We start from the raw sequence: 576,716 nt of genomic DNA on the forward strand, positions 1-576,716 counted from the left end.
AATTGTGAGAGTATTGAACTACACCGTGGTAGCCTAGTGTCCTCAAAGTGGCTGTACATTCAGCAGTACACTGAAACAAATTCAAAAACAGCTCCTATCAGAGTTCACAGAGCCTGCTTTGTAGGGAGTGTTCCATTACCAGTGGTATGCATCAATATACACCATTTTGAAAGCGACTTTTACGGTGCACTCAGCCTTATTCCAAAACGTTTCCTGGACGCACATGCAGAATTTTGTAAAACTTCCAATTTTCTGTCGCAGCCAGTTTAATTTTTTAACACGTGTCCTGCTGTTGAGTAAAACAAAATTACATTGGGTGGTTCTCATAGAACATGGAGTGACAAAGTCTTCTTCACAAGGTACAGTCACAGTAGGTGGCAGTTTATAGGGGTGCGTGGTTCTATGTTAGTACTGACCTACTTGCCAATACTGCGTCAATATTAGTCAGCCAGAGTGCTCCAACCTGTGAAACTCACCTGAATGTACCTTTAGTGCTGTTTCCGCACACTGCGCTGACTTGTGAAGTCTGCGTAACGCATTGTTCAACACAGCCACGCTTAGGGATTTTAAATACAACTACCAGTAAAAGGAAACCAATTGTGAGAGTATTGAACTACACCGTGGTAGCCTAGTGTCATCAAAGTGGCTGTACATTCAGCAGTACACTGAAACAAATTCAAAAACAGCTCCTATCAGAGTTCACAGAGCCTGCTTTGTAGGGAGTGTTCCATTACCAGTGGTATGCATCAATATACACCATTTTGAAAGCGACTTTTACGGTGCACTCAGCCTTATTAAAAACGTTTCCTGGACGCTCATGCAAAATTTTGTAAAATTTCCAATTTTCTGTCGCAGCCAGTTTAATTTTTTAACACGTGTCCTGCTGTTGAGTAAAACAAAATTACATAGGGTGATTCTCATAGAACATGGAATGACAAAGTCTTCTTCACAAGGTACAGTCACATTAGGTGGCAGTTTATAGGGGTGCGTGGTTCTATGTTAGTACTGACCTACTTGCCAATACTGCGTCAATATTAGTCAGCCAGAGTGCTCCAACCTGTGAAACTCACCTGAATGTACCTTTAGTGCTGTTTCCGCACACTGCGCTGACTTGTGAAGTCTGCGTAACGCATTGTTCAACACAGCCACGCTTAGGGATTTTAAATACAACTACCAGTAAAAGGAAACCAATTGTGAGAGTATTGAACTACACCGTGGTAGCCTAGTGTCCTCAAAGTGGCTGTACATTCAGCAGTACACTGAAACAAATTCAAAAACAGCTCCTATCAGAGTTCACAGAGCCTGCTTTGTAGGGAGTGTTCCATTACCAGTGGTATGCATCAATATACACCATTTTGAAAGCGACTTTTACGGTGCACTCAGCCTTATTCCAAAACGTTTCCTGGACGTTCATGCAGAATTTTGTAAAACTTCCAATTTTCTGTCGCAGTCAGTTTAATTTTTTAACACGTGTCCTGCTGTTGAGTAAAACATAATTACATTGGGTGATTCTCATAGAACATGGAGTGACAAAGTCTTCTTCACAAGGTACAGTCACAGTAGGTGGCAGTTTATAGGGGTGCGTGGTTCTATGTTAGTACTGACCTACTTGCCAATACTGCGTCAATATTAGTCAGCCAGAGTGCTCCAACCTGTGAAACTCACCTGAATGTACCTTTAGTGCTGTTTCCGCACACTGCGCTGACTTGTGAAGTCTGCGTAACGCATTGTTCAACACAGCCACGCTTAGGGATTTTAAATACAACTACCAGTAAAAGGAAACCAATTGTGAGAGTATTGAACTACACCGTGGTAGCCTAGTGTCCTCAAAGTGGCTGTACATTCAGCAGTACACTGAAACAAATTCAAAAACAGCTCCTATCAGAGTTCACAGAGCCTGCTTTGTAGGGAGTGTTCCATTACCAGTGGTATGCATCAATATACACCATTTTGAAAGCGACTTTTACGGTGCACTCAGCCTTATTCCAAAACGTTTCCTGGAATCTCATGCAGAATTTTGTAAAATTTCCAATTTTCTGTCGCAGCCAGTTTAATTTTTTAACACGTGTCCTGCTGTTGAGTAAAACAAAATTACATTGGGTGATTCTCGTAGAACATGGAGTGACAAAGTCTTCTTCACAAGGTACAGTCACAGTAGGTGGCAGTTTATAGGGGTGCGTGGTTCTATGTTAGTACTGACCTACTTGCCAATACTGCGTCAATATTAGTCAGCCAGAGTGCTCCAACCTGTGAAACTCACCTGAATGTACCTTTAGTGCTGTTTCCGCACACTGCGCTGACTTGTGAAGTCTGCGTAACGCATTGTTCAACACAGCCACGCTTCGGGATTTTAAATACAACTAACAGTAAAAGGAAACCAATTGTGAGAGTATTGAACTACACCGTGGTAGCCTAGTGTCCTCAAAGTGGCTGTACATTCAGCAGTACACTGAAACAAATTCAAAAACAGCTCCTATCAGAGTTCACAGAGCCTGCTTTGTAGGGAGTGTTCCATTACCAGTGGTATGCATCAATATACACCATTTTGAAAGCGACTTTTACGGTGCACTCAGCCTTATTCCAAAATGTTTCCTGGACGCTCATGCAGAATTTTGTAAAATTTCCAATTTTCTGTCGCAGCCAGTTTAATTTTTTAACACGTGTCCTGCTGTTGAGTAAAACAAAATTGCATTGGGTGATTCTCATTGAACATGGAATGACAAAGTCTTCTTCACAAGGTACAGTCACAGTAGGTGGCAGTTTATAGGGGTGCGTGGTTCTATGTTAGTACTGACCTACTTGCCAATACTGCGTCAATATTAGTCAGCCAGAGTGCTCCAACTTGTGAAACTCACCTGAATGTACCTTTAGTGCTGTTTCCGCACACTGCGCTGACTTGTGAAGTCTGCGTAACGCATTGTTCAACACAGCCACGCTTCGGGATTTTAAATACAACTACCAATACAAGGAAACTAATAGTGAGAGTATTGAACTACACCGTGGCAGCCTAGTGTCCTCAAAGTGGCTGTACATTCAGCAGTACACTGAAACAAATTCAAAAACAGCTCTTATCAGAGTTCACAGAGCCTGCTTTGTAGCGAGTGTTCCATTACCAGTGGTATGCATCTATATACACCATTTTGAAAGCGACTTTTACGGTGCATTCAGCCTTATTTCAAAACGTTTCCTGGACGCTCATGCAAAATTTTGTAAAATTTCCAATATTCTGTCGCAGCCAATTTTCAATACCCTTGTCATAGAAGGCAGCAGCCAGTGCTTTCCGCTAATTCTCTACGCAGGTCTACAGCTCCTTGTCTGTGCCCAAATGTTGTCTCCATAGTCAGCGGTTCGTGCGAGCAGAGATGAAACTCAGGGGGTCAATTGCGGTGTTTTTTGTGGGTGATCAATCACTTCCCACTGAAAACGCTGTAGGTGGATCTTCATTGCCCCTGCAGAGTGCAGCCGAGAATTGTCATGAAGAAGGAACGGCGTGACAGTTATGTTACGTGGGCTGCATATCTTCAGGCGATATTTGTCACCAGGCCGTCGTACTTGGCGGAAGACACTATTTTCTCGGTACATTTACGTGTTCACTGCGCTCTCAGAACTGAAAAGAGCGATGCGACGCGATCGACGGGTGTTCTACAGGCACTCACCAACACATCTGTGCAAACATTCATCGAATTTTTACAGTGGTTTCCATTTCGCGACCGATCGTGACTTACTTTCTGGATAGCCCTCGCACATTGGCTGATTCTGAGAGAACACTGAATGACAAACTCTTCTTCACAAGATACAGTCACAGTAGGTAGCAGTTTACAGCGGTAAGATTTTATGTTTTACAAACACCAAAATCCAGGTAATTTATTTTGGAAAGAGGTAACTAATTATTTTTACCATGTGAGATTTCCCACACCTTGCAAAGATAGTTAGAAAGTCTGTGAATAAATAATCCGACATTACCCTAGCAAACAAATAGCAGAAAGTCCGAGTCGTGACCAGAGAATCATCGTTGATCACAATAGGACAACACTTCAGTCGAGAAGAGCTCGCTAGTTCACCATTCTTCATACACAGGAGTACTAAATCGCATATGACACAAACTTTATAGATGAGCTATTCATGTCTACGTCTTCGTAGTTTATTACCAGCAGATTGTTCACTGCTTGCGCGACGTCGCTTACTAGCCGGCCGCTAGTGGCCGATCGGTTCTGGCGCTACAGTCTGGAACCGGGCGACCGCTACGGTCGCAGGTTCGAATCCCGACTCGGGCCTGGATGTGTGTGTTGTCCTTAGGTTGGTTAGGTTTAAGTAGTTCTAAGTTCTAGGGGACTTATGACCTCAGCAGATGCGTCCCATAGTGCTCAGAGCCATTTGAACGTCGCTTACTAGAATGGTATGTACGTAAACAACGCTTATTGCGCCATCGAAACGGAGTATCACACGTCGCACCCTCGTCCCAATCAACCAATGAGTCGCTTATCCTCTAATATTGGCTTGTGTCCCACACTTCTCACGATTCTTTGGAACAGTGACGTCAAAAGCCAACGTTTAATAAATATTCACTCTGCCTATAATTACATCATACTCTATAATTTATGATCATGGATTTAAAACTCTAAACAATTTTCCTTTATGAATACGAAGTATTCTCTACTGTGAGCCACAGTAAAATGTATAACTTCCAACTGGGTTCGCTGATGGATTCATCAAAATGTATTTTTTAGTCATAAAATCCTACACAATTAAACAGGATTTGCTACTAATTACGTTTCTGAACTTTAATTCTAAAATCTATAATTTGTTACTTACCAGCCTCAGCATTAGCTTTAGAACAGTACACTGCCATATCTCAAACAGAAGGTAAGATTGATACTTACGTTAATATTTGTGGTTAACAATATCAAAACTATAGTACCAGTGTTATCTCGAATTGTAAAATTCTTTAGTAACAAAATTTTTCCAGTAAGCGTCTAACAGGGTCTCTTATTTTCAGTAGCGTTGTATTAATTTCATTCAGCACCAGATAATATTACTGTCGCTTCAGTAACTCAACTAGTTGGTTCCAGCTGCCATCCGGTCATAATGCATTCCAGTGTGCCATGGACCAGCAATGTGGCCAGTGTTGTTACTACGAGCAGCTCCTTGTGAAGCTGCGTTCTGGTGGCACCTCATCTGCAACTGGAGTCTGTCAGTCACAAACAAATATAAACTGGAGTGTAGAGAGAAATATCCCCACCAGTAGGAGAAGAATCTGGCAGCATACAACGGGTAGTACATCAGCTGGTGCGGGACTGTCTGCCTTATATGAAGAACGTGCTACATCATTTATGAATGTGAAATGTCAGTCGTCGCAGTAGAGTTGACAGCTTTGATCATTCCGACACCCTGATACGAGCGAGTGGATAAACCTAAAATCTCCAACCACTACAGCTCACGGCAAGCATGCCAGTAAACGCTAAAGATGTCTAGCATTCTTTTGTGTTAACACTACCGGGCAGTATGATTCATGTGCGATCTGTCACGTTTAAAGAAAATTCAGTTTCTTTCTATAATTTACTGAACCAATAGCATTGCTGGAAGACCAGTCCACATCCCACTAACCACTAACCATATTGTATCCGACAGCCTTACCTTTCCAATTAACTGAAGGCAACTGGAGAGAGTTTCTCCTTTCTTCCATCTTTATTCGCAAACTGCAGATATGAGGGGGAGGTGGCGAAGAAGAGCAGGCGGCATGGGTGACGACGCCCCTTGCGGCGAGCCGTACCAAGCGTCGGTCTTTGCAGCAGACGACTCTATTGTTGAGACTGGAACCTTTATCATGGCGAGGACAAAGGCCTGCGCAGGGGAGCCAGCAGACCACTCCAACGTCCCAGCAGATCAGGGCACAACCTACGGCTGGCGACTGCTCGTTGCACGAACCGCAGTCGAACATGGATGACCCATCTGCCGCTGGTGTAGACGATGACACCGCCATCTCCGCTGCCTCCGACGCTGCCAGTGACGGCGATACTGCGACCACCACAACTACATCATTGCCTGCAGACGTCGAGCGAACAGACACGCTTTCGTTGTCGCTGTCACTTGCAGAAACAACGACAGACAAGTCAAGTACCACACCACAGTTGGCTGTTGTCCTTTCTGACTTGAAAACTGTTTTGGATCAGTTATTGGCCGCCATAGACGTCTAATTTGTTTCTCAGAATGCTATGTTAAAAGCATCTACAGATAAGGTATTTGATGCGAAATTAGATGAGTAAAGTAATGAATTAACATAATACCAAGCTCATTCAGCAGACCCGAGCTCCAGAAGCTGTAAAAAACTGGAATTTAATCACCATTTGAATGCTCAGGCTCTGGACCTTCAGGGTCAGAGAGATGTTTTAGGCATATTGTTTACATATAATAGAGAAGAGTGGGAAAATTTAAAAATGAAGCTGATTGGAAAAGCTGTGACCATAGAGAAAGATTTGACAAATGCTCCCATTCAAAGAGAGGGTCAGAGTACATAAATGGAGTCGTTGAGGGATAAATTAGAGGAAACTGAAGTCATCCTTTCAGGTCACCCTGAAGTGGCCACATGAGGTGCAGAGACCACCTTAGCTGATACTACTCCGTATCTCATGTTGAGGATTCTCAGCTGAAGTGCTCTCCGCACCTCTAGTGGCCACTTCAGACAGCGAAATTACACAGGCCGGCGTTGTGCCGGAAACGGCGTCACCACAGGCGCCCTCCTTGTCGGATACTAGTGCATGTCCAAGTTACCTTCCTCTCGCGTCGACGTCTTTGGATTGCTGGCTACACACCAGCGGATTTTAGCGGCAGGCCACGGATGTTTCCGACGGATTCTGAAGAACCTGCTACGCCCTTCTGTGCGTCAGCGGAGACATAAACTTCCGACCTCATCTGCAGTTCTCGATACTGGCAACCTGACCTCTCGCCTCATACAGAGGCATGCGGATCTCTGAGATGGGCCTCCTTCAGAAAGTCCGTGAGTTTTCGGGAAGCCGGTGGCTGATGTGCTACATTAGGAGCATGGTGCGCTCATGCTGGATACCCTGCAATCATTTTCACACAATTTAAAAGGAACTATTGATTAAAAAATGACTTTATCTTTAGTTATGGCTTCATACATCAGTTTCATGATAAAGTACTTACTATTTCGTTGATGGTCATAGTTGTTATGATATTTTGCATATAAGTAACACACTGCGTGAAATTCGAATGCATTGCAATGGAAAATATGGGCCAGTGTGAATTTGCGTTTGGTCCATATTGTACCATATATTGTTTTGTATGGAATTTAGGTACATACTGAATTTGGCGTACTTGAGACGAGATCAGCATACAACGCCAATCTCAAGGAAAAGGATCGTATATAGTGCGTTCGCTTCCGCTCGCGTGCGCTCGATAGTGAAATATTCACCACTTACTTCAAATCTCAAAATTGGTATGAGATATAGAAACGAGATTTTGGCAAAATATAGCACTCAATAAGGAGCATATGGTTAACAGGCAGACCTTTCTTATCTACAGTGATGTACGAGTTACTGCAGACTTTTGCAATGGAACGATGTATTTTTTTAAGACTCATCGGTAGCTGGTGAAATGAGTATTAATGTGGGGTTACCACAAGATCAGTGCCGAAATTACAGGTTTATTTTGATGTCGTGAAATACCTTGCTTGTGAAAAATGACACATGAATATAACACAAACAAGGAAGTAAAAAGTAGGATGTACAAAGAGGTGGCTGAAAGATTTCTATGCGTTATTCCAAATGTGAGCCAAATTATTATAAAAACTAACAACAGTGCCAAACGAGGATATAACTACAAAACATGCAAGCCGACGTCATTTCCTGATATGATCGATAATCGGACATCATACATCGTAAGTAACATCAACAGTTCACAATGGAAATGGAGAAGGATGGACTACTTCCGTTCTTGGATGTTTTAGTGAAGAGAAAGGCAGATGGCACATTTGGACACAGTGTGTACCGCAAACCTACTCACACTGACTTATACCTACAAGCCAGCAGTTGCCACCATCCGGCACAGAAGAATGGAGTGCTCAAAATACTTGTCTACAGAGCACAAACTCTGTCAGATCCTGATAGTTTGGCCACAGAAATAGAACACTTACGATAAGTGTTCAGCAGGAATGGGTACTCCTCTAGAGATTTCCAGAAGGCATTTCAACCTGCCAATCAGCCAAAGGATCCAGAAGAAGAACCAGAAGAGGCAAAGAAGATGGTATACTTGCCATACGCCGCACCTATCTCGGCCAAAATTAGCAGGATTCTCCAGAAACATGACATCAAGAGCATATTTTGCCCATCCACCAAAATTGGGGCTATGCTGGGGCATGTAAACGACGACCTGGGGCTACGCAAGTCAGGTAATTACAACATACCATGCCAGTGTGGGATGTCATACATTGGCCAGACCACCAGAACTGTGTACATCAGGTGTAAAGAACACCAGAGACATACCAGATTCAGACAGGCAACTAAATCAACCATGGCACAGCATTGTCTGGAACTTGGTCATTCAATGGGTTACACTGACACCAAGATTGTGACACAGACCTCAAGATTTTGGGACAGTGTCATTAAGGAAGCCATTGAGATTAAGGTCACTGATAATCTAATCAACCGTGACTCGGGATACCACATCAGCACTGCCTGGAATCCAGCACTTGAGCTTGTGAAAACTCAACGCAGGACACTCCGGGATTCTACAAGAAATAGAAGTGGAGACCGAGAGAACAGCCGTGAGACAAGGTGTCGGACATTAGAGACCAGATTTGACACACCCCGGATCATGACCTAGACTTCAGAAGACGGACAGGCCGGGCGCGGACGGCGGTCGGAACACCGGCGACCAGAGAGGGATAATGTAGCCGCGTCTGGCGGGCGCGGACCGCAGACGGAACACACGACGCGGCGCAGACCGATTATGGAGCGCCCAGCTCCATCCAGGCATAAATACTGAACTCGATCGATCCAAGGACCAGTCTCAGGTAGCACCTGAAGAAGACACCGAAGCGCGCTGCTGAAATATCGTGCGAGAACGAAGCGAACATCCTGCTGGATTCCCGAATATCCAAGATGTCAACAGATCGCCGGGAAAGCATGAAGAATTAAAGATTAACGTATTTTGTAACGAACTGTTTTTAGATGTGGAAAGCAAGCCAGATTATAGTCCACTCATGATGCTTAATTTCAATAAAACGGAACGGATTTGCTGACAAAAATACGCATTTTATTGCAGTTGAAAAGACAAATATACAATAACTTCAGTTATTTCTGGAACGATAGCAGAAAGGCGTTGGCCTCTTGAAAGAAGCGTGAAAGGGGGAGCGGGAGGGGGGGGGGGGGCTGTCAACTGTAACAACCAAGACCATAGTGAGCACGAATAAAATATGTTGTTTATATTATGTTCATTATTGTACGCTATTAGCCATACCTGTGTTATGCTCATTATTTTTCAGGTGTCACGAATTACTATACTTTATAGAGACTCGAGAAAGCCCTCTACCTAATACACTCTATCTTAACGATACTCAGAGGAATGACCATGATTCTGAATTAGATCTATATGTCTGGAACGTTGCCTTTCGACACTCCATTTTTTGACCAATTTTATGCGATTTTTCTTTCGAGAAATTATATGAGCAAGTAACGTAAAAACAACCGGCGACTGCCACAGTTTTCTTCCTAGCATTTTTAATACTTTCTCTGAAAGATATAAACTAGTGTCAAATAGTGAAAATATAGTACAATAAACAAAACACCTACAAAACGTCGTACTGAAAAACGTACGTGTGGTGAGATGGAGTCGCGGTTTCCTGAAATCTGTCCCCCATGGTCTCTGGCCTGTCGAGCACGCACCGCAGGCCTGGGTCCATGTATGCATGTATGCATGTACATGTACACATCAGCCGATTTGCCCCCACACACGAAAGGAGAAAGCTCTGGGGCAGATCGCAGAATAGCCGGGGTCAGCAAGTTAATAGGAAACGAGGGGCCTGTCGGTCAGATCCGTCACAGATGCCCGCAGTACTACCCCACGATTCTGGTCTGTCGCAGAGATCTGATCTTGTGCGGCCAGTTAATTGTGTGCTCACCACCGACATAGATGTGGGGAACTCGAATAAATTCATTCTCCTCACCAGAAAGGCCAGCAACGGCTCCATTGAGAACTTTTTCACAAACCTTAGTCAAGGAAGAGCTAATAAATATTGCATCCACAAATAGTTTACAGTCTTGTCCTCTTCGTATACAATTTTCACCCCACATTGGGGACAGTTCAGAGTTAGACGTTTAAGATAGAAAATTCATCTGGTAAGCTTTCTACTGAGCTTTCAGTAGTGGTATGAATCAGTAAATATGAGCCACCGTCAGTTTATGCGAGCGTTTGGTCAGCATCTTGCCTCCGAGGCCAGTCTGTGGTGGCTAATACTGGGATGCTACTATGCTGACATCGCGCAATAGAACAGGGAGTTTTTGGCCAAGTACTGAAACTGGCATGTCAACGAAAGCTTTTTTTTTTTCTTTGACTGTCCACCCTACAGACCTTGTGGTGGGACACTCCATGAGCTTTTTCTTGTGTCAAGTGCACCACCTGCAGCCTTCCATAGACACCGAGGAAATTGTATCTTTAATCTATCGTCAAATGGTGGAGCAGGCACGGAAACACCTATTGACTGTTCCTGTTGTTAATATCGAGCAGTCACTCGAGGTCTAATCAGCTTTGGACGGATTTCAGGAAGAAAGGAATCGTCGTCTGCGTGGCCAAGAAGGGTAAACAGAATAAAATAATCTGTCACAAATGAGCAACGTTCATAACCAGAACAGGTCAAGCAGAGCAAGTGATTAGCCAGGACAACATCAAGGTGGGAACAACCAGCTGACAAAACAGAAAAAGAAGAATGACATGTCGCTACAGTCCACGAATAGTAGACGAAGGAAGTGCAAAGAAAATAAGTGGAGACATGGGCGCCCACAGACCAATGGCGCAGTTGTGCCACCAGTAATTGTTACTGTCGTCACTGAGATCGCAAATGAAAACCAGCTGTCACATATCCGATACTCTTACACTTGATTCCCCAATTTACCGGCAATACCTCGGCCGACCCGATACCATATAGACCAGTACTTAGACTCATTCGATCCATTGTGGAACCACCCCATTATCCATAAGAGGATCTCCTAACTAAACTAGTAGTGGCCTTTGAGAAAAATTAGAAGAAAGGAAGGCAAAACGTCATGGACCTGCCATGAAACCCACTAACGGGAAGGATATTGACAAAAGGATTGTCAAGTCTCATGTATTGTATGATGCTCACTACAGAGTTAAAAATATATTGGGTGATTACTCACACTTAGTCGTTGATCAAGATCCAGGAAAATAAAGAGGCCATTAGCAGTATTAAAGTGTTTGCCGCCTAGAGGCTTCGCTCTTATAAGTTAAGTCATGTTCTCCACGAACGTAGAACACTGTATTCTTTACACTTGCAAACCCAACAAATATCTTCATATTGATATGTGAAAGGAACTGAAGGAGAAAGAGTGAGTCTAACTTTGAGTGCGCGTACTTTTAATATTGTGTTACGGAATGCAGAGTGTAATTTTCTTCTTATCAACTCAAGAGAGAAATGTAAATCGGGAAGGAACTGTCCGGCACTGCGTAGGCGATCTCAGAAGTAGGAATAGAGTGGCTCATTTCAGGGAGAGTGGGAGTACATCTGTATGGTCATATGTACCGGAGTGGGTACAGAGGTTACAGAGGTGCTAACAGTGTGACTCTGTTCCCTTTAAGGATGAAGCGCCTTGAGAAAGGCCTTCCATCTGTGTCTGGTATACGACAGGTGCACAGATCACCTCCTCCACTGATGCTTTTCATAAGCAGGTCGATTCTGTCAGCTATTTTTTTTTTTCAGTCCTGATACCCTCACAAATTGGTAAGCAGTTTCATTACACATAGCGCCAGTAGTTAGTAGCCCACCCGCTAAATCACACTCTCAGATACGGATATTCATCAGGAACAACCAGTAATGTATTTGAATTTAGTCTTTATTATTATTTGGTTGTTGTTGTGAATATAACGATAATGTACGACAATGAGGACAAGGAAGACGACGTAAACTGAAAGAACAAAACTGTAAGCAATCAGACCGATGGTATCTATGTCAGCTCGACAGTAAAAGTTTCAATGAAAGTGCTCTGGCGTAACCACACGCGCCGGAACGATGATGAAGAACGCAGGAGAAGAGAAGGCGGCGAGACGTCGCCTGCCAGTGGTGTGCTGATTAGGACAGCACCACGACAGGAACGGCCTCTACAAGAAGAGAATATAAGTGCCCCTCCTGTCACCCTATAAGCTACGAGTGGGCAGGACCTTACAGAAAGAGATAGATGTAAGCAGAAGTAGCGATTAATCAAATAAGAGTATGAGACATTGCTATGTCCTAAGACTAGTTTGAAAATGCGACATTACTGCAATAAACACAAGTGGACACACCGTCAGCACAGACCAGAGGTATCAGCTGCAGTTACTTATTAGGACAGCAACTAATGGCACATTTCAGTAGGAAAAACAAACGAGTCACATGATAATGGAAAGCAGACTTTTGCTTCATAGACACTTTGTCCATCGTACTCTCATTCAGGACTTTACATTAGTTCAAATGATATATCACCCTGACGAAGGAACATCGTACTGTCTTCGAAATAACAGTTACCAGTGTACAGAATTTATGGAACTATACAGTAGATAATTAAGCATTAGTAGACAAGTCAAAGTGGAAGGAAATTTATACTCTCATGTATCCACAGCTCATTGTGGTGAGAAAGGGGATGAACGCGACAACCAATTGCTAACTGAGGCAGAGCCTCTGTGAGAGAGAAGTCGACTGCAGGTAAAGAAGGAGAAAACATATTCCTAAAAATAAAGTGAATGAACATGTAAATAAACTTGGGTTCTGAGCAAGGCTGGTTTGCAGCTCAGCCATCATAGCTGTATATCAAAAGGGTCCCATTCTGAGATTCCCTGAATCAGTCAAAGTTATTTGCCCGACTGAGGCAGTGACTACCTCATGTTACTTCAGACGACAATAGCTGATGGCAGTTGCTTGATGCCTCCCAGGCCACAGATGAAGATCAGATAGTATGCTGAGGAAAAAAAGGGATGTGAGGGATGTGTTTCATTGGACACAGCACTAACAGAGGGCCCCTGTTTAACCACATACAGTGGCCATACTTGCAAATCAGTAGCAGCCAGTGAGTCACACATGTGGGCCCCATCTGTAGCTTGAAGATTGGTGACCTGCCCCAGTCCAGTGGCTGGGCTGCAGCAAAAACCTTTTAGATCACTTCCCGGCCTCTGTGGAGACAACACAGCTGACTGATACACGACGGCCAAGCACACGACCTATCTGTGTGTTTTAAGTAAGCAGTGGTCCCCGTTAGAAAGGAAAAGGAAAGTTAAGGCCCTCCTAATCCAGAGAAGAAGTGAACGCACTTGACGTAGCATAGTCAGACTCTGGAGCATGGAAGTCTCCAGGGTTTCATTACCCCAACCTTCAAACCACACCGATGTCAGACGTTCAAAGGGACTCTCGGTTGGAGGGGCTTACTGTTTTCCATGGTTAGAAGTTAAATAATGTTAAAATCTATCAATACGGTCAGTAGTCTTGAAATTTGTATCACTTACCTTCGAATATGTCCAGATGGCAAATGACCACGCAGAGACACCAATTCGTTATAGGCCTCAGAGGTGTGGTGCCCAAACAGGTCCAGCAACCGGATCTTCGAACGCCAAGCCATGCCTCCAGACCGTAACACAGGAAACGTTGGCTCCACACCCACCAGTTATGCTGGCATCTGACACCTTTATGGTATCATGGAAGTGCACTGTGGGAAAGTGCTCGTGGTACCAAAGGGCCTGAGAGGCTATCTCCCACCCAGTTGTCTTCATAGTAGCAGCAAGGGAAAGTGGCCACCACTTAGTCAAAAATATCTTTTCATCACTTGGGAAGCAGCCTTGTGCAGCATCTAATTGCCATCTGATATCACGCATACTAATCTGGATCGCGCTGAAAATCCAATTGTTGGTCAAGCTCAATTACATGAAGTGCGACGCTCCCTTCTAAAACAACGAATACCCCAGCAATGAAGTCCTGAGTCACTTCGCGCCGCGTCTGTTTCTGCTTTCGCACCTGAATTCCCGTGCCTTCCTATTACTATGATGGAGGCAGAACCCTCTCAGTCATTATCGCTGTCTCTCTCTGTCTCTCTCTCTCTCTCTCTCTCTCTCTCTCTATGAATTAGTTCTCGCTGTTAGTGCTTCCTTGAAATTCACGTGTGTTCCTCTTGTACATTTCCTGGTGTAGAGCAAGATGGAAGCTCGCAGATTACGTTAATGTTTATAATGAATACCGTCACAGCTTTTGTAACAGGCTACCTCAAATTGTGTTTTCCTTTGGTATCAAAATATTTTCGAATTAACTTTTGAAATGGCCTCTCACTTTTGGTAGCTTTCCTATGACGCTTTCTATAACTCCATTCAACGCTTCTACTCTGACTGAAATTATTTTGTGACTGACTTTTCAGAGAGCCGAGTAGTATGGGCCTCACGCCATCCAATCGTAGATCTTTCTCGAGCGCCACGTGATCGCCGTTTTGGCAGTTCCGTTCGTATGTAAAGCGCCTTATGAAGATGGACGCCGATAACACCGTCACGCGCTACTGCAATCTGTCAGAAACAGAGCAGTTCTAATCGGAGTGTGGACAACAGTACCTCATGCCAGTAGGAGACGAATCCGACAGCCCACACGGACAACGGCAGTACATCAGCAGGTGAGTCACTGTCTCTGCCTGACAGGGGAAAGGTGCGAGGTCGTTTGTGAGTCTCATGTTGCACTGTTTATTTGGATAGTTAGCCTCCAACTATCTGAAGCACTACTCTGAATTCACAGGCGCTATGCTGCCGTGCTACCTATGATTGAAGAGATTGGTAGATGGCTGTCAAGTGTCTGAGGAGACCCTTCACGGCGTCCAGAATGTTACTCTAGGGATGTTCTCCCGCGGTGTATCTCGTTATCATGATGTACAGTATCTTCTAGGTTGTCTCCTAGACATATACGCTTGCAGCTCGTAAGCTGATATTTTGACTGTCAGCAAGTTCAGCTTGAGCCATAGCACTTCATTTTCTGTAGGAGTATTGCCAAAGACGTTCCAGTCCTGGTCTCTAACACGTTTTTTTTTAATGGCACACTCCCGGACTTTGGGCTCCAGGTTGCTGATTGTTGACCTTCACAAGTCTCTGTGATACACTGTCGTATTTTCAGTAAGTAGCTGGAATAAGGACTATCCCCCGATAATTAGTACATGGCGTGCTTGACCTGAAGCCTGTATGACGTTCTCCTCCTTAAATTCAGGGAAATATCTGGTAGGTTCCCCTCCACGTTACTGCCCTCTCGCACATTTCTTCATTCTGTATCAGTTCACGCTTTTATTTCATTATATGAAGTCTCTCTTGTCACCAGTCTCTCCATTCGCTTATCATATTCGCCTTTCTTCAGAAAATATTTGGCAGCTCTTTTCATTACCTCTAGCCAGTGGTAGTAAGACTAATATCGCCGGCGGCCGGAGTGGCCGTGCGGTTCTATGCGCTGCAGTCTGGAGCCGAGCGACCGCTACGGTCACAGCTTCGAATCCTGCCTCGGGCATGGATGTGTGTGATGTCCTTAGGTTAGCTAGGTTTAATTAGTTCTAAGTTCTAGGTGACTGATGACCTCAGAAGTTAAGTCGCGTAGTGCTCAGAGCCATTTGAACCATTTGAACTAATATCGCCACTTCACCTCATTCGGTGTTACGCGACGAGTACCTGTCACGCGCAGGAGTACAAGTCTCTGTTAGACGAAGAGCCTGTGCTGCCTTTATCTTTATGCCTTTATGAGCCCGTACGCTCAACCTGTTGCAGCTGGAAGCTTCTTTGGCAATTTGTTTCTATTTTGGTCACGATTTTAGTGCCTCTCTCGCAAACGATTTGTACATATGAATGGAAATTTTCATTCTCGTCGATGTGTTTACCTAGGTAGCTGTAAACTTGTTTTCTCTTCATAGTTTGGTTATTTATCTGACTGTTGTGTTTGTAAACTTGGGTATTGTTACTTTTAGTACCATATGAACTGTCTTGTGTGCTGCTATCGTTAATTTCGTTTCTGCGTCCAAATTTCTGAGTTTTGTAAAGACCTTCCCTATGAATTTCTTCTAATTTACCACTTGTGTTGGTAGCTACTATAACTAGCAGATCTGCGTAGGGTATGAGACCTCTAGTGCTAGTCATATTTTGTAGGCCAACATTCAAGGACTCTGGGCCACATAAAAGACCAGCAGGCTGCCTTTGATGATGTTTTTAAGAATTTTGTTTCTGGAGCTTCCGGTTTCACCTTCCTGTCTGTGTAGGAAACTCTTAAGCTTTTATGTGGACATCTGGGAGAGACCATCTACTTTAGTCTTTAGAACTGGACATGCTACCATAAGTTGAGATACGCCTCAACTACATCAGTCATTATGCCTGTAATTTACTAATCATCTGAGGTGTTCGCAATCTACATTGCGTGATTTACAGCATCACTGGTGAAGTTCCCTTTCCTGAAAGGGTACTGAAGGAGCCTCACGCCAATTACATGTCTCTGATCCCTCAGGTGGAGACAGAAAAGCTTATCGTGTGCTTTTTATTGGACATTTACCAAACAAATCGGCCTGTAAGATTTCCGTTCTCCTGGTCCTTTTACTTCGCCCTTTTTTAGTATAATGATTTAAGATTTTCCGGATTCTGGACATCCATCTCTACAAAAAACATTCGTTTGGTAGCATTGTTAGATATGGAACAATTGTGGCATAATTATACGTGGCCCAGGTGCTTTCTTCTTCTGTATCTTCATTATCGAAAACCATCCGTCTTGCTGGAAAAATGTAATCACACTTCTGTTATTCCCATGATGCTCTAGTAATTTAGAGCGAAGATACAGCAATAGTAACTGCTGTAGGTTCTGCACTCATATCTCCCAGTCTGTCGTCATCGTGCCATCGCATCATCTGAATGTTAATAACAGCGTGGATGATTGAAACTGTGGGAAACCTGAAGTATCCGTTACCATCTAATCCTTGTCGTATGCCTATGATTTTTCTACTCTTGTTTGGTGTAACAGGTTTTTGTATTTCTGTTTGATTGATCAATAGAAACTCACCATTCTCTGTCATTATGTTTCCCTTAAGGATCTGAGATTATCTTCTCTCCTACCTGGCTCTGCGTCTTGAAGGGAATAGGCGGGGCTTCTTGAAATCATCAACCATTTTCGCTTCCGAACAAGTGTCGAGATAGCCTGTTCTTTCGTCGTCTGCAGCGCTCGCACCACTTCGTTAGCTTTTGTATCAACATCAACTCCGCTTCCTTACTGTGGTTATATGTTGAATTCTGCTTTTAAAAGTTCGCAATTCACTTTGCATAGACAGTCTATTTGCTCGTGCTGGCTGTTAGAATCTAAGCCATTACCTGCATCTGTAATTATGAAATAAATAAGATTATGATCCGTCACAGACCATCCAGTTTGCAAGGCGGTCACGACTTTGAGCTATGGTTAACACGTGTGTATCCTCTAATTTAATCTCATTGCTGTTCACACATTTCGTACACAGGCCGCGGAACAGAGTAGAAACATCTTCAAATTCTCATGCCAGGTCCATCACCATTAATTATCTTTTCTTAATCCCTACTGCCATCTGTAGATTCTCCAGTGATGTGTTTCTATTCATAATCTTTTCCTCAATAGTGTTGCACGCTGTCACATTGCGCTACTATAATTTCTTGCGTACTGTAACACTCTGGATTCTTTACACTTTCAACTTGTTTCGGATTTAAGAGTGTATTGGTCTTTAAATCTTCCTTTTTGTGCAGGTATGCAAAATGTACATTTCTTACTTTCCTTTCTTCTTTGCCTCTTCCAGAAACTCCACTCCTTCTCTCTAATATAATTATCCTTTTTTTGTTATTCATGTCATTGCGTCTCTTGTATGTGTGGTCAGTCATGTTTTTCGTATTTGTGGCCATGTCTCTTCTCTTTCTACCATTCACATTGGACCAGAATCTTTTGCCGATTCCTGTATCCTGCTATCTTTTCGGCACAGGTTTCCGTTTGCTATAAGAATGACAGATAATTTTGTAGTCCATTTAGTCAAAAGGGGTTTGGTTTAATAGTTTTCTTCCTGTACAGTATTTGATCTTCTTCAGCTGTCGACTTAATATTTGTTACGCTCGTTGTTACTCTGCGGTTTCGTCTAATGCGCCTTAGCAGGTTACTGAACGGTTCAAAATCCATATTCCATTCTTTGAATTTCGCACTCTAAGAACATTTGGTACATTACACAGTTTCAGCCTCATTGGCTTTTCACGCATAGTATGCACACTGAAGATCACTTGCTGTTTGTACAGTCCTCTTTTAGAAGGGCAGATTCTTCACAATGAGACCGTGTATGCTTTTTCTCCTTACGGTACTTCGCAACGTGTCCATAGTCATGTCGTTACAGCATCAGGACGATTCAACGTGGTCCTATACAATGGTTCCTGGAAATCCAGTGTATGTTCTGTTCAGAGTAACATAACGTACTCTCAGTTTCACATAATTTACTGTCAGCTTCCCTCATCGACGTGTTTAAAATCTGACCTTTAGTTAGTATAAGAACTGCTTCCTAACTGTAGTTACCTCCAAGTTCAGTTCATGTGTTGGTGTTGTTGTGATCTTCCGTCCGAACACTGGTTTGATTCTCCTTGCGAAACACAGTCCATTCCAATCAACTGACTAACGAATTTCTTTGTTGTCTCTGTTGGAATTACAGTGTCTTCTCCTTGAACTTTTATTTCTACTCTAAATTTTTCAGTAGTTTCCTTTTGTGATTGCTCAGTGTACAGACTGAGTAACATCGGCGACATACTACAACCTTGTCTCACTCGCTTCTCAATCACTACTTCCCTTTCAGACCTCACGAATTTCAGAGAGAGTACTGCAGTCAACACTGTCAAAAGGAAACCTCTCTACGAATACTACAAACGTACGTTTCCATTTCCTTATCCTATCTTCTAAGATGAGCTGTAGGGTCGATAGCGCTTGGTGTATTCCTAAATTGTTCTGGAAACTAAACTGATCTCCCTTGAGGTCGGCTTCTACCATTTTCTCCATTCTTCTGTAAGGAATTCGTCTTAGTATTTGGTAACCACGACTTATTAAACCGCTAATTCGGTAATATTCACGCTTTAGAGTTTCTGCTTTCTTTTAAATTCTAATTATTATATTGTTCTTGAAGTCTCAGGTAATTTCAGCTGTCTCGTATGTCTTTCTCACTTGATGAAAGGATTTTATGATGACTCGCTTCCTAATGCTATCAGTAGCTCTGACGGAATTTCGTCTACTGCCGTGGTCTCGTTTCGACTTAAGTCTTTCAGTGCTCTGTCAAAATCTTCTTGCAATGTAATATATCCCATCTCATGTTCATATACTTCCTCTTCCATTTCTATAATATTGCCTTCAAGTTCATCTCTCTTGTATAAACTCTCTATATACTCATTCCACCTTATAGATTTCCCTTCTTTGCTTAGGATCTGAGCTCTTGATATTCACACACCTGCTACTCTTTACGCCATAGGCTCCACTATCTCGTCTCTCAAAGCTACCCATTCGTCTTCCTCCTTATGCTTTTCTCCTGTTCTAGTCAACTGATGCCGAAAGCTCCCTATGAAAATCTCAACAGCCTCTCGTTCTCTCAATTTATCCAGGTAATATCTTCCATCATTTTGCAATTCCTTCAGTTTTAATCTACAATTCATTACGTGTAAATTGTGGTCAGAATCCACATATGCTCTGTAAATGTCTTACAATTTAAAATCTAGTTCCGAATCTCTGGCTTATCATTGTGTAATCAGTCTGACGCCTCCCGGTATCTCCAGGTCCCTTCTACGTTTACAACCTTATACAACCTTCTTTCGTGATTCTTAAATGAAGTGTTAGCTGTGATTAAATTGTGATCTGTACGAAATTCTACCAGTCAGCTTCCTGTTTCACTCCTTTCCCGCAGTCCATATTCACCTACTACTTTTCGTTCTCTTCCCTTTCCTACTATCAAATTACAGTCCTCCATCATAATTAAACTTTCATCTTACTTAACTATCTGAATAATTCCTTTTATCTCATCAGACATGAAACTATTCATCATTTGTAGAGCTAGTTGACGTGTAAACTTGTAATATTGTGGTAGGTGTGACACTGTGTAACCAAAGGCCTTGCCGCAGTGGTAAGACCGCTTCCCGTCAGGTCACTGAAGTTAAGCGCTGTCGGGTTGGACTAACACTTAGATGGGTGACCATCCGGTCTGCCGAGCACTGTTGGCAAACGGGGTGCACACAGCCCTTGCGAGGCAAACTGAGGAGCTTCTTCATTGAGAAGTGGCGCCTCCGGTCTCGTAAACTGACACACGGCCGGGAGAGCGGTGTTCTGACCACATGCCCCTCCATATCCGCATCCAGTGACGCCTGTGGGCTGAGCATGACACGGCGGCCGGTCAGTACCGTTGGGTCTTTCAAGTTTAGTAACATTGTGTATATCTTGGCTACGGTAATGCGTTCGCTATGCTGTTCATAATAGCTTACCCGCATTCCTATTTTCCTATTGATTATCAAAGCTACTCCTCCATTCTTCCTATTTGATACTGTACTTATAACCCTATATTCACCAGATCAGTCGTCCTGTTCCTGCTGTCATCGAACTTTACTAATCCCAACTATCTTTAACTTCAACCTGTGTATCTCCGTTGTTAAATCATGTAACCTAGATACCCGATTAAGGGATCTAACGTTCTATGCTCCGATACGTATAGAACCTAATTTCTGCTGAAGACGATCACTTCCTGAGTGGTTCATATCCAGAGATCCGAATAGGGGACTATTTTATCTCCGAAATATTTTACTCAGAGGGTGCCATAATTATTTAACGATACGGTAAAGCTGCATGCCTCGAAAAAACTACGACTGTAGTTTCCCCTTGCTTTCAGCGGTTCACAGTATCAGCTTAGCAAGGCCGTTTTGGATGATGTTACAAGGAAATATAAGTCAATCATCCATACTGTTTCCCTGCAGCTAGTGAAAAGGCTGATACCCCTCTGCAGGAACCAAACTTTTGTCTGACATCTCGATAGATATCCCTCTGTTATGGCTGCACCTACGGTCCTGCTATCTGTATCATGGAGGCAAGGAAGCCACCACCCCAACGGAAAGGTCCACGGTTCATCGGGGGGGGGGGGGGGTTCTGTTCATATATTGACTCAATTAATTCACTTTTTGGCGAGGTCACTAGCAGGTCATAGAATAGCGTCTTCGGTCTCCGTTTCCTTGGTGGCTCGTACATCAATTTTTTCATTCAGCTCCGAATTTTGTGTCAACTTCCTGCTCTCCTATACCGTTCCATTTTCAGTTATTAATACATTGTTTCCTGTCTACATTTTCTAGATTGTGATCTTTTTTTCCATATCAGTAGCTCCATGAGACGAATCTGTATTTACTTTGGGTATTTCTTGTCCTTAGATAAGCGTGCTACTAAGCTTGGCCTGCATGCTTTCAGTCTTTGAGTTTGTGGCGTCTGCCTGATCGAGTGAAGCAGTGGCTGCCGCAGCAGCAAAAACACTGCCTTGTCTTTGTTTCCTTAACCGAGCCTAGCATTTCTTGATGCCACGTCGGACTTCATTGGAACGTAGCAGTGGCTACGAGGACGTAACAGCTGTATCAGCACACAAATATCTAGCGGCGTCACCATATAAAGAACTTACAACAAGGTATACGAAGCTGTAGGCCACTATGAAGCATCGGATCGAGGAAACGATATTTTTTTCTTGAAAACAGAATTTTCGGTTCTTATTCCAAGATTTGCGTAAAATACTTGACATGCATTTAACGAATCTAACAGTTCAAATAATGTAGAACTTCTGTTATACTCTTCCGTCTATGAGATAAATTTATGATCCTGTTTTCAGCTTTTCCATTTCATGACGATCTTTCACAAGTGAAGAGATCGCTCTGTGATTAAGACTATTGACCATGGAGCGCCAAGCGCCAATTTACACTTAAAATAATTTGTTCTATTTATCCTATGTTTTATTTCTATTTGAAACAAGTCGGGAATCCGCGCCGACTTGTTTCATAAGTAAGCAAGCACGCCATTCACCATTCCGCTGTTTTATTTTCTTTAAAACAATTACTGTGTTTCTGGGAGGCTACGATACCTGGCTCACTTTCACGCACCCGCTGTGTATTCGCTCTTGGTATTTCTTGTTGTGCTCAGGCATCTGCATACACTGATCAGCCAGAACTTTATGATAATGACCTACTATCAATATAAAGCCGTCCATGTGACAGCAGCGTCACCTGGCGAGGAATGACAGCTAGTTACACTCATGCACGGTGCATGTAGTATCAGTGAGCGTGCTGTCCGTGTGTAGAAAGGGAAAGACGACCGATGTATCTGTGTTTGACCGAGGGCAGATCGTGATGGCCCGTAGGCTCGGCACGAGTATCCGAGGTGAAACCACGTACAGACGTCGTCGGATTGGGCGACCACCCCTCATTACAGATATCGTACGTCGTAGGGTGGGCAGAGTGATAAAACAGGACAGGCGTCGAACTGTAGAGGAACTGACATCAGACCTTAGGGTGGGAAGATTACAAGTGTAGTTGAAAATAATGTGCACCGAACACTCTTACCGCTCGGCCTCCGCAGCCGATGACCCATGCATGTGCCAATGTTAACACCGCGACATCGGCAGTTACGACTGAAAAAGCACGTGACAATCGGCACGTTGGCGCAGTGGCAGAGCGTTCCATGGTCTGATGAATCCCGATATCTTCTTCATCATGCCGATGGGAGGGCGCCAATCCATCTTCTTCCAGGGGAAGAGCTATTTGACACCTATACTTCGGGATGGAGTAAAGCTGGCGGCGGCTCCATTATGCTCTGAGGAACATCCACGCGGGCATCGATGGGTCCAGTAGAGCTCGTGGAATGCCCCATGACGGCTAAGGTATAACGTACTCTGTTTGCAAAACCACGTACACAACTACATGACGATCATGTTTACCGACGACATTCAAATCGTGCATCACCGACCAACGACCTACTTCCTGAAATGCTTGTGCCTCGCCTTGACCCTACATCGGGCATGTAGTCTTCTTAGTACGCCAGTGCCATTCTCTGGTCATTTTATATTCCCAGCACTCCTTCTCTGTCTTGATACACAATGCGCCCCTTTGCTCTTATTTTGAAGTCTACATTTCACCGTTTTGATCACAACTGGGTGCAGCGGACAGTCTACGCTACACGTGATCACTCTGTCGACATGTGGTTCTGCAGCCATATTTCTCTGGCAGTGATATTGGAGCTCACTGTTTCTGTATCTGCCACACCTTCTTCCGTAGGCAATGGCATTAAGATTACTTCAGCGGTTTTAATTTATTAGCCTCCCGTTGGTTTTTTTCTGAAGGCAAATTATACAAAGCCGCCACTACTGTCGCGGTAATTACCAGAACCCACTTTTCAATAAGCATTACTAATGGTGGCACAGTTGAGTCTTTTTATCGGTTTTCTTGTCCCGTAACCAGTACCCAACACTGTACTCGGGAAATAAGCAGGTAACTTCCATGTGAACCATCTGAACATGAGCCTATAAAGGTTCAAAACAAGTTAATGGAACAAAGTAATTTTCCAAAAAATGACTGGTTGCACTTGCCTGTATTTGTATTTAAATGAAATATTACACAATGCACAACATTATGTTTTACGTATTGCTTCATTTCTGTTTGTGAATGATATTCTTTCGGTATGCTTAATAAAATGGTAACAAAACATTACCCCCACAAACTACCGACAACACTGCAGATACCATTTACACGTAATACTGTATCGTTCTTCTCAACACGAGGTTTTGCTGTAACCTCTGGCATTTATATTCCACGTCGTCATAACTACATTTACTGTAAATTATGAGGCTCCACAATATGCTTTACAGCACAAAAACTACTGACTTACAAATTCCAACGATAAAAAGTGTTGTTGTCTTAACAGACGAAGAAAATTTCAACGAGGTCTACGGGTGATTCATCTCAGCAGTGGGCGTGGCGTTACAGACATTATCATTGATAGTCATTCCATAATGGTCACTACTATCAACATACTTCTGTACGTAAGTGATTACTAAAGAAAGGATTTTAAGGTGCACCACCTTTCCAACAGTATAGTTCTCTTCACAGGGACTGATGAGTATAAGTATTTGGTGACATGCAATGAAGCAAAATAAACACAGCTCCTTGCACCTTTCTGTGCCTTGTTCTAACATTGATACATTTCACTCCTTTCCTATTCTATTACATGCTTAGCACATTTCCACTCATTTCTATGTGTGATTTTAATAGGTTAGACAGATTTTTTTTCTTCTTGAACATGCTATGTAGATTCCGTTTAAAAGTCAATAAGTGCAGAAAAATATTAAAACGGAATTTACGGAAAACACCAGTAAATCATCATACCATCAGCAACAATAGCCCATCTCAACAACAATATTGAACCTCAGTAAAGAAGGTCTTCCTGCAACTGTGAAAACAAATAAAATTTAAACAATGTTGCTGCAACAGCTGAAACGTAAAGTCAGTCAGTGCTGGCATGAATTTAACTGTTCCTAGCTATCGACTGTGTACTGTCTTGTTGGCCACGTTAGTGTTTTACCAGAATGGGATTTTAGAACAAAATCACGCCGAAGGTTAAGAAGGAGAAGTTGTACTTCAGAAGACTTCAAGACTCAATTTATCGAAACTGATGAAATCATTCTGCGATATGGCTTCTAGGAAGTAATATTGCAATTGCATCATACAAGGAGAATAAACCAGCACATCCAGAACACCATATATTTAAAGGACATAGAACTCTGAAAGTCGAAACCTGGTACACACTTTCACCTCAGAATCTGGAAAGCACCCGTACTCAGTGAGTTTATCGCGAATTTTGCCATAGGAGTAATTAAGTCAGGAATTCCAATCAACAAGGTCAACAATCGTGCGTTCAAACCATTTATTGAGAGACACACACAAAAGTCAATACCTGATAAGAGCACTCTGAGAAAAGTTACATACAGCCAAATTATGAGAACATTTTACAGAAACTAAAGAGGTGGTCGGCAAACATGAAGCTGGATTAGATCCATATGAAACTGTTGGTGAGCTGCAAAGATATCTTCTGAATGTGTTGCTTTTTCCATTATCTGTTGAGTGGGTAAAACCCATTGCTTTTTAAAGGGTACGAACTCAAGAAGACAAATGTCTGCACTATAATACAGTCGTTCAACGATTGGCAAGGGGCATACAACACGAAACATCAGGCTTGTGGTCACTGATCAAACACGCTACGTGCACTCGGCTTTTCAACAAGTGAAGGACATGTACCCCAACCTCAACCATGTGACATGTATTGCACACGGTCTGCTCCATGTTTTCGGAAGTTTTAGCAAGAATTACTTTAGAGTAAATGGCTTCATTGCCGCTCCGAAGAAGATTCTGGTAAAGGTTCCCAATCATCAAGTTTCGTATCAAGAAATGATGGGGATCCACCTTCCACAGTTCCCGTCATCATGAGGTTGGGTACTTGGACAAAATGTGCAGTTCTCTTCTGAGAATACTCTGACAATAATGAAACACCTCATATGTGCGCTAGACTCAATCGGTACAGCACTCATCAACTAGGCCCAACAATCAATCAACAACAAAAACCTGGATTTGAAACTATTTGTAGTGTATGTTATTCAGCGTTTGGAAGAAGAAGGTATGGAGAAAGAGGAAAAGTGGAAGAAGGTAATGAGTGTTATGGATATCCTTAATTAATTTGTTAAAGACAAACTAGAATTAAATTTGAAAAACTATCCATATGTGGAAGCCCTTGCAATTTTGACTGAATTTCCTTTATGGTTGCTAACGAGATATGCTCCGTTGGTTTCTATAGGTATCGAGTCGACTTTCTCAGTATATTACAAGCTATTGAGCACAGAGCGCCACGACTTATTTTCAACAAAATCGAAATGATGTGTGTAATCCAGTGTAAGAGAACCCTGTAAATCGGACAATGAAAGTTAATGTAGCTGTCTTAAACCCAGATAAAGTAAATTCATCAGCGCCGTTTTCTACATAATTTCAGAACCTTTTTCCCCTTTTCTGACCATAATATACGCCTCAGAATACTTTAATTAGTGATTTTTTCTGGTACTCTTTTCTCCTTATGTCGTAACATCTTTTAGAAGGGTTCTGTTTAACTTGTCTACATGACGTGTTGCCGAATGAGTTAGGAGCGAAATTTTCAAATATTTCTAATCAATGTTTAGTTTTCATTAAAAGTGTTCTTTAAGTCACTGTATTCATCCAGTAATAAACGAAGTCTACTAGAAAATATGAAAAGGGAAATGTTATACTATTAAATATTAAAAACAGCTTGCTTTTCAAATACTTCAAAGAACAACTTAGACAAAAATAGCTATACATTTTCCCTTGAAGTGTATTATATCAACATTTATTGCAGTCTGAAATAGGATAACAACATAAAAATTACAAATTCCACAAGACATCATCATCATCATTTAATACTTTCACAATTCGCAGAAAAAATATTTCAGCAGGTACAGCTAAGGCCACTTACTAAATGTAATAGCAGATAACATAATAGAAGTCTGATACATCGAAATAAATGATAAAAATACCTTTTTGAACAGTAAAAGAGATTATCTGTAAATAAGATGTCATGTCCTAGCTATCGTACTCCCTACTTGATGAATACTAAAATGTATTCTTACAAACTTCAAAAATATTTTTGGCAGTACTTTCAGAAAAGATGTAAGAAGTGTTTTCCGTAACTGCTAAGTTGGACACACACACAGTCACAAATACACACAGACGTGTACAGATACAGCCACATGAAATGTATGCACATGGGGAGGCGCGCACACACACACACACACACACACACACACACACACATAAACATCAATTTGCACACATATTAAAACAAATACTATTTAATTACAACAACGATAAAGTACATTTAAACAATAACAATAATGAAGGAAGAACTGGTTATTTAAATTCTGAGGTAATAAACAATTCCACAAAAGTTTTATGATAAGAATATTATTTAATGAACTGTAAACTATCGCCACACTCTACAATGCAGTCTGCAGGAAACACAATGTCGCTCATTGGCCTGAGGTACATTGACGCTTCAGTTAATAACCACTGAGACAATCTCATTGTATTTTATTTTTATACATCAAACCAGTGCATCTGTATTATTAACAAATAATTTCGTAACAACTGATACTCTACAATAAGGAACTGCTCCCCTTCAATTTAAAGTACCTTAGTGAGGAATGTATGGTAATTGTTCCTTCCTTGTAATCCAGTACCTTGCGTCGTTAGTTAATGTTGTGAATCACATATTCATTATATCGCAAGAGACTGATAAACTAAGTTCGTTATCTGTAGCAGAAGAAATATTTTTATGGTTGTACATATTTCATAATATGTGTGGTTCCTGTCAATATGTTCAATAAAAGATTTCAGAACGAATGTTGCAAAGACATTTTCTGTGTCGTGCCTCAAGTGTGTTGCTGTCACCTTGTAGATACTTCAATGAAGTGAGTATTTACAAAAGGAATTTTTGCACGCAAAAAGTACACATAAAGCTGAAACCTTATTATGGTTGGAACTTCATACTGCACATTCGTATGAGCAGTTATTATTAAGATTATTACGATAGATAGTAATCTTCCATAACCTATGGAACATCTCATAAACATAAATACTTAAAAGTATCGTCTTAATTTAACATTTAATCGAACATTTATTAACTATCTGCGACATTATTCGTCACGAACACATATATCTTCCATTCCTTACTGGTTGCATTAACTTTTCAGTTAAAACCATTAATCTAGTGCAATGTGCTTCATAACTACTGTAAAATACGAGTAACAACAAATGTGGCAGGATCAATCTCGTATCACAATGTTGCAGTGCTTTAGAAATTCGACGTGTCTGAATAAGTAGCTAAATTGTGCTGTTAAAAAGTGAAATAAATTATTAATTGGAATGCCAACTTGTAGATTAAAATAAAGTACACAAGGCATTGAATAACATTAATCAATGTAAAATAGTTACACATTTGTTTACAAACAAAAATTCCTAGAAACACATTTATTTAAAAGGAATATTTTACTGATACACAACTTTGAGTTGAAATATGTCTTCGTTATACGAAATATTCACAACTGAGTTTGCATAAGAACAGATTAAATTTTTTTGTAAAAGTGCAGGACTACGAGTAGTTTTGAGGGCATATTGCTTCATTATTGTGCAAATACACCTAATCCAAATGTCACTATATTTGCTGACTTTATAAACTAATTTCCTCTTTGCACCATCTGCATATAATACGTAAATATTTATAGACTATGAATGTTGGAGAATTTAAGAAAAATATCCTCGAAAAAGCTACACGGTATTTTTTCAGTCATGTTTTTCCCTAGTTTCTATAGCTTGGCGAGAATTTAGAGTGAGGTTCACATATCTGTATCTGTGGGGTAGGGTGGGGTGGAATTATGACCAAAATAGAGATCTATTCTTGCTATTCTTTTTTTATTAGGACCGTTATTTCACAATAGTTTTCTAATCATGTTCAGATAGCTTCAGGAGATGACATCTTCATCTAGAACATACAAAAGCTCGTTTGATCAACCTGATACATGTTACATAGATGCGAAACTTAAAGTATATTGGACGTTTCTGACGACATGTATGTTCAAAGCCATACCTGCTTTTCATAATTACTTCTGGTTTATTGATACACAGGTTTGGAATGTAGAAGTTACTTTTGTTTCAGTAGTATTCGTAACTAGTCCTTGTGAAGACCTGTTAAGATAACGATTTTACGGAGTATATTGCGTTGAAACAACTGTTCTGTTTCTGTAGCAGCTATAGATTAAAATATTATATTTATGCTAGTAAATTCATGTATGTAGCATAGTACTCACTTTTGGTTTGAGTAAAGATGTGACTCTGAGTACCGACTGAAACTTGCAACTTTCAGACGTACTTTCAGTCAAAATATGATGTACTTCTTTTTTAAAAAACTAAGGGTAAAAATGTTTGAACATTTGAAGTGAGGTATCACAATGATAGTAAATCCAGCACCATATATCCTTGATTTCTGTAAGGCATTTAGATTATATGAGAGGAATGAGGCACAATTCCGCATAAGTGTATATAAGTTAAACACAGGAATGTATTCTTCGTCTTCGAGGATCGATAGAAGGTATATTAGAAATTAATTTCAGCAGCTTAAGTAATCTGAAAGTTAATTATTTAGCATTATATAAACGTTTTCTGTACTTTACCACTTATCTCAAAGCAGCATCCGTTGCACCTTTTTGCTCACGTAGATTCCCATGAGGAACATTTACGGCTTCTATTTTGCACCAAACCGCGTCTGAAGTCATACTGTGTCGTATACAGTAATGATTAACGACGCAGTTTTGCCCTTCTTTCACGTAGCAATATATGTCTTCCAGAGCTAACAGTATTTAAATCAAAAGTGTTTCTTTTTGATAATTTTTCTCGTTTCACTACTTGAGATTCATTTTTGTTTCATAATGCACTGTTCATTCTTAAGATGGCTCCAGTGATGTGTGCAAAATAAGTGGCCTTTCACTTACATCGTCGCATTAACAAAGTCAGACCAGTATAGCAGTCCTCAGCCTTTACATTATCATTTCATAAATCATAAGTCATGGAAAATAAAAAGACACTACCGTTATGTACAGACACATATTCTAATAACCCAGTAAGAACAAGTGCAAGTAACTGATTTTACACAACCAGTTGTTGTTGATGTTTATTCACCAGGTTCTTGTATTTATTTTACAACGTAGAAAACATATGTTGAAGTTTTTGGCACTGCTCTGAAGCGTTACTGGACAACGCATTCTGAAGAAAGCGAGACTGCTGCCATCGATTTGCTCTACAAAAGCAAAATTTAATTTCACTGCGTGCACTAACAGAGAATACATGTGAATGTGGATTATCTACTACACTACAGCTTACATTGATTACTATTACAATACATATTGACACAATATATTGCCAGGTAACAAATAAATATTCAGTAGCCCGTTGACATCACAATAGCGCCTACATACATTACAGCAATTCATATACATAAGCAACTTCTACTAGTTATCTCCCTCTCGATGAGAAATCACGTAATTTATTCATCACTTATTATATCAGTAACTACAGTATGGTTGTTACATGAAGTAATTACTACATAAAGGGGATACTGATTGTATGGCACCCTGCTGAGGCTCTGGGCAGGCGGCTGACAATAAACCAAATGGATAACGCGGTTTTAATAGAATACAGAAGTAGATGGCACTCTTTCTGCTCGAGCAGAATAAAAATACCGTTTCCCACTTCTAGTGAGCCATCTCAAAATTGAACAAACTCAACAGTAAGAGATTGTTAGGCTATATATTGGTCTTCTGTGAACTTAAAAAAACCGTGTTCATCTGTTATTCCGTGATGTCTGATAACAGTCTCATGAAATTATAATAATCTAACAAAAGGAGACAGCACTATCCTAAATGTCTTTGTTGAATATTTAAATTAGTTGAGCTAGAAACATATATATTTTTAAGTAGACATGCCTCAGACTATGAACGCCTCTACAATCTTTCAACAAAAAGTATGTAACAGACACGTAAACTTTTTATACATTCAGATAGAAATATTTCATCTCATCTACAAGGGTCGGGACAATAGGATGAAAGCTATGAAGCGCCCAAAACATTGAAACAGCACAGTGCAATGCGTTTAGGGTTGGGATCTCGCTCTTGGAACCACGTGAGGTATTGTAACAGACGAAATAATTGAAATTGATTGGTTTCTGGACAGAACGTCGCTGTTTAGCGACCTCGTGCCCACCGCAACAGCGCGTCCGCCAAGACGTCTAGATGAGCCTTAGTCTGAAACAAAGAAAAATAAAAATTATTAAGATATAAGAAGAGTTGCGTTCACTGTACATAAATTATAAGTAAACCAATTATGGTAAATGTCGGTCTTCAATAAAGAAGGAATTCTCATTCATTTCTGTAACACATCAGTACTGTCGCTTAACGCAGTAAGTTATCAAATATGTGCAACGGACGAAATCTTCTTGTACTGCACGAAGAGCTTTTACACCTAGCAAAGGTGAAATTTTAATTTTTAACTCTCTAATTGAGGAATAACCACTTGCTTAGGCTTAATTCACTACAAGGTCACAACACAGTTAATGTCTGGCGATAGTACCAGTGCGAAATTTTCTCGGCTAGCAACATTCGCAGGTTTTAATTTCAAGACGTACCGTGTGAATCTTAGGGGTAAGTTTATGTCTCTATTCACTGTTTAACGTTGGCTCCTTTTATGATTTCTTCTATATATACCTAGATGCTCCTCAGGAAATAGTGCCACTCCTGCCTGGAACGAAGATCACCAGCTCTCTCATTACACCGGCTTCGACTGGAATTGTGGACGGAGACATCCATCAGTGCACCTGAGGCTTTATAAGACACGGTATCAGCTGAAGAAAAGAACATGAAAGTCAGCATTTGGTAAATGTAATTGCTGTAAAAAAGGTTCCGTTGAATTTTCTCCACCAATCTGTTGTACACCGTGATTCGACAAGACTAAGCAATGTTTATCCCTAAGAATCATCTGCTGGGCCCAGTCAATATGCTATGCTCTGCTTTCGACACCGCACTAACTTCGGCAAAAACTGACGTTACAATAATCGAGCGAAATGACGCTGCAATAACCTCAGGCTTTGCTCTGTTTTAAGTCGAACAGCGTAAAACCCTCGTCAGTTCTTAAGACAGGTTACTCATGGTTTCCCTAAAAAGGTTTGTATGAATGTGTGGACGGCACTTAAATCAAATCAAGAGTCTAAATTTTCCTTCGTTGTTGTTCAGAGCAGTTCATCATTCCGACCATCGTATTACAGTTAACAGCATATTTGTCAAAGCAAGCAACTTCATGGTACTAGCAGGGCGAAATTTGTCAGTTACAGTGCATATATAGCGTAAATCACAATTAAAACCAAAAACTAATGAGAGAGAAAAGTATATGATAACAGTAGAAAAACAGTACAGCAAACATGCGTACACAAGCGAGCAGTTCGCGATATAATTATCAGTGTGTGTTTACGAGCTGCTACTGACTTCAGTATGATATACACTGCCGCAAAAACAAGTTAGTACAGCCAGTTTATTCAAGATTTATTGTTGCATCAGAGTTTGTGGAGTACATGAAATGATTACAGATGAATAGCACAAACTGTTCTGAGGTACGAAGTATCGACGCGTGCTGTAACACCTATATTAGTGTGTGGGGAAGCCTTCACAGGCGCCAGTGCAAGCGCTGACTCTGGTATCCAGTCAACCGTACAGATAGCGAAAACTGTGTGGGGATACGTTACGCCACGCCAGCACGACCTGTTTGCGTAGTTCCGTAAGAGTTTTTGGTTGACGAGTCACGCAGTTCACATCTCGCCTCGTCATATCCCGGGCAACGGCCTTGCCGCAGTTGATATACCGGTTCCCGTGACATCACCGAAGTTAAGCGCTGTCGGGCGTGGTCGGCGTTTGGATGGGTGACCATCCGGGCCGCCATGCGCTGATGCCTTTTTTCGGGGTGCACTCAGCCTCGTGATGCCAATCGAGGAGCTTCTCGACCGAATAGTAGCGGCTTCGGTCAAGAATACCATCATAACGACTGGGAGAGCGGTGTGCTGACCACACGCCCCTCCTATCCGCATCCTCCTCTGAGGATGACACGGCGGTCGGATGGTCCTGGTAGGCCATTCGTGGCCTGCAGACGGAGTGCTCGTCATATCCCACACGTGCTCAATTGGAGACGTCCGGAAATCGTGCTGGCCAGGAAATTGCTGTGCCTTGCAGAGAACATTGTGTTTTACAGACAGTGTGTGATCGAGTATTATCCTGTTGGAGGAACACATCGCCTTCCTGTTGCAGGAAAGGCAAAAGAAACAGCATAACAGCATTCTGCACCCATCGAGCGCTGGTTAGCATCCACTCCAGAAAAACCAGGGGTGAACGGAAGTTGTAGCTTATCGCACCCAAGACCATGAGCCCTGTGGTGTGGCCAGTGTGTCTCGGACGAACGCTCTCTACGACACAGCGCTCTCCATGTCTACGTCGCAAACGACCATCACTTCCGTGCAGGCAGATTCTGCTTTCAACCGCTCAAGACTATGGTGTATCTTTCCTCCTTCCAATTGATCATCTGACTGCACCAATCGACCCGTGCAAATCGATGCTGTGATGTGAGTGGAAGACGGGCTGGAGATGTGCATTCCCGTAGTCCCACTATCAATAACCGGTTCGCAACAGCTCGTGTTGACACGTTTGGACTCACAAGCCCTCTTATCTGTGCTATGGTAGCAGTACGACCTGCCACAGCTGCCTTAACGGAAAGACGATCCTGGGGGGCGTTTGTACTGCGTGAACGTCCAGAACCTCGTCTAAGGTTATGACAATGCTCACATGACCGGTGATACCAGCATCGTTACGTGGCAAGGTTGGCTGCTTGCTTCACATGACTGCACCAAACTGTGCGTACTGACTGTGAGCATTCCGTATGACAGGGGAGACGCAGGTGGCGCTCTGGTAGCTATGCCGCTACGCTATCTGTTGGCGAACGTCTTTAACCCCATTATCAGAACCTCTACCGTCCTCCAGGTGACATATGCCATCATCGGATCAAAATTGACATCGTCTCTCCAGGTGTACTATATTCTTTCCCAGTAGTCTACACTACTGGCCATTAAAATTGCTACACCAAGAAGCAATGCAGATGATAAACGCGTATTCACTGGACAAATATATTATACTAGAACTGACATGTGATTATATTTTCACGCAATTTGGGTGCATAGATCCTGAGAAATCAGCACCCAGAAGAACCACCTCTGGCCGTACTAACGGCCTTGTATGCCTGGGCATTGAGTCAAACAGAGCTTGGATGGCGTGTACAGGTCCGTCTGCCCATGCAGCTTCAACACGATACCACAGTTCAACAAGAGTAGTCAATGGCGTCTTGTGACGAGCAAGTTGCTCGGCCACCATTGACCAGACGTTTTCAGTTGGTGAGAGATCTGGAGAATGTGCTGCCCAGGTCAGCAGTCGAACATTTTCTGTACCCAGAAACGCCCGCACAGGACCTGCAACATGCGGTCGTGCATTATCCTGCTAAAATGGAGGGTTCCGCAGGGATCGAATAAACGGTAGAGCCACGGGTCGTAACACATCTTAAATGTAACGTCCACTGTTCAAAGTGCCATCAATGCGAACAATAGGTGACCGAGACGTGTAAACAATGGCACCCATATCATCACACCTGGTGATACGCCAGTATGGCGATGACGAATACACGCTTCCAATGTGCGTTCACCGCGGTGTCGCCAAACACGGATGCGACCATCATTATGCTGTAAACAGAACCTGGATTCATCCGAAAAAATGACGTTTTGCCATTCGTGCACCCAGGTTCGTCGTTGAGTATACCATCGCTGGCGCTCCTGTCTGTGATACAGCGTCAAGGGTAACCGCAGCCATGAGCTCCGAGCTGATAGTCCATGCTGCTGCAATCGTCGTCGAACTGTTCGTGCAGGTGGTTGTTGTCTTGCAAACGTCCCAATCTTTTGACTCAGCGATCGAGACGTGGCTGCACGATCCGTTACAGCCACGCGGATAAGATGCCTGTCATCTCGACTGCTAGTGATACGAGGCCGTTGGGATCCAGTACGGCGTTCCATATTACCCTCCTGAAGCCATCGATTTCATATTCTGCTAACAGTCATTGGATCTCGACCAACGCCAGCAGAAACATCGCGGTACAATAAACCGCAATCGCGATAGGCTACAATCCGACCTTTATCAAAGTCGGAAATGCGATGGTACGCATTTCTCCTCCTTACACGAGGCATCATAACAACGTTTCACCAGGCAGCGCCGGGCAACTGCTGTTTGTGTATGAGAAGTTGGTTGGAAACTTTCCTCATGTCAGCACATTGTAGGTGTCTGTAGCACGTCATCTTCGTGGTGTAGCTATTTTAATGGCCAGTAGTGTATGTGAATCAATCGCAAGTTGTTCTCGTTAAGCAATAGATGTATTCCACCGGTCTGCATCGGAGTGGACAGGGATTCTATATACACTAAACCAAGCTCTTCTTACTTCACGATGTGGTATGGCGTGAGAGAAGCTATGTAGCTGATCACAAATGTTATATTAAGACATTTCGTGCCTGGTACGTCTCAATGCATATTTAAAATCTCGGTCTGATTCGTCTTGAAAAAATGCTAAGTCGATATCGGGGAAGATTATAGCAGGTTGTCCACCCATTTAGGTAATTCTGAAAGCCTTGGAACGGTGGTGCTCCGTTAATGGTGATAATTAAGGCAAAGAAAATACCACACCTCACCCTGATGTGCCGGTATGATACGTTATAATAAAAAACGTGGAGTAATGCAGGCACAGATGCAAGGTGTCCAAAACGGAAAGTACGCACACAACGTTATGTGCGAGTGAGCAGATCCGTCCAAGGAATTTCAAGTTAATGGTCAAGAGATCAACTTACGATACAAACGTTTCAGGCATCCGTCTGTGTACCGCATCACTCGCACATATTCTCTAGTATTCTAAGATTTACTGTCATGGAGACTATGACTTTCCATAATCTTAACGTTGATTTACCACAGAAAAAAAAAAAAAAAACGTTCCTCTGGATCAGTGTGTGTTTTTCATACCTATATGTTAAGACCAATGTGCTATGTGCTAGGAACTCTCCAAGCCAATCACAAATCTAGTGTGAAATTTCCGTATTTAAATTCATATAGTTGATAGTTGTACTCAAAACGTCTGAACTCAAAACGTGAATGAGATGATGATTTTTTAAAAAGTAAAATTAGTCGTTCTTAAGTATGTGGGAAACACAGATATAAGCGTTGTGTAGCTAACAGATGTTTCTTTCTTTTTCCTCATAATATGAATTTAATTTCTCTGTTCAGACATGTCACTCGAAGATAGATGGCAGCGCCTTACAGCAATTACTTAGGGTGGTGGCTTAGAATAATACGACGATTATACCACCGAAGTTCTCGACCAAAAGCTCATGGGGTATTGTTATTTTGTCTTTAAATTTGCAGTATAGGATAACTTCCGTATGTAAAAATACAGAGCGTGCACTTTTTACTTAGTGAAATGCTAGGAAGTACTCTTCCTATCTACATATTGTGAAATTCAAGCCCTTCACTCAACCACGGCTCTTGAAGCTTCGTATATACAGGGTGTCGCATTTATCTTGACCACCCTAAATAACTGTTTGTCCAGGTGCAATTCTGTGTATGTGCGTGTGTGTGTGTGTGTGCGTGCGCGCGCGCGTTCGCTCGTATGTGTGTGCGTGTGTGTGTGTGTGTGTGTGTGTGTGTGCGCGCTCATGACATGAATAAAGTGCTCCATGAGTGTGTTTGTGTAGCGTACATACCCACGAAACTGGGCTCATGGGTCCTCAGTTGTCTATAAGAAGGCAGTAACAAATTGCAGGAAGACGTTTGGCGATAATACTGGTAGTAAGGACCCATCACCATGGACTTTACAGCGGCCTGGGTGAAAGATTTTCATAGGTACCTTCTTCCATTTCAGATATACCAAAAAGAACCACACATATTAGTTGGTTGTCATAATTCTGTGCATCAAGTGCTATAGATCTTCTTGAGTGTAATGTATTGCACATCTGTTGCCTAGCTAACTGTGATGTAGTGTGCTTCGTAGCTTAAGTTGCGTGTCGCTGGTGTTCTAGTATCTGTTTTCTTTAATACGTAGGTGTGACAGCACAATACTATTTCTACGAACACGCTCAGATCCCCTAGTCTGTATAAGAGGTATACGATGTTGAAGGTAGTATTATTTAGAATTACTTTGGCTATCATCCTTGGAATAGAATTTTAGTTCCACCAAAACCATACATATCGTTTAATTGTCATAAACTACCAGTGTCCTTATAAGTCTCTAACTGCTGTAACCCGTCTAATTTTCACTGCCTTTTGCCTGCAACTCAGAATTGTGACCATCTGTCGCGACCTCTTTCAAACTCAGTGATAACGCCGTCTTTGTCACCTTAAAGGCACTTCTGACTGACATCAACTCGCCACTTAGAATCACAAAGGTAACTAACGCTCATGATCATTACAGCTTGAATTTAAGGCATATCTGTTACATCCTCATAGTGGCGCTGCTAGCGACTCGCATGACATCGTCTTTCAGATGTAGAAACACGCCTACCGCCTTTTGTTTATCTCTGATGGACAATTATGGCCTGGGGGACGTCTGCTGGTACGTATTTCTTGATTCAAAAAATTTTACCAGCAGTCGTAAGTTTTAGTTTATAACAAAACATAAGATTATGAGTATTAATGACAATCTAGAGATAGAGCGCATCATTGATAAAGGTGAGACATTGGATGTTCTTGAAGATATGGAAATCTACATCCATGCGGGGAACGAACATGGAAATATTTTGAATGATCAAACTGAATCAAAGAATAAATTATTTTTCGAAATTTTTCACGAACTATAGCGAATTGAAGCCTGATATCTGGAAAGAATGTTGTATGGATAGCATCTGCGCGTGTTAGGTCTTCCCATAGTTTGTTACGCGTTGTGATTCTGTATTGCAAGCGATCTACATGCCAACGATTTTACCTTGTATCGACCATTACCGTTTACTGTCTTCTTTTAACCTTTGACTTAGTAGCACTATCTGTGACCTGTGTGCAGGCTCAGTCACTGTCAACCGTTCGCAGGAATCTCTTCCATAACGTTAAGTTGGCATGCAATACGTACTTAACTTACGTCTTCTTGAACCTTCACGATCATCTTTAATGCTTTGTGTCTCTAGATAGGATTTTGGATTCCCGTTTTTAGGCACCATTCGGTAATATTGTTAGTACTATAATACCGTGTGATCAGTAATTTTTACTCTGTAGTACCCATTGATATGATGAATTAGATCATGGGATTTTAGTAGCGTTGCACCAATGTAGCCTCATTTGAGGGTTATGGTTAGGTTCAGGCCTTGCACTGATATCATAAGTGTACACATCTAGATACAGATAAGATTATTTTATGATACGTTACTTGATAGCCGGCCGCGGTGGTCTAGAGGTTCTAGGCGGGCAGTCCGGAACCGTGCGACTGCTACGGTCGCAGGTTCGAATCCTACCTCGGGCATGGCTGTGTGTGATGTCCTTAGGTTAGTTAGGTTTAAGTAGTTCTAAGTTGTAGGGGACTGATGACAACAACAGTTGAGTCCCATAGTGCTCAGAGCCATTTGAACCATTTTTTTGAACGTTACTTGATACAGCTTTTTGTAGAATGTTTACTGTATTTTTACTGCTTCATGTCCCTACTGTTTATATTAGGTAGATGTGTGAGGCAATACACTACTGGCTATTCAAATTGCTACACCACGAAGATGACGTGCTACAGACGCGAAATTTAATCCACAGAAAGAGGATGCTGTTATATGCAAATGATTAGCTTATCAGAGCATTCACACAAGGTTGGCGCCGGTGGCGTCACCTACAACGTGCTGACATGAGGAAATTTCTCATACACAAACAGCAGTTGACCGGCGTTGCCTGGTGAAATGTTGTTATGATGCCTCGTGTAAGGAGGAGAAATGTGTACCATCATGTTTCCGACTATGATAAAGGTCGGATTGTAGCCTATTGTGATTGCGGTTTATCGTATCGCGACATTGCTGCTCGCGTTGGTCGAGATCCAATGACTGTTAGTAGAATATGGAATTGGTGGGTACAGGAGGGTAATATGGAACGCCGTGCTGGATCCCAACGGCCTCGTATCACTAGCAGTCTAGATGACAGGCATCTTATCCGCGTGGCTGTAACGGATCGTGCAGCCACGTTTCGATCCCTGAGTCAACAGATTGGGACGTTTTCAAGACAGCAACCATCTGCACGAACAGTTCGACGACGTTTGCAGCAGCATGGACTATCAGCTCGGAGCTCATGGCTGCGGTTACCCTTGACGCTGTATCACAGACAGGAGCGCCAGCGATGGTATACTCAACGACGAACCTGGGTGCACGAATGGCAAAACGTCATTTTTTCGGATGAATCCAGGTTCTGTTTACAGCATAATGATGGTCGCATCCGTGTTTGGCGACACCGCGGTGAACGCACATTGGAAGCGTGTATTCGTCATCGCCATACTGGCGTATCACCAGGTGTGATGATATGGGTGCCATTGTTTACACGTCTCGGTCACCTATTGTTCGCATTGATGGCACTTTGAACAGTGGACGTTACATTTAAGATGTGTTACGACCCGTGGCTCTACCGTTTATTCGATCCCTGCGGAACCCTCCATTTTAGCAGGATAATGCACGACCGCATGTTGCAGGTCCTGTGCGGGCGTTTCTGGGTACAGAAAATGTTCGACTGCTGACCTGGGCAGCACATTCTCCAGATCTCTCACCAACTGAAAACGTCTGGTCAATGGTGGCCGAGCAACTTGCTCGTCACAAGACGCCATTGACTACTCTTGATGAACTGTGGTATCGTGTTGAAGCTGCATGGGCAGCTGAACCTGTACACGCCATCCAAGCTCTGTTTGACTCAATGCCCAGACGTGTCAAGGCCGTTAGTACGGCCAGAGGTGGTTGTTCTGGGTGCTGATATCTCAGGATCTATGCACCCAAATTGCGTGAAAATATAATCACATGTCAGTTCTAGTATAATATATTTGTCCAGTGAATACCCGTTTAACATCTGCATTCCTTCTTGGTGTAGCAATTTTAATGCCCAGTAGTGTATTTACATATGATCGTTCATTTGCTTGTCATAGAGATCGAGTTATCTGCATGTAGCACGTGTTGCCATTGGTATTTCAACTCCCGGCAAATGGTATAGTTGACAGTTGAAGTGTTATCGTTAGCATTTACAAATCTTCCATTTTGTTTTCGGTACCAGCAGCAGTTTTACCGTATTTCGAGGTTTATATAATTTTCCTGGATCCACTTTACTAATAGTGAATCAATTTAGTGTTTTATTGTTTATAATGGACCAGTACATATGGGCTTAAATAGAACTACCGTATTCCTATATTGAAGTAATCTTAGCTTGAGGTATAATAGGTCTTTGTTAAGTATTTTACACCCATTGGTTAGCATATGACGTTCCTTTTAATACAGATTCGCCGGCCGGCGTGCCCGTGCGGTTCTAGGCGCTTCAGTCTGGAACCGCGTGACCGCTACGGTCGCAGGTTCGACTCCTGCCTCGGGCATGGATGTGTGTGATGTTCTTAGGTTAGTTAGGTTTAAGTAGTTGTAAGTACTAGTGGACTGATGACCTCAGATGTTAAGTCCCCTAGTGCTCAGAGCCATTTGAACCATTTTAATACAGATCCTCTATTAATAATATTCCTATCACTAGTCCAGTGGAACTGTATTACGTAACTGCTTGTCATATGAAAGATCGATGTGACTGATAACAGGGCACAGTGAGGTCGTAATTTTGGTTGCGTATACCTAGATATTGGTCATTGTTATTTCTGCCATCATTTCTTTGACGAAACATGTTGACCGATACGGGGTTGTCAAAGATGTTCACCGTGATATATTCGGACCGTTGAGTGAGACATGTAGTTTGGCAGCGACTCACTATATTCAAGTGGGACGCTCTCTGTCATAACTTTAGTACCGTTTCGGCTAGAATAACCACAACTGATACTGGCACGTTTACCGTTTCTTGTTTTTTAGTTCACTGTGGCAATGCAAACCTGTTCAGGGATATAAATGAAACCAATCATATCTTTCATTCTTAGCTACCAGTTATTTGTCAATATTCGCAGTGTTCGCTATGCATGCTATTTTCTCTTAATATGTCGATTTCCATTGGATTTTGTGTCAAGTTATTCTTGATACTGTGACAACTACTTGTCTTACCATCCGGGATATTGCGTAGGCTGTAAATATGCAAACTATCGTAATTCATACCTTATTACGTGACATTCTACTTTACATGAACGATTGTGACCCATATACACTTGGTGATCCATAATCTAAAACAGTTTTATAGAATTTCATTATTAAAAAATGATGCACTTTGTTTGTACGAAACTCTTGACTGTACGCTGTCTAGTACTGATTTTTTAATGATTTTACATGCTCCGTAGTAAATCTGTCATGTAAAATAGTTTTATGAATAATAAATGTTTACACAAGTTTTAATCTGTTGTGCTAGATATACAGAGAGGTTTGCTTTAATGCTATTAGCAAATATATAGATATGTTTTAGCATATTTGTGCTGGACGTACACATAGATTTGATCTAACGTTAATATTTACATTGTTTTTAAGTTTAAGCGCCATTATGAATACCTGTCAATTGTAAACTTGAACTGTACACCCTTATATCACCACATGTTCACTCCTTTAGTATGCAGGGGCCTGCAGATGGCAATACTGAGTTGCCGAAATTGGTAGCATTTGACATATAAAATAAAATAAAACATACGGCTGTTGGTAAAGTTTTTTCAATCAAACCTTTTTGGTATTGTGATTTTCTTTTCGTCAGTGTGTTGTAGCAAGGCTTCTCAATGGAGTATGGAGGTTTTCCCCGAAATACGCTGCTGAATCTGGTGATCGATAGAATGATCCAATAATAATTTTCAACTCACGATTGTCAATCGTGTTGAAACAAATCCCCATACGGACTCAATTTATACTTTAGATTATTTAAAATTCTTACCTCTTGCCGAAAGTATAGCACCTCTCATTCCATGGGTCCCTTTTTCCGGGAACCCTTTGATTTGTCACGAAGCCCGCATCTCGTGGTCGTGCGGTAGCGTTCTCGCTTCCCACGCCCGGGTTCCCGGGTTCGATTCCCGGCGGGGTCAGGGATTTTCTCTGCCACGTGATGGCTGGGTGTTGTGTGCTGTCCTTAGGTTAGTTAGGTTTAAGTAGTTCTAAGTTCTAGGCGACTTATGACCACAGCAGTTGAGTCCCATAGTGCTCAGAGCCATTTGAACCATTTGTCACGAAGGTCTTTATTTTGTGAGCTACTGGTTTTAGCCAACTATCGGAGGTAAATGAAATGTAAGCTCTACATTCTGTCAGTTGTACTTTAATCCATGACAAATTTTTAAAAATACTACTACAAATTACCGCTGATATCTTCATATTCATGTTTAATTCGGATAGTTACTGAATTCCGATATGAGTATTTGGGAACCAGCTGAAGTAACGTTTATGCTGATTGGAATGACGTTTACGCAAGATTTTATGATGGTGAGAAGTAGCTAATCAGAGTTCTGCTATATGTATTTCGACAGAAGAATTATATCTTCTAAACGGAATAGCTCCCATAACGTTATAGGCTATGGCTTGCTTGCAGAGCTCAAGAGATTAGTTACTGTAGCTCACACTGTTACTAACATTGTTCCAGAGTTCAGAACTGACCTGAGAGTGAATACGTTAAGTAACAGTTCTGTAGTATATCGCCGGCCGAAGTGGCCGTGCGGTTAAAGGCGCTGCAGTCTGGAACCGCAAGACCGCTACGGTCGCAGGTTCGAATCCTGCCTCGGGCATGGATGTTTGTGATGTCCTTAGGTTAGTTAGGTTTAACTAGTTCTAAGTTCTAGGGGACTAATGACCTCAGCAGTTGAGTCCCATAGTGCTCAGAGCCATTTGAACCATTTTGTAGTATATCCTTGTTTTAAGTTTTTATTATTAAAACGAAACCATCTGTGGAGGTGTGTGCAAACAAAGTCACCTTAAGTGGTATAGGTATACTTCCACTGAACATTGTAATGCGTTCCCAGTATTAAATCGTAAAAGGAGCACTTTCCAGTTAATGGTTAGAAATAATTGTTAGAGCTGACATGTGAAACACATTTGTATAGAGAGACTATAGTAGGAAGATGACTTCTTGAATTCTTTATCTTCTACATTGTTTATTCGTTTAAAAACGGAATGCAGCTGTGCTCCACAGTCATAATTCATTTTGCTAAGATTTTGTGGTTGATGGATCATATTTTATGCTTCAGATTCTCGCAACCCTCTCTACTTCTTATGTGGACTTGTCGAAAAAGACGTTTATTACCACTTTTGCCAAATACGTTTGGGTACGTTTTATAGTAAAACTGGTCTTGCTTATCATAAATTTAACTGCAACATCTAGGTGTGGGTTGTTCAAATAGGTAAGTACTCATGAAATTTGTTGATGTATGCAAGCAAACAGAAATATATACTTGTTGCTAATCACCCGTTAATTCGTTCCTTTTAATTTCATATTGTACTTCCACATTCATTTCCATAAATTTGCTGCAGTACGTAAGTGTGTCCTTTCCTAACAGGTGGGTACCCGTGAAATTAACCGATATATGCTAGGAAATAGAAATCCGTATGCGTTGCTAATCATCCGTTAATTCATTCCTCTTGATTTCATGCAGTACTTCCACTGACACTGCAAACCTTGCAAAACGGTCTAGAAATATTTGACTGTATTTCGATGAGCTAATTGGTGCGAATGTATAAGTGCAGCAGACTTTAAATATGCGAATCTTGGAAGGTTATGTCGGTAAAACAGTAGTCTGATTGTGTCGGTACTTCATTGTGAAAAATGGCGAACACACTTGTAATTTTTATCATTGGCAATGTTATGAAAAAAATATACCAGCTATACCGCACATAAAACGCCATATGTGTTACCTAAGAAAACTGGAATCATCTTCATATTTTCGAAGCGCAATGACTGCTCCATTCTACGAGAGGCGTTCAGTATGTAACGCAACCCTTTTTTCTGTAAGCAGGTTGGTTTTATTCAGGATTCCAATACACCCTATTATGTCACACACTTTTCGTTACAAAACGCTATTTTTCAACCTAATATCCGTTCAATGTGACGGCCTTACGCGACCTTCTCATGGTATCACTCAAATGGTACAAGTCGGAGACAATGTCTTACTACATCAATAACTTCCCCATCAACCAGAGACTGCTTCCCGCAGAGTACAACCTTCGGTGAAACAGACAGATGAAAGTCGGAAGGTGTGACATCCAGACTGCAGGGTGGATGAGGACGAACAATCCAATGAAGTTCTGTGGTTCCTCTCGGGTGTGCAGACTTGTATAAGGTCTTACTTTGTCAAGGAGAAGTTGGTTTGCATTTTTGTGCCGACGAACACGTTCACGTTGGTTCTTCAGAGTCCTGAGGGTAGCACAATACACTTCACAGAATAACCTTGTAAGAGCCCAGAAGGTCGTCGCCATGACTTTACCGGATGAGGGTGCAGCTTAAGACAGGTAGTGTGGCGCACTCTATGGATTGCTGTTTTTTTCCGATTCGAAGTGATGAACCCATAATTTTTTTATGTTGAAACTCTTCCACTGGGGCCGGCCACTGTGGCCGATCCGTTCTAGGCGCTTCAGTCCGGAACCGCGCTGCTGGTTCAAATCCTGCCTCGGGCATGGATGATTGTGATGTCCTTAGGTTAGTTAGGTTTAAGTAGTTCTAAGTCTACGTGACTGATGACCTCAGATGTTAATTCCCATAGTGCCTAGAGCCATTTTTGTCTTCCACTGGTCCGTGTTTGCATACAAAGGTGGTGAGGATCGCAGCGAGTACACGCCTTTGAGTAGCCCAGCCGATGGACTAGTAAGTCAGCATTACCAACAGAGACATCCAATTCAAGCGCGGTGTTTGATTGTGCTCCGTCGACACCTCGAATGTGAGTGTCCGCACGTTCCAACATTGCAGGAGGCACAGCGGTGTGTAGCCGGCCAGCACGCTGGAGATTTACGTGGTCTTGTTGCGATGATGACAGACGCCCCGCCTAGGACTCACCGTGGCTTTGTTCACTGCCCGGTCTCCATAGACATTCCGCAAGCGCCTGTGAATATCTGCGATGCTTTGGTTTTCCGCCAAAAGAAACTCAGTCCCAGCGGCCTGCTTGCAACAAACGTCTGCTACAGAGGCCATTTTGTTTGCTACGTATAGCCTCACCAACAATCGGAACTTCATGCAGCTGTGGGAGCTGAAGCGATAATATTCCACGATGTCCAACAACAAATTCAACATTTTTTCACCCGAAACTGGCCAAGGGAAAAACGTGTTGCATTACTTATTGAACGTCCCTCGTATTTCGGGTGTATTGCCGGATATATTAAGCTTATTTTTTTAGGGTATTTACCGTTCAGGAATCTTCAGAGAGGGCTTCTGCCAGCTTGAAGCCCACAGTAGTTTGAGATATGTTGATGACAGGTTTTTAGCGTGGCGCCATGGTGAAGATTCATTACAAGAATTTTTAAACCATCTTATTATATTCACAGATAAATCCATTTTACAATGGATATCTAAAAGTAGGAATACATTTCATTCTATGATGTTTTACTTGGGCAAAGATGTGATGGCACTTTGGAATACTCATTACATTGAAAACCGACGCATACCAGTTTATATTTACGTGTAAATCGCTGCCACAATCATTCCAAGACGATGTGTGTTCTCAGAAGTTTCGTTCACAGAGCTGACGACAGCAGTCTGCAGGACAAGCTTCTGCACTTGAAGCGATCTTTTAAAGCTAACGGATATTCTCCACAGCAGATAAGTAAGGCGCTATGAATGAATCCGAAGGTGGGAATAAGGAACACAGAAGAAGACGCAGCAACATTTGAATTCAAACTTTCCTGCCATACATGGGAAGCTTATCGTTTAAAAAAGGGCGAATTCTCTGCAACCACAAAATAAAAGTGATTTTTTGCCCTCTCCCGAAGACAGCATCACTGCTTTAAAGATCATTTGATGCTAAGGAAATCTGAGGTTTATAAGATCTCCTGCAAGTTTGGCCTTTCATACATCGGACAGATGGCTAGGACAGTCCATGAAAGATGCACGGAACACCGTAGGTACACCTGGCTCTTGCAGCCCAATAAATCGTCCGTGGAAGAGCGCTGTATTAATACTGGTCTCTCTATGTTTCACGAAAACGTCGGAAGTCTGGGGTCGACTTCATCTTTTGGGGACTAGTTGGTGAAAGAAGCTGTTAAAATTAGTTTGACGACGAATTTAATTACTTGAGAATATGGTTTCACTTTGGGTAAGCCATGGCATCCGGCGCTTTCTTTAACAAACCTGCAAAGACATCGCGACGTAGCAGCTCACCGTGATACATCGACTTTCCAGATTCGATCGATCGCCTAGTCACGGATCAATCACGTGCCTATGTGTACTTCCTTGCCGCCATGGAGATATATGACAGGGAGCCGACATTGCGTCACAAAGTTTAAGCCGACATTCGCCATGCTAATTGCCACAAATATTCATTCGGTTCTGGTGGAAGGGTTTTGATAAAAAAAAGCCAGATTGCGTCGTTCACGAGTGCAGTAATCATTGTCACTGTAGTGTGTAAAGGAATCCCATTTCATTTTTAAGTTCACTCGTAGTAGTGTTACATACTTCTCATTGTGGGTATTCGAAACGTATAACAAAAACGATGCGACATGGGTCTTATTACTAAATTAAGTATGCACATAAGGCCCGAAGTGCATGAAAACGCCTTCCTAGCGCTGTGTTATTCACGAAACCGTTGCGCACACACGACAGAAATAACGAACGAGAAGCAATCGTCTGCTAATGTTTTGTGGCATCTAACAGGGCAGCGCCGGCTTCAAAATAATGTGCAATAAGTCTGTAGCCTCTCCTCTCCTTATTGTATCTCCATGGTCGCCACCGAGCAACGCCTCTGGCGCCTGTGTATCTCTGACCACACGCGCATTGGCGCGGTCCGTCGGTTACAAAGGACACAGCGTGTTGTGTAGCATCAGTCATTCGCCTTATTCAGAAGGAAGTTGAACGGTATGTAGCCGAAATATTCGAAGAAGAATCGTAATTTAAGCAGCTGCGCTCCCGAAATTTAATGGATCAAAACTGGAATTCTGTGATGGTGGTGGGTATTATTCGAGGTTCATAAACATTACAAGGAAATGGTTTGTGAATTGTAACACAGCGTTATGACATCTCACATGTGCTCGTTGGTTGTTACACGTCAACTGAGGACGCGCGACGTCAAGGAAAATTGATCTTTATGCACCTCAGAACGTTATAGTATTTTTGTAATTATGTGAAAATGGCATTTCGCAACTGTTAAAATATTTAAAGTACCTCTTTAACGAAGTTAATTTATTAATGTTGTTAAGGGACTTTCAGTATCAAACAATATTACATCGTGTAATGTATCAATGTTAAAAATATTACAGTCACTTTCAGTCAGCGAAATTCTGCAAGAAGGGTAATATTATCACTAGAATAACACATATTAGTACAGTCGGTATTCAGAGCAGGCGAGGTGCTTTGCGTGTAGGAATTGTGGAAGGCTATGAATTCTCAGAGAGCGGCGCATTCTGGAACAATGCGAAGGGACACCATAATCGACGTGCGGGCGACCTCGCTGAAAAAACCAAAGTGATGTTTCCTACAAGACTGGTTTTTCTTACACAACTTAAACGTCGTTTTACACGGTGATCATATTCTTCTTATTCTTCCACGAATCGATATCGATGTATAGTCAGTGTTGTACTCTGAAATTACTCTGTCTTCTTTTCCGTGTAAGTATTGCAACACCTAGTTACCGAGCGAGGTGGCGCAGTGGTTAGTACACGGGACTCGCATTCATGAGGACGACGGTTCACTCCAGGGTTCGGCCATCCTGATTTAGGTTTTCAGTGATTTTCCTAAATTGCTCCAGGCAACATGTTTTTGAATGGTTATAGCACGAAAACGGTACTTTTCTCAACATGAGTTCCCATTCAGAATGTTATATACTCAGTCCCCTCGATATGTCCTGTAAGGTTGTAAGGGGCATTTTAGAACGCCTTGTATAATTACGATGACGCTAGTATTATTATACACATGGAGTAGATAAACACAGTTGACGAGAGAACAGTCTACTCTTAAAATTAAAGATGCGCTGACGAATTTCATAGTGAACCGTCACTTGAATATGGCATAATCGGCTGAAATTGCTATCATGATAAATAAATACCTTTAATAACAGTCCAGGCGTCAAATGATGTCCTTTCTACAACAATGCTAGCACAGTTGAACATCCGACGTTTTATGCTACTTTCGCGGTAATTTTAACGTGGCTATGGCAAACAATTCTTAGTCGAACTCATGTGGGTATTAATGTTGCAGCGAACACGGAATGGATAGATACAATTCTTTTCTCCAGGCCCCCGTAATGAATAAAAGATGATGAGTTGCTGTTAACGTCGTATTCTATCCGAATTCTTTAAATTCCAACTAAACGCGACGTGGCGTCGGTAGTTTTGAAGAAACGAAGGCATATAAAAGAAATATGAAGGAGTTAAACTTTGCGCTAAATTAAATCTCCTGTACTCTGCGGAGAAAAAGAAGCACTCAGTTTTACTAACCGTCTTGTAGAACATGCACGCCTGGCGGTCTTCGTCCTCCCCGCTGGGACAGTCGATGAATCCGTCGCAGAGGACGTGGTCATCAATGCACCGGTAGCGGCCCATGCGATCCGGTGTTGGGCACGCGAATCTCTCCATCCCGTCTTCCGCAGGGGGACATTCTGTAACAAAAGTAAGGAAATTAAGATATTAGTTCCAAATTAGCCATTAATGTCAGATAACAAATTAATCTGGGCCATATCTCCCTCAACGGCAACATCGGACGATTAATTTTAGCTGAAACTATTGATCCATCATCGACCTATTCACTATAAATGTCCGAATATCTCAGTTTTGTTGCAACGTACAAACCATAATAAAACTCCCTTCGAACCAGACGTTGTCACAATGTTTTTATGACTCTCGTGATATAATCGAAATGGGTCAATAGTAATCTACAGTGGAAGTAAAATTTTACTTTGGGATGTCATTTAATGTCATCTCAGAGGGTAATGTGCGGCAGAGATAATGGGTTTTAGAAATAACGGCCCGCCGTTCCGGCCACGCACCGGCGAAACGGTCCTACGATCGCCGTGTTATTCATGAGTCAATGGCATCACTTGACAATGTTTGGAGGGGCGTACGGTCAGCACACCGCTCTCCCGGCCGTTGTCGCGTTAGCAGATCTGGAGCCTCCGTCAAGGAGCCTCAAAACTAGCATGACGAGACTGTGTGGACCTCTTTTTATTCCTTTGTCCAAGGAAAAATACCTGACAATGCCAGCAAACGAACACGGGTCCTCTGCATGGTAGCCATTTACAATGACCGCCCGGCGACGGAGGCGGAAGGTTTTAGAAATTGTGTGTGACTAACTTTTTTTAGTCCAGAGTAAAAGAGTAATGATAAAAAGAAAACGCTTTCCTGATGATTTTCACATACTATTTACTTGAGTACTAACCAGCATTCGGCTTCAGGGACCTTCGTCAGTTGCTACCTGGCACAATTACGAACTTCATTGTTTGATTAAGTGTACGATGAACTGAAATTTAATTTTTTTTAAACAATTTGAAATATGTATTTGCAAATTAATTCGGAAAAAGTTTAGACGAAACTTCGAAACTAAACTCTGGTTTTCTTAGAGTTATACACTAAGGTGACTAAAGTAATACTATATTTCCTAATATCGTGTCGGACCTCATTTTGCCCGCGTAGTGCAGTAGCTTGACGTGGCATGGATTCAACAAGTCGCTGGAAGTTCACTACAGAAATGCTGAGCCATGTTGCCTCCACAGCCGAGCATAATTGCGAAAGTGTTGCGGCCCAGGAGTTCGTGAACGAAAAGACCTCTCGATTGTATCCCTTAAATATTCGATGGGATTCAGGTAGTGCATTTTGGTGGCCAAGTAATTTGCCCGAATTGTTCAGAATGATCTTCAAACCAGTCGTGATCTATTTTGGCCCGGTGACATGGCACGATGTGATCCAAAATAGTTTTGGGAACATGAAGTCCATGAATGGCTGCAAACGGTCTCCAAGTAACAAAATGTAACCATTTCCAGTCAATTATCTGTTCAGTTGGACCAGAGGAAACTATCCATTCCATGTAAATACAGCCCACAGCATTATGGAAGCACCATCAGCATGCGCAGTGCCTTGTCAGCAACTTGTGTCCATGGACTCGTGAGGTCTGCGACACACTAAGATCATACCGTCAGTTCTTACCAACTGAAATTTGGACCCATCTGATCAGGCCATGATTTTCTAGTCGTCTAGGATGCAACCGATATTGTCAAGAGCTCAGGACAGGCGCTGCAGGCGATGTCGTGCTATTCCGATGCCATAGCCCATTAACATCAAATTTCGCCGCGCTGTACTAACAGATATGTTCATCGTACATCCCACACTGATATTTGCAGTTATTTCACGCAATGTTGTTTTTCTGTTAGCACTGCCAACGATAAGCAAACGCCGCTGCTCTCAGTCGTTACTTGAAGGCTGTCAGCCACTGCGTTGTTCGTTGTCAGAGGTAATGCCTGAAATTGAGTATTCTCGGCACACTCTTGACATTTTCAATTTTGGAATATTGAATTCCCTAAAGATTACCGAAATGGAATGTCCCATGTGTCTAGCTCCAAGTACCATTCCTCATTCAAAGTCTCTTAATTCCCGTCTTGCTGCCTTAATCATGTCAGAAATCGTTTCACATGAACAACCTGAGTACAAATGACAGGTCCGCCCATACACTGCCCTCTTACACTTTGTGTACGCGATACTACCGTCATCTGTGCTTTTACATATCGCTGTCACGTGACTTTTGTCACCTCAGTGTATTAATGCAATCCAGAGTTTTAAATTATATCGCGTCCTCGCGCACATGGTATTGAAGGTTACTTTTTGCAAATGTACAAGAAATTATTGAAATATCGCATCCTTGGTACCGAAATATTGTTCTTCCGGTGGTGTCAGAACGACAAAACTGTAGAAGTGGCAAAGACATTCATTATCTACGCCTGTGTGACCATTGCGCTGCATATGACATTGGGTCTTGCACTAAATCCGGTCTACATCTTTTAATACCAGATCAGCGATCGTTTGGGTAACATGCCATCAAAGTGCTTAACTTTCCAATTAAAGCAGACATCGTCGTTACCCGGTTCATGAAATGTCTTTCAAAACGTTGGTTCATTAACGGCTGTGCGTGTTTCTAAGGTGGCTGACAGCAAGCCTCATGAATATACCTTTGACGAATGGTCGTAACTTACGTAACGTAAAGAGGAGAGAACATGTTGTATTTTGCAAAGACTAAATACTGGTGTTATTAAATAACTTAAACCCCCAATCAAAGGCAAGAAGATATAGTGGATGATGCCTGGACATGGTACATGAAACCAGATGCATTCCATGTTAGTGAGAGAACAATTTCGAAGACAAGTGAAATTTTACGAAAGCTGCCGTGGAACAAATATAGAATACGGCCATAATCTTCAACTGATGAGATTTCTTCAGAGACTGTGGAAACAAATAGTAAAATATCACTCAGGCAAACGAGGTAAAACAGATCTAAAGAAGGCACTGACAGTATAACAAACTTCGAGAAGAAACTGGCAACAAGACAGATCGAAGCATTAATCTACATGAAGAATTACAAAACAATGCATTATAATTAAGATGTAAGTTATCAATGTCGCAAACAGCATTTTTGAGTTAAAACGAAAACGTATACATACAAACCTGCATTGAAAGTGAAGTGATGAATCTCACGAACGAAAAAAAGCTGTGCAACGCAAAAGGAGAGCTACAAGAATGAAATGAAATAAAATATTAACATTAACAGTGACAGAAAAATATTCGCAAAAGAATGTATTCAAAAGGTGGATAAGAAAGTATGAATACGGGAAATGCAGAGAAAGACTGCTCGTAAATTTAACACTTGAAAATCAAGATAGACCAATATAAGAGAGTAGGAAAATCGACATGAATTGTGTGATTAAAGAGGGAAATAGTTGAAAGTGAAAAATGAATGCCCATGAATATAATCGAAGGAGTTTCTGAGGAAGGCGAGGTACAGAAAGGGAGATCTTGTATAACCCACAATGAAAGCCGAATTTGAACAAGCAGTCAAGGAATTGACGTCAGAGGAAGCGCCTTGTTAGGCAGACTATTACAATCGATGGTAGAAAAAATAGGAAAAGCTATTTTAATGTAATTAACAAACTGTTCATGACTGATATGGAACCAAAAAACATTAGAATCTCAATATCAGTTTCAAAGAAGAACGTATGACGGATGTGCCACTATCATATAACATTAAGACGGACATCTGACGCCTCCAAAATATTAAGCCTAATAGTTTTCCATCTTAAGATTACAAAAAGGGAGTAAAATCACCAATAATACTAGTTTCGATTTCTTAGAGACTGCCACAGACTGGAAGCCGTATTATGCTTTAGATTATCAACAGAAAAGGTTTGACTTCGCTGTAATCATTGGTCGTCTCATTTACAGACATCGAGAAAGCTTTCAATCTAGTAATTGGGATGCTGCGGCTAAACTCTCTATAGTCTGAGAACAGTCTGTCGAGACCTCTGAATAGTTTCATGCCAATAAAAACCAACACCAAAAGAACAAACGCTAAAAATAAAAAGGAGTTAAAGTGTGCAACATAATGAAGTTTCTAAACATTAACTTTCAGCAGTGTATCAAAGAACTGAAGGCAAAGAATAAAAACAGCATTAAAATTAACGTCATACTCTACAATACTTTATAGTTTTATACATGTGTGATGTCTGTTTATTCAGACATGTCGGAAAGAACAGACACCATTCATGATCCTGAGTGAAATAAGTGATTTATGACTGGGCTGCAATTAGGCATTAAAATTACAGTGGTGTCAAAAATTAAAACAACGAACGGAAATTTTGCAAGGTTACGTTTATTTTGCCACCGAGCTGTACATACAGGTGATAGAAAAGTATAAACAACTTAAGGAACACAGAACCTAAACAACAGCAACATACATAACGGTAGACAAAAATGTTCATAGTTTTTTCCAACAGAGTTATATACACGTTGCAACAAGTGGTTAATGTGCTGACTATGTGACTACCTCTGGCACCAATACAGGCCTGACAACGACGGAGCCTGCTGTGAATAACGCCACCAAAGTCATGTTGAGCCAATAACGCCCATTCTTTCTGCAGATTTGCTCGCAAGTATTGGATAGTGATTGTTGGATGCTGAGGTGATGCAGCTCGTCTCTCTATGGGATTCAAATCGGGAGAGTAAGCATACCACGCCATGCGTGCAGTGTCTTCCGTTCCAAGAAAACATCAACCACTCGTGATCTATGAAGTGGAGCATTATCGTTCATCAGTACGAAGTCTGGACACACAGAACCTCGCAACAACCAGACATTAGATCCCCAAGACCTCATCTCGATACTTGACAGCAATTAAACCTTTCCGATTCACCCATACAATTTGAGAAGAGATGTTCGAGTGATCAATATAATCCCTGCCCACACCAATAGCAAACGTACTCGATATAGGTCCCTTTCCACCATGTTCGGGTCCTGAAATCGTGTTCCACATTCCCTTCAGATGCGAATCCGTCGAGAACCACTCTCCAGACCAAATCGGAAATCATCTATGGAAAGAAGATTGGCCCAATTTTCGACTGTCCAGGTGGCATGTTGACAATTGCACTCTAGATGTTCCCTTCCGTGAATACACTTCAGAGGCACACATACAGCATGCCTGCGACAATAAAGACCACACTGTCGAAGCCTTCTCTACACCGTTGCCTCGATACAACACGTACACAGGATACTGTGAGGGCAGATGCGAGTTGCTGCTCAGTAATAAGGCGGTACTGTCATTCCCTTGCAGACAGATAACGGTCCTCTCATTCTGATGTCACATATGGTCGGCCCAGCCTGGTCTCTGTGATACAGTTCCGGTCTCTATAAGTTGTCACCACATCCGAGAAACGACAGAACGATACATGTCAAGCCGTCGGGCCACATGAGTTTGCGATTGTCCTGCTCCCATTCTTCCTATGGCCCTCCACCGCAGAGAGTTGGTTCAAATGGCTCTGAGCACTATGGGGCTTAACTTCTGAGGTCATCAGTCCCCTAGAACTTAGAACTACTTAAACCTAACTAACCTAAGGACATCACACACATCCATGCCCGAGGCAGGATTCGAACCTGCGATCGTATTGGTCGCGCGGTTCAGACTGTAGCGCCTAGAACCGCTCGGCCCACGACGGCCGCCGCTTTGCAGCAGCCATATCTGCACGTGTATTATCTTCCTGAAATAGCACATCACCTTCCTGTCAAAGAAATGGCGGTAGCATGGGGATAACAACGTACGCAGTGCAAAGAGCATTGGTAAGTAACCACACCATGAAGCCTGAGGGGGAACCTGTTTGTTATGGGCGGATGCTCCCCAGAATAGGCCTCTCAACATGTCTACGCCGTAAAAGTGTACATACATCACTCGCGTGCAGACAGACTCTAGTCGCATCACTGAGAACAACAGAGCGTCATCTCATTCTCCAGTCGACTATTTCACGACACTAGAGTGACCGTGCTTGGTGGTGTCGCGGTGTCAAAAGTGAACTGGCCAGACGCAAACGACATCTGCTTGCTGCTGCAAGCACACTGTTCCCAACGGTCCTCAGTGACACAGCAGGTGCAACATGTGACCGATTCTCTTGACTGCATGATGTACGGTCGGCGAGTGCTGCTCGCACAATGCGTCGATCTTGGAATGTGTCTGTGGACGGACTTACAGAACGCTGCTGAAAGCAGCGACGCTCCACCGACACAAAGTGTCCAACATGTGCAGCAATTCGTTGGTATGTCCATCCAGGTTCCCGAAAGCCCACATTGGGATCACTTTCAAATGGCTGAAGCTCTTCAAAAGGAGTACGTCCTCACTGGTGGGACGTGGTTTTATCCTAGAATGAATATTACAAAAACGCCTCACCTCTAAACTCAGCACATTTATTGCCTGGAGTGTCGAAGTACAGCGTGCAAAGGCAGGGCTCCTGGGCGCCAACTGATTCCCAATGGCCAGGACAAAATGACCATACTACAGCCCTTAGTATCCACATAGTACAGTGAAGAACCAAAGAAACTGGTACACCTGTCTAATGTCACGTAGGGACCCCGCGAGCGCGCAATAGTGCCACAACACGGCGTAGCATGGGCTCGATTTATATCTGAAGTAGTGCTGGAGGGAACTGACACGTTGAATCCTCCAGGGTTGTCCATAAATCTGTAAGAGCACGAGAGGGTGGAAATCACTTCTGAACAGCACGTTGCAAGGCATCCCAGATATGCTCAATAATGTTCATAACTAGGGAGTTTCGTGGCCCGCGGAAGCGTTTAAACTCAAAGCAGTGTTCCTGTAGCCACTCTATAGCAATTCTGGAGGAGTGGGGCGTCTAATTGTCCTGCTGGAATTGCCCAAGCCGTCGGAATGCACAATAGGCATGAATGGATGTAGGAGATCAGACAAGTTGCTTACGTACGTGTCATCTATCAGTGTTGTATCTAGACGTATCAGGGGCCCCATATCACTCCAACTGCACACGTCCCACACCATTACAGAGCCTCCACCAGCCTGAGCAGTCCCCTGCTGAAATCCAGGGTCCATGGATTTATGGGATTGTCTCCATATCGGTACACATCCATCCTCTCGATACAATTTGAAACGAGACTCGTCCGACCAGGCAACAAGTTTCCAGTCACCAACAGTCCAATCTCCCTGTTGACGGGCCCGGGTGAGGCGTAAAGCTTTTTGTCGTCCAGTCATCAAGGGTACAAGAGTGGACCTTCGGCTCCGAAAGCCCATATCGATAATGTTTTCGTTGAACGGTTCGCACATTGACACTTGTTGATGGCCCAGCATTGAAATATGCGGCAATTTTCGGATTGGTTGCACTACTGTCATCTTGAACGATTCTCATTAGTCACCGTTAGTCTCGTTCTTGCAGGACCTTTTTCTGGTCTTAGGGATATCGGAAATTTTATGTTTTACCGGATTCCTGATTTTCACGGTACACTTGTGAAAAGGTCGTATGGGAAAATGCCTATTTCATCGCTACCTCGGAGATGCTGTGTCCCATCGCTCGTGCGCTGACTATAACACCACGTTCAAAGTCACTTAAATCTTGATAACCTGCCATTGTAACAGCAGTAACCGATCTAACAACTGCATCAGACACTTGTTGTCTAATATAGGCGTTGCCGACGGCAGTGCCGTATTCTGCCTGTTTACATCTCTCTGTATTTTAATAAGTGTGCCTATACCAGTTTCTTTGGCGCTTCAGTGTATATAACATGGTGCCACTCCGAGCTTAATACTTGAGAGTGTTGCATATTTTTTCCGGCATTTTAAGTCTGAAGTTGTAAGAGATTCTATAGACGAAGAAGAAGATTGAAATATTTGAGCAAGAGATGTAAATTTAGCTGACATGAAAGTGTTCTGTTACCACATTTCATAAAAAACAGAAGGTTGCTAAAGCAACAATAAGACATGCCAAATCAAGATGAAGATGTATCCATAAGTATTCCTGTTGACATTAAAAAGCACTCATCAGAACCTAAATTCGAAAAGCAGCAGCACATAGATCGCAGAGTTGGAAACTTATAGAAGTTGGTAAAAATAATATAAGTGTTACAAAATATGAATCCAGTCTCGCACACTAAGAAAATCTGGTATTGTAAAATCAATCAATAAAGATGTGTTGAGGAGCGGAAAAGAGAAATAAATAATCATTTAAGTGAGATGTTAGATAAAGGATATAGTTCACTAATAGGTCATTTATTAGGCCACTGAAGATTGGACAGCAGTGTCCTGACATGTAAAATGGGGCATATGGAAGGAAATGTAGGTTGACGAGATGTTTTATTGATTCAAAGAAACTGTGACGCTCTTATGCTGAAGTAAAGAAGTTCGTACAGAAAGCGTAAATATTATGAAAATGGATTACACATATTACTATACAACGTGACGGTGAAGGATGTACAGAAAGGCACTGTTAAGTTGTAGTGAATTCCTTGAGAGAGAATGTCGCAGGTTGAAACTATTGAGGGACATCTCTTTCAAATGGTTCAAATGGCGCTGAGCACTATGGGACTTAACATCTGAGGTCATCAGTCCCCTAGAACTTAGAACTACTTAAACCTAATTAACCGAAGGACATCACACACATCCATGCCCTAGGCAGGATTCGAACCTGCGACCTAGCGGTCGCGCGGTTGCGGACTGAAGCACCTAGAAGCGCTCGGCCACTGCGGCCGGCCATCTATTTCACTCCAGCTTGACAGTGGTGAGTTAAAAGTCTAGCCTTTTCTGGAATCTGATAGGAACGTCGACAATAACTGAAATTGGTCACAGCTATACGACACGTTACCTCTTGGTACGGACTATATGTCAATATGTGCAACTAATCTTTTACCTCATTGCTGTCGTAGGGTCTACATGATAAACAGTTGACATTTGCGGTGACACTGATCTCCACATTTTCAATGACAACGCGTTTGGGTGACGATTTTTCAGCGCTGGCGTTATAGTAGTATCACTAGTTGGTTGGTTGGTTTGGGGGAGGGTACCAAACAGCGAGGTCATCGGTCCCATCGGTTTAGGGGTGGACGGAGAGGAAGTCGGCCGTGCCCTTTCAAAGGAACCATCCCGGAATTTGCCTAAAGTGACATAGGGAAATCACGGACATCCTAAAACAGGATGGCAGGACGCTGGTTTGAACTGTCGTCCCCCGGAATGCAAGTCCAGTGTGCTAACCACTGCGCTACCTGGCTCGGTAGTATTACTGATAGTGATGATATCTACGAAGTAGGTGGTATAGATCGTATAGTTAATCGCCGTGCGTGAACTGAGGAGGATACACTGTATGCCGAATGGTACACAGAAATATCATTCAGCTATCTAAATTTCATATCATGTTACAAATCGGAGAGTATAAGGTACCTTTCATGTGTCATAAAGCTAACCTTCCAATTCAATAAACAATCACCATTCCATCGTTGTCCAAAGAATATTAAGCAGAGGATCTGAACAGGAATGCTCAGCCCGTATCTCGTGGTCGTGCGGTAGCGTTCTCGCTTCCCACGCCCGGGTTCCCGGGTTCGATTCCCGGCGGGGTCAGGGATTTTCTCTGCCTCGTGATGGCTGGGTGTTGTGTGCTGTCCTTAGGTTAGTTAGGTTTAAGTAGTTCTAAGTTCTAGGGGACTTATGACCACAGCAGTTGAGTCCCATAGTGCTCAGAGCCATTTGAACCAGGAATGCTCAAACCCCAGACTTGAACCGTATTGTACAATATGGTTATGGACTAGGGCGTTGATTGCGTTCCAGATCTATTTGCTCAATGTGATTACGACTGCTACTAGAGTGACGTCATAATACATATAACAAGAAATAGAATTCAGTCCTTGGGAATTTGGTGGAAAGCCACGAACGGGAAAGACACTATGTATTAGTTTTTAAAAGCTTTTTCCGTAACTACATATTTGTCTGACGTCTTTCAAGCGATCGAGAATGTAAGTGCTGCCACGAAAGGAAGTGGTGCACAAAACACGTTCATTAATTAATCGAGCGTCCATATATAGGATGATTCAGTGAAATCACACCAAAATTTAATAAGTTATAGTGGATGCGAATATTGAAAGTTAAGACAATTGGTTAGGTGAATGTAACCATTCTGTTAGCCCCAGTTAACTCTGTGTCGTCACTATTGTTCCCAATAACTTTCCTAGTCTGACGGGTGAATTGATCGAAGAGGTATTTCATGAACGTCGGCCTCCACAATTGCCAAGTATGAATAAAGCATGGGTGTAATAAGTACGTTGAAGAGTGTCGTAAAACAGCAGAGAAAGGATTACGTAAAGCAGTTACGTTATTTGCCTTGAAAGGGATCTCCCATGACTACAAAACGGTTTTGGAACGCTTTATAATGCAGCTGAAAACCGTCGACTAAAATTTTGTCACGCAAACAGTGCACCGCCTGTTATGTCCTCGATTTGACGGAACACTAAATTCTAATCTTCGTTCTTTTTCTAAACAAAGCGTTGATGTCGGAATCTCTTCGATGCACGTCAAAATGTAACGCAGACAAATGAGTATCGTCACGGTAACGGTGGCCTACTGCAGCAAACATAAAAGTGATAGTAGCAGGCTTGGTTATCTGTGACAATATATGGCAAAAAATTATAACGTAAACTTCATCATCATTTATATTTTTCGCCCGTTTTGTCTTCGTCTTTTCAGTCGGTTAGTACAGCCAACATTCAGAACAAATCTACTACCCTCTCTGACGTTAGTAAATGAGGACGTCAACTTCACGTTAGCTGTTCTCCAGTTTTTCTAGTGTCTTAGACAACCAACGATTTTGAACTAGCATCAGTGATCCTAGTTTCTTATTTTTCGTGCCACTGATTATAATAACGTTTCCAGAAAGGAACTTCTTTTGGCGCCAACTCATTGACTGCTTGTTCAAATTCGGCTACCATTGTCGGTTGTACAAGATCATCGTTCTGTACCTCGCCTTCCTTAACACCTGCTTAGATTACAGTTCTTGGAAATTTATTTTTCACCTTAGACTATATCCATCGTTATCATTCATGTCACGTCGATTTCCGTACTCGCTTATATTGTTCTGTCTTGATACTCAAGTATTAAAGAACTTACGTGTAGTCTTTCTTGCGTTTCTTATTTTCATACATCCGTCTCCACCTTTTGAATACATTCCTTTGCGAATATTTTCCTGTAACTGTTAATTTTAATATTTTATTTCATTTTATTCTTTCACTTTGAATGCAGGTTTATATATACGTTTATCGTTTTAACTCAAAAGTGCTGTTTGCGACATTGATAACTTACATCTTAAATATAATCCATTGTTTTGTAATTCGTCATGTAGATTAATGCTTCGCTCGATCTTGTTGCCAGTTTTTTTCATGAAGTTTGTTCTAAAACCAGTGCTTTCTTTAGATTTGTTTTTACCTCGTTTGCCTGAGTGCTGTTTCACTATTCGTTTTCTCAGTCTTACCAGTTGAAGGTTATGACCCTACTCTATGTCTGCTCCAGGGTAGTTTTTATAGAACTTTTGTCGTTACTCCGGCTGACGGAAACAGTACTGTGGCGCAATATGGACAAATACTTTCGGCTGCAAATCATAGTGAATTTTTGTGACCATGCCATCAGTTATGTACACTTTTACGACTGTCGTATGCCTATGCGTCGACATTTTTTTTTGCTATGGGTGGCTCTGAACAATTAGGTTGAGTCATGTACCTTAAACCATAACCACGAAAAAATAAAGTTCCATCACTAATTTTTTGTTTGTTTGCTGGTGCATGTCCGTAGTCTTGTTAGACATTGAAATCGCAGGCAGAGCCAAAACAAAATAGCGCAATTTAATTGGAGTATCGCATGTTAATTTGTTTCCAGCATTTGAAGGGGAAAAACGCTGACATTTTTAACCGCACAAGTCACCTCCCACTGGATTCCACGACTTCTCACACCCATTGCAAAAGCTCAATTAGCATCGAAAATTCTGCAGTTGTGTCAGAGCTATCCAGATAACATGATTAGCCGCCTGCTCACAACGAACGAATGCTCGTTACATTGCTACGACATCGAGACAAACGAACAAAACAAGCCGTGGTAACACGTGGGTTCACCACCGCCGAGAAAAGTGAAGGTCCAACCGCTATCTGGCAATGTGATACTGAAAATAAAGCCCTTGAGTGATTGTTCGCAAAAGACCAATAATGTTTACGGTAATCGACGTCCCGCATGTTGCCTACCATGCAACCATAATACTGGCTGCTAATAGCAACAGGGCGTGGAACGAAGGTATCCAATGGTGAGGACAGCATGAGGCTACTGAGAGTAGCAGAAATGCTTAGTCGACGAGTAACTCACACCAATGCTACACTACTAGTGGTGTTGATACAAAACAGAGTACTGGCAACGATAAACAAAACAAACATTGCTTTATATCTCCAAGAAAAGTTGCTGAAGTTGACATTTTGTCAGAAAGGAACTCAAGGAATTTCGCAGATTGAGAGAGAAGTGGCAGATGAAATATTAGCATTTCTGCAAGATGAGTCAGTGGAATGTGTGGTGTCATATACACTCCACTGTGCAGACAATGTACGTGAGGAGTACAATGATGATGATACGTGCTTAACAAGTGAAAGTAATGCTGATAAAGGCGTTGAGCCATATAGGTCATAATCCGTGGCCGACAGGGACCACAGATAATATCTAAGAAACGGGTACTAAACATAATTACATTCAGGGGAGATCATCGACAGCATAGTAATAAAAAAACATATGGAAAGCAATATGACACTGTAACGCATAAGAAAAATTACATTATTCCCTGTCTGCAGCTACGCCTTAAAGGACAGCCAGTTTCACAATAAGCTCAACGACAGACAGTGTCGCATTAGGTTGCAAGCCATCACATTCCATCAGTTCTCAACATCCCTTTACGTCGATATGATTCTATATGCATTTGTTAAGAGTGAATACCTAACTCAATGTCCTGCACGGTTTGTAACTGCGAAGGAGTTGGCCTTCGATTTTGATGGTGTGAACCTTTGCGATCACAGTGATGTGCCATTTTTCATTCGATGCTCACAGTACGACTTAATGGTTAGTTTTCAACATTTCTTGAATGTCGATGATGTCCATTTTGAGAAGTGTAAAACATACATCCCATACAAGGTTGATCTCTGCATCTCCTGGACACTCATTTTCTGTCGGCCTCCTGATAGACATGGTGAGTCATTTGCAACTAATATTTATTTTGTCATAAATGTTAACGGATCACTTCCAGATGAGGCATACTAAAACTGGATTTGCGACCCCCCACTCATGGTGTTCCTTGTAAGTGAAGGATTCCAGTGACTTGGTGCTAACATACTGTAGTCGTAAGGAGCAAATAGGCACAGGATCATGCAACTGAAATCTCGTGTCAGGGTTGCAGGAGGTTGTCAAGGCGGAGCGTCGTTGGAAGCTGTTCAGTCGGGTGTTTCCGTCTCCACTGGCCGCGCGGGGTAGCCGTGCGGTCTCAGGCGTCTTGTACGGTTCACGCAGCTCCCCCTGCCGGAGGTTCGAGTCCTCCCTTGGGAATGGGTGTTTGTATTGTCCTTAACGTTAGTTAGTTTAACTTTGATTAAGCAGTGCGTAAGCCTAGGGAACGATGACCTCAGCAGTATCGTCCCATAGTCCTTACCACAACTTTCCAACTTTCCGGCTCCACTACCAAGCCTCGCCACAACAGCACAGGACGTCAAACATGGTGCTCTTTGCCCTATGAAATTTTGCTTCACTCCCATTATTCTGCTGTTCTGGTGCTCTGTGACATGTTTGTCTTTCCTCAGATGAAGAATCCATTGCGTGGCTGGCATTTACCGATAGATTAAGAGCTGATATTCGGTTTAGCACGTCTTCTGAACTCCAAAATTTCAGATCTCTGTAATCAAAATCTTGTACGATCTCTATATCGAGAAAATTAGTTTGAACGGTAGAGTACTCATGTAGATATAGAAATTATCCATCGTGGAGGAAAATGCCACAACCTGAACGGTGAATACACATATGTACTAACACTGTCTCCGAAGTTCACAGTCGCAGCTCGATTTTTCGATGTGGCGTCTAAAACTTCACGATTAACCTTACAGGGTGTTACAAAAAGGTGCGGCCAAAGTTTTAGGAAACATTCCTCACACACAAAGAAAGAAAATATGTTATGTGGACATGTGTCCGGAAACGCTTACTTTACATGTTAGAGCTCATTTTATGACTTCTCTTCAAATCACATTAATCATCGAATGGAAACACACAGCAACAGAACGTACCAGCGTGACTTAAAACACTTTGTTACAGGAAATGTTCAAAATGTCCTCCGTTAGCGAGGACACATGCATCCACCCTCCGTCGCATGGAATACCTGATGCGCTGATGCAGCCCTGGAGAATGGCGTATTGTATCACAGCCGTCCACAATACGAGCACAAAGAGTCTCTACATTTGGTACCGGGGTTGCGTAGACAAGTGCTTTCAATTGCTCCCATAAATGAAAGTCAAGAGGGTTGAGGTCAGGAGAGCGTGGAGGCCATGGAATTTGTCCGCCTCTACCAATCCATCGGTCACCGAATCTGTTGTTGAGAAGCGTACGAACACTTTGATTGAAATATGCAGGAGCTCCATCGTGCATGAACCACATGTTATGTCTTACTTGTACAGGCACATGTTCTAGCAGCACAGGTAGAGTATCCCGTATGAAATCATGATAACGTGCTTCATTGAGCGTAGGTGGAAGAACATGGGACCCAATTAAGACATCTCCAACAATGCCTGCCCAAACGTTCACAGAAAATCTGTGTTGATGACGTGATTGCACATTTGCGTCCGGATTCTCGTCAGCCCACACATGTTGATTGTGAAAATTTACAATTTGATCGCGTTGGAATGAAGCCTCATCCGTAAAGAGAACATTTGCACTGAAATGAGGATTGACACACTGTTGAATGAACCATTCGCAGAAGTGTACCCGTGGAGGCCAATCAGCTGCTGATAGTGCCTGCACACGCTGTACATGGTACGGAAACAACTGGCTCTCCCGTAGCACTCTCCATACAGTGACGTGGTCAACGATACCTTGTACAGCAGCAACTTCTCTGACGCTGACATTAAGGTTATCGTCAACTGCACGAAAAATTGCCTCGTCCATTGCATGAGTCCTCGTCGTTCTAGGTCTTCCCCAGTCGCGAGTCATAGGCTGTAATGTTCCGTGCTCCCTAAGACGCCGATCAATTGCTTCGAACGTCTTCCTGTCTGGACACTTTCGTTCTGGAAATCTGTCTCGATACAAACGTACCGCGCCACGGCTATTGCCCCGTCACTGCACTGACTGAAAAACCACGTTCGTGATGAACACTAACCTGTTGATGCTACGTACTGATGTGCTTGATGCTAGTACTGTAGAGCAATGAGTCGCATGTCAACACAAGCACCAAAGTCATTACCTTCCTTCAATTGGGCCAACTGGCGGTGAATCGGGGAAGTACAGTACTTACTGACGAAACTAAAATGAGCTCTAACACGGAAATTAAGCGTTTCCGGACACATGTCCACATAACATCTTTTCTTTATTTGTGTGTGAGGAATGTTTCCTGAAAGTTTGGCAGTACCTTTTTGTAACACCCTGTATATAGAGAAGATGTTCGTATTAATTGCTCTCAGCTAAGCACTTCGATTTTGACCAAACTCAGGTGTGAACGAATGGCCGGTGGTCGGCCACATCAAAAATTGATCTGGAAAATTACATTTCACCGACAGCGAGCTACACTTTCACACAGTGTAGGAGTACGCAGGCCCCGAGAGACCCAGTAATGCAAAACGTTAGAGTGATGTGGGCGCGAGAAGACGCGGAGAGGTCGTAGGCGCCGAATGAGGGTGTCGAGACGGCGGAGCGAGGGCGGGGTGGGCCGTCCACTTCAAGTCGGGAAGCGGCGGAAGGGGAGTGCTCGGCCCTCTCGCCTCGCCGCCGGCTCATGCGCTGCGTATACGCAAATTCGCACGCAGTGCGAGGGCCTGCAGCGCAGGGCTGCGGCACCTGCACTACCGTGTCACCAGCTTCCTCGAGAGCAACTTCGCTCATTTACTGTGGGTTCTGCATCCTACGAACTGTTAGTGTGGCACAGTCTTAGACTGAGCTCCACTTTTAAACGGCATAAAGAAGCGAATTAGCATGTTATTATAAACCAGTAGGTATTTTATTTTTACGTATTGCCTGAAAAATATTACAGTTTAAATATTTTAGGTGACTACTTGTTTTCTTCAGCAATTATTCTAATATTGTCTTCAAGCTACAACTTATCACTAGTTCCTCCACACGCTTCATTTATCTGCTGTGATAACTACCCGCCTGTATATCTAGTTTCATGCATTTATCTAGGAAATTTTCTTAGGGGTTTCAGTCGGTTTTATTCTGTGCCTTTAAACATTTGAGGGAAAGTTAAAGACTTGTATTGATCTCTGAGGCGTGACACGACTGTGCATCTGGCTATGCAGTCCTTCGAAACACCGGTATCCTCCTTCCGGTCCCGATCCAGTAGACCGTTTTATTTTGTTACCAATGCGCGTCGCAACCTACATTTCGCCAAAGTGTTAAATTATACGGTCCCACATACATAACGCATTACTGTAATAAAGGATTCGGTTAGTTCCTCCTATACTAAGTATGATTATATCCTATTTTCAGCCTTTGAAGCACTTTCCTGAACTAGTACATGTTATTGTTTAAGCAGGATTGCAGCTTTTATCTAATACTATTAGGCAGTATCATTTAGCTAGTCAAGTTAAAACACATTCTCTCATACATTTCGTAGTACTTCATGTACACTTTAGCGTGTCTATTGAGTCGTGCCATCAACACAGTATCCTAATTGTTATGTGCACAATGTTTAGATTATGTCCGTCTACGTGTAAATGAGCAAGTGGACATATCGTTTTGCCAAAAGCGTCTCGTCTTAATTAATTGAGACGTCTTCAGTGGCGTAAGGTAAATATATAGTTTCACTTAAAGGTCGTGTCTTGTGACGCCACTTCGGCGACTCTCGCGTATATGAGGATGAAATGATGATGATGAGGGCAACACAACACTCAGTCCCTGAGCGGAGAAAATCTCCGACCCAGCCGGGAATCGAACCCGGGTCTTTAGGATTGACATTGCGTCGCGTTGACCACTCAGCTACCGGGGCCAGACACATAGAGGTGATAATTATAATTCACATATCATATCGGTGCACTTGTAAGTACCCAGTATTTCTTGTACTGGGACCCTGTCGCTCAATACGAAGTCTTTCGTGTATATGCTTGCCGTCCTTCTGGTGACGCTGTTCATACAAATACATCACTAATAAATCTTGTCAGCACGTTGTCAGCACGGCATAAAATATTACACAAATTTTTTCACCATGTTATGATGTTGTTTTTTGTCATGTGGTCAACCATAAAGTACTTAAAAATGATACGCACTGACGAGCCAAAAGATTATGACGTGTTGGAACGCAATACAGCCGCGATTCTGCATGTCATGGATTCGCTAAGTCCTTGCTGCGCCTTCGATGGGATATGACACTAGATTTCTACGCATAGGTCACGTAAATCCTGTAAATTGCGGGGCGGTGGTTTGTAGGCTCGTAGCTAGTACCCAGTATATCGAGCAAATTTGGTTCCCGAAACGTAAGTGAGTCCGGGGTTCACTGCAGGTAATGAGGCGTTCCCTGAAAAAAAAAAAAAAAAAAAAAAACTTTACGTCCCTTAAGACTTTTCTTCCGTTTGCTGCGGTAATTGCATCTGTACGAACCAGTCTTTGTACTCACAAATTATTACTACTCTCCGACAGACGCAAAGCCCTCTAGAAACAATTGACAATTGACAGCCGTGCTGCTCCAAGTCGTAGTTCCTTCGAGCGCAACCGTTAGTAGACAAATTCCTCGCCACTCGTACCAGTGGTGCGTGTACGCTGTGCTGCGACATATTTGTTAGAGAAGGGATTTCTGTACCTAGGAATTTACGTTTGCCAAGATCCCATAGTACGTAAACAGTGACTGTAAATGGGAAGCGGCTGCGATAGGATATCCAGTACGGAGTGTGATTATGAGAACCACCTAATTGATAGGAAACATAAAATTCAGAAAGAAAGGTGGAACAAAGAGGTCGCGAAGAAGAAAAGGATTTTAGTACGGTGTTATATTTCGCCGAAAACCAGTAAGAAAGTCTTTTCTAAGAAATTTTCAGTCACTAAGTAATGTTGCGCAAAGGAATGCTGTCTAAAAATATGCCCAACGGATCAAGAACTGATCCATGAACGATTTTGGGCTCTAGGTGAGGAGAACACACAATACATTGATGCTAGGTTTAAGTGAAAAGAAAGCACCGTCTAGAACATCTATTGCACCTAGGTCCCGTCGGAATCGTAGTTCCATCTATATATACCACCTAAAATGCTACAATAGTAAGACAGTAGTCTGTAAATTCCTATTACAAAGCATTTTGCAAGTTACCGAGAGTCGTTTGAAAACAGTTCGAAAGACGTTGAATGCTACCCGTCTTACAGCAGAAGACCAAAGAAGGCAACACAGCAACAGAATGTATAAAACTGCAACGGAAATTTGGGACATAGTCCACTCTCACTGGGACCAGTTTCCTTTCAAACCATCGCATTATTTTCAAGGCAAGTCTGAAAGGAAATATTTTGATAAACCTGACCTTAGTTTGCAAAATTATTGACATCATTCAGAGATCATTTTCTCCATGAAAGGAATACGGTACTCGAGATAATGTATAAAACTTACCATAATCTCCTGAGGGAAAATGGTCCGTATTCGTTTCCAAAACCAAGAACTGATACCTGCGGTTTCTGCAGGGAGTGTGATGTCAATCCAAATGATCTCCGTAATGACGAATATGAAGAACATAGACTAAAGATTGTGGAGTACAATAAATTCAAGGGCAAGTATTTGAGGTCGGCCAAACTTGACAACACAGATACCTTACTTCTCGAGTTTGATTACGCACAGAACCTGTCTCTGCCTAAACAGAGCTTTACTGCGTAATTCATAAGAGGCCACTGTGGCTCTGTCATAAAAACCGTTCAAGTACAGTTTATTTGTTTCTCGAAGGCTCAGCAAAAAAGAATTCAAATTCTGTTTGTTACTTTCCTAGGAAACTCCAGGAGTCAAACAATATGGAAACTATTATACTTCTATTGGATTTGTATGGAATGCAAATTAAAAATACTAGCTTGGTACGATTTTGTTCTTGCCTTTCAGAATCAAAGAACTTTGCAAACAACTAAATGATTCATAGATTCCTCATCCGTCAGCTTTAAATTATCAGCTGGGAGGTTATCACTACCAGAAGCATTTCACTTATTTCGTCTTCTCTGTAGCATTTTTGACTTCTGTGGGAAGTATTTCTGGGATCTGAGAGACAGAAGCATCCAACTCAACTAGGATTAAGGTATCATCATTGACTTTGCTGTACTAGTTTCTGTTAAAATTCCCAATATATTAGAATATTTCTTTCTTATTTGTAATTCGACATGAGCTGTGTCCAAAGCTACGGGTTGATTCTTTACATACATAAGCTTCCGCTTGGCCAATTTTAAACTACATTTATTTCCAACACTGGCTTTCGGCATATCTTCTTCACACTTTTTACCGTAATCTTAATTTATAAATAATTATAAAATATTTTGCTGTGGGTATATAAAGTATTCTGTTGTCCGTAGGGAACCCAATAGCATTTATTATTACGATGTCGTTAAGAGAGAATACAGGCGTTAGTGAATCAGTAGATCACTTAGTGAAGTTAAAGTTACAAGGAACACCAACAACAATAAATAACTGAAATATACGTTTCCACGTGCTGTTTAACAAGCGCGTTTCCCTATCTACAACAAATCATAGAGCTATAGGTATTAATTTGTTGATAAATGCCTTTCCACATTCGAGCTGTGTGTTTTGTATTAAATGGTATTATGATTAGTTGTTAGCTTTGATTACGTATTTATATGCACCTACCATCTGACGGTGACTGAATGGTTCCATATGTGTTGTAATGAATAATAAAGAGTAAAAATCAATCACTACCCGTTTGGGACTGACAACAGGAAATATGAACAAGGAGGTAACAGGCTCTTCATTTTAAGACGTGATAATAGGTCACAATGTTCTTGTTTAACTGTTTTCTGTAGGTGTACTTCATTCGGAATCATCACCAGGAGAAATGTGATTCGCAGTTCCACGAGTTTAATATTCAGTGCCTACTGTGATAAGTGGAGGTCATGATTAAGCAGCTAAAATATTATAGTTACGAGTGTGCTCGACTTAATGTAAAAGTAAAATGTTCTACAATGAACGTGGAGCGATCAGAATTCATTGCTCGACTTAATGTAAAAGTAAAATGTTCTACAATGAACGTGGAGCGATCAGAATTCATAGAATAGGTGAGACATTCATAATCTGTCTTTTACAGAATGGGTTGTTATACTGTTATTAATAGTAAAGATACACCTTAGTAATACACTCCTGGAAATTGAAATAAGAACACCGTGAATTCATTGTCCCAGGAAGGGGAAACTTTATTGACACATTCCTGGGGTCAGATACATCACATGATCACACTGACAGAACCACAGGCACATAGACACAGGCAACAGGGCATGCACAATGTCGGCACTAGTACAGTGTATATCCACCTTTCGCAGCAATGCAGGCTGCTATTCTCCCATGGAGACGATCGTAGAGATGCTGGATGTAGTCCTGTGGAACGGCTTGCCATGCCATTTCCACCTGGCGCCTCAGTTGGACCAGCGTTCGTGCCGGACGTGCAGACCGCGTGAGACGACGCTTCATCCAGTCCCAAACATGCTCAATGGGGGACAGATCCGGAGATCTTGCTGGCCAGGGTAGTTGACTTACACCTTCTAGAGCACGTTGGGTGGCACGGGATACATGCGGACGTGCATTGTCCTGTTGGAACAGCAAGTTCCCTTGCCGGTCTAGGACTGGTAGAACGATGGGTTCGATGACGGTTTGGATGTACCGTGCACTATTCAGTGTCCCCTCGACGATCACCAGTGGTGTACGGCCAGTGTAGGAGATCGCTCCCCACACCATGATGCCGGGTGTTGGCCCTGTGTGCCTCGGTCGTATGCAGTCCTGATTGTGGCGCTCACCTGCACGGCGCCAAACACGCATACGACCATCATTGGCACCAAGGCAGAAGCGACTCTCATCGCTGAAGACGACACGTCTCCATTCGTCCCTCCATTCACGCCTGTCGCGACACCACTGGAGGCGGGCTGCACGATGTTGAGGCGTGACCGGAAGACGGCCTAACGGTGTGCGGGACCGTAGCCCAGCTTCATGGAGACGGTTGCGAATGGTCCTCGCCGATACCCCAGGAGCAACAGTGTCCCTAATTTGCTGGGAAGTGGCGGTGCGGTCCCCTACGGCACTGCGTAGGATCCTACGGTCTTGGCGTGCATCCGTGCGTCGCTGCGGTCCGGTCCCAGGTCGACGGGCACGTGCACCTTCCGCCGACCACTGGCGACAACATCGATGTACTATGGAGACCTCACGCCCCACGTGTTGAGCAATTCGGCGGTACGTCCACCCGGCCTCCCGCATGCCCACTATACGCCCTCGCTCAAAGTCCGTCAACTGCACATACGGTTCACGTCCACGCTGTCGCGGCATGCTACCAGTGTTAAAGACTGCGATGGAGCTCCGTATGCCACGGCAAACTGGCTGACACTGACGGCGGCGGTGCACAAATGCTGCGCAGCTAGCGCCATTCGACGGCCAACACCGCGGTTCCTGGTGTGTCCGCTGTGCCGTGCGTGTGATCATTGCTTGTACAGCCCTCTCGCAGTGTCCGGAGCAAGTATGGTGGGTCTGACACACCGGTGTCAATGTGTTCTTTTTTCCATTTCCAGGAGTGTAGAAGGGAGTAGCAATTTTGGACCTATATTACTTGCAACATTTTACGTTCCACACATATGTTTGTCTGTAAACGACATTGTATCTCCAAACAGTCATCTGAGTACTGTGTGTTGACCACCCAAGCACAGCTTTCAGTCACGTGGTATTAGCATCTCATTGACAAAATACACCACCCGTCGAGAAAGTTCCGAGATAGGTTTAAGTCCTGGAATGAAAGCGGCGTCAGCGCAGTAGCTGCGATGGAAACTTTAACTAACTATTGTAAACAATATAGGTGCATTCGAGCTGTCAGTTGTGAGTAGGCAGCGTTAAGTAGTGGACGCGCGACTGTAGTGTATCACCACTGGTGCGTCACAAATCGCAGTGGAGCAACATTTTAAATCAAGTGTTTAAGATACTCCCCAGAATGATTTGAAACAGACGAAAGTTTGTGCGAAGGTGGCCCCGCACGCCTTTACTCCCGAACAACAACAACGAGGCATGGTGGTGTGTCGGAACTTCATTGATGTGATAAACGCGGACAGTTCATTTCTAGAAAAAATCATCACCTGGGAAGAGAGTCGGTGTTACCAATACGAACATACCACAAAACGACAAACAGCAGAAATTTCACATGAAGGGTCAACGCCTTGACGACGTAACCGACATTCAAGCCAATGTGAAGCTCTAGCTGAATGACATCCCAAAACGGGGACATTTCTGATAATTTTAAGTAGTTATATGAAAGTTGTGTACGTTGTGCGCAAGTGGGGTGAAAGTCTGTGGGACACCTCAAGTACTAAATCCACCATATTAACTTTTCTCCATTTTTTTTATTAATACAGGCTAAAAAATTCTTGGACTGACGAGGTACACACAGTTACATACTGGTGACTTAATGATCGTCAAGACTTGATATGGTTTAGTAGGTTCCGAGTCAAAATATTGGCTAAGGCAATAGTGACGTTTTTGAATGCACACCCAAATAAAAATGTAACAACCTACTCGTTGTAAGAAATAGTAATAGCGAAAACAACAACAACGACAACAATGACGGCCACAATTAGTGAGTACACCTTTCGTAGAAAATTTCTTTGTTTGTGGCATACTGATGGACTTATATCCTGTAATCACATGATACAGAGCACAGAGGCATCCACACTCACACCCGAAACACTAAAACTGATCATTTGTAGTACCAGTGCATGTGACGATCGACCGCTTTTACCTGCAGCGTACAGATCAACAGGTCAGGTCGGTCGTCATATCGTCAAATGACATATATTTATGGGAAGTCAAATATAACCGAAAGTATCTCTTCTATGGTCTGTCACTGGTAAGCCATACAGAAACCCATATATATATATATATATATATATCAATGTACTCGTTTGTACATGTACAGCGCATCATCGGATACCTCAGGTTCTTCTCTTAGTAGTGAAGTTGAACTCTGTCTCGATGTTGTTAAGAGGACTGCCTTCCTTTTTCAACGGCGTCCTCACTAATCTCTTTATCTTCTGAAATGCTGCTGAATGGTCAAGGGACAACGGTGTTACCGACTCGACTGGTATCTACGATATTGCAATGCCAGTGCTGTTAAGAAGAACGATCCAATGTTCCTTCGGAATGACAATTTGTGCCGGACGGGGACCCATCCTTATTAGTAAGGGAGAATGTTGTATCTTGGCACATACGTCAGACTCTCACCTCTAGCGAGATTTCCAGTACAACTTCATTATATTTTCTTATTTTGCTTTTCAATAATAGCATTCACGTTTGGTGTTCCGCAGTCTTGTTCTGAAATTGCAAAAATTACTCCAGAGGAGTGTTCCCAAGTGCAACATGGTCATGCACCAAACAACAAATAATCTGTATCAATTTAAAGGTGTTGCAGTCGAGAAGATATTGTCGATAATACATTTAGTGGTTTATATGTCATATTATTACTCTACAGCATCCCAACAATTAGTAAGTGTAACAAAGTTACGTAGAAGTGTTACAAAAAGGTACACTACGTGATCCAAAGTATACGGACACTCCCAAAAACATACGCTTCTCATATTAGGGACATTGTACTGCCACCTACTGCCATGTGCTCCATATCAGCGACCTCATTGATCATAAGACATCGTGAGAGAGCAGAATGGGGATCTCCGCGGAACTCACGGATTTCGTACGTGGTCAGGTGATTGGATGTTACTTGTGTCATACGTACGCGAGATTTCTACACTCCTAAACATCCCTAAATACAAAGTTTTCGGTGTGAAGTGGAATGGTTACTCACAGCACAGAAGCGTATAGTAGCTCAAGGGCTACTACTGCAGTGGATGACCTCTACCTGCGGATTATGGCTCGGAGGAACCCTGACAGCAACGCCATCAAGTTGAATAATGTTTTTCGTGCAGTGACACGAGTGGTGTTACGGCTCTAACTGTGTGCAATAGGCTGCATGATGCGAATCTTAACTCGCGACGTCCATGGCGAGTTCCATCTTTGCAACCACGACACCATGCAGTGCGATACAGATGGGCCCAACAACATGCCGAATGGACCTCTCAGGATTGGCATCACATTCTCTTCACCGATGAGTGTCGCATATGCCTTCAACCTGACATTCGTCGGAGATGTGTTTGGAGGCAACCGGGTCAGGCTGAACGCCCTAGACACACTGTTCAGCGAGTGCAGCAAGATGGAGTTTTCCTGCTGTTTTGGGGTGGCATTATGTGGGGCCGACGTACGCCATTGGTGGTCATGGAAGGCGCCGTAACAGCTGTACGATACGTGAATACCATCCTCCAACAGATAGTGCAACCATATCGGCAGCATATTGGCGAGGCATTAGTCTTCATGGACGACAATTTGCGCCCCCATCATGCACATCTCGTGAGTGACTTCGTTCAGGGACCTGATGTACCAATAACCTCTCTTCCAGATTCTTTGGATGATATAGATGATCACGAGCCATTGGCTCAGCAAGGTGATAATGAAGAAGACAGAGATTGCTATGATCCTCGCACAACCGATCCCATTCATTTCCTCACAATCTGAACTGAATGATTTAGTTAGAGACTTAGGTGGCTCTGAGCACTATACGACTTAACTTCTGAGGTCATCAGTCGCCTAGAACTTAGAACTAATTAAACCTAACTAACATAAGGACATCACACACATCCATGCCCGAGGCAGGATTCGAACCTGCGACCGTAGCAGTGGCGCGGTTCCGGATTGAAGCGCCTAGAACCAATCGGCCACCGCGGCCGGCTTGTATCTTCCTTCTCTCAAGAAGGTGACCTGGTGTTTTGCAGTGATGTTCTTGGATTTATGACACGTTTCAAAACAGAATATGCTCCTGATGAGAGGAGACATTTTATTGATTTTTCAAAAATTAGCTTTAAAGCAGTACTTCCACACAGTGGCAATAAGTATGCTTCTATACCAGTTGGACACCCGGTCCACTTAAAAGAATGTTACGAACACCTTGAACTTGTTTTAAGCAAACTCTGCTATTCAGACCACAAATGGACACTATGTGGCGATCTACAAGTGATTTCAATGCTGCTTGGTCAACAAAGTGGCTAGACATAGTTCTCTTGCTTTCTCTGTCAATGGGACCGTAGAGACAGAAAGCAATACTACATTGAAAAAGTTGGCCCTTGAGAAAAACCTTACAGTTAGGGGTTAAAGATGTTGAGAGGAAAAACCTTGTGGATTACAAACCCACTTCACATTAAGTTGGGGCTGATGAAACAATTTGTTAAGGCATTGCCAAAAGAAGGTGAGTGTTTCAGATAACTTTGTGGACAGTTTCCTTGTTTATCCGAGGCAAAGCTAAAAGAAGGAATCTTTGTCGGACCAGACATTAGAAAACTAATGACAGATCCCAACTTTGTGGACAAAATGGAAACAAATGAAGAGGCAGCATGGAAATCTTTTAAATTAGTTGTTACCAGTTTCCTAGGAAACAAAAGAGATAAAAACTACAAGATAATCGTCACAGACATGCTCTATAACTTAAGAAGCTAGGCTGTAACATGAGCATTAAAGATCCATTCAAATCTTGACTACTTCCCTGCAACCCTTGGTGATGTAAGCGAAGAGCAGGGCGAATGATTACACCAAGACATCAAAGAAATGGAAAGAAGATATAAAAGAAGATGGAACGTGAACATGATAGCGGACTACTGCTGGATGATAAAAAGAGATGATCCTCAACGAGCCCACAGCCGGAAAAGCAATAAAAGGAGCTTCTAAAGAATGCAAAAGCGTTATATTAAGAACTTATGAGCTTACGTTGTTTGAATTTGCAGCGTTTCACACTTTTACTTCTTGATTAGCAACTGCATAAATTACCTTCCACCTCTATTAACTCAACGACCTAGCAGAAATGAAGCCCAGAACATAATTTATAAATAAAATAAAATTTTATAACGTTGGAAAAAATGTGATAAATTGCTTGAATTTTGTTATTATACCCAAAAATACTCCCTTTTTGTGAGAAAACCTGACGTGGTAGAAAAAAATGGATTGCATTTTTGAAATCAACGCCGAAAAGTACATAAAAGTCAGTTATCAAATTTCAAACAACTTAAATTTTTTTTTTAAACCTGTGTAATCAGTCAGCTGCCTCTTCTCCCTCTGTGTAACACAGTATAGCAACTGCACCAGAAAATCATTATGTTTGATTGTTTTTGTTTCGGATTCATACTCAACGAGGTAAAACTCCATCAAGTTTTGGGTGATATTTGAATCCAGTTGTCCTCCATATATCTTCATTTCGCTTATTTGTATTTGAGGTACATGATTACACTGGTTCCAGCTAACTATTATATCAATGTTCGTCCTCGATACTCGACCGCCTCTTAAGATCTCAATTTTGTTGTGACTCTGGTAAAAGTTAGACAGTGAAACAGACTATCGTTCTCTCGCTTGAGAGGCACTAAATCTCGTGAACGGCTGCTTATCGAATCCATGTATAATAATCAAGTATTCTGTGTACGTAACTTGTATAGTGGTACATTTGGAAATTAATAATTAGTTGGCAGCTTGACATACAGCAGTGTTACAAGAACACTTTCAGAGTGTTGTATGTCTTTTTCAGAGTTGGACCAAAGCAAACACTTACTGCTAGAAACTAGGAGTTTTGTATCTACTTACGGGAACAGTAGCGCTGGCGCTACGCTCTTAGGAGGTCTGGCGCTGTCCCGGCGGTCGATGGCTGCTATTTTTCACTGTTTACGACATAAGTAGCTTTCTCTGGCGTGAGTGAGGTGAAAAGTAAATGTACGAAACCCTTCTTTTGATTCAGGGATTTGTTTAAAAATAAACATTTTCATTTTTCAACGAAATCAATTCAGTCCCAAGCATTGCAGCAAGTGCAAATGAATAATGAAAAAGATACGTATAAGATCACTTCAGATAATACGCGGGTGTGCTGAAAAGTAATGTCTCCGAACGTATTTTGTGAATTTCTTACCTGAAAGCTCTTAAAACTTTTCAAAGTAAAGAAACGTTGTGAACATTCTACATACTTATTTTTCATGTCTACATATTTATTTCTCAAGATAGTCACCAGGGAGACGAACGGATGATTTTAATGACGGAGCTACAGCCAGACCTCTGCCTACACCCTTTCATAAGTACCGAAGTGAAATCCTCTTAGTTGCTTTTTAAGTTTAGGAAACGGATGGGCCAAGTCGGGATGTATGGAGAATGATCGATGACACTGAAACCAAGGTGGCGGAATGTTGCAGGCGTCGCAGTTGTGTGTGGTCTGGCACTGCCATGCCTAAGGAGAGAATGCTCCATGTGTGGGCGAACTATTAGAACTCTAAAATCCATTACAGTACGCTACTTCTCACGCACCGACATAGTTACGCTACATATCGCTACGATTCGGAATCCTCTAGCTGCAGAGGGTTGCAAATATGTAGGCATGAAGAATAAAGACTTAAAATGTTAATAACGTTTGTTTCACTAAAATATCGTGAAAAGTTTTCACATAAAAATCGGAGGCATTACTTTTCAGCATGCTCTCGTAAGTTCAGGCTGTAATCCTCACTGGTGCCGGGAGGTTTATAACCCAATTAAGAAATGTTCTCAAATATGCAGCTAATTGTAATGTACGAAATCTATGTCAATATCCTGCAAGCCACCTGACAGTGTATGGTGGAGGACACTTCTGGTATCACTAACTCAATCCCCGTTTCCCTTTCCATTCGCGAAAGCTTCGTGGAAGGAATGATTTTTGGTAAGCTTCTGTATTGGCTCTTATTTCTTAATTTTTCCAGTCGTGGTCATTTCGCGAGATGTATGTGGTAGGAAATAATACGTTTTGCGATTCTTCCCGGAAAGTAAAATCTTGAAACTTCAATAGTTAACCTTTCCGTGATGCACAACGCCTCTTTTGCACCATCTGCCGCTGGAGTTTGTTAAGCATATCTGTAGCTCTCGCGTCGACAAACAATCCCTTGACGTAAAGTGCCGCTCTTCTTTGGACATTTTCTACCTCTTCTATCAATCCTACCTCGTAAGGATCCCATATTGATGAAAAGAACTCAAGAATCAGTGAAACAAGTTCCTAATAAGTCACTTCCTTCTTGACTGACTCGCATTTTCTTAAGAGTCATTCTATGAAATTCTGCGTGGCACCTAATTTTTCCACTTCTTGTTTTATGTGGTCATTCAAATTAAGGTCGGTCTGGTTAGATACTCCTAGATATTTTACGGTAAATACAGTTTCCAGCAGTTTGTCGTCGTTAGTGTCGTTGTACAGTAGCGGATTTCTTTTTCCAATACTGCGCAATATGTTACATTTATTTACGTTCAAGGTCAACTGCCAGAGGCTGAACCATACATAAGGCATCGGTAGGTCTTCTGCAAACTGTTACTGTTTTCTGCGTTGCAGCCTTCTTATAGGAATCTCATCATCTGCAAACCGTCTTAAAGAGCTTCTGACGCTTTCTACTTCATTTAGGTACATTTTAAACAGTAACGGCCGTTTCGCGCTTTCTTGCAGTACTCTGGAAACTACATTTACGTCTCTCGATTTTATTTCATTAAGAGCAACGTGTTGAGCTCTATCTGCAAAGAAGTCCGATCCAATACTCAGTAAGCTCGTATATTTTCCGTTAGAAGGCAGTGCAGGACGGTGTCAAATGCCTTCCTGAAGTCAAGGAACATGGCATCATCCTAAGCGCCGTTACCTACAGCGCTATGTATCTCATGGAGGAGCAGAGCATGCTGGGTTGCACAAGATCTCTATTTCAGGAATCCATTGTGACTTTTATGCAGGAAATTTTCTTTCTCCAGAAGCGTGATAATTCTTGAGCATAAACCATGTTCCTTAATTCTACAACAGATTGACGCCGACGATACAGGTCTACAATTGTGTGCATCTGTCATACGACTCCTCTTGAAAACGATAATGACCTCCGCTTTTTTCAATTTACAAGTTACTCTTCGTTGCTCCAGCGATCTACGATAAACTGCTGCTAGAAGAGAAGCAAAAGTTCTTCCGCATAATCTTCGTAGGGTCTTACAGGAATCTCATCTGATGCTGAAGCCTTTCCACTACTAAGCGAGTGTAGTTGCTTTTTCCTACCGCGGTCGGTTATCTCAGTGTCAGCCATTTAGATGTTCATACGATGATTGAAACGAGGGACCATATTACTATTTTCCGGAAGATCGAATTGAGTGTTTCTGTCTTCTCTCGGATATCTTTAATTTCCGTACCAGTCTTGTCACTCATGACTGATTGGGTGCTGTCGAAACCCTTACTGATTTTACGTAAGACTAAATTCTTTTAGGGTTTTTAGTCAAGTCTGTTCACAAAATTTTATTTTCAAAGTCATTGAACGCGTCTCTCATTAATCTCCTTACGCTCATTTTCACTTAGTTCAGCTTTTGTTTGGCAACTGGGTTTTGACTTCTCTTACATCTGTGACCAAGCTCTCTCTCTGTTTACGTAGCAATTTCATAACTACGGTGGGTTTTTCTCATTCCTTAAGACCTTGCTCCGAACATATTAGTCTAAGACATATTGAACGACGCGTTTGAATTTTTCCCATTTATGCTCCACATATTCTCCGTTAGCACTGAATAACTAATGTTGACTACTCAGATACCCTGCAGCTTGTATCCTGTCACCCTTCATAAGAGAAAATAGTTTCGTACGATTCATTACGTTTCTTTTAATATTCTCGGGCATAGTTGCTATCACAGTTTTATGTTCACATTGGTTACTGATATCTTCGTCTACGTTAATTCATCCGCTAAGTTCCGATCTATGTGTTGCTGGGAGGTCTAAAATAGTACCCTGTAATTATGTACACGATGTGATTTTCGGACAGGACATTCAGAAAAATGCCACACGAATCCCTGTCTCTGGCACCAGTTTTCATCGGCCGAGTCTCCAGATCTATCCCTGTCCAGCTGAAGCCACCCCCCATTTACAAAGTCATCATCAGCAGGTTTACTAACGATATTCTGCAAGTTTACTCTGAAGCCCTCTATCACAACCTCTAGCCCGGCCTGTAGGAGTCTCCGATTACCATTTTTACCGAACTTTTATGCTTGACTACATTCCGATTAGTTCACATTCGAAATCCATGATACCTTTGCTATATATTATCGAATTCTTTACTGCAATAAATACATCGCCAGCACTGGCGACTAACCTATCCTTACGATAAATATTCCAGTCTAAACTTAGGATTTCGTTGCTATTCATTTCCGATTTCAACCTACTTTCTGTTCCTAATACTATCTGGGCATTATAATCTCCAGTAACTGATACAAGTTCTATGACATATGTCTGAATCCTTCTGCGGTTTACTAATATATTAACCTTTTCTGTAACCGACGTACGAGGACGTGCATCCTCTGAGAATAACATGCCTGCTGTATCTTCGATTTTAGCATGCTATTGGCCTCTGGAGGCTAAGGGTTCCTCAAACTTAATGAACCCATGTGCATGCCCCACGTACACCGCTTCCCTAGTAGTCGCTTCTTGCATCTAATGCACGCCGAAACCAACATGGGGAGCCCTACAGTTCTCCAGCCGATAGCGGAGGTCGAGAAATTCGCATCCATTACGGTTACTGAATTGTCTGAGCGTCTGCTTGAGACCTTCCACTCTGCTCGAAACCACAGGACTGTGATCGACCCTGGGAACGATTCCACAAATAGAGAACAGACTGTAGCTTGCACCCCATTTGTGTCGGCAACTGCCTTCAGCGAATCAGCAATCCGCGGAAAGGAACCGAGGTTGGCCTTGGAATCTAAGCGGCAAGAGTTGCTTATGCCGGCATGTGCCACCATGTGTAGCCGGTTGAACACTGTGTGTTGGTGAAGCCTGCTCCACGCCTCGAACAAGACCCGCACGGCAAAGATACCGAGTGGACACTGGCATTTTTTCCAAGAAAGCATGCTATTTCCCTGAGAGGCTCCGTTACTTATCTAAATTTGTAGCGCCCAACGATTAGCACACCCACACTCAGCGCATGTCCGCAATGGGAAGGAAAATCGACCGCTGGCCCAGCACGAGTGGCATCCTGTGCTGGTTCAGAAGTATTATCAGGAGCTCGTACCTACAGCTAATGAGTAAACAACCATACGTGCGGCTCGTTTCTTCTTTCGCCTTCTGCCCAATGACACACGAACAAACCAATGTCCGCCACTTACTGCCGAGTGAAGACGGACGAGTTGCATACTGGAAGACGCAGCAGCAACGAGGGCAGTAGGGGATTCCAGCAACACTGAAGGTGTCACAGAGGAGCCAGTGAGAAGACCTGTGACACCTTTGTGTCGCCGCAGCTTTTAGCAGGAGCCAAGAGCTGTAGACTATGGCCAATGCAGCTTCCAGCTGTTTATGGGCAGCATCCAATTTTCCTTTTGTCTTCTCACAATAAGCCCAGTCCCTAACCATATTATATTGTGTAAAAAATAATAACAATAACAAAAAATAAGATCTCAAAGAAATACGAACAAGGCAATCTGGAGTAACTGGAAATACAAGCAGATCCCCACAAAAGAGACTGTGGCGCTCCTGATGTTGGAATGTACACAACAGACAAACAAGGAGAACAAACAAACACTAAAATCTGCTCTGCAGAGATATCACTATAGCCTAGCAAGGAACTCCTTGACTGCGACGTCGCAAAAAACAATGATGATTACGGCATTTGACGCACCAAACATTGTCTGTCATGCAGCCACTATAGTGGCCGCTAATAGCAACAAGGGGTGGGACTGAAGGTATAGAATGGTGAGCACAGCATGAGGCTACGGAGCGTAATTGAACTGCTTAGTCGACGAGTATTTCACAACAGTGCTACACTGTTAGTGATGCTGAAAAAAACCAGGGCAATGGCAACGATAAAGAAAGCAGACATTGAATTATATCCACAACAACAGTTACTGGAGTTTACATTTCGTCAGATAGGAACCTAACGAAATCCTCAGAGTGACAGAGAGGTGGCAGACGAAATATTAACGTTTCTGGAAGATGAATCAATGGAATGCGTTCGACTGTGCGGGCAATGTACATAAGGAGTAAAATTATGATGATACGTGCTTAACAAATGAAAGTTACTTTGAATCAGCTGTCGATTCATGTAGATCATCATCCTTGTCAGGCAGGGAGGCACATTTCCCGTCTCCAGTTAAACGTAGTAAAGGAAAATCGATGTCCAAGGAGCAGGTACTAAAAGTAATTACGTACGTGGAAAAAGAACTGCAGTGTAATAGAAAACCAGTTACCAACAGATTTCGAATAAGGAGCACTTGTTACAAAAACTGGTGATTGAGCGTTTCAGGGAAGCTCGACACATTTTACAGGATGTGTATGATAGGTTCCTACTACGTTATGCGCATCAAAGGCATCCAAGATATGCTCAATAATGTTCATGTCTAAGGGGTTTCGTGGCCAGCGGAAGTGTTAAACACAGAAGAGTGTTCCTGGAGCAACTCTGTGCCATTTGCATAGTGCGTAAGATGAATCACGTGAGTCTATGTCTGCCGTCAGTCAACAGTAGCGTACAATATACCGCGCACACTAAAGTGAAGAACAAGAAAATGTAGGTTCTCAGTCGCGTCAGCTGCTTGCAAGACAACGTATATGAAGGCAGCGAAAGATGTTTCGCACAGGTGAAATACAGGGTGAACATTAATAAAGCCGACAAATTTCAGGGACGGTTTCCTGATTGCAGATTGGGGAAAACTGATCCTATGAGCATGTATCCGGAAATGCATCGTTGCTACGGTAAATGGCGCTGACGAATGAAAGTTCCTCTGACCACGTGCCATGTGTCCCTCGTGTTTTGCAGGCTGTGTGATTTGCGCAGCGTGCTGGTGCTGTAAAGTGCTGAATGCTACGGTATTCATGTTAGGAACAAGCAGAGATGGCGTTTGTTGTCGGACAAGCAGATGGAAATATGCCTAAGCCAGCACGGCTGCACCAAACAGGTACCCTCGTACACACCAACCACATCACGCAACATTTCAAGCCCTTTTTGGACGTTTCGGCGACCATGGGTCCTTTCAGACAGACGAACTTGCAGAGAGGCGGCAGCCTGTGCATTCACCAGATTTGGAGGTAGCGTGTTCTACAGGATACTGAGACGAACACTAGTATAAGCTCCAGGCAAGTGGCCCATCGCCATGGTGTAAGCCATAGTACTATTATGAGTATCCTGCATGACAACCGCAATGTGTCAGCGCGTGCTTTGCAACCAATGGAGGCCGCTTTGAATATACACTCCTGGAAATGGAAAAAAGAACACATTGACACCGGTGTGTCAGACCCACCATACTTGCTCCGGACACTGCGAGAGGGCTGTACAAGCAATGATCACACGCACGGCAGAGCGGACACACCAGGAACCACGGTATTGGCCGTCGAATGGCGCTAGCTGCGCAGCAATTGTGCACCGCCGCCGTCAGTGTCAGCCAGTTTGCCGTGGCATACGGAGCTCCATCGCAGTCTTTAACACTGGTAGCATGCCGCGACAGCGTGGACGTGAACCGTATGTGCAGTTGACGGACTTTGAGCGAGGGCGTATAGTGGGCATGCGGGAGGCCGGGTGGACGTACCGCCGAATTGCTCAACACGTGGGGCGTGAGGTCTCCACAGTACATCGATGTTGTCGCCAGTGGTCGGCGGAAGGTGCACGTGCCCGTCGACCTGGGACCGGACCGCAGCGACGCACGGATGCACGCCAAGACCGTAGGATCCTACGCAGTGCCGTAGGGGACCGCACCGCCACTTCCCAGCAAATTAGGGACACTGTTGCTCCTGGGGTATCGGCGAGGACCATTCGCAACCGTCTCCATGAAGCTGGGCTACGGTCCCGCACACCGTTAGGCCGTCTTCCGCTCACGCCCCAACATCGTGCAGCCCGCCTCCAGTGGTGTCGCGACAGGCGTGAATGGAGGGACGAATGGAGACGTGTCGTCTTCAGCGATGAGAGTCGCTTCTGCCTTGGTGCCAATGATGGTCGTATGCGTGTTTGGCGCCGTGCAGGTGAGCGCCACAATCAGGACTGCATACGACCGAGGCACACAGGGCCAACACCCGGCATCATGGTGTGGGGAGCGATCTCCTACACTGGCCGTACACCACTGGTGATCGTCGAGGGGACACTGAATAGTGCACGGTACATCCAAACCGTCATCGAACCCATCGTTCTACCATTCCTAGACCGGCAAGGGAACTTGCTGTTCCAACAGGACAATGCACGTCCGCATGTATCCCGTGCCACCCAACGTGCTCGAGAAGGTGTAAGTCACCTACCCTGGCCAGCAAGATCTCCGGATCTGTCCCCCATTGAGCATGTTTGGGACTGGATGAAGCGTCGTCTCATGCCGTCTGCACGTCCGGCACGAACGCTGGTCCAACTGAGGCGCCAGGTGGAAATGGCATGGCAAGCCGTTCCACAGGACTACATCCAGCATCTCTACGATCGTCTCCATGGGAGAATAGCAGCCTGCATTGCTGCGAAAGGTGGATATACACTGTACTAGTGCCGACATTGTGCATGCTCTGTTGCCTGTGTCTATGTGCCTGTGGTTCTGTCAGTGTGATCATGTCATGTATCTGACCCCTCAATAAAGTTTCCCCTTCCTGGGACAATGAATTCACGGTGTTCTTATTTCAATTTCCAGGAGTGTATGTTGTGACGTGAATGCGATGCATCTCTGTATTGAATTCCGGGACGATTTGTTATGTTGCACGCACACCGTCCATTCGCGGACACATGTTCATAGGACCTTCATTCCTCCATTTCAAGCCAGAAATCAGTCACTACAGTTCGTCGGTTTTATTAATGTCGACCCTGTAGATCTGTGCCGAAAAGATTATTTATTACAAGGAAGATCGCAGGTAAATTAGTCTGTGATTTCGTACAAATGTTCTTAATACTTGTTATAAACGTTTCTTCTCAATGAGAGCCGTTGGTAGCGCACAAGATTCGTTAAAATCTTTATCCAATTCAGCAGGCAATTCTGCTGCCTATTCACGGATGCAGAAGACGAATATTTCGTGTTAAAATGAATGTTAATACTAGTAACACATTATTATTTCGTTTATGTTGTCCAAGATGTTTTCGTGCTAAATCATCGTCTACATCACAACAGGTCGGAGAACGATAATGTTAATGTAGCGTAAGTTAACTGCAGGAGTGTCCATGGAAAAGCCCCGGTATTTATATCACTTATAGTAGGCAGCAATGCCTACATTGTCCTAGGGACAGAAAACTAGCTGAAACCAGACGTTAACAGCAATGAAATTCTAAACTCCGTCTGAAATTTTTATCGCAAATACACTGATCAGCCAAACCACTGTGACCACTTACTTAAAATCCGGTTTTTCCAACTTTGTCACGGATAAAAGCCGCGACACTTCACGGTATGGAAGCAGTGAGGCCTTGTCAGGTCGCTGGAGGGTGCTGGCAGCACTTCTGCACGCAGAAGTCACGTAATTCCCGTAAATTCCGGGGAGGGGGGCGATGGGCTCTGACGTTCTGTTCAACCACATCCCAGAGGTGTTCGACCGGGTTCAGATCTGCCAAACTGGGAGACCAGCGCATCAATTGGAACTCGCCACTGTGTTTCTCGAATCACTCTATCACACAGCTGGCTTTTAGACATGGCGCATTATCTTGATGAAAAGAGCCGCAGCCGTCGGGAAACATTATCATCTTGAAGGGGTGTACGTGGTTTGCAACCAGTGTACTAAAAGCCTTAGCTGTCATGGTGCCTCCACTGGACCCACGGATGCCTACGCGAATGTTCCCTAGAGCATAACAGAGCGACCGCCAGCTTGTCTCCGTCCCGTAGTACAGGTGTTAAGGAACTGTTCCCCTGGAAGGCAAATGATACGCGCCCTCCCACCGCTTTGCTGAAGAAGGTATCGGGATTCGTCAGACCATGAAACGCTCTGCCACTGCGCCAACATCCAGTACCGATGGACACTTGCCCATTTCAGTCGTAGTTGCTGATTTCGTGGTGTTAACATTGGCACATGTACGGGTCGTCGGCTCTGGAGGCACATCGTTCGGAGTTTCTGGTGCATTGTGGGTTCAGACCCACCTTTAATCTGCCCGGCATTGATGTCTTATATCAGTTCCGTCACAGTTCGCCGCCTGTCCTCTTTTATCAGTCTGCCCAGCCTACGATGTCCGACATTTGTAATGAGAGGTGATCGCCCAACTCTGCAAGTTGTTTCACCTTGGTTTCCCCACCTGTTGAAAACACTCACCACAGCACTCCTTGAATTTCCGGCATATCACGCAGTTTCCGAAATGCTCGTGCCGAGCCTCCGTACCATCAAAATCTGCCCTCGGTCAAACTCAGATAGATCACGCTCTTCTCCATCCTCAAAACGGACTTCACGCTCACCGATACAACATACAACGCCCGTGTGCCCGTGTGTCTGATTAGCAGTCATTCCTCACCTGGACGGGTTTACATCGATAGTAGGTCGGTGGTCATAATGTTCTAGCTGATCAATGTAAGCCGGTGGTGGATGTGTGTTCATAGTAATAAAAAGTACAATAATATCTAGTGAGAACGGTGCTCAGAATGCAAATAATTTGACTAAAGGTATGTGCTGAAGATGGATCAGACATGGTCATCGAATGCTATTATATGTCCCTGCGTCAGAAACTGTTGTGGCGTAACAGTTGAGGGAAAACGTGGTGAATATTTCTCGCAAATTTCCTTTCCGACGCAGCGCATAACACGGAATCGGTGATCATAAAGGCCGTTGCAGCATCACTGAGTTCGGCTGTAAATGGCAATACACAGAAAAGCAGGAGGATCTTTCGTTATAGCGATATGGGACTGATGGAGAAAATAGAGAAGATTCAAAGAAGAGCGGCACCTTTCGTTACAGGTTCATACAGCAAGCGCGAAAGCATCATGGAGTTGCTCAGTCAACTCCAGTGTCAGACGCTGCAAGAGAGGCGTTCTGCATCGCAGTATGGCCTACTATTAAATTTCCGACAGCTAGTGTTCCTAGAAGAATCAAACAATACATTCCTGCCTCCTACGTATATCTCACGAAAAGACCATCAACACAAATTCAGAAAGCCTCGATCGCACACAGAGGCTTACCATCAACCGTTTTCGTCAAACCATACGCCACTGGAACAGGAAAAGGAATAGGAGAAAGGAGAAGTGACACTGGTAGTCAAAATTCCCTCCCCATCACAGCGTAAGGTGGCTTGCGGAATATAATTTAGACGTATGTCGTTTAATTATTGGTAGGTGATAAACTCTCTCTAAAATACTGGAGGGATTTAAGAATTACCTATAAAGTCCTACACCCGATGAATTGAAACTCCAGATTTACACTTCCCCGTGGTAGGGAGGGGCAAAGTCACTTTGTGTGAGGAGTAACGCAGGCAGGGGCCGAAGGATGCCCGGGACAAGTCATCATGCAAGAAATTGTTGGGCAGGGCACCATATTGACCTGGAAATGAGAAACCATTTGTTAAAATAGAAGAGCCAATTGGTGATGAACGGCATAAGATGTGGGAGAGAAGAAATATAACCACATTAGAGATCCATGGGTTGCTCAGCCATCAACAGTAAAAAACGCCAGTACCTTCTGAAAAATTTTCTGGAGACAGACTAGTCCACCATTGGTATCTCTGGGTGGGATTGCAAAAGATACACGCAAGGTGAAAATAAAGAACTACAATTTTAAAATAGCTACTTGGAATGTGAGAACACTGCTGTAGTGCAGGAAACTAGATAAAATGAAATGAGCGTGTGGCATCGCTGGCCGGGAGACCCCATCCGGAGAAGCTCGACCGCCAAGTGCAAGTCTTATTTCAGTCGACGCCACATTGGGCGACTTGCGCGCCGGTAGGAAACTAGATAATCTGAATTGATACAGAACGCCTGGAAATCGATATCCTCAGCATGTCAGAGCTGAGATGACCGCATTCAGGAGCCTCTTGATCAAGACAGACTGGGAGGGATATGAGGTGGAGTAGTTTTTAGTAAAAATACTGGTCGACGTTTGAAGGCATAGGTACAATAAACGTAGTTCTAAAGAAGATGCATTATTCGGGGAAATATACGAAGAAATATGTAATGTAATAAGATATATTAGGGAGATGAAAACTAGATTGTCACGGGAACTGGAATGCGTGTGTTGGTCAGTAACCAGAAGGGGGGATTGTGGACAAATATTGAATTGAAAGAGGAAATGATAAAGGAGCCCCACATACTGAGTTCCGATCGAGGTACATTTTCAGCATGCATGAGGACCATTTAACTTGCGATCTGTGGAAAGTACAGTAGCACATTTGTTCTTGTTTATAATATGTATTATATATTCTTGTTTTATCTGATATATTCTATATTCTGGAGGACCTCCTCGCAATGGGTGTATTGAATTGAGAAGTAGATCTAATCTAATCTAATCCCAAACCAATTATTTGTTACCAACACATTTTTCTTAGGCAGGCAACAGGTCGATTCAGTTTCACCAGTTTTAGAATCCAGTTTTAAGAAAACTGGAGAACATATCGGCAGAAGCAGGTAGTGCCTACAACCTGATCTGATGAAAAGCTCATTCATATTCAAATGTCTGGAAAAAAGACTGTAAAACAGAAACTGGAAATAAAAAACCTGAAAACCATTGGGCTGGCAAGGCAATAGGCGCAGGAAACAGACCACCTGGCTAAAGATGTCCAGCATGTTAGAACAAGAGACAACCAGGAAAAAATTAAATCTGTTATATACAAAGAAGCAGGAAAACTTGTGTTTGGTCACAATCCCCGAATCAGCCAACCAACCAAAGCATAGTTGGAGAAACTAAATCGAAAAACACGAGAATATAGAGTGTTTTCCAGGCGTATACTGATGACGAAGCCACCCACATAGTGGCCCGAAGAGATTTCATTAAGAGACGAAGGAGGTTATTGAAAAAAGAGGACCGTACAAGAACCCAATGAAAAGCAAGAAAAAACGGAATACAGAAGACAGAAGAACGTAGTCAACGGAAACCTGGGAGTGTAAAAGACAGTTTTCTTAAGAAATGACCAGAGAAGTGGAAGTAAATATACCACACAGAAGTCTTGATATGGCCTACAGAACAGCAAACATGTTTTTTAACCAACTCAGACCAAGAATCTCAGGTACTGTGGAAAGCAATGAGGGAAAGTTCCTTCTGGAAGGCATTTTAAAGAGTGGGGAAAGAGCACGTTGAGGAACTGTGTGGTGGAGCACCTTTATCGCAGGGTCTAAAAGGAAAAGAAGAAGAGACAGACGAAGATGACAAAGAAAGGAGACGATTTTCTGCAAGAATTTGAGGAAGCTCCTAAAGACCTGCGAGAGAGCAAAGCCATGGAAATTGATGATATTTCTGCAGAAATAATCAAGAACGCTGGCGCCAGCATGGAAATGATGGTGCTGAAACCAATTAGGTCCAATTATATCACACGAGAGATACCAACTAACTTTCAGAAATGTAGCATGGTTCCTTAACGAAGAAGGCGGCAGCTAAAAAAATGTGAAGGTACAGAACCTTAAGCCTAATACCACAAGCATAAAAAATTCTCATGAATGTAATTCTTAGGAGAGTTGAAGAGAAGATGGAGAATATTCTGAGCGAAAACCTGATTAGGAACAAGAGAGGCGATTACTTCACTGAGGCTCCTTATTTAAAAGCCATTACAAAAAAGTACGTCTATGTGGTCTTTATAGACCTGGAAAAGACATTTGACAATGTTATCTGCCAAGATATATTCTGAGACCTGAAGAAAGCAGGTGCAAAATACAAGGAAATGCTGGTTATGCCCAGATTCTATAAGAAAGAACTGGCTGTGATTAGGAATTTTCATAATGAAGAAGAAGCAAAATTTAGAAAACGTGTGAGACAGGGATGTGCTCTCTCCCCTCTTGCATGCAATGGTTACATCCAGGAAGCTATAGACCAAGATCGAGAAACAGCTGAAATGGGGATCAAAATTAATGGACAGAGGACACACATGCCGCATTACGCAGATACGCAGATGATATTGTTCTGGTATCAGATGCGGAAATGTTGAAGGAGACGTAATGTCCACAGAAACCTCATTGTAGTCCTTCGGAATGGAGTTGTAGCTCAGAAATGCGTTGGACTCAGTCACATAAAATGTTGTGACTCAGATGGTGTATTACTTCTTCACACAGTATTTCAGAAACTTCATCTGCAGATCTAATCGTCATATACACATAGAATACTGTGGAGGGTTTAGTATTAACATCTATCTCAGGTGCAATAATTTGCTCTCTGTGCTGTTGATAATAGTTCACAGATATCTCTGTTGTCTTATTTCTTCTTCAGCCTACCTCTGCGTTTGACAACTGATTTTGTGGTAGTAACTCTGTACTCAACCGAGCATAAATTCTGTTCTTACTATCAGCAATCGTATTTGATTTCTAGTACATCTAAATTCATGATACAGTTACCTTCAAAATTTCCACGCTATTTATTTCTCAGAAACAGATGTCAGTAGAACCAGAAGATTCTTTCTACGTCTGTACATTCTGTAGCCTATTATATTACGTAGAGACAGTTACAAGTTATGCGTGTCTTCTTCTTGGTTTTGGCTCGTATCTGTCAGTTTGTCGCTTCAGATTCTGTGATTATTCCTTAGTCATATGAGCACGATAATTACGACGGTAGAAAGAGAATTTAGTTGAAATGAGCCGCTCAAATCCCCTACCAGTTGGTAACAAACATAATTTTAGAAACTAGAGTGTTCAAAATATGTTTCACTAAATTCCAGCTGCACCTACTCTCCATGTTTCAAGGGGAATGAAAGAATAAATAAACAAATAAATAAATTATTTAATTTTTGCAGTAGATCAAAATATAATAGAAGGTCAACGCTGTATGATAAATGGCATCAACATGTTGTTCTACGCTTTGTTCGAAACAGAACTCGTGCTTACGGAAAAAGTAGCAATGAGTCTATGGCTGTAACTTTAGAAAATATATACACTGCACTGGAAATGCATAATAAAAAGTTCATCAGCAGAAAACCGTTTTCTGTTGGTAACAGATACATGCCTTAGTTTCAGTTGCCTGTTGTCTGTGTATATTAAAGGGCATTAATAGACAAAGCCATGAGCTAATTTATGTGCCCATGGCTGATTATGACTGGCTTACGTAGCAGTGAACGCCATGTAAGCCAGCCACAATTCCTCCCTCCCCCCCCCCCCTCCCCCATCTGCAAGGAGGAGGCAGAAAGTGGTGAACTTTGTGATTAATATAGTTCACTTTGTGACCAGCATGTACTTACTGCAGTATTTTTTTTCAGATATTCTTATTTTAGCAGCATAACGACGCCTCCTTGCTACTTCTCCTACGCCGTAGCCACTTCGCTACATCCACGCAGATCTGATCGCGTTCATCGAATTTCCAACGACATAGATGTCTGCAAACGGCTGTCGACTTGTTGACAGAGTGGCGAAGTGATACAAGTAAGTGCTCCAGATCTGGTTACAGCCGGTTTTGTCGTCATGGCGTCGGAACTACTCTGACCTCAGTCTAGACGGGGTCGATAGCTCATAGGATATAACGCATTTTCCTCCCATAGTTTGCGTTAGCGGTCGCTCCATAGCCAGAGATAAACACCACACACAATATTTATGCGTGGCACATTGTTTATTTCTCAAACTATTGTTTGAAGTATTTGCCAGCCATGTTTATCGGCGGAAGCTACGTAAAATATTGTGATTCCGTAGATTTTCCAAGCGTCTGATGTGTTTATGCTCTTCCCGGGTATGCTGCCGGATATGATCGTCTTCACTGTACGATATTTCGGCCATTCATCTGGTCGCCATCTTCAGATGCGATCGTTGAGTACACAATTACGCCGGAATTGTATACGTAAAATATTATGTCCTCTATGTAAAGCGATGGGCTTTATTTTTCAAATTAACACACGTCTCAACACATCATGAGCTTGTCATATGTACAATGGTTTCGCAGTGTATCTATACGATAAACTGTAATTACTTTTTGCGCTAACTGTACGATATTTGACAAAAAGTTGCTGCAGTAAATCGCCATGCCAGAAATGACTCCCATGTAACGTCGATTCATATTTCCAATCCTACATTTAGGAGACTGGTGCTCCGACGTAAGAACCTATGTGTTAGCTCAAATCGTCTGTATACTGGGTATTAATATAACAATACAACACGTAAAATTATATATATATATATATATATATATATATATATATATATATATATATATATATATATATATGGTGGTAAGAAACAGTTTGAAAAGCTTGTAAGCGCCTTGCAGGTTTGGTTGTGCTGGGAAATAATTGCTAAGAAAAAAACTGTACACCTACCTCTGTCTCCGATTTAATTGGCACGAAGTTAGCCAATCAGCCCATTGCGCGCCCAAATTCCAACGATAGGCCAGAAACAGTCAGTTATTCTCATAGCGTAAATGATAGCTCATGAAATTTCTCATTCTTTGGCTTCAGTTCAATTCTTACTACCATACAATGCCCAATTTTTGTATTGCTCTCCCGCTCGGTTTTGGGAAAACAAACGAACGCCTTTGGCGACAGCGTCTCTGGCAGGTTGCTTGAATATGCGCGCAATGGCCTGACTGGCTGACTTCAATGCTAATTAACTCGGAAAAGCCTCAACGTATTGAATTTTTTTCTTAACAGTTACTTCGCAGCACAACACATCCTGCAGCACTCTTAGAAGTCTTTCAGAATGTTTCTAACCAGCCTGTATAGCCCCATGACCTTTACTGCATGTAGTGTGCTGTAGTGGTTAGCGTCGCTGGATGACGTGCTGCGGGACGCCAGCTCAAATTTGGGCCACCAGTAATTACTAAGTGTTTACAATTTCTGGAAATATCTTCAAATATCTTATGTTTGAGATGTTTGTATATTCTCGAATACTCGATAATTGCGTAAGTTCTGAAATATATACTCCTGGAAATGGAAAAAAGAACACATTGACACCGGTGCGTCAGACCCACCATACTTGCTCCGGACACTGTGAGAGGGCTGCACAAGCAATGATCACACGCACGGCACAGCGGACACACCAGGAACCGCGGTGTTGGCCGTCGAATGGCGCTAGCTGCGCAGCATTTGTGCACCGCCGCCGTCAGTGTCAGCCAGTTTGCCGTGGCATACGGAGCTCCATCGCAGTCTTTAACACTGGTAGCATGCCGCGACAGCGTGGACGTGAACCGTATGTGCAGTTGACGGACTTTGAGCGAGGGCGTATAGTGGGCATGCGGGAGGCCGGGTGGACGTACCGCCGAATTGCTCAACACGTGGGGCGTGAGGTCTCCACAGTACATCGATGTTGTCGCCAGTGGTCGGCGGAAGGTGCACGTGCCCGTCGACCTGGGACCGGACCGCAGCGACGCACGGATGCACGCCAAGACCGTTGGATCCTACGCAGTGCCGTAGGGGACCGCACCGCCACTTCCCAGCAAATTAGGGACACTGTTGCTCCTGGGGTATCGGCAAGGACCATTCGCAACCGTCTCCATGAAGCTGGGCTACGGTCCCGCACACCGTTAGGCCGTCTTCCGCTCACGCCCCAACATCGTGCAGCCCGCCTCCAGTGGTGTCGCGACAGGCGTGAATGGAGGGACTAATGGAGACGTGTCGTCTTCAGCGATGAGAGTCGCTTCTGCCTTGGTGCCAATGATGGTCGTATGCGTGTTTGGCGCCGTGCAGGTGAGCGCCACAATCAGGACTGCATACGACCGAGGCACACAGGGCCAACACCCGGCATCATGGTGTGGGGAGCGATCTCCTACACTGGCCTTACACCACTGGTGATCGTCGAGGGGACACTGAATAGTGCACGGTACATCCAAACCGTCATCGAACCCATCGTTCTACCATTCCTAGACCGGCAAGGGAACTTGCTGTTCCAACAGGACAATGCACGTCCGCATGTATCCCGTGCCACCCAACGTGCTCTAGAAGGTGTAAGTCACCTACCCTGGCCAGCAAGATCTCCGGATCTGTCCCCCATTGAGCATGTTTGGGACTGGATGAAGCGTCATCTCACGCGGTATGCACGTCCAGCACGAACGCTGGTCCAACTGAGGCGCCAGGTGGAAATGGCATGGCAAGCCGTTCCACAGGACTACATCCAGCATCTCTACGATCGTCTCCATGGGAGAATAGCAGCCTGCATTGCTGCGAAAGGTGGATATACACTGTACTAGTGCCGACATTGTGCATGCTCTGTTGCCTGTGTCTATGTGCCTGTGGTTCTGTCAGTGTGATCATGTGATGTATCTGACCCCAGGAATGTGTCAATAAAGTTTCCCCTTCCTGGGACAATGAATTCACGGTGTTCTTATTTCAATTTCCAGGAGTGTATATCTGAAACGTATGTGACAAGAGCGTACGTGGGCAAAGCCACAGGTTTTCTACCTAAACCCCTATACCGATTTCAGCCAAAATTGGTACACATATTACTTGCTGTTTGGAAGGAAAGAAATACCGCGGAGTTAAGAACCAGCAGCCTCCTATTTGGTTTGGGGTTATAACGTGGAGAGAGATGGGGTTAGGAGTAATGGACAGAGCGATATGGGGAAGAAGGAAATGGGTACATGTGTGGTGGACAGAGAGGGGGAGGGAGAAACGGCAGAGGAAGCTAAGAGAAGGAGGTGGACAGAGAGAGAGTGGAGGATGAGATGGACGAAGAAAGGAGTAACGAGGAAATGGACCGAGCGGGTTGGAGGTGATACACAGAGAGAGACAGAGGTGTAGGAGGAAACAGACAGAGAGGGGAAGGAGGAAAAGGACAGAGTGGGGGAAGAGGAGGAGATGGGCAGGAAGAGGGGGGAGGGGGAAAGAAGAGGTAGCAGAGAAAGGAAAGTGAATCAGATGGACAGAGAGATATGGAGGAGAAAATGTAGAAGGGGACCCGGGAGGAGCTGATGGACGGAGAAACAGGGGGAAGAATGGAATAAATATATATCTGGGCAACGCCGGGTACTAAAGTAGTAATAGGTAAAGGAAAGCGAAACATTAATAGGAGGCTACACGGTACCGACAGGAAGAGCATCGGGCCTCCCCTAAAATTAACCGTGTCAAATCCGAAAATCCAAGGGTTGTAACGTAAAAAGTGGCAACTATTTATTCACAACCGATACAAAAATGTTACTTGTTTGCACCTGTAACTGTCCTTCAGAGTAGTCCCCAGCGTTGTGTAGAAACCGTTGCCAGCTATATCGAAGACGTGGTATAGCGCTAGCAGAGCCTGTTCTATTGATGGTGCGTATGGAGCGGTCTACTGCCTGTCGAATCTCTGGTACAGTTCTGAAGCGAATGCCACGAAGCGGTTCCTTCATTTTCCGAATCAAAATCAACGTCACAAGGACTTAAGGCAGGGGAGTATGGTGGATGGTACAGTACTTCCCAGTCCCATCAACCGAACAGAGCAGCCACAGCTTGCGCTCTATACGCTCGCGCATTGTCGTGCAAAATGATGGGTGGGTTGCGCAGAAAGTGTCTCTGAGCACTATGGGACTTAACATCTGTGGTCATCAGTCCCCTAGAACTTAGAACTACTTAAACCTAACTAACCTAAGGACATCACACACATCCATGCCCGAGGCAGGATTCGAACCTGCGACCGTAGCAGTCGCGCGGTTCCGGACTGAGCGCCTAGAACCGCTAGACCACCGCGGCCGGCTGCGCAGAAAGTGTCGCCGCTTCTTTCACAAAGCTGGTCGCAGGTGGTGCTGCAAAAGCGAACAGTACTACTGTGCACTGACGGTCTGCCGTCGAGAAACGTAATGCGTACACGAGAATCACCTTAACTTTAGACCGCTGCATTCGCACCATCAACAGAATAGGCTCCGCTAACGGTATACTAAGCATTTCACATTGCTGGCTACGGGTTCTACACAACGCTGGTGATTACTCTGAAGGCCAGTAACAGCTGCAAACATGTAACTCTTTTGTATCGGTTGTGAATAAATAGTTGCCACTATTTAAGTTACAACCCTCGTAAACATGCCGAGTCTGCGCCGTTGCGGGAAAAGGTTCAAGAAAGAAGAGAAAAATAACAATGACAAACCATTAATAGGAGGCTAGTAACAGAGACTAACAAACATTTGCACTCATCTTTACGAGCGCAAAAAACTCATGTGTCCTCTCTGGCACAAAGCTAGCTATCTCCACAAGCCCATCTCAGATGTTCCTAAGACCAAATGTAGATGTAAGGGACTCATCTAGTATCAATGGCGTTTGAAACAAAAAGTGAAGAACGAATTTCAGAAGGCAACAGCGTCTTTGTGTATATTCCACACACCGATTGTTTCATCATATGTTACCACCTTATATTTGCGATCTGCATACCTAACACGAAGAGATGTTTTCCACATCAGAATTTCAGTCATACCATACTAATGGGTAGTGACTGTGCATTGTGTGAAAAGCTTGGACAAGGTGCTCGGTAAACAAAATTGTCTATTTCATCTTCGGTAAATGGTTCAAATGGCTCTGAGCACTATGCGACGTAACTTCTGAGGTCATCAGTCGCCTAGAACTTAGAACTAATGAAACCTAACTAACCTAAGGACATCACACACATCCATGCCCGACGCAGGATTCGAACCTGCGACCGTGGCGGTCGTTCGGCTCCAGACTGTAGCGCCTAGAACCGCACGGCCACTCAGGCCGGCCATCTTCAGTAAATTCAGTCGGCAGGACTCAACGGCACCAGGAACCCTCCAAAATGTTGAAAGTAGCTCAGGACGGAACCTTAGGAACAAAATGCCTCATGGACTACGGCCATAGAACCTTGAAAATTCACCAGCAACTTAAGTAACCGGCCGTGCAAGTCTTCATTGTAAAATTCTATGAGTATCCTGAATTTGGAGTAGAAAGTGCTCTGCCTACGTATCGCTGGGAGAAACCCGAGAGATTAAGTTCTTTCTGAAACATAGTTAAAATGTACAGATTAAATTAGCGATTACTGATAATAATAGCTAGAGACCTGAGGGCTTTCTTGGCACGTGAGTGATATGCGAACTGGTCTTATTGCTCACAAGTTTTGAGTTTCAGAAGCACTCGGTTATGATCGGAGACTGATGTGTGCGTGCTACTTCCGACGTTCTGCACTATTTACGGGTCTTGCCCAACTTTTCAGATCCTGCCAGGCTAGCGCACCATGGGTGAGATTGTCAGAAGCCCTATTGAATTCCTGACATCTCATTGTACTCAACTGCGGCTGAACAGACATTAATATGCTAGTTAGAAAAGCGATTGCTTCTACTTTTTTTCAGGGACAGTATTTTGGACTACCTGGGATAGAAAGAAAGGTTCCTGCATTCATGAGAAGAGATATATGAAATCGAATTAGATGGATCAGTGCTAACACAAGTATAGCTAAACAACTAAGACACATCTGAATTGAATTCTAGTCATTAATTTGACTATATCCGATCAGAGCGGGGAGGGAATCGAGCAGTAGCTTTATTGTAAACCGTAAGTTTACAAACATTGTCGGGGATACTGAAGAAATGTCACTCACAATAGGAAAACTATCTTCAAAACTAAAAAAAAAGATTTTCAATGGAAATCATTCAAGTCTACGCACACTTGCTGATTAAACAGTAGCAGACTTCCACAAAGAGTCACAGAAGATGTTAAATGATAGCAACTAACTCTGCAAAATGATAGAGAGGGATTCCAAAGCTAATCATAATAGAAATGACAGATGTCATAGTTTATTAGCATTAACCGGGTAAAATAACATGTTCGTCCTTCACACAAACTTCGAGAGGGCACGCAAATAGAAAGTAGACTAAACAAGGACAAAATTGAGCAAAAAACTATTTAATTACACTTTTTTCAACAATAAAAGAATTGTAGAGCATACAGTGGTACTAAATCACTTCGGAATTTCAAATGATGATAGTGCCGTAAGATTTAGAGTGAAATTAGGTACAAAACTAGAAATAGGTCAAAGTTAGATACATAGATTATAAAAATATATTTAAAAGTAGAGAGTTATATGTCATTAGGTTAATCAACAAGTACAGCACTTTAGATAATGAAGGGAAGAACTTCGTCCTCTTCTATCAGAAATTTGTCGTAGGTCGCTGGAACAACTTGAGGTTCCAAGCGACTGGAGAAATGTTGTAGTTAATCCTGTGTCTAAGAACTATTTTTGGACAGATTCACATAATTATAAGCATATACCCTTGACTTCAGTCTATGGCAAAATTATGTAGCAGTTTTATGCTAACGTGTTTATGGTGTATCATCCTGGATTCTGCAAACTAGAAATTGTGAAACTCAGCGCGCTGTGTTCTTTCATAAGATCCGAGGGGCCGTAAATAGTGGCACTCAGACTTCTGCCGTGTTTTTTGTTTTCGGAAGACACAGGTACTGGCCTTTTACTTAGCTCCCATTTACCGCGAATCTCTCGTCAGCGCAAAGCCCTAAGCGACTGGAATAAAGCGCATATGACCCCTCTATATAATGAGGGAAAAGTAACTGGCCCACAACATTACAGGGCAATATCTTTAACACTGGTTTGCTGCAGAACTCTAACATATTCTCAGATTCAATATTATGAAGTTCCTTGAGACGCAAAAAATTCTGTCCACAAATGAACACTGTTTGTGGAAGCATCGCTCGTGTGATACTCGGCTTGCCCGATACTCACATGGAATCCTGCGAACTGTGGATGAAAGGCAGCAAGCGTATTCCATATCCCTTGACTTCCGGGAATAGTTTGTCACGATAGCCCACTGCAGACTGTTAATGAAGGTACGAGCAGACGGAATATGTTCCTAGATATGTGAGTGGCTCGAAAACAGTAAGTAACAGGACCCAGTTGTGCTCGATAGCGAGTGTTCATCAGAGATAAGAGTATCGTTAGTTGTGACAGAGGGAATTGTGATAGGACCGCTACAGTTCTCTGTATACATCAGTGATCTGATGGGTAGGGTGAGTAGCAATCTGCGGCTGTGTTCTGATAATGGTGTGTTGTACGGGAATGTGTCGTCGTTCAGTGACTGTAGAGAACTACAAGATGAATTAGAAAAAATGTCTTGTTGGTGTGATGACTGGCAGCTAGCTCTAAATGTAGAAATCTGTAAATTAATGCAGATGAATAGGAGAATCAATCCCGTATATTGTTCGAATGCAGCTTTAGTAGTGTGATATTTGAAATAGTCAGATCGATTTAATGTCGAGACCTAAAGCTGCAATGCGATAACGGACATAACGAGAACGTAAGGATTGTAGTAGGGAAGACGAATGGTCGACTTCGATGTATTGGAAAGTCTTAGGGAATTCTGGTTTATCTGAGAAGGTGGCCGCAAATAGAATACTATTGCGACCCATTCTTGAGCACTGCCCGAATGTGTGGAATCCCCACCAAGTAGAAGTCAGGCAGGATATAGAAGCAATTCAGCGGCGGGCTGCAACATTTGTTTCTGGGAGGTTCGACCAACACGCAGGTATTATGGAGATGCTTTGGGAACTGAAATGTGAATCCCTGGAAAAAAAGGTGACGTTCTTTTCGAAGAACGCTATTGAGAAAATTTAGAGAACGGGCATTTGAAGCTGACTGCAGAACGATCCTACTGCCACCAACATACATTTTGCGTAAAGACCACGAACATAAGATAAAAGAAATTAGTCTCGTACGGAGACATACAGATTTTCCCTCGCTCTGTTTGAGAGTAGAATACGAAGAAAATTATTAGCAGTAGTACAACGTACCCTTCGCCACACATCATACGGTGGCTTGCGGAGCATGTATATAGATTCAGATTAGATCATGGTTTTTATAAGTCGGTTGTCTGCCGTACCCCTTACATTTCTGTCATGTCATAATGTTCGAACACAATATATGTTCCAAAATCCTGCTGCATATCGACATTAATACTATGGGCCTGTAATTTGGTGGATTACTCCTACTACCTTTCTGGAATATTGATGTGCCCTGTGCAACTTTCCTGTCTTTGGGTAAGGCTCTTTCGTCGAGCGAACGGTTGTATATGATTGTTAAGTGTGCAGCTATTGCATCAGCATGATCGGAAACTAAGCTGGTTGGTATACATTGCGCACCAGAAGACTTTCTATTATTAAGTGATTTAAGTTGCTTTTACTACTCTGAGGATATTTACTTCTACCTTGTCTTTCGGTATATGCCCTGCAACTCGAGGTTTTAAATTTCTTTGCACGGCGATCTCTCGTTACATTTATACCTTGAAAATGATAGTATGTGAAACTGTCGAAATGTCGGCCTTTATCAAAGACGGCATCCGGCTGCTTTCCCGTAATCTGTTTCAACATAATAGTACCAGCCTCCCATTTATAACATACATATCCGCCAATACGTTTGCAAATAAATTATTATTGTTTACCTTCCTTTTCGAACGAATACTCAAACACGCTAAAGTGCCTCGAATCGACAGTTAAATTTACTGTTGCGTATCCCATGGACAATATTTTGCACTTTTGGGCACAGTTTGCAAAACGGAACAGCCAACACTCCGCAGTATGATAGTTCTACGGGATGTTATAATCGAAGGCTGAGTTGAGATATATTTTCAGCTGGACCATTGGGTTCTCATCTTAATCGAATTCAGACCATTACGAAGGCTAGAGGCCTTAGTGATATAGCGTCTGTGAATGAACATTAGTTTTATTCCGCGAGTTTCTAAACAGAAACGGGGACCGCTGAAAGAACAGAATATGCATATGATGTATTTTGTTTGTCCGTTAGTTCAGTCACTAATTAGAGTCAAAGCTTTTGTTTATAGTAACGTGCTTCGAACACAGCCTGAGTTTGAACTGGCGCCCACGTACTAACAATGGAACCCGCAGGAAGATTCGTGTTTCAAAAGTCACGACTCTCTTTCGCCAGGTTCATTGCTGAAACGTTATGTGTAAAATGCGACCGACTTCCATCATTATTTGAAGCAACGCCATTAAATGTTTCTAATGTGATCATTTTCTGTACCAACTGCTTAGTATTATGTTCTTACAATTAGACGAAGTGCCGAGCTCTTACGATCTGTGTTAGTAAACACAAAACATTCATGGACCTTGTAAATGTGAGGAATGAAATATGCCTAAGAAAAAGAACAGATGCAGATGAGACAATTGCAAATAACCTTGTACCAGCGATAACACACAATCCACCAGCCACTATGAGGAAGATTTAATGGGCGAATGGGATCTGCCAAAGAAGTGTTTTCGGGTACTACCCGCCAAAGCTTTTCATACTTTCAATATTTCGTACCATCAATAGATTAATGACGATGACTTTCAGAATAGTTCATAATTCTCTGAATGTTATCAATGAAAACTGCAAGGAAATGCTCCGCATATATGCAAGATTTTGCTTACTCATGAAGCATCGTTTACAAACCATGGAAAAATCAACATTTTCTGGTCAGTTGATAAGCCACGCTCACTAAGAGAGCTAGATAAACAACAACCTTGGTCTGATAATGTGTGGGGCGGGATTTTAAAAAATAGTTTTACTCATCCTTCTTTTCTTGACGGGTCTCAAAACAGTCACTAGTACCGATAGTTCTTAAAAGATACGCTGCCAGTGTTATCGTAAAGTATCCCATTGGACAAACGGATATCCATGTTTGAAGCTACATCATAGATGTCGCACCTATTCCTCAGAGGCAACAATGGTCAACAGTGGTTTTGATACAAAGTGTATGTTAAACCTAATTCCATATCGTAATACAACATCAAAGGTGAAACCAGAATGTGTCCATGATTTCAGAATTAAAAGCTATAGGCAGGAAGCGAACAACAGCTGTGTGATTAACTGTACAATTTTTAAGTTCTTCGTGTGGAAAAATAAGTGCAGTGACATTTTTGTTCTTATCTCTAATGTGAACTATTGTTTAAATATAACATATACCACTGTAAAGATGTGATAGGTTTAATGAAACAATTAAACATACCACGTCTGGCTGTACCGTGGCACTTGTTTGTAGACGGTTCCAAGACCAACCTGAAGGCTGTACTACTACATAATGGCAATACATTTCCATCTATACCTTTAGGGTACTCTACGACAATAAAAGGAAATTACGTAAATATTTATTAGACGTACTTGGATCTGCTACGTATAAACAAGACAACTAGAAATTTTGTGTGTTGACTGGTTTGTTTACTGGTCTCCAGAGTGGTTTCACCATATATTGATTATTCCTTTGTCTTTGGAACAACCGTGCAACAGACAAACATTATACAGGGTGCAGGGATAGAAAATGCGAAATTTATATCTTTGATGGGCTCTCAAAATGTCTTCCTCCTCCCGCTGTATATGAAACTCTGGCTTATCAAGAACTTTGTTAAGGGGGTGGGCAAGAATGGTAACGGTTTCATACGTATACGTGAAGCCCTCCCTGAATTAAATGATTTTATTGGGCTATAGGTTAGGATGTTCCTGAGCGATTAAAAATTTGAAGAAAAATGAAATCAGCTAGAGGTTACACCTTTGTGTCCTTTTAACAATGTCGTTGAGCAGAAAACTGTCATGTATTAGTGGAACATCTTATAGAAGATTAAATAGTCCTTGCATACGGAATGTCTCTAAGAATGCACTTCCTTCATTTGCATTTAGATTTCTTCCCTGCCAACGAGAAAAAAGAAGGACTCCATCAGGACATAGTTCGGATTGAAGTCCGCTACAAACGTAGACAGAACTATACAATCATAAGTGATTGCTTGAAGTATCTACAACATACAGAAGGAAATTGCCACCTGAAGGACTCAATTATCCAGCAAATCATCCAGGAAAGGAATGTTGCATATTTGTTTGTAAAAATGGGCATTAGACCGACGACACCACTGAAACTTAGTTTAATGACATGAAGTATGTTATACAGATTTAGTGTAGGAGTTATATAGACCACTGTAGTGCCTGCTTTTAGACATAGGTACCTTAAAATGTCCATAACTTGAAATTGGGGGCTGATGGTGGAAACTAACTATATTTTCAGAGGCAGCAGGTCAAAATTAATTAGGTTCACCATGTTTTATCTCTGCACCCGAAATTCATTTTTTGTTGAACACTATAATCACACACCTTCTTAATAAAACATTCTGATCGCTCGTGCGTCAAGCACAACATGTTGTGCTTGCTTAACCAAATTGGAACCACCATACTTTTATCTGCCAGAATCTTAAAGCGAAACATCGACGACTCCTAAACACATGAGATATCGTACAACAGAGCTCTGCGTTGCTGTAAGTTGAAGTAAACGCACAGCATGGTTTGTGTGGAATCACTTTACATCCTACATCATTGCTCAAGGTCAGAATCATGACCATTTGAAACGATAGTCATAGTAATAAAGCACGAACCCTACCAGAGTTACGTGCATTCTCACATTTGGTACAATAGAGCAGACGATTTTGAGACCTCATCTCATGACAGGGGGTTGTGGCTTAAGGTACTGTTACATTGTTGCTATTTGATCAAGTCCCTTCGAAGACTTTATCCAACTTCAAAGAAAAAAGGGTATTCTTACATTAATTAAAACAAAATGATAAAATGATTCTTCACCCATAAACGCAGAAAATTATTTACCTACACTTGAAAGCAAGAAAAGTGGGCCACTGCTTAATGCAACCGACATTACGTAGCTTTGCCGCAGGTCCTCTAAACGCCGCATGATAAAAAACAAACACTAGAAAACACGTTATTAGAGATAAAACAGTCCTTAACGCTTGTAAATTAAACTTCATTATACTAACAGACGATTCAGAAGTCTTCTCACTCTCATTAAGAGAAATGACGAGTTCTGGTTAGTGATTTGAATTTGAACCCATTGTTAACCAGACAAAGCTTGCGTGTCTGAACGAGACTCGCCTAGGCATAAAGGGACCTAATATATCGAAGTTTTGTACAGTATCAGTTTACAAGGCCGAATTTCCAAACCTGGAAATAAATAACGATACGTTTAGCACTGCACTAGAAACCTCATGAAGCTTATATTGTCCCTGACAAATAACCACGAAATGTATCTTATTAAGTGCAGCGCAAAAGTGCGAAACTCCATGAGGTAAAGCTGTGGTGATGGACACGAAATAGAACGCAATACCCATACAAATTGTTAACTAAGCACAATCATAAGTAAGATATTAAATATGTTCACTAATAGCATGATATTGAAAACCGAACGACGAAACAAATGACTTTTCTCTGGCAGGGATTCGAATTCGGCAGCTTTTGCTATTGTCTTATAGCTTCGAACAGTTATGAAATATTAATTACTTCTTCACCAGTTGCGAAATATGCACATTTTCGCCAAGAGGTAACGCAACGAATATTTCTCTGCTGCCTGGAACACCAACCTCCTCATATCGTCGTTGTTGAAACCAAAGGAAGAGGTGTCAACTATCAAATTAACTTTCACTACAAGTTAGGATCGCGCATTTCTTAGAGACCTGGAGGGGTTTAGCAACGTGATGAAACAACAAGATAATGGGACAGCATCATCTCAGACGGCTTAAACCCAGAGAAAATTTGGAATCGGGACTCGAACCATAGTCCAATACATTCAAAATCTCAAGGTCACTTGAAACAAGAAATTAAGGATCGATGACCTTACGTAACGATTGGTTTGTGATCTAAAATAACATTACTAGTGTAAGGACATATACTAGACAGAGATTCTGCAATGAGCGACTTCCGCCTTAACAGCCAAAACTAATCCAACTCTGTTCCAGTTAGTACCGAATGGACTCGTTTAATGTTGATTTGGAAGCTCAGCACAATCCTACTTTCTGTACTTGGCGTTACTTGAGATGACGAGGGTATGTTTGTGGCTGTTTAAACTTGTATCAACACCGGGCATCGAACCCTCAGCTTAGCCTTTACAAGCTAGCCTCAGTACAACCAACCATAGAATATAACTTGTGTTAGGATCATGTTTTTATCATAATGGGGTACACAGCACTTGTTACAAAGAGTGTTGACTTCCACTCGAACGGTTGTCAATAACCTATCCGTGGTCTTGTAGTCAACGTCATGCAGTGTGAAAGCAAAAACTGTCATATCAAACCCATCATTTTCCATCCTTTTTAAGCCATATTTCGACTGTCTGCTGAGAGTGCCAGCCTGACAGAAATTCAGAGACACTTTCGTTCACTTTATAACCAGCCATTAATAGAAAAATCTTTCAGAAACATATTTGCGAAGGGTTTCGTATGTGTCTGTCATGGTAAAACTAATTTGGCACCATCAGCCAGTGGCCTCTTTACGCAGACCGGTGTGGACCCATTGGGCGTATAGCTGTGATCTCCAGTGGACTTTTCTGCCCTCGAATTAGCAAGTATAACATTATCTAACGTCGCGGATGATAAATACCATGCATCAGCAGCCTTGGTGGCGGTTTTCTATGGCGTGTTGCTATATACGTATTTGCTGTAGTCTTACTTTATTTAAGTTTGTAGTATAGCCCCTGCCATGAAAATTTGAATATTTCTCATCTTTGACAATATAGGGAACGTCGTTTATGTATTAGAAAACGGAATCTACAACGAAGTAAAGTCTAACATTACTGAATTGCGTGTTTTTGTGTTTAATAAATGGTTTGAAACAGTGGAAGCAATTTGAAACTCCTGTGCCTGCATGGAGTGTGTGATATCGAGAAAGTCAGGTTATATCGTTTCACGTACGATCGTTTTGAGATAAATTAATCACCACATACAGGAAGACAAACAGGCGTTGATAAAGGACGTTTCTGCGATATACTACTGTGGTCAATGGCGGTGTATTCGATAACTGGCAAGAGTGATGACCAGTTAACATTCATGTGACACTTGCCACCAGTAGTCACATTGAGGTTAAAAGAAAGGAAGTGGATCGTGTTACAACGTCTCAACGAAAAACGAGATTACACATAAAGTAGAACCTCTAAGTGAGAAGGAAGGGGAACTAAGTCGTCTATGCCCTTTCAAAGGATTGATACTGGCGATTTCCACAAAAGTTTTCAGGTGATCACCATAAACCTAAATCAGTGCGACCTGATGGCGGTTTGAAGTACCGTACGGTAATTTAATAAGGAGAGAATAGTGGGTAAGCTATGACAAAAATTATCTCAAACGGTGGTCTGTATACGTCCTCAAAAGTATTGCTACTGATATACATCTTGTGGCACAAAAAAATGTTTTGTGCTACAAACTACTTCACAGAAAAGGCAGCATCAAAGAGCTTGGCTGGCAAACACGCCTGCTGCACATCTTCTAATGTTACACACGCATGTGTTTACCTTTCTCGCCCATTATCGCTGAACCACCAAGAAAGTTAATTTTGGTTTTCTTTGTTTGTTTTGATTGGATGCTGCGATTTAAACATAAATCAGATTCAACAAGTCGCTACATATATGGGAACAGAAAACCATTTACGCATCACCAGACGGCTTTTGATAACGAGGTGGAGTATATCGTTGACACTTTCACTGATATTTGTGTCTATTTTGTTCAATAACCTATCGGGAAACGCCATTAATATGCCCTACACTTATACAACTGGTGAGTCATCATAATACCACACAACGAATGGTTATTTTAATTAAACGTGAAGTCTCTTGCCATACTCGTCTAGCTTTATGTAACTACAACGTAAGTACGGCAATGTTGCTGTGAGAGCAGTTGATGAATGAAACTAGTTAACAGAGTATCCAGTGATAAGATTTCATTATCAGATTTGTGTATTTTCAGCAGTGATTGCGTAGTATTTTATGTCTTTTAGCTCTAGATCTGCTGGTTACTGAATGTGGCAAGACGTCTCATGATGACAGAATTTCTAAAGACGTCGACCTGAATGCGATAAGGGTGTTTGTAGCTCTGTCACATTGGAGGTAAAATATTACTCTCGCGCCAGTTTGGAACTGGAAGCTACTGCCTCTTACTTCTTATAGAGCTTCGACATTTTCATGGAGCAAGAGATCGACTGCAGCGTTCATCGCCTCCTCATCGCCCTTGTGGTGGCTGACGCAGATAATTCTCAATGTGGGCAAGACGGTTAATTGTAGTTGCAGCGTGAAAGTAACGTCCCCTTTACGTCAACATATATTTGATGAGTCGAAGGCACACCAAAGTGTAATTCATTCCGGATCTTTGAGTGGCATACGCTGAATATAGCATGTGAATCTTGCAAGATAATTCTCTGTCATTCCAAGAAGAAAGGAAACTATCACAGCATCACCAGACATGTCCTGCCAGGTTATCATGACCCTATCATATCCGTAGCCGGACAATAATGTTTCTACAGGCAATGTCTTTCTTCAATGGGCTGAGAATTTAGGAGTGCATCTTATGGGTCAACGATGGAGCTGCTTATTTACTTTTTAAATGACATCATGAGGAGTGTTCTAGTATGCATGGTGAGGGAGAAGAACGGAAAGTTGCCATAGCAATACATGCGAAAGAAAATCAATGTTATCCACTAAACTGCTGATCCATTTCCTTGACATAGACATGTAGCACTGCATTTGTACATATACGAGAGTAGTTCGGAAACTAAGTTCCGTTTGGTAATAAGAAATGGAATAGTATACAGATAAAGAAAGCAATTTACTTCACAGATATATAACACAGTTTCATTACCTTTCAAGATATTTTCATAATTTTCTAGGCACTTCTGTGCGCACAGTGACTACGTAAAGATGCCTAGAAAACCATGTCCCCCACCAAGTGTGAGGGCCTAGTGAGAGATTTCGCCTGACGTCATGCAGGCCCCATAACGTAACTGCCAATCGGTTCTTTCTTCAAGACAGTTCTCAGCCGCACTGTAGAGGGGCAATGAAGATGCTCCTGCGGTGTTTTCAATGGGAAGTGTAAGACCACGCACAGTGCAGCCGGTAACTAGCTGCTCCTGAGTTTCATCTCTGCTCACATGAACCGCTAGCTTGAAGGCAACATTTTGGCACAGTCAAATGGTTCAAATGGCCTGAGCACTATGGGACATAACATCTGTGGTCATCAGTCCCCAGCCCGGCCACGGTGGTCTCGCGGTTCTAGGCGCGCAGTCCGGAACCGTGGGACTGCTACGGTCGCAGGTTCGAATCCTGCCTCGGGCATGGATGTGATGTCCTTAGGTTAGTTAGGTTTAAGTAGTTCTAAGTTCTAGGGGACTGATAACCACAGCAGTTGAGTCCCATAGTGCTCAGAGCCATTTGAACCATTTTTTCATCAGTCCCCTAGAACATAGAACTAGTTTAACCTAACTAACCTAAGGACATCACACACATCCATGCCCGATGCAGGGCTCGAACCTGCGGCCGTAGCGGTCACGCGGTTCCAGACTGAAGCGCCTAGAACCGCACGGCCACACCGGCCGGCTGGCACAGTCAACGAGCTGCAGGCCAATGTTGAGTGTTGGAGGAAATCACAGGTGGCTGCCTTCTATGTCTATTTCTAAGGAGGAACGCTGACTATGCAGACAAGTAGCTGACACGTGTAGCTGACTGTTGCCAATAAAACGTATTTGGTTTTCACTGTGGTTTCCATTTTGCGACTGATCAGAATTTACTTTTTGAATATCCCTCAAACTTTATGAAATACCTCAAAATATATTACCTATTGACATCCAACCAGGATGGATTTTGAAAGAGTAAGTGTTTTGCGACACAGCTGGACTTTATTCGCATGATGTGCTAGATACAGTGGCTCTCAAATTTCCTCAGTATTTATTAAGTTCCAAAAAGGCTTTTTATATCATTACTTCCCTAAATAAAGTTGTGTGAGTTTATCCAAATGATTGCGAGGAAGGTTTCTTCAAGCTTCGAGAATTTGATAAGTAAAGCAATTTTGAGGGTCATAGATCTAGCGACATTCCTGGCGGTTATTAATATAACCAACGTAACTGGGAAACATCACATGTCGTGGCGAAGGTGAAACAAATGTTGGGTTATTGACACAATCCTTTGAAGAGCCAAGAGGTCTACTAAGGAGACTGCCAGCATCACGGTTGTTCGACTCCTTCTGGAGTACTGCTGAGCACCTGACAGGATTGATGGAGGATATCTAAAACGTTGAAAGAAGACAGCTGATTTTCTAGTTTTGGGAAGTAGGCGAGAGAGTGTCGCAAATACTTTTCTATATTTTTCGTTGAGATTGGAGGGGGAAGGCGTTAGGGAGACGAGTTGGCGACGCAATATTAAAACAAACGATATTTCACTGCGTCACGTTATTTCCACGACATTTCAACCGCCACCTTTCTCCTCCGAATGCAAACAGTTCTTGTTACCACTACCGTACAAAGGATGATACTGCAACTGAATTAACACAAGAGAAATTAGCATTCGCGCATCAAGATTTTGATGTTCGTTTTCCTCTAGCTTCGTACATGAATGGAACGATCGAGAGGCTGAAACGACTCTGTGAAACCTTTACGAAACACGTAACTGTGAATTACAGAATAATAGCCTATCATAACCACGTAAATGAAGTGCATCAGCAAAACCTAATCATCGTCATGCTGCACTTATTGTTTCAGAGGCAGTGAGTACACTTTATAAGTGCCCAAAACGTGAATGATGAACTATGTACACACAGTTATTTGGTAAGATTGCCACCAGAAGTGTTTACTTTTAAAATCCACTTAGTTATGTTGGTAGAATACGTAAATTCTTAAGGCGAGATCTAATGCAGAGAGCCCACTAGAAAGAATTGTTTTCTGCGTCATGCGATGGCTAGCTAGTTGAAAAATTTTATGGTAGCTACGCTTATCATGAGTGTATTCTTTAACTTAATTTTCGTTAAATATTTGAATTAAACATCAAAAGTAGAGTGCCTGCCCATGTTATAGCAAAATAGCTGTCTCTGTGTTAGTTTACACGACAGACTTGGGTAGGGTGTATGAAACATTTGATCCTTCAGAGGCTGAGCGTGGCTTTGCGGCTTTGGTCTGCACCAGCTGCGGCTTGCGAGCAACAGGCCAGCTAGAATGGACAGCTCACGGGCTGGCCGGCAAGCTACAGCCTGGTGCTGAGGCGAGACCAACGCGGGCGAGCCTTCGGTGGTAGGAAAATAGCCCCCTCGCCAGGGGCGGGCCAGCAGGGACGCAGCGGATGACTCTGCCTCTGCCCCTCCTTTTGAGGTAAATATCTTTACTTCCCCTCCTGGTGTCAGTGTAAGAGCGCCAAGCAGAAATACACATCAGGCCGTTTGTTGGAATGACTCATTGGGAGAGGTCAACTCAAGATACTCATCGCTCTTATGGAAGAAGGTGGATGCCCCTTCAGCGAAGCTGGCAGAAGGTAAGGCGTGAGACGTACTACTGCAACGAGATGGTGGAGGAACTACCACCCCCCAACAACAGAGCTCGCGGCTCAGGCAGGTAGAGAGTGGGCTCACAGCAGGAGGAGAGGTAGCTAATGCCTAAGAACAGAGAAAATTCCTTTCTGAACGGAAGCAGTTGTGGCGAAAGACCAAATTCCCCGGCTCAGTGACACCGCCGAAGGCTGAGGGACGATGGACTGCAGGCACGATGGTCTGCCGTCTCAGCGAAGCCAGTGTTTTGTACCGGCTGGCATTTGCAGAGCTCCATCTGAGTGGGTCGTGGGAAAACGTAAGTTTCACTGACGAGAAGGTGTTTACCACCGGTAACGACGGTCCAAGAGTCGTTTACAGGCCGCAAGTGACTCGCCGTTGGCATGAATATGTAACCACGACGAGAAGAAGTGGGTGGCTATCTGTTTCCTGCTGCTGATGGATATAAGGATAGAAGGAAATCTCGACAGTGAGCAACATACCCTGGCATTGGAAAATGTGGAAGTGCGAATGCTGTATGGAGAAGTGGACTTCACATGGCAAGAGGGCCATTCTCCCGTTCGCTAGTCTGCTTTCGTTCAGCAGCAGCTTCGACGTTTGGGGTCAACGTCACGGACTGGCAGACATGGGCTGCTAACATGAACACTACGGAAAACATGTGTTCTGAGGTCCGTAGAATGTTAATAGAGAACTGGCCACAAAACCAGCCAACTGCAGCTGACATTCTTTAGGACTGCGTTCTTGAGGCCGGGGAGAAAGTTGCTTCTCCAGGTTGTTACATCCTACCGTTTACAGATTGTATGCCAACACGCATGACACAAGTACAGAATAATGTGTGATTGTAGATAAAGTAATAGAGTCCTTAAAACGTTTTGTTATGTCGTCTGTTCCTTCGTTTTTCCTCTTTAAGACCCAGTGGAAGATAGCTTGGCAAAATTGAGTTAGTTTCCCTTTGAGTGGCCCATGTAACTGAAGTGAGTCTCTTTTGAATATACAGTTTGTTATATATTCTATTTTTATTTCATCTGTACCCTGTATAGATATTTACTAAGTAATCAATTTAGATTCTCTCTTCCCCTCCATCCATTAATACTCTCTCCGTCCTCTAAAACTTACGCAAACGACTTCGTTTTACATTTATTCATTGTTAATTTCTCCTTCATTCTCTCTCTCACTCTCACCTGCCTCTCTTACATGAATACTCTACAATTCAGAGTTAAGTGCTTGGCAGCGGGTTCTTTCAACCACTGTCACATTATTTCTCTACCGTTCCACTCTTAAAAGGCGCGTGGAAATAATGAACCACTAAACCTTTCCGTGCAAGCATTGATGTCTCTTATCACAATGGTCATGTCTCCTATTCATGGTAGGGTAAACAAAATATCGTCGCATTCAGCGGAGGAGTTTGGCTATTGGAATTTAGTGAAAACATCTTTTCACAGCATAAAACGCCTACTTTTCGATGATTTCCATCCTAAATCGTTAGCAAAAATAACTATATCCGTGACACAAGCTCACCTGTTTCGTGATAATACAAAACGATGTGCCGTTCTTTGAGTTTTTCGATGTCTTACGTCAGTCCTACCCCGTAGCGACCCCATACAGAGCCGGAATAATCGCGAAGAGGATGGACAAGTATGTTGTAGACGGTCACTTTAATTTGTTGCATCTTCTGCGGTTTCTGCTAATAATACGCGGTCCTTGGGTTCCCTTCCCCACAGTACTTTCCATATGACGATTACAATTTAAGTTGTTTGTGATAATCGGTCCTAGATATTTAGTTGAATCGACAACATTTAAATATGACTGATTTATCGTGTAAGCGAACATTAGCGGAATTCATTTGGTATTCATGTGGAGAGAACCTCGCACATTTTATCGTTTAAGGTCAATTGCCACGTTCTGCTCAATGAAGATATATTTTCAACATTATTTTTCAATTCGCTTTGCTCTTCTGAGGAGTTTCATGGCGGCATTACCTGCCATACATCTAAGAGAAATTTTCTGATTGTCTGCAAAAAGGTTACGTATATTAGAAACAGCAGAAGGCCTACGTCACTTTACTCGTGGAATAACACTCATCACTTCCGTTTCACTTGGCGGCATTTCATCAGTTACTCCGAACTGTGGCCTTTAAGACAGTGGATCAAGAATCCAGTCGCACAACTGAGACGATAGTCCATAAGAAAACAATAGGGTTGGAAGACGCTTATGGGAAATGATATCAAATGCCGTTTTGGCGCTCTATAAATGCGGAATCAATTTGATAGTCACTGTATGCGGTACATCATGTGAAAAAAGTGCCGGCTGTGTTTGTTCACACATACTGTTGCATGTGGATGTCAATGAAATTGATCTGTAGCTCAGTAGATTACGTTTATTTTCTTTCGTATGTATTGCGGTGGAAACTTTCCACTCTTCTTCCTCACCATAAATACTATAATACCTCTCATGATACGGTGGGAAAAGTAATTCAGCCGCTGTATGACTGATGCACAACATGCACTTCTACTTTGTTAGCCCACTCACGAAAGACATTGCCAGTAGAAACATAATCGTCCTTCTATGAATGTGATAGGTTCATGACAACATGGCAGAACATGCACGGCGACGCTGTGATGAGTTCGTCATTTCCTGGAATGACAGAGAGCTATATTTCAGTATTCACTTTCTATACTCAAGGTATACGAATCATAGATGCTGAATGAATTCCACTTTGGTGGGCCTTCGACTTATCGGATATCAGCTACTATCAACCTTCTTGTCCGCATAGTGAACTGCCTGTGGCAGACAACACAAGGGCGATGAGGAGGCGATGGACGCTGCAGTTGATCGCTTGCTCCATGAAAACGCCGATGCTCTATAAAGAGTAAGAGGTAGTATCTTTCAGTTCCAAACTGGCGCGAGAGTAACATTTTACCTCTTCCATGACAGATCTACAAGCAGCGTTATCGCATTCAGAACGACGTGTCTAGAAATTCTGTCATCATGAGACGTCTTGCTGTATTCAGTAACCAGCAGACCTAGAGCTATGAAACATAAAATACTCCGGATCTGCTGTTGAAAATACACAATTCTGGTAATGAAATCGTATCACTGGATACACTGTTAACAGTGTTTCATTCAGCAACTGATCTCACAACCACCTTGTCGTATTTACGTTGTAGTTCTGTAAAGCTACTTGAGTATGGGAAGAGACTTCACGTTTAATTAAAATAACCATTTGTTGTATGGTATTGAGATGACGCACCAGTTGTATTAGTGTATCTCTGACTTTCTACCAGACTGACACTATCAGCAGACAGTCCGAATATGGCTTAAATCGTACAGAAAAGGATGGGTTTGATATGAAGGTTTTCGCGTTCACACATCATGTCACTGATTACAAGACCACGAATAGGTTATTCACAGCAACAGCTTAAGTGGAAGGCAACACTCCTTGTACCATGTGCTGTGTACCCCATTCTGACAAAAACACGATGTTAACTCTTGTTAAATTCTGTCGTTGGTTGAACTGAGGCTAGCTTGTTGAGGCTAAGGTGTGGGTTCGATTCCCACTGGTTATACAAGTTCAAACAGCCACAAACATACCCTATTCCCTTCCTGTAACGCCAAATACAGAACTTAGGACTGTGTCGTAGTTCCAAATCAACATAAAACATGTCCATTCCCTACTGACTTTAACGGAGTTGGATTAGTTAGAGGTGCAAGTCCCTGCTTTCAGCTGCTCTGTCTCTAGTAAGCTATCTTGCACTAATAATGCTATTTTAGCTCACAAACCAATCGTCACGTAACGTCATAGAACATTAATTTCTTGTTTCAAGTGACTTCGAGATTTTGATAGTACTGGAGTGGTATCCGACCTCCATTTCCAGTTTTTCAATGGGTTTGAACCTTCTGAGATGATACTGTCCCATCGTTTCGTTGTTTCCTCATAATGCCAAACTCCTCCAGCTCTCCAAGAACGGCGCGAACCTAACTGCTAGTGAAAGGAGATTTGGTAGTTGAGATCCCTTTGTGTGGGGTCAGCATATTAGGGGGGGGGGGGGGGGGGGGTTGGAGTCCCAGGCAGCACAGACCTATTTGTTGCGTTACCTCTTTCCGAACATGTGCACATTTCGCTACTGGTAAAGAAGTAATTAATATTTCATATCTATTCGTAGCTATAAGACAATAGCGAAAGGTGTCGAATTCGAGTCCCTGCCAGGCAAAACTCATTTGAATCGTCGTTTCATGTTCCATTATCATGCCGTTGGTGAACATAATTAATATATTACATCTGACTGTGCTTAGTTAATAATTCGTGTGGAGACTGGGTTCTATTCCGTGTTAATGGCTGGCTCTGAGCACTATGGGACTCAACTGCTGTGGTCATTAGTCCCCTAGAACTTAGAACTAGTTAAACCTAACTAACCTAAGGACATCACAAACATCCGTGCCCGAGGCAGGATTCGAACCTGCGACCGTAGCGGTCTTGCGGTTCCAGACTGCAGCGCCTTTAACCGCACGGCCACTTCGGCCGGCTTCCGTGTTAATCAGCGCAGCTTTATCTCATGGAGTATCGCACCTGTGCGCTACACTTTATTACGTGTCAGGGGCAATACAAGCTTCATATTGTATCCACTGTAGTGCTAAACGTATCGTCATTTGTTTCGAGGGTCAGACATTCGGCCTTGTAAACTGATACTGGTGAAAACATCGATATATTATGTCTCTTTATGCCCAGTCGAGTCTCGTTCAGACACGCAAGCTTTGTTTGTTTACCAGTGGGTTCAAATTCAGATCACGAACAAGAACTCGTCATGTAATTTAAAGAGTGTGATAATACTTCGGCTGTGTCATTTTTGTGACGACTTTTAATTTAAAACTGTTAAGGAGTGTCTCTTCTTGAATAACGTGTTTTCTAATATTTGTTGTATGACGGTAAGGTTTTCATTGGAACCGACTGCCATAAGGAGCAGTGTTCTGTAGTAGTCTCTTGTGGTACTCCAAAGGGTCAGGTGAGGGTTATACATCGGAATTCAGGTGTGACATGCATTTTGTACTGTAGAGTGTACTCCCGAAAGTGTGAAATCCTTCACCGTACTGAAATGATGAAATTAATACAGACATAATTATATGGAAGACATAAGTGCCAAAAATGGAGAATCCGCAACGTAATATTTATGGAGAGTCAACTGAAATTTTGCGCCAAAGAGGGAATCGCATATAGATATCCTGCTTATTTCAAACAGTTACTTAATACATAAGGGCATCTGTGTTTGCTTCAAAGCATGACTGAATATTTTATTGATTCTGCTGTTTCACCTACGTTTATCGAACACTTCTGCCAAATTTCTGATCTTGGAATAGATGCTGTACTGCCTCTTGTGTACTGTGCTTACGTGGCTTATTTTCGACTACTATCTAATGCAGTCGATAAAAACCACAAATTGTCCGCCTGGGTAACTGCGCGGTCAACACGACCGGTTGCTAAGCGAAAGAGCCCCGGTTTGATTCCCGGCTGGATGTTCTCCGCGCTGGGTCCTAGTGTCGCGCTGACTTTAAATTCGTATTGTCATAATTGACTCTCCACTGTTGAGGTGTCTGTATAGGCACGTCCCGAAAGCCAATAAGAATTTAAAAATAAAAAAATAAGCCCTTAGAGAACGAAATATTGGTAAACATTTGCTCACCACGTCAGCCGGCACTACGCTGTCTGTTTGCTACGGCCATGTACCACGGCGACACAATCACTCCTTAACTCGGTTATTCTTCGTGTTTTTGTCTCTATTCAGGGTGTTACAAAAAGGTACGGCCAAACTTTCAGGAAACATTCCTCACACACAAATAAAGAAAAGATGTTATGTGGACATGTGTCCGGAAACGCTTAATTTCCATGTTAGAGCTCATTTTAGTTTCGTCAGTATGTACCGTACTTCCTAGATTCAGCGCCATGATTTCATACGGGATACTCTACCTGTGGTGCTAGAACATGTGCCTTTACAAGTACGACACAACATGTGGTTCATGTACGATGGAGCTCCTGCACATTTCAGTCGAAGTGTTCGTACGCTTCTCAACAACAGATTCGGTGACCGATGGATTGGTAGAGGCGGACCAATTCCATGGCCTCCACGCTCTCCTGACCTCAACCCTATTGACTTTCATTTATGGGGGCATTTGAAAGCTCTTGTCTACGCAACCCCGGTACCAAATGTAGAGACTCTTCGTGCTCGTATTGTGGGCGGCTGTGATACAATACGCCATTCTCCAGGGCTGCATCAGCGCAACAGGGATTCCATGCGACGGAGGGTGGATGCATGTATCCTCTCTAACGGAGGACATTTTCAACATTTCCTGTAACAAAGTGTTTGAAGTCACGCTGGTACGTTCTGTTGCTGTGTGTTTCCATTCCAAAATGAGCTCTAACGTGGAAAGTAAGCGTTTCCGGACACATGTCCACATAACATATTTTCTTTCTTTGTGTGTGAGGAATGTTTCCTGAAAGTTTGGCCGTACCTTTTTGTAACACCCTGTATATCGTTAACTTACTACCCAATAGCACTGATTTTTGAGCTGCTACATTGAATGGGCACATAAAATTCAATTTTAAAAATCTCTTCGTTTAGAAAGAGAATATCACTTTCTTATTCCTTTGGCTCTTGACATCCCATGAAACACGTGATAGGTAATGGTTCTCAAGGCTTATATCACCTACAAATTTCCCAAACTAATTTATAAATAACTCTAAAAATTATTTATAAATAACTCTTTCCTGAGACGCCAGGTACACATAAAATATGCAACTAATTCTGGCTTTACATTTGCACCCTGTGATATACTTTTTTAATAATTAACACGACATAAAAACTGAAAGGGATGTCTACATATCAAAGACATAATTATGAAAAGGTTAAACTGATACCAAGTACATATTTCATTTAATTGTTTGGAGCTAAAACAGAATGTGAAATTTCAACTTGCATAATGTCGTTAATTAAATTAACCACTATTTCTGAAGCCAACGGAACTTTGAACTTTTTCGATGACCTCTGTAAATCCTGTCTGGTAACGAACCCATACAGCACAGCAATACTTTAGAAGAGGACGCTCAAGCGTAGTGTGGGTAGCCTCTTTTGTGGATTTGTTGCATCTTCTAAGTGTTCTGTCAATAAAACGCTGTCTCTGGTTCACGTTATCCACAACATTATCTGCGTTGTTATTACAATTTAAGTTGTTCGTAATTATTCTCCCTATTTATTAAGTTGATATCTCTTAATCAAGTGTGCTCTCAATTGCTGCGCTGCATTGGGCATCACCAGCAACAGTTTCCTCTGGTTTGTCTCTAGTGCTTACTAGCGGGAGAGGTCTTTACTCGCGACTGTCTCCCTTCTACCAGCGGTTGTTGTGCGGTTCCTCTTTCACTTGCTAAATTACGGGAACACCATTTTTCGACTGGCCAGTAATCTTGCAGATTTTCAGTTGCCTTGAAGAATATTACCTGCCATTAACCTTAATTCTCTCTACAGGGCTACCTTTAGTACGGTATAATATACAGAGTTTCAGGTGTTCTTTCTCACACTTTAATGAATAAGTTTTAAGGTTATGGATCCAAAATCGCTTCCATCATATGACTCAAGTTCTACAACGTTTCATATCACGTTAACACATGAAACGTATTCTTGCATGAAATGTTCGACGTACCTTCTTGGCTTGGTCTGCATCCGTTGTAGTTCTTAGACTCACCACTAGTGTTTTGTGTTCCTACCCCATAGATAAGAATCAAGAGCTGAACTAACTCCAAAACTTCCATTTTATCCGTTCTACAGTGTTATTTGTGGGCGCATTTGCAAGCACACTGAAGTCCAATACAAGATGCAGACAACCGTGCCATAAATTTGAACGGCTTACAAACCGTATGCAATTCCTCATGTCTACATAAGCGCACTTGAGAACAAATGCTATTGATCCATGTTTCAATGCTAACGAAGGGCATTTTGAATATTTTATCTAAGAAAGATTATTCTGTCATATTCCCATACATGGCATTAATTTGTGTTTCGCATGATTAATACACAGTAAAGCCATATTTTCGCGTATTCAGGGAACAGCACAAAAAGGAGACGCAACACTCCACGATCAGTTCTAGAGGTCCGTACGCTAGCGACCGGGAGCTGTGTCATGCTGTGCCACTGGCGCCACTGTGGAGAGGCATGAGGTCAGCACAGCGTACTGCCGGCCGGTGTCGGCTTTGCAGACCAACTTCTCACTCATGTTGCCTCTCAATTGGCATCATGAGCCTGTTGCAGTCCTCCCACAAAAGAGAATTACCTGGCAGTATGTTATGCCTGGAAATGAAACCGCACCCTGCACATAATAGTCAGACGCGCTTTTCACTCTGCTACGGAGATGGATGGCATAGGATATTACACGATTTAAAAATCTTACACAATCTGCACGTAGCTTTCTGTATCATAATTTATCCCTGCAACCCGGAAGACTGAAAATAATGCCTGAAGGTTACAGAAACGGGTATGGATAACTAAACTCAAACTTCGGTGAGTCTTATGTCAGCAACGTCGGGGGACAAAAACCTGAATAAATTATGACGCAATTTGCACTGTGGTGGCGTATTAGTATTTGACAATAAAATAAGCAAACACGACCACAATGTGCACAACGCACTATCCTTTCAGAGACTCGGTTTCAGATTTTTATGAAGTCGCAGATAAACACGAAAATCGTCTTCTGTGAATGGTAAACTAAATATTATTGATCGCGTGAAGTATGGGGATACAAAAGCAAGTTTATAACGTGAGTATGGTGTAGATCTATCTGAAGGAACAATCAAGGTATGGAAGAAAGAAAAGTCTAAACTTAGAAATTTTGTCAACGCAGTTGAAAGTAATATGGCAACGGACAGATAAAGGACGAAACTACAAAAAGAATGAACTGAATAAATATGCCAGTTGTTAATAAAGTGAAGTGGACGTTTGCCGCTTTGTGGGATAATTATCAAAGATCAAACTGCCAAATGTTACTTAGACTTCTATAGAACCAACGCTATATTGGTTTTGACGATTGGTTTGCGAGTTGTAATTGTCGTGACGAATTATTAAAACGAACGTTGAAAGAAAGAAAATGCACTCTGGTGGTGATTCCGCTTCACCGTTTGCTGAAATACTCCGCAATCTAATTTTAGATAATACGAAAATTTTAATAATTGTCTAGTATATAACTGTGATTAAATGGGACTTTATTATCGACTACTTCTTACAAGAAATCTCAATATAAGGAATTCTGGAATAATAGCGCGTTTCAAAAGGAAGAAAGAATTAATTACCATCCTCTTTGGAGCAAACAAATCGGGAGGCAGTTCTCTGAACTCCCTTTGTATGAACAAGAAAAAAAGCCCGAGATGTTTCAAGCATATAAACATGCCATATTCACAGTTAACTATATGCATTCACAGAATTCTTAGATGACATGCGACATCTTGATAAAGTAGTTTCACGAAGAAATGTTCCCGCCAGTGAGAAAGCAGCTGCGATCATTTCAGCTGAAAGAAGAAGCTCGACTAATTCTTGACCATTGTCCAGTTCATTCTCCTTCTGATGTGTTGCAGTTAGAAGATAGAAAAGCTGAAATATTTTTTTGCCTGAAATCACAAAGGCATCAATTAATCCGCTGGATCATGCCATCATCCAGGCATTTAACGTTCACTACTGTTGTAGACTGCTGGCTTCAACAATAAATTCACATGTCGAAGTGAAAATGTTCTTTAGATATGTAAATCTGCTGATTGTCAGCGTTCAGTAGGCCTTGCGTGACAATGCTACTATCTGATCACTATTACGAATTGATGGAACTAGTGTGCCATTGAAGAAAACGTAATAGATGAATAATATAGTGACACAGGGTTCAACAGCAGTTACATGCAGTCTGCACGCGATGTTCTGCAGTGTAATATTGATCTTGAATGCTTAAACCGACTGACAGTCGTCTGCGACGACCCGATTTTAGAGGTCATAGATGAGAAAGACATTATTGATGCTGAGAGTAGTAAATCGGTTGAAGGTGAGGATGATGATGAAGAAGAACGTGTAGTAGATGTTCCTCGTATGTGTGAAATGTTGAGTCACGGGATTGTCTTTGTCAATAAACATCACAAAAGATGCTGGAAGTGGCCTCTGCAGAAGACGAGGCAGCTCTACGGTCGATTTATCAGTGTGTGAGGCACGCATAGCTGTTCTGCCTGAAGAATACCAACCATAGCGTTTTCAGCGTTATGCAATAGCTGTTCCAGTGTGTGATAATTAATTGAGTACACCTGACCCCTGGATTCACCCCACAGGTAAAAATTACAGGGGAAGACATCAGGAGATCGAGCTGGTGAGAAGATTTCATTGCCTACTAACTGTCGTTTCACCATCAGGACAACTAATGCACTCGTAACGTGCTCGTCGAGGCAGTGTGTGTTGTTCCTCGTCTTGATGAAATTATCCTTACAGTCGTACATCTTCTGTGAGTTTTTTGTGGACATAAAAGCTTAAGGGGAATCGCATCAGGCATTTCGCATCAGGCACCAATCTTGAGATTATGCAACGGCTCTTCAGTGTACTGAGTGGGCTTTGGCTCATATTCTGTGCGTTCGCATATCTTTCCAGACTGAAACAGGCCACATCAAAAGGAACAGAAAGTGGGGATCCAAAAGTCATGATTCCACTCCACTCAGAAACTACCGACACAACGCAGCAGGAGAAATTTCGTCTGGGTACTTTAAAATATGCAAACCCGTAAATATATAAGGTTCGAGCATCGTTTTCTGGTGTTCAAACCCTCTACCGATAGTTACTGATTATATTTGCTACAGAGCCCGTTTCGCGCCATTTCACCACTATGTTCAGCTTTGCAGACGTTGCTCTAGATTTTACCATAGCTATTACGCTCTTAAACTCTTCCGTAAACAGTGTTTCACACGTTTTCCATGAATAGCACCAGACAACGAACATGCTCTGTTTCATCATGAGCACCATTTTGTGTTTCATTCAACTGGTCATTAAACACGTTTGCTCCTCTGAATTACTCAAAAAATGACACAGAGATGTACTTGATACAGAGGATGCTCCATATAGTGACTCGCAGCTTACCTATATCAGCACGAAGGCTTCCTTCAACCTAAACTCCCAACTGTGCACAAAGTAAGTGATTTTATAGTACGCATATCTTTCGTATCCTTCACCGGTACACCAATAATGGAACTCTACCTACACAGGTGCATTATAGAACTCAAGGAGAGGGAACATATTTATTTTCTATGACCTATAACTAGAATGCTTAGATATATTCAGTGCCCTTAGGCCCTTTCTTTAAGGTACCTCTTGTGTAGAAACCATAGTAACCCATAATATAATATGGTCCCACACACCACATCGAATTTTTAAAATCTAGAAGCTAGACAGATAAAATATCTTCAAAAGTATTTATAACGAACACAAATTGTTTTCTCGTAATAAAACATGCCTACTTCTCCAGCCTCTCAATAGTGACGGGCAACTGAAGTGAGGTGTTTGTGTGGCAAGATGTTGAGCGTATCGTTCATAATCATTCAAGAACAAAGAGAAGTGTGAGGGTCTTCTTCATGTGTTCGTTTATCCGTTAATCGGTAGAACGCGATGCTTAAAAGAAAGCAAAAGGAGACCATTCTCCTTCTCAGGTCAGACAAGAGGTGATCAGTGTGGTGGCCGACATTCCATTTAGGCACGGACGGCTTTTTGAATATGAGTAATCGTATATGGAGTCCTGACTTGTGGACTGCTCGTCAGACATTAAGCTTCCAACTAATATAGTATGCTTCTATAACACTGAAGAAGGCACCGACAAGTCATTATTGCTTAGGAAGGCCTACTGTACAAACGTCTACATTAGGATTGTGTTATCAGTTGTCCAATGATATACATGTAGTTCTTAATGGAAGAACCTAAAGAAAATACATGTTAGTCACCAATTCGCCAAGCACTCCAGTGTTGATCACGCAAACCATTAAATGGGATACTGAGCTACCTGATTCGGAAAGTACGGTTCTACACTCATTTCAGAAAGAATGTGAAAAATGTACTATCCTTCAGGTACGCCGAGCGTTGAGAGGATATCCCTTGACCTTCTATTAAATTGCCACAACATTTTTTACAGAGTTCATTTCCTACTACGAGCAGTTTCCAGAGCTTTCGATTAATTGTACTCCATCATCTATGTGGATAAGGGCTAATTGCACGCTTGTTCAAGGTTGGAAATGCAATTTCAACTACCCACCCCTACGAGATCTTTGCAGAGCATGATTTCTAGCTGTTAAGTATGCATGCCATTCAAACTGGAATAATATACTACTACTGGCCAAGTAATACCTGCATTGGTTGTGTGTAGGCTCCCATTGGTCAGTACAGCGATCTGGATGACATATTTCAATTCCTCCTGAGGTGTCGCAGTGGTTAGACACTAGACTCGCATTCGGGAGGACGACGGTTCAATCCCGCGTCCGGCAATCCTGATTTAGGTTTTCCGTGATTTCCCTAAATCGTTCCAGGCAAATGCCGGGATGGTTCCTTTGAAAGGGCACGGCCGACTTCCTTCCCCAATACGATGAGTCCGATGACTTCGCTGTCTGGTCTCCTTCCCCAAACAACCCCAAGTCTCTCATCTTTCAGTTATACCAGCAGTTCACTTAGTTGAGTTCAGGAACTCCAGCAGTCATCTTTCTTACTTTGATAAATAATTTGTATTTGCTTTCGTTCACGCAAACCAAATTGCGGAAAGGCTTCCGCTGTTAGCCTGTACTTAAATTTCGCAGCACCATCCGTCTGTTCAGGATCACAGAGCGGAGATCTACATTCCAATATGGGACGGGCTCTCTTCTGAGTGAGTGTGAAGACTTTCGTGTGACTCTATTCAAAGAGTCAGTGGTACGTTCACACATTCTGACTGTGTCTTTCAGATAGGTTGCTGGAGTACTCTCAGATCAATCAGGTGAACGGGAATAGTGACAGATAGTTATGCACCTTAGCGTTTCCATGCTGTAAGCAGAAGTTCTATAAACCCATTTTTGACAAATCTTAAGCTGTCCGTTCTTCACAGAACAATGTGCCACTCAGGGACTCATATCCGGTTGTTCCCTTTCACGGACAAATATTCAGTTCTTTTTTTTTATATCAGAGACACAGTTTTAATCAGACAGTCCCAGATAAGGGCAGACACTGCTGCAGAATGAAAAGTTAATTCACCAGATTCTCCACACTATTCTTTTTAGACCCCAGAAAAAAACACCAATAAACCGAATATAGTTTAAAAAGTGTAGCAGACGAAGAACATGTCTCATGATTCGTAATATTGTGACGTGAATAGGCGCAGTCTCGAAAGAGTGTATTTAGCATCGCTTAACACAGTTATTGCTAATTTCTCAGGAAATATCTAGGGATATTCAAATCTCTGAAGTAGATGTAATATCAATCAATAACTGAATGCTGGAACTGGCAATACCACGGAACATCATTTCTTAAGAAGGAATCGCATTTTAGTCAAGGGTCTGCAAGTTTTTCATCTTTTGGTGCCGTATAGCAAATAAAATTTAGTCTTTGGATGATACAGAGAATATCTCTCCTTTTTATATTAATTACGATCTGTGTTACAAACATTGGCGACGTCATTAGAGACGATAAGCGTGCTGTGATTACATTATACATAGATACCGATCGGCTTGGGCGCTGTTCTTGGATATCGCATCCAGCAGGTCTACAGCTAGAAACATTCGCTCATGGTGTCGGAAACATATCCATTTTAAAAAGGTAAATTGAGGAGGACTGACAATGAATCAAGGGAAAATGTAAATAACCGTAGAAGGTGTCCTAATTCTTTATATCTGTCTAACAACATGTGCACACAGGAAGTAATTGAAAACGCTTACGAAGATTAATCTATCACGAGTAAGAACTTCATTGATCGAGGCAACTGTGGTAAGAAAATAATGAGAGCTCCAGGGGACAGTAACGGTGCAATCAATCAAGACTTAACAAATAATACACGCTGTGGGCCCCATGATAGAATGTTCGAATCCTGCGACGAGCGCGGCCTGACGCTGGTACACAACTGAATTGAGGTCTGATCGATTTTGCAATTCAGCCGCAGGCTTCTTTTGTGTACTCTACATTCGACCCACTCTTGTGTTCCATCGCGATGCGTGTCTAGGTGCGAGGGGGAGCGCGTGCGTGCACGCGCGCGCGAGGACGCCCGCACGATGTGTGTACATGGCTGGACTGCGAGCACCCCCGCTCACTCACGCTTGTCCGACGCTACGACCTGCGGATAACATATCTTATGACGGACTGTTGTGAGCCTTCTTCAGGGGTAGTATTATTCCGAATTACAGACAGGAGGACCTGGGATTAGATGGTTCCTTTTTATTTTCTATTGAGGAAAGTAATACAGGTGCTAAAATGGAATACATATACAGCGAATACTCTACTCGGCAAGTGACTTGTAACGTTCGTGCATAGAATAACTTTTTTGAGGCCTTATACGAAGAGTTTCATTGTTACCAGTCATTTACAATCCACGGATGTATGTAGGTTTCTTCCCGACTTCCCCGTACATTAGGAAATGCAAGTTATCACATACGAGCTTATCTTTCTTGTTTCTTCAATTCGCCAAATCATTTTTCATTAGGTCGTTCCCTCGGTCTTTCTCCCTCACGAGGTATCCCACAGAGAAAGTCCTTCGTCCAGTTTCCGTTGTGTTGTGTAACTATGTGCCCAAACCATGGCTCTGAGCACTATGCGACTTAACTTCTGAGGTCATCAGTCGCCTAGAACTTAGAACTAATTAAACCTAACTAACCTAAGGACATCACACACATCCATGCCCGAGGCAGGATTCGAACCTGCGACCGTAGCAGTCGCTCGGTTCCAGACTGTAGCGCCTAGAACCGCACGGCCACTCCGGCCGGCGCCCAAACCATCTACACTTCAGTTTCGTAGCAGTAACTGTCACGCCAACTACTGTATTTCCTTTTATCCACATTTGTGATCTTCGGTGTGGCCGAGCGGTTCTAGGCGCTTCAGTCCGGAACCACGCGGCTGCTACGGTCGCAGGTTCGAATCCTGCCTCGGGCATGAATGTGTGTGATGTCCTTAGGTTAGTTAGTTTTAAGTAGTTCTAAGTCTAGTGGCTGATGGCCTCAGATGTAAGTCCCATAATACTTGTAGCCATTTGAACAATTTTTGTGAACTTCGGTCCCTTTTTTATGCACGCCAAGCGTCTTACTGTGAGTCGTCATTTAAGTCTTAAATATGACACTGTTCGTTCATTAAACCACCCTGTCCCTAGTCTGCTTTTATCGTTATGGTATAACGAGAATGATATGTTAGAGTACTAAGAATAATAGAAGATATTACTCAAAAATGCAGTTCTCGATATTACGAACTAGCCTTTCGTGAGGTATTACACGTCTTTAACCAACAAATTAAGATATTATCGAATTTCATTTACACCCTATTGATAGCCGGGCAGACAATTCACTTATGGCATTCTCCCAGGTTGTATGTACTCGACGTGCTCAGTTATGTACGTTATCATATATTTACTCCATAGGTCAAACCTGGGCTCTCACATGGTCATGGAACATGACACTACGTACTGTGACTAACAATTAAAAATCGTAACAGTACCAATACTGGTGACTGTCAGAATGTAACAAACATCGCCTTTGTCTGCAATGGCCGCGTGGGATTAGCCGAGCGGTGACGGGCGCTGCAGTCAAGGACTGTGCGGCTGGTCCCGGCGGAGGTTCGAGTCCTCCCTCGGGCATGGGTGTGTGTGTTTGTCCTTAGGATAATTTAGGTTAAGTAGTGTGTAAGCTTAGGGACTGATGACCTTAGCAGTTAAGTCCCATAAGATTTCACACACATTTTTTTTTTGTCTGCAATGATTAGGAATATTTTGAATACATAAAATTTTGTTGGCTAGAAAATGAAAAATCTCTCTTTCTTTCTCACCCTCCTCTTTCTTTTTCTTACTCCTTTCCTCGCTCCTACTTCGCCTTCTGCCCTCTATGTCCCACTCTTCTTCCTTCTATCACTTCCCCTTCCCACTCCTGCTCCCTTGTCTCCCTACAACCATTCATCTCTCTCTTTCTCTCTCTCTCTACACACACACACACACACACACACACACACACACACACACACACACACACACACACACACACATATATATATATATATATATATATATATATATATATATGTATGTGTGTGTGTGTGTGTGTGTGTGTGTGTGTGTGTGTGTGTGTGTGTTAGTTGTGAGTCTATGTGGGTGTGTGTATGTGGAGTAATTGTGATTGATGGCGATGTTATTTATAATGTTACTTAATTAACTGAAAAAGCGTAAATTACCTTCTCAGCTAAAACTGCGCTTAATATGCCCATTTAACTCACCTCTATACTGAGATGCAAAGTCTAAAAAGTGATTATTATTCTGAAACCTTTCAAAAATGTTGATACAATAAAAGAGAGAAGACAAAAGTAGCAGTTCAAGTAACAGGTGTTTCTTGCCCACTATATATGAACTTGTGTACTTTACCTGTATGCAGGGTCTGGCGAGGGGTGAGGTGAGTGACAGCTGATGGCACATGCATCTTTTTAAGTCACACCGGTCCCAGTCAAATTTTGCAACTCCTTCCTAAACCAAACATCTTTTTATGAAAACACGAGAATCAGAGGGTCTACTCAATTGTCTTTCTATCTCTCTCTCTCTCTCTCTCTCTCTCTCACACACACACACACACACACACACACACATTTTGCCTTCTCAATCGCAACCCAGTCCTTTGACACCTTTTAAAAACGAAATGGCTAAATAGTATCCACCAGTTGCCATTTACAGCCAACCATCATATTTTCGACCTCCACTTGGTTCAAGGCACAATGGACCGGCCAATTAAGTTCCAAAATGTTATTTCCATTTCTATATTGTCTGTATTGTGGCTCTGTAAGTTTATTTAACACGTATGGCTAACTTTATTGACACTACTGTTGTAGCTTAGAAATTAAGGCATACTTGACGCCTAAAACACGACCTTGGACTCACAAATAAGGCGTCACAATGTTACCTCCATTTCTATATTGTCTGTATTAATGTCCAATAACAGAAAAACACTTGTGCAATATAATATCCGCCTTCAGCAGCATGCTCACTGTTAAAGTAGAAACTGAATTAATGAAATTTAAGTCTCGCAAGGAGCAACATTATCTAAGTCCAGCACGTAGCCAGTTTAAAGTTCATAAGTAATAATTTTCCAAGTCCACAAGTTTCCGGAAATCGGCTGCCATCCCTCCGAGGTCGGCTACATGGTCAGGGATTTCAGGTCGGCCCATCAGCTTTCCAACTGTTTGGCAGGACGCTCGAGCCATGAGCAAACTATGCAGCACTCATAGAGCAGCATTTTATTGCTCCTGGCATCTCAGGTGACGAACAGCCTACCGCTTTCATTTTGGCATCTGTAGGCACGGACATTTATTATTTATTGCAACAACTAAATCCGGAAGTGAGGCCAAATGTCTTTTCGTATGACAAGCTGTACATCAGTTTACTTTGATATTTTTACCCTCAAGCACATGTGGTGGCAGCCTACTAAAAGTGTTTTAGCTGCCACTAATTCCAAGGACAGTCATAGAGAGAGTGGACTGCCTGCCTTTGGGGTTTATCCCGTGACTGTCATGTTCGGTGCACTAACCCGGAGTGCAAGCAATAATATGCTGCATCCTTGGTTGGAGCTGCGATTTTAGTGTATGCACCGGATGACAGATTTAGAAGTGATGTTTTGAATGGCAAGGACCCATCTCCAGAAATTTGTTTTCCTATCATAAGGCAGTCGAACTGTCTCTTCAGTCCTCGGCTACGGCATAGTGTTTACAACTCAGACAACATGTCAGCCTCAAACTCAGTAACGGATACCTGCCGATTCGGAACTACAAATTTCAGGCAAAGACTCAGCACCCTTTCCAACTGTTTCCTTCCCGCACTCAGTGTTTCATCAGTCGTCAACGACACCAGTGCCACTACCGACCAGCAAAGTGCACCTGTTCTGGAAATCTAAACATGAGGCCAAAGTGTATCAATCACAATCAAAATATCCACGGGTGTACTGCCGGTCTACAGTGTCCAACAGGCACAATATTTCGGCGATCATACATGTCGCCATCATCAAGTGAACTGACGGACTGAGCTCCTTTGAACGTGCCGGCACGGAGATCCGTACGCTATGGCTGCTCAGGGGGAACTGGGTTCGGTCGCGACGGCGGCCGATTTAAATACCCTCCTTCCGCCGTCCGCGCCCCGCGCCACGGTCGCGCGATGGAACAGATTGCGACGGCGTCTGAGATGACGTCGGTGTGATGGCTGTGTCCGCCGTGGTCGTCACAGCTATACGTTTGATCGATTTACTCTCGATTAACCCGATCGCTGGTTCCCAAGCCTTGCTAAGATTATAGCCACAGTCAGGGTTTATGAGGTCATCACTGGTGCAAATTTCGATGACCTCTCTAACAACGCTGTCCCAGTATCTCGACGTCTGTACCAGAATGTATCACTCACCTTTGAAGATGTCAGTGGACTGCACCCACGTGAACCATCAGACATGGGGGTAGACATAGCATATATTCAGTCATTACTTCCATACTGCACTGAAAATCTCTCTGCAATTGTCAAAATCAATAATTTACCCATCACGTTGTAGATAGATACAGGGTCCACCGAGACCATTGTAGATTGTAAATCATGCTACAGCATTGGGGCGTCTCCCCTCCAACCCTTTTCTACCCAAATGAGAAGTTATACAAATGACGTTACAAAACTGAACGGACAATTCAAGTTACAATTGCAGTATCGGTCGCACAACGTCACACCCAGGATATTGTGGTGGACACGAGAATCATTTCTCTTAGTCTTGGACAAGTTTAATGCACTGGTGTTAGATATTCACGACTCTGTTCCCACAGGCAACCCCTGGGTACAAACATGTACATCAAAGATTTTTTTACGAAATTAAGCTGTGTATATTCACAACCTTCTTTGGATGTTAGCGTCTCTGAACCTTACGTGGCTGTCCTTAAATTGGCAATGCTAAAACTTTGTAAGGATAGAAATGTTCCTTTAGTGCCCAGGGATAAACTTTGGGGGGAATTATAGCGCCTACAAGATGAGGGCATCCTCATTAATGTCCCAAACAGCTAATGGGTCATATCTGTCGTCACTGTTGAAAATCGTGCTTACTCCTTTTCAAGGCTTCAGCCAACAATCCGGACAAACCTGCATGCTGCCTGCAGCAGTAGGACATGTTCCTATCGATTACAATGATGATATTCAATATCGACCTACCACACAACATGCTGATCCATTTTCGTGCCTATCGCTGCTTCAGGACCTAGTGTTTGAAAAGGATCCTTAAGTGTGTTTCCACCTGGATCCCCTGCCGAAGAAGCCATGTCCAGTCTTACACTGGCACAAAGCTGATCGAACGCTACACCACAGAGGTACGATATCCTCTACCTGACACGCTGCGATTGGCCACCAGATCAATAACAGATACTGCAGCCACACGTCCATGCCTACTGGCACTATTGGAATGAACTCTCCACACTGACCGACATGCTGCTGCTCCAAGGAGAATATGGCCGCACCTGAGTGGCCATTTCTGCACCTATCCAGCCGCGCATTTTGTCGTTTCTCCACATTGGGCACTTTGGCGATGTCCGCATGCTTAGATGCATCGTAACGCGCTCGCCTCCCATGCAGCAGGCCAAGGTTCGATTTCCGGCAGGGTTAGAGATCTTCTCCGCCCGTGGAACGGATGTTGTGTAATCCTAATCATGTGTTATCCTCATCATGACTAACGCACAACTCGCCCAATGTGGCGTCACCTGAAACAAGACTTGCATCCTGCGGCCGAACTTACCCGGGCGAGGCCTCCCGGCCAACAATGCCGCTCGATAACGACATTCTTTTTATGCAGGACAATTTGCTCACTAAACGTCTGGCCCACCAGCGTGTCTGTTGGCACGATATGGACTTTTCTTGCCACAGCAGGCAGGCAGCTTCTCAACGCCATTTCTTCCCCTTCGCCAGACTCTTCCAGTCCTTGGTCCAAGCTCCATTTGCATTTTCCATAACCTTTCTCAGGCCACCCTTGGCTCATTGAAATACACAGAGGCATTAGGTTCCCATGTTTCCCACATACCTACGACATTAAGTAGTCAATCTACTGATACCTTTTCTCTCATTTTTTCCAAACAAGAACCTCCTGACACCATTGTCACAGTAGTGGTCCCCAAATTATATCTATGAAATTCTCCGCTTTCTTCACCCTAGTTCACACAGCAGGCTTGCCTTCTGCCTCTAATGGACTAGCGCTTTTAAAACACAAACGCCTACATTTCACTGTCACCATGCTCTGCACCAGGCTCCCACACTTTTTCTGGCCTCCTAAAGGTCAGCCCCACAGGACAACGCATCTCTTGCTGAGAAACATCATGACCGATCTCGGTGGCCACAACTTTCTACCCTTAAACATACAGTTGGCATTTCTCTACTCGGCGGTCTAACCACCACCGTTGTTCACTTAAAGACCCAGTTTGGGTTCTTGTTTTTACCAAGGGACACCAACATTAGTTTCTAGCAGTAATTAGCAAATTGGCCATGACTGAGTCACACTTCAGGACGGCACTCTGTGCCGCAAACATGTAAACCAATTATGTCCTTTCTGTGATCCTTCTGCTGACACCAAGAACCTACCCCTCTCTTTTTTTTCCAAGATTGACCCACCCACTGTCTCCACCCCAAACAGCGCCAGGCCATTTCAACTACTGCTAACAGCCAGCTCACTGGATGCGCCCCCAACAGCTCCACAAACCACCTCGGGACTGACATCAATGTATGACCGTCCTGAGGTGACGTGGATATAGCCACTAGACACTCGATCGGGAGTTCGTGACTACTCTGCATCTGCTCAAATAGTATTAAAAACTGGGCAGAGGGATCCACCTGATCCGTCATAGTCTAAGCAAAGTTGTAATGCGCCTGCTGTCAAGAGGAAAACGCACACAGTTAACTACCTGGAACAAAGTGCATGCGTGAGTATGACGTGAACACAAATCGTCATCGCCGATTCGGCTACAACACATTATTACCGGTGCAAGGCACAATGAACTCTCAAATTAAGTGCCACAAAGTTATTTACATTTCACATTGTCATGGTAATACACATTTAAGTATATTGTTGAGTCTCCTGCCTTCAGTACCAATGTTTTGTAAGAACTGACAAGCGGGATAGCTATTTTCCATTCGTCTACGACAGTGGTTCCCAACCTGGAGGTAATTTTCTGAGGGATAAAAACTAAACTATTCCATTCTGTTTCATTCTCGGAAACTAAATTATTTTCAAAAGATCATTACTACTGTCACAGTTTTGTAAAGCTCTAATACTGACTAAATAAGTTATCAATAATTACTTTTTCTCAGTTAGTAGCATTAATACGGTGGATGTTACGGGCTCCTCAAATAGTCCACCCACGACGTACCGATGTTGTGCTTTGTCCCGTACATCGCTGATGATAGAACATAAACATATGAGTAACAGATGCTAAATATCTCAAGATAATATCTTTTCCAAGTTTTAGATAGTACCTGCAACACTCCAGAAATGCTTGATTACTCGCTTCGAAACAGAGAAATGAATTAATTGGCAGCACGACACAGTAGTAAGTTCATAAGGGCTGATACAGTGCTGTACACATTATTACTATTATTATTACTATTAGTGGTTGAGGTCAAACACAAAGCATTACGAGCCTGAAATATTCCACTTTTCGTAAGCATAGTGCACACGTTTCAACTCGGTTGGTTTTAAAAGGGGGTTACAGTGTGCAGGACCAGCAAGTGTCACAATGAAGCGGGGAAATGCCGGGAAGTATGTTTTGTAACAAGTGTCTACCCTCACTCTGGATAGCTAGCTTTCTTGTCTGAGGAGTTGTGAGCAGCACTGGCGATGCACACGAATTCATTCGTCATTCATTCAAACCGCACCAACCCCCCCCCCCCCCTACAACACACACCCATACTAAATATCATTCATCTTCCATCATTTTAAAAATAAAAGTATTCCAAGAAAAGTCTTTTATTCTATGGTTTAGTTATGTGCTAAGATTGGTGATGATGTGGGCGGGGAGGGGGGGAGGGGAGGACAACAGACGGTAGGGGGGTGGGGGTGAGTGGGGGTACTAGCTAATGTCTAATTGCACTCAGGTGTAATGGTCTAAGAAAGGTTGGAAACCACTGGTCTACGGGAATAATTACAGAAATTTGATGTCATAGAAGTTTCTGATCTTAACGTTGATATCGTGGGATATCGTAAGATAAGTTAAAAAATAGTTATAACATCATTAACAACCTAATGTATTAGTGTCCCTGCTACACTGGAAGGATATTTTAATGTATTTTGGGGTAAATTATTCAACCTTCCAATTGTTCACTATACCAGCAACATGCATATGCTTATTTGTCTTTGCATAATTGTAAACATATTTGTTCACTTTGGCAACAGTAAACTCAGAGGCGCTGGTGAATGCAAATGTTACTCTTAAGGAGATGCTGCATAGATAATCTGACAACTTCAGGAACTTCACATATTTTAATTACGATTTTCAAGCTGTTTTGAAAAATGAGCGCTTATACCATCGCTGTTTAGAGCGCAAAATAAAATCAATCCATTTGTCCATCCTTATGAATAATTCTACAGGTGTTAACAAACACGTTAATTTTTTCCATCTTCTGTGTAATATATTGTAATATCGCGGAATGGTAAAGAGTTGGAAACGTGGAATATTGTCAACGTTTCGTTGCCTATGCCGAGAGCCAGAGGCAGTAGGTTAGCCAAGAGGAAAGAGGATTGCACATATATAGGAATGTGTCGCCACGCAGGGGCAATGGCCTGGTTACACACAACAGGCGAGAGAGAATTGCTTAGCACGCGGGTTTGTGTTAGACGGAGACTTTCGAGACAGAGGTATAGCGTCAGCTGTACTGCATTTCACAACTTCGCGTAAGTCTGCCGTAACAACACGTAACTCTGTCACAAGAACAGCTAAGGGGCGAGTACGACAGATAAATCAGCAGTATAAGTGGAACGAATGTGTTCATTACAAACGAGCATGACGTCTGGACGTCGCTCGTGCTTTCTTTAAATACGCCAGCTTTGATAGCAACAAGGCACTCGCAGTTAGACTTGCAGCTGGATGTGTTCTGGGTCGCTGCGTAGCGCTCAGCTCGGTGATCGACATGTAATCTTTATTAAGGAGATGTTGCAGTAAGGGCGGCCCATCCAGCAGCACACGTGAGAGGACAGTACCAGCTCTGGTCCTCTGCCGCTGTCAGTCATCAACCCAGGATTAGCAGACATCGCGGCAGACTCGCTCGCCGCCAATGCTGACCACATCAGTGAGCCGTCGTCGAGATCGTGCGGGGCCTAGGCCCTGTGCATCCTCTGTCACAACCGGGTGAGCCGACGACGCTGCGGGACTGCAGCCCGTTCCGCCCGTCCACCGCGGACGAGCCACCAGGAGGAGCAGGGAAGAAGACAGGGTGGGATAGAGTACACTGCGCACTACGAGAACGCCTCTCGTGCCGACAGCGCCGGGACTCCAACCCGGAGCCTCCTGTCCGCCGCCTAGCCGGCCGGCCAGCCGGGTGCCACCAGCCACGCGCGGCCGAAGTACGAAGTAAGGACATTCCTCCGCTACGGCACAGCACGCGGCGCTGCGCTAGCAAGACTGGTGCGGCCCGGAGCTGGTGTCAGCGCTACGAGTCAGAAAAGACTCGGGGAAGGTCGTTGATATCAGCAACCTCAGCCAGCCTGTGTTACTCGGCAGGAATAAACGTGTTATGAATTAATAATGTTTCTTTGGCGTTTCTGACGCGTCCACAGTCATTTCCTAGCATCCTGACAACTGGAGAGGTCGCCGCTCGGCCTCCAGTCCACCGTAGGCGACCGGGACCACTTAGCGCCTACAATATTCAAAAATGGTTCAAATGGCTCTGAGCACTATGGGACTTAACATCTATGGTCATCAGTCCCCTAGAACTTAGAACTACTTAAACCTAACTAACCTAAGGACATCACACAACACCCAGCCATCACGAGGCAGAGAAAATCCCTGACCCCGCCGGGAATCGAACCCGGAAACCCGGGCGTGGGAAGCGAGAACGCTACCGCACGACCACGAGATGCGGGCTACAATATTCTGATCTGATAGTATTCCCAACTGCGTTCGAGTGAAAGAAAAGGATAGTCACCTAATACAAAGAACATGAAATAATACGTTTGTGTGTTCCCAACGTAGTGAGCTGCATAGGCATATAAAGACAAAGAGTTCACCAGGTATTAGCCATGAAGTGCACTCTCAACGAGACTGTCATACAACTACCGAAGTGTTGCGCTCAGCCCTCATAAGTGTCTCAAAACCGTATGGCCAAAGTCTAGTGTAAAGACAATACCGCAGAATGTGAAACTTTGAAGGGCCACACGTATTACACTACCTACAGAGATATCCCTATCACTAGCTGCGTAGGAAATAATAGAATGTTCAAGTTTCAGATAGAAGAGACGAGGAAAATTCTTAGACACTCCCCTCTTTAATCCTCTTACAGGTCACAATAATGTGTGGCTGCATGTAAATACGTAATCATGGTGCTACATAAGCATAAAATTGGTATAATTAAGATACCAACAGGTTCATCTGTTTCACACTGGACGCTCTAGAAGGAGACTTCACTACTACCACAAGAAAATGTTGCTCACAATGTGGTGGAGTAAAGTAAGCTATGAGACGGAACCTAATTTCCAACCTCATGGTCGAGCTTTCACGGAATTTCGGAGAGATATTGGAATTTATTCACATTCTTTGGTCACATGAGAGTCAGTTGTTTCGGATTATAACAGTAAATATTGGAGTACACGAGTAAGTGCAACAAAAGAAGAAAAACGAACTCCTCGTCCAGCTGTTGTACTCCAAAGGATGTCTACCGGCCACCATGTCATCCTCTGCCTTGCGGTGTCATGCGAATGTGGTATGGAGGGGCATGTGGTCAGTGCACTGATCCGCTGCCCGTCTTGCAGACTTTCCAGGCCGTGGAGACGGTACCACTCGATCAAGTACTCCTCAACTGGCGTCACGAGCCAGAGTGTGCCCCATAGGATTCTGCCCACTGACAAAAAGCCCTTAGCATTTGCTGGAATGGAAACCAGGTCCTCCGCATGGCAGTCTTCTACTCTGACCACTCAGCTCCTAATTTTTTACTGTTTTCCAGTTACTAGCCGGACATCTCAACGCCTTTATTCTCTCGATTTGCAGGCATGTACTTCACTGACCTCGTCCGCAGCTCGTGGTCGTGCGGTAGCGTTCTCGCTTCCCACGCCCGGGTTCCCGGCTTCGATTGCCGGCGGGGTCGGGGATTTTCTCTGCCTCGTGATGACTGGGTGTTGTGTGATGCCCTTAGGTTAGGTAGGTTTAAGTAGTTCTAGGTTATAGGGGACTGATGACCATAGATGTTAAGTCCCATAGTGCTTAGAGCCATTTGAACCATTTTTTTTTTCACTGACCTCTTTTCTTATTCAAATTGGATCTGTACAGTTACGTTCCCAGTACCCATCCATTACTGTAAATCGAGTCCTATATCACATAAGTGTTCTGATGCAGTTGTGCAACTTAACATGCAATCACATCTGGCCTCAACCAATGGCTCACCAGTAAAACACAAGGCTGAGCATATTGGCAGTGGTGACCTGAAAGCGGATGAAACGTCAAGTGATCGTCTCCCCCATCACCAGAGACCACAGAGTGTACAAAATGATGCAGCAGCATGTATTATTCTTCGTTCTCGGGAAAAAATTTGCTTAACGAACAATCCTGCTGAGTAGCGTCGAAGTGAAGGCGGTGTCAACAGATCTGGTAAGGAAAGCCAAACTGTTTCTGGAGCCAATACCTTCTCGCCAAATGTTCACAACAGGTAAATCGATGCTGTTTGATATCTAAAAGGGAACACTTATTACATTTATCAGTGTCACTTACCCAATCTGAAGGCAACGGTCATTACTAGGAACACATTATCTGTGAAAGTATACCAAGAAGAGGCGACTACCATGGAATGAACTGGGAAACTAACATTGTTACTCACTGTCTTCTAGGGGACACGCGACGACAGTAGTTCTACGGGACTGGGATAGACAACCACTACCAGCGTGCGAGCAAAGACCGGCTCGTAAGTACAGGCAACTGCAGTACATCGGCACCTAAACAGACCACTGCAAGATAAACTTCTCTGACATGGTGTAGTTTAAAATTAGGGTAGCCAGCGTCAACAGTTAGAGCAAGCCCCGGTGGACGCACTAGTGTGAACAGCCGAGCCGTGAAAGTATGACAAAACAGTGAGCTGAATGTATACAGCAGAAACCTTGGTCTTGATGTCAGAGTGGCCCAAACTAGCTAACACATGCATTTGGTCATGATCACATAGCGCAACATAAATATGTAACTTTTCCATAAAAACCACCCAGACATCTTATGCAATTTTTGGCCATCATTGCAGGGATCAGGAACAACTGGGCAACGTAACATTCCATAGACAACAAATAGATATCTAAAATGGGAAAGTTTTTGAGAACTGTAACTTGGCGCCGTTTTCGTTTCAGTATGGCCCACTGGATTTTGACAGCTACAGTTTCCCTGTTAAGTGTCGCTATGGTGATTTAAGGGAGGGAGAAACAGCAATATACAAGGATGTCAGTTCCCCTTTAACAAGCGACCGAGGTTAGGATTTGACCAGTAACCCTCCATTTGATGCCGTCTGAGATGCATCAGCTTTGCTTTAGCACAGTGAACGTCTTGGATCCCTAGAGGGCCGTCACCAGCATTTTAATACAGTTCACGTAATAGAGTGTGATAAAATTCGTAAGTCTTTCTAAAACCCCTCGTTCGTGCAATACAGTATGATATTAAGGAAGCGTCTCCTTCACCAAATTTGTCCACCAATCCAACAGCGAACAGTAATGCACAGCGCAGCGGAGACAACGCTCCCACTCGACGTCAGCCTAGCAACAGATACCGAGAATTCTTGCGCAAAAGACAGACAACCTACTCTTTGTAAAACCGCGAATGCGCCACCGTACGACCCGAAGCAAACGATGCGTATAAAACAACCAAGGTGAGGTCAAAAAGACGACACTCTCTCCTCCTATCAGAACCAAGTATTTCAATATCAGCATTGGTAATTTCTTCACGATAAAAAAGGGTGATACCCGTCGCACATTCAGGGGACACATTGAAAACAGTCTGAAATACAGGGAGAGCAAAACTTCTAAACAAAACGTCCTCTAAAAGTGCAATATCAGCACAAAAATCATAAATAAACTGACGTAACGAATCAAGACGCAAATCTGGTTCTATTAACATTTAGGGAAATATAGAGGTAAGCTCGGGTCATCAATCATAATAAGAGAGAGGTGAGAACGGCGACAAAGAAATGCAACTTATTCCACCACTTGACCGTCACAATCCATCGCCGCATCCATCGACGAATCTGCGACAGGGGGTCTATTGTCGCGTCCTGGTGAACCTTTATGTTTCTGTCTTTTCCTTTCAATAGCACAATCCGGCTGGATTCGTTGTTTCCGCCGGCTGTTTGACGAGTAATCCTCCGTCGCCGGATAGGTGGGAGGATCGTTCACCGCATACAAGTCAACTATTGCCGCGTCAGAATCGGATACTGTCTGTACAGGAGGAAGCCCCACAAAAGCGACCGACACACGTAAAAAAAAAAAAAAAAAATCAGACAGCAGACCGGGCGACACAGGAGATATATCATGTGAATCTACCCCGAGTCCGGCTTCTCTAAAAGCAACGAGTTAGAGGCGCTGTTAGGAGTACTAGACAAGGGAAACAGAGGACGCTGCGACTCAACAGGTGACGCGAACGGAACATACGACAAGGGAATCGACACCAAGTGTTCCGAGCGTTTGAGAGGTTCAGTGGAAACACCTGTGTAAATCGAAGGACCACCAGAGTCCTCCACTGCATCTCCCAATTTATTAGTCTTGACTCCATCTCCACCATCCACTAGGATCAGGTAGGGGGAGGCAGGACAGGGGGAATAACATCAGCATTATCCTCCGTTCTGTGTACGATGCCTCTTATTTTGGATCACTCGAGCATCTGTGCAAGAGCATTCGCATCAGAACCCGTCTTCAGTCGTAATGGCGAATAGTCACCCGCAGCGGAATTCAGTACCGTTCGGTGCGTCTCACTAGCAGAATACTGCCCGGGCTCTGAGTAATTGCCATTGGAGATATGGTCCGTCACCGTAAACTTAAGCCGCTGTTGAAGAGCAAATAGCAAAACGAAAACCCTTCTCGGACAATTGCTATGAAGATGACCGACCACTCTTGTCACACAAGAAGCACGTGCCCAACTGGCCACTGTATATAACGTGTACACTGTTACCACATACTTGTAAATGAGACGGAATATTCTGTTCCACCTGTATTTCTACGGGACGAATCCCTGTATAACACTGAAGTCTGTGCTGGCTCGACCATCGTTTAAGGCTAACGTTTTGACCTCACTGTACTTAAGTAAAACGTCTTTAAATTAAACGTTACCTACCCTAGGAGACAGGATGAACACACAAATATTCGTGTATTCAGCGAAAGTTTTCGCTAAGACGACTGTACTAATTTAGTCATCTGTGATATGCAAATGAACTTGAGAACTACGTTGAAGCAGTAATTTTTCGGCGTCTAAGGGATTCACAAATTCAACGAAGAAATCATAGAAGTTCATGTCAAAATACGCTGCGTGTGCCTGATCCGGAATCAAACCGAAGGTCAGTACCAGCCAATCGTGGTTTCCAGAGAACTGTGCTGCACATGACGGGTCGATTCATGACAAGAAAACCTCACTGTACCGTTACGTAGACTAGACCTGTACACCGCGGGGAAAAAAAGCGGATAGGGCTGCTACGAAGAACACACTTAAAGGAACAACGACGAATTCGACGTAGTATATACACTCACAAGGAGCAAAACGTCACCTAAATATCAAATTTGCGATACTCCTAGCGCTGTGGTGGAGTGGAAGTGAGCCACATCCAGCCCGTACGTCGCCGAGAGCCAAACCGTGACAGCTAGACCACGACACAAGGTGCTTCTACGGAGCCTGACATTTTGTGTGTAATATCGTTTCACTATTTATAACAGCGAGCGTCTTTGTTTGCTTGAAGTTCTAGTGAAATGAATATTATAAAGTTTATTTCAGGGACAGATAATAGTTCCGTTAATAACAAGAATCCTTTAGCGCTGTGGAGGCACTCACTGAAATGACATTTCGGCGAGAAATCGATATTTCCTGGGCTGTAACATGTCGTGGGCTGTTGTAATTCGTCCCATCTGCTCGATACTGCGGAGACAAGGAGTCCGCCAACTGGTTGTTGCCGCGTTGCTAAACTCTTATAGGTATCTTTGCTAATTTATGTCTAATCATACAATGCAGTATTTCACGGCATATATTTTCATCCTTGGGATTTTAGTTTCATGGGTATTAGCCAGCAGTCGAAGACATGTTTTTATGCCTAACGTTTGGTTTTCCATTGCTGAAGGCTACAACGACACACAAAGCAGTTGCAATCTCAAACAAACTCAGCAAACCGAACTGTTTCCACGGATACCAGCAACAACCGCTCCGTGACATCGTCACAATCCATAGCATGTTCTTTTGTGAGTATTGCGAAATGAGATCAAGATATCTTCATTTCATGTCACAGTGATTCATTATGTCACCTCACTGTCCCGTTGATATATCGCCATTGATAGATGAAATGCAGTTTAAAATTATTCTTATAGAGAGATTTAATGAGAAATAATTATTTAGATTCATTTGATGACCAGGGTGACCTAAGATTATTAGCACCAGCGTAAGAATCTAATCTCCGGCGGCACGAGTTTTGAAAGTGGAAGAATGTGTATTTTAAAGTCGTTAGTACAGGGGGCTGTGCTGCAAGCAGTTACGAACTTCTTTATGCAGCAGGACACGGTGCTTCATCAAATGGGTACTTCAGCCTGCGATGATTATCTCAACGGTAACGGCGAGTTTGCCCGATTGTTAAACCGATTCTTTCAAAGGCAACGTTTATATTGACCCTTACATAAACTATTTTTCACTGTCTGCTCTAAAATTTCCTTATTTTGAACTATTATCTGAAAAACAAATACCCTTCATTAAAAAAATTGGGTACATTCATTAAAATACGACACTCATAGTTTTATGTTTAGAAGAAAAAGTTTATGAGGAAATGAATTCAGCGTGGTCTTTTCTGGCTTGAACTCAGGGGTCTGGCATTAACCATTTTCCTCCTAATTTTAATAAAATAATTCTGTACTTACAGTGATCTATGATTTCATTTTAGCCCGTGATCTTGTTGGGATCAATATGACTGCTTTTACACTGCTCCTTCCAAATGCTTTACTCTTATTCACGATTATCTGAGGTTATACAGTAAACTTACATCTTGTCTTTGGTTCACGGCCTTATTGCATGCCTATAATGAGCTTTTCTGTTAGCGTTAAATTACATTTCTTAAGTTTAATCACTGCTTGTACTTTACGACATATACCGAAACTTACGCAAATACAAGATCACAACTGTTCTTCTATTGCGCGCATGAAAATCTAAAATCATTAAAGAGATATAATTTCTTCACTAAATATCTTTTGTTAACTTGCCATTCGTTTCCATTCTTAGAAGATATACCGAATATACCCCTATGCATTAATTTATTAATGAAAAGTAATGCACATCATCTTAAGATCCTGTACAAGTAAGTATTGCTTTAAGATGTGCGAACTACGAATTGAAAAGTCTGTTAGCACATAAACGTTAAAAGTTAGGTAACAGCGCATTCACAGCTAGAAACTGATAACTCGTTTTTATAGGTTTTAGCTTGTGAGCAGCATTCTCTCGGGTATCAAAGAAGTTTCGAAGGAAATATCCAGATACCCTCTTCGGATTTCCCAGCAGCAAAACATTTACCGAATATTTTATTCTGTTTTCTCACGCTACTAAACCTATCGTTTTGCATTCGAGTCGCTAATGTGAGGCTTAACATGTGTCTCTCTCAGGATGATGATCAGATTGAAAAGTTTTCTTTTCATTTCACACACGGACCCCAAAATAAACTTGTTCTCCTAATAACAAACGCAGAATAACATCATTCTCTTATTAATGGTTCCATTCACATTGTGGCTGTACATATAACGAAAAACATCGTTGATGACATGAAATACTTTGTGTTTAACCATACAGGTCTATAAATTATATGTAATTGATAGTCGTAAAGGTTTTGAAATTCCCAAAAATACTTGGTTTGGCCTATTTCGAAAAATTATTCTCATATAAAAACTTAAAGGAATTTAGAAGTGGGAACGTTTTTTTTTTTTTTTTTTTTTTTTTTTTTAAATACACGATGCAGTCACATTAATGTGACCATCGCCTACCTTCGGCGTCGACGTGCAAATACCATTCACAGGCGGCAGTTGGCAGCACTAACGTGTCTTGGGGGGGGGGGGGGGGAGGGGTGGATACGGGAAAGAGTGAAGACTTTACCGTAGCGAGGAAACGGAGCGATTTATCTGACGTCCAAAAAGGTATCATCATTGGCTTTCGGGTCAAGGGTGGAAGCATTTATGAAACATCTAAATATGTAAAATGTTCGAGTACCGCATTGGTTAAATTGTACAATACATGGTGAAACGGCGCTATCCAAAACCGGCAACTGTGGTGCACCACGGGCCATACATGACAGGGGTGAACGACTGCGGATATGTGTACAGCTGTTGAACAATTGGCAGTCAAGATGAACCAAGGGGCTACGAACAGTGTCTCATCAGCGACCGTCCGGCCAAATTTGCTGCGTATGGCAGTCCGCAACAGACGTCTGGTTCAAGCATCCATGCTGACTGCGTTCATCGACGACGAAAGCTGGCATCTGCAAGCCAAAACCGCAACTGGACGTCCAGTGAGTGGCGATTGGTGGCCTTTTCAGATGAATCCCACCGTTGGCGTGTAAGGCGAGAAACGTCTGAAAGCAATCACCCTGTAACAATCTTCAGAAGGGTCCAGACCAGATGAGGGAGCGTTATGGTCTGGGGAATGTTTTAGTGGCAGTCCCTGGGTGATTTCGACATTCTGGAAGGCAGGGTGGACCAACATAAGTATAAGTCTGTCAATGGGAACCATGTCCGCGCCTGCATGCAGTTTGATTTTCCTCGGAACGATGGCATCTACCAGCTATACAACGCAATGTGTCACACTACTCACAATGTCTGTGCTTGTTTGAAGAATCCAAGGATAAATTTGCCGTACTGTGTGTTGAACTAGGGACCTAGAAACGACGGAGAGGCTTCGTAGCCCTCCGTGGTTCACAACCCACAACAGGCCACAGCAGTCCACCCACCTCACCGCCGCCCCACACCGAAACACCCCCCCCCCCTCCCCCCTTCCGGGAGGGTCTAATACCAGATGAGTGTAGCCCCAAAGGTTTGCGTGTAGAATAATTATGGTGTACACGCACATGGAGACAGTGTTTGCGCTGCAATCGCTAACATAGTGTAGCTAAGGCAGAATAAGGGGAACCAGTCCGCATTCGCCGAGGCAGAAGGAAAACCGCCAAAAAATCATCTGCAGGCTGGCCGGCACACCGGACCTCGACACTAACCCGCCGGGCGGATTACTACTGGGGACCGGCACGCCTTTCCGCTTGGGAAGCAGCGCGTTAGACCGCGTGTCTAGTCGGGCGGGCTTAAGTTTGCTGTACCCACGTGGTCACGAAACACCCCGGCTTTCAACCCAATAGAGAAGCTGTGGGACCACCTCGTTCTCGGTGTTCGCGCCGTGCATCCTCAACCGAGAAACCTAGCGGAGCTGACCGCGGCACTGGAGTCGGCATGGCTCCACATATCCGACGCTACCTTCCAGAACCTCACTGATTCTCTTCGTGCACGTCTCGCAGTGGGGTGCCCTGCAGAAGGTGGTTATTCAGGCTTTTATCAGGTGGTCATATTAATAAGACTGGATAGTGTAGATACTAATGGTATTTTTCATTAAACGTGAAGGAACATGAGTCGACGATATTTTAGACACGATGTGTCTTACGTAAATGCTGTAACGACGAGTAACAAGTGGTGTTGTGAAACTGTCGGCACACACACCGTGCATTCGAATGTTGAGCGTTGAGGCTGCCGAGTTGACCGTGCTGTTGAACTCAATAAACGATGCGACTTGGGCATACGTATGGTACGCATATCAGAATGTAGTCTTACGCAACCGCAGCACCCTCCAGCGGAAATTCACGACTACAGGTGAAGCGCGTGACCCACATAGTAAACACGTGTTTCCGAAATGAACAGGCTAAAAATGGCTGCTCTTGCTTTACTAGCGATTATCGATGATGGGAGAAGAGGAAAAAAAGAAGGCGACTGTGGAGAAGACAGTGGATTTAACGACCCAGTACTGGGACAGGATCGTTAAATGTGCTCCGCAACTAGATGAGGTATGTAAACAGAGTGGCTGCTCGCAGTTCAGTTTCAATTTTCAGCGTGTTTTCGGTTTAACCGGTATGTTCAATATTATTCAAGCTTAGTATGTACCGTTAGCTTCCGACCAGGTTTATTATTATTACTATTATTATTATTAGTATTACACATGTATGCCCTTTAGACAGTGCATAGCTTAAATGCTTCACATTTATTCAATTTTTTCTTGTTTCGTTCTTCATTTGACCTCCCCAAAACCTCTTCATTCTTTGGCTGTGTCTCTATTGCCATTGCTGTGTCCATATTTTTCCTATTTTGTTCCTTCCTTTGGCGGCATATTTCATGTTCATAATTTTGTTTCTGAATCTGCTCCCTCCATTTATCATTTCACTACTGGTTCCTACTTGTTTTCTGTGTTTTTTTTTATTTCTTGAGACCGGTTGGTTTTTTGATTGAGCTGCTTACGACATCACAAATCCTGTTAGTGAGTATGTTGTTGTTCATTCTATGTATGTGTCCATATAATGTTAGTCGTTTCTGATGTGTAAAGTGCTTCTGGTAGTAGAGCTGTAGTGTACTTCCTGATTTTGGACCGTTTTGAAATGTTTCTTTTATTGCAGTGCTTTCATATTAGTTTGTACGCTTTCTAAAGCTGTTTTGTTCTTTGTATGTTGGATGCCATGTGTGATCCTCCTATTTGTACATATAGTCTCCAACATATTTATTTTTCTACTCTGTTAAGCTTTCTACACTTTGTGTGCATGGCGTATATGTCATTCTTGCTTTCCATATACTGCGTTTTATCATATGTTATCTGCATACCCGTTATAGCAGAGATTTCATGTAAGTGTTCCATTGCTTTTTGTTCGCCTTGTTCATTGTTACTAAGTATTGCCAAGTCATCTGCAAATGTCAGGCACTTTTTGACTGTTTTGTTTGCACATGTTATTCCTTGCTGAGTCCCTTTCACTTTTTCTTCCCATTGTTTGACAATTTCGTCCAAGACCACTTTCAATAAAAGAGGCAAGAGAACGTCCCCTTATATGATCCCCTGCATCTCGAATGGTACTGCGATTCTCCCATAATAGTTATTTAGGATGTGGTGTCTGTGAGTGTCTCTTGTATGAGTTTCCTAGCTTTTCTGTCTGATCTATACTTTTCCGTTCTGTCAAAGAGTGTCTGCTTGTTTGTGGAGTCGTAGGCCTTCTTCAAGTCCACGAATTGTGACTACAGTGTTGTTCGTCTGTCTGATCTTCAATAGCATTCGCAGGTTCCAAGTGTGTTTAATATAGGATCTTCCTTTTCTTAAGGATGCTTGGTACTCACCTATCTTTGTATCACCTTTGCGGCTCTAGCCTGTTGAGTAATACCTTGGAAATAATTTTATAAGTGACCAGAAATAAAGAGATTCCTCTGCAGTTATTGCGTTCTGTCTTTTTGCCCCTTTTGTAGAGTAGGTGAATCAATGCACATTTCCATTCCTCTGGAGTAATCTCTGTAAAACATATTGCTGTGAGAATTTTATGATTTTTTTGGTGATATATATGTCTTTGAGTTTTCAGATCTCGGAGAAAATGTGATCTTCATCTGGTGTTCTAATGCTTTTCAGTTTTTTTTTTATTATGTCCTCTATCTCTGGGACTTTAGGCGGTTTCGAATCTGGATGTAGTATTATTTTCGTGTAGTGAGATTACCAAAGTGATTTTATTTTTAAGCCGGCCGTGGTGGCCGAGCGGTTCTAGGCGCTTCAGTCCGGAACTGCGCGACTGCTACGGTCGCAGGTTCGAATCCTGCCTCGGGCATGGATGTGTGTGATGTCTTTAGGTTAGGTAGGTTTAAGTAGTTCTAAGTTCTATGGGACTGATAACCTCCGCTGTTAAGTCCCATAGTGCTCAGAGCCATTTTTTTATTTTTTTATTTTTAAAATTTGGCAGTTTTCTTTGGAATTTGTTGGCACAGATCCGTCTTTTCTTCTGATGCATATATTTGGAAGCTGATAACCAATTATATTTTCCTTCAATATTCTATAGAAATTTCTCATGTTACACTCCTGGAAATGGAAAAAAGAACACATTGACACCGGTGTGTCAGACCCACCATACTTGCTCCGGACACTGCGAGAGGGCTGTACAAGCAATGATCACACGCACGGCACAGCGGACACACCTGCAACCGCGGTGTTGGCCGTCGAATGGCGCTAGCTGCGCAGCATTTGTGCACCGCCGCCGTCAGTGTCAGCCAGTTTGCCGTGGCATACGGAGCTCCATCGCAGTCTTTAACACTGGTAGCATGCCGCGACAGCGTGGACGTGAACCGTATGTGCAGTTGACGGACTTTGAGCGAGGGCGTATAGTGGGCATGCGGGAGGCCGGGTGGACGTACCGCCGAATTGCTCAACACGTGGGGCGTGAGGTCTCCACAGTACATCGATGTTGTCGCCAGTGGTCGGCGGAAGGTGCACGTGCCCGTCGACCTGGGACCGGACCGCAGCGATGCACGGATGCACGCCAAGACCGTAGGATCCTACGCAGTGCCGTAGGGGACCGCACCGCCACTTCCCAGCAAATTAGGGACACTGTTGCTCCTGGCGTATCGGCGAGGACCATTCGCAACCGTCTCCATGAAGCTGGGCTACGGTCCCGCACACCGTTAGGCCGTCTTCCGCTCACGCCCCAACATCGTGCAGCCCGCCTCCAGTGGTGTCGCGACAGGCGTGAATGGAGGGACGAATGGAGACGTGTCGTCTTCAGCGATGAGAGTCGCTTCTGCCTTGGTGCCAATGATGGTCGTATGCGTGTTTGGCGCCGTGCAGGTGAGCGCCACAATCAGGACTGCATACGACCGAGGCACACAGGGCCAACACCCGGCATCATGGTGTGGGGAGCGATCTCCTACACTGGCCTTACACCACTGGTGATCGTCGAGGGGACACTGAATAGTGCACGGTACATCCAAACCGTCATCGAACACATCGTTCTACCATTCCTAGACCGGCAAGGGAACTTGCTGTTCCAACAGGACAATGCACGTCCGCATGTATCCCGTGCCACCCAACGTGCTCTAGAAGGTGTAAGTCAACTACCCTGGCCAGCAAGATCTCCGGATCTGTCCCCCATTGAGCATGTTTGGGACTGGATGAAGCGTCGTCTCACGCGGTATGCACGTCCAGCACGAACGCTGGTCCAACTGAGGCGCCAGGTGGAAATGGCATGGCAAGCCGTTCCACAGGACTACATCCAGCATCTCTACGATCGTCTCCATGGGAGAATAGCAGCCTGCATTGCTGCGAAAGGTGGATATACACTGTACTAGTGCCGACATTGTGCATGCTCTGTTGCCTGTGTCTATGTGCCTGTGGTTCTGTCAGTGTGATCATGTGATGTATCTGACCCCAGGAATGTGTCAATAAAGTTTCCCCTTCCTGGGACAATGAATTCACGGTGTTTTTATTTCAATTTCCAGGAGTGTATTTCTCTTGAAATCTTTCTCGATGTCATTTAACCTACATTTTTCGCATGTCCTTTTCACTTTTCCAATATCTGTCAGGGATTGTTTCTGGACTTTGTGGAAATCCTGCCACGTTTCTTTTGTTGGGTTTCTGGTACAGTTCTTCCGTGTCCGCATAATTTCGAGCTGCGTTCCACCATCGGTGCTTCCGTTTCCTAGGAGACTGTCACCGATGCATTCCCTTCTGAACTGTCTGCACAAAGTCTGCCCAGTTTTCTGTTGTATTTTGATTAAGTTCTTGAATAATTTTGTTTTTCTTTATTTTCAGATACTCTGGATATGGTCTTATACTTTTGTATGTGTTGTCTTTCTGTTTCTTGGGGTTGGCTTAATCTCTAGCTGTAACAAGTGATGGCCGGACTCGAAGAATTCTTTACGTGTTATCACGTTGAGAATTTTGTCTGTTATGGCTACGTGATCTATTTCGCATTCTCTCGATATGTTTTTGAGCGTTTTCCACGATTTTAATTTTCCTCTTGGACTATGAAATTGCGTTGACATAATTTTTAAGTTAAAATTTTATCAGTGATGTACGCAATGTTCGTGCGCTTTTGTGTCCTGTATGGGCCTTTGATTTGTTTGTACTTCTTGTCTTTGCCTATATGAGCATTGAATTCTCCACATTGCGCGAGTGGTCACATTACCCACTTCGGCTATCCGTCCAAGACTCACGGCCAGATCCAGACTTCCATATGTCGTCGTTCCTGCGTCACAATCTGCACCCGTACACTTCTTTTAATTCACTTACAGGAAGGAAAATATACGTCTGAAAGTCGCTGCCTGGTACCGGCGGATGAGTACGATATTGCAGTGTCTGTATTATTAAGAAGAGCGATGCAATGATCCTTCGGAAATGCCTTAATAACACATCCACTGCAGTATCGTATCTATATGTTAATACGAGGCAGCGACTGTCAATTAAATGTCCTCCACTATGCAGGGATTACAGTAAGTGTACGGATGCACGTGTTGACGCATGAAGAATGACATATGGAAGTTTGGATCTGGACGTGAGTTGTGCACGGATAGCCAAAGCCGTTAAGGCGATCGCTTGCGTAGAACGGGAAATACGGATTCGATTCCTTATCCGACAAAAATTTTTAGTTGTCGTCATTTCCTTATATAATTGTTGGTTGTACGTATTCGCAATGGCGAGTATATTGCATATATTTCATAGCGGCTGTAGTCGCCGCAGTGCCGGTTACTTCGGATATGCACGCATGTTCGAGGGAACATTGCATCGTCCTTCTTAATAACACAGGTTACACACTGATCAGTAGAAAGTTTAGAGTAGAATTTTATAGGTTGTGAATAACGGCAAGTCACCAGAACGGGAGTGGAAAACGGACGACGGAGCATGTGGTAGCGCCGGCGGCTTAACGGGTACACTGAAGCCACTTTAGCCGAAGGCCAGTTGTCCGTCAACTTGTATTCAGCAGTGCACCATCGCACAACAAAACCGTCGACCGGACCACGGAGAGAAGCGCCAAAGGCAGGCTGAGGGGAATATAATAGAACAGGTAGGGGCGCGGCTGGCGTTGGAGCAAGATAAGAAGACATGACGCTGGCAGCCAGAGGCTGTATGCGATCAGCGCTGTGAGCTGACGAACGGACGGCTGAGAACTGCGGAGGGGCTTGGTGGGCAGCTGTTTCACGCCACCGTGGGTGCTGTGAAACCGATCCAAGCTGCATTGCACTAGGCGTGATAAGCAGGCTCCAGCAGAAGCAAGCCAGAGCACACATGATAGTTGGAATACGCAACGCATAGATTCATGCCGCATCTCTGTACGACGATTCTCAGCGCATTATAGAAGTGCAGGGAGCATCTACGGCGACATACGATGCGTGGCTTTAGACTGCGATGTAGCTCCAAGAACGGTATAGGGGCATGCCATTGTCGCTACCCACAGACGTAGCCGAGAACGGCTTTCTGCTGTGAGCCAAAGAAGAAGGACCTGGTGTTGACTACTGAGGTGGGAGAGGCTCATAGACGTGTACGCTACTACGGGGCATGAAATGTTGCTGTTCGCGGAACAGTGTAATATCTAAACTGTGCTGGAAGCAATCTGGAACAACCCGAAGGTGAGATATAAGAAAGATATTTAAAAATATTTCTATGAGTGTTTCATCGACAGTCACTCAATGGAAATTTCCTGTTAAGTAACATATGATAAGGACCTGTAAGGAACGTTGAATGGATGAAGTGTCAGATGCTTACTTTCATCGAGGAAAAACCGATCCTTTTTCCGGATTTTTGGCTACTATGCTGATCTCGTATTTCTTTATAATGTAATATTTGGCTTGTTGTTTAGGGTCCTTACGCATTTACATCGCCATGTAACGTTTATGAGTACTGAAGGAAATGCTGATTTACAAAACTATTACTTTATTTTCTCATTTGATTTGTAACTTACGTGCTGGTACATTTATTTTGGAATCTGATGTTTATGATTTCCTCATCTCCTTGGTATTAAACATGCTTATTATGTCCGATGTAGAATAGCACTGTTTAAGGACAAGGTGAATTTCGTAGTGATGGTCATAGCATGTAATATGAACAACCTACAATACTAGTGTTAGTAAACTTATTATCACATGTTGTGATATCACAACTAATACTGATATTCTAAATTGATGTTGACTCCTGTATGATACTACTGATCAACTAGTTCTACAGCCTTCAGCTGAATAACTGTAACAGATCATGGATATTCATAAAATTAGTTATTTGAAATAAGGGTGGTCACTGTCGAAAACTAAAAATTAGTGTTTTTGAAATATGATACTCACTATCGAAAATTAAAATTTAGCTTCTTTGTTGACATAAATCCATCACAAATACATACTGCGATCACGCAGGTCGTGGGGCACCTCCCACTTCCCACTTTGCAAATCCAACGATGAAGACATTGGTTTTTAATGCTCTCCCGGACAGTAACATCGAATTGGCAAGACGCTCCGTCATGCTGAAGATATATTCTTAGGCAGGAAACAAATGTGACCGCTAACATCTTTGACTCACATGTGGTGGCAGCAAGTAAAGACTTATTGCACTGAAGCGCCGAAGAAACTGGTATAATATTCACGTACAGAGATATGTAAACAGATAGAATACGGCGCTACGGTCGGCAACGCCTATAGAAGACAAGAAGTGTGTGGCGCAGTTGTTGGATCGGTTAACGCTGCTACAGCGGAAGGTTATCAAGATATAAGTGTCTTTAAACGTGGTGTTATAATCGACGCACAAGCGATGGAACACTGCATCTCCGGCACAGCGGTGAAGTGGGGATTTTCTCGTTCTACCATTTCACGAGTGAACAGTGGATATCAGAAATCAAGGAAGACATCAAATCTCTGACACCGCTGTGGCAGGAGAAAGGTCTACATCTACTTCTACATCTACATCTACATTCATACTCCGCAAGCCACCCAACGGTGTGTGGCGGAGGGCACTTTACGTGCCACTGTCATTACCTCCCTTTCCTGTTCCAGTCGCGTATGGTTCGCGGGAAGAACGACTGTCTGAAAGCCTCCGTGCGCGCTCTAATCTCTCTAATTTTACATTCGTGATCTCCTCGGGAGGTATAAGTAGGGGGAAGCAATATACTCGATACCTCATCCAGAAACGCATCCTCTCGAAACCTGGCGAGCAAGCTACACCGCGATGCAGAGCGCCTCTCTTGCAGAGTCTGCCACTTGAGTTTATTAAACATCTCCGTAACGCTATCACGGTTACCAAATAACCCTGTGACGAAACGCGCCGCTCTTCTTTGGATCTTCTCTATCTCCTCCGTCAACCCGATCTGGTACGGATCCCACACTGATGAGCAATACTCAAGTATAGGTCGAACGAGTGTTTTGTAAGCCACCTCCTTTGTTGCTGGACTACATTTTCTAAGCACTCTCCCAATGAATCTCAACCTGGTACCCGCCTTACCAACAATTAATTTTATATGATCATTCCACTTAAAATCGTTCCGCACGCATACTCCCAGATATTTTACAGAAGTAACTGCTACCAGTGTTTGTTCCGCTATCATATAATCATACAATAAAGGATCCTTCTTTCTATGTATTCGCAATACATTACATTTGTCTATGTTAAGGGACAGTTGCCACTCCCTGCACCAAGTGCCTATCCGCTGCAGATCTTCCTGCATTTCGCTACAATTTTCTAATGCTGAAACTTCTCTGTATACTACAGCATCATCCGCGAAAAGCCGCATGGAACTTCCGACACTATCTACTAGGTCATCTATATATATTGTGAAAAGCAATGGTCCCATAACACTCCCCTGTGGCACGCCAGAGGTTACCTTAACGTCTGTAGACGTCTCTCCATTGATAACAACATGCTGTGTTCTGTTTGCTAAAAAATCTTCAATCCAGCCACACAGCTGGTCTGATATTCCGTAGGCTCTTACTTTGTTTATCAGGCGACAGTGCGGAACTGTATCGAACGCCTTCCGGAAGTCAAGAAAAATAGCATCTACCTGGGAGCCTGTATCTAATATTTTCTGGGTCTCATGAACAAATAACGCGAGTTGGGTCTCACACGATCGCTGTTTCCGGAATCCATGTTGATTCCTACATAGTAGATTCTGGGTTTCCAAAAACGACATGATACTCGAGCAAAAAACATGTTCTAAAATTCTACAACAGATCGACGTCAGAGATATAGGTCTATAGTTTTGCGCATCTGCTCGACGACCCTTCTTGAAGACTGGGACTACCTGTGCTCTTTTCCAATCATTTGGAACCCTCCGTTCCTCTAGAGACTTGCGGTACACGGCTGTTAGAAGGGGGCCAAGAACGGGACCGAAGTAGACTGAAGAGGATCTATCACCGTGACAGAAGTGCAACTATTCCGCAAATTGCGGCAGATTTCAGTGCTGGGCCGTCCTTAAGTGTCAGCGTGCAAACCATTCAACGAAACATCATCGATATGGGCTTTCGGAGCCTAAGACCCACTCGTGTACCCTTCATGACTGCAAGACACGAAGCCTTACCCCTTTACTGGGCTCGTCAACACCGACATTGGACTGTTGATGACTGGAAGCATGTTGACTGGTCGGACGATTCTCGTTTCATATTGTATCGAGAAGATGGACATGTACGGGTATGGAGACAACATCATGAATCTTTGGAACCCGCATGTCAGCAGGGAACTGTTAAAGCTGGTGGAGGCTCTTTGATGGTGTGGGGCGTGTGCAGTTGGAGTGACGTGGGACCCCTGATACTTCTAGATACGGCTCTGACAGGTAACACGTACGTAAGAATCCTGTATAACCATATGCATCCATTCATGTCACTTGCGCAATCCGACGGACTTGTGCAATTCCAGCAATACAGTGTGACACCCCAAACCTTCAGAATTGCTACAGAGTGGCTCCAGCAAGACTCTTCTGACTTGAAACACTTCCACTGGCCACCAAGTTCCCCAGACATTAACTTTCTTGGGCATATCTGGGATTCCTTGCAACGTGGTGTTCAGAAGAGATCTCCACCACCTCCGTTCTCTTCCAGTTTTATGAACAGCCCTGCAGGGTTCATGGTGTCAGTTCCTTACAGCACTACTTCAGACATTAGTCGAGTCCAAGCCACGTCGTGTTGCGGCACTTCTACGTGCTTTCAGGAGATCTACACGATATTAGACAGGTGTACCAGTTTCTTTGGGTCTTCAGTGTAATTTACTTACACAGTTCTAGCCAGCAAGTTAACAGAGAATCGCTGCTTGTGATCACAAAACAGAGTGATGTGAGAATTTTCACCACTCTAGGCATCGCTACTGTGGCACTTGAAACACGACTGCGTTATTCTCCTTCCGTGAAAGATGCAACCGGTTGGTAGTTCAACACTGTTTTATCCGTTCCATTTAATTAGAATGCATACAGATAGATTTCTTTGATTTTAAAGATGCTACTGAAACCTTGTTCTGAATGTTGGCGTGTAAAATGTAGGAATGCAATATGGTCAGCGTCTCATAGGCATGCATATCGAATAACCACTAGTAATTCTTAGTCTGAAACAGAATAATGGACAATTGTCCATGCAATCTGAACAGGAAAGACCATGGCTGATGTATGTCATGCCATACTACGTGTCTGAAACACCAGTCATGCCTGTCAGTTGCAAAACAGAAAATCCTATTGACGATGTTGCCATTTCTTCCTCAAGAGCACAGTAACTTCTACCGCAGACTGTGCAGAACCTGTTCGCAAGCATGCAGTGGTGTAAGAAACGTAAGTCAATATTGAGAGATTTTTTTTCCTTCAATTTAATTTTGTTCTTCCGGAATAAAAATTGCGAAGATAAGAGTAATGGCGTTTGTTGACTACAATTCTACCATTTAAAAAATTACTAAAATCTTTCTGTACTTGTATTATCACAGATGAAACGTAGTGTCACAGCACTAACTGCACTTCAAACAAAAACTTTCTTATTGGTACATCGAACCAGTTGGTTCCATGGTATGGTACATAGAACTTGCTTTATAATTATTTTCTTTATAATTTGTCTCATTATTATTGGCAGTGATGAGGTGAAAAGCATAATTCTGTGCTATCAGGATACGTCCTCAATACTTTTGGACATAAAAATGGCCCGCATCTTGTGGTCGTGCGGTAGCGTTCTCGCTTCCCACGCCCGGGTTCCCGGGTTCGATTCCCGGCGGGGTCAGGGATTTTCTCTGCCTCGTGATGGCTGGGTGTTGTGTGCTGTCCTTACGTTAGTTAGGTTTAAGTAGTTCTAAGTTCTAGGGGACTGATGACCATAGATGTTAAGTCCCATAGTGCTCAGAGCCATTTGAACCATTTTGAACATAAAGATGTTGTGTATAAAATGAGCTAGTTTGTTTAGTGACTCTTGTAACAAATGTGAATTTAGACACTTAAAAATGTTTGACAGCTCCACTCTGTAGTTGTTTCTTATGAAGCATAAAAACTTACAATGAGTGACTCATATTCATTCACTGTTAAACAGAGATTTCGTATACCCAGATATCTCATTTCCTATCTTTGGTTTCTTACTTCAACCTCTGAGTGTAATGTCCCTTTTGTTTAGTTTGGATCCTAAATGCTTTGGACACCATGTATGTACTAGTGGAAACATCTGAGGTAACATCTGACGTACTGCGTAGGAGAATTAATGTTGGAAAAACTGAACTTCGGGTTTCTCTTGAGGGACAGATCAGGTATTACTTCAAATGAGGTCACTAATGATACCAAACCACAATATTTTCGTTATCTCGGTGCAATGAAACCCAAGGCAAAAAGATACACGCAGAAGTTTCCTAATCAAGAATCGATCATTATAACGGATATCATCCGCAAACAGGGAAATTATTCCTAGCTGGAAGATGTTAGATTTTGTGCAAATGACAACCAAAACTGAGCCGCCACAAATCCAACATCTTTCCTTTAGAAGTCCCCATGTTGAGACACTAAATGAGTGATAACTAGGGGCTGACAGAGAGCTCTCTTACTTTGATTTACAGTTCTTAATCACAGCTTCCTCCCCTCATGAACCATGGACCTTGCCGTTGGTGGGGAGGCTTGCGTGCCTCAGCAATACAGATGGCCGTACCGTAGGTGCAACCAAAACGGAAGGGTATCTGTTGAGAGGCCAGACAAACATGTGGTTCCTGAAGAGGGGCAGCAGCCTTTTCAGTAGTTGCAGGGGCAATAGTCTGGATGATTGACTGATCTGGCCTTGTAACATTAACCAAAACGGCCTTGCTGTGCTGGTACTGCGAACGACTGAAAGCAAAGGTAAACTACAGCCGTAATTTTTCCCGAAGAAATTCAGATTTACTGAATGATTAAATGATGATGGCGTCCTCTTGGGTAAAATATTCCGGAGATAAAATAGTCCCCCATTCGGATCTCTGGGCGGGGACTACTCAAGGGGACGTCGTTATCAGGAGAAAGAAAACTGGCGTTCTACGGATCGGAGCGTGGAATGTCAGATCCCTTAATCGGGCAGGTAGGTTAGGAAATTTAAAAAGGGAAATGGATAGGTTAAAGTTAGATATAGTGGGAATTAGTGAAGTTTGGTGGCAGGAGGAACAAGACTTTTGGTCATGTGATTACAGGGTTATAAATACAAAATCAAATAGGGGTAATGCAGGAGTAGGTTTAATAATGAATAAAAATATAGGAGTGCGGGTTAGCTACTACAAACAGCATAGTGAATGCATTATTGTGGCCAAGATAGACACAAAGCCCATGCCTACTACAGTAGTACAAGATTATATGGCAACTAGCTCTGCAGATGATGAAGAAATAGATGAAATGTATGACGAGATAAAAGAAATTATTCAGGTAGTGAAGGGAGACGAAAATTTAATAGTCATGGGTGACTGGAATTCGTCAGTAGGAAAAGGGAGAGAAGGAAACATAGTAGGTGAATATTGATTGGGGGGAAGAAATGAAAGAGGAAGCCACCTTGTAGAATTTTGCACAGAGCATAACTTAATCATAGCTAACACTTGGTTCAAGAATCATAAAAGAAGGTTGTATACCTGGAAGAATCCTGGAGATACTAAAAGGTATCAGACAGATTATATAATGGTAACACAGAGATTTAGGAACCAGGTTTTAAATTGTAAGACATTTCCAGAGGCAGATGTGGATTCTGACCACAATCTGTTGGTTATGAACTGCAGACTGAAACTGAAGAAACTGCAAAAAGGTGGGAATTTAAGGATATGGGACCTGGATAAACTGAAAGAACCAGAGGTTGTAGAGAGTTTCAGGGAGAGCATAAGGGAACAATTGACAGGAATGGGGAAAGATATACAGTAGAAGAAGAATGGGTAGCTCTGAGGGATGAAGTAGTGAAGGCAGCAGACGATCAAGTAGGTAAAAAAACGTGGGCTATTAGAAATCCTTGGGTAACAGAAGAAATATTGAATTTAATTGATGAAAGGAGAAAATATAAAAATGTAGTAAATGAAACAGGCAAAAAGGAATACAAACGTCTCAAAAATGAGATCGACAGGAAGTGCAAAATGGCTAAGCAGGGATGGCTAGAGGACAAATGTAAGGATGTAGAGGCTTGTCTCACTAGGGGTAAGATAGATACTGCCTACAGGAAAATTAAAGAGGCCTTTGGAGGGAAGAGAACCACTTGTATGAATATCGAGAGCTCAGATGGCAACCCAGTTCTAAGCAAAGAATGGAAGGTAGAAAGGTGGAAGAAGAATATAGAGGGTTTATACAAGGGCGATGTACTTGAGGACAATATTAGGGAAAGGGAAGAGGATGTAGAAGAAGACGAAATGGGAGATAAGATACTGCGTGAAGAGTTTGACAGAGCACTGAAAGACCTGAGTCGAAACAAGGCCCCGGTAGTAGACAACATTCCATTAGAACTACTGATGGCCTTGGTAGGGCCAGTCATGACAAAACTCTACCATCTGGTGAACAAGATGTATGAGACAGGCGAAATACCCTCAGACTTCAAGAAGAATATAATAATTCCAATACCAAAGAAAGCAGGTGTTGACAGATGTGAAAATTACTGAACTATCAGTTTAATAAGTCACAGCTGCAAAATACTAACGCGAATTCTTTACAGACGAATGGAAAAACTGGTAGAAGTGGACCTCGGGGAAGATCACTTCGGATTCCGTAGAAATGTTGGAACACGTGAGGCAATACTAACCTAACGACTTATCTTAGAAGAAAGAATAAGAAAAGGCAAACCTACGTTTCTAGCATTTGTAGACTTAGAGAAAGCTTTTGACAATGTTAACTGGAAAACTCTCTTTCAAATTCTGAAGGTGGCTGGGGTAAAATACAGGGAGCGAAAGGCTATTTACAATTTGTACAGAAACCAGATGGCAGTTATAAGAGTCGAGGGGCATGAAAGGGAAGCAGTGGTTGGGAAAGGAGTGAGACAGGGTTGTAGCCTCTCCCCGATGTTATTCAATCTGTATATTGAGCAAGCAGTAAAGGAAACAAAGGAAAAATTCGCAGTAGGTATTAAAATTCATAGAGAAGAAGTAAAAACTTTGAGGTTCGCCGATGACATTGTAATTCTGTCAGAGACACCAAAGGACTTGGAAGAGCAGTTGAACGGAATGGACAGTGTCTTGAAAGGAGGATATAAGATGAACATCAACAAAAGCAAAACGAGGATAATGGAATGTAGTCAAATTAAATCGGGTGATGCTGAGGGAATTAGATTAGGAAATGAGAGTAGTAAAGGGGTTTTGCTATTTAGGGAGTAAAATAACTGATGATGGTCGCAGTAGAGAGGATATAAAATGTAGGCTGGCAATGGCAAGGAAAGCGTTTCTGAAGAAGAGAAATTTGTTAACATCGAGTATAGATTTCAGTGTCAGGAAGACGTTTCTGAAAGTATTTGTATGGAGTGTAGCCATGTATGGAAGTGAAACATGGGCGATAACTAGTTTGGACAAGAAGAGAATAGAAGCTTTCGAAATGTGGTGCTACAGAAGAATGCTGAAGATAAGGTGGGTAGATCACATAACTAATGAGGAGGTATTGAATAGGATTTGGGAGAAGAGAAGTCTGTGGTACAACTTGACTAGAAGAAGGGATCGGTTGGTAGGACACGTTTTGAGGCATCAAGGCATCACAAATTTAGCATTGGAGGGCAGCGCGGAGGGTAAAAATCGTAGAGGTAGACCAAGAGATGAATACACCAAGCAGATTCAGAAGGATGTAGGTTGCAGTAGGTACTGGGAAATGAAGAAGCTTGCACAGGATAGAGTAGCATGGAGAGATGCATCAAACCAGTCTCAGAACTCAAGACCACAACAAGAACAACAACAATCACAGCTTCATGCAAGCTAAGTGAAATATCTTTCATTTGACAGTTCGTTGTAACTTAGTATTAGAAACATGCTGTCACATCACAAACCTCACAAAATTTTCAAGGATCATAGCCAACGCAACAGTTACCAATGTAATTAGCTAGTTAACTTCACGGGAGCAAGTATTGTGAACACTCGTTACGTTACCAAACATGGCATTTGTCGACCAACACCAATGAGCTGTGTTTCATGATCCAAATAGCCCTTTGCGTACTACTATAAACTCGTGCAAGTCACAAACGTTTTTTGGTTCTGTACATTCAGTTATGTGAGATCAAGCACAAATAATGCAGTTACGCTAGAGTTTTACAATGTTCTGTACATTTATTCAGTTGTCAGCGCCGTGATAGGAATAAATTGTGATTTTGTTAATTATTCATTAATATTCTTTCAGAGATAAGTATGTATGTAATAACAACAGAACTGTATATTCCCCGTCATCTACAGAGTATAGTGTATAACGCTGGTAAACCACTACATGAAGGAAACATAAATTATGTTTGAACATTGCTAATCGTGAATATTTGTCTACTTAAAGCTACTGAATCAATATCTTTTGGCTATAAAAGTTGCTTAGTGCCATAATTCAGAACAGGTGAGAACAATATATCAATATTGATATATTTTGTTGCAACCCCTTACCATATCTCATGCGTCACTTATCATTCGTGCTATTAATAATTACCTTCAGCACCACAGTTAAACGTCCACTCATTAAAGCAGAGGAAGACGTGCTGCTAAAACACCTGGAACTGCAATGCTAAGCTCAAAGGCACTGTGAAAAGGCAAGCGTCTTACCCGACTCTTTTTCAGGTAAGCCGTGTTTATATTAAGGCAGGGGATTCGAACAAATCCAGAAGTTAACACCGAAGAATTTTCAAAAGAGAATTTCCTCTTTCTCGGTATCGTAGCCTGTCCATTGAATCTGATGATCCTATTTTCCTTAAATAAAATAGTCTGATAGAGATTTGTACATGATCCACCTGTTTATCTTGGATTTTTCCAAATTCCTTTTCCTTTTGGGATAATTTTTCATCTGTAGTATGATCAGAACATCGTTTAACATTTAAATCTGACCAATCGCCCTAAACACGATTGATTTTGTTGTCAGAAATGTTTGAGAATAGACAGAATATTTTGAAACTTAAAGTTTGCACTTCACGGCCTTCCATCAGAAAATGTTCTAACTAAATGTAATATATTATCATTGTAGACTTGTAAATATAAGTATATGAAGCAGAGAGATAAACAAGCCACCTCTAAAACAAAACATGGTTTATGCATTATGGAGGCTACCGCCATAGTTTCGTGACAAGGAGATGAACAGATTCCGCTACGTAGTATCGCCGTAGTATGCCGCAGAGTGCAGCGCTGTTAATGGTGATTCCACAGTCTGGTATGAAATTTAACTCTTAACCTCAGCAGATCACTTGGCTGTTCTGGAGATGTTGTAACGCTACGTGTATGTAGGCGAGTGATTTGACCGCGTGGAGGTGGTATGAGGGGAGGTGAAATTGTTGTATGGCTGAGCACTAGCGGGCCGAAGGCTCAGAGCGCAACGCGGCAGGTCCGACTAGGTGACGGGTACGGGCGAGTCAAGATACAAAGACGAGCAGCGTCGCCGGAAATGGGTAAATCTCAGAGCTTCGAATCTGGACGGCTGTTAGTCGCTTGGTCTTCGTGCAGGAGGTGTACCCAAATGGCGGAGTGTCAGAGAAAAGGAAAGCTAGATTCTTACGGTTCTTTAATAATCTATAATAATTTATAGTGAAGCATTAAAGGTCGGCCAGTGTGGCCGAGCAGTTCTAGGCGCTACAGTCTACAACCGCGCGACCGCTACGGTCGCAGGTTCGAATCCTGCCTCGGGCATGGATGTGTGTGATGTCCTTATGTTAGTTAGGTTTAAGTAGTTCTATGTTCTAGGGGACAGCAGTTCAGTCCCATAGTGCTCAGAGCCATTTTAACCATTTTTTTGAAGCATTAAAGCAAATATGAATGTATTTTCAATCTCACAGAAATGAGGCATATCCAATGACATAGCAATATTTTCAATATCCTTAAAACTACAGAAGTTGGTATTTCACAGTGACTAAGCATTTTCACAACGAATCTCAGAATTAACAACTTTTAACCATGTTATGTGATTTCAACAAACGATAGCTCATATGATAGCATTACATGATAGCTATCATACCAGAGAGTTATTCATCTCCATCTATTTTATTTATTGACTTATAGTGCCTTTTATAACTTTTTTGTATGCAAATGTTTGTCAGAACGTCATATTCTTCACAATTACACATAATATGAATGAACCATGAATACCTCATATCCTAACATGCCTATGTAGTTATTTAATGGATAGTTTATTATTTTGTGAGTAAATTTATTTAAATGTTGATTGCAAGTGGCCTTAAGAAACTGTGCCAATTTAAAGGTGTCCATTCACTTGTGATAGTGGACAACACCATGGAAAAGAGGACCGAATGACACTCACGCCAACGAGGCATAAAGAATTGTTTAAATAAATTTTAACGACAATTCGTTGCCTTTTAATGTGAGTGCACTCGCACAAGAGCACTACCTTATTTATTTATGAATAAATCTCTTTTTTTTAAATAAATGTAATTGATCTGAGTGTGACTGAATGCTTATAATATTTCTCTATTCCAACATTGTTATAAAATATTAGTTTAGGGTGGAAAGTGGTCAAGTTAAGTTAGATCATGTCTGTAGAAGTTAGAAACGATATATTATTGGTGGGGTGGCTTTCAGGCAGTGGAAAAGTGGACTGTATTGGAATACTGTTGGAGTAAGTGGATTCATGGACTTTTTGAATGAACAGTTCAAAGGGGCAATTCTAGACACTTGGATTTTGCATTAGGGTATCCAGCCTGTTGTATCGACTGATATTTGATCGTGGATGATAGTTTCTGGGAGGCGAACGGTCGGTATAAGACTTTAACAATTGAGTACAATTCAGCGAATATGGGGAGGCATGGCTTAGCCACAGCCAAGGCTGCTAAGCCATGTCTCCGCAATATCCTTCCTTTCAGGAGTGCTAGTTCTGCAAGGTTCGCAGGAGAGCTTCTGTAAAGTTTGGAAGGTAGGAGACGAGTTACTGGCAGAAGTGAAGCTGTGAGGACGGGGCGTGAGTCGTGCTTGGGTAGCTCAGTTGGTAGAGCACTTGCCCGCGAAAGGCAAAGGTCCCGAGGTCTCGGTCCGGCACACAGTTTTAATCTGCCAGGAAGTTTTATAAAAAACATAGCAATAAGTTACATATTTCCTACCTACCGTCAGTGTCGGTGCAAGATACTGTCGACTGTATGTGTACGAATGTACATTCAGACGAATACAGTCTAACAAACATACGTACTGGAAGTAACGGTTACAAGTAATATAAGGGGAAGTGAACATTAACTCCTTGTGGTTAAAATAGCCCAATTTTCTACATTGTAAGCAAGTTGGAAAGACAGAAAAAAGTGGGTAAGTTTGAGGAAGACTACAATGTTCGTAAACAGTTTGGGTAAGATCAGTGTACGTCGTTGGCATTCAGAGAACAAAGGTGACATGTTCCTCTTAGACAATGCTTCTGATTTTTTGGGAGACAATAAATCGGGATGTGTCTACCAACAAATTAGTCTATGCCTGCAGGAATGTCGTCCAACGACTACTATGTTGAAATTACAGGAATTAATGTGCGTTTAGAGAGAGCGGGATACCGATTTTTCCGCTCACCATCTGTAAATAAAGAGAGAGGGGAGACCAATTGTGGTTCGAGATACCTACTGCCGTATGTCAAACATTGAGATGGCAATCATTCCGGCGATATTGAAACCATTATAAATTTTCTTTTTTGTTCATAACACTTCGCGCCATTCGCAGACGGTATTTTCCGTTATGGATGAAATATTCTGCTTTCACTGAAAATTGTCCCTTGTACACCGTGATTTAAGGAAAATGGAAATAGAATAAATTCCGAAATATTTAATTTTCTTGTTGCACATTCAACGGTTTACAGTGTCCGAACTGTCAGAAAAGTGGCAGTATTGGTTTTGGATTTTCTTTGACAATATAAATGGCAAATAAAAAGGCGATAATATTAAATACAATTCAGAGTAAATGGACTTGAACGTAGATTTGCTCTCTCTCTGTTTGTACTTCTATATTGACGTTTGGCAAATATTGGATAGATAATAGGTTACTGAGTTAGATACTTCCCCAGCAATAGCACATCGTTCTTCAAGAATTTGCCGGCTGAAAGTCTCAATAACTCTACCTCCATTATGAACCATATATGGTGACCCTTTCACAAGATCTTTTAATACACATTTTTGCAATGAACTAACACTTTATTCCAGACTCTTGGCCTTTCTCCTTGAGCGTTGTTGGCGGAAATATAATGCGAAATGGGTTTTCCGACCTCCATCTAGGGTTGCGGTCCTTTTAAGTTGCGTTAAGGATGATCTTGTTTCGCGTAAGACTGCTGTTTCATATTCCTTGCAGTTTTTACATGTCATACATTGGTCAGACTCTTCCTGCCTTCTCTCTCTTAAAAAAACAGACGGACAGAGTTAATGCTACCTCACCCATTGTTTAGTAATTCTCACTATCGATAACTTCAGGCGTCAGTCATTTGTGGTTGTGTGGAGGTGCTTGTGATTACAATGTGTGTGTGTGTGTGTGTGTGTGTGTGTGTGTGTGTGTGTGTGTGTGTGCGTGCGTGCGTGTGCGCATGTGTTATCTTTCCGGAATTGCCCTGAAAACCCAGGTTTCAAATTCACTTCCACAGTGCTTACTTCTTGCGGTTTTGTCTTGATAGTGACAGAGTGGTAACATGTCAAAATATCTGTAGTTTTCTCCACGTTACCCAGTTGCATTCCTGTCAGTCGAAAAAAAAATTATTCAAATGAATTTGAGCACTATGGGACTTAACTGCTGAGGTCATCAGTCCCCTAGAACTTAGAACTACTTAAACCTAACTAACCTAAGGATAGCCGGCCGCAGTGGCCGTGCGGTTAAAGACGCTGCAGTCTGGAACCGCAAGACCGCTACGGTCGCAGGTTCGAATCCTGCCTCGGGCATGGATGTTTGTGATGTCCTTAGGTTTAACTAGTTCTAAGTTCTAGGGGACTAATGACCTCAGCAGTTGAGTCCCATAGTGCTCAGAGCCATTTGAACCATTTGAACCTAAGGATATCACACACATCCATGCCCGAGACAGGATTCGAACCTGCGACAGTAGTGGTGGCGCGGTTCCAGACTATAGCCCATAGAACCGCTCGGCCAGCCCGGCCGGCCCTGTCAGTCACCTGAACAATGTGTATATCGGGAGAAACTCAGGTCTCACAAAATCAAGTACTTTTCCTCAGACTACGTAGTTTCTTGGTCTCAGTTCGTACTTTTCGCTCTGTAAAGAATAACTGGAAAACGTAAACTTCCTCCAAATTGGTTCGTTCATACAACTACTCTTCCAACTGCTGACGCAGTGCATAGTACACATGTCAGCTTCGGCACAGAGAAAGTAAATTATTGAGTGCGTTTATTAACAATCCCTGAGGAGAAAAAACTATCGACTGCTTTGTGAAAGTGTGCTTCCAAATACGACAGGTTTGGTATGTATATCGAAGATATTTTAAATTCTGTAGTGTTGTTCGCTCTACCTAATTTCCGGAAGGGAAAACTCACGGTCTGATCTAATAAAGAAACATGTACAGATTTGTTCGTAGATAATTAAAAAATTATAGTTTCTTACTATTTTTAAATCCTCTTAATTGTGAGATGCCCGTATTGCGTGATCGAGAGGACAGCTGAAAACTGGCCAGCACACTGAAAATTTGCCTGCAAATAAGCGGCAAGGAATGGGGCTTCTCACCAAAAGCTTTATACTGTTAATAGTTATTAAAAACGTGTTATATTTAATAACTATCTTGCTAGACCCAATTCACTTGTAAACAACGATGACGACTTGAACTCAGTATGCAAGTCGGGAAGAGATCCACAAGAAATCAGTGTATGAAACAGCTTTATTCACCATGACGAGATTTTTCGTGTATGCTATAAGGGGCAGTCAAATGAAACGAGACATATGGAAAACAGTAAGTTAGTTATTTATTTCAAAAGTTATCCGAACAGTTGTTCGTAAATTTATCCCAACGTGAGAAAGACGGTCGAACCTTCATCGGAAAATGTTTGTGTTAGAACTCTTCCATGAAACTCTTTGTCCGGAGTTAATCGAACGCCGCTAATGTCTTTCTTCAGATCTAGAAAAATATGGAAATCGTATCAGAAGAGAACGGGACTGTATGGAGGATGCATAAGAGCTTCCCAGCGACACTTCCGCATCGAAGTGTAAACTGCATGGACAACAAGTCGGCCGGCATTTTTCAACGAGTGGTTTCGACTGCAGTGCAGAAGTTTCACTTACGCATCCTCTATACAGTCCCAACCTCTCCCACGCTTTTGGAGCCCTGAAGAAAGACATTCGTGGCCGTAATTTGCTTCAGCGAAGATATGCACCCTTGGGTACAATCATGGTTTCGTAGACAACTACAAACATTTTTCCGTGAAGGCATTGACCGGTTTGTCTCACAGAGGTATAAATGTATTGACATATATGACTATTATTTTTCAAATAGTAAACGATTGACTTTTTTTTCATCTGTCTCGTTTTCATTTGGCTGCCCTTTACACACAGTGTGACAAAAGTCACGGGATAGCGATATGTATATATACAGATGACTGTAGAATCACCTAAAAAAGGTGTAAAAGGGGAGTGCATTGGCGCAGCTGTCGTTTGTACTCAGGTGATTCATGTGAAAACATTTCCAAGGTGATTGTGGCCGCAGTAGGTACTGGGAGATGAAGAAGCTTGCACAAGATAGAGTAGCATGGGGAGCTGCATGAAACCAGTCTTAGGACTGAAGACCACAACAACAACAACAGCAACAACAACAAAAACAATATGTCCACACAACGTGAACTGGCAGACTTTGAACACATAATAATAGTTGGAGCTAGAGGCATGGGACATTCCATTTCGGAAAATATTAGGAAATTCGATCTTCCGAGATACTCATTCTCAAGAGTGTGCCGAGAATACCAAACTCCAGTCCTCGCCTCTCACTGCGCACAACACAGTGGCGATGACCTTCATTTGATGACCGAGAGTAGAGGCGTTTGCATTGACTCGTCAGAGGTAACAAACAAGCAGAACTGACTGAGAAAAACGCAGAAATTAATGGAATAAGAACGACAAACCTATCCGTTAGGACAGTGTGACGAAATTTGGAATGAATTGGCTGTGACAGCAGACGTGCGACGTGAGTGCCTTTTCTAACAGCATGAAATCGCCTGCAGTGACGCTCCTGGGCTCTCGAACATATCAGTTAAAACCCAGCGGAGTAGAAAACCATGGACTGATCAGATTCGTTCCGATTTCAGTTGGTAAGAGCTCATGGTGGTGTTCGACTGTGACGTAGACCCCTTGAAGTCATGGACCCAGGTAGCCGCCAAGGCCCTATGCAAGCTGGTGGTGGCCCCATAATGGTGTGGACTATGTTTACATGTGTCACTGAATGGAAATAGTTAAGTTCGGCTACTTGGAGAAAATTTGCAGCGATTCATAGACTTCATATTCACAAGCAATGATGGAATTTTTAGGGATTACAGTGTACCACGTCACCAGCCAACAGATGTTTACGATTTGTATGAAGAACACTCTGGACTATTTGAGCAAATGGTTCGGCCAACCAGATTTCCCGACATGAATCCCATAGAACATTTCGAGACATATTCGAGAGGACAGTTTATCCAAAAAATTCTGCACCAGCAATACTTTCGCAATTATGGATTGTCATAGAGGCAGCGTACCTTAATATTTCTGTAGGGGACCTCCAACGGCTTGTTGAGTCGATCCCACGTCGAATTGATGAACTTTGTCTGGAATAAGGAGGTCAGACACGATATTGGGAGGCATCCCATGTCTTTCATCACCTCAGTGTATATAAATATTTGAACTATGGGGATTTCTGTAGCATACGCAGTGAGGTTATGGAGCATACTATTACAGATTTTGTCGCCACCTGGGAACGTGCTGCTTATTGCGGACAATGTCGAGTCCAGTTCCACACTGAGGAAGTGTGTTCATTATCGAGGGAACTGAAGTTCAAACCACTTCTGTTAGCGATAATCGTGAGTTATAGAAAGCTGCCAGTAGCAGTAACTGAGTGATATACACAAACATTCTATGGTAATTTCATTCCTTCTGGTCTGGAGAGGACCATTCGGCAGTACAGCAAAAATAGCATACCTTCTACCATTGCGTAAGAACCCAGCGTAAGAGCCTTCTTACTATCTGCAGTACCTTCAAACGTTTGGTACAAGGACTACTTGCCTGTCCTTGATTTATGAATGGAAACTTTTCCTCCAACAAAGGACAGAAAATCATCCTTAACTGTAATGAGAAATTCAGAATAAGTGCATTAGTGGCTAGGCGAATCAAAATCGTAACGTTAATTTCTCAATCTTGGCCGTTATGTGCACCCATTTTGATAACCTCGTCCCGGGCAGTGATACGCTAGATGCATCCAGAAAGGAACGATGTTGCATAAATGACAAACTTCAGGATGGTACGATGAAAAGAACAAGACCGACTGCCTTCCGTATCCTTTCATAAGTAATGCTTGGGCTCTGTCCGTAATTACACTGCTCTCGACTCGACTCCATAGAGTCAGCAAGGTTTTGGACCATTTTGAGATATCAGTGACGGATGGAGCCTAAAATGGTCACGTTCTTGGTACCTAGAATTCCTTAATACAGGCGCATCGGCGTCTTTTAGATGGGTCTGTTTCCAGAAAGGGATTATGCGTGCTGCTAATCTCAGTTCCTCCTCACAAACCCACTGAAGTTCTGCTGGAGTATGGAAGCCATATTATTTCTGTCACAGATTTGTTTTTCCTCTGTGTCATTCATTCGATGTGAATGTTGTTTCCAACAGGTGGATTAAGAATTAAAGTCTTCGTTAAACACTTAGGGAAAATGGAAAGCCATATGTTACGATTAATATAACGCGAGTTTCACAGTTCTCGTCTCGTAATGCCCTTCATCTTTTGTGAGAATGATGGTAGTTTTGCGACAGCGTGTTCAGTGAGAATCACATTTTGCTTTCTTTCTAAAATTTCTTTGTCGTTTTCCTCTGTTGTTGCAATAGTAACACACCGATCAACATTTGCATTAACCAACACTTTGGAAGCAGTTACACATACACGAGCCCGTCTCCCAGACAGTCTCATGCACAGGTGCGGATATTGGCTCCATTCACAATGACCAGTAATTAAGTTAGCGCATTACTTTAAATGCAACATTATTTAACGGTTTCAGCAGCATAAGGAGAAGATAAGCTAGGTTCTTGTGTAATCACGACGGCATCTTCAAAATTATTCCTAACCTCTAATTATCGACTTTCTCTATCGTTGATGAATACTCGTACATGACACTCATTATTCCGTATAGTGATTTCCGCTTTATAGATGACATTCTTATGGGGTGTTGTACATTTACTTCAATGGCTTTACAATCCTCACATGCAGCACGTAGCTTCCCCATTGCGTACAGCTTTGTGTAACTGAATATCAGACGTTTGAAAAGGGATATACAACTGGATACAAACTAGAGGAATACCCCCAACAACTCGATTTGCGTTTTTTAATAATATTCTTGAATTGAGTTACACGTGTACCATCCCTCACTTCATGAATTTTTTCCCGGACATTACCGTGATATCTACAATTTCTTCAGAATCACTCTATTTACATAATGTAGAGGTATAATATTCTTTGAAGTTCTTATTTTCTCTTTTGTTTGGTTGTGGACTGAAATATAAATATGTTTAAGGAGCAAAAGTAGCATTAGTGTTAATTAAGTATAAAATTTAATTAAACTGTTGGTTTTATCAAGTTCAGATTCAGTCAGACATTCACCTACACGAATCGATCGTAAATTCTTTGTAGCCTGCTCTTCTATCACAGTAACTAGAGTGACATTATGCTGACTGCGTTAAAGGTGCTTACTGCTTCTTCTAAACCTCTTTTTTCTCGATTATAATAAACAGATTATGGTACGAACATGTCGAACTACTACTTGACTTTATTGCGTTTAGGATTAATTATTCGGCTTTCGAAATCTCGTAGTGGACAGTTTGGTGATTCTATTATGATTATTTTCGTATCCAGGACAGGACAGCACAGTTATTTAGAAAACCGAAACATATCTACAATATGTAGAATAGACTTTGTACATGTGAAATTGCTTCTGAGACCCAAATTCGGCATTCTCTGGTGCTGGAACGTTTGCTGAAACCAGGTCTACCAGAGTGCAGGCTTCAGTCAACTTGGTCAGACGAAGCGGATTTCAGCATCTAGAAGTTCTCCATATTCACAGGTTGCATCTTTAGTTATGTACCCCACCGCTTCAATTTTTTTTTTTTTCACCTCGTGACTCCAGCGCAGTATTTTGCAAGTCTTCCACATCTGGTTAGGTATTTGGAAACCAGATGCGGGCTTTTCCTTTCCATTCTGGTTATTACTTCCAGTTGCTTTGTTTCGCTACAGCTGTATTCGGCGAGCAGAAGGTGATGATGTAATGAATTCAGTTGTTTGAAGAAAAGTCTTTCTTGAAGAAAGCTCTTTCTTTACTTCAGACTAGAACATGATACTCCACTCCTAGACATGGGATGCCGAGAATCATTATCTTGTTTTCTTTTTTTCTTCTCAATCTCTCCCTTTGTTCTTCGTGTAATATCCGGGACTGCTATGCCTTTAAGATGGGAGATTTAGTCAGTTGGAGTTCGTCTTAAGCAATCAGTTACAATGCGATCTGCTCACTAAGAGCGTTGTCAACGTATCTAGTGATTAACTTATAACTCATATAGGTTTACGGTCTGATATAAATATTTAGAATTGATACCAATTCGGCAGCTTGTATCTTAGGTTCCTTATGTGTAACTGTCTTGTGCAAGTGACTACATGAGTGTGTGTATTGCGTTGTTTTTCGTATTTGTAACTGAGGAAATGGCCAGTGTTTATACAACTGGAGGAAGAGGTGCCGCAGAGTTTGCCACTGACTACTGTATCGTCTCAAAAGTCACCCAGTCCATCGAAAGGTACAAAATCGAGACGCTGCCTTTTTCATGTATAGATATTCGTCTCATTCCTAAGATCGTGGTATCAAAGCAAATATCTTATTTCCTTCTGAAGCACAAGGACCCGCAGCTGTGAGCACAGTCATCGCAGAAGTAGACCCTAAGTTTACCGTTAAATGGTTCAAATGGCTCAGAGCACTATGGGACTTAACATATGAGGTCATCAGTCCCCTACAACTTAGAACTACTTAAACCTAACTAACCGAAGGACATCACACACAGCCGTGCCCGAGGCAGGATTCGAACCTGCGATCGTAGCGGTCGCGCGGTTCCAGACTGAAGCTCCTAGAACCGCTCGGCCACACCGGCCGGCTTTACCGTTAAAGACTGGCCATTTCCCTGAACCATGAATATATCTACAATTTCTTCAGAGCCACTCTATTAATATAAAATAGAGGTATAATAATCTTGACAGTTTGTATTTTCTCTTTTGTTTGGTTGTGAACTGTAATATAAATATGTTTAGGGAACAAAAGTAAGAATAGTGTTAATTAAGTATAAAATTAAATTTCACTGTTGGTCTTCGGATGAATCGTTCCCGTTCGTTGTTTTATTCACGTTTACAATTTCTACAGTAATATTACTATATTCTGCTTCACCCAGCATGCATACCCAAATAAAGTCGTTTACAGAAAGGTGGAACTGAATTTCCTTTCTCTCCTTTTTTTGATATTGGAATGTAAGGGGAATTAGAATAAATGGAAGAAGACTCACTAACTTGAGACATGCTGACTGTACAGTAATCCAAGCCAACGAGATGACAGAATTATCATAATCTACATAGAATTTACCATATAGTAGGAAAATGTTGACTTTAAGATTAGTGTTTCCAAATCAAATATAATGCACAAGTGGGTAGTCTACCTGCAACACAAATAACACACATCGACAACAGTTTACAAAAAGTTAATGAATTTGTTTTTCTGCGACAGTTTACTAACTTCTAGGGAGACTTAAAACCTAAAATTTTGCACCGAGTCAAATTAGATTCGAGGGCGAAAGAAACGCAAACGAGTTTAGTGTGTCAAGAAACTTAGAAAAGTTTCCAGAATGAAAACTGTGTCGGACCGAGACTCGAACTTGGGACCTTTGCCTTTCGCGGGCAAGTGCTCTACCAACTGAGCTACCCAAGCACGACTTACGAGCCGTCCTCACAATTGTACTTCCGCGAGTACCGCCGCCAAGTTTCGCAGGAGAATTTCTGTGAAGTTTGGAAGGTAGGAGACGAGGTACTAGCGGAAGTAAAATTGTGAGGACGGGTTGTGAGTTGTGCTTGGGTAACTGAGTTGATAGTACACTCGCCCTCGAAAGGCAAAGGTTCCGAGTACGAGTCTCGGTCCCGTACACAGCTTTAATCTGCAAGGAAGTCTTAGAAAAGTTTGTTTTCGAACAACGAGTAACACATGGCTGCGAAACTTGGATTTTCAACGAGTTTCTTAAAGAAAACTTTGAAAAGCTTATAGTGCAATGGGAGGTCATTCCTAGGTCTCAGTAGTAAAGATCGGGAAGGAAGTGAAAAAATAAGGGCATTAACAATAGTTCATCATGTTGTGGAAAGGGTGAAGGCTCTAAAATGGAAATAGGCAGAACATATCGAACGAAAAACAGAGACAATAAGGACATTTGCAGTACTAGAGTGGAGTCAAAGAGAAAGATTCTGGTACAAAGAAGTTAGGGAAGTTTCAGACTTCAACCGATAGAGCGCAGCAATAGATAGAAGTATACAGAAACAGTGATCGAAATTGTATTTGTTAGCTTAAGATTAAAGGGGCTACACATTATAAGGATTGACTGAGATATGGAAGTGATACTATGGAACAAAACAAGAGAAACTTTCCCCCATGGGACTCTATTCTGAGTGTGTGCTTGGCTGCCACGTGGCCTTACCCTTTGCAGACTACTTTCCTTTCTGTGGTGCAAGATTATACTTCCACTATCCCCTTATATCGGACGGTCTTCCTGATGCAGATCCCACTTGGACCTGGTACATGATTTAGGATCCTAGTTTTTCATTTCATTGCCGGCGCTCTCTACACAATTCCATTAATAAATACAGGGTCAATATTGCTGGGTTCCACATGCCACTACTTTTCCAAATTTTTCAGATATGTGGGTCATGCCTTTCCATTTTAGCGCCCTTCCTTTCATATAAGGTAATATGCCCAAAACCCAGTGCAGTAGCGATCCAATTTTGGAGAAGCTGCAGCCATCTCAGAAAGTGAAGAATGGACAACAATGGTCTGTGAAGGGAGATGGCAGCCACTGGCATGAAGATATAAATTGGTTTCTGATATGCGGCATGCCATAATTTGACATCAACTTCACGGCGAACGACAACATCCAAAAAGGAGAGGCAGCCGTCTTTTCTATTTCCATAGTTAATTTGATGCTAGCATGGATGGAATTCAAAAGCTCAAGAAATCAATGTAATTCATCCACGCCGTGCGGCCATGCCAGAAATGTGTCGTCCACGTAGAGAGGGCTCCCATAGCAACGCCATCGATTTGCTCAAAAAATTCAATATTAAACTGAAAATAAGACGATAAAATCACATGTTCAAATAAGGCCGTAATTTTCTTATCAAATTGTTGGACGATATAAGATAAAGAGTCCTTACAGATACCTTGGTGTATAATGATACCACGTCAAAACTAACAAGCACATCCGTACTATTTAGCCTGACAGTGCTAAGTCTCTGAATAAAATCCATAGAATTACGAATGTGGTGACTACATTTTCATACCAGTGATTTTAATAAGGAAGCTAAATACACTACTGGCCATTAAAATTGCTACACCAAGAATAAATGCAGATGATAAACGAGTATTCATTGGACACATATATTATACTAGAACTGACATGTGATTACATTTTCACGCAATTTGGGTGCATAGTTCCTGAGAAATCAGTACCCAGAACAACCACCTCAGGCCGTAATAACGGCCATGATACGCCTGGGCATTGAGTCAAACAGAGCTTGGATGGCGTGTACAGGTAAACCTGCCCATGCAGCTTCAACACGATACCACAGTTCATCAAGAGTAGTGACTGGCGTATTGTGACGAGCCAGTTGCTCGGCCACCATTGACCAGACGTTTTCAGTTATTGAGAGATCTGGAGAATGTGCTGGCCAGGGCAGCAGTCGAACATTTTCTGTATCCAGAGAGGCCCGTACAGGACCTGCAACATGCGGTCGTGCATTATCCTGCTGAAATGTAGGGTTTCGCAAGGATCGAATGAAGGGTAAGCCCACGGGTGGTAACACATCTGAAATGTTGCGTCCACTGTTCAAAGTGCCATCAATGCGAACAAGAGGTGACCGAGACGTGTAACCAATGGCACCCCATTCCATCATGCCGGGTGATATGCCAGTATGGCGATGAAGAATACACGCTTCCAATGTTCGTTCACCGCGGTGTCGCCAAACACGGATGCGACCTTCATGATGCTGTAAGCAGAACCTGAATTGATCCGAAAAATGACGTTTTGCCATTCGTGCACCCAGGTTCGTCGTTGAGTACACCGTTGCAGGCGCTCCTGTCTTTACTTCAGCGTCAATGGTAACCGCAGCCATGGTCTCCGAGCTGATAGTCCATGCTGCTGCGAAAGTCGTCGAACTCTTCGTGCATATGGTTGTTGTCTTTCAAAAGTCCCCATCTGCTGACTAAGGGATCGAGACGTGGGTGCACGATCCGTTACAGCCATGCGGATAAGATGCCTATCATTTCGACTGCTAGTGATACGAGGCCGTTGGGATCCAGCACGGCATTCCGTATTACCCCCCTGAACCCACCGATTCCATATTCTGCTAACAGTCATTGGATCTCGACCAACGCGAGCAGCAATGTCGCGATACGATAAACCGCAATCGCGATAGGCTACAATCCGACCTTTATCAAAGTCGGAGACTTGATGGTACGCATTTCTCTTCCTTACACGAGGCATCACAACAGCGTTTCACCAGGAAACGCCGGTCAACTGCTGTTTGTGTATGAGAAACTTTCCTCATGTCAGCACGTTGTAGGTGTCGCCACGGGCGCCATCCTTGTGTGAATGCTTTGGAAAGCTAATCATTTGCATATCACAGCATCTTCTTCCTGTCGGTTAAATTTCGCGTCTGTAGCACGTCATCTTCGTGGTGTAGCAATTTTAATGGCCAGTAGTGATTTGGCAGAAAAGTGGGTTGGTTAACCAATAGTTCTCGTTATAGGTCTCATAGACAAGTCCTCTAGACGCTCATCCTTACCCATCTTGTGAACTTTAGGCAGACCATAAAATCTCGGTGATACTGCACGTCGTACTTTTAAACTTCTTATGACCTCCTTCGGTAGTGATGAAGCGTTCAGCAAGGCAGCAGTCCTTATCGTCACCTTGTTAGTAGGATCTTTGTTAATCTTCCGATATGCACCAGAACTAAGTAGACCACATATCTTTTCCTTCTAGACTTCTTGAGGTAAAAAGCCAGTAGCATTGCCTTTATCATCACGCAGGAGGACCGTGTCAGTATTCTCACGCAGCTTTCGTATCGCATATCTTCCTTCCTTGTAAACCTTGCTTCTTTGTGGACGACGCTACGTAATTGCTCGACAGGTTTCTCGTCTGATCTTCAGCAGAATCTTCTGACAGTGGTCGGACAGCTTCTTCAATGGCACTGATGAAGGATGATATGGACAAAGTCTTTGGAGTAGGGGCAAAATTTACCCCTTTACTTAAGACAGACAACGTTGCTTCGTCCAAATGCTTACCCGTCAAATTTATGACAGGACGTCTAATAACAGAGTCCACCTGAGAAGGCCGGTCCAGTTGGTTGTACTTGGTAATCTGTCTTTTTGTGGCCACTTCGCGAACCCAGTCAGACTTAGCCCATGTCGTGCGACCAATCCAGTCGCATGAGTCAGAAGATAAAACAGCTGCTACCTTCAAATGCAGATGGTACAGGTGTTCAGAAACAATGTCCAACTTCCGACGAGTAAAACGAATTCTTTCTCCGACAACAGCACAACCAGCCCTACGTAACGTTATATTTACTGCAGTGTTCTTAATAAAGTGAACCAACCTTGCAAATTTTGGGACAACTCCATGGTCCCGACACTTCAGTAAGATACTCAAAGAGCTCAATAGTTTTTCTCTCTGGTGTCATAGTTTGTCCAAACTGCGGACCCACGAAACCATCTCCTCCCCTGAGAGGTACCTGATGTGCATTTTCAACTTATCGCTGAGTAATGAATAGCCCATTAAATTTCGTGCATGCAGCCACGAAAATAACATTTCCTTCACTGATATTTCGGCCGCGTATCGTCCGGCCATCCTCAGAGTGAGTCACAAGACTGACGACAAGATGCCAACCGCGGCCTTATGTGCTCCACCGCGGCGGTACTGCACATGCGGGTCACAGATGCTGGTCGGCGGCAAATTATGTGGATTTTATTCAGAGACTTATCAATGTCAGGCTAGATAGTACGGATGTGCTTGTTAGTTTTGACGTGGTATCATTATACACCAAGGTACCTTTAATGGACTCTTTATCCAATATCAGCCAAAATTTTGATAGAAACATTACGACATGAACATGTGCTTTTATCGTCTTATTTTCAGTTTAATGGCGAATTTTACGACCAGATTGATGGCGTTGCTATGCGAAGCCCCCTCTTCCCTCTGGTAGCTAGTTTATTCATGGAAGACTTCGAGGACAAAGCACTGGACTCAGCAAGTTGTCAACCAACGGTCTTCTGGAGGTACGTGAAGGACACATTTGTGGTGTGGCCGCACGGGATGAATGGATTACACTGATTTCTTGAGCATTTGTATTCCATCCATGCTAGCATCAAATTTACTATGGAAATAGAAAAGACGGCTGCCTCCCCTTTTTGGATGTTGTCGTTCGCCGTAAAGTTGATGGCACATTAGGACACGCTGTATATCGGAAACTAACACACACAAATCTACATCTTCGTGCCATTAGCTGTCATCACCCTTCACAGACCATAGGCGTCCTTAAGACCTGAGTGCATAGCGCGCACTGTATATCCGATAAAACCAATTTGCAAGAAGACCTCACATATCTCGAGAGCGTTATTAAATGGAATGAATTCTCTAGACTACAAATTCTTAGAGCAATCAATGCAAAACCTAGAATGCAGGTATGTGATGGGGAAGAAGATACACTCCTGGAAATTGAAATAAGAACACCGTGAATTCATTGTCCCAGGAAGGGGAAACTTTATTGACACATTCCTGGGGTCAGATACATCACATGATCACACTGACAGAACCACAGGCACATAGACACAGGCAACAGAGCATGCACAATGTCGGCACTAGTACAGTGTATATCCACCTTTCGCAGCAATGCAGGCTGATATTCTCCCATGGAGACGATCGTAGAGATGCTGGATGTAGTCCTGTGGAACGGCTTGCCATGCCGGGTGTTAGCCCTGTGTGCCTCGGTCGTATGCAGTCCTGATTGTGGCGCTCACCTGCACGGCGCCAAACACGCATACGACCATCATTGGCACCAAGGCAGAAGCGACTCTCATCGCTGAAGACGACACGTCTCCATTCGTCCCTCCATTCACGCCTGTCGCGACACCACTGGAGGCGGGCTGCACGATGTTGAGGCGTGACCGGAAGACGGCCTAACGGTGTGCGGGACCGTAGCCCAGCTTCATGGAGACGGTTGCGAATGGTCCTCGCCGATACCCCAGGAGCAACAGTGTCCCTAATTTGCTGGGAAGTGGCGGTGCGGTCCCCTACGGCACTGCGTAGGATCCTACGGTCTTGGCGTGCATCCGTGCGTCGCTGCGGTCCGGTCCCAGGTCGACGGGCACGTGCACCTTCCGCCGACCACTGGCGACAACATCGATGTACTGTGGAGACCTCACGCCCCACGTGTTGATCAATTCGGCGGTACGTCCACCCGGCCTCCCGCATGCCCACTATACGCCCTCGCTCAAAGTCCGTCAACTGCACATACGGTTCACGTCCACGCTGTCGCGGCATGCTACCAGTGTTAAAGACTGCGATGGAGCTCCGTATGCCACGGCAAACTGGCTGACACTGACGGCGGCGGTGCACAAATGCTGCGCAGCTAGCGCCATTCGACGGCCAACACCGCGGTTCCTGGTGTGTCCGCTGTGCCGTGCGTGTGACCATTGCTTGTACAGCCCTCTCGCAGTGTCCGGAGCAAGTATGGTGGGTCTGACACACCGGTGTCAGTGTGTTCTTTTTTCCATTTCCAGGAGTGTAGTATTTCTGTCAGATCTAGTGTGTTTTTGCCCTATGTGGGTGCTCTTTCCTCGAAGATAGGCCGCATTCTTGAGAAACACTGAGTTAAGGTGATCTTCCGGCCCTTCACCAAGACTGCAGCCTTACTCGGCTCTGTGAAGGACGATTTATAGCTTCGTAAAGCGGGTGTGTATTAGATTTCTTGCGGAAATTGTGAGAAGTCGTACATAGGTCAAACAACACGGATCGTGCATGAGAGATGTGTAGAGCATCGAAGATACACACGCTTATTGCAGCCAGACAAGTCAGTTGTGGCCGAACATTGTATTGATACAGAGCATTATATGAATTACAGTGCTGTGAAGATTTTAACATCCACCTCTTCTTTCGGGAATCCGCCTTCAAGGAAGCTATAGATATTAGATTAGCTAATAATTTAATAAATACAGATAATGGTTTTAATTCGGACAAAGCATGAAATCCGGCTCTTGGGGTAATTAAAGTGCATAGAAGTCGTCATGGTGCCACCGCCGCCGATCATACATCGATAAGCGAATCGAATGTATGTACGCCTTAGCTAGAGGCGGCACATGTGTAAGCGTATTTCTTTGCCGCCGACCAGCATCTGTGACCCTCATGAGCAGTACCGCCGCGGTGCAGCATATAAGGCAGCGCTTGGAATCTTGTCTTCGGCGCCCCCCCCCCCCCCCCGCCGATGTGGCTGCCGACCCTTCTTTTCTGCTGATGATCTTCTCCTCCATCTCACTCACCTTCTCTCCGGCCAACTCAATTCCCGTCCCTCCGCCATCTTCCCCTTTAAACCTCGAACGTGCTTACTACCGTGTTTGGCATTCCGGTCTCTTCTTCAAGCTCCAAACCTTCGCCCTTCCTGTCAATTTCGTCCGTCTGATCGCCTCCTTACTCTCTCATCGCCTTTCCTATGTTACCGTCGACAATACCGATTCGTATACTTTCTACCCCTCCGCCGGCGTGCCCCAAGGTTTCGTCTTCTCCCCTCTACTCCACCTTCTCTATATGGCGGACATGCCGTCGCCCCAACACCCCCCCCCCCCGGCCACCTCCTCCAATATGCTGATGACACCGCCTTCCTTGCCCTCGCTCCCACACTTCAACGCTCCCGACTCCTTCTCCAATCCCATATTGACCTGTTCACCACTTGGTGCAACCAGTGGCTGCTCAAGGTCAATCCTTCCAAAACCCAGGCAATCATCGTAGACAACACCATCCCTTCCTTCCGTCTCCTGGATTTTTACATCACCATCTACGGCTGTCCCATTGCTCTCACCCGCACCCTCAAGTACTTTGCGACACCCTCGACCGCCGCCTTTCCTGGACCTCCCATCTGTGGACAGTCCAAGGCAAGGCACGAACCCGTCTCTGCCTCCTCAGACCCATCTCTAGCCGAATGTGGGGCTTGGACCCCTCCACTGTCCTCCACCCTTATAAGTCCCTCATCCACCCCATCCTTTGTTATGCCCACCTCGCCTGGTCATCTGCCCCTCCCACCTACTGTAAGTCCCTTCTAATCTTTGAACACCATGAGCTCCACCTCGCCTATCGCATCCATCTCCCAGCCCCCATGTGGATCGTTTACGACTTGATTCTTTTTCCACACCTCCTCCTTTTCCTCAAACAGATATGGATCCTTTACATCTCCTGCAAGCTTGATCCTCCCCACCCTCTTGTCTCTCCCATCCTCTCCACCCCAACCCACTGCCATGCCTGCACTCTTACATCGCACCTGGTCTCCATCTTCACACTCACCACACCCTTGCCCAAGGAGCCTTCCACCAACTCCCCCTTCCTGATGATGTCCTCGTACCCTCCATATACCTCTCCTGTCAGATCCAATCCTCCCTTCTCTTCCTTCCCCCCTTTCCTTCAGGGCTCCCTCTCTTAGTCCTCACCTTCCTTTCTCCCTCCCCCCTCCTCTCTCCCAGTTTCCCACATCCCTGCCCCTCTACCCTTCCTGGGCCTCCACACACAGCCCTACTCTCTCCCCTATCCTCACTCTCCCTTTCTTCCATTGGCTTCTTCCCCCCCCCACTCCTTCCCCCTGCCTTTCCCCTCCCCCTGGTGGCAGCCTCCCCCCCTCCCCCCCCGTGTTCAGTGCTCTCTGCACCTAAGGTCGTCGCCAGTGTTTTGTGCAACAGCGTTTTCGGTCGCTATTGTGGGTCAGCATTTCCTTCGGTGTGCTCTATCAACCTTGCTTACATGTTATGTGCCATCCACCGAATATCTCCATCACATTGTTATGTGTCCCAACTGTTTTTAACATTCGTGTATATCTGTTTTTATGTCTACCTGTACGATTTATGTTATTCTATAGGCCGAAGAGCGGCGTCTGTAAGCCACTGCTGCTCCCCCCCCCCCCCCCCCAATCCAATACAGAAATACTTGTCATCAGTCTTGTGACTCATTCTGAGGATGGACGAGTGATACGCGACCGAAATATGAGTGGAGGAAATTTTATTTGCATGGCTGCATGCCCGAAATTTAATGGACTTGGAGTGACAGGGTTTACACTTTGTCCATAGGGGGCAACCAGATGAAAATAGCGTTGGTACAGGGGGCTTCATCTCGGCCTCAGAGGACGATTCTTTGCCTGAGAAGGTCAAAGTGATGGTGATGTAAAACTGTATGTTCTCCCCCACTCCCCACCCACATGCACTGCTTTAAATGCATGAAACATGGACACATGTGTTCACACTGCAAGGCAAGCCCAGTCTGTAGGGATTGTGGACGATCTTTATATGCGAATGTTCCTTTTGTACCTCCCCCTGTCTATCTCATCTGTAGGGAGCACCATTCTTCCTTCTCACCATACTGCACCGTCCTTCAGAGAGAGAAAAAAGTACAAGAACATAAAGTTCTTGACAGATTAACATACCAAATGGCCTGCACGCATGAGAGTGATCTACGCTACAGCAATAACAATGTTGCCATCTGTGACGATGGTACACTTGCCCACGCCTGCCCACCTGATGGTTGGGGTCTTTACTCCTGCTGCTTTCTTCACACCCACTTTGGTAGTAATGGCTCCCCACCAATCATGGACGTCGATCCTCTTTCCTCCAGACAGAAACACATCACCCTCCTTAGTTTCCAGTGACGTAGATCACTGCCCTTCGTGGCTACCTGGGGTATTTTAAGACTTGTGGCAACTATTATAGTATGTTGGGTGGAGTTTGCACATATGTTCTGGACTTTGTATATTGTGTACTTGTGCTGATTAACACAATTTTGGAGGCTGTGGCTGTTTGGGTTAGGGCATCTCAGGATTTTACCATCTGATGGGGAAGAATGTCAGGAGGTATTGTCTGTACTGGTTTCTCTCCTCCTCCCAGCTTTCCTAAGCTTAGGTCAGTGCAACGCCCATAACCCTTTGTGGGATGGAAGCAAGATCACTGACCATGGTGAAGACATCGAAAACTTACTGGCAGATCGCTACCATAGTCTCTTGAATACTGGTGCCCCCACACAATTCAGTGTGCCACATGGGACTTACTCAGCCACTGATCTCTCCATTTGCAGCCCTGGTCTTCTTCCATCCATCCACTGCAGAGCCCACGATGACTTGTGTGGTAGTGATCACTTCCCGATTTTCCTGTCCCTCTCTCAGCATCAGTCGCCTGGACATCCACCCATATGGGCTCTCAACAATGTTGACTGTGACGCTTTCACGTCCACTGTCGTTATTAGCTCCCCACTACTTAGAGGTACTGCAGCAGCTGTCCAGATTGCAGCCATTCTGTCAGCAGCCAACTTAACAATGCCCTATTCTTCAGGATCGTCCATGAGAATACAGTACCTTGGTGCTCCTCAAAAATCGCTTAGGCCATTAGAGATCTCAGGTGGACCCTCCAGTGCCATAAGCATCATCTTTTGATAAAGCATCTCTCTGCCTTTAAACAGTTCCATGCATGGGTCCACCACATAATAAAACAACAGAAGGAAGAATGCTAATAGTATATTTCAACCATTTGACCTGTACCCCTCCTTCACATGTTTGCTCAAACATCAGACTCCTCTACAGAAACCAGACCCCTTCAGGTGTACCTTGTATGTCCTTGAACAGTGCTCTCTTTACTGACCCAGATGCTGCCATTAAACATGTTGCTCTGCGTTACACTGAAGCCCCTGCATCTGAGTACTATCAACCTGCCTTTCATGTCCTCAAACAGTGGGTGGTGGGAATGCACTTACCTTCACTACACATCACCTGGTGCCATAAAATGCTCCATTGAGTGAGTGGAAATTCTATACCCAGTTTCAGACCACACCCAAAACCACGTGCTCACAAAAATGATGGTGGACGGCAGTGTCATCTCCTCAACGTCTTCAACCACATCTGGAGTGAGGGTGGGCTCCCATAACAATGGCGAAAAAGCATCATCTTCCTGGTACTGAAACCAGGTAGCACCCCCTAGAGATAGACATTTATCACTCAATTAGTCTCATCTATGTTATCTGTAACTTGCTTGAATGCATGGTGAGCCATCAGCTGAGTTGGCTTCTTGAGTCTTGGGGCCTTCTGGCTTCGACCCAGGGCGGTTTTCGCCAATGCTGTTCCACTGCTGATAATTAAGTTTCCATCTGGATAGCTTTTGACCAACGTCAACACCTTATTGCGGTCTTCATGGACCTACAAAAGTGTGATGACGCCATCAGGCGACACCACATCATTGCTACCACACATGAGTGGGGTCTCCAGGGCCCACTACTTATTTTTGTACGGAACTTCATGTGGCACAGCACTTTCTGTGTTGAAGTTGGTGCTTCCCACAGTAGCTCCCATATCCAAGACGATGGGGTCCTGCAGGGCTTTGTACTGCTTGTCTCTCTCTTTCGAGTGGCCATCAATGGTCTAGCAGCAACTGTGCAGTATTCACTACCACCCTAATTGCATTCCAACTGATTTTGCTATTGCTCGTCTAGTGTTGATGCTGCTGAAAGTCAGCTGCAGGGCGCCATTTGAAAAATGCAGTCATGGGTCCTCATTCATGATTTTCTGTTTTCATGCGCCAAGATTGAAATCATGCACTTCTGCAAAACCAGAAGCTGAGCTCGAAAAACAGTTGTTGAATATGGTTGATACGTATCGCTTTTTGGGACTGGTCTTCGATGCCCAATTGAAATGGTTTCCCCATCTTCGCTAACTTAGGCAAACGTGCTGGCTACACCTCAAAACGCATCATTACCTCAGTAGTACCAGCTCAGTAGCAGGCTGCTAAATTCCTCTGCTGCTTTACAAGTTTGTAATCCTGTCTTGTCTTGATTACCGGAGGCTGCATATGCTTCGGCATCAACCTCAACATTGCGATCACTGGATCCCTTACACCACTGTGGCGCCAAGTTGCAACAGGAGCCTTTTGATCTACCTCTGTGAATAGCCTACTCATGGAGGTCGAGGTCCCTCTGCTACAGATCAGGTACCAACAACTGCTATTCAACTGTGCTATACATGTTCGCATCTCCCCTAAGCATCTCAACTAACATATCCTTTTTCCTAGTAGGAAGATCCACCTCCCAGAACAGGGATCCTGAATTTGGGTCACAATTATAGTTCGATTCTCGCCATTTGACAAGGAACAATCTTGTGTGTCCCCAGGGCGTGTACCCTGAACTCGAATCTCTCTGTATTTATCTTCTTGACCCAATGGCTTTACACAGCCCGTTCCTAGCTGTCCTCAATGCATTTTCGGGATCGGAAGTGGTATATACTGAGAGCTCACTGGTCGATGGGCGAACTGGTTTTGCATATATACATGCAAACTGCAGTGAACTACACTCCCTGCCATGTGGTTTCAGTGTCTCCACTGCTGAATTGGTGGCCACCAAACGAGGCCTTTGGCGTGCTCATTCTTACATCGGTAAGATCTTATAATCTGTAGCTACTCCCTGAGCACCCTTCAGGCTATAGAACCTATAGTCACCCATTAGTCACTACTATCCAGGATCATCTTTCTGACCTCCATCAAGATGGATCGCTGGTCGTCCTTTTCTGGACTGCTGGATATGTTGGGAACTTAGGGAATGAACATGCTAACCTTTTGGAAAAGCTGGTTACCACGATGCCGATTTGGGAAATGGGGGTCCCAGAACTAGACCTTCAGTCGAATCTACCCCATCAATTGGTGGAGATTTGGAACTCAGAATGAACCACACAATACCCCTCCCAAAACAAACTTTGGGCAATAAAGGAGACCATGAAAATGTGGTAGACCTCCCTTCGCACTTCTCACAGGGAATCCACTGTTCTTTGTTGACTACGAAATTAGCCACACTTGGCTAACCCATGGCCACATCCTCATTCGTGAGCACTCACATTACTGCCAATGTGGTGCATGCCTGATAGTGGCCCACATACACTAGACTGTCCAAATATGTGTGGTTTGTGGCTTAACATCGAGAGTATCGAGAGGTTGTAACAATGGAAAATTGTACTGAAATGCAGGAGGATCTGCAGCGAATTGACGCATGGTGCAGGGAATGGCAATTGAATCTCAATTTAAACAAGTGTAATGTGCTGCGAATACATGGAAAGATAGTTCCCTTATCATTTAGATACAAAATAGCAGGTCAGCAACTGGAAACTGTTAATTCCATAAATTATCTGGGAGTACGCATTAGGAGTGATTTAAAATGGAATAATCATATAAAGTTGATCGTCGGTAAAGCAGATGCCAGACTGAGATTCATTGGAAGAATCCTAAGGAAATGCAATCCGAAAACAAAGGAAGTAGGTTACAGTACGCTTGCTCGCCCACTGCTTGAATACTGCTCAGCAGTGTGGGATCCGTACCAGATAGGGTTGATAGAAGAGATAGAGAAGATCCAACGGAGAGCAGCGCGCTTCGTTACAGGATCATTTAGTAATCGCGAAAGTGTTACGGAGGTGATAGATAAACTCCAGTGGAAGACTCTGCAGGAGGGACGCTCAGTAGCTCGGTACGGGTTTTTGTTAAGGTTTCGAGAACATACCTTCACCGAAGATCAAGCAGTTTATTGCTCCCTCCTACGTATATCTCGCGAAGAGACTATGAGGATAAAATCAGAGAGATTAGAGCCCACACAGAAGCATTCCGACAAATCTTCTTTCCACGAACTATACGAGACTGGAATAGAAGGGAGAACCGATAGAGGTACTCAGGGTACCCTCCGTCACACACCGTCAGGTGGCTTGCGGAGTATGGATGTAGATGTAGATGTAGAACACGCTATGTCTGGTGCTAGCAGACGACGCAAAAGTGGCTGACCTGGATTTACGTTTCACCAGCAAAGGTGGTTCCTACTCTTCTCTATGAAGAGTGAAACTTTAGCCTCATTGACCGCGTGAGGCGTTGGAAGTTCACCCTACGACTGCTCTGGCCCTGGGGATCTCGACGGCCCTTATTTCTCATCTTCTCTTTGCTGCATATTTCTTTCGGGTAACAAAGGGTGAAGTAGTATTGGTCGTATGCAGAGCGTGCATTTCCCACAGTATGCCATGCCCTAGGCACCTGCAGCTGCAGTCTAGAGAGAGCGGCTCATCCACCTTACGCCCTCTCACTGCTCTCCTATTTCTCCTTGCTTTTCTCTGTGTATTATTGTTTCGTGTTTAAAATCGGACTTACCGTGATTTGCCTTTTTTATGCTTCCTCTGAGAATTATTACCGGTTCAATACGTGTAGGCTGAATTGATTGATGACCTCGCAGTTTCGCCCCTTTAACTCCAAAAAACCGACCAACCAGGAAAAAATCTCCAGTAAACATGGGATATAAAATATATACCTCAAGAACTGAAAGCAGTTTTTCGGAGAAGAGATGTGTTTCACAGTAGCAAACTTTGCCGGCCGCTGTGGCCGAGCAGTTCTAGGCGCTTTAGTCCAGAACCGCGTTGCTGCTATGGTTGCAGGTTAGAATCGTGCCTCGGGCATGGCTGTGTGTGATGTCCTTAGGTTAGTCCGGTTTAGGTAGTTCTAAGCATAGACTGATGACCTCAGATGTCAAGTCCCATAGTGCTTAGAGCCATTTGAACCATTTGAGTAGTGAACTTTAACAAGTTGATGTTACAGTATGCACTTAGGAAGCCATGTAAACTGGACGTTTTTTACTTTCTTTGGTCCATAATTCTACTACCTCTCAGGACATGGAAAAGAAGAAATTTAAGTAGAAGAGCTACGTCTCACTGTAGCAAAGATGAACAAATGCTCATAGCTCTTAAGTTATGCATTTCAGAGTTAATGTCGATCCGAGTTTTTTTCTTTTCTGGTTCATACTACCAACTCTGAAATTAGGTCAGTGGAGTTCTGGTTCATAAAGTATGTACACTGGCAGAAAGGGAAATGCAGCACCAAAAATGTTTCCAATGGCTCTTAGCACTATGGGACTTAACAGCTGAGGTCATCAGTCCCCTGAACTTAGAACTACTTAAACCTAACTAACCTAACCCCATCACACTCATCGAAGCCCGAGGCAGGAGTCGAACTTGCGACCGTAGCAGCCGCGTGGTTCCGGACTGAAGGAAATGCAGCACCTTCAAGGGCAAGGTTATTTTATTGACATGATGTGACACATACGTCTTCACCGTAGGAGTACATGCTAACAAATTCGGACCAAATTACACACACGTGTCACAGTGAAGGGTGTCTAAATCATCCATCAATACATAATATCGTCCCCTCCCCCCCTCCCCCCCTCTCCCCCTATCCTCCTTTCTGGCCGGAGCGCTGGAGTTTATTCGCGCATGCGCCAAATGGCATCTTGTTATAGATTGTGCCAAGCATTTTGCACCGTTTGTTGCAATTCGGAAATGCTTGTTGCTCTGGTGAATGAGTAAGCTCCCATTTCATCATACGTATTCCATTGGCGAGAGATCTATTGACCTTGCTGGCCAGTCAGTTATTTTACACCACAAAGTACACGTGACGTCGAATGCGCACCTGTACTGTCCTGCTGAAAAAGCACATAACTTTACTGTCGAAGAAATGGCAGTAGCCGGCCGAAGTGGCCGCGCGGTTTTGGCGCTGCAGTCTGGAACCGCGAGACCGCTACGGTCGCAGGTTCGAATCCTGCCTCGGGCATGGATGTGTGTGATGTCCTTAGGTTAGTTAGGTTTAACTAGTTCTAAGTTCTAGGGGACTAATGACCTCAGCAGTTGAGTCCCATAGTGCTCAGAGCCATTGAAATGGCAGTAGCACGGAGACAGCAGCCTGTGCAATGTAGCCCGCACTGCTCCCTGCCGCCGTTGGATAAGCAGCTGCAGCAGCAAGTCGTATACTCCTAGCTCACTCATTTGTTACATAGTTTAATTCTCAATTTCTTTGCGTGTTCTTGGTACTTGTGTTGTTTAATTCATAAATTTCAGGCGTATTATAGTATTTGAGAGTTGTAGCATCGCGTTTTAGTACCTGAATAGTGTAAATTCGCGTAGTCGTTTGTCTTCTGTTTTTGTTTTGAACGGCCAGTGTCGGTTGGTCACAGTCAGTGTGCTCCCTGCCGCCGTTGGATAAGCAGCTGCAGCAGCAAGTCGTATACTCCTAGCTCACTCATTTGTTACATAGTTTAATTCTTAATTTCTTTGCGTGTTTTTGGTACTTGCGTTGTTTAATTCATAAATTTCGGGCGTATTATAGTATTTGAGAGTTGTAGCATCGCGTTTTAGTACCTGAATAGTGTAAAATCGCGTAGTCTCCTTCCGCCGCCGAGCAGTGTGTCAGCAGTGCGCAAGTAGCAGCATTACTGCATTTACTAGGCAATCTTATATTTTAATAACCGTTTAAATTTTGTGTCGATTTGTTTGCGCTCTCTGTAGATTAGTTCAAACGTTCTTTGCACAACAGTTTTTAGCATGGATAGGAACTGCAACTGCTGTGTTCGGATGCAGGCTGAGTTGGCATCCCTTCGCTCCCAGCTTCAGGCAGTGTTGGCTTCGGTCACACAGCTTGAGGCTGTTGCCAATGGACATCACTGTGGGGGTCCGGATGGGGGTTTGTCGGGGACAGCCAGCTCGTCCCACGCATCCCCCGATCGGACTACGACTGTGGTTGCCCGGGATACTGCCCGCATTGAGGCTGATCCCTCACCTGTGGTAGAGTGGGAGGTCGTCTCAAGGTGTGGCAGGGGGCGAAAGACATTCCGGAGGGCTGAACGGAAGGCCTCTCCAGTTTGTCTGATGAACCGGTTTCAGGCTCTGTCTCAGACTGATACTGATCTTCGGCCTGACATGGCTGCTTGTCCTGTTCCAGAGGTTGCCCCTCAGTCTGCAAGATCCGGGCGGTTGCAGAGGGTGGGCTTACTGGTAGTTGGTAGCTCCAACGTCAAGCGCGTAATGGGGCCCCTTAGGGAAATGGCAGCAAGAGAGGGGAAGAAAACCAATGTGCACTCCGTGTTCATACCGGGGGGAGTCATTCCAGATGTGGAAAGGGTCCTTCCGGATGCCATGAAGGGTACAGGGTGCACCTATCTGCAGGTGGTCGCTCATGTCGGCACCAATGATGTGTGTCACTATGGATCGGAGGAAATCCTCTCTGGCTTCTGGCGGCTATCTGATTTGGTGAAGACTGCCAGTCTCGCTAGCGGGATGAAATCAGAGCTCACCATCTGCAGCATCGTCGACAGGACTGACTGCGGACCTTTGGTACAGAGCCGAGAGGAGGGTCTGAATCAGGGGCTGAGACGGTTCTGCGACCATGTGGGCTGCAGATTCCTCGACTTGCGCCATAGGGTGGTGGGGTTTCGGGTTCCGCTGGATAGGTCAGGAGTCCACGCAACAAGCGGCTACACGGGTAGCAGGGGTTGTGTGGCGTGGGCTGGGCGGTTTTTTAGGTTAGATGGCCTTGGGCAAGTACAGAAAGGGCAACAGCCTCAACGGGTGCGGGGCAAAGTCAGGACATGCGGGGACCAAGCAGCAATCGGTATTGTAATTGTCAACTGTCGAAGCTGCGTTGGTAAAGTACCGGAACTTCAAGCGCTGATAGAAAGCACCGAATCTGAAATCGTTATAGGTACAGAAAGCTGGCTGAAGCCAGAGATAAATTCTGCCGAAATTTTTACAAAGGTACAGACGGCGTTTAGAAAGGATAGATTGGATGCAACCAGTGGTGGAGTGTTCGTCGCTGTTAGTAGTAGTTTATCGTGTAGTGAAGTAGAAATGGATAGTTCCTGTGAATTATTATGGGTGGAGGTTACACTCAACAACTGAGCTAGGTTAATAATTGGCTCCTTTTACCGACCTCCCGACTCAGCAGCATTAGTGGAAGAACAACTGGGAGAAAATTTGGAATACATTTCACATAAATTTTCTCAGCATGTTATAGTCTTAGGTGGAGATTTCAATTTACCAGATATAGACTGGGACACTCAGATGTTTAGGACGGGTGGTAGGGACAGAGCATCGAGTGACATTATACTGAGAGCACTATCCGAAAATTACCTCGAGCAATTAAACAGAGAACCGACTCGTGGAGATAACATCTTCGACCTATTGATAACAAACAGACCCGAACTTTTCGACTCTGTATGTGCAGAACAGGGAATCAGTGATCATAAGGCCGTTGCAACATCCCTGAATATGGAAGTTAATAGGAATATAAAAAAAAGGGAGGAAGGTTTATCTGTTTAGCAAGAGTAATAGAAGGCAGATTTCAGACTACCTAACAAAAAAAATGGCTCTGAGCACTATGGGACTTAACATCTATGGTCATCAGTCCCCTAGAACTTAGAACTACTTAAACCTAACTAACCTAAGAACAGCACACAACACCCAGCCATCACGAGGCAGAGAAAATCCCTGACCCCGCCGGGAATCGAACCCGGGAACCCGGGCGTGGGAAGCGAGAACGCTACCGCACGACCACGAGATGCGGGCACTACCTAACAGATCAAAACGAAAATTTCTGTTCCGACACTGACAATGTTGAGTGTTTATGGAAAAAGTTCAAGGCAATCGTAAAATGCGTTTTAGACAGGTATGTGCCGAGTAAAACTGTGAGGGACGGGAAAAACCCACCGTGGTACAACAACAAAGTTAGGAAACTATTGCGAAAGCAAAGAGAGCTTCACTCCAAGTTTAAACGCAGCCAAAACCTCTCAGACAAACAGAAGCAAAACGATGTCAAAGCTAGCGTAAGGAGGGCTATGCGTGAAGCGTTCAGTGAATTCGAAAGTAAAATACTATGTACCGACTTGACAGGAAATCCTAGGAAGTTCTGGTCTTACGTTAAATCAGTAAGTGGCTCGAAACAGCATATCCAGACACTCCGGGATGATGATGGCATTGAAACAGAGGATGACACGCGTACAGCTGAAATACTAAACACATTTTTCCAAAGCTGTTTCACAGAGGAAGACCGCACTGCAGTTCCTTCTCTAAATCCTCGCACAAACGAAAAAATGGCTGACATCGAAATAAGTGTCCAAGGAATAGAAAATCAACTGGAATCACTCAACAGAGGAAAGTCCACTGGACCTGACGGGATACCAATTCGATTCTACACAGAGTACGCAAAAGAACTTGCCCCCCTTCTAACAGCCGTGTACCTCACGTCTCTAGATGAACGGAAGGTTCCAAATGATTGGAAAAGAGCACAGGTAGTTCCAGTTTTCAAGAAGGGTCGTCGAGCAGATGCGCAAAACTATAGACCTATATCTCTGACGTCGATCAATTTTAGAACATGTTTTTTGCTCGAGTATCATGTCGTTTTTGGAAACCCAGAATCTACTATGTAGGAATCAACATGGATTCCGGAAACAGCGATCGTGTGAGACCCAACTCGCTTTATTTGTTCATGAGACCCAGAAAATATTAGATACAGGCTCCCAGATAGATGCTATTTTTCTTGACTTCCGGAAGGCGTTTGATACAGTTCCGCACTGTCGCCTGATAAACAAAGTAATAGCCTACGGAATATCAGACCAGCTGTGTGGCTGGATTGAAGAGTTTTTAGCAAACAGAACACAGCATGTTGTTATCAATGGAGAGACGTCTACAGACGTTAAAGTAACCTCTGGCGTGCCACAGGGGATTGTTATGGGACCATTGCTTTTCACAATATATGTAAATGACCTAGTAGATAGTGTCGGAAGTTCCATGCGGCTTTTCGCGGATGATGCTGTAGTATACAGAGAAGTTGCAGCGTTAGTATATTATAGCGAAATGTAGGAAGATCTGCAGCGGATAGGCACTTGGTGCAGGGAGTGGCAACTGTCCCTTAACATAGACAAATGTAATGTATTGCGAATACATAGAAAGAAGGATCCATTATTGTATGATAAAATGATAGCGGAACAAACACTGGTAGCAGTTACTTCTGTAATATATCTGGGAGTATGCGTGCGGAACGATTTTAAGTGGAATGATCATATAAAATTAATTGCTGGTAAGGCGGGTACCAGGTTGAGATTCATTGGGAGAGTGCTTAGAAAATGTAGTCCAGCAACAAAGGAGGTGGCTTACAAAACACTCGTTCGACCTATACTTGAGTATTGCTCATCAGTGTGGGATCCGTACCAGATCGGGTTGACGGAGGAGATAGAGAAGATCCAAAGAAGAGCGGCGCGTTTCGTCACAGGGTTATTTGGTAACCGTGATAGCGTTACGGAGATGTTTAATAAACTCGAGTGGCAGACTCTGCAAGAGAGGCGCTCTGCATCGCGGTGTAGCTTGCTCGCCAGGTTTCGAGAGGGTGCGTTTCTGGATGAGGTATCGAATATATTGCTTCCCCCTACTTATACCTCCCGAGGAGATCACGAATGTAAAATTAGAGAGATTAGAGCGCGCACGGAGGCTTTCAGACAGTCGTTCTTCCCGCGAACCATACGCGATTGGAACAGGAAAGGGAGGTAATGACAGTGGCACGTAAAGTGCCCTCCGCCACACACCGTTGGGTGGCTTGCGGAGTATAAATGTAGAATGTAGATGTAGATGTACCCTACAGAATAGCCAGAAGTTACCGCTAGTTGTACATGAGATCCAGTACCTGTCATCTCATTACATCCACAGAAATATATCTCATTGAAATGGGATCCTAGCAGTGCCCATATATGACCCAAAACCATTCATAATTTTGTTCTCTATTGCTTCTAGGTAGCTCTGGAGCAACATAACCATGTTGCATTTCAAGAAAACCAGAACCAGTTAGTTTTGTCAACCTAATAACTTTCCTAAAAAAAATTAACATACACTCCTGGAAATGGAAAAAAGAACACATTGACACCGGTGTGTCAGACCCACCATACTTGCTCCGGACACTGCGAGAGGGCTGTACAAGCAATGATCACACGCACGGCACAGCGGACACACCAGGAACCGCGGTGTTGGCCGTCGAATGGCGCTAGCTGCGCAGCATTTGTGCACCGCCGCCGTCAGTGTCAGCCAGTTTGCCGTGGCATACGGAGCTCCATCGCAGTCTTTAACACTAGTAGCATGCCGCGACAGCGTGGACGTGAACCGTATGTGCAGTTGACGGACTTTGAGCGAGGGCGTATAGTGGGCATGCGGGAGGCCGGGTGGACGTACCGCCGAATTGCTCAACACGTGGGGCGTGAGGTCTCCACAGTACATCGATGTTGTCGCCAGTGGTCGGCGGAAGGTGCACGTGCCCGTCGACCTGGGACCGGACCGCAGCGACGCACGGATGCACGCCAAGACCGTAGGATCCTACGCAGTGCCGTAGGGGACCGCACCGCCACTTCCCAGCAAATTAGGGACACTGTTGCTCCTGGGGTATCGGCGAGGACCATTCGCAACCGTCTCCATGAAGCTGGGCTACGGTCCCGCACACCGTTAGGCCGTCTTCCCCTCACGCCCCAACATCGTGCAGCCCGCCTCCTGTGGTGTCGCGACAGGCGTGAATGGAGGGACGAATGGAGACGTGTCGTCTTCAGCGATGAGAGTCGCTTCTGCCTTGGTGCCAATGATGGTCGTATGCGTGTTTGGCGCCGTGCAGGTGAGCGCCACAATCAGGACTGCATACGACCGAGGCACACAGGGCCAACACCCGGCATCATGGTGTGGGGAGCGATCTCTTACACTGGCCGTACACCACTGGCGATCGTCGAGGGGACACTGAATAGTGCACGGTACATCCAAACCGTCATCGAACCCATCGTTCTACCATTCCTAGACCGGCAAGGGAACTTGCTGTTCCAACAGGACAATGCACGTCCGCGTGTATCCCGTGCCACCCAACGTGCTCTAGAAGGTGTAAGTCAACTACCCTGGCCAGCAAGATCTCCGGATCTGTCCCCCATTGAGCATGTTTGGGACTGGATGAAGCGTCGTCTCACGCGGTCTGCACGTCCAGCACGAACGCTGGTCCAACTGAGGCGCCAGGTGGAAATGGCATGGCAAGCCGTTCCACAGGACTACATCCAGCATCTCTACGATCGTCTCCATGGGAGAATATCAGCCTGCATTGCTGCGAAAGGTGGATATACACTGTACTAGTGCCGACATTGTGCATGCTCTGTTGCCTGTGTCTATGTGCCTGTGGTTCTGTCAGTGTGATCATGTGATGTATCTGACCCCAGGAATGTGTCAATAAAGTTTCCCCTTCCTGGGACAATGAATTCACGGTGTTCTTATTTCAATTTCCAGGAGTGTATGTACTCAGTTCTCTAAACCAAACAGTATAGAAGGTGTGCCCCTATTATCCTAGTTGGAATTATTTCTCTTTTCGTTTAGTAGTCAGACACGCCATTTTTCCCCCATTCTCTTCATAACTTACTATCTGCCACGTTCCTTTTTTTCCGTCTTCCACCTATTATTTTCCATTTTCTGAAATGTTTGACTGGAGCGAAAAAGAAACTCCCTAGATATTACACAATGGATTTTTGTCCGTATTTTCATAGCCAAACGAAGAGTGAGAAACGGAGGAACACGGTATCAGTTTGCCCAGCGTGGGGTCCTGTTTTGTAAAAAACGATGTAATTGCTTGAAGTAATAGGGATGATGAAGAAAAACTGAAGCAGAAATTTGAGTCACTCCCAGACACTAAAGTTTGATCCGTAGAGTAGCCATGTAGATGCCAATGAGAGAAATTTAAAATATTACTCGAACTGCTGCTGTTAGCTGTGTAAATGAAATGTCAAAAATATCAACTCACAGCATAATTGGAAACTTCTCTGCTTTCTCTCGCTCTATAAACTCTTGATAATAACAGTATACTGCCCAACATTTGAATATGTTGCATTTACACTTGGAAATAGAAATGTTGAGAAAATGTCAAATGTTTTGTGAACTGATTTGTCTAAATGTAATGTGGCACGCTTTGAACGATGCTCGGAATGATATACAGCATATCAGGCGCCGACTGATAATTTAAAGTTCGATGTTGAACTTAGAATCTTAGAATATTAAAAAGTACTAGAGGATATGGTTTCCTTACGTCATAAATATCAAAATGCATGAGCGCTACAACTGCTGTACGTGATGGCGAGCTACATTCAAAGACTTGTCAAATGTTTCCCTAATCTCTTTCATTTCTTACTTTTCGACAAACCCTTTCGCAAAACATCTGACCATCCCTTTCCAAAAGGATTTCCTTATTTAACAGCAGCTGCTTCTGTTCCCTTCCCCAAATGTCATTATTTTTACTAGGTGTAAGACTTGTACTACCATGTCTGTCAAAACGATTGTAATGTAAAATTTGTAGAATGCTTTGTCAGATGTAAGAGAGGAAATGATGACCTTACTCTTCCCAGTATAAGTAAGTTAACTACCATCACAGGAAGTAAACATATATCTTGGACGGATCTGTGAATTCTTAAACAATTCGCTAGTGTAAAAATTTCCAGTGCAACATTACTTCTCCTTTGACTTTTGCAACCACCTCCACTTGCTAAATTTACTTATTTTGCCCTTCACTGTCAGACTGAACATCTTTCACTGCAGAGTTGTTCCATGTCTGGTGTCACACGTAATATCGAAGCCTTCATGTAAGCTGAGGGTTTGCGAAGGTGAATGGGACGAGTTTCGATCCTAGCTGACGCTCGCCGCGGTTATGAAGTAGCGATGCGAGACACGTAGGCCCCATCAGAGGACGCTACCTTTCAAGGAGGGGAGAAGGGCTACAAAGCCCGACAGGGAGCAGGGGAGCGGCGGTTAGCTCTGGGCGCTGGGCGCTGGGCGCAGTTCCCACTGCGGCCGATCGAAGGGCGCGAGCCTCCAGCTGATCGCCGCGCTGCGCTGGTGGGGAGGATGCGCGCGCCACCAGAGGTCGCTGACCTACTGGAGACGACACGCACAGGTGACTTCCACGTGGGTCGCTCCTCAAGATCACTAGCGAGGGTCAACGGGTCAGGAGGCGTACCTATTCCAGCAGTATTTGGCTTGCCCTTCTTCTGTAAACAAAGCTCTCCTCCCTCCTTCCACAGAATGTTCTAGTGCAACGTTCCCATATAAACAGTTCCTATCAACAACTTCCACACTTCTCGTAACACTGACTAGGAAGATTAGGGAGACACGTAGAAATATATAAACATTGATATATATTACCAGAAAAACGTAAATGAACTATCAGTAACTAAAATAAAGTTAACGAGTATGTAACGAGTATTTCATCCAAGACCGATTTGTAACAAACAGTGATTGTTCAGTTTAAGGACAAAATACATACTTACCACTCACTCATATTTCAGCATTTATTTACTTGGCTAATAGGACAATACTGAGGGTGAGCACTGTTGGCTCATGTTGAAGCCCGTATATACTGGGGTGACAAAGGTCATTGGATACCTCCTAATATTGTGTCGCACCTTCTTTTCTCCGGCGTAGTGCAACAGCTCGACTTTGCGTGGACCCAACAAACAGTTGCCAGTGGAGGAGTTCGTGCACGAACTGACTTCTCGATTATGTCCCAAAAATATACGATGAGATTCATGTCAGGTGATTTGGGTGGCCAAATCATTCGTTCAAATTGTTCAGGACGTTCTTCAAACCATTTGCGAACAACTATGGCCCGCTGACAAGTCGCATTTTCATCCATAAAAATTCCATCGTTGTTTGTGAACATGAAGTCCATGAATGGCTGCAGATGGTCTCCAAGTATCCGAACACAACCAATTCCAGTCAATGATTGGTTCAGTTGGGCGAGAGGACCAAGTGCATTCCATGTGAGCACAGCCCAAACCATAATGAATCCACCACCAGCTTACACATTACGTTGTTGATAACTCGGATCCATGGCTTCGTGGGGTCTGCGCCGCACACCACCCCTACCTTCAGCTCTTACAAACTGAAATCGGGACTCATCTAACCAGGATACGATTTTCCAGTCGTTTAGCATCCAACTGATATCGTCACGAGCCCAGGAGAGGCACTGCCGGCGATGTCGTGCTGTTAGCAAAGGCACTCATGTCTGTCGTCTGCTGCCATAGCCCGTCAACGCCAAACTTCGCCGCACTGTCCTAACGGATACATTCGTCGTAAGTCACACATTGATGCCTGCGGTTATTTCACACAGCGTTACTTTTCTGTTAGCACTGGTAACTCTACGCAAACGCCGCATCTCTCGGTCGTTAAGTAAAGGCCGTTGACCACTGCGTTGTCCGTGGTGGGAGATAATGCCCGAAATTTGGTATTGTTAGCCCGATCTTTACACTGTGGATCTAGAAATATTGAATTTCCTATCGATTTCCGAGCTGGAATGTTTCGTGCGTCTAGCTCCATCTACTATTTTGCGTTTAAAGTCTGTCAGTTCACGTTGTGTGGCCATAATCACGTCGTAAACGCCTTCTCATGGAACACCTGAATACAAGTGACAGCTCCGCTAATGTGTTGCCTTTTTTATTCCTTGTGTACGCGATGCTACCGCCATATGTATATGTAAATACCGCTATCGAATGACTTTTTTTTTACCTCAGTGTATGGCAACCAATAAAGAAAACTGCATTCGCGAATTAAGCGGTAACTACCTTGGTGTCATGAATATGAACAGGTTGACCTTGATTAGCAGGTATGATTTCTTGACAGTGTCAGCCACTCACGCTGGAAAACTTAATATTATGATTCGAATAACCACCAGCTTGCCACGGTTCGCGTGGCTCCCTCCGTCGGAGGATCGAATTCTCCCTCGGGCATGGGTGTGTGTGTTCACTTTAGTGTAAGTTAGTTGGAGCTGCATTAAGTAGTGTGTAAGCCTAGCGACCGATAACCTGAGCAGTTTGGTCCCATAGGAACTTATCATAAATTTCCAAAAATTTCCATGATTGTTCTTTGCACAAATTCATGGTAAAGTTTGTGTTCCATTTAAAGAGAATGAATGTAATTGTAAATTTTTAGGATGGCATTCATCTGTTAAAGAACCACTCTCACCACAATCCTTTCCCATCGTCTTGTTTGGAGGGGAACTTCGATCAATTTGTTTAACGAACAAATTATGTAAGTGGCTATCCCCACCACGTAGGATTTATATCTGGATCATTTTAAGATTGAATTTGTGCAAATTCAAAATAAACTCACTTTGTGTCATTTGCATGGCATCGTGATTCTACTCCTTAACTTGCACTTAAGGCTCTCACGATAGCAAACACACGGCTAGTTTCTAAGTGATATGTGGATAAGGGGGGGGGGGGGGGGTGACGGGCTTTCAGTCGCTTGACACGTCCGTGGTGGCGTTGGGCAGGATTGTGGTGAGATTTGGTGCCAGTGTGATATCATTAACCCACCTTACATCGCACATGGACTTACGAGCTCCGGCCTTTTCTTTGCGTGTGTCAACACCTCACTGTTTGAAACCTTGCAGCACCCAAGGGCGACGCCGTAGGGCCTACAAGTTTCCTCCATTACAGAGGAAGATTGTAGGCATCTTTGAGTCAAATTTAAAACTTTTGTGTCTCAGTGATAGAGATGTACGGGATTTCGAAGAAGTGACCCTTTAATTGTGTTGCGCAGTTTATTCACTTAATGTGGTAACGTGTTATTTAAAAACATGGTGGCCCACGGGAAGTAGTAGGTTTTCATTTGTATATCACTACTTTCAGCTTATAATTATACCAATATAACTTATAGACAACTTTTCGTATTGCTGAAATCCTTCGTGGAAGGTCTTCACTACGTTCTCGATAATTTCTCGAGGGAAGGCATCAATGTCACCCTTGTTTACGGCTTTCGGCTCGTCAGTATTGCGGAGTCACAGTGAAAAAAGCTGTGTTCTTTAGATGACTCCACAGAATTAAATCAGAGGCTGAAAGATTAGGTCGTCTCAGCGGACATGGGATATCATCGAATAGTGAGAGTAACCGGTGTGGTAAATGTCTACCCAATGTCGACACTGAACTGCAGGCCGCATGGGCTCTAGCCGAATCATGCTAAAACAGTATTGCGTCTAGATGACACTGTTCCTAAAACTGTGGAATGAAGGTGTTATGGCTGCACATCGCTCAAGAATCGACACTCAATGGGCTGCCGTTGTTGTCTAAAAAAAAAAAAAAAAAAAAAGAAAAAAGAGACCTAATGAGTCCGATGTACCGTCCAACAGCACACCATACGATGACCTTTGGTCTACGGTTGGCCCTTTCATGAATGAGATGTGAGATGAGGGTTTGTGTCCGAGTAATATCGGAACTTTTGTTTATTTATGAACTCATTCAGACGAAATTTGCCTTACCATGAATCACAAGATGCATAATCCCGCTCAAATCTTTCCAGTAATGCTGAGCCTCCTCGCTTTATCTCCTGGCCGTAACAATGATGAAACCTTAAGTCCTGTTTCACGGTCAACTACAAAGACGTGCGAGGGATCTGTAACGTTACGGAATGACGACGAACTGATCGCCGCCAGCTTCGCTGCTGAGCCGCACGAACTGATCGGATATTTTCCGGAGTTCGAACATACATTTCCAGTCCATTAAGCTTCACATTGGTTACAGACACATTCGGACGCCATTTTTTTAACCTCCTGAATACTGCCCTTCTGTCTGGAACATGGAAATGACAGTGTCTTCAATTGTGCAATGTTCGTTGAACCTACAATGCTCTGCACAAGACAGAACTTCTCCACTGCCCCAGTACGCACCTGCAGTGGCCTCCGTTCCATACTGAACTGAATGACATACTATATGGATCAGATGGGACGCGGTAGATTGCGAGAGCACATCTACACCTTAGCACGATGACCAATTGAACACGTACTATTTCCCGTGGAGGTCACCCTCTATTAATGCTATATGTTGTTAAAGATATTGACATAGGAGTGCATTACCAATATTCTTAACATTTATGAGGATATTTCTCGAATAATGTCACAGATACCACTTCGTGAAATTGTATAACATAGTTCGTGTGCACGTATGTCCTTTTAGGACATCCAGCTCCCCTCCTGTAAGATGGTTCAAATGGCTCTAAGCACTATGGGACTTAACATCTGAGGTCATCAGTCCCCTACACTTATAACTACTTAAACCTAACTAACGTAAGGACATAACACGCATCCATACCCGAGGCAGCATTTGAACCTGCGATCATAGCAGCAGCGTGCTTCCGGACTGAAGCGCCTAGAACCACTCGGCTACAACGGCCGGCTCTTCTGTAAGAGTACTAACTGATTTTGCAAGCACTAATAGTGTGGAATGTAGGTTGCTATTTTCATGGACAAGTCCCAGAAGGCTGTAGATACACTATACGATCAAAAGTATTCGGACACCCTTATGTAATGCGGAACTGAAACCCAGATGTCAAGGGAGGCGAACCCGCTTCTGTGAAAGTACCTGGGCTGTACTGTGTAGTAAGAAAAGCAGCAACAGAAGAATAGCTCTGTCAGAAGAACTCAGTGAATTCATACGTGGACTAACCACCTGTTGTCAACTAAGTTACAGATCAACCAGGATATTTCAACTCTTCTAAAGCTGGCCAAGTCGACAGTTTGTGATGCTATTGTGAACTGAATACGCGAAGGACCAACCACAGCTAAACTAAATCCAGGCAGACCTCATTTACTGGCGGCCAGGATAGTCGAGTACGGCGGAGAGTGGTTGTAAGAAAGTCACATACATTCAATCGCAAGAATCAATCACTCATCCCACCGCTGTCCGGGACATCTTCGGACATATCTTGGCTGGTCGTCGGGGCACAATTCGAAGCGTGACTCTTCGCTGGAGACAAATGTACTCCAGTCAGTGAGCCTCCAGGCCCCGATGAACAGTAAAGACTTGTCTGGAGACACCCCCGGCAGCGGTGGGGTACCAACTTGACTGTTACCCGCCATAAGGCCCCAGAACCAGGAGTAATGATCTGGAGTACCATTTAATTTCATAAAGGCACCTCTTTGGTTATCGTCAGCAGCTCGTGATCCAGTGGCTAGCCTTGCTGCCTCTGGATCTCGGGGTCCCGGGTTCAATTCCCGGCCGGGTTCGAGATTTTTCTCCACCCGGGGACTGGGTGTTTGTGTTGTTCTCATCATTTCATCCCCATTCATGAAAGTGGTGAGACGGGACTGAGTAAAGATTGGGTATTTGTACGGGCGCTGGTAACCGCGCAGTTGAGCGCCCCAGAAACCAAACATCATCAACACCTTTGGTTGTCATCCGCGGCACACTTATGTCACAGCGACACTTCAACGTTATCCTACAACCCGTTTTACGCCACTTCATGACAAGCCATCCTGGGCTTACATTTCAGCAAGATAATGTCCGCCCGCATACGGCGAGAATTTCTGCTGCTCGTCTTGATGCCTGTCAAAGCCTACCTAGGCCAGCAGGGTAACCAAATCTCTCCTCAATTGAGAACGTTTGGAAAACTATGGGCAGGGCCTTCCAAATATCTCAGTATTTTGGCGATATAACGCGCCAGTTGGACAGAATTTGGCACGATGTCCCTCAGGAAAACATTTAACAACTCTCTCCATCAGTGACATGCTTGCACAAGGGTGGATGACGAACGAGCGCGCTACTGACTTGCTTAGTTTGTGAAGCACTTCCTCTTGAATAAATAATTCACTTTTTCTGAAATTGTAATTATTTATTATATGTGCTTCACATGTACTGATTTCAAAACCATTCGGATAATTCCTCAGTAGTGCATCTTTTTTTTTTTTTGTCTGAGAATGTACATTTAATCTATTATAACCTAAAACTCTTTGTACGAGATCTGATCTTTAGACGGCCACATGAAAAGCGTGTATTTTATACGCTAGTATTATTTACAGTATTGATAAGAAATAAAAGTACACATGAAGAACTAATCCGTGAAGTAAGCGTGCTTGGTTATTTCCGGTAGGCAATGCCGTAAAGTATTCTTTGCCAGCCAGGTAAAGTTGTTAATAATAGGCAATCAGCAGTAAAATATTTATAGGTGAAAGATGCGCGCAGAGTATTTATTTCGAAGTAAACCACTTGGATTTAATACACACAACAGACATGGACGGCAGCAACATTATATATAACGTCACATCTCATCCTCAGCTGAGAAGAGCAATTACATCTATCCTGGAACTGCTGCTCTTATTCGCGGTTCCACGTTTCTTTTGACGATAATCTATCTTTGCTTACACGGGTAATTCCGGTATCTCAAGCAACAAGAGCTTTCTTATTGATTAATATCTACGTTGTATTCGGATATTGTCGCGGGAAACTTGTGTTGATCATCCGTTTCGAGATTAAGCAGGACGCTACAGATGCATACTAACCCGACTTCAGATTTCTGTGTCTTTTGTTACAAACACACACAGAATAATGCCAGTGTAACAATTACTTCAAGCGTGTGCACTAAGCTGAGGCAAATCTGAGAGCAGGAGACAGTGAATGACGTGAGTGGAAGCAACGGAGCGAACGTCTTGTGTTATTACAAATTCTGAGAGAATAAGCCATTGCGGTGCTTGTGATGTTGGTTCAAGTGTACCTAACGAAACATGTGTAACTAAAAATTGCTACATGAGACGCACCACGTTACTAACGACTGTAGTCATACGTAATGATAGACCACTTACAGCAAGTGCTAGGGATTTAGGATAAGAAAACGCCGCTCTAACGGCTTTCGATGTTATTATTATCTGTCTACTGACTCGAGATAGTGGTCTTGAACTCAAACGTTGTACTTATTTAGAATAGAATACACAACAAAGCGATGGTATTTTTGCTTTATTGTGTGTTATATGTTGAATAAACATCACGTATGACTACGTTAATGCCACGGCTTGTGAAAATTTGGCTCAGTGGAAGACTTGTTCCCGACCTGTGCTGCATAAACTGCCTCACGTACGAAAGCCCAAATGTAAATAAACATAAGCAGAAATGTTTTATAAGTTTGTCTAAGATACATATTTTCTGCACACGAGTTTTTGAATACTGAGGCCTGTTGCTGCAACTTAGATCCGGAGTATGACATGCAACCATTAGATTTGAGCTGCACATTAATTTGCATCGCATATTTACAGACATCTGAAGATTTGTAACATCAATAATTCTGATGATTACAGATGAAGTTCCCGTTGGCAACGTCCATACATGTTTCCAAACGTAAACTGCAGCGAGTGGGGGCTAGTTATCGATCTTGATAGAGATACTATTTTCCGATATTCTGTTTAAATGGTTTTCCGACACCGTTCCATAAACAAATAAGGTAAACCTTCTAAGTAAGGAGGCAACGGCCTTGCTGCATTGGATACACCGGTTCCCGTCGGATCACTGAAGTTAAGCGCTGTAGGGCGTAGCCGGCACTTGGATGGGTGACCATCCGGGCCGTCATGCATTGTTGCCATTTTTCGGAGTGCACTCAGCCTCGTGATGCCAATTGAGGAATTACTTGACTGAATAGTAGCAGCTCCGGTCAGAGAAAACCATCACAACGACCGGGAGAGCGGTGTGCTGACCACACGCCCCTCCTATCAGCATCCTCAGCTGAGGATGACACGGCGGTCGGATAGTCCTTATGGGCCACTTGTGGCCTGAAGACGGAGTGCTTTTCTAAGTAAGGACGATTACCGTTTCAGGAATGTTATTATCTTATCTTCTTGAAGTCAGATGTCCGATGAAGTCAAGAGGTCCGTTATTTGACCTCGACTGCTTAGTCTTCAAGATAACCTCGTTCACTCGAGAGACGTAAACCGTAGTCTTAGCAACATAGCTTAATAACATATATTGTCAGTGGTGTACTGATAGATAGTCTTACAGTATGGTGCCTGCTGATGGATAATTGACCATTCGATTCTCTCTTGCTGAATTTACGTTTCTCCAAAAAGCTTCTGAGTTTAAAGTCGACTAAACGAAAACACCAGTAAAATCAAACATAACGTAATAAATCACTGCCGCTAATGCCTTTTAAAAGGTATTTCCCATTACACTGAAGTGCTGTCATTGCTTTGCATAGCTCGTCGCTTCTGTTAATTCCTCCTACATTTATTGCGTCTTGTACCTTACTTAACACGCAGCTGTTCCCATCTTTCTCTTACAACTTGATACCGACTGTACTATATTTCAGACAGTGAGCATCAGAAGAGCATATACTCACACAAAATGCTGAAGGGAAAATCAGTAATTCGAATTTAGCTGTCATCGGTAAGGATACCTTAGGAAAATCAATGTTTCGTAATTTTAGAATGAAAGATCTGTTTTTTCATTTCAGATACGTCTGTTAATAACTTTATATCAGTGGTTCTACAAGTATGTGATCAAGCGTCATTTAAAAGTTTCTAGCTATTATTCCGAAAGAAATCTGACAGTTTCTATCTCTTCTACAATATTTAGAATGTTTCCACATTGATAACTGCTCTCTCGCATTTTCATTCCTTAAAGTTAAATAGAATAGGGATTTACATCTACATCTGTATAAATACTGCGCAAGCCACAGAATGATGCGTGGCGGAGGATAACTTGCACCGCTACCAATCATTTCGTTTCCTATTCAATTCAAAAATAGAGCGAGGGAAAAATGACTGTCTACATGCTTGTGTACGACCCCTAATGTCCCTTATCTTTGTGGTTCTTATGCCAAATCTACGTTGGCGGCAGTAGGATTGTTATGCAGTTACTTTCAATTTTTCATAATAGTATTCCTTGAAAATAATATCGCCTTCCTTCCAGGGATTCCCATTTGAGTTCTGGAAGTGCCATCGTAATATCTGCGTGCTGATCGAGCCTATCAGTAACAAATCTGGCAGCCTGACCCTGAATTGCTGTGATGTCTTCCTTGGGTCAAATCTGGTGTGGGTCCAAAACACTAGAGCAGTACTGCAGTACTCAAGAATGGGTCGTACTAGCGTTTATCTACAATGCTTAGATACTCCTTGCGTTTCATATCGCTTTGCAACGTTACGTCTAGATTCTGAATCGTCCTGAATGTGAAGCAGCACAGTACTAATGCTTTATTCGAACTTACGAGTTTACTTTTCCTACTCATCTATATTAACTTACTTTTTTCTACATTTACAACTAGCAACCATTCATCATTCCGACTATAAATGTAGTCAACTTATCTTGTATCCTCCTACAGTTATGGCAATTAAACAAATTGCCTTCCAGCAGTTTGTAGGTCAATTATTGAATTGTGTATTGTAAGATTTTTGTCGTTAAAAAGTAAATAATTTAAGCCCTTCGAAATTTACTTAAATAGAAAAATTGGAAAGTGAATAGTCACTATGTGAGTTGGACCTAATGGGTTGGTTGCAAATATTTTCTGAATATTGAGTTCTGGTGCTACCAGAAATTTTTCTGGGATTGGTGATGACTTTGACTAAATAAATTAAGTTTCACATGCTTTTCTTACCCTTTCTAACTACATTAATCTACTGTTTCTCGATACTAGGATGGAGATTAATAATTACCATATTCTTCACCAAAAAATCTGTAAGTCTCTTAATTCAGTATCTCCTATTGAACATTGCAAGTCCTATGGTGAAACTCTATCCGATTTCTCAGAAAGCGAACTACTAGTGACAATGAGGTGTCCTAGAATGGCTGACTACTTTCTCTCCTGTAGTTATTCTCCAGTGAATTGAGTTTGCTACTCATTTTTAAAATAAGGCCTGTATTCGTTTAAATGGACGAATGGCATTAATTCAACACGCGCATAAATTTGAGTTGTATAAAATTCCAACCTCAATAATGCTCGTTTGGGTACACAGTGCCGCTTAGAAGACAATGATATACGTGTATGGACGAGTAATGAAAAAGCTAGAATACTTTAAAAAACCAGCTTTGTTAATAGTGAGATTAAAGCAGATTGTTGAAATGATTAGTTATATTACAGTCATTTTTTTGTGTTGGCGTTACATGACGAAATATGTGTGAAGAGATGAGACTCAAACCAATACATTATGAACACCATTGTCCATTTGATGATTACAGAATTTTTAAACCGCATATTAAATGGTAGAGTTATAAGGCAACACTCTTGCTAATAGTTGGATTATGTTCGTTTATTGTCAGTGAATGTGAGATGTAACATGGTTCACTTCCTGTCTCCTTAATCATTTTTTATAGGTGTGGAAGTTACACCTTTTACCAGATATTTTACCGTCAAGCACCAGTTTTAATGCGGTGTATTGGTAGCTGCTCCAATAAATTTTTGATCTCGGAGAGGAAGACAGCCCTACTCAGTACAACAAAGACTGGGAACAAATTGAGGACTGTGGCGTTTGATATGCTGCTCTGCGTAGAATGTTCTCGTGTTCCTCCCTAGTAATACATCTGGCGTACATGAATATCTTATGTCCACCTCGAAGTCGTCCTACGTTTTCCGATCAAAAAAGGATCAGAAGTTAGCATAATTTAAGAGATCTTCAAACTTCTTAGTTGTCAATTGTAAGGTTAATTGTTTTTGATTTCCGAACAATTTTTGTGGAACAATATTCTGCAATTTCCCTTTACAAACGTCTCTGAGAAACAATTCACCAATTCCAAGGCCAATATGAAACTTAATTTTAGCCAGCAGTAGCTATTTTCCATCATTATCTTTTTTTTTATCAGTATTCCACTTACTTGGATCCACATTCAGTCTAATGATCCACGGATCGACGAAATGGGTTCTAGCAGACGCACTTGCACGAGGGCCTTATTACGTTCTTGAATTTTTTCTTTTATAGCAGTTCAAAGTAAAACACTCGTCTGAAACTCAATCTTCGATTTCTTGGGTTAACAGCTGTATTTTTGTTTAGAAAAATCTAAAGCAGCATGACTCATCAGAGAAATTTCTTTCACGTTTCACATATGAGGAACATTAATTCTAGGTAAAGTGTAAAATGTGTTTCTACTCGCAGCCACTTTCAGCTCCTTTTGTTTTAGTTGTTTTATTTTATCTGAAACAATGTAAACGTCCCTGCGTTCAGTTCGAATGAAAGCAACAGCTTTTCAACTATCGGGCATTTCTATCAGCTAAGTAAATCTTGATACTTACAGTTGCACGACTACAAGTTTGAATAGCTCCATTTTAATACGCTGCGTACTGAACACCTGGTTCTGTGGGAGTACTGTTCTAAATTTATTTTTTACCGTCTGGCTCCCTTTTACATTAAGATAAATACCAAACAATTAAGCTTGACCGAACCCTAGTTGGGGAATTCCTGAAAGGAGACTGTGTAGCAAGAACCAAATTTGGCTTCAGTCTTCCGTCATACAGATACTTTTATTGAGTTTTAGAAATCATGATATTGTTACGGTGTTAAATCAATTGTATTTAATTATTTATCGGCGGTGCAGAAGATTTTCTGAATTTGGGATTTTACGCATGGTTGGTTTGTCCTGAGTAGAATTCTATGAAGACATTCAGTGGACGTTTTTGGAAGGACATGTCATAAGGCATGAGCCGGCCGGTGTGGCCGTGCGGTTCTAGGCGCTTCAGTCTAGAACCGCGTGACCGCTACGGTCGCAGGTTCGAATCCTGCCTCGGGCATGGATGTGTGTGATGTCCTTAGGTTAGTTAGGTTTAAGTAGTTCTAAGTTCTAGGGGACTGATGACCACAGATGTTAAGTCCCATAGTGCTCAGAGCCATTTGAACCATTTTTGTCATAAGGCATGAGCTGTGTAACAATGTTGAGAACTGGCCACCAAAGACCAGTTATACTTTCCAGCAACCTAATTTACCGTACACGACTATGAACTCATTTCTTCATAGTTAATACGGTTGTTTTAGATATAAAATACCATCTACGTACTACAGTAATAAACCTATGGTGTCCAAGGATAATAGCAGCAATAGATATTTATGACAAATATGAAATATACAACTCAGAAAAATTTCACTCTATCCATTAAAAAGTTAGAGTAATTTCGGAAATAAGATTAGGGTTGCAGAGGACAGAACTGGGAATGATCCCAATCAATAGGAATCCTTAATGCAAGGAGAATGACACTTTATGTGACTATGTAAACTGTTCCGGCGTATTAATTCACTTTATTTTTCTCGTGTCTGAGCCGGCTCACAGAATATTTCAGGCGCCCAAGTCACGGCTATCTTGAGGCCCTCACGTGAAGATGGCGGACACGGATAGCGATAATATCGCGTACAGAAGCTATAAAAGGGCAGTAAATTGTCAGACAGGAATCACTCAGGTGATTCATGTGAAAAGGTTTCCGACGAGGTTTGACAGTTGGAGCTAGAAGCAAGGGACATTCCATTTCGGATGTCGTTAATTAATTCAATATTCCGAGATCTACAGAGTAAAGATCGTGCCAGCAGTACCAAATATCAGGATTACCTCTCATCAAGGACAATGTAGTTACCGACGACCTTCACTTAACGACCGAGAGTAGTGGCGTTAGCGTAGAGACGTCACTCCTAACAGAGAAGCAATACTGTGTGAAGGAACGGCAGAAATCAGTGTGGAACGTACGACGAACATATCCGTTAGGGCAGTGCGGCGAAATTTGGCGTAAATGGGCTATGGCAGCAGACGAACAACGGGAGAGCGTTTGCCAACAGCACGACGTCGCCTGTAGCACCTCTGTTGCCTCGTGACCACATCGGCTGGACACTAGACGCCTGGAAAACCGTGGCATGGTCTGTTGAGTCCAGATTTCAGTTCATAAGAGCTGATGGTAGGGTTCGGGTGTGGTGCAGAACTTACGATCCCAAGGACACAGGTTGGAAACAAGGCACTGTACAAGTTGGTGGTGGCTCCATAATAGTGTGGGCTGTGTATACAGGAAACGGACTGGGTCCTCCGGTCCAAGAGCGCCGGTCATTGACTGGGAATGGTTATGTTCGGCTACTTGAAGATCAATTACAGCCATTCATGGACTTCATGTTCCCTAACAACGATGAAATTTTTTTTAATGACAATGCACTACGTCACCGAGCCACAATTGTTCGCAATTGCTTTGAAGAAATTTCTGGACAACTTGAGTACATGATTTTGTCACCCAGATTGCCCGACATGAATCCCATCCACATTTATGGAACCTGTGCGAGAGGCTAGATTAAATTAGATTAGATTCAGTTTCCGTTCCATAGACCCAAAAATGTGATGATTCCCGAGGGTATGGAACATGTCAGGAAGAATAACATAAAACCATAAAACATTTGAATGTAATACTTACTACCTTGATCATTTTTCAGGAGATTGTCTAAACAGGTGAATGCAAAGCGGTGAACTGAAACAGCTAATATTTACAGAATTAACACACTATTAGAATGAAACATGGTTATGCACTATTAATAAATTTATCATATAAAAATAACTAATCTTGACTGTTGCGACTAAGTGCTGTCGAAACTGAAAGCCAACAAACATTTTTACTTAAGCTTGCTTAAGTCTCTGTTAAGATATTCATCTATGGAGTAGAAGGAGTTGCCTTCAAAAAGTATTTCAAACTCTGTTTAAATCGTGCTTTATCTGAAACCAGATTTTTAGCAGTTGCTGGCAATTTATTAAAAATGTGTGTTCCTGATTATTGGACCCCTTTTTGGACCAAAGTAAGTGATTTTAGGTCTTTATGTAGATTGTTCTTATTCCTAGTATTGATTGTATGTATTGAGCTGTGGTTGCAAAAAATTTCATTGAGGAATAAATATACTGAAAAGCAGCAGTTAGAATACACCGGTCCTTGTCAGGTTTCTACATTATGTTCTTGAATTTACACCGCAAATGATTCTTATCACATGCTTTTGCACCCTAGAAACTTTTGCTCGATTTGATGAGTTACCCCACAATGTGATCGCGTATGACATAATAGAATGAAAGCAAGCGAAGTATGAAAGTTTTTATATTTATATCTCTTACATCTGGTATCATTCTCACTGAAAATACAGACTTGTTTAGGCACTGAAGCAATTTTGTGGTATGTCCTTCCCAACCGAATTTATTATCGAGTTGTAATCCTAGAAATTTAGCACTGTCAACCTCTTCGATCTGCATGTCTTCATATGTTATACAAACGCTGGAAGGAAATCGCTTACAGGATCTGAACTGCATATAGGGGGTCTTCTCAAAGTTTAATGACAGTGAATTAGCTTTAAACCATTTACTAATGTCACTTGACTTGCTGCTTATTGCAATGTTTGTACCACCTGCAAACAAAACAAACTTAGCATCTGGCAATGTAACAGACGAGAGGGCATTAATGTACACAACAAAAAACCAATGACCAAATATGGGACCTTGAGGAACACTACAAGTAATTAATTCCCAATCAGATGAGGACAGACTGCTTACTGCACAGGTATTTTGCAACGACACCCTTTGTTTCCTGTTATATAGGTAAGACTCAATCCATTTCGCAGCATTGCCGGTAACACCATAATACCCTAATTTACTTAAGAGAATGCTGTGGTTCACATGGTAAAAGGCTTTTGACAGGTCACAGTAAAGGTTAGTAGCTTCTAATATATTATCTAATGCATTAAAAACATTCTCACGGTAAGTGTAAATAGGTTTCTCTATATCAGCAGCCTTAAGAAGACCAAACTGTGACTTGGACAATACATTATTTGCAGTCAGATGCTTAAAGAGACACTTCAACACCACCTTTCCTAATATTTTTGAGAAAGACGGCAAAAGTGAAATTCGTCTATAGTTTTATGGCATCTCTGTATCCACCTTCTTGTAAAGAGGCTTAACTTCAGCATATTTTAGCCAGTCTGGAAATATTCCGCTGATAAGAGATTAATTGCATGAATAACTTAACACAAAACTCAACTCACATAGGCACTCTTTGATTAACTTTGTTGATATGTTATTATACCAACTGGAATACTTAGATTCTAAGGATTTTATGATGGATGCTGCTTCTTTGAGAGACGTAAATGTCATTTCCGTCTTACCGAAGCTATTTTTAAAAACTGGTCTCAGATACTCCATTGCACTCATCACTGAACCTGATAACCCCTAGCTGTCAGTACTAGAAACGAAGTACTTGGTTAAGAGGTTTCAACACTACATGCATTTGTTACCAAAGTCTCAATTTATTTTAGATCTATCTGTTCCTCTTCCATTTTGGCCCCACCTTTCTCTGTCTTCACTATATCCCCTTCAGTTTTCATTTTGTTGCCTCATGTAATTATCTTTTTCACATAATTAAGATGCTTCGATTTCTGGATTACTTGCTACGATATTTTACAGTATTCTTTGCAGTGCATTAAAAATCTAGAATCAGAGCTGTTCCTAGATACTAGATATTGTCTCCTTTTTGTCCCATATGATATCTTTATTCCTTATCTTATCCATGGTTTAATTTTTGACTTCTGTGTAATTTGAGTTACCTATAGGGGAAAACAGTTTTCAAAAGTAGAAGCAACTTTATTAATGGATGCTTTGTATTTCCGTTTGAGTCAAAAGTACTGATTCCCTAGATTTGTCTACACAGATATTACCAATAGCAGTCTCAGAGCATTTACATATCCTAGTTGCAAATTTCACAGTAGGAACTAAATTGAAAGATAGTGTTTTGACTGCAGTAATTGTTCACTGACAGAGCTATTCAATAAATCCACATTAAAATCACCAGCATCCACTAATTCCTTGTTTTTTATCATGAGACAGGACAACAGGGCCTCCAGATTATAAAGGACTTATTATGAAAATCTTCTTCTGTTGCACAGGCTTCTAAGTGCTGTTATGAGCAAAAGTTATTAATATCAGTATACTTAAAATGAAAACAGTTTTTACAAATGTGGCAACTCTTCCTTTCTCCATATATTCTCTACAGAAGTAAGAAGCTAACTTGAATCCTGTAACATTTAACATATCTATACCAGTGGTCACAAGACGTTCAGAGAGGTAGATTATATCAACGTATTTGCTCAACTCTGATTCTTGAACATAAGTTAGCAACTCATTAAGCTTACCCCTTAGTCCTCGGATATTCTGATGCAATTAGGATAACTGATTTTGTGCACCGGCTGAGTTACAACTGGATGAAACTAATTTTCCTATCAATTTTTGAGTATCTCCAGTTTCAATCAGAGGCGGTCTGCATGAAATGTGTACATTATAATTTGATTTCTGGCTGCCTGTTTTATCAATGTGAATGTCATTTTCAGCCTGTCTCTGAACATCTTTTGCTTCTGCCCTCCCTACCTTAAAAAGCTGCTGATGTCTCGCATGTAATCACTGGTACTTTACCACTTGTGACAGTGCCCCCTTTAAGTTATTTGCTATTTTACAAGACAGTTTTCCATTCCCTTTTCTGTTGAGGTGAAGGGCATGTCTAGTATAGTCCCAACTGCTGATGGACTCAACAGGAACCACACTGATATGAGACCCCGTAACTGATCCAAGCAGCCAACACACCTCTAAATTAACTCTCCTAACAGAAGAGTTTAAATGAGGCCGGTCATGGTGCCTCAGAACAGACACAAGCCCATGACCAGTATGTATCGTTGCTAAAGCTATCTTTACTAGGTCACTCTCGGTTTCTGTCTTTGCTGTTGCCCACCCCACCCACTATTACCACGGTGTCTTCCTTTGTGAAGTCACTGCAAAGTGAACCTACATCCTTTGTCACCTGACCCAAACTAGCACTAGGTTTATAAAAATCTTGTGAGCTGATAACTAGTTCTTCGTGCAACAGTTGGCCAACACTTCTGTCATGTGAACTACCTAACAACGAACTTTCATCTTCTTCACAACTTTTTCTGACTTCTTAACTTTCAAACTCTTTTTGAAAGGTTTTTGTATACTGTAAACGCCTTCATCTACTTGTGGCCCATCAGTTTCCAACTGTGACACCAGGTCAAATCTGTTTTCCACATTCCCAACCACACTGTCTGAGAACGTCATATTCCCATTTCTTCTGTAACCTGTTGTTACTTCCCACCTCTCCATCCCCCACCCCCACCCCCCACCCGTAACCTTTCCAGATCTTGTTTAGCTTTATTTAGCTTTATCTAGTTCCGCCTGAAGGGCAGCAATCTTCTCCACCTGTCCCGCTATCATCCTGTCTATGATTTTTACCCTCCACGCTTCTCTCCAATACTAAATTGATAATCCCTTGATGCCTCAGAACGTGCCGTACCAACCGATCCCTCTTTTAGTCAGGTCGTGACACAAAATTCCTCTTCTCCCCAATGTTATTCAGTACCTCCTCATTAGTTACATGATCTACCCATCTAATCTTCAGCATTTATCTGTAGCACCACATTTCGAAAGCTTCTATTCTCTTCTTCTCTAAATTACGTATCGTCCATGTTTCACTTCCATACATGGCAACACTCCATGCAAATACTTTCAAAAATACTTTCTGACACTTAAAAATATACTCGATGTTAACAAATTTGTCTTCTTCAGAAACGCTTTCCTTTGTCGTGGCCAGTCTACATTTTATATCCTCTCTACTTCAACCATCATCAGTTATTTTGCTCCCTAAATAGCAAAATTTATCTACTACTTTAAGTGTCTCATTTCTGTCTAATTCCATCAGCATCACCCGATTTAATTTGATTACATTCCAGTATCCTTGTTTTGCTTTTGTTGATGTTCACCTTATATCCTCCTTTCAAGACACTGTCCATTCCATTCAACTGCTCTCCCAGGTCCTTTGCTATCTCTGATAGAATTACAATGTCATCGGCAAACTTCAAAGTTTTTATTTCTTCTCCATGTATTTTCATTCCTATTCCCAATTTTTCTTTTGTTTCCTTTACTGCTTGCTCAATATACAGACTAAATAACAACGGGGATCGGCTGCAACCCTGTCTCGATCCCTTCTCAACCACTGCTTCCCTTTCATGCCCCTCGACTCTTATAACTGCCACCTGGTATCTGTATAAATTGTAAGTAGCCATTCACTCCCTGTATTTTACCACTGCCCCCTTCATCATTTGAAAGAGAGTATTGCAGTCAAAATTGTCGAAAGCTTTCTCTAAGTCTACAAGTGCTAGAAACGTAGGTCAGCCCATCCTTAATCTGTTTCTAACAAGGGAACCTCCCCATCGCACCCCCCTCAGATTTAGTTATAAGTTGTCACAGTGGATAGGCCTTGAAAAACTGAACACAGATCAATCGAGAAAACAGGAAGAAGTTGTGTGGAACTATGAAAAAAATAGCAAAATATACAAACTCAGTAGTCCATGCGCAAGATAGGCAACATCAAGGAGAGGGTGGGCAGGGGCTCCGTGGTCCCGTGGTTAGCGTGACCAGCTGTGGAAGGAGAGGTCCTGGGTTCAAGTCTTCCCTCAAATGAAATGTTCAATTTTTTAATTTCAGACAATTATCAAAGTTCAGGCACTCACACACAATCAACTTCGCTCTCCAAAATTCCAGGACATGTTCAGATTTGCTTGGACATATGCAGGATTTGACGGTCTACACAAGGAAAAATTTGAAAACGTTAAAAACATATGTTTTGACAGAGTACAGGGAAAGCTGTGCGACTGTGAAATTGTTGCATTCATTTGTTGCAGTTTATGTGACAAACTCTTATGATTTCATCACTTTTTTGGTAGTGATTATCACATCCACAAGAAAACCAAAATTAGGCAAGGTAGAAGAATCTTTTTAACCAATCGCCAAGCGTACCAGTTAGGTGGGTCGACAACATATTCCTGCCATGTGACGCACATGCTGTCACCAGTGTCATATAGAATATATCAGACGTGTTTTCCTGTGGAGAAATCTGTTGACCTATGACCTTGAGATCAAATGTTTTCGGTTCCCATTGGAGAGGCACGTCCTTTCGTCTACTAATCGCACGGTTTTGCGGTGCGGTCGCAAAACACAGACACTAAACTTATTACAGTGAACAGAGACGTCAACGAACGAACGGACAGATCATAGCTTTGCGAAAATAAAGAAAGTAAACTTTTAACTCGAGGGAAGACTTGAACCAAGGACCTCTCGTTCTACAGCTGCTCACGGTAACCACGGGACCACGGCGCTCCTGAGCTCACATTACGCTTGATGTTGCCTAACTTGTGCATGGACTACTCTGTTTGTATATTTTGCTTATTTATTCATACTTCCACACAACTTCTTCCTGTTTTCTCGATTGATCTGTGTTCACTTTTTCAAGGCCTATCCACTGTGTCAACTTATAACTAAATCTGAGGGGGGTGCGATGGGGAGGTTCCTTTGTAAGATAAGTCCTAGGGGCAGTATTGCCTCGCGTGTTCCAACATTTATACCGAATCAAACTGATCCTCCTTGCTTAGCCATTTTGCGTTTCCTGTCTATCTCATTTTCAAGACGTTTGTATTCCTTTTCACCTGCTTCGTTTACTGCCTTTTTATATTTTCTCCTTTCATCAGCTAAATTCAATACCTAATACCTCTTCTGTTACCTAAGAATTTCTACTAACCATCGTCTTTTTATCTACTCGCTCCTCTGATTCCTGCATTATTTTATCTCTCAAAGCTACCCATTCTTCTTCTACTGTATTCCTTTCCCTTGTATTTTTCAACAGTTCCCTAATGCTCTCTCTAAAACTCTTTAAAACGTCTGGTTCTTTCAGTTTAACCAGGTCCCATCTCTTTAAATTACTAACCTCTTGCAGTTTCTTCAGTTTTAATCTACAGTTCATAACCATTAAATTCTGATCAAAGTCCACATCTACCCCTGGAAATGTCTTACAATTAAAAAACTCGTTACTAAATCTCTGTCTTACCATTATATAATCTATCTAAAATCTTCCAGTGTCTCCAGGCCTCTTCCATGTATACAATCTTCTTTCATGATTCTTGAACCAAGTGTTAGCTATGATTAAGTTATGCTCGGCGCAAAATTCTACGAGGCGGCTTCCTCTTTCATTCCTTACCCCCAGTCCATTTTCACATCGTACTTTTCCTTCTCTTCTTTTCCCTACTATCGAGTTCCAGTCCCCCACGACTGTTAATTTTTCATCTCCTTTAACTATATGAAGAATTTCTTTTATCGCATCATACATTTCTCCAATCTCTTCATCATCTGCGGAGCTAATTTGCATATAAACTTGTACTATTGTAGTGGGTGCGGGCTTCGTGTCTATCGTGGATACAATACTGCGTTTACCATGCTGTTCGTAGTAGCTTATCCGCGCTCCTATTTTTTATTCATTATTAAACCCACTCTTGCGTTACCCCTTTTTGATTTTGTAATTATAACCCTGCATTCACCTGACCAGATGTCTTGTTCCTCCTGCCACCGAACTTCACTAATTCCCACTGTATCTAACTTTAACCTATCCATTTCTATTTTTAAATTTTCTAACCTACATGCGCGATTAAGACATCAGACATTCGACGCTCCGATCCGTAGGGAGCCAGTTTGGTTTCTCCTGGTAACGACGTCTCCCTGTGTAGTTCCCACCCGGAGATCCGAATGGGGAACTATTTTCCTTCTGGAATATTTTACCTAGTACCAGCAGAGCAAGGCCATTTTCGTTAATGTTATAAGGCCAGATAAGTCAATCATCAAGACTGTTGCCCCTGCAACTACTGAAAACGATGCTTCCCCTCTTCAGGAACCACACATTTGTGTGGTCTCTCAGCAGATACCCCTCCGTTGTGACAGCACCTACTGTACAGCGATCTGTATCCCTGAGGCACGCAAGACTCCCCAACAGCGGCATGGTCCATGGTTCCATGGTTCGAGTGTGTGTGCGGGGGGTGGGGGGTAGTCAAGGGAAACTCGGGTAAGTGTTGATATTTTAGTTAGAGGTGGACAGGCATGTGCCCACAAAACTTGTCGACAGTATCCCAAAATTTTAACACAGATAATGTTACAACAGCCGTGTTTCACTTTCATTGACAAAGCTATATTAGTGGTGATGCTGAAAATACTGCGTTCGTAATACGTTTCTACTCTCCGTGCTTCAGTTTTTATCTGTTTTTCCTATTACTTCCCACTATGTGCAGTGAACTAATATTCTACAAAAATAGAGAGGTTTTGTGTAGTTACAATAAAATTTTCTTAAATGTACAGAAGAACCATTATGTAGTCAATAGCACGATGGATTTAAAAATGCTAGTGGGAGTTTAAATTACTTGTCACTTCCGTAGTGCGCGAAAATTAGCAGTCAGAAGCGAAAATATTTTCCTTCATAAAAGATCGTAAATGTTAGAGTGTTTTCGGACTTGAATTACCGTCTTCTTTCAGTTAAGGAATTTACGCTGATCAGCCATAACATTATGAGCACCGACCTACAATCGATATAAACCCGTCCAGGCGATATCAGCGTCGCCTGGTGAGGAATGACTGCAAGTCAGACATAGGCAAGGTGCATATAGTACCAGTGAGCGTGATGTATGTGCGCAGAATAGGGAGGGTGCGCGGTCTATCTGAGTGTGACTGAGGGCAGATTGTGATGACCCGAAAACTTGGTACAACCTTGTCGAAAACTGCATGACTTGTCAGGTGTTAGAGGAGTGCTGTAGTGAGTTTATCAACACATGCAGAGACCAACGTGAAACCACGACCAGACATCGTGGTCTTGGGCTACCACTTCTCATTACAAATGTCCGACGTCGAAGGGCGGGCAGTCTAGTAAAAGAGGGCAGGCGGCGAACTGTGGTGGAACTAACATCAGAATTCAATTCTGGGAAGAATACAATTGTGACTGAACAAACAGTGCACTGAACAAACTTAATGATGGGCCTCCGCAGTCGACGACCTATGTATGTGGCAATGTTCACACTGCGACATCGGCACATATGACTGAAATCGGCACGTGACCATCTGCACAGGACGCTGGCGTAGTGACACAGCGTTGCATGGTCCGATGAATCCCGATACCTTCTTCATCATGCCGATAGGAGGAAGTGAATCCGTCGTCTTCCAGAGGAACAGCTCCTTGACACCTATACGCCGGAACGGAAAAAAAACAGCGGCTGCCGTTATGCTCTGGGGAACACTGACGTGGACATCCACGGGTCCAGTGAAACTCGTGCGAAGCACCATGACGGTCAAAGAGAATCGTACACTGGTGGTAGACCACGTACACTCCATCACGACGACCATGCTTCCCGACGGCAGTGGCACTTTTGAACAAGATAATGAGCCACATCACAAGGCCAGAAGTGTAATAGAGTGGTTGAAGGAACACAGTGGCGAGCTCCAGTTGATATGCTGGGCCCCCAAATCGCCACATCTGTACCCGATCGAACACATCTGTTATGTGACTGAACGTGGCGTCAGAGCTCATCGCCCCTACCCGGACATTATGGGAATTAGGTGGCTTGAGTGTGCAGATAAAGTGCCAAGTCACTCCGGCGACCTACCGAGGACTCGTACCACAACGCTTCGCCGCTGTTCAAATGGTTCAAGTGGCTCTGATCACTATGGGACTTAACATCTATGGTCATCAGTCTCGCCGCTGTTATTCGTGGCAGGGGCGGTCATACCGGCTATTAGGTATGTGGCCATAACGTTCTGGCTGATCAGTGATGTGGTTCCTTTATGATATAGAACTTCCATGTCTCAGTATACATAGGGTGCCTTTAACCTATAAGGTCAAATAAAAAAGTTGCAGGCGGCTCTAAACTGGTACAAGACTAGTAGTCAGACGTGAATGCTTAGTTATTTGTTGACAACTTCCATTTTATAGCAACAGATTCAGTTCAATAGAAGATACTCGCAGTCCCAACCGCCTGTCTCTCTGCATGCAGTATCACGACGCATAAAATTCACTCAAAATATCCCTGTAGCACATAATGCTGTACGTCAGACAACTAGGACCTCACCAACCAGATTCTCTTCAGATTGTGCTGAGGTTTCAGGCTTCATTTATCCTCACAGGAATTAAATCTGTAAGAGTGCTTTCCGCCAATTCCCCTGGCCAAGGGACATCAGCTCTTCAGCTATTAAAAACTACCCTTTGTACAGCTGCTCAGGATCACTAACATCGAAGTGGAAGGGAGCGTCGTGATGGTGAATTTATGTCCTCTTTCCGACAAACAGAATAATATCTCGAATGACCACTCGATGAAGTACATCATTCAAATGGATAACGTGAAATCAAATCGTATTAGTCGATCTTGTACTGTTCCAGATCTCAAATTTACAGAGTATCTTTGCCGGTGGTATGAGTGGAGGGTGTGGTATGAATTTCCGTTCCTCCAGGTATGGCACTACGACAATTACAAATACTATCATGGTTGACAGCTACTTCACCTCTACACAATAAAACACGTAGAATATTTGTCCCTGTAGAAATTAACTTGATAATTTACTGACAGAATCGAATTCTAGGTTGAAAACCGTTTCACCTCATTAATTGCATACTAAGTAACAGGAGCATTATTGTTGCTCCATCACTGCTCTTCTTACTGTATTACTGTATCCTCGGAGGTGTGCATTTCATGGGAAATCTGACAGATTTTCTTCCAAATTATCCTAAATTATTTCCTCATATTCTGCTATGTTTGTGCAGTTGTTTGACAAGAATCTTGACCAGCTCTATGTTACTTGAAAGACGAAGTTTAACATACTTCTATCCACAGCTTCTCGGCCATTGTATCACGTTGTATCACATATTAAATGCGTGTTTACAAGTTCCTGTAACGAGTAACACTACATCTGCGCCAACCAGTCAACAGTGATAAACTTCAGGGTGGCCATATTTCAGATTGCTGTGTATTATTTTTTAAGGCAATGCGACCAAAGTCAATGGGCAGGAAATTGTTTGTTTTGAATAAGAACAGTTTACTAACACGTGGGTCATACACATTCTTCAGAGCAGACTTTGTGAAATATCAGACAGGGTTCTGAAATATCACCACTACTTTCAACATACGTGTAAGGTACGGAGTGTACGAACTGTTACAGGTGACGAACATTACAGCTGCATAATTCAACTCATTGACCTGTTGAGTAAAGATGAGGGACAACTGATAATGCTATTCAGTGAACTGTCAAAAGTATGTACTTAAGATGTGATATGCGGATAACTGAGAAGAAAACAAATATCGTGACACGCACAGAAATGAGAAACGGAAAGAAGACGAGGAGTTTCTCGAAAACTAAATGTTAAAACAAGTCGCCACTTACTAAGAAACGTGTATCACTTCAAAAGGCAGAAGTACAAGTCAATTACACAGCGAATTCAGTTATTTATTAAGAAGAGAAAAATGATAATATTCAAAACTATCGGCGTCGTAACATGAAAGCACTTCATCGAAAATCCTGTGCGGGTAGGTGGCATCTTTGCCTCGAAATTATGTATGTCAAGGATGCCGGAAAAGAACATACTGGATATTTGCGAGGTGTTGCGCTGGCTAGAATGTTTGAGATACCACGTAATGAGCAGCCAACATGGGCGTATTCAGACGATCAGGAGACAAAACGCTTCTTAAACTTCTTGCCACAACGAGAAACCATATCTGCAGCTGTAATAGCTGAAGCATTATTGTATCCTAATACACAGTAATAACACATAGATCGGAATGCATATTTACTAGTTTCGGTATATGGTGATTTTGGGGCGAGCTAGGCACCCCTGAAGGCGCTGACCTGAAATATGTTATTCTGCAATAAACAGGAAAAAGCTGGCTGCCATGATATAAAAATTGGTATAAAGGCAAATGTCCACAAGACACTTTACCACTAGACACAAATTAATTTATTCTATACCAGTGCATGCATGAAATAGCAGTTCATGCCCAGAACTTGCATAGACCGTCGTTACCTTCGACATGCAGCAAATTTATACTACGTGCAAGTTTATACTAATGTGCAACATGCAGAGAGCTACAAAAAGGTCTCTTGTTGTAAATGCAAATCCTAATAGTTAAAGAAGAGTTAATTTTTCAGGTGGGAGGCGAATAGTTGGTAGCCTCAGATGTAGTTAGCCCAGATTAAAATCTTGGATAGACTCTGAATTTTTCTTTGCCTATTGCTGTAGCAGGAGGACATATCAGCTCACACCACATGAACAGCAATAGTGTACGCTGCCTCTCTCCTAATCGCATTCCACTCAAGCATGGGATTTCTGCAATATCAGCGAGGACCGTCACTTGTTATGGAGATGGCGCCAAATGGTCGTTAATGCGGCACGCGAATTCGGTCATGTACACGATCAAATGTCGTACATTTTATAGTGTACTGCAGCTCTTATGAAATATTGGTATAAATTCTAGCGTTTTTTGACTAATGTAAGTGAGCACTCGAGAAAACCCGTTTTTTATTCCGTGAGCTAATGCGTTTCATATTATTTCTCTCTTTTTTTCGAACAGTTGTCGGATTTACAGTTAATTACTTTAGACAACAGTAATTGTCAGAGTCTTAAAATAGATAAGTGTTAATGAAAAATAACACTCCTATGCCATATTGTTTTTTCAACTTATATTTTAAATGAAATCTGTTACGTCGGTAAGCGCCTGAGTGACGTAGGTAATTAAGTGCCAAGAGTAACGATAAATAACCGTTTTGTTAGTCACATGATGTTCTTCAATCAGAATAAAATTGACTTGACCTATAACATTATACTACTCAGAGCAGTCATGTATAATACTCCAAAAGTGACATGCTGATTTTCTCAAAACGACATTCAAAGCTGATCAACGCTAACATTCATTCTGTAACACGCAAATGTACTTATATACACACTGCGAATACAATGTTCCTCGATAAAAATGGAAAAAGTGCCTAAGGTACTATATATTAATCTTATGTATGAAATATTTATTCATTCTGTACATGAGAACACCGACATACGTGTACATCAGTACAAATTGCGTATTAGGAGGAACCTAGTAGTACAAAATAATGCGTTTCACTCTCTGCTTCTTGTTTATGAGACCATTTTAAACGCTATACTTGGCTATGTTCTAAATTCAATGTGCACTAAAAAGAATCGAGTAAAAGCATTAATATCCCAGTTGTTTACTATACGAGTCCCACGAAATGTATGCCTAGTCATTAAAGTGGTATGTTAAACTTTTTTTATACCTATGAAAAAAACGCGGCACCTGAAAAAAAGCAATGGAACTTCTCAGGGTAAGTTTCTGTTTGAAGTTTTAAACCTTTCTCCTGCTTTGTGAACCATTGGACCAGTTGCGCAAGCCCCCAAATTATGTTCCGAGTTTAATCTGGTTTCCTCGTCATAAAGGAGACGTCGAAATACCAAGTTCAGTAATGTTTACAAGCAAGTTGCTACAACAGCAAATATCAAATATTCGAAACGAATTTACTGAATTCGTATGAATGAGTATTCAGGCACCAATTTGTTACCGACTTTCATCGGTGCGTGTCAAATACCAAGAAAGCTTTGGTTGTCTGTGTTACGTAAGGGGGTGTTAATACAATCAATAGACCAAGAATTACTTATCACCTCCAGCTACTCTCTCAGCCGGTACAACGTACTTGCTCGTTACAAGTATCACCGCTGCGGCTGTTAATAGTTATTTTCTGGTGTTAAATGTAACTTGTCGAAAAGTTTTAATACAGCAGGTTATATTTAGTAAGCAATATGCATTAAATATTATCGCAACTCCGAGTCAATATTAAATAACTTCGGGCGACATTATTTCCAGTCACACACGTAAATTACGATAGTAGCCTCTTGAATGAAAATACTGTACACGCAAAATCAGTATAAATTCAACATTACCTGTTGTTACTATACAACATAAAAACTTCCATTCTCAGAGATATTTCTGCAGACACGTTGTAAGTAACAGGCTAAGAATTAACAGTTTATCGCTGTCAGTAGATGCAACATACATCTCGGAAGGAAACAGTGCTAGAAAGAAGGACAAAGCCTTAAAGATTAAGGAGTTGTCTAATAACTTAATAATATGTCAAAAATATTTTATTAGATGCAAGCAATAAACTCCCTACGTTGAATTTCGGGCTGTCCTGTATGTTGTATTATGATATTTATGAAGAAATGTTGCTTGGTAGTTGAATGTAAACCGTAGATATGTCACCAAATCAGACACCCCTTATATCTGAATCTCACTACAACGAGAATCACGTCTTTCACGTGAGTCCGTTCCTTGAAGTATTTAATTTCCTGTCACTCGTAGTGGTTCATAGCAATACATATACGAATAGCACGTTGGAGCGTTGCTATTCCCGGTTCATGCACTGTACTTATTTAGACATTTATATTTATGTCAGTTCATTTCCAGAGATATTTATTGTACAATTTTTTTCTTAATAATGCCTTAATTTGAAAGTCAGGTAGGTATGAGTCTATTAAAGAAATTTTTATAATGATTGCTCATAGCCTTACATATTGTACAGTGTTTTTCAAGTTGAATAGTTTAAAATTTGTAGTTATTTTCCTGACTTTTAAGTTGAAAGATACAATTTTTTGAATGTTGTGGAATTAATCCGTAATAAACTAGCTTAACCCGATGAACGGAACAAGGAATATTTCTGGAAACTTATTACTCTCTAATTTTCACATCCGAGCAGTATATTTGTTTTCCTCAAACTTAATAGGAACATTTCTGAAAACGCATGGTCTAGGTATGACCTTACAGAATCAGATATTCCTAAATCTGATAGGAGCGTTACTGAGTTGATAGCATCGCCAGTTTCCCGGTCTATCTATAGCCAAGCTGAGCTAGTAGTTTGTCTGAAATAACCCCGTCGTCAGCAGGATGTAAATGCCTAATCAACTTTTCTTGTACATATGCAGACTGAAACTACGAATGTAACTTTGTACCAAGCCCGGGATTCGAACCCAGGCCTTCTGTTCACTATGCGGACAAGCTATCCACTACGCCACACTGACATAGTGACATTGCATGACTACACGGTCTATATACGTCATAGATGTTTGAGATTTGAAATTGTCTGTGCAACGGTATCGTTTCAATTTAACGTCCTTTTTCTTATAACTACCAAATACCACCCGTGTCTTGTGAAACTGCATTAAATTAGCCCACGTAACACTTAAAATAAAAATGACATCTGTTACCCAGGACACGGAGACCTGCTATATAGTATGGATGATATAGCGAAAACCAGTCCTACATGTTAATGACACAGCATGGTTGTGAAAAATCTTTATTTTTACGATAAAGGAAGTATTGGAGGTACGCTCTGGCAGAAAGCACCAATACTTTGAAAACAGTTACTGAATGCAAGGGAGCTGCATATTTGGCAGGTGAAGGCCACGGGCGGTCTCTAGCATGCAGAAATATTTTTCGTAAAACATGTTTTCACGGAATATACCATCAGAACACGGGAACATCAACAAGTATTGATAAAAATTAACCATTCGAAATATAGGATACTGTGGTTGTGGCCCAATATCAGGTTCATGAAGACAAAAATATCGGTAGGTCGCCTGATTTAGGTCCCAGCGATACGAGTTATAGCCTAAATAATCAGAGAAACACGATGTGCGCATTAGAATAAAAACTCACAGTTATAGCATGTTCAGGCACTTATAACTAGACACTATCTAGTGGCACAGTCAGTTAAAATTCACTTTCTAACAAAATCTGCTTTTTGGTTGGCTTCTGTAAATTTATTTCTTCTGCCTATGTATGCCTTGAGTAAATATAGTTTTACCTCTAATGAAATAGGTCTCAAACATGTTTGATCTATATGTCTTCATATATACTGCCCCAGAATACGCGGGGGAGGCAAAGGAGAGTGGGGTGATAAGTCGGGCCGCGCGGAGTGGCCCGGCGCTTTGAGGTGCCATGTCAAGGATTGCACGGCCCCTCCCGCTGGAAGTTCGAGCCCTCCTTCGGGCATGGGTGTGTGTTGTTCTTAGTATAAGTTAGTTTAAGTAGTGTGTAAATCTAGGGACCGATGACCTCAGCAGTTTGGTCTCTTAGGAACGCACACACATTTGAACATTTGATAAGTCGGTTGCTGGTATCATTTCTCCCATCTGAAGCTGCGTTCAAGAATGGGCTGCGGGAAGAAAGACTGTCGAAAATTTTCCGGAAGAATTTTAATTCCTCTGAATTTACTTTTGAAGTCATCCCGCGTGGAGTTATGGGAGGAAATAAAATATTGTTTCTTGGAACGTACATTCTCGGAATTTTAGTGCTAATTTGCTCCACAACGCAGATAGAGGTTCTCGCATCTTCTGCCACTGACGATGGGTGAGCATCTGAGGGCTTGCTAAATGAGTCTCTGTGAGAAAGGAATCACTCTTCTTTACATCCCCTATGTTAGTAGTACCCGGGAAGGTTTCCAAAATGGTGATCATTATTTTTAAATCATTCGTGATAGTAGCCTAGCATTTTGTGGGATGTCTCTTTCACCACTGAATTACTATTCCTTCAAATTCTTCCATTGAATCTTACCGTACATATAGCTTTCAGGCTATTAGCTTCTGCAGTCCCTTCGCTATAAAGAGCTCCAGATGCATACCCAAACATATTTTACTGTTATTAATATCGACCTGTTGATTACTAACTGAATATTTGAACAATCAGATTATCGAAGAATTAAAAAATCTTACACTTAGGGTCCCTCCTAAGAGCCATCAGGTGTTTTTTCTCTGGTGTTTCTATAGATATTTTCAACTTCATTTTTGCTATGTATATCTGGAGTCATCCCAAACAAATATTGCTCATCGTATCTCTCATGCGGACTCTTGAGTGTCGATGGAAATTGTCGGTTTGTCTCCCGTTAAGAACAAAATTGTTTATAAAGAGGAATTTTACATGCGCATTCGATAGAGTGGTTCCAGGTTAGCCTAGTGCGATTTTGTTATCGACGGTAAAACACGAAGAATAACCAGGATTCCAGGAGCGACAGCACCGGCAGAAAAAGTCGAACCGTCTTGGGAAAAAATTGAAAATGAAACTTCAAAACTACGAACTCACAATATAAAGTTACTCGTAGGAGACTTCAACATACAGATCGGCATATAAGAAATATAGAAGGCAAAAGTAGGAAATGTTTTGCACACAGACGCACCAGTACGAATGGAGGAAGCCTCATCAACTTCTGCAGACAATTCGAGTTAAACCTAATATCAATCTTTTTCAGAAAATTACCAAAGTCGAAGAAGACCGGAGCTTCCCTCAATACACCCACAGCACCATATCAGCTATATCATGTGACAATAACTAAACAAAACAGTAGATAAATCATGAACGTGAGAGCCAGAAGGAGACCAGTCATAGATTCTGACTATTTTTTAACAGAAATCAAAGCCAAATTTCAACCTAAAATACTAAATCCCAAACTTCAGAAAGTCGATAGAATTAAAACAAAATTGCTGTTAGATAACAGCAGCAAATTCGTTAAAAAGCTTCACACAAAGAAGATGGGAAACTGGGACGAGGTCAGAGAAGCATTGATAGAAACGGTGAATGAATCAGAACAATCACCAACAAAAGGAAACATAGATGGTGGAGTAGGATACGTGAGCAAGGGATAGATCGTCGACAAACAGCTTTGGAAAAAACTGATCTTCTGAAAAAAGGAAGGAGACTGGAACACATTCAAGGAGATCAGAAAACTGACATAAAAGTAATTCGAATAAACAAACGGAAATATAACAAAAACGAATAAAGACAATAGTTACAAATTTCAACAGAACAATACCACGGACTGCTACAAAGTTTTCAAAGTTTCCAAGTGGAGATGGGATAATAGCTGAAACGTATAAACTGGGAGCGGAGCGGGCATCTGAAACCATCTTTTATGATGTTATTAAGATTTTTGGGAGAAAGGAAGACCACTGGACGACTGGGAACAAACCGTTATCTATCCGCGACATAAGAGGCGACAGGACAGACATTACCGAAGTATATCTCTACTTCCACTCACCGACAAAACTGTATCCAAAGCTCTACCGAATAATACAGAAGACCAAGCAGAACACACAACGACTGCCAAGCAGAGTTCAGAAAAAATTTATCGTGCCCGCAGCAAATATTTAAATAGAAAATAATCCTCAGGATAATAACAATGCGGAATCTTAACGCAGTTGTTACATTCGTTGATCTCAAAAAAGGCTACGATTCGGTAAGCAGACAGACAGTATTCCTAACATTGGAAGAAGCAGGTATAGAAAAAACCATCAGGCACTTAGCCTCAACTTCAAAAGTTGAATTCCTACTAGAAGTTTCCGAACCCTTCAAAATTAACACTGAAGTTAGGCAAGGCGATCGTCTCTCGCCGAGTCTCTTCGATCTGGTCTTAAACAAGATCATGAGAAAGTGGGATAAGGAGCTAAAGAGATAAAATTTGAAAGAATACATTTAGAACAAGGAAGAGGAAGTTTCGAGATCAAACGTATCACGAAATCGCAGCTAAAACTGGATTAAAAGTGTAAAATTTTAGGTCCTGGAGTAGTAATATGGAAAATAATGATTAGAACACTGTAGGCAATCATAGGTAAACCGTTTCAGTAAATGCTAGGAAACGGCCGTCTCCCTCTCCCAGACAACCTTGTTCTCTATCTCTGGTGACTCGAAGGGAACGAGACGTTGAACTCTAACCCTCATCTTAAATTGTTTTTTGTTTGCTCATACTATCTTATTTCTCTGACCGTCCAGTAAGTTCCTTGTCCATGATGATGCCACGATACATTGTATACATAAAATGGTTTAAATGGCTCTAAGCACTATGGGATTTAATATCTGAGGTCATTAGTCCCATAGACTTAGAACTACTTAAACCTAACTAACCTAAGGACATCACACACAGCCATGCCCGAGGCAGGATTTGAACCTGCGACAGTAACAGCAGCGTGGTTCCAGACTGAAGCGCCTACAACCGCTCGGCCACAGCGGCCGGCATTGCATACATAGACTGGAGCACGTATTCTCTAAGACTGTGTGGGAAATACGACATTACGGCAGACGTCCTCGTGTTGGTTTCGAATATTAGAGAAGTACCAATTCTATTACGATATATCCACTCATCAGAGAGAACTCTAACTTGCTTTCAAAACTGGGATATTGTTGACTGTAGTTACACTGAAGCTGTTTATAAAGAAGTATTAAAAAAATCAGTACAGTCACAGCTGATAACAAACATATGATTTCTCAAGTTTATTTTAATGTGATTTATTCCCGTTAAAGGGAAAGCGAAAACTGGTCCGTTATTGTTATTCATTTCTTGTTCAGAGTAAATGAAAACTGCCGGCCGCGGTGGCCGTGCGGTTCTGGCGCTGCAGTCCGGAATCGCGGGACTGCTACGGTCGCAGGTTCGAATCCTGCCTCGGGCATGGGTGTGTGTGATGTCCTTAAGTTAGTTAGGTTTAAGTAGTTCTAAGTTCTAGGGGACTTATGACCTAAGATGTTGAGCCCCATAGTGCTCAGAGCTATTTAGTAAATGAAAACTAACATATTCCACAGGACATTCTGAACATTCAGCTACTACACAATACAGTAAATCTAAATAGAGTGCTCAGAGAGGATGCATGCGGAATACTAACGTATTTGTAGTCGAGCGGGAAGCCGTCCCCTCCGGGACGACTTTGCGGGCTCGGACGGGGTAAGCTGAATTCGAGTCTGTCGCCGGCGCATTAGCTCACGTGCGCCTACAGGAGCAGGGCGCAACCAAAGAAAAAACCAAACGAAAAAGTGAAAAAATCAAGCTCAAAACATGATCGCTACATTAAGTAAAATATGTCTAAAACTATTTCTACAAAATTTTGATAGATATAACTATAATACATATTTCTTCATTCCAAAAATATGTAAAAACTACTTAATGATTAAGAAACTATACAAACCTGAATCATTAATGTCTGGAAAAGAATACAATCTACAACTATCTACATTTTCTTTAGATATTATGCTTTGTAAACTAGAATGTGAGGTGCATCTTTATCATAGCTATTACTATTATTATTATTATTATTATTATTATTATTATTATTTTTACAGTCTAGATAAGTGTGGGCTCAGATTTATATTATTAATAATGTTAATAACAATACGAATAGTTAACTACCTATGTGGGAAGTGTTTCTCTATCACATACATCACTCCAGATAAACGAAAATTTAGAGAGAGAATACAATTTCGCTGTTAACGTGGAGTAATAAAATCCCTTCCTTACATTGTCATAGCTGTAGCATTTATAATTTTGAATGCAGTAAAAGTTACAGCAGGATCAAAATCTGAAACCTTCTTTGTCTACGGTGAGTATGTTTTAGCACAAACTTAGAGGCACTAATAGTATGTGGTTAGCTACTATCACATTAGCATTATGCGTTTCGTACAGAAGCTCTAATCTAATCTTAGAGAAAAAATAAATAAATTTCTCACTAAAGCTTAAAATGCATAATTTGAATCTACATAGTATTTTATGCATTTCTACTAAGACAACATTATGATAAAGATTTTCATTAATTTGAGCTACGTAAATATTCTACATGAGGAAAGAAGTGCTTCTGTAATGTTGAGGTGTCTGTGCAGAATTGTAGGACTCGATCACGTGTGCCGAAGGATATTCCGTAAAGGGCCTCTACCTATAAGGAAGAAGACGACAGAGTGGACTTACTAGTGGGAAACGTATATATGAGTGAGTTCTTCATTGTTGAAAGCAATTTAGAATCAAAGCTTTGATCGTAATAAGAGGTTTGTGGCAAAAGCCTAGCTTCACATGCACAAACAGCGTTACTGCGTTAAAGTTCAGTAGAGATAAATCTACGAAGACAAGAAAAATTACAGTATTAGTTCTGATGTACAATGGATACGCACTGGCAGTAAATACAGTACTCATTAAGAGATATAAATTATAACTACGCTTCATCCTTACCGTGTTACTGATGAGGCAATATTCTTGCATGTTCAAGTGTATGCGACATCAGAACTAAGCCGAGTGGGCTTGTGTCACATCAGGCTATAATATGTAGTATCAGAGACAACTGTTTGGTGTCGTCAAAATAGCAACAGTCCCATCAGCTTACAGATGTGTTAACAAAGACCTGATATAGAACGTAGTTAAAATACATAGTTGACAGTATGGAACATGTGGGTCTGCCATGACGCGCATTGTTTGTGATCCCTAAACTAGTGTCAAAGATAAATCACCGCCATTAGTGGGTTTTGTTGAAAACATATAACACGTGGATTACTGCACAGCAAAATAAAGTTAATTTCAAAAATTTCTTGTGATTAGTTTAATGCTAACATTCACTAAAATGCATTTCGTCATACAACTTGAGCCTCATAATAAGTGACTGATGTTGCAACTGACTGCTTCATGTTTGCACTTAGAAGTTCAGGTGATCTGTCCACTCTAATTGAGTTAGAGGGTATCTGCCAATCTGTGTTTGCAAGTTATACTGAATTTCAACCTCCTGTTAATAGCAGCTGCATTGTTATTTTCCGTATAAAAATGCCCTTCTACTATTCACATTAATTTATGTCAATGTTTATTGGTTTGACCAAGAACTTGATTATCGCAGGTAAGGCTCCCTCTTCCTATGTTAACTCTCCGTGGAATCTACTCACCGTAAACAAGTACCCTCAGGTTACTTTTGACGATACGTGCACTTGAATAATGCAGCCATTTGCTACAGTACTGCCATGGTAATTTTATCATATCAGAATTTTTGTTTTTTCTTTTTATTCTCTTAATGTATCTAAAGTTAGTCCCTGTTGAGATCGAGCAGTTCTTAAAAGAATGACAACTGCTGGCCACTCCGGTAGAGTGATGGTTTCAGTTGCATCGATACTCTGTTTGTCCAAAAGCCTGCGAGCACTCTATGCTCCTCGTCATAAAGATGTCATCAATCTGGAAAGTAATATTTACGGCTGACTTTTGCAGTTACTACAGGACTTTACATGCTGTAAAGTATTTGGACTACTTATTGATTCAAATAGGGCGATTTCTCTCTTCGTCATTTAGCCAGATTTTTTGCCGAATTGGTGAGTCTTGAAAACGATGCTCCAGTTTGGTGGATAAATGACTGGGATTATGTGAGCAGGGAAGCCTAGTAAAGCCAATAAAGTTTTCACTAACCACTATGCCGAAACGGTAACGTTTTCGGGAAGAGCATTTTAAGATGAATGTTGAATATTGTATTTCAATTTAGTTTCAACTGTTTCGGAAACACTAACGTGAGTTGTTAAGTTAATACCTGCGTTTATTTGGTCATCAATGGAAACTGGAAATAAAAAATAATCACCTATCGTTTCACAACTTTCACCGAAATTTTGTATGTACACCATGTGGGCCTGTTGCTATATTCTCTCAGTAATCGGTCGTACTTTATGAAATATTTTGCTCATGAACGATTCTATAATGAAATAAACCATGTGGTAGTCACAATATTGCATGACTTAGTATTATTAAGTATAACTGCGAAGTGAATGTAGCTTTATCAATAAATGCAACTAATTATTGGAAACCAGCCTTAACGACTTGTAACACTTAGATTTCCATAAATCTCGTAATGAAAATCCCGGAATAATTTCTAGGGCAAAGCAGCAGAAAATTTTTACCATCGATCCATCTGATTATGTTAACTATCTCTAATGGACCCAATTGCTTGGAACGTTGAGCTAAAACTATCCTCTTTTCATTTCAAAGGGGGTCAAATGTAGCTGGTCAACTGCTGTATGATGACGAAGCGTACTGTAAGGTCTCCTTACTCGCCGGAAAATGACAGTGACTATCGTCTGCTCCTTGCGATGTTTCCTCGAAAAGTTATTTTTCAACACTGTTACCGTTTTTAACCTAGAACCTTGTAGACAGCTGACGTAACAATTGATTTGTCTAACTCAACATATGGTGTGCACCAATCGTAACCGTTCAGGAATCTCATCTGTATGATCGCGAAATACAAAATAATTTCTGATGCTCCGTTCTGGGATAAAAGAGTGTAGAGGTAGCATTCGTTACGCTACAGAGGACTCTTATGTTTTCAGAAACTATTACAGCAACAGTGACTACTAAATGCGTTCAGCTATCTGACTAAACCAGTGTCTTGTCTAGAATGAGAACAAACTATAGAGAGCAACGTGACAATTCGCAGCGATTTATGTGTAATACAGACCCTATTACAGATCATTAGTTACTTGGTTATTATTTATTTACTTATCGTACACATGAAATACACTCGAGAATACATAACATTAAAGAGACAAAAATATATGTAATACATTAAAAACTGGTATTATATTCTAATGTCCAGTCACATAATTAATTCAAGGCTTGATGCTGTGGCCAAGTCGTTTGGGTCACCTAGTTAAGCTCCCAGTTTACACTCGTCGACAATGTGTCAGATGGTCGGGTTCGGTGCTCCACAGTCACAGCTTGGGCTGGGCAGCTTGCAGAGTTTTTGCAGGTTGTATGCATGCAATCCGTGTCCTCTTCTCTTCCACTCATGCCGTGGGAGTTCGAAGCTTTGGGTCTCTGTACAGGATCAATACGATATCGCACTTCAGGTGGATAATTTCTAGTCCAGATTTCATGCCATTTGTTTCCAGTGGTAAGGCTTCTATAAACAAACTGCTTGACCGCTCGCAGGGTCGATTTGTGAAACGAAGTGGGTTTGTTCTCAAGCTGGGAATACATTTATTGACGAGAAGTTGAAGATTATTTATTCTTTTGGAATATTCTTTCTACGGGTTGTCTTGTGTTCTTAACAGTTGAGGAGCTGTGTGACTGACAAGGGGAGGCCGCCAATTGTGAAATTCAGATTCGATTCATACTGTGCATAATAAAAGCTCATGGCCAGAGGTGTAATGTGGCAAAGCACCAAGATGCACTTCTCAGCCGTTGTCGAGAAAATCGACAGTTAAAAGAAACCGTTGCGGTGAAATCCTCTCTACGATTAATGATTTTTCACAACGTCGTGGCGCAGCGGTAAGCGCTCGGGTATGTAATCCGAAGGTCGCCGGATCGAATCTCGCACCATGCAACTTTTTTTTAGTATATATATATATATATATATATATATATATATATAGTATTTGTTTTTTGTAAATATTGTAAAACAAATACTAAAAAAAAATTGCATGGTGCGAGATTCGATCCGGCGACCTTCGGATTACAAACCCGAGCGCATATATAATTCCCGGCAATCAGTTGCAACAATTATGCATATAATAAGTTGTTGAAAGTCGTTTGTCGTGGAAAAACTGGCGACTTCGAACATCATTATGTTTTCCGCAAAGAAAGTTGTATTTCACAAATGTTATTAATTGTATTCATAATGTTAACCACGAATAGTTAACGGAAGACGTAGAAACGATATTCCGAAACGAATACGTATAGCGTAAGTCAAACGTTCGAATTAGAATAGAGACCCCACGAACACAAATTCGCTGTGGCAGGTATGAAATAAAAACTCCGTTACTCGCTCGTTACACTTGGTTAGATGTTGAATGGGCCGAAACGAGCCGCCGCATAACAGCGTAGTTGCCTGCTAATTTCGAAAGAAGGCAGATGCGGTCCCTAGCGCAACTTATAACATCCTCGAAAATCAGTGCGGACGGGAGAGCTTCGGTACACCCTGTTGAAAAAACGGAAAAATGGAGGCGGTACAATTGGAGAGCGATCCGCCTTCACTAACATGCATAAGCAATTCATTAATAGTTTATATATATTTGAATTAGAAAAAACTAATAATAAAAAAAATTGCATAGCGCGAGATTCGATCCGGCGACCTTCGGATTACGAACCCGAGCGCTTACCGCTGCGCCACGTCGCTGTGGGAAATTATGAATCGTAGAGAGTATTTCACCACAACAGTTTCTTTCTCGACAACGGCTGAGAAGTGCATCTTGGTGCTTTGCCACATTACACCTCTGGCCATGAGCTTTTATTATGCGCAGTATGAATCGAATCTGAATTTCACAATTGGCGGCCTCCCCTTGTGAGTGTTGGAAACCAGCAAAAGATAGTTGTTCTTATAATTTTCATGGTTATATTGAGTTGAGTATCTATCTTATTTACGTGAGGACTGTTCATCCACACTCTAGCACAATATTCAACTGTAGAAAACACTAAATTGAACGCCCAAGTTCGAAGTGTATCTGTTCATGCTCCCCAGCTAATACTGCAGAGTTTCCGGTTAAGGTTGTTTCGTTTCTTAATTTCCAAGAAGTTTTTTCTAGATGCTTCACGGAAGACAGCGTCCTATAACGAATAATTCCAAGAAAATATGGGTGCCTCTGGTAGGGAAGCACTGTGTACACATATCAAAAAAGTTTTGCATCACCCCAGTTCCCAGAACTCTTGAAGATAGACGTTGGCTGTGGATATTGTATCACAGACACAGTACCTTTGACTGTTCCGAGATGTCACTAAACCCGCTTACAGATGTAAAAAACCATGCACCTTCGAAACCTCGACACCACTCAGCTAGATACAGATTGGTCCAATAACATGCCGAATGGACTGCTCAGGATTGGCATCACGTTCTATTCGTGATGAGTGTCGCATATGCCTTCAAACCAGACAATCGTCGGAGACGTGTTTGGAGTCTGAACGCCATAGACACACTGCCCAGCGAGTGCAGCAATGTGGGTGTTCCCTATTGTTTTGGGCTGGCATTACGTGGGGCTGACGTAAGCCGCTGGTGGTCATGGAGGGCGCCGTAACGGCTGTACGATACGTGAATGCCATGCACCGATAGTGCAGCCATATCGGCAGCATATTGGCGAGGAATCCGTCTTCATGGACGACAATTTGTGCCTCTATGTTGTCCAGACATTACTGGGATGGATTGAAAAGGGCTGCTTATGGACGACGTGACCCACCAACCACTCTGAGGGATCTACGCCTAATCGTCGCTGAGGAGTGGGACAATCTGGACAACAGCGTCTCGAACTTGTGGGCAGTATGCTACGACGAATACAGGCATGCATAAATGCAAGAAAACGTGCTACTGGGTATTAGAGGTACCGGTGTTTACAGTACTGTGGACCACCACCTCTGAAGGTCTCGCCGTATGGTGGTACAACGTGCAATGCGTGGTTTTCATGAGCCAAAAAAGGGGCGGAAATGATGTTTATGTCGATCTCTATTCCAATTTTCTGTACAGGTTCCGGAACTCTCGGAACCGAGGTGATGCAAAATTGTTTTGGTGTGTGTAGTTCATACGGACCTCCATTTCATAATCTGCCGCTTTGTTGTTTATGTTGAAACTGCTTCGGTTTTAGGAAAACTGAATTTGAGTCTCCACATGAGGAAATATTTACTTATTTTGTTGAGATCATCAGTTAAAGAGTAATTTCGGCACTTTTGGACTCGTTGTGCTGAACCGCAAGTGCTAGATCGTCAGCATATCCAAACTCCTTTGCGCTGGTTTCAGGGAAGTCACGAATATAAAGGTTGAAAATATATGGGATATTACTAACCCATGTGGTTGTCCATTATTTAATTGTCTTTTTTTGCGTATGAGATTACCCTGAACTACACGTAAGTGCCTGTCTGAGAGCATTTTATTGATTTTTGTCAATACGGTTTGGCAGAGAAATACTCTGATCAGCTTATATTAGAGCCCTTCTTTCCACACTGTATCGTCAGCGGAAGTTACGTCGACGAAAACTGTAGATGTCTTCATTTGCTTCTGAAATCCCGTTTCGATGTGTGTTGTTAAGTTTACAAGGCGATCTGTGAACCTCGTGATTGGTCTGAAACCTGCTTGTTCTACAGGCATGTTTCCCGGTATTTTTACGCCTTAATAGAAATCTCTCCAAAAGTTTGTAATAACAACTGAGAAGTGCTATTGGACGATAACTTTCTACTAAATGTTTATCCGGTTTCCCGGCAGTGATACTTTTGAAACAGTTTGGTAGACATCCTGATTTTGGAACTGGTACAAAGAGTTTTGTCAGCCGAAGCCTAGTCTCTTCCCACAGCAACTTAGAAACCCAGGCGGTATCCCGTCAAAAGCAGATGACTTGCTTCTCCTTACAGCCTGGAGAACAGTTTTTAGTTCCTTCAATGTGAAGTCCTGAGGGAATTGTGTACCAACAGGTGTTATTTGACTAATGTTACCAAGCTCCATTTTTTTTATTATGGTTTGGTTTCGTGAGGCTTTCGAAAATCAAATAATTCTGTTTGCTATTTGGTCTGGCGTCACTGAGTGATCTACCAGAATTGGCAGGTTTCTTCCACCGAACGTCTTCAGCAAGCTCCAGGATTGGCGACTTGATTACTCAAAATCCAACTTGGTTACTATTTCGATCCACTTCTCTCTTTTTGATGCGTTCAGTTTTTGAATCAGTTCATGAGCTAGATCAGGATAACCATTCACCATATATGACTCATAAAGCTCTTCGCATTCATGGCTCCACCCTGGAATATATTCCTTACTTAACCCTTTGGCATACATTTCTTTGCAGTAGAGATTACGGCACCAATAAATCTGTCATAATTTTCAAGTGAAGCAGGAATCCTTCTGATAGCTTTATCAAGTTCTTTCGGGAATGTTTGCCAGTTTTCCTTTTGAAAGTTCCATCCTCATCTAGCAATAGATCGAGTAACCGGAATCTGTCTACCCACTTTGTAAATAAATCGTCGGTGTTGCCTGTTTGGAAAGTCAACTGTAACTATTCCGGACATTTGAGAGGTTGGTTTTGAGAACTTTTTGATGAGAAGCAGAGATCTGTTTGTAATCTTGGTTCCATGTTGCAAATCTACAGTTAGTTGATATCCAGGTTCATCGGATATATATTAATGTTACATAGCCACTTTTATGCATTAGTAATATAATCGTGTATGTAAAAATATACATTGCTCATTCACGTTTAAATACATGATTCAGCTTGAAACCAGTTTTAGTATCTTATCTTATTACTGTAAATATGTTTCAGGATTACAAACAAATTACATCTTTCAAACAGAGCTAGTAATACAAAGATGTATGTAACATTTTCCAGTATGTTTTCTGCAATTTTCTAAATGAAACTGATTCTTGGAGCAGATGGATTTTTCAAGAAGATATATTTTCAATTCGGTTGTAAAGTTAACACTTCTGTAAGAAATTTTACAGCAATGTATATGATACTAAACTCTTCATCGCAGAAAAATTTTTCCAATTTGCAGAGAAACTAATCGTAGCTCCTATGGCATATGAGTCAGGTATAAATGTTACCACTATTGCCAGTAACCCAGGCAAAATAGCTAATGCAATCATAATTAACGATTTGTTCCGATTGTTCTTACATATTTAAATGTAACGACCGCCTACAGAACCAAGTTGAGCTTACTTATAAATACTGAGTTAACTGATGATGTTCGTAGTTCTGTTAGTACTTCATCTACAAGCAACCTGGCAATATACAGAGCTCTTACAGTCCGTACAGCCACGGTGACAGCGTAGCCGGCGTGACACTACAGTTCAACGTGAATTCCGAACAACGGTGCAGCTCGGCGTTTTTCACGTCAACAAATATTGCCAGAGGTGAAATAATTGATAATTGACAGATAAAGAACAGGCAAGGGAGACCTTTGGTTTTGAAGTTCGGCAGCTGACCACTGTGCCACCGAGCCGCACTAGGTCACATTACGAACCATTCAGTTCCACTTTGCGATGTGGATAACCACACCAAGAGGTCGATAACAATCCGGTGAAATTAGGCAACTGCTGGTGTAATCGGTACAACTTGTCCTGGTGGGAAGGCGTGGGGAGAGGGGGAGGAGAAGGAGAAAATGAGGCCTAGGTTTTCGTCACTGTCATTCTTTATAGGTGCTTACATAGCGTCCGACAAATCTATGGGTACTGACTGGACTGGTAGCTGCTTCTGAGTCAAACAGTGGCGTATAAGTATAGTTGGTGAAACTGAGTTGCGATAACCAACAAAATTTTCAATTCCATTTGACTGTAATTTTTTATGCACTGTTCCAGAAATTAATCCGAATTCCGTTTAGGAGCTTCTCTCTTCTCGAAGGTCTCACGGTCTTCAATGGTGCTAGTGCTTCCCTTTTCTCGACTGCAATTGTGTGGTAACTGAGGTATCACCTGTCTCAGCTGCTGAGAGGGCGCCTTTGTTGGCCCCCACTGACGCAGCCTGTGCTCTGCTGAGGTCGAGTGCTGCTTCCTGTGACTCCTCCACAACTGAGGTGTGACACGACAGCAGTCCGCCGTTTCTCCCACACGTCAACCGCCAGAGGCTTCACAGGTTGCAGCCAGGGCCACCTGTTGGTATCGTTGCTGGCAGACAGCCGCTCTGATTGCCTTTCCGGCACGACGTACCTCGGAAGCTGATTTATCTGTAGTCTTTAGTTCAAGATCTCATCTTCAACGAACTGGAGTGTTTGACGACACCAAAAGCATCTTCAATTCTTCGGCACATCCATTCTAGCAAGATATATAACTCTTAAATGCCATATTTAAGGGCATTGCGACCAGCCGGAATTACAATAGCCCTGCTGTAACTGTGGCGCAGTGGTTAACGGAACTATTTAATGAGCAGGAGATCCCAGGTTCGAATCCCGATTCGACATTCATTTTCACTCGACACCGCTGGTTCCACCTAAAGTCTCGATGCAGCTCACATCAATAGTTTCTTTCCTTTCTACTCCCTCTACCTTTATTTTACGTAATTTGAAAGCAGCTTCTACGAGAACTTCAACAACATTAAACTCGATCAAATAGTGTCAAGATAAGAGTGTGACAAACAACTGTCCCGCCGTCAGGAGAAGAGGTTACACATACGTTTTCCATATCATACCAAATTCTAGGAAAACACGAACTCAGGTATGGTTCCTGAGTTTACCGTGCTCTTAAGAACCGTCTGTCTGTGTCCTGCTCTTTTAGCAGTCAGTTAACTTGCTCGGAAAGCTGTTCAGATATTCACAATGTATACGACAGTCGAAAAAGTGAATATCAGTTATAGCGAATGTCGCCAAACTATTAGAGCAGCAGTACAGTTTTATGCTGAAGAATATATATATTGTGCCAAGGACTCACTATCTCTCTTTACAAACATTACAAAAGGTTCTAGAAACTAGAAGTGGAGATAATAAAATATGCCAAAGAAAACAAAGAGCAGTTGTTGAAAGAAATGAAACTAACATTTTAGCGGCAGTGACACACAATGAAATGTCCCTAAGAAGGATCTCGGAAGCATCAGAGAAATCAACCAAACGTGCGATTGGCGAACACTACATTCCATTACATTTAGCTGCAACTACAGCATCAAAGCAATGACTTCCGAAGTTTGTTTCAGTTCTTCGAATGTTATCTGTGAAAAATAGGAAGTGATATGGCACAGACATGAAAAATTTTGTTTGAGGAAGGATCATTGGCAAGTCAGTCTTCGGAGTATTCACTATTGTCAGTTGAAAATCCACACTGACTTAAAGAAGTGAATAAAAACAACATTCGTCTATCAACGTTTGATATGCGTTTTGAAGATCTCAATCGCTGGTCCTGTTTTATAGATGGAAATCTAAATGCTCGCAAATATCTCGACTTACTGCCAACATGACGGATGGCCCTCCCATCCCGCTTAACGAATGGCAGATCACATTAAGAGCGCATTTGTAGAGCATTGGAACGGTCGTTCGGGTAACACAAATCGTCTGCACAGCCACCAAAATCTGTGGCGAAAATTAAAACAATAGTTCTAGTAGGAAATACCGAAAACTCCCAAAGGCATAAAATGGTTTATAATACGGGCCTGTGCTGCCGTTAGCACTAGATGAAATTCGACGTGCAGTATTATTTCTTCACAATCACTTCGTAGCGTGTAGATATGTTCAAGATCAAAATTTTGAGCATTTGGTGTGACAGCCGTGGTAATAAACCCACCAACCGTACCTGAGTTTCTTGTTTGCTTACATTTGGTGTAATAGGGCCGACTTTTAAGAAATCTCCTCTTCTGACGACGGAACACTGGTTTGTGGAGCTGTTATCTTGATACTTTTTGATCAAGTCCCATACATACTACGTCACTGAAGTTCTCTTAGAAGCTTCTTTCGAATTCCATGGAAAAAGTTATATATTTTCATAAATAAAAATGCTCCGTACGGTAATTTGACAACTATAGATGATAAAAATTACTTGTCAAACTACGAAAATTCGCCATATTGCCTAGTGTACCTTGGCGAAAATGCATCTCCATTTAATTATTCATTCTGGCTATATTTGGGGCTGCCTGTCTTAGCTGCCTCAAGCTGTATGTTCACGTTATGAAATCGTCGTTCTTATAGTAACCACTGGTTCAAAAATGGACAACAATAGTCAGTAATTCCCCGCGACTCTTAGAACGATGTGACTTTTGGCGGATTAACAACGAGGGTAGGTGTGCCAGCCAGCCCGGATGTGGTTTTCAGGCGGTTTCCCACACCCCATTAGGGAATTACCATGCTGGTACCCTCTCAGTCTCAGGTTCCGATTCGATAACATATATAAAATTTTCGCTCACTTCCACATGAATAGCACTACTCACATATAGTTAATGTACACATATTCGTTCCCGGTGGCGGTAGGTGGGTGGAGGGGAGGGGGTGGAGGGGGGCAGGGCGGGCGGGGGGGGGTGTATGTTACGGAATTGCGACAGGGGAAGAGCATCAGGCCACCGTTTAAGTTAACGATGCCAAATTCTTAAATAACCATGCCGATCCTGTGCCGATGCGGGAGAAAGGCACAAGAAGACAACAAATGGTTCAAATGGCTCTAAGCAGTATGGGACTTAACATCTGAGGTCATCAGTCCACTAAGAAGACAACAAAAAGAAGAAAAAAGAAAAGCGGTAGTATACGGTAGTATACGGAACGACGTTTACAATCACTACCTAAGCTCAAAGCCCATTTTTCGGCATCAGTGACGATATCATTTATAACAGTTCCTCAACTGTGGCAGGGAATCCCAAGCATGTGTGTGTCAGATAACATACTAAAGTAGTTACATTTACAGCTTCTGAATTTTGAATGGCAGACACCTTACCTCACTACTGCAAGCACAGAATTAGTAGGACTTCGCGATGTCTCTCGTTACTCATTGTAAATGAGTAACAGAAATTAACTAATGTGAAGAGAACACTTTTTCCCCGAAATAGTGTATCTATTTCTTTCACCCATGCAATGATGAAGTTTGCTACCTTAATCATCCAGCGGATTAGGTTACGAACTAAGTAGATGATTTTAAACACAACTTGACCAATGAATGTGTTACGAAAATGTGCATAGGTTTTCTGAGCAATATTATCAGTCACCCATCACGACCCATCCACAACTTCTGCAATGTACGAGGGCAGTTCAATAAGTAATGCAACACATTTTTTTCTGAAACAGGGGCTGTTTTATTCAGCATTGAAATACACCAGGTTATTCCCCAATTTTTTAGCTACACAACACTATTTTTCAACGTAATCTCCATTCAATGCTACGGCCTTACGCCACCTTGAAATGAGGGCCTGTATGCCAGCACGGTACCATTCCACTGGTCGATGTCGGAGCCAAAGTCGTACTGCATCAATAACTTCTTCATCATCCGCGTAGTGCGTCCCACGGATTGCGTCCTTCATTGGGCCAAACATATGGAAATCCGACGGTGCGAGATCGGGGCTGTAGGGTGCATGAGGAAGAACAGTCCACTGAAGTTTTGTGAGCTCCTCTCGGGTGCGAAGGCTTGTGTGAGGTCTTGCGTTGTCATGAAGAAGGAGAAGTTCGTTCTGATTTTTATGCCTACGAGCACGCTGAAGTCGTTTCTTCAATTTCTGAAGAGTAGCACAATACACTTCAGAGTTGATCGTTTGACCATGGGGAAGGACATCGAACAGAATAACCCCTTCAGCGTCCCAGAAGACTGTAACCATGACTTTACCGGCTGAGGGTATGGCTTTAAACTTTTTCTTGGTAGGGGAGTGGGTGTGGCGCCATTCCATTGATTGCCGTTTTGTTTCAGGTTCGAAGTGATGAACCCATGTTTCATCGCCTGTAACAATCTTTGACAAGAAATTGTCACCCTCAGCCACACGACGAGCAAGCAATTCCGCACAGATGGTTCTCCTTTGCTCTTTATGGTGTTCGGTTAGACAACGAGGGACCCAGCGGGAACAAACCTTTGAATATCCCAACTGGTGAACAATTGTGACAGCACTACCAACAGAGATGTCAAGTTGAGCACTGAGTTGTTTGATGGTGATCCGTCGATCATCTCGAACGAGTGTGTTCGCACGCTCCGCCATTGCAGGAGTCACAGCTGTGCACGGCCGGTCCGCACGCGGGAGATCAGACAGTCTTGCTTGACCTTGCGGCGATGATGACACACTCTTTGCCCAATGACTCACCGTGCTTTTGTCCACTGCCAGATCACCGTAGACATTCTGCAAGCGCCTATGAATATCTGAGATGCCCTGGTTTTCCGCCAAAAGAAACTCGATCACTGCCCGTTGTTTGCAACGCACATCCGTTACAGACGCCATTTTAACAGCTCCGTACAGTGCTGCCACCTGTCGGAAGTCAATGAAACTATACGAGACGAAGCGGGAATGTTTGAAAATATTCCACAAGAAATTTCCGGTTTTTTCAACCAAAATTGGCCGAGAAAAAAAATGTGTTGCATTACTTATTGAACTGCCCTCGTATATGGCCTACCAGTTATCATTTATACTACTGCCATCTGGTTGAAACAGATGAACCATACGTATTACATTAAAACATTGCAGATTATTACTGATTTTATCCATGTCTGTATTGAACTAACTACACAGATATGTCTATAGTGATCTTATTCACATGATAGGGACCCATCTGAAAAGCCGACGTGTTCAGCGTCCAGTGTTGTGGTTGGGTGCACGACCGTCGACGCGTCTCTCTTGGCGGCCGTGTCAAGAGGATCTACAAGAACGGTTATCGTGCTGACAGTCAGCAGTGCTTCAAATGGCTTTGAGCACTATGGGACTTATCATCTGAGGTCATCAGTCCCCTAGAACTTAGAACTACTTAAAACTAACCAACCTAAGGACATCACACACATCCATGCCCGAGGCAGAATTCGAACCTGTGACCGTAGCAGTAGCGAGTCAGCAATGCTCCAGGCTTTGTTGTACTGTCTTGCTGCAAACAAACCCACTTCCTGATTCATGTTACGTGGCGAGGCTATGTTATACTGTATGGCCGAGGAAACAGTTTCTGCATACTTTTGGGTGCTAGTCTCGTACACGACGTTGATTATCGTTCCCCTGAACCCATAGATTTCATATTTAATTAACAGTCTTGCGAAATCGAGAAGCAATATGGCGAAATGCTATACCGTAACCTCAATAAGCTAAGATTTTGCGGCTGTTGAATTCCGACAGGTGATGTTAAATGTTTCTCCTTCTTAAACTAGGTGTAGAACGATCTTTTCACTAACAACCAACATTTCCCCAAATACAGGTAGAATCAATCCTGTCTACGTATTGCGATTGTACTGAAATGCTAACCATCTGTATAAACAAGAATCTAGTAAATTTTCTGCCGTTCTGACGTTAGTTGAATTCCATCTTCATGGTGTTGCAATTTTAATCACCAGCTCTCTATAATCTCCAATGGGCTGATGCCATACTCGTATTGGAAACTATACAAAGAAGAAATTAGTTTCAGAGTGAAGAAGCACCAAAGAGCGCATATGTATTCCATTGAACTGAAACGAATATTATCTAGAACAGGAGTGGGCAATTTCTTGGCTCAGAAGCCACTTTGTGGACACGGAGTTTAGTGGAGGGCCACACCTTTTAAAATGATTACATTCTTTTGGTAACTCTGATTTCTGAAAAGATATAAATTGTGTCATAAAAATTAACAAACATAAATAAAATAAAATTATAACACCTTTACTCAATTCATTTATTGTGCTAACTTCTAATCGTCTATAGCTGCAAGAACATTTAATTTTCAATCAGATTAATGAAACAATCGTTTCCTATCTCCCTTACCAAAGATACTTTTTTTTAAAAAAAGTCGAGGATCATACTGCTTGTTTAGAACTTAATCACAACCTGCAACTTAATTTCTGTCATAGAGCATCTATATCCAAAAGTATTGAGGTACAAGCAAGAAAAACATAGCTTACAAATGTATGTAAACCCAAATATAGAGAGCATTCTCCCAGAAAATTGTTTCATACACGGAAATTTTTCAGCATACAAAGATTTGTAAAAGACAAACACTTCTTTTACAGTGTAGTCTGACTGCATTTCCATCAGTTCAAGCTCCAGATCCTTAGGTGCTGAGTCAATACAATCAATGACAGGATGAGAGAGCATATTGAACTGAGACTCAGTTTTCTTAAAGTCCTGGTTTCCTGTGACCTCGTCCTCGACACACTGCAGACGATCCATACGCTTAACAGAAGCACTTTGAGGCACGTTCTGTTTTCGTAACATATGGAAATGACAGAAATTATCCTCACTTAATAACCTTGGAAACAGATTTAGTTTTGCTTTGAGTAGTTTTACATGCTTCACCATTTCATGTATAAACAAGCCCTTTACCTGCAATGTCAAATTCAGTTATATTAGTTTCCTAAATATATTAGCTGCAAACATGATCTCATATCTGCACTCCTCACATACTATTTTTGTAATGAAATCATGAGATATACCCCTCGTCTCCATAAATAAGAGGCTTTCATTCTACAGTGCCAAAAAGCATTCGAAAACCTTGCGAGATCTCTACCGCATCTCACTGTTGTGGCAAACTACGTCTTTACACTCTGCTTCGACAAGAAACGATTAGGACAGTCTATGGCGGAGTGCCGTTGCTCTTCTTGTGTTCACCATAGCAACAGCTGGGTCTACCACATGCTTTAAGACCAGTGTATCTTTACAAAGGCTCCTCTGACATAAAATGCAACGAAAAGAGAGTATTGAACTGTCTGTGTTTTGTGTTTGTAACTTGTTGTTTAAAGGTTACATTTTTCCCACTAACATCTCTTGTCCAATCTGTGTAATGCCTGTCATTTTGTTTCAGGACAGGCTACTTTTATCCACAGCACACTAAGCATAGCATGACCAGCGGTTCTCTCTTTCATTGATTCTAGGCCAAGTACTTCCTCTGTGGTGACGAAATTTTCATTAATTCGACGGATAAAGATGAGTAATTGTGCAGTTTATTCGTGATCTGTGTTGACGACTGTTGCCAAAGGATACAAAAGAAAATCTTTCATGCAGTCTTCAGCTGTTGTATGAGTTCGTCACTTCGTCACTGAGGCAATGCGCAGCACTTTAGTCGTTCTTAACACTGGAATGCTTTCAAATTTGCTTCTAAAATCATGAAACAATATGCCATTACACTCTAGCATACAACGGTTAATAAATTCGTCACCCGAAAAAGGTTTCATGTGTTTAACAAGGTCATAGGTTACCATGCAACCTGCTTTAGCAGCGCTATTTTGAACTGTTGATTGCTTTGTAAATAATGTTTGTTACTTCTTCACAGCTCTTCTCACAAACTCAGCAGCTTTTATTTTGCGTTCTTCCTTGGCAAGTTTACAGCCATATTAGCAATGTTTTATTTCGTAATGTCTTCTTAGATGGTACATCCTAAATATGGTTATCGTTTCATCACAAAATGAATACAGAGAGTCATTTCCTGTATTAATAAAGAAATAAGTATTTCTCCACTGTTCATTACACACATGATATTCATCAATAATTTTACACTTTTTCGGTAGGTTCAAGGTTTCACTAAAGTTGGGAATTTACAGATTTACTGTTGCATAGACCAAATAGAAGTAAACCAGATCAATCAGAAAAGCACTGCGCATCACGCTATTCGCGCAAACGAAGGTGACACTCGACGTGATGGCTGATGGGAGCAACTGCAAAAGGGAAATGCTGTTACGGTCGTTTCCGTCTGCCACCGCACCGAATGTCAACTTAGTTTGCGCGAATGGAATTTACAATGCGCATGTGTACGAGGCAGCGGTCCTAATAGGAATCTTCGGTCGCGCGCGGGGAGGAAATTCTATTCAAGAAGGATTTTTCTGTCTTCTGAGGGCGCACAAAAATCTTCAGTGGGTTGCTATTTGCCCACCCATACTCTAGAACTTAACAAGGTGAAATGTGCGTTCGCTGCACAGAATATTGCAAAACCGTTAGCCTGTGTTAGCACTAGAAGTAACAGGAAACATTATAATTTAATAACATAGCATAACTGAAGAAATTAATTTAAAATTTGGGTGCAACATTATCTACTTCTTTACTCTATTTGTGCGTTTATTTTAAGTGAGCACATTAGAGTCCTCAGGCACCCTATCATGCCTAACTGTACATTCTCCTGATACTTGTCCGGCCCATTAGCCGAACGGTCAATGCGCTGGACCGCCACGCACGGGGGCCCAGGTTTGATTCCCGTCTGGGGAAGGAGATTTTCTCCACTCATGGACTGGGTGTTATGCTGCCCTCATCATCTTTTCATCCCCTATGTGGCGTCGCACTCAGTAAGACCTGCCCTTGGCGGCAAAACTTCCCGCCTAGGAACTCCCGGCCACTGACGCCATACGCTCATTTGCATTTCCTGATAACTAACTTTGCACTGCGCATAGTTGAAGCATTCCATATAGCAATAATAATAATAATAATAATAATATTGTAATGAACGTAATAGTAACGCTAACGACAACCCTTTTAGCATTGTTTGCAGTAAATTTCTAATAATATGACGTTCCTGCGCGGTGAGAGTAATGATGTACAAATGAAACGGCATAGAAACAGTGCAAGAGAATCCAACAACGTATAGTAAAAGTTAGAAGTTGGGCTAATGAAAGAGAAACCATTCGAGATAAGAATGTAAGAAACAGAAATAAAGAAGAATGAGAAAATTTGCCGAAGTTTTGATAATGTGAATGAGATACACTTTTGTAATTGGAGAACACTTCATCTGGGATTTTCCGATGGGGAAGCTTCATCTATTCCAACAGAAATACCTCTAGTCTTATCTAAAACGTAGGGAGATTTTTGGATCGGATGCACCTTATTTTATATTTTTTCCACATATGTGTGGATGAATGGGAGAAAGAGATTGGGGAAACACTTATAGTAATACATACACATAGCCAATGTATGGACTTACTAAATATTTTACTTATGTTACTGAATGGTGACGGGTATTGGACATTTGAAGAGACTATCGAGAACAATACTAAGGAATATCCATGCAGCGATAGTTTATTGTGCCTAATTTATGTGCTCATCCAGGACTATGACACAAACTTTTAATATTTTTATATCTTAGCTTGGTACCATCCGGGAGTACTGAAAGGAAATCCTTTCGAGAATGTTCACTTATGCACTTCCAGCGCAATGTATCACCTATGACGTTTTTGAGATTAATTTAAAAACATTGTCTTGAGTCCAAAGAGACCCTGAACTATACAAAAGTCATTGTTTATGAATAATGTGGCCGATGCGATATTCCTAGGGCTAGTATTAAAAGTAGCTGTATGTTGTCAACATATATGTGAGAATCTAGCGTTATAAATAGTACGACAGTACATATTTTTGTGAAGTATAACAAGCACCACGTGAGGCAGTCTTCGATTCAGAACATGAAGCAAGCGTAACAGTCTACAGAAAGCGATGAGGTTTTTAAGGTGCGACGGGCTAAAATATTTTGAGTAGATTATGGAGATACGAAAATAGGTGACCGTATAAGAGACAGTCTGTCGCAGTTTATGTTTAGTGTAGTACCCTAATGATATAATATCCGGAAAGGTAACAAATAAAAGATTAAACAACTTACTGGGAATGGAGCCGGCTAACGTCCTCGACAAGCGCCAGTATTTGGAGAAGTGAACATCCAGTCACTTTCAATCCGAAAATGAAACGAGAGATTGCTGTGCATTACAGCTTAAATCCTCGATCCCTAATGCAGAAAGTATTTCCAACAGGACTGGTACTATTCAGACGAAACATGGTGTGAGGTGTGTCCTTATCAAACAACACAGTTGTTCCTAGTACTCTGTTCTCACCTTGGTCATGGCACAGAGGGAACAATTAGAACTACTTATCCATCCAATCTTAACTAAAATTTTACTTTCTACAATGTCTGACGTTGGTTTCATTTGCTTGTGAGGTGGCGCTGTTATTTATGGTGTCTGATGTCTTGCCATATACGCCATATTTTGGTCCCCGGTTGGTGTAGCGCTGTCAGCTGAGGGTTTAAGTTGCCATGCACAGCGATTTCTCGTTTCATTTGCGTCCTGAAAATTACGGTGTCTTCACCTGTCGAAATATCGGCAGGTGTCAACATTTTAACCGACTATTCCCTTCTGCTGGCTGAATATTCTACACCTCAGGATAAAAGTTCAAGTTTAACAAACGAAAGTGGTGACCGAAATTAATAAGAATTACCTTTCAGGACACAGTATTGAAGTTTGAACTTAAAAAGACGTTTATCACGTCACAGGTTAACAACTGTCAATATTATGGCAAACGTAACTACAATCGCCAAGCTGTAATTGTGTGTTGTTTAAATGCTCTGGGAGAAGACTCATCTGAACTACAACATATGTAATATTAGTTCACATTATTACATGTATAATATAAAAGATTTACATAAGTTCATACAGTCTTTTGTTACAAGAGCGCTGGATAATTTACAACTGTCATTGACTATTAAAGCATCACTTGATGGACTAATTAACAAACACTTCTCCTGGCGTTCAGTTTTTAACATTTACAAAAGTACATTTCCACCTGAGACTTCAATAATTCTTTAACCGTACTCCGTGATAGAAACTGCTTCAGCTTAGGTTACGCATGGGCAGGGTGCTTCCAACCTCAGCTCTATATTGGCCTCTGTGCAAAGGCGCTGCTAGGCTGAGAGAGGGGACGTGTTTTCTTCTGCCTCTCCCATTCGTTGTTGCGGATTGCAGCGAGACAACATTAACGCCTGTGGTATCGATATACGTTGACGGCTTTAAAGTGGCATCGCGATCTCTGGACAATACCACACATAAATTTATAATAATTGGGACTGGCAGAGCCGACGATAGTTTTAACACACTCGTTTCGCATTTGGAGGAGTCTAGTCCTCCGGAAATCCAGACATAAGCATGCAGTGCTTCCCAAAATTTCTTAAAGCTAATGCGTGGATGGTTCCTTTCAAAATAAACTCGGGTGACGTTCTTCCCTTTTTTTTCCTATTCAAAGGATATTGCTCCGTCTCAAATAATCTCGTCATAGAAAGGGTATTAACCGCTAATAGCACTTCATTTTTGCAGCGTTTAAAGGTATAGAACATTGTCAAAAATTATAGTAAATTCTATATTTTCCGGGATTAACTGAGTAACAATACAGCAGGAAATTGTGTAGGAATATAGCCCAGCACTCATTACAAATGAGTTCACCTTAACGGGTAACAGCAGCCGAATTATAATACAGACTTCAGGGTCGCAACTTTCTGTTAATGTCTAACGTTTTTTCTTTCATTTGACGCTTTACAGTGTGACCACTGTAGGCTTAGTAAATCTTCCTCGTTTATCAGTGAAGAGTAATGATTTCGATCAGTATATACACTGATAATTGATAAGATCTTCCACTGACGCTAATGCATAGGTGTGTAATAAGGTTTTTGTAAGGGCGAGCTGGAATCGATTAATGTACTTACTCAGCTCTAATCGAAAGCGCTGACGCAACACACCGTCGTTCAACACATATTATGTCTGTCTACCAAGTTGTTCTTAATTTCGCTGATTAGTTTGCTTACTAAATTGCTGCAAGGATCGCCAAATTAGGAATTAGGGTTTTGTCGTTTTTGCGCAGTACTCATAGTCGTTATTTGAAATAGGTATTGCGGCAAAAATCGACCCAGTCAATCATTATTTTTATGGAACAACAAAGAATCACTAATGAAGCTTCATACGTAATAGCCACATTCTGAGTTAACTGTTTCTGTATAACTCTGTCCTTAGAATTACAAAAAAGTTTTTAGAAAGTAATTTAGCAAAAGCAAATGGAGAGATTTACAAGACACAGTTCTTACAATAATTAAATATGATCAATAATATTATTTTCTCTCACACTCTGTGCCATTCTGTGGAACTAGATTTCTCTTAAAGAACTGTCGATATACATTTGTAAATTGAAAGTGGAGTTAAAAAAATGTTTATCCGATTGTGAGACAAAATAAAAAACGCATTCTCCATTGGTCGTCCTCTATTTCTGTAAAAATTATTGAACCTGTGGGAAACTATAAGCGAATACCGCTTTTGCAACTGATCGAAGGGAAAATGTCACTTCCCTTTGAATATCTGGTATGTCTGCAGAATGTATGTCTTCCAAGAGTCGCTTGAGGTGAAGAATCAAAAGGAACTTTGCAGGTACAAGAACCAAACAGTGTGACGGATATTAGAGAATAGTTGTTGCACGCTTAAATGAGGAGGTAAAAGAATCTCAATGTGCGGGCGGTGGAATTAGGAGGCGTGGTATGTGATACGGTTTCATTGAAACCAATGCCGTTTTCCAGTAGTCTGGCCAAATTGGTCTCATCAGGAATGACAACTGTATTCACGTGCAAATTCACGTTGGGTCATGCAGTTGCTGTCTATAAGTGAGATCAACAATCATGAATATTATTTTATGGTGGCGACTCTTTCAAACATTTCTGTATCCTGTCGAATTCATTGCAATGACTGAATTCTTACACCACCGGGTTTATTTCCTTGTAGTGCCCGTAGAGAGCCCACATCTATAGACACATTACCATGACCTACAGTTTAGTTCCGAGAACCTCTGAATCTGGCGCAGTCACGCTTTATTCTCAGTTTTTATTCTGTTCGTTTCTACAGATCTTTTGCCGTATGTAACAAAAACTTATCTTCAGGGCTTTTTGTATTATGCCGTCATGTGAGTCTGCACTTTCACTACGGTCAATAAAGGATAGCAGAAATGTGCTTCAGCTTGATATGTATAAATTATAAGGTTAGTTTTCATCCTTATTTATGCGCAGACATAGCATGTGTTTAACACAAAGTGTGGTTTACGCAACTGAGTATCCGCTGAACATTATAGGTGTGCTTTTGAAATGAACGCACTGGTGGTAGTGCAATAACCGGGTGGCTAACAAGGTCCCAATGATTTTGCCTGCTATAGAATAAACAATAACTTTCAGAAATGCAACTGAACTGTGCTACCGCAATTCAGGAAATAAATCGATGGTTGTGTACTGATTTTGCACCATTACGAGAGATAATAAATCGAAGGCCTCATCGAATGAGGAGAAAAAGTGATTACAGCTATGGACTCGTGTTCTGTACCTTAGCTTTTTTGCTCTCTTCCCCCTTACCCCCTCCCCCCTCCCTTCCTTTATCTCTCAAGCTAATGTTGGGAAGGTACCTTCGAACAGACAACGACTGATTTCTTGTCTCACTTTAATCGAAACAAAGCATTTACTGCAATTTCAGTGACCTCGTCGTCGACAGATGATCAGTTTCCACCACTGTCGTCCTTCTAATACCAAATGTTTGAAGCTTTTAAATTGAAAAAAATCATATTGGCACAGATAATGAAATAGCAAAGAGCTAGAGAAATCATGTCTAAGTTGTCATCTAAATTTTCACATATAACTGAAAGCCTAGGGATCGTTTTTGATACCGTTAGGACCAAACTTTCAGGTCCTATATCGCTACAGAGGAGTTCTATTAACTGCACAGACATTTTACCTTAAATAATGTTATGATGGATAGATTCATAGTTGCTAGGAAGACGTCGACCCCAGAAAACTTACGAAAAGAGAATTAACTGTAACAATGTGAACTAATTTCCGTACATATATTTTCGAGTGTGAATTGCAGTGGCAGGCCCTAATGTTAATTTCTTTTAATTTTATGTAGAACTTGATTGAATTTTCGGGTTTCGAGAGCGTTTGCCTGTATATATAATGTGAACAGTACCTCATTTACACCATTCTGTGGCATCGGGAGCCACTTGAACTATACCATTTGATAAGGAACATATTAAGTAGTGTATTTAGAAACACCATTTTTCCATGGCACATTGATAGATATAAATGAAAATAGTATCTGTTCTTTAGGAAAGGTCCGAAAGAACAGATACAATCTTCATATATACAGGGTGGTCCATTGATCGTAACCGGGCCAAATATCTCACGAAATAAGCGTCAAACGAAAAAATTACAAAGAACGAAACTCGTCTAGCTTGAAGGGGGGAACCAGATGGCGCTATGGTTGGCCCACTAGATGGCGCTGCCATAGGTCAAACGGATATCAACTGCGCTTTTTTAAAATAGGAACTCCCATTTTTATTACATATTCGTGTAGTGCGTAAAGAAATATGAATGTTTTAGATGGACCACTTTTTTCGCTTTGTGATAGATGGCGCTGTAATAGCCACAAACATATGACTCACAATTTTAGACGAAAAGTTGGTAACAGGTAGGTTTTTTTAAATTAAAATACAGAACGTAGGTACGTTTGAACATTTTATTTCGGTTGTTCCAATGTGATACATGTACCTTTGTGAACTTATCATTTCTGAGAACGCATACTGTTACAGCGTGATTATCGGTAAATACCTCATTAATGCAAGAAATGCTCAAATTGATGTCCGTCAACCTCACTGCATTTATCAATACGTGTAACGACATTCCTCTCAACAGCGAGCAGTTCGCACATGCATTGACAATGCGCTGCCGCATGTGTCAGGCGTTGTCGGTGGATCGCGATAGCAAATATCCTTCAACTTTCCCCACAGAAAGATATCCGGGGACGTCAGCTCCGGTGAACGTGAGGATCATGGTATAGTGCTTCGACGACCAATCCAACTGTCATGAAATATGCTATTCAATACCGCTTCAACCTCAAGTGATCTATGTGCCAGACATCCATCAGGTTCGAATCCTGCCTCGGGCATGGATGTGTGTGATGTCCTTAGGTTAGTTAGGTTTAAGTAGTTCTAAGTTCTAGGGGACTGATGACCACAAATGTTAAGTCCCATAGTGCTCAGAGCCATTTGAATTTTGAACCAGACATCCATCATGTTGGAAGTACATTGTCATTCTGTCATGCAGTGAAACATCTTGTAGTAACGTCGGTAGGACAGTACGTAGGAAATCAGCATACATTGCACCATTTAGATTGCCATCGATAAAATGGGCGCCAATTATCCTTCATCCCATAATACCGCACCATACATTAACCCGCCAAGGTCGCTGATGTTCCACTTGTCGCAGCCATCGTGGATTTTCCGTTGCCCAATAGTGCATATTACGCCGGTTTACGTTAACGCTGTTGGTGAATGACGCTTCGTCGCTAAATAGAATGAGTGCAAAAAATCTGTCATCGTCCGGTAATTTCTCTTGTGCCCAGTGGCAGAACTGTGCACGACGTTCAAAGTTGTCGCCATGCAGTCCCTGGTGCATAGAAATATGGTGCGGGTGCTATCGAAGTTGATGTAGTATTCTCAACACCGACGTTTTTGAGATTCCAGATTCTCGCGCAGTTTGTCTGCTACTGACATGCGGATTAGCCGCGACAGCAGCATCATCATTTGTTTCAGGTCGTGGTTGACTTTTCACATGTATCTGAACACTTCCTGTTTCCTTAAATTACGTAACTATCCGGCGAACGGTCCGGACACTTGGATGATGTCGTCCAGGATACCGAGCAGCATGCATAGCGCACGCCCGTTGGACATTTTGATCACAACAGCCATACATCAACACGATATCGACCTTTTCCGCAATTGGTAAACGGTCCATTTTAACACGGGTAGCCCGCATCTCCTGGTCGTGCGGTAGCGTTCTCGCTTCCCACGCCCGGGTTCCCGGGTTCGATTCCCGGCGGGGTCAGGGATTTTCTCTGCCTCGTGATGGCTGGGTGTTGTGTGCTGTCCTTAGGTTAGTTAGGTTTAAGTAGTTCTAAGTTCTAGGGGACTTATGACCACAGCAGTTGAGTCCCATAGTGCTTAGAGCCATTTGAACCATTTTTTAACACGGGTAATGTATCACGAAGCAAATACCGTTCGCACTGGCGGAATGTGACGTGGTACCACGCACTTAAGCGTTTGTGACTATTACGGCGCCATCTATCACAAAGCGAAAAAAGTGGTCCAACGAAAACATACATATTTCCGTATGTACTACTCGAATATGTAATAAAATGGGGGTTCCTATTTAAAATAACGCAGTTGATATCCGTTTGATCTATGGCAGCGCCATCTAGCGGGCCAACCATAGCGCCATCTGGTTTCCCCCTTCAAGCTAGACGAATTTCGTTCTTTGTAGTTTTTTCGTTTGACGCCTATTTCGTGATATATTTGGTCCGGTCACTATCAATAGACCACCCTGTATATAGTTAAGGCTCACCGGCCATTTGACCATCTTCTTCTGTGCAGATGCACAAACAGTGCCCGAATTCTTACGTGAATCGGCAGTAATGCCGCGAGTAATGAGTATAATGGGCAGGGGCACTATGAATATAGTGCGGGACAATAATTTGCGAATGTGGGTCTCACGGGAGGTGTGCCAGAAATAAGTCCCTGCAGTAGAACTATCCTCTGTGTCCTCGGTGGCTCAGATAGATAGAGCGTCTGCCATGTAAGCCGGAGATCCCGGGTTCGAGTCCCGGTCGGGGCACACATTTCCAACTGTCCCCGTTGACTTATATCAACGCCTGTATGCAACCAGGGGTATTTGTTTCATTGTAATTATATTGATAGATGGTAGCAAAATGTGTAGTTTTGTTTCCGAAGTAAGAAGCACCTCCTGGACGTGGAAATGCTGAATGTATAACCACAAACTTAATCTTACTGAAAGTGTTTATCCATGCAAATTAGTGGATTATTATGCGTTGTAGACAAGCCAGCCCGGCGTCGACGAGCTCTGTACTTGCAGGATATATAAACGACTTGCTAGACGCTACATGCTTATAACTTACAGTGTCCATGGTTGAAAAAGGAAAACATGCTCGTCATCCAAGTATCGGATAGCAGTGGCAAATAATTTCATGACTGAGGACTCATCAGAAGACAGCCACAGAACATCGACTGGCGACTGCAGAACAAAATAGGCTGATCGTTATGTATGGACTGTCAGCTTCGTTCGTCACGAATTGTTTGGTAAGTATGTACTAACAGATAGTTGGAGCGCCCAAGATTACGTTCAGTACTTCCTCGCTATGCAGCCGGCTTCTATGAGTATCGCTGCGCATGATTAGAAGATTGCGTTATAGATACGGCAGTGATACGAGCTAGTGAAATAGTGATCAAACACAGTCTGCCCTTGTGCCTATAAGCCTCAGGTCATAACAAATGTAGGACAATGGGTCAGTGAGTCCTATTCTCATTCTCAACTAGCGTACTACAGGTATCTAGCCCAATTATCTAACACATTATCTAACACTTCCTATACTAGAATTTCTAACTTAAACTGTTGGTGTACATAAGTCAGTTGACGTGTACAGCTGATGTGGTTCGGTGTAATGTGTTTAACAATATGACGGTCGGACACGATTCATTTTCGGGCCACAATGTCCTAAAACAGCTTGCATTTTTGGCTATGTATCTATCGTTCCTCATTACTGGTAATTAATTTTAAATAATACTGCTTACCTGTTGTCTGTAAGGGATGAACCTGAACTCCACTGACAAACTTTCAGATGTTGTAGTAGGCACGAAAAAAGAAAAAAAATGACTAGTAAACATAGGCTTCAAGATGCATGTCTTGTGAGCTATGAGTACTTTTCATCCTCACTACTGTCAGACACATCTATTCTGGTGTAAGCTCTTTGCTTTCTATATTTTGAGAGGTGTTAGTATGGACTAAAACTAAAAAAAACATGTCTAGTAAATACGGGCTCTAAAGTGCATACTTCATAGACTAGGAGCACTTACTCGTCTTCGCTACTGAGAAACACATTACTTCTACTGGAATCTCTTTGCTTTCCATATTTTTCGAGGTGGTAGTATGGACCGAAACAAAAGAAAAATGTCCCGTAAACATGGGCTTTAAAGTGCATACCTTAACAGCTATGAGTGCTTGTTCGTATTCGTTACAGTAAAAAACATCTCTTCTACTGAACAAGTGCTCATAGTTCTTAAGGAATGCGTTTTAGAGTCCGCATTTAGTAAACATTTTAACTTGGTTTAATCCATACTACCACCTCTCGAGGTTTGTCGGTGGAGTTATATTTCACCCTGCAGACATGTTAAATCCCAGTCCTCACAGGGAGACGTAATGCACTCGCTGAACAGTTTGATTGTCATAATGTTACCTCGGATAATACCCTATGATTGTCAGCTGCCATGAGCAACTGCAATTTTGCCGAGTCGCCACCATTTCGGGCTCTTGTGCGGCTAAATTCGGCGTTCTAATCCACTTTTAGCTCACCATCGTTGATGCCTCCGAAAACGCGCGCATGCAGCTGGCACGCAAAGCGTTCACCTACAGACAGCAACGTAGCTGTGATGCAATCAATACCCAGCCAATCTCATGAAAAAAAGAAATAAAATAATAGGAAAAACGTCGAATGCAGTAGCAGCACCTGTAGAGGATTTACTTCATTCCTTTCACGTAGCTAAAATTTTACATGCTCCGAAAAGAGCAAACTACGATCTAAATGAAAAAAATCAAACCATTCTGTGGAGTTAAATTAAATGCTCCTATTCCTTACTGAGTATGGGCAAAAATTTTCAGTCAATTGGCCACTCAAATTTATCACTTAGAAGTGAAGTTTGTGAGTCTATTCTATTTTTCTTCGTACTTAGCACACCATTGATAATATCCAAATATGAAGAAGAACGTATACAGTATTATCTCTGAAATTTACGAACTACTCAAAAATGTTTTGCAACATCCTATGACTTGTATATGGTGTATCTAACTATCTCAATGCTATTTATCGATACTTTATTGACCCTAGAAAAATTGCCCTCGAACCTTAACGCGGCTTCCTTACATTGTCCAGTCTCTCAAAATGCGTCGAAGGTTCGTTTCTACCCTAGGCACTGCGCGCATTGTCTGTTTACTGCAAAAACGATAGTCAGAACGAAAAGCTAACAGCTGGATTAGCGAAAACCTCAGTGAGGTCAGCCGTACATTGAACAGCGACCCTGAGTCACAAAAAATTTCAGAACTGTCTCATAGCGGCTAACATCACAAGCTGATTGGCTCTTAAGGAAACCGAGAAAACTGCAACGTAAATGAGCCTGGCAGCCAAATGGAAGGGTTTTTGTCGACCCACACACTACACAACCTACTCCACACATTCATTTAGGTCTTTATTGTCAATTCTAAGAAACAAAGTAAGTTGGTGTGCGGTGAAGGTGTGCAAGTGATCACCTGACTTACAATGTGGATAAGTGACGTCGGGTTCTTTTCACTAACCAGTGTAGGTTTGGTCTTGGCCATTCAGAACTGACGTAGAAGAGTAACGTGATAGGTTAGTGACATATCATTAATCGCTGAAAGTTAAGTGGACCTAGGTAGGGTGCCTTATGAAATTGAACGAGTGTTAGGTGATAGCCATAACAGGCGTATAAAGAAATCGAAGACAGAGACAAGGGAACACATTCAACGCGAGTGTGCTGGATGGTTCAGTTTTAAATATGTACAGGAGGTCATGGAAGATGAAGACAAATTTTACGAGTATGTCCAGGAAGCATAATAAGTAAAGAAGGAAGATTAAATGCAGACATAGTAGCAGGGATTTCACGAGGCAAACGAGCAGCCTGTGAAAAGAAACAATAGTTAAATAAAAATATTAGCCTTCATTGGAGAAAAAGGTTTACCAAAGGTATATTTGGATACAAGATGTGAAACTTCATCAATAAGGAAGACAGAACTAGAACGATCGCAAGAATTTAGAACCTGCTGTAACAAAAGTATGTTGAACGTCATATCGACTGGTCAAGGAAACAATGAAAACATCCTACATCGAGACAATGAGAAAGAAGTGTGTGATAGAAAACATCATGATAAGAAGAAACAGAATGTCTGCGTACACATTACGACGTGACTCATTCCTGGAAACCGTTGATGAGGCGATGGACGGAAGGAAGACTTGCAGGGAAAGGCCTAAATATAGGCATTACAAAGCATATCATCGATTACGTAGGATGCATCAGGTAGGCCGATATAGATGGATACTTGGAAAGAGACGAATGGAGAACTTAATGAAACCAACCTATGGCGAATGACCGAAAGAAGAAAATAGGTTTTACAATACGTAAGAACTAAATCTGGAAACTTGAAGAAAAGAAGATAACTTGAGAATGTCAGCAGAGAACTTGGCAAAAAAGAAGTACTGTTAAATCGTAGTCTCCTTGTCGCATATCTCGTGTTTTTCGGCCAGGAAGGTTTCTTAGTACAGGGTGGTTGTAATCCACTTTCGCTACTTAACAGAGCAGGCATGAAAAACGAGTTTTTTTTTATTCGTGTCAGAAGCACCATGGATACAGGAATATAAAAAAATGAATAGCACACAGAAAAAAAATTAATTACAGGCATATGAAAATATCTATAAATATATATACAAATATGTGTGCACAGAAACAAAATGTTATAGGCATTTGGCCCATAAGGGGCCTACGTCGACAGCATTTGGGGTTGCCAACATCAGATAGTCTAAAGTGCAGTGTGAAGGACATTCAGGGCAGTTATACATGTGCTGGGTCGTCTGCACCTCTCCACAGTCGCAGAGATTAGATGTAGTAGAATATCCCCACTTCAGAAGGTTATCTCTTGACCGTGCGGTGCTGGTGCGTAGACCACCCAGTCCTCATCGTAACCTGGTGCCAATTCTTCCTTTGGTTCCATCCAGTGCCCTTCTCCCGACCGCTTCCATCTCTCCACCCTAGATCCAGGTTGGTCGCTAAAATCTTCGGTTGCTCTGAGAAAACTGCGTCTAGATTTCAAGCGTTTGGTGGTTGGCTGAGTTTTGTGGAGGGGATGGCTCTCTGCCATCTCAGCCCTCGCTCTTTCACTATAGGCTGCCGCTTCTCTTCGCACTGCAGGAGGTGCAATCCCAGGAAGATGGTAGAGCTTGTATGTTGGCGTCGCTTTCAGACATCCAGTGACGAGCCTGCAGGTCTCGTTCAGAGCAATGTCGACCTGTTTAGCGTGGGTAGAGTTGTACCAGACACTGCTTGCATATTCGCCTGCTGGGAAGCAAACTGCTAGTGCTGTGGTCCTCACTACCTCTGGCTTTGCGCCCCAGAAGGAGTTGGTTATTTTCCGAAGAATATTATTTCTGCCGCTCACCGTCATTTTGGTGTTAATACAGTGCTGTTTATACGTCAGAGCCCTGTCTAGGGTTACTCCTAGGTATTTGGGGTTAACGCAGTGTTCGACGAGTGTGTCCTTCCAGAAGACACGCAGCTTACGGGATGCCTGCTTGTTACGGAGATGGAAGGCGCAGACTTGTGTTTTGCTAGGGTTCGGCTTGAGTTGATTGTCGGCGTAGTACTGACAGAGCATGTCTAGCGCATCCGTGAGCTTTGTCTCAACATCCTCAAAGGAGTGACCCTGTACGGCCATAGCACGGTCATCGGCGTAGATATAGTTTTCCGTACCAGCTGGCAGTGGTTGATCGTTGGTGTATATGTTAAAAAGTAAGCGTGCCAGTACGCTGCCCTGAGGGAGACCATTTTTCTGGGTCCGCCACCTGCTATGCATTCCTTGGAATTCCACAGAGAACCTACGGTTCTCTAACAGACTTCTAACTGTGGATGTGAATTTAAAGTCCCTGGTAATGGCATACAGCTTCTTCATTAGCAGACGTAAGTTGACGGTGTCATATGCGGCTGTCAAGTCTATAAAGGCGACACCGGTTATTTTCCGGTTCTCATAGCCATCTTCAATCAGCTGCGTGAGGTTAATTACCTGAGATGTAGTGCTTTTCCCTGGGCGGAAACCTGCTTTTTGGGGGATTAGGTAGGGTTCTATGGCACTGGAAAGGCGATCCTGGAGTATTCTTACAAAGATTTTAAAGATATGGCAGAGAAGTGATACGGGTCGGAAATTTCTGGGGTCATCAGCATTTTTGCCTGGTTTTAAAATGGCAATAACTTTAGCCTTCCTTCAGATTGTGGGAATCTGACCTGTTTCCATGCAATTGTTAAACAGTTTCAGTAGCCATTGTTTAACGTTGGGACCAAAGTGTTTAATCTGTTCAACAAAAATCCCGTCCAGGCCCGGGGCCTTCCTTAGCTTGCATTTCGCTATGGCTTTGTCCAGATCATCCATTGTGAGAGGGGTGGCCAGAGTTGAATTATCTTGGTGTTCAATCCTGTCTATTTTGGTCTCCGACTTCCTGATTTTGGTGTCGGGTTTCCCATTCTTGAGAAGCTGGTGGGCTATTTGGTCGGCTGTGACGGGAGCATGTCCTGGAGAGAAAGTCGGGTCATTGTCGAGACGTTTAAGGAGTGTCCAAGCTTTCTGACTGCTCCTTTTCATGTCCAATTCCTCTACTGTCCTCAGCCATTTCTCTCTCCTGGTTTTAGCTAGTGACTCGGTTAGCTGCTCGCCCGCAGTGATAGTTTCCGCGGATAGAGGGTTTGCGTCAAACAGTGTCAGGTATTGCTGCAACTGATCCTCTAATTCTGGCGTAAGGCCTTCAACATAATTACTTCTGCATTCTCTAGGGATCGATTGCTTGGAACACCACTGCACAGCCTTCACGAAATTGTCATAGAATCTTGGTTCAGGTGGTAGGTTGTTTACAGAATCTCCCATGAGGTTTTGAAAGGTTGACCATTCTGCTTTCTTAAAATTGTACCTACGGCGAAAAGGTACGCTATGGGGTTTAACAACAGATGTGATCTGGCACATTATTGGACGGTGCTGGGTGTTTGGTATTGGTGAGCAAACTCCTTTTGAGCATTGGGACGTTACTTGATGGCTAACGAAGATGAGGTCCGGGTTATAACCTCTCCCCCATCTGCCACTGTTGTAGGAAGCAGGCAGTTTATTGTCATGTATCAGTTTTAGGTTGTTTAGCTCGGCCCAGCAGATCACAGCCGTGCCATTGTCGTCGTCTTCTTGGTAGCCCCACTGCGTACTGTGGGTGTTGAAATCACCGATTACAAAATTAATTCTGTCTTTATTAAAATTGTTTACGTTGGAGCTGGAAAAGTCCACAGTTGGTGGTTTGTACACTGATGTAACAGTGCAGTCACTAAGTTCAATGGTTAGCACTTCAGTATCATTGATGTCGTTTATACTGCTTGATGAAGAAAGGAGCCTCCACGAAGAGTATGTGAATGCAATACACATACTCGGGCGTCCCCTGGGCGGTTTATAGCGGCTGATCCTTTCACTCCAGAAGCAACATGAAAAACGAGTGATCATAGAACAATTAAACTATGTGGAAACATTTGAAACTGCACCTGAAAGAGAAATAACGAAGAAACCATAGAAAGAAACACATTTTAATTTCGACTTGAGAGGGAACCATTTTTTAATTGCGTACCATGTTTACGATCCAGGTTACAAACGTTGCTTAATGAGACGACGATCTGCACTCAAGGCAGCGTGGAAACGCACTAGAGATATCATTTCACAATTGCTCGCATCATATTTTGAACGGTGGATAATGGACTTTTCAGCTGCCGAGACACAGCTAGTGCACTTCTTGAAGATCTCATATTGCCTCCAGCATTCTCAGCCTTGAATTCTTCAACAATCTGTGGCGCAACAGGCCGTCGGTCTCTCCCAGAAGCAGTTCCTAAATCGCCAGCTTATTCCAACTTCTGAATCATGTTCTTCACCCCCGGCGCCGAAAAATGAACTTTCCGTATTCCTTTGATGCGTCAGTTTTTCACGAAGAGCTGCAGCACTGTTGCTGTTGTTTTGACAAAACAACTTTGCGAGTAAAGTCCTGCTCGACTTTTCTGGACCCATGTTCACTATCTGAGACTGTAATGCACACTGATGCTTGTGTTTCAACCCTACATCGCCGTACCAGAACGGACGCCTAACAGCAAGTCATTACAGTATACAAATCACGCAGCCCATAGTCTGAACATCAGACCTGTAAAACTGGAATTACGTTTACGGAGAACGAAAGTCTCCTCAAACAAACTCAACGTGGATTCTGCAAACAGACATCTTTAGAAACTTTGCTCGCTCTGTTGCTCCTTGAGACCCATAGTGCTATAAACAATGGCGCTCAGATTGATGCCGTGTTCCTTGACTTAAGGACGGAATTTGACACCGTCCTGCACTGCCACTTAATGAACAAAACACGAGCTTATCGAGTATCGGACCAGATTTGTGACTGGATTCAAGACGTTCTTGCAGATAGAACTGAACACGTTGCCCTTAATGGAACAGATTGGACAGATGTAAAGGTAATTTCCGGAGTACTCCAATGCCGTTGGTATTTACAATGCATTTAAATGGTGTAGTTGAAAGCGTCGGAAGCTCTTTAAGACTTTTCACATGTGGCACAGTTGTCTGTAACAAAGTATCAACACCAGGAGACTGTGTCGGTTTGCAGAACGACCTGCAAAGGAGTGCTCAAAGGTGCAGGCTCTCGCAGTAGACTCTGAACGTAACAAATTCGTGTGCAAAGGAAAAGGAAGCCACTGCTTTACAACTACACTACTGATGAAAAATTGCTGGAACCAGTATCTGCCGTATAATATCCAGAGCGACCTTAAGTGGAATGACCACATAAAACAAATAGTAGAAAAAGCAGATGCTAGACAGATTCATTGGAAGAATATTAAGGGAATGTAACTCATCCACGTAGGAACTGACTTACAAGGCGCTTGTTCGACTGATTATTGAGTATTATTCGTAAATATGGGATCATTATCAGGTAGGATTAATAGAATAAAAAGATAAGATCAAACGAAGAGCGGCGTGTTTTGTCATGGGATCGTTTAGTCGGTGCGAGAGTGTTAAAGAGATGCTCAACAAACTCTAGCAGCAGACGCTGCAATGGAGGCGTTGCACATCACGGTGAGGTTCACTACTGAAACTTCGAGACAACACTTTCCAGGAAGAATCGGACATCTTGTGATATGACCACGGTGAGAAAATTCGAGAAATTAGATCTATTACAGAGAGCAACAGATAATCATTCTTCCCAGGCGCCATTCGCGTGTGTAACAGGGTAGAGGAGATCAGTTAGTGGTATTAGAAGTACCCCCATCACACATCGTTTGGGGCTGCGGATTATGATGTAGATGTAGATGCAGACATGCGGTAAAGAGTTTTCCGCGTTCGCAGACTCAAGTAGCGACGGTTTAATTTTAACCACGCTGTATATTAAGCCGATTAGATTGCATCAGTTAACTACATATAACTATAATTCAGTTTCTTTCCTTATCCACTTGTCAGTGCAAGTAGGACAGTTTTGATGATTTAATGAAAGTAAATAAATATTCAAAAAATCCGAGCAGGAAAGAATTATCAGCTCTGAGAGTCCGATGTTCCGCCATTTTTACCGGAAAACCTACCAACAGATTTCTAGATAAAAAGCTGGTCCATATCCATGACAACCGGCGGACGATCCAGAACTGTCTTAGTTCGAGCTAAATGAAGGCATCTCGATGTTTACTGGAGCTGCAAAACAGGAAATATCAATGGAATTGAAATAAATATAGAAAAAATAGCCAAGGCATCTGTATACGTACTGCAGCAAGTTAAATAATCAGTGTACTGTGCATATCAGTAATGTGGCAGCAGAAATTATTTCATGAATAAACACTTATAGGTGTACTACACAATTACACAGTGTTTATCCGTATAATGCAATTTCCCGTGAATAAATTTATTTATAAAGAAATATCAAACGCAAAAAGTGAATGACGCTCAGTTTCCGCTTCAGGTTCTATCGCCCTACCCGAGAAGCAAGTGCTGTCTTACTTTTTTCAGCGGCCATACACCTGGCGTTTAACTTAAATGGTTTGATAGTCCTTCTGGAATCCTTAATTTTATGTTGCGTGAGGTGAAGTTCCGGCAGAAGGACATTTCTCATTTAGAGCGAGCAGCCTATCTACAGCCTTCTGAGAAGGCAGTGTCAGCGGCCGATAAGTGCTGGAATTAACAACATGTAGGGCTATATGTATTACAGTATACAGAAACAGCGGCATTGTGAGTTTGGAAGGGCTCCAGCTACAGCCGTGTGGGCAGATTGCGGCGGCAGGTTCAGCATATGCCTCAGATCAAGTTTCTCGGCTCATCACTTCATGGAAAACCTTACGACTTACAAGTATTAGCGTAACTTTCTCTCTAACAGGGCTCGTACTCACTCAGTGGATGTATCACGTTGCGTTTCATAAACAAAGTGCGTCATATGCCGTCCGTATTCTCGTGTGTTGCTGTTCACGGAAATAGGATTACTTGGTTCACGTTTAAACGTTTTACGGAGTAGCTACATAAAAACTATGAAGCAGAAGGAAAGTTCAGTACACATTCACGGTTAAGCGTAAGACTGTGGAGTATGCTAACAAGCGCATAAACTTCAGTAGATTCGTAACCACCTACGTTCCTCTAGAACGTTATTATTTAGATTATTTATTTTAGCTTTCAGAGTTACTGGATCGTTCTTGATGTTTGGGTGACTGAACGACAAGGAACTCATTTCACGATCCTCAGCTCCAATCCCACTGGTTTTCTGAATGATCTCTTTCGCAAAGCATTATTAACTACGAACAATGGTTGTTCCATTAGGAGTTGTATGAATGTATATCTTAGACAATTTTAGAAGACTGCTGGAATCTCCATAAGATAATGAATAAAAGTAACTGGCAAAATGTATTCCTGAGTTTCGATTCGAGCCACTAAGGCATTCAGCTTGTCGTAGGGGGTGAATGGTATAGGTCAGGTTTAAAAATCCTGGATTGCTTGAGATTTTGATATTTCATATGCAGAGTAGTCGTTGTACACGTGAATATTTAAATGTGTTTCCTACCTCAAAGCCGCTAAACAGTGAAACGAAATATCTTCTGTAGGATATTGACTAAATCCTGAACTTTATTTTCAAACCAGGAAGTGCGTGCAACCCAAAAGTAGTTTATGCTGCAATAGATGGTACCAAGAGCACGAGCTGTACGTTTCCTTTCTTATGTGGCAGTAAACTTCATACGTCTTTTAATGGAATTCCACACTGTATACATTGTGTTCTACTTATCTGAACACTGCGATGAGGATGATTAGACCCGTACGTACACAGTTTGAGGTTAACGTTTTTCATATATTTCTGCAACATTAACATGTACCACACATGACATCGTAGCAGCGGAGACCAGGATTTCTATGTGTCATTCATATTTGCACAACACCCCATAAAGGCTTTCTGGAGTGATAAGCACGCTCTTCTCTTACATTTAACTGCATTTTCATGAACAATCTCTGATGGTTAAGATTATAGCAAAGTGGTCACTGAAGCAGATGCTGCAAGAATTATAAAATTTTGTCTGACCTAGACTGTATCCAATTGTTGTGAAGAGTGAGAGTTTGAGAGAGTGCTTTTATAGACCACCTACGCCCCTGGACTATGATCGCACACCAAGGACGATGTTTTAAATCACAGATTAGAAGTAGTATCTTTTTAATGAGTCGAAGAGATGGTTTTTGAAGTTTACGATGTGAGCATGACCGTATAAATCACCGATACGGTAACATGTTTGGATAATGCGATCAGATGCTATCTGTGCTAGAAGTGGTTTCTGCATCAGCTTGCCACGCACAGCAACAATGCGTTCTTCCATTCATTCTATCTCTTTGAAAGTGTTTACTCTGTTTGGTGTGGTTACAAAAATCAGCCAAATCAATTTATGTCATTTTCGAAATGGATCCATATATTGTGAATTTAGAGAGGTAATCCGATTTCTTTATCAAGTCTTCAACGTCCATAAGGTATATACCACATTTAATATCATGCTTTAAATTTATCATAAACTGATGTATGATGAATGCTGAAGGAGTCTTGTCCAGATATGAGATAAATGTTTTCTTAATATAATATGTTCATGTTAACATAAAGTACCATACTAATCACTTTCTTGTGTTTGTAGATGAAATATTTGTTTACTCAGGGAGACAATATTTCATCAAGGCGGCACACAGAGTTCTAATCGCTCATCACACGTCTGTAATTAGAGAATTTATTGTTTGTTGGTGTCTTAATTTACTGATTTCATAACAAAATTTGATTGAACTTGGCACAGCAAAATACTGATGATTCGTTCCCTAATTACAATGTCTAAGATAAACACTATTACATGACATTGCATTTTTAAATAATTTTGTTTTTGATATTTAATTTATTGGTGCTATTTCGATGTTCAGTATCAAAGCGACACGTAAGAAGGTGCCATTTGTCTCATGTGCAACTAAATGTACATGTTTCCAGAAGCCAAGTGTATTATTGATCTAATGTTATAGATTTGTCAGTCGGATAGCGACGTTGTGTTATGAGCTTGTAACCCCGGAGGATTTCATCAATGAAGTTTTTCCAGAAATCAAGTAGCTCTTTCTTTGACTAATATACATTTTAATATTCACTGCCATTTACAAAAGCTGTATGTGTTACCCATTTCCATGCAATCCGAATATTTTTCGATGGCTTAAACTTATCATCATAAATATATTAGCATACAAAAATTACTTCAACGCGAGTACCAGGAAATTCAAATTGTGATTCGTTAATGCCAATGCTAATAAATACCAGACAATGAAACTTATGCTTCCAAATGCTTCTCTTCGGTGAAACCGAGTAACAATACAAAGGAAGTGCAATTCATAGCAGATATTTAAGTTATCTGTTATTTATAATCTGTGGAAGGCTATAATCAAAACAGATACTATTATAGGACAACTCTCCAATAATAAAAGTACACAACTGCAGAGACAACGAAAGAAATAGACCAAGGTCAGTTTTGCGTTAACCATTTCTAATATTTAAAAACAAATTGAACACTGTGGCAATCGGTTACTCGTACAGGGCAGATAGTGGAATTCTGTAATAAGGGAGTCGCGAGTTCCAACGATGTTAGTTTAAAGAGCGATGTAGCGGCGCCTGGCGATGAAAGACGACGCTGGAGGCGGCAGAGTTCATTGTGCGGCAGCGCGGAAAGCGACAGCGCCGGGCAATTTAGTGCCAGCTAATAGAGCCACAGCGCCGGCATCCCACAATACTGCCGCCTGAGAATGCTCGCCAGTTTCGCGTCACAGCTGAGGCGAGTTTATCAACCGTGTTGATTAAAACGTCGCCGCAAATTAAAACTGTACAGTTGACTGGGACACGAATCACATCTTTGTCCTTACCGGGCAATGAACTACCGATAAGCTACCCAAGTATCACCGGCTAACCAACTTAAAGCTGCAGGCTGCTACCACAGTTTTCGTACATTGTTGTAAGACAGCATTACCAACAGAAATTCGACAACTGGAAACTGTTGCCTTAAAATCTGAACATAGATCCTGACTGATCTGTTTTTAACTCGTTGACTTGCGATTGTGGAAAGGAAAATTTGTGACAGGTTACTTGGGGCTCAAGGCAAGGAACGAAAGTTAGACTTTAAATGAGGGAACGCACAATTCGGGACTTTGAAATGAGAAACTTTCCGGGATGCAGTTCGAGAAATTTACAAAAGGAATCTATATTCCGTCTAGAAGTTAGGATCCGATCTCTCTTGAACAGCTTAGCAATTGAAACATCTAGTTATATGATGAAAGAGATTTAGTAAGTAAATGAAAATTTTCAGCGTGTTCCGATACGTACCACGGTGACACAGGTCCCGCTAAAACTAGGATGCCGACTCACTTTGATATGTCATTTATTCAAATGTTCAAATGTGTGTGAAGTCCTAAAGGACCAAACTGCTGAGGTCATCGGTCCCTAGACTTAAACAGTACTTAATCTAACTTATGCTAAGAACAACACACACACCCATGCCCGAGGGAGGACTCGAACCTCCGGTGGGAGGGCCGCGCAATCCGTGACACGGCCCCCCTAGACCGTGCGGCCACTTCGCGCGGCGCTCATTTATTCAAAACCGTATTTATGAATTAACAGATCTTTCAGAAACGGCGGCAAGTATCCATATGTCAACTGTCTACATTGAGAACGGTGTTGCTATGGAAATATTTAGGCTTTCAGTGTCAGATGACGGTGTTATTAAAATTCTTCTACTTATACTGCCACGTCATCAAAGAAATACTTAAAATGTTAGAATACTAACATAACCGACCTTTGAGCCGATATTCTCTGATTAGAGACGGCCATGTTGAAAAATATTTTAATGTTTTCAAACAAAGACGGTAGGAGACTATTGATATCTTTCGTGATTACTCAAAATATGAGCCTCACGTCTGAAAGGTTTCTTGAACAGTTTGGCTACTGATTGATAATATGGTATCTGTAAAATCGATTCAGCACTTCCTCTCCGATCACATCGCAGCAAACTAAATATTGAAATCCTGAAGAAGATTACACTCACTAGTTCATTGAAGCCCAATAACAAATTTAAAATGCCTAAATAACGTTTCTGGCGAGTTGCTGATGCACAGTAAAGACGGATAACTGTATTAGTTTAATTCCGTGCTGAACACATATTAGAAATTTAAGTGTACAATAGTGAACAAGAGACGAAAGGTGTTCGTCATAATACCAAACAAACGCTATTTCACTGACCACGAGGACTAACAATAAATTGTCTGCCAGTTTGCGGCAAAGTTTTATCAGACATTCTGTTCTAGGGACAGTAGTATTAGATGAAAAGTAAACTTCGTGTAGAACAAATAAGATTCAGGAATAAGTAAGTCGAAACTCTGGTACAGTAAAAAATTTTATTGGACACTACATAAATATCCTGAAGTTATTTGCGGTCAACTTCATGAATTACTGGATATCATCCCCCCAACTCAGTTGATAATGATCATAGCACATTGCAAATAAATTCTCTATGGATTAATTAAAGTCATCAAATCAAGTGTACCCATTATATTCAGTGTCATATGTAATGTGGACGGCCCATTTACTTAGGAAAATATTTTGTTTTTAGCTGCGTTAATACAACTTTAATTGCCGGCCGCGGTGGTCTAGCGGTTCTGGCGCTGCAGTCCGGAACCGCGGGACTGCTACGGTCGCAGGTTCGAATCCTGCCTCGGGCATGGGTGTGTGTGATGTCCTTAGGTTAGTTAGGTTTAAGTAGTTCTAAGTTCTAGGGGACTTATGACCTAAGATGTTGAGTCCCATAGTGCTCAGAGCCATTTTTTTACAACTTTAACGGGTAGTTACCACGAAATTCGCCATTTTCTAATTCTATCTTAGGCCACTTGTAAATCAGAAGGGTACAGCAGCGTACCGGTGATACTGAAGTCATATGCAGATGTGGTCGGGATGATGTATAGTAGGGAAGAGCTGGTTGTTACAATTCTTCTTAAAAAGGAATTTATAGAGAATCTGCACGTGACTCGGTGGTATAACTTAGCATAAATACTGTATGTTGTACTGATTATTTTCCGCTACCAAGAATAACAGTTGCTATAAATCATATACGTTTGCAAAGTGTAACAATTTACCCAACGACGGGGAGAACTGTTACTCTAGCTGGGTTCTACTGTTATACAAAGTGCACCCTGAAAAACACTGATCACAATGGTAATACTTTTGAGTTATTCTATGTTCCTGTTTCCTAGATGTAATTTGTTATTAATACCGTAGAAAAATCTGTTTTGTGCTTAAAATGTAAACTCAGTTTATTAGAAATCCTTCTTCTGGTAAATTATTTAGAATATCACTATCGGCAACGCACTTTTTGTTAATATGATAGCTGCTGAAATTTGCACAGAATTCACGAGGTCATTCTGTACATCGTTTTGGTGGCCTGGATTTCGAGAATTGTTCAGGATACTCGTTGCAGAATCAACCACCTCCTTCGTCACAAGACATTTATCGTTTTACGTATTTCTTATGGTTCTATGTTTTGCTACACTTTTCTTCGCTTGCACTGAGACACTGTTATATTTAAAAATTATTGGGGTATTCCGCTTTAGCTTATAAAGAAAACTTTACCTACGTACGCAGAATCCATCTCTCATTCCGAAAATAGCTGTCTGCTGTGCGCTTCTTACAACCTTGCTGGCAGACTGAAACTGTGTACCGAACTGGAATCTAACCCGGTACTTGCACATTTGGTAAGGTTACACGATAGAGCCTCGGTGCAGCGCACAGTTACAAACCAACGCGCTTGACCTTGCGTAGAGTAAAATACATTTAATGCGACTTGTAGATTTCTTTCTGGTATGTAACTTTGATCAGTTCCGTAAATTCCGGAACGAACTGTATTTCACGCACAAAAAAAAAAAAAACAAGGTATTGCAGAAAGAGTCAGATAACTACGTAGTACCGGCCAGACAGCGTAGATGAGCCTGGTGTTTTTTTGCCCGGCGACGCGCCTCGCGGGCGTGGCCTTATACTGTTTGTGGCAACACCCCCGAATATCGATTTGACACACAAAACGCACAAATGTTGTATCATCACAAAGATGTCCGAGGGTAATTTCTCACACATGAGACTCATTGTGTTAGACTTAATTATGCCAGATATTCTGATAACCGACGCAATATGGTATTATTTTTATTTCCAGACTACATTAAAGAAGTGTATACGCTTAGTACAGCGTAGCAAATGGCTGCGGCCACCAAAACGACCCAATTGCACACAAATTCTGATATCTGAAAAGAAATCGTCCAGTGCTTTTCAGGTTAGGGACCCGTAGGGAATACAGCTTCGTATATTTCGCGTAAACGGCTCTTCAAGAAGAGTATAGGTATATGAGAAAGAGTCATGGAATATTACTATTAGTATCTTAATAGTTTCTCACAGTGGTGCTGCGCTGTGTCAGTTTTGAATTTACGCGGTGCAGCTGGCTGTTGCTTGTTCCACAAATCCAGAATAGTATAAATCGCCGAGAAGAAATGAAAGCGAAAGAAACGTTGGCATAGTATTGTGCACCCATGTTAGGTATTTGGATAACTCCTTTAAGTAATTGAGAAAGGGTGTTGTATTTACACTATCATATCAGAAAGCGAATCAAATACGATCATGTTTCGAAATAATTTTTTTCTAGCTATTAAGAATATAATACTAACTCATTACTCTCACCAGAAACTTAGATCACAGCCTATCGCTAGTGATATTAACACTTAATTCAATGTTTCTCTTTTTTAACACTGGTTAACACTGTATTAATAACATAAAAATGTGAATAATTCTGCCGGCCGGGGTGGCCGAGCGGTTCTAGGCGCTGCAGTCGGAACCGCGCGACCGCTACGGACGCAGGTTCGACTCCTGCCTCAAGCATGGATGTGTGTGACGTCCTTAGATTAGGTAGGTTTAAGTAGATCTAAGTTCTATGGGACTGATGGCATCAGCAGTTAAGTCTCATAGTGCTCAGAGCCATTGGAACTATTTGTGAATAATTCTATAAACACTTGGGTAAGAAATGTTTAACATACATGGTGTTTCGCAAGTTCTGTTACAGGCTTCTAGGGATTGTAGAGGGGACGTAGTAGATATATCTTTGGCAAGGAAACCATGTCCATTAATATACCGTTTGAATGTAAAATAATACTGAAGGCCGAAACACTTTCTAATCTCCCGTTTCAAGTTACCCGTAGAGCTAAGACAATGATCCGTGACCTGCGTGCTCAACTGGTGCCCATTGTATGGCTCATATTTCTAGTATTTCTGCTCCGGTTTTCTTCTATGGGACGAAGAACGTCCTATTCAAAGTCGAGAGCACGGCGCGTCCATGAAACCCAATAATCACCCTCCTAGTTGCGAACGTACCATTTAATCGCAGCCGTTACTGGACGAAAACGCTACGTGATGGCAAAAGCCCTACAGAGACTGCCGACGGTAGCCTCTTCTTGGTTTGTATGGCTGCTGAGAAGCGGGATATTTTAGAGGTCTAGACAGTAAATTTATTTTATATACAAACGGTACATTTCCGGGCATGGGCTCCTTATTAAAACTATATGTACTTTGAACTTTATCTACCGTGTCCCCTCTATGTTCCCAAAAAGACGGTAATGGGAATTTTGAAACAATCTATCTAATAACAATGGAGACTCTTATTGAAATTCTTAAAACGTGTTAGAATGGTTTGGACACTAAGTGTTATACTTGCGCAGTTCTTGAAGAAACGCTGTAATCCACTCCCCTACGTGCAACTACACTCCTGGAAACTGAAATAAGAACACCGTGAATTCATTGTCCCAGGAAGGGGAAACTTTATTGACACATTCCTGGGGTCAGATACATCACATGATCACACTGACAGAACCACAGGCACATAGACACAGGCAACAGAGCATGCACAATGTCGGCACTAGTACAGTGTATATCCACCTTTCGCAGCAATGCAGGCTGCTATTCTCCCATGGAGACGATCGTAGAGATGCTGGATGTAGTCCTGTGGAACGGCTTGCCATGCCATTTCCACCTGGCGCCTCAGTTGGACCAGCGTTCGTGCTGGACGTGCAGACCGCGTGAGACGACGCTTCATCCAGTCCCAAACATGCTCAATGGGGGACAGATCCGGAGATCTTGCTGGCCAGGGTAGTTGACTTACACCTTCTAGAGCACGTTGGGTGGCACGGGGTACATGCGGACGTGCATTGTCCCGTTGGAACAGCAAGTTCCCTTGCCGGTCTAGGAATGGTAGAACGATGGGTTCGATGACGGTTTGAATGTACCGTGCACTATTCAGTGTCCTCTCGACGATCACCAGTGGTGTACGGCCAGTGTAGGAGATCGCTCCCCACACCATGATGCCGGGTGTTGGCCCTGTGTGCCTCGGTCGTATGCAGTCCTGATTGTGGCGCTCACCTGCACGGCGCCAAACACGCATACGACCATCATTGGCACCAAGGCAGAAGCGACTCTCATCGCTGAAGACGACACGTCTCCATTCGTCCCTCCATTCACGCCTGTCGCGACACCACTGGAGGCGGGCTGCACGATGTTGGGGCGTGAGCGGAAGACGGCCTAACGGTGTGCGGAACCGTAGCCCAGCTTCATGGAGACAGTTGCGAATCGTCCTCGCCGATACCCCAGGAGCAACAGTGTCCCTAATTTGCTGGGAAGTGGCGGTGCGGTCCCCTACGGCACTGCGTAGGATCCTACGGTCTTAGCGTGCATCCGTGCGTCGCTGCGGTCCGGTCCCAGGTCGACGGGCACGTGCACCTTCCGCCGACCACTGGCGACAACATCGATGTACTGTGGAGACCTCACGCCCCACGTGTTGAGCAATTCGGCGGTACGTCCACCCGGCCTCCCGCATGACCACTATACGCCCTCGCTCAAAGTCCGTCAACTGCACATACGGTTCACGTCCACGCTGTTGCGGCATGCTACCAGTGTTAAAGACTGCGATGGAGCTCCGTATGCCACGGCAAACTGGCTGACACTGACGGCGGCGGTGCACAAATGCTGGGCAGCTAGCGCCATTCGACGGCCAACACCGCGGTTCCTGGTGTGTCCGCTGTGCCGTGCGTGTGATCATTGCTTGTACAGCCCTCTCGCAGTGTCCGGAGCAAGTATGGTGGGTCTGACACACCGGTGTCAATGTGTTCTTTTTTCCATTTCCAGGAGTGTATGAAAATATTTATGTCGGAATCAACCAACTACAGTGCTCCTTAGGGAACAGCGAAAGAACTCTACTGCAGTCTATTGTATTCATATCTACAGGTTTCTCTGTCACAATAAGGCAGAATAATTTCATAAGTAAGATTATAAATCAAAGCGAGTTTTCGTTTCACGAATATTTCTTTCTTTCGAACCAGTTGTTGGCTTATTTAGCCATTGTCAGGAAGCAACTGAATACCGTCCACAAGAGACACTTGTGGTTTCGAAACCAGAAATGGAAAACAAAGATACCACCAACCCAGTCAGAATCTTGAGCCTTATACTGCATGAGAAATGTCAAGTCGAGCACTCATCTCTCTTGGAGTGCACACGCATGTTCAATTACAGTGTTAATTCAAATTTACGAAATAGATTATGTCAAAAACAGTAAATAACGCATACACAAAACTGAAGTATACTTATTAACGAAAACACACGGTATTAAAGTATCCTATTCAACGAAAATACACAAAATTAAAATATAAAAAAAAACGAAACACACCCTATTAACGTACTTTCGTAAGAGTAAATTTCGTAACTAAAGACAAAGTAAGATACAGAGTCCGATAAAAATATGGAAACACCAAAAACACAACACATTAAGAAGCTTAATACTATGTAGGAAACGTGTTGCCATTCATAACAGCTTCCAGTCGTCTCGGACTGGGTACATGCAGGTGCTGTATAGTTTTGAAGGACATATTATATCATTCTTCTTGCACCCTTCTCTTCAAAGTACGCCAAAAATGCTGAGTAACATAGAGATCTGGTGAATGTCGCGGCCAGCGGAGCTGCGACAGTTCATCGCCGTGCTCACTAAACCAGTTCTGGATGTTGCGGGCTGTGTGACCATGATATCTGTGGCCTAGCAACAAACATTATACCATAGGCTGGACCTAATCTGCCAAAACTTGATACATAAACCTTGCCAGTAACACGAACTGGCGGAGTATCTCTGGGACCCACGAAATTGTAACACGTGGCTGCTCATAACATAACCGAACACCCGCCATGTTTCACTGTTGGGACGTGAACTCGGTCGAAGTTGGAAACAGTGTGAGAAACGACTTGACGGACCAAATGACTTTCTTCTGTTGGTATATAGTCGATGATTTATGGCTTCGGCATTACGCATTCCATCTCTGATGCGTGAGTTTGAAATTCCAGCTCACCTTGCAGTTCTCTATTCATTGAGCTCCTTTTGTTTTGTTTTCGTGCTGACAGGGTTCGCGAGTGTGAAATTCAGTTCTGCAGCCCTCTTATTTTTCGTTACAATCCTCTTCAGCGACAGTCTGTCACTATCACTCACACTCGCTCTCGCCCGCGCTGTTACGTAGAACATGATGTTTTGCCGCTTTCTCTCCATGTGGCACAATTCTTGGAGACGGTGCCTCTTGGAACAACAAATATTTCCGATCCTTTGGCTACAGAAGCACCCACCATACGACCACCAACAGTTTTCCCACATTCGTATTCACTTAGCCCCGGCATAAAGCACTCACCACTTCACAGAACGGCTGACGCTTGTAACGTATTAAGGACATTGCACAGGTGAAATTCGTGGTCAGTTACAACAACGCAACCTGCAGGCTTGGTTAGAGACTGCACTTATTTTCAGGCATAAATTTGTCGCGGTGTTTCCACATGTTTGACCAACTTCTCTACATGCCAGTTACATTGTGGTACAAGTTTGCGATCGTTGGGACTGAAGCACTGGAGCAAGTCGCCGGTTGACTGGAACCTGTGACCCTTAAGAGTGGGGAGCACTCTGTAACTGATTAGAAACGTATAAATGTAAACTTACAGATCATACGGAATTTTATAACTTCTGATATAGCTAACAGTAAACCAGAGTGTATTTGATAAGACAGATTGTGATTGTGTTGCTGTAAACTGCTCATCACACTGTATACATCAGTGTATTTAATGGTATAGTTTCGTGTGAGACATTTAAGATATCGGGCAACCAAATTACAACCACCGGTTATCACGAAGGAGAATTTTTAGTATGTCACACACACAAGTAAGATCCACCTGTGACTCAGGCACTGATAGATCTTTACTGGCATTTTGAGCCACGCTGTCAGCAGCGCTTGCCACCGATCTTGAAAAGGGTTTGATGACGAGTTCACTGAACGACAGCGAAGAGTGAGATACTGCTACAGATACAACAGTTGGCTTGAAGAAAAGAGAATTTATGGTATTTAGAAGGCAGGATGTTACTGCGAATTGTTCATACTTCTTCCGCCATTTTTGATATTTCTATCCATGTATAAACAAGCATTCTGAATGGACGGAAATCTTCAGCTGCACGGTCATAAAACGTTGAAATATGTCTGAATGTGATTTAAGATGATAGATTTGAATGCAAATTGAACACCCATCGATAAAATGTCACCACGACATAATCTTTTCCTCCGAGGGAAACGAAAGCCTGAATTCCCACTGATGCACATTTTGAATTGCACCTGATGGACAGCCGAGATATAATATACTCATCCGACATAGGGATATAAACCGCCAGTGGCACTTCCTTTCACCGTATTAGATATGGTAAGATTTAGAAAATAAACCAAGTGAAGACTAAATGCACTTTAGAACCTTCCTACCAGAACCAGCAGCCTCCAGGACAAGCGACAGCCCCAAGTCGGTGGATTAGAGACCTCAATTCCGGACTCTGTCTTACAATTAAGACTGCATACGCTTTACAGTAATGAACTCCGCAGCCTAAGGTGTACAGTCCTAAAATGCTAACCATAGTTCTTTACTTTGTAAAACAAGAATCTGTGAGGAGAGTCTGTTCAGTAATCAGATTTCAGATTGTCGCGGTTTCTGAAAGTCAGTGGAAGTTAGTATAGACACGGACGCTTCGGCAAAGTCATTCCTTTTGCCTACACCTGCGATGGCAAAATGGAAAAGGCGCCGGACACTTGTCTTCTTGTTAAGCTATAGAGTCCTGGATTTTCGATATTTCTCTGTTTGATGAATATAGGGAAGATTTCTTCAATGAAATCATAGACCAATAGTTGTCCTATGGTTGTCCATCCTGACTAAAAGAATTTTTCTACTGACCTTGAAGTAGACAGGGTGTAAAATTAAATACAGTCAGTTGAAATTTATATAAGAGTAAATTTTAGCCGTCGATTCCGTCATTCCGTATGAAAGTAGCTATTAATTCCGAAGCAGTGCAGACGAGAAATGTAAAACAAGTGAAGGATGTTGTTAGATGACGTTCTGTTAGACAAATTTACAATTACAACAATAAATTCACAATGGAAGATAGACTGTTATTTTGTAAGGTAAGAGGCAGTACATACATCGCATGGCCCTTAATCCACTGACACCCTACTTAACGCGCTCTTCGTGATTTTGGCTGCTGACGTAAGACTTTATTATTGTATGTACAGAGATTACGATTTAAATATTCTTTCATAAAAGCTGTAACAGAGGGGATTAATAGAAAAGTGAAATATAAAGGGTTGTAATTACGTGTGCCCACATGTTTTGTCTTGTTGTTAGAGATGCTTCAAAACCTTATATGTTTTCAAGTTAATTGTTAATGAAGTTATAATGAAATAGAAGCCTCAGAGCAGTGAATACAATTATAGCTGTGCTATGTGTATGTGATTAATTGTTAACGTGTACTCTACAAAGTGTCAGCCATTCTTGCAAGTTAATGCAGAGAAAAGTTATCGTGTACAACGTATACAGCCAGATGTCATCAGAAGAAATATTCATTCCATGTAGAAGCAGAGGGCAAAACAGGAAGGCGAATTCATTGTACTTAAATGTTGGTGGATATTCAGAATATTGGTAGTGTTATAAAAAGGTAAACATATACATCAGTTTCCTGACAATTTTAGCAACGCTTCCTGATACCCATACAGTTAACTGACGTACTCTTTGGACCATAGGAAAGATCAAATACTTTCTGTTGTCCTTAATCGAATTTGTACCTGAAGTATCCTCATCTATGCTATTAATATGCTTTATTCGGCAGTTCGCAAGACTGTTTTTAGGGGAACTTTATTGTTACCTCTCTTAGGCAGTGGGTACAGAAGTCTTACACCGAGAAGCGCGCCTGGCGTCCATTGCCTCTTTATTATGCGGACCATGTTCTTGACTGTTTCTCGCTTGTAACAAATCTCCTTCTTTCAGGTTATAGCCTAATAGTGATAAATCTAGATTTTATGCGAAATGAATGGCCTGTAGGCGATACTTCACTGGTCTCTTATTACCATTCGCACTGCGTTCCTTCACTCTGTCTATTTGCAACCCGGCGTTAAGCGTATTTGTGGCCAAACTCTTTCAAATTTTTTATGCATGTTTTGATCTACGGACTGAAATAATTTACTTAAATCAAATGTGAATATTTAACACTATGGCTTAAGTGTCATTATGCAGTACATTCTGATGGAAACGAAGAATATGCAAGTGATAATGGACTAAATTTGCTGTGTCTCAGATTCTTATTCTAATGGCTTTTCCGTGGTGATATCAGTAAAAGGAAACAAGCACTATCGTTAAATTAATGCGAAATTTTCCTATTTGATATTCGATAGCAAGATGAAAGGTGTGTTATATATGTTGAGGGATATTTATCTCATCAGAAAAGCTTTACTCATTGACCATTTACTTCATACTAGTTCAAACCATAATAAAATATTCGCCTAGAAAATCGCAAAAAGGTTATTTTTCTATTTATTTTTAATTTTTGTAGTGATCGATGTCATTAATCACAGAACATAGTGCACTCTTATTCTCACACATTCTTGAACAATAAAGTTCAGTGTAGAAGGAAATATCTAGCATTAGACATCCGTGATTGAGGCAAATCAGAGTCAGATTAAATCGGGATTGTGTAACGGGTGTTTGAACCAGCTTTCCACCGATGAAGAGTATCACGTAAAAATATTGTACGCACACATTAACATACTACGTTAAAATCGTGGTACGTAACTTGATAACGAATGTAACGTACAGCCAGTGCTACAAAATCTCCCTGGTTGGCCGGAAATTGCTTTGGAACGAGAAACACCGAATTAGAAAGTAGGCGGGGCTACTGGTAATGGATGGTACCTATTTCAAGTTAGACTACGTGAAACGCAAGGAGCCATCTACAGACCTTTCACAATGCTTATTGTGCAGTATTAAATTCCGCGTAAAATTTAGTTGCCAGAAACGGAAACAAATTTGGTATTCAGCCTACATTTGTGAAACTTCAATCTTAACGCTTTCAGTCAAATTTTTACAGAGAGATACTTTCTTAAAGCGCAATTTTAGGGAAGAAGTGAACAACAGTGTTGTATCTCTTGATATTTTAACGACTGTAACGCGGCGTATATTTTAATAAATCTAGAATAGTATAATAAGTTTATGACAAGAAAATTATCCTAAAAATCCTTAAAAACCAAGCTACGCCTTGTTGGTTCCTGACCCAAGGAAAGAAAGTGTTTTAAAATTACACTCATATCTAATAACACTACTCAGTCTATCCAGATAGGGCTAATGACAGAATCTCGTTTCTGGAATATTACGCAAAGTTTTAAAGGAAAGCGGCACTGTAGAATGTTAATACCACGTTGTAAAATGAGACTGCAAGACATATAACTGTGTTAAAGATTTACGTGCTAGATTTTTGCCTACTGAAATTACTAAAGCACCGTAGAACCTGACATTGAGCTTCCTGACTAATTAACCTCGAGTGCCACTGATAATGTAATACGAAAGCGGTTGGCTTTGTGAGCAGGTAAAACAAGAATTTTCTAAGCTATGAAGATAAAATTTACAGATTTCGCTATCATTCGAACGGAGTATCCTGTAAGAGATTTTTGCTACTGGGTTCTGGTTTATATTGCAAATGAAAATCTGTCTCGTAAACGTTCAAGTTTATCGTCCAGTTTACTATCTTAAAAGCATACGAGTATTATTTCTAATAATTGCTGTAGATTCATCCCGTATCTTTCTTAGTCGACAGTTCGGCTTCTGCCAACTTCCAAATGAATGACATGTTCTGCTTCCCTGTACCTCACTGTTCTGTCAAAAACACCATGGATGCGTTACAGAATTTGTATAAAATTGTATTAGCTGAGATGTTTACCACCGAATCTTGACATTAACATATTAAATAGGTCGAGTGTGATTCACACTGAATGTCGTCTATTAGGCAGTTGACGTAGTCTTAGCCTTAGTATGAGTCTCCTTCAGGTTTGTTCATATGCATATGAAAACGTGATATGTACGTGCATTTAGCGATTGACTAAGTTTACATTCATATTCTCGATATTTATTGCAGAGTGGATACAGCCATTCTTCTTCCAGTTTCTGCAATATATTTATAATCACACAGTCAGTAAGTTTCAGTGAACATTGAATGTGTTCCTAAATGAAATATGACAGTTACACAAATATATAACATATGAAAAGGACAGTTGTCAAAGCTTAAAACATTCAGGAAAATGTTTTAATGCGCAGAAACAAGGTAAAATCATGATTAATATGAGCGAAATTTATGAGAAATTTTATTTCTATTTTGATTTGATTAAGTTTTCCACATAACAGGATCTCCCAGTTGATATCGTATGAGCTAAATAAGAAAGGGGTCATTCCGAAATGCAAATTCAATGTAAATGAAATACCTTTTCAGCGCAATCTCAAACATCCTTTTATGGCCGTGTTTCATTTTGCCTTAGAATCTAGGACGAAAACAGTGTATTGTTTATCAGCTGATAAAATGTATGACCTTATAAAATGCTGAACATATAGATGAAGGAAAAACTCTCTATTACGCTAACACGAATGATGTGCTCATGTCTGGACCCTAGTACTTAGCATGATGAATGATGTTTTACGCTTATGTGTTGGTTTACAGTAAATGCAGGTATGTATCGCTATTCCTCTTTACCTTAATACTTTTGTATTCACTTGAAATAAATTGCACTGCTATTCGCGCAAGGTAAAGAATGCTATAGTGGGTCAGACTCATGTTATGCATGAAAGTGAAGTTTTACGCATACATACGCTAAGATATGAGAACGAATTTCCTGTAGGAAGTTCATATCAGACGGCTGCAGGTTTCTACTGCGAATGGCGAATATCCAGAGGATGAGTAGATAGTATTTCTGGGCTTGAGAGAAATGGGCATTTGAAACAAACTTCTTACATATATGAAACAAATCTAAAAGATTTCTGAGAGGGAACACATTTCATGTTAGTTACTGTTTTCTATACTGGCGCTCTTTCCATCTCCGCTGCCTACCATCTTCGCCCTCAAAGTTTGTGCGCTGAATATCCTTGCTGCTGTGTAGTCGTGCAGCTGAAATTGGAGATTTATATTGTTTATTGCTATAGAATGGATTCGATCGGTGTCGAATGTACCACGTTGTACTATCTCATTGCTTCACTGCGCAAGCTTGGGCGAAAAATACTGTACGTTTCCCTGAACAATTGTAAAATTTCAGTTATGGGGTTAATGAATACACAAGGAAGGTGACTTGCGAGGTCCCTCGGTGTAAGTTGCTGCCCACATACAGCAATTTTAGGATACGCTGAGCAATGAATGCAGTCTATTCTTCTTGTAGTACGACAAATCAAATCTTAAGACGATCTTTCTGAGGCTTTCCTGTGGGCAGCTCAGAAGATGTGAATTGTTGAAAATTAATTGTTGTCTACAGGAATCAGTGAACTATTGTAAATGTATTAGGAGCTGTGGTAAATTTGTAACATACAAAGTAAATTACAATATCTACTATAAAACAGAAGAAACAAAAAAGAAAGTTTCGTTATCATACCAAATATCTTGCAGAATTTATCTCGAAGTCCACTCAAAAGATATCTTCAGTCTTATATGTCAATTTTTTTCACCTCCAGATATGTTGATATTTGTTTATGGAACGCCTTTTCAACGAATAATTCATTACCATTAATGCTGTTACTAAGGAAATATTTATCTCAAACTTTCTCAATTGTTTGGCAGCCATATTAAATGTATCAGAAGTTTAAGCGGAACGCTTATAGTGAGGTACATAGCACTCGCCCTCTATTTCCCCTTGGCGTTATTACTCACAGCGACACATCTTCACATGGGGATATTATAGTCCATCGACCTCTCATCATATCTTACGTTTGATACGCACTGCGGCACACCATTCTCTGCATTTCTAGCATCTCAACGGAATCAGTCCGAAGATTCAGTTTACCATGGAGGAGGAGGGAGGCAGAAGATTGAATTCTCTCGATGTGCTAGTTTTCGAGAAAGAAGATGGTAGGTTGGGCCACACAGTTTACTGAAAACCCATTACCAAAGGCCGTTACCTAAGCCGGAATCAGAACCAACACCCACAACTAAAGCGAGGCATCACAAAAACGTTGGCGGATAGAGCAACGAAAATCCGCGAACCGGAACTGCTTGACGCAGAATTAAAACATCTCACCAGCGCACTGCTCGAGAATGGTTATTCGTTCGCTGAGTTGAAGAGAGTGTTAACACCTACGCGTGGAAAGCATAGTGATGCTCAAGTACCGGTGAAATCGAACATTTTCCTGACCTTCATTAAGGACGTTTCTGACTGCATAGAAAAAAAATCGTAAAAAAGCGGAAGGTTGCGATAATCTACAAGGTCACCCGAAAGATACAAGATCACTTAAAATCGAACAAGGATGCTTGCCAACCACTGAAAAAGCAGTAACTTATAGGATTCCATGTAGTTGTTGGGAGATGTACGTGGGTACTAGAAAAATAACGGTTAAAAAACGTCTATAAGGGCACAAAGACAATTGCAGAAGACGGGAGATTGACAGATCAGCTGTTGATTGGCAAGCAGGAGACCATCACATTCATTTTGATAGGACTCAAGTACTCGCTGTCATAATCGGATACCATGAATAGTTACACAGAGAGGCCATAGAGATTGTGAAACACCCCATGATTTGCAATAAGAAAGAGGAGCGCGTGAAACTGAATGGCATCTGGATTCCGGTTCTGAAAAAGATATGTACCAGTCTTCCTCCACGGCGTATTAGCAGCAACGGACGATGGCAGGCGACAACCGCCAACTGCGCCGCCGGCCGCAGTGACCGAGCGGTTCTAGGCGCTTCAGTCCGGAACCGCGCGAGTGCTACGGTCGCAGGTTCGAATCCTGCCTCTAGCATGGATGTGTGTGATGTCATTAGGTTAGTTAGGGGACTGATGACCTCAGATGTTTAGTGCTATAGTGGCCAGAGCCATCTGAACCATTTTGAACCAACTGCGCCCGCGCATTCAAAACACTTGACGTCACGCCACTTCGCGTAATCACGCGGAAGCGGAATTCGCTTTAGTCTGTAGCGCGCCAGGAAGGGAATCGAACATTCAAACAAGCTACGATCTCCCTGGAAAATGTCCTTCGCAGATGGGGACGAATCGTTGTGTTTTAAAGTGAAATACACTAGACTACGGCATAACAGCCCCCCCAAATTTTTTTGATTGAGATGCCCTTTCCTTTTAATTCATAAGAGATGTTGCGAAGGAAGAGGAACTGGAAGCCCAAATTGAACCATGTGTTGGGAAAATGACGAACGTTCCTTAACTGTGAACTCTCCAGCAATTTTATATGAGCAGTCTACTCCATATCTTCTACCATCAATTTCCCCAACGATGACGCAGAGTAAACGAGTTGAATTTCAAAGTCCTTATACGTTCATTTCAATTTTTCTGAGTAAATAGTAAAATCAGAAGAAAGACGCCCTCCACGTAATAGTCACCAACGAACTTCTCCAATTAACAGCTAATGCTTTCTTTTTGTTGGTTTTGAGGGTTGAAATTTATACAAGCCTAGATTTATTTTATATGAGAGGACTACTAACGTAGTGATAATAAAATTGTAAGCTCATGAATAACGAGCTCTACTGTCGAGTTTAAATTTTTCTGAAAATGATGAACAGTATTCTTTGAGTACTCTGTATTACGTACTGTATGAAAATCTATATAATATAAGTTGTGATACGAGTTATTATAGTAAGACATTATTAGAAAACGCGCTATACTAAATACTGAATAATTCTGAGCCACTAATGATATTATCGACAACAATGGTATATCGATGAAGGTTTAACTTTCTATCGAAAGGCACATAGGTCCGATTATGTATCGATCATGTAAATTTTTAATTAAGGAGAAGGTTATTAAAGGTAATATATCCCACTGTTCAGTATTTAAATTTCGTAAAAATAAGCACAAGATACAGCGATCCTTGCAACTGTCGCAGCTAATGTTTGTGCCTTGCGCATTGTTCGCTTTGTTTTGTTTTCCTAAGTTTTTCTACTAGGAAGAAAGCAGTGAATAGTTTTTGCCTTAATAGTGTCTTTTAATTTCAACACTTGTTAGTGTGTTTAATAGAGCTAGGCTCACGTGTGTATGACTTTGTATTTGTACATCACCACATACGTCACTGTTGCCTGATACAGTATGAACCAGTGACTGTTAAATAACAATATGACTGATATTTTCTCAGGTTTCCTGCTGTGTGAATTATCAATATGCCCATGGCGTTTCCTCCATCATGTTGCAAAATTCCAGTCCACTTTTCTTAACTTTGTGTTCCTCGCAATGGGTGGGCTGTCAGATGATATAACGGCCAGTCAGTCAAAGGCTTCATATGTTCAAGCTAAAAGTTTAATTATTTAAAATATATGAGATTAATTCATTTTCTAAAAATGTACACATATGGATGGAAAATTTAATAATTTTTTTAAAAACGAGGAATTTACATCAAAGCTGAAATAGAATCACAGATGCTGATGGTACTGGTAGTGTTTAAATACTTTATAGTATTCCCTACAATAAGGCCCCATGAGGCTGCAGAAAGCAGCCAGAAGTTTTTGAAGACGAGAATGGAGGAGGGAGGAAATGGAAGAATGGGTTGAGGTAAAGCTTTGTTGACTAAGCCTGGAAGAATAAGTCCGCAGTATACAAACTGTAAAGGAGTGTCGACAGGGCAGAACTCTGGGGCACATTGGTAGTCGCGCGAAAGATGCTAGCGCAGGTGCAGTTGACTGTAAGATTTGTAGGACTGTTGTGGAGAAAGGATGGTATTAAGCGGGTATAGTTTATGAGTGCATAGGTTTGTAGCTTGAAGAGCAGTCTAAAGTTCTTTAAACTTTTTCGATGTTCTCCATCTATCCTATCTGCTACGGATCCCACATCGATGAGCAGTACTCCAGAAGACGACGGACAAGCGTAGTGCAGTCAGTCTCTTTAGTAGACCTGTTGCATTCTCTGCGTGTTTTCGCAATAAACACGCAATAAACATATGGTTCGTTTCCCCTAACTTTTTTCTGTTTGTTCGTATAGATTAAGATATTCGTAATTGTAATCCCTAATTACTTAGCTGAATTCACAACATTTGCATTTGTGCGATTTATTGTGTAACTGGGATCCTTGTAGTATTCACATAGATGACACTAAACGTTTTATTATTGAGAGTCAATTGCCAGTTTTCACACCATATAGATTTCTCGTCTAAATTATTTTGCAACTGGTTTTTTATCGTCTAATGTTTTTACGAGACTGTAATCGACAGCATCATCTGCAAGCAATCTAAAGGGGCTTATCAGATTGTCTCCTAAATCTCTTATATGGATCAGTGAAAGCAGAGGGCCTGTAACACTTCCGTGGAGAACGGCAGATATAATTTCTGTTTTATTCGATGACTTTCCCTCAGTTCCTACGAGTTGTGACCTTCTTGACCGGATATCATGAATATAGTCGCACATTAGAAGATACCCCGTAGCCACGCAATTTGATTAGAAGTCTTTGCGGAACGGTATCAAGAGCCTTCTGGAAGTCTAAAAATATCGAATCAGTTTGAGGTCCTCTGTCGATAGAACTCATTACTTCGTGAGAATAAAAAGCTAATTATGTTTCACAAGAACGTCATTTTCTGAATCTGTAATGACTGTGTTTCTGTAAATCGTTTCTGTCGAGGTAATTCATTATGTTCGACACTGCACCAGGCTGTGTCCACAGAAATTTTCTACGCCTACCTTCTACTTATTCTGCATGGTCTCGAAATACGCTCTTCCACGACTGATACATGACGTTTCCACTACCGGAAGCGGACTTGATACGTCTCTTGCTGGACCGCTTCAAATGTTCTTTTATTTCGTCTATGAACGCAAATTTTCGTCCTTTCAACATGGTTTTCAACTTTGAAAATAATAAAAAGTCCGCAAGAGGCAGGTCTGGAGAGTACGGAGGATGAGGCAGCACAGTATCTGTTTCAGAATCCTGCTGAAAATCGACGTTAGTGATATGGGTGTGTAATTAAGCGGATTACTTGGATTTCCTTTCTAGAGTATCGCTGTGACCAGTGCAACTTTCCATTCTTTCGGCACAGATCTTTCGGTGACCGAGCGGTTGTGTATGATTGCTAGATATGGACCTATTATATCAGAACACTCTGAAAGGAACTTTTCTGTTATACAGTCGTGACTGGAGGCCTAGCCTTTATTAAGCGAATTAAGCTGCTTCGCTGCACCTACGTCAAAGTTACTCGAATTTACAGTTGTTCTTGGGGTAAAAATACGCACTACATACTCTTACCTCAGGGATAGGCCGCAAAATTACTGTTTAGGGGAACATTTAGTAGACCTCCAACAATAATTGGATGACAATGAAAGTTTTAAACAATTTTACCAAGATGTAAAACTGCATATTGCACTCGTAATTTATATAAAATTGCTGTAAGTTATTTAAAAATATTTAATTTAACCAACAACCGGTAATTTTACCATCACCTATACAACTGTTCAAGCAGTTTCTTCAGTAAAGACAAAATCTTTTGGTAGTACTCTGCCATTATAAGCCAAAAAAACACATTCAGAAAAATATAAACACCCACACTACATGGTTGGATGTCGAGGTAACTTCCTGCTCAAACACACTTCGGAGTGCCTCTAAAAGAACAGAGCTGCAGTTCTTCGAGACAGGTAGAACGGCGACCTGTGTGCCCCTGTGTCGCTCGTGTTAATTTTGTTACCAAATCTGGAAGGCTATAGAAGAGGCGTGAACAGCGTCGGTTGTTGAGTGATCGCTGTGAAGGAGAGAGAGAGATACAGACTACACTTGTGAGAGAGCGATATCAGCATCTTACAGAGCGTGAACCGCACTTAGGCCACCATGATCACAAACTGCTGCTTTTGGAGTGGTGGCCTAATCGTGAAGTATGGGCTAGTGAAGAGTGGCGTTGCACTGTGTATAGCGATAGCCTGTAAGATGTAATCAGAAAAGTGAAATACAAAAAAAGCAGAAATGCAATAACCGTCGTATGAAAAACGTGCTGTGATGTGGTTGCCGCGGCCGCGGGAATAACTCAGCATAGCGTCGTTGTGTCACGCTCTGATTGCATTCAGTGAATCAACACACGAAGTGCAAGCTTGTGGGAGAAGAATAAAGTGGGAAATACTGTTGTCGACAGCGACTAGCGTGAGGGTATGGAACAAGATTTTTTTTTTCAAACAAGACACACAAAGCATACTGTGGACATTTGCATTAGCGTGCAGGTATTATTATTGCAGTACAGATAAAACCGCAGATGGGAGGTGGGGGTAAAAAATCAAACGAAATACAATTACTCTGTAGCGAGCGACCGAATACTAAGAGTCCTTTATTCCACAGTGCTTTGAAAATGTTCGGTAACAACATAAAAATTTTGTCACTTGAGTTCAGGTTCATCCACTGTAAGGAAATGAAGTCTGAGACACTGACACTCCTACAGAAGATGAAAGGAGAGAATGTGCCGCTTGATCTGTCGCGGATACACTGGGAACTGATTCAACGAGAAATGCGAGAGGTTAATATTATTGCACTGACTTGCCACGAAATTCTTTGCTTGCATAATTCTCAACAATGATTCAGCACAAAATACAGCGGGCCTTGCTGCAAACCGGAGTTACAGTTCGTGCATTATGTTTAGTTTAGTTTTGACTTAAATTTTCTAACTATTTCTGTTATTAAAGAGCGCGGTTCCAGTGTACGTAGGGCTAGGGATTGTAGCCGTTGTGGGATCGTGGTGTTTAGTTGTTGTTCGCGAACGGCTGGAAGCTATATGTGCAATTACGCGCCGGGTTCACATTGCGGCTGTGAATTGCTCTGGTGACCACGTATCATCTTGCGAAATCACCGCAGAGCTTCTCAGGTACTACTGGTGTCGACGTCATATTCAGAGAACCAATTTCAGGCACAAACATTCACCCAATGCTGACCAGGGTATCGTGTTCTGATGTAGAGTTGTTTCGCCGCGTATATTAGTATGTGACTGTTCAAACGAGTAGATACGGGAGTATGCAGCCCGATAATATTTACTCTGTAGCAACGATTGTAGCCTCGATTGCTCTATTGCTCTAGCTGTAGTGTCTCCTCTTCTAACGAGCAGATATAAGAGTATGTCTCCCACTAATATTTACACAGAAGCAATCGGTGTAGCCTCTATTGCTCTAGCTGTAGTAACTCCTCTGTCAAGATCCAGTCACCCAGCCGGCCGGTGTAGCCGAGTGGTTCTAGGCACTTCAGTACGGATCTGCGCGACCGCTACGGTCGCAGGTTCCAATCCTGCCTCGGGCATGGATGTTTGTGATGTCGTTAGGTTAGTTGTGTTTAATTAGTTCTAAGTTCTAGGGGACTCCCGACCTCAGATGTTAAGTCCCATAGTGCTTACAGCCATTTGAACCATCCAGCCACCCACGGAGGGTAAGAAGGAACAGTTACAGGCTATTTCAATATTAGTCACTTGATGGCAGCTATTAAGCTTTCCAGAGACTAGCGGAATTGGTAAAGGCAAATGACTTCACTCGTGAGGTCTGTCAACAGCTGTCGATTTGCAGCATCTTCCCTAGGACTGATAATGGCTGTCTGGCTCGGAGCCGATTGAAGGTTCTAAATCAGATGGTTAGTTCGTTTTGTAATGATGTAGGCTGCAAATTCTTCGACGTACGTTACTCAGTGAAAAAGTGTAAAAGCGCCTTAGAATGGTCAGGAATTCACTATTCAGTCCAAACGGCCACACTGGTGGCACAGTACGTGTGGAAAGAGCACCTCTTTTTTAGGCTGTGGCCATTAGATTCCAACAGAAAAAGCAGCATCAGAGAAAGTAAATATTATAACAGACTTGGTACTAAATGCTCAAAGTGAAATTCTTATAACAGTTTCTAACTCACAGGGTAACCGCAGCTAGTAATGCGGCAGTAAGGAAATTTTCAGCAACACGGTATACGTATATTAGAAAGACAGATTGGAGTACCCACGGGAAAGACGGTTCTCAGGAATAAGCAGAACATTAGTTGTGGTAACGTCCTAAATAAATAACGTCCTAAATAATATGGGCAAGAGCTAGCCGGATAAGTACACTTAGATTAGTAATCACATGTTTCTACCGACCATCAAATTCAGAGACATCGATCTTAGAGCCATTCAAAGATAGCTTAAACTCAATAGCACGGAAATACACCGAGCATCCGATGGCAGTTGGTGGTGACATTAACCTGGCAGGTATTGACTGAGAAAATTACCTTATGCCATCGGCAACAAGGACGAAACGCTTACAAAATAATACTGACTAAATTGTCTGTAAACTCGAGCAAGTAATTGAGCAACGCGCATGTCGATGATATATTTAGACCCCTTAGATACATACAGATCCGATTTAGTCCAGAGGGTAGCCAGTGAGAGGGGAATTACCGACTACGAAGCAGGTACAGTGAAGATGGTTATCATACGTAAAATGGTGACCGAGAAAACGACAATAGTTATTGTACTTGGTAGAACTGAAAGACAGTAAGTAAGAACACCCTTAAGAGACGAACGGAGGACTTCATTCGAATCCAGCAGACGAAGAATAGTTGTGGATAAAAGTTAACACACGTCATAAACAGCGCTGTAGACAGAAACATACTAGTCAAAGTAGTAAGAGGCAGCGACGTCCCACTTGGCATAGGTGGTATCGTTCGGAGACTATTACGAAAATAGATACTACTAAAATGTCGCTATAAAAGATGAACTAAGCACGTAGATTCCGTCTTCCTAGATTTCCGAAAGGTATCTGACGCTGTACCATACCGTCTACTATTGTTTAAGATAAGATAATATGGAAGGAAGTAAGGAAGGAGGGAAGGTTAACGTTTAACGTCCCATCGATAGAGAGGCTATCAGACAGAGCAAAAGCTCGCACTGTTTCAAAGATGGGAAAGGAAATCGGTTGTGACCATTCAGAGGAACCATCCCGACACGTGCCTGGAGCGTCTTAGGGATATCGTGGAAAGCGAAGAGCAGGATGATCGGATGCGGATTTGAGCCCGTGTGTTAACCACTGCACCACCTTGTTCGGTCACAATAGCACCAACTACCTTCGCAAATGTGAGATTAAGTCGGGTAATACCTGACTAGCTGAACACACTACAATATACAGGGTGACTAATTATAGTCAGAAACGAAAGTGTTATAGGATTGTGCCAATTAAGTGTAATATAAACTCTAGTGTTCCCAATGTACATATACGGCTTATTAAACTGTATCAGTGTCACTATCCGACTGTTCAGTGAATGCTCTTTTTGGATCAGTGTAAATAATGCCTGTAACGAAGTGAAAGGGTTTTGGGAAACCATTAACTATGAGGCAGGATGGCTGGCTAGCGACGATTATCAGATCACTGTTGCTGAATAAGTAACTACAATTAAATTCTTAAAACCTTAATATATGGCCTAAGATTTCAATATAATAATCGTGTGGATCGACCTTCGACAAGCATTAAACTGAGGTAGTACAACCTTCCTACGCCGTACAACCAAACAGTTAAACGTGAACAAACCATTTAGTTAGACTCTGTTAATAAATAGTAGTCTTATACCTGTATATCATTTCTATCTCTCAAGGCTGCAGGAGGTTTCACTCACAGTTTTTAGCAAATAGGGTAGCGGCCAATGAAAGAAGTTTCCATGGTCTCAAATTTTCAATAAGGTACATCTGGTTTTGAAGTGGCTGTTACGAAATTATGCGGAACGACAGGACATGTTAGAGCAATGAGCCAGCTATATCTACAATACCAATAATTTAGTAACCAGTTTTGTGAGAGAGAGTAGTGCTTTGACGTTATTCCGTTATGGTTTTAGTACATTTCCTAGATACGTGTCGACAATTAACGTATAAAAAGTCTTAATTCCTGCTTCGCTTGCTCCATTTCAAACTTCCAGCGAAGTTCAAATGAAAATTTGTTATGATTTACATTCGAAAATACTATACCTGTTTATTTCCCCCAACGAAATAAATCGCGGCAAATATACTAAATTTCTGTCAGCAGAATGTCAGAGTAAGAGAAATAATTTACTTTATATTTCTTTGAAATATTAATAGTTGTCTCTTATACGATGCAGAGTATTCCTGGATCATGGGAGTAAGTGAAACTACTTCATACCACTTCCATCCTGATTATACATAGGGACAAGTTAAAATTTCAGCTTATAACTTAGTAAAACTTTTTCAGTTTGACTAATTTCTTTACTACAGTATCTGTATTGAAATGACATTCATCTCTCTTTCATAGCTGCGTAATTACGATTTACAAAATATCCAATAATGAAGTACATGTAATACGGGAGTAGCTTGTTTTTCACGATGATAGTGCTGCGTTGAAGTGATTGAATCGTCAATATTTAATTTTCGTTCTAAATTAAGGGGCTACTCGATATACCCATAATAGCTGTAGATCACTGTACAAGCAACATAGGAGGGCGCCATAGTCAATTTAGATTTCTGTAACTATTCGATTACGCTCCGAAATCATATGTAGCAAAGTTTTCTAACACAGCTGTCACTGATTCTCAGGTGATCCGTGTAAAAAGGTTTCCAACGTGATTATGTCCGCACGACGGGAATTGGCAGACTCTGAACGCTGACTGTTAGTGGTGCTAGACGCACGGAACATTCCATTTCGGAAAACGTTTGAGAATTCAGTATTCCTAAATCCACAATGTCAAAAGTGTGCCGAGGATACCAAATTTCAGGGATTACCTCTCAACCACCGAAAACGCAGTGGCCGACAACCTTCACTTAACGACCGAGAGCAGCGGTATTTGCTTAGAATTGTAAGCGCTAACACATAAGACCTTAACAGAACACTTTCGTAAGTAGCCTCAAAATCAGTTCCAGAAAGATTAAAGTAATGTATAGCCCAAATATCAAAAAGATATTAGCACAAATTAAAAATAAGTCATAAATCCAGTTGATTAATTTTTGTAAGTCAATGGGTGTGGCTTGGAAGACCTTTTCTGAACATAACAGAATTTTCGCAATTAATTTGCCGATGTGAGTGAATCAGAAAGGCTACAATTATTACGTATAACTACCATCAACATACAGCATCGTGAGGCATACTTTCAAAGGGACCATCATTTAAATACGGTGGTCGTCTTAGAGAGCAATGGAGGGATACATGTTGAGAGTTATCCAATTCGCAAGTGACTATGAAAGAGGTGAAAACAGTTCCCGTCCCTTAAAACACACTAAAAATGAAACATGAAAGGTAAGTAATGTTTTCTTCCGCAAGTTACTCTGACATAAAAAGACTGAAATTTCAGACAAAGTGACAACAAACAAAAATTTAAAGCTTTAGTTTTCTTTTCAAGAAAAATTTCTGTTGTAAAGACATAGCTACAACTTGGCGGTTGATGGTATTGCGCAGTTCGTGATAAAACAAATTAAACCTAGTGTGGGACTAGATTGTAGCAATTGGTAGCCACGAAAAATTTTTGCTAACACATATGATTACTACTTTGGATTAACCATAGTCGTCGTCAGTGTGTTAACGTCAGTTTAGCGTTTCCGATACTTTTGGAAATGTATCTGAAGGCAGAGACACTCTAAATTTATCGAGAAAGCATACAACGTTCCGCTTTCTGACCTAGGAGGATCAGTCTGGACAGATCGACTGTCATGTCGTCATCTGCCAATGGCGTCATTTGGATGTGGCATGAAGGGACATGGGGTCAGTCCCCGCCCTACCAGTCGTTGTGTGCTTTCTTGTCCTTGAGGCACTAACTCTCAATGAAGTAGCCCCTCATTAGGCCACACGAGTCTGAGTGCACTTAGCTGCAGTCCTCCAACGAAGGAAAATACCTAAGTAAGATCAGGAATCGAAATAGGGTGCATCGCATAGTAGCCAAAGACACTGACTTCTAAGGTACGAAGGCGGACAACCACATGCCGCCTGGTCGGCACACCGACCCACATTATTAATCCGCTGCGCGTAATCGAATTGGGGTCGGCACGCGTCTGCGTTGGATCGACGAATGCTGTATTTTATCTTTAAATTATAAAAATATTTGTTGCTGTGAACATTAATTATTGGAAATTCTTGATGGTGGAATACAGGGATTTATTGTCTTTCTTTTCGCGCCTTACATGTTCCCGATTATACTCACTTGGCATTGACGCCGATATAGTGGTTGTAGACTACCCTGAAAATTATTTACTGTGTCCAGTAGTGCGCCATAAGCAGGTACTGATATGTTGTCTTCCTTGTCCGTCTGTGAGTTCGAGAATGACGTAGCATCACATCACAACGTTCACAGAACTGCTGACGGCTCTAAAGATTTCGCCAGATGTCGTTGTGCAAAGAGAAAAATAAATACTTTCGTTCGCGACAGAAGTGTCACAGAAAAGTTTCCTAAAATGAAGAATTCATGCGAGCGTGCTCGCTGTATTTGTCTACATTGTACATTCGCGATAACGGAGAACATGCAGCTGTCCTGGAATATCAACAGCTCCCGTACAGAGTGTAAAGCACGACCAACGTCAATTGACCGCCCGGTCTCAGAAAGGGAGCTGAGGGCGAATGGGGAACTGACAGCGGCGAATAGCGAGTAGCGAGTAGCGAGTAGCGAGTAGCAGTGTTAATTGAATGGAGCGGCGCGCCAGGAAGTGGCCGCTGGCCGCTGCCGCTTCATTAGGCAGTGCCGCAATTAACGCCGGCCTATCCTCTCACGCCCAGCATCGATCACACTTATTCTGATACACCGCTAATATGATGATAACCACGCCAGCTGCCAACTACGTCACTGCACATTTATTTAATTACTCGCCGCCCGCGCGCAATGACAATTGCTGGGAGTGACTATCATTCTGTGACGATACGTAGCTTCTTTGTGAAAATGTTGTACTTTCTTGAAATTATTGTCTCGACTTTTGTTTCCACGGGTCTATTTGTATTCTGTGATAATACGACTAACGATCGCCTTCCGTAGCCATATTAGCCAACAGAAAGAATCGGTGCAGTATTTATACTCCTTTTTCTGTGGTGTAAAGTAAGGGAACGTATTCAATATTACGTACTGATACAACCACTAAATCCCCTGAATTTAATAATTACTAGCTTAACGACCGCTAATTCGCTCGCATTTGCGTGTTAATTACATTAAAAATAAACCATAAATTTCGCCTACTGAAAAATTAATGTATTATTGAGCAGTTTATGCGCTTCTAACAGTTAGTTTGTCGTGGTGTCTGTTAAATAGCTTTCTTTGACATAATTCACAAATTGTAACATCTTCTAAACTTTTCACGCAACTTAAGGCTTCTAAAGCATGGTCTTTTCCGAATGTACTTCTGACCAAAACGCGAGTGTGGTAGCTGCAGTCCAAGGTTCTTCTTAATCATGCATTTTGCAATCTTGTGGTGAAATTTCCGTAGAAACTTTCATCCCCTGAGCCTAACACATATTTCTTTATATGTAATCGAGAAGTGGAACACTTTTCATGGATTTTACTTTTTTTAATAGACAGAAATATTTTCTTAAAAATGTGTATGCCCTATTTCATCCCCTTGGTTGTTGCATTTCCAGAAACAGTTGAAAATGCATTTTCTTTGTATTTCTAACACAAGAAATACAAACTTTTCATAGTTTTAGCTTTGAAAAGGCTTTCATAACGAATAATTTCATAAAACTTTTCATCCCCTACTTCACCCCCTTGGAGGCTGAATTGGCACAAACTGAGAAAAAGGGCTTTTTTAAAAGTTCTAATCGGAAAGCCAAATACCAGTTTCAAAAAAAAATTTATTTTAAAAATGCAGTCACAATAAAAAACATTTCATGAATAAATCTCACACCCTCTTTCATCCCGTTAGGGGTTGAGTTCCTAAGAACGGTGTAATGTGTATTTTTTATTTCTTACAGAGAAGCCAAATAAAGATTCTCATAGATGTGGCTTCAGAACTGCTTGCATAATGAAATAAGTCCATAAAACTGTTCGTCCCCTGTTTCAGCCCCATATGCGTTGAATTTCCCAAAACAGTGATTTTATTTCTAATCGAGATGCCACATTAAATTTAGTAGGGAAATCACGATATTAAAAGTTGATAGAAGTTGAAAGAACTGCAGCAACTACAACCAAATGATACAGATGTCGATGCCTTCATCCACAGGGTGATGACGGTATAAAATGTGACGTTCAACACTTCAGCTTTGAGACCGGAATATTGGAGTCTATAAGCTCTAGTTTGAGTCACAAAAATGACTTATCCTTACAGTGCTATATTTGAGTGTTTGAATAATTAGAGGCTGTTTACAAATCCTGATATATCGCGAAAACTGCGGATAGTGCACTAATCGATATTTCTAACTTCTTCGTGTCCACGAACCACAGTACATTTTCCTCTTAATGTACTGAGAGGAAAACTATATTTTTATGTTAAGATACAATGGGTTTAGTATTGTCTTCCTATACTGAGTGGTGGGAATTTTCTCGTGAATCATCAATAATATTTAAATAACCTTTCATGAAACATTTCTAATGCTACCAAGGAAAAGAAAAATTGAAATGATTCCATAGGTCTTTCTATCTCCCTATATTTGTTGTCAGAATACTTTTTGTTAAGTCACATTTTAAAGTATAACTGAGACCCACGAACTAATTTGCAGGTTTTTCTCTGGGCAAAAATGTGCTAAATATGAGCACAATTATGAAACTACAGGAAAGGGACAAGAACGATGAAAAAAGTGGTAATAACAGAGTTCATTGTAAATGATTCTTCAAAACAATAGTAGTACAATTATCAATCAGTCATGGAAATCGTCGGCCGGAGTGACCGAGCGGTTCTAGGTGCTTCAGTCCGGAACCACGTGACAGCTACGGTCGCAGGTTCGAATCCTGCCTCGGGCATGGATGTGTGTGTCGTCCTTAGGTTTGTTAGGTTTAATTTGTTCTAAGTTCTAGGGGGCTGATGACCTCCGATGTTAAATCCCATAGCGCTCAGAGCCATTTGAACCATTTTTTTTTAACCATGGACATCAAATTAATCTTGATAGTTACCGCACATACAACTCTTCCCATGACCAAGGGACAAGATCTACATTTACTAAGAAAGAATAAACATAAATGAAAACATCATTTCCCACTAAATCATGCAATACTACGGATATTAAAGAGGTTATTAAGACCATTTTACTTAAAACACAATTAAAATGTAAACGCTAGTTAGAACATTCTAAACTTTGAATTATTTCTTAGATAATACAAATTGCGGTTTATTAAGAAATCTAGCACAAGGATGCTATAACGAAACACCTTTATCATTTCACAACACCAAAGCTTTGTAATGGTTAAGGCTAGCATCTTATTCCGTCTCTCACCTCAACATATTACTCTTTATGTAGTATGCTTTTTCATTGATTTAAGTGCCAGTCTGTAGAAGAAAGCGCTGTCTCCAAGCCTTATCTGGATCATTTGTTTAAAGTTACTAACTTGCTGGTATGTTGTTTCACCACAGTTTTGCAAGCAAATGTGCCTGTCTTTTATATTTCATTATTATTTTATTTATTTTTATTATGTCCAGTATTAATAATATTATTAGCTAGTTTTATATTCTTTCCATTTCTTCTTGTTTCTGTTATTAATTTATCACAAATAGCATGAGTCCTTTGTTTCTAAATAACGTGTGATCATTTTGACCTAGTCCACTAATTAATTCGTTCGGACAGCTTGCATGTCAGATGCTTTATCTAACATTTTGAATCTCTCCATCAACTTCTCGAATCCAGTGGCTGCGTGTAAATCGGCCGTCGGGAATATAGAATCTACATGGAGTTATCTTCTTAGAACCCTATCTTGCACCGTTTGCAATCTTTAGAAGTGTATTCGTCGCATGTTCCCACCCAAGGCATGCATATTCCTATATCAGTCTAAAAGACTGCGGTACAGTCGAAAACCTACTACTGCTATTAATCCACTTGTCCGTATTTATTATGGGGCAGAGTATATTTAATCTCGTAAGGGCTTTGTTCCTAACATTTTCTCTGTGTGTTTGTCACTTCTGTCCAACGTAATAGCTATATTGTAAAGTTGACACAATTTTCCAGGCGTGTTGTGACAGACAAGGGACCCGCCCTGTCAGATTATACCAAGATGTGCAAGGAAGCGCCAAAGGAACTGGTATAGGCATGCGGATTCAAATAAGAGATACGTAAACAGGCAGAATATGGCGCTGCGGTGGGCGAAGCTTACATAAGGCAAGAAGGGTCTGGCATAGTTGTTAGATCGGTTACTGCTGCTACAATGGATGGTTGTCAAGATTTAAGTGAGTTTGAACGTGGTGTTACAGTCGGCGGACGTGGAATGGGACACAGCACCTCCGAGGTAGTGATGAAGTATGACCATTTGACGAGTGTACCGTGAATATCAGGAATCCAGTAAAACATCAAATCTTCGACATAGCTGCTGCCGGAAAAAGACCCTGCAAGAACGAGACTAACAACAACTGAAGAGAATCATTCAGCATTACAGTACAACCCTTCCGCAAGTTTCTGCAGATTTCAATGCTAGGTCATCAACAAGTGTCAGCGTGCAAACCATTCAACAAACATCATCGATATGGGCTTTCGGAGCCGAAGGCTCACTCGTTTACCTTGGATGACTGCACGACACAAAGCATTGCGCCTCACCTGGGCCCGTCAACACCGACATTGAACTGTTGATGACTGGAAACATGTTGCCTGGTCGGGCGAGAGTCGTTTCAAATTGTATCGAGCAGATGGACGTGTACGGTTGTGGATAGAACCTCGTGAATCCATGGACCCTGCATATCAACAGGGGACTGTTCAAGATAGTGGAGGCTCTTTGATGGTGTGGGGCGTGTGCAGTTCGAGGGATATGTGACCCCTGATACGTCTAAATACGTTTGTGACAGGCGACAAGTACCCAAGAAACCTGTCTGAGCAGCTGGGTCCATTCATGTCAATTGTGCATTCCGACAGACTTCGGCAATTCCAGCAGTACAAAGCGACACCCTACACGTCCGTAATTGCTATAGAGTGGCTCCAGGAACACTCTTCTGAGTTGAATCGCTTCCGCTGACAACCAAACACCCCAGAGGTGAACATTATTGAGCCTATCTGGGATGCCTTGCAACGAGCTGTTTAAAAGAGATGTCCATCCCCTCGTACTATTACGCACTTATGGACAGTCCTGCAGGATTTATGGTGTCAGTTCCCTCCAGCACTACTTCAGACATTTTCCGAGTCCATGCCCGGTCGTGTTGCGGCACTTTTGCTTGCTCGCGGGGGTCCTAGACGATTTTAGGCAGGTTTACCAGTTACTTTGGCTTTTCAGTGTATATAAATGACTGCATTTATGAATTATATATTTATTGTTAAACTGTAATACCATGACACAACCATTATCGGTTTAAAAATAATCCCAGGATGAATTACTACTGCCACTACAACTACTACTACTGCAACTAAACGGCTGTTCAGAACTACAACTTAGGAACTTCTATAATTGAAAGTGATATGATCGTTACTTTGTTTGAACTGTAAAATCATAACACATAGTACCAAATGGAGTGAACGAATGTTCAAGAAATATCTGTTCGTCAACGTACGATTTCTTCTGTCATTCATTCCCTCAAAAATGGGAATGGAATACAACCAGAGATCAACGGAAACCCCACGGCATCACGCGTTCTGTTAATAATTCCGATCTAATCCGGCATGAAAGAGCACGGTTTCGCAGGAAAAATGGGCAGGGACAGAGAGGACACAAAAAACGAGACTCTTGTTTTTGTCCTGCTTTTACATGCATTAGGAAATCATGTGTATAATTAATTTACTAGTTTATGCGTGGGTATGATAGTAAAACTTGGACCATTGTACACGTCCCATAAAAAGTTCAAAGGGTTGTTTACCATGTCATTTTAGGTTGAACCCACTGAAATGCCACCACTGCCGCCACTCTTACGGATGTCGGTTTGATACGCGCAGCAGACCCGAATCTCTTTTTTGTTGGATTACTAAGCTTGAGTCCAGTTGAGAGCACTACTGTCATTTGAAGTGAAGCTTTACTTCAGTTGAAGTAGAACAGACGAAGCAAAAGACCCTACTGTTCGTGACGGAATCATAATGATATTGACCTTAAGTAGCGTAGAGCAGTAATGAGAACCGTTAAATTGGATAGCTAGACAAGTGACTCAACTCAACTGCTCTTAAATACAAATGCATGAATACCCTTACATGAACACAGCGCCATATGGATCGGTTAACATCACTGTTCCTCTAACAACTTTCCTGATGGAAGATGAACGGTCGAGCTATGTCTGTCTACGTATGACATTTTGGCACTCAACCCAGCGACTATATCTGTTTGCTTTGCCACTCAATGATTTGAACTGAACTTCGAGTTACACAGCTTTCTTTCACATTTATGTGAGGCCGTGGCAGTGTATACGTAACGCAAATTTATTAAATAGCCACTGTGCGTTTCAGAGCCCCAGTTCGAGCTTCACTCTTCCTGTGATGACTCCTGAGCGAGGATAACCTTCATAGAGATTACCGGAGGGATTTGGGAGGGGACTCCATGCTCCCCATCAAGCGTATAATCTGAACCGGAGCCTTTAGCAAGAAGGCAGAAACTAAATTCCGCGTGGCGCGAGGCGCCGCAAGAAATCGATTGGCGGCGACGGCGGCAGCCCGCGCCGGTGATAATGGGCTGTTGCGCCAGCGCTGACTCGTGTTTACGCGCCGATCATTCAGTTCCGGATAGCGGATATTTTGGGAAGCACAGGCCATTGCGTGCAATCGGCGCGTTTGGAAGCTGTCTTTAGGCATGCAGTTTATAACCTGCCTTCTTAGTTGGGCTACTTACAGGGGTCGGACAAAACAATGGAATCACCGTGAGAACAAGTATGCTGGTGGTAGTCAAATCTGCAGGTTGCGCTGTTGTATTTGACCACCAACGACAACTATGAAATGTCCTCAATACGTTTAAAGGATTAGCGGTGGCTGGAACAGTGTTCCGTGTTGTTGACTGTATATTATGTCGGGGCTACGTGAATTCGGATTTGAGCAAATTGCTGATGTTCGTATAGTGGGTGCCACCATAAGCAAGGGAGCCGCAGTGTTTGGTGCTTCAAGAGGCACCGTCTCCAAGAATTGTGCCGGATACAGACTAAGTTGCAGGACATCATGTGCTAAGTAATAACGCAGACGAAAGTTAGTGTCCAGTAAGCGTCATAGATGCTCACTTAAGAAGGACTGTGGCAAAAAATAAGAGGGCAACAGCTGCCGAAGACACAACAGAACTGAATGCCGCATTCACTAACTTTGTCGGCACCACAACAACAGGAATGAGCGTCTTTCGGCCGTCCTTGTGTTTCTGCTGAGATGCGGAAAATGCCGATCATACAATCTTTTGCGAAGGTGTTTCATGACTTCAGAATTCCCGCTGCCAACTGGATCACCAGAAACGCCAACCTGGCCCTAGTCAGGGAGAGGATGTGGGACACTCAATGCAGACTCGACGAGACCTCAAGAGAACTCTTATCGTTCCACCTGCAATTGTTGTTGATGCTCTAGCCTGACTCGTGGAAGTGGACAAACGATTTTAGCTGGTCTGAAGCCAACAAAGTATGGCACTCAACCATCTGCGGAAGAACTGCTAGATACGAACGCCTTGCGGCTAAACCATCGCAGGAAAAACCGCAGAAAATAATCGTTAACTGTACCGAGAAAGTAAGTGACGATATTATCTTTTCATTACTAGGAAACTGGCTAAATTTCCCACCAACAACAACGGCTATACAAACACTACAATTTATCAGAGAATAGAACAGATTGCGACTGCGCTTCCACGGGACGCTGCAGAGGAAATACGACTTCAAACATGCCGTATATTTACCAGGGTGGCTACACCGAAGCCGAACATCTCGAAGGAATAGAGAAAATCAGTTAGGCGGCTGCGAGAATCTTCTGCAAACAAAGGGTACTGTACGGTCCTCCTACCAAGCCAAGTTCACAAACAAAAACTATATGACTTATTAGATGTGTGTGTGTGGGAATCCCTAAGGGATCAAACTGCTGTCATCGGTCCCTACACTTACACACTACTTAAACTAACTTCAACTAACTTATGCTAAGAACAACATACACACCCTGTCACAAGAGAGGACTCGAACCTCTTGCGGGAGCAGCCTCGCAGTCCGTGATATGGCGCCTCTAACAGCGCGGCCACTCCGCGCTGCTGACTTATTAGAAGACGACACATACAGCAGAACTGAAGACTAGCCTACCGACCGAGTGAAGACGAAGACCATCGTGCTTCACCAACACATATTTCCAAACAAGGAGACAGTGAAAAAACTTAATCCACAAGCATCTAGACATCACGGACTATCTGATGTCCACAAGCAAGAAGTGTCATTTTATCCAATTGCTAGAACCATTGGCGCACCAAAGTATGAATTAGTGAAATACCCAACAGCGATCCAAAGCTCTTTGTGAGCAAATGCCAGCACCACACACCAGATTCGGCGCATTTCACTTAGCAGCTCCACAACTTTCGAATGAGCCAAGAAGGCCTCATGTGCTGAGTTTCGACATGGTATCTCTCTTCACAGGATTGCCTCTAAGAGAATCCCTAAGAATCATAGGAGAAATGTTTGTGCCAGCGCTAACAAAGCTGTTTGATTATACGAATGCGTGGTGTCCGTTCTTTCGGACATGTCCAAAAGGACAGACACCAAGCATTCATATAACTGATCCGACTCGATGTGTAATGAATACACCACATTCAGTGTGGATGCACAATCACGTTAGACTTCTTGAGAGAATCTGTAAAGAGCGAGCATGGAGTACATGGACGGGAACTGTAGATAGGTGGCGCAAGGTGGGAATGTGGGTCGGCCAGGAGCGTACCGAGGCATTCCGTGCAATTGAAGCAAACACTGTGTCTGGGTGGCTCAAAGGTCAAAGCAAATGCGTAATAAGCAGAAGATTCTGGGTTCGAATCCGGAACCGGCACACGTTTTCGCTCGTCATTCCTGATTCCGCATAAAGTTTCGATGCAGCTGACGTCAGTAGTTCCCTCCCTTTCATTTCCTTTCTCCTTGTTCAGCCTTCAGTTTACATAAAAGCTGTTTGAATTCTTGCTTACGCCAACCAACTTTCTGTTATTACTTACAAACAGACGGAGTAGCGATAGGCAGCCCCCTGTCACCAATGGTGGTCAGTGTGTTAATGTGACAATTTAGCAGATGAATTGCAGCACTTGCAGGTCGTGTTCCTTACGAGCGATTACAGCAACCGCAAGATACAACGTACCTAAAAACCGAAGCCGAGACCACAGCCTGCTGAAGACAAAGATAAGAGCGACGACGATTATTCCAAATACCGAGAACACATCAGCAATGATCAGAAGAGCAATCCCTAAACACAAAGTCAAGTGCGTGTTCCACCTATCTACCAAGACGAAAACCTTATTAGGATCAGTCATCGATGACTTATGACCACGGAAACCGAGAGTCTGTCGCATCCGTTGCCACTGTGAGAAAATGTATGTAGGCCAGACATCCGGACATCGTAGGAGAGATGCGCTGAGCATAAACGCCACACAGACAACGTTCAGCGGACAAAGTCCGCTTTGGCAGAGCACCTACGGAGGTAACATGAATACGACACCAACGTTGCAACGTCCTCCACCTTCTGGGGTTGTATTCTCAAACAAGCTGTAGAGATCCGACTAATAAATAAGGACAGCTGATGTGAATTAAGCAAGCCCGGCGACCCAGCCATGACCATGACCAGGGCACATCGGCAGCCTACGTGGAGGTACGCTCCCTTCACGACAACTGAGGAGGACGATGAAGCATTCTCGACACGCCAGCAGAGATCCTCGTCCATCGCCGGCCACGGTGCCCGATGCCGTGCTTTCCCCACCACCGCACCAGGTCCGCCCACGGTGGCACCGGCTCGAGCCGGAGGGTTGAGGGGGGGAGTGGGGAGAGGACAGCGAAAAGTCTTCTCGCTCTTTACAGGAATCCGCAAATAATAATTGATGAACAAGTAGCAGTTAGGCACCTGAGGAGTTCAGCTGCTGCCGAAACGGGTTGTGATAATAAATATAAAAAATAAGCGTCTCAGGCTGAAAACTGTTACTTTACCTGTATCCGTGATTAAATGTATAGGATGTGAAATTTATTACGCAGAACTGCCACATCTGGCAGCAACAGTAGCTGTCATATGGCTGAACACTGAGTGTTGTGTGCAAAACTTAAGAACGAAAGAAACTTTAGCGTGATGTGTCAGTGCCAAGTAACTTGATGATACTGGGACCACACGTAGAAAAACCTGCCATAGTATAGTATTGTATTGTATTGTATGTTAACCGGGGACCTAGAAACGACGGAGAGGCTCCGTCCCCGCCGCAGCCGCAGTGGTCCACAACCCCACGACGACTACCGCAGTCCACTTCACCCCTCCGACGCCTCACACTGAACCCAGGATCATTGTGCGGCTCGGCCCCCGGTGGATCCCCCAGAGAACGTCTCACACCAGACGAGTGTAACCCCTATGTTTGTGTGACAGAGTAATGGTGGTGTACGTGTACGTGGAGAACTTTTTTGTGCAGCAATCGCCGACATAGTGTAACTGAGGCGGAATAAGGTGAACCAGCCGGCATTCGGCGAGGCAGATGGAAAACCGCCTAAAAACCAACCACAGACTGGCCGGTTCACTAGACCTCGACACAAATCCACCGGGCGGATTCGTGCCAGGGACCAGGCGCTCCTTCCCGCCCGGAAAGCGGTGCGTTAGACCGCAAGGCCAACTTGGCAAGCCATTGTATAGCATAGTACAGAGTGTTACTGAAAGAAATACTCAATGGCACGAACACAAATGACACTCTTGTTCAAAGACAGTAATTACACTGAAGTCACCACGATTTATAATGGTTCACTTGGACATTAAGAAAAGCGGGACATGATTCTTAATATGGTGTGTGGTCACCACATTCGGCCAATGTATGCTCTGCAAGGAGCCCCTCCCCCTTAACCCCCCCCCCAACCAACCCGACTGGCTACAAGGTTTGTAAGGAGTTCTTGCAATAGGGCATTATATTCGTCCACCAGCTCGGTTTCCATTGGCTGGATGGATACAGTACGTCTCCTCAACGCATCCCACAAGTCCTCGATGGGATTTAAGTCGGCAAACCGGGCAGGCCAGTCCATTTGCCGAATATCCTCTAGTTCCAAGTGCTACTCTACCAGAGCTGCTCGAAGCGGCCGCACATTATCATCCTTAAAAATTAAGTCAGACCCGAATGCACCCCTGAAAAGACGAACACGGGGAAGGAGTACATTCGTGAGAATAACGTTGACCGGTGAGAATATAGTGTTCAAAAACTCAGAGGTCATGGCCACATTATGCCTTCGCACTCTACGTAAACCAACAAAACGATCGTGTTCAACATCGTTCCGAGGTACACTACATGTTCCCAATTCATGTCAGGTTGCACCCAGAATCACTACTCAGACTATCTCCTATCATCTGAGAATAGTACGCGACTACACTCTTCGTCGGTCCAGTTCCTACGTTCTTGGCACAATTGGAAATGGTGCCGCCTATGTGTGGGTGTCAATGGAACACTACTTACTGGTCGTCGGGCAGAGAGACTGTCCCAGCATAGTCGTCGTGCGTCTACAGAGCGTGAGATTTCGTGCCTTGCAGACCTGTCAAATGTGACTGCAGCTGCACCCGCTGTTAGACGTGGGTCTCTTTTTGCCTGTTGCACAATGTAGCGGTTGTCTGCTGCTGTAGTTTGACAACCTTCTCTCCTTCAGGCAGCAGTACCTGTGGTTCGGAAGGCTATGAGCAATACCAACTCCTGCGCTACAATCGGAGTGCTTCATCCTTCTTCCAATTTTCCGATGATTCTTCCCCGTCTCAAGTAATCCAAATGTTACTTCCTGGCAGATTAAAACTGTGTGCCCAACCGAGACTCGAACTCGGGACCTTTGCCTTTCGCGGGCAAGTGCTCTACCAACTGAGCTACCGAAGCACGACTCACGCCCGGTCCTCACAGCTTCACTTCTGCCAGTATCTCATCTCCTACCTTCCAAACACAGTTTTAATCTGCCAGGAAGTTTCATATCAGCGCACCTCCGCTGCAGAGTGAAAATCTCATTCTGAATCCAAATGTTGTCTCCGGAACATTTTATAATTAGTAACACCACCACAGCGCACCTTAACCGCTCGTTGATTGAAATACTGTCTTTCTAGTTCCTTGAACTCTCTCTTGTTGCGGGACCAGCCCCATTCAGCGCTATAGTAGCGCTGACCTCACGTCCAGCTCACTGAGCGCGATTGAGAGATCACTGGCAGCACCCTCCCGTACCGATTAATTTTTCGCAAAGGATAAAATAAATAATGGTGAATAATTTAATTTGTAATAATTTTAATGGAGAGAAACGTTATTAACTAGCTTTTGTAAATGATCAGTATTTAAGAATTTATATTGGTAATGAAAACTAAATTTTGTGTGTCATACGTAATTACAAAAAAGAAGACGTGCAATTGTAAAGATGACAATAAGAAATGTGTTAATTAAAGTATATTTGATGAATGAGATATTTAAGCCGGCCGGTGTGGCCGAGCGGTTCTAGGCGCTTCGGTCTGGAACCGCGTGACCGCTACGGTCGCAGGTTCGAATCCTGCGTCGGGCATGGATGTGTGTGATGTCCTTAGGTTAGTTGGGTTTAAGTAGTTCTGAGTTCTGGTTGACTGATGACCTCAGATGTTAAGTCCCATAGCGCTCAGAGCCATTTCAACCATTTTTTCTTTTGAGGTATTTAAACTTAACTGAACGGGAAAAGACCAAATAAATAATCATCAAAACGAGACTTGAAGAGTTTCGTGATCAACCGATTTTGTTCATATTTATGCATTTTACGCATCACAGAAATGCTCGTTGAACATGAAACATTGCTCAAAACTTTGCGTCGGCGGGGAATCGAACACAGTTCATCAACATGGCAGACAAGCATTGTACCACCATGCCACACTGCCGATCGAGAAATCAGCCTTACTTTAAGGAACTAAAGTTACTCGGAGAACTTCAGAACTTCAAAGCGTGTCAGGAGATGCTGCAACAATGGCCGTCATGCTGACAGGCCATGGTGCACCAAATGTGTGTTCGTGTACGTGCTTGTATTGCTGAAAACAAGCCAATTTCCTGACTCAAGCTACATCACGAGCCTGTGGTATCCTACATGGATAAGCGAACAATGTGTCTGCCCCCTCGGGTGTGAGTCACTTGAGGCCACTAAGATCCTGCATGACTTTGGGTATGGTACTCCTGAACTGATCGATTCCATATTTACGATACAGCCGGCAGCAGTATCTGTGGAACGAAGAACCACCGGTGCGATGTAACACGGTAATGCTGCTGTCAATTACCGACACGAGTTGACTGACACCTCTTCGTCCTACAGGAGCTATAACTCCATCTTGTGACAAAAACTAACATTCAATTGCGATACAAAAATGAGAAACCCTCTCTGTAATCTTTGTGGTTATACAGAATGTAGGCTGCGTTACTCCTAAGAAAAAATGTGCGTACTGATTGTTGTCAAAGATGTCGATAACTCGGACTATATTGGTTGGTGTTGTGCAAAGGCTTCGATATTAAAGATGTCTGTGATAACCTTATGGCCGGAGGGCAAATTAGGAAACTGCCGTGTGCTTCATTTAATGCTGAGTCTGCCATCATCAGTGACGTCCAGCAAGGATTGGACGGTCAAGTGAAGGTATGGGTTACGAAGAGTTCTGACACCAGTATCGTTGAGATTAATTAAAACTTGTTTGACAGATGAGTTTCTCATCGTTACGTTCCATTTACTATTATCAAAGAACTCTCACAGGAATCAAGGAGTGGAACTGATACCGTAGGCTTACTCACTGCTGGGATACAAAATTCAACACCCAGGACCACGTCATTTTACTGCAGGTGAGGTGACACGTACTTCATCATTGCAGGAGTATATGATAAATTCAGATCTAATGAAACACACTTGTCGCAGTGAAGGGTGATCAAACAGTCGCATCACTGTTTACCTCTCTATAGCGGCCACACTGGCTTGTATTCTCGCATGCAAACTGTCAATATGGTAACGAATGGTATCCTACGATAATTTTCCCAAGTATCTTGTGCCTTTTGTTGCAGTTTTGCAATTGTTCTTACAGGCCCTGGAGAACGACTAAATTCCTGCTTCATCATATCCCATACACGTTCAGTAGGCGATAAATCTGGTGATTCTGCTGCCCAGGGCAGTTGTTATATACAAAGAAGAGGTGGTTGCATCGCAGCAGCCGTATGTGGACATTCATTGTCCTGCTGAAAAGACATAGCTTCCTGACGGAGAAAAGGGCTGCAGCATGAGGATATCAGCCTGTGCAATGTACCGTCCACTGATTACTTTACTCTGCAAAGGCCACAGATGTCACTGCTATTTGTATCTGATGCCACCCCACAACATGAAACCTGAGATGGGTCCTACATTTCGTGAGCGAATGCACTCTGGAACAGGCAGCTCACCACGTCTATGTCATACACTTGTACGTCCATTACTTCCATACGTACTAAACGTAGTCTCATTACGGGAGACGATGCAGCACCATTACACTCTCCAGTCAACTCTTTCACGACAGCAGAGTAGCCATGCTTGGCAGTGTCTGGTTGTCAGTGGTAGCCTGGTCAGACGCGCAGCAGATCTTAATTTTGCTTAAAGAGAATGGTTCCGAATGGCCCCTGGTGACACAGTAGGTGCAACACGTTCTCTGAGTTCTTCCCTGGATTATGTTCGGTCGTCCGCCGCTCCTCCCAGAATGCATCCTTCTTACTTGCAAATGTACTGCGTGCAAATCCAGTAACTTGTCTACAGGTGTGGGAATATTCAACAGACCACCGTTGAAAGCAGCGACATATCACCGATATATTGTTCCCGATGTATGCAGCAATCCTTCGACACGTCCATCCCAGCTTCCCACAGGCTCGCAATGCGACGACCCTGTTCAAATGATGAAGCTGTTTAAGAGGAGTAAGTATTCGTCGATGGCGCATGGTCGTACCCTAGAATGAATGTTGCAAACACTGGTCACTTCTACATTCAGCGCAGTTACTGCCTGTACAGTCGAAACGGATGGTGCAGAGAGGCCTTTTCAGCGCTATCTGATCGTCGGCGACCGGGACAAATTAATCACAAACACTACAACATCTCAGCGTGCAGATGTTATAACCTGGTGCCACTGAACACAGTCCGTGAGGTTATTACATTTCTTTTTTTCCGGCACTGTATGCAGCACGCTATGTAAGTGTCAGTTTGTGATGAACGCACAGGGAGGAAATACATGATACTTAATCTTCCGAATTCCGGTGATCATCTTTCATAAATGAATGAACGAATAGTCCCACTCGATTAAGAATAGAATTAGGACAAAGCAGTTTTTATTAAGACAATAAATGGAAATCCACTGACACTTTTATTTAGTTTGTACCTAATGAATAAAAGGTAGCGGCCTTGCCGCTGTGGTAACACCGATTTCCGTCTGGTCACCGAAGTTGAGCGCTGTCGGGCTCGGCTAGCACTCAGATGGATCACCGTCCGGGTCTGCCGATTGCTGTTGGCAAGCAGGTTGCACTCAGCCCTTGTGAGGCCAATTGAGAGCCTACTGGATTGAGAAGTAGCGACTCCCGAAGCGAAAACTGACAACGGTCGGTAGAGCGGTGTACTGACCACATGCACCTCCATATCCACATCCAGTGTCGCCTAACAGCTGAGGACGACACTGTGGTCGGTCGGTACCTTTGGGCCTCCCGAGGCCTATTCGGACGGAGTTAATGAACGAAGCTATATCTGAAACCATAACTTACACAAAATATTCGCACAATCATTTTTCCTTTATTATCTAGGACTGAATAAGTTGTATCGGACGTTTAATCACGAATTCGTCTCTCACATCTATGCACATAGTGTTGTACACGATAATGTGTTTCATTGAGCGAAGGATAACCAAAGATATCATGTACAGTAATGAGCAGTTGAATTAGACTCAGTTGCTGAGATGGAGATGGAACGTTCCAATCATTAGGCTCAATGGAACTGTTCGGAGAAGGTGTTTGCAACTCAGTGTAGGCCACCGACAGTGGAGTGCAGGATGACTAAGATGCTAGACATTAGATCAGATTATCTCGGACAGCTCATTGATGCTCGATAACCTTCAGTGATGCCGAAATTGAGCCTTTTACAAAACATATATTAAAGGGAGTATTCGTGAAAAGGGTCCTTGTCGACTATCACGGATTTTAAGAGTAGACAAATGAGCAACACTGCAATCCATCCATACCCTTCAGAACAGCTTCCTCGCTATGGGATACAGAAACCAGTGCCGTACAGTTGTACCACTGGTCACTGTACGTCACAGGACACTGAGGTTACCAGGAAAGCTCGAAGCCCTGACCGAGGAGACACTATACACGTTGACATATACCGATGGAAGGATATGGTAATATTGATGAACACGTGAGGCGATTTATTCTGTTTATCCACATGACACCATTGAGGCAGTTAGTGGACATACAATTTTGTTGGTTTTATTGATTGGCGACTCCATGTTGTCTTGTGCACTACGACCAGATAACAGGTATACTTGAAAAAAGAGACAGCATTGGTCGTATATTTTTTACTATTGCAAAATCGATTTTCTGTCACTGATTGACCATCTTCAGTGCTATATTGTATAACTTAAATTGGGACGCACTGTTGTCACTAACAAAGCTATAGTGACAACAGTGCATCCCAATTTAAGTTACACAATATAGCACTGAAGATGGTCACTTAGTGACAGAAAATCGATTTTGCAATAGTAAAAAATATACGACCAATGCTGTCTCTTTTTTCAAGTATACTTGTTGGTTTTGTTTACATGGACCGAAACCGGATATCTGACACGTCTGCCATCGCCTCTGCCCGGCGGAAGACATATAAATCCACTTTCGCCTATAGTTGTCCTTAATCGACCTATATCTTAAGCAAGATAGCGAACCACCTCATGGTTCCTGAACTGTCATCATTGTTTGAGAAGCGCTCTTGATTGTCTGAATTCAGTCATGATGCAATATGGTGAGATGTCCATGCTTTGGGGACAGTGTCAATCAAACAGCATGAGGTATGAGAGGTGGTTAATTAGTTATATGGTGTCTCATGAAGAAGTGTCAGCATGTGTCAATACTATCATCATTGCGAAAGGTGTGGACACTTGCCTCTGATGTACACACTCGAAAATTTATTTATGTTCTCTCTGTTGTGCTGGACAGCACCATGGAGCTGGCCTTAGTCGTCAACAGGATCGTGTAGTCGACACTGTAATGACAACCAGAGGTGTATTCCACTCGTTTAGCCTCTATAAATATCGCCGCTACGTAATGTTGCCAGGCAACATATGCAGATCGTTGTCGGTGACTCAAAATTGCGACACGGAGCGTGCGAGCTGTGGCACGCTGCTGCCTCTACCGGCCGCTTTCACAATGAACACATTCTTAACCTGCGGCAGCCAGGAGTTCCCGCAATCGATGAAGCAGCCACTTGTTACGTTGCTAAAGATAGACGAACCAAAAAAGAAGATGGTGTTCAATGACCCGCAATCTGTTGTTGAGACGCCACCACCGCTGCAACTGCAAAAGTTCATGCATTTTTCAGACAATGATACTTCTTGTAAGCACACTCATTTATTTCACCCAAAGTAAGTGAGAATACCAAAAGATAGCAATTTTTTCATGAGCAGAATTTTAAACGAATACATTTCTTGTACTGTTATCGAAATATGTTATAGTATTTTATTTCAGTTCTCTCTTTCTCTAACTCGTACGACATTCACGAAATTGATACGTTTCTGTCACATTAACCTTGTGGTAAGTGTCTTAATTATTGCACCTTCACTGGGCCGCCCACATGTTGTCAACGTTCTTGCGAGTACGTTGCAGAAGTTACACTGGGAAGCCCTTACACATCCTCCATATAGTCCCGATCTCTCTCCATCTCATTTCCCTATTTTAAAAACCTGGAGAAAGACATTCGTGGCGTCCGATTTGCTTCGGACAAAGAGGTGTACGCCTGGATGCAATCGTGGCTCCGTGGGCAACCGCAAATATTTTTCTGTGAAGGTACTGAACGCCTTGAATCACAATGGGATAAATGTGGTAAGAGTTATGCGTTTACTTTAGAAATAATGTACTGGATACTTATTTTTACTCCATGTCTCGTTTTCATTTGACTGCCCATTATACATATGTTTTTCGGTTCAGCCGTACTTAACCTAATCGTAGTGGTAGTACAGTTAATTGGCCATCAAGATTTGCATCCTCTCCTCCTCTAAGACGTATGACATTCACATCAATGATACGAGTTTGTCACATTAATCTTGTGTTAAGTGCCTTAATTATTTCGCCTTCACTGACCCGCCCACATTTTGCCAACATTTTTTCGAGTACGCTGCAGAAGTATTGCTATGAACGCCTTACACATCCTCCATACAGTTCCGATCTCTCTCCATGTGGGTTATCCGAACATCTGTTGTGAACTGTACAGCGGCTGTAATGTGACGTGTACGAAAATGCTTAGAGTTGAATCTACTAAAAATACGTACTTTTCAACTAATACTTTGTGAAAACCATATTGCAATATTTTATAACCGTTGCATGTATATACATGTGTAAACGTGACGATGTATTGAATAACGCGGAAAACAAATGACAGTGTACATTAAATGTGTTCTATCTCTGAAACGATTCGGAATAGAGCACATGACCGTATGAAGTCTTTGCTTCAAATGATAGTTCCTTTCATATCCCTGAACAGTGATCATTCCTCCTGGGACTCCCTATATAAGAGAATATAAGTGCACCAAAGTGATATTACAGCTTGCAAATGAGGAAATACACTTACATAAACGACTTTAGGAAATGGCATATTGTTGGGCCCGGCACCTGGGAACGAGAAGTTTCTAACCGGTGAAGATTGTCTGCTTTTCGCGTACTACTGTCGTTGCATTAATGAAAAGCGGTTAAAGGTCGTATAATCCACGAGTAGGTGACAAAGTGTAGGACGTCCACGACTCATCGAAGTATTATCCGCTATGAAGAACAGGATAGTCAGCAATGCGTGGCAGATATGGTGACAGAATACAATAACGGTGCAAGCAAAATAATACAATAATGGTGCAAGCAAAAGTATTTTCGGAGTAATCTTTTCAGCGCAAAGAGTTGAACATAGGCTCCGCTGAAGACGACCTCTACGAGACAACATCGTCAATTACGGGTGCTGTGGATATGGAATCATTAGGATTGGATGGTGGATCAGTGGAAATGTGACGTCTGACGGGTGACACACATTTCATGTCACACCAGGGGGACTGTCATGGCTGGACTGGTCGTCATGGTACCGTATTACGCAATGGGGGATGTTCACTTAGGATTCCACGGCACCTCTGGTAGCAATCGAAGGCACCGTGACAGCTGTCGACTACTTGAACAGAACAGTGGACAATCTGCATCCCTTCATGTTTGATGACTTCCCTGACGACGATAGCATCGTCCTAGAAGATAACTGTTCTTCATACAAGGACAGAACTGTGCTACAATGGTTCGAGGATCATTAAGTTCGTTTCTTGGCGTCCAAAATTGCCTTATCTGAACGCGATGGAACACATTTGGGACGCCATTGGTCGTCAACTCCGCGACCGTAAACGGCCAGCCAGTAATTTAGGGAACTGTGTGAATGTACGTAGACATCCGGTGCCACGCACTTTCTGAAACCTACGAAGTACAAGTCGAATCCACGCTACGCAGAAACGCTGCAAATCAGTCTAAATTAACCAAGAAGCGGTTCAGAATAAACTTATATGATCAAAGCTTACGTTAGGAAACATCGACCATTTCTATAATTTAATACAATGTTGTAGGCGTGTTGTGAGGGTCTTGATTACAGTACAAGTACAGTGGATCGTATATGTCTAAAAATACAATCTTCAAACAGAAAAGAGATTGCTTCCATAATTAGGAAACTGATTTTTGGTCATGAACGGTGCCCCTACACTGTCATAAATTTGACAAAAAGTACTTTAATCTGTGCTATGGACAGGCAGTTTACAATAAGCTTCTTATTAGACTCAATCGGTAGAAAAAAGCGGCGGTGTTTTGGCACAACTTGGCGGAAAACTATATACTGAAATATTCTGAACAGTGGAAAGAACTAACAGAACTATGAAAAGGACTCAAATGGGTTCTACTTTGAAACAAAATAGAGTTGATTTAACATAAATGGCATTTACTAAAATCGGCGACGCCAGGCTCGTTTACTTTCGTATCAGTTCTTGTACACCTCTGTAGTGAACTACTCGTGCACCACAACTAGACTGATCTACTGTTTTGAATCCTACGACACAGTTAAATAAGTTCGAATCAATAAAGAGGATTAAACGATGGTTACCGTTTAACATATAGTCTCTAGTACGTTCATTACAGTTGAAGCACTAGCACTGTCCTGCATAACATCACTCTCAGATCCGCTAATAAGCTGACGTCTAGAAAATTGGAACAGGACACTCAATAAAAATGGTTCAAAAGGCTCTAAGCACTTTGGGACATAACATCTGAGGTCCTCAGTCCTAAATATGCTCGATGTTCACGTTTACGTCGACTGACTGGCGACGTTTTACCTTATGCGTATTGAATATTCATTCTGTTTGGAACACTGGACATAAGAGCTGTGAAGCATTTGATAGATTCTCTTAACTGGACAAGCATGAGCAAAATTAATGAATTTGACACGTGAATTTTGAATGAGAAAAGAAAATAGCACCTGTAAACGTGTCTGTGCTACCACCCTCTTGTTTGTTCTACCTCTGTAAACATGCAATTCATGGAAACTGATTAATTCATATTTACTACGGAAACACTCCCGTAACAGGCGAAAATAAGCGTTTATATCTCGTGTGTTACGAATGCTACATTTTCCGAACTAAAAAATTTTGCGGAAAGCACCATAAAATGCAACACAAAGGAAAGCCTTTGTCATAATCAAATTTTCGCTAGTCGAATCATAGAGTCTGTCATGTAAACTTGGTGACTTTTTGTGACTTGTGAATAATTGTCTTCACTTGGCTTCTTTCTCACTAATGCGCAAAACATGTAGGCCTTACGTAGCAGAAAAGGCTTTGGGAAAAAGTACATATTTCGCAGTTGCCTCAATTGATATGCACCAACATACCAGAACTTTGTAAACAGATTTTTTTTGGAAGGTAATCTCTTACCAACGAGAATTAATAAGCAAAACCACTCATCCGAAGTTGTTAATTACTGTGCTCCGATACTTGCAATATTATTTGCTTCACACGACTTGACGAACTTGAGTAAATTAAACTGAAAACAGTTCGTTTCAGTTCCTAATGTTTTCGGAGGCACTTGTGATGCAAATGTGTCACTAAAATTTTATTAATGATAATATTTTGAATTGACTTCTATTACGTGAGCGTCGTTGAACACTATTACTCTGAAGTCCGCCTCCATAGGTGATGGGTCAGTAGGGCAGAAAACCATGCGAGAAGCCCGGGTCCGATTCCCCACTGGGTGGTAGATTTTCTCCGCTAGAGGACTGGGTGTTGTGTTGTCTTAATCATCATTATCTCATTCTCATCGACACGCAAGTCACCGAAGTGGCGACAATTAAAAAGACTTGCAACTGGCGACCGGTCGACTCGACGAGAGGCCCTAGCCACACGACATTTGAAACCACAAACACCGTAAGTTTTCCACAGATCATCGCAATGTGTGGAAAAACCTCAGAGGATGCTCGGATGTTGGAAGTATTCACTTAAAACTCCTTTTGTAAATGTAAATGTGTTTGTTTAATGTACCATTTTTGTGCCTATAATAATAAATGGTTTCATACATGTAAATGGTTTTGGTAAATGTATCTTTTCTGTGCCATGAATAATAAATTTTTTTCATACCTTCCTTATGAAAAATTTTCGAAGTCAAGTTCATATGAAACTTTTGTGTCCCTTTGATGTCAAGAATAAATCCCTAAAGCTTCTGACAAATGTTTATACACATCTTGTGTACCGTATGAGTCCTATTCTGTGAGCTCTATTACGCGATCAGGGGGGGGTCGAATGGAAGGCTTTAAATCAGAGACTCAGATGATATCAGATGCGAACTTTTCGACTTTCCCTACAGGATGGAGAACTGTAACCCTTCGCACCCTAAATAGGTCAGGTATGCACTACACATAGAAACTGGACACCCGGGTGGCAGTGTACATGCGGTGTCCATATGAGGATAGAGGAAATCGTCCGTTGGATTACTGATGAGTTACGTGCCGAAATCTACGAAAGACCAGCCTCGAAAACTTTCAGAGTTGTGTTGGAAGAGGGTATTCAGCCTAACATAAATCGGAAAAAATTAATGTGGTATTACCAAACTGCAGGCTTATCCACGGTAAGTTTTCAGAAGTTGTTTTGCTTACTAAATGGAATAATGCCCACGTACTATTTGGAACCAAAATATATCTGTAACTGGGAGTAGCAGCGAACCATAATTGCAGACTGGTTCAAAATGGTTCAAATGGCTCTGAGCACTATGGAACTCAACTGCTGAGGTCATTAGTCCCCTAGAACTTAGAACTAGTTAAACCTAACTAACCTAAGGACATCACAAACATCCATGCCCGAGGCAGGATTCGAACCTGCGACCGTAGCGGTCTTGCGGTTCCAGACTGCAGCGCCTTTAACCGCACGGCCACTTCGGCCGGCAATTGCAGACTGGAATCAGCGATATTCTACTTCAGTCATTTATTTTCCTACTACGCATTTTAATGGTTCACACTATCATCTTCAGGTGGAGAACTGTTCAGTACCACAGCTGCTGTTAGTGTACAGCACAGACGCCTTCCCGCAGCAGCAGTCGCAGTGTAAGACAGGTTACGTTGCGTCTTTTGCTGGTGATAAAATTGTGTTTTGAGAAAAGACACCATTTATGTTTTAAAAAATGTAGAATTTGTGAGAGTATATTACACTTATAAGTTAATTTAAGTCGAAAAAAGGCTGCTTACTCCTGATTGTATCATGTGCTCTCAATTGTTTATTTGTTTACAATTTAACATCAAAAATGTAAGAGATATTCTTGCTTACATTCAGTACGAAGAAATTGAAATGTGTAACTCGTCGAACTTCGCTTTCATTACTGTATACCACAATTCAGTAATTATACTAAATGGTTGTGTATATAAATGTTTTTTCTTTTCAATTTTATGTAACTACACAGTTTGCTACCTGACGATAATGGTGGGAACTATCGAAAAGCGTAGTGACAAAATAAGTAAATGACTGACACAGAAAATTATTTTATCTGTTTTTATCAACACTTGCAGTCCTCATGATGCCGTCCTTTATGGACGAATATTCAACTATAGTGAGATTATTACGGATTATAAATGTGAAATTGTCTGTGAAACATGGCAACAGTCTGATTTTAGAGACCACCTTTCTCACGATTTGTAGTGGCAGAATGTTTCAGAGGAAGGTTGGAAAATATTGCTGGTACGTTTCCTTATCATGCTATTGTAATAGGAGAAGACTTCAATTTGCCAGCAGCAGACTCGAAGAGTGATGACGAATACTGATGGCTGAGACTGGTTTCATGTGAGACTATTTTGAACGTTTTCTTCTGAAAAGCCTAGTTTGTTACAAAACCGGCAAGTCAGGGAAATGTCATATATGTCCTACTATCACACAGCAGTGAACGTTCTCCAAACCAGTTGACGCAGAGGAGGAATTAGTGACCAATAGCTGTTATGACAAAAATAACTACAAGTGTCACAAAGGAATGTAGGGATATAATTTTGCTTGACAAGAGAGACATGACAAATTGTAAATTACTTGGGCAGTCAACATCAAACAGTCAGCTCTGGGGACGTAGACGTCGAGCCTGCTTACCTATTTTGAGAGAGTTGCACAACTGCCTTGCGTGATTATGTGCGGGACAAGACAGACAGGGGTGTGAAAGACCCAAAGTGGTTCAATAGCCGTGTAAAGAATTTTCTGCGAAATAGTAACAGATACCAACGTCATCTTGAGACGTAAAAGTTGAAAGAAGTCCAGATGAGTCTGAGGAGAATAATACATGAATCGTTCAAGGAATTAGAAGGAAAAATTTGGCTAAACGATCTCACCTAAAGTACTTTTGGTCTTGAAAATGAAATGAAGTCCCATGCTTCTTTACAGAGCGTAGGGGAACGATGCGGGAGACCCGCACCGCCTTACTAGGCACGGTCCTAATGGAGGTGGTTTTCCGTTGCCTTCCTCCGACCGTAATGGGGATGAATGATGATGATGAAGACGACACAACAACACCCAGGCATCTCGAGGCAGGAAAAATCCCTGAGCCCGCCGGGAATCGAATCCGGGACCCCGGGCTCGAGAATCGAGAACGCTACCGCGAGACCACGAGGGGCGGACACTTTTGGTCTTACGTTAATGTTAATAAGCGGATCGGAATCATATATTCATTTGCTCAATCACCATACTGGGACAAGAACGGGAGACGACAGAAAGGCTGCTCAAAAAATGGTTCAAATGGCTCTGAGCACTATGGGACTCAACTGCTGTGGTCATAAGTCCCCTAGAACTTAGAACTACTTAAACCTAACTAACCTAAGGACAGCACACAACACCCAGCCATCACGAGGCAGAGAAAATCCCCGACCCCGCCGGGAATCGAACCCGGGAACCCGGGCGTGGGAAGCGAGAACGCTACCGCACGACCACGAGATGCGGGCGCAGAAAGGCTGCCGAGAAACTGAATTCTGAGTTGCATCACTGCAGAAGATTATAATACGATATCTCATTTCAAACATTCTGCGAACACTCCAATCGTAGAAGTCGTCTAATCAGATTGCGTGTGAACAGAGTATCGTCTCACTTGTGAAAGTGAAATCGTGATTTCCTGCCAGAAGTATCACAGTTCCTAGTAACCGACAGATAGTTATCGAATGAAGCAAAAGCGACATCTGGGGTTCCCCAAAGTTGTGAAAGTGAAATCGTGATTTCCTGCCAGAAGTATCACAGTTCCTAGTAACCGACAGATAGTTATCGAATGAAGCAAGAGCGACATCTGAGGTTCCCCAAAGAAATTATGTAGGCCCTCTGTTGCTTCTAAAAGATTTAGTAGACAACCAGAGCAGCCCTCTTAGACAGTTTGTAGATTCAGCCACACACCCTGGCTGGTGCTGTTGCCAATGGGTATCGTTGAGGGGAACGGGACGTGTGTATCCAAGGGAGGTCCAGCACATCTCACATGCTGCCGATCGGGCCACTGCTGTTGATGCCCCAGTTACTGTTCGCTCTGAGGCTGACCCCTCACCTTTTGTCGAGTGGGAATTTGTCCCAAGGGTGGGAGTACAGGTGGCCGGGAGCTCCAACGTTAGGCTCGTAATGGGGACCCTTAGGGACATGTGTCCACAGCTCACTGGTGACGGCTACGCGAGTAGCGGTGCTTATGTGGAGTAGAATGGGCGGTTTTTTGGTTCTGAGATTCTTGGGCAAGAACAGGAAAGGTTTTAACCTCTAAATGTGCAGCTGATAAACAAGACAATCGACGACCCATAAATCACAGGTATTATCGTAGTAAACTGTCGTATCTGTGCTGGTAAGAACCGGAGCTCGGGCGCTAGTAGAATGCATTGCAACGCAAATCGCTACAGATCTGGCCGAATATGGAGATCATTTTAGCCGAAAGTTTTACAAAGGACCGAAGGGTGTTTGAAAAGGGAAATTAAATACAGTTGGTGGTAGCGTGTTTGTTTCTGTTAGCACTACTTTACCTTGTAATCAAACTGAATTAGATAGTTCCTGTTAGTTAGTGTGGGTACAGTTTGTACTTGACAACCAGAATAAATTAATATTTGTTTACTTTTAGCGACCTCCCGACCGAAATTAAACAGTTGCTGAAGACTTGAGTCATTTTTAAAAAGGTACCCAACTCACAGGCTTATAGTTGGTTGTTACTTCACTCTCCCCTTTATATGCTAGCGAAAATACGTGTGTCAGGTCGGTGGTAGGCACAAAACGTCGTCCGAAATCGTACTAAATGTTTTCTCTGAAAATAATTTTGAACTATTACTCCAGGTGGTCACTCGAAATATATATGGCTGCGAAAATGTTCTAGACCCTTAGGCAACAAATAATCCTGAGCAGAAAGGGAGCATCATGATGGATACACGGATTAGTGACCGCAAGGTCGTTGTACCGAAGCTGAAAACCGTGACATAAAAACACACCAAAAATAAACACAAATTATATCTAGTTAATAAAGCAGATGAATATTCGTTTGACTCTTACCTAGGACACGGTCTTCATTCCTTCCGAAATAACTTTGAAAGTGTACATGCGATGTGCTTAAGTTCAAAGAATTAGTATCGGTAGCAGAGGAGAGATTTATACCAGAAAAATTAATAATAGACTGATCTTATCCATGTTATACAAAACAGGTCAGGACACTGTTGTAGAAGCAATGAAAAAAGTATGCCAAATTTAAAAAATGCAAACTCCTCAGGATTGGCGAAAATTTAACAAACTTGAAATTTAGTGCGAACTTCAATGTGAGATGCTTTTAATGGTTTCCACAACGAAACTGTGTCTCTAAATCTGGTAGAAAATCCATAGACATTCCGGTCGTGTGAGAAGTACACTAGCGGCAAGATACAATATCGTTACTGCGCTATAGAGGCGGTAATGTTATCACTAAATCGGAGTTACTAACTACGGTTTTCCGAAATTCCTTCTCCAAGGAACACGAAGCATATATTCCAGAATTCGAACCAAGACCTTCAGCAACATGGGTAATTTAGAAGTAGATATCCTCGGTGCAGCAAGGTAGCTTCAATAGCTTAATAAAACAAGTCCTCCATTCCAGACTGTATACCGATTGGATTCTGCGTATGCTCATATAACAGCTCCATACTTAAAAATCATATACTGCCTCTCTCTCGACGAAATATCCTTACCTCAAGACTGAGAATTTGCACAAGTCACACCGTTACTGAAAAAAGGAAGTAGGAGTAGGCCGACTAATTACAAATCTGTAACACAGAAATCGATTTGCAGTATGATTTTCGGGTATATACTGTGTTCGAATGTTATGAATTACCTCGAGGAAAACGATATGTTGACAAAGAGGCAGCAATAATTCAGGAAATATCGTTCTTTTGAAACACAACTATCTCTTTACTCTCAAGAAGTAATGAGTGCTACGGGCAGGGGATCTCAAATTGATTCCATAGATACAGATTTCCAGACATACTTTGATACAGTTCCTCACAAGCGGTTTTTAATAGAGTTGCGTGACTATAGCGTTTCACTTCAGTTCCAAGACTGGATTCGTAATTTCCTGTCAGAAAGGTCACAGTTCGCAGCTGTTGTCGGTAAGTGATCGAGTAAAATAAAAGTGATAGATGGCGTTCATCAAGGAAGTGTTATTGGTCCTCTGCGGGTCCTAATCTGTATAAACGTTTTAGGAGATAATCTGGGCAGCCCTGTTAAACTGTTTGCAGATGATGCTGTCATTTACCATCTATAAAAGTCATCAGTAGGTAAAAACAAAACAAAAAGATATAGTCACGGTTGCAAAAAGCGGCAAATGACCCTAAATAATGAGAAATGTGTGGTAATGCACATGAGTAACAAAAGGAATCCCCTAAATTACAGTTATCCGATAAATCAGACAAATCTAATAGCTGTCAATTCAACTAAATACCTAGGGATTACAGTTACGAAGAACTTGAGTTCGAACGACCACACAGATAAAGTTGTGGGGCAGGCAAACCAATGGCTGGATTTTATTGACAAAACACTTAGAAGATGCAACAGGCCTAGTAATGAGACTGCCTACACTACGATAGTCCGTCCTTAGTTAGATATTCCTACAGCCTTTCTGGAACATTTGTGTGACCCGTGCCATTTTCTAGTATTTTGGTACAGACCTTTCATCGAGCTGGCGGTGGTATATGATTGTTATGTATCGAGCTATTTGCGTCATCATACTCTGAAAATAACCCAATTGGCATGAAGTATGGACCGGAAGACTTGTTTTTTTTTAAGTGATTTAAGTTGATTCACTACTTTGAGGACATCTAGGACATGGAAGATAACTTGCTAGTCTCTATCAAGGGCTTCCTTGGGCGGGGTAACATTGTGGAATCTACGCAGCGCTGAATAGAAAGTCTCCATGTAACATGCAAGAGGGTGGTTTGAGCGCCGATGGATAACCAAATCAATCCATTGAACCACATGGATATTCATTCGCTGTTTTTCTGTTTATGTGTATACCTGAAGATGTGGGTATCGTCCTCAAAACCGGGTTATATCGCATTAAAGATTATCGTACAGCTGTACGTCGCTTTCTTTTTGCAAGATATTTGCATTGTGCGGAAATTGGCAAATCTGTATAAATAATGAAAACTGGTAGATCGTTCACATGACCAGTGAAAGGATCCCGTAAAATTTCAGTTACACGGTGAACCAAACAAATATAAAGACTGTAGATTTGATTAAGTACTGGGGATTAAAATTACCAACTGCTTACACTGTGATTATCTGATATACGACGCTGCTGACCATACTTGCCAAAAGTTCCACGGTCTTTTTGTGGAAGGGCTTCCCGTCCAGTGGCCGGATCTGTGGGGTTTTCTGAAAAGCAGTCAGGTCGTCATACTGCTCATGGCAGCAGATTAGGAGTTGTACCTACTTCACTTACTCTCATGGGTCAGAGACATTTATCTAACACCAAAGCCATAAGTGGAGAAATGCTGCAGAACTACCTGTTAATGTTAAGTATATCGGCGGTGTATTTGTATGATCTCATATTGCCTGGAACTCGTGTACTACGGCAACTCAAAGCGTATTTGTTGACCTCGTGCAAGAAAGTAACATTTGATATTATGCGTCATTCTGTAGAGAAAGCACCATATCTTTACTCTACCACTCATTCCTGTTGCGGGATTTTGAAACGGACAGTGTGCTGAATATTTACAATCCCTAAGTCTCGACTAGATTCTTGGAAACAGTATACTTTTTGCTTTTCATTACTGGAGTCATCTGTAGATAGTAATCCAGTTATCTAGAGGCAAAGAGATGGGACGGAATTTGCTTTCCCACGTACGAAATGTACAGCTGCTTTTTAATGAAATATATGGTCAGATCTGATGAGTAATCCAATATCTAGGTACGACAGTTACAAAATGCTGGTCAAATCATTACTTTAGAAAATATTTTGTAATGGGAAATAGACGTGTAACAACATTTAATGGTTATTATTTAGTGTCAACTGCACCGTTTCTCCTATGTAGCTAGAAAACCACTTGGCAAGGAGTAGGCATTAATATCATAATTTTTCTATCTGATGGGTAATACGAATAGTGACATTATTGTATGGATGCCAGAACAATGGGTCCCATGAACGCTGTTAATGAAGAACTACATTGTTTTGGGAATTAATATGCTTCAGTTTAGTGTTTTTTCTTCTTGCTGTTTTAGATAATGGGAATGATTAAAAATGATCTTTGTTTACTTCAGTACTTCACGAGATTTTGTTGCTTGAAAAATTCTAGTGGTTTACTGTAACAAATATCATACAGAATGTCGCAAGTTCATAGAGGGTGACAATTATTGAACTGTACGAAAAAAACCGTAAATTAGCTACAAACTGCGGGGTGTACACACTTTATTCAGCATGTAAATATCATTACAGATGTTCGGATTTAGGTTATGACATTTTCGATATGCCTGCCATCATTGGCGATGATGTGGTGCAGGCGAATAGCGAAATTCTGCATGACCCGCAAAAGTGTTGGAACATCGATGCTATCGATGACTTCCTGAATGACTCTCTTCAGCTCAGCGATGGTTTCAGGATTATTGCTGTACACCTTGGTTTTAATACAGCCTCACAAAAAGGAGTCGTACAAGTTCTGATCCGGAGAATATTGCGGGCAATCGAGGCCCATGGCAGTGGCCTCTGGGTGCCCCAGACCCAGAATGCGGTCCCCAAAGTGCTCGTCCAGGACATCAAACATTCTCCTGCTTCAACGGGGTCGAGCTTCGTCTTGCTTGAACCACATCTTCTCGAAAGCAGCAGCCCTACGGATAGTGGGGATGAAACAACCTTCCAAAACCTCCACGTAAGGTTCGGTAGTCACCGTGCCGTTAAGGAATATCGCACCGATTATTCCCTGACTGGACACTGCATACCACAAAGTCACCCGTTTATTGTGAAGTCTTCTCGATCGCGAAATGCGGGTTCTGAGTCCCCCAAATGCGCCAATTTTGCTTACTGACGATTCACTAAAATGAAAGTGAGCTTCGTCGCTAAACCACACAACAATGCACATATTAATTCCCATCATGCCCCGTGGCCAACACTGCAATTTCAACGTCCGAAAGCAAACCGTTCAGGAATTATGACGATTTTATTTCATATAGTTCAATAACTGTCACCCTGTAATATTTTCTGGCTTCTTCGTGTCACACAGTTTTCATATCGTTACCAATTTGTATATGCTGTTAATACGTGTTTCATTTAAGCTGACGTCTCTTAGGAAAAACATTAAATGACCTATCGCTGTACGACTAAGTGCATCATCCTACTTTGGGCTAGCTGTTTGGTATCATCGTTTAGTCTTCCACACATAGGCCGAAATATGACAACTTAACCTGTTACAGTACTAAAATTAATGTAAGAGCTATGATCTTATATGATTGTTGGTAATTCCGAAGAGAGAACTAATACATGAAAAGCAGTGTTTTGTTAATGTATCGGTGAACAGCGCATCCAAAATTGGTACTTGAGGGAGGGTGGTATGTAAAGGGAGCGTGTGGCCTGCGCCATGAGGCCACACCCATTAACAATACAGTGTGACAGCATCACCTTAACGCGGTCTCCCCTCCACTCCTCCCATCCCCTGCCCCATCCCACCAACCCTCCCCTTCTATCGCAGCAGCGTGCACTGCTTTCGCGTCGCGACTCATAAGCGGCTTTTGCAAAATGAGATATACGTAATATTACCTACTACGAGAATCCCAAGGGTAAACGTCGATATATTCTGCAGCCTACGCACAAACCGTTCATGCAACAATGTTTCAGCCGCTGCATATTATCAGCATCTAATTATAATTCAATCTGCTCGTTCAATAATTCGATCTCACACTATTTACACGATTACACTGAGCATCTCACATAAGATGGCAACTACTGTGATTTCGTAAAACATAGAGAACTTCAGAAAAAAGTAATTGGCATGTCATAGTACATCGACGGATTGTAATTTTGCAGTGCGCATATTAGTGCAACATCTCCTACACATCGAAATTATCTGTGTGTACGTTTGGTAAGGAAATTCGGAAGTTCTTTAAAGGAGGTATACGGTGTTCCAATGTTTGTTACTGCTATTAAACGTATCCAGGCATAGCACATATCCGTTAACGTGTCAGATACGTGGTTGAAGCCTACTGGAAATGCGCACATTCGGCCCATTTATACTCTGTTTACGTAGAAATGAAGGCAACTGTTTAAACGTTCATCACATTCTGTGGATGAGCAATTTATATAGTAAACTTTGTGTCATGTATTGAGAACTATATCCGATCAAAAATTGACACCTTTTACAATTTTATGGTGTGTAAAAAGGACGAGTGCTTTTCAAAATACAGGGCTTGATAATAAAAGTGAATCACCATATGGGAATGAGGAACCGTAATGGAGGATATATGATGTTATTGCACTGATTAGAATTCGATTCAAGTTTACATAGAACTAGACAATATTCGCCCACTTATCAGTATGACGCTACAACTTCTCTGGCCTGAATGATTCCACTGATTTATTTCGGGATGGTGACAGCAAGCCGCTATATTCTTTCCTTAGAAAAGCTGTGCGAATCCTCTTGTAATTTCGTTTATATTCGGGATACAGGCACTGAGACGGCGTTGATGCCCGAGCTGATCCCACACATGCCCTATCGAAAAAAGTTCTGGCAATATACACTGTGGTTCAAATGGTTCCAAGCACTATGGGACTTAACATCTGAGGTCATTAGGCCCCTATATTTAGAACTACTTAAACCTAGCTAACCTAAGAACATGACACACATCGCCTGCCGGAGTGGCCGAGCGGTTCTAGGGGATACAGTCTGGAACCGCGCGATCGCTACGGTCGCAGGTTCGAATCCTGTCTCGGGCATGGTTGTGTGCTGTCCTTTGGTTAGTTAGGTTTAAGTAGTTCTCAGTTCTAGGGGACAGATGACTTCAGAAGTTAAGTCCCATAGTGCTCAGAGCCATTTGAACCATTTGACACACATCCATGCCCGAGGCAATATTCGATCCTGCGCCCGTACCAGCAGCGCGGTCCCGGACTGAAGCGCCTAGAACTACTCGGCCACAGCGGCCGCCAGTATACACTGTGATCGAAATTATCCGGACACACCTCAAAACATGCGTTTTTCATACTAGGTGCATTGTGCTGCCACCTACTGCCAGTTACTCAGCAACCTCAATAGTCATTAGACATCGTGAGAGAGCAGGACGGGGCGCTCCGCGTAAGTCACGGACTTCGAACGTGGTCAGATGATTGTGTGTCGCTTGTGTCATATGTCTTTACGCGAGATTACCACACTCCCAAATATCCCTAGGTCCACTGTTTCCGATGTGAAGGGACACGTACAGCACAAAAGCGTGCAAGCCCGACCTCGTCTGTTGACTGACAGACCGCCGACAGTTGAAGAGGGTCGGATTTTGTAATAAGCAGGCATCTATCCAGACAATCACACAGGAATTCCAAACCGCATCAGGATCCACTGCAGGCACTATGACAGTTAGGCGTGAGGTGAGAAAACTTGGATTTGATGGTCGAGCAGCTGCTCATAAGTCACACATCAGGCCAGTAAATGCCAAACGACGCCTCGCTTGGTGTAAGGAGCGTAAGCATTGGACGACTGAACAGTGACAAACGTTATGTGGAGTGACGAATTACGGTACACAATGTGGCGATCCGATGGCAGGGTGTGGGTATGGCGAATGCTTAGTGAATGTCATCTGCCAGTGTGTGTAGTGCGTCCAGTAACATTCGGAAGCGGTGGTGTTATTGTGTGGTCGTGTTTTTCATGGAAGGGGCTTGTACCCCTTGTTGGTTTTCGAGGCACTATCACAGCCCAGGCCTACACTGATATTTTAAGCACCTTCTTGCTTCCCACTACTGAAGAGCAATTTGGGGATGGCTATTGCATCATTCAGCACGTTCCAGCACCTGTTCATAATGCACGGCCTGTGGTGGAGTGGTTGCACGACAATAACATCCCTGTAATATACTGTCCTGCACAGAGTCCTGACCTGAATCCTATCGAACACCTTTGGGATGTTTTGGAACGTCGTCTTCGTGCCAGGCCTCACCGACCGACATTGATACCTCTCCTCAGTGCAGCAACCGGTGAAGAATGGGCTGCCATTCCCCAAGAACCCTTCCAGCCCCTGATTGAACGTATACCTGTGAGAGTGGAAGCTGTCACCAAGGCTAAGGGTGGGCCAACACCATACTGAATTCCACCATAACCGATGGAGGGTGCCATGAACTTGTATGTCATTTTCAGCCAGGTGTCCGGATACTTTCGATCACATAGTGTACCTCGGTAAGGGACTACATCAACATTACGCATACACAGATACACGTGCCGTGTGTGAACGAGCATTGTCCGGTTGAGAAATGAATTCAGGATACTGCCACATAATAGGTAACATCTGACGACGCCGGATGTCCGTGAGATACTGTTGTGGCACAGAGTTTCCACGTTCACTACCCACCGTGACCTGAAGTCATTCCTTATGTCTCCCCACACCATAAGGCCTGGACAGCTCTGTGCCTATTCAAATTATTATTGGAAGAGAAGGACCGCTCCCTTAGGTGCCGGTGATGATCATCGAGTGTACTACAGAACAGAGACTCATTGCTGAGCATAATGCGACACCACTCATCAGCAGTCCAAACCTTCCGTTCGCAGCACGACTCAAAACGCAGTCGATTGAGTCGTTATGTTAATGGCAGCCAGTTCCTTAGTCCGGTTACTGCTAGTCTCCGAGCAGCCATGCAGGTTGGCACATAACGCAGCAGGATGTGCGTACGTGTGGGGAAAATGCGGCGATCCTCGCTTGTGTTGGTCACACGTGATTGACTGGATCCTTGAAGACGAAAGCACCTGGCTTCAAGTTCCCATACTGCCGTCGTGCCACTGTCACATCAAAGTAACCCACACAGCTGAAGATTGCGCGAATTGACCAACCATCCAAAAGCAGACGTATACTGAGACCTTTTTCAAAATCTGTAAGGTACTGATAACTCTCTTTTACACAAGTATGCGGCATCTCCATGTTCTACACAGTGATCACTCAACATCTGACGCTGTTCATACACCTATTGTACTCTACCAGGCCCGGTAAAAATGCTAAACACGAACTACACTCTTGCACTCTTTTGGCCGTTCTACCAGGAACAGAGAATTGGAAATCTAATTACTTTCATACTCGCCGATTATATGTACATGTACAAAGTTACAGTTACATCCGACCAAGTATTGTGGGAACTTCATTTTTTTCAGACTGTGTAAGTTTTAGTGCCCTGTCAAAGCGGAGCTAGAAGTCATTATATGCTAAATATACTCTGAGTAGTTTGTGTGGTATCGTATAATCCATGATTCCAATGGTTGAAATGGCTCTGAGCACTATGGGACTTAACATCTGAGGTCATCAGGTCCCTAGAACTATTTAAACCTTACTTACCTAAGGACATCACACACATCCATGCCCGAGGCAGGACTCTAACTTGCGACCGTAGCGGTCGCGCGGTTCCAGGGTGAAAAACCTAGAACCGCTCGGCCACAGCAGCTGGCCAATCCATGATTCACAATAATAGAAAAGTTCTCCAGTAAAATGAGCTAATCTAAAAAAAAATATTACAAACGAGAGTCATATATAATACTAGCTTCATGTCAGCCGTCAAAGATAGATTGAAACACTTTACATTTATGAATGAGGTATCGTTCAGCGTAAATACTCAGCTGATGATTAGGCTATAATGGACACCAGGGAACGAGAACTAAATAATTTAAGATTAACATATCGTCGCTCCACGCAAGAGCGGAGTTTAATCCTTAGACTCACAATAACAGTATCTTTTTGCTATCATGTATGATTAAAATTCCTTTCTTGACTTTGTACTCAGTTATAATGTGTCTACAATCATCATTCTAGTATAACAGGCGCGATAAGTCACGCACATAGGTCAAACACCTACAGCACGTCAGATCTTATACTGCTAGAAAGGACTGTTGGGCCTATGTTTACCTACAAGACATAACAGACAGTGTTTCAACATTCATTGAGTTACAGGTTTCTGAATCATTCATCATCATTATAATGAATGAAATACAAGCCGTGTCATTAGCCCTCAAAATCCTCAAGTAGCATCATTGAGGAAAAGAACACTTCCGATGGACATAGAAATGACAGTACCTACTTATATGTCAGCCACACCTACGTGTGAGAGCATATTTCATCCCCATGTACATTTCAGTGGAGTACACGTTGCTACAAACATACACGGTTATATCCTTGACAGTATACGTCATTCAACATAAGAGAATTGTTTGAAGTTTATCATTGCAAGAGATTGCATCCTACAAAATTGTTGACGCTTTCGTGGCCACTTGTTGACAAACTGCCTATTGGCTTCTGTCTCGGGTTCTTCGGCCGACGTTCATCTAATGAGTTTTCTGACGTTTCGCCAGCACGAGTGGCTGGCATTGTCAAAGCTTCACCCTCCATTGCCGGTGGTGAACTGGAGCCGAGCTCGCGGGCGCAGACTGTATTATATGTACCTGGCGCGCCAACGTCCGAGGGCTTCTCCGCGGTCATTTCCGGTGCGGTTCTCCTCTTGCTACCTGCGACGGTCGTTCGCTGCAGTACGGGAAGCCAGGATCCGTTTACCTTAAGGCTTTCCTCTTTCTTGTTCAAACTGTTCGCGTGTTTCTGTATTTCTACAGCTTCTCTGAACAAGCGCGTGTGATAGTTGTTCTCTACAGCCAGAACTTCCGTGTCGGCGAATTTTATTACGTGGTCGGTCTCATTCAGTGCGTGCTCTGCCACGGCCGATTTCTCCACCTGCCCCAACCTGCAATGTCGCTTATGCTCTTTGATCCTGGTGTTAATGGATCGTCCAGTCATTCCGACATAAACTTTTCCGCATGTGCATGGTATGCGGTATATTCCCGACATTGCAAGTGGGTCTCTTTTCTCCTTCGCCGATCTAAGACACTCTTTGATTTTCCTTGTCGGTTTGAAAACCTTGGCAACTATTGCTGAACAATAAATAAAGGCAAGTCGTAGTAATACTAAGTGGAACATAACTGTAATCAAGAGATCTGCCGCAATTGTTACTGCCAAAATATCTTCAGTTCCTTTTTAAATGAGCCCCGTAAGCCCTGTATATTTTTGAAACATTATCACGATTCAACTTCGAGGAAAACTGGTACGCTAAAACCAAACGGTTTATCATAAGCTTCAGTTTTCAATTATGCTAATTTAGTGGTGGCGGTGGAGGGGAGGGGCAAAACACCTCGGAATTTTCAGGCTTTTTCGTTATTTAGCATTATAACTCCTAAACCATATATTTTAGCGCGGAAAATACGCAAGTTGAAGGGCATTAAATTTCCTGTATATCACACTGTCCAAAAGTATTTTTTGAGCCAATCGTTACAGAGATACAGTGGTTCAAAAATACAATAAATTTTTCAGATTTTCAAAAATAGCAACAAAACCAATGTTCTTTGCCTTATAAGTTTGATTTGTCAGCATTTCAATATCAACTGTGTTAGGCGCAAAGTACGTTCTTAAAGGAGAGATTCTTTTCAATTCAGGTAAGTTTCGTTGTACCTGCTCGATGTGGATGTTTGTTGGTGACTACTTTGTTGAGTGTCATTACAACACCCTTTTCTTGACATTACAACTCGATTTTCTTGGTCTTGCTCCAAATCTAATTATTTTAGTTGTGGTGCTAAGCTAATATGACATCTTCAGTAATGTTAGAATGGTGTTTCATATGAGATGAACGTCTGGAAGTTCGTGAAGTTGCTGTAGATAAAAAAGGAGGAGTTGCTATGCGTCTAGCTTCCAGTGTCAAACGCAAAAAGCCTGAACACCAACAGTTACTGGCAACAGTGGAAGAAATTACAGTTTACAAGGTTTGTAAAAAATAATAATAATTGCGACAACGATAAACTGATTTTGGCCTCATTACGTCGGGAAAATGACATGGCTACAACGGTCCCCAACCAAACCTGCTCAGGTAAGACGTCATTATCGTTTGGTTTGAAGAAAGAGTACCTCTTATGTGGGAAAGAGGTTACTGAAGAGTACAGACGAAGACAGACCAATTTACCTAAGGGAAAGCGCAATCCCGTGATCAATGTATTGCTCCCTGAGGTAGTAAGTACAATTTTGTGACATGCAAGACTGCGATGTGATGAATAGGGACAAAAAACTGAAGACTGTATGAGCACGATGGCTGATATGGACATAGATTTAACCACGATTAACGCGGAATATCATCAATAGTATGTTCATAATTTCTAAAAACTATCTGCACGTGTTCACAAAAAAGCCGGGACAACCTACTCTCAACGTTGATGAACAGGAAACAGTTACAAGTGGCCGTTTTCCCTTGGACAGTTGATTGATGAGGTACCTGATAATTCTCCTCCACGTTTTAAAACAGCGAAAAGGAATCGGGAAGAGAAGTATAAAGACAACATAATCACCTCTGCTTCACCCAACAGAGGGAGTATCGTATGTATTATGTAGCAGCATTCAAGGTGTGCTCTTCCGTCACGCAATCTGTGCGAGTGGCCCCACTTCAACACTCTTCGCAATTGGGAAGAAGAAAGTAGCACAAGTTTATGAGAAAAACAGTTGGCTCTCAGAAATAGTTTGTGTTTTCAAAGACCTTGAAGCAACAACATGTGAAATTCCTGAAGCAGGAGAGAAGTTTCTGGTGAAACTGTAGAGTAGAACAATCGATGCAAATAGTTTGGAGGAGCCACGATACCGAGTATTCTCACCCAACGTTATCGTAAAACTGCTATTTCAATTGCCACCCACAAGTGATCCCGCCATGTACCACGCCTTCAGGACATACTTGCTTGTTCGGACATGGGTAGGGACGGGAGAGCGCCTACACAGATTACCATTTGCTTGGGACTGGAGTCTGACCAAACGAGGTTAGTACTGTATTTGTCATTTGTTAAATTTTCACCGTTCCTAACTGATATTTGACGACTGCTCTGCTTTGTAATAATTCATTGTGCTATGCCCCATTGAACGTAATTATTTACTTATTTTGTACCCGCAAACAACATATCAAAACACAATTAATTTCGGAATACTTTCCACGTAGGAAGTACCTGACTCCTGTACCGGTAAGTCTAAATTCGCTGGCGGACAGGTACGTGCGCATCTGACCGGCAGCCTAACTGCACATCTGCCTCATCAACGACACTGCGTTAAAACAGATATTCTTGCTCGCAGATCTGTGTGGCTTGCCCCAAATCGCGCGGGTAGAAGTGCCTGTGTAACGGACCACTGTGTTCACTTTGACGTCACAAAGAAATAATCATGGTTTGCGGGCGACTTACAATATGTGACTACTTGTAACAAATTCTGGAAAAACACATACTATCAGGGAATACTTATTTCGCATGCATCTGCATAGGTTTTGAAAACTGTTATACAGAAACCTGCTTATGATACACTCAAAAGAATTCCCCTGACCAACAACACAGTTAAAAGTGATGTGTCGACAGAACTGCCGACACAGTGTGATTTGAGGGGACCGCAATGCACGCTATAAACACACGAAGGATGGCGTGAAGGTCTGAAACAGGATACGTAATGAATGCTATAAAGGAAAGTACGTAGCTTCTGGAATACTTAACTTTAATCTATCCTTGTTGTATACATCGTTCTTGATGAGACATGCTTTATACGATAAGTATCAATTGCTATGTAAGGCTAATGGCGCCTTGCTAGGTCGTAGCCATGGACTTAGCTGAAGGCTATTCTAACTATCTGCTCGGCAAAGGAGCGCGGCTTCGTCAGTGTAGTCGCTAGCAAAGTCGTCCGTACAACTGGTGCGAGTGCTAGTAAGTCTCTCAAGACCTGCCGTGTGGTGGCGCTCGGTCTGCCATCACTGACAGTGGCGACACGCGGGTCCGACATGTACTAATGGACCGCGGCCGATTTAAAACTACCACCTAGCAAGTGTGGTGTCTGGCGGTGACATCACAAAAAGAGTGATGATAAAATGAGTTATGACAATGAAACCATCTTCTATAATCATCTGCAAACGACGACTTCCTCCATAAAACCAAATGAGTCAACTTTACTTGACTATCACTATCACATAAGAGTTTTGTTTTGGACGAAGAAATCTATGAAAATCTTCTCCTCGCTAGAACTTTGACAACAAACGCTGAAGGTAAATCAGTATATTACAGTGCTACTGAAAGATTATTTCATGGAAAATGCAATATCTTTATCAAATATAAAACCTGTGGCAGCAGATGGTGCACCTACCATGTTTGGGTGCTATAGTGGATATGTAAACCATTTAAAACAAAATGTAGCCGAGGTGTTTGCAGTACACAGCCTCGTCTATCCACCAGATTTAGCTGACACAATTCTGAGTGGTAGATTGCTTCAATCTATGCAATATGTCACTGACGCAGTAAACAAAACTAGAAGCAGTGCGCTAAATTCAATGTTATTTGCATGGCTATGTGAAGAAAATGACGAGAAACATGATCGGTTATTCCTTCACACTGAAACACGGTGCTGTTAAAATTTGTGTGTTTGACGAGGTCCTTCTTACTTTTTGATACTGTTGCAGAGCTTCTGTACGCTAAAACTGCAATTTTTAAACAAAACTTAATCGAGAGGAAACCATATTTTCCTTATTTAAAAGATTTATTTATTAAATTTTATGATCCGTTCTTGTGAAAATTGGATCAATGAAGCAAAATAATGGACGACGCGAATTTTACCAGTTTCCAAATTTGTCACAGATAAACTGCAAGTATGATATCGTCTCGTTCTATGTTCAGCATTTAAATGTCCTTCGCACAGACTTTGAAAATAATTTTGAAGATGTGATCTGAGACATTCCTGGCGCATATGCAGCTTACAAGGTTCTCTGGGCAACTGTCTTATCCAACTGTCGAAGGTCCACGATATTTCGGCGAACAACCGTTGCACCGTGATGTGGTGCTGATCTATCGTCCTAGGTGTTAAGGTTAAACCGAACTAAATTGAAGCTAAATATTGAAAATTAGCTGATAAGGCATCAGGACTATCCCTCTCATTAAAAGTATTTATGTATTAATTATACTAGATTTGCATTTTTATTGTTTCAAAAAATAAATATTTAAAACTTAATTTCTTCTTTTTTTTTTAATTTTTCGCTTACGCTCTACAGTTATACCTATCGAAGTTAGCAGCTCTATATCAGACATCAAAAACACATTTTAAGTTGAAGAATTTGTAAAAGTTCAAAGTGTGAGAGGCAGGTGGTCTACCCAAAAGAGAATAAAATGGCATGTGGTCTACGAGAGAAAAGAGTTTGGGGACCTCTGTTGATGTGTGACAGAAAATAACAACCTATTACAGACTCAGCTCTGGATAGAACTTCAGTAAGGAGGCTGTGCACCACTCTTTTATCTGTGTTCTGATTCAGCAAAATGCACATGTGTGAACGAACCTGTTATCATACACTCGCATGTAACAGGTTCTGACCAGTACAGGAATTGCGTCTCGGAACTCACGAGTAGTGAGAACTGATAAGCTAAAATAGTATCCACTATAAATTCAGGAAATTCCAGACTACTTAGTTATTCGAATCCAAGAAAACAAGTGTGTAAATATTATTGACATTCTTGTACTCACGATGCTTGTTAAGGTATTACTCTTACTACAACAACTACTACTGCTAGTGCTATTACTTCCCAAAGAGTGTAAGATTACTTACGAGTATAATACTAAGAGAACAGATATTTTGTATTGTGGAATTCATCTAAAAGCTGAAAATAAATTATTACAGTGTGATACTGACGGTTAATCTGAAGAAAATACATTCCAACTTCCAAAATTTCAAAGTTGTCATCTGAATACTGCACGTTATTAACTCAGGCTGGTACTCGAATGAAATGCTATCAATACGTTTCAATGCTCAGTATGAACTAGAGGTATAAGTCCTTATGCAAGGCAAAAGCCAACGTAAGATATTGTGACCAGATTAATGGTATGAACATCGTCAGTTTAGAATGAAAATATGTTATCAGAGTAGTGTTACAGTCTGGCAGTGATTTATTGCTCTGTTAACATACTTTAATAAAATTCAGCATTCGGTTATAAGATTCAGCTGTTAGTAATGGCTGAACTGTAATGGAACTCCATTAAATTAACTCATTACGCAGATAGGAGAAGTAGCCTTTAATGCGTTTGTGTCGATTTTCCATTTACGAGTCAAATATGCGTGGATTAAATAGTTAATAATCTAGAGTTTAAGAACCAAAAGCCATTATGCGATGCATGTCTTCGAAAACTGAGTTGCATCAGCCAGTTCAAATAATATCTTCACTTGTGTGTAGAATATTATTGCCACGTCTCGTAAAATTACGGAAATATATTTGGATTTAAGAAATGCTAGTATTTCTTTGTCTGACAACATCAGTGAATGATATGTAAATAACGGTACAGGCATACATTACAAAAATAGGGACAAAAAGAGATTCCTGTGGGTGTTAAAAGATATTTTGGAACTTCGCATTAATTAGTCAAAAGCCGGTCCAGTTCTTATTAAGACCTTTATTAAGTTCACAACTGGTATCGGCCATTACATTAGGCCATTTCCAAGCGGTTCTCAAAACTGTGCTGTAGAGAAGCAACGTGAAATGAGCCTTATGTAAAGGCCTAACCTGGATGTGGACTTAATGAAGTTCTTATTAGCATCGGGAACGCCTTTTCATAAAGTGAACATAGTCCTGCAAAATCAGCACCCTCCGAATAGGGGAAAAATAATAACTTATCATTAATGTGAATATTAACGAAAAAATTATTGTTGGAGTCCATTTCAGTTGTTAACAAGGTATGTTGCTGGTGGAAATCTCTTGAAATTAATGACTTGTACTGTGATAAAAGTCTTAATACCAATATTGTGCTATACTTGACCCATAATTCAGTAAAATGCATCATAAATTAATGACACATCCGTCGCTTTTGATAAATTGTAAAAATAATAGCACGTGAAAGAGTAGTACGCTATTCACACATAGCCATGTAAATTGGTGTTATGTTCTGTATTTTCAGATAACTCAGTAAAATCAACTATAGAAATATGATTCACTAAGAGCCGGCTGGAGTGGCCGAGCGGTTCTAGGCGCTACAGTCTGGAACCACGCGAACGCTACGGTCGCAGGTTCGAATCCTGCCTCGGGCATGGACGTGGCTGATGTCCTTGGGTTAGTTAGGTTTAAGTAGGTCTAAGTTCTAGGGGACAGATGACCTCAGAAGTTAAGTCCCATAGTGCTCAGAGCCATTTTTTGATTCACTAAGATGTCCGTAGGTTTATGAGATTAACTTCTCGAAAAAGTCCGAATAAAGCATGAAGCCATGGTACACACACACACACACACAAACACACACACATACGTGTGTGTGTTCGTTAAATATAAACACGTTGTTATTTCCATCTCATACGCCGTCTCATTTGTGCATGCTCATAGAATTGGTATACGTTATGAAATTGCTTGTACTATATAATAATTAGCACTTCCTCAATAAAACTGATTCTGTCACAAATGTGAGAACGCTGTCAGAAATCCCTGTTATTCTTGAAACTTCCTGGCAGATTAAAACTGTGTGCCACCGGACCAGGAGTGGAACATTGGGTTTCGCGACAAAGTGCTCTAACAGGATTCTTTTTCTTCTCTCACCTTTTAACTGGCCCTCTACCGACCCCTACAGTCCGTCCTCACGCTCGCCTTACAATGCCTCCTTCGGCTAGCTTCCTTCACAAGCATACTTAATTTATCGAATTTACTAAATTCTTATTCTGGAAATGAACTATGAACTAAAACTTATATCCATTCTGAAGTGTAATTTATGAGTGAACTGATCTCTGTGATACTTTTCCATTTTTGTTTCTATTTTATATTTATTTTAAATTTTGAGTGACCTGAAGAGCTTATGCTGTTGCGTCATACACACGTGGCAAGAAGTGGTAAACTGCTTGGGATGCACTGAAATAATCGCTTTGCACGTAATTAATTTCATATTAACAAAATTAATGAAGTAAAATATTGTGCATTTTCTTCGGAAGTTTCTTCCTATGTTCCCGGAGAGACCAGGTGACGGTATTACTAAAATAAAACTTCTGAATACAAACTTAACACGTTTCTACTGTCCCAAGTCATTGCAACTTATTCACATCCTTATGTCAAAGTATAAAGAAGGAAATTTTGAAAACACTGTTTGTATCTAGCCGTCAGATCGCTGTCCTTTTTGGCTAGCAGTTTGAATGGGTGAACGTCCGGGTCTGCCGAGGAACTACACGACTGAGAGCTAGCGGCTCCTGTCACGAAAGCTGAGAACGGCTGGGAGAGCGATGTGCTGACCATATGCCGCTCCTTACCCGTAGCCATCGGCTGAGGATGGCACGAGGCTGGATAAGTACCGATGACCCTTCCGAGGTTTGTTCAGACGAAGATAGGCTTTAGAGTAATCTTGTACAGTTTTTCTCCCGTTACAATTTTCTCATTGACAATATCATATCATATAGACTTCACATCCGTCATGAGGATATTGTTGTTTATGTTCTTCCAGAGATTTTTACATTTATTTGTTGGATATTTCATCTCTGCAGGGTTTTGTATGCGTACCGTAGTCAGTGAGATGTATGACTTGGAAGTGACATACCGATAACGGGCTTCTTAAGTTAACTCAATGTCTTATAATATTTACGAACAATCGCCAGTTGTCCGTTAATGTGTCCCACGTTTACTGGCGCCATGTTTTCTTTCGATGATAAGCTAGTGAACATGTATTTGGTCAAGCCGTTCTGGTTTCTCTGCAACATTTTAGAAGTTTGTTTTACAAACATCGCAGCACACTGTGAACGGATATACTCGACCTAAACCGCCGTCAGTGCTAGCCGAACTCATTGAAAGTAGTGGGACTATGTATACGTTGCCTCTCCCTAGATACCAGTATATACCTTCCGAAATTTTGTATGCGATATCAGAAGGAAATGGTAGCAAAATCAAATGGTTCAAATGGCTCTGAGCACTGTGGGACTTAACATCTATGGTCGTCAGTCCCCTAGAATTTAGAACTACTTAAACCTAACTAACCTAAGGAAAGCACACAACACCCAGTCATCACGAGGCAGAGAAAATCCCTGACCCCGCCGGGAATCGAACCCGGTAACCCGGGCGTGGGAAGCGAGAACGCTACCACACGACCACGAGCTGCGGACAAGGAAATGGTAGCACACCTACCGTGTAGTACGTGTTGCTGAGAATAAAAGTACTGATAAATAGCACTCTTTGAAAACGAGTTGGTGACCGGTTTACCTTGTCTTTCAGCGTGGCTCTTAACGCAATGATCTATTGCCCCCAATTGAACGCAAGTATGTAATGTAGATTCGGTGTCAAGATCGTTCCTCACCGGTTCACTTTCTGTGTAGCCAATATGCTTGCATATGACCGCTGGTGTGTCCTATGGGCAAAATCTTGGTTTGTGTTCATTTGACTTCGCACCACAGGCGTTGGCATAAGCTTTATTAATCCCTATAACGGTTTCTATAACTTGGTTTGTGTTGACAAGAACGCTGATTTCAGCTGCGCGTGCATGGCAGTCGGCTTTGATGTTGAAAACTTCTAATTTCATTAGATTTAAGAGCAGATATAAAAGTCGTGGCACAGGCTATGCCGTTCATAGTAGTAGATAAAGGGCAGCTTCCTTGAACAGACTGATTGACCGGCACGATGTTTGTTAACTGACGATTTATCTTTATTTTGAACTGTGTTCTCACTAGGCACTTTCGTACCAAATGTGAGTACCGAAACTCAAAACCACTCTACGTATCACACTTAATAAGAGTTTGTGGTTAATTCTGCAAAAAGCTTTGTTAAAATCTAAAATCATCACTGCAATCTGACATTTGCATGACCATGTTAAATGTAAAATATCTCTATATTCGCATAAAATATGTGTAATTGATCTACCTGTGCCAGCTCTCGTTCGGTGTGGCCCAAGTATCTTCTCAAGGAGTGGTTTCATTCTGGTAATCATCATACAAGTTAAAATTTTGAAATCAGAGTTAAGCAGAGTAATTGGTCGAAAGTTACACATCGTGAAGCTTTGTGAATTTTTTGGCATGAGAGCACGACCACTTCTTCAGTGACTTCCGCCGGAAAGCCATCGTCTGCCAACAGTTCGCTATACATTATTACGAAAGCATTGCATATTGCTTTGCTGGTAAGCCATATGCTCTGGCTACTTTGTTCCGTGAAGATTCTGTAATTATTGTTTTTACTTCTTCCTCCGAAAAGCCTTTCATGGATTTACTGGTGGTCGTATATTGGAGAGCAAAACTCCCTTCATAGGCGAGGAACACTGGCTCAAAATAAATATCCCTGTAGTAACTTACAATATGCTGCTTAGTTGCTTGTTCACTGTGAAGGTGTTGAAGGATTTTCTGGTTGCTCTTTTGGCTTCCTTTGTCATACGGCATACCGAAATATTTTCTTGACTTATATCAGGTGTAAGATGCGCTCGCACTTTTCTTTCCTCCTAAGACTGGCGTACCAAAGAAGTAATTTTCGCTGTTGTGCATTTTATCCGAAGACTGTTTGCTGCCATATTCGTTAGTTCAATGTAGACATCTCGTAGGTAGTAGGCTTCCATTCGGGCAAACCGAATAATACATTTTATTATTTGTGGTTTTACAGTCTGAATCATACATGTAATACTCCTAGAGTATCGTGGCTGGCTCCGGGGTGATCGTGTCCATGTCTCTGTGGTTGGTTGGTGCAATTCCTAGTCATCAAGGAGCGAAATGTTTAGTTGTCAGACTCCTCGCCCCCAGGAAGCTTTACTGTTTGTAGAAGAAATGTATTCGCAGTTTCGAATACGAACAACCATCAGCTGTATAAGGGGATGACGGCAATGAAATTTTCTGCTGGACCGGGGCTCAGAGCCGGATCTCCCGCTTTACGCGAGAGGTCACCGTAACCGGTATGGCTAACCGCGCACGACCCACAGCGAGACCAAAACTTCCTCATGTCTTCGTTCTTGTACTCGCCCTGTACTCGAACACCCATTATCTAATTCCCGTAATTTTTGTACAGACATTGTAATTGAAAGTCGGCGCCTGTTACCGGCGGATAAATGCAATATTACAGTGCCTGTGATGTTAAGAAGAACAATGCCTCGTTGTTCTTAATACGGAAGGCAGTGCAATATCACATCGCCGCGCTGGGTAGCCGCGCAGTCTAGGGCGCCCTGCCACGGGTCGCGCGGCTTCCTCCGTTGGAGGTTCGAGTCCTCCCTCGGGCGTGGGTGTGTGTGTTGTCCTTAGAGTAAGATAGTTTAAGTTAAATTAAGTAGTGTGCAAACCTAGGGGCCGATGACCTCAGCAGTTTGGTACCATACGAACTTACCACCACCGCAATATCGCATTGCGGTTTGGTGTAGTGAACCGTGATTTCGTAAACACAATTGTCTGAAAAATTTTATTGGATGTATCTCGCAGTCAACTATAGTCTGTAGAAAATCTTTAGTGTCGTAGATCTTGTCTAGTCTACTTGTGGAGGTGCTATTGACATACGTATAACCTATAGAGCCGGGGGTGGAGGTGGATGCACGTGTCTTTAAGTGCAATCCTGTCGTTATGACACTGAACTCTTCACAGAAATTAAAATTAGAGCATTGATCGTCCAGACGCAAACCACATCTCCTCATAAAATTACATTAATTCAAAATTGCTTCACTAGATTCACTATTTCGTCACGAATCAAAAAGCTTCTGCCACGTTTGCCTGCGGAGCCGTCGGGACATAAATATTTACTAAGAACAAGCCGTGTATATTTACCGTAATCTCTCTGCCAGTATCAAGTATAGATTGGGGTTGGCTTGGTACTCCCACCTTATACATTATTCCTGTCCAATATTCATGATAGCATCGTACACAGAGATGTTGGCAATTCTATTTGTGACCACCTCTTGAAGCATAGCTGCGTCTGCATCAGCTATCTATTTTGAAACAGATGCGACCACAAAGCCTGAACCCTACGGGTGAGTATATCTCACATCGGTCACAACTTGGACTGAATTAGGGCATACTACATTGAATACAGTGAGGTTCCGAGCGATAGGCACTTTTTTTTTTTTTTTTTAATTTAACTAAGGTGTTTGATTGTGTCGATCACTGAAGTTTTAGAACCTGAAAAGAGACATTGTCTGCCAACAACAAAACAAAATAAAAATGCTGTACTATGGCTGATACGAAACTTTGTTCACTACATCATAAGTGAAAGTGATAGTGACAAAGAATTGAAGCGTTTCCTTCATTATCTAACACTATGGAAGCAGAGAATGAGAGGGTTTAAGATTTAGGTATTTGGAAGTAATTTTTCAGTAACTTCCTTACAGAATATTAACCATTTGAAGGTTGAAGAGATCTTTCCCTTTTCTACGTACATATTCCTTTATTTATCGATTTATTAATTTTTATCCTTTAATCAAGAAGAAGTAATTACATATAATTAAATTTTTAAACTGTAAGGTTACGTGAAGAGAGAAACAGACGACTTTAAGAATGAGAAGGATCTTAGTTAGCAAGAAGAAGCAATGCAGTGTCATGGTAGGATAATCCGACGTCAAAGAAGTTTAAATCATTGAGTGAAAGGAGGGGCTGTATAGGACGAAGGAGGCCCATCACAAAAAAAGAATAGAATTGTTAGTAGAGCACATGTCCATGAAACACGAAGGTCTCAAGCACGAATCCAAGGCCGGCACAGAGTTTTAATATGCCAAGAAGATTCATATCAACGCACACTTCGCTGAAGGGTGAAAAAATTTAATTTTGGCTTTATATCCTTGATTTCAGGAGGTTATGGCTGTGTTGCTACACGTAAACTGTGTACTGCACTGTTTGGAAAGCCCATATTTGTTCGCTGTTCGGGTATCAACTCATTCCGTAACAGTAACTTTTATGTATATTTTTCCTGTGATTGCATTTTTTTAAAATAATGCTGATTAGTAAAACAATTTCCATGAAATCGCGCTAAATTAGGTAATATAGCTGAGTGAGAAATATTTAATCAATAAATACTAAGAGATGAGGTGTGACAGCAGCCATAATATAATGTAGGTACATTCTAATTACTTTAATGTATACCAAATTCAACTGTTTTTTAACAGTGGCTACCTTGAAGTGACTTAACATTGGCACATCTCATCTACTGAAGTAAAACAAAATCCTGCCGAATTCTTGCATCAGCCTTCACAAACAAAATGTGGTCTCATCACAGGCATAAATTCAAATATCTGACAAAAGGAATTTGAGAAATTGTCCCTTTTCAGTAGTACAGCTGAAGTGATTATTTTTTCCTGGCATTATTGAAATTAATTTACTGTGAATGATCTCACTTTACAAAGATTGCTGACGTTGGATTACCCATTCCTCTTACCGAGGTTTATCTTCCAAATACCTCAGTACTGAGTTGTGTGCATTCAATGACCAATAGTTATCACTTGATATTACCAAAGGTTGCCGGTGCATCTCAACAATGCTCTGTTACAAACTAGGTTCATCTATATTATTTTCTTCTGATGCTTCATTCAACTCTATTAAACAAGGTCCTTGGCCAATTTGGAATCAATATTTCCAATAATTCATCACTATTACATTTCTTCCTCGCATTTTCGTTCCCGTGATCTCGATGGATCACTTTCGTAAATCCCTGCTCTTCGCCGTATATATACCTGCACTAGTAAGTTTCCTTTTAATTGTTATACTCGCTCTGGAAATACCATTGAAGATGTTATTACCTCTACTAACTATCTCGGATTTCCTTTCTGATACAATGCTGTTACTATTTGCACAAACCTTCATTATCCTAGCGCCAAAAAGAGATACAACAAAAACCCTGTCAGTGACCTCCATCTGCATGTGTATATTTGTGTTCTGTATCTATTTATTGACTTCAATTATATGTGTATTATCGATATTTATCTGACATTTGCGTCATTTCTCAATATCTCTTATGATCCGTTATCTACTGAAAATTTTGTTTACATCAGTTAGTTAATGTTCCACCAGGCACACCAACACCCTGTCCTTCGTTCGTTCTATTGTAAGCTCGGTCTGTGCAGGGCATTATATTTTGTGTCGAATTTCACCTGTACGTACAAATATGTTTCTTGTTAATAGTAATACTAAGACGATCACTGTTATTATGAGTCTATCCTTTGTATTTGTTTCATTCTATCTGAGCTGTGGTTACGTGCCTTATAATGGTTCAAATGGTTCAAATGGCTCTAAGCACTATGGGACTTAACATCTGAGGTCATCAGTCCCCTAAACTTAGAAATACTTAAACCTAATCAACATAAGGACGTCACACACATCCAAGCCCAAGGCAGGATTCGAACCTGCGACCGTAGCAGCAGCGCGGTTCCGGACTGAAGCGCCTAGAACCGCTTGGCCACATCGGCCGGCACCTTGTAATGCTTTTCCCATTTCGTGTCATTCAACGATCCAACGGTTTCGTAAATTTTATTCTTTAACTTTGTGGAAATTAATATATGTTGTAATTATATGGGAAGATGTGAGTTTACAACGTCTCAGGAATCTAAATTCGACATTTTGCAAGTGTCTAATACTGGCAAGCATATACTGCTGGATACCCTGATACGGCCGCCCTTAGATTCAAACTGAACTTTCATAATTCGTGACTTATGTTTCGAAGCGAAACGATATAGGCAAATTATTAACATATAGAGCTCAACGTTGAGAGCCACACTATGTGAGTATTTAATGCACTTTGCATAATTCCCAGTTGCAGAGTTATTTATATAGAGGCTGATTTGTTAAGCCCTATGCTATGGAGATAACGTAATTAGTACTGGGTGGTGTGGACTCCATTTTAGATGATTATGTATGTAATATTTACTTTTTTATTCACAGTTGCTTCACACTGGCAAACAGGTTTCAAGTGATGAGCGAAGATCTTCTTCAGACCTTAAACAGTAACTAAAAATTTGAAACTGAAAGAGATTTTACAAACGCAGTAAATTGCATAAGCATCAACAGAGTAGAACCTTTCTATGACCTTTACTAGAATCGTAAGCCTTTGTTCGTTGTAATAAAGAAACAACTTAGATTTATAGCGGATTTATCAGCAGATGGTCCAATGAGACTGGCTGTCATGAGTTTGATAATACGTAAGAACAAAAGCTTGAGATCCTTTGATGTTGTTGCTTATATAATATATTACTCTTGTGCTGTTATCTTTCATTCTCTAATTTTTTTTTTTTATTGTATCAGTCAAAAGACTGTCTTCGCCCGTGACTTGTGACACATTTGGTTAGTAACATCTAACTGTGATAAAAACTATTTTGATATAACGTTCATTTATTGCTACAGTATTACGCCACCTTTCCAAAGCTAATTTATGTTTTTCTCTATCATTTGATTTTAGTAAACGTGAAGGAAGAACCACACCAAAACCAAGAACAGCACACCTAATGTATTGGGAGAAAGGGACCATCGAGCATTGCAGAGGATGGTTGTACAAAATCATGTCGCAGTCCGCACTTTAAGTGTGGTACGTATCAGCTAAAAAATGAGTTGGCTTAAACACATTGAGCGAAAAGCGATTATGTCAGAAAGTAACTGTACTGTTGACCTAAACATCAACGTGTTTTCATACATGATCTAGATGTGTAGACACTGACTTTGTAATGGATCCTTTGCGATGTGCACCAAAAGTTAAATATCGCCATTACACTTGGCACAGTCCAACTGGCTTTTTTGTATTAATCGATATGAAAATAAAATAACTTAGATTTCGATGGACGGAATTCACACCATTGCTCAGTGGCCGCTTGTGCAGCTGTGTCCGTTCTGCGTTCTGATAATTATGTCAACTTACCTAAATGTCCGTAGAGCGGTGATTGCACTACACACAGTTTCCATAGTTTGTTTTCGCTTTCGTACGTAGTTCTATTAACACATACTTCAAGCCAAAGATGCTGTAAAATTTAGCGTAAGAGTTTATTAAATATGGGACAGAGTAAACGGCGCGACAGCGTTGCTGAATTAGGCACTCAATTCTAATTCAGCGATTCTCCGTATTTCTGCCGCACTTTATTGTAATCTCCACATAGATATCTCTTTACTCCATGTGTCGTACTTGTAAATGTGTATCAGCGGCCGTTCTCATTGCGTCTCGGCTTCTATTTATGTACTGCTGAGAACTGCGGCCGGCCGGCTATACGTATATCCGTTTCTCGCGTGCCGGAGCTGGTCTCGCGTGTATGCCCGGCTTGTCGGTATCTTGCGTGCCTTCGTGCGTGTAGCCTACACCGCACACGATTCACGGGATACACAACGGAATACTTTCTCTTGCACACAAGATAAACACTGGTAGGCGAACCGGGGGGAAATTTTGGGTGTGATACCAACAATGTGGATAATACATGTGTAATTTTTCGTATTCATGAACTCAAAAAATAAATGACGTTTTCTCATTTAACAGATGTGAGTGAGTTCTCTTTTTACAGTCGTGTATTGTGTGGAAAATTTAACTGAAGTCTTCGTATGTTGGTAACAGGACGATTTAACTGCGTCTCCTTCCGAATCTTGCATGCAACTTACATTGTAGACAAATGGTTCAAATGGCTCTGAGCACTATGGGACTTAACTTCTGAGGTCATCAGTCCCCTATAACTTAGAACTACTTAAACCTAACTAGCCTAAGGACATCACACACATCCATGCCCGAGGCAGGACTCGAACCTGCGACCGTAGAGGTCGCGTGGTTCCAGACTAGCGCCTAGAACCGCTTGACCACTCCGGCCGGCCATCGTAGACATCCAAGAGGAAGGCATGTGAAATGTTTTGTTGTGCATTAATTTCATTTCATAACAGTTATAGTAAGAGAATACACGAATCCATGAGTATCTTAACATACAACTGCAGTGCAAAAACATCACGTGAAGAAGGGACGAGACAGGAAGCCAAAATTACGTTAGAACTCGCGAAAATATAAATACGTATTTTAAACTAGTCGTAAGCCACAGGACTTCCAGGTCCTGAAACATGAAGCAAAAATTGATGTGCGGTGCAGTAGATTGCTGAAATATTGGGATGGAATTAGAAGAAAAGTATATTATCTGGCGTAAGAAAGGGCGTCATTTGTTTGCGGTAGAAGAAGGAATTTTTGAGGTCGGTATCCCATTTCTTTGTTGGGTGTTATCAACAATACAATTTTTGTCGCCGAAGTAGGATGTATCTGAAGGTAAGTAAACGTAATGAGGTTATCTGTGCACACCGTATTTTCGGACTTACATGACGTAAACCTAGTGTCAACCAAGATCCTACTTTTTGTAAATTTCAGCCCAGAATCTCAACCTGTAGACTAACTCAGTCGGTTTGTGTGTATCCTCAACACAAATCAATGTAAACGGATACCTTAACCGCAGTTCGAGCTCTGTTCGTTCACATCATGCAGAACACTCTCGTTAAAGATTTCTACATTTATGTGATTCTTAAGTTCCAAAATGTTTGCGATATAGTTACAAACCGTCGGCTAGTATGCGAAATATGTACTTACAAAATATCTGGAAGCTCGATTGCACTGGAGACTCTCTAGCCAAGTCATGTTAAATAGTGTACCGACAGAACAGACTCTTGCATTCTGCGTGAGTCAAAAATGCGTCATAGGATCTTTGCTGTTCAAGTTTAATCGTCTGATAGTCATAGGCTGTGATACTCTGAAGCTGATTTTAGTAAAGCATTTGTGTGAGGAAGATTTTATTTTAAAACCATGCCAAAGTGCGGAACTGCATTCATGAATTTAACCAAGGCAAGTAAGATCCTACACTGGAATTCGTTGGAAGATACGTAAGGAAGTGTGACACCGACGACAGAGGTCACTCTCATTCAACAAATCTAGAATATTGTTCTAATGCAACGATCTCGATCTGTACAATCATTGATCAATAATCATAGAATGGTAAATTATGTGAAAAACATTTTCTCAGCAAATTATTTGAAAAGTCAAAGTAAACAAAGGACCAAAAGAAAATATTGTTATTTCGTCCCTTCGCTTTACCGCGCGACCGCTACGGTCGCAGGTTCGAATCCTGCCTCGGGCATGGATGTGTGTGATGTCCTTAGGTTAGTTAGGTTTAAGTAGTTCTAAGTTCTAGGGGACTGCTGACCTTAGAAGTTAAGTCCCATAGTGCTCAGAGCCATTTGAACCGTTTGAACCTTCGCTTTACAGCCGTCTGCCTGGAGTTCTTCGGAGCTAAACGCTTGCCCTCCACTGCCAACTTTATATACACTAAAGCGCCAAAGAAACTGGTATAGGCACGTGTATTCAAATACAGAAGACAGAAAACAAGCAGAATATGACGCTGCGGCCGACAACGCCTGTATAAGACAACAGGTGTCTGGCGCAGTTGTTAGATCGGTTACTGTTGCTGCAATAGCAGGTTATCAAGATATAACGGAGTTTGAACATAGTATTATAATCGGCGCAAAAGCAATGGGACACAGCATTTCCGAGACAGCGATGAAGTGGGAATTTTCCCGTACGACCAGTTCACGACTGTACCGTGAATGTGAGGAATACGGTAAAACAAAGAATCCACGCCATGGCAGCTGCCGGAAAAAGATCCTGCAAGAATGGGGCCAGCGACAACTGAAGAGAATCCTTTAACGTGACAGAAGTGCAGCCATCTCACAAATTACTGCAGACCTCAGTTGTGGACCACCAAGTGACAGCGTGCGAACCATTCAAAGAAACATCTTCGATATGGGCTTTCGGAGCTGAAGCCCCACTCGTGTACCCTTGATGACTGTACGACATAAACCTTTACGTCTTGCCTGGGCCCGTCAGAGCCGACATTGGACTGTCGATGACTGGAAACATGTTGTCTGGTCGGACGAGTACCATTTCAAATTGTGTCGAGCGGATGGACATGTACGTGTATGGAGACCTCCTCATGAAGCCATGGACCCTGCATATCAGATGGGTACTGTTAAAGCTGGTGAAGGCTCTGTAGCCGGCCTTTGTGGCCGAGTGGTTCTAGGCGCTTCAGTCCGCAACCGCGCGACTGCTACGGTCGCAGGTTCGAATCCTGCCTCAGGTATGGATGTGTGTGATGTCCTTAGGTTAGTTAGGTTTAAGTAGTTCTAAGTTCAAGGAGACTGATGACCTCAGATGTTAAGTCCCATAGTGCTCAGAGCCATTTAAAGGCTCTGTAATGGTTTGGAGCGTGTGTAGTTGGAGTGATATGAGGCTCCTGATACGTCTAGATACGACTCTGACAGGTGACAAGTACGTAAGCATCCTGTCTGACCACCTGCAACCATTCATGTCCATTGTGCATTCAAACTGAGGTAGGCAATTCCAGCAGGACAATGGGTCACCCCAGACGTCCAGAATTGCTACAGAGTGGCTCCTGGAGCACTCTCCTTAGTTTAAACACTTCCGCTGGCCACCAAACTCCTCAGACATGAACATTATTGAGTGTATCTGGGATGCTTTGCAAAGTGCTGTTGAGAAGAGATCTTCACCCCATTCTATTCTTACGGATTTATGGACAGCCCTGCAGGATTGATGGTGTGAATTCCCTCCAGCACTACTTCAGACATCAGTCGAGTCCATGACACGTCGTGTTACTGCATTTCTGTCTGCTCGCGGGGGCCATACACGATATTAGGCAGTTGTAATAGTTTCTTCGGTTCTTCAGGGAATTACGTGTACTTCGAACGTCACGCTTCAAGTCCCTACAAGGAGAAGAATGTCATGAACAAGTAGCATCTCATTTATCAGCACTACAAACGCACGATTGTGCTGTGTACTGACAATTTTACCCGACGTTTTCGTCATAAGCACGTTTAGTAAGTTGGCCACACTTTACAAATATTTAAAACTATCTGGTTGAACAGGAAGTCGAATGTCTTTCGGTCAGTCCAAGTGTCACACACAGTTTTAACTTGTCAAATAAATAGCATATCAGTATGTTTCTTTCTAGGCGATAGGCTGCTGTCAGGCGAAGTGGTTTTCTAAAATGTAAAATTGTCTGTTATTCTAATTTGAAAACAACAAATGGTTTCCTAAGACCGCAGTTGTGGTTCTGTGAGCCTCAAAACGCAGTAAAATCATTATTACTATGATTATAGCTACTTCTGGCGTTTCCGAGGATGACGTAGCTTTTTTAATAGTGTATCGGGATGTTTCATCAGTGTGGACGATATTACATTTTCTCTTAGTACTAGCATCTTCTCACAAGATTTTCAAACAACTAAAAAATATCGGCTTGTAGATCTGACACTGAAAAATACATCACTAAATATTGAATGTGGGAACCTCTTAAGACGCAATGCGAAAGGGTTACATTTGCATGGGATACTGTTAGAAGACAATAACGGGCATCGTTCAGTGCTTCAGTAATGAACAAACTAGAAATATCGCTCTCTGCATGAAAACCCTGAATCCATAACAACTGTATTCGAAAATATATAAGCATGATTTATTATGTGGGAGCTAGTAGGATCTGAGATAGAAGACAGGGTGGCGCCTGCTAGGCGTCCTCTCTCACTTCCTCAACGCGTAGGCCGGCTCTGTGTACATAGTGAAAGAACTAACAGCAGAAGTAAAGGGTGCTAAAATGTGTCTAGACTCATTTTTGGTTGTCACTGACGGTTGTTCGCAACTACGGGATGAAGCAGGAGAACATCATCAATCAGGGATACTGTAACATAATGATGTCATTGTAGGAAAATTGGGGCCTATGGAAATTATGGGCCCTGCTACGAACTTGCGATGTCATACCAAATGCCTTGTTTGACGTACATCGCGAGCGGTCGGCTACATAAGGTGCTAAGGCGGGAAATCAGTACGTCATTGGAAAGGTGCCCACTACCGTCCTCAACTTTCTCATATGTTATCGAAAGCGTACGTCTGTTTAATAGCGCGGCTACGAAGCATTAAATTTGTCTCAAATAGTAACTTGTTCCCCGCTGAGGACTCTCACTGCAACTCGTAAGACGATGCTCCATAGCGCCCGTGCATACCGCTGGCCCCGTTGGAAGGCAGCAGCCTGGAATGAGAGTACAAGTATAATGGTGCCTGGGGAAACTCTGAAAAGCTTAACAAAGAAGTTAATCTAGCCTATTTTCTTATCTTTCCTACAATATCAGAAGTATGTGTTCTGTAGAAAGACAGTGCCACTGCATATACTTCTCCAACTTTTGTGCATCGATATGTCCATATTGTTCGATGGTGCAACTACACACGACGATGATCAGTTATGCACCCTTCTCTCCTAATGCGATGTATATGAACTGATCTTACAGCTTCTGCTCCAGTCTGCATTCCTGGTAACATACCTCGAATAATTTTGTCAAAAAGCAGAAATAGTATGAATTATTATCCCACAAGATGACATCCAACACCTCTATGACCATCAGTAGGCACCATTGCAGAACTGAAGAGTAACAACAGAAATCTAAATAGGCAATATGAGATCCTGTTATCGCCGGCCGAAGTGGCCGAGCGATTCTAGGCGCTACAGTCAGGAATCGCGCGACCGCTACGGTCGCAGGCTCGAATCCTACCTCGGGCATGGATGTGTGTGATGTTCTTAGGTCAGTTAGGTTTAAGTAGTTCTAAGTTCTAGGGGACTGATGACCTCAGAAGTTTAGCCCCATAGTGCTCAGAGCCATTTGAACCATTTTTTGAAGATCCTGTTATCGTTATTCTAGATCACTTGTTCACAGCTGTAAGTGCCCGTATTCCTGTTCTTATCATGCTTACTCCGTGTGTAATACCATGTTCTTAGTTACTGCACGACTCGTAAAATGTATTTGTCAGACACAATTCATTGTGCAGTTTTCCTCTCCAAAGGCACAGTGTTATGTGGAGCCAAATGCTGTTTATCAGTACTAACCAGTGGCATCTTCGACGTACGAAGTTTTCAGAAGCTATAGATTACCAAGTTACGAAGGAAACGTTATCAGAAGGGAATACCTAGAATTTATTAACACGTTGCAGAGAAGCGTGTTCTGATGTGAAGCTTCCAGGTAGAGCATAACAAGTTTGGAGAACATGGAAGAGAGATTGGTAGTAGTAAAGCTTAAGGTGACTCGTAAATTGTTCCTCGATAGCTACTCCGTTCCCGTCGCTCTTCTAGCACGGACGGCTGGAGCAGCGCTCTGTTTGTTTACCTGCAGGCTGCGAGCAGCAGCGAGGGTTGCAGGAGGATCTACATAAACTGTCAGTACAGCGCAACGCAGCATTTACAGTCGTTCGAGGAAACACCCTGAAATTCTTTTTCTCCACAGGGTATAAGAAATTGAAAACAGCGGAAACTGACAGCTGTTTAGTAAATGTCGAACGATTACAACAAAATGAACTGTTTCGCATACAACGTGACTTCCTCGCGAATGCGGTATATGTCAGGCAAGAATTTTACGGATGCAACGGATCTAAAAAATTCATGAGCTGCACCGGTAAATTACCAGACTTTCGTTCTCGCAAGCAGAGCCTCGATTGCGAACAAATCTACCTTTTCCAATACATACTGTTGCATTTACAGAGCCCCTGTCACGACTCGTTAAAGTTCTCCAAATCACTAATGTCAAATGACGGAATAACCACTATATCAGTGTTAATAAAAGGGGCACGTATAAAAATTGAGCTAGGAAGAGAATATCATCATATGTAAACATTCAACCTATCGAGTGTCAGTTGCGCGTCAAGAGTAGCCTGGCACTTGTCCGACCTATGGATATTGAGTCCCTTACGAGCCCTATGCCGTTAAGTGATGAACACAATGCAAACAACAATTAATTGTGCAGAAACGTGATGAAATATCATATTATGAAGCAACACATCCACTAACATAGTAATTGATCGGAGCCAGATATAGAACCTCAAAGACGATGACACCGTAGATACTAGAAGTGAGGAAAATATTTTGGAAATTTGTGGTAAGGACTAACGGACCAAACTGCTGAGGTCATCTGTCCCTTGGCATACACAATAATTAAGCTAACTTACGCGAAGGACAACACATACACCCATGCCCGAGGGAGGACTCGAACCTCCGCCGGGATGGGTAGGGGGGGGGGGGCGCATACCGTGATAAGACGCTTCAGACTGGGTGAGAAAATTATATAAACATTACGAACTTCCTTAAATTTCAAATTGGTTCCAGAGATTAAACAGAAACGTAGTTAGTTAATAATGAAAATAAAGAAATTAGAAATTCTGAAAGTAATGCCACCTAAAGTGCATCAAACCATCTGACGTACGTATGAAGATACGGAAGGCAACAGAAGGCAGTGTTTTAATAGAAATGATTCGAGCCAGAGGTTAAGCTATACTAAGGAACTTGCACCATACCTTACATAATGTACGTGAAAGAAGACATTTTACCATAACTTTACCGATGCTGCGACCATTCTACTACACAAGAAAGGAGAATGATAAGACATAAAGAAACTGTAGAACAATGAGCCTCCTATCGGTCGGTGTCGTGCCAGCTATTAACCAAAATTTGCTAAAATTACCGTCAGTAAAATTATATATTTACCCAGGCCTAGACATAAGCTGAATTTAGAAGCGTATATTAGGGTATATAAATTTGCAAATTATGTACTATTTCACAGAATGGAGTTTTAGTATGAATTGTTATCCTGTCAGAGATTCATACATTTTGCCGAATTCATGACTCGCTTTTACCACAGTTTATAACAGCCATCGAGGAGCAGGGCATTAGTTAACATAATCAAGCCTACTAAATAGTATTTAACGTCGGTCGGAGTGGCCGTGCGGTTCTAGGCGCTACACTCTGGAACCGCGCGACCGCTACGGTCGCAGGTTCGAATCCTGCCTCGGGCATGGATGTGTGTGATGTCCTTACGTTAGTTAGGTTTAAGTAGTTCTAAGTTCTAGGGGACTGATGACCACAGCAGTTGAGTCCCATAATGCTCAGAGCCATTTGAACCATGGTAGACAGTTGGCATCCTGTAGATGTGGCCACAATGCGAAATTACCTCTGATACTAGTGGCGATTGGAAAACTTTTCCATAAAGAGAGATCATCACACAGTGCTTCGAAATGATATCTTCTGCAAGGAACCTCGCAGTACACGAAGCTGCGGGAGTTGGCACACATTCAATTACAGCATAGCAGATGAGGTATTCTGTGCACACTATTATCTATTGATTCCAGTTTTTAGCCTTTGGAAATCTTACAAAGAGGTCAATTTCATTTCAGTGGGATGATACTCCTGCACGTGGGATTGGTACCAGAGGCACCAGAGGTAAACTCTACACATGCTTCCGTTGTTGGCTTTCCTCGGAGTGGCTCACTTAGTGTCTAAAGGATCTGTAGAAACCTGCCCAGTGATAACTGCGTCTGATTCTGCCTAGAGTCTTGACGAATTCGTAGTGACCAGATGTTGGAGCATCGTGGAAAAATGTCAGGACAGTTGACCGTAGGTGAGCTGTGATGACTAGCAACCATTTCTGACCCATTGTAACATGTTTTCCCTTATACAGTGTTCCGTCAATTAACTGCATTTCTGCTTTGGTCAGTTCCTCTTTCATCGAGGCTTGTATGGTTTTAAACAGTGCTGTATCTTCCCTCTTTTCAGCAGAAATGTTATTTCATGAATCGGCAACTGTGATTCCATCCTCGTTACTGTGCTGCACCGTTCCTCTGAAGACAGTCCACACCATTTTGTTTGCATCTGCTTCTGTATACCACTGTCACGTCATGGTCCTCACAGGTCGACCAGACGGATCTTTAAGTCTAGTTAGCCAGGAAAAAATGGTAATCCATCACAATTATTAATGGTTTTCCAAAGAAAAGATCTTTTGTTCACCTTGTTCCAAGAAAATTTTGCGTCTTCCTCCCTAGTTCTTGTAAGTGACATGCCTTGGTACGGCAGTCCTTTCTAAATCTCCAGTAGTACGATTACAATCCTAGAAAACGTTTCACATCACGAATGTGCCAAGAAGTCAAAGAAGTACGGCAAATGGTGTTATTGCGTTGCCTTATGACAACTGAACAAAATTACCGAGAAATAAATCCATCCCTTGCTATGCATTGATTACACTCTAGACTGCTTGCAAGGAGTAAACTACTTCTCAGCTATGGAGATGCATAGAGGCTACTGGTAACTCGTGGTTAACACGGCTGACCGGCAAGAAACTGCTCTTATTTTCTCTGGATTGGAACGGACCCATCACGATTGACTAGGTGCCCTAACATTTTTATTTCTTAGGTGATGAGGAGGCACTTTTTCTGATTCAATCAGAGACCTACAGTCCGAATAAACTTCCATATGGTTGTCAGTCGGCTTAAATGTTCTTCAAATGCCTTCGAAAAAACGACAGTATCATTCGAAGAGCAAAGATACGTCGGATACTGAAGGTGTCGAAGCAGGTTGTCCATCATACTTTCGAAGGTGCCTGGAGCGTTACATAGACCAAATGGCATGATTTTAAACTCGTAGAGGCCGTCAGGAGTTATGAAGGTAATCTCTTGCCAGTCAGCTTCATCAACTCGAGTTGCCAGTAGCTCCTCTGAATGTCCATAGTTGAGAAACATTTTGCCCCTTGCAAGTTGCCTAGAGTGTAATAAATGCATGGCAATAGATAGATATCTTTCTTGGTGATTTGGTTCATTCGTCAGTACCCAACGCAGAGACACCGTTTGCCGTACTTCTTCTCCACAAGAACCACAGAAGAGGACCAAGGACTCTCTGAAGATCCGAAGATATCACCTTGCAGCATCTTCTCCATTCTCTCCCGTTTTATGCGTCTTTCAGACAGCGAATCTAACACCAGCAGGAGCTAAATGGTGGATGATCCCCAGTGTTACTGTAGTGTTTTTAAAGCAGGCCAATAGGCCTGTCTTTTCTCCACTCCTGATTTGACAGCATCCAAAAACTGAAACAGAACGGCTATCACTCACCGTAGTTGTTCTTCGATCAGGCCACATCCCATTAGCAGTTCGACAGTAGCTTCTTTCCCAGCGTTGTGTGTTGTGGTATCGCAGCATAATTATTCGTCCACGACACTAACCTGTACTTCCTGAACTTGTTCGGCTCTCCGTACAAACATACTCGTACCTTTAGGAATGTGTTGTGGCTGAGTTACTGATCAGAGTTCTCGTAGACCATCTACAATGCTTTTTGTCGTCCGTCGCTAGTACTTAGATTTCTTCTGTTAAGCGGAGCAGCTTCCTTCAGTCGACAAAGCTTCACAGTTTAACGGAGTATCTTTATTGACAACAGGAAGACAGCGAGACGACAAATTCTCCAACGGCAAAGAACGACCCCAAACATTATTTGTAACATGTGCTTTTTGGAATTGCTTCATCAATCTGAAGCTCTAATGTCCCACAGTCTATGAGTACTTGTGATTACTGCAATAAGTCCCATCCGAGAATAGAATTATGTCTGCATTATTGTGAAACGACAAATTGGAATATATGCGTTCTGTCGTTGATAGATATTCTTGCAATACGTGATCCTGTCCGAAGGAATTTTTTTCCATATTCCACCTTCAGCGCAGTCGCTTTTGTATCATGGAACATAGTCCTTTTTAGCTGACGACGATAAGCACACGGTATTACAGAAAAAGGAACCACCGAATCGACTATGACCCGGAAAGTTTGGTTCTCAATGAAGAAGTCAGTGACGTTCTTGTCAATTTGATGACTGTCGTCCGTGGACGATTTTCATCTGTGACGGCGTCACCTCCATAGATGATCACCTCGCTTTCCTGCATTCGGCGGCTAGACGAGCGGATGGTGACTCAGTACGGCGACGGGGAACGGCTACGGCGTGTTTGGGAGCTACCTCGGCCAGTGTACGGCGATGGGCCACATCCAAAGGTCCAATCTACACGTCTGTAGTAGACTAGTGTGAATAAGATTGTTGTAATGGCTGATGTTCTGCGGCGTAATAGGCGTCGAAGAGTCTTTTCCCTGTCAGCAGTAGCGTACGTAACGAGAGCGCTCACACTGAAACCATAGCAGCGTGTTGTTCTCCGTTCTCCAAAAATCCACTCTCCTACAGTGCGTTATACCTGGCGGAGCAGATGGTTCAAACTGCGCTGGTCAGATTCTGGGTCATGGTTTGGCATTTGCAGTATAAACTCTAGCTGCCAGAAACATTTCTTCATGGGGGGCTCAATTAATAGTGGAGATTGGTGCCAGAAATCGATACACACTTCCTTCTACATTCTCCATTACCTCCTGACGTATGGAGTCGAAAATCATGGTTGCTATCTCTTGTGTGCTCGGTCAGACATTTCAGGCTGCCATACTCTGCTGTAGTTCTTCCAATACTATCTGGCGTATGAGAAAAGAGACCTCGTGGTGGTCTTCCACAATTCACATAGAGACCACATTCAGAAGTCTGTCATACCTCCTTCGTCCGACTCTTTTCGAAGCCATTTCCTCCGTTCGCTGGCACCACTCAATGAACTGCTCTCTTGCTGCGACATACTTCACCATAAGAGAGTGGTATATCATTTCTCCAACTCTCTGAAAGTGTCACACTTTGTCAGATTCTGTCTTATTCGGATTTACGATGTGCATAGAGCCCAAATAATCTGTATCTACAACTGTGTCGTTTGATCATGACGTGGAGACCTGTTCTTCGATTGTTCTTCCGGTAAGTGGACTTCCTGCTGATTTTCGCAGGACGTTTTCTTCAGGTCGGCCTGGAATTAATCCCAGCTATCAAGCTTCGGTTTATTGTTTCCGATCCACTGTTGGGTTTGCCGTCCAAGTAAAAGTACAGCTTTGCCAAACACATTGTGTCATCCCACTTGTTGCATGAGGTTACTAGGTGAATCTTCTTAACCATTTCGTCGTGTTCTTCCCTGCGTCTCCGAGAAACAGTGATATGATTCCTGATGTGCAGCTGAAGTACTGCTGTTTTAGGAGCTACTTGTATGCTGAATATATGTTCCTTAGGATGGCTGTCCGTGTAGGAGAAGTTTTTTATGTAGCCTAATTGGAGCCACGGTGATTTAGATGTTTTGAAATGTCCGGCGTATCCACTAAACAATGTCACGTCGAATCTGAAAACAAGACGAAACCGAAGGATGGGCCGACAGTGAAGTACAACAGCTAGAACGGAAAGATCGTTTATTTCTAACACCAACGTACAGCCTGAACAGAACTGAACTGCTGCACAGAGAGTGCTGCTATTATACAAAACATAATATTATACGAGGGGTATTCAATAAGTAACGCAAGACTTTTTTATTTTCGGTTGGAAGAATGCGAAATTTCGTGTGAGACATCGTAGGATATTCCCACTTCAACCCTTAAAGTTTCAAGAAGTTCCGATAGGTGGCTGCGCCCTACGTGGTCTTCAAAATGGCGTCTGTAATGGATCTTCGTTCGAAACAGTTCCTTCTGGTGGAAAACAAGAGCATGGAACATATTCATAGACTCTTGCAGAATATATGAGGAGACCTGAAAGTAAACAGAATCACGTTGAGTCGTTGGGCGTTGGGTCTGTCTCGTCGCGACAAGATCTTGCGACCCTGTCATATCTTTCGCGTGCCAACCGGCAGCACACGGCTGTGACTCCTGCAATATTGGGACGTGCGGACACTGTCATTCTAGGTGATCGATGGGTCACATCAAACTCCTCGCTGCTTAACTGGACGTCCCTGTTGATAGTGCTAACACTCGCGTCCACCCGTACGACTACTAAAAGATATCTGCCACCTGGCTTCCTCGCCACCTAACAGAAGACCGTAAAGAGCAATAAGAGACCATGTGTGTGGAATTGCTTGCGCGTTACGAGGCTCACCGTGGCGATTTCTTGTCGAAAATTCTGACAGGCGATGAAACATGGGTTCATAACTTCGAACCGGAAAAATTCGACAGTCCATGGATGGCACTACACCAACATTTCTCCGAAGAAAAATTTCAAAGCCGCACCCTCAGCCGGTAAACTCATGGTGACTGCGTTTTTGAGACTTTGAACGGGTTATTCTGTTTTATGTCCTCAAATCTGAAATGTATTGTGATCCCCTCAGGAAACTGAAGGAACCACTTCAGTGTGGTCGTCGCCACAAAAATGAAAAGGAACTTCTCCTTCTCCATGACAACGTAAGGCCTCAAAAAAGTCTGCGCACCCGAGAGGAGCCCACAAAATTACATTAGACTGTTCTTCATCCACCCGACAGCTTGGATCGCGCTTTTCTGCTTTCCGTAAGTTTGGCTCAATGATGGATGCACTCCGCGGGGAGCAGTACTTGGATGATGTGGAGGTTATTGAGGCAGTAAGACGTTGGCTCCGACGTCGACCTGTAGCGTGGTACCATGTTGACATACAGGCCTTCCAGTAATGTAGTATGTATGGCTGTATGTACACACACTCCTGGAAATGGAAAAAAGAACACATTGACACCGGTGTGTCAGACACACCATACTTGCTCCGGACACTGCGAGAGGGCTGTACAAGCAATGATCACACGCACGGCACAGCGGACACACCAGGAACCGCGGTGTTGGCCGTCGAATGGCGCTAGCTGCGCAGCATTTGTGCACCGCCGCCGTCAGTGTCAGCCAGTTTGCCGTGGCATACGGAGCTCCATCGCAATCTTTAACACTGGTAGCATGCCGCGACAGCGTGGACGTGAACCGTATGTGCAGTTGACGGACTTTGAGCGAGGGCGTATAGTGGGCATGCGGGAGGCCGGGTGGACGTCCCGCCGAATCGCTCAACACGTGGGGCGTGAGGTCTCCACAGTACATCGATGTTGTCGCCAGTGGTCGGCGGAAGGTGCACGTGCCCGTCGACCTGGGACCGGACCGCAGCGACGCACGGATGCACGCCAAGACCGTAGGATCCTACGCAGTGCCGTAGGGGACCGCACCGCCACTTCCCAGCAAATTAGGGACACTGTTGCTCCTGGGGTATCGGCGAGGACCATTCGCAACCGTCTCCATGAAGCTGGGCTACGGTCCCGCACACCGTTAGGCCGTCTTCCGCTCACGCCCCAACATCGTGCAGCCCGCCTCCAGTGGTGTCGCGACAGGCGTGAATGGAGGGACGAATGGAGACGTGTCGTCTTCAGCGATGAGAGTCGCTTCTGCCTTGGTGCCAATGATGGTCGTATGCGTGTTTGGCGCCGTGCAGGTGAGCGCCACAATCAGGACTGCATACGACCGAGGCACACAGGGCCAACACCCGGCATCATGGTGTGGGGAGCGATCTCCTACACTGGCCGTACACCACTGGTGATCGTCGAGGGGACACTGAATAGTGCACGGTACATCCAAACCGTCATCGAACCCATCGTTCTACCATTCCTAGACTGGCAAGGGAACTTGCTGTTCCAACAGGACAATGCACGTCCGCATGTATCCCGTGCCACCCAACGTGCTCTAGAAGGTGTAAGTCAACTACGCTGGCCAGCAAGATCTCCGGATCTGTCCCCCATTGAGCATGTTTGGGACTGGATGAAGCGTCGTCTCACGCGGTCTGCACGTCCAGCATGAACGCTGGTCCAACTGAGGCGCCAGGTGGAAATGGCATGGCAAGCCGTTCCACAGGACTACATCCAGCATCTCTACGATCGTCTCCATGGGAGAATAGCAGCCTGCATTGCTGCGAAAGGTGGATATACACTGTACTAGTGCCGACATTGTGCATGCTCTGTTGCCTGTGTCTATGTGCCTGTGGTTCTGTCAGTGTGATCATGTGATGTATCTGACCCCAGGAATGTGTCAATAAAGTTTCCCCTTCCTGGGACAATGAATTCACGGTGTTCTTATTTCCAGGAGTATATATATATATATATATATATATATATATATATATATATATATATATATATATATGTGTGTGTGTGTGTGTGTGTGTGTGTGTGTGTGTGTGTGTGTGCGTGTGTGCGTGTGTAGGTGTCAGGAAGAAGGAAATATGTTCTCTCATAGAACGCCTCAACAAAACCTGAAATATAGATATTTTTAATGACACTGTTCAGGCCTCATTTCTCTGGCTCATCTGTCGCCTGGGCATCCCTACTCGTACATTTCAGAATGAGTACTTCATTTTGACTACAGCCGTGGCAGTAATGAATAGGCTGTCGTACTACACACAATACATAATCTAACAGAAGGGTAAACAAAAGTGTGTTAAAAACACCACTGATACTTTTTAGCAAACAGCTCTCAAATTAACTAATTTTATACACTTCCTTTTTCGGGATTGGTAACAAATGCTCACTGATGATAACGCAACTAAAATTATTTTCTGTTAAACAAACATAAATTAGTTCGTGTTCTTCACTAATAGTTTTAGTTCGTCATCATTTATAAACAAAGTATGTTGTTGCAGGAACTTCAGAACTGTTATTAACTATTTTCTGCAAGCACAAAAACAAAACGTGAGACCCAAAATGATTGAGTAGCCTATATCAGTTATTACTAATACGAGGCCTGTTCAGAAAGTAAGCTCCGATTGATTGCCAAATTGAAACCACAGTGAACATCAGAAATGTTTTACTTGTAACAATTAGCTACACCTTTCAGCTACTTCTCTACGTAGTCGCCGTTCTGACTTAGACTTTTGTCATAGCGTTGTACCAACTTTTCAATAGCCTCATCATAGAAGGCATCATAGAAGGCCAGTGCTTTCCGCCAATTCTCCACGCTGGCCTACACCTCGTTGTCTGTGTCAAAATGTTGTCTTCAAAGACAGCGGTTCATGTGACCAGAGATGAAACTCAGGGGGAGACAATTGCGGACTGTATTGTGGGTAATCTCACATTTCCATTTGAAAACGATGCAGGAGCATCTTCATTGCCCCTGCAGAATGCGGCTGAGAATTATCTTGAAGAAGAAACAGCACGACAGTTATGTAATGTTAGCTGCATAGCTTCAGGCGAAATTTCTCACCAGGCCCTCGTACTTGGCGGCAGACACTATTTTCTAGACATCTTTACGCACTCACTGCGAGCTCAGAAATGAGAAGAGCGACGTGATGCTAACTGGGGTTATACTAGAGACACTACCCAACACATCTGTGCAAAGCTTTATCGGATTTTCATAGTCGTTTCCATTTCGCGACCGATCGGAGCTTACTTTCTGAACGCCCCTCGTATAATGCACTGAATTTACAATATAGTAGAATGAGGTGCCTATTCGAAGCAGAAAGTATTGATAGCGCCACCAAGTGTAAAAATTCGTTCACTGCGAATCTAGATATTAAAAAATAAAAAATTAAAAAAGTAATTGTAGTACACTCCTTGTACAACGCAATTAGATGTATTTCTTTTCTTTAGTACATTACTGGCACTGAATTTCAACGAGTGAATTCCAGTTGTTGGCCTACTTGGTCCATCGGTAGTAAGCACCAATGAAATGTGATCTTACTGTCAAGAAAATTTACAATCTCTAACTCTGAACTACAAAGCATACATCTTTAAACCGATATCTGACTTTCAATAAAACCTCATTCAGCTGAAGATGGCATTGAAATGGTCATAGTTGGTTACAGGACATAGTTGTATAGGATTAGCATTTGTAACTTAAGTACACTATCATTAGCCATGTCCGCCACTGATAGCTGAGTGGTCAGCGCGACGGAATATCATACCTAACGGCCCGAGGTTGATTCCCGGCTGGGACTGACATTTTTCTCCGCTCAGGGTGTTGTGTTGTCCTTATCATCATCATTTCATCCCCATCGACATGCAAGTCGCCGAAGTGGCGTCAGCTCGAAAGTCTTGCACCAGGTGAACGGTCTACCCTCCGGAAGCCCTAGCCACACGGCATTTCCATTTCCGTCATTAGCTATACGCTCTTCAATGATTCCTTAGTTTTGGTAGCAGTTCCTGTTCTTCGGCATGAAAATGTGTTAGATATCTAAAGAGATACTCTCGCAATACGTTATTCTCAAGCAGCTGAAAGCCATAAGCACTAACAGTGGTATTATGGGAGAAGAAGGGCATTTGCTGGTCTATGCGTCTGTAGATGGCTTTGGGCAACATGTCCACACATTGCACCTTCTAAGATCTGGTTCGAACGATATTAGTTGTTGTTATATTCTGTACCATATACATGCTTCAATTTTGTATGCATTTTGGGAACATAAAGAATTGTTTTCTTATGGTATTCATATTTCCATCGACAGTCGGATGGGTGTGTTAACGTATTTGCAACAAATCTGTGCAGAAGCTATTTATGAAGAAACATCCATTAAAGTAATTATATGTGACTGTACCTATAATTCGAACAATATACTTGGAGGACACAAATAAGAGACACGAATAATTCAGATTTTTCAGCTTTGTACGTAAACGTAACGAATGATCATGCCTGTAGAGAAATATTTCTTGATTATTTCGGGTTGGAATGCCTTCAGGTTATTTTCCATTTTCTGAAACACGCAAGTGTAAACGCGTATTTCAAAATCTTGAAATTAACAATAAATGTCAGTACGGCAGTGGATGATGTTTTCTCAGGGCTCCTGTTGTTCAGCACTATTTTCCCTCAAGTGTAGCTTACAGTCTTTCGGGAAAGACAACCACAGCAGGTGAAACATTTCAGCTTACAAATTAGAGAATTTGAATAGGTTACAGGCAGCAAACTTGGACCAAATTGATGTGAGTTCTCACGGAGTCGCTGTGATAATGCTAACGAGTGGAATGCACTATCTTCGCTAATTTATCGTGATATTCAAGTATCCAATTCCAGTTTGCTTCAGGTTTCTTAGATGAAGTTACGACAACAACACCACATCTCACTGTCGTGATATCTACTCTGGCACTTCCTTGCAGAGAAATATCTCAACCTTATCTCAGTACTTAACTACTTCCTACTTTTTTCCGATCGTGAAAGAAAGAGGCAATTCTCAATTATGGAAGCTGTGTTATGAGCCTCTGAGTAGGAAGCATGGAATCATACCTCCATTTATTTCATAGAGAGACTGCCAAAGAGAGTTTTTGAGATAGATCCCCGTGCATGATCTTCGGTAGGGCATGTGATAAAAACAGTGAAATAACTTGAAACCTTAAGCAGTGCTGTATATCACGGAAGTCACCTCAACGTCACTATACTGAGACAACCACCTGAGTACCTGGCGTTGTTCAGGTATGTATTTATTCTAATCTTCTACTTGTCGTCCGCCCCCGGTAGCTGAGTGGTCAGCGCGACATGGTATCAATCCTAAGGGCCCGGGTTCGATTTCCGGCTGGAGATTTTCTCCTCTCAGGAACTGGGTGTGTTGTTGTCCTGATCATGATCATCATCGTTTCATTCCCATCGATGCGCAAGTCGCCGAAGTGGCTTCAAATAGAAAGACTTGCACACAGCGGACGGTCTATCGGACGGGAGGCCCTACTCACACGACATTTACATTTTTCTACTTGTCCATCTCCTCCTTCCCTCTCTCATCACGTCCATGTCCTCCTTCGCCCTTCTCTATCCAAATTGTCACTGGTGGTACTCAACAGTATTTCCTTTCAGATCGTGACTAATATGTGTATAAAATTGATTTGATTTAAATCGTTCTGGGGGTTCAGGATGATCGTTTTACTTGTGGCTTTGCTCACATACGCGCATGTCAAATATATTTCAGATATATTTAATATATTTCACACGTATTAGCATACATATTTCACCTGTATCACTAGCGAATTTCTCCCTGCAGTTACATTATCACACAGATGAAAATTTTAATGTTGTGTTTCCCGAACAATGCGTCGTACTATCATTTTATATGCACATCCAGCGGCATATGTGGATACTATCTGCGTAATGTGTTGCGAATAGAGTAGGTAGTAAAGAAGTAACAGATTAAAATGTCATACTTCAGCGGCAGTTTTACTGCATGAACAGTGAAAATGTAGTAAGAGATATACTTTTTTCCTGTCATCACTTTGTGGCGGTTGTCAGTGAGAAAATGTTTCGTAAGAGTTTGAAATTATATAAAATGTTTGTTCCAAGTCACTGAATGCTCCGATTCTCAAACAATGGATGAATAAAGTATGGATATTAGCACGTCGTGGGTGGGACTGAGTTTTTTCCTCCACCGCCAGGCCATTGATAAGTAGGGGGTTATTTTTCCCACAGCGATAGTTTCTAAACACTAAGTGAAGTGTGTATAGCTATTGGTTGATACGGGTCAGTGCTTTAGGTGAAGATGTGGAACGTAAATACATACATATTCAGGAATACATGCATTGAGACTGGCAGTCACTTTGAAGAGTTACTACGAGCTATGTTGCTGTTATGCGATGGACGCTGTGTATTTCCATAACGCAATAAATAAGCGTGTCTGACCGTTGGTTCTATGTCTCAATATTATCAGTTGTGAACCTATTATCATCTGTTTCAGTTTGACCCAAAAGGTTTGAGACACTCTGTATAGACACATACGTACATAAATTTTTATAATGTGTTTGGATGTATCTTAGAAGGGTAGATAACACTACCACTTGAGTTGAAATTCAGTGACTTGAATAGGTGCTGATGATAAAATAAGTAGCTGATTAGTGCAAATGGAGGAAAAATGAGGTGATTATAAAATAATGTTACCTGTTAGTGAGAAAATTTTATGCTGAGATCAACATTGAAGTTATTTTGTGTATGCTGGTATGGGAAGTATTAATGAGATCGTGTTACTGTTCCGTATACTAGATTAAGGTTCCTGAAATGGCACTCATATCTTACGCAAGTGACCACAGAAATGAGCTTCCACTTCGGTAGTATACTAGGAACTAACTGATTCCCAGCCAGCAAATCAAAATCAACTGCAGATCAGGAGGACAGGTAAACACTACATTTACCGGAGACTATTATGACGTCTATCGTCATGTGAAAGTATACATTATCCTGTTAACTAGCTAGTCACAAGCATTTACTCAATTTTAATAATAGTTAATGATTCTAATGGAGCTCTGAAGACGCTCATGTACAGCTGCGTTTTGAGTTACATTTATGTATTGTGATGCAATAACTTTATGCTCTTTATTCCACTCACTTCATACAATGCAAGTGATACATATTATTTCGTATGTTTACATTAGTTACTGCATGCCTAAGAGAAGCGGAGTGAGGATTTTTAAAATCGATTTGAACCCTTTCGTATGTCGCTCATTCAGGTTGTGCCCGCTTCTGACGGCGAGGTCGCTAGATCGCGATAAGGCGGCAGCACTTGACCAATGAGTGGCCAGTGATGTTAGATAATACAGGGTGTTTCAAAAATGACCGGTATATTTGAAACGGCAATAAAAACTAAACGAGCAGCGATAGAAATACACCGTTTGTTGCAATATGCTTGGGACAACAGTACATTTTCAGGCGGACAAACTTTCGAAATTACAGTAGTTACAATTTTCAACAACAGATGGCGCTGCAAGTGATGTGAAAGATATAGAAGACAACGCAGTCTGTGGGTGCGCCATTCTGTACGTCGTCTTTCTGCTGTAAGCGTGTGCTGATCACAACGTGCAAGTGTGCTGTAGACAACATGGTTTATTCCTTAGAACAGAGGATTTTTCTGGTGTTGGAATTCCACCGCCTAGAACACAGTGTTGTTGCAACAAGACGAAGTTTTCAACGGAGGTTTAATGTAACCAAAGGACCGAAAAGCGATACAATAAAGGATCTGTTTGAAAAATTTCAACGGACTGGGAACGTGACGGATGAACGTGCTGGAAAGGTAGGGCGACCGCGTACGGCAACCACAGAGGGCAACGCGCAGCTAGTGCAGCAGGTGATCCAACAGCGGCCTCGGGTTTCCGTTCGCCGTGTTGCAGCTGCGGTCCAAATGACGCCAACGTCCACGTATTGTCTCATGCGCCAGAGTTTACACCTCTATCCATACAAAATTCAAACGCGGCAACCCCTCAGCGCCGCTACCATTGCTGCACGAGAGACATTCGCTAACGATATAGTGCACAGGATTGATGACGGCGATATGCATGTGGGCAGCATTTGGTTTACTGACGAAGCTTATTTTTACCTGGGCGGCTTCGTCAGTAAACAAAACTGGCGCATATGGGGAACCGAAAAGCCCCATGTTGCAGTCCCATCGTCGCTGCATCCTCAAAAAGTACTGGTCTGGGCCGCCATTTCTTCCAAAGGAATCATTGGCCCATTTTTCAGATCCGAAACGATTACTGCATCACGCTATCTGGACATTCTTCGTGAATTTGTGGCGGTACAAACTGCCTTAGACGACACTGCGAACACCTCGTGGTTTATGCAAGATGGTGCCCGGCCACATCGCACGGCCGACGTCTTTAATTTCCTGAATGAATATTTCGATGATCGTGTGATTGCTTTGGGCTATCCGAAACATACAGGAGGCGGCGTGGATTGGCCTCCCTATTCGCCAGACATGAACCCCTGTGACTTCTTTCTGTGGGGACACTTGAAAGACCAGGTGTACCGTCAGAATCCAGAAACAATTGAACAGCTGAAGCAGTACATCTCATCTGCATGTGAAGCCATTCCGCCAGACACGTTGTCAAAGGTTTCGGGTAATTTCATTCAGAGACTACGCCATATTATTGCTACGCATGGTGGATATGTGGAAAATATCGTACTATAGAGTTTCCCAGACCGCAGCGCCATCTGTTGTTGAAAATTGTAACTACTGTAATTTCGAAAGTTTGTCTGCCTGAAAATGTACTGTTGTCCCAAGCATATTGCAACAAACGGTGTATTTCTATCGCTGCTCGTTTAGTTTTTATTGCCGTTTCAAATATACCGGTCATTTTTGAAACACCCTGTATATTCGTCGCTAGACTGTACTTCACTACAACGGGATAAATTTCAAACCTCTGCATAAATCCTCATATAATGAGGAAGCAATAACTTGTCCACGATTATACGACGGTGTATAAACCCTGTATTCATTTCCTCAAGGCAATCAGGCTATCTACTGGAAACGCTTTGCTTCTCCAGCGGCCTGCGACACACAGCAGCAGGAAGAGGAGCAAGTTCTTTCGTATATTCTATTTAGAATCGCTTAGGAACTCACCAGCTCCAGTCGTCTTTAGTCTGCTGAGCGATTACAGTTGCTTTTGTATTCCGCGGTCACTGATTCCCTTATCTGTCATTTTAAAGTTCGTGCGACGATAGGGGAGTCGCGGTACGATCTTTCCCAGTGAAACCATTTAGGAAAAAGAAATCTAGTTCATCAGCATGTCCCCGATCTTCCTGAATTTAGACGCTATTTTTGTCATAGATGGCTTTGATCTTTTTACTGATTAACATGAAACTAAAACTCCTTAGGATTTTCTGTCAGATTGTTGGATAGAAGTTTACCTTCGAATTCTTTAAACTCCTTACGAATGATTGTCCTTACGCTAAATTTGACGTCGTTCAGCTTTGATTTGTCTGAGGCTTTGGCTTGTTGACTACTCAAGTAATCTGAAAACTGTTTCCTGTCGCACATGCTAAGCTGAAGTAGCTTCCTACCTTTCCCTTATTTACGACCATAATCATTGAGATCCAACACCCTTATGAACACTCATTCCCTGTTCTACGGTGACTGAGTAAACAAAATGGTTCAAATGGCTCTGAGCACTATGGGACTCAACTTCTGAGGTCATAAGTCCCCTAGAACTTAGAACTACTTAAACCTAACTAACCTAAGGACAACACACACATCCATTCCCGAGGCAGGATTCGATCCTGCGACCGTAGCGGTCGCGCGGTTCCAGACGGTAGCGCCAGAACCGCTCGGCCACCAGCGGCCGGCCACTGAGTAAACAAGTTCAGGCCTGTCTGTAACCAGGAGACTTAAGATCCTACCTTCACGAGTCGGTTCTCTAATTCATTGTTCAAATCAATTTTTGGATAAGGTATTTTAAACATTTTAACATGACTCCATGTCCTCACTGTACGCCCCAATAACTGGAGACATCCAGAACGTGAATGGTAAAATGAAACCTCTCCCTGCTGTTTACTGTAACGTGACCAGGAAACTCACCCGTGTCCTTCTCCATATTATCCCTCAAATGTTCCGCCAGGACCGATCCTCAGGCACGGGCTCTACAAAAGCACCCGATTACCATATTTCATCCAGCTATATCACATATTTTTCCTCAAGTTGTTTCAAATTCTTATTTTGTAAAAATCTCATCATATATTATTGTGTTCTTTACAGCAGTAAACCCACATACATATACCGGCGTTCAGACAACAAATGGTTCACAAAATGGTTCAAATGGCTCTGAGCACTATGGGACTTAACATCTTAGATCATCAGCCCCCTAGAACTTAGAACTACTTAAACCTAACTAACCTAAGGACATCACACTCATCCATGCCCGAGGCAGGATTCGAACCTGCGACCGTAGCAGTCCCGCAGTTCCGGACTGAAGCGCCTAGAACCGCACGGCTACCGCGGTCGGCAAAACAAATGGTTAATATGGCTCTGAGCACTATGGGACTTAACATCTGAGTCATCAGTCCCCTAAAACTTAGAACTACTTAAACCTAACTAACCTAAGGACATCATACACATCCATGACCGAGGCAGATTCGAACCTGCGACCATAGCGGTCGCGCGGTTCCAGACTGTAGCGCGTAGAACCGCTCGGTCATACCGGCGAGCCCATATCAAGAAGTCGCTGGAAGTCTCCAGCTGAAATATTGAGCCATGCTGCCTCTATAACCATCCATAACTGCGAAAGTCAGTGCACGATTTTTTGTATGAACTGTCCGATCGATTATGTCCCATAAGTGACTGATGAGATTCACGTCGAACGATCTGGGTGACCAAGTGCTTCGCTCGAATTACCCAGAGTATTCTTCAAACCAACAGTTGTGGCCTAGTGACATGCCGCTTTGTTATCCACAATATTCCATTGTTGTTTGGGAAAATGAAGTCCATGAACGGCTGCAACTTGCCTCCAAGTAGCTGAACATAACCATTTCCTGTCACTAATAGGTTCAGTTGGACCAGTATTCCCAGTCCATTCCATGTACGAGGAATGTGTAAAGACAGCCTACAACATTGTAAGCCTTGTCAACATCCTGATTCTATGGCTTCCTGGGGTCTGCGTCACACTCAAGCCCTATCCACCATCATCTCTTACCAAATCGGATCTCATCTGACCAGGCCATCATTTTCCAGTCGACTAGGATCCAACGGATATGGTAACGAGCACAGGACGGGTGCTGCAGTGGCTGGCGTGATGTTAGCAAAGGCACTCAAGTCGATCGTCTGCTGCCATAGCCCACTATCACCAAAGTTCGTCGCACTGTCCTAACAGCTACGTTCGTCGCTACGTCCCACATTGATTTCTGGGGTTATATAGCGCAGTGATGCTTGCTTGTGAGCACAGATAATTCTACGCAAACGCTGTTGCTCTCCGTCGTTATGTGAAAGCCGTCGGCCGACATGTTCTCCGTCGTTAGAGCTAAAGCACGAAACTTGGTACTCTCGGAAAATTCTTGACATTGTGGATCTCGGAATGTTGAATTCCTTAACGATTTAAGAAATGTGATGTCCCATGTGTATAGCTCCAACTACCATTCCGTATTGAAATTCTCAGTTCCACGAGTGCGGCCATAATGACGTCGGAAGCCTTTCCACACGAATCTCCTGAGTGCAAATATCAGCTCCCCGAAAGCACTGCCCTTTTATACCTTATGTAAGTGATACTGTCGCCATCTACATATGTGCATATCGCTACCCCGTGACTTTTGTCACCTCAGTATAAATTAAATATTTGCTCGAATTTTTTAAAGTGTTTGGACCTTGCAAAATTTTAATAATTTTAGTTACCTGTCTGATTATAGCGAAAAGAGCACAAAAGGTTCCATGATCAAGATGATCCATGTACGTTACAGGTGGGGAGAAACTGGTTATCGGGAGAAGATAACGTCTAACGAAGCAGCTGGACGCTATTTTTTTTTTTCTATGGGGCTGGTCAAATACGCCAGTAAGCATTACACCAGACTCCTCGCCAAAGGAGCCGAGGTTGGAGATCAATGGAATAAGACGAAACATCCCAAAGCGCTTCATGGAAGAACCGTCAGTAGCATTAAAACGATAATCAAACATTAAGACGGTCACATATCGAGCGAAAGATCCAGGGGATATTACAGACAGATAGTGCAGAAGCCCGTATGTACCCAGAACCAATTAAGAACTAAATAAAAGGTTGGCCCTTAGTCAATAGCCACCAGTCAGTTTCAGAATCAAGATTCCAGAAGGCAGTGACGCTCGGCAGCACGAACTAGCCACTGACGCTTCACCTACAACAAAACGGTGGTAGACTCTGGTGGACAAACAACAACTGCAAGTTACGTAGATTTTGATGGTACTTACTGGAATAGTACTGAAAAGTGACTGTCTGCCTCCTTCTCAGAGAGTTAGAGGAGAGGAATTTTGGTGACTAGCGGGAACAAGACCCTTGTCTCTTATACGGTAGGCCAAGTGGCCCATGAGTACTAATGACTTATTTCAAACTGCTGATGATTGATCAGTTAGGATGAACGGCTAGTATTTAGCAGTACAAGAAACTGCCTCTGATCGAGATCCTTTCTGATAAGGGGTTCAGGTCCGACACCTCACTAAACAAGTATGTTTGTTAGAACAATGAATTTATTAAAGATAGAGTAATAACTTGCTACTTCAGCAAACTACTCCTGCCTACTACGTAAGAAATACCAATGTTGTGTAACCTGGTCTTCTAAAAGCAAGCCGGCCGATGTGGCCGAGCGGTTCTAGGCTCTTCAGTCTGGAACCGCGCGACCGCTACGGTCGCAGGTTCGAATCCTGCCTCGGGTATGGATGTGTGTGTTGTCCTTAGGTTAGTTAGGTTTAAGTAGTTCTAAGTTCTAGGGGAATGATGGCCTCATATGTTAAGTCCCATAGTGCTCAGAGTCATTTGAACCATTTTTTTCTAAAAGCAAGGAGATTTATACCCTCTCATCTCTACTATAAAGGCTGACAAAAAGTAAAACTAAACATGCATTGTCGTTAACGTTCGAATGCGTAACGCACATCAAAATGAGTCCAGTTTGATTTGTTGAACCTGTTCCGTAGCGTGACTTAATAATTTAGTGCTAGTGTGTGTGCGGTGTTAGCAAATTGTTGTTAGCTGCGTTAGCTGTAGTTCCGAGGATATTTATTGCTAACAGAAGAATATTGCTAGCATTTATTGAAAACGTGAATGCTAATTTTGATTTAGTGAACGCTGAAACTGCAAAACTATTAATTCAGCATGTGAACTCTAAAATAACCAGAATGCTAGACCAAAATCTCTTGTATGGTAGAATACGAATAATTGGCCGGAAGTGAGAAACATATTGGAAGATAAACTGTTCTGAGGAAAAGCCATTGATACTTACGGTTCAAATGGCTCTGAGCACTATGGGACTTAACATCTGTGGTCATCAGTCCCCTAGAACTTAGAACTACTTCAACCTAACTAACCTAAGGGCATCACACACATCCATGCCCGAGGCAGGATTCGAACCTGCGACCGTGGCAGTCGCACGGTTCCGGACTGCGCGCCTAGAACCGCTAGACCACCGCGGCCGGCCATTGATACTTATGCATATAGGATATTTCGGGACAGAAAATGTCTGGGATAATCAATTGCCTCCTGAGGAAATAAGACAGCTGAGCTAATCAAATCGTTCGGGTTTGCTGTGACACGAGTAACGTAGAGGAAACAGTTAAAATGAGTCCAGTTTCATGTGGTGGACCTGTTCCGTAGCGTGACATAATAATTTAATGCTAGTGTGTGTGCGGCGTTAGCAAATTGTTGTAAGGTGGGTAAGTGACCGAGGGGTTCTAGGCGCTACAGTCTGGAACCACGCGACCGCTACGGTCGAATCCTGACTCGGGCATGGATGTGTGTGATGTCCTTAGGTTAGTTAGGTTTAAGTAGTTCTAAGTTTTAGGTGACTGATGACCTCAGAAGTTAAATCCCATAGTGTTCAGAGCCATTTTCTTGTAAGGTGGGTTATGAGGATAATATTGATAGAAGAATAGGAAAGAGGAGAACAAATGTTAATATTTGTATCACTGGATCGCTGCGCACGAAGAAAACTTCCTTACGAGTGGTAGCACCTATTATTCCGGAGAGCCTAACAGACTGCGAACGGTGTGACTTGCAGTGCCCAAGACTCAGTGGCCCAACGGACCAGCGAAAGAACGTGAGCAGCAAGATAACAGAATAGCCAAATCAGGGCGACGAATTAAGAAGAAGATCTCTTTGATTGAAACACAGGGACGTCGTCCAGCAGCTATAGCTGTAGTATAAGTGCTATGGATGCGTTAGCTGTAGTTCCGAGGACATTTATTGCTTACAGAAGAATACGGTACTCCTAGCATTTATTGAAAACGTGAATGCTAATTTAGAGTTAGTGAACAGTGAAACTGCAAAACTATTAATTCAGCATGTAAACTCTAAAATAACGAGAATGCTAGACCAAAATCTCTTCTGTGGTAGAATACGAATACTTGGCCGGAAGTAAGAAACATGTTGGGAGATAAACTATTCTGAGGAAAAGCCATTGATACTTATGCATGTAGGATATTTCGAGACAGAAAACGTCTGGGATAATCAATTGGCTGCTGGGGAAATAAGACAGCTGAGCTATCCAAATCATTCGGGTTCGCTGTGACACGAGTAACGTATAGGAAATAGTAAAAAGTGGAAACAGGTTATGCTCTAGGCTGTACACGTTTTATTCATTGAGGGAGTACAGACGATGGTAGACAGTTAAGGAGAAAACATCAGCTGAAGCTAATCCGTGGAAATAGCCTTATCATATCAATGAAAGAGAAGAATCAAGTTTTAAGGGGAACAATTTGCCTCATTAGTAGTAAGCTAAAACCCAGACATGTGAAATGTCGTAACTGTTGTGATACTGGTCATGTGGCCAAACACTGTCGCAACAGTACTAAACTAAGATCATTGCAGACTCCCATAGGGGCAGAGGAAGCAAGGAAGTTAAAGAATTATTCGTACCATTGTGATGAGCCAAGATACACAGATGTGGACTCTGACAAGGTTTTTGGGACATAAAATAACCGCTACCCGAGTACGATCAGACAAGCGGAATGTAGAGATGATGAAGATATTCCCATTACCAAACACAGAAAAACAAGTCATAAGTTGCTAAAGGTCAACAAAAAAATAAGTGGATAAGTCAACAGCTAGAAGCGTTCGAAAAATTGAAAGAGAAGTTAATCTATCGCACCATACTGCTGTATCCTGACTCTGAGACGACTTTTATTATTACGACAGATGCAGCTGGTGAGTCCGTTGGTTTATTGTGATATCAAGACGATGTTGAAAGCGACCTACGAATAGTTAACGTGTCTACGTCACTCAATACAGCGGGCAGAAACTACTTAGCCACTAAGTTGGAGTGTTTAGAATTAGTAAGGGGACCGAAACAATGTTTACTATAAGTGTAAGGAGATACATAATAATAATCGATCAGAAGACATTAACATGGATCTTTAGTGTAAAAGACCCATTATAGCTTTTACGAAAATGGAGACTGAAACTGGTAGAGTATTCTTTTGAGATTATATAGAAGCCGATCGGTTTGAATGCCAATTTAGATGCATTAAGTAGAATGTGACAAAGTTATGAAGAGGCACATGTAAGGGAAATCAAAGAGCCCGCAATGAGTTACGTGAAGACGTGGTAGAGCTAAGTGAGAAACAGAAGGCTCAAATTATGACAGAAGTGCTCTACAATCCATTAGGTGGACATCAAAAGATTCACTGAGCACTGGATCGTAGGAAGAGGTATGGTTGATGTAAGGGATTGAAAAGACATGTCGAGGAATACATTGAGAATGAGTGATGAATTCCAACGAAATAACGGCAGACACCGTATTTACCCAATCTTCTATGGGTACACTCGGTCCAGTAGATGTAGCAGCAAAAAGTAACACATACTTTTTAAGTTTTCAATACGATATGAGTAAGTTTAACGTAGCAGTGCCGTTAGAGAGTCAAGACGTAGGCACAGTAGCAGTAGAGTTCATAGAAGATGTTGTCTTGAGGTATGGTATTGTTTCGATATTGTTATCAGACAAAGGTTCAAATTTCTTATGACAAGTTTTTAAGGGAGTATTCAGATTATTTAGAATAAGCAAGATACAGGCAGTTGCTTTTCATCACCAGCTGAATGGAACATTAGAAAGGACACATGTTGCTAGTGGATTATTTGAGTCATTTTATAAATGTAAATCACAGCAAATGGGATAAGTAGATTTCCTAGAGTACTTCGGTTTTCAATACCGAGCCACATAGCAGCACAGGGTAAAACCTTTTTCAAATAATGGTTGGAAGAACAGTTAAATTACCAAGTGTGTTACAAAAGGAGGCAGCCAGAATACGAAATAATTATGAAGATTATATTTATTAGTTCAAAACTAGGATGCAAGAAGAGCATCGAATAGGGAGAGATAAAATTAAAGTGGACAAAGGAAAGAACAAGATCCATTATGTCTAAACGGGACATACAGAACATTTCAGGTAGGGGACATAGCGTAACCGCGTGATGTGGTAGTAAGATGTGGTAGATCAAAATATCATTATTCTCAGTTCAGAGGCCCATATGAGGTAATAAAAATAGAGTGGCCTAATGAAGTAATAAAGACGACTAGGGGTCAGAAATAGGAAGAGCATGCCCACAAATTGACGTCTTATTACTAAGATGAACCTAAAAATTTGAGGCAGTCGAGAGCAGAACAGTTGTTGACATCATCCAATGGACAAGTGGCTGTAGTCATAGTCTTATTGCCTGGTTTCAACAGAACCGTAAATTCAATCGCTACAAATGAGTATTTGCTGAAAAACGGAATGACCTAAAATAGAACAGTCCATTACATACTTTTTGAGGACTACAGATCATGGTCTAAAGAGATTATCTCATTCATGACAGTCGATGAACAGCCCTTGGGATTAGAGATTTCAAATAATGAATTAAGTATGGAATATGAACAACTAGTAAATACAATAACCCACAATCAAATTGACATTCTTGCTCTCACATTTTAAATCCAGTTCAGATTGTCAAATATCTAAGACTTATTCAACGACAACTAAGATAAGAAAAGTTTCCAATGCCTCACAAAGAAGAATATGTTTAGACATGGTTCAAAGTTAAGGATGTTGATGTATTGGTAAAACATTATGTATTAGGTTCTATAATTCGTATTCCACTAATGAAGATTAAGGATTTTAATTTGTATAAAATGTTACCATTACCAGTTAAACTGCCTTCTGGTACAGATCAATATACTTACTTACAACCAGAGAGAGAATATTTGTTGACAGATACCTCTGAGAAACAGTATACTAAGCTATCATCTAATAGGTTAGTTTAAACAGAAATGGACAAACAACGAAGTATGCGTAAACAAACATTTGGGTGGGTTTTAGTGTACAACAGAGAGGAATGTGGAGTGAAATTACAGAAGACAATTACATACCTAATAACTGGGTCAAGAAAATGCTCCTCTTATAAAGGAATTTATTGATGAGTTCAAGTACTAATGAGTGGGAATATATAATGTCTATGGAAGAAGATGTGGCCGTTATGTGTATACATCTAAGGATACTAAATAGAATAGAATATGAATAATCAAATTTCAGAAAAGTTATAAATGACAAGGATCACACTTATATATTCAGTCAGACAAAGTGATCCAGCCGAAGCATACCAGAAAAACGTACTACGAAATGTCACAACATTGTTGTGACGAAATGGAAACAACAGTCATTGCCTCAGATACACAATTTGAATTTTCTCTAAAGCATATCACATCCAATTTAGATTAGTTAAGAGTAATGGGTAAACGATTGGAAGAAATTGATAAATTCACACATTAAGAACAGTGTTAATTACAACGAGAAAAGAAGTCCCATCCCGTTCGGTTGCTACATTTGTAAGCAGAAGTTAAATTTTTATTTTATTTCCATGCTGCTTAAAATGTAATTGTTGTAAGTATTTGTACAATAGTTGTTTGATGACTGTGGAGATGGGAACTGCTGTCGGTCTATTTGAATACAGATGACAGTACTGCAAACACCTGTAATAAATAACGTACACTTACGCTCAGTATACAGAGGCAAAGAAATGGTTTTATCCGAAATATATCAAAGAAAGACGGATGGAAGATTGGTAATAGCAAATACACGTAAAGATTTTTCTTTCAGGTGCTGACAAGAAAAATTCAGTCAGTATATTTTAAACGTACTAACTACTGTTTGAATAGTACACATTAATGTACCTTTGGGGAGAGGTGCTGCAACCTCAGAAAGTTTTAATAATTTTAATTCCATGTCAGACCATGGAAGAAAGAAACTGTATCTGTGGCAGATAAAGAAACCCAAAGCAACTGGACACTAATTCTTTCTAAGAGACTGGTAATCTACTTCAGTAAGCACTACAAGTGATATATCGCCCAAAAGCTCCAAGGGTTGAGGTCAGTGAAAAAGGAGAAAATGTTACAAAACGCCCGATGAAAGAATTGTGCGTGGAATTTAGAATGATAATCAAACATCAAGACGATCACATGTCGAGGGTATATTCAAGGATAAGATCCAGACAGATAGTGCAGATTACCGTGTTCACCCACAATCAATTAAGAACGAAATGAAGGTTAGCCGGTAGTCAGTAGACAGTTTCAGCACTTAGCATCCAGAAGGCACTGACACTCTGCATCAGTAATTAATGGAGCAATTGACACTTCAACTACAGCAATATGGTCATAGAATCTGGTGGACACACAACAACAGCAATCAAACTACTATTCGACAGTGATCACTGGAATATTCCTGGACAGAGACTGCCTATCTCCTTCTCAGAGAGTCAAAGGAGAGGAATTGTGGTGAATAGCAGAAACAAGTCCCTTGTCTCTTATACGGTAGGCCAAGTGGCCCATGGATACTAATGAGTTATTTCAAAGTGCTGATGATTGATTAGTAAGGATGAATGGCTAGCATTTAACAGACTGAGTGAAAATAAAAGCAACTGTCGCCGACAGAGATCCTTTCTCATTATTATTGAGTACATATAACATTCTGATAGGCGGCTCTAGTTCGACACCTCACTAAACAAGTGTGTTTGATTGAAAAACGAATTTATTAAAGAAAGAGTAATAACTTGCTACTTCAGAAGACGATTCCTGCCTACTACATGAGAGTTACCAATCTCTTGTAACCTGGTCCCCTGAAACCAAGGAGATCTACTCCCTCTCATCTCTACTATAAGGCTGACAAAGCTAAAACTAAACACTCATTGTCGTTAACGCCCTGATTGCGTAACGAAGGTCACACTGACTCCAATTTGATGAGATGAATCTGTTCCAGAGCACGACATAATAATCTGGTGCCAGTGTGTGCGGTGTTAGCAAATTATTGTAAAGTGGGTAATGAAGATAATAATTATAGAAGCATAGGAAAGAGGAGAACAAATGTTAGTATTTGTATTACTGAATCTTGCCGCACGAAGAAGACTTCCTTACGAGTGGCAGCGCCTAAGATTGCTGAGGGCCCAGCAGACTGAGAACATTGGCATTTATATGGGCCAAGACCTGCAGGCTTGCGGATAAATGTGAGCAGCAAGAGAACAGAATAGGCAAATCAGGGCGACGAATTATGAAGCATTTCTCTTCGACTGTAACACAGTGACGTCCTACCGCAATTATAGATTTGGTATAAATGCAATGGATGCATTAACTGCAGTTCCGAGGGCATTTGTTGTTAACAAAAGGAAACTGCCAAAATTGATTTAAAACTTGAATGCTACTTTTGAAATAATGAACCAAGGGGATCAAAAATTATTATTTCAGTATGTGAAATCTAAAATTAATAGGAATGCTAGCGAAAAACTATTTGTAAGAGATAATACAAATAATTGGCCAGAAATGAGAAATATTGTAGAGGAGCACTATTCCGACTAAACAACCATAGATTTTCATGTGTAGTTATTTCAAGAAGAAAATATCCGGGGAAAACAACTACCTCCTGTAGAAATATGGTAGATGAGATATCTAGATTATTCTTGATCTCTGAGACGTGAGTAACAGAGACGGAACGGTTAAAGGGTGCAATAGAATAAGTTATGCCCTAGCCATACATATTTTATTGAAGATTTAGCCACTGAGCGGATACAGATTATTGCACAGAGGCAAAAACATTAACTTAAGCTAGGCCGCGATAATAACCCAACTAGAAGAGAGTGTAATCATCTCAGTGAGAGAGGAATAATTTGGCAGAATAATAGTACGCAGCAACACAGTCATGTGAAATGTTACACCTTTGGCAAAATGGGACATGTACCCAAACACTGCCACAACAGTGCCAAAATAAGATGGGAACAGATAGCCCATAGGCCAGAGAAAGTAAGAAAGTTTCATTATAAGTAGTACCATTGTGGTGACCCATGACATACAGATGTGAAATGTGACAAGGTTATTATATGCGATCAATGCCAGAAGTGTGTTGACAGAGCCTGTCGAGCTCCGAAGGGTTATAGAGATACTAAATGTGGGCACACTGGGATCCTATGTAGAGAAAAGCTCGAAAAATTCTGGGGGAAAGGATGGAAACGAAACAGGTGGTATTGGTGGAATTCACGAGTAGCCAGTGTTAAATGGCCCAAGGTGAGGGCAGTAGGCTTTGAGGCTAAAAACGATGTAATGACGACTTATTGCAGAGATTTCGGTAAGGAATTAAATATTTTCGTAGATATAGGAACCCATATCACTTTACTCAAGGAAGATGCGATAACCACATATCACCAGAAAGTAAGCGAGAGGTATAGAGGTAAAAAAGGGTAACGCATGTTATTATGAACACACTGGGCACAGTGGCACTGAACTTCAGAATAGACAGGAACATGCTAGGCAAACATATAATCCATGTTTTAAGAAAGGGAGCAGATGTACCGTATAATCTGCAGTACAGTAGGGATTCCCTACAAAATTAAAGATCCATCGTTGTCTATAAACACGAATAACTGTGAACTACTATGACATTCAGCTGTTGACAGTATGGTACAAGGACGTACGTTTAACCAGGGCGGAGGCAGGCCCGAAACTCTCTGGTACAGACAGGGTCACGAGAAAGGAAGCAAGACAAACTTCAAGTACAAATATCGGTAGATATTATTATGATGTCTTTCATCAAGAATAGGACAGATTTTCATTTAAAGAGACAGTAAAACAAAGATTCTGCTATTGCCTGAACATTCAGGCGAGATTATAAATGTCAGCCCATATCAGATATCGGAATCCAAGGGGGATGTACTACGCAAACACATAGAAAAAGTGATGGATGACAAAATTATTGTAGGGAATGAGCCAGTATTACTAATTCCGAAGGAAATAGATGCCAGTGTGCAACTAAAATGTAGAATGGTGACTGAATATCGTAAAGTAAATGAGATTTAGGTAAGGGAGACTATTGGAATCCCGAACATATCATAAATTCTGGACCAGTTGGAAGAAGGTAAGTATTTTTGAACATTGCATTTGGCCAGTGGGTGCCACCAAATATTAATGGACCCCCAAGACAGGAAGAAAACAGAATTTAGTGCCAATTAACAGCAGTGTGAGTACAAGAGGATGCCAATGCGATTGAAAGGTGAGTCTAATAAGTTTCAAAGACTACTGAACGATGCACAGTCAGGATTACGAGGAACAAAGTGCTTAGTATATCTCGATGAAATTATCTGCTAGCAAATTTTCTTTAAGAGAAAATAATAATAAACTATGAGAGATTTTCCACTGACGTAGGGCATACCGGCTGAAGTTGCAGCTAGACAAGAGTAAATTTTTACGGAAGGAGGTAATATTTTTGGGACACAAAACAATAAATAAGAATGGCCTGATGAGTGGAATGTTCAGAAGATGAAGATATCCCCAACTTCAAAGGCAAAGACACAGTTAAAAGGATGCTTATGTTTAAGAGGGTACAATAGAAAATTTCTAAAAGATTTCAGTAAAACTGGAGCCCCTTTGCATAAGTTGCACAAGCCCAACAACAGTTACGAATAGGGAAGCCAAGAGCAAGAGGTATTCGAAGAATTAGAAAAGAAGTGAATCAGTTCGCCAACACCACAGTATCCTGGCTTTGAAAGTTCTTTCATCATTGCGATAGATTAATATAGTGAGGCACTCGTTTCAGTCGTATCACAAGCAAAGATCGAGAGCAACGAATGAATAGCATACCTGTCTAGGTCACTGAATAAAGCAGACATAAACCATTCAGCCACCAAGCTGGAGTTTAAACACTCCAGCGTTAGTACTGGCAAAGAAACTATTTCTACCATAAGTGCACAGAGTTTCCCAATAATAACCAAACGGAAGCTACTATCATGGATGTTTAGTGTAAAAGACCCACTTTCACGGTTCTTGAATTGGAGACTCAAACTAGAAAAACATCCACAAGAGAACTCAACGCCATTGCAGTTGCATTAAGTAGAATACGACAAAATGATTAGGAGGCACAAATGAGAGACAGTAAAGAGCCCATAAGCCGGGTAACAGAAGCTAATGCGTTATGTGAAGACACAGAATAGCTAAGTGGTGAGCAGAAGAACAAAATTATGAAGGAAGTGCATGGCAATCCGTTGGGTGGACACCAAACGATTCGTTGAACTCTTAATCGCTTACAGAGATAATGCCTATAGAAAGGAATGAAAAGAGATACTGAGGAATAGTTTCAAAATATGTGAAAAATGTCAATGATGTAAATTAACTGAGCATAAGACCAAAATGCCATTAGCTATTATGAACACGGCTCAGACCGTTTTTGATCAATGTTATATGGACAGAAGTCGCTCCATTAGCAATAGATATATATCAAGGCTTGAGGACGATTTGGGCAAGTGTACAGTAGCAGTCATATTAGACAGACAAGATTTGGCCACTGTAGCGGGAAGGTTCATTGAAGAAGTTATATTAAGTTGTAGTATTCATTCGATATTACTTGCAGACGAATGTTCAAAGTTCTTAATTCGAGTGTTTAAGAGAGTATGCAAGTTATCAAGAAGAAAGGAGATACAGACAACTGCTGTTCACCCTCAGATAAATGGAGCATTACGAGGGATACATCGGATCCCAGTGAATTATTTCAAGAATTTTATAAATGTAGATAATTGCAGCTGGGATAAGTGGGTTCCCTACAGCATTTTTGATTTGGTACCACACCACACAGCAGCATAGGATATTCACCTACTGAATTACTGTTCCGAAGAACAGTAACATTACTATTAGTGTCACAAAAGGAGGCACCCAGAATAGAACAAAATTATCATGATTATCATTTCAAAGCTAGGACACAAGAAGCGCATCAAGCAGGAAGAGACAGAACAAAAAGGCCAAAAAAGCGAGCAAGGCACATTGCGACTAAACAAAGCATTACAGAACATTTAAGGTAAGGCACAATGTGTTACTGCACAATGAGACAGTAGGACACAGGAGATCAAACAAGTTGGATTCCCAGTTCAGGGACTCATATGAGGTAGTAAGAATGGAACTGCTTGATGTAGTAATAAAGACGACTAGGAAGCAATAACTCAAAGTGAATATCCGTAGACTGAAGCCTCATTACTACGATGATGTCTAAAATGTAAGGTGTCTAGATCAGAATAATTGTTGAAATTACCCAAAGGTCAAGAGGCTGTAGCCTGAACCACGCTGTCAGATTTGAAAAGAACCGTAGATTCCATCACCACAAGTGAGTAATGGCACAAAAATGGAATGAATAAACTGGAACAGTCCTATGCATACTCTCTGAGGACTACAAATCATGAACTAAGGAGGACTGCCACATTCATGACAACCAAAAAAAAAAAAAAAAATGGTTCAAATGGCTCTGAGCACTATGGGACTTAACTGCTGAGGTCATCAGTCCCCTAGAACTTAGAACTACTTAAACCTAACTAACCTAAGGACATCACACACATCCATGCCCGAGGCAGGATTCGAACCTGCGACCGTAGCGGTCGCGCGGTTCCAGACTGTAGCGCCTAGAACCGCTCAGCCACCCCGGCCGGCATGACAACCAAAGAGCAAGTCTTCCAAAACAAATTTTACTTAGTAAATTAAGTATGGAATATGAACAATCAGTAAATGTAATGATTAACATGTAAGACTGTCCTACCCATCACAATGAAAATCCCATTCAAAATGACGCATAGTTGACGCTGGTTCAAAATTAATTATGAGAAGTAAAGTTTTCATTAATTCATGCGGAAGAATACATGAGTACAGTTTTAAATTTTATGGACCTTGATGTATTTGTAACTAGCGATGTTTTAAGTTCTGTAATTAGTATTGCACTAATGGAGAATAAGAATTTTAATGCTTACACAATATCAGAGAAAGAATATTTGTTGAGAGAAAGCTACAAGAAACTATGTGCTATGCTATCACCTGATCAGTTACATTATAAAGGAATGCCAAACAACGAAGTATATGCAAACAAACATTTGGGTGAATTACAATGTACAGCGAAAAGGTCTATGAAGTGAAATTTTTATAAGACTGTCACTTACCTAGTAACTGTGTCAAGAAAATGCTTCGTTAGAAAGAAGTGTATGGGTGAGTTTTAGCAGTAATGAGTAATAATACCTAAGGAGAACGACATGATCGTTTTATGTAACAAGTATACATTTAAGAATATTAAAAGGAATGGAATATGAACAATTAAGTTGCAGAAAAACTGCAAGGGATGTGAGCAAACATAGATACTCAATCAGACAAAGCGAGAGACATAATAACAAATGCCGATATGAACTTATATTGCTGTGATGAAATGGATACAAAAATCAATACATCCAAAATACAATTTGAATTACCTCTGAAGAGTATCACCTCCACCTTAGGTGACTTCAAAGTAGCGGGGTAACGAATACATTAGTTGTTTTTGTTACTGTTTTCTATGCTGTGCAAAACGCCGTTGTAAGTATTTCTAGAAAAGTTTGTTTGATGAGCCTGGAGATGGGAACTTCTGTTGATCTGCTAGTGAAAAAGTGACACTATTACATTAATGCATACACCCGAAATAAATAGAACACACATAGTATCACCAGACAGAAACAAGGGAATGATCGTATATAAAAGACATCCGAGAAACGCGGATAACAGAGTGGTAATAACAAATAGACGCTAAGAAGTTTTCTTTCGGGTGTAGCATAAAGAAAATTTATGTAAAAACTTTGTAAGTGTATTCTGAATCTATCAACAGCACTTTGAATTGTGAACATTAATGTACTTTTGGGGAGAGGCGGTATCATCTCAGAAAATTTCAATAATTGTAATTACATATAAAATCATAAAGAGAATAATGCACAGGGTTCCACAGACGAGCAGACCTATATACGAGACAAATGGATCGCAAACACGATATCGAGAGAAGACAACGCTAAACGAAGTGGTTGGACACTGTTTCTTTCTACAAATGCACCACTAAACTTTACACTTGAGACATCGTCAGAGACATCAAAGGTTGAGGTCAATGGTATAAGAGGAAACAATACAACACGCGTAATGGAAGAATAATAAGTGGAATATGGAACGATAATTAAACATTAAGGCTGTCACATATCCAGAGAAGGGTCCAACGGACGTTCCAGATACGAGGATTGTTTAGAAAGTAAGTTCCAATTGTTCACGAAATAGGAACCACTGGGAAAATCCCTTGAAGCTTTGCACAGATGCGTTGGGCAGTGTCTCTAGTATGCCCGTCGAACGTATCGCGTCGCTCTTTTCAGTTTTCAGTGAACAGTGAGCACGTAAAGATGCGTAGGGAATAGCGTCTCCTGCCAAGTAGAAGGGCTTGATTAGACATTTCGCCTGTGTCATGCAGCCTGCATAACACAACTATCGAACAGTTCCTTCTTCATGCACATTCTCGGCCTCACAGTGCAGGGGCAATGAAGACGCTCCTGCTGCGTTTCCTTTGAGAAGTGTTTGATCACCCACAATGCAGTCCCTAATTCGCTCCCCCGAGTCTCATCTCTGCTCACAAGAACCGGTGGCTATGAAGAAAAAATTTTTCCCCAGACAACGAGTTGCAGACCAGTGCAGATAACTGGCCGAAAGCCCAGGTGGCTGCTTTCTATGATGGGGATATTGGAAATTTGATACAACACTATGACAAAAAACGAAGTTCGAGCGGCGACTATGTAGAGAACTAGGTGGAAGGTGTACCTTACTGTTGCAAAAAACGAAGTTCGAGCGGCGACTATGTAGAGAACTAGGTGGAAGGTGTACCTTACTGTTGCAAATGGTTTTCACTGTGGTTTCCATTTCGCGACCGATCGGAACTTACTTCCTGGATAACTCTCGTATATAGTTCAGATCATCTTTTGCACGCACAGTCAAATAAGAACGAAATAAAAGGTTGTTCGGTAGTCTGTAGTCAGTTTCAGCACTAAGCATCCAAAAGGCAGTGACTCCCCGCAGCAGCACCTAATGGAGTAACTGGCACTTCAACAATGATAAGACGGTGATAGACGTGGAAACACAGAAACTGCAAGCTAAGTAGCGTTAGAGATTGTTCATTCTAATAGTGCCGAACAGAAACTGCCTGTTTCTGTCTCAGAGAGTTAGAACAGAGGAATTTTAGTGAATAGTAGGAATACGTTACAGCTTTGTACTTGTCTCTTGGATGGTAGGCCAAGTGAATTACTTCAAAGGCTGACGCTCGAGCGGCCAGTAGTTAGCAGTTCGAGAGACAGCGCAAGCACTCGTCTCTGATACACATCCTTTGTCGTTATTATTGAGAGCATCTCACATTCTGTTAAGGGGTTCATGTCCCACACCTCACTAAAAAAGTAAGTTTGTTAAACGAATGAATTTGTTAGAGAAAGAGTAACAACCAGCTATTTCAGGAAACCATTCCTGTCAACGCCATGAGAGTTGCCAACGTTCTGTAAGCTAATTTCTGCAGCCCGGGAGATATGCTCCCTCTTTTCTCTACTATAAAGGTTGACAAAAATAAAGCTAAACCCACATTGTCCTTTACGTCCTGACTGCGTAACGCAGGTCACACTGAGTCCATTTTGATGTAAAAAATCTGTTCCGGAGCAAGACATAGAAATTTGGTTCCAAGCGTTGGAGTGTTAGGAAATTGTTGAGAGGTGCGTAATGGGGATGTTGATGGTAGGAGAATAGGAAGAAAGCAGCTGTATCACAAAGTCTCACCGCAAGAAGAAGACCTCCCTATTAGTACCAGCGCCCAAAATCCTGGAGAGCCAGCAGACTGCGAACAATGCGAGTAGCAGTGGCCAATACTCAGTGGAGCAGCAGAGTCTAGCGGACCAGCATGAGAATGTGAGCAGCAAGACAACAGAACTAGAAAATCAGGATATGATTCCGGAAAACCAAGAAGTAATAGTGTGAAATTCTACGACACTGATAGGGTCACGATAAAGACATCACGTTCAAATGGTTCAAATGGCTCTGAGCGCTATGGGACGTAAGATCTGGGGTCATCAGTCCCCTAGAACATAGAACTACTTAAACCTAACTAAACTAAGGATATCACACACATCCATGCCCGAGGCAGGATTCGAACCTACGACCGTAGCACTCGCGCGGTTCCGGACTGATGCGCCTAGAACCGCTTGGCCACCGCGGCCGGCAAAGACATCAGGAAGATAAGAATAGGATAAACGAATCTCACTGTAAACTAAAACTCTGATTTAAAGGAGACGATGGGTCTCAGAGAAAGAAAGTCATGAGAATCCGACTAGAAAAATGTGTAAAGAGTGACAACACTTACTGTCCTTAGAACGAATGTAGGGACATGAAGAGGTGTACAGTTATTAAGATACCATTATGTGTGGAAGTCTAGTTCGTTACATGTATTTTTAGACTCCATTACAGCCCATCAGAAGCATGACAACACGAGCGAAAACACCGCTGGAGACGACATTCTTTCACGTCTATAAAGAATCACCAACAAAATGGTCTCCATTTCCTTAAGTTGTAACTTCCACAGATGATACTACAGGACTAATGGTATACTCACACATGATATGAAAAAAAGGACATTCATGTTAGATAACTAATGAGTTTGCGGTCTCAAAGCAGTGATGAACTTGTATAATATTCCTGATTTCTAGGAGTCGAACTGATGTTAGGAAAGTTGTTGCTGATTAGAAAATACGTGAAAAGAATGAAAAAAAGGGAGTAAAACTTGCTTGATGAGGTGTTCGGATAGAATTCATACGTATCCACTGTCCTCTCAATGAACTTAAATTACTGAGATATAAACCCAATAAGGGTTGTCTGACACATCTCATAGTTGACATGCGTAATAAAGAATAGAAAAATACTACCATACCTTAGGAGAGAGTGACTGACAAATATAAAGTGTCAAGAACCGTCTCTCCATTGCTGCAATTTTCCTAGGGCACGTCACGAAACTAGAACAGTCGTTTATTTGGTTGTTTAAATCACGCAAATATCAAACTGGCCTTCTGGGAGCATGAAATCCGACGCGAATGGTAAGTACGAAAATTGGAACGACTGACAGTGTCAGGGAACGATAGGGTGATACCTTTAAGACGAAATTCTGTAAGATGCTACACTATGTGACAAAACAGTTTGTGGACTGAAACTCTTCTTCTCTTGTGTAGAAAAACACAAGACCTTGAACCTTATGGCGCAAGGTACAACCAATGGCAGGCTTGTAAAATTCAAGTGAACTACGGAAATAGAAAATACAACAAAACCTTTTCACCATTGGAGTGACTGGTGAATCAGTCACGATATGTAGAAGTAATGAAGCCTCCGTGCAAGAGTGTAAATTCCGGAAAATTGTAAAAAAAATCAAAAATACCGTTGCTAGATCTTAATACCATGACCTTGTAGATGGATATCCCCGCGTGAGCGTACAAGCTGCCATTTTCATTTGAGTGAGTTGAGATAGCAACAATTAGTCTTTTAAATATTAAAATTTAATTTTCTGCCAGGGTGGTGTTGGCGGGTGGAGAGAGCAGAGAGTATGGGGGATTTTAAGTAAGTAAGATGGTAGGACGTTACCTTACACTATCATACGCACTGAGTATCCTTACCACCAGTACTTCTGTTAATGCACTACTCGGATGTAACTACAGTGTATTTACTGGCTGTCAGCAGTTCCTAAGAGAAGGTAAATCACATATTAATGTCGTAACGAAACGTTTCGTAAATATGTAAAAAAAATGTGCTAAATTCAAAGCAGAAGTTTGTTGGCACATTACTGTTTTGATTCCACCAATGTGTATATGCAGGGCATTTGAGCTTGAACTACGTCCAGTTGACCTTCGGCGTGTTTTTAGGATTTTACGCGCGTAATTTCTCTACTGATGTTGATATATGCTTTATCACTGAATTCCTCTTTTTTGAGCTATACAGTGGTTCACAACGTGGGGATAATTACCTCCTGACGAGTAATATGAACTTTTCTAAGATGTACATAACCAAAAGGGTTTACTGTGTTTCTGTCACGAAATTAAATTATTTTTAAAACATCATTAGTGTTATAACCATTTTGTAAGTCTTTAATACTGATCACGCAATTTGTCAATATTTACTTTTTCCTCAGTTACTAGTATTACAGCATGACACCATGGAGTGGTGGTCACAGGCACCTCAGGCAGACACCCATTCCACACGTACTTTGTACGTAGAACTGTACATCAGTGAAATTAAAAGAAAGGCCTACGTAAAAACTCTAAATGTCTCATGAAAATGCCTTCTGCAAGTTGTAGATAGTTCCTGCAGTACACTAGAAATTGTTTCATTACTTACGTTGAAACAGATATATGAACTAACTGCCGGGACAACATTATATTTCTGTACACAGAATTATCATAATTATGGGTGTTATTAGAGCGATCAGTCACAAAGCGTTATGAGCCTGAAGTCTTGCTATGTCTGCCACTAAGAAGTAAGGAGCCCAGCAGTCAAGTGATTTACAGGCAGTAACTATGTTGTTGTTGTTGTTGTGGTCTTCAGTCCTGAGACTGGTTTGATGCAGCTCTCCATGCTACTCTATCCTGTGCAAGCTTCTTCATCTCCCAGTATGTACTGCAACCTACATCCTTCTGAATCTGCTTAGTGTATTCATCTCTTGGTCTCCCTCTACGATTTTTACCCTCCACGCTGCCCTCCAATGCTAAATTTGTGATCCCTTGATGCCTCAAAACATGTCCTACCAACCGATCCCTTCTTCTAAGTTGTGCCACAAACTTCTCTTCTCCCCAATCCTATTCAATACCTCCTCATTAGTTACGTGATCTACCCACCTTATCTTCAGCATTCTTCTGTAGCACAACATTTCGAAAGCTTCTATTCTCTTCTTGTCCAAACTGGTTATCGTCAATGTTTCACTTCCATACATGGCTACACTCCATACAAATACTTTCATAAACGTCTCCCTGACACTTAAATCTATACTCGATGTTAACAAATTTCTCTTCTTCAGAAACGATTTCCTTGCCATTGCCAGTCTACATTTTATATCCTCTCTACTTCGACCATTATCAGTTATTTTGCTCCCTAAATAGCAAAACTCCTTTACTACTTTAAGTGTCTCATTTCCTAATCTAATCCCCTCAGCATCACCCGATTTAATTTGACTACATTCCATTATCCTCGTTTTGCTTTTGTTCATGTTCATCTTATATCCTCCTATCAAGACACTGTCCATTCCGTTCAACTGCTCTTCCAAGTCCTTTGCTGTCTCTGACAGAATTACAATGTCATCGGCGAACCTCAAAGTTTTTACTTCTTCTCCATGAATTTTAATACCTACTCCGAATTTTTCTTTTGTTTCCTTTACTGCTTGCTCAACATACAGATTGAATAACATCGGGGAGAGGCTACAACCCTGTCTCACTCCTTTCCCAACCACTGCTTCCCTTTCATGCCCCTCGACTCTTATAACTGCCATCTGGTTTCTGTACAAATTGTAAATAGCCTTTCGCTCCCTGTATTTTACCCCTGCCACCTTCAGAATTTGAAAGAGAGTATTCCAGTTAACGTTGTCAAAAGCTTTCTCTAAGTCTACAAATGCTAGAAACGTAGGTTTGCCTTTTCTTAATCTTTCTTCTAAGATAAGTCGTAAGTTTAGTATTGCCTCGCGTGTTCCAACATTTCTACGGAATCCAAACTGATCTACCCCGAGGTCCGCTTCTACCAGTTTTTCCATTCGTCTGTAAAGAATTCGCGTTAGTATTTTGCAGCTGTGACTTATTAAACTGATAGTTCGGTAATTTTCACATCTGTCAACACCTGCTTTCTTTGGGATTGGAATTATTATATTCTTCTTGAAGTCTGTGGGTATTTCGCCTGTCTCATACATCTTGCTCACCAGATGGTAGAGTTTTGTCGTGACTGGCTCTCCCAAGGCCATCAGTAGTTCTAATGGAATGTTGTCTATTCCCGGAGCCTTGTTTCGACTGAGGTCTTTCAGTGCTCTGTCAAACTCTTCACGCAGTATCTTATCTCCCATTTCATCTTCATCTACATCCTCTTCCATTTCCATAATATTGTCCTCAAGTACATCGCCCTTGTATAAACCCTCTATATACTCCTTCCACCTTTCTGCCTTCCCTTCTTTGCTTAGAACTGGGTTGCCATCTGAGCTCTTGATATTCATACAAGTGGTTCTCCTCTCTCCAAAGGTCTCTTTAATTTTCCTGTAGGCAGTATCTATCTTACCCATAGTGAGACAAGCCTCTACATCCTTACATTTGTCCTCTAGCAATCCCTGCTTAGCCATTTCGCACTTCCTGTCGATCTCATTTTTGAGACGTTTGCATTCCTTTATGCCTGCTTCATTTACTGCATTTTTATATTTTCTCCTTTCATCAATTAAATTCAACATTTCTTCTGTTACCCAAGGATTTCTATTAGCCCTCGTCTTTTTACCTACTTGATCCTCTGCTGCCTTCACTACTTCATCCCTCAGAGCTACCCATTCTTCTTCTACTGTATTTCTTTCCCCCATTCCTGTCAATTGTTCCCTTATGCTCTCCCTGAAACTCTCTACAACCTCTGGTTCTTTCAGTTTATCCAGGTCCCATCTCCTTAAATTCCCACCTTTTTGCAGTTTCTTCAGTTTCAATCTGCAGTTCATAACCAATAGATTGTGGTCAGAATCCACATCTGCCCCTGGAAATGTCTTACAATTTAAAACCTGGTTCCTAAATCTCTGTCTTACCATTATATAATCTATCTGATACCTTTTAGTATCTCCAGGACTCTTCAAGGTATACAAACTTCTTTTATAATTCTTGAACCAAGTGTTAGCTATGATTAAGTTATGCTCTGTGCAAAATTCTACAAGGCGGCTTCCTCTTTCATTTCTTACCCCCAATCCATATTCACCTACTATGTTTCCTTCTCTCCCTTTTCCTACTGACGAATTCCAGTCACCCATGACTATTAAATTTTCGTCTCCCTTCACTACCTGAATAATTTCTTTTATCTTGTCATACATTTCATCAATTTCTTCATCATCTGCAGAACTAGTTGGCATATAAACTTGTACTACTGTAGTAGGCATGGGCTTTGTGTCTATCTTGGCCACAATAATGCGTTCACTATGCTGTTTGTAGTAGCTAACCCGCACTCCTATTTTTTTTATTCATTATTAAACCTACTCCTGCATTACCCCTATTTGATTTTGTATTTATAACCCTGTAATCACCTGACCAAAAGTCTTGTTCCTCCTGCCACCGAACTTCACTAATTCCCACTATATCTAACTTTAACCTATCCATTTCCCTTTTTAAATTTTCTAACCTACCTGCCCGATTAAGGGATCTGACATTCCACGCTCCGATCCGTAGAATGCCAGTTTTCTTTCTCCTGATAACGACGTCCTCTTGTGTAGTCCCCGCGCGGAGATCCGAATGGGGGACTATTTTACCTCCGGAATATTTTACCCAAGAGGACGCCATCATCATTTAATCATACAGTAAAGCTGCTTGTCCTCGGGAAAAATTACGGCTGTATTTTCCCCTTGCTTTCAGCCGTTCGCAGTACCAGCACAGCAAGGCCGTTTTGGTTAATGTTACAAGGCCAAATCAGTCAATCATCCAGACTGTTGCCCCTGCAACTACTGAAAAGGCTGCTGCCCCTCTTCAGGAACCACATGTTTGTCTGGCCTCTCAACAGATACCCCTCCGTTGTGGTTGCACCTACGGTACGGCCATCTGTATTGCTGAGGCACGCAAGCCTCCCCACCAACATCAAGGTCCATGGTTCATGGGGGGGAGCAGTAACTATAGTGCACACATTTTAACTAGGCTGATTTCAAATGGGGATGCAGGTTGTGGGTGAAGCAAATGCCGTTAGGTAGATGACTAGCACCGAGAAAGAACGCTTTGTAGCAAGTGTGGATAGTTAGGTCTGGTGACTGTGTTATAGGTAGCACTCGCTATACACCAGGATTTGCTTCATCATTCATTATAGCACGCATAAACACACACAAACTAAATATCATTCACCTTTCATCATTTTAAAAATAAAAGTTTTCATTGAAAATTCTCCCTCATTCTTTCTTTTAGTTAGGCGTTAAAGTGATGATGTGATGACGGCGGGGGAAAGCGGTTGAGAAGTGGGAGTGGTGTAGGGGATGGGGCAGTTACTAGAAAATATCTGATTGCACTCAGGGGTCATTGTCTAAGAAAGGTTGGGAAGCACTGAGGTGCTTTTAAGCTGCGGCACGTTTTATGATAGACTAACGCAATTACTTCTTTTGGACTGGTGGCGTCCCACAGCTCATAAATATTTGAAAGAAGTCATATTTGATAACTAACAGGAGGTGCTGATGGAATAAACCTTCATTTACTACAAGTTTATATCAACCGATCATTATTAAGTTACATAAAACTGTGCCAGTATTAACACTCGCTAATACAGTCAGTGGTAAACTTACTATACTGTCCATATTCCGGTTGAATATTCCGATGTGGTGTGCACGCTGACATATTAGTCCATATGTAGACAGCGTAGTAATTCTTATTCAAGCATAAGCACTTTTTACTCGTGTTGGAGCAACATTTTCAGCCGAATATGAGGCGTCGGCGGCAGGGGCTGTATGCTTCCTCGCCAGCGTTCGAAGAAAACAACGATTAAGTGGCTGCCAGGAGCGATGACGTCAGCAGGCCGCGGCCGCGTGTCAAACGCTGCTGTTTTTAAATGGCCCGTCCCTCTGGTGGCGGGTTTTCACACCTGGCCGTTGTGCAGCATGAACTCAAGCATCTCAGATATTCACTTCTTTAGTAATGAAATATTGTGTATACCCAGTTCAAGATGTACTTGTCTTTCCTTCATAGTTTCATTGTTTTCAGTAATTTAACTTGGGATATTTTCATTCTACCTCTTTATATTCTCCCGAAGACTTTCCAGAATAGATTTCTTTATTTCAGTAAATTCTATCCCACCTCAGTTATCGTTGAGTTGAAATTCTCGCCATTTGTTTAATAGCTCCATCTACATATATTTTGCAGGTTGCTTAACTGCCTTCTTTAAATCACTATCTCTTGCGCCTTAGCTTTATTCTGCATAACCTTCTCATCAGAATATTCGGAAATTGTTATTTCAAGCCGGCCGGAGTGGCCGAGCGGTTAAAGGCGCTACAGTCTGGAACCGCACGACCGCTACAGTCGCAGGTTCGAATCCTGCCTCGGGCATGGATGTGTGTGCTGTCCTTAGGTTAGTTAGGTTTAAGTAGTTCTAAGTTCTAGGGGACTTATGACCACAGCAGTTGAGTCCCATAGTGCTCAGAGCCATTTTTTTTTTTTGTTATTTCAATCTGCAGCAGCTCTCTGCTCTTACATGAAGTCTGACATTATACATACCTCAATTCCAGGCTGATGAGTGTGTGTGTCTTTCTAGATGTATTTACATTTTCCGCTCTGCATCTTACAGGATCTATAGCTCTAGGAATCCGAAAATTATTTACTACCATCATTCTGTAAATTTAATTTTCATTTTATAAAAGGTAGTCAGTTTCAGCTTTTGAACCAGTTAATGCTTGTTAACTACATTTTGTAGTAGTTTTGCTGTATGAAAAACTATTAGCCCTGTGGTGGACTTTTCCACTGCAGTGCACAGCCGTTAATGTCGCTTCCTTGAGGTTTTCAATCTGTCCTGATGCTGCACATGCGCGTAGCCCACTTCAGTGGACACACGACAATGTTCCTATGCCCTGCGTGCATTTATAGCTTCAGGACTGACTGAAAACGCCAAAGACGCGACTATTAATATATGTTCATTGCAGCTGACATTCGCAACACTGGGTGAAGGAGAAACATATTTTCCTTTTTGGCGAATTCTCCTAACGTGTGACCTTTGCCGATCCTGATACCTTATCTGAATCATCTGAATGAAGAATAGTTCGTAAATATTGGTGTTATTTGTGTATTAAAATATCAAATTACTTTCCTGTAGTGGGATTTGCATTCATTTATCAACTTCCTTAGCTCTTCATGTATATCGGACCCCATAGTTAGAATGTGAGTTAATTAATGCATCGAATCTAATGATTTCCATAAAATATCGGTTTAACTGTAAAACAAATCTTAATATTGTGTCTTCATTCCTTCAAATTGTATAACAGTATTGTAATGTTCTTGTTGTATCACATACTATGCCAGAATTTCCTTCCTGCTCACCTTATCGGTATTAACCCAAATGACCCGATTTATATTGTATTTATATATTGGTTCACGACAGTATGATAACCGCAAAATGTCCCCCTTGATCTCACTTAGCTTCCCTATCACATCCAATTATATTTTTTATGGTCCAGATGTCCTTAAATTACTTTCCATAAGTAAAAATTTATTGAAGAACATAAGTGTCTAAAGTCCAAGATACTATTTAGCAAAACTTTGCGTGTGAAGCACCGGGACAAAAGACAAAAGCAGGAAGTGGCCTTTAAGCCTAAGCCAATTGCCTGAATTCCTTCAGTAAACTGCTCCCAATATTTCTTCATTCCGGCTGAAAGACCGACATCGCTGTAACTGGCATGTGGTAGTACCTAATATACACTAGCCAGATGTGTTCCGAATCGTTTGATGCGACAAGTGAAGGCATTATGTTCACAGCAGTCTCAGCACATTCTAGAGTGCTTCTGAACCAACAGTCATTAAATCTCTAAGTCACCCTAATAGAGTAGGTAGTACACATTGACAGATTTTGTTCAAATGGTTCAAATGGCTCTGAGCACTATGGGACTTAACATCCGAGGTCACCAGTCCTCTAGATCTTAGTACTACTTAAACGTAACTAACCTAAGGACATCACTCACATCCATGCCCGAGGCAGGATTCGAACCTGCGACCGTAGCAGTCTCGCGGTTCCGGACTGAAGCGCCTAGAACCACTCGGTCACAGGGGCCGGCGACTGATGTCGTTGTTTGCGGTTCTGATTAACAAGCAGTTCATTCATATTTGATCTCCAAACAGCAAAACATGATAATTGTTCCCCCGTGGCACTTCTGCGCGAAGCATACGTCTGTACTGGACGCAGTGAAGTACCTTAGCTGAAATTTACTTAAGAATTAGCCGTCTACTTCAGTATTCTTCATCTGGACCCGTGCAGAGCATACAACGCAATAAATAATCCGAGCTCGCGTTTTCGTCTGGCGTAAATATCAAGGAAGGCAGGGAGGGAGGAAGATTTAGATTTTAACTTCTCGTCGGCAGTGCGGTCATTAAAGACTGAACACAAGTTTTGCTTGCGAAAGGATCACAGTATGCTGATAAAATAGCTCATATTTAGCAATAATATAAAACCACTCCCTCATAAAAAGGTCCGTACCTAAAGACTGGAAAATTGCTGAAGTCACACCAATACCCAATCCGCTAAATTACAGGCCAATATCGAATGGTTCGAATGGTTCAAATGGTTCAGAATGGCTCTGAGCACTGTGGGACTTAACATCTGTGGTCATCAGTCCCTTAGAACTTAGAACTACTTAAACCTAACTAATCTAAGGACATCACACACATCCATGCCCGAGGCAGGATTCGAACCTGCGACCGTAGCGGTCACGCGGTTCCAGACTGAAGCGCCTAGGACTGCACGGCCACACCGGCCGGCTGGCCAATATCACTAACGTCCAACTGCAGTAAGGTTTTGGGACATATACAATGTTCGAACATTATGAATTACTTGAAATAAAACGATTTATTGAGACATAGTACGGATTCAGAAAATATCATTCTTGTGAAACAGAACTATGTTTTTATACTCATGAATTAATGAGTGCTTTCGACAGGGGATGTCAAATTGATCCCATATTTTTAGATTTCCAGAAGGCTTTCGACACCGTCCCTCACAAGCGCCCTCTAACCAAACTGCGTACGTATGCAATATCGCCTCAGTTGCGCCACTGGATTCATGATCTCCCGTCAGAAAGGTCACAGTTCGTAGTAATAGACGGAAAGTCATCGAGTAAAACAGAAGTAACATCCGGCGTTGCCCAAGGAAGTGTTATAGGCCCTTTATTGTTCCTGATCTATATAAACGACATAGGAGACAAAGTATCCGTCTTATGCTATTTGCAGATGATTCTGTCATTTACCGTCTTGTATAGTCATCAGATAACAAAAACGAATTGCAAAATGATTTAGATAAGATATCTGTATGGTGCGAAAAGTGGGAACTGACTCTGAATAAAGAAAAGTGTGAATTTATTCACATGATTACTAAAACAAATCAGCTAAATTTTGATTACACGATAAGTCACACAAATCTGAAGGCTATAAATTCAACTAAAGACTTGGGGATTACAATTACAAATAACTTACATTGGAACGATCACATACATAATGTTGTGGGTACAGAAAACCAAAGATTGCGATTCATTGGCAGAACACTCAGAGGGTGCAATAGACTTTTTACACCACGCTCGTGCGCCCTGTCCTGAGTCATTGCTGTGCGGTGTTGGATACGTATAAAGTGGGACTAACGGATGACATCGAAAAAGCTCAACGAAGGGCAGCTATTTTTGTATTATCGCGAAAAAGTGGAGATAGTGCCACAGCCATGATACGTAAATTGGAGTGGCAATCACTAAGTCATTTTCGTTGCGACGGGATCTTCTCACGAAATTTCAATCATCAGTTTTCTCCTCCGATTGCCAAGACATTATGTTGGCACCCACCTACATACGGAGAAGTGATCATCACGATAAAATAGGAGAAATCAGGTCTCGCACAGAAAAATGTAAATGCTCCTTTTTCCTGCGCGCCGTTCGAGAGGGGAACGGTAGAGACACAGCTTGAAGGTGGTTCATTGAACCCTCCTGCCTGGCACTTTATTGTGAATGGCAGAATAATCACGAAGATGTAGATGTAGATGAAGGATGGGGACAGGCATCGTCCGTGCCATTTCCAAAAGAACCGTCCCGTCATTTACGTTACTAGCAAATTTCACAGCCTCACATGAAGAACAATGGATTCGTGACCTGAGTTCTACTTCTGCAAAGGTTCAAGGGCTTCTTTCTAAGACATCATAGTGGTAGATGGCTATAGAAACTCATTCTGCCGCTCCGATACGACAGTTTGCTAACAGGTTCGACACATGTACTGCATTCGCATTACAACTGGGAACAGTTAGATGACATCCATGGCAACACAGAGGAACTGATTATCATCATATTCAGCTGCATAGTGCTCTATCGTTTTTATTGCCATTACAAGTCAATTCGAAAAAAGATTTTTTTGGTTTACTGTACGAGCAAAGTGGTGAAAATTTAGGTTTAATTCAGTAATTTTAAGAATCCCATTTTGAAAACCGAGTAAGGTGGTAAAGGGGTTAATATAATTGTTTGCACTGTGAACGATTGTATCTAGATGTATGTGTGATTTTGGTTTCTCTAAACAGAGGAAACGAGAACTTGACTGATTTCATTCAGTATGACACTACTGACCTTGCCCCGGATCTGTGGCGAATTGTGATAATTCCTATCTCTTTTGACACGATGTCAACGAGATGAAAACTTCAATTCTACTCTGTAGTTTAAAAGCAGGGAATCATTAGAAAATTATCTGTTCTTCTTTTATTATCTTACAGAGTGAAAGTTATCGTCAGTGATAAAGCTATTATTATAAAAGACTGAATTTTAAAATTTATATGTATTTAAAGGATTTTTATGTGTTAAACCATATTCGGATATGAGTTCAGTGGAGAGCTTTCCGCGACAGAAATGAGGGTAGAATGGGGTGTTAGTTCTATTGTGACGCATCCGTTTTTGACGTTCGCGTTAATAAAATAAAGTGGTTATTGACCTGATTGTTGGGTAGAAGACACGATCTGCAGTACGGATAGCGCGATAATGCCGGAAGTTTTAACAGAAGTAGCAACAATTAGCGAGAATTTAGCTGTTACTTTTGCAACGCATTTCTTTAGGGTGAGTCGCTCACTCCATCACTGTAATTTGCTTATATTGCACATGTGTGTTTTCACAATCCTGGAAGTAGAATATAACCTTCAACCTTTGGTTCTCGTCTTTAGTTTCCATTCTGCTGATCGATAATAGCAGATGATATTACAACCAAATCTGATGACGAGTGATAATGACAGCTGATTCATACAACCTGGAAATTATGAAGGACATATCAATCCGATGCCGCTCACGCTTCTACAATGGTCACTAAATATCTTGGTGCCAAGGCTTGTATAATTAATTCATGAAAGGTATTGCAATTCGCTTAGTTTTTCTTATTGACCGATCTAGTGCTCAAAATGCAGTGCACTTCAGAATTAGCGGTATATTAAATCATAATATAATGTAGTGGCAATGAATGAACGCAGTGAACTGCCTCCTACTAAAACAGATTAGTCATGCTGACCTTCCGTGAGATGTGTCCTGATCGCTTAGAATAGTCATATATTCCTGTTACCGGCAAATGTCGGTAGTCAGAATTAACATAGCCCTCCTGTGCTTTGCGGTTTCAAGCAGCTCATTCGACTGCCTTTCTGTTCACAGATATAGGAGCGTGGCCTTTAGCTTCGCCTGTGATCACCGTGTTACTTCCCGTTATATTTGTGTCCCTTTATCGATTGATCAGCTCGCTTTCAAACAAGATACCATTCCTGCAGGTCGTTTGAAACACTCGTACAGTGAGTGGGCTTTCATTCAGTACCAGCCTGAATACCGATATGATACTTTCGTTGAACAATAAAGCTATTACCTTCCTCAAGGTTCGAAGTGAGATCTCCGTTTATTTGTGAACGTTGTAGCATCATTGATCATTATAAATACTCTGATACACGTCATTGCCCCCTATCGCTCCCTCTCCTGTGGGACCGGCATATATGCGACTAACGCTATTGCAGTGGCTCGCATCCGAACTGAAACTATATGCGCGTAAATAGCGTTACGTATGGGAACCACGCCGTTCACCAATGATCTGATTCCCAACTTGGCGGTGCAGCTCAACTTTTCTTGGCGCAGTTCACTTAGAAAAGCTTTTAACTGTAGTTTAGATCCTGAAAAGTAGAAACAAAATATTTAACTTGTACGATTCTATTACGTAATCCTACAAGGATCCTATTGTTTGATCCTAGAAACAGCAATATCTTCACTAGACACAGCACGTACGTTGTTTTCTGATTTTTGAAACCATTACAAGTAATATTTATGAACAGGGGAAACGTATCTTAAAGCTGTGGCTTTGCCGGTAATCCCTATACTTCCCAACCAACAGTGATTTTTGCAACACAAATGATAACAGTTATGTTAGCTGTCTTTTGGAAAACAGAAATATCTAAAAAATGTTCTACAATGATCCAAAAAACAGTGGTCAACAGAAGTTTGAAAGTTTTAAGCTTTTTACTAATTTTATACATCAATACCCACGTCTACGACATACCTCGCAAAACAATATGAAATTAGTTACAAGGTACACTGTTCTTGTACCTTACATGAAGGTTCCTTAGTCTTATAATTATATATGTAAACTGGGAGGCATGGGTTAAATATACATGTTTTAACATGTTAACACTCTCCTGACATCCAAGCGCCCTAGTTGGCAGGTTTATATCCTCTCGATATTATCCGTTAGTCTTTAATTATGTGCGTCAATTTTTCTGTCCTGGGCTCATGAATGTTTTATATGTTACCTGGGTCGGAGAAGTACAGCATTTTCGTAAATATGATGTGTAGGAACCGAATCCTTCTATTTCCATGATCTAAAACTGAGAGTATGTAATGACACCCTCATGCATTAATTCACTCAGGTTTTTGTATTAGATGTCAAAAACAGCCAGTCTTACGTTTTATGATAAGTAAAACATTACATTTCTCTATATTATTTGCACTCAGTTTATATTTCGTGATGATCTGTCAGGTTGTTTGCATCATTCTTCTTTGGCAGCTTTTGAAATGAATGAAATTACTAACAGTCATTTCCTCTAAGTGTGTAAATTATAACGCAAGAAGTTGTGGCCCTGAAACAAATAATGGGAACACGTTTGTGTATGTGAGTAATTATTCTCCCACAAAAATTTTTGTAGTTATGCTTACCATACAAACATCAGTGTAACACAAATAAGCCAATACAAATTAGTTATATAAGAATAGTCAGAATGATATTCAATAGAAATCTTTAGGTAATCTGTAAGCACTGAATCCACTTTGTTACCTTTATATATGATTTGGTTCCTGAGTTTCTATGTTGCTAAATAACATACTTAATGCTACATAATGCTCTTTAGTACCAATTACTTACTTTCCTTAAATAATGTTAGTAATAGACTCAAAGGTATCTTCTTCAGATAAGGGAGTCGAAACTAACCATAGCATCGGCCAAAACACAAATCAGAGCTGTATAAACAAGGTCAGTGAATTAAAATGTGCGAGAGAGCATATGGCGAAACTCGATCAGCGAAGAGGTGTTCAGGATTTACCTGACAAAAAACCATAACTAAGTGGGTCGACTGATAGAGTAAAAATATATCGATAAAAATATCACTCAAAATTTTAGTAATAATGCCACAAGCACTCTGCTCAGTTGAACTATAGGAAACACATAAGTCAGAGAAACCAAGGCCGTTTTTAGAATTGTGCAAGCTGAAATACATGCAGCTTCCATCTGGTAAACAACAAATACAATCGTAGGAAAACGGATAAATGGAAACCGAAAATTCTTGAAATATCTGGAGTAGACATCCAAATCACTTTGTAATAAGGACTATAACTAAACATTCAAAGTTTTAAACGACAAGAAGGAAAAAAAGAGAAACGCGAATCTACACTTACGAGCAAAATGAATATCGAAATGAAATAATGGAAAATATATTAAGAAGAAAAAATAACAACCTACTAAGGAACATGGATTGCGCTGGATACTTTAAGCATTTAAATCCTCAGAGGATGATTTTTGGAGAGTACAGAAGCTGACACATAAGTCGATTGAAATGAAGAAACATAGAGAGAAGCAGTGCGCTATTGACATAAGTGCTTTGGAAGCATCAGAATGAGGGCTATGCCGTACAACATGGGCACACAAAATATAACAATGGAAACTATTCTACACCATTTGCAGGAATGAAATCACCATGTATGAAATACGATATAAATAATTAATGGAAAATCTCATATAAAGATGTGAAACAAATACTAACAAAGAAATAAAGGGGCTGGCCAGTACTTACCTCAGCTCAGTACAGCCGATAGATACACAAAAAACAGAACCGAAAATTTACGTTCCTAGTTTTCGGAACAAATGTTCCTTCATCAGGGAGGAGAGAGGGCAAAGAAAGGTAAGAAGAGAAAGTGGATTCAGTTACTCATAACCCAGGTCATGAAGCAACAGGGAAAGGAAAACAGGGAGGGTAGCAAGTATGAAGGCATGGTTGTCAGAGGGAAGCCAAAGATATTCTAAGTACTGTGCCAGCTTCAAACCAAAGAGGATGCATACAGAAGTAAAGAGGTATACAGTATAAAGATAAACATAACTATGTAGGATGAAAAGATGCGTCAATGGCTAAAGAGGAAAGGGAAAGAGGAGAAGACTGAAGAGTAAATGGGAGTGAGGTTGCTTGACGTAGGTTCAATCCAGGGGGATGGCGGGATGAAAGGATGTGTTGGAGTGCAAGTTCCCATCTCCGCAGTTCAGAGGGACTGGTGTTGGGTGGGAGAAGCCAAATGGCACATACGGTGTAGCAGGTTCCTACGTCCCTAGAATTATGCTGGAGGGCATGCTCCGCTACTGGGTATTGGACATCTCCTAGGCGGACAGTTCGTCTGTGTCCGTTCATGCGCTCAGCCAGTTTAGTTGTTGTCATACCGATGTAAAAGGCTGCGCAGTGCAGGCATGTCAGCTGATAAATGACATGTGTAGTTTCACACGTGGCCCTGCCTTGAATTGTGTATGTTTTACCAGTAGCGGGGCTGTAGTAGGTGGTTGTGGGTGGATGCATGGGGCAGGTTTTGCAGCGGGGTCGGTTACAGGGGTAGGAACCGCTGGGTAGAGAAGGTAGTCTGGGAGTATTTTAGGGTTTAACAAGGATGTTACGGAGGTTAGGGGGGCGACGAAAGGAAACTCTGGGTGGTGTGGGGAGAATTTTGTCAAGGGATGATCTCATTTCAGGGGTTGACTTGAGAAAGTCATATCCCTGGCGGAGTAATTTGTTGATATATTCGAGGCCAGGATAATATTAGGTGACAAGGGGGATGCTTCTGTGTGGTCTGGGGGTAGGAACATTGTTGTTGGACGGGGAGGAATGTATTGCTCGGGAGATCTGTTTGTGGACAAGGTCTGCAGGATAGTTGCGGGAGAGGAAAGCACTGGTCAGGTTATTGGTGTAATTGTTGAGGGATTCATCACTGGAGCAGATACGTTTGCCACGAATACCTAGGCTGTAGGGAAGGGAACGTTTGATGTGGAATGGATGGCAGCTATCAAAGTGAAGGTACTGTTGTTTGTTTGTGGGTTTGATATGGACAGAGGTGTGGATGTGAGCTTCAACGAGATGAAGGTCAACATCCAGGAAGGTGGCTTGGGTTTTGGAGAAGGACCAGTCGAAATTCAGATTCGAAAAGGAGTTGAGGTTATGGAGGAAATTAAGGAGTGTTTCTTCACCATGAGTCCAGACCACAAAGATGTCATCTATAAACCTATACCAGGCCAGGGGAAGCAGCTGTTGGGTCTTCAGGAAAGCCTCCTCCATGCGGCCCATGAAGAGGTTAGCGTAGGACGGAGCCATCCTGGTTCTCATGGCCGTTCCCCTGATTTGTTTGTAGGTCTGGCCTTCAAAAGTGAAGTAATTATGGGTTAGGATGAAGTTGGTAAGTGTGATAAGGAACGAGGTTTTTGGAAGATCTTCGGGTGGGCGTTGGGAGAGGTAGTGCTCAAGGGCAGAGAGACCGTGGGTATGTGGGATGTTTGTGTAAAGGGATGTAGCATCTATGGTGTCAAGAAAGTTTTCAGGTGGGAGAGGAGTGGGAATGGATTTGAGGCGTTCTAGGAAGTGGTTTGTGTCTTCGATGTATGATGGGAGTGTGCGGGTGATAGGTTGGAGGTGTTGGTCTACCAGAGCTGAGATACGTTCTGTTGGGGCTTTGAAGCCTGCTACAATGGGACGGCCAGGATGGCTCTCTTTGTGGATTTTGGGTAATAGGTAGAAGGTATGAGTACAGGGCTCAGGTGGAGTGAGTAAGTCCATGGAAGACCTTGTCCACAAACAGATCTCCCGAGCAATACATTCCTTCCCGTCCAACAACAATGTTCCTACCCCCAGACCACACAGAAGCATCCCCCTTGTCACCCAATATTATCCTGGCCTCGAATACATCAACAAATTACTCCACCAGGGATATGACTTTCTCAAGTCAACCCCTGAAATGAGATCATCCCTTGACAAAATTCTCCCCACACCACCCAGAGTTTCCTTTCGTCGCCCCCCTAACCTCCGTAACATTCTTGTTAAACCCTAAAATACTCCCAGACTACCTTCTCTACCCAGCGGTTCCTACCCCTGTAACCGACCCCGCTGCAAAACCTGCCCCATGCATCCACCCACAACCACCTACTACAGCCCCGCTACTGGTAAAACATACACAATTCAAGGCAGGGCCACGTGTGAAACTACACATGTCATTTATCAGCTGACATGCCTGCACTGCGCAGCCTTTTACATCGGTATGACAACAACTAAACTGGCTGAGCGCATGAACGGACACAGACGAACTGTCCGCCTAGGAGATGTCCAATACCCAGTAGCGGAGCATGCCCTCCAGCATAATTCTAGGGACGTAGGAACCTGCTACACCGTATGTGCCATTTGGCTTCTCCCACCCTGGACACAGTGCCTGGTATGTTAATCTATGAAACAATGTGAAGACTCGTCTATATATCCGGAAGAGTTTTCATGACGATGACAATGAGTGCGTAAAACGTGCGTCGAGATTAAGTAACAAGATTGTATCTGAGAATAGAATAACAGTTACATTCACCAAATGAGACGAATAATAACTGCATCACTGAAAGACATCGACACGAAAATAAAGAAGAAACCTGAACCATATAGGATGTTAACTTTTATAAATGGTATGGTATGAAATTTGCCCTAATACGTCAACAGGTGTGTGACACGGAACAGCTCCATCTGCACAACGCTGTAACAGAGATTAATGTTTACACAGTGTTAAAATTTAAGATTCAGTAGACTCTTATAAGTCGGACATATTAATTAAGTGTACGATAGTCGAGGAAAGTCGCTACACCATGCTACTTGAATTTAACTCGGACAGTTTGCCTTCAAAAATATTAATAGAAAATCTTTACTACTTTATTTAATAAATTTATTTCATGATGATTAAAAGAGTTATGAAACTGGACACAGATACTGTGTTTAGGATTTAATATAATATAGACGTTGACATCAATTAAGAGGAATAGATTTTCATCATCTAGTATGCACGAGGAAAATGAAAGACAGAGCTTGTAAAGCTTAACTGGTGCACAATACAAAATTTTTAATATTGACAACAAATATTAAGAAGCGACATATTGCTGTCTCATAGTAATCTAAAACTTCCTTAATTTAAGAATTTAAATTGTGATTATTGAAGAGAGATGTGATATTCATTACAGTCGGAAACGTAGGCAAAACCTGAATGCTGCTATCCCAGCTCTCAATAATGAGGCAGCTTGTTTGATTTGTTTACACGCACACTATCATTTCCTCTGGGAACCTTTTTTGCAATAAGTCTAGAAATTTGCAAGGAAAGTTCTTAGCCCAGTAAAGGACCGTCAGAACGTTTCATGGAGCAAGCCGTTGTTTTGTATCCTTGCCGTCTCTCTGCGTGTAGTCTCTTACGGAGTTTGTGATTAATAATAAAGACTCATTGTAACTGAGCGACATCATTCATTCAATGAACGCTCGACAGTAACACGATTTGTACTTTCTTAACACTGCTATAACAGTTATTTACAAAGTTGAACCTATATTGCAAGTTTAATTTTCCCTGCACAACTGACAAAAGGAGAGACCACTCCCAGTTCTCAGATACAGTTTGAAAGGCTCCCTGAGGACAGACTCGTTTTGTTCTATATAAGAATTCATCACAGTAATGTATAACTAATTTGTAAATAATACTTGAGAGATATTTTTGTCGGTTTACTTTTTTAGTTTTTTAGTTGTTAACAATTTTAGTGACTATCTTTGAATTACGTATGTAGTCGTTCGATGAGCGAGAAGCTCTTTCTCACAAGATGCCTCGGAACCTAAAAAAGTAACTAAATAAGTGCTGTTCCTGTCCAGTGATGAAATTATCTATATTTTAATTTCACATCTGTGTTCAGCCATAATTCATTGAAATTTCCGAACCACCGATATCTATTATTTTAACAAGCTACGCAACTGAACATCTCGAGCTACGAAAAGGGGAAAAGGGAACGGGTGGGAGGACTTCGAAAATGTGACTGAGCTCAAATATCCCTAGTGTTTATTCGAGTACTTAACAACGATCAAATTCTAGCAGTACAATGTGTAGCTATGAGAAAAATGTCAGTTTCCAACGTAGTTGAGTTTCCACATTAAACTGAAAATTATCTGATTTTTAGGAAAAGTGAAATTAAGAAGTGCAAACTTCAATCGAATCATATCCAGTGACTCAGGTGCTGAAACAAGCTTACGGGCCGACCACTGCTTTATAATTTCTTTCTATGGAACAGATCCCAACTGAAAACCCGCGCCTTTGAAGTGATGCGAAACACGTGTTTAACTCACCTAGCGGTTGATAGACCACTGACGTGTGTGTGCTACAGACGAAGCAGTCATCGTGGTACCTATTTTAAGTTCTGGTTAGTGGCTGTACAACTTAAAGACTCGAGAAGTTTAGCTCAGTAGACGGAACTTGTGAAGCTGCCGGGTGCTGCACCTGCGGCAGAAGACTGCGCTCCTCCGCAACTGTAATGATTACACAAATGTTCCGCACTTCAATTAGTACAAACTCTAAGTTTTCCCATTACAATTTAGAGCTGCAGTAGTTTCAGAGCTGATGAGGGAGCTTACGAAACAGAAACAGATGACACAAAAAAAAGTTCGCCGTAATGAATTGTGGAAGTTCGGATACATTGGAGTACAGGTTGTTCGGAAATTCTCATTAGAAAGCTTCTAGGACTTGTAGAGGGGAGCGAGTACATAACATTCTGAACAGGAACCCACGTCCGAGAACGTACTGTTTCCGTTCTCCGACGGTTTCAATTCAAATGTTTAAGTGATTCACTTCTGTTTGAAGAACTGAATTAGAAATGACGCAGTACATTTGTTAAGTAACAATTAGAAAGGAAACATAACTAAACCTCCATTTGTCACTTAAGCACATATGTTTGTATTAACACTTGAACATTACGTATTTACTTTATTGCAGAACACAAAAGAACCCAGCATGCAGTATGTACAGAACGTAATGTTTAAGTGGTAATAAAAACAAATGTGCTTAAATGATAAATAGATGTATCGTTATGCTTCCTTTCCAACCGTTACCTAATAATTGTACTGCGTCACGTCTAAATCAGCTTCTCAAGTGGAAATGGACGAGTTAAATATTTGAACTGAAACCGTCGTAGAACGGAAACTGTACGTTTCAGGGCGTGGGCTCCTATCCAGAATATTATGTGTTCACTCCCTTCTTCAAGTTCTTGCAGTTTGTAACGGGAATTTCCGAACACCATGTATACATTCCATATTAAGTTTTGCGGACCAGCGGGACACGTATTCATGATTTGAGTGTGATGAGCCTTTGTACACGTGAACACAAAATATACCATGTGGAATCACTGGCTTGACCTAAGGATTTAAATTTCTGATACGTCATGCTCCTTTATCATTAAGTCATACCGCGATGATATTACGTTTCGGTGTTAAGATTGAGACTAAGGTAAATTAAATCAATGTTAAAAATAGCAAAGATCAACATAGACATTATCAGTAACAGTTTGATATGAAAATATCTGAGAGGAAACATGGTCGATCCATATCTTAACAGCATTCATACGCAGTGGGAATTATATTGCGATAAAGTAAAATTATCAAATTTGCTCTAAGGCCAGATATCAAAAAATGCATGAGTGCCAGTTCATGAAAAAAATATACACCCATAATGTTTGTCGGAAGCTAATACGTTTCACACATAAACAAAGAGTTGAGTATAGCTTTAAGATTCCACTGACTGTAAAGATTGTTTCGAAGCCAAGTGAGACGTGTGCTGAAAGTACGTAATGAACCGAAAATCCGTTTACGTGTTTTACTGCTGAGAAACCGAATGAAGACAAAATTAAAAAGCATATAAGTGATGATGAGAGAGATACCTATTCCACGGAAATCATTCAGGCCAACGCGACAACATGCTAATTTGGTGGTGAAGAAGTTGCAGACCTTTAAAAGAGATACGGAAACTGATACATAAGAGTAATGGAGAGATGAGATATTTAATGGAACAATAGGATAAAAGCAAGAGAAAGTTTCATTATTAGAAACTGATTGTTTAGTGGGACACTTGAAATGATAGAGGTAATGAATTAATAGAATTAGACGAGTAGAACATATTTGTCTTCAACAAATTCTTTCAGGAGAAATCGAATAGAAAATGGGCTTGGAAACAACCAAATGGAACTAAGGATGTACCGGATTTCTCGTAGTACAACTATGGCTTCCAAGTGGAGGACTTGGGTTCCATTCGCAGCACTGCCAGGGATTTTTCCCTGGTGGGTCGAATGGAACGGGCTACAGTAAGCCTCGTGATGCTCATTGAGGAGCTCCTGAGAAAGACTAACGGGTCCCAGCTCAAGAAAATCGACAATGGCTGGGAGAGCGTTGAGCTCACCACACACCATTCCATGCCGTACCCAGTGACGCCGTTGGCAGCGGATGACACGGCATCTGTCGGACCCGACTGGCCTATTAGGGCCTGAATTCGGAGCTTAGCTGTTTTTCTATCCATACTACAACCATTCAAAGTAAAAATAGACACAAATGAACAAGAAATACTCTCATTGCAATCTCGTCATATTGAAAAAGGGCCATGTGTATTACGGGATTTTATATAGGACTTGGTAAGAACAGCCGGTTAAATTAAGTGGTATATGTATGATTAAAATGCAGATTTTACGAACACAGCAAAAATAAGCAGTTTGTTAGTAAATGTACTGAAGCAAACAGTGTGAGACGGAGCTCAAAAAGTGGTATTTTATCTGAATACTCCTTGGACCACAGGATATAGCAACGCAAGGACACCTGTGTTATCGAGATTAACCTGCATTCTCTGCGCCGTTTACCAGGGCTCGCTCTGTGTCCAGTCTTGAGAAGTATAATGCGGTATGTGAACATTCTTTAGTCTGTCAACATGCCAAAAGAAAAGACTGTGGAAGCATTGCCAATTTACGGGAAGATGGGTTTTCAACGCGGAGACTGATCGCCGAATTGGCGTACATCTTTGTGATGTACGAATATTTAGTCACCATCATGAGACGCGTAGCACTGAAAATCTTCCTCGTAATGGTCGCCCACGGTCAATTTCAGTAGCTCTTGACCGCTACCTATAAGAGACGTACCCCAAGGAAAACGCTACAAAATCGAGCTCTGCATTATTGGAGGCAACTGAGAGGCCTGGTTCAGCCTAGAAGATACGCATCCGTGGTGCGTAACGCAGTTGAGCAAGAGGTTGCCTATAATGGAATTTAAGATGAGATGCATGCAGCTTTCCTAAACCGACGAATGCTGAATATGTCTGACGCGTGATGATCGTTACAAAGGAGTGTCTATGTGTTCAGCTCCTAATTCATGTCTCAGGTATGTATGCCATGGGATGAAGAGAGAGATACGTTAGTGATGCTACTATATATCGATATCTAACGTCTCTTATCGCTACCGTAGTAAGTCGTGGGCTGCGCAGTATCGGCAGTGGGTTGAGATTACAAGACGATAATAGACAAACTCGTCGCGCGCACGAGGTGAACTTTTTTCTCCACAAGACAGGAGCCAAAGCAAGACATTGAGCTGCCGTAAATGGTAACGTGAAAGCTATTCATAATTACGTACTGAGTGTCTCGGTATCTTCGGCCGACGTTTGTGTAACGATTTTCCAGACATTTCACTAGCATGATTGACTGGTATTGTCAAAGTTTTGCCCTCCATTGCTGGTGGCGGTCTAGAGTCAAGACAGCGGCCAGAGATTATATGAAACTTAGTCTTTTCCCTGGTCGTTACCGTAGTGGTTCTCCCCTTGCTACTTGTAAAGCTCGTTTGCAGCATAACGGGAATAAGGGTCTCTTTACCTTGAGGCCTTCTTCTATCTTATTGAATCCATCGTCATATTAGCAGATTTATGCGTCTTCCCTGCAAACACGTGGTAAAGACTATTTGCAAAGCGTCTGAAAGATCAAACGGTGTCTCAGATGCGCAGAACGCAGAACGGACCTATTCACACTGTCGGAAATACAATGCATACAGTCTGTATTGGGAAAGTCAATGTTCTAGTAATTATCGAATAACACCGGTGTTGCAGGTTGGGCTAGGTGGAGAAATCGGCCGTAGTGGTGCATTGCTCTGTGAGACCGACCATATAGAAAATTCGCCAACACGGAGACTCTCGTTGCGGGAAAGATATAACGCGCTCACTTGCCAATGGGAGCCACAGAAAATCACAAACATGAAAATTATTTCAACAAGAATGAAAAAGGAAAAAAGTAAACGAAATCTGGATTCTCGCGGAGTGGCGGACGACCGCTTCAGGTAGCGAGAGAAGAACTTCTACGGTAATGAATAGGGAAAGGGCCTTAGATGTAGGGCGACAGTTGCATATAATATTCGACTGCGGGATCGATTCCAGCCCGCCACCAGTAACGGAGGATGAAATTTTGACCATTTAACGATGCCAGTTACTGATGATAGCGCAACGTCAGGAATATCGTTAAACAAACGTGGGTCGTAGAGCCCAAGACAGTAGCCAAAATGCAGTACATCAACAAGTGGTCACGAAATCCTTAACAATTTCGTTCTACAGAGGATGGGTGGGACCTGTTGCAAGTTGTATGCCTTCGTAGGAACCTTTCCACACGCTGAGTGAGCTGAAGAGGGTGCCGTCAAACAATGAGAGCTGAGCAGCCGTTTCTCGGAATCACTGTGGGAAGGTCAGATAAGGTGGAAACGATCTTGTAACAGTAAATTGGAGGAACACGTTAGTGACTGTTACCCATCAGCATATTTTAGTTTCACTGAAGAGCAAAGATGTTCAATTCGGAGCATACAGTCGTTATTACGATTATTGATTTGTTTTCTTTTCCCGGTAAAGATATTGTTCTAGTTTTGAAAGTTCATCTTTTCCTTCCTTTCTACTCTTCTACCCACAGACGATCGTTACAGACCAATTTATGGCGAACTCTGCGAGGCAGCCAAATAAAAACGAGATAGAGGGGAAAAAGTAAGTAAACTGTATATTATGTGAAAATCAATACTCATATTTCTGAACTCATTTATCCCACTGTGAGACAAGACGGCCGATATATTCATGGGAAAATGCCTGCTGTTGCCCATGGAACCATGGTTGTATCCAGAAGTGGAATTCTTCGTCCGAAGAAAGTCGACGTCCACCGATGTCCTACTTCAAGCATCCAAAGTATGGCTATGACATGGTGACAGATCGAGACTGTATGAAGGATGTGTAACGCTTCCACGGGGACACTCTACAAAACTGAAGCGCGCCGCCAGTTCCAAACGTCTAGGAATATTGACGGGCGGCTTCATTCAGTTGCCTAATAATGACCGCTCACATGTTGTCAAGGTTGTTGCAACAACGCCGCGAAGCCCTCACATGTCTTACATACAGTCCCGATCTCTCCCCATGTGATAAAAAAAATTTTCAAGCCCTGAAGAACGACATTCGTGGCCGTGGCTTCGGACGAAGGGGTGCACACCTCGATACAATCATGGTTCTGTAGGCAACCTCGAAAATTTTTCCATGAAGGCTCTGACCGTCTTATCTCACAGTGGGGTAAATTCATTATTAGTTATGGCGATTTGTTTTGAAATAATAAACAGTTTACTTACTTTTTGTCCATCTGTCCCGTTTTCATTTGACTGCCCGTTATAATACTGCTGCTTAGTATCACACATTCCTTTTATGATGTTTTCTAACTGTTCGCCTAATTGAAAGTCTGAAGTTAGGCCTTGAGAGCAATTACAATCAGACTAAAATAACTTATCTACTTGTACAGCCACACACATTCTCCGCAAGAGACTGTATGGTGTGTGGCGGAGGATACATTGTACCACTACTAGCCACTTCCTCTCCTATCCTCCCCACAAACAGAGAGGGAAAAATGACTGCCTGTCCGCCTCCGTACGAGCTGTAATTTCTCTTATCTTATCTTCGTGGTCCTTACACGGAAATTAGGTTGGTGGCAGGAGAATCGTTCTACAGTCAGCCGAAAATTTCTGTTGTCTACATTTTCTCAATAGTGTTCCGCAAAAAGAATGTCGGCGTCCCTCCAGGGATTCCCACTTAAGTTCAGGAAACGTCTCCATTACTCGCGTGTTGATCGAAACTACTGGTGACAAATCTAGCAGACCATCTCTGAATTGCTTCGATCTCTTCCTGCAATCCTACCTGGTAGGGATCCTAAACACTCGAGGAGTACTCAAGTAAACAACAAGTGGAACAGAAAATGGTACAGATATCAAGTGGAGTCATTGAATATGTGTATAATATTTCTGTTCAGGCGTAGGAAACAGGGGGCTGATCTGGAAGGGAGAGGAGAACGTCTTTGCATTTCATTCGTAGTACAATTAAAGACAGCGACTGGATGGACGCTATAAAAATTTTTCTACAATGATTAATACTACCTGGAACGCTTTTGGTAAGTTAAATATAGTGTTCTCAGTTAAGTATAGTTTACTGTCAGTGTGCAGAACAGGATTGCCATACGGCAACGAGACGCTGACTTCGAGACGAAAACCCTTGGAATCTGAAAGTTGCTTAGCGAGCTTGAGCATTATTAGGTCATAAAGGACAACTAACAAACGAATGAGGGAGCAGTGCAGTAGAATAATACGGTTTGTAATGGAAACTGAACAGGCTCCCTAGAACTTCATCGCACTGACATTAATAGCACGTGAGAAGCTTGTTACATCCTAGAAATTAAGGTAGGTTGTACCACAGTCTCACGAAAGAAAGTAAACGCGTAGCAAGTACTTTAATAACCCTACGTTGTTGTAGGAGATCCAACAAGTAGAAGGGGTATGCCATTATAAACAGTTTCAGTATATGAAAATATGCAATTTTTCGCAATGTACTTCGTTTGTTCTAGACTCATACTAGAGGTTAATACTTTTGAGGAGAATGATACTTCCTATACACTTTTCTATGTAGCACTCGTTGCGTTTGCTTGGCTAGCCTGCAGCCTCCTCTGCAGTGTGTCAGACTCCTGACCTCGCCGACTTACCTTTCTTATTTCGGCTACGAGATAAGCTCATTCACACCGGGGAGGGACTTAACTCTTGTTTCTGTGACGTCAGCGCAATTTTCAGGGACGTATCTGCAGCCAGCTTAGCATCGATCCGTCAAATAAGTATGCAGATCTCTTTCTTGCCACCTTCCTAGATTTTACTGCACAAAAATCTCTATCACATTTGCTTTTCCAAAGAAATTCGTTCCCTTTAAGGTCTTGCATCACTGGTCGACGGATGTATTAGGACTAACTATGAGTTAATTAATGCTGTAATCAGTGAAAAGGAACTGGTTTTGCCGGCCGCGGTGGTCTCGCGGTTCTAGGCGCGCAGTCCGGAACCGTGCGACTGCTACGGTCGCAGGTTCGAATCCTGCCTCGGGCATGGATGTGTGTGATGTCCTTAGGTTAGTTAGGTTTAAGTAGTTCTAAGTTCTAGGGGACTAATGACCACAGCAGTTGAGTCCCATAGTGCTCAGAGCCATTTGAACCATTTTTTTGAACTGGTTTTCAAAAACGGCTCTGAGCACTATGGGACTTAACATCTATGGTCATCAGTCCCCTAGAACTTAGAACTACTTAAATCTAACTAACCTAAAGATATCACACAACACCCAGTCATCACGAGGCACAGAAAATCCCTGACCCCGCCGGGAATCGAACCCGGGAACCCGGGCGCGGGAAGCGAGAACGCTACCACACGACCACGAGCTGCGGACAACTGGTTTTCATTCATGAAACTAAACGAACCTGCACTGGTCACAGGAAGTAATCAGAAAAGCTGATTCGTCTTAACATAGGCTGGACATATCTGAAGATTTGAACAATGTTATCTTTCAGTTAAATCCCCAATCCATAGGAGGAGATTTATAGAGTGATCTTCGTACCTCAACTGTCGCATAAGTCGAAGTCCTAATTTTTTATAATATAACCGATTCTAGTAAATGGCAGCAGTCACATTTATAAATGGATATACGTGGGAGCGAGTATTAAGAAAAGGCCCTTGGCACGTTCATACAGTAAGTCATTTTCATACAGTAAACGGAAAGTCTTAGCAGCAGCTTCCTTAGGTACTGACGATACAAACAGAAACGTTATTGTAAGAGAAACATCCAGTGTAGAAAATTTGACAGTACATTTCGTTTACCAGTTTATTCGACGCAAGATACTTCAGTCATTCAGTTTCTCGAGTGGGTACTAAATTTCATCGTTCTCATGGTTTCATTGTGCGATAAGTGACCTACAAGGTCATTAACATTCTGTTGTCAACATTAGTATCTCATTCAGAATAAGAACAGGATGAAATAAAAGCAAAACATTCTCTATGTACATAATGTCACAAAGAGAGTAGTATATATAGGACAAAAAGGGTGGCAGGTAGAAAATGAGGGAGACTGGCAGGAGTGAAATAAATAGGACGGTACTGCTAGACACAGGGATAACGAAAGACTTTGTTTGAAATGAATTACTTCCTGCTAATACGCTGATTAACTTCACTTCATAGAGTTGTAGAAGAACCAAAAAGGAGCACTGTCGTATTTCCTTCTTTCAAACAGACTTCAGGATACCATTTCAGTGCGCTTATGATTAAGTCTTCTTGCACTAGTTAATTATTTAGCAAGCACTATACACGGTCCAGAAAAAAAAATGGAAATAAGCTTTTGGCGTCATTGGCCGGCAGGCCTCCGGCGGGGCAGGTCCGGCCGCTTTGGTGCAGATCTTATAACATTCGACGCCACATTGGGCGACCTGCGCGCCAGATGGGGATGAAATGATGATGAGGAAAGCACGCTGCCTAGTACCTGAGTGGAGAAGATCCCTGACCCAGCCGGGAATCGAACCCGGGCCCGTAGGACGGCAATCCGTCACGTTGACCACTCAGTTATCGGGGCGGACACGGTCCAGAAACATTACTGTCACCACAGTACAGCTACAAAAAATGATTATTCAGGCTCTTGAAAGGTAACTACGTTAATGTGACTGTGACGTGTCGCAAGATGGCATCAGGAATATCACAGTCTCTGCTCATGAGAGCGCAGCTGGATATTCTTCTAGTTATATAAGGACTAGGCCATTGTTCAAAGTCGGATCAGTGCATGTGAACTATGAACAAGACTGCCACGCATCATCTTCACACTCCAATACACTTTGTATTAATAAATTATTGTGTATCGTGGCTAATTTGTATTTAGCCTTGTCACTAGGCTGTATAACTACTGTACGCAAGCAAGCTACCTCAATAACAGAATCTACATCTACATAGATACTTCGAAAGCAATCGTATGGTGCGTAGCGACGGGTGCCCTGTGCCACTACTAGGCATTTCCTTCCTTTTTTCACTCACAAACAGAGCGAAAGAAAAACAGAGATCTATGTGCCTCTGCATGAGCCCTAATTTCTCGTATCTTATCTTTGTGGTCCCTACGCGCAGTGTATGTTGGCGGCGGTAGAATCGGTCGGCATTCAGTTTCAAATGCCAATTCTCTAAATCTTCTCAATATAGTTTCTCGAAAAGAACGTCGCCTTCCCTTCAGGGATTCACATTTGAGTTCTTAAAGCATCTGCGTAACACTTACGTGTTGTTCGAACCTACCGGTAAGAAATCTACAAGCGCGCCTCTGAATTGCTTCGATTTCTTCCTTCAATCCCACCTGGTACGTATCCAAAACACTCGAGCAGTACTCAAGAACAGGTCGCACCAGCGCCCTATATGCAGTCTCCTTCACAGATACACCACTCTTTGCTAAAACTCTCCCAGTAAATCGAAGTCAACCATTCGCCTTCACTACAACAGTTCTCACATGCTCGTTCCATCTCATATCTCTTTGTAACGTTACGCCTGGTATTTATACGAACTGACTGTGTCAAGCAGGGCGCTAGTAATACTGTATCCGAACATTACTGGTTTGTCCTTCCTATTCATCCGTATTAACTTACTCTTTTTCACATTTAGAGCTAGCTGCCATTCAAAACACCAACTGGAAATTTTGTCTAAGTCGTCTTGTATCTTTCTACAGTTGCCCAACTTCAACACCTTACAGTACACCACGGCAATATCAGCAAACATCTAAAGATTGGTGGACTGGTGCCCCACCTGTCCACCAACTCATTTATGAATATAGAGAAATACAGTGGTGCTATCACCATTCTCTGGGGCACTCCTGATGATAGCCTTATCTGTGCTGTCTGCGGTAGAGGATTCCCTTCCTGCCACACTTATACTGGACACCAAGAGTATCTGGTGAACTCAACACACATATTTCCAGATATTGCAGACTGGAGATTGCTCGATTTGTCCACTGTCTTTTTTATACCACAATATTATGTTATTGTGACATTTCATAAAGAATGTCCAGTACCTTACCTCACATAAAATTCATTACGAATGTTATCTCTTTGGGGTATTATGTCATTTAATGTGCTGCTTCAACAAGAACGGGTTAGTGACAATTTTTTCACTACGATATAAAAATGTTTTTTATACTTCTGTAGTGTAAATTATGAACACAGTATGATCACTGGTAATGACCAGATAAAGGCACAGACTGCGTGTACATGGATTGAAATATAGCTCCACTTCTTGGAAGGGACAAATAAAAATGTTACTTCTGTGCTTCATAGTACCATGTGTTTCATATAATTTCGAAATTAAAGTCCTGTAGTCTCGTTCTTAGGAACACTGTTTTGGTGTAAGGACGTTTCATTTCAGAAAATTTCTGCCACTAAGGCAAGAAGGACGCCAAAGAGATCTCTGTATACTCTTATTACTAATTAACTGTAGAAATTAGAAATGTACAAAAGAATAACTGCGATATAAAGAATTTCGGTAGGAGGTAGATATCCTAGACGCAGTGTGTCTGAAGTGGTAGTGTATCTCCACAGGGACTACGGAATATCTAGTCAGCGATACCCATCAATGAAAGAAAGACGTTCATTGATGGAAATGAGCCGGCCGAAGTGGCCGAGCGGTTCTAGGCGCTTCAGTCTGGATCTGCGAGACCGCTACGGTCGCAGGTTCGAATTCTGCCTCGGGCATGGATGAATGTTATGTCCTTAGGTTAGTTAGGTTTAAGTAGTTCTAAGTTCTAGGGGACTGATAACCTCAGATGTTAAGTCCCATTGTGCTCAGAGCCATTTGAACCATTTTTGATGGAAATGGTTATATAGAAATCTATGAGTAATCATTTTCCCAGAGTTCTTATTTTTCAATTCAGTCGTGAAATGAGTTGTATAGCTACTATTCGGCCTACCTACATGACAAAATTCACAAAAATTCTTCTTGTTTAGTTGACTTAGGAACACTGTTGCTTATTGCTAAGCAACACACTTCCAAAAAGAAAAGCATTCACTGAATCGTTAATTTCGGAAAAAAATTTTCATAATAGCAGTAGGAGTTTCTGGTGTTGTAGGTACTGCTAGTGAAAACACATCTAATTCATTCTTATACGTCCATTTCTGTATGCGTGAAACATGTTCACACGTGTTGCCGATTGAAATCACGACGCTAACTTCGAGGCTAGCTGCCCAATACTTTTGAGATTTCGGTTTTCATTGCAATGTAATGAGAGTCGAAGTCCTGATGTAATTTACTTCAAAAAATGAACAGTAAAAAAATAAAATACCCTGAACTATACATCAGATGTGTGTGGCGGGTACTGACTAATACTTACAAAAAGAAACAGAAGGGGCCGGCCGCGGTGGTCTCGCGGTTATAGGCGCGCAGTCCGGAACCGCGTGACTGCTACGGTCGCAGGTTCGAATCCTGCCTCGGGCATGGATGTGTGTGATGTCCTTAGGTTAGTTAGGTTTAAGTAGTTCTAAGTTCTAGGGGACTGATGACCGCAGATGTTAAGTCCCATAGTGCTCAGAGCCATTTGAACCATTTGAAACAGAAGGGACCAAACACTAACGTACATTCCAATATTTGTATGTGTCTGATAGCGCAAGCAAACGAGGGCGTGCGCTCAGCCCCCCCGCCTCCCCTTACACCACACACACACACACACACACACACACACACAAACACACACACACAAACACACACACACACACACACACACACACACACACACACACACACACACACCTAAAATCGTAATTGGGCAAAGTTTATAAAATACAGTAATCTACAGATCATTCGGAATGTATTCACCAATAACATAAGTACCAATATAAAGATAACTGAAAGCGAAGATCCATTTCAAGACTTCGGTGGCTATAGGAAAGTGACTTGCTTGCACGCTTACCACTGTTAAGTATCAGAACAAAACATCCAAAATAGAATGGCTACGGTAACACATAGAAACAAGAACATTCTGTATTAAAACAAAGTATATAAATAAAATGCCCAGAGTTTTCTGGCAGAGAAGGAGTGGCACTGATGTAAAACTTATTAACCTGATTTAACGTAACACGGTAGATGATGACTAACTAATGTTTCAATTTCAGTTTGGACTACAGTTAGAGGATTTATAAGTTCAGTCTCTCAATAGATAACAATGACTTATACTCTAAATCTACATCGACATGATTACTTTGTATTTCACAATTAAGTTCCCGACATCGGGTTTGACGAAACTTAAATCTTTACATGATATCTCTATTTTTCCTTATTTTATTATGATGATCATTTCTCCCGATGTAGGTGGGCGCCAACGAAATATTTTCGCATTCCGAGAAGAATGTTGGTCATTAAAACTTCGTTAGAAGAACCTATCGCAACTACAAGCGTCTTTGTTTTAATGATTGCTACCCCAATTCGCGTATCGTGTTCGTGGCACTCCCTCACCTATTTCACGATAATACAAAACGAAATGTCCTTCTTTAAACTATTCGATGTCCTCCGTCAATCCTATCTGAAGTGGATCCCATACTGTGCAGCAATAAACGTTCAAATGTGTGTGAAATCTTATGGGACTTAACTGCTAAGGTCATCAGTCCCTAAGTTTACACACTACTTATCGTAAATTATCCTAAGGACAAACACACACCCTTGCCCGAGAGAGGACTCGAACCCCCGCCGGGACCAGCCGCACAGTCCATGTCTGCAGCGCCTGAGACCGCTCGGCTAATGCCCGCGCAGCTGTGCAGCAATACTCCAGAAGAGTATAATGATCTATTTAGGCTTCGTTCATGCTTTCCGTAGGTTACTGTGAGCTTTCCTAGTAGTCTCGACTTGAACGTTAACAGTGCTGCCTACCTGTTCCTTGCCGTAGGGCGACATTCTTCATTTCATCAGGAGACAGACTGCAATTTTTATTCTTCTGTGGGATAGATGCATCAGCTGCACAACGTGTCACGCTTGTAATGTGTTCAATCCAGTCTTGAATGGTGTCTTGGTGTTCAAATACCGCAAGTTTACTATACAGAGCTTAGTTTACCCTACTGAGCACCCACGCTGGTGTCTTCCTGCCGGAGACTCCTATTTCTGGGACGTGTAACCAGACTGGAAAGTAATCGCTCGATGCACGCGTAAATAGGAGAGAGTGATTCTGTTGCCGAGGTGAGTGAGGTAGATCGTTTTATCCTTGGTCAAACGAATTCTTCCAAACCAGTGCTTAACAGTATTGGTTAAAAACAGTCTTGGTTGCAACCAAGACTGTTTTTAACCAATAATTATTCAAAGGGTATATTTCTTCTGATAAGATGAGAATTTCTAGTTCTAGGCCTCTGCGGCAGGTGCTTGTGGAAGTCGGGTATCTACTGGACATTAAAATAGCTGAGGATGAGGAAAGGGAAAAGAAGTACATTAGGGAACTGTTTAAGAGCGTCCTTGTCAAGTGAGCTTTATGATGGTAGCTACACCGAGAATTGGTGATATTTCGGTGATATAACTGGACACATGAATAACCGCAGAGACTTACAATAAGTAGTTGGGGAGGGAGATAGGGCTGGAGTGGTGAGTCTCACTGACGATCAAAGCCTCTGTCACCAAAAGGGTTGTTCTTCCTGTAGAAGGCATAGCTTCACATCAATGGAGCAATAGGAGCTTTAAAATGCATGTCTTGTAGGCATATTTGTGTTGGTCTGTCCTGTGGTAACATCTTCAGCTTCTTTAGGTTAGTTATGAGACGTTTCATATTCCACTAAAGTATGAGGCCATTTTACGGTGCGGATTTTCTTTTCCCGCTCATTCTACTATGATGAAGTGCACCGGACGTGAGGGCAAGTGGTAGAGGGGTTTTCGTTTGCTTATATAAGTATCGACATCCAGAAAGCTGTTTTCGCTTTCTAAGACAAGAGTGCTCTGCGATCTGACAGCTTTACGGAGACTACCATTACTTCTCCTTCACATTTCCTGCTGATTTCTCTACAGTTCCTTGAGCTGTTGCCGCAGCTTGTGAAAATGAGGTCGTAATGCTTTGAGGTTTCATGACTTGGACACTTTTTATGCATCACCATATAAGGTTTTACGGAGTACTTTAAGCTCTTTCTCTTACCACTCTTCGCCGAAGACATTGCTGTCTGTCGTAGACACTAGATGGTCACTTACTGTATTAGCGCACATGGATCATGATTTACACAACGATACTGGCTCCAGTGCAACTTATCCGTATGAAACATAAGTAGGTTTGCCATTAAATGAGCTTTGGTTCACCCAAACGTCTGCCATTTGAAACTCCAGACTGGATTTGGCAAAACTGATGTTATTTTAAATTTTATACACCTCTATATAAAATTAAAATGGAAGTTGAGGTTCTTTCCGGCACGTCGCCTACTTTCTTCATTTTATCTGATTCTTCAGTTACTCTCAACTATGAAAACTCTTCCTGTTACTCTTTCGCCTCGATGTCCTTGTTGTTGTGTCAAGCAGAAACATCTTTCCCAAAATTTTATGTGTTTTGTATTTTCTACATCCACATCTGCATGGATACTCTTCAAATCACATTTAAGTGCCTGGCACAGGGTTCATCGAACCACATTCGCAATTCTCTATCTTTCCTAGTCGTAAAGGGCGCCGAAAGAATGAACACCTATATCTTTCGGTGCGGGCTCTGATTTTCCTTATTTTATCGTGGTGATCGTTCCTCCCTATGTAGGTCGGTGTCAACAAAGTATTTTCGTATTTGGAGGCGAAAGTTGGTGATTGGAATTTAGTAAGAAGATTCCGTCGCAATCTTTTAATGATTTCCAGATCAAATTCTCTATCATTTCTATGACACTCTCTCCCATATTTCGCGATAATACAAAACGTGTTGCATTTCTTTGAACTTTTTCGATGTACTCCGTCAGTCCTATCTGGTAAGGATCCCACATCACGAAGCAGTATTCTAAAAGAGGACTAACAAGCGTAGTGTAGGCAGTCTCCTTAGTACGTCTGTTTCATTTTCTAATGTCTTGCCAATAAAACGCAGTCTTTGGTTAGCATTCCCCACAACATTTTCTATGTGTTCCTTCCAATTTAAGTTGTTCGTAATTGTAATACCAAGGTATTTAGTTGAATTTACGGGTTTTAGAATAGACAGATTTATCGTCTTATCGAAGTTTAACGATTTCCTTTTAGCACTCATGTGGAAGACCTCACACTTTTCGTTATTTAGGGTCAACTGCCACATTTCGCACCATTCCGATATTTCTTCTAAATCGTTTTGCAGTTTGTTTTGATCTTCTGATAACTTTATTAGTCGATAAACGACAGCGTCATTTGTAAACAAACGAAGACGGCTGCTCAGATTGTCTCCCAAATCGTTTATATAAATAAGGAACAGCAAATGGCATATAACACTACCTTGGGGAACTCCAGATATCACTTCTGTTTTACTCGATGACTTTCCGTCAGTTACTACGAACTGTGACCTCTATGACAGGAAATCACAGATCCAGTCACATAAGCACGCAATTTCACTACGAGCCGCTTGTGCGGTACAGAGTCAAAAGCCTTTCGGAAATCCATAAATACGGAATCGATCTGATATCCCTTGTCAATGGCACTCAACACTTCATGTGACTAATGAGCTAGTTGTGTTTTACAGGAACGATGTTTTCTAAACCCATCTTGACTGTGCGTCAATAGATCGTTTCCTTCGAGGTAAGCCGGCCGGTGTGGCCGTGCGGTTAAAGGCGCTTCAGTCTGGAACCGCGTGACCGCTACGGTCGCAGGTTCGAATCCTGCCTCGGGCATGGATGTGTGTGATGTCCTTAGGTTAGTTAGGTTTAATTAGTTCTAAGTTCTAGGCGACTAATGACCTCAGAAGTTAAGTCGCATAGTGCTCAGAGCCATTTGAACCATTTTGAACCTTCGAGGTAAATCATAATGTTCGAACACAACATATGTTCCAAAACCCTAATACTGTCACTAATTTTGCTGTGTGCTATGCTGTGGAAGTGTTTATCAGAAGGCCATCAGCACACATTCTTTCCACAAGTTTCTGCGTACTTAACGGCTCTCTAAGCAGTTTTCAGTACTGAATCGAGAAATCCATTTAAATTTACCGTCTTCTCTCTTCATGACTACAAACGAATTATAACACAATGGTGACTTCTCACTACTATCTGCATCTATTACTTTTGAAGTATGATGACGTAGTTTCTCTGTTGAGCTTTCTTCAGCGTATAATTTCTGGTGGTCCACCGACGCTGGTGGAATTATTGTACGAGGAGCTAGGGATATTCACGTCGAGAGAAGCATAGCTCCACTTACTTAGGCAAGCCGCATACAAGTGAGATGCGGCAGATTTCCCGATACAAAATATTGACAGAGGGAGAGAGATAGAAAAATAGTGTGACGGGATAGTGGAGGGGGGCGGGGGGGAGGTGTACCTTCCGGATGATTCATGATCCGGGTGGCCAAGGAAGGTTCGCACTCCTTGCGACACACAACCTCAAACAGCCACGCCATTGGTTACTGAAACATACACCACGAAACCTACGGTTACAGAGGACTGGCGTCGCTCAACAGTACTCTGCTCAGAGCATTGTGTTCTTCAAACCCGTTCTCAGAAAATAATTGATTTTCTAATGTGCTCGTTATCTGCCAAGACCGGGGAGGCACGTGTTGCTTATCGAATTTCTCGCACGCGTGAAGCGTTACTCAATTTGTCAAGCTATCGAAGTCACAAAAATAAAGAGACAGTGCGCCATAATATGAAATCTATAGCCGCATGGAGGAGATCGAAGAATAAGATACCAAAATATCAGTATCTCAGGGGACCACTCACGTCTTGGATTATCGTTTTATAGATATCTTTAAGAATATCTAAAACTTGTCATTCGTCGTGAATTTCAGCCCAACTAAATTTCTGGTAGTCCTTCTCACAGATTCCTGTAATCCCCGTGCGGCACATTCTGTAGAGCGTACGAGAAAAGTCTGAAGGTACTTTGAAGGTTAAATACGAGTAACACAACAGTACGTAGATGCAATGTGATAATGAACGATATTACTTTTCACAATGACACTGGCTCCGTTAAACTGAAGAATGCTGGCTCCTTCGCAGTTAAAAAAGTTATTGTGAAATTTATCGCAGTAATTAAGACTGAAGTAATGGAATATCAAATTAAGAATGAATCTACATCGAAGATATTTCAGCATGTTAAAGTTGCCAACATTTATGTCAATCAGTTTATGAAATTATCAAAATTTCCTCTCCTGCGTGGTCACCTGAGATTTAACTATCAGTTTTTAAAAATGTAGGTGCCTCTAAAATAATCTACAGTCAATGTTAATTTCGTAGGGACAAACATTGATGAGCCTGGTACTCGTCATCTTGTTTGGGTGGCTTTGACAAAGATTGAACATGCCTTTTCCTTATTGAGAAACAGTAAGAAGTTTTCTGTCACACTTGCATACATGTGTTGTTTTAACATCTTACGAACGTCATATTCGTAAGTCAAACGCTGGATGATAATTCAGTCGTTTAATTAGATAGGATATTGCAACATAAAAAGGGAAATAGTGCTAGCACCGAGAGAGAATTCTGGTTACGTTCTCTTAATGCATTACCGCTATTATCCGTCGGAATTGTGAACAGCTGCGATTTCACTGTTATCCCTGCTAAGCCTCTGCCGCCAGGCGTAACAAAAGGTCGCCGCAGAACCTGGCTTTGGCTTTCATTCCGGTATGTCTTCGTAGCGTTTTGAGTGAGTCAATCCGGATTACTCCTGCTGAGTGGAGACTTAATGGAGAAACATCGACGGCTCCATGGCGTGAAAAAGCCCCATGAAGCCTCCAGGAGAGCACAGGTCGTATTTCACTTTGCGCATTGCTTACTTCGTTTTGTTTCGAGACTTGACACGCTGTACTGTCTCTGATGTGCTCGTGTTACTGCAAAGCCTGCCTCACTCGTTTACCTTCACTATTTCGTCCCGTGTTTCTTTGTCCGCCATATTTGGCATTTATCGTTGTGGATGGATAGTCAACTGTTTTTCTTTACCCTTTCTTTCGCTACTGTAAATAAATATTTACGAAATTGGTTTAAAGGTTGTTTTATGTTACATGGAATTTTCATCTAAAATCAGACAATACCACCGTTAAACCACACGATAAATTTATTTACAATATAGACAGCTCGCTACGTCTGTAGTAACCTCATCGTCGACACTATGAAAACTTTGGCTTTTACCTTGTCAAAACACTCAATAAATGCTTAACGCTTTTGTCACTACCATGTAAACAAGTATCAGGGACATTATGCCTTGCTAACACAATTTGTAGCATATAACTTATAAAATGGTATTTTTGTGTACAAAAAAGGGTTACAGCCATAAGGTAACATATGAAGGAAAGACGAGCAATTAAATTTTTTTCTTCCAAATGCTGTTGTGATTAATGCTGCTTACAGTTCACTAACTGAATTGTTCGTCGTGTTAACTAAAACATGATTCCGATCATAATTAGGATACACAGCTTCTTGATGTCCTTCACCAATTTTTATTTCACCGTGAAAATGTTTACAACAGTTTATACCACGTCACATTAATATACAAATGACTGCTGCAGGTGCTAAAGGAGATTATCAGTGAGGAGATCATTTCCAACAATGAATTGTTTCGAGGTATACCGTAACACAGTTCCTTTTTTTCTGCAGCAAAATATTTACCCTGAGCTGTTAATTCCTTATTAGCCACAATGATGACTGCGAGTGAATTACAATTTATTCAAAGTTTCCGGTGATAATCGCGGCCACAATGTAAAACAGATGGAATGTTCGAAGAGACTACTGAATGAAGGTATGTTCCTGGTGCTTAGGCTGCAAGACAAAGTACTTAGTTTCTGAGGGTAATTTGTAAAAGCTGTTGATCATATGCCCGTTCGCTAACCTGAATAGATTAGTAGACTGAGGAGTCAGTTACCGATTTCAAGTAAATCTCAGCCATTTCATACGCCAATGGCTTGCACAGGTTAAGTTACGTGTCATTTCTGATGTATGACCTACCACACATACGTATAAGAGTATCGTTAAGGAATAATATACTTCACTAGGAATTTTAGTGACAAGTGGCAACAGCTGGATCAAATTATTTATTGTAACACGTGTGTGCATACCCAACAGCTCCGGAACGAGAACTATGTAATTCTGTTTCATGGAAAATATAAAATAGTGGTACCCGAGATGCCCAAATCGATGCATTAATACTGACGTTACAGGACCTACATTTATAAAGTCAACATTTCCTTATATTCAAGGGTCGTGGCGCTGCAGTAAAGCACTACACTCATTCATGGTGAGCAGTGTTCAGATCAGTGGGTAACAATTTTGGTTTGGGTATTCTGTTTTTTTCTGTAAATAGTTTAGGCTAATGCTAGAACGGTTCCTTTGAAGAGGTCACGGATATTTTTTACCATTATGAAATACGAACTTATGCTTCATCCCTAATGACTATCGTCGATGGCTGAGCAATGCGTAAGTCTCCCTTCTTTTAAACGTTAAAGAATAACAAGGGGCGCATATAGTTGGTATTCTGCTCACGTTAATCCATATTTATGTGGTGTGGTAGAAGAACGCCCATTCTCATAAATGGGAAGTAAATCGCAAAATTACATTTTTCATTTTACATTAGGAAACGGTAAAAACGCTCGAATTAGAATTCGTAACAAAACCAAATTTGATGCATTTGTCTACGTTTGGTCGTGGCACAGCAGAACCATTTGCTTCATCCAGCGACGATATTTCAGGTCCATATGTATGCGGTTCAGCATTTCGTAATAGGACTTCGAATGCTTTGATTCATGCTTTTCGGAAGTAGCAATTTCAAGTACGTTACTGTAACGAAAGCGTCTTTTTATATCTTGTCACATAGCTGACTGATATTGTTTCACTGGTATTCGTGTACAACGTGTTTCACTTTGCTACTTGCTAACTGATAATCTAATCTACGATATCGTGTCTTTTCGTGTGAGTACCGTTGCCACACGGACGACATTTGACTGCTTACTTGGAAGCAATAGCTCTCGATACTGCAACGCCCGTTTGGAGAGATATCAATATCAGCCTAAATATTTACGCCTGTATTCGGTGTCAGGCAGATTTGAAGTGTAAAAAGGACAATTCTGAGGTGGAGATCACCACGCGCTGCTCTAAGCGTTGGGGGGGGGCTTCAACTTTCTACTCCAGAGGACCGAACCGAAAACATGAGCGCGTCCCAGGCTTAGTTAAGAGCTTTGAATCCCTTTTCAAACGTGCATCGCAATCTTTGCCAGGTCTGTTGGTAAAAACAGCTTAACACAGCTTTTTATATTGATTTCGCGTTGAAACATAAAACCTATTATATCGGCCTGAGGCACATCGAACGCAAGAACTGTTTCGGCAAATCTGTTGATAACACAGACTTCTAATCAATCGCGTCACAGCATCTGGACAGTATTTGTGTTTGGTGCTGTCCAATCTTCACCGAAAGAAGAGGGGAAAACTGAGAAGATATTAAATTGTGGTTACTATGCATGTTACCTGAATGTATCTTGTGACACAGTGAAAAGTGTGCTTTATGGGTAGCGAATATCAATGAATGGTGTAAAAAAATATAGAACTGTTAACAATATGATGCTGCGATTGTGATCTAGTAGCCGAGGGCTAGTTGGAGGCTTTATTTACAGGAAATTTTAAGTACCATGCTAGTGTTTCACGTCCCCTGTATCTCCAAGTTCAGTGCAGGACTCAGCAATGTGACTAATGACCTAGGCGCTATATGTAAGAATTCCACACAGGAAAATAAAGCAGTGTTGTCGTGGCCTACAGTGTGGACAAGAACAGGATATACAATATTTTAATCACCGACTACTATTTCGTTACAAATCGCCAGAAGTTTGCATGAATTAAAACGTACCTATATGAAACAATTGCATAATTTTAGTATACTAAAGTAACGTTGAGTACACCATCATTTACTTGGGGTTAGCATTTTATGTAGTAAATTCTAATTTGAGGTTTTTATCATTAATTGTTATTCTAATTAAATTAATGATTAATTTCTACATAACTAAGTTTGACTTTTAACATGATCCCAGTATCAAATGGTGCTTACGCTTACTCTCTATTCCATACTGCGTAATTCGTCGTTACTTTTAGTTTACCCACATCAGTAACTCCTAATTTACAAAGTTTATGTAATCCTAACTCAGATTGTATATTCGTCGCATAAAATTTAAGATTTCGTGCATAGCATTTGTACACCCTTTTAAATGACATTTCGTTTGTGCTCTTTCTATTAATAGCTCACAACATATTACATTTCAAGGCGTATTTATTTAAGTTAAACTTTCCTTATTTTCACGCTTCAGTTGCGCTGCGTCCATGTTCAATAGCCAGCACAAAGACAGTGATGTAACAAGAGTCAGAGGTTTTACGGATAAAAATAGAGATTAACAATAGCCGAATAAACAACATCCGTATTACATCCGCATCAAAACAGACGGAATAAAGATAACCACGAGCAGAAACGGTTGCACCGAAGCAACCATCAAACCAACAAACAGCACTGCCGTAAATTCGAAAGCTGTTCTGGTGCAAAATAGGGTAGATAATTACTGAGTTAAACAATGGAAGAAATATGTACTACATATATTCTTTAAGACTGCTGTAACAGAATTTAGAAGATCCAAGTAGCAAAGCAGGACAAATTGAATGGCTCTTTGATGATTATATCAATCACGTGTCAGAGCTGCGCAACAATTAGCTTTGAATATGGAAACACAGATATGCATTAAAATAATTACTGATTCGGAAATGATTTGGTACTTCTGCCAGCAAACGTATAGATGTGATGGAGTATGTGATTTTGCTGGAAATGTCTGTAGATTAAAAGCCACAGAACGAAAATGTGGCACATGCATTGGAAGCGACTTTGAGTAATACGTCTGAGTTCACAAACGAAGGAGGACCATTTGTGTGTGTGTGTAGATATCACAAAGAATTAATTATTCATTGATATAAAGAAAGTGGAAATCCTTTTAAATGAAATATATCTTTAGTCAAAATATACAGTTGCGCACAAACTTCAATTTAAACTTCAATTTAAACATGAGAATTGCAGTTAATGAGAGGGATCACCTGATTAACCTGCTAATCCGACCCCAGAATCAGAAGAAACGACCAAATAATAACGTGAGACTGAGTCATCTGTAGAGTAATTACTTACATGTAACCAAATAAATAAATATGAATTTGTGGTCAAATACATTAGTTTTTCAGGTGATTAAGGAATTTAATTTGGGCATAAAAACCTCAAAGTATTAACTGTAAAGTAAACGAGAACTAAGCTAGAAGGTGTGTCATATATGTAGACAAATACCTGCTTTTGAATTTATATACCAGAAAATGATAATTAGAAAACGTTGTCCCACGGTAAAGTGAAAAGCGCGTTTGGCTTTCGTGTAGCATTTCTTGTAATGAAGTTTGAAGTTAAGAGAAAGTCAGATAGATAAATAATACAGAGCATAAGAAATTGGTTTGAAACTCACATAGAGTTTGCTATAGAAGCAAAGGTAAGTGCAACTTTGAATTCATATGAAATAACATACAAAAGGTACACAGGAATACTTTAACATCATCCAAAATGTTGTCTAATGTTTCAACTATTAAAAAAAGTAGTTACAATATGGAACTCAGTTTAAAATAATGTGAGCAGGAAAAAAGAATGTAACAATATATCCAACAAAAAATGTGAAAAGAAAGCTACAGAAAATCTCATGCGGATTTCTAAAATATTTTTGAACATTATGTAAATGTAGAACCATATGTGATTAAAAATCTCTGTAGTCAAAATGATGTGAAAATTCTCCACTATGGAAATAGAGTGTTCCTTTATCCTGTGATTATAGGTCTGTTAAAAATCCTGTCAGCAAGCTAAAGAATAAAACACCTTTAAGTACTTACAGTGTACCACTTGAGCTCATTAAACATCGTTGAAGAAAAAGAGACCCGCAGCTAACTAACATAATCAGTATTTCGTTTCGTATAAGAGCGTCCTCAATAAACCAAAATTTATCAATTCGTAACTCAGTTGTGTGCTTCCGAGTGTTCTGCTAAGTTTTTGTTCCCGTTCTAAGCAAAATATTTCCAAGGCCTATCCAGTCGGTCGTCAAAATACTCTGCATAAAATGGAAACAACAATTCTGCTGAGCATCCGCAAGAGCACCACTAATCAATCACGCCGTGACAGTCTCAGACATCACAGTACCTAGACGATTTTTTTAATGATATGCTATTCATGGAAAAGTATAGACCAGACTCGCTATTTTCTAACATTTCCCTGGCTACGTGTTCTCTTGGAACATCACCTGTTGGAAACATCTGGAATGTGGTTGACCGTGTTTGAGCTCGTCACAGTCCTCTAAAAACGACGGATGACGCTTTGTAGACTCGCAAACAAAGTGGATAAGGGAGATTCTCTGTGGACATAACAAGTTCTATCTTGTCGCGCCCATAAGAGGCTATAATTTCAACGAATGGCGGGGTTCTCAAGACACCGAATTTTCAGTGCTGGAGACCATTTGTGTATCATCATATATGTGAGTTCATTTCTGTCACGTGAATCTGTCTTCGTGATACATTTTCCAGAAGCTTTTCCGGATTTCTTAGATGCTATTATCACGTATAGAGGCAAACTGAAGAAATTTTAAAGCCGGAATGCGGACTGATCTACATTCAGTAATATAATGCAAATTAACGGCTGCAAAATAAAGCGCAAACACGTCATGGCAGGAAGGAAATTGTTGACCACTGTAGTATCACCACTACGCATGCACTTGTGCGCACCGACGATAAGAAAGGCGAAGAGCTCATTTCCCACTGCTCATTCCAGCGTCCGTGTCGGCACGCGTTAACGTGTCGTGGCTGGAGGTCGAGAGGTGAGGTCGCGCGCGCGCGGCCGCCGCACAGGCCTGCTTTTCCCAGAACGCCTGTTGCTCTCCAACAAGAAGAATGGGTATTAAATGTTTGTAGCAGGGAGTCGCCGCAGGGATCAATGGGGAACCTGGGCCCTGTGGTCGGAAATAGCTACCTCGCCGCCAAACACGGCATGCTACAAATGGGACTACATTAGCCCCTACCCCGTGTCAATACTCGAGCACGCCACTGACGCTCTTTTGTTGCCATGTTTACTGACACATGAAATAAGCGTCAGTTATTTTCTTTGTATTTACTTTACTAGTGCTGGGCTGGATAAGGCGTGGAACCCGGTGACTTCTTTAACATCTACGGACAGAAAATGTTTTATGACTAGCGGCACGTATAGCGACAATAACTTTATTAATCTGACATGCGTATTTTAAATCCGTGGGCCCGCATTCTGACAGAGAGCGCGCACGTAGTATCACCACTACGCATGCGCTTGTGCGCCATAGATGGAGCAATATTCGATAAGGGCGCGAAACTCGATAGAAGTCGCTCAAGTAGCGGCTGCCTTTGCGCATGCGTCTTCACGACAACTTTTAGTATAAAGTTAGTGATGTGAAGTAGCAATCTCCAATGCAAAACACCCATCTGAGGATGCTGGAAGCTGAATAGTTGTCAGCCGGAATATCGTGGCAAGAAGTTGACGTCATCAGGCTGCAATCCCGAAACGTCATGGAATACTCTTTACGCCGGGAAAATTTCAAGAATCACGGTATACATAGTCTTTCCATACCCGATAAGAATACGTTTCACGAGCCAGGTCCAAAATATATACTGTGTTCGGAAATAGCCATTACAAACTTCTAGAATTCGTAGAGAGGAATGAGTACATAATATTTTGAACAAGAGCCCATGTCCACAAACGTACCGTTTCCGTTCTACTACTGTTTCGATTCTGATGCTTAACTCATAAACTTCTGCCTGAGGAATTTCATTAGCCGTCACGCCGCACAGTTATTAGGTAACAATTTGAAAGGAAACATAACGAAACTTCCATTTATCACTGACTCACATTTGTTTGTACTACCATTTAAACATTGCGTGTTTACATTATTCCAACATAAAAAATAGCATACTGTACATACAGGAAGCACGCGGGAACGGCACGCGGGAATCGGACAGGTATGTGCGACCTTGTTGCGATGATGACAGACACCTCGCCCAACGAATCACCGTGCTTTTTGTTCACTGACAGGTCTTGGCAGACATTCTACAAGTGCCTAAGAATATCTGATATGTCCTGATTTTCCGGTGTAAGAAACTCAGTGCCAGCTCTCTGCTTGGAACGCACCTCCATTATAGACGCCATTTTGAAGGCTACGTATAGCGCCGCCACCTATCGGAATTTCATGAAACTACAGCGGATGAAGCGGGAATGTTTAAAGATGCCCTTCAACCAATTTCGCAATTTTTCAATCGAAATCTTCCGAGAAAATAGTGTTGCATTACTTATTGAACGGCTCTCGTAGGTGTAGCTGGCTCTTTATTTCTATCTCGCATGTGGCCTATATATTTGCGTTGGATCTGTGTATTATAATTCCATGCTAGTGATTATATTGGTATTTGTTTTAATCTCAGCGGCCATCTTATATCGTTTACAGTTGTTGCTGTCATTTACCTTCTAGTAAAATAATCATAAAATCAAAACCTTGGCGAGATATCTGTATGGTGCGAAAAGTCGCAACTGACTAATGAAAAGTGTGAGTTGGTCCGTGTGAGTACCAAAAGAAACCCACCAAATTTCGGTTACTTAATGAATCACACAAATCTAAAAGCTGGCAGAACTAAATACCTAGGAATTACAATTACCAACAACTTAAATTGGAACGATCACATAGATAATGTTGTGGGGATGGAGCTTCCACGGAAACATTGGTGTTCGTTTTTCTCGCGTGCTGTTAGAGCGTGGAAAGGTAGAGAAATATTGTGAAAGTGATTCAATAAAACCTCTGCTAGGCACTTAAGTGGGAATTGCAGAGTATTCATGTACATGAAGGTGCAAAATTGTTCAGAATATTTGGTTCTCTCACCTCCATCTAATTTGGTTCGAACTGTACCACGTTAAAAACATTTTCCATGTTCATCATATTTCCACGTGGTACTGAATAAGATACAAACGGTTACTTTTCGAGTAAATATATTCTACGTGTGCCTTCAGCACCTATTTAATAACTTATTTAGTTGCAATGTTTTGTTGAATCTTTGGTTCTTCATTGTCACCACGTGTTTTCATGAGTCCATCACACCCGTTTTTTTTTTTTTTTAATTAAGAATGAATCACTAAATATTTCAAGCCTACTTCAGGCGTTGTTGGAATGTTACCTCCTTTAGAAGGACAGGCAAGTCGTTTGATAGGACCTGAAAATACCGTGCACCAGCCAACCTGCTTGCCAGAATGTGAGGTTCTCTTATTCATTCGTCAATAATTCCTGCCAATACATTAACTGAAAATCGACGCTGATGGCTTCCTTCTTCTGCTGCGTGTGGATTTGAATCAGTCCACACGCGTTGGTAACGAAAACAAACAATCCCATCTCGCGTGAAATTGGCCTCGTCTGTGAGTAGTACCTTTTTTATGAAAAGTGCACGGCTTGAATTTCACATTGGTGAAGACGAAAGAGTGCTCGTAGTTCTTAATGTATGTATTTCAGTTCTCAAACATTGGAAATGGTGTTTGATTAGTTAGGCAGACAGTTAGTATTCAGTACACAGCAATCTTCCAGTCATTAAGAATAGTAACTCCGTACATAGGGTGATTCTAACAAACTGAATGCACTAAGTCAGCGACAAACGTTTACAATCCTGTTTTCTTAATAACGTACGTATTATCAAGTACCTAAATTGTAATACAAAGATTATTCCAATCATTTTGGTCCTTGGTGTTATAATTTTCGCTCATATTTCTCCATAATAAAAATGGCTATAGTAGTTGCACGAAACATCTCGTCGCAATTATGACTGTAGTATCAGCGCAAGTTCATTAAACTTTATTCAGGTTCACAGGCTAATACGAACGGGCATATTCTGTATGTGCACTGGATTACATCATGTGGAAACGATCCCTTCAGTAATCTATAACGCCTGTGACATTTCGCTGTAGATGTTGCAGCGATCTATATATAGTACTACCGTAAATATTTTAGGCTCAGCGGTCTACCACACAGCACTAGATTTCCTTGCAAGTGGAACAATGCTAATGAAATCTTCCATAAGGACAACAAAACCCTTAGAGCCAATCACTTGCACTACGGGATGTCTAATAAACGTAGCCAACAAGTATGGTCCTCATTTTGCATATAATGGGTCCACAGAAAATTTTAAATTTCCTTGAAATCGTGTAGTAAGGAGGGAAAAAAGTAAGAAGAAAAGAGAAACTTGTCCGAAATTGTTTCTTAGATGCACCAATGGAAACTGCTAATTTGTGGTAGGTTCTATGGGACCAAACTGCTGAGGTCATCGGTCCATAGGCTTACACACTACTTAATCTGACTTAAACCATCTTACGCCAAGGACAACACACACACCCATGCCCAAGGGAGGACTCGAACCTCCGATGGGGTTAAACGCAGAATTTCTTAATGTTATATGAAGAAGATTAAGGGGTATCTGAATAAGCAGTACTGATCGTATTTTCTAATGATTAAGATTTATCTTTCCTGCAAACTGAAACTTCATAACAGATATTCGTCGTTTCTGTTATTATAGCGTAAAGCACATGGAAGGAACTCAGCTTTGCGATAGTGCTACCTAACGGCACTGAAAATGACATTCATTACTTCATATTAAGGTTTTATTTAGAACAAAAAGGAGTGCACAATGCAAAAAGAAAAATATGAAAACAAATTGAAAAATTTCTCTTTGACAGCTCCTTCTATTTCGTAGAATAATTTCTATTATTGTAGTGCATATAAGATAGTAGGAAGGAATTCGTAACTCGCATGTATGTATTTTAAAAATCTTATAAATGTTCAGTATGTAGCCATATTTACAATTTAATTTGCGATGTGGATGTAAAACGTCTCGTTCCATTATCAGTGGACCATGAAATTAACTGACTCACTCACCAGTGCAGTTCCGAGCAGGGTAGGCAGCCGTGACGCGTGACACGTCCTTCTGCATCCCATTTTGAATGACGACCACAGACAGGTGACGTAAATGACCCGACTGGTTTCAAAGGAAATTACCGCAGTACTATAGCTTTATAAACGTTACCAAAAATGTAGCATGTAGCAAAATTTGATGATGCACCACATTATTAGTCATGGTGTCTTCACATCATGTCGGTCCACAATGCAGGCCGCAAGATAGTATTCTTCAAGTTACCTTCTAGTGAACATGCAGTCACCACTGTAGAACAAACCACGACCAGCCACAGCAGTCACGTCACCAATGCTCACTGTGGTAGCTTAGGACAATAATAGTCAACGTTATCGCAGCGACCAACAATTCCAGCCCATAGCAATCGTCGAACAGTCGATGTAGGCAGGTCTACACAATGTGAAGAAAATTGTATTGTCCGTAGTGGGCCTGCCGTTTTATGCTGTGTTAACTTTTTCGGTTTTGTACACTGCCGTAATTACTTTTGCATGACGTTCTTTTGGTGTTATTGTTATACAAATATTCTCAGTCTGAACACATCCTAGTCATTTTTTCCTAGGTGTTCCAGTTTTCATGAAATCTACTATACGTTGTAAATGTTAAAAGTTTAGTGTATGCAAGATTCAGTAAAGTTGTTCTTATAAGTATTGTTTGGACTCACAAAAAAATTAATAGCATAAAATTAAAACCACTTAGATCTCCCTGATTTTAGGTTCTCTCCTAATCTGTGTATATTGCCGCGAGTAATCGGTTAAAAGGCTAATGAATAGGGGCAATGGCAGCACTAGCGCTGATTAGTTTAGGACCGGTAGTGCACAGCCAGGTCGGACACGGCGATTCGCACCAGTAGCAAATTACGTTGCGTTCAGTGGATTCCGTTGAAGCTCAGAGACTTCCCACACCTAACGGTTTCCTATCGTTAGAGGTGAAATGAATTATTATACCTCTGCAAAAAATGTCCGTTCCCAACACCTATTTAGCACTCTACGGCAGAATAAGATAGGAAGAATGTTACAGATAAGTATGAAAGAAAGGCCGATCAGAGTTTAAGGTTTCACTGACGACAAAGTCATTAAAAGTGCAGCCATCAACTATGAAGATGGAATGAATGTGTCCTTTTCAGAGAAACAATTTCGGAACTAGCCTGAAGCGATTTAGGAGAAACCTAAACCTGTAACCTGGCGTGTCCGGGTTGGGGGAATGTGAATCGAAGCAGCGTCCATACGAATGCCAATCCAGTGTCTTATCACCCTGCTTCCTCATTCCTGAGACAAGGATAAAATAAAGTTCAGTGTCATCATAAAGGGAAAACCTGTCGGGGAACCGTAAGGGTCTGCAATTTCCGCCATGGATGGGAAACTATCCACAGTGCTTCATTCCCACACTCAGCGTGTCACAGAAAAAACGAGTTACAGTATATCAAAGTCTGGTGAGAAGGAACTTTACACCATCACTTAATCTCCACTCTCAAACGTAATGGATAAATGCTCTGTTGCCAAAAGGATTTAATACTGCTGCAGCAGCACTGAGTGACACCACATTAGCGGATGTGTATTATACGCCGTACAAACACATTTGTAAGACTTTTTTGATTTACGAATAATCCTGTATTTTCAAGAACAGTTCTGGGTCATGAAATCGAAATGCTGTCAAGTAAGAATGACATTGATAACTACTTAGTTTAGAGAGAATAATGTGGCCGGTATTGTGAACATTTTAGGAAATGTTTTTAGTCAACGTGGAAGTCACCTTTCTATCAGCCATACTTAATATAGCTGTTCTGCAATTGGGTATAGAACATAAAATATCGCCCACCAATTCATCACATCTATTTTCCAAAACTTTGACTATATGCAATGAAATGACATCTTCAGTGTTATAGAAGATAACACTCTAGGCAGAAGTTATTTTTGAAGTACAGAAAATACGAAATTAACTGCTCTGATAGCTTTTACAGAAGTTCAGAAATCACAAATAGGGGACAGAGGAATAAGAATATTCGAAACGTTCAGGATATGGAACAAACTCAGTATTTTCATACTTGTAAATTGTTAAAGCCAGTTGATTAGATAACAAAGAGGTTACTGGAATATGATAATACTCTGTCTCAAATAACTGAAAATGTAACAGTAACATTTACGTTCAGATTATAACGAAAACTCCGAAGGCCGAAAATGGAATACCACCCTAGAAAATGGAAATCAGAACAGCGAATAGAGGAAATCATACAACAAACACTGGGTTTCGTCAGTAGGGAGGAGGGCGCGGCACCTCCAACGCATATTGTAGCTATCCAATTGTGGGGGCTTCTATTTTTCTAGTACACAATCAAGGAATGTGATTACTGAGACTGTCCTATTATTTAGCTCCTAAATGAGATAGTGATTCCAGAAATTACAACCACTTTTAAGGCGTAATTTTGTTTCGTTTTGACGTCATGTGAATCTCGTGCATAGCGGCTTGGAATTACAAACAAGTAAGTGCAAACCTGATCCAAGGAACAAGTATCTCTACATCATGACGCGATTAAATAGCGGTATCTCATGTGTATTTCGAAGTATTAATTTATATAACAAACTCCAAGTGGGATAATCTCTTGTGGATTTCGTCGGAGGCATCATGAAACGTTAAAATAAAATATATTTGTGAAGCTATAAACGTAAGATACAAACCCTTAGGCACACTTGCCTTAGTTAGACGGTTCTTTTATTATTCATGACTTAAAAAGCTGCCTCGCAAGGAGCAAAACGGATTTGGTAATAAGACGAACGATTTGAAAGCTAATGCGTGATTTAAAGCTTAAGATTTTGAAATTTTCCTTACGTTTCCTTCAGTTCAGCGTTCATCACATATACCTCTTGACATAGTACCTAACTTACAACACGGTTCTGTTCATATATGCCAATAGAATAATTACCTGCACCACGCTGTTCGTACTGTTCAAGAATAGCAACACCCTTTGCCAGGTGTACTCGTCCATTCGACATGTTGCTGTCTATACACGTGGGGAAATTGTTTACACAAATGGTCTTCCAGTAGTCTTCGACGACTTGCATTTCTGTGTGGGACAGAGCGAGGTTGCACAGCGGTTAGCGCGCTAGATTCGAATCCCCTTACGATCATCTAGAATTATGTTTCCATGAGTTACTCTAAATCTCATAAAACGAATGTCAGGATGGTCCCACTTCAAATACTCTCCAGACTTCCTATCAAATCCTTCACAAATCCGAGCTTTTGCTCCAGGTCTGAAGGCCTCATTGTCGGCGAGATCTTAAATCCTACTCACCCTTCCATTCATGTACAGACAACTTGTAGCCATCATAAGTTGCTTTTGGCGACGTTGCCTACAGAATCTTATTCGTAGTGTACGAATACAAGTAATTTTTATTTCCTCCCTGGATAGTTGTGTCTTCTGATATCTGTTAGAGGATATCAGCAGCTCGTCGCTGATGATACAAACGTCTCAAAAATGAGATCGACAGGATCGGCCAAATGGCTAAGCAGGGATTGCTAGAGGACAAATGTAAGGATGTAGAGGCATATATCACTAGGGGAAAGACAGATACTGCCTACAGGAAAATTAAAGAGAACTTTGGCGAAAAGAGAACCAATTGCATGAATATCAAGAGCTCAGATGGATACCCACTTCAAGCAAAGAAGGAAAATCAGAATGGTGGAAGGATTATATAGAGGGTTTATACAAGGGCGATGTACTTGAGGATAATATTATCTAAATGGAAGAGTACATAGAGGAAGATGAAAAGGGAGATATGATATTGCGTGAAGGGTTTGATAGGACACAGAAGGACCTCAGTAGAAACAAGGCCCCAGGAGTAGAAAACATTCCATTAGAACTACTGATAGCCTTAGAAGAGCCCGCCCTGAAAAAACTCTACCATTTGGTGAGCAAGATGTATGAGACAGGCGAAATACCCTCGGACTTCAAGAAGAATATAATAATTCCAATCCCAAAGAAAGCAGATGTTGACAGATGTGAAAATTACCGGACTATCAGTTTAATGAGTGACGGCTGCAAAATTCTAACACGAATTCTCTACAGACGAATGGAAAAACTGGTAGAAGCCGATCTCCGGGAAGATCAGTTTGGATTCCGTAGAAATGTTGGAACACGTGAGGCAATACTGACCCCTCGACATATCTTAGAAGATAGATAAAGGAAAGGCAAACCTACGTTTCTAGCATTTGTAGCAGGTGGCAGGGGTCAAATACAGGGAGCGAAAGGTTATTTCCAATTTGTACAGAAACTAGATGGCAGTAACAAGAGTCGAGTGGTATGAAAGGGAAGCGGTGGTTGGGAAGGGAATGAGACAGGGTTGTAGCCTATCCCCGAGGTTATTCTATCTGTATATTGACCAAGCAGTAAAGGAAAATTTGGAGTAGGAATTAAAATCCTTGGAGAAGAAATAGAAAGTTTGCGGTTTGCCGATGACATTGTAATTCTGTCAGAGACAGCAACGGACCTGGAAGAGCTGGTGAACGGAATGGACAGTGTCTTGAAAGGAGGATATAAAATGAACATTAACAAAAGCAAAACGAGGATAATGGAATTTAGTCGCATTAAATCGGGTGATGCTGAGGAAATTAGATTAGGAAATGAGGCACTTAAAGTAGTAGATGAGTTCTGCTATTTGGGGAGCAAAATAACTGTTGATCGTCGAAGTAGAGAGGCAAAGGCAAGGAAAGCGTTTCTAAAGAAGAGAAATTTGTTAACATCGAGTATAGATTTATGTGTCAGGACGTCGTTTCCGAAAGTACTGGTGTGGAATGTAGCCACGTATGGAAGTGAAACATGGACGCTAAATAGTTTAGACAAGAAGAGAATAGAAGCTTTCGAAATGTGGTGCTATAGAATAATGCTGAAGATTAGATGGGTAGATCACATAACTGATGAGGAGGTACTGAATATAATTGGGGAGAAGAGAAATTTGTGGCACAACTTGACTAGAAGAAGGGATCGGTTGGTAGGACATTTACTGAGGCATCAAGGGATCACCAATTTAGTACTGCAGGGCAGAGTGGAGGGTAAAAATCGTAGATGGAGACCAAGAGATGAACACACTTAGCGGATTCAGAGGATGTGGGTTGCAGTTGGTATTGCGGGGTGAAGAAGCTTGCACAGGACAGTACCATGGAGAGCTGCATCAAACCAGTCTCTGAACTGAAGACCACAACAACAACAACAGGTTCTGATGTGTCAGTAATAATCCCTTTGATATTTACTGCTTCCCCGCCACTACCCTCTGCTTTTCTTAAGGTGTTATGTACCGGTCAGACGTTCCCCTATAATAAAATGACCAACTCTCTCGTTTCCACAGTTCCTCAGTCCAGTCGCGATGTTACTGTACTCATTTCAACCACTTTATATGCATTAATGGGTAATGGTGTCGCTCACTGCTGACGAGGCGTTGGAGTATAGACATTACCGACTAATGGCTAAAATCTAGGAATTCACAAAGCTCAAAGTTACTAATTTGTAAATGTTGCATCTGAACTACATGTATCCTGATTTAAATAACTAAACAAATTGTACCATTCAGCCCGCATGTCGTGTTCGTGCGGTAGCGTTCTCGCTTCCCACGCCCGGGTTCGATTCCCGGCGGGGTCAGGGATTTTCTCTGCCTCGTGATGGCTGGGTGTTGTGTGCTGTGCTTAGGTTAGTTAGGTTTAAGTAGTTCTAAGTTCTAGGGGACTTATGACCACAGCAGTTGAGTCCCATAGTGCTCAGAGCCATTTGTACCATTCACTTATGTTCTTATGCTTGGCACAACGTGTATTCTCATTTTCAAGTACATTTGTTCACATTAATAACTTCTGTGTTGTTTACCTGTGTCATTTTCTACCTCACTTGCATTGTTGATGTCTTTCTGAATTTATAAGGGATTGTGCCTCCTCCATTACACAAAATGTGACACATATGCAAATAATCACTTAGACTATTTGTTTTAATTATCAAAACGTGCCACAAAGATCTTTGTAGAATGATCTGATTACTAATACAAAGAGTGTAGGAGATGATTTTTCATGTGGGTGTCATTTTGTGTAATGGAGGAGCGAAAATGCCTCGTAAACGCAAAAAGATACCTGCAGTGCAAGTGAGGCAGAAAATCACATACACAAACATCACCAAAAGAATTAATGTAAGCAAATTCACTTCAAAATTAGAATAAATTCTCGAAACACGGAGTGCTAAGCATTAAAAAATAAGTAACTGCTGCTATTCCTCACTATTTAAATCGTGAATGACACAATTGCAGGCTTTCCGAAAACATCGAATATAATGGACGAAATTAAACTGGTATCTATCCTTTTTACTTGAAACGAAGTAATAAGGTAATCGTTTACCACGTGATTGCGTTCTGTAGCTTACTTGCGCTCCTATGTTAGGCCATCAGAAAAGTTTCAAAACCAATTTAAATAATTCCGGTAATACATTACTTTCTGTTTCACTAATTTTTAGGTTTCTTCATTTAAATGTGTTGTCCGTAAGTAGTGTTTGTCCACAGTTATGTCACTGCCAGCGAAACATTATACGAGTTAACGTTCCAGTAGCGTGTTACTGTGTTACTCGTATATAGTAACGTTTTTTATCTGTATTTACAAAGACTTTTTCCAAGCTTTTTGTGTCTGTTTTGAATTTAACTTTATTGCCTGCAGTAAGAAACTGTAACTAAATTGTAATCGTCCATGATAAGTTTATGTTTTTATTACTTCCCAGTTTTCCAGATCACAGTGACGATGAAGACTGTTTATTAATAAAGACTTCATGCACTGAACGCGAAACAGTCTTCTTCTCTTAGCAGTATGGAGATTTTTCATCTGTAATTGCATTTCATGGAACACATTGCTCTATATTATAATCAGAATATAAGAAGAATCTGACAATGTTTCTCAAACTTTTCTTCAGTGAAGTGACGTATTAACAATTCATTTCTTACCTACTGTGATTTTGTAGCAAACAAAAATACTTTGCTTGAATTCGTTATGTATCACTACATTTTCTCCGGTATAGGTACGTTTTAATTATATCTGTCATGTTATGTACTTGGTACGAAAATGGATGTCAGGATTTCATTTTATACTATTAAAGATGGAAAGAAATTGTTAGTTAAATAAACACAGAAGTAATGAATTAAAAGGGACACACACAGAATGCAGGCGTAGCCTTCGCATCTGCTAAATCAGTGGAACTGCAACTGCCAGCGGGGTATACGATTTTTAAAGATGTCAAAGTTCATGTTTTTCAGCATTTACTGTGGCCTGGGTGATATTTTATTTAGACTGCCAACTTGAGCATGGCAATCCGTGCCTTCTCCTTTGTTATTTTCTATCTATCCATAGTTTTATAGTATTTTATGTGTTTTAAATGATTACCTACATACTTTTCGGAAACACACTCAATATGTACCACTTCGTAAAGATACTAGTTTACTTTCTAGACATTACAAATAAGCAGTGTATAGTGGGGCAACTCTAACCTGATTTATCCTAATTCCATTCAGAGCAGCACGACCTCACCCACAGGCGTTGATATCATATTACATAACAATGGAGCTGACGACAAAGTACCTGATTTACAATGTAGGTCTGTTTACGCTTGTGGCAGGCTCATAGTCGTGTATTTACTGTTGTATACTAGAGAACCCACACGTACTTCGCCAACCCTCTGGACATGCTCATCAGACCGGCAGAAGAAGGAATCACTTCACTCACTGACTATTTCAAGTGGACAAAACCAAACGGGATATTACTATGATATACGAGTATTTACATCCATGGCATTATCTCCTCCAAAGAGTTTTAAACGATCTGTCTTAATCCGTTAAGACTCGGGGAAACACGGGAGGGTACGAAGGGTGCGAGGGAAGCAAATCGAGGCAGGTGTCACTGCGATTTCTTATGTAACTGATTAAAACTGTATTACTGGTTTTTGCTTGTGTTTTAGAAGCTCTCTTCCAAACGTGCGAGGCGTTTACACATCCTCTCAGATGCCTTCTAACAAAATAACATTGTTTATGTGCAGTTCACAAATTCCGTGATTCCTGAGAACATGTTTATCGTATATGTTGTACACTGAACACCGTAATCATCGTTTGCATTAGAGGCCAAAGAATGTTGAATACTCAAGTTTCATCTAGTCACTCAAAGCTGCAACTATGTACACATAAATACTTTCACAATGTATGTCATTGTGTTCGCTTTAGTCCATGGTTATAGTCTTTCCAGGACTGCTGCTTTAGAACTGCCAGAAGTGGGCATACCGTCTTAACTCATGTGATTGTCCCAGCCTTATCTAACATGCAGCAGGAAAGAAGCCACGCGTCATAGTAGTACAATAAGGTAATTTAATATTATTTCAAAGATAAGCAGATGTACCGTTATAGTAGCTATTCACCATGTCTTCCTTGTGTTTGCCGCAGGTAAATTTTTTTAATACGAATTTATTATCAGAGGTACGACATGCGATAACAGCTGTCATTGACTCATATGTGAACAAACAGCTTTAGCATAATGTGGGAAGCTCCCTAAGATCAAAGAATACCGTGCTGCAAACGTTTTATTTTAATTAACTATTTTAATAATTCACAATCCACGAGGTACCATCATCTATGGACGCATCATAAAATGTATTTCTTATTGCGTCCAAAGATACAGGAATAACCGTGAATAAGGTGGCATTCAGTGAGCCACAGACTTCAAAACCGTCTTCATCAGCTCATCGTTTCATTCAACGGAGACATTCGCACATTACTTGACATAAGTAATCCGAACAAGCAAACCAAACTAAATGATTATATTCGCATTAGACTCTACCGATATTCGAGTGGCTACTGAAATTTAAAAAATCGCTAGATAAGATGTGTACTGTGAAATTTTTTAAACTTTCAAAAAGACTTTGCAGAACCCTTCCAATCCAATGAGTGCTTCACTTTGTTTATAATAGAGTTCCACTTCATTTTCGTTTCCGTCGTCTGTTTCGCCTCCATATTTAGAGGAAGGGAGACTAAGATGGCGACAGTAGGCTTTCGACCTTTTTTATCGTCATATTTTTGACCTGATTCCCACACAGATACCTTAGAACAACTGCCTTCCATCTACTGATTTAGTAGTTTTTCTAAATGTACCATTTGCGGCGATTTCTTTAACTTTTTGCAAATGATGTCAAATTCGTTATCTTACGCTAGTTTGCAGGTAGGATGACGTAAGTAGCAGGAGAAGTTGGTGAAGGAAAACAAAATTGAATAAACATAAAAAATCATGCTGTTTTAAGCACAGAAGTCGAATAATGTGCGTTGCACTGCGCTTCTGCCGCACTGAGCTCGGTACAAGGAGCATGGGCCCATTTATGATAGCGAGAATAAGCATACCAAGTCTCTGATTTATCACAGTCATTCCAGATTTCATTAAATTCTTCTCCAGGGATATCATGATCCTCAGCGTCTTCAGTGTAGTTGACTGATCAGAGAAATCTGAAGAATCTTCTAAAGAGTGTTCCTTATCAAGTTCTTTTTCCTCTAAGCCCGCTGTTTGGCATTCTGCTTTTCAGCTCTTTTCTTTTGGGGTTCTTCTTCCTTCTTCTCTTTGCATTTCATCGCACTATGTTTATTTTCTAAAGCTCATTTGACAGGGGAGGTTGTGAACTGCAATGACGGCCACTTTTTCCTCTGTTTCCTTTCCTATGGGGCAGCATTAGGTAAAGGAGGTAGGGCAGAGTAGGGTAATTCAGCACAAGATGCCAAGGTACTGCAGTGTCATCAGCGTTAACGTCAGGAGCACAGGATGATCCAGCTAGGCCTACTTCGGTGTCATCTGCGTTACCTCCTGAGGCTTCACATGATCCAGCTATTTTTGTTTCATCCAGGATAACCACTGAGGCATTATGTTGTCTCTCTGTTGTCATCGATGTCTCAAAGTCAGAATCACTGAATAAAGTGGAACTTACCTAGTTGCTCTAAAGCCTTCTAAGGCGTTGTTTATTGTAGCTGTCTTGCTGTATGCTACGTTAAATAACCCAGCGACATCTTTAAGAGTTATAAATTGTCCTGTGTGTTCCATTACGTTATCATCACAAGCTCAGCTCTAGGCAGTTTTAAATGGGCCACAGAAAGTCACATCCAGCGGTTGCATACGATGGCTGGTATGCGAAGTAAAACCTAGCAAATTAATGTTTTTTTTTCTTGACATATATAGACAGATTTGAGTGAAACATGTGATGTGTGGTTATCTGTCAACAAAACAATTGGGTTTCTCTTCCTAGGCCTTATACTTTTTATGAAATGTTCTAACCACTGGGTAAAGGCTTCAGCGTTCATCTACCTACCTTCATTTCACAAATGTAGGGAACAGGGTGTTGCATTGTTCATAAAGTGCTGCTGCATCTCCAACCTGTGAAACTGAAGAAAGGTTGAACGTAATGGCCAACAACATTGAAGCTGCATGGTACATTCACATTTACACCCTTTGTGAAGAAGATAATTTGATAAACCTGTGAATTCTTTTTGGGCTTAAGACATCCTAATTTTTAGTGTAAACAGTTGTGCAGCCAATCTCACCTACACTGTAAATCTGATGAGGCTCATACTTTTCTTCAGCGAAAATCTGTGAGTACAGATTAAAGAATGCTTCATCGTCAGTTTTTTTTAAAAGCAACCAGTTTCGCAGCAAATGTCACTCCTTGTTTTCTGAGAGAAAAGTTGAGAGCGTCCATAATACCCTGTATGGTGTTTTTACCCTCTTTCTTTCTTTGTTGACGCGGTGTTGTATATTCAGGACTTCGACATAGTCAAAGGCAATTTTTGGGAACGGTTCCCTTTTTAAACGGATATCTCTTATATCCAAGTCTTGGAAATATTTCTTGAGGTTTTGCAGCTGCTCGTTAGTGAATGTACATCGAAACCGTCCAGCGTTTGCCGATAAAGTTTGGAAAATAATAAAATTTTGATTAGTTTAAACATAACACATTAATTATAAGTCATGATATTTTGTTCATACGGTGCTTGCAACTTGAGATGAATTTAAGTATACTTACTTATTCTGTGTACTTCTTGGCGTAACGCCGTAACGTAGCTTCTGGAAGATGTACTTTTGAAGTTGGATACACGGCCGCACCATACTTTACCTCCTACACAGCTGCAGTTATCGATTACCTTGGCCATTTCTGCCTGTTGGTCTTTATTTTATACTTGTTACCCATGTTGAATACAGCAGATTAAAGTGAAAAGATCACTAAAATGATTTACCAGTTGTTAGGGTAAGATGACGAGTTCATCATCTTGTCCGCTTAGTAAATTAGTCAACTTAGCCGAAGCGGCCATTTGTAACGTAAATGTAGGAACGACACTTCATTAAATTATCTGTGGAGATTACTACACGCGCTAAAGAAACGGCATACCTTGTAGTTTGCGAAAAGCGTGAAACCAGGCTGTTAAAACTTACCACACATGATCCAAATTCTATTTAGACGCACTGAAAAATTACAAGGAACGTGCCTGTAAACACAAATTGTGCTGCCTCAGGGCTAAATCCTGGCGGTTAGACGTAGTTCATATTGTAGCAGACGTAGAGTGCTACCCACCAGCAGGGGAAGTCATTCACTCAAAGCAGTCCCATTGAATTAATGATTCGTCATCTACCCTTCATTCCCCTATTAATCATTCAATTTTATGTGATAGTGCGATAGTACAACAAAATCTGACGGCGATAAATACCATTGCAGTCCCGTAGTTTTGTATTTTTTTCACTTTTATACGAACGATTTTCTGTTTGTTTAGCAGTAGCTGCTAATTATATGATTTAGTTTTTACAGTCTTTGTCATCCTTGGGATTTCCTTTGTACTAGGCTGTGTAAAGTAAATGTCGATTGAAAAGTAATTTACCAACTGTGAGATTAACTGGAGGGTAATGTTCTGAACGTTTCTGTTTTTGGGAAGGGTTTTATGCACGCAGGCTCTGATTGTTTATAAACAAATTATGGTAATCATAAGGCGAATATTTGGCTAGAAAGTCGCTGTAGCGATCCTAAATCGCACGCTCCGGAGTTAAATTATTCGAACTGTAGATATTGCGGATGATACAAAATGAGGTACCTGCTGTTGAACAAAGAACTAAATAGTTATAATCAATGGCCTCACAGAAATACGAGAAGAGAGGTAATCTTTTAACAAACAGTCAGAAAATTTTATTGAACGAATGGAAAAGCGTTCACAGAGACCGGTTATTACGCCAAAAGAAAGTGTTGTATCTGTGTGTTTTATATTGTACTGTAACGCTTTGAACCAAAACAGTTCATTGTTATTGAATAATCAGATTTATGTTGCTTTTAAATTGTTCTTGTAGTTTACTTTAGTGCAGAACACGTCCCATGTGTAGTGCCAGAGAAAATTACTCGGCTGTAGAATCCTAATTGGCCTCATAAGCAGATTAATCCACTCACTGCTACAAACAACCTATGGAGTGTGATGTACATGGTAGTTACGATTACACTAACGTGTGCCGAGCGAGTCGCATGCAGCGCAACGACGCCGGACACTACCGTGTAAAGAAGAACATGTTGCTCATTAGAGGCCTGCCACGGTGGGTCGGTAACGAGTCGAGCAGAACAGCGAACGACACAACGGAAAGTCAGCCGCCATGAAACTTATTCCAGTCCAACGCTCTTCTCAATAATAACTAATAACTTCAGTGGTGCGATGAAGCACTGCTATTTAAATATACACGGGTAACATTATTCATATGTTACCCAGTCACTACTTGACAGCTCATAGCTACCCAGAGCTGAAATAAAAATGCATTAATATTGTAATCACGTTCATACCCCGAAAATATCGACTGTCATAAAATTAGAGAACAAATGAGAAGACATTTCAAAAACGCAGGTGTCAAACATTCAGCGACTGGAAGAATTCGGTACCCTGCAGCACATGCTTGGCTATGGATAACTGAGAACTGAACTTTATTTCCAGAGAGTTGGATACCAGAAAAGTTGTATAAACATATCGTGCTTGAAGACTTTGTGATGCTATTAAATCCTTTAATATTAGAGTTGTAGAAACGATACATGCACGTAGACGAATATATCTTCTACTTCTCTTATCTCACATATTCTTGACACACGTGAAAGTGGTGCCAAGAGAAAAAGCTGTTACATTTCTACATTCATTCAGTTCACTCGTTTCGTCATTTTAGTATTTTCTTGACTGTCCAGTTTGACATTTAAATATTAGGATGGGAGTGTGATGATGCTTATCACTTTGGCTCTGAGCACTATGGGACTCAACTGCTGTGGTCATAAGTCCCCTAGAACTTAAAACTACTGAAACCTAACTAACCTAAGGACAGCACACAACACCCAGCCATCACGAGGCATAGAAAATCCCTGACCCCGCCGGGAATCGAACCCGGGAACCCGGGCGTGGGAAGCGAGAACGCTACCGCACGACCACGAGATGCGCTTATCACTTTGCTACAAATTACTTTGTGTGCAAACCTAGTCTTACTAAGTTCAAGATAGAGTTATGTGGTACAAAACTATTGGACTAAATTCTTTACTAAAATACGTGACCTTGTGCTAAACATTATTCTCACTGGAACAAACAATCTTTGTTAGGTGTAACTACGATACGTGACTCTTCATTTAACTGCAGTAGAAGCTGTCTACGTAATTACTGCAGGCAGCAACTGCTTTACACAGTTACGAGTGAAACAGTATTTTCGAGATCCATAATGCATATAACTTTTACGTTTCTATATTTTTTGATTTCTCTATGTGATCCTCCTTTCCGTAGTCTGAAACAATGTCAACCACAGTATGTTTCTATAATACCTCGAATTCGAAACTGAGCTGGATTTGTGTAGAAGAGATATAACGAACAATCTCATAACCAGAAACTAGGAAAATATTCACGCGACTGGTGAAGTAAATTAGATACTATGAAGTAACCGCCAAATGTAAACGCAAAATCACATTAAACAGTTTTTGTATAGAATCTGTTTAAATTGTGATGTATTGATCCACACATTTAATGGAAATATTCAAACGCTAAAATTTGCATGAGTCTGAGGATAATTAAATAACTTTTCGATGACAGGTTAAGCAATCAAGCAACGCCTTGCCTTGCGTTTCATTACGAAGGGTAGTTTATCATCGGAAAGACATTTTAGAAGCCAACACGTACGAAATCGATGATGTCAAGCTCTAATTACTACGGTGCGTGCGGAAAACTGCTATGCACAGGTCGACGATGGTCTCGACTCTTACGAGGTAGAATGAGGTCTCAATGTGATGAACTTCAAAATGGCACGATTCGTGTAGAAGTGTCGTTTCATGGTATACCGAGAAAGACATTTGGGACCCTCAACAGATGTGCGACTGCCAATCCCTCTAAAGGACATAAGAAGGAAATAACTGGCTGTCCTTATGGAATTGAGACGAAACCAGAAAGAGAAAGCAAATGGCGACGAGGGTACCACATAAGTCATGAAATGTAATACTTCTTAAAAAATTATGTGTTTTTTCCATGTCAGCGATTTATTTCATAGAAAATGAAACCACAGAATCCACCATCTGTATAGATTTAGGGTAAAGCTATTTACACCACAGTGACCATCCTTGTGAATTTTTCCTCATTCTACAGAATTCTGTAGTTAGCAGTCAGTTAGTTCAGAGACCTGTGCCACTGAGTCCTACGAGTATTTCATGGCACCGGTCGAGCGTTGTTTCCTGGAGCATCGCCGAGTGATATCAATGTCCATAGAGGCACCGAGCGAGGTGGCGCAGTGGTAGCACACTGGACTCACATTCGGGAGGACGACGGTTCAATCCCGCGTCGGGCCATCCTGATTTAGGTTTTCCGTGATTTCCCTAAATCGCTCCAGGCAAGTGCTGGGATGGTTCCTTTGAAAGGGCACGGCCGACTTCCTTCCCTAATCCGATGAGACCGATGACCTTGCTGTTTGGTCTCTTCCCCCAAACAATTCAATCCAATCCAGAGGCAAGTTTCTCAGCCACGACTTTTGCGAATAGATTAATGAACTCAATACTTTCGTTCTACGTATTTCACTTTCCTGTATGAATTTTTCATTTATTCATCCGTCTACCGAGATGGGCACCATTTCTATCACATAGTCGTTTGAACGCTTAATGAACCGCAGCTGCATCTGTTTACAGCTAGATGAAACGGCGAACGTTGAGATGTACAAAGAAAACCAATATACTTGGTAAGTTCTCTTCAGTGGTGCATCACGGAAACTTAATTACGTAACAGCATAAATGGTTCGGTAATAGAACGCACGCCAATTTAAGATTGTTAGTCAACATCAGCTTCTGTCCTTCGGGAATCGCATGTGAATACTCAGTATAGGATCATGTTAATTCTGTATTATGTATGTGAATGACATGCGATCATGTAATAAATATGACATGAGGCTTGCAGTTCAGCATGAAGGGCAATGGAGCGTTTGCAGCGAACATCCCTTTAAAAGTCTTAAAGTAATGATGTCAGAAAACATGCATTTTGTATGTAGTGGCTTACGAATCATATGAAATTTTTTATAGTCGGTCACATTGTACAGTTTTCGTGATGTTTATGAATTATTTGCCACCACACAAACGTATAATTATTGTCAGCCGAAGACAAGGAACACCGTTATAATAAATATAAAAACAATGCAGTTTCTACATTCTCAACTTCAGATACGACGTACACACCTGCTGACGCACCTTAGAAAGCTGTTATTACTTTATTGGCATCCTCCACTGATAAAGAACGATTGTATCGTCTCCCATATTACTTGTCCTCCACAAAGTCAGACTGAACCTAATCTCAGTTTCAACAACGTTTTGTTATTACCAGTATTTTGTTTCACATATCACTTCTGTCACTGAGAATATTGCTTCATGATGCAAGTTATTTTATTATAAAGTCTATGTAGCATTTTTAATCTCTTAGGAATTCTCTGAAACTTGGCTAGAAGCAGTACATTCAAAACCAACAGAAATCGGAGGCACAATTAATATGGTTGATCATTGAGGTATCCCTCCAAGATTCACTCTGCACAGAACAAGATAGAAATAATGAACAGTGTGTTGAGTTCTTACACCATACCCGTATACGCTTTTTGGTAGAAGTGCAACCCAATTTTTGTTATTTTTATTAACATGTGCAGAAAATAAATCCGGCCGGAATGGCCGAGCGGTTCTAGATGCTTCAGTCTGGAACCGCGTGACCGCTACGGTCGCAGGTTCGAATCCTACCTCGGGCATGGATGTGTGTGATGTCCTTAGGTTAGTTAAGTTTAAGTAGGTCTAAGTTCTAGGCGACTGATGACCTCAGAAATTAAGTCCCATAGCGCTCAGAGCCATTTGAACCCATTTGAAAATTTACACAGAAATTCTGTTAATTTGATGGATGGTAACTTGCTCTCGATGTATAAAAATGTAAGTTAATGCAGGAGAGTGGGGAAAACAACACTGTAACGTTCAAATGCAGTATAAGTTGTGTACCGCTGGACACAGTCATATCGATTAAATATCTAGGCATAACGTTACAAAGCGGTATGAAATGGAATGAAGATGTAACGACGGTGGTACCGGCGGCGACTTTTTGACTTCGGTTTACTGAGAGAATTTTAGGAAAATTAAATTCCCATGTAAAGCAGCCCACATATAGAACACTCTTGGGATCCATTCTTCAGTATTACTCAAGTGTTTGCCACCCCTACCACGTCGGATTAAGAAAAGGTAGCGAAGCCATTCAGTGCGGGCTGCTAGATTTGTTACCGGCAGGATCGGGTAATACACGAGTGTTTAAGACACGTTTCATTCAATCAAGTGGGAATCCCTGTGAGGAAGAAACGTTCTCTCCGCGAAAGAAAGTTGAGGAAGTTCACATAACAAGCATTGCCGATATCTGCAGAACGATTGTACTGCTCCCAAAGCTCATTTCACGTAAATACCGCGAAATCAAGGTAAGAGATATTAGGGCTCGTACAGAGACATACAGATAGTCGTTTTCCCCTAGCTCCGTTTGGGAAAGGAATAGGAAACAAAATGGCTAGTAAAAGTACATGGCACCCTAAGCCGTATACAATACGGTAGCTTGTGGAGTGTATGTGTAGATATGGATGTAGTCTTCACAAGTGGCTAAAGTAACCATCTTTCGGCAAACAGGAATTGAAAGTTTAGCAGTTTTTATACACATAATACAGCTTACTACCAAAATATGTCTGCAAGCAGTTCTTATACACCCAGTTCATCGTACCCCCACATACAAAGGTGGCACGACATTATTTGATGAGCGTAGAAAAATAATCAATTTGGAAGAAAATATGCTCCCTGCTTTCCACAAAAGCAATATTAATTTTGTGGTAAATATACTTCAAATTCCTCCCGGAAAAAATACTTTGTTGGTGTGCATAGAAACCACTGGCGCATATACAACCTTGTTTCGTGATCTATGTACTTAGAGCGTCCCTGTACGGCACAAGACACATTTGAAGGCAACTGAAAGCTATATTCCACAACAAACACGAACCGCAGATGGTGTAGTAAACTACCAATAGGTGCTAGGAGCGTAAAGAGGAGCAACAACGTATTTCTTCGAACGCTATTAAGGAATACAGTTGGTGGGAAGGACATTTCTCGGTACCTGGGAAAGGGAAATTGGTCCATACAGATATTCCTAGATACGTGTTGGATTCTATCGATTCCAGAAAGAGACCATCAATAACATAGTAAAAATGGAAATGCCTTGTGGCTAGGGCCTCCCGCCGGGTAGACGGTCCGCCTGGTGCAAGTCTTTCGAGTTGTCGCCACTTTGGCAACTTGCGTGTCGATAAGGATGAATTGATGATGATAAGGGAAACACAACACCCAGTCCCTGAGCGGAGAAAAATCTCCGACCCACCCGGGAATCGAACGCGGACCGTTACGTATGACATCCCGTCGCGCTGACCACTCAGCTACCGGGGGTGGGCAACCACATAGTGATACGAAAATTTCAACTATTTACGCGCGTTACGTAACATTTGCCTAAAGAGGGCATCTTCACGTTTGCAACTACCTCATCTGAAAACAGCCTCATAAGGCTTCGTACCTTGTCCATCAGACAATATACAGGGTATCATAGGAGGAAAGTTAATATTCAGGGATATGTAAAGGACCATTATTCTGAGCAAAAATATCTGGTACACATGTGTTCTAAAATGCATATCATAAGAGCAATGAGCAAATCTTCATGTTCGATACTGTGAAACACGTCTCTTACACGGGAAGGTCTTCACTTTCCATATTTTGCGAAGATATAATATTGACAAAAACAAGAAGAAATTTTCTAGTGAACACGGGCCCTAAAATGTACACCTTGAGGGCTACGAACACACCAGTGGAAGAGATATGTTTCACAGCAATGAAGTGCTCATAGCTCTTAAGGTGCGAATTTAGAGCCCATGTCTTCTAGACGTTTCTGCTTCGAACGGTCATTGCTGTTACATTCCTTATTACTGACCATTCTTCGTGGGTCATCCTGTATGTGGATAAACGAACAGACCGGTTTGGAGGTCGTAGTAATAACCCTATTGAATATGTAATACCGGAGAGTGGAATATCCAACTAAGTGGATAGATAGCAGCGGCAATATCGAAATTACGAGGGCCGTATCTTTCTTCTCCTTTTTTTTCTGCGTTCGATCGTGCTATACTGTAGCAGTCCATTCTACTTATGGTCCAAGCTTCGTCGAGCTATATTACTTGGCAGGGACACATCATGCCACAGTTACTATCCTCCTTAAGTTTTGTACTCAGAGGTATTAGCAAATTGTTTGTCTGAGTGAGATTGTTCTGACTTATTACAATGCGTACGTGTACATTGTAAAATGAGACAAGGATCTCAGAACGTTTAAAAAATGAAAAGACGTAACCTTTCAAAGGTGATATGCCATATTTTGCTTTCCTTCGTCGGTTGTACGTTGTCGATATTTGTTAAGAAAATGTTTACAGAGCGTGAGATTCGGGAGTTTCACAACAGCGTCATAGTATATAATATCGAATGGTCTTATAAGTGTTCTTACGGAAAATTTCATTATCTAGCAACTTACGTTATTCGTTTCATTTCGGTACAATTGCTCTTTCGGTTAATTATTCGCCAACTAACCACTCTATAATGTTAAATAATAGTTGTATCTTAGTGACCGTTTTATTTACTAATAAGGCTCGATAGTGAGAGATCAAAAACAATTCTCTCATATTCCAGTAGATCAAATGGCTCTGAGCACTATGGGACTTAACTTCTGAGGTCATCAATCCCCTAGAACTTAGAACTTCTTAAACCTAACTAACCTAAGGACATTACACACATCCATGCCCGAGGCAGGATTTGAACCTACGAGCGCAGCGGTAGCGCGGTTCCAGACTGTAGCGCCTAGAACGGCTCGACCACTCCGGCCGGCCCAGTAGATCAAATAGAATTGTGACTAAATAAAGTCATGCTACTGCTTCATGAGGGTCATTTGTTCTTTCGTCTAATCCTGGAAGCAGTGTTTAGCCACTTGAATAAAAAAAACGTTGAGTATAAGTTATTCACATTAAAGTAAACTATTCTAATTAACTGAAGTCAGTGGGCTACGAGGTTTTCCTGAGTGTCCATAGGGTCTACCGAAGAGCATATTTAGTATGAAAAGTTGGCTCCACGTTAAATGGACCATTTTTATAGTTCACGTGACACCAGATTCACTGATGAACTACTGTGTACGCATTAACATTAATTGATAATGTTCACGTTGAAGCAAATTTCCTGTTACTGATGTTAATACTGTTTAGAAATAACATAAAATTATCTTTACATTATTAAAATTTCTCAAATATTGACCAAATTGTTAGGAAATAGCTCACAGTTTTTAGAATCGGTTTCCTTGCTGCTGGGTTCTGTGCTCTCTTAAGCAAGACATTTGGATCCTACTCGGCTTCATTGGCGTATGTGTGGGCAGATTTTAACATAACATTACCGAAACTGTACCTGAAATGTTATTCTCAGTATGTTAATGTTACTTACATTTTTCTTTACAAGTTTAGGACTGAACCAGTAATGGAATGATGATCTGAATAAAAGCTAATGCTGAAAGCGAAAACATTTTTCTGAGAATAATGGCACTACCTGAGATTGACGTTACGCTATACCCATGGCGGTCAATGTTCGTCAAATGACAAGGGAAAGGGCTTGATTTAGTTATTCTATTAACAGATAATATCCTCTACTTAGTAATTAGAGCAGAAATAATATTCTCAAAATGGAACTTACATAGAAATCAACCATAATTTTAGAGATCTGCTGCGAATTGATACAGGTTACAAGTGAAACAATCTCTCTCATGATGCTTTGGATTACCAATCAAAATACAGCAATCACATCTGCGTTAACAGTATTTAGTAGTCTTTTGAGTATGTTAGACAACTTAACATTCAACAAATGAATGAATGCATTACTGTGTTAAGGATAATTAAAACTGAAGTAGACGCGTGGAGTAGCCGCGGGGTCTTGAGCGCCTAGCCACGGTTCGTGCAGCTGCCCCCGTCGGAGGTTCGAGTTCTCCCTCGGGGCCGGCCGCGGTGGTCTCGCGGTTCTAGGCGCGCAGTCCGGAACCGTGCGACTGCTACGGTTGCAGGTTCGAATCCTGCCTCGGGCATGGATGTGTGTGATGTCCTTAGGTTAGTTAGGTTTAAGTAGTTCTAAATTCTAGGGGACTTATGACCACAGCAGTTGAGTCCCATAGTGCTCAGAGCCATTTGAATCATTTTTCTCCCTCGGGCAGGGGTTTGTGTGTTGTCCTTAACGTAAGTTAGTTTAAGTAAGATTAAGTAGTGTGTAAGCCTAGGGACCGATAACCTCAGTAGTTTGGTCCCATAAGAGCCTACCATAAAAAACTGAAGTAGAATATATTCACTAGAAGATTTATGCAGTTCGCTTCAACGAGCAGAAAACAGTATTTATTGCACTTCTTAGCTGGTAGCCAGCAGGTAACAATAATTAAGCAACTGCTAGAAAAAATCATATTAGCATAAACATGGAGTCTTTATTACATGACACCTCCTGATGATTCGAAGCATGTATTTACGTTCCTCGTACATGTATTTAGCCGCCATACATGAGGTTCTGTCTTTTCCTTTATTTTGAATTCCAGTTACGAGGGCGATAATATTTTCAATTTTCCATGGTTCAAATGGTTCAAATGGCTCTGAGCACTATGGGACTCAACATCTTAGGTCATAAGTCCCCTAGAACTTAGAACTACTTAAACCTAACTAACCTAAGGACATCACACACACCCATGCCCGAGGCAGGATTCGAACCTGCGACCGTAGCAGTCCCGCGGTTCCGGACTGCAGCGCCAGAACCGCTAGACCACCGCGGTCGGCAATTTTCCATGTGTCACGAGATTAAAGCCACAGTGAAAATTAAAAATGTTATATTTGCAACATTTAGCTACAGCTTCCAGCTATTTGTCTACATAATCGCCGCTCCGATTCAGACATCTGTCGTAGCATTGCGACAACTTTCCAATACACTCGTCATAGAAGGCAGCCGCGTGTGTTTTCCGCCATTTCCTTACAGTGGTCTTCAGCTCCCTGTCTGTGTCAAAGTGCTTCCCTTATAGCCAGAGGTTCATATGAGCAAAGAGATGAAATTTAAGGGGAACCATGACCGGGCTATACGGCGAGTGTTCAAACACTTCCCATCGAAAATGCTGCAAGAGCGTCATTGTTGCAGCTGCAGTGAGTTTATGCAGTACTGCTGCACTTTGCTGTTAAGCATAACAGTTACTTTATGTGAACGCCATGAAAGACGGAAACACTCAGCGAAAGACAGCGTATGATTTCTCTAGGCATCTTTATTTGCTCAAGGTGTGTTCAGAACTGAGAAGTGCCTTCTGACGCAATCGACAGGCATACTTGAGACCCTGCGCAACACATTTGCGCAAAACATCGTCGGATTTTCACTGCGATTTTAATTTTGCGACCAGTGGGAGGTTGAAAATATAATCTCTCTCGTAATTGCTGGATTCATAATGAAGAAAAAGACTCAGACGACGACCTCATGGAAAGTGGGTAGAAAATATGTAGGAGCAACGTAAAAGCATGCGGCGCAACACCAGAAGGCAGCATATAATGAAGTCCCCACATTTATGCTAATACGATGTTTTCTAGCGGTTGTTTAGCGAGTAGTACCTGTGGGCTACCAGCTGATATATTTCAAGAGTTCATTTTACTTGAGCAGCGCAATAAATACTATTTCTCGCTCTTCGAAGCCAAGTGGATAAACCTTCTAGTGAATAGTCTATACTTCAGTTTTAATAATCCTTAACAAAATTATGTAATCATTCATTTGTTGAATGTTAAATTTCCTAAAATATTCAAAAGACCATTACGTACTGTTAACGGTAGATGTGATGGCTTTCTTTCCCTTGGTGAGCCACAGCATCATGAGAGGGATTGTGTCTCTTGTATATTCACTTGACAGCAGATCGCTAAAATTATGATTGAGTTCTATGTAAGTTCAATTTGAGAATATTATTTCTGTCCTAATCACTTAGTAGAGGCTTCCGTTTGTTAGTAGAAAAATTAAACCGAGCCCATTCCTTTGTCATTTCACAATATGTGTAAAGAGACTTCTGACGTTTGTGTCTCCCTTTTCTCAATAGCAGCAGGGACTTCTACGCAAATAGTATTTGCCATTGGCGTAGTAATATCGGCTTACATTCTGTAACATATTTTGCAAATTATTCATAACTCATCGGTCACGTGACGAGGCTTACGGGCGTCATGATTATAGTGAACCGCCAACCTCAGAAACTACCATTTCCCCAGAAAATACACGCTAATGGAACCGAGTAGCACCCAAGTGTGCCGTTTAAGAGAGTACAAAACTCGGCAGCAAAGAACCTTTTTCTGAAAAGAGTGAGATAAGTTCTCTTTAGAATGGTTGTGTAGTCATCATTTGTGAACTACATTTCATGTAAGACATGACTTCATTTCATGAAGGAAATATATTTTGAGACAATATTAACTCTGTCTCCACAGGGACTAATTTGACACGGGGTATCCCTAGTTAGTTAAGGCTATTAATCATCACAAACTGCAGAAATCTGCAGTTGTGTGCGCTGTAAATTTCATCTTCTTGTTTGTAATAGTGCTCTACGAATAAATGAACCACATCAAATATAACACAGGGCTGCTCTCTGGTACGTTTCCCATATGCGCTTTTTCCGAACAAAACGATTTAGCTCTTTGGGAGTCAGTTAACACAAGAACGACAACCAATTGTTCCCTTATAGGCATATCAGTTTTCCTCAATTGTTCTGAAGATGGTGTCCGAATTATCAAATTTGTCAGTACCCGTCACAGATGAAGTCTTATTTTCCAGTGTAAATAACTTAAAGGGCTCAATTAAATGCAGATGTAGCTAATTTATTGAAATACGATTGGAAGACATTAGTTGGAGTCCTACTGAACGAATCCTATCAATGTTCACCTAACATGTTGTCGTGAATGTGACATAGACGGACCAGAAAATAATCTCACTCTTATTCACACTATTTCCATAAAGAGCCCAGTGCTAGAATATCAAAGTCAATATGATGTTACGACAGCCGTGAGTTATGGTTCAATATCAATTTTTACATAGAAAAAAAAACTAAGAACGCTGTTTGGGAGCGATTAGGTCAATATTTTAGAAATCTTAATTTGCGAAAGTGTTAACATATTTCATATTATTTCTAAATATCATTAACAGCAGTAACAGGACTCTTCCTTCTACGTGAATATTTTATTATAAATTCATGTTAATGCGTACAGAGCTCATCAGTGGCTTTGCCTTCACCCTACCTATAATAATGGACCACTTAACGTGGGGTAAACTTAGAATACTAAACATGCTCTTAGATAGTCCCTTTCCCTTTGTACCTGGTAGTCCACTGACATTAGTCGTTAATAACTTTTTCCAAACTTTTTTATATTCAGGTGGCTGGACACTGCTTCCAGGATTAGACGAAAGAACAAATTACCCCCAGGGGGCAATAGGATGTCTTTATTTAGTCACAATTCTATTTTATCTACTGGATTATGAGTGAATCATTTCTGATTTTTCATCCTTGGAGCGTTAAATCTTTTCGATAAATAAAACAGTCACTAAATTGCAATTGTTATTTTGTTTTGTGTCACATTAATAGTACACGGTGGCTTGTTGGTGCATAATTAACAGGAAGACCAATTCTACGAACATGAAACTAGTAAAGTAAGTTGTTAAATCATAACATATCCCATACGAACACATATAAGCCCATTCGATAAATATAATATGTTGCTCTTGTCAAACTCTAGAATCTCATGCCCTATAAACCTTTTTCCAACTAATATCGACAACGTACAACCGACAAATGGAAGCAGAATATGGCATACCATCTTCGAAAGAAAATGTCTTTCCATTTTTTAAACGTTCTGAGATCCTTGTCTCATTTTATGATGTACATGAAGCGTTGTAATAACTCAGAACAATCTCACTCATACATACAATCTGCTAATACACTGGAGGACAGAACTTAAGGATGAGAGTAACTGTGGCATGATGTGTCCCTGCCAAGTACCATAGCTCGACGAAACTTGGATTATACGTAGAAAGGACTGCTACAGTGTAGTACAGAACGTATTTGAAAGAAATACGAAATGAGACGCAAGGAAACGACAGTTTTAGTCAAAACTAATAATCACACTGAAGCCATCGCGATCGATGATGCCCTCTGGACGTTACAAAAGTGGGGACATAGTTCTTAACAGGCTACTTGATCACCACGGACGGCCATCATTCTTTGCAAATAGGGCCCATGCTGGCAGGGGAAAGGAGGGGAGAGACGGGCGCCGAATATTCTCTCTTTCCAAGGGATCCTCCACCTACGCTGTTTGATGCAGGCGCGCATTGTCTTCCATAAAAGTTAAGTCAGGGCCGAAAGCACCCCTGAAAGAGGCCCACTGGAAAATAATACAGCGCCACAGTAAGGGTGATCGGTGCTTGTACCGTCTTCAAATATTTGGAGGTCAGTACGCCTATGCAGCAATATGCCTCTTTACACCATAGCCCTTGGACAACCAAAACGATCATGTTCGAAAATGTAGGACGTACTCTCATATGATGAGACATGGGAATACGTAATATACCCAGGAACAGTGTCGGACATGATCAGTTTTTGGTCCATTTGGCACGGAGTATGAAGGCAAAACGTTGCATTTGCTTACTGACCCCCAATGTTTGAACACGAGTAAGTCTCCGGTCAAAATTGATATGACACTGCACTTCTTCTCCACCTGCGTCTACGCAGGTGATCAGTCGCTCCTGACCAAACTTTTAGGGATGACAACACGCACCACATCGAACAGTGCAGGTCGAAGAGCTCTGGGAACGAAATGGTATTAGACGAATGTAGTGTCCTGCCCGTTGGCCGATTTAATCCGTTTGAGGGCGTGTGGGACCAGTTTGGCAGACGTAATGCAGTACGTCCACATGCACCAACGACTATTCAGGAACTGACAACCTCTCAGTTGAAAGAAAAAAAGGCCCTACCACAAGAACTCTTTACCTACCTTGTGACCATCATGGGAGCATATTGCAGAGCGCGGTTTGCCCGCCGTATGTTATCCAGGGGAAAATTACGAATCATATTAATTATTGTGTTCGAATAAAAGTTTCATTTCTGTTCGTCTCATTGTGCCTATGCTTGAGTTATCTTCTGTACTACACTATAGCAGTTCTTTATATGTATGGTTCACATTTCATTGACAGTTACGCAACATGTCACATTTACTTTCGTCCTTAAGATCTTCACATCCATATATACGACGCGCATGCTGTGTAATAAGACATTTTCGTCATTCTCTTTCCGTGGTACGTATGGTTTGTACTTTTTTACTGACACACAGGATAATATTGATCAATTTTATGGGGGAAATAATTGGTGTAGGAGTTAGCGATTTTTATTACACGTTGGAACAAGCAACTTGGAATCCATTTTAAACCTTCAGTCTGTGAAAGTTAAAACTGTGATGTAGGGCATTTTACATAGTAGTACTACTGTGACAAAAGTGTTTTGGAACTATTAGTCATTAATGGCAGCTTAAGTTAGTCCGCTGCGCCAGATAATCTCTTCCTTTCATTATCTACCTGTGACCATCCAGTTTTTTAAATCTTTAACTCATTCTCCAGCTTCTACGTCTTCTACTATCCCCATACCTACACAATCTATCTTTTTCTCCGTAAATATTACACAAATTAGTTAGAAAGGTTTCGACGATCTGTAAGACATGGTATATTTATCGTTTACTGCTATTACTACAGCATGCCTTAGTCCCATGGTTTTCCGCAGGTGGTACAGGAATGATAGGAAGGCATTATTGTTGGGTAGTCTGTGCACAGTTTGATACTATGAACATGAGATGTTTTTATTTTATATATTTTTACCGCCCATTTAAACAATTTACATCTTCATCTGAATTCAGAATCAAAAAGTCAACGTACATATTAAATGTTGTCGAACGTAAGTAAACCGCTAACCAATGAATAGTAAAATAGTTTCACAAAATATGTAAGGTTTTTAAAGTTATTTCTCTGAAATTCTACTGCAATGATCTTATTTACAAAATTATTTTGAATCTACGTGGTTGTAGTAAATCCGGCTAAACGGACTAGGAGAACTTCGAGAGTAAAAATTAAATCGAATCGGCTGCCACGCCACGAACATATAGGCGAACTGAAACTGAAGGACTGTAACTTTTCTCGACTTTATTATTTACTGAATCGCAGAAGTTTAACTTACAATAAAGCATTACACCAATCGTACAGTTTCACGAATTATCTCACAGCGGCGAAAACCGATTTTAACGATACCCGAAAGGAGCCTGTTTAAGTTCTTTAAACAATGAAAGATCTTCTCTATCCATCATGGAACACGTAAAACACAGTCAGTCAACGTGCTTTACACGTCTTCCATATAACAACGGAGAATTTTATAGACTACGAGGAACTAGGAAATCCTCGTCACCAAGAAATAACTGTCACACGAAAATCTGAACTGCACAGAGTATTTCTGGTTGTAACATTATATTTGCTGACTGTTGCGGCCGAGCTGTTCTTGGCGCTTCAGTCCGGAGCCGCGCTGCTGCTACGGTCGCAGGTTCGAATCCTGCCTCGGGCGTGGATGTGTGTGATGTCCTTAGGTTAGTTAAGTTTAAGTAGTTCTAATTCTAGGGAACTGATGACCACAGATGTTAAGTCCCACAGTGCTTAGAGCCATTTCTAATATTATATTTACTTATAAATTCCGAAGTATCTTTCTCAGTATCGTCCCGGAACTATTTGCGTGCTTGGGGTCGGTAGATTTACTGTTATAAAAGGATCTCGTGTAATTGGACTTATACAACCTCCTCATCCACTTTTAAATACCGCAGATAATTTTTGCTTGTAATTGTAACACTTTAAAGGACTTAACACTGAAAATAGGCCTTAAGGTTGTACAGACATCTTCGGTTGTTAATAAATGATCGGACTGGAGCCGAACCAATAGGGCAGACTTGTACTCAGGTCCACGCAAAGTCAGTTATTATGCGATACTTGGGAACATCTTTCAGGCTGTATCCCTAATCCACATCGTGTAAAATGAAGAGCTGATACCATCAGTACTCAAAGAAGAGTTTTTGTGATATGTGAGTTTAACAAACTCAAGGTATGCAGGACATCGTATTCTCGCCATTAATGCGTATATCCGGGAAGCTACGCTTCGATGTTTCGAAGGAAACAGTGTAGTGTTCAAGGTATCTAATCTTGCAAGTCAGCTTCCTCCAAAAAATTACTTTGTGTTCAAGGTTATTTATCAAACTATACCTTTAGTATAATCTAATGATAATCTAATGAGTTTCTAATGATGCCAACAAGGGAGTTAAAGAGGGAATGAAACAAAGCCGAATTTCAGCAGTCACTCAAGTTCACTCGTCAATTTGATCACAGACATACTATTATTTTGGGAATTCTAAGAGGTTAAACTTTAAATATTGCTTCTTAATCTGTAAGGAGACCGATATACGTGGCAGTTTTTGAGGTACTGTGCGCCAAAGGCAGTGTCTCCTCAGACGTGGATATTGTTTTTTCCCCTATTCCACTTGTATTCGTTTGTTCTTTTTCTCATTTGTTTCTCGACAATGTTTATTAGAGCTGAATTTAGTTCTTCGTGATTATCATTCAGAATTTATTTAAAATGACTTAGAACTATTTGCAAAGTTTGTCATTATGGAGTGAATATATGTGAAAAACAGGTGTCTCAACACTTCCATATATTATGACACTGGTCGTAGTTACCTTTTATGTACTCCACAATCTTCATTTCTTGTGCGGAATATATGCTCAACGACTTATTTTCTGAAATTTATCAAGAAAAGGATGTACAATGGAAGGGAGATATTCCTGGCAAAGGCTGGTACAGCCTGTTGCTGCCGCAGGATACTTATGAATGTGTATAGCCCACTTTCTGGCAAATTAATGTACATGATTACACAGACAAATTTTATTTGGTGAAACTATCATGCAATTGACGACAAAGGGTAGACAAATAATGCACACAGAAACAGAAAACAACGTTAGCAACGGCCCATGCTATCTTATATGTCGTGCTTTACGCTGTCTCCGTTTCTTACCAATTACTTAATTTGAATGTGCTGATATCTGAACACTGTTCAACAAGTGTCCGGACGTTATGAAAACTTACAACATATTAGTATGTCATAGCTTAATAATAAAGACAGTATCAATTTATATATAAATATATATATATATATATCTATATCTAAAAATTAAGCTACTTAAAAGTACGAATCTTATGCTGAAGAAATGAATATAGGAAGTTCGGGATGTAGAAAAACTGAGAGAAATTATTTTGTATAGAAGAAGAGAGTGCTTCAAAGGTGAGGCTAACTATGCACGTGCAGTAGATAAGTTTTAAGAGAAACAGTAAAGCAAGTGATACGTAAGTTTTAGTGAAAGTAAGATAACTGGGGATGGTCGCTTCATCGTATGAGGCAATATGTCACGTGTTGTTCATTGAAATTTGACACGGCGAGCCAATGGAGAGCTTAAATGTAGCAATAGGGGCCTAATCACCGCAAAGACAAACATTAACCGAGGCTCGTCAAGTCGCCAGTATATAAGACACAGTGAGTTATAAAAGTCCTAAGAGCGTTTATTCCACTTACTGAAACACAAAATCATCAGAAATGTTAAAAGTTAAGCGTGCGACTAAGGTTAATAAGAAAGCCAATGGCAAATCTTTTCTCTTTGCAGCCTTTTTTTTTTTTTTTTTTTTTTTTGTAGGATCATAAGTAACTGACACCAGAATAAAGACACTAATTCAGTGACGACAAATGAAATATTATTTACGTAAGAGTGACGTGACTAACGCTGTCACATACAATGAAGCTCTCGAAAATTGAAGGGAAAGATATAAAATAATTATAAAACAGCGATAGAGAATAGAGAGAAATATCTACTAGTGGGGAGGACGCCACAGTCGGCAGCGGGAAGGGGATGAGGTGTGCGTTGCGAGGAAACGGCGTCGTCGGGACTGAGCGCCATGTGGCGCGCCGATACTCACCGATCTGCGGTACGTCGTACTGGCGGTTCCCGCGCTGCGACCGGATGATGAGGTGATCGGTGAGCGCGGCGGGGATGTCTGGGTGCTGGTGCGGCTCGGCGCCCTGCCGCTTGGACCACGGCAGCGACGACAGCCAGCGCTCGGCCGCGGTGCCGACGCTGATGGGCACCGCTGCGGCCGCCGAGTCGCCGGTCGCCGCCGGCGGCTGCGCTTCCGGAGGCTGCGCCAAGCGAAGACGCGGGCCCACGCCTGCACTCGGCAGGAGCAGGGAGGCATCGCCAGAGCCCACCAGCATCAGCACCAGTGAGGCAGAGAGCACAGCACCTGGTCCCTTCTCCATTGCTGGTCGGTTCCCAACTGTCCTGTCGGAGCGTCACTGAGCGACTGACGACATCTCCGGAGCAGCACGTGGTGAATGCGCGCTCAGCCGCCGCTCGCGCAGTGCCATGCCGGTTGGGCCCGGGCCCTCTCCGCCACTCCCGCCCACGCCGACTGCGGCTCTCCCAGCAGGCCCCCGCCCCTCCCCGACCCCGCAGACGCTCTCCCACCCCCCGCGCCGCCCCCGCAGCGCGCTCACCCCCTCGGTGGGCAACGCGCCGGCGCCGCTGCCCCTCTGTCACCGGTTCCCCGAACCGGAGAGCCGGCGAGTTGCCGAGCCCAGCCGAAGAGAACGCCGCGGGCCGCGACGCCGTCAGTAGCGCCACCTGCGCCCGTGGCTGCTGCCGCACACGCCACCCACCTGCTTAAATACAGTACTTAGCCGCTTCGTCACGGTAAATATAGCCTCCTCCGTAATCCACCAACAATGAATTTGAATCGCTTTGTACTTGCGGGAGGTTTTATCTAAATTTGCACTCTGAAACTCACCGAATCCTGCCACGAATGGTACATAGTGCACCACTACCACTATCCTCGACTAGTTCAGTACTCTAAATGCGAACGTTAAAATATTGTATTAGCTACAATATCTTAAATTAGAAATTATGGTCACTTGGAGGGAACATTATGGGAAGGAGTAATAAGTTGCTGCCTTCTTGTTAGAACGAGCGCTCGTCCGACGTCACCAAAAAAATATCACCGAAACGCTGCCATTCTCACTAGATGTGTAATGGACTAAACACCCAGCTCTTTCTCGATTATTCTTCGTGTCTTCTATTGACCTGTCCAGTGGTGGAAAGAAAATGACGAATAATACCCAAGACTATGTGTAACTAAGATTGGGTGAGCTGCGGTTTCGCTGATGAATTACTTATTGTCAGAAATCTTCCAGTATACCTTAATAACGAGTATGCCTTTTCTATTGTTGCGCTCATTAGTCCAGTAACTTTAATAGCTTGGAGAGCTGTGTATAAATAGTCTTTCTATCTCTGCTTAGCTACTGCTATCTACATACATTTGAACTGCTTACTGGATGTTGTGTGATGTCCTTAGGTTAGTTAGGTTTAAGTAGCTCTAAGTTTTAGGGGACTGATGACCATAGATGTTAGGTCCCATAGTGCTCAGAGCCATTTGAACCAACTGCTTACAATAGTCTAGTCTTTGTCTCCCTCTACATTGTATCCTCCCATCCCTCAAATTCCCATTATTTCCTTCATGCCTCTGGATTTCCCCCATCATCTGGCCCCTTCTGTTATCAAGTTATGCCACATGTATTTTTTTCCCCTTTCTATTCAGTACCTCCTCACTAGTTATCAGATCTGTAAAGCTAATCTTCAGCATTCTTCTGTAACACCACATTTCTAAACCTTCTCTTCTCTTGTTGTGTGAATTGATCAACGTCAACGTTTTACCTACATGTATGGCTACGCTACAGACAAATACCTTAATAAAAGTCTTCCTAACGCTTTAATATATACAGGGTGTTACAAAAAGATACGGCCAAACTTTCAGGAAACATTCCTCACACACAAATAAAGAAAAGGTGTATGTGGACATGTGTCCGGAAACGCTTAGTTTCCATGTTAGAGCTCATTTTAGTTTCGTCAGTATGTACTTCCACCTACGCTCAATGGGGCACGTTATCATGATTTCATACGAGGTACTCTACCTGTGCTGCTAGAACATGTGCCTTTGCAAGTACGACACAACATGTGGTTCATGCACGATGGAGTTCCTGCACATTTCATTCGAAGTGTTCGTACGCTTCTCAACAACAGATTCGGTGACCGATGGATTGGTAGAGGCGGACCAATTCCATAGCCTCCACGCTCTCCTGACCTCAACCCTCTTGACTTTCATTTATGGAGGCATTTGAAAGCTCTTGTCTACGCAACCCCGGTACCAAATGTAGAGACTCTTCGTGCTCGTATTATGGACGGCTGTGATACAATACGCCATTCTCCAGGGCTGCATCAGCGCATCAGGGATTCCATGCGACGGAGGGTGAATGCATGTATCTTCGCTAACGGAGGACATTTTGAACATTTCCTGTAACAAAGTGTTTGACGTCGCGCTGGTAAGTTCTGTTGTTGCGTGTTTCCATTCCATGATTAATGTGATTTGAAGAGAAGTAATAAAATGAGCTCTAACATGGAAAGTAAGCGTTTCCGGACACATGTCCACATAACATATTTTCTTTCTTTGTGAGTGAGGAATGTTTCCTGAAAGTTTGGCCGTACCTTTTTGTAACACCCTGTATTAGATCTTAGAAAACTTACCATTTCCAGAATTTCTTTGCTCGAAATTGTCGTTCGGCATGATACATTCTCTCTTCTTTGGCAGAACGGATCTACTACGTTTAGTGTGCCGTTTCCTATTGTAATTGCCGCAGCGTCGGCTGGTTTTAATTCGACTACGTCCCACCACCGAATTTTATTTTTGTTGGTGTTATTTTCTAACCTACTTTAGAGATAGTATCCGTTCCTTCAACTGATGTTCCCAGAGCTATGACGAATCTGACATAATTATGATGTCGTTGGTAAACTTCGAGATTTTAACTTCTTCATCCTGACATTTAGTACATGCTCCAAATGTCTAATTGGTGTCCTTTACAACTTGTTCAGCGGAGTAAGTGAATAGCATCAGGAATTTCTAGAAATCTACCTCAGTGCCTTTCAAACTATTGCTTTCCATTCGTATCCTAGGGCTCTCATAACTTCAGTCTTGTTTCCACACAAGCTGTCCATATCTTGACCCTCCATGTATTTTATATCCTCAGCGTCAGAATTTCAAACAGTCTATTCCAGCAAACATTGTCAGGAGCTTTCCCTAAATCCACTAATCTTATACATTTAGGTCTCATAAAGGTTGGTCAGACACAGACAGAAAAGCTTCTAAGGGTGTTGCATGGGAGGTTGTGCTGAGAAATAATTGTTTAAAAAGTTCGATACGTTGCGCCGTTTCCGAGGTAGCCCATCAGGTCGTCGCACGTGCAAATTCAAAGAGCCTACCAGAGGTGGTGTTGCCTCTCGTGTTCTTCGTTTGGTTTCCTCAAACTGAACAAGAGAGCAATATAAAACTTAAACACATGCCGGTAGCATGGTATCGAACCCAAGCCTATGAATCAGACGTCTCGTGCGCTACCATCTACGCTATGAGAACAAGTGATATTGCGGGGAACAGTTTGTCTAGCAGACTTTTATCTACTAATTATTCGATCATCTTTGGAAATCGTATTGACGCAGTCTATGGTTGTCGGAAGTGTTCGTTTACCTGCGGGAGCACCAGTAAAGAAGTGCGATGGGTCAACGAGGGAGGCAGGTTAGACGTGGACACACTTTCACAGCGGTGAACGTAATGGTACCATGGCGCGTTACCAGTATTACTTCGACGAATGCGCCTATATGCATTTAGCATACGGCACTGCGGGTTTAAATGCACTGGACTCCGGCACAATTTACAACGCCAGATTTCTGAGCCGCGTTATTCCCCGCGCGAACACGATTACAGCGGCTGATACGCGATGAATGAAGACCGAAAGTTTTGAGGTGAACAAAGTTGATACGGGACGATAACGCTAAGTGCCGACCCTTCAATTTGAAGAAAACATTCTTCATATGGTTGTTGAAAATCCTGCTACCATTTCGAGGGTCGATGGCAATTCATCGCGCGTAAGTAAAGTTTACCCGACGTTCTTCAACTTTGTTTGAAAACTTAACATGATCAAATGTATCCGTTTGCTTGTCCCTATAGTTTTCGTACGCTGTACTGTTAAATATCTTACACGACGAAAACGTATTTCCGTACCTCCTACAGGAAGTGCAAGATTTGGTGGAAGGGGACTATTGTTATCGGAATGGTATTCCCTGCGATACTTGAATTAGTGCATCTAAACTCGAAATTTCGAAAGGAGGGTGTTGTGTACAGGTAAGACATTTTTTCCGCTACCTAAATCTAAATAAAAAAGCCACATCCGGAACGACGAAAGTACGCGTGGAACTTTGTGAAGTCATATCAGTTTGGTGCGAACGTTTGAGCAGGTATTGTAGGCAAAGTTTGTTGGGTGCCTTCCTATTTCCTCCTCGTTTAAACGGACGACTCGAGAAAACGTATTTATTGCTTCATCATTACATTTCTACCTGCTGACTATAAAGAAGGGTCTTCTCTAACCGCGTGATCCTGATTTTGAAACCGCCTAATAACCAAGTGCGTTAAACATAATAGCGCTGCAAATATTAGTGGAGCAGTGTAGTGGTGAAGCGATATTGTTTATGTGGTACATGTTGTGTGATTGAGACTCGCTTGGTATTTTGCGATTATTTATTTTTATATCATTATCGAAATCACTTTGTTTATCACGTTAGTTCAAATATGTTGCTTAAATGTAATTTTTACTTCTATACCTTTGTCACGTCATTGCAACCATCATAAGCACTCCCTCACATGCTCTCGTTGTTACATTCTATCATTCGTTTTTCATTTGCCATCTTTGTTCTTGTGATTCTGATTATTTTTATGGGTTAGCGTCGATTTCATTTCGTCTGTTTTGACATCCGTATGATTTCATCCATGTTTCTGCATTCAGTATTTCCATTCCTCGTTGTGCCTGAAATTCAGTTTTACTTATTATCCCTTATTTCCTTTACACGTTTATCTTCGTTATTTTTTCCATGGTGTAACAGGCATTTATGTTTTAAAAGTTTGTGTGACGATTATCATTCACAACATCCACATCTTGTCACGAAATGTACAATTTTGATATCACTGTACAGAGTGAGCAGTGATTAGCATACTGGACTCACATTCGGAGGACGACGGTTCGGACCGACGTCCGGCCGTCCACACTTAGGTTTTCCGTGATTTCCCTAAATCGCTTGAGGCAAATACCGGGATGGCTGCTTTGAAAGGGCACGGCCGACTTCCCTCCCCATCCTTCCCTAATCCGATGAGCCAGATGGCCTCGCTGTTTGGTCCCCTCTCCTAAGTCAACCAACCATTGTACAATAAGTATAAATTGATAATCTTGCGTTTTGGTTTTTAAGCGATAGATTGACAATTTCAAATGTTTCAGTGCTATGGTAGACGAATAAAAATATCCCTTATTATTTGCACGTAGATTCGAACAGTTAGAACTCTGATAGGAAGAAAAAACTAAGACAAATGAAACGTTAGTATGACGATTAACGTGACCTTATAAAGAAGCACTAACAAAAACAGTGCGTTTAAAGCAATTAATTGCATAAAAATAATGCGCAATGTCATTTCAATAACGAATTACAAATAAAAGTTTACAATTACCCGACGAGATTCAAACCCCAATCTTCTACACATGCACACGAGCGATTTATTATCTCGAGCTCTCCGCATTATTTTCTCTCGCGGTTCAGCAGTCTATGTGAGCCAAGGGAGCCGCGCAAGCTACAGCAGTGAGCTGCGTAGTCGCCGCGAGAACGCGGCCAGGGCAGTCTGGTCGCCAACCAATGCTGTATCGCAGCGGTCTCGCCAATCGTCGTGAAGAGGCTCCCTGGCTCCGAATGAGTAAACAATAACAGTTTAAACAAATTCTGTTACCTCATCCGGTTCACTGCAACCAATGCTTAATTGTACTGCAGCCACAAAATACCTAATTGAACACGTTTTATAAGTGATACAAATTGAAGTCTCTCACTTGCGGGAATAAATCGATTCAGTGTTCACTACAGTTGTTACCGACGAGATTAGATCCATTTGTCTTGCCATGGTACTTTCCCGGTACTGTCTATAAACTAATCAGTGAAAACATTTCTTCTAATGTTAAGTGAAGTACCTCCGTGGGTTGACGGGAGTTCTTGTACAGATCACAAAATGGCTCTGAGCACTATGGGACTTGTACAGATCACATACGTCGCTTTGGAATCCCACTGGTATAGCTGTGCGGTAAGCGTGGGGGATCGCTAACCGTAGGAGCCTAGGTTAGATTCCCAGCCAGGTTGGAGATTTTCTCCACTCGTTGACTGGGTGTTGTATTGCCCGCACGTACGTATCGTCACAATTGACGTTCCGCTATTGAGACGCCTGCATGGGCATGTCTCGAAAGCCATTGATTAAAAATTAATTTAATATTTCAGGCACCCTTCTTGTGTGATTTACAGTATACACTCTTCATGCAAGACTCCCCACACAGCTTTATGATCTTTCGTTACCATGTGTAAAATGTGCACTGCCACGGCCTTAAATGTCACAATTAATAAAATTTACCGTGCTGTTATGCCATGGTAAAATGGATTTCACATTTAAACGCAACGTTTCGTCCCCATATACGGAGGATATTTTCACGGGGAACATTCCGAAACACTTTTATAATTGTGGTTTCGTTTCTAATTTACACAGTGTTGTGTGGCCTATTCTGTATTGATTATGCATATCAGTTGGGCTGCAGCTAACCAAACATCTGAAAAAGGTGAGCAGTTTACGTTACAGCTGTTGCTTCACTGTAATTTCAATAAACAATTGTACATTCATTCGAAAATAAATTACTTTCATCTTCTCTTGAATCTATAAACAGTGTCATGCGCTCCTTTCGGCAGCCGTGAACTAACCACTGGGTGAGTCCGAAACCTCCTGTTGTGTACCTTAATGTATTCACGAATGAAATAAGCAAGCACTGTCTGCTTTCTTTTGCTTACGTGCGTACTTGTTTGCTTCGAATCTAGCATTGCTGTGCGACTATCACTGTGAGGGCGCCTGTGTGCACTGAAACGATTTCTGACGCCGCAATCTCGCTGCGAGCCCGCGCCGCTGTTACTCGCTCGTGTACATCGAGCCTTGACCACCACGCTGCGCCAGCACTCTGTAGAGTATTCTTATTATAAAGCACGAGAGTATCTGAAACTTTTTTTCGTATATTACTCACAAACGAGACCCAGCAGGGTGACTGGCTGCGGGTTCGATCCTAGCTACCGTCCATTTATTCCCAGTGGTTTTTTGTTGGGTTTCAGCACATCAAAAGAAGCACACGTTTAGTAACACCACCTCTGACAGGATGCTTGAATGTTAGCGCTAGACGAACTGTCTGGCTTATCCGACTGTTTATGACCATGCCGTATATCGTACATTCCAAGTAGAATAGGTTTGCAGATCTCGGTAATTCGGATAGAATGCCATATGCTGTTGGAACCTTGTTTCGACCTCGCTACGTCAGTGCCCGTCAGTTTTCCTCACACCGTTCATCTTTTCTTCTTAATATTCCTCTTTATCCTCTATAGTTTTATCTACAGTTTCATTTCCCTTGTATTACTATTCTCTATACAGGGTGTATCATAATTTTTGGGTCAAATTTTAATAGGTGATAGTGAGTCTATGATCGATTATATTGACATAGGGAACCGGTGGTTGGAAATGCATATTTATTGTGTTACGGACATACATTCCGCACTCCGCGTAACGACGCAACTCATAGTAATTTTTTTTTATGTGGCGACCAGCAGCCTAAGTGCATGCATGGCAACGGCGCATGGAGTTCTGTCGCACTCTCTCAATGACCCCTGGGGTCTTTTGTACAAGGAGACAGGCAGCTTCGACCCTAGCTAGTAGGTCTTCATCCGTTCCTACGGGGTTTCATACACCAACGTCTTGACATAGCCCCAGAGGGAGAAGCCCAGAGGTTTGAGACCCTGTGATCGCGCTCGCAATGGAACAGGTCCTCCCCTTCTAGTCCAACTATAAGGATACGTTTTATTCAGACATTAACATCAAAGTGGGCCGGTATACCGTCGTTTCTCTGACAAAAAGGACTGTGGCAGCACATCTCGCAGGCTTACCATGTAACGTGCACCAATCGAACTGGAAGATAACAGATAAGTTCCTGTAAGGTGATCTTGGGCAATGCTCGCAAACATGTCGACAGGGAATCGTTGCTGGTGGCCATCGATGTGGGTACCGTAGGGATTGTCCTAACTCCAGATTTGGCTGTTGCGGCTGTTGAAAAAACTATCATGGAAGACTCATCCGAGAACAATACAAACTGTACGAAGTTAGACACTGCACCACTGTGGTGGATAACCCATTGAGAGAAGTTAACACGGGGCTTAGAATCCGTCGGTCCCAGTGTTAGCCCATGTTCTTCATGATAGGGATGTAATACTTGTTCCACCAATACTCTCCACACTATGTCCTTCGAACTGTGCATTTCATGGTCAAGTTGAGAGGTGCTTATTGCTGTGTGGTCGCCGCACTATCCAACACGATCTCCTCAAAGTTCAGACATATCTTTGGCGTGAACCTTGGCGGGCTCTTTGTGGCTTGAACGACCCCGTCTCTCGTAAGTTGGTATCCACGGATATAAACTTCTTTCAATGAATATGACGGCTGTTGGGAAAGCGTTGTCTGTAAATTTATGCTGCTTTACGGGCGCTACATACGGCTTCACTGTACATTTAATGCCACGTGAAGTGGCCCCGTGGTTTGAGGCGCCATGTCAAGGATGCGCGGCCCCTTTCGCCGGAGGTTCGAGTCCTCCCTCGGGCATGGGTGTGTGTGTGTTGTTCCTAGCGTAAGTTAGTTTAAGTAGTGTGTACGTCTAGGGACCGATGACCTCAGCAGTTTGGTCCCTCAGGAATTCACACACTCATTTGTACATTTAATGCATGTCTAACAACTCTTGTGACGAGTAACGTTCCATCTTCAACTACGCATCATGCACTGTACACACTCGCCATGGACACATGACAATCTGTTTGATGCAATAGACAACTGACACTAGGAATACTGGTGTGCGTGCGGCACAGGTTAACGTGCCGGTGCGATGAATGATTCCTTGACATGACAAACGCGCTATGAGCTAAGTTAAACACAGTATTATATAAAATGAAAGTGAAGGGGAGAAAGGAAAGGAAAAGGAAGGAAATAATGATATCAGCTGCATCGGAACTTCATGGGGAATCAGTGTCGACTACTAAAAATGTGTGCCGGAGTTGGACTCAAAACCGAGATCTCCTGCTTACTAGGCAGTTATTTTAACCACCCCCCCCCCACCCCCACCCCGACACAGTGTTTATTGCAAACGTGCCAGATATCGGCCAGCAGGCTCCCTACACCGTATTACGCATGGTAATGAGTTGTGAGTTTGGTGTTTCCGTATGTTAGTCCATACCCCAGTAGGTTCCTTTATTACATTTTCTTCCTAGTTAGGACGATGAAGTAAGTTCTTTGTTACACTGTAGGAAATAATGCAACCAGCCACAAATGGTTGGTTGCATTATTTCCTACAGTACAACGAACGTAAAAAGCTTCGCTGTTCTCTAGCCAAAATGGATAAAATAAGTTCTTTGTGTTGAGAAGTTTTCAGTACAACCAGATATTTGGTAAGATCATATTTAGTTTTATACTAAAAAGTGCGGATTGGTCCTGAATGCCTTTGAGAACGCAAGTGACACGTCATCATCCTGAGTTTCACTAACTGGTACGTTTGAAAATTTTTTGAGTTTCACATGTTCGCAGCTTTGGGAATCCATGTAGTTCACTACGTCAGATGGTCATATTAAGCAACCGCAACCGCTACATATATTTCGCTCTTATTCAACAGGCTGAGATCAGCAACGTAGTTGTATAGGTATGCAATCTGGGTGGTGCCATTTGGAAAAGAGTCCACTTCCTTAACACTATTAGTCACTCCAATGACACACGATGAAACGTTGCTAGCAAAAGAGTGATCTCTTTCATGTAGCCTATACAGCATTGACCAGGTATATCATCAGAACTGTTGTGGCGTAACAAGCTAGTCACGCCACACTGAGGAGGAAGCCGAAAGGCACGCGTACACACACGCCGACTGGCGTCAAGTCTGGAACAGGATAAGTTATGACTGCTATAAAGAAAATACGTAGTTTTGGAATATACTTAACTTTTAAGGCTTCCTTTGGTACATCTCTCTTGACTATACAAATGAGACTCGTAAGATACATGCACTGTGACAATTGGCGCCTTGCTAAGTCGTAGCCATTAACTTAGCTGAAGGCTATTCTAACTGTCTCTCGGCAAATGAGAGCAAAGGCTTCGTCAGTATAGTCGCTAGCAACGTCGTCGTACAACTGGTTGAGTTCTCGTACGTCTCTCGAGACCTGCCGTGTGGTGGCGCTCGGTCTGCGATCACACAGTGGCGACACGCGGGTCCGACATGTACTAATGGACCGCGGCCGATTTAAGCTACCACCTAGCAAGTGTGGTGTCTGGCAGTGACACCACATTCCTCCCCCGCAAATCGGCGAACGGTCGTGTTATAAGGCTTCCGCCCTCCGTGGGGAGGACCCCATGTTGACGTATGCGATGAGGTGGGGAGCCTAACAACAGGCGAGGCCGTGCCACCCGCACCCGGCCATTCGGTCCGAGGGGAGCTAGGAAACGCCTGAAAACCAAGTCCAGGGTGCACGTCAACATGCGGTGTATGCGCCCGTAGAGAGACAGGAGGGGCCGAAGGGTCGACCTCCATGTGGCCGGGGCACCCGACGGGCGAAGACGACATCTGGTCCGGAGCGGGCAAGAGTTCCATGGCGGAGGACATCTGGTCACGGGAAGCGATCGGCGGTGCGTGACCCAGGGAGGCGCCAGGCGGCTGCAGCGACGCGTCCACTGCGGGCGGCGCCGGCGAGAGAACAAGCGGCGGCGGTGGCGGCGCGTCGCCATGAGGCAAAATGGAAGGCAGCGTCGGTAACACCTGGGGATGAGGCGAGCCAGTAGATGGGTCCCCAGGGCGCTGACCGGACGGCACCGTCGCTGAAAGCAGACGGGGAGCGGCAGAACCCAGGCGACGACAGAGGCGCAGCTGATTGAGATGCCGACGCACCTCACCAGAGGCCCCCAAAACCAAATACATCGCGCGGCCGAGGCAGCGAAGAATGCGCCCTGCGAGCCAACGCCGTGAACCGCGATAGTTGCGATAGAAAACAACGTCGCCAGGAGCAAAAGCAGGAGTCTACCGCTGCACTGGAACCTGATGCGGCGGATGCAGCAAAGACATCAGGGTACGATGAGGACGACCACGGAGCAACTCAGCCGGCGAGCGACCATCGCGGGGCTGAGAGCGATACGAAGACAAAAATAGCAACAATGCGTCCTCCCGAGAATGCGACTCTTTCAACTTCAACATCTGTGACTTGAAAGTCCGGACCAATCGTTCAGCGGCACCGTTTGATTGAGGCGAAAACGGCGCGGATGTCAGATGTTGAATACCATTGGCCTTGCAGAATGACTGAAATTCTGCGGACATGAATTGTGGGCCATTGTCGGAAACAATAGTCTGGGGAAGACCTTCAATGCAAAAAATAGCGGACAACGCGTGGATGGTGGCAGATGACGTCGTGGAAGACATCCGGACAACAAAAGGAAAATTACTGAAGGAATCCCCCACAACCAACCATCGAGCATTCCAGAATGGACCAGCAAAATCGATGTGCAAGCGTTGCCAAGGGGAAGTGGCTGTCGGCCATGCAAAGAATTTCCGCGGCGGGGCGGATTGTTGTTCGGCACACGCCACGCAAGAAGAGCACATATTCGTAATCGCAGCAGCGATTCCGAACCAAGTACAGTGCTGACGAGCAAGTTGTTTCGTACGCACTATACCCCAATGTCCGTGGTGAAGAAGCTGTAAGACAGAGGACTGTAACGAACGTGGGACCACGACTCTGGATTGATCATTATCCGAACGCAACAACAAAACACCACGTTGTACAAAAAGTCTCTCCTTGTGAGCAAAAAATCGGCGAACCAGCGGATCCTCGATCCGTGACTTTGACAAGGGCCATTGAGTAGCAACAAAACGCAAAACAGTAGCAAGGACAGGGTCAGCAGCTGTGGCTGTAGCGACACGAGGAAAATCAATCGGAAACGATTCGACCACGTCATCGGTTTCCGAATCAATGAACATGCAAGCAAGTTCGGAAGAATCGAATGCTTTATCCTCAGCAACAGGCAAACGGGACAACGCATCAGCGTTTCCGTGCTGAGCAGTGGACCGATACAAGATATCGTAGCGGTACTGCGAGAGAAAAAGAGACCAACGAATGAATTTCTGCGCTGTACGTGGAGGTACAGGCTTGTTCGGATGAAAAAGCTATGTCAAAGGTTTGTGGTCCGTGATGATGGTAAAGTGACGACCACACAAGAAATCATGGAACTTAGTAACACCAAACACGAGAGCTAAAGCTTCTTTCTCCATCTGGGAATAATTGCGTTGCGCAGACGAGAGTAATTTTGAAGCAAAGGCAATAGGACGATCATGCGATCCATCTTTGTGCGCAAGCACAGCACCGATCCCGAATTCCGATGCATCGACCATCAACAAAAGTGGTTTCTGGGGATCGAATGGCGTAAGGCAAGTATGAGAAAGCAACGCCGATTTCAACTGGCGAAAGGCGCGTTCGCATTCCGTCGTCCAGACGAACGGAACACCTTTACGGCGTAAGCGATGAAGCGGAGCTGAAATGGAAGAAGCGCGCGGCACAAACCTGGCATAGTAGTTAATTTTTCCCAACACACTCTGGAGCTGTTTCAAGTTCTGTGGCGAAGGCAACTCCTGTATGGCACGGAGGTGCTCTGGACTCGGATGTATGCCTTGGGCATTTATGACATGGCCCAGATATGGTAAGTCACGAGCAAAAAACACACATTTGTCCTTCCTCAAGCGAAGACCATTTTGTCGCAAGACCTGAAATAACGTTCGTAGGTTGGCTAAATGTTCGGCTTCTGTCTTTCCGGAGATCACAATATCGTCCAGATAGTTCGCAGCAGTAGGGACCGACGCACAAACAGTTTGTAAATATTGCTGAAACAATGCAGGGGCGGATGCACACCCGAACGGCAGTCTTTTGAATCGGTACAATCCAAGATGCGTGTTAACCACCAAGACGCGCTGGGATTCTGCGTCCACCGGTATTTGCAAGTACGCATCTGCTAGGTCCAATTTCGAAAAATACTTTCCCGGGCACAGTTTGTCAAAAAGATCTTCCGGGCGTGGCAAAGGAAAAGTAGCAGTCACAAGTTGTGGATTCACAGTTGCCTTGAAGTCCACGCAAAGTCTCAATTTTCCGGAAGGTTTTGGCAAAATTACTAAGGGTGAGGCCCAGAGAGAAGCCTGCACACGTTCAATTACACCTTGAGATTCTAAATCGTTTAATGTTCTTGCGACCTCATCACGCAATGCGTAAGGAACATTGCGCGCTCTGAAAAATTTCGGTTGCGCGTCCACTTTGAGTTCCAAATGTGCTTCATAGTTCTTAGCGCAACCAAGGCCCGGTGCAAAAATGTCTGCAAATTCTTCACAAAGACGAGAAACACTGGCGGAAGGCACAGTCTGAGTCACGGATAGGACCTGATTGACTATAGACAAGTTAAACAACTGAAATAAATCTAAACCAAACAAGTTCACTGCCGTAGAAGAACGAAGAACGTAAAATGACACAAGTTTTGTTTGTCCCTTGTATGTGGCAAGAAGGCTTCACTGTCCTAACACAGGTATCTGCTGTCCTAAATAACTATTGAGCTGAACATTTGCGGCACGCAACGGAGGTTTGCCCAGTTGTTTGTACGTGTCTTGATTGAGCAATGAAACTGCAGCTCCGGTATCGAGCTGGAATGGTATCACTTTGCCTCCAAAGTCTAAGTCTACAAAAAGTTTATTGCCCTGCTGACGACAAGAGCGACTTTCACGTGCAATTTGAACTGATACAGGTACAGAAGCACTTGCGACTTTACGGGATTTCCGGCGACGTCGACGCACACTTTTTGTGGGACGAACACAGTCACTGTTAGATAAAGTGGCACTGGACAGGGTGGAATTAACGACATGAATGTCCATGGGCGAAGGTCCACGAGCCTGATTGTCCCTGGTTCGATTCTGGCGCGAAGCAAAGGGCCTGGAATGGTTTTGATTGTCTGGTCATAGCTTTTTCTGGCAAACACTTTGAACATGTCCTTTCTTATGACAGTAAAAGCAAATAGCTTTGCGTGACGGGCAATTGTCACGTGAATGTCTAGTTGCACACCGCGGGCATGATTTGAACACGGCATTGGCCTGCTTACGCGGCACACGTGTTTGCGAGCTAGGCTGCAGCTGCTCGGACGTGCGCGAGGGCCGTTTAACGTCCCGTGCTGCGCGCCCGGCGGGCCGGTTAATGTGACACACTGCTGGCGAAGTTTCAAATGATTCCTGAGCAAAGTCAAATGTGCCTTGCCTATCTAAAATGTCTATCACTTGTTGAAGGGAGGGATTTACTAGTTTCAAAATCTGTTCAAATGGTTCAAATGGCTCTGAGCACTATGGGACTCAACTTCTGAGGTCATCAGTCCCCTAGAACTTAGAACTAGTTAAACCTAACTAACCTAAGGACACTACACACATCCATGCCCGAGGCGGGATTCGAACCTGCGACCGTAGCGGTCTCGCGGTTCCAAACTGTAGCGCTTAGAACCGCACGGCCACTTCGGCTGGCTCGAAATCTGTTCCCGTATGCGAACATCAGAAACGTTCTGTGCAATTGCATCACGCACCATAGTATCTGAATACGGAAGTCCACATTCACAAGCAAAATCACAATCCCTAGTAAGTCCTTGCAATGTTGCAACCCACTCCCTATTAGTCTGACCGGCCGTACGTTTGGTACGAAAGAACGTATACCTTTTTGCAACTACATTAACTGTTTCTTTGAAATAGGCATCTAAAGCAGACAAAATTTCTTCGTATGACAGAGTTGCTATGTCGCGTCGGGGAAACAATTTCACTATCACACGGTAGGTGGACACACCGACACAAGAAAGCAAAAACGGCTGCCGCTCATTACCTTGAATTCTGTAGGTGGCCAGATGGAAGCCAAACTGGCGTGACCCTTCTGGCCACGTTTCTTGCGTTGAATCAAAATTACGGAAGGATGGTGCAACGGCGTGTTGTGGCTGCGGTAGCGATGAAACGGCGGCGGCCGCATCGGGGTGCAGCGCACGTTGACCCTGGACGAGCTGTCCCAGGGCATCCAACAACGCCTGCGTCTGCTGATTCTGCAAGCGATAAAATTCGGACGTACATCTGGAGAATGTGGCGAAGCCATGACACAAATAATTCAGAGCAAAGCAAATAGAAAGAACATGATCCTTGAATCCTCGGCGCCAATCTGTTGTGGCGTAACAAGCTAGTCATGCCACACTGAGGAGGAAGCCGAAAGGCACGCGTACACACACGCCGACTGGCGTCAAGTCTGGAACAGGATAAGTTATGACTGCTATAAAGAAAATACGTAGTTTTGGAATATACTTAACTTTTAATGCTTCCTTTGGTACATCTCTCTTGACTATACAAATGAGACTCGTAAGATACATGCACTGTGACAATTGGCGCCTTGCTAAGTCGTAGCCATTAACTTAGCTGAAGGCTATTCTAACTGTCTCTCGACAAATGAGAGCAAAGGCTTCGTCCGTATAGTCTCTAGCAACGTCGTCGTACAACTGGTTGAGTTCTCGTACGTCTCTCGAGACCTGCCGTGTGGTGGCGCTCGGTCTGCGATCACACAGTGGCGACACGCGGGTCCGGCATGTACTAATGGACCGCGGCCGATTTAAGCTACCACCTAGCAAGTGTGGTGTCTGGCAGTGACACCACAAGAACCACTTGCCTTTTATCTGTTAAGTGACTTTATATGGATTTTCATTTCTGTTATTACATTTATCTACATGTGCCATTTCAGCATTCGTGTGAAGATGAAAATAACTGTATTGCTACATACATCAATCAAACAATTCCGTAATGCAGAATTAAGTATAAACGGCTTCTGTGTGTGAAACTTCGTTGCGGTGCAGGAATTGTCGAAGAGATTATGGACTGGTGATTATGATTTTCCAACACTTTAAGTAATACCAGAACTCCTAGGTTAAGAATGGAACAGGGTCATGGATTGGAATAACCCACCACTTCGACGACTATTTGCTGTATCTAGGGATCTTGCTTACTCGGTTCGCTAGACAAAGAATCAAACAGCTAGTATTAATGAGTTCTATTACAATTAATGAAATACGATACTTAACTTTGGCCACTACACCGATGTGTCACAAGCAATGGGCGACATACGAAATAATCAGTCATTGCAGTGACTGCTGATCTATCACTGACAAAAGTCATTACTGAATAGCTATCCAAGTCGCTATCGTTGGCGCTGCTATCCAAGTGACTAATCTTGAAGCTGCTGTTGAACTGGGCCGCCACCAATCGGCCGCGGCGCTTATGTCCTCTTCACCTATGGGCCGCTTACGTCGCGTTGTCGTCCTGGAAGGGAGGTCGGTCAGCGTGCGATTGGCTGACTTCTTCTCACAGCCTTCCCTTCTTTGTCGTTCCCGACTGCCGTGCCGGCGCTTCACTTTACGTCGTAAAGTTGTTTAGGAATCAAGAAAGTGATCTGCGGCACTTGTGAATATGAAAACGAGCTCCTAACCAGGCCGTGAAGGCCAAGAGATGTCTACCAGCTGCCGTGTCATCCTCTTCCTTGCGGCTTTTTGCGGATGGGGTACTGAAGGGCATGTGGTCGACTTACAGCTCAGATCATGGATCCACTACTAATTGGTCAAATAGCTCCTAAATTGACACCACGAGTCTCGTATCATTCATTCCACGGAGGAAAAATCCTAGGCAGTACCGGGACTCGCACCCAGGTCCTCCGCTTGGCAGCCACCTACGCCGCCAACTCAGCAACGGATGTGGACATTTGGGTGTGATATGATGTGTTAGTTTTACTACACTGTAGTGACACACACACATAAATACACACACTCGCGAGCGCGAGCACCAATTCCGTCGAACTGGTCAGAGACGCGCAAGGATGCAATAATGCAGCACCAACTTTCAGATGAAGACGTAGTCCTGGAGCTCAGCAACGGGTCTTACAAATTTCGTGCACCCAGCATATAAATGGAGGTAACACTAGATACAAATAAACCAGAGCACGGGTTAAGAGTGGAACTGGAGTGCTAATTGCTGTAGACGATAATGCTTGAGCAACAATATAGCACCATAATGTAACTATTGACAGGGGAAAGACACAGCAGCATATGAGTGCTAGCAATCTTTTGATCGCCGGCCGCGGTGGCCGTGCGGTTCTAGGCGCTGCAGTCCGGAACCGCGGGACTGCTACGGTAGCAGGTTCGAATCCTGCCTAGGGCATGGATGTGTGTGATGTCCTTAGGTTAGTTAGGTTTAAGTAGTTCTAAGTTCTAGGGGACTGATGACCTAAGATGTTAAGTCCCATAGTGCTCAAAGCCATTTGAACCCAATCTTTTGATCATGGACAAATGGAATCGCCTTTTTACATACGAGAACAGTACCGGAAAAAGTAATACTGATCTAATTCTAACTAGCGACTGCTTTGTATGATCATCGACTGACTGAAAATGGTGTGACGATATACACTCCTGGAAATTGAAATAAGAACACCGTGAATTCATTGTCCCAGGAAGGGGAAACTTTATTGACACATTCCTGGGGTCAGATACATCACATGATCACACTGACAGAACCACAGGCACATAGACACAGGCAACAGAGCATGCACAATGTCGGCACTAGTACAGTGTATATCCACCTTTCGCAGCAATGCAGGCTGCTATTCTCCCATGGAGACGATCGTAGAGATGCTGGATGTAGTCCTGTGGAACGGCTTGCCATGCCATTTCCACCTGGCGCCTCAGTTGGACCAGCGTTCGTGCTGGACGTGCAGACCGCGTGAGACGACGCTTCATCCAGTCCCAAACATGCTCAATGGGGGACAGATCCGGAGATCTTGCTGGCCAGGGTAGTTGACTTACACCTTCTAGAGCACGTTGGGTGGCACGGGATACATGCGGACGTGCATTGTCCTGTTGGAACAGCAAGTTCCCTTGCCGGTCTAGGAATGGTAGAACGATGGGTTCGATGACGGTTTGGATGTACCGTGCACTATTCAGTGTCCCCTCGACGATCACCAGTGGTGTACGGCCAGTGTAGGAGATCGCTCCCCACACCATGATGCCGGGTGTTGGCCCTGTGTGCCTCGGTCGTATGCAGTCCTGATTGTGGCGCTCACCCGCACGGCGCCAAACACGCATACGACCATCATTGGCACCAAGGCAGAAGCGACTCTCATCGCTGAAGACGACACGTCTCCATTCGTCCCTCCATTCACGCCTGTCGCGACACCACTGGAGGCGGGCTGCACGATGTTGGGGCGTGAGCGGAAGACGGCCTAACGGTGTGCGGGACCGTAGCCCAGCTTCATGGAGACGGTTGCGAATGGTCCTCGCCGATACCCCAGGAGCAACAGTGTCCCTAATTTGCTGGGAAGTGGCTGTGCGGTCCCCTACGGCACTGCGTAGGATCCTACGGTCTTGGCGTGCATCCGTGCGTCGCTGCGGTCCGGTCCCAGGTCGACGGGCACGTGCACCTTCCGCCGACCACTGGCGACAACATCGATGTACTGTGGAGACCTCACGCCCCACGTGTTGAGCAATTCGGCGGTACGTCCACCTGGCCTCCCGCATGCCCACTATACGCCCTCGCTCAAAGTCCGTCAACTGCACATACGGTTCACGTCCACGCTGTCGCGGCATGCTACCAGTGTTAAAGACTGCGATGGAGCTCCATATGCCACGGCAAACTGGCTGACACTGACGGCGGCGGTGCACAAATGCTGCGCAGCTAGCGCCATTCGGCGGCCAACACCGCGGTTCCTGGTGTGTCCGCTGTGCCGTGCGTGTGATCATTGCTTGTACAGCCCTCTCGCAGTGTCCGGAGCAAGTATGGTGGGTCTGACACACCGGTGTCAATGTGTTCTTTTTTCCATTTCCAGGAGTGTATGTTTCGCGCGTCATAAATTATCGCTTTTGATGTAGTTTCACCCTGGCTACATCACAGTGTCAGTGGTTTGGACGGTATTAAGGACATCGTCAATGAGAAAAGTGTAAGTGATTTTGAAAGGTGTACTGGGTATTTGGAAATTAAAGTTATAAACTTCTAGGACTTGTACATACCGTTTCCGTTCTACAACGGCTTCAGTTCAGTTGTCTGACTCATCCACTTCTGCTTAAGGCGTTGAGTTAGGTGTGACGGAGTATAGTTATCAGCTAACAGCTCGAAAGGAAACATAACGAAACATCAATTTGTTACTTACGCACATTTGTTTGTATTAGGACTTACACATTACGTGTTTACATTATTCCAAAACAAAAAAGGGCCCAGAATACTGTCCGTACAGAACAGTACTGATGAGTTACAACAGCTACTCGATGCGGCGACCGCTAACGTTGTTGCGTACATTGTACGTACGAAGGATATTTTGGTACACACTCTGCATCCCACCTTGTGTCTCTTCAATATCTAGTGCAGCAACCAGAATTTGTGTCAGCAGATCTTCTTCTGTTCCTACAGGAATCTTGTAAATTAAACTTTTTTTTATGTAGTACATGTCATCCTGTCTACCATATTGCACATCTAGACAAGCAACTCGGAAACTTTTCTGCTTCCCTCTGCAGACGTAGACGCGTTACACTCTCCAATTGAAACCGTCGTAGAACGGAAATAATACGTTTCCAGACGTGGATTACTAGTCAAAATATCGTTCCCCTCTACAAGTCCTAGACGTTTGTAACAGGAATATTCGAACACCCTGTGTTAAAAACGAACTAGAACATACGCTAATGAGACAAAAAATGATGACCACCTGCTTAATAGTTTGTCCGTTTTTGGAGCGAAATACGTCATTTATTCTGCGAATCAGGGATTCGCCAGTTTCTTAGTAGGTTTGTGGAGGTATGTGGGATAAGATGTTTACGCACAGACCAAGTAATTCGCGTAAATAACGGGCCGCTGATTTGTGTACGCGATGATGGGGGCCTATAGCGACCCAGATGGGCTCCATTGGATTTTCATCAGGTGATTTTGGTCGCCGAGACATAAATGTGAGTTCACTATAATGCTCCTCAAACCACTGTAGGATGGCTCTGGCTGCCAGACAATCCAACTCCTGAAAAGTGACATCGCCGTAGGGGAAGACATCAAGCATGAAGGAATGCAGGTGGTTCGCCACTGCCAGTGTGTCTGAGTGCTACCACATGCCTCATGAAAGCGCAGGAGAATGTCCCCCATGTATTAAACAGCCACCAACCTGTGTCCTTGACGAGCTGTACTTTTCGAGTCGTCGTTCCCATCGAGACGGCCGGCCGTGGTGGCCAAGCGGTTAAAGGCGCTACAGTCTGGAACTGCGCGGCCGCTACGGTCGCAGGTTCGAATCCTGCCTCGGGCATGGATGTGTGTGATGTCCTTAGGTTAGTTCGGTTTAAGTAGTTCTAAGTTCTAGGGGACTGATGACCTTAGAAGTTAAGTCCCATAGTGCTCAGAGCCATTTGAACCATCGAGACGACCATCGATCTATTGAAGCAAAAATGTCATTCAGCTGAACAGTGAACAAGTTTCCATCGATCGACGGTCGAATCCTGGTGGTTCCGTGGCCACTGCAATCGTAATTGACGATGTCGTTGGGTCAACATGTGAACACGTGGGGGTGGTCTGCTGCGGTGCTTCATGTTCAACAATGTACGATGAACGGTGCTCTCCGAAACAGTTGTGCTTACACCAGCGTTGTGCTCTTTTGGAAGAGATGCCGTAGATCAACATCTATCCTGTTTTACAGAGCAGACAAGCCTCTGTGTGAAGAGTCGTGTACGTCCAAACATTTAGCGCCTGTCGTTAGTTTCAATGTCGTACCTATTTCGGTAGACAGTAGCACGCGAATATGGGACCTGCTTCGCATTTATCGAGATACATGTTCACATGGCCTGCGTAACAATAATCTACCCATTGTCATAGTCGCCGAGCGGGATTAGCCGAGCCGTCCAACGCGCTGCAGTCATGGACAGCGAAGCTGGTCCCGGCGGAGGTTTGAGTCCTCCCTCTGGCATGGGTGTGTGTGTTTGTCTTTAGGTTAATTTAGGTTAAGTAGTGTGTAAGCTTGGGGACTGATGACTTTATCTGTTAAGTCCCATAAGATTTCACACACTTTTTACATATCACATTGTCATAGTCGTCCACCTCAATGCACCCCTGATAGTGTACGATGTGTTACACTGTTCCACTGTTGCCCCAGAGCTGAGGAGGACGGATATCTGTCCAGGAATGCCATTCTCTGGGGTTAGTTTGTGAGGTGCGACCTGACGTATCTCGTTGTGTTCAGTGGCCTACCGTGAACCATTCTGCTCTGCCGAAATACTTCGTCCCACACGAGCAACAATTTCCATGATGGCAGTATCACATTCTTTCATGCCAATAACGCACCCTCGCTCAAGCTCACTGATCTGACGGTACAGTTCGATCATACGCCTGCGAGGCATGCTGCACGTCATCTCAAGTCACACTGGTCCATTACCTCCGGTATATAGCGACACGAGAGCAGCAGGCACGATTTGTAAACTGAAGAGCGAAAGAAACTGCTACACCTGCCTAATATCATGCACGGTTCCATCGAGCACGCGGAAGCGCTGCAACACGACGTGCCATGGACTCGACTAATGTCTGAAGTAGTGCTGGAGCGAATTGACACCATGAATCCAGCAGGGCTGTCAACAAATCTGTAGGAGTACGAGGGGTGGAGATCTCTTCTGAACAGCATGTTGCAAGGCATCCGAGATATGCTCAATAATCTTCATGTCTTGTTTGATGGCAGGCGAAAGTGTTTAAACTGAGAAGAGTGTTCCTGGAACCACTCTGTAGCAGTTCTGGACGTGTGTGGTATCGAATTGTCCTGCTGGAATTGCCCAAGTCCATCGGAATGCACAATGGACATGAATGGATGCAGGTTATCAGAGAAGATGCTTACGTACGTGTCATATGTCAGAGTCCTATCTTGACGTATCATACGTTTCATATCACTGCAACTGCAAACGCCCTGCCCCATTACAGTATCTCCACCAGCTTGACATGCAGGGTCCATGGATTCATGAGTTTGTCTCCATACCCGTCCGCGTCGACCCGCTCGATACAATTTGAAACGAGACTCGTCCGACATGGCAACATGTTTCCAATCATCAACAATCCAATGTCGGTGTTGACGGGCCCAGGCGAGGCGAAAAGCTTTGTATCGAGCAGTCATCAAGGGTACAAGAGTGGACCTTCGGCTCAAAAATGGTTCAAATGGCTCTAAGCACTATGGAACTTAACATCTGAGGTCATCAGTCCCCTAGACTTAGAACTACTTCAACCTAACTAACATAAGGACATCACACATATCCATGCCTGAGGCAGGATTCGAACCTGCGACCGTAGCAGCAGCTCGGTTCCGGACTGAAGCGCCTAGAACCGCTTTGTCACAGCGTCCTGCGACCTTCGCCTCAGAAACCAGAAAGCCCATATCGATGATGTTTCGTTGAATGGTTCGTACGCTGACACTCGCTGATGGCCCATCATTGAAATCTGCGAAAGGGGTGCACTTGCGTTGTGCACTTCAGTTGTCGTTGGTCCAGTTATTGCAGGACCGTTTCCGGCCACTGCGATGTCGAATATTTGATGCTTTACCGGATTCCTGATATTCACAGTATACTCGTGAATTGGTCGAACGGGAAAATCCCCACTTCATCACTACCTCGGAGATGCTGTGTCCCATCCCTCGTGCTCCAACTATAACACTACGTTCAAACTCACTTAAATCTTGATAACCTTACCATATTAGCAGCAGTAACCGATCAGACAACTGCGCCAGAAACTTGATGTCTTATATAGGCGTTGCCGAAAGCAGCACCGTATTCAGCCTGTTAACGTATCTCTGTATTTGAATACTCATGCCTATACCAGTTTCTTTGGCGCTTCAGGGTATAGTCATTATTATTATTATTATTATTGGCGAATTTTCCCTAAAAGGAAATCGTTAAGCTTATGACTTTGAAGGCTTGTTCTTCTTGTCCTTCCAGTACTCCTTCATTCTCTTGGAGAGGGCCTCTTTTCTCTCCTCAGACCATTCTTGTTTGGTCCGCTGTTTTAGCGCTTCTGACTTTACTTCCCAATTGTCTATGGGTTTTCGGAAGGTGCTTCTGTCTGTGGTGTTTGTGGTGCCAATTGCTTGTAGGTCTTTTCGGACTCCTTCCATCCAGGGTGTCGAGACTTTAAGTGTCTTGATGTGTTCTAGAATTTTCTTGGTGAGTCTTGTTTCAGGGAGTCTATCTAAATGTCCGTAGAATTTAAGGCGCCTTTTTCTCATATCGTTCTCGATGTTCGAATATGCTTCTACTGTTGAGTTCTTCTGTAGTCTGTAGCCATCTGGTGTGGGTCTTCCTCCTAAAATTTTCCTCATGATTTTGCGTTCTTCTTTTTTGATTTCTTCAATTTTGATTTTCCTGTTGAGTGCTAGTGTTTCGCTGGCATACAGTACGGCGGGTTTGATCACTGTGTTATAGTGTCTGATCTTGGTGTTTCTGGAAATGCATTGTTTGTCGTAGACGTTTCGTACCATGCCTAGTGATTTCCGTGTCTTCTGTTGTCTGTCTTCGTAAGCCAGTTTCTCTGTTCCGGTCGGTTCGATGATTTCGCCTAGGTATCTGAAGGGTGTGACCCCTTTAATTTAGCCGTACTTGGTTATGATGTCGTCGCCTTCTCTTGTTAGGACTTGCGTTTTTTCAAAAGAGATTTGTAGGCCGACTTTCTCGGCGCATTCTTTCAGGATTTCGATCTGTGCTTTTGCTGATGTTGGGTCATAGGTCAGTATCGCTAGGTCGTCTGCGAATGCTAGGTAAGGGATTTCCAGTCTTTTCCTTCCTAATGTGACTGGTCTCCAGGTGTTTTGTCTCCTGACTTCTGCTTCCCATTCGCTCATTACTTTGTCCAGGACGATGTTGAACAATAGCGGGGGTAGTCCATCTCCTCGTCTTAGGCCAGTGTGGATTTCAAAGGGGTCCGAGATTTCGCCCATGAATTTGACTTTGGATTTTGTATTGGTTAGTGTCTGTTCGATTAGTCTTCGGGTCTTTTGGTCTAGGCCTTTTTCTCTGAGGATTTGGATGAGGGACTTTCTGTCGATCGAGTCGTAAGCCTTTTTGAAGTCGACGAAAGTGCAGATGATTTTTTTGGGGCTTGTCATGTGGGATTTTATGATTGATTTCAGGTTGAAAATTTGTTCGGGGTAGGCTCTGTTGGGTCTGAAACCCGCTTGGTATTCCGAGATGGCGGGTTCCAATTGTCCTTGCGTTCTGGTGAGAAGGCAGGTTGATAGAATTTTGTAGATGACCGGCAGCAGGGAAATTCCTCTATAATTGTTTGTGTCTGTCCTGTCACCTTTCTTGTGTAGCGGGTGAATGAGTGCGGTCTTCCAGTCGTCAGGTATGATTTCGGTTGTCCAGGTGTTCTGTATGATTTGTGTGATTTCGTTTAGCGAGTTTGGTCCTAGGTTCTTCAGCAGTTCTGCCGTTATTCCGTCTTCACCGGCTGCCTTGTTGTTTTTCAGTTTCTTTATGCAGTGGAGGATTTCTTCTTTTGTTGGTGATGGTGAGTCTTCCGGTGCGTTGGCCGGTTCTCGGGGTTCGAAGGTTGAGTTAGGTTCCGGGCAATTTAGTAATTTTGAAAAGTACTTCGCGAGCTCTTCACAGTTTTCTTTGTTGCTAAGTGCCAGTTTTCCGTCTTCTTTTCTGAAGCAGAGGTTCTGTGGTGAGTATCCTTTGACTTGGTTGGCGAACGTCCTGTAGAAATCCCGTGTGTTGAAATTTCTGAAGTCTTCTTCGATGGAGTTTAGCTGATCGTTTATGTATTTGCGTTTCTCTTGTCTTATTGTTTTCGATGTTTGTCTTCGAATTTCATAGAAGTTGTCCTGTGTTTCTTGTGTTTTGTTGCTGTTGTAGTTTGTGAAAGCTGTTCTTCGAGTTTGTAGGGCGATTTCGCAGGTAGTGTTCCACCAAGGGTGCCTGGGTTTTCTAGTCAGCGGGATCAGTTCTTTGGCTGTGTTCACAATTTTTTGTTTAAAGCTGGTCCAATCTTTCGCCTTTTGTTTTTCCCAGTGTTCTGTGATGTTCGATTCTCTGATCTTTCTTGTATCAAATTTCGGTGAGGTCAATTTCTTTTTGTGTTGTCTTCTTGGTGTGAGTTTGATTTTGATTCATGTTAGGTAGTGGTCCGAATCTATGTTGGCGCCTTTTCTCACTTGGACGTCGTGGATTTCTTTCTGGTATTCATAGGAGATTGCCACGTGATCTATCTGGAATTCGCCTAGTGAGTGGACTGGCGATCGCCACGTCTTTTGTTTCTTGGGCTTTTTCATCAGGGAGGTTGACATGATTTTGAGGTTGTTTTGCTGTCAGAGTTCGATCAGTCTGGTGCCGTTTTTGTTGGTGAATTTGTGTGCAGGGAAATTTCCTACTGTTTTTCTGTAGCGTTTTTCTCTGCCGATTTGTGCGTTGAAATCGCCTAGTAGAATTTTCGCGTTGTCTTGGGGTATTTTTGCCAGGGTGGTTTCGAGTTTGTCCCAGAATTTGTCTGTTTCTTCTGGTTTGTCCTTGTTGTCTGCGTTCGTGGGGGCATGTACGTTGATGAGGGTGTAGTTCTTGTTGGCGTGTTTGATTCGCATGGTCTTGAGCCTGCGGTTGATCGCGTTGACTTCTTTTACTGAGTCTAGGATGTTTTTGTTTACTGCGAAGGCCATGCCGAGGAGTGCTCCTCCTTTGCCGATTTTCCTGTTGGTTCCACTCTTGAAGAATCTGTAGTTTCCGTAGTCTATTGTGTCTGAATCCGTGTATCTTGTTTCTTGTAGCGCTAGGATCGAGATCTTTTGACTGGTGAGTTCCGTTGTTAGATTGTGTAATTTTCCCGTTTGTATTAGTGTCTGTATGTTGAAGGTGCCAAAATATGTGTGTCTTTTCTTGGGTAGTTTGCCAGAGCGCTCCGACTCGCCCTTTAGTACATCTCCAGGTCCCCCAGAATCCGAGTGCCTGGTTGCCGTCTTGCGACGGGTGGATCGTCCACCTGGGGTAATGTTGTTTTTAGGTGTACTTGCCATTATGCTTGTAATTCGTCTGGCTTGCGCCAGTTTGGTAGAACCAGGGATTTTCAGTTCCTGGAGCTCGTATCAGCCGCACTATTGGTGACAGACGCTGGCCAGAGTACCGGTGGTTACCACACAGACGTGTCTGGGCTTTTGTGTTAGTTTTCTTCGTTTCGCCGGTTTTTACTCCGGGTACTTATCCTCGAGGATGTGATAGTTTTGGTCCGCCCCGAGTATTTGATTTCCTCGGTGCCACCCATATCTGGGAGGCTTTCCCCTATCCGCCACCTGGGGAGGCGCCCGATGGAGGATCTATCAACCTCACACGGGGGTATAGTCATTATTATAACTATAATTATTATTAGTAGTAGTATTTTCTCTGTGACTGTGCTCAAATATAAATTTATAATTAATCAGAACATGCAAATACTTCAAAAATGTTGAATCACGATGTATTATATAAATACAGATCAGGTCTAAATGAATGAATAAAATAAGTACATTTCTTCTTGTTCAGAATCTGAAGAGTTCTTCAGTTACAACTTTGGTCATGATGACGTTAGAACTTCACACATGCGGGAAAATGTGAAATTTTATTTTCTCGAATGATTCGTGGGGTGGTAAATTATGAATTGTTCAGAAGAAAGTGGAGACGTTTTGATAACGATTTTGATTTACTTCGTGAAGTGCGGTAAGTGAATTAAGTTTCTAGTGCACTTTTGTATAATCTGGTGCTTCCCTTTCCAGCCTCTTTTTATATTTGGTCGATGTTTGTGTGAGTCTGCTCCTCTTCTTGTTCTAATTAGCTTTGATTCGGCATTGCAAATTTTGGAAGGATGAGCTGATGTGGGATATGTTCGAGAGACAGTGTTGACCGGCATAGCAGTTGAAACAACAGCGTGAACGTTAATCTATTCGTGAGCTATGAGTGAACATTTGCTAAATTGATGTAGCTATACAGGGTGTCCCATTTATCCTGACCACCCTAAATGACTGTTTGTCCAGATGAAAATTCAGGGGAACATCTGTCAGCACGACTGCCTTCGTTGCAGCTTTCTTTTTTTTTTTTTTTTACAAGGATATGAACAGCGGTATGACCTTTTTTAAATGGCAACCTGTATTTTTTATTCGATAATTCATTTCCTCTCCTAAAAACCTATTCAAAAATGTATCACAGTGTACCATTCTCTTATACACAACCTTATTAATTACATAACACAACACTGACGTTGACTCTCCCAGCGCTTAGTGCAGGTACTCGGGGTAATGGAACACATCCACGTACTGACGTTGACAGAGGACAAATGTAAACATAAGTAGAACGCACACTCGTCATTCCACCAACCATCGTCAGTTGAAGAGTTGTGTGAATAGAATGTACACCAACGAAGAGAAGGTAGAAATGCTACTCATCTGTGGGGAATGTAAGTTAGCGGAACAGTAAATGCAACACTGTTTCCTTGTGTACAGGTGGATTTAGTAGAGCAGTTTAGTCATTTTAAATACTGTTGTGTGGTGTATGCATACAGTAAATGCTGTCCTACCTAGGCGGCCGGGTTGGCCGAGCGGTTCTAGGCGCTACAGTCTGGAACCTCGCGACCGCTACGGTCGCAGGTTCGAATCCTGCCTCGGGCATGGCTGTATGTGATGTCCTTAGGTTGGTTAGGTTTAAGTAGTTCTGAGTTCTAGGTCACTGATGACCTCAGAAGTTAAGTCCCATAGTGCTCAGAGCAATTTTTTGTCCTTCCTGCAAATTGCGTTCACATAACGTTTCTCTTATTGTTGTTGCTGTTGTTGTTGATGATGGTAGGCGAAATACTACACAGGCAGCGGAACTGTACAGAGAGCAATACCCTGACAAGAACCCACCTTCCCGACGAAAGTTTTCTCGTCTTGGGACGCTTCAGGAAACGGGAAGTTTCAACCCACGACAACGCAATCATCGTAGCACTCGCACAGGCGAAGTTGCCGAAGTTAGTGTTCTCGCATCCGTTGCTATGAATCCACATGTGAGCACGCGACAGATTGAACACGAGATTGGCAGTGTACATCGTATTCTTACACATCACCGGCTCCATCCTTATCATGTACACCTACATGAAGAATTGCATGAGAATGATTTCCAGAATCGTGCACAGTTCTGTCAGTGGGCACAGCAGCAAATCCTCGCCAACCCGAACTTCTTCTCCAATTTTCTATTTACCGATGAATGTTCCTTTTCAAAGAGACGTTTAATGCACAACTTTTTCATCATTAGTGATTTTTGAACATGTCTAAACTTGAAAATGTCACGTGATGGGAGCTTTCGTGTGCGATGAAGACTTAAACACAGCAAGTATTGTCATTAATGGTTAGACATAAACAGACATGGAATACCGAACTTTTCATCTATATAGAAATGTTGGATACTCTGAACTATAAATTAAGTAACAATGTTTTTTGTGCTCCGCCGCGATAAATATACAGTACGATTGTGCCGGTCAACTAAACACTAAGGGATGTAAAGTACGGTTTTATTCAAAAGTAACGGAATGCATGCAGTTTTATCTTGAAATGGCATGACATAAAATTTAATTCCGAACAGGGATTTGAGCCCTGCACCTCATCATATTTTTAAATTAGCAGAATCACACATTAGTCATAGATAATTACTTGTTTTTACCAAGAGGTGATATCTAAACATGAAGAGATGATACGACTTTTTCTTGCCTGAGCAGGTTTCGAGGACGGCACCTGTCTCCCTAGATGTCTAACCATATATGGTCCTGATATAGCTTGTTTTGCCATAGCGAAAGGTGTACGTTTTAAAAGCTGCAATTAACCGATGAAAATATGTGTCTTACTAGAACTCAAATCAAGCGCATATCTTCGTAGTTGACTTCATCATATACATTGACACCAGACGTGATGACCGTTACCATACCGGATCAGATGTCGAACCCAGACGCACGCCTTCTGGAGATCTTCAGGTGTCTGGAATATACGGGAAAACAGTTATATCTTGGAACTGTATCGTCACAGGAGGGGCAAATACCATAAATGGGGAAGTCTGAATTCACATCAGAAAACGGCAAACAGTTTCATAATCTCCACTTCAAATAGGCATTATACGATGGTCGGTCCAAAAAGTAAAACGTAATTCCTAGTGTAGCAACCCTTACTGATGATATAGTACCTACATGCCGTGACTTCCACCTCTGTCACGGCCTATCCTAAATCAGATCTACACGAATCTTTAGCCAGGGGACACGTTTTTCAGGGATTCCGAACTGTGGGGCAGCTAGGCGTTTTTCACTTGTTATTGACAAAAATGTACTTTTTGTGCGTGTGAAACATTATCGTCTGAGGGGAGAATCAAACACGTACCTTCGGTATACAAAGAACTCATGAGTCCACCAACCCAAATTTTTTTTATTCTGCAGCGTCCATTCCCTCGACTCGAATCATGGAACGTCACACTGAGTGGTGATTTGTGTGCCTTCCTAGGTGGAGCAACATAGGAGGTTTACCTATAGAAAAGGCAAACTATCATGTAGTGGTCTTTAGGTGGAAGATGGTTTTAATTTAGCTCTACAAGCTACTCTATCCTGCACAAGTCTCTTCATCCCAGAGTGACTACCGCAACTTTCTTCAATTTGAACCTGCGTTATGTATTCATCTCTTGGTCTGCCTCTAAAATTTTTGTACTTTCACCTCCTCCCCCCCCCCCTCGCCTCACACACACACACATACACATAACACTTCCTTCTAGTACTAAACTGATGATTTTTCGATGCCTCGGAATGGTAACTATCAACAGATCCTTTTTTCAGTCAAGTTTTTCCACGACTTTCTTTGCTCCTCAGTTCTGTTCAATACCTCGTCGATAGATTCGTGATTTACCCAACTAATCTTCAGCAATCTTCTGAAGCAAATATTCTGTTTTATTCCTGTCTGAACTTCTTATGGTCCAAGTTTCACTTCCATAGATAGCTACATTCGAGAAAAATACCTTCATAACAGACCTCCTAATATTTAAATTCATATGCGAAGTTAACAGAATTAACTCCTTCAGAAGATGTTATCTTGTCACTATTAATCTACATTTTATATTCTCTCTACTTCGGCCAGCATCAGATATTTGGCTCCTCAAATAGAGAAGCTCATCAACTGCGTAAAGTAACACATTTCCTAATATGATTCCCACAGCATCGCCTGCCTCAAAATGTTGGAAATTTGTGGTAAGGTCTTATGGGACCAAACTACAGAGGTCATCGGTCCCTAAGCCTACACACTACTTAATCTAACTTAAACTAACTTACACCATGGACAACAAACATCCATGACCGAGGGAGGACTCGAACCTCCAACGAGAGGAGCCGCACGAACGGTGGCAAGGCGCCCAAGACCGCTCGGCTACCCCGCGCAGCCGCCTGCCTTAATCCGACTACTTTCAGCAGTTGTTGTTGATGATCATCCTATATAATCCTCTGAAGACACTGTCCATTCCGTTCAACTGCTCTTCCAAGCCCTTTGCTTTCTCTGATAGAATTACAATGTCATCGTAAAACCTCATTTTTTATCTCTTATTTGTCAGCTTTAATTCCTTGTCCAAATATTTCTTAGTCTTCTGTAACTGCTTGTTCTGTGTACCGGTTCTGGGCTATTCTACAGCCATGTCTCACACCTTTTCAAACACTTTTTCCGTTCGACTCTTGTAATTGCAGTTTCGTTTCTGAACAAAAGCGAGGACTGCCCCAACTGACCCCACACAGATTATCTCAGGTGTCCTTAAAAAATTCACTGTCCTAATTCTACCAGTGGATTCCGCAAGACGAGTTAAAAGATTTATTTCTTTACACGTACAACCCAAGCTGTGTTTTTAACTGCAACATTAGAAAAAAATCAAACTTTGATTAATGGGCAACCATTGTCTTCCTTCGCTGTGTACCATCCTCCGTTGGTATAGGATAGGGATAAAACTGTGTTTTTCCGGCACTATACAGGTAGCTTCCATTCACTTTTATCTACCACACACAAAAAAGTAATGGCGGCACATGTATGCAATCACAACACAAACCACCTGAAAACAATTGAAAAGGAAAAGATTGAGTACTAAGAAGGACTCACCTGTATAAGTTAAATAAGAAATTCTTTTTTTCATCTCTTTTAAATTGTGTCTACATTTCTTTAATAATACTTATGTGAGTTTGAGCATCCCTATTTTCCCCTCCTCCGCTTCCTTAAAGTATCACAGCCTGTACTTGAAACAAGTCACCGTAAAAGAAAACTGCGGATGCTCCAATCTTCTGCCGAACGGTAATCTTCCCTCCCACCCGTAAATTAAATACGGACAGTTCTTTTCGGTACTCTACCTCGCACTGCAAACATGGCGTCTCTCCTCTTGTCAGTCGCTGTGTAGCTGTCGACCTCTTTCTTCTTCCTGCTTACGCACTAAATGTATTACCGCTCTCTTCGTCTTCTACACGCTGGTCGCTCACACCAGCCCTACACCGACAGCCCATTCTTCTCACCTGTCCCCGAAGCATGATACATTTTTGGACTTTTTGTCGTTATAGTTAGTTTTCCCGCAAACTTCCTTAAAGCAGTGCTCCCAATGGTCACACGACACCCTGACCCTCTTCTATCTCGCAGCGGTGGAAGGTCCTCCTATGTGAATTTGCCGATAAAGCCGTCGTTCGGATACGGCAGACTTTCAAAGACGACGAAACATTTTGCAGGTAACGAACGTCATCCTTTTGTTGTTCACGAATAGCCTCGGAGTTCCCGGAGGCGGTATAGTACGATAACTACGTCAGGTGGACGGGGTAAATTTGCCTGTATCGAACTCTCTCAAGTCTCTGAGAGCGAACGCTTCTCGTCTGGCTTCAATATGCTGCACGTCACTCCCTGTCACAGAGTGTCGTTAGTCAGGAATATGTTATTCTCCCTGCCGCCAATGTTCCTCCACTGGCCTTTAACAAACGAATGATCGGTACTGAGATGAAGTACATCATCCGATTGATATCCTGATAAATAAATAATCACACGATAGGTTGTCTTTTATGTACGTAATAACGAAGTTTCTACATAGTCGAGGTATTCGTGCTCCTGCTTATTTTTCTCCATAATGTGAGTTACTGATTTCAAAAAAATGGTTCAAATGGCTCTGAGCACTATGGGACTTAACATCTGAGGTCATCAGTTCTCTATAACTTAGAACTACTTAAACCTAACCAACCTAAGGACATCACACACATCCATGCCCGAGGCAGTCGTGCCGTTCCGGTCTGAAGCGCCTAGAACCACTCGACTACCGCGGACGGCTGTGAGTTACTCAGTTTAACTCAAATTTTGTGTTGTGCAGCCCACTCTCAGCTTTTTTTCTGCGCTGGTTACGTGAGCTTACCGCCTCGTCGGTGTTCCGTGATTGTTGTGTTATCAATATTTCCACACTCTTACGTGTGTGTTTACAAGGATAAAAATGACATCTTTTGGATCGGGCTATAGCGAATAGAAGTACACTCCTGGAAATGGAAAAAAGAACACATTGACACCGGTGTGTCAGACCCACCATACTTGCTCCGGACACTGCGAGAGGGCTGTACAAGCAATGATCACACGCACGGCCCAGCGAACACACCAGGAACCGCGTTGTTGGCCGTCGAATGGCACTAGCTGCGCAGCATTTGTGCACCGCCGCCGTCAGTGTCAGCCAGTTTGCCGTGGCATACGGAGCTCCATCGCAGTCTTTAACACTGGTAGCATGCCGCGACAGCGTGGACGTGAACCGTATGTGCAGTTGACGGACTTTGAGCGAGGGCGTATAGTGGGCATGCGGGAGGCCGGGTGGACGTACCGCCGAATTGCGCAACACGTGGAGCGTGAGGTCTCCACAGTACATCGATGTTGTCGCCAGTGGTCGGCGGAAGGTGCACGTGCCCGTCTACCCGGGACCGGACCGCAGCGACGCACGGATGCACGCCAAGACCGTAGGATCCTACGCAGTGCCGTAGGAGACCGCACAGCCACTTCCCAGCAAATTAGGGACACTGTTGCTCCTGGGGTATCGGCGAGGACCATTCGCAACCGTCTCCATGAAGCTGGGCTACGGTCCCGCACACCGTTAGGCCGTCTTCCGCTCACGCCCCAACATCGTGCAGCCCGCCTCCAGTGGTGTTGCGACAGGCGTGAATGGAGGGACGAATGGAGACGTGTCGTCTTCAGCGATGAGAGTCGCTTCTGCCTTGGTGCCAATGATGGTCGTATGCGTGTTTGGCGCCGTGCAGGTGAGAGCCACAATCAGGACTGCATACGAGCGAGGCACACAGGGCCAACACCCGGCATCATGGTGTGGGGAGCGATCTCCTACACTGGCCGTACACCACTGGTGATCGTCGAGGGGACACTGAATAGTGCACGGTACATCCAAACCGTCATCGAACCCATCGTTCTACCATTCCTAGACCGGCAAGGGAACTTGCTGTTCCAACAGGACAATGCACGTCCGCATGTATCCCGTGCCACCCAACGTGCTCTAGAAGGTGTAAGTCAACTACCCTGGCCAGCAAGATCTCCGGATCTGTCCCCCATTGAGCATGTTTGGGACTGGATGAAGCGTCGTCTCACGCGGTCTGCACGTCCAGCACGAACGCTGGTCCAACTGAGGCGCCAGGTGGAAATGGCATGGCAAGCCGTTCCACAGGACTACATCCAGCATCTCTACGATCGTCTCCATGGGAGAATAGCAGCCTGCATTGCTGCGAAAGGTGGATATACACTGTACTAGTGCCGACTTTGTGCATGCTCTGTTGCCTGTGTCTATGTGCCTGTGGTTCTGTCAGTGTGATCATGTGATGTATCTGACCCCAGGAATGTGTCAATAAAGTTTCCCCTTCCTGGGACAATGAATTCACGGTGTTCTTATTTCAATTTCCAGGAGTGTATTTACACCATGAGAGAATAGATCACAATAACAGAATAGAAGTACTCATTCCGCGAACATATAATAGGTATGACGAAATAACTGTCCATTGACCCACTAATTAAATGTGTACCATATACAAAACCATTGTTGTTGTTGTCTTCAATCCGAAGACTGGTTTCCTGCGGCTCTCCACGCTGACTTTTCTGTGCATCTTCACCTCTGAATAACTGCTGCAAGTTACGTCCATTTCAACCTGCTTACTGTACTCATTCCCAAGTCTCCCTGCACAATCTTCCCTTACCCCCACATCCCCGTCAAACTTACTACAAATTTCAAACAGACCATTCCTTCATCCCGCAGACTGTGTCTTATAAACCTATCCCTTCTTTTAATCAATGTGTGCCACAAATTTCTCTTCTCTCAAATCTGGTTCAGTACCTCCTGACTAGTTATGAGATCTAATTACATAATCTTCTACAGTCTTCTGTGCACCATATTTCAAAAGCTCCTGTGTTCTTCTTTCGTGAACTTTTTGTTGTCCACTTCTCATTTCTGTACACGACGAACTCTTTAGACCAGATCTTCCGCAAAGACCTCGTAAGACCTAAATTCGTGTTAGATGTTAACAAATTTCTCTTTCATTAGAAATACTTTTCTTCGTGTTACTGGTCTGAATGTATGCCATATTACTACTTCGACCTTCATGAGTTATTTTTCTGCCAAAATTGAAGAACTGATTTACTAGTTTTGGAGTCTCGTTTCCTAATCTAATTCACTTAGCAGTACCTGATTCAATCCCACTACTTCAGTCTCCCTTGCTTTATTATATAGATATTCTTCTTGCAAGTGCTCTTCCAAGTCCTTTGGTGTCTCTGACATAACTATAATGTCGGCAAACCAAAAAATTCTGACGCCGCTTCCCCCTACTTGAATTCCTTCTCCAAATTATGGGTATGTTTCCCTCAACGCTTGCCTAATGCACTGACTGAATAATATTGGGTCTCCCATCTAAAAATAATCTATGTTGTTAATTTGCAACCATGAATAATTAAAGAAATAGTTCTGTAACTTCCACAGAAGTTTTCTTTTGAAGTGGAATTACCAGGTTCTTCTTCAAATACGATGTTACTTCACTTGTCTCATACATCTTGCACACCAGGTGGAACTGTTTTGTCATGGCAGACTCTCCCAAGGTTTCCGTAATTCTGAGAGAATGTAATCTGCTGCAGCGACCTTGTTTCGACTTACCTCTGTCAATGATCTTCCAGTTTCCATCGTAGTATCATCTCTCTCATCCCGTCTTCATCTACTTCCTCTTCCCTTTGTATAACAAAGCTCACAAGATCATTTACCTTGTACATCCCCTTTATAAAAGAGTTCAACGTCTCAGCTTTACCTTCTTTGACCAGTGTTTCGTTGCTATGTGGGCTAATAACATTCATATGGATTCTTCTCTTGTCTTTGATAGTCTCTTTAATCATCCTGTAGGAGGAATCGATCTTTCCTCTACTTGAACTTGATACTACAGCGTTCATTTGTTCTCTAGTCAGTGCTGTTTACCCATTTTGCACTTACTGCGAAACTCATTTTTTGACTTTGCATTCTACGGCTTGTCTTTGTTACATTGCAAATCACTTACTGGATACGGAACATCAAAATTGAGACCAAGGACTAATGCAATAAGACGTGGCAGCAGCCCAGTTGGGGTCAACCAGGTGAAGTTTCATCAGGGGATACCGGATGATATGATAGGTACTGTCTCCAGAGTGTCGAGACAGTTAACACTGGCTACTTCTAAGCAGGGGAAACAGGGACATAATATACTTCAAGGGGAAAAAAACCTGTCACGTCATGAAGGAATTATCTTAATAGGACGAAAATTGGTAGATGTGATCTACTATCATGCACAGAAGTATCCGAGCGACCTGAATTGCATTTATAATTGTATATTAATACCTGCTGCTGCTGACGGGCGTTGATATATATCAACAGGGACAAGTGAAAATGTGTGTCCCGACCGGGACTCGAACCCAGCATCTCTTGCTTATATGGCAGACGGTCTGTCCATCCTTTTTTTTTAGAATTTTTTCTTTTTATTGTGGGAAATTGATCAGGTAGTGGGGTGGTTGAGGCAAGGTGGGCAGTGGTCGAACCCGAGGCCTGGCCACGATGTGGTACAAAGGATGCAATGGGTGTATTATTGTGAATTTTTTTGGTATTTTATTTATTCATTTTTAATTTTTTTTAATTTTCTTAATTTTTGTTTTTTTAATAGTAATTAACTGAAACTAGTAACTACACTCGTTGCGTCGAGTTTGGGACGCACATAATTAAAATACATGCTCATAGTTGCAGCAAAGGGCATAAAGAAAGAGAGCAAAGTGTGGGGCTAAGGAAGCCATGAAACAAAACCTAAGGGTGGAATCCATAACACCATTAACCGGTGCTACATCTTGCACCGAATGGGAAACAAAAGCAGCGAAGACCTTTTCGCACCCGGGACAAACAGAGGAAATGGGGCAAATACCGGTATAGAGTGCGAGGCGTCACGACAAAACTCTCCATGTGCTGCACCATCCAGGTATGGTTCAAATGGCTCTGAGCACTATGGGACTTAACTACTGAGGTCGTCAGTCCCCTAGAACTTAGAACTACTTAAACCTAACTAACCTAAGGACATCACACACATCCATGCCAGAGGCAGGATTCGAACCTGCGACCGTAGCGGTCACGCGGTTCCAGACTGTAGCGCCTAGAACCTGTGGCGATGTTCTTAGGTTAGTTAGGTTTAAGTAGTTCTAAATCTAGGGGCCTGATGACCTCAGATGTTTAGTCCCATAGTGCTTGGAGCCATTTGAACCACAGTGTATATTGCCAGAACTTTCTTCTATAGGGCATGTGTGGGATCAGCTCGGGCATCAACGCCGTCTCAGTGTCAGTATCCTGAATATAAAGGAAATTACAAGAGGATTCGCACAGCTTGTCTAAGGAAAGGATATAGCGGCTTGCTGTCACCGTCCCGACATAAATCAGTCGAATCATTCACGCCAGAGAAGTCGTGCGTGGGGAATACGTCTCATCCGTGAATAATATAGTCATGGGGTCGATATGATTCAGCGTCACTCGAAGGAAGCATGCCGACATTTGCTTCAGTAAGTGCCACACTGCCGTAGACTCGCCACACCTAAGACGGTGTTCATCGTTGTCTTGAACGCCACAGCTCGTGCACGTGGGTGCGTCTACCATATGGATCGCATGTAGCCTTGATCTGGTCACCTGCTTACCGTTGACAGTGATATACCACATCGCCGTGACGTCAGTGTCCAGTGTTACGTGGTGAATTGTCCTCCACACTATTCACCAGTTGACGTTCGGGTGCTTCCTGTCCACGACGTTATCTGGTCGTCCACGTTGCAGGACCCTATAAACCGTCTTTGCCGTCGCCAGTTGAGTCGCTGGTAAGGCAAGTCTTACGTAACTGAGTTCGAGGTAAAAGACACCGATGTAGAAGAGCGAGGAGGGGACGTGGTGTATCGGCACAGGTGGCAACAGGGAGGGCGGTGCTAGTTCTTCTATTAACAAACTCGCCAGGTTGTCCGGACGGCGGTACCATAGTTTGACTAACGTGCTCAGAAACAGGGCAACCGATCTGTCATGAACGTGATAAAGGCCAAGCCCCCCCCCCCCCCGATCCGGGGGAAGGGTGAGAGTCTCATATTTGATCTTGAAAAGCATTCGTGAACTCACGAAGGACCCAAAAGCTGTCGGTACACGGCGAGTTAACATCACCGGTATAGGTAATATCTGGGCGATGTGCGGAATGCGTGACGCTAAATGTGTGTTGATATACTGGGTCCGTTGAACGATGTCCAGGGCTCGTAGGTGGTTGTTGGCTATCCCAGTCCGAACATTTCGTAAAAGCTGTCGAAAGTTGTGAGCAGCGGTTTGTTGTATATCGTCTGTAAAATCAATGCCGAGGCATTTCCAAGTATCTCTGAGGTGTAAGGGGGTGACGCTGTCCTCAGACAATCCGACCCCGATGTTCATCGCCATCGATTTTACGACGTTGATACGACTACCAGTGGCCATGCTATATGTCGCTATCCAATTCAGTGCGCTAGCGGTGTCGTCGCCGTTGCGGATGACAATCACCCGGTCGTCAGCGAACGCTTTCCATCGGGAAATGTGGCTTCGTAACGTCATAGCCGTTAGTCGTCGGCGCAGGCCGCATAGGAGTGGTTCCATGGCCACAGCGTAAAGTAAATTGGACAGAGGGCAGCCTTGGCGTATCGATCGAGAAATGGTCAGGGGCTGGGTAAGTCGGCCGATGACGATCCCCTTGGATGTCGCGCCACGAAGTAGTCGCAGGACGACAGTGACGAATGGCTGTGGGTACCGCATATGTTGGAGGACCGCTTCCAAATAGTCGTGGTCCACGCGGTCGAAAGCTTGACTGAAATCGATTGCCGCCAGTGCACCCTTCAGCCGACATGCCCTCACCAGTGAGATCAAGACACGATATTCACTGAGTGAATATTATTGTAGCCTCCTAATGACGTTAGATCGGGTGAGATGCCGTTTCGTAAGGTCTGATGTATCCGCGCTGCCAACACTCGAGAAAAGATCTTAAAGTCGCAGTTCAATAGCGTCAACGGGTGGTAGTCCTGCAGACGTGAGCCACCGGACGGTTTGTGAATAGGAATAATCATCCCTTCCACAATGACCGCAGGGAGCGGCACTTCCGGTGATAGTAGTTCGTGACATATGTCCGTCCATCGGGTGGCTAATATTGAAAAGTCCGGTAAAATTCCAAGGGGAGGCCATAAGGACCCGCAGACTTGTTCTAGCTCCTTTACTAATGGCGTCGATCACTTCTTCTTCCATAATTTCTTCCATCAAGGCCGCTTCCATTGCCGGGGTGACGGTGCCGTAAATCGTCTGAGAGACGCCCTCCAGTGCTGTCGGATCAGGGGTCTGAGTGGAATAGAGCTGGGAATAATGATCGTAGAACGCTGTGTTTATGTCTTGTTGCATTGTGAGGCGACAACCGTCCTCCGTGTCGATGAAGCGTATTAGCGCTCGTAGGCGTCGTTTACGTTCACGAAGTACGAGGAACATCGACGGGCGTTCTCTCGGTATCCGATCCTGCGTCCTCGAGAGGATGACCACTCCCTCTAGGTGGCGTCGCATATTAGCGATGATCTGAGCCTTAGCACGGTGGACCGCCGTTTGTCGTTCCGGAAACGGCGCCATAGCATCGCAATCGCGCAGTACCCTGAAGTAAAAATCGAGTGTACGTTTACGCCAAGCAGCGTGGTCGCGACCGTAGGTTATCAACGTTCGCTTCAGTGCCATTTTGGCGCAGTCCAACCACCAGTGGAATGTTGTGGGATATGCAAGGAGGTGATTTTCACACGTATGCCACGTATCCTCAACGGCTTGGCGGCAATCCGGGTACGAAAGGTGAGCAATATTTAATTTCCACGGGCTGCAGCTTCTCCACACTTGTTGCAGCCGCAGGGTGACGGCACAAATGTAAGCTGGGTGGACCGAGAAAGCTGCACTCCACAGTTCCGCATACTGTGCTCCAGCGGCGAGAGAGCGTGAGACATAAATCCGATCGAAGCGACTGGAAGAGTGACTCGTGCAGTGTGTGACTCCCCGTCGGTGGCCGTGAAGATGTTCCCCAGTGTCCACCATCTGCAGGTCACGAATTAGCGTCTCGAGTTCCGGGCACGGATTATGTCGTGGGAGTTGGTCTCTGGGCGCCCGTACGCAATTGTAGCCACTTCCAAACACCATATGGTCGTGGCGGCCTTGGAAGAGCGGGGCGACGTCTTCCGCAAAGAATCGTGAACATTCGCGACGTTTGTCTGTCCCGGAAGGTGCGTAGATATTGATAAGGCGGACACCTAGTACTGTGAGTGCCATTCCTCTTGCCCCAGGCAGAAAGAGAATATCGTCCGCCACTGTCCCTTCCAGAAGAAGTACAGCGACACCGCTGCCTGTGGGAGAGGCTGGAGAGACCCAAGCATCGTAACCGTACATTCCTGGGAAGTCGTCTACGTACACTTCCTGGAGAAGGGCTATGTCAATGGAAGCAGAATTCAACATATCCTGAAGCAAGGATAACTTAGCACGGGTCCTTATAGTGTTGATGTTTACAGTCGCAACGCGATAAGTTTGAGGTCTATCCAAAGTACCCGTGTTGGCCATCAATACCCTTGTAAGGCTGTCTCGTCACTGTATCTGATGGCGGGAAAGGATCAACACTGGTGGGGTAAATTCCCCTGCGTGTCGTCCGAGACGATGGGCAAGGAGTTGAAACGGTACAGTAGTTTCCGCTCTATAAGCAGCAGGTTTCGCTGCTCGCTCGCACCGAGAAATACAAACAGAGGCGGCTCTGCCGCCAATTTTATTGCACGACGCGGCCGGCCGCGGTTGCAACAGAACCCATGTGGACGGGTGGAAAGAAATGTGTCAGGCTTCATAATACGTATTTATATGTGACGTGTATCATACATTTCTTGTACGTGAATGTGAATCTGCACATGAACATTCCTAATCCTCCTCACACCTTTCCGTAAAGCGTGGCCATATCTTTGTTGGGAAGTAGTTCTGTAGTGTAATAGTGCCAACCTTTTCCTTGGTAGGGGATCAGAGAGACAGCACAGGCAGTCAAAGACTTCCCAGTGTCACAAGATTTGGGGTGGAGGGGTTGGCCACGGCCAAGTGGTTCGACCACCCCCTCCACCGGGGCCCAGGAAGACCTCAGGGTGCCCGCCATATTCTAGAGTGTTACAGAAGACGGGTAAGTGAGCAGACGTGCCCTCAATGCGTCTGTCTCAATGTTCACGCATGGAAGAGAGGTATTTGAATATTTGTACTAATTCTTTTATTTCCAGCTTCGGATTGTGTAAGGAAATGAATGATCTCGTTAATTTAGGAAATTTGACCCCCTGTGTTAATGTATCTGGTCCCCAGTTTGCCTGTTATCCTCCACACGTAGTGGATGTCCTATGTAAAATATTGGGAGTCTTTGGTGGTATACATTCGGCCAACGCAATTCCGTCTTGCCCGTAGAAATGTGCGTGCAGATTAGTATATAATATACCCGAGCTATAAGTTATAAAATTGTAATATCTGTAAACTGGAACAATTGCTGCAATCGCTGTAAAACTGAGTGATAATGCTTAAAATAAATAGGTAATCAGTTGCCCTCAATCTTTAACATACCTTAAAAATCACAAAGAAGTCAAGTTAAAGGAATTCATTAAAACAAAAGATATAGAATGCAGGGACCCACACATCAGCGTGTGAGCTCTCCGGCCCCTTGCCTAGTATTGTTCAGAAAGGGCGCGCTCTCTAGGTAGCGCTCTCAAGCTCCCCTCCCCAGATATCCGTTGCGCAATTTTCATTCAGGGCTTGACGACATCAACTTTCATCTGGCGTTCCTAGGCAGGAGGTTTGACGGTAATTCTCTCAGAGTTTTCCTCACTGTCGTCCGCCCAGTCGCCATGAAATACCATCAGCTGTTGGTGGTGGTGGTGGGTAGTGTTTAACGTCCCGTCGACAACGAGGTCATTAGAGACGGAGCGCAAGCTCGGGTTAGGGAAGGATTGGGAGGGAAATCGGCCGTGCCCTTTCAAAGGAACCATCCCGGCATTTGCCTGAAACGATTTAGGAAAATCACGGAAAACCTAAATCAGGAGGGCCGGAGACGGGATTGAACCGTCGTCCTCCCGAATGCGAGTCCAGTGTGCTAACCACTGCGCCACCTCGCTCGGTATCAGCTGTTGGTGGTTGTTTGTTGCTGCTGCGGCACTAGGCCCTGGCTCCATAGGCTCTATTAGCTAACAAGGGACCTCCCCATCGTACCCCCCTCATATTTAGTTATACGTTGGCACAGTGGATAGGCCTTGAAAAACTGAACACAGATCAATCGAGAAAACAGGAAGAAGTTGTGTGGAACTATGAAAAAAATAAGTAAAATAAACAGAGATGTCTATTCGCAATATAGGCAACATCAAGGATAGGGTGAGCGCAGGAGCGCCGTGGTCCCGTGGTCCCGTGGTTAGCGTGATCAGCTGCGGAACGAGAGGTCCTTGTTTTAAGTCTTCCCTCGAGGGAAAAGTTTACTTTCTTTATTTTTCCAAAGTTATGATCTGTCCGTTCGTTCATTGGCGTCTCTGTTCACTGTAATAGGTTTAGTGTCTGTGTTTTGCGACCGCACCGCAAAACCGTGCGATTAGTAGACGAAAGGACGTGCCTCTCCAATGGGGACCGATCACATTTGATCGCAACGTCATCGGTCAAGCAACTCCTCCACAGGAAAACACGTCTGATATATTCTATACACTGGTGACGGCATGTGCGTCACATAATTGTCTGAATATAAAAAATTAAACTTTTCACTCGAGGGAAAACTTGAACCAAAGACCTCTCGTTTTGCAGCTGCTCCCGTTAACCACGGGACCACGGCGCTCCTGAGCTCACAATGTCCTTGATGTTGCCTGTCTAGTGTATGGACTACTCAGTTTGTATATTTTACTTATTTTTTCATATTTCCACACAACTTCTTCCTGTTTTCTCGATTTATTTGTGTTCAGTTTTTCAAGGCCTATCCACTGTGCCAACTTATAGCTAAATCTGAGGGGGGTGCGATGGGGAGGTTCCCTTGTAAGAATCGCCAGTGGCTGTCTGCTTGTGAGCCTGCTGTTCTGTGGGGTCGGACGGACAGAAGCCGTCACCATGGCGATCAGTTGGGTGCGATGTTACTGCGGCCTCTGTACCGCCAGTACCGTCGTCGGAGTGTCCACAGCCCATGTCAGACGATCGCTGCAAACACTCGTCCGATGGAGCACACCGCCTTCTCTTGTGTTTCCGTGGGGAACGCTGATTACGGACGTGTGTTTCAGTATCCGAATGTGGGTGGATTTCTTCAGCTGCTCCGGTGTCTGGAAGAAAAGCTGCTGTCGGCACAACACGTGGGTCAATGTCCATCCTGGCATCCATGCTTTCTTGCAAGGTCGGTCGGTGATTATCTTGCCGGCCGGTGTGGCCGTGCGGTTAAAGGCGCTTCAGTCTGGAACCGCGTGACCGCTACGGTCGCAGGTTTGAATCCTGCCTCGGGCATGGATGTGTGTGATGTCCTTAGGTTAGTTAGGTTTAATTAGTTCTAAGTTCTAGGCGACTGATGACCTCAGAAGTTAAGTCGCATAGTGCTCAGAGCCATTTGAACCATTTGATTATCTTCAGGTGGGGGCGCCGTTATAGAGGCCGGATCCTGTTTTGCACAGTCCATCATGGTCTCGCTATAGGGGGCGGCTATCGGACTAATGTGGTCAGCATCGGAAAGGGTTGCTGCCCGTGTAACTTCGGCGTATTTGAGAGGAAGGGTCGTCACCGTAGAAGGAGGCATAGATTCACCTGTCGGGATCTGAGTAAGCCGTCGTCGGAGACAATCCGACAGGACGTGCACTTCTTGGCCACAACCTGAGCAAGTGCGTGGCTGACCATCATACATAATGATCGCCCTACATCCGCCGATGACAAGATAGGATGCTACCTGTTTGGTCAGTTCAATTTTGATATGTCGCACCCCGTTAAGAACCGGGTACGTTGTAAAGGTGGTCCATTTTTCGGCCATGTGGCTGACCGCTCTGCCGTAAGGCTCGAAAGCCAAGGTGACTACGTCCGGTGGTTCTTCGAAAGGAGGTTCGAAGACGTGTATCGTACGGAGGCCAAGCCCCGCGTGATCAATAGAGACCGCCCCAATATGGCCATCAGAATATTTGAATATAAGATCGTTCGCATATGCGCGCACGATTCTGTTGCACACCTCCTCACTTACTAACTTGACGTGGACAAAACTACTAGTGATAGAGAGATGGATACCAATTATGTTCCGCGGTTCCATATTATCGTCATCACGTAGAAATCGTTCCACTTCAAAAGCTCACTGTCGTGCATGATCGGGTTGAAAACTGATCTTGATGGTGGTTTGCTTGTATGAACGTGCCATATTCCGTCGGTAGTGATGGACTCTAAACTAGCGACGACGAAGTAGTAAACGACTACGGGCACACGCGACCGCGCAGACGGGACGTAAACAAGACGTCCTCGCCGCAGCGCTGCAGAAAGCCCACTGATCTGAGCCACCATGGGCACAGAGGATAGTACCACTGCAGGGACTATCTCGAGCACGCCTCCTGCGAGACCCACATTCTCACCTTATATGTCCACACACTATATTCGTAGTGTGTGGACATATAATGTGAGAATGTGGGTCTCGCGGGAGGCGTGCGCGAGATAGTCCCTGCAGTGGTACTACCCTCTGTGCCCTCGGTGGCTCAGAACAATAGACCATCTGCCATGCAAGCAGGAGATGCCGGGTTCGAGTCACGGTCGGGGCACACATTTTCACCTGTCCCCGTTGATATACAGGGTGATTCAAAAAGAATACCACAACTTTAAAAATGTGTATTTAATGAGAGAAACATAATATAACCTTCTGTTATACATCATTACAAAGAGTATTTAAAAAGGTTTCTTTTCACTCAAAAACAAGTTCAGAGATGTTCAATATGGCCCCCTCCAGACACTCGAGCAATATCAACCCGATACTCCAACTCGTTCCACACTCTCTGTAGCATATCAGGCGTAACAGTTTGGATAGCTGCTGTTATTTCTCGTTTCAAATCATCAATGGTGGCTGGGAGAGGTGGCCGAAACACCATATCCTTAACATACCCCCATAAGAAAAAATCGCAGGGGGTAAGTTCAGGGCTTCTTGAAGGCCAGTGATGAAGTGCTCTGTCACGGGCTGCCTGGCGGCCGATCCATCGCCTCGGTTAGTTGACGTTCAGGTAGTTACGGACAGATAAGTGCCAATGTGGTGGCCCTCCATCCTGCTGAAATATGAATTGTTGTGCTTCTTGTTCGAGCTGAGGGAACAGCCAATTCTCTAACATCTCCAGATACTGTAGTCCAGTTACAGTAGCACCTTCGAAGAAAAAGGGACCAAAAACTTTATTGGCTGAAATGGCACAGAAAACGTTCGCCTTAGGCGAGTTACGTTCATACTGAGTTGTTTCCCGCGGATTCTCAGTGCCCCATATACAGACATTGTGACGGTTGACTTTCCCGTTAGTGTGGAAAGTTGCTTCATCACTAAACACAATCTTTCAAACGAAAGATTCATCTGTTTCCATTTGAGCAAGGATAAAATCACAGAAATCGATTCTTTTAATCTTATCAGCTGCAGACAGTGCTTGAACCAATTTCAGACGATAAGGTTTCATAACTAACCTTTTTCGTAGGACTCTCCATACAGTTGATTGTGGAATTTGCAGCTCTCTGCTAGCTCTGCGAGTCGATTTTCCTGGGCTACGAACAAATGCTTGCTGGATGCGTGCTACATTTTCATCACTCGTTCTCGGCCGTCCAGAACTTTTCCCTTTGCACAAACACCCATTCTCTGTAAACTGTTTATACCAACGTTTAATACACCACCTATCGGGACGTTTAACACCATACTTCGTTCGAAATGCACGCTGAACAACTGTCGTCGATTCACTTCTGCCGTACTCAATAACACAAAAAGCTTTCTGTTGAGCGGTCGCCATCTTAGCATCAACTGACGCTGACGCCTAGTCAACAGCGCCTCAAGCGAACAAATGTACAACTAAATGAAACTTTATAGCTCCCTTAATTCGCCGACAGATAGTGCTTAGCTCTGCCTTTTGTCGTTGCAGAGTTTTAAATTCCTAAAGTTGTGGTATTCTTTTTGAATCACCCTGTATATCAACGCCTGTCAGCAGCTCAAGGTATTAACATATAATTCTAATTTCGTTCTAGACGGTTGCAGGTCATCAATGGTGTCAGTTCATATCCATGTAAGTATATATGAATTGCATTTCGCCTGATTTGCATGTACAGGTAGTCCACATAACGTTACTGTCTTGCAGGTTCTCTACTTTAATATCGTTTTGGTACAGGCGCTTGACTACACAAAACGGTTGCCACATGTGACAAGTACAAAACACCGCTCTGTATGGCAGTTATTTCCTGGTGTAAATTAATACAACGGTTTTATAAATATCATGGAATACCTCAGACGTCCTTAACGCTTATAAACACAAATTTATCACAAGAAGTGGCATTAGTAAAGTGTTACCACTCTCATTAGGACCTGACACAAATAACGCCCGTAAATCTAACACAACAGTCATTCTTGAATTCTTCTCCTCTAAAAGATTTTCCGACGATCTATTAACCGTCGTTCACTTGTCGAGTCTGATTAATGAAATTACCACTTAGAAAAACCATCATTAACAGCGTCAAGCGCTCTATTGACCCCTCACCGTCGACAATGTATCACTACCTTCATGATGTCACCTTAACTATGTGCAGTTTGAAAATCGCTTATCGTAATTGTTGTCTAACACAAAGTGACATTAAAAATTTAAGATATTCATACGTTATGAGACTCGACCACAACAGTAATCGTCATGCTGACTTACCACAAAGAGACGTGATATAATACATTCATAGCCAGTAGTAGTTAGCAAATCTGAACTTTAATTTACATGACGAAAATTTCTGTACTGTATCGGGACAACTATCCAAAAACTGCCGTCCCATTTGACGAACCATGAAAGTTGTGGCATATGGCTTCACTCCAGAGTAACAAACTTGAAATGAGGAAATGTATGTATTTAATTGCGATTCTAACGCCGCATATAATCCAGTTGTTATGCCAGATATCCAGTTTTCTCAGCAATAGCGGGAAGTGTGGAACTGCAGTAAAGAGAAAATTAATAATTTCGGTCTTCCCGGGTTTCGAACAGGGCAACTGTCGCTGTAGCTTTCTAGCCACGAATGGATGCGAAATATAGGTTTCTTTCACCACAAGCGAGATGTGCGTACGTTTGGACTTAAAGTGAAATGACGAAGAGTATAGTGATGACTGAGAATCTAACACCGCAAACATCTTTGTTGACTTCACAAGAAGCCAGGAGTGGTGTGTGAACTTGAAATGATGTGACGAAAAGATTGCCGTCTCTCTGGGGGTCTAAGCCATCACGTATCGTTACTGACAATGAATGAAGAGGTGTTAAAAACTGAAATCAACTTCCGTTAACAGTTACGTGTATTCATGTGAAAGCTTGAAAGGACATTATAAAAGGTTTTGTGCCGAGCCAGGATCCGAACGTGGAGAGGAATTTGGAGCCTTGAGCTAACAACAAACTAATGGCACTATGACGTCATGAAGGGGTCAAATCCCGTGAAATCAAATCCAATATCTTCAACATCTCAAATTGAAATAAAACATAGAATAAGTGCTCTGTGACCTTAAGTGGCGTTTGTTTCTTTAACTAAGATAAAAACTCTATTCTAAGGTAAATTACTGGTGAAAGAGTTTCTAAACGCTGCGACTTACGCCTCTATTATGGCCAGCATGATGTGAAGTCGGTAGCAAAGTAATTTCACATTAAATGTGGATCTGGGACTACGGTCAAACCGTATTTTCTTTTTTTGGTGTAGTGCCAGCTAAAAACATTCACCTGAAGATTCACCTGAAGTGTGAATCGAACCCTTAACCTACGATTCCTCACCTCAATCGGTGAGGTATTCCTTGATGGTACGGCGACTACCGATCGGTATGTGAAGGTTCTGAAAGATGATTTCATCCCCATTGTCCAAAGTGACCCTGATTTCGACTAGATGTGGTTCATGCAAGACGGAGCTCGACTCCAATTTAAGCAGGAGAGCGTTTGATGTCGTGGAGGAGCACTTTAGGAATCGCATTCTGGCTATGGAGTGCTCAGGGGCCACTGTCTTGTGCCTCGACTGGTCGCTACAATCTCCGCATCTGAACACATGCGACACCTTTTTGCGGGGCAATAACCCCAAAACCATTCCTTAGGTGAAAACAGCCGTTCAGCAGGTCACCGACAGCATCGATGTTCCGACACTTCAGCGGGACATGCAAAATTTCGCTACCGTCTGCAACGTCAATGCCAATGATGGTAGGCATATCGAACATGCCATAACCTAAAAAAGAATATCTGAAGTGACGTTCACATGTTGAATAAAGTGTGTGCACTCCGTAGTTTGTAACTAATTTACGTTTATTTCATATGGTTCAATAACTGTCATACTGTATTATGTGACTGAAGATTGTCTTTTTATTGATTGAAACTAGAAATCTATGTAGCCTTCCTTGTGATCTTGGCTAATAAAATTTTGTCGTAAAGAAGATAACAACACTAGATTTCACATACTTACACAAAAATGAATTGTGTTGTAATTTTAATCGCAATTACAGTATAAGAATTGAGATTTACGATCGGTATGTTAGATTATTCAATTTTATGCTAGCTTCAAGAGATGTCCTTCGAAATTCACCTTTTGTGGTACTTTGAAAACAGCGTTAAAAGACTTAAATCCAGTGTGAGCAATATTTAATTTTGTAATTCATTTTGCAAAATTATTATTTATGACATAGAGTACGTAAACAGATCATTATTTATTTGGAAGATAATACTCGTGAGGTAAAAGTTGTCTCTACGCAGGCTATGTTGCACAGAAAGTGCTTAATTCACACTGAACAGCAACTACTTTCAAAATGTTTTGGAAGTGTGACAACAATATCGGGCAGCACCTGGACTGTCGTCTGACGTGCCTCAGTGGGACCACATATGCACCACACCTTTATGAATGCTCGCGACCGCGACTTTAATCTTCCAAAACAAGTCTCCAAATGAGACTAAGGGGCTCTGTTGACATTAGTTGGCAAATCTGTTTACCGTTATGGTTTTTCTGTATTTGTGCGACCCCCATTTTTTCAGTTAAAAAAGCTCTGATCAATAATAACATTTGCTGACTTTTTTACTGGTTTTAGACACATCTAACACTTCATGGGTTGAGACCAAGTAGATTTGTGTACCTACCAGTGACAAGCCTTCTTTGCAACATCTCTTCACCAAAAACTAAAACGCGTGAATACATTCACATAACAGAACATGATTTTGCGTTCAGAATTATAATTTACGAGAAATCAACAGTCGAAGTGCAGAAGGGAGTAGTGGGGGTGCAAAGTAATGTGATAACCTGTTACTCTTATCACCTCCACAACGAAGTGGCAATCTGCTGTGGAAGATATTAAATTTCCTGCAGAAAGGTGTAAGAGTACGGCATACTGCTGTGATCAACAAGCGCGAGTATCAGTTGAGACATAAAGTCTGGCAGGAACCCAGCAGCTGGTATGTAAATACTGAAAATTACCTTCTCTCTATTTTATTCAGTCGCTAACAACTTGTCAACTTGTCAAAAATTTATTTGTTTACGCTTATCGGGCACAGTCCACAGTCAGAACGTCACATAAGTGGACTCATTACACAGTGCCCTGCCACATGATTGCAGTCTTAATATTGGTGATTAGTTACGATTAAAATGACGTGACACGAACCTATTGCGATTACAACGTCTAGATCATTTAATACGACGGACATTCAATAATTAAAGATACATATTGATGTGAAAAAACTGTGCATTTTTACAAAACTAGACTTTTGCTGTTCTCAACATGATCTCCACCAACATTAATACACTTCTCCCAACAGTGAACTAGTACTTTGTGTACCTGATGCAAAGAAGTATTTTTATTGTTGTTTGTGCCGCTCTCCCACAAGTCATTGTTCCCTGCTTTGTCTTTTGGACACTGGTTCAAAATGGTTCAAAAATGGTTCAAATGACTCTGAGCACTATGGGACTTAACAGCTATGGTCATCAGTCCCCTAGAACTTAGAACTACTTAAACCTAACTAACCTAAGGACAGCACACAACACACAGTCATCACGAGGCAGAGAAAATCCCTGACCCCGCCGCGAATTCAAAATGGTGAGTCGAAGTTTCATCACACGCTAAAATCTTGTTTAGAAAAGGGTCACATACCCTTCCACGCTTTGAGTCTTGATTCCTTTTGCTATTATATTAACTTTTTGGGGGCCGCCTTGCACTTGTGTTGCTGAACTTGAGCTTGTTAGTAATAACGATATGAACAATGTCGATCACTGAACGTCGTACAACTAATGCGGAAAGAGTTTAAGCACGCACACGATCGTTAAATGCAATATTAAGTTTCTGAGTTATGAACAACACCGTTTTTATCCGTCAGATATTCTCAGATAATCCTAGTGATGATAATCGTAAGTATGAAAGTAAAAAGCGCGTGCAAATTTTTCACTTCTACATCAGTTTCTCTCTTTAATTATTGAATCTCCCCCCAACGTATTGTCATTCATCATCTCTTTTCGGCTACTGCCGTCATCAGAACAAAACCTATGTATGAAGTTCTTGTAAATGATGTGATGACGGGTTACGCCGGAAACGCGAATAGAAAAAGATTTTTAACAATAAGTAAACCGTTGTCATTACCTACCTAATAAAGCAGTGAAAACAGACTGTAAAATGAGAATATGGTGAGTCAATGGTGTTCACACAGTGTTGAGGATGTCTGAATAACAATCTGGTTGACAATCAACACTGTTAAAGGCAGTATCTTAACATAATACAACTACTGAATCTCTATAATCTGTACACATTCTGACACCGTCTGACCTCTATACCGTCGCATTGTATTAACAGAAACTGATAAGGGACGCCGACTGTAAACGCCACTTGAGACTGCTTCTTTTTAATTTCATTTCATTTAAGGGCTTGCTGTCATTGAGTATTTCATTAGAAATAACACTAGTTTTTTCCTGTCTAAATGTGACAATGAAGTCGATTCAAACAATTACTCCTCAATAATTCTCATGAATGTTCTGATAACCTACAGACTAAAACAGAAATAAATTAATAACAGCTATGAGGAGGGAGGACATCCATTTCATTTCCTTTGCTCTTAATATATGTTGTTTCTAATGAGTTACACACATTCGCTTACACATATCGCATTTCAGGTATTTGTCAGTTAGCGAGATGCCTCCACTGCGTCATTGAGGCGAAAGATTTACTTCTGTGTAGCTAGCCTGATCAAGATACTCATCGGCTGTGCAAACGTATTCCTTCCTATTACGAGGATGATGATAACTTGGCAACATTGTAGATTAAGTCTGGCAACCCTGTAATAGTCGAGATACTTCCTAAAGTGACACAGAATTATCCTCCTAAATTCACTTGTTATTATGTACGTATTTCAATTACGTATACTGAACTATTTTCACTTACGTTGTCATTTAACGATCTAACGTATGTTTTTGGTACAGAAGGGTCGTTCCACCCAGAAAATACAACTAATATCGTGTAGATTGCGAATTAAGTTTCATAGCTATCACTAGCACTATGAGGGGGCAATAAGCATTGCATTAGTCCGCTAGGCCAGTGGAAACGACGGCGCCCACCGAAAAGAAAGTTACGTTAGTTCAATGTTCTAATCTCGAAGAGGATTAACATTTTAAGTCTTATGTGGCAGAAATACAGCGGCTCAGCCTGCTGATTAATAATTCACGTTACAATTGTCTCAAATGACACGAGAAAGCTATTATTCGACTTCATTTCTTCGATAACACTCAGCACGTACAGGGCACAGATCTTCGAGCATCCTGCCTTCCCTCTTCTATTAAATCTAAAATCGCCATAAACCTATGCGCCAATCTCTTTTTTCGTCGTAATTTTTGCACGCAGATACTTAGTATTCTTTAGATGCTTAATAGATGCTTAGTATACCTCGCGTTATGTGCTGTGAGAATACTGGTTCCTACGTTGTTGCTACTGCACTGTGTACACTCTGTTTGTAGAAAATACTTCACTCTGAAGACGAAAATACCATATTAAATGCCAATGTGAGTGTACAAACGTCCGCTGTAGGTAATAGGTTTATCTGTTGCGATTTCCTGGGCTGACGCCGGGTAGCGTCCAGCGGCCGTAGGACCGCGGGGCAGATATTGTTCTTTTCAGAACAGGCAGCCACGAGCTCTTCATGGAAACGTTTTCCAGAGCTTTTGCTGTTACTGCCGGGTTATAAAACGAAGTAAATTATTTCTGAGCTCCCAAGAGACTGATACTGTAACCGGACCGAGGAATTGTAGTTTACTAAGTTACGGAAGAATCGGGTTCAGTAACTCAGCTTTCTTTCTGTACTGCGCGACGTTACCATGGAGAGTAGCTTAAGGAAAAGCAACATTTTCTTTGGAAACTTTTGCATCCTACAGTGTGTGGATATCCATCATGTGATTTTATTTCACTGATTACAAAATCAAGTTGAATGTACACCCTGGGTAGCTGACGCAGCTGCTTAATGGCGATTCTGTCGAGGATGAAATGACTGCACTTAACAGACTGCAATCAAATCCAGAGAGTCAGGAACATAGAATTCACAGAGGTCTCGGGCACAAGTGCTACGACAAAATCATGACACTGCCGTATGAGGAGTTAAGTGGTCTTGGGGCTTGATGCTAGTTTGGTATCCGTAGGGTCATGGTTTGATTCGCACTTCAGGAGGAAGTCGTTAACAAATAGTGGTAGATCCTATTGAATCCTGAATACACCAAATGAATAACATACGATACGACTGTGCTTCCAGATCCACATTAAATGTGATGTTACTCCACTAGCGACTAAATATTAGGTTGGGTCATGACAGAGGTGTAAGTGGCAGCATGTAGAAACTCTATTACCAGTAATCCATCTTACAATAATGATTTTATTTTAGTTAAAGAACCAAACGCCATGTAAGGTCACAGAGCACTTATATTATCTTTAACTTTAGCTTGAGTTATTGAAGATATTGTATCTTGTTTCAAGGGATTTGACCCCTTCATGACGTCATAGTGCCATCAATTCGTTGTTTCCTCAATGCTCAAAACTCCTAAAGTTCCCCACGTAACGAGCGCGTCAGGGTTCAAATCCCAGCTCGGCACAAAAACTTTTGTAATGTCCTTTCAGGCTTTAGCAGGAACAGACGTAACTACTGATGGAAGTTACTTTCGATTTTTAACATCTTTTCATTCGTTGTCAACAACGATATGTGATGTTTCGACTTCCAGAGACACGCAGAGCTTTTCGTCACGTCACTTTAAGTTCAAACACTAACACATCTCTCATCTGGTGAAATAAATCTATACGCAATGTCCATTCATGGCTAGAAAGCAACAGAGATCGGTTCCCTACTCGAATCCTGGGAAGACAGAAATTATTAATTTTGTCGTCACTGCAGTTCCAAACATCTCACTACTGTTGAGAAAATCAGACATCTGGCCTCTGTCTGTGCTTACATAACAATTGGATTAGGTATGGCGCTCGAATCACCAACCAATACATACATTTCCTCACTTCAAGTTTGTTACTTTAGAATAAAACCGCTTTTAACATCTGTTGTGGTTTGTTAACTGGGACAACAGTTCCTGGTTAATTGTCCCGATACAGTACAGAAACTTTCGTCATGTAAATGAAAGTGAGGATTAGTGTTATGGTCGACTCTCATAACATGAGAGTTTTTAATGTCGCTTTGTGTCAGATGACAATTGAGATAAGTTGTTTTCAGACTGTATGTAGATCAACATGCTGTCATGAAGATAGTGAAATTACTAGTGACACGTTGTTGACGGTGAGGTTTCGATAGAGCGCTTGACTCTGTTAATCATAGTTTTTCTAAGTGATAAGTTCATTCGTCAGTCTATGAAAAAGTACTGGCCAGGTCTAAAATGTTTAATAGATGGTTGGAAAGCCTTTTAGAGAAGGAAAATCCAAGAATGCCTAATGCATTAGATTTATGGTCATTATTTGCGTCAGGTACTAATGAGAGTGGTAACATCTTACAAATGTCAGTACTTGTAATAAGCTTGTGTTTATAAGCGTTAAAGACTGTCTGAGGTGTTCGCTGATATTTGTAGTACCCTGGTATTAATTTACACCTGGAATTAACAGCCATACGGAGCAATGTTTTGAAGTGGTCACGTGTGGTAACCATTTTGTACAGTAAAGCGACTTTACCAAAACTGTATTAGAGGCCATAAAAGGCAGCAACGTTATGTGGGCTGCATGCAAATCAGGTGAAACGTAGTTCAGGTAGTTCGCATACTTTTGAGAGTGATAGGACATGTACAGACAAAGGAATCCCCAGAAAAATTGGGAGATTAATTCTGTGGTGTCATGTATTGATACCACCTCAGAGACGTCAAAGATGGCATTAGAATTATAAGTTCCCGTCAGATGCACATAGCAGTTGCGGGGGATCTTGTGGACCCAATGCTGTCCACCAGCAGAGCCACGCCTTCGGTGGCTTTGTACCACAAGCTACCTCTGCCGCTACAATATAGGATGGCTGGCGGCAACGACACAGCCCAGTGGCATTTGCAGCCTTCTCGCTGTGCGACGCCACACACACGCTGCCTAGTCGCGGCTGCAACACCATCGTTCGTGCTTTGTTTCATAAAGCTTCATCCTTGTTGAAATTGGGAACCATACACTAGTTCTTGCTGCATTATTTGTAATCAGTCTTTGTGGGCTTGGAGATATACTAGTTAAGTAAGTCTTCTGTTTGTTAACTTGTTCGATAATCATTTGTGCTCCTGTTCGCCTTTCCTACGATGACAGTTACTGCACCACTTTGTTGCCATCTCTCCTTACCACTATGTACCAAGTCATACACAATATACCGAGCGTGGTGGCGCAGTGGTTAGACACTGGACTCGCATTCGGGAGGATGACGGTTCAATCCCGCGTCCGGCCATCCTGATTTAGGTTTTCCGTGATTTCCCTAAATCGCTCCAGGCAAATGCCGGGGTTGTTCTTTTGAAAGGGCACGGCTTATTTCCATCCCCGTCCTTCCCTAATCCAATGACAGCGATGACCTCGCTGTCTGGTCTGCTTCCCCAAAACAACCCAACCCATATACACAACATATTCAAGAGAAAGGGCTTCAGAAATTGAGTAAGTCAATTACATGTTGGTCAACATCTGGCACTTATCCAAGCAATTATTCAGCTTGGTATTGATTGAAAGAGTCGTTGGATGTCCTGCTAATAGAAATCGTCCCAAATTCTGTCCAATTCCAGCATTAGATGGCCAAAATTGCTAGCTGGTTGCAGGACTCTGCTTATAATGCTCCAAATGTTCTCAGTTGAGGATAGATGTGGCAACTTTTGTGGCCAAGGCAGGGTTTGGCAAGCACGAAGACAAGCATTAGAAACTCTAATCATTTGTCGGTTAGCATTATCTTGTTGAAATGTAAGCCAAGAATCGCTCATAAAAAAGTGTGAAGAAACGGTGCAGAGAATATCATCAATCATTTGCTTTACTGTAAGTGTGCCGCAGATGAGAACGAAAGGGGTCCTGCTATGAAATGGCTCCACAGAGCATCGCTCCTCACTGTCAGACCGTATACTCGGCGACAATCTGGCTGGCATCCCACCTCATTCCAAGGCGTTTCCAGCCACGTCTTCAGCCTGGAATCTCGTTAACTGGAACGGAACCGGCTTAGGTGATGAGTTCCGCTTCGAAGTGAGCGCCGATAATCAGCCAAGAAGGGTCTGGAGATGCCCTGAACAGTACTGGGAAACAAACATCACTGTCCCCCACGTGATGGCGTGACAACCAGGAGTTACAGTACTGGGTGCCATTTCATATCATAGGAGGACCACTCTGGTTGTCAACCGCGGCAACATTACTTCGGTACGTTGAAGATACTTTACGCATCATTTGATTGTCCTGCATTGCAACCTATCCTGGGCTTACATTTCAGCAAGGTAATGAACACCCACCACGGCTCTTCTCTTTGCGCTTGCCAGATCCCTACCTTGGTCAGAAAGGTCGCCGGATCCCTCCCCAATTGAGAACGTTTGCAACATCATGGCAGGGCCTTCAACAATCTAGAGTTTGACGATGTAACGCGGTAATTGGACATAATTTAACACGATATCCCTCAGGAGAACATCCAAAAACTTTTTAAGTCAATGCCAAGCCGAATAACTGCTTGCATGAGAGCCAGAGGTGCACCAACGTGTTATGAGCTGCTCAATTTGTGAAGCTTTTTCTATGACTGAATCATCAATTTTTTTAAAATATCATTCATATTTTTGTCTGTACGTGTAGATAACATCTACCGATTTCCGTCCAATTCTGATAATTTCTCCTTGGTGCTTTTCTTTTCTTTTTTGTTTTTTGGTTTTTGTTTTTTTTTTTTTTCTTGGAGTGTAATACTGACACAGCAGGAATAAATGGAAAAGGAAGAGCTGCTACTGCATGGGTCACCTGGCAGCTTCATGTCGGAGCCATGGTTTTGTTATGGCTTACTTAAGCATAAGTAGAACGATCCAAGTCCATATAAATACTAAATGTTTCTTGTCAGAGGGATTGCAGTCAGCCAGGCACCAGCCCCAAGGGCGGGCCTACGGCAGTCTACAAGTCTACATGGATGAACAAGTCCCACCCTCTGACTCTCCCACTGCTAGCTGCGACACGGCTGTTCGCACTTTTACCAGTATTGTGGAATTAGCAACGTGCAACCGGTCGGCCACAGCTTTAGTTCGGGCCGGTGCAATCACTCGGCTTGCTTCTGAGGTCTAACTCTATGCTGCCTTCGTCTGCTCCTATGGACAGGCATTACAGCTGCTGTAAGCCATCTTATCCACACTAGGTCCACTGCGCACCTCAGTCCACCCTATCCTTTGCAGCGGGGGAGCGTCTAGTTTGCGCTTGGGGCGGTTGCCCGTTCCTGCTGTTACAGGCCTTGCTCAGTTGCTGGCATCATCACTCCAACGGTTGTTGGACACTACACGCTGGCCGCAAATGTTTGCACGCTGCTTACTGCTTATATCGAGGGGATACTGGCCACTCTGTGTATCGTCTTGGTTATTGTAGCTGATCAACGATCATTAGATGTTTTAGCAATGATGTTTTCATGACTATACATTTTACGACTACTATGCACCCACTCACCTCTTCATAGCCACTACGCCCAAGGCATTGAACTGACCCCTGCAAACACGGTTTCATCATCCACCATAAAATACAACTGCACCTGATTCTATATTTTGATGTTAATTAATATTTACTTGTAATTTCATCAGTGGAATTAGTTTTCCTATTATCTATGTTTTAATACAATGTACTTTTTATTTTACTTTTGTTGTTTTATTTTCACAGTATAGCGTAGATACCTGTATATTACAATTACGGAAAATCTTTTTTGTTCAGTTTTTCCGTGGTGCTGATAAAAACGTGTTTCGTCTCTGGTCAAATAGTGAAATTAGGTCCCATGTGTACCGAACGGTTACAATTAAAGCGCAGCTACTCATGGAGGTCAAGTATGAGCTGTAATTATCGTACGGCAGCGATACTAGGTAGATATGTAATGCGTTAATGTGGATCGGATTACCGCTGAAAAAAAGTTTCAATTAAGATCACCAGGCGCAAATCTGGCGCTATACAGCATCTCGTCGACGTGTCAGTTTTTCATATTGAACAAATTGTGTACACGGAGGGAAGACAAAATTTTCTCTTTCTCACTTGTTTGACCTTTCTTACCGAGGTGTCGTTCCTAATCCATTAGATACGGAAAAGTTTCTATACGTCTATCTTGCATTCACTGCTCCAGATTTGCTCCTGATGACCAAAATATGAATTAATTTTTTTCATCCTAAGTCGGTTCCGCATTAGTACATTAGAATATTTCCCAAGTTTCACCCCAATACGAGAATTATCGCACACACTGGACCTGTGTGAGTATCTGCACTTTGATTGTATCCACCTAGTCCCTCTGGTTACTTTCGCTCTTCATGTTTTACTTCATTGGACGCTCTTGTATCTTTTAAATTCGTGTTTCCGATATTAATATATTCTTTCTTTTCTCATCATCTACACTGCTGGCCACCGTAAATGCAACACCCCGAAGGAAGCATCCGAATCAAGTGAAATTTACACCATGAGTTTGCAGCGATGAGATATGCAACTGATTAGAATTTCAGCGCAGACGCACATCACGTGCGCCTGTGGCGCCACCTCATAGCGCCATTTAAGGCTTGGCGATTTCGACGAGTGTACGTTCGGCACGTGTGTTTACCTTGTGGTTGTTTCACAAGACGATCAAATGGTTCAAATGGCTCTGAGCACTATGGGACTTAACTTCTGAGGTCATCAGTCCCCTAGAACTTAGAACTACTTAAACCTAACTAACCTAAGGACATCACACACATCCATGCCCGAGGCAGGATTCGAACGTGCGACCGTAGCAAGACGATCAGTTATGCCTCATAGACAACAGCGAACATCTTTTGATCAAGTATCTGAGTTCGACAGAGGAAGGAAACTGGCTTACCGAGATTGTGGATTATCATACAGAGAAATCGCTAGTCGTGTTGGACGAAACCAAACAACTGTAATGCGGATATGTGACCGTTGGATGCAGGAGGGTACGACGGACCGACGTGGTCGATCGCATTCACCTCGGTGCACAACTGCACGTGCTGATAGGCAAATTGTGCGCATGGCAGTGACGGATCGCTCAGTGACATCCCGAACCATAGCACAGCACATTGCGTCTGTAACGCATCATCCAGTGTCTGCGCGTATCATTCGACGCCGTTTACAGCAGAGTGGTCTGTCCGCAAGACGTCCATTGCTTCGTCTACCATTGACGCAGAACCACAGACGTCTCCGTCGCCAATGGTGTGATGACAGACGGATGTGGACGGCAGAATGGAATGAAGTTGTCTTTACTGACGAGGCACGCTTCTGTCTGCAGCACCATGATGGTCGGATTCGAGTGTGGAGACACCGTGGAGAGAGGATGCTGGACAGCTGCATTATGCACGGCCTCACTGGTCTTGCACCGGGTATTATGGTATGGGGCGGTATTGGATATTACTCTCGCACGCCTCTAGTACGCATTGCCAGTACTTTAAATAGCCGGCGTTACATATCCGAGGTGCTGGAGCCAGTTGTCCTTCCGTACTTTCAGGGCTCGGCCACAGCCATATTTCAACAGGATAATGCGCGACCACACGTGGCACGCATTGTCCAAAGGTTCTTCGTCAATAACCAGATTGAATTGCTTCCCTGGCCGGTTCGCTCTCCGGATCTTTCGACGATAGAAAACATGTGGTCCATGGTTGCTCAACCAGTGACCCAGATTACATCCCCAGCTGCCACACCAGATGATCTTTGGCAACGTGTGGAAGCTGCTTGGGCTGCTGTACCCCAGGAACACATCCAACGTCTCTTTGACTCAATGCCGAGACGTGTGGCAGCGGTGATCTCCACCAATGGCGGCTACTCTGGCTACTGATTCTGGCAGGAACCACATGTCACAGACGTCTGTAAACGTAATCATTTGATACTTGGTCAACATGTTATCTACAAAATAAATTTTGTTGTGCTACCTCTTGTCTTTCTTGGTGTTGCATTTACGGTGGCCAGCAGTGTATATAATAATTTGTCTCTCCTGTCGTCTTCGTATCCCCTCACGTCCATTGTTATTACAAGTGACAAACGCAGTCGGAGACTTTTATTCCACTATTACTATTATTATTTAAATTATTATGGCTATTATTGTTATTGCTTGCCTTATCTGTTGCTGTTGTTACTTCCTACAACCACTTTTCATTTTATACGTCACATCTTGTAGATGAAGAAATTGCGACCATTGCTTACCATGTAAAACAGATACAGAAATAAATCAATGAAGAAAATAAGTATATTAATAATTCACGTGCCAAGTACTATCACCTGTACTGAATAACGCTCGTTGACAGCATTGTGTTCCGAAATCACTTCATTAAAGACGAATAAATACCCAAAGATTGAGTTCTCATTTTGTAGGATAAATTAAAAGACACCTATTACAATGAAATAGCTGCCTGCCTCGAAGAGCAGGTGCTCAGTAAGAGTTTTACCGAGACGAGTGTTTTCTAACTAGGTTCGGCGTTTGTATTTTTAAGTACCCTGTCTTCTATAAACAGTGCAGAAACGTACGTAGTATTTCATTTACCTGTTATTGCCAGTGTGCCTCAAGCCTCGACGAGTATGTGATCAGTAAGAGTTTTACTCAGACGAGTTTCCCTAACTAGGTTCGGCGTTTGTATTTTTAAGTACATCGCGTGCTATAAACAGTGCAGAAACGTACGTAGTATTTCATTTACCTCTTACTGCCAGTGCGCCTCGACTCCATCAGAGACGATGGGTGGACGCTACACACGCTCGATCTAAACACAGTGATTGTGTGGACAGCAGTACAGGCCTGCTATCCGACCATATGTAAATGTATGCACAAAGCAACATACGGAAAACAAAGGCAGAGCGTATCTTGAAACTACAGAGAAGAGACAGAAGCAGGGAAGGAAGGGATAAAGTCCTTTGGTGAAACGTTACGGCGAAAGGGGTGGAGACGCCATTTATATTCCGAACGCAGACGTCGTTGAGGAATAAAGAAGTAACACAACGTTTTTGACGGCTAAGCTGCTAGCGTTGTAAGGAATTTCAACTGGAACAAATAACACGAAGAGTCTGGAAATAGGTGGCCTGACGACTTTTAAATGGTCTAACCGACCAAAGCCCCCTTGTTTACCTTTCAGTCTATTTGCTCTGCACTGAAATAATTTTCGTACAGCTAACATTATCTGCACATTAGAGAGTTACGTGACAACCTCAAGTGCTTAAACTAGATAAATATAGCAATACTCAGCAGTTAGATTCAGCGGCTAGATACGATAACGATTTTGGTTTTCCCGATCACTCTCGGATCGGGATTTTGTTTGACAATATCCGAAACAGCAGCATACCTTAGTAAGGATATTCATTCTTCATTTCCACTGGTGTCATATATTAATCTATTGTACAAATTTGCAGAAGGCTGAACACGTCAAAAGAATGAAGGAGTACTGAGGAATAAAAATGTGTTCCACGAGAATGATTCATACCTTAATTTGTAGGCAAACCACTGCACTAGATTTATCAATACATTTATGTATAGAAAAGACTTCAGACGACACATTACTAAAATTATCTGTCATTGGTGTAATATTTCACATTTACAACCGCCAATCACAACGTATTCTATGTGTTGCGACCTGGAAATTTGAGATACACTATGAGAAGCAGAACAGTGTTCGAAACTGTGATAATAATGATATATGTGTCTTACTGTATACTAAACCAGGCGTAACATAGTTCAGCGAGATGCAAAGAAAAACGTAATGATTATGTTAAATACGAAAAATCGCCTTATCTTCAGCAAAATTGCAGTTATTTGGTCACGAACCGACTTTCAGCTTCTTAAGCCATTCTCAAATGACAACTCCACGTTGCAGGAACACATACAATGACGTGCGACTTAACATGGATATTATTTTCACAGAAGAAACAAAAATGATAATATTTACAGGGTTTACATACGGAAGCATTATTTTTTCGTCACTCAGAAATAATTACTTTCACTAAAAAGGGAACATTTTTATAGAGGTACATTTAACAACTGACGGAAAAGTTTCGAACTTACAACTTCAAATTATTATTTGTAACTAAAACTTAATTTGGAAGGAGGGAAAAAGGAAACTGAGCCTGATAATTTAACACTAAGCTGGCATTTTTTGTCAGATGTTTGTTGATTTCCAGTATTTCCAGTAGGATTATCTTTTTAGATACCTTTACAGAACGTAAATCTTCACTTTCTACGCCATTTGAGAAAACAACTAACGCACCCAAATATGGTTTGTGACCAAATAAGTATAATTTGGCGGAATACCAGAAAGTATTTCGTTTTTAATTTTATATTATCATGTTCTGGCAAGTATCAACGGAAAATTCAATTAAGAACGCAACAGGGAGTTCAGTACGATAACAGAGAAGCACTACGCAAATAAGGCGATCCGCAAAGGAAGAGATATCTTCCAACAATGTGAATAGGATGTGTAACGCTTCATATAAAACCTAGAAAAACTGTAAAATATATTTCCACTAACGTAGATCATTTCTACCACACATTTATACATATATACAATAACAGTGAACGTGAAAGTTAGGCTACAACTTAGGCAGCTGTACATAAGCACATTACCCCCATATCAACCCTCGTTAACCCACTGAAACGCACTCGTCAGTTATCATTAAGGAAAACCATTATAACCTAAAACCAAACTGCTAGTCACTGATCTTACCTTCGCTGCTCCAGAACACGAGGTAAGTGAAGCAACACCTGCGCAACCTCATTCGCTTCTTCAAACGAGGAACCGGCATACGGGTGAACTGAATGCTTCATAAATTTTATTCTTGTATGGGGAATTACTTACTAGTATGCGTGGTTTTCGAAGTACACGTGCTCTCATGCTGGATTAGTAACAATTTCTGTGGTTACTCTTTCACAATTGGCAATTAAAACTGCAACACAAGGAAGGATAGCAAATGACGAAATTTTACCTATTGTGCACGTACAGTATAGAAGAAGGAATGCATGATTAAATTAGTAGATGATTTTGTGGTAATCAAGTTGCGATATGTAGCACGCAGATTTCCCACATCTGACAACAGTAACAGCTCTAACCCAAATGGGAATCAGTTTTATCTGTACTTGGTGACAGATACGGGTGCAGCATACGATAGGCGTATTTTCCTGAAAGCAGGTTGGTTTTATTCAGGTTTCGAATACACCATATTATCCCCCACTCTTTCGGCTTCAAAACTCAGTTTTTCAACATAAACCCCGTTAAATGCATCGGGCTAACGCCACCTTACTGAGAGGCCATATATCTCTCCATGGTACCACTCTACTGGTTGACGTTGGAGCCAAGGTCTCGTTGCATCAGTTACCTCACCGTTATCTACGTGCGGCTTCCCGCGGAATGCATCGTTTATTGGGTCAGACAGAAGGAAGTCGGAAGGTGCCAGATCCGTGCTGTAGGGTGAATAAGGTAGAACAGTCAAATCAAGTTTTGTGAACTCCTCTCGTGTGCGCAGACTTGTGTGAGCCCTTGTGTTGCCTTGGAGAAGGGGAAGCTCGTTTGCATTTTTGTGGCTACGAACATGCTGAAGCCATGTCTTCAATCTCCTAGCCGGCCGAAGTGGCCGTGCGGTTCTAGGCGCTGCAGTCTGGAGCCGCGAGACCGCTACGGTCGCAGGTTCGAATCCTGCCTCTGGCGTGGATGTGTGTGATCTCCTTAGGTTGGTTAGGTTCAACTAGTTCTAAGTTCTAGGGGACTAATGACCTGAGAAGTTGAGTCCCATAGTGCTCAGAGCCATTTGAACCATTTTTTTTTTCAATGTCCTAAGGCTGTGTTCGGCCGTCTCGCACGCAAGATGTCGGACAGGTTTTCACGACCTTATGGAGATGATAGAAACCTCGTCTAACGACTCACGTGCTTGTCTTCACTACCAAGTCTCAGCACACTTTCTGCAAGCGCTTATGGATATCTGCGATGCTCTGGTTACTCGCCGAAAGAAACTAAATAAGCTCTCTGCTTGGAACGCACCCCTGTTACAGACGCCAATTTGAAGGGTACGTGTAGCGCCACCACAAATCGGGACTTCATGAAACTATAGGGGCTGAAGCGGGAATGTCTGTCGATGTCCCTCAACAAATTCCGCATTTTTTCAAGAGAAACTGGTAGAGAAAAAATTGTAGCATTAATTTTTGAACACCTCTCGTACGTGATGCTTCAGCTCTACACCACAGTTCGCCAACAGCAGAGGCTGACGAGTGGTGCCGTACCTGTCTCTTAGCAACCCATGATCATTTATTTCCATGAACAAGACAAGTGGAGAACGAACTATCCACTGTACAGTGGAACACCCTCTAAGTCCAGACACCTCAAGGCAGCACAGGTAACATGTGATGTGCGCATTACCTTGTTGAAAATGAACGTCACGGGGACCTCGAAGATAAGGCATAACCAGTAGCCGTGACAAGGTACAAATGTAGCTCTTAGAGTCGACATTACCGGTTATATTAATCGTTGGTGATTAAAGTTTCGTACACATGTCGTAACTCTGGTCCTCTGTGATGATGACGAATTCACACCAGCAACAGTCGTTCTTCGCTCAAAAAATGATTCAAATGGCTCTGAGCACTATGGGACTTATCATCTATGGTCATCAGGCCCCTATAACTTAGAACTACGTAAGCCTAACTAACCTAAGGACATCACACAACACCCAGTCATCACGAGACCGAGAAAATCCCTGACCCCGCAGGGAATCGAACCTGGGAACCCGGGCACGGGAAGCGAGAACGCTACCGCGCACCACGGGCTGCGGACGTTCTTCGCTCAACCATCACACACTCATATGTACATCGTGATGCTGTACGCATAACGGGACACGTCTGGAAGACAGCGTGGTGCCATTCGTGTGCACAGTTTGGTCACTTTCGGCGCGACTCTTCTTCGCCGCGTGAAGAAAGCCACAACAGAGGGTGCTATTCTCACAGATCGTGGTACTCCACAAGTCGCCACTCTGTCAGCGTCATGCTGCAAACAACTCAATTAAGAGTTAGAGTTGTGTGATGTGGCTGCACGACGCTGCACATGTGAGTGGACAGTATGTCCCATCGTACGCTAGACAAGTGAGGCTGTTGAGCTCCTGCATGGCGCTGCGTACGACTCTCCTGAACCAGTCGGTTCCATCTTAAGCATGACAGTCGTGGAATTCCACTCAACGAAAGCAGCAGTATGGTGAAGCGATAACCCACTTTATCGTTATGCCGCGATCTTAACGCTGTCTAATTCCTACACGTGCTGGTATCTGTTATTCCGTTTTGCAGGAGGCATAGGGTAATCTTGTAACACAAAACCGGGGTTCAAATGCGATTCCTGAATTTCAAGATTTAATTCAAAATGAGATATTTGTGATGGACCCTCTACTCTGTTTACCGTGAGAAATACAGTCTATGATTTTGGAGGTGAAGTAGCCTACTCCATGTGTCACGCACTTATGGTCAGCCCATTGTTTGCGCTCTCTCAGTTGGCCACTGGAGTGCTTTACGAGTTCACAGTGAAGTGTGACACAGATTTGAAATATTTGTGAGTAAGGATTGATCAGTCTTTCAAACAGGGTAGAAACCTTTTATTCGAGAAAGTAGAAATACAAATGTTTATCGTTCGTCAACGCAGAAGAAGCAAGTACTACTCAGAGATGTGATTGAAAATAATAGTGGAGAAAAGACAATAATGAACAACTTACCCATTCCCAGCTACTTGTGACACAATTCCCCACCCATTTCCCATTGTCCTTAGCCACGGAGAAAACACGAAATATCCCACTCCTGCAGCCACTAAAACAGGGATTTTTTCCCAGAAGGTTGTGGAACCTAGTACTGACATTGAATTTCATTTGTATTTTCTTTTTTTTTACACTGAAGTGCCAAAGAAACTGCTGCTCCTGCCTAACATTGCGTAGGGCCCCTTCGAGCAGGTAGAAGTGGTACAACATGACGTGGAATGGACTCGATTAATACCTGAAGTAGTGCTGGAGGGAACTGACACCATGAATCCTGGAGTACTGTCCATAAATTCGTAAGAGTAAGAGACGGTGGAGGTCTCTTCTGAACAGCACGCTGCAAGGCATAATGTTCATGTCTGGGAAGTTTGGTGGCGTGCGGAAGTGTTTCAACTCAAAAGAGAGTTCCTGGAGGCACTCTATAGCAATTATGGACATGTGTGGTGTCGCATTGTCCTGCTGGAATTGCCCAAGTCCGTCGGAATGAAAAATGGACATGAATGGATGCAGGTGGTCATACAAGATGCTTACGTACGTGTCACCTGTAAAAGTCGTACCTTGACGTATCAGGGGTCCCATATCACTCCAACTGCAGACGCCACACACCATTACAGTGCCTCCACCAGCTTGAACAGTCCCCTGCGGACATGCAGGGTCCATGGATTCATGAGTTTGTCTCCATACCCGTACACGTCGATCCGCTCGACACAATTTGAAAAATTGTTCAAATGGCTCTGAGCACTATGGGACTTAACATCTGTGGTCATCAGTCCCCTAGAACTTAGAACTACTTAAACCTAACTAACCTAAGGACATCACACTCGTCCATGCCCGGGGCAGGATTCGAACCTGCGACCGTAGCAGTCGCGCGGTACCGGACTGAGCGCCTAGAACCGCGAGACCACCTCGGCCGGCGACACAATTTGAAACGAGATTCGTCCGACCCAGCAACATGTTTCCAGTCATCAACAGTCTAATGTCAGTGTAAAATTTGTGTCATGCAGTCATCAAGGGTACACGACAGGGGCTTCAGCTCCGAAAGCCCATATCGATGATGTGTCGTTGAATTCTTGATAAAGCTGGTCCATAAACACTGACAGTAGAAAACATCCACTTGTGCATTCAACAGCAGTGATAAGCCATAGAGTAAAGGTAGGGTTTTGGAATTCTGGGAGTCATCTTTCAACATTGCAAAGCTATTTACCCATTCTTTCTGATGTGGTATCCTCCTTGATTCTTATACCTAACCTTAAAAACCTGTACTTATGCTAATCCAGTCATCACACTCCGCAAAACGATCAACATGTTGCAATGCATAACATCAATGCTTCCCCACCATACTTAATTAGACAAGCTAAGGTCCATTATACATGTCACAACATTACACATTTATAGTAACAGAAATCTTACCTACAAGTTCCTTTAACATTTACCTAATCACACAGTTACCTAAACCAAAATGTATTGTATATCTTACTATACAAACCTCTTGAATAATGCAATACCTTCTTTGATCTGATTCTCAGCATTCCTAAATGCATTCAAATACAGACATACCTGTAACACATACAGACGGATGATCAAAAGAAGTGATTAACGTCAACTCCTTACTAAATGTAGGTAATACGTGGTAGAGTCACTACAATGGCAGATAAATGTACGTAAGAACACGAAAACTATCACTTAAACTTTACATTCTATCTCTCACCCCAAGAGTGCTGTCCAGTGTGTGAGGTAACGGGCGAATTGTGGCGCCCTGAAAATATTCTAAGTTGCGGTGGCCGCACGGGCCGCTCGGCCAACCGGGGCTCGGCAGCAAACACGTGGTGCCAAACGTTAGCCAGTCGAGTGCATGGTCCCGCCGCGTGGCTGGGAATTCCGCTGTGAAGAGGACGGTGCTTTGTGTCGATGCCGGGAGTGAGTCGTGTGAAGTTAGCACCCCTTTTTCGAGAAATATACATTTTTTTCACAGTTCTTGTTAGATGTGCCATAGTTCTAGAGTTCTTTCCACAAAATTTCAATAGTTCTGCAAAATGAAACGAAGAAGACAACAATACTCGACAAAATTTTCGTATCTAAAACATTCTCTGACAGTTTCCGCAAAATGTAAATAAGTACAAGAGTTCTGAGCACAGTTCTGAACAGAGCTCCAAGAGTTCTTTCGAAAATCCAAGTAACATTTTTTTGTGCAGCTAATAGTTTACGAGATAATTACAATTTAAGGAGAAAATCTTTTCACTTACTGTGAAGTTGGCACCCTTTTTTTCACAAATGTATACTTTTTTCAGATTTCTTGATAGATATGCCATAGTTCTAGAGTTCTTTGCACAAAATTGCAATAGTTCAGCAGAATTTAGCGACGAAAACAATTTTCGAAAAAATTTTCGTATCGAAAACATTCTTCGTCAATTTTCGCAAATTGTAAATAAGTACAACAGTTCTGAGCACAGTTCTGAACAGAACTCCAAGAGTTCTATCGAAAACCCAAGTAACATTTTTTTGTGCAGCTAATAGCTTACGAGATAATTGCAATTTAAGGAGAAAATCTTTTCACTCACTGTGAAGTTGGCACCCTTTTTTTCAGAAATGTATACTTTTTTCAAATTTCTTGGTAGATATGCCATAGTTCTAGAGTTCTTTGTACAAAATTTCAATATTTCTGCAGAATTTGGCGAGGAAAACAACAATACTCGAAAAAATGTTTCTATCGAAAACATTTTTTGTCAATTTTCGCAAAAACTAAACTTGTACAACAGTTCTGAGGACAGTTCTGAACAGAGCCCCAAGAGCTCTATCGAAAATCTTAATAACATTTTTCTATGGCGATAATAGTTTGTGAAAAATTGATTTAATGTGGGACACACTTTCTCTACAGAAAATATAAATATATTCGTACAACAGTTCTGATGACAGTTCTGGACACCACGTGAAGAGTTCTATCGAAATTCCTAGTAGAATTTTTTAGTGCAGGTAATAGTTTAAGAGGTAATTGCAACTTAATTAAGAACCCCATAAGAGCTCCTACTGTGAAGCTAGCACCCTTTTTTTCAGAAATATATATTTTTTTCAGAGTTCTTGATAGATAACTCATAGTTATAGAGTTCTCTGTACAAAATTTCAATAGTTATGCAGAATTTAGCGAAGAAAATAACTTTGTATAACATAGCTGATTCAGGAACCCTTTCCTTCTGATACAATTCTTACTGTTGCCACAATAAATCACTTGTGCATAGATTCCAACGGTACTGATCATTACAAAAATACAACCATTGACCAGCGGCGCACATTTCTTGCAGCGTTGTACAAAGCATTCGGCTTATCCGCTGTGAAAATACCACACTTAACGCTATTTTAAAATTTACGGTGGATGGCTTCTGTTTATCTACAATGTCAGCATCTATCGAATTATCTTCATGCAAACGTGATGCCTGGATCACAAACGTCCCCTTTTTAGGTACGGAGGAAACTAGAGTTCAGTCTTGTGGAAGCCAAAAAAGGAAATGTGGGCATCCCTTCTTTTACTGATAGCAAACTCTAGAGAAATCTCCACGCTTGTTTTTCTTCATCATGCCAACAAAAGAAAAATTCTCCCTTCATAGCTCTATTATCATTCCAGTACTAGTAAACCAGTTGTCCGCTTTCACATTTCGACCTGACTGATATATAGGTTTACACAGTCACAGAACAACATCAAAATGTTTATTGCTCAGTTGGTAAATCCTTCTGGTTGCAACACAGCGTATATTTCCAAATTGTACAGGTAAAATACTTAAGAATCCACACTTAAGAATCCATACTCGTTTGTTTTGATTGATACATATTGGCGAAAACTGTACCTTCCACAGAATCCTTCCAGCTTCTTGTCTACTGTAACATTTTCTCCAAGGGTGTAAGATTTGTGGTAGTTGCATACAAACACAGTAAATATTTCCCGAATAGCTGTTAGCTTGTCTAATTGTCTCCTTTCATCACGAATAGCGCGACTGTAAAATCTAAGGCTCTCCAGAATAAATTTGAAACGTTTTATGTTCATTTGCGAGGTGAAATTTTTCAATGCCATCACCATCAGTTCCACACAGATCTTCCAGGCTTTATCTGTTACTTTTGTTAACAACAATTAAAAACAAGAGACTCATGAAGGCTTTCAGTTCAATATCATCTATTGATTTTACCCCTCTCTCACACTGAAATGAGGCTTTGATGCTCTCAAAATTCTGATTGGAATACAAACTACAATAGACAAATATCGTTATCTATGAGGTAATTACAGCATCACAAATGCTGCTTTGGCTGCACCTATTGGTACAGGTAAATTTCGAATAATATTATGCTCTTCGAACAATATGCTTTGGATTTCTTCAACACTATCTAGTACTTCCCACTTACAATAATAAAATTCCTATAAAATAACGCAACCACGCGCAGTGTATTAATCTGAAATTTGACGTTCAGACAGCGGACACTGACTATTAAACAGTTCAAACAGAATTTAAGTGCAGTTTACATTTTGGATTAGCTTTGTACTACTTACTACGTTGATAAACAAATAAATTAATCGCTGAAATGAAATACGAAAGGGCACAGTGGATAAAAACGAGCAATCGGCTCATATCTCATCAAGAGAGCATTAGCGTCGATACTGAATCATACAACAATGAAAGGCACACATGAAGTGTAAACTTTTATAATCAGGAAGAACCAGATGAATTTTATTACGTAAAACAGTAATTGTTTTGAGCTCTCATGACATCCAGGACCCACTAACAGCTAAAAATATGCCCAGGACCCTCATGGATGACAGTTATGTGGCAACATCACCAGCCGCTAGGATACATAAAAACATGTGCTGTGTGTAACGAATAAATTTGAAATTGCTGTCGTTAATATTGTTGCAAACATTTGTTCTAGTTAGAAAGGAAGTGTGGAAGTTTGATGAATTACACTACAGCGAGAGTTAAAAGTCTTTACAATGTATAGAAATGTAAGTATATTTACTGAATATATCGTGCAAACGAACTAAGTAGTATGTTTAAATCATAATTCAATACATGACTGATAGAGGTGTTATAATGTTGAGGGGATACAGTATTAAAGTTAATAAGAAGTTCGAAATTTGTAAATAAGAACCTCGTTTATTTGGTCCTCAGTAATCCGGATTTCCGGTTTACCCGGATTCATATTTTGTGTCCCTTGGTATTTTTCTCTTTTTTTCTTGTAACACGAAGATGTGTAGTAGGTGAGGTACATAGGCTGCTTATCACTAGGCCGGTAATTTAGTCTAGTACTGAGTGATAAGGAACTCGGAGTGTGTGAATGACATTGTTTCTCAAGTATTGTACATTAATATAACGGTGTATTGATGCCTAACAAGTAAGTTGCATAGTAACCACGCCAACAGCACTCCACCACAGCTCATTGTACCTCTGGTGCGATTCTCGACAGGTGTGACACCATCCGGTTAGTGGCGCGTGTGAATGTATCTGCTCTCTCAGCCATCTGTTTGTTTTGCACTGGCGAGCCTTCTCTCCTTCTTCAAATGGCTCTGAGCACTATGGGACTCAACTGCTGTGGTCATCAGTCCCCTAGAACTTAGAACTACTTAAACATAACTAACCTAAGGACGTTACACACACCCATGCCCGAGGCAGGATTCGAACCTGCGACCGTAGCAGCAGCGCGGCTCCGGACTGGAGCGCCTAGAACCGCACGACCACCGCGGCCGGCTTCTTTCCTTGAATCATCTAAGCGTGCACATCCCACGCTTCCACCTACAGTTACTACAGTTAGTCTTAAGAAGGTGTACTGGCATTTGTATAGTGCTGAACATTTAGACTTTTTGTATTTAGTAGAATATACATCCGGGTTTTCGATTTTCGGTTTTCCAAAATAAAAGTGAGAATTTACGATCGTACTCATAGCTGTACTTCCAGCAGTACTTTATCTCCTGCGTTCCCAATTTCGTAGAAGTTGTCCTACGAAAATTGCAGAAGAAGCACTCCTGGACGAAAGGATATTGTGACGATATTCTTTCGTCACAGCCTGGGGTTAGAGACCCGGTCCGGCACACAGTTTTTATCTGCCAGTAAGTTTCACATCGGCGCACACCCACTGCAGAGTGAACACACAATCTATTTCATAATCTACTGGCACCATAAAAATGATATGAGGGTTTTTAAAAGAACTCTTTCGGTGCTATCCAGAACTGTCAGCAAAAGGGTTGTGCCAACTTATTATAATGTAGACCAAGTGGGTCTCTCGAAAATGCTATTATCTCATTAACTGTTATCCCCACAAAAAATGTTATTACAGTTGTCGGTAGAACTCTTAGGGTCGTATTAAGAAATGCCATCAGATCTTTTGTACGAATTTATCACTTTTACATGACAAAAGTGAGTCCCACATTAATTATCTCATATAATGTCATCGTCACAAATAATGTTATTATAGTTTTTGGTAGAACTCTGTGGGTGATATTCAGAACTGTCATCAGAACTATTCTACGAATTTTGCTATATTAGATAAAGTGAGTATCAGATTAAAACAATTATTGTATAAACTATTATCGCCACAAAAATGTTCTTATCATTTTCAGTGCAACTCTTCCGGTGCTATCCAGAACTGCCAACAGAACTGTTATACAAATTTATGTTTTCCAAACTGACAAATAATTTTTTACCATACCAAAATTTTGCCGAGTTAATGTTTTCTTCCCGAAATTCTGTAGAACTATTCGTGTTTTGAGCAGGGAAATCTAGAACTATTGCATATAAATCAAGAACTGTGAAAAAAATTTATATTTATCGTAAAAGGGGTTCAAACTTCACGGGAAATGCTCATAGGCATTCCTTAATAAAGGCAGTTACTACGTAAACAATTACCTGCACAGAATATGTTACTAGTATTTTCGATAGAACTCTTACAATGCTATCCAGAGCTGGCATCACAGCATACGAACAGACATAATTTTCTTTTTTTAGTAAGAGTGCCCCACAATTAATCAATTACCATACAAACTATTATAACCACAAAAAATGTTATTATGATTATCGATAAAAGTCTTGAGGTGTTAACCAGAACTGTTCATCAAATCTGTTGAACGAATTAACTTTTTCTGTGGAGAAAGTGGGTCTAACATCAAAGCAGTTGCCGTATAAACTATCATCGCCACAAGAAGATATTATTAGGATTTTCGATAGAGCTCTTGGTGTTCTGTTCAGAACTGTTGTACGAATTTACTTTTTGCGAAAATTGACAAAGAATGTATTCGATAAGAAAAATTTTTCGAGTATTGTTGTTTTTCTCACTAAATTCTGCAGGACTATTCCAATTTTGTACAAATAACTCTAGAACTATGACATTTCTATCAAGAACTCTGAAAAAAAAACATATTTCTGAAAAAAATGGTACCAACTTCACAGTAAGTGAAAAGATTTTCTCCTTGAATTGCAATTATCTCGTAAGCTATTAGCTGCACAAAAAAATGTTACTTGGGTTTTCGATAGAACTCTTGGAGTTCTGTTCAGAACTGTGCTCAGAACTGTTGTACTTATTTACAATTTACGAAAATTGACGAAGAATGTTTTCGATACGAAAATTTTTTCGAATATTGTTTTCGTCGCTAATTTCTGCAGAACTATTGAAATTTTGTACAAAGAACTCTAGAACTATGGCATATCTATCAAGAAATTAGAAAAAAGTATACATTTCTGAAAAAAGGGTGCCAACTTCACAGTAAGTGAAAAGATTTTCTCCTTAAATTGCAATTATCTCGTAAGCTATTAGCTGCACAAAAAAATGTTACTTGGGTTTTCGATAGACCTCTTGGAGTTCTGTTCAGAACTGTGCTCAGAACTGTTGTACTTATTTACAATTTGCGAAAATTGACGAATAATGTTTTCGATACGAAAAATTTTTCGAATATTGTTGTTTTCTTCACTAAATTCTGCAGAACTATTGAAATTTTGTACAAAGAACTCTAGAACTATGCCATATCTGTCAAGAACTCTGAAAAAAATATATATTTCTGAAAAAAAGGGTGCCAACTTCACAGTAAGTGAAAAGATTTTCTCATTAAAATGCAATTATCTCGTAAACTATTAGCTGCATAAAAAAATGTTACTTGGATTTTCGAAAGAACTCTTGGAGCTCTGTTCAGAACTGTGCTCAGAACTCTTGTACTTATTTACATTTTGCGGAAACTGCCTAAGAACATTTTGGATACGAAAATTTTTTCGAGTATTGTTGTTTTGGTCGCTAAATTCTGCAGAACTATTGAAATTTTGTACAAAGAACTCTAGAACTATGCTACATCTATCAAGAACTGTGAAAAAAATGTATATTTCTCGAAAAAGGGGTGCTAACTTCACACGACTCCGGGAGTGCCAAAGATGGAGGACTTCGTGAAAGCTTAATGGCCGACATTTCACAGTTCGTATAGAAATTAATAGTAGCCAGATGAATCATGATACCTCAAAAACAAACATGTACGTTACTATTATTTGCACGACGATTATGATGGTGTAATCAGATTTTCAATATCTTTATTAGCCTAAAGTTTAGTATCTGACGGGAAGTTATACAAGCAACACCAAACAACGAATTTCCAAAACATAAACGCTTTATCCGATTTTGCCGATCGCCGTGTCTTTAGAAATCTATAAGTGTAAACCTAAATTGGTATGACTTACAGGTATGTAACTTAAATAGTAGATAAGTTATTGGAGGTCAAAAGGGCCGATTACTATCGATCGCGTCTACCACGAAAAAACGGTAGCAGCATGCTTATAAATGTATATTGATTCATCTATGTCTTTGTTAATATCCGATATATGCTACTCATAAAGAAACTGGTCAATTATTTACTGTGTTTTAGAAAGCACAGAGACATTAATCTCCTGGCCTACTTTTTGCTTCTTTTCTTTTAATATATATTTATTTAATTGTTTATATATTTAATAATGTATGTTAGAGAGTGTTTATGGTCCAGCCATAAGAATATTTATTTAATTTCAAGTATTTAAATGTAAATCCAGTATTTTGAATATGTTTCATAATGTTTTTGAGTGTGCGTTGGCTAGGAGACATGGAGGGAGCGCTCTAGCCAATCACAGCACTCGTTAATGGTGAGACTGTATGGAAGTGGGGGAGGAGGATTGTTTCGAGAGAAGACACGGGGGCAGTTCAGAAGAGTGCGGCGCGAGGGACAGTCTCACAGGACACGGGAAGTTCTGGAGAGTACGGGACAGGACACGGGAAGGTCTGGCCGCGACGGCGCGACGGACGCACGGAAAGACTTGGAGAGTGGAGCGGTTTGCGCGTGGTTGCGGGTGATAGAAATACTGTATTTCGGAGTGCCGACTTTTGCACTTGTGAGATTTTCGTGGCTTCATTAGTGAAGACGTAGTGTGCGTTTGGAAGTGAATATATCGTGAGCTGTATTGTTGTTCATAACTAATTACGTGCTGCAGAAATTTGTTGTTTCCCTGTTATTCAACGTATATTTATTTAATTGCTGGACCATCGACACCAATAAGTGTTTTGCAGAAATATACCGCATTCTCAAAAGTACTTCTACTATCGTACTCATCTTTTAAAGTCGTTAAGATAGTACCTGCAGATTTTATTTAATTGCAATCTTTCATCTATAAATTTATATGTTACTTTCATAATTCGCAATTGACGAGTGATGGAAACCTTCGACCGTTCGACTCATGTGCGTATTCTTATCGTATTCTGTAGACTCAGCAGTATTTGGCCTGCAATGCGGCAACTAAGTATCCCAGCCCCTAGACAACGAAACCATCCAAAACTTTTAATATTTTAACTTTAAGTCTGAGGGCACATAGTTGAGAGCCACATCCTTTCATTCCATTATTGAAAGCCCGCGAGTGTAATTTGCTTCATAAGCCCTGCGATTCCTCTGATGTATTTATCCATAGAAGCCCTCCTAGTTAATGTATGTGCCTCATAGTACAACTATGAAACTTCACAAAATTTTCTAGGGCCCAATACGTTCTCCCTTACTCTGGTTCTTACTCCTAAAAGTATCATGTGCATTGTTTCTGAGCAAACATGGAACGGTTTAATTGTTGATGTCAGGGCGAATGACTTGTCTTGCATCTGTGAGGCGTCTTCAGCATATTTCTACTTTGAGTTAATGCCACATAATGCAAAAGCAAAACACCTTGTGATAAGATACTTTTGCAACAACGATCTACATTTAACTTGGTTTACCATTCCCTAACCAGAAACTAGAATGAGCAGTAGTAGTGCGGTACACAAACGAAAGAAGAAACCGAAGACCTCCAATACAACTCAGGCACTCTGTGGACGTCAGGCCACATGCTTTCTAGTGTAGATCCTTGGAATACTCTTAATCTTATGACCTTGATGACAAAAATAAACGACAATAACACTCACCTACTATTTATACAACCGACTTACACCTCACTAACCAAACCCATTGTGCACTCCGTCTTCAGGCCACAAGTAGTCCATCGGGACCATCCGACCGCCGTGTCTTCCTTAGCTCTCCCGGTCGTTATGATAGTTTTCTTTGACTGGAGCCGCTACTATTCGGTCGAGTAGCTCCTAATTTGGCATCACGAGGCTGAGTGCACCCCGAAAAATGGCAACAGCGCATGGCGGCCTGGGCGGTCACCTATCCAAGTGCAGGCCACGCCCGTTAGTGCTTAACTTCGGTGATCAGACGGGAGGCGGTGTACCCACTGCGGAAAGGCCGTTCCCCTAAACTCAATATACACTTGAATTCGTTCCTGACGCATTCTAAACCAAAACGGAAAAAGGAGACAAACACAAGGAGATGAAAAACAGCAACGAGGAGCCCACCAACGGATATAATCGACACATGCTACCATTTACTTGCACTGCTGATGACTGTGCAACTTTGACAGTCCAACTTCCGTCACCGAAAAGTAGTAGTGTTGCAAGATAGATGGTTGCGTGTCGCTTTGGGGGTCTCATGTACCATCATGCGTGAATGTATCCGAACGACTAGAATTGTGATCCGTCTGATTTGCATGCTACTAATATAACGCAGCTGTGTAGCGGGTCCTCTAATCGCTTTGCGGTACAGTCGTTCGACTATACAAAATGGATACCACGAGAGACCACTAGACAACACTGTTTTTTAAGGCAGTCAGTGCGATGTAACATCACACCATGATACTGCGAAAACTAGAATAACACGCAATTAGAGATGAGTTAGTCACTAACGCTTGTACAGGTTACAATGATTTTCAAAAGCGTTACCATCTCATTACAATCTGAAACAACTGACAATGGCACATAAACTAAGTAGCAGTCCTTAAACAAAGTAAATGTTTGCATGAACAAGATATTCTGAAACAATGTCTGGACTGGTTCAAATGGCTATGAGCACTATGGGACTTAACATCTGAGGTCATCAGTCCCCTAGAACTTAAAACTACTTAAACCTAACCAACCTAAGGACATCACACACATCCATGTCCGAGGCAGGATTCGAACCTGCGACCGTAACGGTCACGCGGTTCCAGACTGCAGCGCCTAGAACCGCTCGGCCACCCCATCCGGTAATGTCTGGACTAATAAAGGTCTAAGACAGTTCGAGGTATTTTATGTAGTAAGGACTAAAGCTTCTGAGAGATGCTTAGTCACTTCTAGTTGCAGATACTGCAACAGAGGAATCCCACATGGCGGTATGCACAGTTGCATAATACCGAGAGCTTACGACACATGAATAGTCTGCCAATATATGGATCCTCCAACTTACATCACGCGGAAAGACCATGGGGATAGAATTAGAGAGATTCTAGCGCACTCAGAGGTTTACTAGCAATCGTTCTTGCTACGAAATATTCGCGCCAGGAATAAACAAATGGGGAAATGATAGTGGTATATATACTTCCCTTATCACACACCTTAATGTGGCCTGTGAAATATACACTCCTGGAAATTGAAATAAGAACACCGTGAATTCATTGTCCCAGGAAGGGGAAACTTTATTGACTAATTCCTGGGGTCAGATACATCACATGATCACACTGACAGAACCACAGGCACATAGACACAGGCAACAGAGCATGCACAATGTCGGCACTAGTGCAGTGTATATCCACCTTTCGCAGCAATGCAGGCTGCTATTCTCCCATGGAGACGATCGTAGAGATGCTGGATGTAGTCCTGTGGAACGGCTTGCCATGCCATTTCCACCTGGCGCCTCAGTTGGACCAGCGTTCGTGCTGGACGTGCAGACCGCGTGAGACGACGCTTCATCCAGTCCCAAACATGCTCGATGGGGGACAGATCCGGTGATCTTGCTGGCCAGGGTAGTTGACTTACACCTTCTAGAGCACGTTGGGTGGCACGGGATACATGCGGACGTGCATTGTCCTGTTGGAACAGCAAGTTCCTTTGCCGGTCTAGGAATGGTAGAACGATGGGTTCGATGACGGTTTGGATGTACCGTGCATTATTCAGTGTCCCCTCGACGATCACCAGTGGTGTACGGCCAGTGTAGGAGATCGCTCCCCACACCATGATGCCGGGTGTTGGCCCTGTGTGCCTCGGTCGTATGCAGTCCTGATTGTGGCGCTCACCTGCACGGCACCAAACACGCATACGACCATCATTGGCACCAAGGCAGAAGCGACTCTCATCGCTGAAGGCGACACGTCTCCATTCGTCCCTCCATTCACGCCTGTCGCGACACCACTGGAGGCGGGCTGCACGATGTTGGGGCGTGAGCGGAAGACGGCCTAACGGTGTGCGGGACCGTAGCCCAGCTTCATGGAGACGGTTGCGAATGGTCCTCGCCGATACCCCAGGAGCAACAGTGTCCCTAATTTGCTGGGAAGTGGCGGTGCGGTCCCCTACGGCACTGCGTAGGATCCTACGGTCTTGGCGTGCATCCGTGCGTCGCTGCGGTCCGGTCCCAGGTCGACGGGCACGTGCACCTTCCGCCGACCACTGGCGACAACATCGATGTACTGTGGAGACCTCACGCTCCACGTGTTGAGCAATTCGGCGGTACGTCCACCCGGCCTCCCGCATGCCCACTATACGCCCTCGCTCAAAGTCCGTCAACTGCACATACGGTTCACGTCCACGCTGTCGCGGCATGCTACCAGTGTTAAAGACTGCGATGGAGCTCCGTATGCCACGGCAAACTGGCTGACACTGACGGCGGCGGTGCACAAATGCTGCGCAGCTATCGCCATTCGACGGCCAACAACGCGGTTCCTGGTGTGTTCGCTGTGCCGTGCGGGTGATCATTGCTTGTACAGCCCTCTCGCAGTGTCCGGAGCAAGTATGGTGGGTCTGACACACCGGTGTCAATGTGTTCTTTTTTCCATTTCCAGGAGTGTAGATGTAAATGAAATAATGTTATTCGCAGTTTATGAAGTGTCTCTGTTGACATTCGCGTTTTGTAATCAGTGTCACGTTGTAGTTTCATCTGTTTTATTACGTGTCAGCATTAGTGCCAAAGAAATCCTACGCAATAAAAATTATTTTCACGTATTGCCGGCCGGTGTGGCCGAGCGGTTCTAGGCGCTTCAGTCTGGAATCGCGTGACCGCTACGGTCGCAGGTTCGAATCCTGCCTCGGGTGTGGATGTGTGTGATGTTCTTAGGTTAGTTAGGTTTAAGTCGTTCTAAGTTCTAGGGGACTGATGACCTCAGCAGTTAAGTCCCATAGTGCTCCGAGCCATTTGAACCATTTCACGTATTTAGTAGCAAAAAGAATATTATTTACTCATTCTTTTAATGGCGTCAGGTGATACTACAGAACCTAATCCCTTCTGGAGAATATTTTTTTTGGTTTGCATTTCTTATAAGACATAATAACAAAAACTGCTACGACAGCTTCTTAAAAGAAGGGCCCCGTAAACTATTCCCCCGATATTTATATATGATGTTCAAGCTGCAATCGGTAGCTAATTGGCCTTTACGTTTGTTACTTCAGGCCCGTGTGGAAGTGGTTGCAACCGGCCCGGCCACGTCTGCCACGGCAGACAATAACATCCCTGCATTTTGAATAGTGTTTTACCTGCAGATTTCGCATTTATAAGCATCGTTGCTAAGCTCAAATAAATAAAGGACTACAACAAGATTTCTGCTCACAAATAAAGGTTTCAGCGATTAATTTAATTTTAATGTGATTAACGAAGATTTGGAGACTTCAGACATTAAATCGGACAGTATTCCCTATACACGGAAGGAACTACATAATTACTCTATTTTGGTAGACCGTTCTAAAAAGATCAAAGAGCATATACCTTTCCTTCAATGACATGTGTAGTAGCAGCATAATGATGATAATAATAGCAATCATGACAGAAATCATCGAATTATCTGGTAACCACAAACGTTGCAGTTGTATTTCCCGAACAAAAACATTAGTTGTCATAAAAAACATTTCATATTGGCGTCAGATCGGAGCTATGAAGACTAAAATGGTCCTTATATCAGGCAGTCATGAGATTAGAATAATACCCGCATTAGAAACTAGCAGGTAATTAACCAGTTAATTGAGGGAACCGGATTTTTTCATAGCTGCTAGGAGAAATGTCGGACACAACAACACAATCAGGTTGTTTCCAATTGTGAGTTGCAGTGGTCTGCGGAGTAGATCGTAGTTCGGTAATTGCGGGGTACAGGTTCGATTCTCACTAATGGCGTCCATTTTTAACATTCACGAAAAGATCTAATTCGTCTATGGTAACGCCATGTCCAGAATGTTAGGTAGCACAGTGGTTCAGAATCAGCATTATACACAATATCCCTTCACAACCAACAGCATCGGAGCCTCTTCAAATGGCGCCATAACAATGGCGGCAGCCGTCGAAGGCACAAACTCTGTCGACAGTAAACTAGCACTAAAAAGTTTATTTAATTTACTTTAGGGATGGTTATTTCGTTCACAGTATTAATATTTAATTTGAACTTGAGACGTTGCAATTTTTGGTGCTCGACTGGAATTCGAATTCGGATCTCTAGGAATGGAACGTATCTGGGCTGCAATCCTGGTCCAGCACAAACATATTCATAATTTCATTTTTAGCCCTAGCATGTGCACACTGATCTACCAACGAAAAATAATTTGCATATTTAATGTCCGTTCATTAATAGTCAACAATAACGGTAGGTACCGTTATTTCTAGTGAAACATGCCAGCGTCTCACTACTGATGAGAAAGCAATTGTTACTTAACGTCTATTTATGGATGGGAAACAGCGACAGTACGCTCCGGGTTCGATTCCCGGGCAAGCAAAACAAATTTTACCCTCATCTCAAATTGATACAGCTCGCTGTTGGCAAATAAATTCGATTTCTACCATCTGATTTTACTTACCTAACAATCCGATAACGTGCTGGGTAGGAAATCTCGTCACAGCATTTTAAATAATAGCATTCCAATTTTCAGCACATGCATACTTGGTTACTTGTGAAGGAGAGTATATTAAACATCATTCGTGGTTAGTTAACAGGGCGATAATGGTTTTGATATAGTAGAAATAATTTCGACATTTCGTTTCGAGTTCAGATGTGTTACCTAATACTGGTGAAAACCTTTGTATTTCACGTCTCCTTACGGCTAGTCAGCAATGAAGATGCTTGCCTTGATCAAGTCCCGGGCAGGTGCGAAAGTGTGTTTTAGTTAGTAGAGGCTACGTCTGCTGGGTCTCTGTCCAGATCCAGAACAAAAACTTTCGTCATGTCATTTATAGTTCAAACATGTGGCAAATAATTCTTCATGAATAATTAGTACAGTGACGTTACTCCATTAATATTGCGGTTTTTATAGAGCGTTTACCGCTGTTTATCGCGGTTTCTTTAACTAGTTTCTTTAACGACCAGTTTATGCAAAACCCAATCGTCACTGAGATATTTAGCAGGTGCGGGAAAACCTTATACAGAGGAAAAATACTTCGAACTGTCATAGACATTTATTAGTCCAGACACTGTCTCCGAATATCTTCTTCATGCAAACATTTACTTTGTTTAAGGATTGATACATAGTTTATATGCCATAGTTAGTTGTTTCAGATTGTAATGAGTTGGTAACGCTTTTGAAAATCATTGTAACCTGTACAAGCGTTCGAGACTAACTCATCTCTAATTGCGTGTTTTTCTAGTTTTCGCAGAATCATGGTGTGATGTTACATCGCACTGATTGCCTTAAAAACAGTGTTGTCTAGTGGTCTCTCGTGGTATCCACTTTGTATAGTCGAACGACTGTACCGCAAAGCGATTAGAGGACCCGCTAGACAGCTGCGTTATGTTGGTAGAATGCAAATCAGGGCGATCACAATTCAGGTCGTTCGGATACTTTTGCGCATAATAGTACCTCGTTGAGGATCAAAGTGTAATTGTTGAGGGTGTAATGTACGCTACAGAGGAGCAAAGGAGCTACTATTGTAGCGGGCAGGGTTTTGGTGGCTCTTCCACCGTGGGTGTTTTGGTTTTGACGCATTGGCGAAGGCTATGGAAGGCCGACGTCAGGTGGACGTAGCTGCAGCGAGAGAGGTGACAAGCATGTAAACTCTTTACTACTCAGACAAACTACACCTGTTAAAGGTTTCCACTCTCGTCAGGTAGTTGGGCTGCTGTTGGTCAAAGGTACTCATGTTCCAAAGGTGCAGAGAGGCATCGAAGCCGCGGCCCGTAGCGAAGTGACACTGTCCTTCGGCACATTGTGTGGGTGGCTTTGTGACGACTCTGCTGTATTGACGCAGGAGCAGAATCAGCCGATGGTAGCTATCCCCTTTCCTAGGATTTTCGGCGATTGTGGCACTGACCAGCGGCGGACGCTTCAGTTGTGTGCCACGTTTGCTGTAGCCATTCAACTTACTAAACTTTACTTGTTTGGCTCTTCTGCCTGATAGCTACGTTTTTGTGGTTCTAGGATTTAAATGTTTACCAGCTCTGTAAATATGAACATGCAAAAAAAAATTAATTACATAATATTAATATATACGAACGCGATCGTCCACCTCGAGATAAATGAAGTGCTAATGCCGTAGACGAGTCGAGCCTTGTTGATGAGCGAGAAAGGATAGACAGATTCCTAGTGGCCATCATGCCAGTGAAGAAGCTTTAAATGGTGGCCATCATGCAAGTGTAGAAGCTTTAAATGGTGGCTGTGGTATGAAGCAATGTAAGCCCAACTACTTTTCCAGAACCTCCAATGTTAAATTACTTTGGAAAGAAAAATTTCGGACCATATATAGTGCAGACGGAATTTCACTAATTGTCAACGACTGATGAGTCGTGTTGAATAGGGCATGGCGTATTCTGCTTCATTCAAAGGTTCTGCAATTTTTACAGATGGGATATGAATACCATTTTGCACTGCAATAATGCAAGGTTATTCACTGCTTCTCTTAGTTTTGTGAAGAACGATTGGCTCTGTTGCTTTTGGCTTCTCGTGTTTGTTTAGTAAAATCTTATAAGTGTGCTTGTATTCACTAGGAACTAAAACATTAATATAATCCTCCCCTTCTCACAATGAGGGCGCTATATTTAACACGATTTTCATTTACGATCTCTAATTTCTATATCTCGTGCAGTGTATTAACACGATACTTTGACTGACGTCAATTTGTGTGGCCACTAAAAGAAGCCTTGCCTTGTCATGTGTAGTTGCCATTACACTACGAGAGCCACATGCTACGGTAGTTTTCCTATGAATGCTTCAGGAAAACCAGTTCCCCAGCATGTTTATACTCAAGAACGACTTGTGTTACTGCATTGGTCAGTTCCTCTGCTCGGTCATTTACGTCTATGTCAAAGTCTGCGCCACCTTCTGGCAAGGCAGGAATGACGCACTTCCCCTGTGAGGACTGCCGCGGCACACCCGACTGAATCGTTTGTTTTCAGCTCAAGCGACCGGTTATCGGAATTTTCTGCATTTCTTCTTTTCTATTTTACTGAATGCCAAGACAGTAAAATAAGCATCCGCTCCCAATCATTATATTTGTGCCAGTCATCTTTCCTGACTTGTAAACTTATTGGATGTTTTATAAGTTACTATAATGGCTGAACCATTTCGTGTGAATATTTCGAAATGACGCGCGCTAGTTAGCGCGGTGAAAGCTGCTGTACCGACCAGGAGGAAGGCCATAGCAGCCTCTCCATCACCATGGTCGCCCGAACTTGAGGATATGCGCCGGTCTGTTAGAAGGTTGAGAAGATATTACCAGCGCAGTGTCGTCTGGCCGGAACGGCAAAGATGGCTGATGCAGTATCGGGAGGCTAAACGTCGAGTTCTGCCAATGCCGGAAGAAACCCGAGCAGACCCTCCGAGAAAGAGTAGACTGCCGTATTGTTGGTGTATTCATTGAGGTTGTCCTGTCTTAGTTGTTGTTGCTGATCAGATTCCCCATCCACGCTATCATCAGGCAGCAGGGACCGGAGGAGGACCTCAGCAGTTTCCTGCCAGGATTCCGTCAACCTGTCCCCGTGCCTGACTGTTGATAATTCCAGTGGAGAGCGGATCTTCTCCCGTACTAATTTATACGGTGTACCCCAGGGGCCCAATGCCAATTGGACCAGGCACGAACATTGATATAACTCTAGCCACCCCCAATGCAATTAACACAATACAAGAGTGGAAAGTAGAAGAAAACGCCACTACAAGTGACCACAACCTAATCACATTCATTGTAGGTGGAAGAGAGCCCCGCTGGGCTATGGGGTGGGAGATGCAGTTTAATTACAGAAGGGCTGACTGGGAACGACTAGCGCGGGAGTGCGTCTCTTATAGCCTTTCCTTCCCAAGTGGCTCTTTCCGCCTTCCCGTGGTGCCAGATGTTAAGCTCGGCATTCTGCCTTGCGACAAAAGGGAGAGCTGCGACCCAACCCGATGCGAAAGCGAAGGGTGCGTGGCACAGGGGGAGCTGTGTCGAGGGACCGAACATCTGTCCCTTCTGTTCGCAAGGCCCAGACCAACAGGAGCTCTGCATGCCGGCGACTTCGTTTGTCGGCGTGGGATCGCGGCGCGAGTCGGCAAGGGTGCTTCGCCGCGCCCCTGGGTAACCGGGGCGTGTTCTGCCAAACCCAGGAGGTGGTGACATCGCCTGGGCCAGGTTAGATGGGTCCAGACCGCCGAACGACTGGGGGACCGACCCGCCACCTTAGTAGGCGTGGATCCTTGGCCGAGAGGTGGAAACTCGGGCAAGTAGGCGGCGAAGGGTGAGAGGTGCATCCGCCTCTCCGGAGTGCGGGGTGCGCTTGCCGAGGAGCGTCGCGTGAAATCGTCGATGACGGGGCCACCGAGGGGGATCAGTGCGCTGGCAACGGCGCGTTGAACCCAGCAGCTCGGGAGTGCCCTTGACCTAGGGGCGAGGTCGGTGGGCGAGCTGCAGAAGTCCACCCCACATGCCAGAGGAGCCGGTCCGGGGTAAGAGACGGGCTCCCACCCCATTTTTCACTCGTCAATCATTATGGCTACAACGGAGACGAGTGAATCGAGTGCGCTCAAGCGAACATCTACGATGCTTGATCCCTCTCCTCAGGATGAGACGGGACTGGCAGAAGACGAAACCGTCACACATAGACATGCGCGTGTCACGCTGCTCTTGGAGCAGAACATTAAAAACGGCAAGATAAGTCAGGCGGCATTGTCTGTTATTAAGAACGAGCTGGCTGCATGGGCCATCGCCCACGCCAAGCTCGAAGGCCGCGTAGAGGAGCTAGAAAAGGAGAATGAAAGATTGAGAAGGCAACCAACAAAGACTTGGGCTGGGGTGGTCGCGCAAGCACCGCCAAAGCCACAAACAACGAAAGAAACGATCGCCAAGGAGAGCAAGCGGTCAGACACGGCGGTCTTCCTCAGAACTCTACCAGGCGAAGACACGAGTGTCAAAAAAATACAAGAATTGCTGACCAAAAGCATTGACCCGGCACAAGATAAAATTAAAATAAATAAAGTTAAACCTAGTAGAAATTCAGTGATTGTGGAGGTGGCTACAGAAGAAGACAAAGAAAAATTGTTAAAGAATCCCCAACTGAACTCGGTGGTCAAGTGTAAATCGCCGAGAAAAAGGAATCCTTTGGTCATCTTATATGATGTACCAACAACAATGAACAACGAAGAACTCTACCAGAGCATAAAGGACCAAAACTTTGACCAAATGAGTGAAAATGAATTCAAGGATTCTTTTAAGCTGAGATTTAAAACAGGACCTCGGGATCGTGATGTTGTACATCACGTCGCTGAGGTCACAGCACAAATGTGGAAGCAGATAGTAACAATGGGCAGACTGTATGTTGGCTTTCATGCCATTAATATAAGGGATTACCTCGTGGTACCTCGTTGCCGTAATTGTGGAGACCTGGACCACATTCTGAGGCACTGCACCAGGGGGTCGGCTTGCTCCAGGTGTGGCGAAGATGGTCACATACGGAAAGAGTGTAAAGCCGCAAGTGTATGCATTCCTTGCAAGAGACGTGGGAAGAAAAGCTGCGGAGCCTCAGGACGAAATTGCCCTACGTACCGCATGCTGGAGCAGAGGCTGATATCCAGAACGGACTATGGCTGAGTACGTTAAACAGAACAGGATGCCAAAGCGAAAATCCCCTACCAAAAGGAGGAGGGATGCCATCACGGAAAATAGGTGAAAAGAGTTCATAAAGTCTCTTTCGAGGGATCCAATACCTGAGACAACTGACAAAAATATCCAAACAGATCCACCGAAAATCGATAAATGTATCCAGATGGAAACTACCCCTATGGGTACTCCCTCCTCTCTCAGCAGGGAAGTGAAGCCTACAAAACACCAGCAACGGCTAAGGCATCCTGTGCCTGAGGTCCCAGTAAATGAAACCAACCGAAAAGAACAAAAGCCTGTACAAGAGAGCACAATAACAAGCTCTCTAGACACCCCAGTGGTGAGACTACCGCCAATAGATCCGGTTCGGATACATCCAAATTTAGAATTTACTATGCAACTGGCGAGATTGGAGCAGCCGGCCACCCTGACCACTGCCTTACGACATGTGGTCCGTGTAGCACACGAATATGGAAGAAGAGTCACCTTTTCGGTAATGGAGGCTGTAGACAGAATACAGCTTAAGTCAGTGAATCTCCCCACCGACTTCGGAGCCCTGCGAGACTTACTAAAGAAAGTGTTCGAGAGAAGAGGAGAAAAATTTGACCTAAATGACATATACGAACAGTCAGTTCTGGCTAATGGACGTATTACGTATGACTGGAACAAGACATGGCCAGAAGACCACATACATACATACTTTCCATAGATGACAAAAATTACCATTGGCCAACTCAACACACATAACAGCCGACTTGTAATGCAGGAGCTGCGAAAGGAAGTGGAGGAGAGGTGGCTGGATGTGCTCTGTCTACAAGAGCCATACTCACTAGCTGGAAAAATTGCATTTGCAGCCGCGACGTGGCAGGTCATCAGCCAAGGAGAAAATCCGAAAGCGGCAATAATAATCACGAACAAAGCCCTGAAAGTAACTACACTATCACAGTTCACTAACAGTCACTGCAATGTCGTGGAGTTGCTATCTCCCGGTGGAACAATAATACTTATTAATATGTACTTTCAGTACGGAGATAACACTGAAACACACCTTGACCATCTAGCTACAGTAACAACGGCATTGCAAGGACGCAAGATGATAATCACTGCTGACATCAATGCAAAATCCCCCCTGTGGCACAGCGGCACAAGGGACACCAACGGATAGAAAGTAGAGGATTCCATCATGGCATCACAACTAGTGATAGCCAACAAGCCTGGGAATCCTCCAACCTATGCGGAGGGAGGAGGACCAGGCACGAACATTGATATAACTCTAGCCACCCCCAATGCAATTAACACAATACAAGAGTGGAAAGTAGAAGAAAACGCCACTACAAGTGACCACAACCTAATCACATTCATTGTAGGTGGAAGAGAGTCCCGCTGGGCTATGGGGTGGGAGATGCAGTTTAATTACAGAAGGGCTGATTGGGAATGACTAGCGAGGGAGTGCGTCATTCCAGCCTTGCCAGAAGGTGGCGCAGACTTTGACACAGACGTAAATGACCGAGCAGAGGAACTGACCAATGCAGTAACTAGCGCGGTGAAAGCTGCTGTACCGACCAGGAGGAAGGCCATAGCAGCCTCTCCATCACCATGGTCGCCCGAACTTGAGGATATGCGCCGGTCTGTTAGAAGGTTGAGAAGATATTACCAGCGCAGTGTCGTCTGGCCGGAACGGCAAATATGGCTGATGCAGTATCGGGAGGCTAAACTTCGTTTTCAGAAAGAACTCCAGGCTGTTAGAATACAAAGTTGGGAAATTTTCGTCCAAAGCCAATTGGCATTGGGCCCCTGGGGTACACCGTATAAATTAGTACGGGAGAAGATCCGCTCTCCACTGGAATTATCAACAGTCAGGCACGGGGACAGGTTGACGGAATCCTGGCAGGAAACTGCTGAGGTCCTCCTCCGGTCCCTGCTGCCTGATGATAGCGCGGATGGGGAATCTGATCAGCAACAACAACGAAGACAGGACAACCTCAATGAATACACCAACAATACGGCAGTCTACCCTTTCTCGGACGAAGAGGTGGCTGCCCACATAAAATCACTTAAAAGGGGTAAAGCTCCCGGGCCAGACGGCATTGTAGCCGAGGTGGTGTAATTCCTAGCTCCCCAGCTAACTGCACCACTCATTCACTTATACAACGAATGTCTGATACATCAAAAAATTCCAAGGGTGTGGAAGTCCGCGAATGTAGTCATTATGCGGAAAGGGTTAGATAAAGATCCTACAAATGTAAAATCTTACAGACCAATCTGCTTGATCAACATACTAGGGAAAATATTAGAAAAGCTATTAGCTGACAGACTGGCTGCACATAGAGTGCTGCGTGGGGTGAGCGACAGGCAGTTCGGCTTCAGGCCTGGGCGATCGACATCTGATGCAATCGCCCTGGCTGCTGAGGTCTGTGGCTCTACCCCACATAAGTACGTGGTGGGCATCATGGTTGACATCAGTGGCGCCTTCGACATTCTGTGGTGGCCTTCGCTCTTCTCCTGCTTGCGGGAGAAAGAGTGCCCAGGGCCGCTATATGGCTGTCTGAGGAGCTATTGCGAGGAACGGGAGGTCTGGCTATCATCTTCTAGCAGGAGAATTGGAAAATCTATAACAAAGGGTTGTCCTCAGGGTTCCGTGCTAGGGCCCCTGTTCTGGGACATCCACATGGAGCCTTTACTAGACACCCTACAACAGAGTGAAGAAGTGCTAGGTGTGATAGCCTATGCAGATGACCTCCTCCTGTTGGTCGGCGGCCGTAGCCGCGAAGACATTGTACCTAAAATAGAGAGTGCCCTAAACAAGTTACAACTGTGGTGCCAAAACACCAAAATGACGGTGTCACCAAGTAAGTCCACCTACTTGCTATTGAAGGGACAACTAATCCGTAACCCGACTGTACGAATCGAGCGCTCGCCGGTTCTTCGGAGACGTGACGCGCGATACTTGGGCATCATCATTGATGAGAAGTGGAATTTCGGGAAACACATCGAAACTGTAACCCAGAAAGCCCTCCAAACGTTGAACAACCTGATATCCATAGGACACAAAAGATTTCATCTTCGACCTCATCTCATAAGGCTCTATCATAACAGTATATTAACATTGATTGTGGGTTACGGCTCGGGAGTCTGGGCACACAGGCTCACGAGGGTGGTGCCCGCCATGACAGTGAGAAGGGTTCAGAGGAATATGATACTTAGATCGGTAGGGGCTTACAGAACATCACCAGGGGGAGCACTGCTAGTCATAATGGGGCTTTGCCCCCTGGACATCAAAATTAGGGAGCAGGCTGCATGGTTCTGGATCAAGAAGGGTAATGTAACAAAAATAGAGGAGACCTTAGGCAGTGGGGCAGGGGACAAGGGTGAGATTCGGCAAAGGGGAGTACAATTATGGCAAGAACTGTGGGACGCGGATGAAACAGGGCGCAGGACACATACACCTGATAAGACGTGAAGACACCTTCCAAACACTGAATAGACTTGCCAACGAGGTATCACAGAAAGTGTTGAGAGAATACATGAGGGAACAAAATTAAATAGCACAGATTACGACAAATACGTGCCCTACTCTCATACCGCCTGTGCGTGGATAGGCCGACCCTTTAGTCTGGAATCCGCCACGTACGGGACTAGAGGGAGTGGGGAATAAGAATAATCTGGATTTGACAATACACCGGAGATGACTTAGCTTAGAACTAGTTAGTAGGAATTAGACTAGAAAACTAGTTTTAGGAACCTGCAGCGATTAACATCCTGGCCTGCCCAGTGTCAGGGGCACGCCCATCGGGATTAGCTCGATGGGCAAGGCAATAAAGTAGGTTTGTACATTGCTGACACATCTGTGACGCTGCAGGAAGTAGAACGTAGGTTTAGTTTTAAAAATCTTAGGAGTTAAAATAAATAGCTGCATATACACTCCTGGAAATTGAAATAAGAACACCGTGAATTCATTGTCCCAGGAAGGGGAAACTTTATTGACACATTCCTGGGGTCAGATACATCACATGATCACACTGACAGAACCACAGGCACATAGACACAGGCAACAGAGCATGCACAATGTCGGCACTAGTACAGTGTATATCCACCTTTCGCAGCAATGCAGGCTGCTATTCTCCCATGGAGACGATCGTAGAGATGCTGGATGTAGTCCTGTGGAACGGCATGCCATGCCATTTCCACCTGGCGCCTCAGTTGGACCAGCGTTCGTGCTGGACGTGCAGACCGCGTGAGACGACGCTTCATCCAGTCCCAAACATGCTCAATGGGGGACAGATCCGGAGATCTTGCTGGCCAGGGTAGTTGACTTACACCTTCTAGAGCACGTTGGGTGGCAGGGGATACATGCGGACGTGCATTGTCCTGTTGGAACAGCAAGTTCCCTTGCCGGTCTAGGAATGGTAGAACGATGGGTTCGATGACGGTTTGGATGTACCGTGCACTATTCAGTGTCCCCTCGACGATCACCAGTGGTGTACGGCCAGTGTAGGAGATCGCTCCCCACACCATGATGCCGGGTGTTGGCCCTGTGTGCCTCGGTCGTATGCAGTCCTGATTGTGGCGCTCACCTGCACGGCGCCAAACACGCATACGACCATCATTGGCACCAAGGCAGAAGCGACTCTCATCGCTGAAGACGACACGTCTCCATTCGTCCCTCCATTCACGCCTGTCGCGACACCACTGGAGGCGGGCTGCACGATGTTGGGGCGTGAGCGGAAGACGGCCTAACGGTGTGCGGGACCGTAGCCCAGCTTCATGGAGACGGTTGCGAATGGTCCTCGCCGATACCCCAGGAGCAACAGTGTCCCTAATTTGCTGGGAAGTGGCGGTGCGGTCCCCTACGGCACTGCGTAGGATCCTACGGTCTTGGCGTGCATCCGTGCGTCGCTGCGGTCCGGTCCCAGGTCGACGGGCACGTGCACCTTCCGCCGACCACTGGCGACAACATCGATGTACTGTGGAGACCTCACGCCCCACGTGTTGAGCAATTCGGCGGTACGTCCACCAGGCCTCCCGCATGCCCACTATACGCCCTCGCTCAAAGTCCGTCAACTGCACATACGGTTCACGTCCACGCTGTCGCGGCATGCTACCAGTGTTAAAGACTGCGATGGAGCTCCGTATGCCACGGCAAACTGGCTGACACTGACGGCGGCGGTGCACAAATGCTGCGCAGCTAGCGCCATTCGACGGCCAACACCGCGGTTCCTGGTGTGTCCGCTGTGCCGTGCGTGTGATCATTGCTTGTACAGCCCTCTCGCAGTGTCCGGAGCAAGTATGGTGGGTCTGACACACCGGTGTCAATGTGTTCTTTTTTCCATTTCCAGGAGTGTAGCTGCCCATTGAAACTAGATTATAGCTGTAGCTCACAACTTAATATGTATTGTAATTAGCTGCTAATTGTAACTAATAGTAGAAAGAAAGACCCACTGATCATATAAGGAGGTTGGTTGTGATGTATAAATATTATTGTTGATAGTAAATAAAGATTTTTTTTTAAAAAAAAGTTCCACACACATCTTTCCAAGGAATCTTACGCTGATGACATGGAGCGTGACCACTTGATACAGGCAGCGCCAGACGCCGCTTTCCGCCATGACGCCCTCAAGTCAGAAGACCCGTCCCTCGAGCAGGTCATAGAACTAGCCTATAAGTTCGAAATTTCTATAGCTGCCGATCGTCGACTGGAGTCTTGGGCAGATGCAGCAGCAATCCGTGACGACGCCACGACGGACACCGAAGACGTCGCAGCAATCCAGGGCTTAACATCGCGCTCCTCCCGCCGCCGCGGTCGGAGACCGCCTCCACAACAAGACACCGAGTCGCACCATCCTGGCCGGAGCCAGAAGCCACTGCAGCAACAACACAACCAGCAACGTCGTCGTGGGGATCGTCTCCGCCTATCCTCCTGCCCCACCTGCTATTCAACACATGATACAGAAGATTGCCCAGACCGCTGGGCGTATTGCACACACTGCGGCAGGTAAGGGCATTTAGCGTCCATTTGTCGCGCAAAAACACCCACCTCCAGCAACCGCCAGTCCAGGCCATATCCAGACGGCTGGAACAACACCCCAATGGACATCAACCAGATAGACAACTCCTCGACATCAAAAATTTTTATAGACGTCACTATCAATGACAAGCCTCTGCGTCTGCAAGTGGACACAGGCGCAAGAGTATCCTTGATTAATTACACTTCACATGCCAACATTGGTTCACCACCCCTCTCTCTTCAGCCCCTAAGCGCCTACTGGCGTACAATAAGCAAGAGATAGCTGTCCTAGGACAATACAAATCGTTTCACCATCCAGTCACGTTTCTGGTAGTCAACAATTCCTCCACAGCAGACTTATTCAGACTGGACGCCTTCCAGTTACTCGGATTTTCCATTGTGGACGATGTCCATCTAGTGCCTCAGCACGTTCCTTTTCCTGAAGTTGATGCACTCTCTAATGAATTCCAGGACCTGTTTTCACCAGGCATAGGCTGCGCCAAGGACTTTGAGGCCTCGCTCCAACTCCGTCCCGCTGCCTGGCCCCGCTACTTCCTGGCACCCCAGGTACCAGTGGCACTACAACAGCCGCTCAAAGAAGAACTCCAACGTCTTCCACATGAAGGGGTTCTCCAGCCTGTGCGGTTCAGCTTGGGTCCACGCCTTTAGTCATCGTCTAGAAGCCAGGCTGCCGCCTTCGCCTCTGCAGTGACTTTAAGTCTACAATCAACCCACAGCTTCTCGTTGACGACTATCCCCTTCCGCGACCGGAAGATCTTTTTCGCAAATTGGCAGGGGGCTCCTACTTTACCAAAATCGACCTAGCAGAAGCATATCTCCAAATTCCTCTTGATCTTTCCTCCCAACAATACACTGCTATAAATTGTCCTTTCGGCCTCTTCCTACTAAACCAATTCATGTTCGGTTTAGCCAGGGCTCCTGCAATCTTTCAAAGATACCTTCAACAACTTCTCACTGACATCACGGGTTGTATAAGTTGCTTAGACGACATAGTCGTCACAGGGTCCTCCTCCGAAGAGCACATAGCCAACCTCCTCCTCCTCTTCCTCCGCCTCCGAACGGCAGGTATGTAATGTAATATTTCTAAATGTTCCTTTTTCCAAAAATCTATTTCCTATCTGGGTCACATCATTTCCCAGAAGGACATTTCTCCATCTTTCTCTTATATAGACGCCATTAACAACCTGCCCCGTCCCTGGGACCTTCATCTTCTTCGGCAAAATTTCATATTACAGGAAATTCGTTCCTTCTGCAGCTCAAGTGGCAGCACCATTGTACCACCTCTACCGCAAAAATGTCCCATTCTGTTGGGCCTCAGCCTGCGAGACCACCTCCCATACCCTCAAACAGCAGCTCCAATCCGCTGCATCTCTCATGCCTTATGATCCAAATCTTCCTTTGACACTTGCTACGGACGCCTCTGAGTATGGTGTGGGCGCTGTCCTGTCTCACAAATTGCCGGATGGCACAGAGCGCCCCATAGCATATATCTCAAAAGCTCTCTCCAGAGCACGAATCAAATATTCCCAAATCGAGAAAGAAGCACTTGCCATGGTTTTTGCCTGTTCCAAGTTCTTTCCCTTGCTCTATGGCAAGTCCTTTCACATTAATACTGATCACAAACCGCTTCTCTCTTTATTTGCGCCCTTCTGTGTGATTACCGAGCGAAACATCCCAATGTCTCCAGTGTTGGGCGTTGTTCCTACCCCAATTTCGCTACACCATGCATTTCCGTATCACTTCCCAGCATGCCAATGTGGACGCCTTGTCGCCTCTACAACAACGTCTGGACACTGCTTTTGACCAGTTGGACCTCCTCATTTTTCATATTGATGATGACGTCCAAGAGGACCTGAAGGCATTTCCCATTGCAGCTGTCAAAGTAGCTGCAGCCACTGCAGCAGATTCCCTCCTCTGAATCGTCCGACTCCACGTTCTGCATGGTTGGCCATCCTCGCCGCCTCCTCAGGATTAACGCCACCTTTGGTTGTACTATTCCATCCAACACCAGCTTTCGGTGATGGATGGAGTCCTCCTTTGCTTAGATTCAGCCAAACCGAGGGTCATCATTCCGAGATCCCTGCAGCCGACGATCCTCCACATTCTTCACCAAGGGCATTGGGGGATCGTTCATACCAAATCCGTCGCAAGAAGGCATGTGTTTTGGATCGGCCTCACATCTGACATCACAGAGATGGTGCGGCGCTGTACCGTCTACGCCCAACAATTGCCCTGTCCCCCCCAAAAATTCCTTCCTTGGCCTATGCTGAACGGTCACTGGGAACGCATCCACCTTGACTTTGCGGGACCATTTCTGGGCCACCAATGGCTCCTAGTCACGGATGCATTTTCCCATTTCCTGTATGTCGTTCGGTATTCAGCAATCACCACGCATGTTACCTTATCAGATCTCGCAAAAATATTTTGCTTGGTAGGATTACCGAAAGCCATAGTCACGGACAATGGACAACAATTTCGAAGCCAGGAATTCCTGTCCTTTTGCACTGACAGTGGCATCCAGCGTCTTCTTACCCTGCTCTTCCATCCCCGATCCGATGGCGAAGCGGAACGCTTGGTCAGAATTTTCAAGACACAAATGCTCAAATATACCAAAGACCACTCACTTGAAGATGCTCTGACGCCATTCCTCAGTTCTTATCAAGCCACTCCGATAGGGACAAAATCCCAGCGGAAGCACTCCACAGCCGGCAACCCAGCACCCTCCTACATCTTCTCTTGCCCTCTCCGAGAATTCAAATTCCTCCTGGACAGTCTTGGTTCTTCCCTGGCTCCTTAGTCTGAGGTTTTGGCACTAATGCAGGTTGGCTGCCTGCTGTCATCCAGCGTTTCTGGGGTCGCCAACTTTTTGATGTCATCTTGGATGGCCACATAGTCCGTCGCCATCGAAATCAATTGCGTTCTCGCTACTCTGCGCCACCTGCACCGCACCCTATGACACGGACCACCACCACCTCCACAACCCATTCCGGACCACCTACACAGACCCCTTCACTAATGCCATCTCATCGTTGCATGGGCGACGTTTCAGGGCATCAGTCGCCGCCACCAGCACCACCAACACAGCAGCCGCAGCTGAAGGAACAGCTGCCCGGCCCCTCTTCGGCACCTCCCCAACAGCCGATGGCCACCGATGAAGACGAACCGATGCCACTGGTCTCACTCATGCCGCCATCGCAACCAGTACGCCGGTCAGCCCGCATCGCAGGACGTACAGCACCATATTCCCCAGGAGGCAGCCTCCATAGTCTCCTCCAGGGAGCCGCAGCCGCAGATCTCCACGACGTAGCAGCTATCGATCTTTCGCGCGGCTCCTCCCTGGAAGGGAGGTGTTTTACGTCTGCCACAGACGGCCCCTGTCAGGCAGACTACACTCAAGATACTCCTGTGTACCATATAACATACACAAGCACTTGCAGGCGCAACCAAGAGGAAAACAATTCTTCAAAATAAACATAACTTTCTAGAGACTAATGCGAACTTATTTCTGCAGAGGTCGCCTCACAGACACAGGGAAAGTTGGAGTACCCCGCCGACCTCCGCCGGCTTTATAAGGCCAGCGCAGTAGCAGTACAGCCAGTTCCTCGCCGAGCTAGGACCAGCTCCGACGGACCTCACCGACGCTCTTGATGAATAGTCGTCTACATGTTATTTGTTTTCTGTGTGTGTATATATTAATTGTTCGAGAAGTGAAGTTCAGTTTCAATAAACGACATTATACTGAGTGTTCTATAATACTGAGTATTCTCCACGATTAGTGATGTAGAAATTGTACATGCCTCTATGGGGTCCGTAATGTACACAAATTCAATCTGCCTTTCGAATTTTCGAGTGATGATATGTCACGATGGCTACATGCCTATGGGGCCGTCCTGAGCATCACTAATGAAAAGTGGTCGTCTCCTTTAATCTACCAAGTTCACAGCGGTCTTAGGAGTGTTAGAATTGACTTGAAGAATCATAAACCTTCAAATCTGTCCGTTGGTGGTATACGGATATTCATCTCGTACAGTGGACAGGCCCCACCTGCTCTTTTTGCGATCGACTTAGCATTTGCGGGCTAACTGTAGCAAGCGCAGGACGGCACATCTTCCCCGCGATGCGAGGCAGCCACAGCTCCACCAAACAGCTATGCTTCCTCATTCTCGAGCCGGGACGGTCGCTGACACGAACCTCGTTGCTGTCACCAACCTGCCCGAGCCCGCAAGGTTAACGCACTGCTTTCCGGGCGGGAACGCGTGCTAGTCCCCGGCACGAATCCGCCCTGCGGATTAGTGTCGATGTTCGGTGTACCCCCCAGTCTCTGGATTGTTTTTAAGGCCGTTTTCCAACCGCCTCGGCGAATGCGGGCTGGTTACCTTTATTGCGCCTCAGTTACATTATGTCGGCGACTCCTCCGCAAACGCTTTCTGCAAGTACGCGTACATCATACTTACTCTACCAAGCAAACACTGGAGCCACATTCGTCTGATGTGAAACGTTCTCAGGTGGAGGGGAGGGCGGGAGGGGGTGGTCCACTGGAGGCCGAACCACACAACAGCCCTACGTTCAGTATAGGGCAGCGGTGGGGTAAGTCGACTGCTGTAGCCTGTTGTGGGGCTCGGTACCACTGCGGCCTACAGCGAGGACGAAGCCTTTCCGTCGTTTCTAGGTCCACAGCTCCCTAAAAATACAAATTCAGCCTGCCAGATCCGGCAGCCACACATTTCACTACCGTCGACCGCACTTGTGAATCGGAGGAAGCCGTGGTGCCAGAGGAGTCAGAGTCATACGCCTTCACTCTCGGTAATCCCAAGTGGCCGTCCGGAGCCCGGTCTTCTTTCGACCGTAGTTCCCGTGAACACCACTGCCATCAGTATGTACAGTAGCTACATTCCTTCCAAGCCTTTCTGTAATATCGCAGAAGCAACGTGCAGCTTCTCGTAACCATATTACACTACCTCGTTCAAGCATAGTGGAGTGCTTTTTGTTTCTTTGTTTGTGTGTGTGTGTGTTTTGGTGTTCCTTATAACGTTAATGATGACAGAACGGAGAGGGTGAAACCTGGTCCGGCACATACAATACTCTTCGCGAATGGCACCAAGGCAGCCGCCAAGCTTAACTTTCCCATCTGACGGACGGAACACCATCAAAATGTCTCATACCCTCCCCTCCTGAAACACTTGCGGAGGGGTTTGATATTTAAATCAGGCCATTGGTCCAAAATATAGTGAACAGGAACTTTACGCCACTCTCTCTCATCCCCTCGCCGACCGAATACAGGCACTGAAAATTTTTGTCCCCAGCAGGATTCGAAGCGACTTACACCTTGGCCGAGTGCCATCTCACGGGCGTGCGATAACGACATTTTGATTGTTGATCTCAGTTTGCTCTATATACACTACTGGCCATTAAAATTGCTACACCAATAAGAAATGCAGATGATAAACGGGTATTAATTGGACAAATATATTATACTAGAACTGGTACGTGATTACATTTTCACGCGATTTGGGTGCATAGATCCTGAGAAATCAGTACCCGTAACAACCACCTATGGCCCTAATAACGGCCTTGATACGCCCGGGCATTGAGTTAAATAGGGCTTTGATGGCGTGTACAGGTACAGCTGCCCATGCAGCTTCAACACGATACTACAGTTCTTCAAGAGTAGTGACTGACGTATTGTGACGAGCCAGTTGCTCGGCCACCATTGACCAGACGTTTTCAATTGGTGAGAGATCTGGAAAATTTGCTGGCAAGGGTATCACTCGAACATTTTATGTATCCAGAAAGGATCGTACAGGATCTGCAACATGCGGTCGTGCATTAACCTGCTGAAATGTAGGGTTTCGCAGGGATCGAATGAAAGGTAGAGCGACGGGTCGTAACACATCTGAAATGTAACGTCCACTGTTCAAAGTGCCGTCAATGTGACCAAGAGGCGACCGAGACGTGTAACCAATGGCACCCCATACCATCACGCCGAGTGATACGCCAGTATGGCGATGACTAATACACGCTTCCAATGTGCGTTCACCGCGATATCGCCAAACACGGATGCGACCATCATGATGCTGTAAACAGAACCTGGATTCATCCGAAAAAATTACGTTTTGCCAATCGTGCACCCAGATTCGTCTTTGAGTACACCATCGCAGGCTATCCTGTCTGTGATGCAGCGGCAAGGGTAACCACAGCCATGGTCTCCGAGCTGATAGTCCATGCTGCTGCAAACGTCGTCGAATTGTTCGTGCAGATGGTTGTTGTCTTGCAAACGTCTTTATCTGTTGACTCAGGGATCGAGACGTGGCTGCACGATCCGTTACAGCCATGCGGATAAGATGCCTGTCATCTCGATTGCTAGTGATACGAGGCCTTTGGGATCCAGCACTGCGTCCCGTACAACCCCCCTGAACCCACAGATTCGATATTCTGCTAACAGTTATTGGATCTCGACCAACGCGAGCAGCAATGTCGCGATACGATAAACCGCAATCGCGATAGGCTACAATCCGACCTTTATCAAAGTCGGAAACGTGATGGTACGCATTTCTCCTCCTTACACGTGGCATCACAACAACGTTTCACCAGGCAACGGCAGTCAATTGCTGTTTGTGTATGAGAAATCGGTTGGAAACTTTCCTCATGTCAGCACGTTGTAGGGGTCGCCACCGTCTCCAACCACGTGTGAATGCTCTGAAAAGCTAATCATTTGCATATAACAGCATCTTATTCCTGTAGGTTAAATTTCGCGTCTGTAGCGCGTCATCTTCGTGGTGTAGCAATTGTAATGGCCAGTAGTGTAGTTAGTTACATTTGTTCGGGTTGGACGTTCGATTACACCTGTTCATGTTTTTCTTTCATCCGTTCACTGAGTTGTTTCCATCGCAGATAATAACTAACCCACAGACTGAACAGCTGAGCTACCGTGCCGGCTAACGATAATGGCACGTTTATCGCCTTAAAGGCGTTGTTGACCAACATCAACTCACCAAGTCCATTGTCAAACAGAACTAGCGCTCACGACCGCTACAGCGTGTATTTAAAGTAAAATGGGTTTGCATCTTCGTAGTGGCGTTACTAGCTCTACTCTTACGCGACTGGCGAGAAATATGAGTAGACATCGGCAATCAGTTGTAGAAGTACGCCTACCAACTTTCGTTTATGTCGCACAACTTCTTCATGGTGTTGTGAAAAAGACGTAAATTAGTTACAAACTATGGCATGCACAAAGTTTTTTCAACATGTAAACGTCATTTCAGATATTCGGATTTATGTTATTACATGTTCGATATGCCTGCAATCATTGGCGATGATATGGCGCAGACGAATAGCGAAATTCTGCATGAACCGCTGAAGTGTCGGAACACTGATTATGTGGATAACCCCCTGAAAGGCCGTATTTAGCTCAGCAATGGTTTTGGGGTTATTGCTGTACACCTTGTCTTTAATATAGCCCCAGAAAAAGGAGTTGCATGTGTTCAGGTCCGGAGAATATTGCGGCCAATCGAGGCCCATACCAGTGGCCTCTTGGTACCCCAGAGCCAGGATGTGCTCCCCAAAGTGCTATTCCTGGACATCAAATACTCTCCTGCTTCGATAGAGTCGAGCTCCGTCTTGTAAGAACCACATCTTACCGAAATCAGTGTCACCTTGGGTAATGGGGATGAAATCACCTTCCAAAACCTTCACGTTCCGATCGGTGGTCTCCGTGCTATCAAGGAATATCGCACCGATTATTCGGTCACTGGACATCGCACACCAACAGTCACCCGTTGAGAACGAAGAGACCTCGTGATCGTGAAATGCGGATTCTCAGCCCCCACTGGGCCAATTTTGCTTATTGAGTAACCCATTCAAATGAAAGTGGGCTTCGCGGCTAAACGAAAGCATACAGCACATAGAAATTCCCATCATGCCCCGCGACCAACCGTGCTGTTTGAACGTCCTAATGACTCTGGCTCTGAGCACCATGGGACTTAACATCTGAGGTCATCAGTCCCCTAGAACTTAGAACTACTTAAACCTAACTAACCTAAGGACATCACACACATACATGCCCGAGGCTGGATTCGAACCTGCGACCGTATCGGTCGCGCAGTTCCAGACTGTAGCGCCTAGAACCGCTCCGCCACCCCGGCCGGAACGTCCTAATGCAAACCGTTCAGAACTTATGACGGTTTTATTTCAGATAATTCAATAATTATCAACCTGAAGTTCTTGTAGCGTTATATCTTATTGTGTTTGATTTCACATAAATATCTCGTAGTCTATGTGGAAGTATATCAGCAAAGTTATTGTTGCAAAATTATGTAGAAAATCACCCTGATTATGATTATTATTTATACATATTTAGACACGGAAACCACCGATGGCGTGAAAGTATGGTGTAACGTAGCGATCCCGCGAAAAAGCTTAGTCGAATGTCTTGGCAAAGAAAAGTGTCATGTGCACATGTGAGCGTGTGGTTATTCTGCGCCGAAGGCGAGAAGAATATTAGAGCAGGTAAAATGTGGATGCTGCTTGCTCTGAACTGCAATTATCAACATTGGATGGTTGGTTTGTACCACGTGTAGCTATCGGAATAATAATTTCATTTAAGTGTTTATGTGGAAGTAGCGTAGGTGCACTTTGAGTAATTGTTTCGTTAATACAAATTATAGATTACCTGTGCGGATTAACAGTTACAAACGCAAATGTGAATAGTTAAAGAAGGTACCTTCTAACGTTCATTTGGGACAGATTTAAATGTTAGAAGCCTGTAGTTAAGCATTATGTTAATAACTTTGGTTCAGCGTATTGAAGTAGAAAGAATCTCTTCAAATGCAATTACGACCAATTCTGACAGTAGAATGTGTACTAAATTTCACGCTGTCAAAGTTTACTGAAAAAATACAATATAAAAGGGCATGGATCATTAACGTTGATATGGAGTGAAATTGTTTGGCTTTCTTACTAAGTTAATGCAAATAGACACTTTGAAGTTCACACAATCCTTACCATTGCTATTAACTGAACTGTTTTAAGTTTCCTCACAAAGTTCATTTAGTTACACAGTTACACCTATTTTAAGCAATACACGTAAGTGAAGTGTGTAAGTTTTGACTCCAGATACATGAATAAGAATATCAGTTTGGTTAATGTCTTAAGCCTTGTTGGAGAATAGAATAAATCTGATGCTTCAAACTTAACTTATTCGATCATCACTAAGATTCTGTACAGAGCTAACTTTTCAATACAAAGTTTATATATAATTGCTAAAATTGTAAACTCACAGACCGCTTGTCTAACGGTTAGTACTAGTTTCGATCTTAGTCTATTTGTACTACACTGCCACAAACTGTACTGACGTTGTTGCGAAGCAGCTTAACACACTTAAGGAAGGCAAGACTTCCGGTCCAGATTGTACACCTGTAAGGTTCGTTTCACAGTATGCTGATACAATAGCTCCATACTTAGCAATCATATACGACAGCTCGCTCGTAGAAATATCCATACCCAAATACTGGAAAGTGGCACAAGTCACACCAATTACCAAGAAAGGAAATATGACTAATCCACTGAGTGGCAGACCCATATCACTAACGTCTATTTGAAGTAGGATATTTTGGAACATGCATTGTCCTCGAACATTATGAATCACCTCGAAGAACAGGATTTATTGAGAAATAGCCAACATGAATTCAGCAAATATCGTTCTTGTAAAACACAACTAGCTCCCGATTCTCACCAAGTAAAGAGTGTATCGACAAGGGAAGTCAAATACATTCCATACTTTTAGATTTCCAGAAGGCTTTTGACATCGTTCCTCTCAGGCGAATTCTTATTAATTTACGTGTCTGTGGAGTTGTGTGACTGGATTTGTGATTTCCTGTCAGAAAGATCACAATTCGTAATAACTGACGGAAAGTCATCGAGTAAAGCAAAATTAATATTGGCGTTCCGCAAGGTAGAGTATAGGCCCTCTGTTGTTCCTGATTTACATAAACAAATTAGGAGACAATCTGAGCAGCCCTCTTAGATTGTCTGCAGATAAATCTGTCATTTAACGTCATTTAAAGTCATCAGATGATCAAGACAAATTACAAAATGATACAGGCAAGAAATCTGTATAGCGCAAAAAGTGGCAATTGACTCCACATCATGAAAAGTATGAAGACATCAACATAAACACTAAATTGAATCTACTAAATTTCAATCAGACTAACGTGAATTGTAACGATAACATAGATAATGTTTTGAGCAAAGCAAATCAAAGACAGCTATTTATTGGCAGAACACTTAGAAGATGTAGCAGATCTACGCTTGACCACCCTCTTCTGGAGTATTGCTGTGCTGTGTGGGATCCACATTGATAGGATTGACGGAGGACATCGAAAAAGTTCTAAAAAGAGCAGGTCGTCTTGCATTATCGCGAAATAAGGGAGAGTGCCACTAGTATGATACTTGAGGTGGCAGTCATTAAAGCAAAGACGTTTTCCGCTGCAGCAGGACCTTTTCATGACATTTTAATCACTAACTCTCTCGCCAGAGTGTGAAAATATTTTGTTGGCGCCAACCTACATAGGAATAAATGATCATCATAATAAAATAAGAGGAGTTAGATCTCGCACTGAAAGGTTTATTTGTTCGTTTTTCCTGCGAGCTATTCGAGAGTGGAACGATAGACAAGTTGCTTAATTTATGTTCGATGAACCCTCTACCAGGCACTAAATTATGAACTGCTGGGTAATCATATAGGTGTAAATGTAGGTGCGAGACGATAGACGAAAAGAAGAACGTTGGAATCGATGTTGAGTAACGCCCATGGTTCAATGTCTCACTGTGTCTTCGGATATCGATTGCCTTTTAATGTTAACGTAGGTCACGGCGCCCTGCAACAGTTTCATTGATTAACATGTTAGATACTGTGTTAAAACAGGGATAGATTACAAGCATTTCGTTCTTAAATAAGTGACTTCACTGCAGCAGATTTATTAGGTGACTATATAACCAAATAAATAAAAGTATTTAATGACAGTAATTGCACATTACGAAGAGCGAAGGTCGTTATGGGCATTTTTCTCACTGCTAAGTGCAACTAGTTAAACCATAATTAGAGGATGGGTCGACGTAAGATGTTGTATTTGTATGTACCACTCAACCAGCTGTGCTTCGCTCCCTTCCAGTTCCCACAAACACGATTCCCAACCTTTTTCCCGACTGCACTGATACATCCTAAAAATAACTTAATAACTCGTTTTAACGAATTACAAATCGGAATATATACAAAAGAATTAACATGACGTAATGATACTGAGACTATTAAAGGTTTTCAAACGTCAATTTTCCACATGTGGCATTAGAAAATAATTTTATAGATTGTTTAAAAAAGCCTGAATCGTTGTTCTTACTTTTCATAACTATTATTGAACAGTATGTTAACAATAGTCGTTCTACACTTAAATGCCCTTTCACTGCAGCTGATCGACATTGATTAACGGCAGGACGGCCATTGTGTGCATTTTAATGGGTAATGTCCCACACTTCCAAGAGTTCTCTGCTCACTTACTTATAGCCGAAAGTTAGCTAAACCAAAAAAAAAACTATTTAGTGACCTCAGACCAGTGTTTAATTTCATTTACCTTGAGGGCACAACTGCTCTGAAAGTCGGCTAAAAGTCAGGTACTTATAATCTTCCTTCTCTGGCATACTACGAACTAAGTACTAACAGCCATTCGTAAACAAGTTATCTGCTTGTAGACTCATACTGTATACTAACTCTCCACAGGAACCAAGTTAATATGACATGTTCTGTTGCATTGTTGCTGATTTCAAAAAATGGACGAAGAGTCGCGTAGGTTGTTGCACCGTATTTCCGTTTCCTCCAAGTCAGGTATTAGAACACATCCTCTTTGTCCTTCATTTATGTCGCAAGCGTTATAGTTATACGTGCAACTAGTTGAAGTTTGCCCCAGCAGTTCTTTGTAAAATATTGGGGCAAAGTCTCCAATATTTTGCAAAGAACCGATGGGGCAAGCATCAGCTAGTTGCTAAATTTGAAATCTCTACATCCTTAAACAATTATTCGTGCACAAATGTGTTTCAAACATTACATTTTTCCAATAGATTGCTGTTATGGTAAAAGTTCTTGTCGTACTTTAGGAATTCATCTTTTTTCCGCTTGGAACTAATTTAAATTTTTTTTCAAATGAACCTGTACCTTTAATATCGTAAGACGTTCAGCTATAGATATGTTTCGTTGACAGATTATCCTTTAATTTCAACCTGAATATCGTCTACTCAAGCGAACAGTATACATTATTACATTACAATGCTCTTGAAAACAATCAGTTTTACTGTAAAACTAGAATTGTGTCTTATTTGTATTTAAAATACACCCCTCGCTGAATTTCACCTTCGTCTCAAACACCTCGTAAGGCCTCTGGATTATTTTCATTTTCCTTTTACTTGACTGTACGGATATCTTAATAAATTTTTTTTCCTCGTGCAGATTTATGATTTTCACATTACTTTCTTCATTTAACTGCATTTTTACCTGAAAGTTCGGCACTTATATTCTGCAGCCTGTTTCTAAAAACTTAGTAGATGCTTTCATTTAAGAATACGATTCATCCTTAAATTCTACAGAATTCTCGGAAACATTTTATGTGAACGATCAAAATTTTAAACCCTGTGACAGTACTTGACATAATCCTGCAACGTCCCTCTATTTCATTTGCAGATGTCTCTAACCAGATCTATCATGTTCCTGTGATGAAAGTTCGCAGGATTGCCAACATATCTCATTTTATAGTACAACATCATCAGAGGTAGTCGTAGCTACTAAACTGCGTTACCATAGAATATTCAGTTCACTCAGTTCTCATCTTCCATTAGCCGCCTTTCTTCAGCTGCTATGATGTATTACTAACTTCTGAGCCTGAGTTAGTGCTATTCAGGCGTCAAAATTAATTGTTACTCTATCCCTCACTACACTCAGATGCCACAGTACTTCTAGCATAAGGGCATCCATTGGTAAGACAATTCCTTTTGCTAGTTTCACATTCCATCAGATGTATTAAATGGCAATATTTACGATCTACATATGCTACACAACTTCCTTTACATTATACAACTACGGCCAGTTGCCCAAATGATGTCCTATAACGTTCTCACTAAGGTCCATTCATTTTTAACTACTTTGTATGAATTTTCCAGCCCTCCAATATCCTCATCCGGCGCAGGTCCTGTGTAACTCCTTCCAGCTGTCTCTACCTAGGGCTGTCTACTGTTCTCTACCGATATGACACCATATCCATTGGCATTAACGACTACTTTTCATCCATCACTTTTCATATTTGGTCACTTAGTTTCAAGCTTATAGCATTCATCTATCCCGCAATGTTTGGTTCATTGCATAGCTGCTCCAGCTCTGTATTTTACCAACTTCTACGTTCACCGGTGGCTGGTTCCTGGATTGTCCAACATTTTCTTTACGTTTCTCCTCTCAAAAGGTTGGAGGTTGTTGAGATACACTTAACTAATACTCCATGTTCAAAAGTTGCAGAGTACCACTGACACTTCTTTCATTTATGCAAACTGAGTTTCATCACATGTCATACGACCCTGAATTTCAATAATTTATGTGGGGAATGGTATTGCCTGTTCGCAGCCCCTAATCTTCTTGGTATTTCCGAATGGTTGTCAGTGAATATTCGCAAATTCTTGAAGTTATTTCACTTGTTGGTACATTTGGATACCAACCATCGTTTCATTTAACTTACGCGGAAGTCTTCCTGCGACTATGTACTCTTTATTAGGACTGACAAGAAGGAAGATATTTTGTTCTAGGGATACGAAAATGTACTCAGTTGGTTACGTGTGGTTCATAAGATGAGTGCCCATCCGCATCGGCCACATACGTAAAACACTGGTGAACAATATGAAGCCGGCCGAAGTGGCCGTGCGGTTAAAGGCGCTGCAGTCTGGAACCGCGAGACCGCTACGGTCGCAGGTTCGAATCCTGCCTCGGGCATGGATGTTTCTGATGTCCTTAGGTTAGTTAGGTTTAACTAGTTCTAAGTTCTAGGGGACTAATGACCTCAGCAGTTGAGTCCCATAGTGCTCAGAGCCATTTGAACCAGCCAACAATATGAATGCGTTGGATATTTTTATCGGAACCACCCATATCGAAAAGTAGATTTTCCATCCTGGACAGAGCATCTTAGCAGCAGATTTTTGCCACAGAAAATTTAGATTTTGGAATAAAAGTAGAAGCAGCTGTAACAGAGGAATATTTAAAATCAATAACAGTTGCGCAAAATATAAAAATCACTCAAAAATAAAAATGTTAAAATAAATTTCAAATTTCAGAAGCACCTCAAGTGAAATTTTATCTACCTTCATCATTGGAATATTCCAAAACTTTAAACGAACGAACATGAATGCAGAAAGTTTGAAACAAAATTAAAGAACTTAATTTCTTTTCTAAAGAACAAAAGAGGTTGAAAGAGGTGACAAATATTTAAAGAGGTGACAAAAGGTGACAACATTAAAAACAGTAACATAAGGTGAGAAAGGTGACAGCATTCTCGCAGTAGGTGTAGCATACTTGATGCTAACGAAGTAGTTGGAAGATTAGGAAATAAATGAACACAAAACTTCTACGTCGAGCGTTCGCGGATGAAGTTGCTTTCTTGGTAAAGAGTGTCAATAACGTTGAGACCACATTGCGGGTAATACGGCAGTATGAAACTGCTTCAGAAGCTAAGTGAAACTGTAGGAAATTAGGAATTGCGACCGTCGGACCTGGTATAGCCTTGCACTACCAACGACCAACTTACAGAAATCCTAGCTGTGAAGTTTCTAGGAGTATAGCTCACATCCAACCCGCACACCACCGTTACCAGTTTCAAATGTATAATGCAACAGATAACAGACTGCGACCTATCGTAAAACATGAAACAATTACATGTATTTAAGAAAAAAAGGCCAGCTGGATCACTTTTTGAAACATAGTAATCGTCTCCCACTGCAACGCATAAGTTCGAAATTTAACTGAAATATGCCTACAACCTTCCTATGTGGCGGTGGAAAAGTGTGGCGTCCTGCGACGTCACCCTCGAGATCGGCGAGGCTTCAGGCAGCAAGGTGTCGACACATGCGAAAAAAAGGCCACAGCAAAACTGTACTGTGAATTACTGACGAAAAATTTAGTGTTTATAGTTTTTCACAAAAAAATATAAGATGGCATTTAGTGACGCGACAGAAGTACACAAACACTTATGTGAGATGAGATTTAATGTCAGATTTATATAACTAGACTGAACAGGTCGTAATTCCATGGGGGAAATTCGTTGCAATTTCTGGGAAAATTGACAGGAATGGATTAATGATAAGGTGTGCATTTAAAGTTCGCAGTATATTTCGCGTATGTAATGCAGAGCAATGTGTGTGAGGCAGAGGCAGCGAGAGAGACAGACAGCGTATGATTAACAGAGAGATCACAACAGTTGATCTATTAAATACAGAGATATGTGTGTGTGTACATATATAACGCATATCTCTAATCTTGGAATCATTGAAATGTTGCGCCGGAGGTATGTACATGTAGATAAATAGTGCATAACGTTGACGTCACCTTAATATTGAGCCGGAGGTATGTGACAGTCACGGATATATTGGTCATATCTTTTACTTTAAGCTGAGTGGTGGGTAATTAAGATACAAAGGAATTACAGACGTTGGCTTGTAGAGGACATTTCTTTAAATCAATGGGCAAAGTTGAAAATTTGTGCCCGACCTGAATTCGAAACCGGGTCTCCTAGTGGTTAGGCAGAAGACCTGACTACTATGGCCGACAGGAGTGGCCGGGCGTTCTATGCGCTACAGTCTGGAACCGCGCGACCGCTGCGGTCGCAGGTTCGAATCCTGCCTCGGGCATGGGTGTGTATGATGTCCCTAGGTTAGCTAAGTTTAAGTAGTTCTAAGTCCTAGGGGACTGATGACCTCAGAAGTTAAGTCCCATAGTGCTCAGAGCCATTTGACCACTATGCTACTCACACACAGCGGTTGTCGCAACTACCCGGACTACCCTTGCACGCCTCCCGTCGGGCCCAAATTATACATTTATCCCCACACTACTTATATAGTCCCCCTTGCCCATTATCCTCATTACTCCCAGCCTGTTGGACATCCGCATTAAAGAGAACATTGGCCGTCCTCACATTAATTGTCGCTACCTATTGCCACATAGAATAACACCGAAAATATGATAGAAGCTGAAAAGTTTGTGGGACATACGTTGCATGGGACAACGGGGGCCATAATATGACGCTGGTTTTTTGTTGCTAGATGGGGTCGCGTGCAAAAAATCTGCATCGATGCCCTTCGTTTTTACCAACAAAAAATCAGCAAAGGTTATATATATATACACGGTGGCCCATTGATCGTGACCGGGTCAAATATCTCACGAAATAAGCATCAAACGAAAAAACTACAAAGAACGAAACTTGTGTAGCTTCAAAGGGTAAACCAGATGGTGCTACGATTGGCCCGCTAGATGGCGCTACCATAGGTCAAACGGATATCAACTGCGTTTTTGTTAAATAGGAACCCCCATTTTTTTATCACATAACCGTGTAGTACGTAAAGAAACATGAGTGTTTTAGTTGGACCACTTTTTTCGCTTTATGATAGATGGCGCTGTAATTGCCACAAACATATGGCTCACAATTTTAGACAAACAGTTGGTAACAGGTAGGTTTTTTAAATTAAAATACAGAACTTCGGTACGTTTGAACATTTTATTTCGGTTGTTCCAATGTGATCCATGTACCTTTGTGAACTTATCATTTCTGAGAACGCATGCTGTTACAGCGTGATTACCTGTAAATACCACATTAATGCAATAAATGCTAAAAATGATGTCCGTCACCCTCAATGCATTTGGCAGTACGTGAAACGACATTCCTCTCAACAGCGAGTAGTTCGCCTTCCGTAATGTTCGCACATGCAATGACAATGCGCTGACGTATGTTGTCTGGCGTTGTCGGTGGATCACGATAGCAAATATCCTTCAACTTTCCCCACAGAAAGAAATACGGGGACGTCAGATCCGTTGAACTGGCCATGGTATGGTGCTTCGATGACTAATCCACCTGTCATGAAATATGCTATTCAATACCGCTTCAACCGCACGCGAGCTATGTGCCGGACATCAGTCATGCTGGAAGTACATCGCCATTAGCATGCAGTGAAACATCTTGTAGTAACATCGGTAGGACATTACGTAGGAAATTATCATACATTGCACCATTTAGATTGCCATCGATAAAATGGGGGCCAATTATCCTTCCTCCCACTATGACGCACCATACATTAACCCACCAAGGTCGCTGATGTTCCATTTGTCGCAGCCATCGTGGATTTTCCGTTGCACAATAGTGCATATTATGCCGGTTTACGTTACCGATGTTGGTGAAAGACGCTTGGTCGCTAAATAGAACGCGTGCAAAAACTCTGTCATCGTCCCGCAATTTCTCTTGTGCCCAGTGGCAGAGCTGTACACGACGTTCAAAGTCGTCGCCATGCAATTCCTGGTGCATAGAAATATGGTACGGGTGCAATCGATGTTGATGTAGCATTCTCAACACAGATGTTTTTGAGATTCCCGGTTCTCGCGCAATTTGTCTGCTACTGATGTGCGGATTAGCCGCGACAGCAGTTAAAACACCTACTTCGGCATCATCATTTGTTGCAGGTAGTGGTTGACGTTTCACGTGTGGCTGAACACTTCCTGTTGACTTAAATAACGTAACTATCCGGCGAACGGTCCGGACACTTGGATGATGTCGTAGAGGATACCGATCAGCATACATAGCCCACGCCTTTGGGCATTTTCATCACAATAGCCATACATCAACACGATATCGACCTTTCCCGCAATTGGTAAACGGTCCATTTTAACACGGGTAGTGTATCACGAAGCAAATACCGTCCGCACTGGCAGAATGTTACGTGATACCACGTACTTATACGTTTGCGACTATTACAGCGCCATCTAACACAAAGCGAAAAAAGTGGTCCAACTAAAACATTCATATTTGTTTACGTACTACACGAATATGTAATAAAAATGGGGACTCCAAATTTTTAAAAAACGCAGTTGATATCCGTTTAACCTATGGCAGCGCCATCTGGCGGGCCAACCGTAGCGCCATCTGCTTTCCCCCTTAAAGCTAGACAAGTTTCGTTCTTTGTAGTTTTTTCGTTTGACGCTTATTTCATGAGATATTTGGTCCGGTACGATCAATGGACCACCCTGTACAGTTCGTCTCGTGGATATATAGTGTGGTCCATTGATAGTGACCGGGCCAAATAACTCACGAAATAAGCGTAACAATCCACCGTGAACATGTTTTGTGCTAGTCACGTGGAAATTAATAATCCGATTTGATTTTGGTTCATGCTTTTTATGCGGTTTTTGGCCTCAAGACAATTAAAAACCGATTTTTCCATCAGATGTGGTGTGACCTTACGGTGGTGGATCACACCTGTACACCCATGCACACTGAGTAGTACAGTTTGTTTAACGTCAGACGTACACTTTAGGCATTTTTGTATGATTCATTTGTCATTTGTAGTCGACCACTATTAAATTGTGATGCTTACAGCGCCATCTATTGCTACATTTTTGGACTATTTATTTTTTGTCTGCCATACGTTTCCCCCTTCCCCGATAATATTCCGTTGCAATTTGACATCATTCTGACCAGTGGTGTTATTTCTACAGCGGTTTGAAAGTTTAACTTTATTTGTAATCACCCTGGACTTTACGTATCCATCTTCAGAGTAACAGCAGAATAACCACTCAAAAAAGCTTGCAACAACAAGGCGATAAGGGGGGTATGAAACTGCAGACAGTGCCTTATTTTAAGAAACATCCACCGTTGTTGTCGAGATTGAGCAGAAAGGGGGAGGGTATGAATTATGGTGTGGTAGACTCTAAGAACTGTTTATCGCTTCTATTACGAGGTGACAGTCTACTGCAAAAGAAGAAACAAGAAAGAAAAGGAAAAAAATGACGCTGCCATAAATACGCTAGCATAAGGCATTTCCTTTGATTAACTGGCATAGCATTGGTCTATATTATGTGTGGGTACCACGGTGTAGATGCTATTCACCCGCTGCTGTGCAACTCGTTCATGAACAGAAAATAATGCTGAGCTGCAATCCGACGCAGTGGCAGCTTAGCGTCATGTATCTGCAGTGTATATATAGTCCCGCAAGTACTAGAATTGTCTACCCACCTGTGTCATCATATTAGACCCTGATAATTCTCATCTCAGTGTTGTGAGTGACAGGATAGAGGCGTCGTTTATAAATGATACCACCAGAGACCCGATTAATAACACCGTGCACCGCCTGTGAACCACTACATAGAAAATAAGCACAACGCTCAACATGGTGAACGTATTAATACATTGGCATATTTCTGTCTTAAGCATAATGCAAGTTGAAAAGCTCTTCTGCATGGATGCCCTTCGTTTTTACTAACAAAAAATCAGCAGTGGTTATACTGTAATCATTATGAGTAGCTACTTTTCATTCTTTCAGTATTTATAGACTTAATGACAGTTTTGCTTAAGGGTGATTTATTCCAGACATTACTGTCTGTATTTTTCGTTTTTGCTTGCTTGTGCTGATGACAACTGCTTCTCATTTCCCGTTAGAAGCAGTTCGAATTGAACTGACACTGATCATATTCTTTGGTGTCTGTTTTTACGCAGTTTTAGAACCCGCTTTTCTGATAATTCCGGGTTTGGAACGGAACTTTATTCGTAGCTTACGAAGCCTCTCCTTGGACATTCACTTTTCACAATGAAAGCGGAGCTGTACTTTCATTTGTGTTGATCTAAACACGTCGGTGTTTAATCCACCGTTTTCTCAACAAGTTGAACTCGAGAAACAGAATGTTCGATAACTGATCGATGCGTTTCCGGGGTCCCGTTCACAATGTGTTGCGCAATGCGTGCTTTCAATGTAGCTAAGTTTGCAATCGGCACACTGACACACCATCTTTCAGATAGCCCCATAGCCAGAAGCCACACGGATTAAGATCAGGTGATCGGGACGGCCAGGCTGTAGAGAAAAGGCGGCTGATAATTCTAGCAGTTCCGAAATGGCCCTTCAGCAGCTGCTTAACTAGATTTGCAATGTGTGGATGTGCGTCATCTTGCATAAAAATGATTCCATCCACACATCCACGCTGTTGGAGAGCTGGAACGAGGTGGTTGCGCAAAAGACTCTCATAGCGCTGATTTGCGTGTGGATTTTCCGTTGCCCACATTCGACAACTCTGTGTATTGATATATCCTGTCACATCGAAGTGGGCTTCGTTTGTCCACAAAATCTTCCACGGCCAGTCACGGTCCACTTCCATCCGAGCAAGCAATTCTAAAGCAAAGGTCTCTCTTGCTGACAGGTCAACAGGAAGCAAGTCGTGCACACGGGTAATTTTGAATGGATAGCTAAGAAGGATGTTTCTTAGGATTTTACGCACCATGCTCACGGGTATGTCCAGTGTTGGAGCAATTCTCCGTGTACTACACCTTTGCAGACCACCACTCGTCTCCTCCTGCACTGCTGTTGCCACTGCTTCCACTGACGTCGAATCAATTCGTTTCCTCCCGCTACCAGGTTCACTTCGATCGTTTTCAACTAAAATAGCGGAAGAGAGAAAAAAAAAACATCTGGCTTTTTACATTTGTTTGCAGTTGCGACATAAATGTATGGCTACGGTTGCAGCAGTACACAGCTACTGAAATAGGTTCGAAAATGCGAACATTCTCTCATTGCTTTAGTACAAGCTAAGGTAGATATTGGCTGTTATAATTGTTTTTTATGACTAATTTAAAATATTGTAACCCATTTCAAGCATGTTTTGCTCATCATCAGACGTTTATGCACACTGAAGATTGTAATCTTAAGATTGTTACTCACAGATAATTAGTCTTAGCATAGAACTGTTTTGTTCACTGTTCGCCGATGGAATGGCTATTGAGTATTTGAGGGGAAGCAGTGCTAGTGTGTGGCCGTAAATTGGTTGTCAGCGGTGCCTTCCACTGGCTTGGAGCCGTGTTTTGTCGTTTGTCCTGATTGACATCACGGCCTGTGCAATTTGCGGATAATATTTCTTCAGGTGTATTGGTGCCTTATCGTGTGATACACGTTTTATGTCAGATGTTCACTTACATTTTTGGCATCGCACGCTTCTTATACATACATGGCACACTGAATGAGTGGTATATGACATGACACTACACCACTTCTTAATTTGACACTGATTTAGGCATAATTATTCCACACAGCCGCGGTCCTTAAAATTACCCTGCATGGTAATAATTAATTAAGAAAAAAGGAGGTTTTCAATAGAGACATTATAATTTACTCCTAAAATGACCACCTTGTAAACTAGGCATAAACAGTAACTTTCCAGCGCACTATTCCTTATGATGCACGAATTATTACGGTATCAAAATTCCAAACAAGTATCTGAATAACAACGGAAGTTCAGCTCCAGTCCTGAAAGTCCGTCGACTATCATTGGGTTGCCAAACATTGTTGAGACGGCATTTTATAAATAACTGTTTTTGAGACAATACATTAATGGGACTTTGACGACATCCTTCTAAAACGTGTCAAGTACTTGTGACTCGAAGTAAAACGTCTATTGTTTCAATTAACTAATGGGCAGTATATTTCTTAAGATTGGATGAAATACCGCAGCAAATTGAGTGCTTAACTGACTGTAACATAGCCGGCCATGGTGGCCGAGCGGTTCTAGGCGCTTCAGTTTGGAACCACGCTGCTTCTACGGTCGCAGGTTCGAATCCTGCCTCGGGCATGGATGTGTGTGATGTGCTTGGTTAGCTAGGTTTCAGTAGTTCTACGTTCTAGGGGCTGATGACCTCAGATGTTAGGTCCAATAGTGCTCAGATCCATTGAACCATTTGACTGTGACATACAGAACCGGTGTAATGATTGTCATTTCAGTATCGTAGCAGACAGTCATTTGCCTAAGCAGAAGTCTGCAGGGATTAATGTAATTACCATAAGGATTAATTCTGTGTCTTCTTAGTACCAATGAGATAGGTGCTTCGTATATTCGATTGAGCAGATTAACAGGGTTTCCCTTCAAACGTTAGGCCGGCCGCGGTGGTCTCGAGGTTCTAGGCGCTCAGTCCGGAACCGCGCGATTGCTACGGTCGCAGGTTCGAATCCTGCCTCGGGCTTGGATGTGTGTGATGTCGTTAGGTTAGTTAGGTTTAAGTAGTTCTAAGTTCTATGGGACTGATGACCTAAGATGTTAAGTCGCATAGTGCTCAGAGCCATTTGAACCATTTTGAACCTTCAAACGTTAAGAGTTTTTGTTTCCATTCTCTGCTTGTTGTTGGTGGAAACGTGAGGCGGTATGGTAGCGAAGGTGTTCATAATCACACAGCGGTGCATAGCTTGTGGAGCAGGATGATATAAGCAGAGACTCATAACAGCTGCTTGTTATAAGAAGGGAAGACAACAACACCCTATATTTGTTTAAGTAGTCAGCGCTCGATGAAGTGCACCAACAGTAATGTCATAGGAAGCCGGTGGACAGCTTCAGTAGTAGGGCAAGGTTCGTACCAACCCACTTTCCAATCTTGCCAAATTTATTGAAGACGGCGGCATGTAGACTTGGCAACAGCGCAAGACGTCATCCAAGATGGCGGATTTTGGCGGGAAAATAGGCCAATTGGGCTATGCCCACTAACCTAACCCTCGAGAAAATATGGCGGGAATTTTGAAAATAGACCAATTCGACTACGTCCACTAACCTAAGCCTCCAGAAGAAAAAATGGAGGGAAGTTTCAATTCCAACAGGATAATGCATGCAAAACTGTACTTGTCTTATTATTATTCATTATTATTGATTATCATTTATTAACATTCATTATCATTTATTATTATTTATATCATGCACATGTGTATGCAGCCCAACTGTGAGAGCGCCACCGTGATGTCATTCAAGATGGTTGATTTTGACAGGAAGAAAGCCAATTGTGCTACCTCCACTGAACTACCGTTACCGTTCTCCTGCACATTCAGTCTTTTCTGGGCTGTCGTTGCCATGTGTGCGATCACAGAGATGAATGTGGGTGATAGAGCAGCCTTCAACAACTGCATTTCATGTAGACATTCGAGGGAGGACTGTAGCCACAGTGCACTACATGAGGTGCAGAAGCGTATGATAATGGAGGAGTGTCGGAGCAATAAGTACAAGAATTCTGTTCAGCAGGTTTCGGCAATGCAGAGGGATGGAGCCAGGATGCATCCTTTAACCAGCATATGCTCATGCGCATGCGCAAACTGCAGGCTTATTTACCATCAAACATTCACTCTTCCAAAACGAAAGAGACGTTCAGTTGACACCAATTCGCTTCAGCGTATGCATATTCGTATACAATGTATATACCATTGAAGACCATCCTGCAGAATGTGATCAATCGATGAGTTATTGATGTTTCACCGTGAGTTTAACAGCAGTGTAGTTTGCAAGCATACAGCCGAGGACTGCCCCATAGCCTCCTACATGCTGAATGGAAACGTCCATTAATCCTGGAACATATAAATAAGAACAAGAACACAGTCCTCCAAATAAATTCCCTCCGACGAAATGCTTTAAAAATGCATTACCCATCTCTTGGAAACATCTGCTACTGTTGGAACTGTCTACCTTTTCGAAAGCCCACATATAAGCTCCCAGCCCACAAGAGACGACTGCCTCCGATCCAGCAGAGCGACGAACTGATCTAGTTCACGAGTTCTCCACTAGAGGACACTTCGATAGGTCACGTGTTCACTTCATTCAACCAATAGCAGCACAGCATCATGATGACGTAGTTGGCTTCTATATAAGGAGCACTCAGCAGCCCATCCATCTGATGACGTACGCAGCCCCTGTCTGGGGATACGCTGCGCCAACTCGCCTGCGCCGTCTGCAGCTCATACAGAACAAAGTACTCAAAATCATAAGCAACGCTCCGCGCTACACACGCATCGCGGACCTTCACCGGGAATACCGGCTAGATACTATCTTGCAGGTATTCCAAAAACTCTCCACACGACTATACAATAACACTAGACACTCGCGCAACCCGTTTATCCTTTCTCTGGGTAACTACGACCACAACCATAGATGGAAGCATAACAGACCAAAGACATTACTGGCTAGGAACTGAACATCTATGGTCCATAGAACGCTAACACGACAGTACTGGCGAGCCCCTGCAACACAGTTATTACTAGAAATCCAGATGTGCGACTAGACGAAAAACAGGCAACCGCAGGGAAACCGTACTGTACACAGCACGCAAACCAGCCACACACACCCCCTACACCGTCTGTGAGTCGATCTATGACCGATCGCCCACTAACCCTCAACGACCTTGAACTGTTGCAGGGACGCAGCAACTACAGCGAGCGCCGCAACAGGCTCCAACACCGACAAAGGTAACGATGCACGATACCTCGAACTAACTCAACCACACCTTGCATGCACTGTCGCAGATAGCAAGCCGCTACTGCCCTTACTACCCGTCCTACTGTCGCAGAGGTTTTTTTCCCTTGGCGCTGGCCTTGGCACTTTTTTTCCTCTGCTCTTAAAACCGCTACCCTTCGATCGTTTTCGACCACTTCTATCTCCTGATGGACCATGTTAATGAGTAGTCTTACCCAGACGCATGGATAACATCACAGCCCGCATCCTGTGACGCCTGATTCAAAAACTAACATGTTTACGGAGGTGACAGTAGAACTTTTGTGTTGGTCACCACGTTGGTGTGGGCGTGGAGGGGCCCCATCCTTCGCCCATCCATCTCTGTTCCAGTCGGTCAAGATGAAGCGTCAGTCACCACCACAGCAGAGTAGGAGGAGGAGCAAGCAGCACCAGAAAAGTAAGTCAACAAATTATTATTATTATTATTGCTGTTATTATTATTTCTCTACCAACATCACATCGTTTCTTATGAATAATCGTCTTGGTCCTCCAGCAGTTCCGCCCATGATGCC

At 42.6% G+C, this 576,716-nt stretch overlaps 1 protein-coding gene across 1 annotated transcript; it reads right to left on the reverse strand.

The window, feature by feature from the left end:
- Positions 1-28,437: 28,437 nt before the first annotated feature.
- On the reverse strand, positions 28,438-459,900 carry LOC126249248 (uncharacterized). Its single transcript, XM_049950905.1, has 4 exons — positions 459,561-459,900; positions 225,611-225,715; positions 48,710-48,870; positions 28,438-31,163 (listed from the first exon to the last, which is right to left on the reverse strand). Exons 1-4 carry the CDS (start codon positions 459,898-459,900, stop codon positions 31,104-31,106), a joined length of 666 nt encoding a protein of 221 aa, XP_049806862.1. The 3' UTR covers positions 28,438-31,103.
- Between the last annotated feature and the right edge of the window lie 116,816 nt (positions 459,901-576,716).

This window comes from Schistocerca nitens, chromosome 3 (assembly GCF_023898315.1).
Source record: "Schistocerca nitens isolate TAMUIC-IGC-003100 chromosome 3, iqSchNite1.1, whole genome shotgun sequence".
Taxonomy (NCBI): domain Eukaryota; kingdom Metazoa; phylum Arthropoda; class Insecta; order Orthoptera; family Acrididae; genus Schistocerca; species Schistocerca nitens.

What these genes read in the sequence shown, in the direction of transcription:
- LOC126249248 (XM_049950905.1), bottom strand. Translation starts at nt 459,900, where the DNA reads ATGGAGAAGGGACCAGGTGCTGTGCTCTCTGCCTCACTGGTGCTGATG. An exon ending in TCCCGCTCGACTACAAATAC is followed by an intron (nt 48,871 to 225,610) that starts GTTAGTATTCCG and finishes CTTTTGTTACAG; the next exon opens with AATGTCCCCCTGCGGAAGAC. An exon ending in CGTGCATGTTCTACAAGACG is followed by an intron (nt 31,164 to 48,709) that starts GTTAGTAAAACT and finishes TCTTTGTTTCAG; the next exon opens with ACTAAGGCTCATCTAGACGT.